General features: G+C 41.1%; 5 protein-coding genes across 17 annotated transcripts; 2 read left to right on the top strand and 3 right to left on the bottom strand.

Annotated features, from left to right (window-relative positions):
* Positions 1–14,788: 14,788 nt before the first annotated feature.
* On the bottom strand, positions 14,789–26,859 carry RPP40 (ribonuclease P/MRP subunit p40). 2 transcript variants are annotated; one of them, XM_071552978.1, is made up of 8 exons: positions 26,712–26,859; positions 25,041–25,185; positions 23,829–23,897; positions 22,156–22,251; positions 20,874–20,999; positions 17,547–17,745; positions 16,979–17,113; positions 14,791–15,708 (listed from the first exon to the last, which is right to left on the bottom strand). In XM_071552978.1, the coding sequence occupies exons 1-8, from the start codon at positions 26,820–26,822 to the stop codon at positions 15,510–15,512; spliced, it is 1,080 nt and encodes a 359-aa protein (XP_071409079.1). In that variant the 5' UTR covers positions 26,823–26,859; the 3' UTR covers positions 14,791–15,509. The 2 variants fall into 2 exon arrangements, with proteins under 2 accessions (XP_071409081.1, XP_071409079.1); XM_071552980.1 differs by lacking the exon at positions 23,829–23,897 and having other exon boundaries at positions 14,789–15,708.
* Positions 26,860–42,083: 15,224 nt separating this feature from the next.
* Positions 42,084–44,941, top strand: PPP1R3G (protein phosphatase 1 regulatory subunit 3G). Its single transcript, XM_071553316.1, has one exon. The coding sequence runs from the start codon at positions 42,428–42,430 to the stop codon at positions 43,286–43,288; it is 861 nt and encodes a 286-aa protein (XP_071409417.1). The 5' UTR covers positions 42,084–42,427; the 3' UTR covers positions 43,289–44,941.
* Positions 44,942–50,281: 5,340 nt separating this feature from the next.
* On the bottom strand, positions 50,282–143,257 carry LYRM4 (LYR motif containing 4). Of its 3 annotated transcripts, XR_011697659.1 has the most exons (4): positions 142,817–143,257; positions 118,941–119,061; positions 97,012–97,126; positions 50,282–51,823 (listed from the first exon to the last, which is right to left on the bottom strand). XR_011697659.1 is itself a non-coding variant. In XM_071553317.1 (3 exons), the coding sequence occupies exons 1-3, from the start codon at positions 143,173–143,175 to the stop codon at positions 51,761–51,763; spliced, it is 543 nt and encodes a 180-aa protein (XP_071409418.1). In that variant the 5' UTR covers positions 143,176–143,252; the 3' UTR covers positions 50,286–51,760. The 3 variants fall into 3 exon arrangements, 2 of the variants coding, with proteins under 2 accessions (XP_071409418.1, XP_071409419.1); XM_071553317.1 differs by lacking the exon at positions 97,012–97,126 and having other exon boundaries at positions 50,286–51,823; positions 142,817–143,252; XM_071553318.1 differs by lacking the exons at positions 50,282–51,823; positions 97,012–97,126 and adding an exon at positions 76,400–76,597.
* On the top strand, positions 142,827–371,953 carry FARS2 (phenylalanyl-tRNA synthetase 2, mitochondrial). Of its 10 annotated transcripts, none has more exons than XM_071553313.1 (10): positions 142,827–143,014; positions 145,233–145,312; positions 149,507–149,573; positions 150,177–150,221; positions 196,798–197,433; positions 207,139–207,298; positions 214,370–214,501; positions 279,251–279,411; positions 300,750–300,901; positions 371,641–371,953. In XM_071553313.1, exons 5-10 carry the CDS (start codon positions 196,816–196,818, stop codon positions 371,777–371,779), a joined length of 1,362 nt encoding a protein of 453 aa, XP_071409414.1. In that variant the 5' UTR covers positions 142,827–143,014; positions 145,233–145,312; positions 149,507–149,573; positions 150,177–150,221; positions 196,798–196,815; the 3' UTR covers positions 371,780–371,953. The 10 variants fall into 10 exon arrangements, with proteins under 10 accessions (XP_071409414.1, XP_071409409.1, XP_071409410.1 ...); XM_071553308.1 differs by having other exon boundaries at positions 150,177–150,263; XM_071553309.1 differs by lacking the exon at positions 149,507–149,573 and having other exon boundaries at positions 150,181–150,263.
* An 81,835-nt stretch (positions 371,954–453,788) lies between these two features.
* On the bottom strand, positions 453,789–462,410 carry NRN1 (neuritin 1). Its single transcript, XM_071553304.1, has 3 exons — positions 461,940–462,410; positions 457,804–457,948; positions 453,789–455,083 (listed from the first exon to the last, which is right to left on the bottom strand). Exons 1-3 carry the CDS (start codon positions 461,992–461,994, stop codon positions 454,852–454,854), a joined length of 432 nt encoding a protein of 143 aa, XP_071409405.1. The 5' UTR covers positions 461,995–462,410; the 3' UTR covers positions 453,789–454,851.
* Positions 462,411–491,028: the final 28,618 nt, after the last annotated feature.

Here is a 491,028-nt window from a genome sequence, read left to right as displayed (position 1 = left end):
AAATATCAGTAAGTATCTTTTCATGTGTGTGAAGGCTACAGGTAAGTTTTGGTTCAGTCTTTGCAAAACCATAATAAAGACAGAAACATTATAGATGTTTAAAAACAAGCAAGAAGACCTGAGAGATCTTAAAAACCTGACTTAGGACATTCTAAAAATGAGTGTTGTCAAGGCTTTTCTTCACAGAAGAGCCAGATCTGCTGCCTTGGTTGCAGCTCTGCTCCAGCATGTGCTTCTTTCCTTATGGAGGCACAGACAGGCTCTGAGGGACGTGCCAGGGGTGGTGCTGGAACACAAAAGTAAGCACAGGAGCCTTGAGAATGGAGTGTGGGAATCTCTAGGACTTTCTAATTCTTTCTCTGAAACAGGCAACATTCCAGGCATGAGGAACCACAGGGGAATGACAAGGTCTTAACTCTGGGTAAGCTGGTCTACAATAAAAGGTGTTTGGGGCTAACATGAAGATCTAAATCCACCTGTAGATTTTTTTCAACTTCCTAGTTTGCCTGAATCCAGGATTTGAAACAATTTGCTCGAGCAAGTCCTTTACTGGATTGTTGATGTTGCTAAAAGACACTCTGTGTGCTTCTGAAGCTGCACCATTGTCATTCTGGAAAACAAGTTCAAGGGAATTACATCACTTTTTAAAGTTGGGCATACTTGAAAAAAATAATGCTATATGTAATACTAGTAATAATGCATAGTACTGAGCTATAAACTGCTTAACTTTACACAGGTATAGTTCATATTTTACCCAAATGGTGGATAAGATAGGACTGCAAACAGCTACAGAATGAGGCAGCAAACTGAACATCTCTGGCCAAATGGACAGGACGACCTTTCTTCAATAAATGGAGCCCATTCCTGCCTAGGTTTGTTGGTGGCACCTTAGGCACTTCCACATCATCTGGGACGTTCCAGCTATGCCTTTGAAGAGGAGGGAGGAGATGCCACAACTCCTTTACAGTTTGCCACATGATCTTTGCATCCTAAGCTGCCAACACAGGCTGTCCTACAGAGCTTGTAGGAGAGCCCAAATTGGCCAAACCTTCCCTCCTGCAGCCTGGGAGCTCAGCTATACTGAGGATGGCACTCTGGGAATTTGCCTTTCTAAGGAGAGAAGGATCAGCAGGAGAGCCCCAGCACAGCACAGGATCATCATGGTCCTGCCTCTCAGACTTCTCTAGAAAATACTTCACCCATAGGTCTCTACAGTTTTTTTTCCTTACTCCTGAGGGACATGACTAAGTCACACACCAGGCTTCCTAACAAGCAAAACTCAAATGTAACTGCTTCTTGAGATACTCACAGGATGAAAAGAAAAAAACCAACTTGCCTTCATTGTCCAACTATCCAGTCATCATCCACAAACCACCTGTCTGGCTTGGACTGCAGGCTCCAAGCTCTGCAACCCCTGAGCCTTTAGTCCTTGAGACTGGATGGCACCACGTCATCCAAAACAGAGGTAAATGTGTCTCAACTCACTAGTTTCAGGTAAAACAGGGTTAAAATTTACCCTGCCTTGAAAAAGCATAAAGAAAATTATTAATTCAAAGAAAAAGAATGTATTTGTTTCTTCAAGTATAAACAGGATTGCACTACTTAAACAAATCCATGTCTATCCCATTTGTCTCAGTAGGAAAAGGGCTCCCTGAGCCCACCCTCAAAGTCCTGTCCTGAGTAAACTGGCTCTGACAGGAGCAGCTTCTGGGAAATACAGATTCTGCCCCTGACAACTATAAAGTTTTTGGAATTCACTGAACTTGTCAAGTTGAGACAGGGATCTTTAACTAAACAGGATTATTAAAAAAAATCAAAACAAACCTAAATGTACCTTCTGTGCCAGGAATACACCTAAGACAAACCCTTCTACAGAAATCATACTTGCACTACATGATGTAAAGTAAAAATGACAAAATACTGGGGGTTTTCTTTCCATGGTCAAATGGCAAGAGACAGACACATGCCCATATTTCTTCCCTTTTCTCCACAGTCACACACCCACCCCTCCTGCCTTTATGCTCAGAAAGAGTGGTGGGGATTTAAACTGGAAATCTGATAAACCCAGAACTCACATGCTGGAAGCATTATTTTGGATCTAAATAACAGTTAACAAAATTAAAACAATGCAAAGCTCTGAGTTTTTAAACTGGATGACCCCTTGAAATGAGGAGATCAAAATAGGAAAACAAAGGGAAGCCACTCTGGCCACCAGAATTCTGCTCTTGCTTTGTGGTAAACTCGGGGCCAATCATGTGAAAACAGGAGTCCACAAACTTAATTTTGCAATCCCAAGAGCTGGGCTATGACACCCACAGAATCATCCAGAAGTTCCTGAGAGGGCTTGGTTGGCTGAAAATAAGTGTAATTTTGCCAGTGTCTAAAAAAAGACATGCACAGAGTCCCTGACTTCACCTTCAGAGACCTCAGAAATCCTCGTCAGAATTGTGTATCCCAGAAAGTTGGTTTGAACCCAGGAAATTCCCTGATGGAAAGTTTCTGGCCAGCAATACACAATAACCTGACAACACCATCATCATCTCCCTGTCTCTGATGTTCTTAGGGCTCCTCTGAGCTCACACTGATGAGGAGCAACTCAAAGGAACAAACACCAAAGACTCTCAGCCTTCAGATTATATTCAAATTCAAAATATATTTCGAAATTCTGTGTTAAACCATAAAATTAAAACACCGAGAACACTGTGGACCTCCTTAGCAGCAAGACCTGGCTCTGTAGGCTGGAGGCAGCAGGGATTTGATCTGCTTGTTGCTGCCTCTGGAAGGATCACATTTATCAGGGAGCTGGAGAGCCTCAGTGACTCTGTGGGAACCCCTAAGGGGAAAATCAGGGGCTCCTCAGAACTGACAGGAAAATGTAAGACTTCCTCAAAGAAGAAAAGAAGCAAGGCAGAAAAAATCCGAGGGAAGAAGTGGAGCTATTCCTAACAATTGAGATAATTGCAGTTTTGTAAGTCAGGCTGGCTGGGTGCCCAGAATGGGTTAAAAAACCCCAAACCAATTGAACTGACAAGCATATAACCATTTTCACAGCCTCGGAGCAAAGCAAAATGACTTCCACCTTTTCCAAAATCTTGGCTATAGAGTTTCCCCCATCCCTGTTTTTATATTCGTGCAAATTAATGATCCTCTGCTTTAAGACAGTGGTAAAGTTTGACATTTTTGACAGTCACCATGAGGCTTAGACATTTAACTGTCAGCAAAAGCAAAATCTTTAACATATCTGATAGAGAACCAGCCAATTGCACACACACAATGCAGTGTTCACAAGGATATTCTGCATGGATAACTTACTGGGGAAGTTTTCAAGGAGGTTTTGCCCATCGTAAGAGTTTTAACCACCTTTTTGTCTGTAATGTTCTTATTTTGTAAAATGTTTTACTAACAAGTCACCCAACTACTTTTGCATCATGACAACGTTAAACTCAGCCTCATCCCCCTGGCACAATGGCCCAACAGTGTCCCTGCAGAATTTCTGAATTCAACACTTGTGGAGATCAGAAGTGTCTACAAAGCTCCAAACAGGGACACCTGGCATGGCTTCAGGAGCTTCCCTTTAAAGGTTCTTGGTTCAAGGTTATATATGACAGGGAGACTTTCATAAGCAATTCTAGGAACTCCAGAGGCAGGTGTTGGGCATCCTCCTTCATGTCCTCTGTGTAAAGGAAAAAAAATTTTTTTTTTAAACAGAAGATGGAACAGCAAAGTTACTTTGCACTGTTATTTGATCTGCACAGGCTTTTCCTGCCTAGAAAGAGCTAATCCAAATAGTAGTTTTCTTTCTTTAGCAGTAACTATGATTGAGTCATACAGAATTATAAAAAATGATGTCCCTCAGGTTGCCTGGGGGAAGAGCAGGAGCCACAGGAATCAGGAGCCCCTGAAAGTCTGTGCACTGCATTCTTCCTCACCTTCCACATCACTGCAATATCCAGCCACACATTTAACACCCTCCACCCCTCTCTGCTCTGCTGCCTTTACCCAACAGCCCCCTTGAGGCAATTCACTGATCCTCAGAGCAGCTTTTGACAAGGACATATAAACCCTCTCCTCAGCTGAAGAGGCCAGCAACACCTGGAGAAGGAAGACAGGGATGCTGGAGAAAGCCAGGCCCTCTTGATTTGACACTGCTGCTACTACACAACATTGAAGAAATGAAGACCTTTAGGCTCTTAATTTCCCCTTCACACTGACATGAAGTAGGCTGTGAGCACTGTTGGCTATACTCTGCCAAAAATTATATTTACTACCTAATTTTAATAAGTTCATCCTTCTTAATGCTCATGTTGCTTCAGGAGAGAATAGGCAGTCCCTTGGGACCCAGTTCATTTTTCTTTGGACCGCAGCAATTTTCTGGTTTCTCAGTCCTTGCTGAGAATGACACAAACCACAGTTTTATCTAATCTGCATCTTTTTTAATAGAAAGAAAGCCCATTTCCCTCCTAGCTTTATGTCAGTATTGATGTTTCAAGTCCCCTGGAGCTGCATCTGATTCACACCAGAGTACAAAATGACTGAGGCACAGCAATCTTTTAGTTGCCTTCACTCAGATCCTTCAGTCCCTTCTGCTGCTCTCCATCTTTCCCACAACCCCTCCTTGATGCCTCCTAACACAATGCACAGTGCACTGGCTCAGGACTCGCTGTTTATGCTACTCTGGACACGTCTCCTTCCCTTCCCCCCACATCTCCTGCTTTATTTATGCTGCTGACTTGTGCCAAGTGCTGAAGTCACAGTCTGAGTTTTCAGTTTGCTCATTTCCCCAGCTTGTTCCCCTATTCTTACTGCCTCTCCTCACAAACATTATCAGGTTTGAATAACTCAGTCATTTTCATACCTGCCATGTATTTACATAACTGACAACTGTGGTTTATTTTCGTTTTCCCCCTTCCCACTGAAAACTGGCACTCACAATGCCCAGTCCTTGTGCATTTGCAGATCATCTGGGATAAATCTGGACCTCATGGTGACATGGGGGCTAAGAAATATGAAGCTTATTTTGGCTCTGTTGTGGCTCCAAACCCTAGCAGCCAACTTGCTTCTTTCAAAATGTCATTTTTCAACAAAACCCACAGGCTTTAAAGCTCTAATTCATCCCAAAAATACACGGAGATGAACAGGCTCCAGCCAGCTCTCACTTGCCATGAAGCCAACATGCTAATAGAACCCTATCTTTGCTTTCAAAAACCTCATGACAGGCTAATTAATTTAATAGTCCAGACTTCTTCTTGCTTGGCCTCAATTCCCTTCCCAGAAAGCTTCTCCTGGCTCTTTACAACAGGTTTTCACTCTCTCAGATTGTTACTGTTCCTGACAATCTGTTCCAGTATTTTCACATGTACTGACCTTTTCCACCCCAAGCCAAGGCAGATGCTACTGGGAGAGGAGGAGGAAAACCAAGGAGTGACAGATCATTCTGCAATTCCCCAATACCTGGTAAAAAGGGCATTATCCTGCTGGCAGTAACACCCTCAGAACAGCTACAGGGACACAACTCAATGGGGCAAGGACAAAGTTTCTGACCTTGTTGGAGAAAGACCAATTGAGAGTAAAATGTGAAGGTGGTGGAGGTGAAATGCTGCAGTGCAGAGTAACAGCAAAGTCTTTTGTGCACCTTCATCATTCCTCTCCATGACTGTTTTATTTTTTAAAGGAAGCACTGGAAGGCAGAGATGGTCTCCTTTTACACACTGGTACAGTGTTTGATGTGATGCTCCAAGCAAGGCTACGGCACTTCATGTTCAGTGTAAGAACTGTTCGGAAGTTGAGTGAGGTGCTCAGAAATTGCACTGTATCCCTCTAAATGTGCTACTACCCATAGGGAATCCTTCACTGACAACATCCAGAAAGTTTATTCAGAAAGGTTTTAGACAGCAGGAACCAAGATTATCCCCTCTGCAAGAAAACTGACTCAATTACAGACACAGTGAAACATCAGTGGGAGTCAAAAACACCAAACCAACAAAAACAAGACTAAGCCTGAAGATCAGTGAAGTCAAGAGAAATGAAGTCCACAAGAAGCTGCTACTTATTTCTATTTTTAAATAGAAACAGGATTATTTGAAAAATTTGACTCCATAAATAACTGCCCTAACACAGGGTCACACAGAGCTGATGAGGGGACACAGCTCCAGTGGCCACTGTCACCAAGGGCTGCAATCCACAACAGGACTGGCTTATAAGCCCCTTGCAAGTCACCTGCTTGCAGATTAACAAAAATATTTAAATGCCTTTCATAGGCAATTATCAAGAGGCTTTTTTTCTTGTCATAGTTGCACAAGGGCAAGAAACCAAGAGGGTTTATTACAACACCCATCAGGTTCTTGATTTTTGCAGAGTCTTGTATTCATAGAATTTTCTCTTAGACCAGAGGGGTATCTGATCTCAATTGATTGTGAAAGGAATAAATGTAAACATGCTCAGAGGTATTTAGCATTGTAAGGTACTTGTTCATGAGGAAGCAAAAAGCCATGATTTTATCAAATTCAGGACACAGAGAACCTGGGAGTTCTCATGCACACTGAAGTCAACCATCTTAACATTCTGCTCTTTTCTGCCCATGAGACTCTCAGAGGAGTTTAGAGAGAGACACAGCAAAACCTTAAGTCTCAAAATACTGTATCTTTTTCTGTATTACCATCTAAAAGATTCAAGGCAAAATTTTTCATGTTTAGCCTCAGTCCAAGACAAACTCCTAAGTTTGTTTTCTTCTTTATACACTTTGGCTTTTTCTTTTTCCAAAGCGCATTATTTCTATCTGAGAAAACAGCAGCTACTTCCTAAATGGCTGATCTCTGAGAGGAGAATAAAACTCCCAAAAAGCCCCATCTTGGGTGCATATCATTTGTGAGTTAGAGAGTGAGCTCTCAGGGCTGAGGGCTTTCTGTCCACATGATGGTTGTCAGACTGCTCTTCCAGAAGAGAGGGCAGAACTCCACAGTTCTTCCCTGAAAGAAAACCCTGCTTGTTCATCTTCACAGGCTGTGGCAACTTCTGGCCAAGCAGGACACTGAGTAGGCTCCATCCTTCAGCAAAGCCCATTTCCCTGACTGGTTTCTCAATCTCAGCCCAGTGAATGATTTCAGAAACAGATGCCAGTAAATCCAGGAGCGCTTGAACTCTCTGCACCAACTCCCCAGTGCGTACTGGAGTAAGGCAAGAAAGGGTGAGCTGTCCCAGACCATGGAGCACCAAAGCAGCCCTACCTTCTGACAGCATTTTCCTCACAGCTCCCCACCCTAGAGGTCCTCAGTGTATAATTCCCTTGATCAAGCCATACATTAAAGAAGCAGCAGAGAGAACAGCATCTGGATTGAAGGAAGTCTCATTTAGTTGAAACTCAGCAGCAACTCCACTCTCAGCCCCCAGGGAGGAAAAGTCAGCAGAGAATGCCATTCACAAAAGAAATAAATCTGTAGAATAAAAATGTGTTTTTCCTACTCAATCTACCAACACCAGTGAAGAGTTTTGCCTGGAGCTTTCCTACATGGAAGGGTCGTGGCTTCACTCCAAGCTCCTGCTTCCATAGGAGCATAGAGAGGTTCCCACGGCCAACAATACCTTGGGGACTTGGAAGAAAGCTACAGGAATTCTTCATTATTTAAAACCACACTCATTTCTCTTCAAGGGAGGGCACAAAGGAGAGAGGCTCCCATGCCAAGGAACACGGGTGAGGTTGGGCTGGAAGCCCTTGTGAAGTCACATCTTGTGTTGCTTCCTGAAAACTTGTTCCATCCCTGCTGAATCTTGCCCCTCTTTGTTGCAAGACATGGAGCTCTGAGTTCATCCTAATTTAATGAGAGGCTTAATGTCTAAATGTTTTGAGCACTTCTTGGGGAATATCAAAGAAAGCCTGGCAGAAAGAAGTTGAGGAAAAGGAAAGGAAAAAATTAAGCCTCTGCCCCTCTGAGAAATCAGGGAACCAAAAAAAGCATCCTACTGATTCTGCAAAGTTATCAACAGGGATCAAAACTTGGCTCCTAAAACTCATGTATAATCCCCAAAATAAAGGTCTGGCTGCTTCTCACCAAAAGCATCAATTTTTGCCTAGATCACATAGAACTGACATGCTTATAATGGAAGCCATAATTAATAGTGTTTCAACAGAACAATGCATGGGAATTTGGCCATGTCTCTCTGCTCCACTGAAAGTGAAGTCCTACAGCTAAAAATCCCAGCCTTCCCTCTCAGGGAGAGCAGAACAATGAATCTGGCTGCAGAGTGACATATTCCAGGCAATTATAAGAGCTCCAGACCTCAAAGCCACACTGAGCATGACTGGAACATAAAGAGATTAGCAACTCTAAGGATTGCTCTTCCTCTTGATTCCCAAAGCATGTTCCCACTTTGCTTGTGATGCCTTTAATGATGCACAACCATTCTTTTAGCAAGAAAAGCCATTTCACATTTTTATAAATATCCCAAATGCTTCATGTTACCCTTAGTTACCCTTCATCCCTCTGTTCTCTGCTGACTCAATGGAGTCATGTTTTCCCAGCATGTTATAGCCTTAAGCAGAACAAACCCCACAGCACTTCCCTCACTTCCATCACCCTCCAGGCAGGTAGAGGAAAGACAGGACTTGTTTTGCCCTGAAGCTCTGGTGAAAACCACCCCTCTCTTCTGATGAGCAGCCTTCAGATGAAAATGGATTCTGGGTCCTGAAGTCAATTCTGTGAAGGTTAAATGGTACCCAATGGCTCTCTTAAAGTTCTTTCCAAAGCAAGCAGCATCTCCAAATCTGTGCATTGACTGGGAAAGTGCCAGAGCAGCACAGAACTGCCAAGCTATTTGGAGAAGGTCACCCAGCAATTTGTTGTCAGGACTACAAGGAAAACCCAGATGTCTCTTCTCTGTCACAGCTCTTCAACCACTCTTGCCTCTCTGTCTCAAATTGCCTTCCCCCATGTCCTGTCCCAACCCACACAAAAAATGCAAAAGCAAAACCAAACAAACTGGAAAACAAGCAAGGAAATCTCACAAAAACCCTCTACTACCATCAGAGCAGGCTGCACTAGAATCCTAAGGAGCACTGCAGTCCCTCACAGCAAGTGGAGGTGGCTCCCTGCTCAGCATCCCTGAATTTCTGCCTCTGCTCAAGCACAAGAGTAACTGCACTTTGTGGGATGGAGTATCCAGCCTGAGGGCTGTTAATGCCACTGGGGAATTATCTGCCTACAATAAGCACCACAATGGTCTGCTTTTACAGATCTTCAAAACTATGTAGGCATTGCTACTTGTTACAGATCTAATCTGAGGGTACTTACACAATTTTTAAGACTTAATTCATGGAACTTGCAAACCCATACTGTGAAGTGCTAAATGCCTTCTCTTCCTACTGACATTTAAGATCAGAGCAAGTGCTCAGGTTCCACCTGTCTCGGGTTGTGATTCTACAGTATTTAACATGAGAGATGCAAGTCAGGATGTGCAGCAGTGCCAATGTCAGTGACACCTGGAACACACAACCACCTTCCTGTCAAACCAGTCACAAGGACATGACATGGCATTTCAGCCAATTATGGGAAAATAATTTATACCCAACTATAACAGAGTTTATAAAAATATTTGAGCCCATTTAAATAATTTTATGGGGCTACAACATCTTGTTCTGACACCAGGAGCTCTAAACTTGGATTTAGTACCTAACCAAAAAACAGACACAAGAACCAATGCATCACTACTTGGTTTTGTGTCTGCCCTGAAAAATCTGACCATTTAAACTCTCAGTTTGCTTCAATAACAAAGAAGAACCCTCTCTTCATAACCTGTAATCACTGTTGTCCAAATGGCAGTGTGGTGCTCAGTTCAGTAAGGCTTTTATCCCACACCAAACTACAAAAACTTCTAAAAATACGATCTATGCCATATGATGCAGAAAGGCTGTGGGGATCTATTGGACCCAGACATCTGGTTTAGGCATTAACACCAGTCATTAATAACAATGGTTGTATTTTGCAGTGTGGGGGGCAGAGCAGCATATGACACTGCTTAGGATATTATTCAACCCCCTCAGGTCAAACATACCCATATTCTACTAACAAAAGCCCAATAAATTGTTCTAATAAAGTCAACTCGAAGGAACTTGCCATAGCCAAAGCACCTACACTTTGCATCCTGGAAAGCTGAAAACTGTCCAAGTCACTTTTTGCTCCTGTACACACTTGCATTAGGACAAGTATTTTTAAGCAGTGCTGGAAGCTACTTAGAATCATAGAATCAATTGGGTTGGAAAAGACCTCAGAGATCATCGAGTCCAACCCTTGATCCAACTCCAGTCCATTTACCAGATCATGGCACTCAGTGCCACATTCAATCTCACTTTAAAAATCTCCAGGGATGGGGAATCCACCCCCTCTCTGGGCAGCCCATTCCAATGCCTGATTACTCTCTGCAAAGAAGTTTTTTTCTGCTCTCCAACTTCAATTTCCCCTGGCAGAGCTTGAGCCCATCGTGCCCCCTTGTCCTATTGCTGAGTGCCTGGGAGAAGAGACCAACCCCCACCTGGCCAGAACTTCCCTTCAGGCAGTTCCAGACAGTGCTGAGGTCACCTCTGAGCCTCCTCTTCTCCAGGCTAAACATCCCCAGCTCCCTCAGCCTCTCCCCACAGCACTTGTGTTCCAGTCCCTTCACCAGCCTTGTTGCTCTTCTCTGGACCCGCTCCAGACCCTCAATCTCTTTCCTGAACGGAGTGGCCCAGAACTGAACACAACACTCAAGGTGTGGCCTCACCAATGCAGAGTACAGGGGAAGGGTCAGTGCTCTGGGCCTGCTGGCCACGCTATTTTTGATACAGGACAGGATCCCATTGGCCTTCTTGGCCACCTGGGCACACTGTTGGCTCCTCTTGAGCTTCCTGTCAATTAGTCCCCCCAGGTCCCTCTGCCTGGCTGCTCTCCAGCCACTCTGTGCCCAGCCTGGAGCACTGCAGGGGGTTGTTGTGGCCAAAGTGCAGGACCCGGCACTTGGCCTTATTGAACTTCATCCCATTGGAATCAGCCCATCTCTCCAGTCTCTCCAGATCCCTCTGCAGAGCCCTCCTGCCTTCCAGCAGATAGACACTCCCTCCCAACTTGGTGTCATCAGCAAATTTGCTGATGATGGGCTCAATCCCCTCATCTAAATCATCAATAAAGATGTTAAACAGGACTGGACCCAATACAGACCCCTGGGAAACACCACTGGTGACCGGCCACCAGCTGGATGCAGCTCCTTTCACCGGCACTCTCTGGGCCCGGCCCTCCAGCCAGCTCCTAATCCAGGAGAGGGTACAATTGTCCAGGCCATGGGCTATCAACTTTTCCAGGAGTATATTATGAAAGACAGTGTCAAAGGCCTTACTTCCAAGGGTGAGAGGCCACTCCTTTATAAGAAGTTGCCTTAGTTTATAGCAGATATTTCTGATATTCTTGCTACTATTCAGAAGGTGGTTATTTAGTAGACTGCTAATTGATTTAATCTCCAGTTTTGCTCTTTAAGCTCTGTTCTGTGAAAAAAAAATATTGAAACAGTTCAAGTATGTTCCAGTATAGCTACCAGATTAATACAGAGTCAATTGCATGCATTAATCTTTAATTAACACCATCAAAGCAACTACAATCTAGTAGTTAAGAGTACTGGACTAGCTACAAAATGCCTTCATTCTAATCCTAGACCAGCCACTGATTTGCTACAAACCTCCCATGAGAGGGAGAAGAGAAACACCCCTGTAGGCTCTCATTTTCCTTTTTATCTTTTGGCTGCCTTACCATTTCTTTTTGCAGTAGCTCTAACAGGGGCACTCTCTATATGAGCAGAGCTCCTCCCTGGCTCTGCAGTCCAACTGCTAATTGCAATTAACAGCAATATCAACAGAATCCGACGTATCTCAAGAGAGTATTAAATTTTTGGCATTTCTATAACACCCTCAGAAACTTTGCAGACAAACCAGAGAGAGGCAGCCTGGGCAAAGAATAACAAAAGCACAGAAATTACTTCCAACAAAAACATTATGGCCCATCTTTGAGCAACCTTCCTCACTCCCACGATTTCCATGCAATCCCCAGGCCAATGACACATGAACCTGCTTCTTTGTTGGCTTTTTCCAGACATCAAGCTTTGTCTCTCCTGCATTCCCCAAGCCCAACCTGTGCCAAATCTTGCTTTTCTCCCCCCCCTGCAACCACAGCATCTCTGGAATCTGATAATGGAATTTCTTTTCACATTGTTATCTCCAACTTTCTGAGTCCCCCAGGCTAATATTCCCTTCCTCACACAAAATACTCTCACCACCAGCTAGTCTCCCATTCTTGCCTTTATGGGATACATGCCTTTATTTCTCCAGGCAGATTTCTGACTCAGACAGCATTTGCAAACCAAAAAGGCAGATATGTTCTATTTAGAGTGATTTTGCATAACACTCGCTATCCACCTACCTCAGCTTTTATCTCCCCTTTGCCAACATGAAAGTTTGTTCTCTATTTGTTCCACACCCACCAATTTTCAAGTAACCACTTTCTCAGATAGTGTGGCTGGAAGAGCATGTGGCCCATTTCCAAATGGTCCTATTGACCCCTCCTAACCTCTCAACCGAATTCCCTTTCCACCCAGCAGCAGAGGCAGGAATGCACAGCTCAGTACAGGGCTGGGTTAAAGCAGAGCAGTTCCCCAGCTCTCAAGGAGTGGCTTATCATTGCCTGACCACATACCAGGACAACAAAAGCCTCTACTCCTCATACAACCAGCTTGCCCCAGGCTTGTCTCTGGTTCAGATATTTGGCTTTCCTTCCCCCTCCTTCGCCGTGCGAGATAAAACACTCCCCAGGGGCAAAATTTCTTAGTAAGCACTCGGTGCCCTTTGATTTCAGCAGCAGCTGCTGCACAGCTGCTCCCCATTCCTTCTACAGCTCTGAGAACCTTCTGCATGTTCCTGCCCTCCCTCCCAGGCAGGCACACAGGGCAACAACACCACCAGCAACCACAGTTTGTTCTCAGGCAAAGCCTTTTCTCTCCAACCCATGTGCCCTGCCCCTCCTTCCTTGAATTACTGCCCACCTGGCCCAGTCCCATCTTCCCTCCTAACCTGATCCCCAAACTGTGAGCTGTGCCTTCCTGTTCCTTTCTTAGCAAAAGTCTCATCCATTCTTTGGAATCTCCTGGGGAGACACAGTTCTCCATCTGACCTTGCAGATGGTAAGGAACAGGCTGCTGTCCTTCATCCCAGGAACAAAAATACTTCCTTCCTCAGGTTCACAGCTGTTTGCAGATGGTGAGACAGGAGTAAACCCCACCCCACAGTTTCTCTTCTATGCAACTACAAAGCCCAGCAAGCACAGGAAAGTCTGTCTGGTAAGAGGCAAATGCACCATTAAACCTTTCCAAGAAAGGTGGGCCTGGTTAATGCAGGATCATAGAATCATAGAATTGATTGGGTTGGAAAAGATCTCAAAGATCATCAAGTCCAACCCTTGGTCCAACTCCAGTCCATTTACCAGATCATGGCACTCAGTGCCACGGCCAATCTCAGTTTAAAACTCTCCAGGAATGGGGAATCCACCCCCTCTCTGGGCAGCCCATTCCAATGCCTGATTACTCTCTCTGCAAAGAATTTTTTTCTGATCTCCAACTTCAATTTCCCCTGGCAGAGCTTGAGCCCGTGCCCCCTTGTCCTATTGCTGAGTGCCTGGGAGAAGAGACCAACCCCCACCTGGCCAGAACTTCCCTTCAGGTAGTTCTAGACAGTGATGAGGTCACCTCTGAGCCTCCTCTTCTCCAGAGTCCAAGACTAGACCAACTGCACTGACCATTAACAGCACAAGGTTTTCAACTATACTCTGGATAGGTTTAAAAAAATAGGAAAAGCCAGAAACCAACTCAGCACCTCAAGTTACAGGATTTGGAGACAGTATTTTCATCCCTTCCTTAGCTGGAAGAGCCACTTAAAGCCACCACCAGAAGACAACTATGGATTGTAGGAAGCAGCACACCCAAACAGGTCTTCCAACAGTGAGCTTTGAGAAATGTTTGTAGTCCATTGCCAGGACAGGGAGGCAAAGGGAACTTACTGACCAATCTGATGAGATTTCCCCAGACACCCATAAAAGATTAACCTTAATACTCACATGCTGAGAAGGACACACAGAGCTGAAACATCTGCCTCTAAGCTTGCCTTCCTGAACAGCTTCAGTGAGGCCACCACATGCACCACCAGCACTCCTGCAGCACCTACGCCACCACCAAGCCTCAGGTGCTGTGCAACCAAGCACTCATCAGGAAAATCACTTCACCTGGTCCTTCTGCTGCCACCTCAGAGCCAAGTCCCACAGCTGCTGCATTGCTGCTGGGACTGCTGTGGGAACCAAACCCACACAAAGAAAATTCTTGTTTCTGGAGGGCATTTTTCTCCCCAAGTAGCATATCTTACACTTGGTTTTGTGCATGCATGTGCATTGTTGAGGAAAAAGTTCCACTAAAATCTGTCAAAAAGATGAGCATGTTTGTGGGACCTACAGTTTGGAGCTAAGAAGCTATAAAAGTCATCCAACTTTTCATAAAAATGTAAGGTTTTTAACTTTGCATTAGAATTTTTGCTGCAAGTGTAACTCCCAGAAGAGCTCAAGTAAAAACTTGACCTTCTGACCAAGAGGAAAAAGGAAAACATTTCTGGTTATTAGTTTCTTATGTCAAAAGTTCATAATGCCTTGACACTTGCAAAAGCAGACTTTAGCCAACAACTGAAGTAATTAGCACTGATGCATAGAAATGAAACATAATGTTTGAGTCAGACATATTAAGTATTTACTAGTTCTGTGTCAGCCCAAGAACCTCCCAGACTTCTGTCTATTCAATTTGTGATTGTGGTTCTGTCTGCACCTATGACAAGGTGGCACTTCTATAACCAACTAGAAACATCTCATGGCAGAATCATTTTGAAATACAACATTATGATTTAGAAAACTGCTGATTCATTAGAGTTGTGTTTCTGAAACTGTAACAAAACTTGAGCAAAAAGGGTTATGTTTAGTGGAGGTGTGTGACAAATACCATCCAGTAAATCATCAAACATTGATTCTCCTCACTGAAGAGACAATAAACAGAGAATAAAATCAAACTGCAAAGCTTGCATGTGGGGTGAAAAGTCTGAAACAGGAATATAAAGGCTTTATAGATCTTTTAAATGTAAAGAAACAACACAGTAAATGCCAAAATGACTTTTCCTATCAAATATTTTAGCTGTCAATGCGTAAAACTTACTTTCGAATTCCAGATTTGCTCCTGGATAAAAGGATCAGCTACAGACAATTCCTGAGAATTTAAACTCTCAAAAACTTAACTTTTTCTTAGAGCTAGAATTGTGAAGGTTTTCAGAAGTATGACAGCGAGGAAACAAAAATCCATTCCTTCCATTGGCTACAAATAACAAAAACATATACAGGCTTCATCTGCTACACAACTACTTTCATAAAAAATATTTTATTAGGTTTCTCTCAGTAACATGAGGTGATCAGAAACCTCTATGGAGGACAATCATCATGAGCTCCTACAGCCATCTGAAGCCAGTAGTCCAAATTTCTAAAAATGACAAAGTTGTATAAGTTCTCCCCTCCTTTGTGGAACCCATGTTCATTTTCTCTCCAGGAAACTGGGCTGTCAGCAAAGCCATGCACAGTTAAGGTCAGCCAATGAGCCAGTTTTGGGTCACCAAAATAGCAACTGCAAGCAAGAGGACAAGATAATCAATTATTATAATGGAATAGACAGCACATTCAAGTATAGAGTAAAAAAATGAAAGATACATTTTAGTGAAAATTTCTTAACAGCTAAAGAACTCTCTTTAGTACACAATAAATAAACTCCAAAGAATATATTCGGTAAGAATATAGCAAGAAATGAAGTAAAATTGACTCTACATCATTCCTACCATACTTTCAGACATGACAAACCTGCAAGTTACAGCAATTAGGAAAAGTTCTAAGGTGTAAAGTACCAGTTCTGAGTTTCCTACAGAATGCACTGTCTTTCAGCAGTAGAACATTCAATGAGAATTGTTGCTATCAGGGAAAAACAGACATCAGAGGAAGAAAGATGGTTGGGCTATGCTTGACACAATTACTTTTACCACCAGAAAGGAAACAGATTATAAATAATCTAAGCCAGACATTATCCACTGCTCTTAAATAGAGAATAAAAGCCAAGGAAATTTGTGTTCCAACCCTTGCCCAGGGAGTCCTTCTGCACAAGATCAGAAAACTGCTCCAAGAATAATGGTCCTATTGCAGCCCAAGCAACAGCAAGAGCCACAACTCAGTGCTGCAATCGATAGACACCAGGCACTTGAGCACTGTGTCACTCAGGGAGCAAGGAGCTTCCCAAATTTACTGCCAGCAGCACCAATACAGAACACAACAGATTCCACACACAGCCATGACACACTCACATGGGGCAGTTTGGTGTGGAATTAGAACTGCACTGCCCCATCCATCACTGCACAGTGCCCGGTGTTGCTGCACTTGATTAAAAAACTCGCTGTGAGATGATTCATTGCAATGCTGCAATCACCTTGAAGCACCTGGTGAGGCTTTTTTAGGCCTCATAAAGGGATTTCAAGTGTATTTTCCATCACTAGTTAAAAATACTAAATCAGACACATTTGAGGGCATCTGATTTTCACAGACAGGGGAAATTAAAAAAAATATAGGTGCTCAGTACAGCCACAGTTTCTTGGAAATTCAGATACAAACCAAAGTCATGACTAGGATACAGGGCAGGCATCTTCAAGTTTGAAGTATCCAAAATTGTTTATTACTTTTTTTATACTGATGTTAAGCCTCTAGCTAATTTCCTAATTTTAAAAAAGTCTATCTTTTATATATTTTGCTATTCACCTCCAACAACACTACTGAAAATTATTTAAAAGTGATTTCAAGAATTAAAAAGTGTAAGAGAACAAGTGTTTTAGTAATGTGCTCCTGTCAGCCCTTACCACAGCTGCTCCAGTAACTGAATTATCTTCTCAGGAATTATGAAACCTGTGATTGTGCACAAGAAAGCTTTTTCCACCACTGTGTTGGGCTCAGGACAGCAGTAGGTTGATAAGAAGCTGGAGGATTTGTTGTCTCTGGAAAAAAAACAAACAACAAAGCAACTAAAATAAATATACTTCAAATGTTTTATAGGAAGTCTTTTATAGGAAGCGATCAAAACTTGCATCAGACAAGTAGTCTCTATGTACATCATCTAAATTAGCACCAAAGCAACTAATGAGCAAGCAATTAATAAAAAAGATATCACAATCCTCAACACTTTGGTCAAAAATCCCAAACACAGCAGCACAGCAGTTGCTGTGAAGAAAATTAACTCTGTCCCAGCCCAAAGCAGTACACAAGGGCACCCTAAAAACATGGGTAAGTCATTCAAGACTTACAACAAACATTTAACTGCATAACAGTCTTCCCCCTTACACAAATGTGTCTTAATTATTATTCTTAAAAGAAATTGTGGCTTTCCTTACTTCAAATGTATTCAAAGACTGAAGAAATTCCAATACTTACAAGCTAACTTGGTTGAGGACAGCACCCAGCCACTCAAAATGCTCCTCTGCACTGCAGGACTCCTCTGCCTTTCCTTGGAGCTCATTACTCTGCAGCACTGGACACTGCAAGTCCCTTAATGTGCTGAATGTTATTTTTGGCTTCAGGGCCTGTATTTGGTTTTTTGAAAAGTATGACATCAGTGTTGGTCCCTCTGCACCTTAACAACACAGCACCACAAACAGCTGTTATGAAACTACCAAACAAAAGGAGCATTGAATACATGAAACTTTTGTATATGTGTGCAAAAAAAAATGCAGTGGAAAGCTGCTTTCATGCTGTTATCTTTGCCAAAAGTCATAGAATCTTCAGCTTCCTTATCTTCTTGGAAATAAAAATTAGTGGAAGATTCAGCAACTCAGTATAGCTCAGTAAATCTACTTTTTAATTAATAAATATAAACTTTCCAATGGAAAATTCAATTAGGATTAACTGGATAAGTAATAAAATTAACTCATTATAAAGACGAACTCAAGAACACATGAAACAAAGCAGGAACATCACCCCACAACATTTGTTTTCCCTGAATAATGGAAAAATGAGCAGGTGACTACAGGTTTAAGAACAGATTTATCAGTGATGTTACGAGGAATTCTAAGATAGTCTGGAGTACAAGGACTGAAGAGAGAAGAAAGGAGAGAGGGTAAAGAACTCAGACTACATCACAGATCTCACTTTACTAGAAGAATAAAGAAACCCTCAATGGTAAGTCTTCAAATGCAGTGTGGCTGTAAGAGTGAAATGCACCTTCATGGACTTGGGTGAAAGCACCAGTAAGAGATCCAAAGAAGCAAGTAAAATTCTAAAACCCTGACCTAGACTAAAAAACTAACCTAAGCAGGCATACTGTAAATTCAGAGAGATCAACCAACCTGATTTTGAAGCACTAAAGTAATAGACATGGAATCAATTCTCCTAAATTTCGAATTCCAGACAGTGAGTGCCATTTTCATAAAGTAACAATGGGTCTCTAGGAGACCAAGAAATAATACCTTGCTCATGACAAGTCTGAAGTGCAGACCAACATTTAAATACCACAGAAAAGGCATGCATGAACAGAAGAAATTCAAGAACAGGACAGTTCACTGTGTAATACAATATCTAAGACTTGCTGTCAAAACACATGGAATGCTTATACTCCATCAGCAATATTTATATCATCAAAGACAATCAGTTGGGGGAGTAGAAAAAGGAGGGTTAAGATGATTCTTTTTAGTCATCATTCAAAAAAACAGGCTGCCCAAGTACCAAAGGGCACAGCGACCAAGAGAGGCAGCCACTGAATTCTTGTTAATTTTGTGTTTTTATATAGATATATTTAAGTCTGAAGTGTGCCAGAACAGATGATCTTCCTCCAGCCTGTGCTTCCTACTGGCAACTGTTACACTAACAGGTTCAAAGAACTTATAATATTGCCCTGGAATTCTTTGTAAAATATAAAAAATCATACATTTTAAATGTCTGCTGCATGTGGGAGCCTCAGCTATAGCCTTGACTTCAGGAAATCTCAGGGACTACAGTGGAGACCCCAACAGAACAATTCCTGTAGCTACAGCACAACTTTCCATGTCAACAACCACCAGGCACACTGTCACAGCCTTCCAGAGGCCACTGAATTTCATCCAATAAACATGTGAAGTTGTCACAGAAATTACAGCAACAGAAAAGAGGAAAGATTGCTTTGGCTCTGTCATTAAAGACATGAGACACTCCATATTCCCTTCTCCTGTTCCTCTTGGTGCTCACACCACTGTGTGGGAAAAATGGGGATGAAAACAAAAAGTCCTGCAGTGCTGAGCACAGCAAGAAACACCAGTTAAGGGCAGCAAGGCTGAAAGCAGAATGTTCACAGAGGACACGGTTCTCTTGACAAAATACAGCCCCCTCTTCCCCTTCCAGCAGAATCTACATAGTGTCTCATGTCTATTAATAAAAATCTATAAAAGTTTTATTTTTGTCAGTACTGAGGAACTCACAGTCTTTGCTGTGTTATGAGCACAAGATTCTTGCACAGAAAGGCATTGAGATTTAACTCCACAGTCCTGAAATGACTGACCTGAGCTGTTTTGGGGATGTAAGAAAGTGAAGAAAAGAAATGGTATTCCTCCTGAATGCTGTTAACATGGGCAGCAACAACCACAAGAAACATCTCTCTGCCAAGGGTCAATAAATCCAAGCAGCTGAGCATGAGGATCTGCCACCTCCAGCTGGATTTATGTCACCATTTATGGCAGCAACAGCCTTCACTTCACTCTGCTGGAGGCTCCAAGGACGGGAATTGCAAGCCTTTAAACAACTTCTGCATGACAAACAAGGAAGGATCCTTGTCATGTTAGTGCTTAAAAGGGGGGAGGGGAAACACAAAGGACTAAAATGAAACATGGGACACTCCAAAAGGAGCTTTGTGAGCAGCTTTCATTTCTCAGATTAGTTAACTCCCTCCCAGACTTGAAGAGCCAGGGAAAATAAAACAGTATAAAGAGGAGATGGGAAAGTATCCTCAGGAACCTTTCTAATACCCCTTCTCACTAGTGTGGGGACTCAATAACACTAAAAGCTACACATCCATGATGAAGAAAAAGATGCAAATGCTCCAGATCCCTCCATACAGCCTGCCCTGAGGCAACACAAACTGAGGACTTGGGAAAATGACCCTCAGAGGAAGAACAACACTTAAGTCCCAGAAATAAAAATAATGCAGTTAGAAAACAGCAGATGAACAAATACAGAAGATGATTTGAAAGAATATAATCTCTTACTTGGCTCCAACCTCAAATGAGTGCTGGAGAATGAAGTGATAAAACAGCAGCCTGTGTAGCAGTGCACACAGGAAACAGGGACAGTGTATACATCCTATAATTAATGATGAAATCAAAGTTTCCCATCTGAAGGATGTAACCAGATAATGTCATTTCTGTGTATTAATAAAAACACTCAAAAAATGTCAATTACTAATGGTTATGTATGTCACAAATTTATAAAGAAGAGGCAGCACTATCAAACAGGCAAAGTTTTGCCTGAAAGTGTGGGCAACACAGAGAAAAAGAAATGAAGCAACTCATCCATCTCCTGTGAATCTCTGCTGTGCTCCTGAACTGAAATGTTCTGTGTGTAGGAACTAACACCCTCCCCACAACAAGTAAACAAAACAAGCAAAAATCCCACCCAAACACATTTGAATTGAACTTTTCCCTCCCCTAAAAATGCTTTTGGACAATCACTAGAAAAGAAGAGCAAACTGAAAATATTTGGACTTCAAGTCAGTAACATTTTAGTTTTAGTTATTACCTGTATTATACCAAGCCAGCAGAAAGTCAAATTTCAAAGGTTTCTTTTCTTTCAAGGCCCAGAGCACTCTGGTGTGTTTCTTGCTCTCAGGATGAAAGGAGGCATCAGTCAAATCAATGGTGATAACTGCAGAAAATGTACAAATGCAACTGGTGCTCAATTGAAAAAAAAATTGATAATAAATTAATTAAGAACTAGAAGAACGCAAAGAAACCAAAGAACATTGAAATCCCTTTTCACATATCCAGCATCTTTACAAAGTATTTGTTTACACAAATGTGACTCCCCATTATGTAAATAAATATTCACCTCCTGCTGCCCTTATTTTGATATAATCTGGAATGGCCTGTTGCTGACTGGAGGGACAGATTCCTTTTGAAATGGCACTCATAGAAGTCCCTAAACAGTGTCTTAAAAATATCTTGGTAATTAGGCAAGCTATTAGCAGTAAAAAAAAAAAAGCCAGAATTTCTAACAACAAAAGCCATGTATAAAGCAATGACACCTTTTCAAGAGATTATTATTCACTGGGTGAATTGCCCCACGGCTAAGGGGGTTTTATTTATTTATTTTTGAAATGGAAATGTCATGATGCATTTTATTTCACAAACTGAATGGTAAAACCATGTCCCATTTTGCCAAAACACCAGAGATAAGTTCCCCCTTCTAAAGTTTTTATTTAACTACCTATCAACTACTGCAAGATCCAGCACATTTGAGATGGCAGAGTGTTCACTTTTGTTTAATTTACTAAAAATACAAATTAACAAAAAACACACTTAAGATGCCTCCTCTGCAGCTGTTAAAAAACTGCCACATTATCCAAGTACTGGGTATATGGAGATTACCATTTTGAACGTGGCAAATGTAATATAATCTCCCTTTCAAGCAAGTTGGTTTGGGTGAGGCTTTTCACTGATTTGTTTTTGTATAGCACAAAAATTTACTGTTTTCTGATTTAAATCACAAGGCACAGATACTATACACAGTATACAAAAATTCTTGAGTTTTACATCACTCCAGTACAAACAACACAATAAAAACACCCTGAAATTAAAAACTTTATAGAATACTGAAAGATCACATGTTTGTGCCCTTATAGCTTCTTTATTATCTGGGGGGAAAAAACACTTTTTCTTTTCAGACAGTCCTTGTATTTGCATCTGGAAAAAGATGACCTAGACAAAAACTAATTTTTATGAAAGAGAAGTTTCAAATGGCTGGTTCAAGATCCTAACAAGGTGCTTCTGAAATAAGCACTGGTAATATAAGTAATACTTACTATATCTCATTGCTTTTTTGCCAGAATACCGAGAAGGGCGACCTTGCAGTCCAAGCTCCTCATAAGTATCCTTATCCACTGACAGAATTAGTTTCCCTATAAACAAAACAAGTTTTAATAGAACTAATCTTCTACTTGGTTCCCTCTGAAGCCTTCTGAGAACCATATACCTTTTAGAATGTTAGCTTTGCATCAATGGTATTACTGATGGAATGCAGACTCCTCAGTTCCAGTTAAATGGATTATCAGATTAATCCTTAAAAAAACCCCATTATAACTCAATTACACTTTTTTATCAAAGAAGTCTTATGAATTAGTAAGAATTCCTGAGATAGTCATATTTTTTTACTGTCCTACTCAGTTCATTGTCTTCACTGTGAGTCTCTCTGCATTAATTGTGCAGAGCTTGTACAACTGGATGGAACTAACTCGTCACTAACAAGTATCCACTTTGCTAAGACTGGTTGACAGAAACATAAAGAATTCCTCTGAAGAATTTGAATTGTCTTAGGCCTTCCTGGGCAGCTCTCATATTACAGCAACTGAGGCTACAGGGCTGATGGACCAATTTGCATTTCTATTATACCTGATACACCATTAAATGGAAATATGACAATGTATTTGAAACCCCAAATAGCTTCATTTTCTCTGTGTAAAATCCCACCTCAGATGGGGGATGTTTTATTATATTTTGTCATAAAACTGTGATGCAACTGAAACAGACTTCTAACAGATTACACAGTGCTCAAGGAATCATGGAATCATCACAGAATGAAAGAATGGTTTGGGTGGGAAGGGACCTTAAAGACCATCTTGTTCCAATCCCCCTGCCATTGACAGGGACACCTCCCACTAATCCCAGGCTGCTCAAAGGCCCATCCAGCCTGGCCTTGAACACTTCCATGAATGGGGCATCCAGAGCTTGTCTGGGCAACCTCTTCCAGTGCCTCATCACCCTCACAACGAATTTCTTCCTAATATCCCATCTAAACTCACACCCTTTCAGTTTGAAGCCATTCCCCCTTTTCCTGTCACATGCTCTTGTAAAAGTTTCCTCTCTGGCTCTCTTTAGGTACTGGAAGGTGCTATAAGGTCTCTCTTCTCCAGGCTGAAAGCCCCAAATCTTTCAACCTGCCTTCATAGGAGAGGAGCTGCAGCCCTCTAAGCATCGTTGTGGCCCTACTAGGACTTGCTCCAGCAGGTCCATGTCTCTCCCATGCTGGGGGGGGGACCCCAGAGCTGAATGAAGTCCCCAAGGTGGGGTCTCACAAGAATAAATACTTAATATTTCAGAAGTGTTCCTAAGCAGTGTTGATAACTTTCCTTTTTGGTACAAATTCTTTCTTAAAGACCAGTGGGAAACAAGAAGTTGGAATGTAATGTTTTCACAAAAATAATCCTCTGTAGCAATTGCAACTATGGTTGAGGCATTGACAACCATCCATAAGCAATGCTTTTTTTAAAATTTCCTTTAGATCAAATAAATAATTTTACAGCATGAATGAAGAACAAAGTTAAAGCTCATATTTTTCTGCTTCAAACACATTTCTAATAAAGTTGGCAAGTAAAGTAAACATTATTCTTCAGTTTACATCATTGCAAATAAAAAAACCCCAAAACCAACCCAGACCACAATTGGTAAGTATTACTAAAAACAAAACAACCCCCCATACCATTTGGTAGAAGAGCTGCAGTATTATCCTGATCAATTTTTGTCTTGTAGGTAAGTGCATAGCATGAACCTTTAACAGGAAAGCAGAAAACCATGAGATTACACAGTCTCTAAAGACAGGCATGACAATATGAACAATTCACCTCAAGATAACCAAACATGCCAGGTACCATTTGAATCACTCTATACCCTTGTGTTTCCATCAAGTAACTTTCTTCCACCTTCTCAAGCAAAATAGCGTTGTTGTTATTTTTATAAACCTTAGACTGACTCTATTTTAAAGGATCTGTAGTACAGGTAACACTAACAAAACACTTCCCTTCATTCCACCTGTGACTCTTCCCACTCAGTATACAGAAAACCTGAATTTTCCCAGACACGTTTCTATTATCAGATCACACAAAGACAAGAGGAAAGACACTCATCTTACTAAATATATTTTGCAGCATTACCTGCCACAAAGCAATTCTGTTTTTTGAAATACAGGTGTCAGTTCCTATGAACTCTGCATACAAATGTCAGATTGCTTCCATAAAACTACTGGCATAGAAAATATTTCCGAGATTAAAGGAAGTAAGAAGAGTCCCACATTTAGCAAGTGATAGATCCCTTCGTCTACATATTCTCTGTTCTCTTTTCCCTGTAAAGTTTTTTTTCCCTTCCTGACTATCAGGAAGGGTAAATAGCTATTACAAGCCAAAGAAGTGGGCTCTGCCTCGTCTGAGTAGGCAACAGCAAGATGGTTGGGCAGAACCTGCATCTTTCTTCACATCCTCTTTAATCCTTCTGTGTAAGGATGAGCTGCCACAGCTCCATTAGAAAAAAAAAGAGAAAAGAAAGAAGTATATTTTTCCTCTTGCTCTCCATTGAAGTATGAGAGAGAAAGGGAGGAGGGAGCCAGTTTCTACAGGAATAAAGATAAGGTGTAGATGATACAGGTGTGAGGATACATGATTGTTGGCTTTCAGAATTAAGGCAGTATAGGGAGAAATTAATAAGGAATAGTCATAGGAGTTTTGGACATAGTGGGTGTTAACAAATCTGGACACACCACAAAGCAGGAAAAAAAGCAAAGAAATTAGCACAGAATTTGCTTAGTGTTTTTCCTTCCCTTCCTTTAAAATACTTTTCAGAATAAATAATAATACATGGATTTTACTGTGCTATGAAAAAAATACATTATTACTTTGTCGTGTTCTGATTTCCTGCTTACCTTCCTTCACAAAAGCATCAATGAATTCATGAGCGACCAACTCGTGGATGGATAAATTCCTCACCAGGTAGTACTCTCCAATATCCTCAATTGTGCCTTTCAGCACTTCAGGGAGCAGGCCACATTCCGGGATCAAAAAAGACACCTGTTAAGAACATATTTGTAATATAAATCCTATCTTTAAATCTGTTCTGAAAAAAACAAACAACCCAACAAGAAACACAAAAGAAAACCTCTACTTTTCAAAGACATCAGTATATTACACCAAAATGTGATGAAAAAAATAACACTAAAAATAGAAAACAATTATTTTGGGGGCTTTTTTTTGCATTTTATATGCTATACAACAGCATTTTATGTGTTATGTAAAGACATGACTGTACACAGCACGAGTTGACTGAAGATCTCGTTTCACATCATTATACATTATTCCATAGATCAAGAGAACCCTTCAGTCCAGGCAAAACAAGATTGTTATATGGGCAAGTACGAAGTTTCCCAAGCAGCATAAAGGTCCAGCCCCCTGCTCCTCCCTCCATCCCTCAAAAAAACATCTTTCCCCAGACTCTTAGAGAACAGGCACATATGGGGAGAGAGAAGTCCACACTGACAGATGGGCTGCCTGCCACACCAGTGAAATGCTTTCTAGTTAGCTGCTAAAAACATTAGCTCAGTTGGTTAAAACTTGGTTGTAATAATGCCAAGGTCATGGGTTCAATCCCCTGTGTGGGCCACTGACTGAAGAGTTGGACTCGATGATCCTTGTGGGTCCCTTTCAACTCAGAATATTCTGGGATTCTGTGACATAGCCCATGTATGCATACAGTGCAAGGAAACAAATATGCACTGTAAGACTGATTTATAAACAAATACCTCCGTGATTACTAAGGAATTTTAGGAGGAATTTCTTTATAGAAGGGGTGATCAGACAGTGGAACGGGCTGCCCCGGGAGGTTGTGTAGGCACCATCCCCCAAGGTGCTTATGGAAAGACTGGACGTGGCATTTAGTGCTGCAGTGTGGTTGACATGGTGGTGTTTGGCCATATAATAAAGGACTCTCATGATATTAGAGGTCTTTCCAACCTAATTGATCCCGTGATTCTGTGGAACAGCAAGAGGGTCTGACTGGAAGTTGCACCAGTCAAAGACATCAGAGTGAGCTGCCAAAACCAGACTTCATTATATTAAAGTGTCTTTTCCAGAGGCAAGGACAAAAGATAAGAGGGCTTTGGTGTTCCCCCTGCAGCCTCCCGTGGCTGCGGAGCGGCTTTCCCGGCATAGGGAATCTCTGCGCGACCCGCTGGGCACCGCCGACCCAGCGCTGCTGCCACTTCCCAGGGCTCGTTCCAGTTCATCTCCTCCTCCCGCAGGCTGGACTCGACGGCCTCAGAGGTCTTTTCCAGCCTCATTGATTCCGTCATTCCTCGCGTCCGCGAGACCATACACCGAGCAGGGGCTGATTCCCGTTCTTCCCTCCCCACTCTCCACCCCAAACCCGAGATGCGCGGACGGCGGGACCCTCCGGCACACGCGGAGCATCCCGCGCCCCTGGCAGCGGCTGCTGGGGGCACAGCCAGGAGCGGGGATGCCCCGGGGCGGCTCGGGAGCGCCCGGCAGCTCCTTTCCCTCCTCTCCCTCCCTGGGAATGGCGCCGTGCCCGCCCCACTCACGCGGCAGCCGCAGGCGTGTTCCCGCACGAGTGTCGCGTGTCGCGATCGCGGGTGTCGCGCGTGGCTCCGCTCGCACACCAGCAGGTGCCGCGGCGGCCGCGTTGGGAGCATCCCCAAATCCTGCCCGGCTTCCTCCTCCTCCTCCTCTCCCTCCGTGCCGTGAGGTCACGTCCGCCGACTCCGGTGGCACAGCCCCTTCCGCTGTGTCCGTCCCAGCCCATGTGGATGCTCGGGACGCTCCCGAACAAACCCCGCACCGCCCGGGATGCGGATGCGGGTGCGGGTGCGATGGCGAGCGGTGCTGTAGCCTGTGCGTGTGTCAGAGCCCAGAGCGAGCACACGAACCCCTCCTTGCAAGGGCACGTGGTGACAGTGAATTAAGAAACAATAAAATCCAATAGGATAGAATAAAATCCTTCCTTTTATTCAGCGGTGGGAACATGGTGAATAACCCTACCAAAGGCACGTTCCATCAGACTTGTGTGTTTCCAGGTTTATATACTTAGTTACAACTGAAAACCCCTCCCCAAAGTTAAGCACTATATTTCCAGTGACTGAACAGCTCTAATGGCTGCTCTTATCTCTGTTTATTTACTTTTAAATAAACAATGTTACAGCTTCAGGCCTCTAATCCAGACAGCTTTTCTGATTTATTTCTTACAGCTCAATCTTTAACCTAAACAAGGGGTTTGGTTTATTTCTCAGCTACAGGGTTAAATTCCTCTTTGTCTAAAGCTATGCATGGTTAAGACAACTGACAAACTTGAGTACAAGCTGAAATCAAAAATTAATTTAAAATACAAAGTTAGTACAGGTCTGATTAAAAATTAGTAAAGATCATATGATTTTATGGAGGAGGGATAAAATTCATTTTCTTGAGGGATCCCTGTATCAACAGGATGAGTGGGAACAGCTTCAGACTGAGAGTGGGTTTAGATTAGATATTGATGGTGAGGTACTGGTTGCCAGAGAGACTGTGGATGCCCCTTCCCAGGAAGTGTTCAAGGCCAGGTTGGATGGAGCTCTAGTGAAGGTGTCCCTGCCAAAGGCAGCGGGTTTGGAACTAGATGAGCTTTAAGGTCTCTCCCAATCCAAATCCAAATCATTCCGTGATGCACAAGTGGCTCTGCAGGTATTGCAGGGCAGCGTTCTGGGGCCCCAGGGCACATTTCCTGAAAGTCTGCTCAGTGAAGCAAGTATTGCATAAGGGCCATGGATTAGGGCTCTGCCTCTGATGTGTTGTCTCACTGCTCCTTCTGTACATTGTGTATTTTATATAAAGCATGCACAAAAATTTCCTCTTTTCTGCCTTCCTGCAATTTTTCTTTTCACAGTCCCCTACCTTGATGGCTCCTGGTTTAGTTTAAAATGGTACCAAGCAACTTGCTTGGTAGTTGCTGCTTCTGCACACTGTATGAGGCTGTATGTAACCTGACATTAGAACACCCCCCAGCTCTGTTCTCCACGAGTCCATCAAGCTGGCGACCCTGATGCTCAGTTTCAATGCCAGTTTTACAGCAGTTATTCCAGAGATCTCAGGCTTGCCCCAGGGAGATCTCGACCTGCTATTTCTAGGAGAGACATTCAGTGTTAATGCTCGGTTTGATGGTTCCTCTCACTTAGGTGGTGGATGCCGTAAACCTGAGCAGAGTGAAAAGGGCCATCCTTGCAAGGTCTGTGTTACAGAACCACGGCTGCCCCATGAAAGGAGGATGCTACGGAGGAGTCCAGTGCTTCTGGCTCTTTAGGCTGAGTCAGAGCCACTTGTTTCAGGGTACTGTGCTTTCCAAGTGCTTATGTGCTGGAGTGACATCAGGATGCTGCTGCTCTGAACTTGGTGACTTGTATCCTCCATGGCGTGAGACTGAGATGAAACCACATGTCATGAGGTCACCACCTCATTAACACTTGCATCTGCACTCACACTGCCTGTATAAATTGGATTGATTGAATTATTATGAATCAGAAAATGCTATGTAATCACAGAGCTTTCTAATTTAAAGTATGCAAACCTTAATGGGAAAAGCAGTGCAGGATTAATGTCAGTTGTTATATCCACAAGCAGAAGCCTCTGTGCACAGATGAGCATCACACAGGATGATCAGAAAGCCTGTTCTGCTGCAGGGGTGAAAAGTTCAAGCCCCTGATCAGTAAGCCCAGGGAGTCAGGCAGAAAATTCAGCAACACTCAAAACAGCATGTGGAGGTGTTTGGGGTTTTTTGGTGTGTATGTGGGTTTTGGTTTTGTTTGGTTTTATTTGTTTGTTTTGTGTGGGTTCTGGGCTTTGTTGGGGGTTTTTTGTGAGCTACTCTGTGCTAATAAAATTTATGCTTTATTCTAGGGATACAAATGGATGGGGAAAAATGAGTGTAAAATATGTTGGGGAAGGGTCAAGAGAGTCAAGATTCATGGCTGCATATTGAGTCAGTATTTTATGGATTCTGGCAGGAGTGGAATTCGCTGCAGCTCAGTGGAGCATTGAAGGATTCACATCACTGTTGGTTCATAGTCAGGCAATGAATCTTAACCCACTCCTACTCATGTGTGTTGGCTGTTCTATTATAGACTATGTGTGTTTTAGAGAACTCCTTGAAGATACTGAACTGCATTAAAAAACCCACTTAGCAATCCAGTAGTCTGTGCTGCAACATCCAGACCTTCCCCATCTTTAAATTATATATGTGTGTGTGTATGTTAATTGTTCATTAATGCTGACATTTTTATAGTGGTCATTACAGTTTTATGAGTAATTTGGTATGGGATTTCTGTATCTTGTGAAAAAACCCCCAAACAACCTTTTAAACTCTAAATAACTTAAGCAGTAAAGCTATCACAATTTTTCCAAGGATTTCAAACCCATGACAGGGTAATGCAGTTTTACAGCATTTCAGTTTCTGCTTGGAGACAGTTACAGGCTGTAGTAAAGAGGAAAGGATTGCCTTGAGGCAACCTGTGGTGATAACTTAGAATACAGAAGGATCTCTCAAATATTTCCTGGGACTGGTGGAATTTAATTCTGCTTTTGTAGAAAATGACTGAGTTTGGAAAGAAAAGCCTGATCTTCACATTATGTACAATATCTCTAGTTGTGAAGCCCAGCTGCTTCTTGCATGCATTTTTTTTCTCACTATGGAAGAACTATCTTAATCTTTCTGTTGGATTTTCTGATTTTAAAAACATTATTGAAATACTTAGAAATCTTAACAAATAGAAATACTTTCAAATAGAATGCAAATACTTAGAAATACTTACAAATCTAAACAAGGATTTGTCACAGCATTTTGAAATGGCTTTGTGCCTTTAAGATGAAACAAAATATTTTTCTTTTCAGTCATTGTTTTTAATTTCTTAAGTAGTGTTGACTGCAGAAAAAAGGAAGGAAGTTGTCTAAATCTTTTACCCTTGGCTATTGTAATTAGTATTTTGCAAAACAGAACCAAACAGATACCTCTGGTGCCACGTTCATCTGAATTTAATAAAGTGCATAAGACTGAAACCCAGTAATTTACTTGATCAGTACTAACTGTTTTTTTCACTGAGGAAAGTGGAATATGTGGATAGTTAGTGTTATATCCTGTTTTTCACACACTTCAGTCCATACATTCAGAGCAGTGATGGACTATAAAAAAGATCCCACTCAGACTTGTTCTTCAAGGGGATTACAGGCAAAGCTCTGCCAACCTATTCCCCAAAGCAGTTGTTCAAGGCAGGAAGAATACTAAATAATACCTATGGACAAAGGTGTTGGATTTGGTTTAAAAGGCAATTAAAGAAACCCAACCAACCAACCAACCATCTGATGTTTCTTTCAGAATCAAACCCCTCTGTAATCTGGGAAACCTCATATTTGCTCAATTTTGTGGTATTACAATAGGAGAAGAAATGCAAGGGATAATTCCTCCAGCAAGGTTCTGGGGAACAGGAGTGTATTTCCTCTATATTCCAGCAGGGCCTTCACCTCCACTTGCCTCCTAAGGGTCAGATTTTGACAGGGACCTGCATGGTACTCGGGAATCTTCATGCACTTTCTGTCTCCTCCTAAACAGGCACCATTTCTCCTCAACTTGACTAACCAATTAACGTGATCCTGTAAAACTTGTCTTAGCAGTTTTGTTCTCAATCTGTACAAAATTTTCCCAGTTATATGAATTGGTGTGCTAAAGGATATTAGTTTTCCCTGGAGGAATTTATCTTGATAGTACCCTTAGAGCATTTTATTTCTAGAAACATTAGTGCTGCTCTGGGGATTGCAGCAGATCATAGAATCATAGAATTGATTGGGTTGGAAAAGACCTCCGAGATCATCAAGTCCAACCCTTGGTCCAACTCCAGTCCCTTTACCAGATCATGGCACTCAGTGCCACGGCCAATCTCAGTTTAAAAACCTCCAGGGATGGGGAATCCACCCCCTCTCTGGGCAGCCCATTCCAATGCCTGATTACTCTCTCTGGAAAGAATTTTTTTCTGATCTCCAACTTCAATTTCCCCTTTGCAGAGCTTGAGCCCGTGCCCCCTTGTCCTATTGCTGAGTGCCTGGGAGAAGAGACCAACCCCCATCTGGCTAGAACTTCCCTTCAGGTAGTTCTAGAGAGTGATGAGATCAATCACACTGTTACTTTATTACACCATTATGAAGATTCAGAATGCAAGGCAAAGAGAAAATAAAACTAAGCATTCCTTCCTGTACACACCTTAAAAATAATTAAAAGCCTATAAATTTAGAAGTAGGGTGCATTTTCTCTTAAGAACAGTGCAGAGTAGTTTTTTCCTGTGACAGCTCAAGCTCCCAGAGTGCTTCAAGGAGAGGATTTGCCATTTGCACCAATAAGGCAGTAATATTTCCTGTACCTGTTACTGTGCAGACCTTTCTATGTTAATGTATACTGTAAATAAGTGTTTGGATTGCAAGCCACTGGTATTTTCCCACCAATAAACTGTTTCTCTGACACCCCCAAACCATAAGAGGTGACCTCATCACTGTCTAGAACTACCTGAAGGGAAGTTCTGGCCAGGTGGGGGTTGGTCTCTTCTCCCAGGCACTCAGCAATAGGACAAGGGGGCACAGGCTCAAGCTCTGCAAAGGGAAATTGAAGTTGGAGATCAGAAAAAAATTCTTTCCAGAGAGAGTAATCAGGCATTGGAATGGGCTGCCCAGAGAGGGGGTGGATTCCCCATCCCTGGAGAGTTTTAAACTGAGATTGGCCGTGGCACTGAGTGCCATGATCTGGTAAAGGGACTGGAGTTGGACCAAGGGTTGGACTTGATGATCTTGGAGATCTTTTCCAACTCAATCAATTCTATGATTCTATAAAAGCTCCTGTGCTGCACATCCCACAGCCTCGTGGGTGTTTCCATTGAGGATGGGCAGAAAAGTGTGGTCCTCCAAGTTTAGAGCAGCAAAACTTCAATCCCCCTTTTGCAGTGCAGCCTCTGAGTCCTGTGGCTGCTGGTTTCAACCAGAGAGAAGCTGGAGTTGTTGCCAGCAGAGGCAGAAAGCCCCAGGGAGAGGAACTGTTCTCTCAGCCAGCTGGAAACCTCTTTTCTTGTGGCTGGATGGAGAGCTTGTCTCAGCCATCCCATCTGCACACAGAGCACCACAAAGCAGTTACTGGAGTGCTTGGATCACCTATGAAATCAAGAAACAGAAACTGCAGGGTAATTTAAAATAACCCAAGATTAAAAAACCCAACCAACCCAAAAACCTGTTCCCAGCTAAGAGCAGTGTTTTCAGCAGGATCTAAAATATTTAGGGACCATGTGGCACTATCAAAAGTGAAGGACTTTAAGTTTAAAAGTAGAATTGTACATTTCATTCTTTTGAGCAAGATTCAAAGTTTTAGTACAGAAGCACTTAAAGAATGATCCCTGCCCCCACCCTCCAGCTGTGTTTGACAGCAGCTCATGAGGAACTGGCTCAGAGGCTCAAAGGAAGCAAGTTTGGTTCAGGAAGTATTGAAAAGACTGTGAAGGGTAACTATCCAATTAGTATAAATACACACATGTGTATGACTATAAACACATAAAAACACATGAGAGAGACACAGGAGGATAGACAAGAGTGTGAACATAAATGTGTGTGTGTGTATTTATATCTGAGTTGAAGCCCATAACTGCAGACATAACATTATTTTTATTTCTGGTCTCCATGATTTTTAAAACTGGAAGTCTCCCAAGCACCTTTCCAAGGAGGAGTTCACAGTTAAAATGTTATGTGAACAGACTGTTCTAGTCTGCTTTCCTTTCAGAATTTTACACAGTCATTAATATTCAAATTTGAAAGCAACACAGGCTTCACAATTAAATAAAAATGCTCTGTCTTTGGCCAAGATGAACCTTTTGTTCTTGGAGAGAGAAGGAAGTGACTTCTGAAAAATGAAAGCATCCTTCTTGTGGGAGAAGTTAGAAATGCCATTTTTTCTTCACTTGGCAGGATAAGTAGAAAACAGCATATAAAATCAAGTGAAAGTAAGTGGAGGGAGACAGAGAAAGGTGTGAATGGCACCACTTCTTCAAGAACACCTTCATTTTGAAAAAAAAGTGTCTTCTTTCAAATGAATTGTTTTTGTGGCTTCTCCTTGAAGTATTTTCAAACTGAAGTGAGTTGAGTCCTCCTGCTTCAGGATTGAAAAGATAAACAGCTCAGTTTTGGCACCATTAGGCTGCATTCACAGTCTATCATACTACAGAGACATTAGAAATGATTCACTGAAATATGGAAGCAGCAGCCTTTAAATGTCTCCTCAGTTTGGGAGTGAAAAGAAATAGGAGACATGTGGGATTTGTCTTTTTGTTTTAGTTGGAAATGAAAATGGAGACAGAAGCAGAGTCACAGCAGATTAGTATCCAGACACCAGCAAAGGAAACATATTTAACTAAACTTATTCTTAAATATTTACTGTATAAAAATGTGAACTATATATTATCTGCAGATGGCTTGGAAAAAGGAACTGCCCTGAATTATGCCAAGTACTAGGAAGAAAGAGTCTAAATGAACTTTATTAAGGTTGCAATTCCAGTTCATGATGATATGAATCATGATAGCATTATTTGACAAGAGTTTAATGTCATGATCACATATTACTTCCATGGCTGGAGGACTTGGACTTCATTTTCTTCAAATTACAGAGAATGTGAGAAAGGAAAGGAAGGTCCTGCCATGGAGGCAAGTGATTTTCTAGCCCTAAAGGGACAAAATTTTATTGCTGCTCCTGATATTAAGCACCTGACAGTGCTATGCAAATTGCTTAAACTACCTTGGCTACCTGTTGCATGTTGCTGACTTTCTACTCTGATAGCCCAAGCAGTCAGATTTCAGAGGAACTGAGCACTCAGAGCTGTGGCTGAAATCAGAGGGAGTGAAGCTCTGAGTCCATGAAAAACCTGCTGTACTCATAAGCAATTTCACAAGTTGAGTTGCATGCTTCCAAAATGAGCACTCAGAATAAACAGACACTTTTTAGTTTGAGTTTTCCTCAGCTCAGCTCTCTAATGGTAAAATAAGGAATACTTCATATCATATTAGTCTGCTGTGTCTGAGAGATTTGAAGATCCTGTGAGGAAATCCGATCCCATCTCAGAGCAGGACTGGAATACTGTTCAGTAAGTAAGGCCTGCAGCTACACTTTGAGCACTGTAGGGAAAAGCAGTGACAACACCATTGAGCAGTTCTTAATGAGACAGTCCTGAGAGAAAAACAGCCTAAAATGCATAATTAAGGGCTGTAACCTAAATGATACACTAAAAAAGAAATAAAATGGGCTGCATTAAGGTTATAAAGGGGATGTGACTTGAGCCAATTTTAGTGTATTGGTGCTTGAATCTGTATTTCCATCGTTGTTTTAACATGGCTTTTTTTTGGTGGGTAACTAATCCTAAGCTTTGTCCTGCTCTTTAGAATAAAAGTAATGATGCACTGATTGGATGAAAACATCATATTGTCCATTCAAATGTGGGCAATTATACGAAGTGTATTTTTACATTACATATATTATTATATATTTTACAATTCCTATAACATTTTATAACATCAGCTTGGGGGAACATGTCTCCCAATCCCACAAAGCAGTGACTTTGCTGAAATTACTCAGATGTTGCAGAGACACAGATATTTGCAATATAATACTTGCTAAAATTATTTGTAAGCTTAGGTTCAATTATTTCACCTGCCCAGCAACATCGCTGCAGTTTGGTCAGCAATTCTTTGCAAACAGCCAGTACAGGTGTTGGTAAACCTGACCTTTTATTTTTATTCTGAGCATTCAGGTTCTTTTTCTGCTTTTTTCCATGTCAACAATTTTCACAGCTCAGGCAATAAAAGTATAGTGGAGGCAGGGAAGAATAAAACAGCTACCTAAAATTTAGTCATTTTTCTTACAAAAAAAATTGATTCAAGCATCTGCTTTGTGTTTCATACCAAGATGTTGCAAATCTGTTACAGCAAGAACAGTTCAAGATATTTTTTCCAAGACAGGAAATAGAATCTTTTCCAACAAAATTGCCATTTGGTCATTGAAGAAAAGTTAATTTCTCATTAAAAATAGCCAACTGATGAATCGTTTATTTCCTTATTAAGAGACATGGCAATATTGGTTTTAATACCTCTGTAAATGTTCCATAAACTTTTATGTGACAGGTTCAGCAGCAACCCTGACTTCACATTGGCACATCTCCTCCTCCTTCGTCCTTTAACCAGTGATTCCTGCCTTCTCTTTTCCCCACCAGGCTGCAGCAGGTCCCCTCTGGAGCTGTGCTAATGCACCCTTTCATTTTTGTGTGGTGAACTCTTTCTGTCCTGCATTAGCACCCCGACAGGATCATGTGTGCCTTGTACTGAAAGGCTTCAACTGATCTGCTTCAAATGGAAGATCCTGATTTTAGAGTGTTTTCTGATTTTCAAGTGTTAGACAATGCAGGTTCCATTTGCAGGACAGGTGATCTTTGACATGTTCCTTCCCTTTTTAATTTTGTTGCTGAAGAGGAATGTATTTACAATGAGATGAAACAGAAAAGCAATTACAATCAACCACACCACCAGATGGAGCTTCTTTTCTGCCTTTCCACTGAAGGTGCCGAACCTGTGGGACTGAACTCACTGGGACTGGGGGACTTTAGCTCTATTTATAGTCAATGAAATAGAAAACTCTTCTTATTTTTACTTCTGGTGATGCAGGACTGAGCATCCCTGCATTCACAGGTGGCTATCCCAGAGATTTCTATTTGTATTCTGTTAATGACAGCTCTTGTGCCAGTCCTCACTTTTGCAGCATTGGACTGCATTATACACTTGTATTATTTCTTGTTCCTGCACTTGAGAGTTTTCAAGTACAGCCTTGCTTTTTAGAATGAGACACTGATATTAAAGCAGCATGTATTTCTACCCTTTTTCCTTTCCTACTGTAAAAACTATCAACATTCTTTAGAAAAGCAAATCTCTCTTTATTCAATGCACTACATAATCTATTTTATTAACTGAAATTCAACTCTGAAGTCTCCTTTTGTGCTTTCAGCAGTTACAGATACCTAGTCACTGGTATACCTACCTCAGCTGAAGTTATGATGTTCATAAGTCATGAGAATCAATAGAAATTACAGTCTCTCTTACAGGATATACTCTACCAGATACCTGCTCTGCTCCCTGCTGTTAATTGAGAACAGGCTGTAAGTGAGGCAGTCCTTGGGAAATGCACAGACAGCGTTGAATTTACTCCTTTTCTGACAGTTTGAAAGAAGACATGTTCAAGCAAGCAATTTTTAATGTAGAGTTCATACAGCAAGATGACTTGGAAAGCCTATTCCTCTATTTTAACCCAAGTGAAAGAAATGGGACTGCTGTACAACTCACCTGGCTGTGACTGCTGGACCGAAATGTTGGCCTGCATTTGCCAGGAGTCATTAGAACAGGCTGCATTGCACAACTCTGTTTTCCCAGAGGACAGGGAGGTGGCTGAGCTGATGAGGTCAGCTTAGCATTCCATTGTGCCACGTCAAACACAACTCTGCAGACCAGCAAGGTTCTGCCAGCGACGTCACCAAGGTCCTTCTGACCAGCTGGCAGATTCTGCTGTCCCAGAGAGACCCAATGAGTTCATGCCATTATTGATTTTGAGTGAGCTACACACCTTCTTGCTTGTGACAAAGACAAACACAGGAAAACAAAACAGAATTTATGTGGGTACAAGTTCATGTTGTTTTCCATTTTCACTTCCCATTTCCAAAGTGTAAAAAAATCTAATGCCTCAGAGGGGGAAGAAAGGGAGGGGAAATTTAATGCCTCAGACATCTAATATTTATATGCTAACAACTCAGAAAGGTGGCTTAGAGTTGTGTTGTTTTGTCATGTTTTAGGCACTTTCTAGGAGTTCCTTTTGGAGGGTATGTCAAACATTTGGAATTTTGGAGTGTTCTTGGACGAGCTACACGTATCTTCTGTCTGAAGAAGTTTCTTTACAGAGTTTTAAACAGAGATTGTTTTTTGTTTTCTGAAGGTAGACTGCTAGGTGGCAGAGCAGGAGCAAAATCCAGCAATTTAAGAGAGACAGCAAGAAAAAAATCAATTATTTTAACAGCCTAGCAATAGTTCTGGTGATAAAATGCTTTTCATATCTACCCACATGGTAAGATGGAGCTTCTTTCTCACGGAATTCCGAAGCAATACACCAGCAAAATGTAGGACAAGATTTTGATCCAAATTATATTCTTCCTAGATTGCAAAACAAAGCCACAAAACCCCACACACAAACCCCCAACCAAGCGAAAACACACCCAAACAAAAAACCCCATAGAGGTTTTACATGTGAGAACCTGGATCCCAGTGTTCATCAGAAACTTTTGAAAGAGATGCGGTTCTGCAACTTTCTGGAGATCCACATTAAACCAAACAAAACCCCTAAAACAAAACCCTTTTCAACTCCTATGCTGTGAATACATTTTGGAAGCTGAAACCATTTTTTCTCACTGATAATCTGAACTTTTCCTTTTCAAAGACTGTTTATTTGGGTTAAATTGTTGAAATGCAACAGTGAGTCTGTCAGGAAGGCAGGATGGCAGCTTGTACGTGGGAGGGATTTGTATCATCATATAATTTACTGATTGATAAATAACTTCAGATTTTCAGTGTCCCACATGAATATAAAAAGTTTAGATAAATACCTTATAAATATCGAAGGTATTAAACCAAATCTTGACACCTTTAGGAGGCACAATTATTGAATGAAAAGGTTTTGTGCAACATGGTTATGTCAGAGTTCATGCCAACTCCAGCCTGAATTTAGAATCCTTTATACCATTGCTATATATTTATTTGCCATGAAGAATGGCCTGGATTTTATATCAGATGCAGGGAAATCTTGAACCTACTGAAATCAATCACAAAACTCCAGCTTTGAGGAGGTGGCATTTCCCTCAAACGAAGGGACATTCTTTGTCTTCCTGCCAAATACTTAGTATTTGAAAAAGATATTCAACATCATTATAGTTCCAGAAAACTGAACAGGTGCATTTCCATGTATTTCAAGTCATCTCTACATCCCATAAGGGACATCAGAGGAAAGTCTGCTGAGACACAAGAAAAAAATATACAGCAGTGACCTCTAAAAGTCTGAGATTGTCTGAGAGACTCAAAGCTCTAAATGTTTTTACTTGCTGAGCATCCTGAAGAAATTTCATTTAAATCTTTGTGTTTAACATTTGTAAACTAAAGTGATCACTTCCATCTATTTGTTTCCATTTCAGTACTTTTCCCATTAAGGATCTAATGCATGCCTTTTTGAAGTACAGTCCTTGGTTTTCCTGCATAAAGAAGAAAATCAGGTCTACTATCTTCTGAATAATTTCTGTTCAAATTGTACCCACTGAAATTTTCATTCAGTGTTTGACCATCCTCATAAACACAGTGAACTGAAATCCCATCCTTACTAGAAACACAGAGAACCCAGAATTTCCAATGGGATAAGGAGCATTTTATTTTTTGTTAAAAATAATGGAGGAGGCTGTTAATACCCTCACTGCCATTTTTGTAAAGGAAACATGACTTAAAACTGGGATGAAAAACTACATAATTTTCAAAGTGAAGCAAGTAAGAATGCTGCTAGCATTTGGGAAAAGATGGTATTAATTTTGTGTGTGAACTGTGATAATCCCTGCATATTTCTAAATCCCTGTAAATTGGTTCATAGTGCTTGGGAGTTATGACTCATTCACATTTTCTTATTGTCATGGGAGATTTTCCTAGAAAAGGCTTAAGTAGGAAATTGGAGGGGTCTGGTATATTTGAAGTAGTCACATCCAAAAGTGGAATGCTTTCCCCTTGGACTAACTGGGAAATCTGCTGGGTTTGCATTTGAAGGTTGAAGTGCATTCAAAGAAAGGATGAACAGTGTTTGAATGGGCTTCAGCATTACATTGTGTGGTTGAGTTGAATCCACAGAATCCTCCAGTTACCTGATTCTGGGTGTCTGCAAACAAGCATTTTCATGTTCATTTTGTATTCAAGCGATGACAACTATTGACCCAAAGAGCTTGACCAATTTATTAATCTGCATAGCAAATAGAGCTCCAACCCAAAATCTCTGATCTAATGAGTCCTGAGAAATACATTCCCACACAATCATGGTGAGAATTGAAAAACAGTACCATGGATTGCTTATCAGTGATTTTGGCATTCTTTTAAAAAAAATTATTTTCAGTAGTTGTCTTAGGATGCAAATACTCCTACAAGTTGTGTATGCTGAATGCAGGAGGGGATCATGGTGGGCAAATGGGAAACAAGAAGGGGGGAAATGAAAGAAGAAAGTGCAATGTTGATCTTGTGTGTAGTTTATGACCTTAAACATGTTCCATCCAGGCTCAGGGAATGCAAAATACCTCCTGACTGCAAATGTGCTGTCTCTCTTTTAGTAGGAAACCCCTCTGTTTTTACCTCAGCATTTTCTTAATAATAAATGTAGAAAATAGTATTTAAAAGTCTGAGATCCTGGTTGACCCATTCTCTTAAGAGAAGCCACTTTGAAACACGTTAAGAGTCACTAAGTGCCTCCTTAACTAATGTCCTCTGGCATGGTTTGTTGCATAGCTGAACATCTGTTCCACACGTTTATCTGATTTTAAATTACCCCTTCCAAAATGATAGCAACTGATTCCAACTAGAAGTCTGACTTTGTATGCCCTTAATTGCCTGGTTTTAATTATTTTCCTGCAACATGCACTCATGTTGCCTTGACTGCTTTTGCTTAATTTCTGTGAATGGTAGTTCTTTTTGCAGGCCTGTCTCCCAGAGTTAAAGAACATATAAGAAATGTGTATTAATTGCTACCATATTACTTAACTTTTATCAATATTTACAGTTCATTTCTCCTTTTCCTGTCCCTTATTTTGCTTAAGCTTTTCACACTACTCTGTAATTCCTAGTAGTCCAAATGGTTTTGCCTTATGAGCAAATGGCACAATTTTCCCCTTTCACTACTTAAAACATTTGTTAATGATTTGGCAAGCTGGGAAAGCTTCCACATGAGGAAGTAAGGTCTGATTTCTTCATTTCTGTTTTCCTCACCATGAAATAGATAACACTTCAACAAAGTAAAGTAGTGGTGTTGTATTTATGTAAAGTATCAAAAATATACTATAAATACTAAGAACCCTTATCTAAACATCATCTATTAATTTTTCTTCTTTGCAGCTTGTAAATTTTGAGGTGCTACAAGCCTCAGATAGGTGAGCCATGAGGTCTCACTTCCAGGCACAGGTGAGAAAGCACCTGCACTGCAACCTGTTTTCATAACAGGAGAGTAGCCTAAAACTTTTGTCCCCTGTTCCGTTGCAGCCTCTGGCAGGCCAGGAGTGATGGTGAAAGCAGGTGACACCTTCCCTACCAGCAGTCACGTGCAGAAAGAAGACACTCGTGGTCCTCCTTCTTGTGCTGCATCACAGAGCTCAGCTGAGTAACTCAGGACCACGGTCTGGGGTTTGGTACTATAAAGTTGAGGCTGGTTAATTCAAAGAGCTGAAATGGCAGCATGGCAGCTCCCTTGGAGGGGACCAGACGAAGAAATGCTCCTGTGAAGGGTTTAGCCAACAGCCTGCTGGACGTGGCAGCTCCCAGCAGAGTGTTGGTGAGGAGCAGTTGGTGGCAAACTGGTGTTCGTCATGTTTTCCATCAGCACAGCAGGTGCCAGCCAGGATGTTTGCCCTTCCTTCCTCTTCTTACAGTGCTCTAAACCAAACTACAAGCAAATGTTGAGTAGTCAGATTATCTGGCACTTCTAACAGTTCGCTGTTCAGCTCTTCTGTCAAGGTGTAGTGAGAACATCCTCACAGCAGTATCTGCTAAGAAAACTCTTTGGTGGTGTTTCTGCTGCTTTGACATTCATTCCTCTGAGAGACCCAGACTGCACACTCAGTTGAACTGCACTGTACTCACTCACATTGGAAGGCTGCTTTTTGGCAACCAGATTGATGCTAAAAATAAAACCAACTATGCAAAACAAACAAAAAACCTCCTTGCTAAATCCATAGTGGGAGTTCGTTGCTTCAGAAAGCACCGTGTTATTTGCATATGCTTTTTAGTGTATTTTCCATGAGAAAAAGAATGGAGGGAAGTTTAGCAGTGTAGTATTTCTGCAATCATCCATGCAAATCGCCCCCAGACAATAGCTGTGGCACACACAAAGTACAGAACCAAGTTTGGAAACTTCTCGGATACAGATCTCACCATACTAATAAAAGCATCTTGTTAGGAGAATGCTGTTTACTGTGCACCATGCCTAGAAAATAAAACTGAGAGGGATTCTACTTCTCTTTATTTGTTTAAAAGGTAATGCCTGTGTTTTGATTTTCCTCTTTGATTTTTCGGTTGGAAACTTGGAAGATAGTCTGACCTTCTCAAAGGGCGTGTGTGCACACGTGTGTGTCTCCTGAGCCTTTGGACTTGGTTTTCCCAGAGTTACTGTTAGTACCGAGTGTGGGTAAAAGAAAAAAAAAAAGAAAAGAGAGATGTTTTATTACAAAACATATCATACTTCAAAAACTCAATGCCTTTGGAGTTTGTTTTACCTTTGGGATTTTGTCCTCGAGTTCTGGTCTCAAAGCTTTTCTCTGCAGAAAAGATGGGTGTAAACCCAACTAAACACAAAAGCCAGGGGTCTCACAAGCTCCCAGGGCTCACGGGCAGGACGCCCGGGCCGGCGGGGAGGGGAGGCTGAGCCGCGGTACCGAGGGCACGGCTGGAGCTCCTCGGTGATGCCAGCGGAGGGCTGGGGAGCTCCCGCTTAAAATCCCAACCCCTCCGGGCTCTTTCTTCGGGGCATCTCCGACGGGTGAAAGCCCAAATTACGCTGATGTTGATGATGATGATAGTAATAACCAAGCCTGCTCCGGCAGCTCGCAGCCCCGCTTTTTGCCTCTCCTGACCGTGCGGGGCGGAGCGGGGACCCCGGCGGGGCCTCTGCTCGCCGCCGCTGCCTCCCGCAGCCCCGCACGGCCGCGTTGCTCGCTGCTCGCCGCTCCGCACCCTGGTAACGGGAGGACGTGCGGGGCCGCCCGTCGCGGCTGTTTCCGCGTTGCCCGTCCAGGGCGGTCCCGCCCCCGCCCGCGGCCGGGGAGGCTCCGGGGCCGGCGGGGGGGACGCGCCCCCCGGCCCGGGGCCTTGCGGCGGGGGCTGCGGATAAAGCCGTGCCGGCCCGCCCGCCTGCCGGCACAGGGGCGGCCGGGACGGGCCCCCGGCCATGGCGAGCCCCGCACGGCCGGAGCTGGCGGCGGAGGAGCGGCGGCTCCGCGGGGCGGCCCCGACGGGGCCCCGCGACACCAAGCGGGAGGCGGCGGCGTCGGAGCCGCGGCTGGTGCTGCTGGAGGTGCGGCGCTGCGGGCGGCCCCCGGCCCCCGGCCCCGGCGAGCGGCAGGAGGAGGGGGAGGAGGAGGCAGAAGAGGAGGGGGATGCGGCGGCGGCGGCGGGCGAAGACTGCTGCGGCAAGTGCAAGAAGCGGGTGCAGTTCGCCGACTCGCTGGGGCTGAGCCTCGCCAGCGTGAAGCACTTCAGCGACACCGAGGAGCCGCAGGTGCCGCCCGCCGCGCTCTCCCACCTGCAGAGCCCTCCCGGAGAGGAGCGGGACCCGCCGCCGCCCGGGGGGGATCCCGCACCGCCCGCGCTGTTGCTGGTGCCCGACTTCCCCGACGGCGGCGACCCCGGCGCGGAGCGGCTGCGGCGGCAGCGCGTCTGCCTGGAGCGGCTGGGGCGGCCCGCGGCGCCCACCGACGTGTGCGGCACGGTGCGGGTGCTGGGCGGCCCCGGCCCCAAGGAGGTGACGGTGCGCTACACCTTCAACGAGTGGCTTTCCTTCGTGGACGTCCCGGCCGCGCCGCTGCCCCCCGAGCCGCCGGCCGAGCGCTTCGGCTTCACCCTGTGCGTGCCGCCGAGCCTGCGGGAGGGCTCTGCTCTGCACTTCGCCATCCGCTACCGCAGCGCGCAGGGCGAGTTCTGGGACAACAACGGCGGCCGCAACTACACCCTGCGGTGCTGCGGATGCCCCGGGGGCGGCCCCGCATCGCCCGCCGCCGCCCCCGCACCGCCCGCCGCGCCTCGCTACTGATGCCGGCCGGGCGAGGGGAGCCGACAGGACCCGCTCCCCGCGTGAGGCCTGTCTCGGGAGGGAGACAACCAGAGTGCCGAGGGCCCCCCGGCCCGGAGACTGCCCCAAGGCTGGTGGTTTTTAAGCGGGCACTTCAGTTTTGCCAGCGAAACATGGATGTGCGTAGGCTCGCATTGCTGTGGCTTGTGGAACCGTTCTATTTTTCTTTTTTGTTTTGTTTTGTTGGAGGGAACGAGGAGAATGAGTAGCGTGGGCTTTGCTTTTCCCCTCTTGAAGTGAATTTTTGAGGTCTTGATTTCGGCTTGACTCCACTTACCCGATTAGTCAGAGATGCTCAAGAGCACTCGTGTGAAAACTTCGTGGCGTGTTCGCTACAATTTAACTTAGGATACCAGTTTTCTCGTTCTCACATCCATCTCAAAGACACAGTACTGTGACAGCAACGGTGTGCTTTGTCCTTTTTTTATTATTATTATTTTTTTTTTTAGTTCAATGGACTCCGTAACAATACGATTCACTGTTGTGAGCACCTGTTAAACTCGTGACAGGCTTGTGTGCCCGTCCCACCTTTGCGGGCAGTCAGTTCTGGGGCTGGACTGGGCTGCTCTGGTTTCTGTCATTCAGCACACTTTGATACCGCTCCCTGCTCTCCAGGCTCACATGTAGATCCTATCTGGCTAATAGCAGCCAACAGGGACTTCTGCAAAGATTTGTTGCTTAAAATAGACTGGTGGCTTCTTTTCACACAACTGACAAGTCTAAAACCGGGATAAAGGAGGAGTTAAAATATTTGCTGATGCTGCGTTTATCAGGAGAACTTTGGTAACACCTTCGAGTCATGCACTGTGAAGTAAAAGATGGTGTCTGTCTCGTACACGGTTCTGTATTTTCAGGTTTGGGGAGCAGATGCTGATTTGGATGACCTTCTCACTGAGCAGTGACGATGAGATAACAGAGAGGGCGTCCTCAGTAACGAATCAAAACAAGTGCCTTAGTTCAGCTCTCCTTATGTTACATTTTGCACCACATTTCTCAAGTATTTATAATTTATTCAGCTTATTTTGCTACGTATTTTTCTGTATTTGTATGTTGCTGGGAAAGGACTTTGTTGTGCACACAGCTGGACTTTATAGCACTGGACACTTGAAATGATTTTACCGTCTTCACTCTTGCACTGCAAGCCTAGAGGTCGACTACTGCTGGTGTCCCAAGTCCTGAAATTAAGCAAAAAAAGTACCAATGCAAATGGGTTTGTAAGAATAAAAGAAAGTTTTAAAAAAAGTTAAACAGCTCACCATTACACATCTCTTTGATTTTCTGTATAGGAAAACTTAACATGATACTTCTTAGCTTTGGAACCTGGTTGTGCCCCTGCCCTGACGTGTGCAGTGCCAGGGGGATCAGGCTGTTGGTGTGCCCCATGTCCTCTGCATAAGCAGCAATTGGGGCTGTAGCTGGAAATGACTGTTGTCCTGCCAGAGCCATGAGGCAAATTGCCCTGGAAGTCCTTGACAGCCACTTGTGACAGGTATCTTGTGCAGAGCTGTGATGTGAGGAAGCTTCACTGGCATGGGTGGAAAATAGGAGGGTCTCAGTCGAGTTTTGTTCTGGCTCTTCTGAAGACTCTTTGACTCTACTTGTTTTCTTTTGATACAGTATCTCAAAACATGGGTTAATTTTTTTAATGAAAGAATAAGACATTGTCAGAATGCAGAAAACATCCTGACATGGATGACGTTCTTCAAGTAAGACTTTGGAATATTATTTTCCTGTTTTAAGACTCTGAGATTTCTCAGGTCATCATTTTCTCTGAAGATGTAAAACAGCTTAAAGGTTATTATGAGAATGTTAGAAAAAATAGCTTCTTTATAAAATTTCCCATCCTTGAAAATATTTTCAAGCCTATAGATAACCTGCCTTTTGAGATAGCTGGAACAGACCCAGAGCTAGCAGGGAGTCTACTGGGGTAAAGACTTGAAGCAGAGAGAGCTTCAGAGTACAGGTCCTGCAGTTTTGCTAAACAGCCTGTCTTCCCTGCTCCCTAAAAACCCCACACATAAACCACAGTGTGAGAATACAGCCAGAGACAAGGAGGTGTTTTAATTCCTTCAGAAACCATCCTGCTGTCACACTGTACCAGTTGCTTTGACAACAGCTCTGTGCAAGCAAACAGGTCATATCATTGTTTTCCAAGTTACATGTAAACCCTCACCAAAACCATAAAAGGTTTTAAGGGAGAATGACAAACTCTGCTAGGTCCCACACAAGTTTGTTTTAAATCTATCATGCATTACAGGATTACAGGATGTTACATGGGATAATCTGGTATGAATTAGCCTTGCTTCAGATTGTTGCATCAATGAAATACTGTGCTCTTAAACTGATGTGTGATGCTAACAGTGTCAAAATTGATCCTTCATTTAAGTACAATACTTGGGATTTCTGAAGCCCATTCCTTGTTCTGTGCTTTGTTTATTAATTGCTTCAGAGAAGCCAAAAAAAGGAGGGGAGGGACTTGTCGCCAAACAGAATTTAAAGGAGTAGCCATGTGCTGGTGAGTGAGTCTGGGCACAGGTGCAGAGGTGGCACCTTGAAGAGTTCCAGCTTTCTGTGCTTAGCGATACAGGGCTAGAAACATTCTCAGATACTCTGTAAACTACAGGCAAGGGGTGTGAAACATCGACATCAAGAACAGGTAACATCACTGCGTGCTCTTCAGAGACATGATTTGAAATTTGAAATGCAAGAAAGTACTTGTTGAGGCTAAAAAGTAAAGTCTTTTGAGTGCTTCAGAAAATCAGTGGCAATCTAAAATCCTTCAAGTTGCTTTAATTAAAGCACAAAATTTTTGTGCTTTAGTAAAGTGCTTTTATTTGTGATAAATAATTACTTTTTGTGCAGGAAAGGGGGGACCTCTCTCAGATGAGAATGAAACACACTCACTCTTAATAGACAGTACATTTTTGTGCTTTTAAGATTTTATAGAAGCACAGATTTCCCAAGCAGGTTTCATAGACAGACTACACACAGTTAGTCTATATTTTCATAACTGTCTTTACTGAAAGCTATGGAAATCCAAGGCTTTACCAAAGATTACACTGGGCAGGAGTGTAAAAATCCAAACTGGACCGTGTGTGTACTGAAGGATTGCAAGTCTCTATCAGCAAAACATAAGGCTGTTGCTCATGGTCATAGGCTAAGTGGCATAATTGCAACATTATTCTTAAAGAAATATATTCAAAATGAAGTAGTTCTAATTCTATAAAATCTGAAGGCCAGTAGAGTAAAATGTTAAGTGAAGCACTCTTCGTGTTTGTTTGCATTACTGTTAATGCATTTTATAAAGATTCAAAGCATAACTTTTGGAGGATGTTCTCATAAACATGCTTCTTCCCCTAACTTAAATAAGAAATGATAAAGATTTATTGCCCTTTTGGAAAAACTCCAGCTCTAAAGATTTTCATTTTAAGCAGATTTCTGTACCCCTGCTATGAATTAAGGGCTTAGGGGAGAAATAGCTGTCAAATGGTTTTATAGGTATACATAAACAAACAAACAAAAATTAATATAGTTGAAAATCTATAGGGGTAACTGTGAAGGACATCAAAGTTAAATCTTCCTTAAGCAATTTTTTTGCCATGTACAATTGCTTTTAAATCCAGATTTAAATGATTCAGAAAAGGACTGCAAAGCTAAATTTACTTTGGTGTCATGAAGATCTGCAAACTTGAGTGAAAATTATTTCTGTTTTATTTAAAGTTTGGGCTTTCAGTCAGTACTTGGAAAGTCTGGCTTCTGCTCTCATTGGCTTCCCTGCGATTTGGATCCAGCCCAAAGTACTGCAGGAAGGTAGGGGAAATGATCTAGGTTTAATTGTCTATTCTGTTCAAAGTCTTGTGTTATGGGGTTAGGATAACATGGCACTGTGATGAATGTTCATCTGTCAGGAGTTCAAAATCTGCTGTCTATGCATGGCAGTAATTAAATCACCTTAATTGTTTTTTCATGATTCTTTTTAAGAGAGGGAAAATTACTTGCCTTGGATTAGCATATTGCCAAAGACTGTTATAAATATTTATGGGGTGTACTCTTTCAATAGAAAGCCTGTACATTCTTCACAGGTCTCCATAGTTCTTTTTCTCTGAACTCAGAAGAGCAGTTATTTGAATGCACTACTTACCATCATTTCCCTCCCTTGCAAAGCTTCAGCAGATATTGGGTTTAACAGTAAAAAAGGTAAGTAGTTTAGAAAGAAGCATCTTTTGCAAAACATATTTAATTTCCTCTGTAAGCTGCAGAATCTTTTTAAAGGTGGAAATGTTTCTGAAACAGGTTTAGAGTTGCCAATTTTTCCTTTTACAGTTATAGAAAATACACAGTTTTGGAAGAATTATTGGCTTCCCTGTTTGTTGTTGTTGTTGTTTGTTTCCTGCTTCCACATTAAGGGCTAATGCACTATTCTCACATTCTAAAATACTGAAAAAAGCAGGAATGTAAACACTCAGCTAAAGAGCTGCACACCTTGCTTCTATTTTTTATACAGGTCGTCAAGCTAAATATTCCTAAGAGTATGAAATGATTGTGTGCCTGTGTTAAGAACGGTGGAACAAAGCGATCAGTATAGCCCTGCCTTGAATAATGGCAGCGTTTCACTGCAGAGCATTATGGAAAACTCAGGAAAGCAGTGGGTGCTCAGCCCTTTCATGGCTCTGCTTACGCCATGTATGGTCTGAGCGGGGGGTCTGCACAGACGCGCTGCTGTTTCATCACAGGAACGAAGTTGGGGGGCTGATGCTTCTCCACAAAATTATTCCACCTGCTGACCTTAGAGGGTAAAAGTCTGGAAATGTGGTCAAGTTTTTTATATAGAAATACCTTTTAAGAAAAGGGGGTACTAAGTTCAAATCCTTCTTAGCCTATTTCAGCGTTGTATGTAAAGTGTTCACGCGCTTCTCTCTTGGGTTGCTCTCCTGCTGGACAGCTGCACCTCTGGTATATCTGGGCATTTTGAAACTGTGCTTTCTACTTGAGTAAAATTTCTTGAAGAAGCTGTAACACACAGCAGAAATGCCTATCCTTTCAACAGTGACTAACATTAATCAAATTAACGGTTCTTTTTTTTCTTTCAGAGTACCATTTCCAAGTTTATACTGTAAAAGTAACGACAGACTTCAGTATATGCAAACATTCAAATTTTGGCTCATACAGCTGAGGTCAATAGTTTGCTAAAATGTCAAGATCAGGAAAAGGCAAATATTTTTAATATAATACAAAAGCCAGCTGGTTTTGCTAAGGCACTGCAGCTTTAGTAAAGATATTTATTGAGCTCCCTTCTATTCTAAGGAAAAAAGATACACTTTTTATAATAGTGGACATTGCACATAAGTCATGGGATCATTCCTTTGTGTTTTAACTATTCTTGTTGTTTACACTGCTTTGACAAAATCCAACAAAGCTTCTGACAGCGTGCCAAGAGAGACTTAATGAGTATTGCAACGTAAACGGAACTGGTGAAGCACAGAAGGTGCAGCTGTAAGGGCAGAGCAGCTCCGAGGCTGCAGCAGTGCCAGCCCTCCAGTTCGTGTCTCCAGCAGTGACAATGAGCACATGCCCAGCCAAGACTAAGAACAGGACAAGTGGGTACAAACACAATGCTAAAGTCATTCCAGCCTGCAACTATTATTTCTGTGCTGCACTTCCTAAGACAGACATGGTTAGCAAATAGTTTCCCTCTGCAGTTTGTTGGATTTCCCATGATCAAGCATTTGGCAAGCTATGCTTTTACACAGAACTGGGCATGTTAAGAGAAAATTCCTTAAAAGGAGACATCAGGCAAAGAAAAAATATTTGTAGGTGTCTTCCAGCCATGTACAACTGATATACAGGTAACTAACACTAGCTGAGCATGCACTTATATGTATGTTACAAGAAAAGGTTTGTCCAAAACAGGGAAACAAGCATCTGAAATGCCATGACTGTTGGGTTTAAGTAGTAAATGCTAATACCTTTGCTGGCTTGGCACTTCTGTTAACAAGTTAAGATAGACTTTTGGACTGTAGCAGCAGAAGAGTTCTTGCAGTGCTTCTAATAAGTAATGCATAAATACTGTATGATAAGCTGATTGTTGATTTTGAATAAGAAATAATTTTTCCTTGACTGAGAAAGTGAGCTGTCTTAACCTCTGAGGTACTGACTGGGGAGAGGGTTACTACTGCTCCCTTGCAGGTATAAATAGATAAGGGAGAAAGAATCTGAGTGGTAACCTTGAAAATGAAGTAGGAGTAGACAGCATGAACTGGGGCAGCAGTGTTCTATCTACCACCAAAGGTTAACAACAGAATTGTCAGGCATTAAAGGAGAAGTAATCTCCTTCATACTTCTGAGGGAATTAACAAGACTTTTAACATTCCCAAGGCTGCACCCCTATATGACAGCACGTACCATCTACAGCTGTATTTTTGATAAAGAACTTCACTGGAAAGGTTCTGATATTTTGGAAGAACTGATTATGTATTGAAAGGGCCTCTATTTGAAACTAAATGCTTATTTTTTTGTGAACATGGTGAAAAACCAGACTATGTTACCAATGGAGTTGTCCCTCTATAATTGAGGTCTATGCTATTTATAAGGATGTTTATTTTGCTTCCTGGCATACATTCCCAGATCTTGAAATGGTATGTAGTGCTTGTTCCCGTAATTAAGCTGTTTTAAACAAGGATTTTGCATGTACTGTTTTAGGGCCCAGGTTTCTCACAGTATAAGACTGGCAGCCCTTCCAAGCCTGTGCCATCTAAGACTATAAGATGTTACTACATTTCTCTGAGCTCACTGGAAGTTTATGTAGCAATCAAACCTTTTTCCCTGCACTCTCATCATTAACTTAAATGCATTTCATTATCCAGTTGTGAATGTGGAGATTTAAAATGCAGAATGTATTTTACCTGTTAGAATAATTTAATCCATTTTAATTAAATTATCACTAAAAGCAATTTACATTGCAATGCTTATACACCTAGTAAGAGAAGAATTGTTAATGTATTTGCCTCTTATCTGAAAGTGAGAATGGAGGCTACATTTGTAGTCTCAAATACACATTATTTTGTACTTTTATTGTCCATGAAATGCATTACTATGCATTTCAATCTAACTGTACAAAATTGCAAAATACACTTTAAATGGCAGTGAGGAATGGGAGTTTGTTCTGAATTAGACACTTTGCTTTAATAGTGTTATCACAGAGCATGAACAACACAAAAATTGTAAGTTCTAAACAAAGATTAATTCTATGAAGCAAAGAAAGTAAGGGGAGGTTTTTAAAGGCCACTGTGTCATGGAACTAATTTTGAGTTTCTGTTTCTCACTTAAAAGACCCCACAACAATCCCCTGAAATAAAAGGAAGCTTTTTTCTGTTTGCCATTCGAAGAGCTTTGCACTGTTTAGTTTTTCCTGCAAATTTCTCATAGAAAACAAGCTTAAGCACAGCAATGACTTGAGCAGAATCTTATCAAATAATTTGCTTGTTTTTTTAACATATTGTCTTAAAAGTGTTGAGTATTCCACAGATTTGACAATAACCAATAACATGTGATACTGAGTGTTCCACTTTTGCTAGGCAAAGCTTGTTGCCAATTCCTGACTTACAGCAATTGAGGTCTTTTTTCTTCTGCAAAATTCAGGAGCTTTGTGAAAAAGGGAAACCTTGCATTAAAGTGATGTGGTGCTTTCTGCTAACAGCTGCACCTCAACAAATTAAAGGACTTGGTGGTGAAAATACATTTTCAGGTTCCCAAGCCTCAGTAATGCAAGTCTTGTATTCTGTTAGTTAACTATTTGTTAAAAGCAGGACAAGGCTGGCTATTAATCCTTGGAAACTAAAGAAACAGTGAAATTTTTATGTCACCTCCTGAAATGTCAGAGGATGCTCTTCAAAGAAACCACACAATTCAGGCTGTGATATTTGTAAGTATCAAGGTCCAGAAGATCAAAATTCTGTTCATCTCTGGTTTTAGTATTTAAAATAAAATACATACTTAGTAAATTAATTCATAAGCTGTGTATTTCTAACTGCAACTGGATCCAGAACTTAGTTACTGGGTGGGAGGTTTTAAATCTAATATATTTTTCGTGGTCAGTGAGAGACAAGGTCAGCAGCAGAATAATGTATCTGGTTACAGGTAGTTTAATGAAGTTTTATTGTCAAAGTAGGGCAGGAACTATTCCATCACATGGAACATACAAGCAAACACATTTCAAGACTATCTTACACGCTATCACAAATCACAGCCATCTATCTTAGAATGTGCGGACCACTAGAAAATAGTACTTTGGTTGCCAAAAACTGAGTCTCTCAGGCATTTCTTTTGCTGAACAGAAAAGCTCAGACATGTGCAGTGAGTTTACGCTTCTGGATGTGGCACTGTAGGATGCTGAAGATGGTCCAGTGTTGCTTCAGGATCAGAGGCTTCTCAGAGCTATGTGTTTCCTGGACTCTCAATAACCAGCTTCTGTGTGGAGTACATCTGGCCAATAGTCACCTGAAAGCAAACCAAAATATCAGAAAGCCAAAACCAGAAAGCAAACAGGCTTTAATTTAGGCTTAGCAAAAGAGATTAAAAAACCCCCAAGAACTGCATAGCCCATATATTAAGCTTTTTCATAATTACATTTCTTTTTCTATAAGCATTTCTTTTTGTAAATAATGCTGTTGTCTAGACTTTAAGAAAAATAGCCTACATCTAAAATACCTGCCAATATAAAATCTTGAAATAATGACATTGAGGAATACTGATCAAAGTCTCATGTTAAAAATTAACATTAGAAGTTACTACAGAGGAAAAGCAAGCAGGTTCTACGTTTAGAAAAATGAAATAAAATGAAAAATAAAAATATGGATATAGTCAGCAGATAGTTCTTACACTTTTTGGGTGGAGAGCTTAGATATAAATGGTGTGGCATGGAATTATTTTTCAGTTCCTTTGCAACCCTAATTTAATCTGCCTTACATACAGTGAAAACAGTCGAACAGTTGTTAGTTCAGCAGCAGCATTTTACACCTGGAACCACCTCCTGTTCATGTCCTTCTATATTTGTGCTTTCTACACTGCAACAAGGAAATGAAAAATGACAAAAAGGCAACAGTGATGCTTTGATTCCTCTTGCTCTGTAGTACTTTCTAGTCTCCTCACACCATGGGTAAATTGCAGTTGGGTGTGCAGTTAGCACTGTCACACACAGCTCTTTGCTTTGCACATGAGATGTGGAAGGAAGAAGTTTCATGCAACCAAAGCAGGAAAAGACAACATTTATTTTTAAAAGTATGAATTCTGGAGTCTAATTTTTAATATCTGCTATGCCCTTTCTTGCCCCTACTTTCTCCCCAAGGCCTGGGTACACAGTAGCTCTGTGTCCTTTTCACAAAAAATTCATGTATTTAATTATGGGATTAGGACAAAAAAAGCTAGCTGCTTAATTACACTAAGCACAATATATCTAGTAGAATTTAATACTGTTCAAATTAAGTCTGACAGCAAGTCAGGCTCTCAAAGTAGTAAAAAATTAGGGAGAGAATTTTTTTGGGCATTTTCCATTTACTATTTTTGTGGGGAAAAAATTCTGGCTGCTCTGAAATAGAAACTTCTCATCTATGCCCACACTCACAGAGAATGTGAATAATATTGCCATTTAGAAAATGAACTATTTCATCTTGATAAACAGCCTTGTCTGAAACTTGTAACGCATTGATTTTAATCTTGAAATATTTATTACAAGGGAGCATTTATGAGCAACTCCTAAAGGAACAGGAGTTCTCTTTGCCAGAAAATATTCCCTTCTTTTGGCACTCTAAGTTAGTAACAGCATACGAACAACTCTGATTATTTTTGAAACTACTCATGAGGTGTGTTGCATGCAGAGTATTTAAAACAAAGGCTGTACACAACTGTGGCATGTGTTACCACCAGAAATTTCAAGCTGTCAACAAGTGTTAGTTGTCACAGAGAACTCTCTGCTCTGGGTTATGTGACAAGCTGTACACTTTATTGCTGCCTTACCACAAACCACGCTGTAGGACTTCATTTTTGTATACTGTGTTTTGGAGCCCAAAGAATCTTTAATCCTTTCCCACACAGTAGAGCAAATTTAATGGGAGGCTCAGAGGGATTACAAAAATGCTGAAACCTGAATTGCATTTTTTTTTCCTCCCCCAGCTGGGGAGATAGATGAGACTGAGTACGTGACTTCTCAGTCCATCACACCCCGTTGGGGCAGACAGCTTTGTAGCAGAAAGGTACGAGCTGCTGTTTGCTGTGCCTGTGCCAACAGGTGACATTATTTACTGCTGCACCTCTTGACTTGCATGCCATAAAAGCACAGATTGATGTGTGAGCTGCTTGCTTAGTAAACCACAGGCATTTCAGTGAGCACAGAGCCACCAGAGCTGTGCTGTCAGCCTTTGCTGGGCTGAGCCTGCCTGCTCTGCTGCCTCCCTTCCACAAGCCATGCCATGGCGTTGAAAGCTGAACTTTGAAATGTAAGGATTTTTTAAAGCCATCAGCCTTGGATTTCTCACGTTATGATCAAGCCTTTCCCATGTGCTTCAGACAAAACAAACAGACCTTCCATTTATAGCTGCTGAAAAATTCGCATCTATAAACATCCACTGCCTCAGCAGAAGGACTGCACTGATGTTTACACACTGACACTCATTAACCCTGCGAGCCAGAACAGCTTTCTTAGTGTCCTCACCCAGGCCAAGGCTAAAGAAAGCACTTCAGCAAAAAAGTGTCCATGTGGATCATTGTTACAAATTAGGGACTTAAGTTGCTACCTATTGTGTTGTTTCCTCATCATGCATGTTTGTAGCTCGCACACCACATGCCATTTACTCTTCTGGTTGGTGGCTGGAAGCCAGTGTAGAGGTCAGTGTCAGGGTATTGTCATTAATCACAGGAAGCTTTTGGGGGAAAAGGCTCTACCATTTGCTCAGCAATGTTGTTATCCACAATTTTATTTCCCCTCTTTGCAATTAAACTCTGCAGGAAAGGATGTGCAATAAAGAACCACTTTGTCATCACCAGAAAACAATAAACAGAAATATAAAAGTTGCTTTTCGGCCCTTTCCAAATTATATGATGTTTAAACTGTGTAGTTTTTAGTCTGACAAATCCAACTCTCAAAACCTGACAACTTGTCCTTGTTCAAAGATTTAGTACAAGTGTGCATGGTCAGCTGTTTCTTGTGAACTTGAAACCCCTACTATTGCCTTTCCTCTGATTCCAAGGAAAAGGCTCAGGGCTTCAGAATGTCATTTATCAGCAGATGTGAGACTACAAATGGGGAAAAAGAAATCACTGAATACTTGCTGGTCCATCCTGTAACCCAACCATTCCCTGGTTATTAGGTGTTTGTGTGTTCATATGGAAACAGTGCTTTCCCTTTGCCCTGGCTGCCAGCAGCAATCCCAGGATAAGCCACTTCACGGAATTTTTCACTGCTATCAGGGAAGAAAGCAAGTAGCAGAGGATTTCCTCCAGATAACAGTGGGGGAAGATGCTGCAGACCCATTGCCACTACTTGCAAAACACTGATGGATCTTCAGCTTTTGAAGGAATGTGGCACATGTTTTGTGTTTTCATCCATACCTCAGAGTCGAGGTATAAGTGACTGCTCCTATTTCTGCCAGGCTAAAAGTAAAGTGAACAGGTTTTAAAAATTATTTTAATTTGCCTCACTCATTTCAGAGTGCATAATTCTGCTCTGAAAAGTATGGTGCCATCTTTCCTTGACAGCTCTGGATAAATTCAAAATGGATATCTACTTATAATCACCAAATTTCCCCCTTATTAGTTGTGTTGGCTCTGCAGTATAAAGGTGGCCAGGCATCTCTTTCCTCCACGTACTTTACAGACTTGTAATTGTGTGGTGTGTAACCTGTGACCTCTAACAAATCCATCTGAGACCTGATGAAGATACTTTTCTTCACTGTCACTGACCTATTCATCCTTATCTTCCTGCCAAACCTGACCATCTCCAAACTACAAGCTACCTTCCTGGGTGATGTCTCACTGACAAATTTCCATGTGAATGCCCTAAAATTACTCAGGTAAGGAGCTAGGAAGCAGACCTGAGGGAAGACAGTATCCACAAGGACATGGAAAAGTACAGCCCAAGTGTACCCCTCCATGGGTAGACCTGAGGAAGAATGTCCACAGCTTCATCAAACAAAGTCAAAATGATGAGACATCTGGTTTGTAACAGCTTTTGGCAGGATGGACATGCAAGAAGGAAGGACAACAACACAGGTCTCAGCCTTTGAAGGCATCTGAGCACCTTGCACAGGGGGTGACATATCTTGATTGAGTCTCCAATCAAGAGGAACATCATCTTCTTCACTGCAGTCAGGGTGTGTTCTTATGTAAATCAAGGCAGTACCACTACAGACCCCTTTAACAACACAGAGGACTTTCCCTCCACTGTCCCTTCTACATTTTGTCCCATTTGTAACACAAGTAACAAAATTAGCAAACTGTTTATTTAATAACTTTCCCCTCATTTAAATATAGTTGCTGATGTAATCTCTAGGGAATAATTTTCTGCCCTCAAAAGCCAACCAAGCCTAGGGTTCTTTTTCAGGCTACTGTCTATTTTTCGATGGCAGACAAAAGCAGAAGATGCTGCAACACTCTCACCCCTGTGCAGAACCAACTCAGTGGTAAAGACAAGGCCTGAACACATAAAAGTGGCACCACAGCATAACAGTATGAAAACAGTGTAATACAGCAATTCCTTTAGTTCTCAGTCATCTGAAAAGGGATCTCCCAAGAGGGTTATCACTGGAGGAGCAACAATGGTTTCCTGTTTTTCTTAATGAAATGCAGATGATAACTGAAATTGATGCAGTACAGATAGTTTTACATGTTAAACACATTTCCATATCTAAAACATGTATAGATTGTTATATACACAGGCATAAATATGCAAAAAGCATATTAAAATATCTCTAGATAATAAACATAGCCATCCTCTCTCTTTTGTTGCAAAATGGCAGGCAAGAATAGAAAGAGCCAGGGATCACATATAATTTCAGGGTTCTTTATTATGGAGAAAAAGGGAAAAGCCCTGTTTATTCATATATTTATACCACACACACACAATATTAAACCATATTGTTTTTTCCTGTTGCACCTGAAAAGCTGACAGGGGAATCTCAGTCACGCTGCTGAATCTCAGTTGGAAGGGAGGTCCCTGATGGCACCTCAGTCATCTCCCAGGTACTGCTCCTAATCTGGGCCTCTAACACCACATGAGGAAGTTGCCCATTTCTATTTTCTTGCACTATGACTACAAAATGCATCTTAAGTGAATGCTGCCAAAGACAGAAATGTGCAAGAATAATGATTACTCAAAACTGGATATGCTGTAACACAGTACACTTCATCATAAATATCTTTCATATTAGCTAAGGTCACTTTAATGCTTTTTTTCTTTCTTTGCTTGTTTTTAGTGAATATGGACAGCAATTTTTGAAATGATCTTATATTGCAATAATAAACAGAACACTGTAGCACACAGTAATTAAGAAAACCCCCCAAAAGAAACTAAAAACTCATCAGTGACTTCAATTCTTTGCCAAATCTTTGGTTTGGTATTAAATGCTGCAGCAATAGCCTTATTTCTTTTTACTCAGGAAAGAATGTTGAAAAACTGCATTTGCCTTCTTAAACAGAGGTTATTCCAGTTCTTCAGAGCTGGAGTCAATGTGGAAAAAAATTATTTTGGAGATATTTCCCTTAATTTAATGGATTCCATTTGCTTCCACAGAATGGGAAAGGAAAGAAAGCACAGAGCTGAGAAGTTAGATCTAGTGTGTACTTTACTTTTGCCTGTGTTTTGCAAATGCTGTTTTCTTTCTTTCTCTTTCTTTCTTTCTTTCTTTCTTTCTTTCTTTCTTTCTTTCTTTCTTTCTTTCTTTCTTTCTTTCTTTCTTTCTTTCTTTCTTTCTTTCTTTCTTTCTTTCTTTCTTTCTTTCTTTCTTTCTTTCTTTCTTTCTTTCTTTCTTTCTTTCTTTCTTTCTTTCTTTCTTTCTTTCTTTCTTCAACCACTGCTACATGAAACTTTTGAAAAGGCAAGAAAAATTAATTTATAGCTACCACTTATCTGGCTGTCACTAAGTAGTGAGGTAAAGTAAACCAGCTAATAGGTAAGAATTTATCTTAAGGCTATTTCTCTTAATAATGATAAATTATGTAATTTTGTTAGAACCATATGCACTTTATCTTAGTACACCTTCATTTGGCTTGTCAGAAGCAGGTTGACACATTTATTTAACACTCTTATTAATTTATTCTGTGGAGCTCCCTGAAGAGATACTCTTCAGAGAAAAAAGAAGAGAATCATACCTATTCCAGAAATGATCCACACATAAAACACTATAGGCATATATATTCATATGGATTTGTATATGGTGGTCTAAAATAGCAGCTCAAACTCTTCAAAAAGCCAAACAGGGAAGAAGCAGGTCTTGTAAAGAGTCAGTCCCATCTGGGTAAAGAGGAAAAACTTAATATAGGCTGATCTCTTCTCAATGTAGCATGCAGAAGAGAAAAATCACTCAGTTAAGATTCTGAGTGTGGCAAGGAAAGGAATATACAACATTAGTACTTGAAAAATACAGAGACAAAGACCTGGATAACATTGTGCTGAGTGTGGTATAACAGGTACTCTGGTAATGCTGAGACATTTGGTATGTAAATGCCCAAACCATTCACAGGGGACCCTATGTTTTGTAGCAACTACATAAGCAGAATTCATCAATGCCAGTGTGCCTGCCTTACTTTTGTCAGTAGTATAATACAACAGCCACTGTCACAAAACACACATTCTGCACTATGTCCACGAAAATACTGTAATGTTTGGGTATTGCAGATACACCAACTCCACAATACATACAAAAAGTCATTATAAAAGGAAAATATTTCACTCTTCAGTGTCTTGGATCATTAATTATCAGAGACTTTGGCAATGAAGCACTGAAGAAAATCGAGTCATTATGAACAGGTGTAAGCAGATAATAAATATATTTGTAGAGTAGTATGATCAAGTAATTCTGTAGCACTAGCAGGCTTGCATACTCTGAACTACTGCAGAACTGAGTGACCACAACATTATAATAACCATCATAATTTAAAAACCACTTTTTACAACATCTGTATTTGAAGTCAGATGCCAGAAATGCAATGTACTGAAAGAATCAACTTTAGCCTTACTTCTCATGTAAACTGGCGAACTTGGCTGCTGGAGAGTGCTGCAGAACAGCTATACAAAGATGGTAGGCATGTTTGTAGGTTACTATCTTTCAAAAAATTACTTTAATACAGCACATCACCTTCTACATTTATCCTCCCTCCCAGTTCCAGAAAGTTTCTGCAATATTTCTGATTTTGTCCCAGACCACATGAACTCAGAGAAAGTTCCAGAGACACTGAATGGCACATGGACTTTCTGTGTTTTTAACTGAGATTTCCCTGTCTAAATGATGATTGTCTAAAGCCTTGAAGAGCTTGCATGCTTTATCTTCACCATACATTGATGGGAACAGTGCAGAAAGTAAGTGCAAGCCCTCAAGGTGCCTGCGTTGGGAAAGGCTGAACGTGAGGAGCTCAGACATCCTGAGGCTGCCTGAACACCTGCAGTAATAACTCCATGAGACAAATGGAGAACAAGTGCACAACAGGAATTATGCTTGAGGGCTCTCCAGTGGGAGCTGAGACACTGCTCCACGCAGAATCCTCCCTAATATTTTACAGAAAGTGTATGCAGGTAGCAAAAGTACAGAGAGGCACTTCATCAATGCCAGTGTGAGCTCCTGCTGTACTTTCAGAGCTCAGATCTTAGATTACTTGCTTAAACAAAAGTAATTAGTAGGAAAACTGCATAATTGAGACAGGTTGGCACAATCACCTAGTACAGAAAGATGCATCAAGTATTTTTCCCTTCAAGCAGGACATACTTGTGTACATCTGGTAAGGCAATACAGTGTTTAACTAAATAAACTTGGCTTGTTTATTTATTCTGATTTTATCCAAAACATCAAACATAAAGGGGACAAGTTCAGGTGACTCAGAACTGTAATACTGTTTAGCTTAGCAATTTAAATTTTCTGTTTTGTTAATGTTCTTTAAGCCACAAGGATGTTTTTGAAAAATGCCTTTTAATCTGCTACTGAAGCTGTATTTTGGGAAGTGAAAGACAAAGTGAGCTGCTGAATTTTGGATTTGAATGGATGTTAGCCAGTTTAATTATTTGTTAGTTACATGCCTGTTTCAAGACTCCAGATTGTCCTAGTGCTGGTTACAGGATGGCACCAGGTACATTGTATTTTGTACAACTGACAGGTGCTTTATTACCATTTTAAAGCAACAAGGCCTTTTGTGCTTTGGGAAAAAAAAAGTCAATTGTGTAACATACACAATTTTCAAAGTCATAAGAGATAGAGAAATTTCATTTTTCCCTGTCTTCCAAGAAGGCTATAACCAAGGACTAAACTTAATTTTACATGAGAATAATTTACTTTAAGGTTCCAATATGTCTCTTTGTCTGCACTGATGTTACCTTACACACACCTCAGATGTGATTACAGGCTGAGCTTTCCTCTGTGCCCATTCAAATCACAAAATTCAATTTGAAAGAGCAGGAATAACAAACTGAATTTATCTTTAGAAAATACAGCTGTATTTACAAAGATAAATTTTGTTTTGGATGGTTTTGATTCAATCTGCATCTTCATGCAGAAAGGAGCAACACATCTGGCAAATACTTATGTGCTGACAGTATGTCAGGACAGGAATAAATTTTTATTTTTCTGCATTAAAAAAACTTTTTTGGCAAATTTCTTACAGATTACTGAAATACAGTCAGATATTCCTGACAAAATCACAAAGATGATTTCCTTATTTATCTTACTTTTGCTGATGGAGGATACCCAAGGAGTTTTTTTTCTTGCTCAGCCATCATTCTCAGTTTAGTATCCTCAAATCTGAAAGTGACTCAAACTTCAAAAGAACATTTTTCTTTTTTGCCTCTCTTTTGGAATAATTCCAGTGAAAGCCATACCAAAAAAAAAACCCCAAAACAACCCAACATTGCCTGGACTGTCTATACTCTTTAAAAACCTGAGTATGGAGCTGATGAGAAGAAAGGACACTGATGTTTTAGGATGGATTTGTTGAATTTCAGTCAAACTGTCCTTCAGCAGGACAGCTCACACTCAGCCAGTTCCATACACAAACGAGTTAACTTCCCAGTGCTCCTCAACCCAGCCCTTTTTACAAACAATAAGAAGAATTAATGAGGGAGAAAATAATTATTTGCAAACCCTCCAGCTTTTGAGCAGGAGATATCTGTGTTTGTATGGATATAGGGTATAGCTTACATTAACTTGCTTAATTGGACTAAACTAAAGCAGCATTTTTTCCTTTTTTTTGGCAAAGATAAATTACTGGGTTTAGCACAGCTGCTAAGAGCTAATTCTGTACAAAGAGTTCTTTCCAGTAGTGTGGGTGGCAAAACACTTTCAGCAACTGGCTTAATTAGTTCTTCGTTCTCTGCAATAAAACAGGACAGTTTGCAGAAGGAAAAAAAACCCAAGAGATTGTAACAAAAGACGTGGTATGAAATAATCTTTTTTGCTCTTCTGGTTGTGCCAGTCCTCCCTTATTTGATGGCACACTAAATGAAGGCTTGCCCTGGTATTTCCCAGCACATATGACAGTTAGGAATGGGAGGTTAGCCCTTACTCCTGATGCCATGAGAGACCCCAACAAAGCAGGACTCTGAACCAGGTTAGTGTGGGATAAGATAAAAAGTGAAAGTCCTTTAATATCAGGCCTAAGGCCCACAGGAATACATATTGATGCACTCCCCAAACACTGGTTTCTATTGTTTTTATAATACGGTCTACCCAATCCCCAGTTCACACATCTCTCAGTTCAGCCCCGTTCTGCCTCTGGTCACACCTCCTCAGGATTTGGGTCAGGGGTCTCTCTCCATAATTTTCCTCTTCCTCAGCACACACAGGGCTTGGAGGTTTTCCAGTGTTCTTAGACCCAGTGTTGATGGCTCATGTTTATGCCTCATTCTGCAGGCCTTTCTGATAGTCTTCAGTTTTCTACCTTGAAGAGAGTCTAAACAACTAAAAGAATTTGAGCTACTGATAAATGGCAGAGGTTGGTATGTATAAACATTCAACTTAAGCTGTTAGAAATATTAGCACACTTTTTACTAGTTACAAGTATTTCTAAAATCTATAAAAATGGAAAAATAAAAAAAATCAAAAACCCCTTAGGCATCACTACAAGCACAGGCAGGGAGCAACGTCTGTCCCTCTGCACAGGATGGAGCAGAGCATTCCTCAACCAAAACACCCTGGCCAAACCCAGCAGCACAGGGATGGACACACCACTGAGGGCTTTCCCCTTGGCAGAGCTACCACAAGGCTTGTGGGTGGCTTGTTTAGCAAGGCCTGGGAAGCCCGAGCTGCTGATGAGTTCCTGTCCACAGTGCAACCTCTCTGACACAGATCATTCCTGTGACAAAAGGCAACACGGGTGCCAACCACAATCATTTCAGCTTCAGTGCTCCCAGTGTACAGCCCACCTGCTGCAGGGCAACAACCCACTGCCTCAAACAACACTGTGACACAGACACCTTCCTTTCTGTAGGAGCTGGTCAGAAGCACTCAGCTCTTCCACCAGCACAAACATGGATATGCAAATGCTCCACAGCTGTCAGTGAGATACAGCTCCTACCAGATAAAAAGTGGGCTTGGCAAGACCCACTTGACCTTCTGAATGTCAGTGAGACAAAGGGTAAAAGGCCAGGGAGAGCACAGATGTATGAATTTACCTTCATTATAGGCCATCTAGGAAACTGTTGGAAACTTTTTCTACCACTGTTGTTTTAAATAATGACTGGAGTTGTACTTGAGCGAGTTAGAAATCTATTAAAAAAACAATCCAAACTGTTACAAGCCATTACCAGTGTTTCTTTTTCTCCTTACTGGACTATAGAAAGGCAGGATTATGAAAAAATTCTTTTAGGAAAACCTGAATAAGAAGGGGAAAAACAAATTAAAACTGAAGAGTTTTACGAAGACAGACAAAATAACCAATTAATGAGGAAAATCTCCAGATATCTTGAAGAAAAAGCCATCAAGGAATATACAAATAACAGGGCTTATCTCTATCTACAGTTCTTGGTTTGTTTTTTTTAAATTATTTTTGTATTTGTCCATTTGCTTCTCTTGGCAGCAAATGGAACACAGAGGGGCTACTCCTATAGATAATATTAGTCAGATTGATTTAAAACAAGAACCAATAAAACCTCTTAGAACTACCCACTGCTCATTTACAGTTCGAACAGTCTGATATTAACATTTTCTAATACATGCCTCTCCACAGTTATGGAACTTTTGGTCAGTGGAATGTTGTAGATGAATCTTGAAAAGACTATTTAAACACACATTCCACGTGGAGGGGAGAGGAGGCAATTATGGGGAATAAACTGAATCCAGGAATTTGTCAGTGAAGAATCCTGTCAGAAATAATTTCTAATACAATGCTTTCCTGTTTTTGTGACTTGACAGCTTACATATTTCTTCATTTTCTTTCCATTTATCTGTATAAAAAAAAGGGAACAAAAAGGGAAACTGACTGACACTAAACAGAAACAGTGAAGCTACTTGTACACAAGTGACTATGAGGGACACAAAGGGAAAGCAGAGATTCATCCTTTATCTTTCAGTATTAATCATCTCAGAGTTACTTTTAACAAAAGGAGTGCAATCCTAACTGGCCAGGGACTGAAAATGACTCTTTAATGTATATAATGTATTATGTCCTTTAACATACATATGCATTCAAAAACTACTTTGCTCATTCTATGCCAACTTGTTTATTCTGCTATTCAAAAATGCTGTATAAACCTTACATATAAGCCTGGGTACAAAAGAAAACCCTCTCTGGGGAAAAAACACAGAGAAGTGGGCCAGTAGATGGCATTGTGGCACTTCAAAAGACATTCCAGAAAATTCCACTTAAAAAACATGCAAGCCTAAGGACTGTGTTTAACCACTTACTGCTTAACCAGTGCAGTATTTTACTCCTGCTCAATGCTACACGTGCACAACTGAATAAAAAAACATACATGATGTAACTCCACTGTCATACTAGCCCTGACATGAATCTTGTCTGCTCTGATTCCCAAATCCAATTAGCTCTGTATGCTACATTTACAGTCTCAGTCTTGAAAAGATTGTTCTTATTTGATGACTAATGTACCACAAGCCATGGCCATCAAGGGCATACCACAAAAGATGTGATTAGTTAAAAACTATTTACTAAAAAGCAATAAATACAAGATCTTACAACTGATGCAGATGATACTATTTCCAGCCATATAAAACTACTGCTGAATAGATATCCCTTAAAAGTGAAATATTTCCATTTTCTTTCAGTTAAACTGCTGATATGCCCTCACAGCTGGAGATGAGAAGACTGCAGCGACCCACCAGTTTCTTGTATAACACCACAGTTCTCTGTAGTGCTAAACCCACATAACCTGAAACCAGGCTTTGCTTTGACCAGCTCTGAGCAGGGCGTTGGAGCAGAGACTTCTGGAAGCCTCTTCCAGTCCCAGGTATTCTATGAGGCTTATATATCAACACTCCTCATGACATTAATAATCACAGTGGTGTTGGATCAAGGGTTGGACTTGATGATCTTGGAGGTCTCTTTCAACCCAGTTCATTCTATGATTCCATGATTAATCTTTTAGTAAAGGTCTAGTTACACTATGGTATTCAATTAGTCAGGAATTTCTAAAAAGCCTTTTATCATAACAAAAAACTTTCAGGATAATGTAATTGACTCTGCCTACCTTAGGAATCTTTATTAAATTCAATAGTGCTCTCTAAGTGTCATATATTCGTATTTTTCTCATGTAATTTCTTCTAGAGCAAACTAAAGCAGTATAGTTTTCCTAACAGAAAATTTCATCTTCAGGTCTCCATTGCCTGATAGCCTAATACTTGGATTAAGAAACCAAAAAGCAACTGAAACTTCATCCAGAAATGAATAGATCAAGTATTTTTGCAAATTTAATATCTACAAAACCATCACACTCACTTGAATACAGCTGGGTTTTATATGTGAAATTTCCGTTCTTTTAATTATAAATAGCTTTTAAAACCACAGAATACAAGAAAAATGTTTCTTCAATCCCCTGTGGATTACAAGCATTACTGTGAATGCTGAAGTATTAAAAATGGATGCCTTTGTCAAGTGGAAGTGGTCAGGTTAGACTGGAACACCCAGAAGAACAGGGAAAACAGTTCCTTCCTCTTATCATCACTCCTTCCTCAGTGCTGCCATCCGTAGAGGTAGATGACAAGTGTCACAAGCCACAGAGCATTTCAAAGAGAACAGAATGGCAGAGGGGAGAACACAAGCACTGCTCAATCTGATCAGTTCAAGGTTTCATCATTTCCAGTGTGTTGTCCCCACCATGGGCCACAAGCTGCTCCTCAGGGGAAGGGAGCAGGAATACGACACACATGAGTACATCCTTCTGCTGAAATGCCTCCTCTGCTTCCCCTGACCACAACCTTTTGGCAACTTCAGGGCCATGTGACTACAGCCATAACACCATTTTAACAGACTTAATTAATTCGTCTCATCTCTGTTTTAACTCATCTACCTGCTGGCCTTCCCCAGTGTGCTGTGGCAATGGGTTCTACCATATAAATGTGCACTTTGTGCTTCTTTTGAACTCTTCAGCTTGGTGGCTGATCATTTTGCTTAGACCTGGTAAAACACTAAAACCAGTCACAAAAACATGTCACTCCATTTTTATTTTCTTCAGAAATACTCTTAGTTCAGGAGAGCTTTCAAGTGGTATGTTCCTCATGGAAAGATTAATTCCTTGGTGTACAAATATCCATACACCAGGAGGAGGAGATAACTTCCTGATTATCCACTGGGAAGTTCTCAACAAGCTAATATCCATGCAGTCTGGAGCAGATAAACAAGACTAACAGCTGGCACCATTTCTGAACAGGCTGGGAGCACCTTCACCCCTGCAAACAATGTCACAGTAGAAACAGAAAAAGGTGACCTGACTGATTGTTCTTCTTCTTATTAAGGCAGAGTCTTCCAGAGTGCCCAGCTGTGTCTGTGTCTAGTGACCACACTCTGGGTCAGAAAGTCTATTCTACTGCAGTGGACCCTTTGGAATAAATACAGTGTGACCTTCTGTGGGGAACTCCAGGGAATGGTGACTCACAGGCAAAGGGAAGCTTCCTTCACCATCTTATTTATGGTGTGTATTGGGTCTTGTATCCTGTGAGGTTTGGTGCTGGGGACTGACACAGAACCCTGAGATCAGCTCAGTTGGTTAAAACTTGGTTGTAATAATGCCAAGGTCATGGGTTCAATCCCCTGTGTGGGCCATTGACTTAAGAGTTGGACTCGATGATCCTTGTGGGTCCCTTCCAACTCAGAAGAGTCTGGGATTCTGTGAATATCCTAAGAGAACCAGAAAGAAGATGATACTATGTCACCCCATAATTCTGCTTTCTGGGAAATTCATATGCAGTTTAAAATTGTTACAGGCCTCTCTTGCCTGCATCAAACTGTGATTTGCAGGGGACACCACTTATGTGTCAGTGAGAAAAGAAATTTGGTTATTTTCTTGTGTTCATCAGTTACTCTCTGCTATCATGAGAATGTCTGATGAGGAAATCTGCCTGACCCAAGACAGACACTTTTTGTGGCAAGATTTGGCCATTCTGCCCTTGTAGCTGAATTCACAGAACCTGATTTCCTTCCAAACCCATCCAAGTGCTTGAACTTTCTGTGTTTTGGCACACTCACAAATAAATGTTGATTCTTTTCTTCAAGGGAATCAGAGCTGGAGCATAAATGCAAAAGGATTCATACTCTGATCATGCTGAGTGGGATTTTCTCAACCCATTCAGTGGATCCTAGGGCAGTGGCCAGCCACATATGAACAAATTATGCTGTATTTGTTTGTTTTAGAGAATGGCTATTATTGCTAGTCCCAAAGACAAGGGAGTTTTTGAAGGTGGCTATTGCTTCAAAACCCACATTGTAAACAATTAGTACAGATTAGTGTTGAAATTTTTTAAAATGGGCTTGGTGCTGATTACCAGTCAATGGGGATTTTCTCTGATACTAAAGAAATGGTGACAACTGTGGTTGTGGCACAGGCTTTCATTGCTCTTCCAGACCAAAATTATACTCAGATAAAACCAAACCCCAAACCAACTGCTCTTACTTGCACAGACACAAGGAATTTGTGGGAGACTTCACGCTAACACAGCCTCTGAAGTGCTGCTTGTAGGACTGGGAACCATTTGTGAAAGAGCAACTTTCTAAACCACAGGCACATCCAGCCATGGAGCATCTGGAGCAGGCAGGGAGCTCAGTCTTACCATTCCCTTAGGCTGGAGGCTCCCCACTGACAACATCTGTCCAGAAGGAGGAACAGATGGCCAACTCCTCTAGACTTCTCTGCCCACCTGACCTGATGTTCTTTACACCAGTCACTTGGGTGGATAAATAAGTAAAATTAATAAGGCTAATAAAAACCCCGGGGTAAGTGAAAGAGTTAATTATGTGACAGTACTTCTCAGTCCTAAACATTGGGCTAAATCACTTGGGGTTCTCTGTGTACTCACTAAAAAAAGCAGACTGACAGAAAAGATATTATCCTCCAGATACTCCATTTGATAATTTGCTGTACAATTCCAGGGTTCATTGACAACTTCTTACTTTTCTGAAAGCAGTTTGAGAGATTTTTCCAGGCACTCCAACACTGCCCACAGCAAATCTATGTGACGTATAATAATATCTACTGCTCACAAGTAAAAGCTCTCAATTCAGCAAAAATCATGTTTCTTAAAAAAAAAAAAAAAAGAAAACATCTGACAAATTGGTGCACAGGATCTGCTGTACACATCAGATAATATTTCTGACTTTGCTGCCAGCTCACAAGCCAATCAATAGTTACATTAAAATATACCAGCAAGGAAAAAAAAAAAGAAGCAGAGCTAGACAATGAGGAATTTGTTTAAACTGCAAGCATGAAAATGAAATTCAAGTAACAAGTGAAAATTTCCTAATCTTGATTTTTGAGCATGTATGTTCTTTCCTCCATAAACTCAGTCTTTAACTGCACAATGAGTTATAGGAAAATTCTTTCAAGTGACATTTAAGCCATTCTTCTAAACCTAGTGGGCTTACATTGCCTGCAATTGTGCTGGTAGTAACTTCTGAAGCTGCCACCTCACTATTCCAGCAGAGTAAAGACAGTAAGTTCTCACAAGTTCCTATGGATACCTGGCAGCCATGCACAGAAAAAAAACCAAATTAATGGCTTCTCTGGAGGAAAGGCTGCAGCTTGAGTGCAAGTCTCTCTGTTTAGTCACCAGAGAATCAGTTTAGGAGTGGGAAATTGTAAAGGTTTCATCTACAGGATGAACTTACACAAGATCTAAGTGATGAGAGAGCCACAGTTGTCAAGGCATGAGACCCAAGAGCATAGAAAAGGAGATTTCCTAAATTCACACATTCACAAACTGGCATTTTAAAGTTCAGACAGGACAGACCAGAAAGCTACCACAAAGTAAGGAAAGGTGTATTCAGAGTCACTCGCCCACTCCTTGGTGTTCCTCCCCTTGCTGAGGCTAAAATACCTCAACACCTCCCTTACTTTCCTGGCCATCCCTTCCAGTCCCAGCTTAAACTACCTTTTGATGAACACAGGGCAAAAGCCACATAACACAATGGTTGCAAAGTGAGGCCACTTCCACCCTGCACAGTCCCACTCTAGCCTGTCCCATGGGGTGCCAAATACCTGCCCATCTCTCTCTAGTTTGGGTACAAACCCTCTTGCATGTATAAACTGGAAGCCCCTGCCACAGGAGCTTGTATCTCACTGTCTTACTTCATCCCAGCTGATGTAAAGAGACATAAATTCAATTTTTTTTCAGTCACAGAGGGAAATGTTGAACTGTTAAAGGATATTGTGAGAGACAAACTAAAACTTGCCCTAATTACTCCAGCCTGCCTGAGTCAATATGAAAGTGTTACAAAGCTTTCCATGCAAAGTGAGAAAGGTAATCTTAGAAACAAGAATGATAAATACTGTGCTTTCATCAAAAAGAGCTTTCCCTTTGAACTTCTGATTAGCCAATAATAATGTATTGAGCATTTGAGGGAGAAACTTTCTCAGGAAATACAGTGATAATATATTTATCATTTTCTGTGGCTTAGAAGATATTTGCCATAATTTCTCCTTAGGACCCAGCCCAGCTAAACTCTGATGCCTTAGTTCCACAGTGATTCCAAGTTTCCTTTCACCAGGAAGGTTATGAAGAACAACAGAATAACTCCTTAAGTTGTGATCTAGTTAAAAAAGCACAGGGAAAAACAGTCTGAGCAGATGCAATGCATGACTTGGCTCATGTCAGGTTAAGGAGTTTTCTACTTTATGTTTTCACACCTGAAAAGCAAATTAAGGTATTTTCAGTCTTTGTCTTACTCTACTTCCCTAAAAAAAGGCCAGAAGCAAACACAGCTAATGTACACAAATAAACCAAAATCAAACCCAACATTAGTCAATGCCAGGCAGGGAGAAACCATGGTTTGCAGGGCAAAAAGCTAGTGGCAAAAACTAGCAATAAATTAGAAATGACCCACTATGTTCATAATAGGCAGGAGCTCTCCACCTGTTTCTAAACACAGTAGGACTATTTGAAATCCGACACCAATTAGTGCTAAGGTAAATGATGGGAAAGAAAGTGCTATGTATGAGTGTCCAGAATTTTAACTCACTGTTTTTATATCCATAAAGGACCATCTCCACACGATTAAATGCTGAGAACATCAATTTTTACTGAACGTGTTTTGTTTCAGCTTTGAAAATATAGGAAAGAAGAAAGCACCTGGCATAGAGATTTGGTCTCCTTATGCCAATAATGCCAGTCAATATTAGCATGTAAGTTTTTAATGATTCACTACACTGTTTGATTATCCATTCCCCAAACCCACCTTAATTAGCAGAAATATAGATTTTACAATGTTCAGTCCTACAAGCTTAAGAAATATGAGCTGATAAACCTAGTCCTGAATAATAAAAAATTAAACTGATGCAGTGGTAAAATTGTAACAAGGGGAAAACGTTCTCCTGCATCTAAATTGAGTTGCAGTAGGTAACATTTTAAAGCTTTACTTTGAATCCTGCTGAGGCAATCATTTATGGACTGGTGTCTTGCCAAGAAAGTCACCAAGTGCTACTTGAGAAGATGTGATTGTACAGTTGCCACAATATACTGTCTGGTTCAAAATATTCTCCCCAGATATAATAGAGTCATAGCACAAAGCAAATGGTGCCAAAGGTCTGAACAAGCTTCTCCTATCAAGGAGAAAAGCATCCTGGTCCAAATTTAGATTTTAAAAATAATGACAGGAAGTTAGTGCTTTTTCATTCAGAAAACAAACAAACAAACAAAAAATCTTGTCAACCAGTTTTTCCAGATTTGTATCTCATAAAAATGAAATTTCTCTGTCTCTTGTATTTGAATAGGAAATTCTTAGAAACCACAGTACAGCTACAGTCAATGGACTTATGTTTAAATAGCAAAAAGAACTCCTGTCTTCATAACATTAATGATAAATTCTGAAGGGACAAGCATAATATGTCAATGTTACCTTTGGTTTTAAAGCAGCCATAGCATTGCCAGTAATTCCCAAGATAAAGCTGTAACTATTTCAGCTACAGAACCTTCACTTCTTTTACATTCTGCATTTGCACAAGCACATTTGAAATGAAATGTTACCAGCCTTCTGTAATAAAAGACTAAACATTTTCATTAAGTGCCCAGAATGATCAATTGGAGGAAGACTCTTGTCACTTCCTGGGTTTTAGTGAAAAAATAGGATACACCTCCAACACTACTCCTTTTCCTCATTTCTTTAAAGGACCAACCTCCATTGCCAAGTCAGCACTCATAGAAAAGGAAGGAGCAAACAATTTTATGTAAAAAGAACACATTTTAATCCATTCTTCCCTGAAAGCAAACGTATCTTTGAGAAAAGATAAAAAGCATGTCTTAGCTGCAAGTAAGTCCTTATGTAAAGAACTAAAGCAAATACCTAAATCCTGGCTAATATTTGACAGTTGCTGCCTTATGGAAACCATGAGGTCTGCAAGGACAGTGGCAGAATGATTAAATGGTAAAACACCATGTCAGCTGTTGAAGAGATTAAAAACCAAGCCTGTGTAACAGTAACAACAAAAAAGACCAACAGGACAACAGCAAGGGGTGGCATCAGCATCACCAGAAACGTGTGTAAAAGAGGCTTTAGTTTGTATTTCAGCATCAAAGCAAGCACCTTAATTCTCAAGCATCCCAGGATGTGGAAGGCAGTGAGACCATCTGAGGTGCAGCCCATTTACCAAATTATGGTTGTTTAAATATCAACTTGGGAAATCCTTTTCTCTCTTTTTCTTTTCTTTTTTTCTTTTCTCTTTTTTATTTTCTTTTTTCTTTTCTCTTTTTTTCTCTTTTTCTTTTCTTTTTTCTTTTCTCTTTTTTCTCTTTTTCTTTTCTTTTCTCTTTTTTCTTTTCTCTTTTTTCTCTTTTTCTTTTCTTTTTCCTTTTTCTTTTCTCTTTTTTCTTTTCTTTTTCCTTTTCTTTTTTTCTCTTTTTCTTTTCTTTTTTCGTTTTTTCTTTTCTTTTTCCTTTTCTCTTTTCTTTATTTTTTCTTTTTTATTTTCTTTTCATTTTTCTTTTTCCTTTTCTTTCTTTTTTCTTACCTCTTTTTTCTTTTTTCTTTCCTTTTCTTTCCTCTTTTCTTTTTCTTTCCTCTTTTCGTTTCTTTCCTTTTTTCTTTCCTTTTTCTTTTTTCTTTCCTTTTCTTTCCCCTTTTCTTTCATTTTTTCTTTCCTCTTTTTCTTTTTTCTTTCCTTTCCCCTTTTCTTTCCTTTTTTCTTTCCTCTTTTCGTTTTCCTTTTTTCTTTCCTCTTTTCGTTTTCCTTTTTTCTTTCCTCTTTTCGTTTCTTTTCTTTTTTCTTTCCTCTTTTAGTTTCTTTTCTTTCCTCTTTTCTTTTTTCTTTCCTCTTTTAGTTTCTTTTCTTTCCTCTTTTAGTTTCTTTTCTTTCCTCTTTTCTTTCCTCTTTTCTTTTTTCTTTCCTCTTTTCTTTTTTCTTTCCTCTTTTCGTTTCTTTTCTTTCCTCTTTCCTCTTTTAGTTTCTTTTCTTTCCTCTCTTCTTTTTTCTTTCCTCTTTTAGTTTCTTTTCTTTCCTCTTTTAGTTTCTTTTCTTTCCTCTTTTCTTTCCTCTTTTCTTTTTTCTTTCCTCTTTTCTTTTTTCTTTCCTCTTTTCTTTTTTCTTTCCTCTTTTCGTTTCTTTTCTTTCCTCTTTCCTTTTCTTTTTTCTTTCCTCTTTTTTCTTTCCTCTTTTCTTTTCTTCTTTCTTTCCTCTTTTCATTTTCTTTCCTCTTTTAGTTTCTTTTCTTTCCTCTTTTCTTTCCTCTTTCCTTTTTTCTTTCCTCTTTTCTTTTTTCTTTCCTCTTTTCTTTTTTCTTTCCTCTTTTCGTTTCTTTTCTTTCCTCTTTCCTTTTCTTTTTTCTTTCCTCTTTTCTTTTCTTCTTTCTTTCCTCTTTTCATTTCTTTTCTTTCTTTTTGTTTCTTTTCTTTCCTCTTTTCTTTTTTCTTTCCTCTTTTTGTTTCTTTTTTCTTTCCTCTTTTCGTTTCTTTTCTTTCCCCTTTTCTTTTTTCTTTCCTCTTTTTGTTTCTTTTTTCTTTCCTCTTTTCGTTTCTTTTCTTTCCCCTTTTCTTTTTTCTTTCCTCTTTTTGTTTCTTTTTTCTTTCCTCTTTTCGTTTCTTTTCTTTCCCCTTTTCTTTTTTCTTTCCTCTTTTTGTTTCTTTTTTTCTTTCCTCTTTTCGTTTCTTTTCTTTCCCCTTTTCTTTTTTCTTTCCTCTTTTTGTTTCTTTTTTCTTTCCTCTTTTCGTTTCTTTTCTTTCCCCTTTTCTTTTTTCTTTCCTCTTTTTGTTTCTTTTTTCTTTCCTCTTTTCGTTTCTTTTCTTTCCCCTTTTCTTTTTTCTTTCCTCTTTTTGTTTCTTTTTTTCTTTCCTCTTTTCGTTTCTTTTCTTTCCCCTTTTCTTTTTTTTTTCCTCTTTTTGTTTCTTTTTTCTTTCCTCTTTTCGTTTCTTTTCTTTCCCCTTTTCTTTTTTCTTTCCTCTTTTCGTTTCTTTCCTTTCCTCTTTTCGTTTCTCTTTCCTCTTTTCGTTTCTTTCCTTTCCTCTTTTCGTTTCTTTCCTTTCCTCTTTTCGTTTCTTTTCTTTCCCCTTTTCTTTTTTCTTTCCTCTTTTTGTTTCTTTTTTCTTTCCTCTTTTCGTTTCTTTTCTTTCCCCTTTTCTTTTTTCTTTCCTCTTTTTGTTTCTTTTTTTCTTTCCTCTTTTCGTTTCTTTTCTTTCCCCTTTTCTTTTTTTTTTCCTCTTTTTGTTTCTTTTTTCTTTCCTCTTTTCGTTTCTTTTCTTTCCCCTTTTCTTTTTTCTTTCCTCTTTTCGTTTCTTTCCTTTCCTCTTTTCGTTTCTCTTTCCTCTTTTCGTTTCTTTCCTTTCCTCTTTTCGTTTCTTTCCTTTCCTCTTTTCGTTTCTTTCCTTTCCTCTTTTCGTTTCTTTCCTTTCCTCTTTCTTTTTTCTTTCCTCTTTTCGTTTCTTTTCTTTCCTCTTTTCTTTCCTCTTTCCTCTCCTTTTCTTTTCTTTTCTTTCCTCTTTCCTCTCTTTTCTTTTCTTTTCTTTTCTTTTCTTTTCTTTTCTTTTCTTTTCTTTTCTTTTCTTTTCTTTTCTTTTCTTTTCTTTTCTTTTCTTTTCTTTTCTTTTCTTTCTTCCCTGCTGGTGTTCAGGCAGTTCTGAGTGTTGGGTGCCAGAGCATGTGGCTGGAGAGGAGCAGCCCTGGGGCCTGGGCACTGCTGCTCCCCAAGGCTAAGGGGTATCAGATGGTGCTGCCAGCACATTGACTCATCCATAAGGTTGTTATGAGTCATATACACAAGGCAGCACAGCCAGACTCTCACGTGGCACCTCAGGCAGAATGGACACTGGCACATTTCCTTCCCACTTGTACGAACCAAGACATCAGGTCATGACTCCTTTGCTTCTCCAGAAAAATTAATCACAAACCGTCAAAATGGAGCAGTGGGGCAGGATAGGGAAGGTGTCAGAACCCTCCCATGACTGTACATGCACAGGAGGTGGCCAAAGGAAGTTTTCTTAGGGCTGTCCATGCCCTTCGGTCCCACCTATGTCAGCTGTTCTAAGTCCAGTGCGAAAGGAAAACTGGGTGCACTGGCAGTATAAGCACAACCCTGAGCAGACCTGCCCTGAAAGACATTTAATGAAGAGATGTATGGACTATCAGCATCAGTCAAGAGCTGCCACACAGAATCTTTCCCTAATCACAACAACAGCCAGCTGGGAGAATGGCAGCCACAGGGCAGCTGATCTGAGGAGTTTCTGGGTGATTGGTCTAAGCTAGACTAACACACCTACAGTCCTCCCTGGTGGGTAGTGCTGGGTTGCAAGAGAACAATGTTGTACCAACTCAGGCTTTCAACATGTTGTAAGTTTTCCTTCTGTTTTAGGTTTAGGTGTTTTTGTTTTCCTTTCATTGACCTTATTGAGAAGATTAGTGATGAAAACCAGATCTATAACAGAACTTGCTTCTGTATGTGAATGGCACCTCCAAAGTTCACCTAAGAGTTGGCAATGGTCCTTAAGGCTCCTAACGAAACCCCTAAATGCTGTCTGCTGCTTGTACTGATCTTTACCAGAAAAACCTTGACTTATGTCCCTTAATTAGTAGAATTTAGTGAGAAATTAATACACAGGACAGGGAGATGCATGGACTTAATTAATAAGGCAGCAAATAATGCAAACAGAAATAAAATATTATCTACTTAAAAATAATTAGGTAAATAGATTCCTATAGAGAAAGCAGTTTTCAGGCCATAATCCATGCAATTGCAGCAACTGAAATGGACTGGGTACTGATTTTTATCTGTTATTACAGCTTCCAATTCTGACTTTTTCAGTGTTTTGTACTAAACATTGCGTAGTGTTTTAAGCACTGCAAACCTCTTTCTTAAATCGGTAATGTGGAAAAAACACATTCAGGTTCTGGGACAGCACATTTTGTCACAGGTAATTCAAAACCTTTTGCCAAGTGCATCAGTTAATTTCACAAGTTTATTGTGATGCAATGCAATGATATCAGCTTTTTAACCCCCCCTCTCTGGTTAAAGTTTCTGGTAGAAAATTTGCGTATTTGCATGTAAACAAAAGATGATTTTTCAGCCACCAGGTCCACTTGGCATGGAGGAGAATGTCGTCAGCACTCCCAAGCTACTCTCTGTTCCTGCCAATAAGATCCATGCTGCTGTCTCTGAGGCAGGACACACAAGGTAAACTGATAACATTTCAGAAAAATGAGTCAGAGGACGCAGCAGCGCACGAAGGAAGGTGAAATATTACTATTTTTTAAAAAAAAAATTTATTCATTACCAATCACAACTTTTACCCTTATTTTATCTGTTCACAAAAGTTCCTGATTCAAAGGCAGCAAAAGAACAAGGCAGAGGTTGATAATTTCTGATATGGATGATGATGTAGGACTGAACAATTGAAGACAGTGATCTGGTAAGGTCACTACTCCATTGTTATTGTCCTGGTACTGAACATTTAAGATAGATATACATAGGAGACCATTTAAGAATGCCAGCAAGAAGCTTCCTAAAAAGTATTTTCTTGCAGCTGCAGAGCAACCTGGAAATGTTCTCCTGTAGTACAACCAGGACTGCAACGAGGTGACCACAAAGGCACTTGCAAAAGCAGCATCATGTAAAAATTGACTGGTGGTGTCTAAAGAAAGGAAACAGCAGATGTGGACCTTCCAGGCACACAGTCCTGTCAGATCTCCTCTTCTGACCACAAAAGAACTTAAAGCATGCAAAACACAACTAACCTCCCCAGATGTGTCTCAATACTTTAGGCATGGCTGCTGAGTTTCACATCTGCACTGGCAGCTAAGGATTCCCAAACTTTGAAAACTGCCAGTACTAGTAGATGAGGTTGTAGATGAATAATGCCAGAAGCTGTGAAGGTATGAGGAGACACACACCACCAATTTCTACAAATTGCAGCTATTAAAGGATGATATATTGTGGAAAGAAAATACGGAAATTACTGCATTTTTTACTAGAAATCTCTGGCCTCTCCAAGCATGCACTGTTCCATATGGTTTTATTCCAGGTGAGCAGGCAGATAAATGACTAGATTTTCTTGCAAGCTCAAGTTTTTAGGCAGGAGACTGATGGTTCAAAACCACAGCTGTGAGCCAAGTGGAACTACTGCCGTTACTTGTTGCAAAAACCAAAATCAATTTCTCTCAGTTATAATGTACTGGTACAACCTTACAGAAATCTCTAAAGTTGTGAGAGTTAAAAATGTGAATACACTTTTACAGTGTTACTTTTCCCACAGTCTTTGATAGGTTGATCCATGTCAGGAATGTAACCAACAGGTGGTAGAAGAAACTGCTGCCTCAGCTAGTTCTTATTTTTTTACAGGACTGCCAAGTCACTGCATGGCTCAAGCAGCTCAAATGGATTCCTGCTGTTAATTTTCATGTATCATGAAAAATATGCTGGAGGACAAGGATATCTGAAGTTTTCTGTGTTCCTGGTCTACAGACTCACGTTATGCTTTGCTGTCATCCAGCATGAATTCAAATTACAATAAAGTAGATGTAAGTTATTAAATCATAAAATTCCAAACTGACAACATGCAAACATTTATTAAAGACAAGTTATTAAATCATAAAACTCCAAACTGACAACATGCAAACATTTATTAAAGACAAAAGTGTGGAAATTAAAGAGAAAACACAAGTATCTCCACTGAGGTAGGTTACATCCAAAGTACCTCTTTCTTCTTCCTTCATCTCACCTTTTCCTTTCCTTACAAGATGTCAGAGAGGTTTCCAGACTGTCCATGCCCTCCCCTCCTGACAAAGCACTTTAGTTTTCACAGCTGGTTCATGCTGGGATCATACTCACTCATTCCACCTCTGTTCAATGAACAATATCCAATCTCTCTCTCTTCAGCAAGGCATAACTTAATATATTATCTTCTATATTGTGTGTCAAATGCATGATGAATGTTGGTGCCCTGAAATTCAGCAGGATTTTATTATGAACAACTAAACAAAAATCAACCCTGTAAAATATTAATATTTCATGCCAAATACATTAAGAATAGGAACATATTGATAAATACACTCATCATCTTCATCTTTGTAAAAGAAATGCAGGGGTTCTGACCCCATTAGGTCCCCTCACCTTACTGACCTTCCTCAATGGCCACGAGAATGCGGCTCCAGAAAGTGCAAATATCTGTACAGGTTCTTTTCTGCTCCCATAAACTAAGAGACAAAGCAGAATCACTAATCTACTTCTTGTATATGTTAATTAATCGAGTAACTTAAACCAAGTTACATTTAATAGATGACTTTTAACACATAGCTCAAATTCCCTGTTTTTTTTCCTGCTGTAATTTCTGAGACAGCATAAAGTAGCCTTGAAATAAATAAAAAACCCTTCCACCAACAGACAACAAAGCAATGAAGCACAGAACCATGCACCATATCTGATAAAACAATTCAGCATGAAAGGAGAAACAAGGAACAACCAAGCAACTTTTCCGTATTTTATTTTAGAAAAATCAAATTCACAAGTTCGAGCAGAACTTGGGCAGGTCTAAATCGACATTTTCTGCAGCAGAAATGTTGCCTAAGCTCTTTTAGAACTTGCTTCCATGCCAGAGCAAATATTTTCATTTCACTGACCTTGCTAGGCAACTCCCCAACATAAAGTGTATGGTAAAACACTCTCCAGCAATATCAAGCTTGTAATATTTATTAAAAACATTTGCAATCCATGAAAACAAACTCTAATTCTGTACATACTCAAACCGTGAACTCCACTCCGTGTACTAAACAGCACAACAGAACCTCATCCAAAACAGGTTTTCGTGTGGGAGAAGAGGAGGTGGTGGTGAGTGGGTGCACTTCTCTACATTATTACTAAGATTTGACCTTTTGAGCCATCACTGACTAAAATTAGCACACTTGATTTCAAACGTGTTTGGATGCACACAGTGCTACGTTCCACTCTACAGCAGAATTAGAAGCTGGAATTAGAAACATTATAAAGTAATTTCTTATGAGAAAATAAAGGGCATATTAGGACAGAAGTTGTGGTTCTGTCTGCACTTTTCTTTCTGACTACACCTTTCTATCTGCACCATCAAAAATCAGGATATATATCGACCAACCACTAAATAATAGAAATGTTAGTGTGGAAAAGGACGTGTTGTTGTGGTCTGATGTAGGACAGCTTATATAATAATACCACTACATTTCCAGGTCTTACTACTTTGGAATACATGGACAGCTTGGAAAAAAGATTGTTCTTGCATTAAGTTATGATTCTTTCAGATTCATCAAGTTCTTCTCTGACTCTGTGTCTGACTCTGTTCTTTTAAGAAGGAACAGGGAACTTTTTTATGACCGAACCAAGAATAATTATCATGCAGTTTCACAAGATGTGATGGTCAATGATATTTATTAAAGCAAGAAATACCTTTCTGAAATGAACTGAATTCGTAGTGACTGCTGTTTAGTTTACTGACACTGAATTTCAGCCATACTGGACAGGTTTGTGTGCTGTGAATGTCAGTCTTGTCCTTGAAAGGATCACATTTCTGAACACTTGATATTTCTGAGCAGGAATTACAAGTAGCAACTTAACACTTCAAAAGAAGAAATGTTAAAGTCAGAAAGATCAAGTACTTTACCTTTTAAAAAAATGATTCAGTGGAGTATAAGGTCACATTATAGTTTGACAAACTCTTCCATAAAATCCCAAAACCACTAACCAAGAAACCAGTCCCCAGTGACACCCATTCCCTACTTTGCTTTTCACCTTCTTTTATGGTGGGATCCAACTATCAGATCGGAAACCTGTAAATGCTCTTCAGAGTGATTTTACTGCCCTTTGGACTGAAAGTGTCCTGGAGGAAAGAGGAATTCACTACTGTACTTTTCTACCTGCCAATTTCTGTAAACTGTAAATAAAGCACGGAAACAGTTTGTCCATTTCTGTGTTTCATAGAGGAAATTAGAAACCAAGTAACAGCTGGGAATTAATCAGGTGAGCACTAGAAAAGGAGGAGTAGGTGAAACAGGCTGGATCAGATGTACGATATGCAGAACCCACCTTCACATTAGACTGTACTGACAGCTGCAGACTAGCAGAAGACTTTGAAAGATGAAACTAGAACAATGGGAGCAGAAAAATGTACTGACATAATATCTACCATTACCAGAAAGAAATACTGTGGGAACTGTCATATTGTGTCTGGGCCATCTGATGATACTGATTACTTCATCTTTAAGAAGCAATTTTTTGGGGTGAAGGGGGAAAGAAATAGGTTGGTTTGTTGGTTTTTGTTTACCATTTCTATGTCATTTGAAATATTTTGTAAGCATCCACTGGAAATTTCCCCCTTAATTATGTGAATATCCACTTCTGAACTGTGAAAAGTTAGAAGTGTGTGCACAGAAAAAGTGAAATAAGTACAGAGAATCATCAGATTACCTGAAAGCAGCATGTTATCAATCATCCCTGACTGCTTATATTTTTGCTCACACATCTCTCCAGCTATGAGTTTGCCAGAATCCCAGCAGCTTCAGAAAGCTGGATATACTTGGTACAGGAGTGGCAGTCAGAGTGCTCAGTCCTACAAAACTCCAGCTAAAGAGCTGGTAGATGCACACGCTGCACACTGGGCTGAACAGAGAAAGACAGAGCCAAAGATGGGAGTTGAACTGCACCCCTGAAGAAGCTTCACAAGTCCTGGGGTTTATTGACCCACTCAGCATCCCTAGTTTTGAGAAAACATGCTGCTGGTTGTATGACATGAGTCATGCCTGGACTGCTTGCAAGTGCTGTGGAGTTCAAAAAGATTCTCCACCTCTGCTTCTCCAAAGCTTAGTCTAGAGGGTCAACAGGGGAATTGGCTCCACAACGTGTTTTTGCTGTTTTGAGTAACTATAAAATGTAGACACTGCTAGCAAAATGAAATGATCAATTATTTATTTACAAGTGGACCTATGTATAAAGCTTTCACTTGTGAACATTGAAAAGCTGATACTGAGGAGAGGGTAGTAAAGGTACTTGGCAAATTGACAAGTGAATCAATATAAAAAACACAACTACCATTTTAAGCTCTTCACTTACAATGTAAATCCCTTATCCACAACAAATTCAAGTAAAAAGAGTTGCTGGACAATAATGCACAGAATCTGCTGGAATTTGAGCCTCTCAGAACAGCAACGTTGCAGATTCTGATTGCCAGAGTGTACCTGTGAAGCATCAGCATCAGTGCTGGACAAAAGGCAGCAACTTAAACAAAACATTGAAGCATCTCTGGTGGACCTGCTCTTCAAAAAGACTGAAAGCCACTGATTTGCAAATGCAACACTGTTGTTTTAATTATGGGGAAAAAAATTAAAGTCTTATTTGAAGTTTGTACTGGTTAGCAAATAGGAATCTAAATGCCCAGGATGATATGAATATATGTATTTTTTTGCAAGGGCAACATAATTATAGCAAAAAGTTACTTCATCCCAGAGGATGAACATACACATTTCTGAAGAATGGGTAAATGTAAAACAGTTTTGTTTAAGAAAGTGCATTTCTCAACAGTGATGCTGATGCTTTTCAAAGTGCCTGTGAGGCATCCAGGCCAAAAAGGTGACAATACTTTTGTAAACATATAAAGATACTGTAAGTTTGCCACTTGCTGAGCTAAATGGCAATAAATCAAAGAGACATGGATTTCAGGTATAATGATTTTGAAATTCATCTATCAATACACTGCTTATTTAGAATTCGTAGGAATCAATATGCAAGTGTCCTTTTGAGCAAAGCAAAAATTAAAATACTGAGTTTCAGGTGCAGTTTGCCTTTGATAGCACTTTAAACACCCCTCTGAAACTCCTGAAAATGCTTGAGAAAACTGCCTACTCATATTTGCACCATTAGGAACAGACTAAAACTCACACCCAGTCCAAGGAAGCTGTTGACTGAAACTCAGGACATATTTTACACAAGGTCTATACAGAGGCACTAATATACAAATCTTATTTTTCTTTCTCTTAGCATGCTCTTCATAAACCAAGAAACACACAATGCATTCATAGAAACTCAGCAAACCCACAGCATTTCTATGCTGGGAGATACAAGGTGCAGCATTAGCTCAGTTTATTTCCACTTACTGAGGTCTCATCACAGCCTCTGGGGCTGAAACCTGCCAGATATAATATATATATTATATAATACATAAATGGAGCTGTGGCTTCATGGCCAAGCTTCCATCAGGGCCAAAGTAACAGCAGCACAGCTCAGCAGGAAAACCATGTGGGGAGACAACATTTTATAGGACAAATGAGAACACTTAACAGTGGTGGGTTAGCCCTACTAAACCATGAATTCATGGATCAGTATATTTGTTATTTTAAGGGATGTACTTGTAGAAATAGACTTGTACTACAGACTTAGGGAAGAAAAGGTGGAAATTAAACGCTGCTTTTGCTTGATCCATTTGCTAAATTCCCATGTGCTTAAGGTGGGATAAAACTTTGTAGGTTTTATTAAAAAAATTTGGTTGTATGATTTTTTGATTAAACTTGAGAGACAAAAGAATTCTAAAAAGAGGCAATTCAAAGTGTTCTATCTTAGGTTTGCTGGAAACACAGAAGCTGCTTCGGATCAAGACAAACTGTTTACATCAGCAAGCTCAAAAATATCCCTGTATAGAGAAAATTTGATTGGAGAGACTGAATTCACAAGGGAAGTTTTAGATTTATATATTTACCTATTCACATCTGTTTACTCCTCTGCCACTGAAGAATGAGGAAATACAACTATAAACCAAACAGAAACTACTAAATTGTACCAATAAAAAATGGTTTTATAAGCAAGACAGAGAACTTGCAAATGGTAGATGAATCAATAAGACTGTGGTTCTTCATGGACAATAAAGATAATAAATGGCCCTATAATAGTCCAGTGATGCTTGTAAAGGATTCCACTAGCATTCCAGAGAAGATGTGATTACAGGGCTGATTGGTGCTGTGGAACTTTGTCACACAATGTAACAAAGCCAAGATTTTTAACTCTGCAGCGAAAAAAAGTTGAGATCTTTTTTTCTTGCAGTAATGTAAGAAATGTTTGGCATCCATGATGAAACACTGGCTCTAAAAACTCACATACTGTGCTCTAAAAACTCTCATCAAAGCGTTGGACATTCCAGTGCCCTCCTAACTTCAGCAAAAGGTTTCAAAGGTTCACTCGGTACCAAGCGTTGCATTTAAGCTGCTTGAGTGTTGCAATGTGCCATGATAAGTAGGTCATATTTTGATCTTCTGATTTACCATTCAGAATCATAGAATCATAGAATCAGTTGGGTTGGAAGAGACCTCTGAGGTCATCAAGTCCAACCCTTAATCCAACCTCACTTTGATTACCAGATCATGGCAATCAGTGCCACGTCCAGTCTCAGTTTTAAAACCTCCAGGGATGGAGAATCCACCACCTCCCTGGGCAGGCCATTCCAATGCCTGACCGCTCACTCTGTAAGGAACTTCTTCCTGATATCCAACCTAAACCTCCCCTGCCAGATCTTAAGCCCAATTTAAAAATTGTCATCTTTGTTTACTGACAGCATGAAACCAACATGCTGCTTTTGTGATAACTCTGTAAGAGTGATAAGGCTGAATTTTGGCAATGGTGGACAACAAACGACAGCCATGCTACTGCTTGCTCACTGTGCTGAGCTGGCAGAAGTAAAACAGAAGCCACTGAGAGAATCTGCATCTTCTTTACTGTTCACAAATCCATTTCATGGCTGCAGAGAAACACGTCTGCACTTGGCAAGAGCTCCACTTAAAAACAGAAGAGTCGTTGTTTTAGCGGACATTACAGAAACGTAACTCCCCAAGTGAATCTGATGCAGTAATAACAACCCTTTAACCACTGTCCAAAGATTTCTGCAGACACGAAACTGAGTATTTTACTGCTATTTTCAGCCATCTGTGCTGCTTTTCTCTTTCAGCTCAAGTTTGCCAAAACTGCAATGCAAGTCCTTGTGCTTTACACCACCATGTGTTTCTGCATATCAACAGACCAATTAAACACAGCACTGGTGTCACAGGGAACAACTGCTGAACTCTCCCACTGGCAGAAGCACAATTCAGCTGAGTATAAAGCTAGAGCCTGGTAATTATTAAGCCATCCTCCTAATTTAAGGTTTGTCTTAACTTTAATAAAGGGAATTCAGAAGGAAGCTTGCCTGGAAGTTGTAACGTGATGATAGGACTGGGAAGGCCATCGCTAATTCGTGGTTTGACCACGTGCTTTTGTCACCACACACAAGTTAGTCAAGCACCTACACTGAGGTTTTACTTTGTACACAAGAGTGCACTTGTAAAGTTAATTTTTTAATTCTCTGTGCTTTGTTCCACACCGTGGCCCAGCATCCTGTAGTGCCTGAGCTGGATTCTGCTCCAGCTGAACCACCTGGGAGCCCTCCAGAACCATGCCAAGTGTGTTCCAGTGAGCACTAAGCCATCAGGGCTAGACAAGAGTTAGTCCACTGTAAAAACCAAAGCACAAAGCATACACAGTGCAGACATCAGGTTCTTGACACAAAGTATTTTGCTTTTCTGGTAAGTTCTGCTCAATACCTTACTGCTTACCCTTCATCTCCTTCAGCTCCCAAGATAGACTGTATCTTTTAGGGGTGGGCGGTGATGTTTGAGCCAACATCTATTTGCTGTCCTGCTTGTACCAAGCCCAGCAGTTCCTTTTGCAACTATTATTTGTAATCATTCCTTGATTATTACAATGTATACTTTCCTGGCTAGGAGGTAAGAAGGTGACTTTGCAACTAACACTGAAAAATAAATTGGAGAATGAACGACACTTCTACTACAACCCGAAAATGTGGTACTTTTCTGCTGGATCAGCTTTGTTGATCTGGATCACTGTTTTGGCTTCACAAATTGAGATAGTATCACAAAAAAGGGGAGAAGCTGCTCCTTTTGGCAGTGAAAACATATTAACCAAACTACATCCTGAAGCACAGACATAAAAGTGTCACAAAACCTTTCAAAACAAATAGGAAATTTACATTTATAATATTTACAATATTCATATAGTCACAGTAGAGACTATTTTAATTACCAGGCCAAAAAGCAGGGGCACAAAACACGACCTGCAAGTTCAGAATGAAAAACAACAGCTTGAACCAGGAATGATTTCAGAAAGATTCACAAAAACTCATAGAGGTTTCTCTTTGGAACCTTGTGCTTGAAATTTATTATTTTCTATTAATATGGAATCTGCTATCAACTCTTGTTTAACTTGGTGATATACTACCATTTTTTCTCCCTTCCCTGCATTCCTCACCAGTTGAGTAAAATGAATATCATGTGAAACAAATAAAGGAAAAATTAGAAAGCAAACATATTTATGCAGATAAGCAGTACAACGTGAGGGAGTGCACCCAAATTTATGTGTCATTATGAAAGGCTGCTGCAAACTGACAAGTCAAAGAAGGCTCACTCACAGGTGGCAGCAATGGGATTGACAGATTAGTCACTGAAGTAGAAAACGATTACGTAGAAGGAAAAGACTTATGGATGAAAAATAAAGTAATTAATACATACATTACATACAGCAGAAGGGCCATTCTGTACAATGTAACTATCAGACAGAAATGATGTACTTTGTTGCTTTGGTAGAGATGCATTTGTGAGCTGTGATGGTGCTGAGCAAGCCTGCAGTTTTCCTCACAATTCCCTGGATAAGAAGTGTATTTTTTTCCTGCCTTTGGGCAATCAGTTTCACCACATAACCTTTTCCCAAAGCTAATCTACAAGGTGTTTTTTCTTCCCACACACCCATTTCCAAGGAGCATTTCTAGAACAAGGCACAGCCCGACAGCTTCAAGTACACATCACAGTGGAATAAGGAGTTCTGAGCTTTCAGCTGAGGTGAGCTGCACTTGATGCAAAATGCAGGAGGGCTTACTCAGGCACTAGTGGTTTTTATTTGCACTACAGCAGGATGGGGATGTATCCATAGGTGGTTGTTGCACCTCAGCCAAGGTAGCAACTTGTCACCAGAAGGTTCTGTATTACCAAACTCTGCTCTGCTTTGTCTATGCTCTCAAAGCTCTGTCCAGCCCCACCTCTCATTCTGTTACAGCAACAAAGTTTAAACATTTGTAGATGAGTTCTGTAACTAAGTTAAAACTACCAAACAGGAAGAAAGGAACAATTACCAGTAAGTGAAATGAGGATGCTGGGGAAGGAAGAAGACTGGGAGAAGGTACGTGCAAAAAAGGAGGGAGACAACTGGGTTCAAAAATTTTCAATTTTGACAGGAAAACGTGTGTCTATTATGTGATATGTGCAAAAAAGTTAAGTTCAGCAAATATTACTTGGGAAAATCAAGGTAAAGATCCGTGCTTTCTGGAACTTTGTACTCAATATGGAAAAGTTAGACTAAAGCATTAATTTTAGATTCAGCAGACTGTGATCTATGGCAACCCAGCTATTGGCTTGTATGGGCAGATTAAAAAGTAATTTCACACAATATTCCAATATCTATGCTAGTATCATTGACAAAAAAGACATTTTGGCAGCACCTGGCATTAAATAAATTGAAGCTGCTGATACATAATTAATACACATTGTTAACTCCTCTCCAAGCTATGGCCCAGAGGAGAATGGTCAGCATAAGATGAAAATCCAAGTGCTGCAAGAAAAATTCTAATGATTTAATAAGTGGCTTCACTTATTTCAAGTTGTTCCAGGCAGAATTCTGATTCAGAAGCACTGGGGACCACTTTCTTGCTGTTATCTTTATATCCTAAGAAGTCATGGCCCCAAGGATGTCCCAACTCACCTGTTTTGGTTGGCATTTCTCTCTGCAGCCCCACAGTGCATCGTGGGCTCCCCTTTGCCACTTGCATCTCTGCCATGAGCCCTTTGTAAGTCATTGATCCTCCACCTGATGGCTGCCTAGATGCCTTCACAGGGAAACCAACCTCATCTTTCTCTAAGGAAGAAATGCTGACACCAGCACACTACTGCTGAAAGATGCTCTTTGTACACCTTTCATTAAGTTCTAGCTGCGTGTTTTAGAAGATGAGGGATGATATTCCACAGCTTTTAAAAATCAACAGCTGCCATTTGATGCACATTTTATCCTGTAACTGGCTGTCACAGTCACTCAAAAAGCAGTCATGCCCCTTCCTTCATTTTCTCTGCTACTGCTGACACCAAAATCTGTACAGGTTTTTGGTGAGGTGACTGGGAAAGTGGCCAGGCTATCTACCAACACTCTGGTACCTGCCTGGAAAAAACTGCTTCTGAGCCAGCCTGATCTCCTTTCCCAAGCACCACATCAGCTACTTAAACCCACATAAGGGCCCAGGTAGGACTGCCATTTCCAGAGGCAGTGCCAGCTGAAGGCTTTTCTTCAATGACAGACCAATGGCTGCAGCCTATGCCCATTAAATTTTTTGGGTTGAAACACATATGCTGCATTTTCTTCCCTGGGCTGCTGAGTGACTTGGCTTAATCCCACATCACAGGCACTCCCAGTGAGGCACCTAACTGATCTCCCTGAAGTGTTCAAGTTTCTGCTTAAGAGCCAACAAAATTCTTCAGAATACCTCAGTCTCAAACACACTAAACAAGATCTCATTTTTATTTGTGTTCGAACTGCAAGAACAAAAAAGTGTGCCAAAGTTTTCAGCTAACAAGAAAACAAAGCAACAACCACACTACAAATTAAGTTACTTCAACTACACCAAAGATGTTTTTAAGGAAAAGAAGTTCTGCACTTCTACAGAAAGTATAACCAACATGTACTGCAAACACCAATAAAGAAAGCAAGATTTGTGCCCTTGGTGACAGGTGTGCCTGTTTGACAGCAGCAGGGGCCTTTCCATTTGCCAATACACTGGGGACTGCTGTTCATCAGATATATCAGAATAGCAACAGCTATGGTCTGTGTCCATCTTACCTGAGGAAAAGCATGTGGTAAGCACCATTGTATAACCACATTAGATCCTTGCTGGGCATTTTTGTGGGGGTTTCTTCAGATCACTGCAGGCCATTAACCTTTCACTTCAGGTAGGTAATGAACAATGACTCTTCCAACAAAAGAAATCAGCTGTGTTACCAGTGGCAACTCCACTTTTTAATACATGCACCAACCCCCTTGTGCATGAACTCGTTATTTTCTTTTTTAAATCAATTCTGGTTTGAAATAAGAAATGCTCCCGTTGGCTTCACCTTGAGCTGATAATGAACAAACCCTCAGTGAAGCCTGCTCCCAAGGAAGTCTGCCTTAATAGCACTGATTAAAAATAAAATGAAGTTTCTACTTTGGAAGCAAGATGTATTGCTTCCTGCTTTCCTTCACCAGGGTATCTTGTAATTGGACTGGTGCTAATTGGATACTTCAGCAAAACAATTTCATTTATAAAAAATAAAAAATGGCAATTTCCCTTGGTTTCTAAGAGAGTTACTGCCATTGACCAACACCAATATGCAGAATTGTGAAATCAACAGAAGACCTTAATTACATCAGGGGAAAGCACAGAACATCCTGGTGGAGTGTTTCTTTTTTGTTTTCCTTATGTATTAGACCAACTAAATATTCAAGTAGAAACACAAAAGTGTTTCTTAAAGAACCTGCTCTGATTTAACATGTCTGGCACAACGGTAGGATGGACACAATAGATGCAACTACTACAGGTTGAAAAATGTCTCTGTAACACTGATGGGATTTTGTATTTATATCAAATCATCAACTATAAAACAGGGTAACTTTTTTTGTCTGACGTTAGGGCATATAATTTACAAAGGAAGCAGTAAAAGCTGGCAGATTCAGGACAGCAGCCCAAAGGAAAGAGAGACATAATTAAAAAGCAGGTTATTTCTTGGGCAGACACTAACTGGTGAAGACTTGCATCTCTCTGTTTTTATTTCTATGCAGTGGTCAAACCCACATAAATAATACCAGGCAGCTGAAAATCTTAAAGAATTGGGGGAATGCAGCAACAACTATTTTTCCTTTCCCATTCTGGTTCATTTTATCCATTAATTCATCCTTTACCCTTGTGCCCTTAAGTGTTCACTTTCTTTCATCTCTCCTCCCATTAGCAGGGCTTCCTCCTCTGCACAAGCAGCAGCTGTGAACGACTTCCTTTTAACGTCTCATTTCCCAAACGAACTTCCTCCACAGAGAGGGCACACACACACACCAGTCTGTCTCAGCAGAACATGCAAGAGCCTTGGAGAAGTGCTGGAGAACAAAGCACAGCCAGGGGAGACTCTGCCTTGTACCTTCTAATGCTGCTTCTCCCTTTGTAGTTTCTGCATGGCAAGATCACTAGAAAGGATGCACTAAAAAACTGCATCCTACTTCCTTCCTTTAATTTCATATATTCGCATTCACATTTAGACTTTGTTTTTGAATTTTAAGACAGATTTTATTTTGCTTTAATAGGATGATAGCCTCTTATTTTCTACAAAATACTTGTAATATTTTTGTGGCAGCAATCTATAGCTGCAGAGTGCCCTGATGTATTTTTAGTAAACTTCATTCATACTTCCTTAATATTCTGCACGCAGAAACTACAATTCAGCAAACTGCTGATGGGCTGCACTTCTAAATTCTGTACTGTCTCAAATACTACCTCAGTAGACTTAAAGCAATAAGAATTAGAAGCCCCAAGAGATTAGAGAGACTCCTACTCTATCCTGCTATGGAAAGTCAGATTCAGGAGAGATTTCTGCTTCTAGCAGTATCTAATTCACAAAACCAAAAAGCACCTCTTTTCTTTTTTCCCCCTACAGAATAAAATACATAATGCCAACATGTTACAACCACGTGAAAAATGCAAAACCAAAGCCACAAAAGATGACTTGACATTTATATGCTGAATTATCCAGGGTTTACAGCACATTTTGTACTTTTAGACCTTCTGTCATACAAATACAATTTAGTTCCAATCAATCACTTCTGTATAAATGTGAAAGAAACAGTTCCCAGAGTGGACCTCTGGATTCCACATTAATCATTGCTCTGAAAGAGCATTTAATTACAGTAAGAATGAAATATAGTTGGAGTATTTCCCCAAAATTGTTCTGCATTCTACACAGAATTTTCTACCATGTTCTGTCTTTGTATGAGCCCCCTTGTTCCCTGCTAACATCCAGGGAAGCTCTGCCTGCAAAACAAGATATGAATACAGATTTCTGCTATTCATACTGCCTGGTAACTGTATGCACTGGCTACTTTCCCTCCCCAACTCCTTCAAAATGGTTTGCAGGAGAAAATTACAGAAATGTGATAATGTTAAAATATTTGCATAACGAAGATTTGGAAGATTTCCTCCATTTTTCCTTCTTCTGTATGTTCAATTCATCACCTTACAGCCCAGCATGAAGATGCTATGACAGGAGCTTCAACATATCATAGTTTCCCCCAAAGATTAATTAAGATTAAATAAGTGAGACCTGTGGACACCACTGAAAACTTTAACCAAAAAGGACCAAGGGAGGCACGAAGGGCAAGTTCACAATGTGCTTTCAGAGGATTAAAGAAAAATAAATCCACTGCAACAGGTATTTAGTTATTCCTGTTGTTCACCTGTCTAGCCCTTTTTTGTTGCTTCATTTTAAAGAAAGCCAGAAGTGACCTAAAAGATTATAGAAAGTGAATATCAATCAGAAGGCAACTATAGACTTATACTTTATTAAATAATTTTGCAGTGTCTGAAGTAGTTCACCATCATGAGCAAAGTGTAGCACCATATTTACAGGTGGTACCTCCTTTTTAAATTCGAATTTTCAATCTAATACTTTTGCTATCATCAATGTAACATCAACTAATACAAAGTAATCTCATACTAAAGATAATCAAGACTAAATCAAGTTCTTATAAATCAATTGTTCTTTGAGAGAACTTTGTTTTAGCAGTAAACATACAGTATCAAAAAAGAAGAAAAACATTTTTACATACTGGCAATTAAAAAAAGAGATTACTGTGCTTGTGGATTTTTTAAAAAAGTACAGCTAATTCCTGAGTACAAGTACAATCCCAACAATTAAATTTTATTGGTTTCTTGCTTTACATTAACAGTCATGTCAAAGTAATTTGTTGTCATGCAGGAAACAGAACTGCATCAGGTTGGGATCTACATTACCCACATTGTGCAGCAACTAATAGACAGTCTCTCATGCTATTGCTCTGCCTGATTCCTCAGTCCTCAGAGATGCTCTTCCAGACTGAAACCATGAAGTGGATAGTTGCACAGCACTGACTGGCAGCTTGCTGCTAAACAAGCAGTTTCATTGTTCAGGGTGTTTTGGTTGGATTGCTCAGCTGTAATGATCCCCTGGATGTAACAGCATGCTGCTTAAAAGCCACAATTCACTGCCACAGCAGTGCTGCTATGCCAACATGAGGGTGATTACTGTGAAGAATCCTCCATCAATTTACAATCAGAAACAATCACAGGTTTCAGTGTAGGCAACTTATAAATGCCACACCAGATCTCTGAACTTGTTCCCATTCAAATCTAGAAGCAAATTTTTGCTTCACATTTTAGCTCCGACGTCAGGTGTTTTCTCAGATATCAAAGGTTACTACAATCTATTGCAGAAAGAAAAGCTGACTTAAAACAATATGTATGTATTAACTGGGCTTTGATGCATTCAAATGTTATTCATATAATAAAGAGAATGGGCTAGACTAAAAGTTTTCATTGAAAACTGCTGTTTACTTCTAAGCTCACTCTATATTTTGTGGAAGGCACTTCTAGGCACACTCTCATAGCACTGTTATTATATGCAGAGCAAAACTAAGATCTAAACACAGTAGATGTGTTTATATGTGTGAATATAAATGTGTGAAGTGAAACACAAAACTTCTTGCAGTTCTACAAAACCTAATGCACATAGAAACAACAACAAACTGCAAAAGACCCAAATATTTTTGAGGAGAAAGCGACTCTCCTTCTATAAGGGCCACTGGACATACACAGGGTGGAAGCAGCAGGTAAAGCAACACCAATCCCTGTCGTGCAATAACTACAAGTGGCTTGCACACCTGTTAAAAACGTGGATGACATTCAGTTCTCCCCATTCTTCAAAGCAGCTGCCACCCAAAAAGTGATGGGCATCGACAGGAATACCTGCCTGTGTGGACATGACCCATGTGACAACCACTGCACAGGAGATAACAACAACAACAAATTTCTCTTGCACATGCATCACCACAACCTCAGCGAGTACTTGTCAAGATTCACCTAAAGAACTACAAAAAACTGTGCTATCTTCCGTATTCTACACCAAAGCTTTCTGAACAGGTAGCTAACCTTGTGTAATGAAGCAAACAGTTTTATATATATATATATATATATATATATATATATATATATATGTGTATATATATGTATGTTATGTATGTATGTCATATATGTCTGCTTCTTTGCAGACATGCAAAAATAGAATAAAAATGATCATTCAGGGAATTGTCTAATGTGCCTTCAAACCCATTTTTAGAAAACAAAAGCATGGCTGTGATCACTTTCCTCACATGGCAAGAATAACATATACTTGTCTTCACTTTGCCCTGTAAGTGGTTATTTTGGAATATGACTTTTCATTCCCAGTTTAGCCTTTAACTGCTTCCTAAATGACAAACTGTGTGATATGGGGAAAGGAGCTTTATGTTAAGATCAAAATTCTCAGCCAGCTTTGCCCTTCCCTGCTGGGTTGTATTTCCAACCACACCTTCCATTACTGAGTCTTGAGCAAGTAAAAAGTGCCTGTACAACTGCTGCTGACTCAGAACTCTGCACCTGCAGAGAGACAGCCTGTTACACCCACGTTACACAGGGATAGGTAGGTGACCATGTGAGACACACAGCAGGGGAGCAGAAAAACCTCTGTTCTAATTCTTGTTATGGCTTTTGGAATTAGCTTTTGCTCTAAATTAAGACAAGATATTAAAAAGCTGGATGGTCTTCCCTCACCCGCAAGAAAAGGCATTCAAATTGTATGTAGTGTTATTACTAACTTGAATCAATCATTACTCACTTGAACCAATGCTCCAACATGTCCTTCCCCAACTCAGATGTCATCTATACTACACACATAACAACTGAGCCTATTCAGTGAGAGGACCTTTCATACAGCATTAAGGAAAATGTGAGCAAGGTTAAAAAAGAAAGGATGAAGTTCTGACACCTCTTCCTGAGCTGAACACTGGCAAAATGCTGCCACTTCCAGGGATATTGTGCTTCCACTTCAACACTACATTGTAAAGGTATGAATGATGATTGATGCTTCCTCATTAGCTTTAAAGGTTCTGGAGTGAGGATGCAGGCAGAGGTTTCTGTGATGATGCAAGGAAAAGTGACATAAAATGCTGTAAGTCCCTCTGGCAAAGAGAGGCAACAACCAGGTGCATCCTCTGGAGGCAGGCAAGGGAGTGCAACTGATAGTGAAGATAGAGTATATTATTTTGTTCTTTTTTAACTCCCATCATAAGCAGCTCTGCTACAGGTATCCAAAGCTACAGCAGAATCAGGAAATTAAACAGTCTGTATTTAATAGTCTATATTCTCTACTTCTACCTCTCCTACACAGTATAAGGGAGCTGAACTCCTGCACAGTAGACAGGCTAAATGCCTGCATGGACACTTGGAACAGAATGTCACTGAAGGACAAAGGGCTACCTTGCCAGCTCTCATTAGAATTAGCAGTGTGGTATTTTATGCTTGACTCTCAGACAGTAATAAAAGCCAAAAAACATTTGAGTGGGAAACTGAAGATCTAAATAAGAAAGAAGAAAGCAAAACCATGCACGGAATTAGAAGCAAAACAAGGTTGAGGATGTTAAATATGTACTGGTGAGTTTTTATTTTTTCACCTCCTGGGTTGAGGGGTAACAGAGTATTTTTAAAAATGCAAAAATACCTGAGAAGTGCACTCATATGGGGATTTATAAAGTTTAAAAACACAAAACTAACCTCTCAGCAAATCCTATGGGCACAGTATTCTGTTAATTTTACTACAGTTGTATTGTGAAACAAATCACCTCTCAAAATGTCTGAAAATAATATTCACACATTTGGTAAAATGTGTAATAGTTGGCTTTTTGGGTTAAGAGATGTAAAATTATTTTATTTGCATCTACCTATAAATAATCACTTTGTATTTAAAAGCATTTATAAATAACAACACTTCATAGAGCTAATATTTATTTTCTTAGTTGAGAGAACTACCTGAAATAACGGGAGAGTTTAGTCCTTTAAGAGGTCACTCATTTTGTGATGACTGAAGTGCAAAGTACAGGTTCTCTAGTGAACAGGAATGAGGGTGGGCTATGAATTTTTACATGTATCACATCTCTATAAACATCAAAGACTGATAAAGAATCTTGCTCTTTTCAATAACCTGCCCTACACGCATTTGCAGTGGGCAAACTGAGGAAGTAGCTTATATGGGAGGGGGATCTTGGAGTTTCCAGGCACACAGAACCTGCAGAAGTTTGTTAGTTCCAGCCTAAGACACTGAGGAGGAATTATGATGCCCATAATCGAGGCATTACTTTGTATAAGCTACATCCATTTACTGCTATAGTTACCAAAACAACATTTTTTGGGAATCTTTCCCATGGATGATTGCACTTTTAATAGTACATCTAGAATGCCAAGTTTTATAAACCTTTCACGTAAAAAAATGAAGAGTAAAAATAGTAACCCAAAATGCCTGTTCCTCTGCTCACATTCTCCTACAAATATCCACATGCCACATACAATGAGAAAGCCTCAAGCTTGGAATGAAACAACAGTGATGGGAGAAAATAAATGGACAAAGACGTCCTCTTGTTTTTTATCCCCTTCACTGCTTTGGATGTACACGTTGTTAGGCCTTTCAGTTTTTTAAATTATTTTGTGCAGGAGACTGGAATCTTTTAAGTGTTTATATGTGCATGTGAGAGTGTGCAAACATGGTGAAATTCAGTAGCTACACAAACAAGTTAATAGGAACTTTTTTAAACTACTGAACTATTCCTCAGCTTCTGCTGTTTCAATTTATCATTCCTTAAAATCCAATAAATCCAATACCAAACCATTAAGCAATTCTCTATCTGCTTCAATAAGCAACATTTGATTAATGACAAGAAGAATGACATGGGATGGAATTACCAAGAAGACCCATGCAGTGCAGTATATTTTCTCTGTCCTACTGGAAAAAAATGTTGCTTTCCTGAGAACAGCCAAGCAGTGGCAGACCCTGGAGTGGAAATTCGAGGATGCCATTACTGTATTTGTGACCTGTGTGAAGGCTGCACAGATCTGCTGCTTTTTATCTCCCCCATGTGGTTAAGAAAGTAAGTCTGCCTTAGAGAAGCATCTTCCTTCCTCTCCAGAGCATCTTGGAGTCAGGTGAAAAGACTAGTGGTGGTCTAGGGAAACTTTTAGGCTGAACAAAAACTCACTCAGAAAGTAGAAAGCACAGAAAATGCTCAGTCTCAAAAGTAACTTAGTTACCCCACATATTCCCATATAACCCCTCAATTTACCTCTTAACTCCTTCTCCAGTGTACAAATGACTGAGTTACAACTTGAAATAGCACCCAAGTTTGCTAGTTTACAAATGTGTTTTATCACCTCCATATAGATTTACTAAGAATTTATAATCCAATTTGTCTTTGAAATAAATAGTATTTCAAGGACCTGATATCAGAGGTATCTCAACTAAGTGTAATCTCATTGCAATTAACAGTTACAGACCATTCAATTGCCATCTACCGCTACTTCTCATACAGCAATTACAGTTACTTTCCATTTTTCTTTAATGTCTCCTGTAAATTACAGTAAATAAGCAGACAGCCTTCACCCTTTTAGCTATATGAATGTTTAAATAGTGGTGAAAAGGGTATGGAAAAAGAGGAGGAAATCCTCACTGTTATTTTAGCTATGGTCTGTTATAAACATTAATGTAGCTGTAGGCCAGTTTAGACAGGATATAAATGACTGTCCTCTACTTTGCTCTTTTCTTCAATCATTAAAGTTTACTTAATATTCATGAAAAATACTTTGTATCCCTGGAAGGTAAAAGCTTCTCTTTATTCACAGAACAATTACACCTCTGGCTGTATCATAAATTACCTACCTTGTCAGGATAACATACTTAAAACCTTATCTGGAGGACCAATCCGAGATATGAGAAAGGAGATTTGTTTTCATGCCTAATAATTAATAAAAATGCTTTGCTGTTTATTTAAGTTATAAAGAGTGCTCTTTATTTATGGTTGTTAAATATTCACAGGATGACAAGGAAATCTTTCAACGTCAGAGAAAAATTTGAAATAGGGTATTTCCACTGGTGTTTGTGCTTACTACTCACACACAGTGAATTTCCCAAGAGATATATATGCAATTTGGTGATTAATCTTCCCAAAGAAAGGTCTAGCTGGAGGCAGCTGGCTTGAACTGGGAAAAAGCAGTCACCAAACAGGCATCTTTCTCCTTATGACAGGCAAGGGTGGCATTGAAGGTGATATTAAAACACTTTTCTTGCCTTGTCAAAGCTCTGTCCCTGCAACTGGGATGAAACATGCATGGTTTTCCACAGATTGAAGTTCACAAATGCCCCTTAGCTTCTACTTCCATTGGGGGGAACAAAAAAAAGGCAGAATTTTGTAGAAATAACTCAGGAATTACAACTTTTGCTTCAGGTGTCACCTGATGGGTCCACTGCTGTTTTATGCCCATAACTTATTTTTCATTTCTTATGGCAAGTGGTGATGCCACAACAGTGAAGACTCAGGAGGTGTTTGAGTCAAACTTCCATTCTTACCCAGCAAAAGTTTTCACAAAAATTCAGGATGTTGATTGAAATTCCAGTATTTATCTATTCCCAAGGCAATATTTTCTCCCATGAAGTACGAGCAAGACTCTTCCTAGATCCAATAGAGGGTATAGTGAAGGCCCATAAATTAAAAAACCTTTTGATTTAAATAAGGTTTTAGATACATTGGTCTTAAGAAACAAGGCTAAAACAAACTTCCTTAAAATCTCAAAGCCGATTTGTTCAGAAATCTCTCCTAAGTAGTACTTAAATGTCACTTTCTCCATGAAAAACAATCTGTAGCACATGTATCAGAGAGCAATTATACAATTGCTTTTAAGAGAGGACAATGGAAATTACAGCTTTGACAAGCATATACCATAACCAAATCAATCATTGTTTTTCTGTTCTGTGTCATTTCCAGATACGCAATTTGCTTTTCAAAACAGTACTGGCATTTGGAAGTTGTTTATATAACAATAAAAGTATGCAAAATTATTCCTGCTCAAGTTCCCTGGCTCATAACAATGCTTATAGAATCACAGAATCAATTGGGTTGGAAAAGTTCTCTGAGATCATCAAGTCCAACCCTTGGTCCAGCTCCAGTCCCTTTACCAGATCATGGCACTCAGTGCCACGGCCAATCTCACTTTAAAAACCTCCAGGGATGGGGAATCCACCCCCTCTCTGGGCAGCCCATTCCAATGCCTGAGCACTCTCTCTGCAAAGAATTTTTTTCTGATCTCCAACTTCAATTTCCCCTGGCAGAGCTTGAGCCTGTGCCCCCTTGTCCTATTGCTGAGTGCCTGGGAGAAGAGACCAACCTCCACCTGGCCAGAACTTCCCTTCAGGGAGTTCTAGACAGTGCTGAGGTCACCTCTGAGCCTCCTCTTCTCCAGGCTAAACACCCCCAGCTCCCTCAGCCTCTCCCCATAGGACTTGTGCTCCAGTCCCTTCTCCAGCCTTGTTGCTCTTCTCTGGACCCGCTCCAGCACCTTAGTTCATTGCAATCATTGTTGTAAAGTTTCTTTGTTCCTATGCACAAGTGAAAGAATAAAAGCAATAATAAAGTCCTCAAGACACCACTTTTTTAGTTCTGTAAACTAAATAAGTCACTACTGATGCTTGTTAATATGGTAGTAGAAAATGGTATTAGCACTAGCAAATCTGGACAGCTGTGGAGGGGTTTCCAGTCTATGTCACTTGTCCTCCCTGGCCTTCAATGCTAAGGAAACCCAGATTTGAACAGCAGTGGTCAAACACCACTGGATCTCACTTTGCTCTCACTGCTCACAGGCTGAGTAACTGCTGCCCTTTGTGTTTGTCCTTTTGTGCATCAGATACACAAAAGTCTGGCCCAATTCTTAACCATCTGTGTGCACTGTACAGGGTTTCCTGCCCACCATATACTGAATACTGTGCCATGGAATTGGCTGCACAAACAGGTAAGTGGCTTTTTAATATTATTATATTGCGCATTTCTCCTGTGTAAGTTTAGGGTGTATCTGTGTGCCAATGGTGCAGAACTTAAAAGCTGTGCAATATAATAAAGAAAAATGCCACTTACCTGACTTTCCATAATTGGGTCTACAAGAATTCAGAGCCTCACTAGTATGCTAAATATCAGGATGTCATAGGAGAGCAAAGAGTCAGTCTTTTGACAACGAAGAATGTCATGTAGCCTAAAAAAAAATTACAAAGGGTTTTTGCTTCTCTACAAGAAAAAAACAACTATATTATTTTTTTTCTGTTCAGCCAATCATTTGGGCTCTCCTTCCAGTGAAACAGAAAGTGTTTCTGCCACTTTCTGTGAACATTTCACAGGTGCTCCTGCCACTCCACACACCATTTCAATTTTCCTTTAAAAGAGATCCACTAAGTTTCCTAAGTGTTTTTCCTAAATGTGATTTCTCTGTTGATAAATAGATACCTCCAATAGATACACCTCTTTCTAACTATGCAAACCGTGTTCAGGGGCAGGAAAGAGTGTAACAAAGTTGGAGGAATTTCACAGCCAGACACAAAAAGTTGCTGTCAATAACCAAAATACTTGTTTCTAAAACTACAGAAAATATTCTGCAGCTTCAGAACACTGTTAAAGTGTTCAGTCAAGCTCAAATAGTAACAATAAAAAATCCCTGTATTTTGAGAATGCACCAGTCCTGCAGGTGTCTTAAACAGCACAATAGGTAAAATTAATGAAAACATGACTTACAAAGGGCAGGACAGAAAAAAAACCCCGAACAACCCTACCAAAAATAGACAAAACCAAAAAATACTACCAAATTCTGTAAGACAGAACTGCAGTGTGCCACCAATAAAAATTATAAATCAAATTTTGATTACAAAAATAAAAATTACTTACCCTTTACATACACACACAATACAAAGAGATATACTGAAATATTGATATATAAAATTACAGTGAGTAGTCTAAGATCCTCTTAGTGCAATGAAAGCTGAAATGGTGGGAAAAAAGTAGGTTCAATTTTCTGCAGAGGTATACTTTATTAGCACTCAATAATCAGGTTATGCCCAAGAGGAGAGCATCCTTTGATAAGGAGCACAGAGACAGGAGGTACAGAACATCATATGGGGGCAAAATTCAGCCCCCTTCTGACTGAGGTCAATTGAAAACCAGCTTTACATGTGAGATCAAAAAGAAAATGAGTAACATTTCTAGCCTGACACTACCTGTGCAGTGATGATTTTAAGATGCCATTGATTCTTCCAGGAGTGTGGTTTACCAAGCTTTAATATCCTTCTCATTCAGGCAGTTAAATGCCTCCCTGCCATCCCATCCCGTCAGATCTCGGAAGCTAAGCAGGGTCAGCCCCGGATTAGTACTTGGATGGGAGACCTCCTGGGAAATGCCGGGTGCTGTAGGTTCTAGTCCTGAGGACTTCACTGGCACCGTCCAAGCTCGCTCGGCCGTGGCAGATGAACCTCAGGATTTAAATGGTGGGACCAGTTCTGTGCACACTGAGCCTCTCCTAAAATCCACTGTGCAGGCTGGAAGGGCCCACCCATGTGGGGACAGCCCTTCCCAAATCTTCGTTCCACACACAATATCATTCTCATTCACAATATCTCCAATTCCATTAAACCAACCTCTCTGATGTAAAACTGTGTTGGTTTTCTGGGGTAGACTATAGGAATATATTTCCTGTGACATTACATAGTGTTCATTTCTTGACTCCTACTTGAAGTTCAGTTCTGCAAAGATATGTGCCAGTGAAATAAACTTTTGGTTTATAGTCAGTTCTACACAACTCAAAGCAGAAGTAATAATAAAATGTTATTATTAGACAACCAGAAAACCTCCATTGTTCCTCTGTAATGTCTGGCCAAAATCTTTGAGCATTTGGTGCCTTTCAAAGATAATCAAGAAATTTATTATTAATTCTCACAAGTTTTGACAATAATTTTCTCAGCGTCTACTGCTTATTAGGGTTCCCAACCCCAGATACTCAATGGAAGCAGAATTCAAAACTGAGGAAGAGCAGAGGAAACTTGAATTTCTTCACAGATTACAGAGAAACTAAAACAAACTCTTTGGGATCCTTGAGAACAAATTCCAAATTTACAAGAACATACCAAAGGAAAGGTGGAAATCTAAAGGGCATTTCCTGAAAGAAAAATACATTCATGGCACTCAATACCAAAAAATGTTTCTATATGAAGCAAGCCATAAATCAACTTTACACGTAACTGAAGAATTATCTGTTTTAAGAAGAGAGAATCCAAGACGACAGATAAAGATAAAATGCATAAATGATGTTTTACGTGACTGAAGTTTATGGCAGGACTAGAATTAAAAGGTGATTTTTCAAAAATTCTTTTCCTTGATTATCTCACAACCTTTGCCAGCTTCTTAGATGTCCAAAAACTAAAGCATAAATATAGACTGCAAAGTTTCATAAACGCTACTTAAATGTTTTCTTTCATCTCAGGAGTTTTTTCCAGTGTCATGTTCTTTAGCCACTGCATTGCTCTCCATGCATCCTCTTTTTTTTTACTAAACGATGGCTACCATTTTGTATAGATTACTGTAAAAATATAATTAATCTGAAGTTGTGTCACAGAAGCCTGATCTTTACCTGTGAGTTTCAACCTTTGAGATGAAAAGAATACACCAACTGTTTGTACTACGAGTAAAAACCCCTCAAAGTGTTTATTAAGAGCCGTGTTACAACAGCACCTGTTTGTTGTCTTAAGTGCCCTGAGTTGTGTAGAGTTTCTGCTTTGTACCTTTGGTATCACCCACAGTCACACACAGCTGGAATTGGTTTGCTGCCTACCTTGGTGGTCTTACCTTCTGACACATCACTGTAACCTTCTTGCATTTTAGCTCAGTAACAAATGGTGGAAACAAACCAAAATAGCTGTGTGTTGATACCTAAGGCATAGGAGGACAATCTGCTAACAAGAACAGACTAAATATTCCAAGACATCACAAGTTTAGAGCATTTTTGATCTTACTACAGTAGCAGTAAAATGCTTTGTTCTAAGTATGTAATTTCACAATCCAGACAAACTGGAAAGTGGTATTTCCACTCCTGCCATCCCAAAATTTCCTGTTTCTTTCACTATCAGATGAACAATGAGAGGGAATTTTCAAACAGGCTAATACCTTCAAAATCTGAATTTCAGAAAAAACACAATTGAAAAATTTTGGTAAAATACATGTTTCTAAAAGTGGCCTGGTACATCAATACAGCACAGCACTCATTTTTACCAAGAGTGTGATTTTTATCTCAATGGGATGTTGGAAACAGCATTTCAACATCCTTTGAGTCACACTCTCCTAGAATGGAATAATAAAGAGCAGAAACATTAATGCAAGAAACATCATCAGAAAAATGTGCACTTGATTCTTTCAGTACAGGAGCATTTCCAGAACAGGTACTGCTTAAATGGATCTCAGCAACATAGAATTTACATTGTCCCTCTCAATGGGCTTTCTACCAACTGCCTTGTTTATCCAACAGTATAAAAAAAGAAAGCAAACAGAAATCTGAATTGCTTCTATTACCATTCCAAAGAAATGGTACTGAAAGATTCTTTGTTTTAAATCAGGATATTAAGTTCTCAGTTCTCTGAAAAATTTTCAGTGGGACTGGGAACTATGTAATGGTTTTTATTACTAATTCTGACCTCATGGGTTCACAGTAGCAAGCTGTGAACACCACTCTTAAGAGACAGAGTAGTAAAGATTCATTCATAAATAAATGTAGTAATATCACAGTTAAAATTCAGGTAAAAATACCAAGTCTTCCTAATACCACAGTTAGACCTACTCGACTCCTACTCTCTGTGCAAGGAAGAGAGATGAAAATTTTTATTACTCACTACAGTGCAGGACATTCTGCCCCAAAATTTTAAAAACTGCTGAATTTCTGTCTCTGAAATCCAACCCCCCCCAGATTTTGACTGCAGTGAGTTTTCTTAACCACTGAATCCATATTCCATGCCGGGATATCCCACATTGTGCATTTTGATGGATGATTGTAACAGCTAAGGTAAAATTGGTAGGTGGAATTGAAATTTTTTTCAAGTGTGGCAGGATTTTAAAATGTTATATCTAGGCTAAAAAGTGTTAAATAGCTGCTATTTGACATCTGAAAGCAGACTGATTCATAAATGCTATTACAATTCATAGAGCACTTCAGAAGCCCCTGGGCAATGGCAATTCATACATGCAAAGTGCCAAGAGTTAAAGATGCCAGGTTTCATTTTAGCTGCTTTACCAAAATCCTTCAAAGAAAGCACTACACAGCTGAGATCTCCAGGAAAACCAAGGGAAAGTTTATCTCAACACAGGAGTTTTTATTTAGATAACTCAAGCCAGATTATTAGTTTAGTTGGAAAAACCCCTAAGGACTATCTGATTATTCACTCATGTTTCTACCGTTAATACACAAACAAAGTTTTGTAAATCAAACCTGGATTTTGGAAGAGTTCATGCCTCTATGACTAAAAGTCAAGTTTAAAAAACAAATTCCAGATCCTACCAACATGTGATGTAGATTCTGATCTTTTCAAAGCACAGTCTAATTACCAGTTATAGTAGGAACTCTCACATAAACACTTCATTATTTAATTTACAAAGCAACAGTCTGATCATGTCTCACAGTGACTCAGAGTAGTGTTAACCTATCTCAGAAACTTCAAGCTCAAACTAGAGCAGGCTTCAGAACCAGCTTTTTGAAGTGTGTCAGGTCAGTAACATCATTTCATCTGAACACCATTCTGCTTTAAAGTAGCTGTGCTGCATCTCTGGTGCTGAAAGTTATTTCCCTCTGGCTCCAGGAAATATAAATTAAAATGTGTATGCCCTAAAAAGCAATGGGCAGTCATTGATCAGGAGTGATCTCATTCATATGCCTGCACAGTAACTGGGAGAAACTCCACACACTGCAGAAGTGATGGGTTTTTATCACTGAAGTTCATCAAACATGCTGGTACTGCAGCATCATCCTGCTAGCACCATATGATGCATGGTTAAGAGCAGACATCAAGAGTAGTTAAGAAAAAAAAAGGAAGAAATGATGAGCAATAACAAAGTGGGTGAAATTTTATGACTGAAGATCATCTTGTTTTTAATTATTGAAGCAGACTTAGCAGAGTTATGCAAGCAGCAACATGGACTATCAAATCTGTCCACATTCTGTGGGGTAGCTCTGATCAGTTCTGCTTGCCATGGAGGTTGAAGGTGGGCAGAGCACAGCTGTTCCCATTTTAGAACTGGAATTGTCTTTGTAAAACATCTTTTGTTGCTCCTCATTTCCAACCAATCCCACGTGGGCAATAGGACATATCCCGCTGTACATGTTTGCTGATTATGCTCACAAGCAGCAGAATATCCATGCCAGTAATTTTCCTCTGTACAGAGACTGGCATGTTTGGCAGCAATGAATGCCATGGGCATAGAACTGTAAATGCCTGCATGCCACTGGAGATAGGCACCCATGTCTGCATGACACTTCAGGTCAGAAATTCTGCACCCCTGGAAAAGACTGAGCAGGAAAATAATGGACCAAGAGGGTGGAGATGGGCAAGTCTGAAGCCAGCTGGAGCGTGGGAAAGGCAGGAGCATTCAGCTGTGTCCAAGTTGGTCCTTTGAAACTGCAAAGGCCTGAGCTATCAGTTATGCTGAGGTAAAGGAACATTAACTATTACTTTGTGTCCACAATCAAGAAAGACGTATCTAGCTCCACACCTAAAACACTGGTCCATCGTGGCCCTAGAACACTAATCATGTCATCTAGTTACAAAGTTTTAAGATACCTCCTCATTTTTGTTAAAAGAAGGACCAGCCACGATGTGCACACTCCACCACTACATCAATATCCCCCCAAAATACATATGCCTCTCTGTAATTTGCCACTTTTATTTACCAAGCATGGGACAGTGGGTATTCAGTGTTTCTCCCCATGTGCCTAAGAGAAACTTGCTTAGCTGTACGTCTATTGCACGACCCTAAGAGCACTAAGCTAAAATGATCTTTGCGTGTTCATGAGTGTTAAAATGAGCATTGTGTTAAGGAATACCAGTTTTTAAGAATGTAAAAGGCTGAATTTAATGCACAGTTGGATAAAAATTAAGGAAAGGAAACACAAGCCTCCAATCATTCTGTTGAAGAGACTCAGGAAAGCATTACTATAAAAACATGTTAAAATGAGAAGGAAATGGCATTTAAAACAGCTTCATTTCCTACTTAGGGTAGACTTGAGAGCAAGGGGAGCAAATATGTAGGAAGGAGAGTGCTTGAAGGAAGGAATAAAAGCACAGTAGCTGGCACTTCTCTGCAATAACATTATCAGCCTGCTGAGAGCAATTACAATAGCACAGACAGTACTTGCTTTATTGTGACCTTATTGAATTAAATCTGAGGCAAAAAACCTCTGAGATTCATCAGGGAATTTATTAGAAAATTTTAATGCCAACCTAAATTTGATCCAAAGGCCTCAATATCAAAGGTCATATCCATTACTATATGGTGGCAAACCTTGGATCTCTCTGTTCCTGTGTTCCACCCTTTCTCAGTTTTGTTTTCTAAGAGTAGGTCAGACTCTCCTTCCCTCAGCTACACAGCAATCTGTTTTAGAGGTACAAGACTGCTATTTACATTTAAAAAAGCCTTAGTTGGCAAGTCAAAGAACTCCAATCCTACCTTTTAAAAAAAGCTGTAAATGAAAACCAAAATCAAGAAGCACTGATGAAACTAATGTGCTGTGCAGCTGGAGTTTACCAGTTTAGGGGGATATACAAATATCTGACCTGATCTTACTTGAATTATCTGCCACTCCTTTCAGATGAACTCTCACCCTGACAGTGCAGTCGGGTGTGAACTGACCACTGACCTGCACAGAACAGTAAAAACTGTGCAGTGTTTTAAAAACACAACTTCTTAATTCTAGATTGTTACAAACATTTGAAATTGGAAATACCACCAGTGAAGTTTGATCAGCTGAGTTTGACTGGTCTAACGGGAGGTGTCCCAGCCCATGGCAGGGGGATTGGAATTAGATGATTTTTGAAGACTCTTCCAACCCAAAGCATGCTGTGATTCTGTGTCAGGCTCCTTGTTTGTCTGTCAGCAAGCACAAGGGTGGTGATGGTTACTGGCTACTTATTAAGCCCCATCGTTCCCCCACCCAAAGCTTTCAGCTTTACAACAGGAGATGCATGTGCTAAGCATCTGTGAAAAATATAAAGTGCACTGTGTAGCTCCACAGTGCTCCTTAACTTCCCTAAAGGAAGAATTCCTTACAGATTTGCAGCATAGCTACCTGAAGTTACTCTTCTTTTAGCTGAAGATTTAGGAAAGAAATAGAAACAGCCAGCCTGTACTTCACTAAAAGATTAAAAAGACCCCAAGTTCTACTTTTACACTATATTCATGTTTTTCAAATATGAAGCTGTATTAGAAGGAAGAGTGTGAGGAGTACCCCCTGAAGAGGAGAGAGCAGCAGAGACAACATGTGATAAACTGACCGAATTTCCTGTCCTCTGTGCTGCTTGCAGGGGAGGTGGTAGAGAAAATTGAGAGGAAATTTAAGCACGAGAAGAAGCAAGAAGTGGAAGGAAGGTGTTTTTAAAATAGGCTTTTGTTTCTCATTACCCTTCTCTGATTTTATTGGTAACAAATTATACTGATTTCCTCAGGAGCCTGTGAGGGTAATTGGTGAGTGATCTCTCCTTGCCTTTATCTCAACCCTTTCATTGTACCTTCTCTCCACTGTCCAGCTGAGCAGATAAGCAGCTTTGGTGGGCACTTGGTGTCCAGTCAGGGTCAACCCACCAGACAGTCAAGCTAAATTTAGTTTCATATACACCTCAGGTACCTTGGCAAGTTCAAAACCAAAAGTGCAAATACAATTTGAATGCCATTGAAAGGTCAACACTTCTTAAAGACTTTGTGTTCACACATTCATATGCCAACCCCAGCTTCTAGACATGGATGTGAATGACTTCTAGCTCAGAACCTGTGCAGCATTACCCTGCACAAAGAGATTGATTGCACACACCTGCTTTAATGTGATTTGATTTGGTAACTAATGTAATTTTGTTCATTAGATAGCTGCTCCTTATCAGTCTTGTCTCATTCAAAAAAGAAGGAGAGGCTTAATTTCTTACTCAAAACATTTGCAAGAGTGCAGACATCTTAGTTTTGTACATTGACAAAAATCTTTGTGTTTGATTTTTTTAAGGACTTGGGCAACATGTGATTTCAGGTAGGAAGAAGAAGATAGGGATTGCAGAAATAAAAATCTCAGTAACAACACCAGGTAGGATGGCAAACTGCATACTAGTGTTAAATTCATCTGCTTGCCAGCCATTTCCCTCTTAAACAAGTTCAAAGAAGTGAAGCAATAACTATTAATCCATTAATAACAGCTTTCAAGCAACAGTACCTTATTTGAAATACAGAGAAATACAGTATTTTAGAGTACTAAGCTAGACTGTTATGTGAGCATGGAGCTGGGACAGAGAATAAGAAAGGCAAGAAGAATAGGAACGCAGAGGTATCTGATCTTGAATTGCTCTAATGACAGGAATTTTGCTAACTGCATCAAGGTTTGGATGTTTAAATCAAACCTTTTGTTTCCTAGGACTGAGAGCCTGGTGAAACTTTTACTCCCCCCTCTGATAAAGAGGAGTTGTTTTCCTCAGGTATATATTACTTTACTACTGTTTCAACTGATTAAAGAGGTTAGTCAGAGTCATTCTACTGCTCTTTCAACTCCTCACCTGCACTTTCCCAATATAAGCATTTATTTTTCTAACCTGTTTCAACTTAAGTAAATGGTGTACCTGCAATAGAAATAGTGGGTTTTTTATCTATGTAAAGTACCATTTATTTCTACAGCATTTTGGATAATAACTTATTTAGTCACATTTCCTCCTACAAGTAGCATTGTAAAATTAGGCTATATACAGTAAGATATTAAAACAATTTTGTATAATATTTGAGATTAACAACATTATCTGATTTTGTGTGTGTGTATATAAATATGTTTACTTGAAAATCTGCAGTTCATCTTTAGGATTTCAGTTACAAAGCAACTGAGGGTGCAAAAACTACAAACAGCTGCTTCTCTACTTTTGTCTTTTCCTATGCTGGTGTTCACACTGGCTCTCACTTTCCTAGAAAATAACAGCATTAACTACTAAGTATTTCTTGTCTATTCATTAGGCAAGGTTTCTAATTTAGTATTGTCTTCAGTGTAGCCCATGAAACATGGTGAGACTGACACAATGTGATCAGCATCCTGCCAGCTTCCTGTATAGGCAGATTTCATCCTCCAGAATATTGGCTGCTTGGGTTTAAATGGGACAGAGAAGAGAGTGAGGTAGATAATCAAGGTATCTCTTCTGAGATAGATGGTGTTGTAAGACTAGGAATATAATGCATTAATTCCTGCTTTAAGCATATTTTGGGCAAATAATTTAGTTCCCTATGAGCCCAAGTCTTTAAATACATGGTTAAACAGACTACCCTGCTTAATTTCCACCTCAATATCTTAAAGACATTGGTGAAATGCACAGTTAAAATTGGGGTACTTATATAAAGGAGCAGCAGTACTAGTAACTCTCCCTGCCCTCTGCCTTGCCTGTACAGCTGAGAGAATGGAAGAAGTCCCAGCTCTGACAAGTCCCTGGGGATTACACAACAAATGTATGACTACTGTCATACTCACAAAATTATTAGTAATAAAACAAGCACTTTGAAAAGACTTACTTCCTTTTTTTTTTACCCATAAAGCAAACCATACATGTGGCTAAGGTATGTTGCTGTCAATGGGTAGTTCTTCAGTGCTGTTCTACAGCATGACTTTGAATACCAATTTTTCCCCTCTTCCCCCATGAGCATACATACATCATTTTAAAAGCAATTTACAACATGTCAAACTGCTTAAGGAGACTCTTAAAAATCTAATGTATGAAGTTAACCATTGGCATGATTTATTATTGAAGTTCCACTGTTAGAACTTGACAATTAAGAAATATTGATAAATGTAAACACATTATTGATGTCAATTAAAAAGCACAAGATTGATTAACCTCCCAGAGGTATACTGGTGCAAGCAGAGAGTAATCACTCCCACTAAGTATTCACTACTGACAAATGCGTGTAGAAATTAGACTTCAGAGAGGCAAAAAGTAGTTTCAACTAAAATTAAGATAATTGGAACACAGAACCAAAGCATCGGGTCAACAACAAAATCAACAGCATTACAAACAAGATCTGTGTTAATGTAAAAAGGCCAAGTGATTAAGTCACATAATGCTCTCATTAACCACGTATTTGAACAAAAATATGGTTAAAATTACCAAAGCAGCTGCTCAGCAAGTGAATTATGTTCACGGGAGAAAAACCATGAAAGTATTATTTAACCACTACACTGCAATATTCATAACTGCCCTGGTGAGGGGCAGACCTCATTTTTACAGCATAAACAGCAGATCTTTGTTTCAAACTATGCATTTATGTACTTTCTATGGATAACCAAATTCTAAAGGTGAGCTTGAAACTCTGCTTAGTAATGGTTCACTTCCTGCAAAGCAAACAGTCTAGGAAAGACCAAGCAGCCCACACCTCGAAGTGGGGAAACACAGATCTGACATACCCCAGAGAGAATAACAACAAGAATCAGTCAAGTTGTGATTTAAATGTGACTGGAAGAGTTTAGGCTCCTTTCTTCTTCTTCTTTTTCCTTGCTTTCAGAATTAATGTACTGGCACAATGCCTGTCACCAAGATGAAGGGCACTGCAGCTCTAGCTTTTAATGGCCAAAAAAAACCCCAGGCTCACCTCAGAAAGCACAGAGCCAAAGACAGCAGCAATGCACCAAGCACCAAGGAGACTGCGTAAACACTCATTAAACTTCTCTCTGTGCTCTTTCTACAGCTTTCCCTGCCTAAACTTCCAAGGGCTGGATGAGACATGCTGATATTGGAGTCCAGCAACTTCCTCCCCCAAAACTTGGCCTTGGTAACAACTTCATGGATCAAACACATTTCCCTCAAATACAAGCACCTCACTACACAGACACTGGATAGAGTCTGAATTACTGCAAAAAAGATAATATTGAAACATATACATCAAAGATAGAGCTGCTTTGTTTGAAAGAGCTTTTATGTTTGAAAGAGCTTTTATGTGAGGGCCACACAAGTTTATTGTCAAAATAAAATCAGATCACTGTGCCTTTAGCTGCTGTAGATTCAGTCAAATGGTATTAGTGAGAGACACCATGTTTGGTGCTATGATAAACCACAGGGGTATTCAATGGACCCCCAGAAGATTCCAATATATGCAGACACACCAGACAGTGAAAAAGCTTCCCCTTTTTTTTAAGTAACTGTATTTTTCAGATTTTTACTAAATGACAGCTAACATCAGTGGATTTTATAAACAGCTTTCATTTTGACAAGCTTTTTTAAAATAAGAAAACAAGCATCACTTTTGCAACTGGAATAATGGAAGAGTTTTAGTGACTGAACCAACAGAAGAAGTATTAAGACAGTAAGAATGGGAAATGTAAAGCACTCATGAAACCAGATTCTTGAAGCCAATAGGACAAATAGAGCTCTTTGCAGGCTGTCCTCATGTTGAGAATAAAGAAGAGAATAAATTCTTTAGACTTGACAAACTATCTGTGAAAGAAACAAAAAAAGGCACTTGATTTAGAGTGGTGGGTGAAGATTTTACAGCCCATTTTCAGTGTGCTGAGAAGCATCTGAAAGGCCAGGAAAGGATGCAAGCAGTTTAAAGAGTAGCTAAAATGCCTCCTCTTCATTTTCTCAGCTGTACAGGGGAAAACTGTGATGTAATATACTGAGAGACTGATGACTGAGCATGGGAGGACAGAAAATATCATTAAAAAAACCCCACTGTACCCCAGCTACTGGAGTAGGTGACTTGTGGGACAGTGAGGGCATCAACATTGTCATCCTGGATTACACACTGAAGTTCAAGGGCAGCAGAACAGAGTCTGGGCATCAGAGGCACCAGACAAATGTGCCAAAGCTGCTCCTGGAGGGAAGTGTGCTTGCTCAGTTGCTGTGCCATTGAACAGGACACTGTCTCCCTTCAATAAGCAGCACAAAACCAGTAAGGAAACCTTTCTGAGCAAGGAAAAAGAAATAAAACAACAGCAGATTAAAAAGCAACCAAAAAACAGTGGGAGACCAAGAGATCACTGCTGTAATAACAGGACTGTTGTTTCTCTTACTGTTTTCAGAAGTCCTCAAAAGAGCAATCCCTGTAATTTCCTCAAGGTCTGGCTGTACATGAAACTGGTTTACCCCTGAGAAGGGATGCTCGTTGAGAAATCAATGCTCTGATGGGAACATAAGTCACAATACGTACACAAGGCTGTTACAAGGTTACACATTCCATAAACAACACAGAAAATTGCCATACTTCTTTTCCTATTCAATAATAAAGAGATCCACTGCAGCAGACATCACAGAGCAAGAAAGACAAAAAAAGTTACCCTACTTTAATGCAAGAAACTCAGTCTTCAAACCTTCCCTCAATGAGCACCACTGCAAACCAGACTGACAGGCACCACCAAAGCAAGATCACAGGGTCAGATTAGTAACAGAGCAGAAGTAATTGGAGCTGCGATCAGAACTTCAGCACTTGTACTTCCCCTCTCTTGACACTATTTTTTATTTGTACTAATAAACACATGCACTTGCTGTTACCTCATCTGGAAGAAGCCCCCTTGATGTTTTGTTTCAACAGCCATGCCTAAGGACCATATTCATTTACACACTGGAGTGAAGCTCTTGAGACACCAAACACAGGAGAGCAGGAAACACAAAGGAAGGAATGGCAGATGAACACATCTCTCTGAAAAGGTGAGCTCTCCTTGCTTCTGGAGCTTTCTTCAGCACAGAATGGTTAGTGCTGCTAACTGTTTCAAGGAGCTACTGACCAGTCAGGCTGATAAAGTTTACTCTTTTCCAAGTGGAAGTTTACACCTAAGATTTACCTGATTGGATGTGACATCCTGCCACACTAAATTGCTCACAAGAAATTAAGTCTTTCTCCTGTCCTTCAGACAGCCCTCCTCTGTGCATAACATCAGATGCTCAACTCTCTGGATGCATTATGTAACTACTGTTACTATTTATGATAAGGCTCTGACCTCACTAGATTAGCCATTAAATACATGTAACAAAAATAATGACAGTTCTTTATGACAGATAATTATTTTAAAAGCAGCTGCCAACACTCAACAGTTGTTATATATTTATTTGGTTTTTAAGAAAGGTTACTGCATACATCAAATGCTGTGTTTTATCCTGAGCTAAGATCAGAAAGACAAAACTTTATTCTACCTGTGAATCACCTCTGCTGGTGACCTAAAGATTACTTTTAATGCAGGGTCTACTTTGGGATTTAGTATTGCAGACAGAACCTGCCACTTGTAGTTTAGTCAGCAGAGCCAACAGCAGCAAATCATTTGTGAAAACAATCTTGTTCTCCATCAGAAGAGTTGAATGAAAGCTGAAGAGTAACACTGTTCTGGAGACTCTCACAGGTGTAACCTGGAGAGCCACCTGAAGACAAGTAAAGTGTCCAGCACATTCCCTGCACCCTCAGATGCCAGAAATGAAGCTGGTATGAAGCTCTGGGCTTTTGGCACCTGTTGCAGCATTCCACATCTCCAAAGCCAGCCTACATGCCAAGATAAAAAAGGTATCTGAAAAGGCTGACCAAAGTAGACCTCACTGCTAACAAGTCCTGTGAAGGGACAAGTCCTGACTCACCCGAGTGACTTTCAATTTACCAAACCTTTTTCAAAGTGACTTCCACGACACCTTTTTCTTTGTTCCTCCTCCCTTTTAACCACCAAAACTGAATGGATATTTACTGTACATAAAACGCATTTACTCTCCTAGTGGAAAACAAAACCAGAATACCTATGAATTTACTGCTTCCCAATTTCCAGCTTTCTCTTGTTTACCAAAAGACAGGTATTATCCATCCTATATTACACATCCCTTCACCTGCATCTGTGCCTCTTTTCAAGTAAAGAGAACTGAAACTTAATATATGTTAAAGATTTCTGTTGCTTTCTTAATCATTCTTCCTGGTAGGTGACTGTTGTAAAGAAGTTTTCAAACTGTATGTAAAATAAATGCAACTTGAACATTTAAATGACCTTAAGGAAGAGAAACTATCTAAAAATATCACCCCAAAGAGCTTTGAAATTTAATAAAAAACCCTAACAAACAGAAAAATCCCCACCAATGGCTTATAAACTGTAAGTCATTTGATTTAAATTCAGTTCATGGCTTTTCCATAAGTTTCCAGTATAATTTTGGTAAAAATGCATGTAAGGAACTGATCAAGTGAGAATTCCTGATCTGCTGAAGCAATTAAAAACTGACTACCAACCAGTGCTGCACCAGGTTAGGAGCCAGAGAAATGCAAGAGGCTCATGTCAACCATTTGCTAAATTCTAAATGCCATTCCAAGGGCTTAGAAGTGTACAGGTAATGCACTGATACAGTGTACTGAGTTGATAAAACTGTTTTAATAAGCTCTTTATCTACTGTTTGATTGTGCCTCTCACTTCCTGCTCTTCTGCTCTGAGTGAGGCATTTGAAAACTTTACTTTGCACTTGGTTTGACTACCTAAATGGCTCAAGAGGTAAGAAAGGTTCTCTCTGCTTAATGTTGGCTCTATCCTGGTAAGAACATGAGGTCTAACTGTAATAAATAGAAATACATGACATAAATAAAAAACCCAGCAAACTTCCAAGGACACTCCTCTTACCTAAGAGCTGTGAGTCTATAATTTTTATAGAAAAATGGGTATTTGCCATGATGAAGCTGAAAAAAAAAGATAAAATTCAAGGAGCTTCTCAAGAAAAGCAGTAAATTAATCTGTGATTTTAAAAACTCCTTGCAGTGAGAAAGTTGATAAGAGGAAATCATATTGGAGCTCCAACATAATTGTCTGCCAGCAGGAAAACATGACTTGCCAATACCATACACGTTCCTGAACAGTAGTGTGGGTGTGCCCCTGTGCTCAAGGTGCTTTTCCAGCTGTTCTTTCCTCGTGGCTTCAGAATTGCTCCCAAGATAATGAAATACATTACACAGTATTTTTCAACCTTCTTACATATTCATAAAAATTAGACAGAAATATGACTTGTAGCCTGAAACTAAAACTACTAACAAGACTTTTGATAATGAACCTTCTCCTGCAAAGGGCATCCAGCCTACAGTGCTCTGCAGTATAAACACAACTATGTTCAGATACACAGAATATTTCTTAAAAGTTTGATAAGAGACATTCAATTCCAATGTCACTCGCAACTGTGGAAAATGGTACCATCCCCTACATATTCAACAAAATGATTTCAGTCCAGAAATACACACATCTTGACATACTAATTTAGCTACAGTTGCTGCAAATCAAACACAGGATTACTAGAACTGAACTATGGAAAACAATTATTTCCTGCTCAAAGGATGAGCAATCAACCCCAAAAGCAGGCGCAGTGAACTAAGAGTACTTTTAGTTTTTGGGTTTTAGAGTAACTATAATTGAAATTGCTTGTAATGATAATTTTTATAAATATGCTTTAATATTTATGCTATTTTAATTAACAAAAAGTTTCCTTATGCTATGGCTATATTATCAACAGTTCATAATTATATGAGTGCTGTTTTAGTCCATTCATTCAGTATAATTTCCACTTGAATTCAACTGTTACTCAAATTTATGATATTGCCAAGACAAAATCCTGCTAACAAATTCCTCAAAAAGACACAGTGCTTGGCTACTCACAGCTGCACTGGCAACTTGGCTTGCTAAAAAAGAAAAAAAAAGAAAGATCCAGAAAAACTGTTCTTATTTTGCACAAATTTCAAACAAGACCATACTAGTGATTTTGAATATGAACAAGCATAAGAATATGAGACCAAAATCTCACACTAAGTATGGCAAAGGCTTTTATCAAGGCATAGACATGAAGCATTTCATTAGATGCTCTCCTACGGGGAGAGGCTGAGAGAGCTGGGGTTGTTTAGCCTGGAGAAGAGGAGGCTCAGAGGTGACCTCAGCACTGTCCATAACTACCTGAAGGGAAGTTCTAGCCAGGTGGGGCTTGGTCTCTTCTCCCAGGCACTCAGCAATAGGACAAGGGGGCACAGGCTCAAGCTCTGCCAGGGGAAATTTAAGTTGGAGATCAGAAAAAAATTCTTTGCAGAGAGAGTGCTCAGGCATTGGAATGGGCTGCCCAGAAAGGGGGTGGATTCCCCATCCCTGGAGGTTTTTAAAGTGAGATTGGACGTGGCACTGAGTGCCATGATCTGGTAAAGGGACTGGAGTTGGACCAAGGGTTAGACTTGATGATCTCAGAGGTCTTTTCCAACCCAACTGATTCTATGATTCTATTACTACAAACAATGAATATTTCAAGGATTAAAACCTATTTTACAACATGCTGCAAACATGCAAAATGCTGCATGTACTCAACAGCTATCACTATCAGTAGAACCTTTCTAACAGAGTTCTCATGCTTCAAATCCATGTTATTTCATTCTGCTACACATCTGAAGGGAACAGCAAGAGAGGTCGAACTTGAAGAAAAACAACTCAAACTCCAAACAGAAGTTCATCTGTTCCCTTAATAAAGCACTGATGACCAGGCAGCTGTAAAGGAAGGAGATCCAGATCCACATGTCCTGACTGTCTCACTGCTCACAGCACATCTCTTGTCTCCTTGCTCCAGGTTTGTGCAAACCATGCTTCTCATCAGTCTCAACTATTTAAAGAGACAAACAAAAGCTGTGAAATGTCAAAACTGTTTTATCGAAGGGTATTGTAGTTCTGTGATGTCAAAACCAGTAAAATTCATAAAAAAGCCTTTAGAGCTGCCAGGAAAAATAAAATAATCCAACAAGATGAGTGGTAGTTTCTAGCTACAATATAAAACTGAGAAGAATGTACTATGGAGGAGTATGTAAGAATGAGATCTATAAATTAAAACAAAGCTTTAATCAGAGCACACAGGTCTCTTATAAGTTTTGAATTTCACATTTATATTTTCCTTTCAAAACTTAAGAGACAGCATGCTACAAAGAAAACTACTTCAAAACACTCAGTATTAGCCTGTCTTCAAAGTGGCTTCTATAAATGTTAAATTTCAGCAGTAGCAGCAGTACATTTCAGTGCAAATTCTCCTGCTAACAGACTCCAGTAGTAATGGAAATCCAGCAATGAAGTTGTATTAGCACAGCTGGGGAATGGCTGTTAGGAAAATCCTCAGAAGACCTCAAGACTTTGCCTCAGAACATTTTAAAACTTTCTATTCCAAACTTACTTGTGAGGATGAGTTTCTCACGCCTTCCTTTACAGGAAAGACACCACAAATTGTGTTGTTTATGCAACTAACACACACACACAAAATCTCCACAGTGCTGAAAAACAATCACAGTTGTTCCTTCCTGTAGCCAGACTATTTTTAAAATCAAAACCAATAATAAGCAGAGCACTAAGGCAGAGATTAATGTTCCTCCATGCTTTTCAGCATTATAAAGCTACTTTTATAACACTGAAGCAAATTGTGCAGTGACTGACATGAACAAAATGACAGTAATCTGTCACTATTTCACATTTTCCACTAGGCTGATTCAAATAGTTATTTATGAACCTTATACTCCAATGGTCACTTTGATGACTAAACCATAAATTAGAATGTAAAATGAATACAAATTTGATTTTAGAGTAACAACAAATTGTCAGCAAAGAGGGATATTATTTAATTTCTACCAACATATTATGAAAAAGTCAGCAATACCAAGATGATCTACATCATAATAAACTCCAAACTTAGCAAAAAACTGTACACTAGATCTCATGTTTGCTTCAGTGCTTCTACATTAAAAAATAAAAGGCCTTTATGTTATGCTTGGTTAGTTTTAAATATAAAGACTTAATACTATCAGATGACTTCATTACTTAGATCTTCAATTAAACAGTGAGGAAGAATGAATTTTTTTCCACAGAGCATGATGAAACTTGACAGCAAGTAAATATTAATATGAATTTAGTTGCTAAGGTTTTTAATAGTCCTGATGAAAAAAGTGGCTTTAAAGACAGTGTTGCTATTTTTAGAATATTTATCTCTTGCTTTACAGCTGAAAGTAAGATGACACTGAGACATATCAGGAGTCCTGCAAAGCACAAAAGTTCTCAACTTTTTGCAAAACAATAAAATCTTTTATAACTCAAACACCAAGTATTGCAGGGATTTGTGTAAAAAATTATCTTGATAAAATAATTTTATTCTATTAGATTATTTTTTGTTAAAAAGTTCCACTGTGTATTATCTTACTGTGTGTGTTACTGCCTGTTACTCCTGCAAACATGTAGGATAAACCCTCATACTTTGCAAGATATACACTTATAATTTGTCTGGAAAATTTAAAAAGAGTGACATTTAAGAGATACATCAACATCAGTTTCACTGTCTTAGCAGCATCAAAAATAGGAAGTTGTATCAGTGTCTTTAATATTTCTTGCTAACCAAGTATATTTTTCCCTGAAATTGATAATAAAATGTGATCCAATTTAAAACTACTTTAACTTTAGCAATTTGGTTTTGCATATTGGAGAAACCCCTTAAACAGCTGAGGTTTGGAATAAACATGGAAACCCTGCAGGTTTAGCAATAACTGAGGCCATTCTTACTCTGGTAGGTCCCAGGGATACAGGAACAAGTGCATAACAGAAAGATGGGTACTTAATGTCATTTGCTTGACAATAGCCTGATTACAACATATTTAAGATCACAGAATATGCTGAGTTGGAAAGTACCCACAAGGATCATCTAGTCCAGCTCCTGGCCCTGCACAGGACCATCCCCAAGAGTCACACCATGTGCCTGAGAGCACTGTCCAAAAGCTTCTTGAGGTCTGTCATCCTTAGTGCTGTGCCCACTGCCCTGGGGAGTCTGTTCAGTGCCCAACCACCCTCTGGGGGAAGAGCCTTTTTCTAATATCCAACCTAAACCTCATTAGTTTTCTACATTTGCAAAGCTAAAAAAATACATGGAGAGATTTTTGAGTCCTAAAAATTCAAGTGGTGCTATTCCACTGAATTATACCCTTTTTGGTTTTTTAACATCTTCCTGGCTGAAATATATTGCACCTACATATTATAAAATATTTTAAAGCAAGATTTATATATTACACAGTAGAGCAAAATGTGGCTCTCAATGACTTCTCTCAATCTCAAATCAAGAAATATTTCTTACAAAACTTTTTTGCCATTATCACAAAGTAGGAAAATGAAAAAAAAAACAACAACAAAAAACCCAAACCAGAAGTAGCAGATTCTAAAGAAAAAGCAGAATCCATGCTAAGAGAAAATACCAAATCCTGTCTAACCTCTCATTGCTGTTGTTTGCTCAAATGAAGAAGTAAATGCACAAGATTTTCACATGTAGAAAATACAGGCTGGTACATGAAACAGTTACATGCTGTTGATGTACAGCTTGTTAGAGATACTTGTGTACATACAGGGACATTTATATGTTTATCTATGATCAAAAAGTTCCCAGCAACCAAAGAATGCAAAATATTCTTAAGCCCTACTACTCCTTTACAAAGGACAGTGAGAGGGTGAGAGACCCCCATACTAGAAAGAAAAAAATCCAGCCTGTCAAGGTCTGTTTTAGAAAAATGGCATCTTTTTTTTAGGGTCTACAGAAACAAGGTCATCTGGGATTACACAGGACTTAGAGAGGTGAGATGATTTACTTTAAAATCTGTCCCAGTCCTATTAGGACTCAGATCAGGAGAACCATGTTCTATTGAAAGAAAAGTTGGAAAGTTTTTATTTTATTAAGACTTTATCTTAGCAAGAATTACACAACATCTGAGTTAGAACTTTTTAAAATTTTGGCTCACAGAACCAGTGAGAGCCAAATTGTACCCACACCAAGTCGGGCCACCCCAAATATTAAGGTACTACAAATCAGCATCCTCATTTCAGCACCCCAGATACACACCTATAAAGTGGGAATAATATTTCACACCTATTTTAGGTGATTTCATACTTTGCAATGAAATTCTTCTCAGAGAAAGGAAGTGCTTGCTATTACAAGAGTTGTGCCAAGTAGGTCCTTGTTAAGACATTTTATAACAAAAATAAATTTAGTACACTTCAGTCATCCATTTCATTGCAAAACAGTTACTGTGGTGGTGTAATTTAATGTTTTCCTAATCTATCAAAGATAATATTTACATTCTTACTTACAACTATAACAGCATTTTCTGACATGCTGACAGGAATTTATCTCAGCCATAATCTAGAAGAATTTTCCTGCAGCGTTTTGCTGTGGGAAATCCCACATGCACAGGTTGTTACTTCTTTGATGCACACTTCTCCAAGTGGCAGAATTTGACCCTGTGCATTCTTATCTTTTGCCACCCCCTGGACAGATGTGCTCCTCCTCTTTGAACTAACTGAACCTGGGGCCAGGCAGGTGCCCAGCAAGAAGGTCTAAATTAAATTAATCTTGGTTTATGATGCTATCAGTGAGAACTCAGCACCAAACCCTCAAAAAACCTGGTTTGGCTTTAAGTGCACATGAAGTAGAGTATTGACCTCCAATCTGTAATCATTAAATATTTTACAAACATAAATTTGCTGATTAGAACTCAATAGTAATAGGTCAGATTTGTACAAGTGATATCTGACTCTTCTCCTGTGACATCCCTTCCTTAATTTTCTTCTTTCTGGAGAATATATGATATCAAGACTCTTTGAAATAAAACTTCAAAAATAAGAGCTGAAAATACTAATTATCACCGACAGATAAAAAAAAAACATCTCAACATTTAAACATAAATGCACTGTAACAACCCAAACTGAATCATTTATTTGAGAAACACTTAAAATACAAAAACAGCAGTGTTTGTTTAAAAAAAGATAGTAAAACTATGGGCACAAAACAACACCTGTTCCTGGAAGAAGAAATACCAAAGAAATAATTTAACTTGCACCATACTTAGGTGCCAAATCAAAGGGTCTGGCTTCCCAGTGAAATAAGAATCCATCTAACTGACCTGTGGATTGTCTAAAGATGCATCTTGAAACAAACCATGGAGGAACAGGTGCACATATTCACTCAAACTTTAATAAAAGAATTACTGAGTTCTGACTGGTGTCAGCAAGTGCAGATTTTGCAAGGAGGAACTGCTTAAGCATTGTAGGTACCACCCTTAGAGTTCAAGCACAGAAACTTGCTTACTTCCAGTTTCCAGTGGTCACTGTAGACAGACAGTGGGTATTTATGAACAGGTAGAAAGTATCTGAGCTCTCCTTTGTGTCTAAATAACATGATACTAGTGCTAGGAGCAGAGATGTTATAAATGATACTCAGACAAGAAAAATAGAGCCACTGACTCAAATTTTGCAGAGAAAAATATATCATGCTGTTTGGACACATTAACCAGCTTTTACAAGTGAATTCACTTCAGGATTTTCTCATTCTAATTCTGTATCAGGACACAGGAAAAAACAAACAACGGAGAAGGCAAGACTATGTGAAGTGACTGTCACTGTCACCCTTCTAAATCTATGATGTGAGGAGGACAGGCTGAGGAAAGGAATCTAGTACACTTGAGCTAGAGGAAACACATTCAAAGGAAAATTAGGGCAGAGAATCAGAGTGAAGAGACAGCAGAACACACAGCAGAAAAAGTAATGAGCATATAAACTTTTGATAGCAAGACCTGTTCCAGTTAATGGAACAAACAACCCTAAATCCCACTATTGCAACCATTATGCATAAACAGATGTTTCCCACCATTTCAAACTCAGACATACAAAAACCAAAGTTCATCCAGAGATGTTTTGAGCAAGGATCTGTTTTTTACATCTCTTGTGGCATTAGATAGTTAACTGAGGAGGGGACAACTCTTAGATAAAATGAGGAAAATAAACATACCTGCCGACGAATAACCTCTAGGTTTGCTTTGGCTTTATTCACTAGTTCTTCTATTTTTTCAGAATCCTTTATATTCTTGTTTTCTCTGAAGGCATCTCTTATCCTTCTGATGGCATATGTTCTAAACACAAACAAGAAGCAGATGTGTATTCATAGATGTGCCACAATTTATGACATTTCAACATTCCTTAAAACATGCTGATATAAAGAAAAAAATGCATACACACACATACATATTTTGCCCAGTTTTAGACATATATCTTTTTATTTAAGGCCTTATTTTGCCACTGGAAAAAGTGACCAGATTCTTTAATTAAGAAAAAGTGGTTTTACTAGAAGTTATTGTAGAAACATTTCATATCTCACATATCATCAGTCCAGTCCTTAGTGCTGTAACAATACTGTTGGATGCCTGGCATGGATACTGCAACATAACAAAAAGCCTTAAGAACCAGAAAATCATTCCCCACATTATTTTGAATCAGTATGATTATTCTCAACCCACATAAAGGACCTTGAGCCAGTCACTAAATACATCATGTATTTTTACTCAATCTGATGTTGTAAACTAGCAGAGAACAAAGGCAGAGGGATGGACCAGCCACAACAAAAAGGGCTCCTTCCCTGTCAGCTTCTTGTTGCCTCAGTCCACTAAGAAGCAATAACAGGATACAATCTCTGCTTTCAGAGGAAGATCCAAAGCTGCAGCTTTCTCCAAATCTTGCCTTTCTTTCCAACTGCAGTCTGTAGCATACTGCTCAATACAAAATAGGGCAAATTTCCATATTAAAATAAGATTTCCAGATTGAGCAGTAGATACTTTCACTACCTGGGTCCTTGGGAGGGGCAGGAGAAACAGCAGTGAAGTGATCCTGCTCAGCTATCGCGATAGTGTCCCAATTCTGTACCACCACACCACTTTTACCCCGAGAAAGTAAAACCCCTACATGTGGTAATGGAAGGAAACAAAAGGCTGCTGCAAACACCACGAATAGTTTAATATTTCAACAACCCTTTGAGTTTGTGTAACAGTGGAGCTTGACAGATGAAATTGTCTAAAACACTATGATAAAAAAATCCAAAGATGATGTTGAAAAATAAAATTTTGGGGGGAGGAGACTGGACAGGGGAAAGGAAGAAGAGGGTAGATGAATAGCCAGGGGCACTGTGTTCCATTAGATGGTGCTCTCCAGCTCCTAATGCAGCTTTCACCAGCCAAGCAGTGTGTTCTCTCTTTGAGCTCATAAATAATACATCTCAGTCCCAGGAAGCAGGATGGGTATGGAGTGCCACTCTGCTGCCGCACACCAGCAGATGGTGTGTGCTTTTAATTAGGGTCTGCTCACCTCTAATGTGACACTGGGGTGTGTGAGGGAGTGAGTGTGTGTGTGTTTGGATGTGTGAAGTTAATAGAAGGTATTAAATATGGAAGCTCATTCTCATCTGCAGCTGCTGTCCTAGCAAGATTTGAAAGGGACGCTGATTATTTCTCTTAGAAAAGAAACAACCCCAAATCATTAAGGTGTAGTGTTGATAATGGATTGATTTCAAATCACTCCACATATATATGTAGGGTTAACTGTGCAGAAACATAATATTTTCTGAAAGGACAGGTTTCCAAGAGATATAAAGACTAATGTGTACATTTTTAGCTTGAAAGAAAAAACAACAAGTATTCATTAGTGGGTGCAAGTCTTTCACAATGCAATACAAATGAGTAAATGCTATCTACAGAAAAAAAGATAGATGGGGAAAAAAGCAAATTCTTGTTCAGTATAACACCTGCAGACGGTGGGGTTTATTTTTTGTTTTGTACATATGGTGCATTAATTGTTACATTTTGTCTTGTTACATTTTGTCTCTCTTCCTCTCATTACACCCAATAGTTGTTGAGAAAAAAAATACATACTTAGAAAACAGACCAATTTTTATCCATAATCAGAAAGTTGCATTGTTTTTACCTTTTACAATTTCTTTAAACCTTTATGAACAGTAACACCCAAAGGAAGTCATTTTACATAGATTTTAATACAATTCTACAGCTAAATCAATGTATTTCCAGTATTCTCTAAACACACTTTAAAGACTAGCTCTATATCCTGACACTACTCTTTACCAAGGTTACACTGAGACTCAATACATCACTTAAAATAAGGATGAGCTCAACTCAAACCAAATACTATAATGACTGTAAACCATAATTTTTTGCCCATTGAGAGGTGCCAGGGGAACATTTTACCAATACTCAAATTCTTCAAAATTATATAAAAAGTGTTAGGTCAAGATATAAACAAACCACTAGGTTTGGTGTGGGGTTTTTTTGCTGTTTTCTTTCCTTTCACACAACAGCTTTTTATATGCAACAACATATAAAAATTGGTCAGTTGTGAGTAGTGTCAAACCTAAATCTCAACACTCTCTACACTTCAAGACTTTCTGAGCTGAGCATGCACTAAAAGCAAGAACTACCCTAAACACTGTGATATTGCTTCAAGTGTATGAAAAACCAAACTCTTCTGAAAGTACAGCAGTGTGTGCAAGCCACATGTAGCAAACACACACATGCTGTGAAAGAACTTGTTCATTCAGTCATGTATCTTTTGGGTTTCTCTTGAAGAGCACTGCTCCAAAGATGATCTGGCTGAAGAAGAGAGTGGTCAGCTGACCAGACACTCTAATGGTGTGTAATTTCAGTTCAATAAGAAAAATGCTAAACCCAATCATGTACTATTTGAAGGCACAGCTCAAAATGCCAGTGGCAGTGAATATGTGGTTATCTTGATAAAACTTTATAACACTAACTTAAAATAAGCACTATCTGAAGACAGAGTGACAGATGAAGGGCAGACTGGCAAGGGAACTGGTGGCTGTACCTTATGGATGATCCAAGGGGGCACTAAGGAACAGAGGGCACACAGCAGTACAGCAAGTTTAACCCCACAGGAGTGAAGAGGAGCTGCTGCAATTTTGCCACTCTCCCTGATAGGCACAAACACTCCTTTGCCTCCTTTAGACCAGCACAGTCAGTTTGATTTGGCCCCAGGTGAGCCAGACTTGGTAACCTGACCATGTACTACAAGAATTCACTTGATTTTTAACTTGCTTTGTTCTTTTAGTTTCCAGATTGGAGAGTTTCATAGGCTCTGCATGGAACTGGGTGAGTACCAGCACTGAGGAGGAGGGAATACAGCAGTACTGATTTTGATGGATACAGTTTGCAATTGATGCTTTTCACAAAGGCCAAGGAAGTCACATAAACAAGGACATTTTAGTGAGAAGGTACCAAGCAAGCTCTCCAGAAAAACAGAATGGGAAAGCAATTTTGGATACAGTACACTCCTACAGACCTTTGGAAAAGGTCTAATGCAGTAGTAGTCATTAAGAAACATAATTTAAATGAAAACTCAAACTACATTTCACAATGCACTATTTTCTTCACCATTCTTTGAAAACAAATACTAAAAAATGGCTGAATGGGCATTTTGCTTTTGTTCTCCAAGTGCACTGAAATTTTAATAAAGAACACCACTGATTTTACCTTCTGGTGAGACTTTCCAGCGAGCTGGTGACAGCAGGACCCAAGAAAGAGTGTCCAGCTGAATATATTCACTCAACTATGCACACTCAAAACACTTTTTGTGATCCCTACTTATGTGCATCTGTCACACAATTAGTTCCCAATTAAACCAAAAGAATGTACTCACTGGGTAATAGAGTGATGGCTCCAGACCAAAGCCACCACAGGTGGGTGGCCACGCAAGGTGACAGATGCACATCAGCAGAAAATAGAAGAGTGGTTGGGGGTTAATGCCAGATCAACAGCCAGGGCCAAAACATGAGCACAAAACTCACAGACAACAGGCACTACCTGCCAATGTTAAGAGACAGCAATGCCCTCAAATAATAGTAAAACCACAGACAAAACAGTCTTTGTCCTAATACTCTACCTTCAAAGAGTTCCTTTTTCTTCTCTGAAGCACAATCACAAACCTAACATGAGCCCTTCTAAAAATGAAGCCTGTAAAAAGCAAACTCTCAAGCAACAACTATTAAAGAAAAATGAAATCGCAGCTGAGGTACTTCAGAAAATAATATCTGCTTGGGAATTTAGGTATTTTTATTTCAAAATGTTTACTTATGTCAGGCCTGACTTAAAACAAAACAAAACAACAACACCCTCTTTGTGCTTTTCTAAGCCAGAGGGTAAGAAAAGAAGGTGAAACAACACACAAATACGCTTGCTTTTTAAATACCAAGCTTGCAAAACAAACCTGGCCAAGCAAAGCCTTTCTCAGAACCACTTTGCATTTACCAGTATCACAACACACTAAAGGCTTAAGTCTTCTTCCCAAGGTATGTTTACAAACATGTTGACATCTTGTCTTTTTCACTGCCAACAAATACAATGTATTGATAGATCACATCACAGTTACAGGCAACCACTGTGAAACACAATGGCTGTTACAAGTTGTGAGTCATTGAGAGCACAAAGACAGTAGAGGATTGTGGTCCACACCCTGTGCGAGCAAAACAGAGACAAGCGCGTTAGAATAGGCAAGACTTCCAAAAAACGTCTGGAGTAAAATGCATTTTTCCTTATTAGCTTGAGTCGTACTTATTAAATTAAGGCAAAGGATCCATAGCTGACCTCTAGGAAGCCCACTGGGGTTAATAATTCTGGAATTATTAAGTATATTATGCTTTCATTTAAGGACACAATGTGCAAAAGTACTATTATATCAAGTGAGGGATCTTTTATAAAAGGTCAGCTTTCTTTCACTAAACCATATTTTCTTACCACTGCTGTCATCTAATTAACATCTATTAACTTAGGGTAGCAACAACACAAAGTTTCAGAATTTCCCATCATTACTAGCAAAATGTGCACCAGATGAGATCTAACTACATTTTCAGAATTACACGTCTCTTAAAAATGGAAAAATTTTATACTAAAAACCATCTGCAGAAAAATAGTTTTATCTTACCTTAAAGTTTTATTAGCACTGGCAAAGGGGTCTCCATGTACAGAATTGCCTCAGAGGGAATGATTATTTATATAAATACAAGTGTACATCTACATATTTCCATATATATGTATGTATTTACAATCCTTTTTCCTCTACAAAGGTCTCATTAAATAACACATTAAAGACGAAGAAAAAGCTGCATCTAATTACCATTTCATTCTAAAAAAAGAAACACTTGACAACGGATGTGTGTTTGAGACTGAGTGGTAAGTGATTCACAGGGAAGTAGTTGTGATTTGTCCAATTAAACACGAAACCAAGAGAGGAGTGTGGATGCAATGTTTTATCAGCAAGGTGTTCCTCAAACTCCATCACTGAACACATTTTGAGCACTCCCACCTCAAGCTACAGCACAACAACAACACCTGCCTGTTTTCTAGAAATCAAAGCAAAGCCTATTCCTGGAACCAGGATTTGCTTGGGGGAGTCAGGGTAGTGGCTACATGCTGGGAGAGGAGGAAAGAAGAGTAAAGAAAAGCAAAAATTAGACTGTTGGTTAACTCAGCATTATTTCCTTGAATTTTCTAATGAAGCAGAGTCACTGGACAGTCTTCACATAAAGCCTAAAGAAAGAAACCCACAAGCCACTCCTTGGTTTCTCTGCTAATACACAAAATATGAGTTCCAATGCAATTGTTAAGGAATATGTTTGGAATAGAACAGCACTAGAGATACTTTATGAGAGAGGAATCCCCCCAAAGAACAAAGATTGATGAAGATCAGAAAACACATTTGGGAGGTGGTGACTGTGACCCCGTGCATATGACACATTTTGTATGATCAGATACAAGGATTTGCAGCTTATTTCTAAAGCAAATACTTTGCATCTCTGATCTCAAAATACGTATGAACAACTTCAACCTTCTCTGTGAGTTCCCTTTGATTTTCTTTAATAAATCTAAACCCCAGAAATGGCTCATTAGATTTTTAGAGAGAAAGACTCGTGTCTGTTTTTATCTTTTCTAACTGTATCTTTTCCTCAGTTTGTGTCTGTATCCATGACAAAGTAGAGAGAATGGATGACCACCTGATCAATAGGATCACAGGATCATTCATGTTGGAAAGAAGTTTAGGTGTCTTCTCCTAAACTCCCTGCTGAAAGTAGAGTCAGTGATGGCAACAGATCAGATTACTCATGGCTTTGTCCAGCCAAGTCTTGAAAATCAGGATGTTGGCCAGACCACCTAGCTGGGAAACATCCTCAATTGCTTGGTTGTCCTTGTGGGGGAAAAGCTTTTCCTTTGAGCCAGTCTGAAAAACCTTTCTTCCTGCACTTTAAACCTGCTATCCCTTTTTCTCCAGTCAGGCACCTGCGGACACTTTGAGGTACTGGCTGCTTTTATGTTCCCTCAGTGATGTTTCTTCTCCAGGCTGAGCCAGAGCAGCTCCCTCAGCCTTTTCTCACAGGGTGTTTCAGCCCCACTGGTGGATTCTGCTGAACTGGGTTCAGGTTGTCCATCCTTTTCCTGTATGGGGGCTGAAGGAGACAAGACTGGACAGAGTACTCCAGATGTGATCTACCAAGCACTGAGTAGAGAGGGATAATCACTCCCATCAATCTGGCTGAGCAACTCTTGATAGATCACAGGATGCTCTTAGTTTTCCTTTGTGCCAGAGCACACAGCTTAGTTCCCAAAGACTTTCTTTTTCATGGACCCAGAATACTAGCAGTGCTATTGACAGCTAACTATGATTATTTTTGCCATTCACTGAAACATACAATTTTCTTGCTATATTTCTAAAAATAAAAACAGTTATTGGCTTAATTCTAAGTGTAAAGTATTTTGCAGAAGGGAGAGCTTTTTCAGAAGGTCAAGGTTAAAAGAAGAAGGTAAAGATGTCCAAATGAAAGCACTCTTTTCATCTTAATTGGAGTTGCAACTGCAATGTTATATTGCAGGAAAGGTTAAAAAGAGGGTTAGCAGTGAAGGACCCAATTGAACAAGTTGTTCAGCTAACGAGGCACCAGGCAAGGACGTGCTGCAGGAACTAGAACCAGAATTTGCTACAGATGAAAAGTGTCCTGATGGCCTGAAACGAGTAATAGCTCTCTGCTGAGCTTTCACTGCCAAGCCCCTGTCAACTGCTCCCCAGGACTCTGGGGGAGCTCCACAGTCAATCTCCAGGTGGGCAATGCCATCAGACTACAAGTTGAAACCCTGACAAAGCTGATCTCTCTCTTCTTTCTTTTGAGGCAGATATAGACCATTCCATTTGCTGTGCTGCTGTTTCTGAACAGCTCTTAAGGCCTGGCCTGCTGTGCATTGCCGTTACAAATTCCACTATATTTTCCTGGAAAGATTAGAGTTTTAGTTCAATGCTGTGGCCAAAATGTCTCTCTTGAGCATGGCTGGAAGTTTCCTTTCCATTCTAAGAAGAGTTTAGCTTATGACTTGGATACCCTTAGGGGAGGCTAAACATTGCTCCTCTTGGTGATTGTAACTGCTCATTTAGAAACCCACTGGGTGCTAAGCAGCCTTGCTGGAGGCCAAGTAGTGCCCACTTGACAGTGGGAAATGATTTGCCTTTGATGAACTAGTAGTGCTTACTTTTAATTAAGCAGTAAGGCAAAACCCCTCAGGATATTCTAACTTCTTGGACTGCAGTGTGGTTGGTCAGGATGATGATGAGATTTTGATAGGACATTTCTGAAGCACAGCATTATTTCTGAAAGCAAAGATTCAGACATAGTAAATATCTGGTTACAGTACCCATATTATTCTTCTAATATGGAAACCACAAAAATGCCAATTCCTTAGAAGAGAAAAGGGATCAAGTACTAGAAATGTGTTGATAGCAAACAGTTTTAAAATAAATGGGATGTTTTGACATATGAAAGACTTAAAAACCAGTTCTCTGAAGGTCATCTGAGGTGAAGCTTTGTTAGTCATTGTGACAAAGCAGTAATTTTGAATATGCCAAACAGGCTCCTAATGAAGCTTTACTTTGCAAAAGTGATCCTTGGATTCTAGTAATAAAGATGATTAATTGTGCCTCTTGGTTTTTGCTCAAGTAAACTTGTGCTTTTTGAGATGAAGGGATTTAAGCACTGTAGGTCCAAAATGAAACTAGTAAAAGAAATTGTGCTGATATTAGATATAGTCCAGTCATCTCATGACAAAGACAACAACAAACCACAAACATAAGTTATTAAACAATCCAACTGAAGTAACATACTACCTGTTCTGACTGCTTATACGCAACATAGCAGAAGTTACAGGATTTAGAATATTGAAGTTGTTCTCCAAAATTTATTCTCTCATCCATTTCTATCAGCTTTATAGCTTATCCAAAAATCTTTGTTCCCTGTAACTCAGTCAGTAACAACAAACATTCCCCACTGGACCTCCTATCACCATATGGCTCGATGACCTTCCCTCATTTATAGCAAAGCACTGCATGTTTAGTTTAGCAAATCTGCAACATCAATTCTGACAACAATGATGGATATTTGAAATTACAATGTCATACTTAGCAGCATAGAAAATTCTAATATATGCAAAGCCTATTAGCCAAATTTAGAGCCTAAAAAAAAAATCAATTTGGAATTCGTAATAAAATCACTGCCCTACTTTGTGCATACTGAGTACTGAATATTACTTTTAGACATCTGGGATTGTAAATATATGCCTTTGGACAATGCATGTAATGTTTCAGGAAGCTCAGATACAAACTACTCTAATTATGTTACCAAAGGCTCAGAAAAAAAGCAATGCAGGTTATTTTGTAAACTGTGAACATTACCTAAGGCAGAGAAAGTCAAGAGAGCTAGGTATTTCTTTCTGTATTTTTTCTATTTAATTAATTACAGATAAGGAAGTCTTCACAAGCTCTACAGATGATTACAGTAGCACTAAAGAAAGGGAGGCTGAAAACCTGGTCCTGAACCAAGAGTGGAACAGTAACCCAGAAATGCAATGGGTACAAACTCTGGGTGTCACTTCACCCCCACAGGAAATCAGAGGCAGCTTCTTACACGATGAAAGAGCAGGAGGATCCATGGGTGAAGAGAGGTAAGGTTTGAAGGGAAAGGAATATCCTGCTCAGCAAAGCTGAGTGACTGATTCACCATGTCAGAGAGCCAGACTTGAGGGTTTGAGGCAGGCACAGCTGATTTTCATCCACATAAATAACCTCTGTGTGCCAGAACTGCCCACCAGGACTTTGCACACTGCTTGGCTCTCCACCCCTTGTACTTCCCACGTGCTATTGTGAGCACTGGAAAAAGCCAGACCCTTTGCAGGCTAGTTATGGAATAATATGCCCACAGCTCCTTATCTTTGAGGTGTAATGATGATCAACTAAGACATATCCAAGAGCTCTGCCAGCTCCAGTAAGAGAAATTCTGCTTCCCAGGACCTATATACATCCTGAGTATTTTTCTGAAGTCCAGAAGTAATGCAATAATTAAAGTACTACTGAAACCTAAGTGAAGTAACACAACATTCTTGAAATAAAGAGAAAAAGGGTTACACACATTTTCCTGATATTTTTCCTACAGTTACACTAAAATAAAAATATAGGATGGATGATCTATCTGCTAAATATGAAGCAAAGAACATCTCTCAGCCAAAATGTTTCTTTTGGGCTATATATGGACTCCATCTCTAAAACTCATGCATACACTGTAACACTCCAAGATATAGATCCCAGCATACAATGCAATACTTTGATTTGACCAGACAATATATACTTTGAAACAGAAATCTTACATTAAATTTAAAACTCAAGCTATTCTAGTCCAGTGAACAGAAGTCATCCAATAAACCTGCTGACAGATCTGTGCACCGGAACAGTTTAATCACTGTAACAGAAACGGAGATCAGAAATATTCAGGAAGACAAAGAGAGGGATCAATTTTCCTTCTTCAAGAAGAGAAACATTGACAAATGTCTTTTAATCTTGTCAAGCCCAAGTACACTAAGTATAGATGGTAAAATTTAAAGCACAGGCCATGGTCAGTAATTTTTAAGGAGTCTTCCAGTGACCTTTTAACACTCTTAGAGTCCTACATTATGAAGGAAAAATTAAATCACCTTATTCTGTTTCTATATTTATACACATTGTATTTAAAAAGACTGAGTTCAGAGCTATATATCATGAAAGGTTCTGCACTTCAAGCCAAAAGTATGTTACAAAAAACCCCATATAGTACTTAATAGCTAATTAAAAGTCACAGGAAAATATTCACTCATATAAGTGATGGTAGCACTTTTTGTCCTCTATTTGCAAGGAAGGAAAAAGAAACCATATAGCAAACATCAGCTCCTTTTCCTCCCATAAGCACATGGCTGCTGGCTGCAAGTTCTTCTCAGATAACATTTTCTCTAAATGTAGAATTAACATCTGGCTTAAAACTCAGTAACTCAGATGAGCACTGTCCAAGGTTACTGCCTGAGATATTAGGAGAGAAAAAGAGGTATGAGGAGTGGTCTATTTATCATAACAATGTTTTCAGTATAACATTTTATACCCAGATCACCTCCCCTTTGGCATGTAACACGACCTTCCATTCCCTTGGGGAACAGGAAAGGTTTCCAATCTCGGAAGAAATTACCCACTGAAGCTGCAGAAGCACCAGGTCTGCAGCTAATGGTAACAATAACTTGCACTGATACAGAATTTCTCCTTCAAGGGTTCCAACAAATTGTTGATAATAAAATCCCAGAATCAAGCCTCAAAATCCATATAGGTTAGTAAGCACTGCCATTACTTCACAGAGCAAGGAGTTTTGTAGATATATGTATAAGATACTTTTCTGCCCAACTGCATCACCATATTCACCCTATGTTGCTATTGATTTTGGAAGAGACTGTGAGGGTGTCACCACCAGTTTGATAAATATTCATATTTCCATGCAAAATCCGCAAATAATAGGCAGCAATTTTGGGTATGAATTATGAACTGAAAATAATAAACAAAACTTAGTAAAAAATGTGCTCAATGGCTCTGGAAATCAGGAAACATATTTAGAAGTCTATATGAACTGCTTATTATTGTTTTGTAAACAAAACACTTCAGTATTTATTTTCATACTGTAAATTAGTCAGATCAGGGAAAAACCATTATGAGTGAGACATCTAATTTACTTTGGCCAGTGATAAAACTGCTTAAATCCATCAGTCAATGTTCCTCCCTTCAAAACTAGTTTACGTATGAAGACCATTAATTTAAAAACCTATTTGCTCACTTACTGGACCAGAAAAATGCTGTGATATTTTAGATGGGTCAAAGCTGTTCCCTGAAACTTAGGAGCAGGTTAGTTTCAAAGCAACACAACACAGCTGTATTTGACATGGTGAACATAATTCATGCTATAAACTTGAAGGACCACCTTATGTATTTCATTTGAGCTGTATTGACTTTAAAACACTTACCTGAGAAGGAGGCAGTCTGATGTTATTTAAATAAATAAAAACACTGAATACATTTGGATGAAGGAATGAATTATTGTTTCACAAAGAATTCCATTAGTGATTCAATCCAAAACTTCATGAAATGTGATGGCTTGTACCTGGCCCTTTGCACTCTTAGTTCCCCTGTTCTTAACTGTGATTAACAATGCAAATAAATGATGGCTCTGAACCACACACTCCCTTAAACACCCACCCTGGCCACATTTGGCTCTTTCATTGCTATTCTAACACAGTCTGCAGAAAATTAACATTCACACAACGTGTAACCATCACAAGATTAACTGATTTTCTCCAACACCAACGCTCTGAGGAAACCTGAGCCCACATTTCTCCTGCTTATGCAAACAATAAACAGATGTTTACCTCTGTCTGGGAATGTGTGCTGGTTTAAAGGTAAACCAGCAGGGGAAATGAACTCACCACGAGAGAGATTATAAGCCAGAGCTAAAATTTAATAATAATATTACAATAAATAGACTGACACAAAGGGAAATTGCTTTCAACTCACATAACCCAACAGTATAACCCAGTGCCCTGGGGCACAAACCCAACGGGGTTTGTTGGCCTTGTGCTGAGACCCCTGTGGTTCCCCCAAGTCCAAAGCAAAAGGAAGTGAAAAACCTGTTGGTGCAGGCAAGGGCTGTGGTCTGGGCGAGAGCGGGGGTCTCCTCCTGTGAAGGTCCTACTGCTCTTCTGGATCCGACGAGAGGTTCCTGAGGTCTTCTTACCCACCACTTATGTACCCTCAGGGAGCACCCAGTCCCTCCCCCTGGGCGGGAACTCACATAATGAGTGATTAACTCTGGGAGCCAGGGGGTGTTGAACTGTTGATGGCCAATTAGCAGCTCCGCTCCCCTCAGGCTGGGTGTGAAGGTGATAATGACTCCCTGGGCAGCTGCTGCTAATGGTCCATTGTCCTTGGGGAATGAATAGAGCGGGTAGAATGCACAGCTTTGATCACCCCCACACAGTGATAACTGGTCCCACCTGCTGAACTAGGACAGAATGCAACTGAGTATTGTGATAATCTGCATATTTGTTGAGGAAATATATAACAAATAAATACTACCAAACAAATATACCACATACCCTGCAAGCAAACATTAGTTAGCAGAAATCACATGCTGTGCAAGTGAAAGATAGAGACAACTCTGCAAGGACTGACCTCACAGGATATAATAAATTATTTTCATAGGCACTTGAAGTCACAGAACTAAGTTTAATTACATAAGCTTCAATACCATAAAGGGTTAGTGATTATTAACAATGTATTGGAATGAATTACAGTATCAGGGAAATATCCTAAATTAATTTAAATTACACACACTTTCTCTGGCAGTTAAAACGAAAATCTAATTTTTAAACACGCTAATGATGTAGAAACAGGTCTTTAATGGTTCTAGACCAGGATATACCAGGCAAGCAGACTCAAAAGGACTGTCAAGACCTATCAACGGAGATTCATTTGTAGTAAGACTAACACACCTCTCATACTTGTTTCCATAATGGATTCACAGCTTGCTTTAAACAGGGATTTTGCAAAAGGATTACTGGGATTTAGTAGAAATGAATTCCTGACCTCTCGATACCAATACATTCAGATATGCATAGACACATAAGGTATTTACTTTGTGCATAGGCTTCTTTTCTTTAGAAAGCATAATGAGATATAACAAATTTCTATTTATTTAAAAAGTTACCAAAAAAACCCACATCAAATCGTATCTAAGAACAGCTTTTCCCAAAACTCTCTAACAAACATGATGCTGAAGAAAGTCTAGTTTAAGTATTGGACTGAGTCCTGAGTCTCTGAAAACCATCCAAGCCTGGCATTTAGCTATTCCCAGCACAGGACCTTCAAATTTACCTGAGGAATACTCTAAAGATTTTATTTCACACACATTCTGTCACAGAAGAAGGCATCTGAACTCAACTGAATTCATTCACTATTATATATGAAATGTTCAGTTGTGCATTGCATCCTGAAAATAATGTCAGAATTTCATACAGAGATCGGGTAAAAAGGAAAAGAACTCAATAGAATAAAATAGAAAGGAGAAAAAATGTGAGGGGAAAAAGGTCACATTCCACAATGCCACTCTAGTTAGAATACAGTCTGGATGATTTGTGGCATCTTCACTCTTGAGAAAGAACTACATCAAGAAGAATCCCCATGAATATTCCTCACTAAGGCCATCCTCTGTACCGAGTTCTGTGCAAAACAGTCATGGAGCAGTTGGCTCAAGTATTCACACATACAAGAAAATAAGGAAGAAAGTTTCTTTTCATGCCCACTTTTTTTGAAAAAGAAGACAACCATGGACTCTGCTGCTCAGCAAACCCAAAAACACAAGAGAAGAACTTTATCAAAGAGGTAGCATAGACAGCATCCTCCCTACCCTTCACTGTAGCAAGTGGTTCTGAACATTGCCTGATCATCTGCAGGTTTCTTTTTTTTTTACAAATTATTTTGTGTTATCTTTTTTTAAATCCAGAATGCAGATATTGTAAAGAACATTTGAAATAATAGCTTGTGTCTATGATGTCTTGAATCATCTTAATGTCAGATCAGAACTTTTCATCATGGGCTGCAACACATGGATATGCTGAATGTTAAATCCACATCCAAGAGTAAGGGAGGGAGAAGGTTAGCTAGGACAGCATTTTAATATTTAAAAAGCTGTAACTCCATTACAAAGTGTTTTCCATTTACCAGAAATCATATGCATATGTCTATGGGCATGAATCACTGCCAGAGGCAGTAATTTTTCTATTATTCTCATTAGTTCTCAAACAAATACTACTGGTAATTAAATATTACATAAGAAGAAATACAGCTCTGTTCTACTCTGCTATACAAAGAATAATAAATGGCCACAGCAGATTTACTCAGTGTGGGTGCCTTTACTAAAAAAACAAAACAACTAAAACAGAAAATCACTCTCTTGAGGAAGCCTCCATTCATTCGTCTCCAAAATATAAAATTTCAGTTTTTCCAGAACTCTTATACCATGTATGTGCTCCAAACTCTCCCTCCAAGTTACTACTATTCAAAATTATCCTCTGCCAAAAAAAAAGCTAAGAAAATTACATCAAAACCAACACATAGATACCATTCATTGATTAGGAAGAGGATAATTTCACAAAGGTAAAAGTGAATGAATTTGGAAAATTACAATCCCTGTTGAACATGTACATCCAAGATAGCAACTCCTAATGAATATGATCAATAGAACTTTGATGCACTGATTTTCAGTTGGGAAAAGTTACTATCTCAAGAAATCAAAATATTTGGCCAAGCTGTTTCCATTTGGTTTAAAATTTCTCAGAGAAATATGTTCTGATGGTATCTAATGGTTATGTTTTGACATTTTTGGAATAGAATGCTTTAGTTGCCTTTCAAAAATATTTTAATCATATACAATACTGAAGTTAAATGGAAATACTTCTGTACTGTCAGATCCCAATCCAAAATCATGTTCTTATACCTCTAGATTTCCCCCCAAAGTGCATACATTTCCATCTTTTACTACAATTTAGGGTATCATCTCAGTCCTTTTCCCAGTTCCCATCCTGATCAGCAGATTAAGCAGCACCCAGAGCTCTTAGAATACTGACATCTCTATTCAAGCATACATGATTCTGACAAAATAAGGCAATATACATAAAAGAGTATTAAATAACATAATGGCAAAGACTCCTAAAGTTTATTAACACTCAGAATGCAGCCAGTAATTACATAGAAGGAAAAATAACTTCTCTGCCTTCTTTGCACAGCCAAGTTAAAACACATAAAGCTGCAACTTTTCCACCTTATTCCTTCAAAGAAGTCAAACATCTCTGCAGGACAACACTGACAATTTTATTTTTTTCCTGCATTTTTATCTCAGCTACAAACTACCACTTTGGACAGAACACAGTACTTGCTATACCATGGTACACCTCTCTTTTCTTATTATTGTCTCGATTTTTTTTCTTTCTAATCACCATTTAGTCTTTTTTTCCATCCTAACACAGAGAAACATAAACAATCTGCTGGCAGATCTTGTCAGTCACAAACTTCATTAGGAGACCCAGCAAGAAAAAGGCTTATTCAGCTTGGATAACTGTCACATGTAAAATTTAAACATGGCTGTTAAAATACCTGAACGATAGAAGTGCCAAAAGAAACAGTGACAGGATTCTACAGACCAAGGACTGAATGCAAAGGGAGATTTTTCAATTAAAGTGACAAAATAAGGTATGTAAGGAGAAGGAAGAAAACTATATTTGAAAAAGAGTGTTTTTTTAAAAAAATGTACGTGGTGTGAAATATGTTGTCAAAAGAGTTGTCAGCAGAATATTAACAGCTTTATGCCCCCTTGAGAAATCATAGAATCATAGAATTGATTGGGTTGGAAAAGACCTCTGAGATTATCAGATCATCAAGTCCAACCCTTGGTCCAACTCCAGTCCATTTACCAGATCATGGCACTCAGTGCCACGGCCAATCTCCATTTAAAAACCTCCAGGGATGGGGAATCCACCCCCTCTCTGGGCAGCCCATTCCAATGCCTGATTACTCTCTCTGCAAAGAATTTTTTTCTGATCTCCAACTTCAATTTCCCCTGGCAGAGCTTGAGCCCGTGTCCCCTTGTCCTATTGCTGAGTGCCTGGGAGAAGAGACCAACCCCCACCTGGCTACAACTTCCCTTCAGGTGGTTCTGGACAGTGCTGAGGTCACCTCTGAGCCTCCTCTTCTCCAGGTTAAACACCCCCAACTCCCTCAGCCTCTCCCCATAGGACTTGTGCTCCAGTCCCTTCACCAGCCTTGTTGCTCTTCTCTGGACCTGCTCCAACCCCTCAATAGGTCATTATGCAAGTACCAGTCAACTCAGCCTATACTTGTGCAAAAATCCAGGTGCTCACATTAAAGTTCTGAACTGGCACTGGTGTGTATCTGACTATTCCCACAACCTGCTCCTTCCCTGGACTGAGGAACCACTGAGACAGGTGCCACACACAAGTAGAGAGCCTCACTTGCTTTGGCAGTACTAACTTATTCCTGGACTCAATGATCCTTGTGGGTCCCTTCCAACTCAGAATAGTCTGTGATTCTGTGACAGAGTCTTTCCTGCTGTTACAGCAGTAGGAGATGGCACCTTCTGAGCAGCTTCCCTACTTCATATGGATCCACAGAGCATGGCTAGAAGCCTTTTCTAAAATCCAAGGGCATAAACCTGGAGGTTTTTAAGGTGAGACTGGACGAGGCACTTACTGCCATGATCTAGCAATCAAAGTGGGGTTGGATTAAGGGTTGGACTTGGTGATCTCAGAGGTCTCTTCTAACTCAACTGATTCTATGATTCTAGACCCCTCAGCCCATGCGCAGAACACCCTTGCAGCCTGCCAAGCTGAACTACTTGATCAGTGCTCCTCATCCAACTTGTGCTCCATATATCTATATATCCCCAGCTCTGTTGCTCTTCTTTGGACTTGCTCCAGCACCTCAATGTTTTTCTTGTAGTGAGGAGCCCAAAACTGGACACAGCACTCGAGGTTTGGCCTCACCAATGCCAAGCACAAGGGCACAATCACTGCCCTGGTCCTGCTGGCCACACTATTGCTGATACAGGCCAGGATGCCACTGGTCTTCTTGGCCACCTGGGCACCTGCTGGCTCATATTCAGCTGCTTCTGATGAGTACCCCAAAGACCTTTTCCCCTGGACACCTTTCCAGGCTCTCTGCCCCCAGTCTGTAGCACTGCAAAGGCTCATTGCAACTCAAGAGCAGGACCCAGTACTGGGCTGTGCTGAACCTCATAAAAGTGGCCTCAGGCCATCAATACAACCTGCCTAAATCCACCTGTAGAGCCTTCCTACTCTCCAGCACATCAACACTCCTGTCAACTTGGTGTCACCTGCACACTGACCGATGGTGCACTCAATGCCCTTGTCCAGATCATGGGGACTGGCCCCAGTGCTGAGCCCTGGTGAACACCACTTGTGACCACCCATCGATTGGATTTAACTCCATTCCCAACCCCTCTCTGGGCCTGAACATCCTTCCAGAACCTTATCCAGCAAAAAGTACACCTGTTCAAGCCACGAGCAGCCAGGAGAGTCCTGTGGGAAACGGTGTCAGGGTAGACAACATCCAGTCTTTTCCTCATCCACTAAGCAGGTCTGTCACAGTTTAACCCCAGGTGCTAACTAGGTAACATACAGCATCCTGCTTGTTCTCTCTCTCCCCCTCACTGCTCCCAGGGGGTTGTGGAAGAGAATCAGAAAAAAAGCAAAATATATCACTAATAATGATGACAATAATAATGAAAATGAAGAAAAAAAGTGAGAGAAAAATAAAACCTAATAGAAACAAGTGATGCACAATACAACTGCTCATCACCTGTTGACTGATGTACAGCCCGTCCATATACAGCAATGAGCCCTTCCAGCCAACTCTGCCCAGTTTATCTACTGAGAATGATGTTCTAAGGTACAGAATATCCACTTGGACAGTTTGGGGGTCTGCTGTCCTCGCCATGCTGCCTCCCAGCTTCTTGTGGACCTCCTCACTGGCAGAGCATGACACGCTGTAAAGTTCTTCACCTGTGGCAAGTACAACTTAGCAACTGTGTGGTAGCAACACTATTCCCACACTGAATCCAAAACACAGCACTGTACCAGCTATTAGGAAGAAAATTAACTGTAGCCCAGTTGAAACCAGTACAGAGTCACCCTCTTACAGAGGGAGACTATGTTGGTCAGGCAGGACCTGCCCTTCATAAACACGTGCCAGCTGGACCTGATCCCCCGGTCGTCCTGCCTGTGCTGTGTGATGACACTAAAAATGACTTGGCTCTACTAGCTCAGTTGGTTAAGACTTGATTGTAGTAATGCCAAAGTCATGGGTTCAATCCCCTGTATGGGCCATTGACTTGAGTTGGACTCAATGATCCTTGTGGGTCCTTTCCAACTCAGAACAGACTCTGATTCTGAGGTCAGGCTGGCAGGTGTATAGTTCCCTGAATCCTCCTTTTGATCATTTTTGTACATGAGCATCACACTGAGTAACCACTCTGGTTAGCCAGGACTAATGATAAATGATGGAAAGTGGCTCAGTGAGCTTTACTGCCAGCTCTCTAGGTTATGCTTGTGTGGATTCCACCTGGCCCCCAAGACCTGCCTGTTGTCTGAGTGATGCAGCTGGTCACCAATCATTTTCCCTTGGATTATGAGGGCTTAATTCTGCTCCCCGTTCCTGTCTTCCAGCTCAAGGTGCTGCGGACCTGGAGAACAACTTGTCTTTCTATTAAGACCAAAGAAAAAAGGCCTTAAGTACCTCTACCTTTTATCTCATCCTTTATCACTATGTCTCCCCCTGCATTCAGCGAAGGATGGAGATTCTCCGTAGCCCTTCTTCTGTTGCTGATGTATTTATAGAAATATTTTTTTATTTTCTTTTATGGCAGTAGCTAGATTAAGTTCCAGTTGGGCTTTGGCTCTTCAATTTTTCTCTCTGCATAGCCTCATGCTATCCTTGTAGTCCTCGTGAGTAGCCTACCCTTTCTTCTAAAGGTCAAAAACTCTAATTTTTTTTTTCTTTTTTCCCCTTTGAGTTCCAGCCAAAGCTCTGTTCAGCCAGGCTGGTCTTCCTCCCTGCTGGCTCATCTGTCATGTGGACAGCCAGGTCCTGTGCCTTGAAGATTTCTCTCTTGATGAATATCCAGCCTTTCCAGATACCTCTGTCCTTCAGGACTGCCTGCAAGTGACTCTCTCAACCAGTGTCCTAAGCAGGTTTGCCCTCTGAAAGTACAAGGTGACAATTCTGCTGATCCCTCTCCTTACCTCTCTGAGAATCAAAATTCTATCATTTTATAATTTAAGGTGTCCTTCAATCATCACATCATCCAACAGTCCTCTTCTGTTGACAAACAACGGGTTCACCTTCCCTAACTGGTTCCCTCACCAGCTGTGTTAGGAATTTATCCTGCACACACTCCAGGAACCTCCTAAACTGTTTCCTCTCTGCTGAATCATATTCCCAGAAGGTATCCCATAAATTGAAGTCCCCCATGAGAACAAGGACTAGCAATCCCAAGACTGTTCTGTAGTTCTGTGTTCCATGACACTCTAAAATCAGATCAACAACTGTGTTGGTCAAAGCAGGAAAAGTAACTGGCACTGAAAAAAACAGCTGTAAATTATTTTGTTTGGTTAGGTGAGCAGAGATTCACAAAAACCAGATTTACTAGTTTTAAAATCTTGACAGACATGACTCTGATGAAACTGCAAGCATTCAATTAACTTGTTTCCAATGTAAAACCTGTTTTGACAAATCTTCCACAATTCTTCTATGTTCTATATAGTTTTATTAATTGAATAATATTGCATATCTTCATAGAAAAACCAAATTCCATGAAAATGCAATTTACAGAGACAAGAAAAAAATGTATTTATAAATAAAAATGCAACATCCACCAATTACCAGAAAACAAAGGATAACTGAAATAAATTTACAATAAATCAAGAATATATTTTAAAAACATAAAAAGTTATTTGCAGGAAAATTTCAATAGAGAGACTTACAGCTTCTGACATTGTTCATAATTACAGGAAATTAAAGAAATAGAAAGGAGATGAGCTGGAAGCATGTCATATGGTGTTACCCTGAACTTATTACCTATTGTTAGTATCTTTAGAGGCCAAGGAAGGCTGAGGATGTGAAAATCATAGTAATGTTGGTTAGCTGGAATCTCTGGAGCTTATCCAGGCCAACGTCACACTTGAAATCAGCCTACATGCAACAAGGTCAGGTCTGCCATGGTGCTATTTGCTTAAATCTGTCATGGAAAATTTCAAAAACGTAGATGGCAAAATCTCTCAGGGTAGACCTACTCCATCTCTTCCACTGGATTCACATGTGTTAAGAGCACTGAGCTTCAGTCATGTTAAACAAACAAGAAACTTTTAAGTTTGAATTATCTTCACTTCCAACCAAATGTATTTTAACAGCCTTCACAAGTTTATAAACTTTGTTTTCTGTACCAAAACCAGACACAACATAATGCCATTATTTAAAACACAAATGATAGTTAGAAATGTCCCTTAAATCCATGTAGTTGACATCATAATCCAACATGTCAGAGGTTCTACTTTTTGTCAACCAAGCACAAGCATATAGTACACTCATGAAGAACCATCTTTTTGACTCAAAATCTAACATCTTGCCACTCTGCATATTGATTTTCTTCCAGTACAAATCGCTCTCCCTTCCTCAGATGTCTGTATGGGTAATAGGGCAGAAGGGCAGACTAGAAATTACTTACAGTCTACTAAATTCTCTCTCCCTGCTGTTAAAACCTGGCCAATACATCTGGGCCTCCAAACACTTGTGACATTTACTTCAGGATTCTGGAGAGGCTCTGAAGGCTGACAGTGGTGACCTCTGTTACTCTAAGACATGAATGCTGTTCTTCACAGTTACTGTGCAATTTATTTTGGGTGGCAGAAGAAAATCTGGCACTATCAGATGATGCATAGTATGTATTTGCTAGGAAAGCCATAAAACAAAAATAATGATTTTTTTCATCACAATCTATATGTACATATGTCCTGGTTTGGCTGGGATAGAGATAATTTTCTTCCTAGTAGCTGGTACAGTGCTGTGGTTTGGATTCAGGATGAGTGTGATGTTGATAACACACTGATGTCTCAGCTGTGGGTAAGCAGGGTTTACACTAAGTCAAAAAGTTTTCAGCTTCTCTCAATGACCCACCAGCAAGTAGGCTGGGGGCACAAGAAGCTAGGAGGAATTACAGCCAGGATGATCCAAACTGGCCAAAAGGATGTTCCATACCATATGGTGTCATGCTCAGTATATAAACCAGTGACAAAGCTGGCTGGGAGCTGATGCTCAGGAACTGGCTGGGCATTGGTTGGCAGGTGGTGAGCAACTGTATTGGGCATCGCTTGTTTTGTATATTCTCATTCTACTATTATTATTATCCATTCTATTTTTTTCCTATTAAATGTCTTCACCTCAACTCACTTTTCCTTTCATCTCGCTCAATTTTACTTCCCCCCACCCCCCCAGTTCTCTCCTCCCAATCTCACTGGGCAGCAGGGAGTGAGTGAGCCCCTGTGAGGTGTTTAGCTGCCTGCCAGGTTAAACCAGGACAACAAAATCAGGAGAAAAAGCAGAGTAAGCCAATAAGGAGACAACAACTAGCTGATCATACTCCAGGTGTATGCTTATAAGTATGCACTGATTGCAATAATAGAATATCCTGACATTCTCTAACCAAAATCATGTATCAATAATATTAATCTTTAACACTTTCTGTTTTGCTAGAAAATGGATCTTGACCAAGTCCTTAGGTTAACTCCAGTGTATTGCCATATCACATTACAGCAGCCCTGAGGCTGCAGAACTGCTTATCTTGGCAGGCAGAAGCAAACGGGGTGTCCATTTAACCTATAGGTGTGGGGTGAACACCAATGCAGAACTGTTGCTGTTATTCCAGCAGGTATCTAAATGTAATAGCTGTTGATAATTTTTTGCTAGAAAATGCTATTACTTTTAGTGGCCACAAATGTGCATATACCACAAGATTTTATATGGTTGCTGATTTCAGTGTCTAAGGACAGACCCATCAAAAACTGAGGTCTTCCCTTTAAGGGACAAACTGCACTGTGATATGGTGTCAAAAAATCAGACATGCAAGGTACACATGTATCTCATGTCTTCTATCCTTTAAAATTTGCTAGTAAACCAGGTAGACACTTGATTTTTGGCAGAATCCAGGGTGGGGGCCTGGGCTCTGGCTCCGCTTTATAGATAAGAGATTACAACAGCTTCTCGAGTCACCTCTGCTCCAGCAGCAAGGGCTGAGCAGAGGGAGGAATCCACACATGGCCTGTGAGGTTGGTGCCACCAGTAACTAGTACAGCCTGTGAGGTGGAGCTGCCTTGCTTCTTCCCACTGCTGTGGATTCAGCTTCCTCACTGCTCACACCAGAGTGTGCTGAAAACACTCCGAGGCCCAGACAAGAGCTTAGTTCAGCTGTTCACCAACTGCACATCACACAGACCTCAAGCCATCTTCATTACACACAATCCTCTCTTTGTTAGCCAGAACAAGGGCAACCTGGGACAGTCAGGACAGTGAAGAGCAAGAGGAGGTCTCGATACCAAGGGAAGATGATGCAAGCACACACTGCTGTGTGGAGTTAGCAATGGAAGTTTATTAGAGCCAGCTGAATTTCAGCCCCACAGTCTTTCTTGTCAGGGCACTTGCTGGCACATGAGGTTTGTGGAATGCTCGTGCCTTGGAGAGCACAGAGGCCACCATGGTTATGCAAATTCAAAGGCTTTTGTTCCCAATTCTTGCCAGGCTGGAGATGATTCACTGCAAAAGTAGCTCGCGTGTTTCTGCCTGTGGTCCAGCTGAGTGGATAAAGTGAATAAACTACCAGTGGGCAACACAGTTTCGCAGTGCTGGTGGGTGGCACCCCCTGCAAACACAGATTATCTAACGAAGGCAGGCCTATGCCCAACCTTTGCCAAAAAAAGGTGCATGTCCTTCACTGCCAGCCGGGGAAGGCAGGCAGCAGAGGAGGAGGAGTGAACCCTGCTCCCACTGCACACACAGCACCCTGAGCATGGACAATGCACGTGGTGCCAGGGTTTGGCTGCAACCTGGCCCTGGCTCTCCCCTTCCAGAAAGGGGCAGCAGCCAGACCAGACATGAGCTTTGTCAAGTTTACAGAGTATTTAGGGTTGGAAGGGACCTCTGGAGACCCACTGGTCCAACCCCCTGCCAAGGCAGTGTCACCTAGAGCAGGCGACACAGGAATGTGTTCAGGGAGACCTCCCTGGGCAGCCTCCCTGTGCTCTGCCACCATCAATTTAAGAAGTCCTTCCTTATAGTGAGGTAGAACTTCTTGCGGGTTTTTTTTATGTCCACTGCTCCTCATCCTGTATCTGAGCACCACCAAAAAGAGTCTGACAATATCCTCTTGACAAATGCATTTGAGATATTTGTGTGTACTGATGAGACCCCCCCTCTCAGTCTTCTCTTCTCCAGACTACACAGGCCCAGCTCCCACAGTTTTTCCTCACAAGAGAGATGCTCCAGACCCCTATCACATTTGTGGCTTTTTGCTGGACCCTCTCCAGTAGCTCCTTGTCCTTCTCGTACTGAGGAGCCCAGAGCTGAACACAGTACTCCTGCCCCAAGGCTGGGACAGTCCTCCCTGCACCTGTCTCCTACAGTAGGCAGGACCCATCCCCTGCTGCCCCTGCCCCGCGCTCCGAGCCGGGCCCAGGTCGGTGCCGGCCCCTCCGCCGCGTTCCCGAACGCCGCAGCTCGTCCGCGGCCCTGCCCCGAGCGCCGCCGGGCGACCCCCCAAACCTCCCCGGTGCCACCGCCTCCCGCAGCCCTGCCCCGCACCTGTAGTTGTAGCCGTCGAAGCGCTGGCTCTCCCGCAGGAGGGCTCGGTACAGCCGCAGCACCTGGGCCCGGCTGGACGCTGCCATGTTGCCGCCGGCCCCGGGGCGGCTCCTCCCGCGGCGGCGGGGCCGCTTTTCCCCGCCCTCCCGCGCCGGGCCGGGCCGGGCTGGCGCAGCCGCGGCGGGAGCGGGGCCGGCGGTGAGTGAGTGAGGGAGGGAGGGAGGAAGGAAGAGAGTGAACGGGAAGCGGAGCGGCTCGGCCCGGGATCGCCGCAAGGCCCCGGCGGGGCGGGGAAAAGCCGCGTCCCCCCGCGGGGCGGGCTCGGTACCGGTTCCCAAGCGCCCGTTCCCGCGCCCCATTCCCGCGCCCCGCCGGGTCGGGCCTGCCCGGCGGCTCCGGGTGAGAGCACAAAGCGTGCCCTGCCCCGAGGTTCCTTCCGGCCCGGCCGTGTCTCTGTGAAGGGCCGAGCGCAGGGAAAGCGAAAGCAGCGCCGGGAAGCGCCGCTCGGGGACAGCGGCGTGATGGGGTGTCACACCGGGTGGGATGGGCACCGGGGCTGCGAACCGATACCAATTAAATCGAAATCCCTGTAGAGATCTCTGTAGTCAGTGCTCATGTACTGGAGAGGGCCCAGCAAAGGGCTGCAAAGATGATCAGGGGTCTGGAGCATCTCATGAGGAGAGACAGCGGGAGCTGGGCCTGTTCGCCCTGGAGAAGAGGAAACTGACAGGGGGTTCTCATTAGTGTTTATAAATAATCTCAAAGGTGGAGGCCAAGAGGATGGTGTTCTTGTTTGCAAACAGTTACGCCTTAAAATACTAAAACCTTAAATTTTATGCTAGGCTTTTTTAATCCCTGTTTCAGTGTCAAACTGTGCTGGTGCCCATCAACAGGACAGAGAGCAAAGGACATGAACACAAGAAGTTCCACCTCAGAGGTTTCCAGTGAGGGTGGCAGAGCACAGGGAGGCTGCTCAGGGAGGTCTCCCTCTCTGGAGACATTCCAAAGCCACCTGTATGCATTCCTGTGCTCCGGATGACCCTGCCTTGGCAAGGGGGTTGGACTGGATGATCTCCAGAGGTTCTTTCCAATACTAAACACTGTGTTTCTGTGTAATCCCTGTAGACTTTTGGAGTCAGTATTCATCAGTGCTAGCACACCAGGCCCGGGTGTGTTACAGTGATGTCTCAGTGGTTCCTCTCTCAATATCCTGTTTTAAGATGAATTCTCTTATTTAGACTAACTTGACCTGTATAGTTTGGTTGCTGTTTAAGTAGTGGGAGCCACTGACAGAGATTAGCAGGGACTCCCTGCCTCTGTGCTTTTGTTTCAATAGCAATCTCCAATTTGTTACTCCTTTTCTTACTTTTTCCACTGCCCTGAGAATTGACCACATGGGTTTTATCAGTGCTCACCTCTAAGGTTCTCCTTATATGTGGGTTTACAGAAAATGAGTAACTGTGTTGAACCCTGAGTAAACTTAAAACACAGGGCTCGTGTGTGCTGGAACTGGCCTTGGAGAGGGTAGGACCCAGTCAGGAATCAGTGTACACAGTGCCTGTGTATCTTACAGTCCACAGAACAACAGACTCAAGCCATTAAAAACACAGATTCTACCAGTTTATGTGCTAAGTTTTGGTCCTTCCTCTCTGCTGTGAAGCTGGGGCTGGTTTTCTGCCAGAGGCATCCCGATCTTTTTGTTGATGGAAACAGCAACACATCCTCCTTTACAGAAAGTTTTGCCACTGCAGAACAAACTGAACTTTGTAGCTTACAGGTGTGGTGCTGCAGATGTATTTAATACTGATTTTTAAATGTTATCAATAAAAAAGATTGATTTATAGTCACAACAGGGTTCCAACTTTCTCCACAGTATGTTTTTCATATAGTAGGTTTATAAACATCTATCATGTAGAAATTCTACATGTCTCTGCCAAAAGTGCTTAAAGTGCTGCTGCTAATTAAAATAATTTTATTGTATATGAACTTTGGGTATTATTATTATTTTTGTTAGGTGTACATCTGATGCAATTTACAGGTCGTTGCAAAGCACTAAAATAGTTCTGTACTCCTGGATGTAAAGGAAATTGATTTATGTCAAATTCATTAGTTCAGGTATGCTGTGTTTTAGCAGCCCTTTTAGGCCTCTGGAAACAGACACAGAAAATGTCTTGGATATTCTCTTTATCAAAGCCAAACCAGAAATCTTAGGAGGAAATGCTGCATTATTCTAGAACAATGTAAGCAACTGCAACACTGGGATAAGCATCGTGCCTTTGAGGCCTTCCCTTGCAAGTTACAAACCAGTGTGTTTTGGACTAAGTCTTGGCATTCAGGACACCCAAATGGAATAACACAAAGCAAGCATGCCCTTTGTATGCCTGTTGGACCAACCAAATTCTCCTTGTATTCCAAGGCACGTTGTTGATGCAGATTGCCATGCCAGAAGTGAAGTCCGTCTGATATTCTCTTGCTCCCCATCTTTGCAGCAGTTGGGTGAGTGCCTGGGGTGCTTAATCCATGTTACAGCAGAACCCTCTCTTTGTGTCTGTAAATTTATCATCTTCCTTGAACGCAGCTGTGGCTGCCCTGCCCTTTGTTATGACTGTGAGCTGCAGAAAGCTTAAAGGATTCAGTTCTGTCATGCACAGGCAAAACTGAGGTTTGAGAGTTCAGCAAAGTTATGTGACATCTTTCCATGGGTGAGCAGGGCAGTTGTTCAATCTCTTTTTACAACAGTCCTCAGTTATTGTTGGAAATAAAGTTTTTATGTTGCAATCTCCAGCTCTCAAAGATGGGAGTAATAGCATTAGGCAAATTCTGTTTATAAGAACATTACCGATTTAATATTTGAAAAGCAATTATAAATTATTTTGAAATAGCCTCAGGTTCTAATCGTGTTCCTGAATCTCCCTGACAGTTTTTGTGAGTTTAATTTTTTAAAATTTTTTTTTAGGTAACCGAGTTTTTCTCTTAAAGAAGCCTGGAAACCCCATGTGTTTAGAGTAGGTAATTACCACATGCAAGGCATTATCTAATGCAAAGTAAATCTATCAAAGGAGAGAAGTCTTTCCTCTTCTCTCCTTTTCCTAGTTTAACCTTTAATGCACTCAAGGAGGAAAAAGCAACTTTTAGCAGAAACTTGTCACCTTTGTGCAGTTGGATTGGCACTGTTAACTGGGAAAATTAATAATTGTGTATTTTGTTATGGCTTTTTCCTGGAAGCAGTGGATGATGGTCTCAGAAGCAAGGAATTATGGTCTCAGAAGTCCTGTCATTCTGCAGGAAGTGCCTCTGCTGTGTTTAGGGTACACGTGTTCCTGCTGTTCTGTCTTTATGTACAGCACTGTAAGCCTGCAGAGAATTCCAAGGACAGCCCAAATGACCACTGTTGTGTTCCGTGGCACTGGAGCCTATTTATGGGAAAGGATTAATAGGCACTCAATTAACCACCTCCTCATTCCCTAGGGGGAGCCACACCTGAATTTAGTGCAGTCATCAAGCCAGAACCAGTCAGCACATGGGTGGGTTTCCACCCCCCAAACTTCTCTGGTTTAAAATTCAGTGCTGGTTAATTATTACATTTTGAGGAGATGTTTTTCTTGCTTGCAGTGGTATTTATAGTCATTGTTGAAAGGGGTTGGTGGGTGTTCATTTGTACAGAAGTCTTTGCTTTCAGTGTTTGGTCTAAGGAAGGAAGGTGGCATGTGCCTTGCCTTTCTGCATCTCTTGGGAGAAATAAGCACTTTGAGAAGGATGTAATAATATCAGTACCTGGAATATTTACTAATGTTCTAAGTATGTTGCTGCTAAAAGAGAAAGATGGGGAGGAATTTGGATGAAATACCTGCAGAGACTGTGGACTGGTGTGAAAAGAAACAGCTGTTCCATTCTCTGGAACATATTTGATGTTTTGTCATATGTTGCTGAATTGTTCCTTGTGGTGCACTATTTCAGCTTTATGACATGGCACTGAATGCTTTCAGAGAGCATGTGTTTTCCTGCTATACTGCTGTTGGCTTTCATTATTTTTCTTTGGGGGTCAGAATAATAATTGATTGTTGTGATATTATCATCATCTCTTTTAATTATTGTATTTCAGTTTATAAAAGCATACTAACTTTATCCTGCTGCTGTGGTATGGTGTCTCTTTTTCCCTGCTCTTAGTTCTTGATTGACAGCATTGTGCACAGGGACATCCTGCTCAGTAGAGTAGGACCCTCAAAAGAAGGACCATAAATCATGAGAATTTCAGGATTTCAGTGACAAGTGTAAAAAACTATAATTTAACCATTCCCTGTGGTGAATAAGATTCCCACAGTGTTAACAGGAGGCCTTGACTCACTCTGCTATTTTAAAATATTTATATTTAATTGGATGCCCTAAAGAAAAGAACATTTTTATTCAGGAGGAGAAATTTCCATGTTTCAAATTCAGCTATACTCCTAAATTCCTTGTGCATTTTGAAAAATTTTGCCTAAAAAAGTTCAAAGGGAAGAAAAAAACATGACAAAACTTCTCTCAATCAGTTTTTGTGAGTTATCCCATCCCTTTCCAAACTTCTGAATTGCAGAATCTTGTGTGTCTTTTAAGGTAAGATTGTAAGAATAGCAATAGTATGAAAATGAAATCCCAACCAGTAGTGCACCTTCTGTTGTAATAGTTGGTCTTCTAAGGGAATAACTTTTTTACTATTGTTCCTAAGCTTTTGCTAGTTCATAATTTCATGCTGCAGACATCAAACTGAAAGAAACACTAAATTTTATTTTCATTTTTGGCCACAGTTTTAACTTTCTGGTTTCCTGTGACCATGTGCAGCTCTAGAGGACTTAATTCATGGGCATTGTGTTGCCTGATAATTAAGAAACTGATATTAAGCAGCGGGACAGTTCAGCAATCACAGGGTAACTTCTGGAGTGATGGATATGCAGTGTTGGTTTATACTGTGTTGATTTTGAAAGATCGTGTTAGTGGACTTAAGTTGGGAAAGTACTTTGAAATACTTCAAATAAAAATGCCATGTAAATCCAGAATTAAAAGGATAATTTTGTGTAACAGTAATAGGCAAGGAAATAAATAATAGGGAATTAAAATTACCAATAGTGCTTAAATAGTTCAGTGTGTAATAATTGCATTGAATGTGACTGATGCTTCTAACCTTGATGCTGATAAAAGCCCAGGCATTTTTTAAGATGAGAACCCCACAAGAAATGAACATATTTTTTGCTGTGTGGTTGATTGTTATACTGCAGTCTTACTCAGAAATTTAATCATGAGAAACATAAAGGACAGAATTAATTAAGTGTTCTCATCCATGGCCTCATCAATTCAGAAATGTTTTTTTTCTGTGCTTTCCAGTGTTTTATCAAATTTAGCCTTAAATAACTTCCCTTTCTGTGGGAAAATATATTCTACTTTATTGTATTGCTGTTCAGAAATGCTCAGCTCAATGTTCTGATGCTCAACCCATGCCACCCTCTTCCTCAGTTTATCCCACTTTTTTCATTTATGCCCCTTAAAGTCAGGATCCTTAATTTCTCTCCCTCCTCTGTGATTTACACTTTCATATTTCTCCTGTCATCCAGCCAGGCTAGTTTATGTAGTGATGTGGAAATTTTTAACTTAGAAAGCAAACTTAGCTGAAAAATAAGGACTTTGTAGCAATCCCTGTATCCTTTTTCCTGACTTGTGATTTCCAGGTTGGCAGGTTGGTTACAAATGGCACTGCCAATCTCTTTAGTTAAAGATCATGATTGCATCTAAGGTGTTTTGTTAGAGCCAAGTTCTTTCTTTTGAGTTTATTTTTCTGTCATATATAAATATGCATAAAAACATATATATATATATCTACACACACACACAAGTATGCACACAGAGATGTGGTGGTGGGAAAGGTCCATGAGGTTCTCCATGGACCAACCCTTCTCCATGGGGTTGGTGTACAGCTAACACAGTGGTGTACTGATTTCCCATGTGTCAGATGTGTGAAATCAAAAACCTGCTGCTGCTTGGGTGCATCTCAGTTCTTCTGTTCTGTGGATTGTGGGCATGGGCTGTGTTCTCAGATGATAACAGGGGCTACTTCCACTCATTACCTGAAAGGAAGTTCTGGCCAGGTGGGGGTTGGTCTCTTCTCCCAGGCACTCAGCAATAGGACAAGGGGGCACAGGCTCAAGCTCTGCCAGGGGAAATTGAAGTTGGAGATCAGAAAAAAATTCTTTCCAGAGAGAGTAATCAGGCATTGGAATGGCCTGCCCAGAGAGGGGGTGGATTCCCCATCCCTGGAGATTTTTAAAGTGAGATTGAACATGGCACTGAGTGCCATGATCTGGTAAAGGGACTGGAGTTGGACCGAGGGTTGGACTTGATGATCTGGGAGATCTTTTCCAACACAATCGATTCTGTGATTCTATTATTGCTTGAGTCCTTCCCTGAAAATCCACTTCACTAACCATTTTCTTATCAATACTTCTTGTGTGATTATTTGCTGGGAGCAATTCCTAGATCAAAGTATCAGTAGGTGTAGAAGTATCATGCTGCTATAAAACAGTGTGGAGCTGATGTAAGAAAAGATGTCATCCAAGGTAAAGTAAAAGTAGGAAGTTCTTGTATAATGTGTTGAAAAGGTGCCATTGGGCACCTCTGAGAACGGGACATGTGGAAGAAACTCATGTTTTGAATTTCTTTTAGGGAAAGAAAGCTTAAGCAAAATTGTGGTTTACAATGGATGTGTAAATCATCAAGAATTAAGTGTATTGTAAGTAGGCTGTTTTGTTTTCTGACTGTGGAATGTGGGGACAGGGAATATGATTTTCCACTTGTAACACCTTTTCATTTTATATGATGCTATGCATCCATATCACTTTTTGTTGTGGTAACTTGGACTGTTGGTCTAGCTAAAACCCAACATTTTTGCATAGATGACTGAAGCAAATTTTATTTCTGGAGACAAAAGAAAACTATGGAGTAGTGTTTTAATTGAAATGAGCAAAACAATATAGCCATGTTAGCAAGTGTGGTAACAATAGAGTTTAAAATATTTACTTTTGCATGATCCTTGACATTTTTATCTTTCATCTTCTGCCACCATTAGTTTTATGTCCTCAGAACTCTGGCTGTGAGTGATAGTGCTTTAGGGACATACTCTTATATATATCAATCACATATATATATATATATATATATATATATATATATATATATATATATATCTATATATAGGTAAGATAATTTGAAAGATCAGCTGAATTGTCAATATGTCCTTACATGTCTTCACACTTCCACATAGAACTTTCTTTATATTTTATTTCTGTTTATGTTTTTTATATCTGGAATGACTATACCAAAATTTGTCTTTCAGCCAGTCCCTGAAGAGAAGAAACAAAGCACTGGCTAAAGCTAACAGGTAAAAGAAGCAGAACTGAGGAAAGATTATCTCTACTTGCAGGTAAATAATTAAAAATAAATTTAGCTTCCTGGATCTCTCTGACACAAGCAGCCTTTTTAGTTAGTAACAAGCTTTCAGTCCTTCTCCATTTTAATTAATAATTGAATTTTAATGTATTTAATAATGAAAAATATTTCTTCATCTTTACCAACTATGAGACACGTAAGTTAAGTGTCTAAGTTTACTTTCCTTATAGAATTCATTCTTTTCTTTACTCCTAATAGAAAAGCAAAGAAAATTATGAGGCTTGAGACACAGATATAGGAAGATACCAGTAATATTAATAGACAGATAGGTAGAAGATGATAATCTTCTGAAGAAGAAATTCAGAAGGACAAAGTCTGTCATCTTTATTTTAGAGTTTGTCTATATGTTTGAATATAATCCCTTTGAAATTTTCTGAACTATGTAGGCAATAAGTTGCTGTTCATTGTGTGAGGAGATGGCAGAATTAGGTTCCCCTTTCTTTACAAACCACTTATAATTGATGCAGGTTAGAATTCAGCATGGGATGCTCTGGTGAATGGGGAGGGAGTTCGTGGGAGAGGCACTAGTTATGACTTTACAAATCCCTCTTTAACCCAGCCTGTCACACACCTGGGCCTGTGGCACAACAAGGTAAAGGCAATATGGGTCCGTCTCTTCATAAACATTTGTGTCTCACCTCAAACTGGAATGAGTGTCTATTTAGATGGGGATGCAGGCATAGGAAGTGGAGCTGCCAACTTTCCTCTTAGAATGGGTTTACATTCTCCTGAAAGGTGGGAGAGAGGAAATGGAAGAAATAGTTCAAAATACTGAATACCATTCTAGGAACGTTTGTGAGAGCTCAGGTCTCTGTCTGGAGACCTCATTTAAATATCTTCCTGTTCCACAGTTTCTGTGGTTGGCTTTTTCAGGTATGCTTTGTAGCCTAGAACTGGTTTTGCCCAAGATCAGATTGTGGGTTTTTTGGTTGTTTTTTTTTTTGTTTGTTTGTTTGTTTTTGTTGTTTTTTCTTGGTTTTTTTTTGATTGTTGTTGTTGTATGTTTTGGGGTTGTTTTTACTTTTTTCCTGGCACTGTACTTGCTTTGTTTCTTTTAATTAATTTTTATGCAGGTGTATTTAATTATTGTTTAACCTTTTCCTTTTTTTGAAAATGATTCCTGCTGAAGTATGTGTGCTGCATCTGAAATGGAGAAAAACAGATAAACAGAGCAGGGGAAATTTAAGTTGGATATAAAAAAGAATTCTTTCTAGAGAGTAATCAGGCATTGGAATGGGCTGCCCAGAGAGGGGGTGGATTCATCATCCCTGGAAGTTTTTAAAGTGAGATTGGCCGTGGCACTGAGTGCCATGATCTGGTAAAGGGACTGGAGTTGGACCAAGGGTTGGACTTGATGCTCTTGGAGGTCTTTTCCAACCCAATCAATTCTATGATTCCATGAAATTATCAGATCCTCACAGAGATTTAATGGTGGTGCTTCTATGTTTTTTTTGGGTGCGATTTAAAAATTGGTTTCACTTTGAAGAAAGTGTTCAAGACCTCTGTTAAAGGTGTTCTTACTTTTACACTGTTAGCATATTTTTTTCATTGCTTTCTTATTTATTTTGGCCGTGAATGTAACTTCTTGCCCACATTTGTTTTAACTTTCATTCTCTTATACTCTCACTGTGAAAATTGCACAGTGCATTGCACCACTTCTTCCAGTGGGAAGTTAATATTGTAAAATGGACTGATATGGCATTGCACATGTAAAATTATCAGATATTGAAGAAATAATGAAATATTTGCTCTGTATAAGTTTGCTGAACTTAGAAAAGTTGCTTGCTTTTTATGTTGCCTCACTAAATTTGTCAGGTTTTACAAAAGTACTATGTTCTAAACAGATAGAGTGATGTTGCTTGATAAGGGTTAACTGTCTCTCTTATCCCTTCTGTCCCTCTCCCTCCTTGCACAGGTTGTGGTTGTTATTCCACCACTTCCACTCACAACATATCTTATTCTAATGATGCCATTTTTTTCACTGTTTACTTGTAGTAAGTTGTATTGTTAATATAGTATTTTTTCTACAAACACAAACTCTGCCAGATAGACTTGAACTAAGTATGTCAGAACACCACATTTATTCTAGTTACTTTTATCAAACTCCCTGTGTTATTATTGAAATTACTCTTTTTAAAATAAACTTCAGAGCTATTGCAGCTTCTACCAAATCCTATTTTCTCACCTAATATTAAGAGTTCAGTTGACCCCAGTGTCCCTTGACTGTTCTCATTCCAGCCCCTGAGTGGCAGAGCCTGCTGGGCCTGTGTGGAACATGATCTTTCAGCATGTGGCAAATTGCTATTCTACAGATGATTTTAAAGAAAAAGATAATAACCATTATTATGTTTTTATTTTTATTCTCTCAGTATGTAATGTAGCATTAACTGAAGATTGTTTTGTCATATGTGACCTTGAGGTATAATAACATCTTAATGAATAATAAAGAGTTAATTCTTCCATGTTGTTATTTTCTTTTCTTCCCTGGCTTGTGTGGCTTCTTTCACCTAGTCACAGTGTAGATCTTGACTTAAAATGCACGGTGAAGGGATGTTGCCTTTGTTGGCTGAACACTGGATGGAGAAATCCTGTGTGCCATAGTCTGACTGTGTATCCTGAGCTCTGTTGTAGGTTTGCTCTGGAGGGAAGTGCCACTTGCAAGTGTCTGGTGTCACAGGAAGGTTCTCTGACCGAAAGAAAAGACATGGCTTTCTCAAGGCCTTTCAAACAATGATTTTCATTTGTTCCTTGTGCTGGGCTTTGTCTGGTAAATCAACGTTCTATGCCCATCAACGTTCTATGCCCATCAACGTTCTATGCCCATCAACGTTCTATGCCCATCAACGTTCTATGCCCATCAACGTTCTATGCCCATCAATATTAGCAAGCCTTACAGGAGATGTTATGTGGTAACATTAAAGATGTTATAAACATGCAGCTACTTGGGAGTCCATTACTCTTGGGTGCTGTGAGCCATGGACCCCAAGATCTCCTATTTTCTAGCTTTAATGGCAAAGAAAGAAGGTAGTTATACTAGTCTTGTTCTTTGTAGAGTAACACTCTCAGAATTTTTTTATCTGATGGTAGCAGGACTGGATGGAGACACAGCTTAAGTCTGTGTTTTAAGTCATGCTTGCCTTGCTTTGCTTGAACAAGATATTTTGAAAGTAGTTCTTTAACAAGTTACAGGCATCAGCACCTCTTGAAGGCTGTAAAGGCAGTCCTGTTCAGGTGCAATCAAATACAGTGTTACAAGGTAAGTGTTCCTGAACACATGTGAATTAATTCTGGCTGTAAACCCTTAACAGAACCAGAGAACAGTGGTGTCAGGACATTAGAGCAGGATTAAGTAAATGCCTTTTGAAAATTGACTTGTATTTATTTGAATGGGGAGAACTTTAAGTTGAGGGCTTTTATTATAAAATTTATCATGAATATTTATCAGCAGCATTGTTCATAATTGTGTCAGTTGTTGAAGTGTTTTTAAGGGGAAATGCTACCTTTTTTACCCTTAGGCTTTAAACATCATTAATGCATTTATTTAGCTACAGTTACAGAAAATGTTTCATAATATCAGTAGAATATTTGCACATCAGGTTTTCTGTCTTCTGGTAACCCATATACATTTGTAACTGTAGAATATGCAAAGTAAAATTTTTAAGCTTGTTAATGGAGGTTCCTTAGGCAGTTAATTCTTGGGTGTCTTCTTGGGTACACTTGTCCTTAAAAGAGCAAAGGAAGTCTTTCATCTTGCAGCTCAGCACTGTGTTGGCAGACTGAGGAGGCAGCACAGAGGCTTGATAAAGTCGTGTGGGATTTAGAAGAAGAAATACATTATCCATTCACCTGTGGTAAATTTTAGTGCTGGAATCAAGGAAATAACAGCAGAGTGGAGAAAAAAATGTGTAATTATAGTAAATAAGTTTGCTAAAAAGACCAGAGTAAAGGAAACCAAACTGCAAATGTTTAGCAGTGCAACCTTACTTCATTTTTGTTTTGCCTTCTGAAATTTGTATTGCTGTGAGACCAACTGTATTGAGGCAGATACTGTGATTGTGTGAGACTTGCTGGCAGAGCTGTCTGTATTGTTTGCAAATTGTGCTGTTCGTGTAGGTCCAGCATTTTGTGTAGGTTAAATGGACTGGAATGAACTGTACCATTTAGAAACTGATGTGGTGAGTTCGTTTTTTTTTCCTTTTACAACATGCAAGTCAATACCACACTCTATGTAGTCTAGCTGCTTTCCCCTATACTTTTGTTTTATTTTTTTTTCATGCTTTATTTGTGTTTGCAACCCATGTGATTTGGGATCGAATACAGAGTTTCTAAACAGATTTTGTTTACTGGAAAATAGTGTATATTTGCAATTCCAGTCTAAGACTTTGGATTAATAGTTCTTGAGAGATGAAGGAGTCTTCTGTTTCTAGACCCCATTAACTGTAAGGGAAAACAACAGCCTAATTAGTAAATAAATGGAAGAATAAAAAGAACCTGGTTGTTGATTTCTGTTTCACTCAGTCAACAGGAAAAAGCTTCAGAGGTAGGGAATCATAAAAAAAATAATAGAGGTTTTTGCATTGTTTAAAAAAGTGTTATAGTAAATAGAATTTACTTCTTGCTACAAGTTATATGTTCCAGTTGCACATTTCAGTGATAGTGGGCTCTTATTAAGGAGAGTGAGCTGACAGTTGTGTTTTAAAGTAGAAGAAAGTCTTTTCTTTCAAGAGCAGTATTAATGCCTGGGGAAATTTATAGGACTCACTTTTTACTCACTGCATCTTAAACTATAATAGTGCATGTTATCCTCTGGCTATGCCTCTGCTCAGTCAAGAGCTGAGTTTAGAACCATTTCTTACATCTCTGGACCCAGTAAAAAAGCCCTACTAGTATTGTTTTTAATTGGATGGCAAAGTGAAGGAGAAGAAAGATGACAGGGATTTCAGTCATCATTTTCTGACATCTGTCTCTTCACTGTCAGACAGGGATGGAGTAAGAAGGGGCAAGCATCCTGGGAGATCGTTTCCCATTCCAATTCAGGATTTTAGAGCTCCATCAGGGATGTTTTTACATTGCATGGGAATAAAACCCTGCAGCTCTGACTCCCTGGTCACAAAGGCACAGCTGTCCAGGGCTTCTGAGTAGCTGCAGCAAAGGAGACCTAAGGTGTGATAACACAAGTTGTGGTGATACCATTCCCTTTCCATTGTTTTTAGTATGTTTCTCTAACATGAAGTAGAAGGAGGTGTTAAGGCTAAACCTCTTTGGTTATATCTACAAAACATCTTGAACTTGGATGTATTTAAAAAAAAAACCAGCAAGAATTGCTTGAAATCTGTCTTAGAATAGGAAAGATGTAAGGTGGCTGGCTAGGCAGCTTTGCATACATAAGTTTTATTGAAACTGTGTCTAAACACCATTATTCATTTGAGTCTGTGTCCCAGTATGGGTGGAATGTGAAGTTTTAAGCGTGGACACTATTCCTTTTGTTGAAAGCTGACAGCTTGAGTTTTCATTTAACTGACTCTTGATTCAGAAAAGATTATTTTTTATTATTTCATTTCCTTTGTGATGCTCATTGCATTTGAGACATTATGCAGTGGCTGTTAGCAGTGATGCATATATTAGATTCCCAAATAAAGATTTTAGAGCAACTCCTGCCCAGCTCTGCCTTAAATGAATGAGAGCCTTTAGGCTGATCTGAAATGACATGTGCTGAAACCATGACCACAAAGCACCTGTACAGCACTGGGAGATGAGTTTTGAGGTGCTAAAATTAAATTCTCATTTTTAATACAAGCATTTATTGAAAAAGAGGATGTGAATAAACATTAGTAACAAGAATTGAATCAAAAGCTGTTCAGATAGGTTTCATAAATGTAATGTCCAGTTTACTGAACTTGTTTGACAGCATTTCAGATGTAATTAGAAATAGATATTTGGTCTGAGCACTCATTCTTTATTTCTTTTGACTTCAGATGACATTAGTTTATCTTTCTGTTAATCTTTGGAAACCTTATAAATTTAGTGCCCTATTTCCAGTGCATTGGACTGACATTTTCCATGCACAGATATGACAGTATATTGTTGCAGGTGTGAACAGTGTGACACAAATAAATTTTAATAAGGATAAACGTGTGTATGACAAAAATAGTTGAAATCTTTTAAAGCTGCTGGTGCAACAATAAAAGTAGTAGTCTATTTTCCTTCAAAATCTGGAGTAGCCTCTAATACACCTTTGTGGAAAATGTTACTTAATTGTATGTAATGTAGTCAACTGTCAAGTTATTAATTTAAAATTCAGATCTGAGGGGAAATTCAAAATCTGTGGACTCATATGGAGTCCTCTTCACTTTCACACTGCTGGAGTGCTTTTTGATGAAGAAGAAAGAGGATGGAGTAGCAGCAAGCTGTCTGGAACATTGCATTACACTGGAATATTTTTCATTAACTTTGATCATCCTTGGACTGAACCTGTATGCATATGATTTAATTAGTGGCAAGCTTGGGAAATGCTGGTGTGTTGGCTTTTCTAGTTTGTTACCTACTGAGATGGTAATCACATAAACCAATATATTTGTATGTCTGTGCTATGGCAAGTGCAGAAGTAGCCAGAATTGACTTTCCTAGAAGTGGGCCTCCATTTTAAAGGTGACATTTTATGTCAATCCTCTTTTTCTTTCTCTCTAATTATAACATCAAATCTGATCATCTACGTTACACATAAAACAGATCTGCTTCTATGTAATTGAAAATATTTTTATGCTGTAAAAGGGAGCAGATTGTAACTGTATTGTATGTCTAATTTTGAAATACATTAAAAAAGTATCACCCTACTTTTATGTAAGCTGTTGCTGGATGCAATGTTTTGCCATCAGTTTTTGACTGTTGTGTTGAGTTTAGTACTTATTCCTAAAAATTCCAGTTTTTAAGCATAGATTCCTGAGGAAATGATGGCTGCATGATGGTATTTGTGTATCTGCTGTAAGCCCTTTTTTTCCACTTCAGGTACATTTCACAAGGAATGTCTGGATCTCCAGAGACAGCAAGTTACAGGTGGTGTGTGAGGAAAACAGTCTTAATGAAGGAGAGAGATCCCATTAATTCCTCAGCTAAAGGAGAGGTAGCAGGATGAATTTGTCCCTTACCATTGAATCTGCAAACAAGCTTTGCCTCCAAACAGAGAGGAAACAAAGTTTTGCTGCTTCTGCTGCTTGCAAAAGAAAGCTTGCTGTAAACTCCTTAGCCTAAGGATGAGTTATGTTCCACTGGCTGACACATCTTACAGAAGAAGAAAATAGAATAGTGCTGTCTGAAATATTTTAAAAGAACTGAGAATGGGTGCTTTAGGAGAAAGATTTGGCATGTGTTGTCTTTCAGACTTTTAGAAGAATAGTATGTCTACAGGAGAGGGCTTGAGACAGATGATGCCATTTTTCATAGTCTCTGAGATGATTAGCAAATGTTGGAACTGAACAAAAGTTATAATCAACTGTAAATGCAAGTTCCTAGATTGCTGCAGATGGAGAAGGCTGCTTAGATAATAAACATTACAGTAACACATCTTCTTTAAAGCTGTCAGTGTGTTGCCATCATCTGGAAAAATACACAATAGCTTGTCATAAACCTATCAGCTTTTCTGCTTAAATGGCCATCTCTGTTGATGATGAATGAGATCTGAAATGAGTTATTTTTAAATGAAAACTGTTCTTATTTTGTGGCATAACAACCTCCTTTCCACAAATAAATTCTGAAATAGAAATAATGCAGATATTTGGAATGTAAATCCATAACTGAGAAAAAAATAATCTTGCAAAATAGAGTCCAAGAAATCAATTGCTATTAATTTGTTTACTTGTTTATTTATGTGTTTAAAATCTGGCTGTTTGCCTCACTGTAGAGATCACAGAAATCTTCCAGCATATTTTGGGGTTTTTTTTCAGTGCTGTGGGTATGCAGCTGTGCAGTAGAGTTGCAAAGTCCATCAGTATATTGTGTTGGTAGCTGGATGCAGAAAGAAAAGAAAAGTTAGAGCATTTGTAGGACATTGTGTACTACAGGTCAGGTGTAGACAAGGTAGTAAGTGGAGTTTTTAAGACCTGAGAATTGGATGTGTGTGAGATTTCTCTTTGTGTGACTTGTCAGGATACTTGTGAACCTTTGAATCCTTCCCAAGGTTTGCTTGTGTAGTCTCTGCCCATTTCCCCTTTTTGAAAACATCAAAAGGGATTTTAGCTCAACTCTAGGTTTTCTTTCTTGTGTTAGCAACCAAATGTATTGTGTGGGTCTCTCTGAGGAACTCATGGTGGGGAGAGCACTAAATCCAAATTATCTATGATTAATTTGTCCAGAGCAGTTGTGAAAACTGTTTCTGGAGACATTCAAACCCAACTAGACAAGCCCCTGAGCGACCTGCTTTGAACAAGGTGTGGAACTAGACCACCTCTAGTTCTCTTTAAACCTAAAGTATTCTATGATCCTGTAGTTTTGTGAAATACAAAAATTTCTACAGGAGGCTGGTCCTGGAGTTATCTTTAAAAGTCCTGTCATCCCTTTGCCCAGCTCTGGGACTGTGTATCTCTTACTGTTGTTAGTCTTTGTTTTCCTTGTGGGCAGTTTTGCTCCTCAGTAGATTGTATTCAGCATGAGAAGTTAGACAGTGGGAGATAGACCTTCACCTTAGCTGATGCATTAGTTCTGTGGAATGGGGTGGTCCTGTGGTGCAATGGAGAGCACTTCAGAGTCTGAATCCCAAGGACCTGAGTTGGAGTCTCAGTGGGGGCCATCCCCTGGCAGTTCAAGCCTCCCTGCCATCCAATCCCATCAGATCTCGGATGCTCAGCAGGGTCAGCCCCGGTTAGTACCGGGTGCTGTGACAGTCCCGAGGACTTCACTGTCACTGTCCAAGCTCGCTCAGCCATGGCAGAAGGACCTTAGGGCTGAAATGGTGGGACCAGTTCTGTGCACACTGTGCCTCACCTAAAATATTCACTGCACTGCCCTTCCCAAATCTTCGTCCGTGAAGTTTGGCCATACATACAATTCTGTGGAGGACTTGTAACTGAGATTTTAGACAAGGGTATGCATGTTGTGAGCATCTGGGGTGTGGAGGAGAATTCCAGTTGTTGAATCATTGGGTTCTTTGTATCAGGATAATGTTGTGCTTTCTGGGGTCCCACTTCTTTCTGGAGTAGACTAAGTCAGAATTATCCCAATCTGTGCTTCAACAATTAGCGCCGTGAACCATCTGATGAGAATTTTATTGCTAGAGCACTATGGTAGGTAGAAAAATCCTCTATGCAAATTGAAGTGGTTTTAACCAAGGAGGGTGTATTTTTGCAGTCCACATTCCCCATGTACACATATGCAGAAAACACCCCCACACACCCCCCTGTGGCAGCCAAACCATCTGCCTTTTGGAGATCATGCCTCAGGTGTGCATGGTCAGTCCAGAATCTGGGCTTAGGTGACTTTATTCTGTTACTGAAAATATTCAAAGTAATTTGGTTTTAAAAAGAATGCTGGTGATTTCAAATTGAATGGCTTTCCATTCCTTGAAATATGAGGTGCTGTATAAAAAGTAAAAGGTTTTTAGAGGCTGGTCTGCAAAACATATATTAGGTAATACATTTACATTGTGAAATCATGTGTTATACATCACTCTTTAAATGTAGTATCACACAGAACCAAAGATTTGCACCTGTCAAAGTGTACCTGTTCAGAGTGTCACTGATGATATTATTTAAAGATCTCATCACCAGGTGTGAACACAGAATTCTGAGAAAACTGGTTATGTTTCCTACTGATGGCTGTTGATAGAGGTTCCCTCCTTATGCCACATCTACCACCTTTTGGTATTTATAATTTGTGGTTTCTATTTGAACTAGGCCTTTCCCCTCATAGGAAACCAGAGCATAAGCAGAGTGAGATGTGAAGCATTTTGTTCTGTAGAAAGCTGTTTATGGTAATCCTTGAGAGTTCTCTGTTGATTCTGAACCCTAAAATTCTAGATATAAATATACCACAGCCTGGGGAATGAATTTGCACCATTGTGTGACTGCTCTGTAATGTAAGTGGTCTTTGTGTCTTCCAGTCATAAGATAATAAATAATACAAGTACTTTTAAAAGCTGATCCTTCAATATTTAGGGATAAAGGCTCTGGACTGACCATTGCAACAAGACAGCCCCCTGCCATTGCTCAGTAGCAACAGAATATCTTAGAAGTGGTATTTCTTACCTTCTCTAAATGCTACAGAAAAAGATGTTGTTGGCTTCACTTCATGACTTTACTCTCTTTTTAATAGTTGTAAGAAAAAAATGTGCTATTTGTTTTGTCCATGAAATGCTGAGCGCTTCAAGATGAGATTAACTCAGCAGAGGAATGCAAAATCTTTACTACAAAAAGCAACTTTACTCAGATGACTTATTTGCTGAAAATAATTAAGAATGTCTGGATAGCTGAAAACTTCCATCTATTGTGTACAAGAGCATCTCGTTTGTTTTGTGCATTTCTTTTCTTTGCTCACAGAAGTTTCTTAATTTTCCAAGTCAGCCAGGAAAAACACCATAATTATTTAAGGAAAACTGCCAGCACACTACAATAAGGCCAAATAATTAGATTCATACCCTTAGAGTAGATACACGGGCATCTTACAAAGAGAGACAAAGTGCCCCCATTCAGCAGATACAAGTTGTTTTCTGGTACAGTAGGACAAAGAACAAAGTTCACCTGTCTAATGCTGCTTGGACTTTCCCAGCATTAGGACTGTTGTCCTAGAAAAACTCTGATGTTCCTGACATGGAGTGGGAGCTGAAATAACCTGATGCCAACAACAAAGATTTCATGTGTTTAATTTGTTCTCCAGTTTGGCTAAACTAATTCCATCTCATACATGCACTTCCTTAGGCAGGAATCTTTTAAAGTAGGTAAATATCATACTTTTAAAACCATTTCCCCCAAATACCTGTGTTTGTCAGTATCCAAAATCAGTTTATTAAAAGATTCAGTGGTTCATGACAGAACTGAGATTTTGTGCTTACTGTGTCATTGATCACCCATTGTTTGCTCTGTTAATATGAAAATAGGACCTTTTCCAAACTCCTGGCCCTTCAGACTCTGAGTCAGATGCTTAAATTGGAATGCTTACTCTTACTGGTTGTACTTCTATAAATTATGATTTCCAGGGATGTGGTTGTTAGGGGTGTGCTAGTTGCCAAGTTTTATTTTCAGTCAGTCTGTCACTGACCATTGTTCAGTCTGGTAGCCTGGATGGAAAGGCAAGGGAGGGAAAGCTCTGTTGTTGCACTGGGATGAGCAGATGCCAAATAGTTCTGGATACATTCAAGGCAAAAAGACCTGTTGAACAAGGCTGTAACAATTTTTGGTTGCACATGTGGTAAAATTTCATCTCAGAGAGGAATCATAAGAGATCAAAACCTGAACTTGTTTATGCTGAGACAAGAGAAGGAAGATTTTTGATCCCAAATTCTACAATTCTGAAGTATTTTCAGGTCTGGGTAGTGTAATTCTTACTTACGAACTGTATTTAATCAAATGTGAATGCAAGACAAATTAAAAAAGTAAAATGCAGTAAATAAAATTGAATCAAGTTTTATTCCTGGGGTGCACATCTGATTTTTAAAGAAAATATGAATCTTGGTTGTGCATATTTTTCATTAGATTTTTAGCAAAATGAAATGTTTTCAAAGGTTAAAATACAGGAATATATCTGCTTAGGTGATTACAGTTTCTTCTTAAATAAATTGAATGTTATGCCTGCTGGAGGCAGGATGCCCTGCTATGGGAGTAATCCTGTCCCCTCAAGACCTTTATGAAAAGGATGTGGAATGTTCTCAGTGGACTGTGTAAGTGTAAATCAGTGTTACAGTGTTATGCTTTTTTCTTAATGAGAGCCATTTAATGCTTGATAATGAGAATATGTGTTGTATCTTTAAATAATTTTTGGGTTGTACAATTCTCAAAGGTATCAGGAGAAGCCTTCAGCAGTAGGTACAAAGCCATATCCAAAGCCTTTAAGGAATTATCTGTGGCACTGGCTGTCTTTGTTCATTCTTGGAGCACAGGCAGGATCTGTCTGCCCTGGCAATGGACCTTGCATCATATTGAAACATGGATGTTTTATGATAAGATTCAGTCAGCTAAAAGAGGGATTAAGGAATGTTTTGCTACTAACATTGGATAATTCATGTTGTAGAAGCTTTACATTTTATCCTGATTTGTGTTTATAATGGGAATGAAAACTTAAGGATGTCTGTTTTGCATTCAAGTTTTCAGTGATGCAGGGTTTGCCTCAAGTGTTTCATAAAAATATTTATTTAACAAACCTCAACAGCTGTTATTGTTGGACTAGAAAGGGGATGTCATGTGAAAAATACTACAGGTAAAGTCCTGTAACTTGACCTCAAAAATTTATTTTCTGTGGTGGAAGGCTTTGTTTATTTGGGTTTAAACAGAGCCTTTTATTTGGTGTTACATCTGATAGTTCCCACTCTCAATCCACATTATTTCAAAAAGTGTGGGTTAGTTCACAGGTGAACCAAATCATGTTAGCTGCTTTTTATTACTTGACTCTGGATTCCTGCTAATGCAGGAAATTCAAAGCAGTGGAAATAATGTGCCTGGCTTTGCTATAGTGTTGTGTTTTGTGCTTCAGCTGGAAGAGCCACATTTTGCAACTGATGCTTGGTAAAGGTGCTTGAGACTACAGGAGCCAAGGGTCTCACTTCTCACCCAGGATTAGCTGGTCAGATTTTTGCAGCTTTTGTTGAGATACAAAGTATTGAACATCACCAAATTTAAAAGAATGTACACAATCAAAATAACTTTAATTTTGAAGACATTATTTTCCGTAGTATAGAATTAAACAGAGAAAAAATATTTCAGTGGCACATGTTTTTTGTACAGTATCTGTTTGCTTCATTTTGGTAAATTGCAGTTTGGGAGTTTTTAAAAATCTGTTGTAGTAACATTGAAGGAACTCTGGCCCTGTGTGTGTGTTTACAGAACCCTGGCGTGTGTGGTTCCATGTTTGCTCACACTTTGTGATTTGTATCTTCTCAAAAGTGCTTTTTGCTGTTCTCCTTTTTCTTCATACATGCTCATAAATGCACATCTTAAGTTTAGTTCCATGGTAATTTTGCCATAGGAAAGCCATATTTAGTGAAAAAACATTTTTGCACAAGTGCTATAACACTCTAGTTCCAAAGATGGTCATGACTGTAGACAGGCCTGTCCTTTTCTAGATAACTTTGTGTGAATCTGGACAGTTTTATGTGATTCAGTTGCTTATCTTGAGGTGGTAGAATTGTTGATGTTAAACAGAACAGGGTATTTTCCAGCTGTCCATGTCATCTATGAAAAATAAATATACTGCTGAATTTAAAGTCCAGCTTGAAAGTATCTTAGTTTTAGCAAGTTCAGATTGCTGTTCCATACTCTTATGCCTTCATTCACTGCATAAACAATGGCCAGAGCTGTTAAAGGTTAGTGCTAAAGAAGAGGCATTTTGCTTTCACCCTCATGAAGACAGACCCCTCTGTCTGCCTTAGTTTTAAAAAACTCTTCCGCGCCACTTCTTTCTGTAGTGGTACTTTGAGAGACCTGAGCATTCCTCATTTTACCTCCTGCCAGCTCTGCCTTCCCTTCTCAATCCACTCTTACACTCAGCAGGATGGTTGGTCACTGCCATTTGGGGGTGCCAGGAGTGGAGGTACATGGAGCTTGTACCATGGTTCTTACACTTCTCTTTGAATGGAGATGCTTTTCACTGCTCTTATCTCCAAAGGAACACTTAATTCTCAAATTTTGAACTGCCCCTCTCATGTAAGGTTTTGCCATCAGTCGGATTGTTTGGTCAGAGATATTTTTCTAAAGGCATTTCGTGAGCAGTGATGATTGCAGAGCTTTCACTTATTTGAAAGGAAGTTAATGAAGCCTTCTGTTTTCATGAATTCTTACAGCTACTGACTTGCCCCATGCTTCCAAAGGTCATCTTAAAGCATGATTGTGTTCATGGCAAGTAGTTGTTAAGCCATGTAAGACACCTAAATAAATATTTTAAACAAATTGGTCTGCTGAAAACACGTGAATAGTGCTGAGGGAATGACATTCTTTGTATTTTTTATAGTAAGGGTTAGTTATTAGGGTGAGCAGATGGGTACTACTAATTTTTGGCATTCATTGATAAGCCTGCTACCTCTCCAGGTGGCTCTAAAAAAATTGATAACACTGTGGCACTGCTCCCATTTTATTTTTATTTCTCTCAGGCTAGTTGGTCACCTGTCTCGGTTCTCCTCATTTAGGGCCATCTGCTGGATTTTTTGCTTCTGTTTTTTTTTTGTTGTTCTCTATTCTAAAGTCACCAAGGGATCTCCAATAGAGGCTGGATGCAAAGTCTTTGTAGGTTTGCTGAGTATTGTACTCAAGGTTGTCTTCCTTTTGTCATCTTGTCTCCAGCCAGCTTGCAAATTTTATTTTCCCCAGCCTGTCCTTATGAAGTAATCCATACAACACTGAATTATGCTTGCCCTTAGTGGACTGCCTTACCACTTTGGTGATTAATATAAGTGTTCTCTTAGTGTTTTTTTTGTTGAGATATTAAAAGAGTGAAGAACAATTGAGAATCCATCCTCTGTTGCATTTGTTATTACAAGAGAGCAGAATAACATATATTTGTCAGATAGAAGTGTTTAAAACACAAGCTTTATCTATATAAAACTACATTTAAAAAATTTAATCAAGAATTTATTTCTTCTCTGAAGACATGGGATAAGGAATGTGTTTCTAAAATAGAAACCCTTTTGCTGTGAGTGTGTGAGATTGTCTAGACTGTGTTTAGACCTAACCTGTCATGACCACACATCTCTTAAGTGGGTCAGTAGCTTCTTTTCCCCTCTTACTTGCTCTTCAGGTTGAAGTCTCCTCACCTGGGTATTTTCATTGTGGTACGTGTGCTCCCCTTTCTTAGCAAGTCCTTTGAATATATGCAGTTTCCTGCATATTAGTTTAAAAATTATCACCTGGTTGGATTTGAGAATGGATCAACAAAAGGCATATACTTGATACCAGATGAAAAAGCCTCCCTGGCTGAAAGGCCAGGCCACAGGTTCATGACTCTGTTTCTCTGTGCTTTACTCTTCTTTCCAGCCTCATCCTGCATCTCCTGCCTTGGAAGGCAAAGCTGCTTTGGTGTGGGCAGGAAGTGGGAAGTCCCCTGCAGTCTCCCCCCAGACACCCTGGAGGGTAATGTGGTACATGTAGAACATGAATTCTCTGCTGTCTTTTGTTGAATTCAGTATTTGCAACAGAGATGCTCTTTTCCATCTCCCTTTCTGTGGAATCCAGTCTTACTCCTGGGCAGATCCTATTGAAATCAGTGGAACTTCTCTTTGGAGTGAGAGCTGTTGTTTGGTGTGTGTAAAACTACTCTGGTGGGAGCCACAGAGGTGAACTCCTAAATGGTGCTCATAAACAGCTTCTGAGAGAGCTCAACTACACTGCTGGACCTTGTTCCCAGGTTTCTATTTGTGGTTGAAAATTTTATTCTCTAATATGTTGTTAAAACTGAACAGGTAATACTGGAAGGGAGGTCAATTATAGATGAACGTAAAGGTAAACCTTAAATGTTTAAGCACACATTGTGTGGCCACAGATAGAGGAAAAGCTGAGAAATCTGATCATCTTGAACTCACTGTTACTTGATAGTTATTAAGATTATTGTGCCATTTAGAGAGCACTGATGTAACTGATCTTACTGCCCAGTGGCAGTACCCTAATGAGCATATAGTTTGAGTTTTAGTTCCAATGCCACTTTCTTGCATATTTTCCCTAGAGAAGAACAGAAATATTTTTTCTTGCAGACATCTGGGATTTCTTCCTCCTTTCCTCTCCAGACATTCTATTGTTACCCCATCCTTTTGTAGCTCTTGCTCTCTGCTGAGTTTTATGCTGAATGTTGAATTTCATACCTGAACTTTCTCTTGACTTGCCCCTACCTGTTGTCCCCACCTCATTATTACTTGTATGATTCCCCTTACCCTGTACTGTATTTCGTTATATGTTGTGATTGAAAGAGTTGCCACCAACCATTTATTAAGGAGGTGTCTGAAAAACCCATTATCCTCATTATGGTTACTACATTATTTTTTCATTACCTATCCTTATATCTATTCTTGCTCTCCTGTTTTGGGAAATAGCAATTTCCACTGATTGAGAAAGAACAGATATAAAGGACAGATGATAGAATTGAGGAGGTAAAGTTCTACAGATCAGGGTTTGGGTTTTTTTATGGTTTTGTTGGTATGAGGTGTTACAGTTTATTTTTTCTAAGTGGTAGTGTAATGTCTATTCTGGGATTTATTCCAAGAATAGGTTATTGTAATCTGTTCAATCAGCAGTGACTTGAGGACCCTGAGAACTGATGTAATCCACAGTGATGTGGTACTGGCTAAGCAAGAATGAAATTTATAGATATTAACATACATTTACATTTTTACACGGTGTTAGTGGGTTCTTGCAACTTTTCTGCATCCCTGTTTGCATCTGATGAATTACATATTTTGTCCATGGCTTTGAACTGTTAGTAACTGTTCTTTTTCTCTGCACAATTTTTCTCTTTGATGACTTTGCATTTCTGTAATATTGAGCTTTAAGCTACAGTGAACAGACTGAAGTGATGATAGCAGTAGTTTGTCATTTGTGATGGAGAACCATGTCAACATAGTTGGATTTATTTTGACCTCAGTGATTCCCCTCCTTGCCCTAAATGTCAATCCAAAAAAAATTATGTTGATATTTTCAGGAAGAATTTTTGTACTAAGGGAAGTCATCCTGGGTATCTGGGGTTTAGTGTTAATGTTCTGTATTCCATCTGTGTCAGTCAGAAGTGCTTGAGGGAGGGCTTACCTAAGTTTTCGGCACGGGAATCTGTATTGTGTTTATTTCAGTGTAAGTCCCTCACCTCGAGTTTAAGATATATTGCTGATTTAGGAAGGTTTGGAGTCGCCTTCTGTAACCCCTGAACTGAGGCACACTCAGGCCTTAGAATGTATTGGTAAAGAATAACTCAATTTTTATTCAAAAAACCCTCTAAATTGATGTGACAGCTGAGGACCAAGTGTGTTTCTCTTCCTATTTAATTCTCCCAATTCACTCTCTATTCCAGCTTGAACCTGTAGAGAAACCTGCCTACTGGACCCAGAAAGGCCATCTCTTGGAAGGAGATCTAAAGTGGTGACCCCAAAGCAACGATCAAAGCAATGGTCAATAGGTCCCTTCCACTCTGAGTCACGGCATAAATGGACCATTACCTAATGCCTTGAATCAAGGCTGACATATGTAACTAATAACACTGAGGCATTCCTACATTCATGTATTTAACATGCAGAAATAAGTGTTTTAGAAGAGTATTAAAACAATATGGTCCAAGTGGAGGTATTGACCCAAATGCTTTGTGAGCGTATATTTTTAACAGTTTTTGTGATGCAACTTGCTCATTTGCCTTATTTGAGGCAAACAAGCCCATCAAATAGAGGAAAATAGGAGAGATTGTCTGTCAGTTGTAGATTTCCCTTTCTGGTGTTGCACATCTTTATGTATAAAGTATTCTCTTTTACTGCTGATTTTGGTTTTGGTGCTTTTTTAAGTAGCTGGGCTCAATCCAGTGAAATCAGGCAACTACATGAAGCACCTGACCCAGAGGTCAGTGCTCTGTCTTCTGCTCTCAGAAAGGACTGAGATCCTGGTACTACCATCTAAAGAACAAATCCAGGCTGGTGGACAGGGCAAGGCATGCTAGAATGGAAGATCTTTGAATAAGACTCATGTCTTTTTTGAAAAAGAAAGATGAAAATAATGAATACATAAATAATCAGATAAATGGCTAGCTACTAAATATTTTATAACTTCCCCCTACTTGGGAATTCACCTTAATAAAGGTCATCTGGAGGTGAGGTAGTAAGTAGAGGGAAATGCATGAGAACCTTCAGTTCCATAGATCTTTAAAATACATGTTTTTCTCCTCCTTGTTGTTTTTAATATAAAATAACAAAGTTGGCTGTTACTGATGTGAAAGTGGGAGGGAGCTTTATATTATCTAGATTGACAGTGTGAGTGGGATGATCAGAGGGATTTTGTCTACTCTTTCCAGTAACTTCTGGCTAGGACAGGGCATAACTTTAAGATGTGTTCAGTCTACAAGTAAATACTTCAACTAATGTAAATTATATCACATTATATTACCTGTGCTTCCAGGTGATTTTAAAGAGAAAGAGAGATTGGATAGTAGTGTTGCTCAGTCCACTAGAGAAAAGCATAAATGGGTAATAGCTTGTAATCAAATACATACATATCATTTATGAGTGTGTGTGTTTGTAAATGGCACAGACCTGAATGATTATCAACTGCAGCAAACTTGTTACCACCTCCTGGATAGATCTATCCCAAATCAAGGCCTATTGATAGACTGGGGAAAGTTTCTATTTCAATCCTGTTTTGTAACCCAACTTAACCCAAATTAGTGCTTTTCTTTTCCAGATGTGTCCCTTTCCACAGGATGTGTGCTTTGGGCTTTTCTCACCTTCTTTCCTCACAGATGTTGCAAGGGATCAGAGTGCTTTCACATATTCAAATCAAGATTACACACCATATATGCTTCATTTGCAAGAAATAAAAGCAGAATTTCATTGTGTTTCCTATTGTCACAGCTTACTCTTTTAATTCATGCATGGTAGAGCTAATCAAGTGATAACTGATAGCTTCAAATCATGATTTATTTTTTGTATGTATTTAAAGCAATTTATGTTGGTGTTTGCATTTGCCAGCCACTATTGTTGTTCTGGCCTTGGAGGATTACAAATTTGCCTTTCTAAGCTTATTCACACAGAATCACACAGAGTATTCTGAGTTGGAAGGGACCCACAGGGACCATCGAGTCCAACTCTTAAGTGAATGACCCACATAGGGGTTTGAACCCATGACCTTGGCATTATTACAACCAGGTTTTAACCAACTGAGCTAATCTCAGTCCTTAAGGAAGGTTTGTTTATAAAATGAAAGTTCTATTTTTGCTCTCATCTCCCGTTCCAGGAGTTGGAGACATTAAGTTCAATGCCAAGTGATAGGAGGTGCTCTATAAAAATGTGATAATTAAAGGACAATCGTGGATGGAGAGCTCTGCTTTATGTTTTAACTCAGAATTAGGAAGAGGGTCTTTAGAGCTGAGCAGTTTTCCTATCTGTACATCACAAATAACTGGAAGAAACAAACTTACATGTCTGTTTTCTAAGCATTTTGGGGTTTTTAGAGGTGAAAAGAAAAAATACCTCTGATGAAGAAAATGTGATTTTTTTTTTTCTCCTCCAAGTATTGCCAAGAAGTATCCTCCTTCCCTGAGCACATGCAAACAAATCAACAACAAAAATTCAGCTGATTTTCTTTGTTTGCTGTCTTTTTTAATCTCTACAGTTGTTCCATTTTATGATAGTGTGTTATCACTGTTTGTTCCTTCTAAAACTTTACAGACTCTTTGAAGTAATGAGTATGAGTTATTAGGAGTCACATGCATAGCCACTAAAACCTGTGAATTATGATGGGAGAAATTTCTATTAAACTTTATGGTGGGTAGATAAAGGCTTTCAATTAACCTGAAGGATTAAAGCATTACAGCTATTTTCCTGCTTTGTGAGAGGTGAAGAAATGGTAACCTGTTCATTAGATATGGGTAGTATTCAAGCAGAAAAATCATTTTATTTTCTTAATACTTTGAAAATGAAATTACTAGTTACTTGTGGGGTTTGATGAACTACCAAATAAAGGAAAGAAAAATTCTTAACCAGGACCTGCATGAAGGATACTGGAATAAATAGATACAAGTATCATGACACTGGAAAATAGATGTACCAAAATAACACTTATTTTGGTTGATTGTGCACACACTACGCATAAAAAGTTAATCTGAGGGGAAAAGAAACTCTGAAGGATTAAAAAGTTAAGTGTGATGGGATGATGGGGCAAGAACAGCTCCGTGGTTTTGTTCTGCTATTTGTTTGTTTTTTTTTCTGTTCCTTAAGGATAGTGTATTGTAAGTGAGAAAGAAGCTTCTTCTGGAAGTGATCCAGAGCATGTGCCCCAAGGGAAAAGAAATCTTCTCTTCAGCTGATAGAAGGAAAACTTTGGTTCTTCTGGACAGAGTGTTCTGTTCTGATCTACTGAAGCCGTTAAGGAGATGTTTAGTTTAAAGTATTACAAAGACATTGAAAAATATTAAATGCTTTGCTGAGTTGCTGTCAGGTCACACAACGACTTAGAGGTGGAGAACTAGAGACTAGAGGAAGATTAGAGGAGTGGGAAATATTTATTGTAAATAAATAGTTAAAGGCAGTGGCCAGAGAAGGCAAGATGTTTATAAACAGTAGAAAGATGTCTCTCTAATGTCTATGGCTGTGTATTGAGTTTGTTGTATTGGGAGGGAAGAAAATAGAATATGGAGTATAACTCAGATTAAAAAGTTGAAAGGAAATAATGACATGAGAGAACAGTATAAAACTTAACACTATTTTTTTTAATATTGGCAAAACGCTCTAGGGGAAACAAATATGAAAACCACTGTTAAATAGGGCATTGAAGATGTGTAATAAATACATAAGGGAGATAGAGTGGGTTAGCAAGAATGTAAGCCAGAAATTGTTTTATATTATTCTATGAATTCTGAGAGGAGCAAGGGAAGACTTTCAAATGGTGTTGTCTCTGCCTCTTCCTGTTTGCACCTCACTGCACTGTTTGATAACACCCTCTAGGTGGTGATGGGGGATCCCAACATGTTGAGTTTCTCCTGACTCCATGAGTTAGCATAGATATGTGGTGTGGGTTTGTTTCTTTTTTAAGAAATATATATAAAGTTATTTTTGATGAAGTGTTGGCATAATTGTAGGTGGTGTTTGAGCCAGTGTAGATTTAAACACTTAGATGATGAAATCAAATACAGTCAGTCATGAAGAAAATGGTCTGTTATCCTTTACTTAAAACACTGCATGGATATTGTAGCCTTTTATTTCACAAGGAGTTTTGAGCAGGATGTGTCCAGGGAACCCATTTCTGGTGGCGATTATGTAAGTTTTGATTTGACTTTTCTTTGGGTTACATGCCTGTGTTTCTCAACAGCAGGATGGTGTTTTAGTGCTCCGCAGTTTTCTTTTCTTAGCACAGCTGAGCCACTATCTCTTCTCTCACTGGTAAAGTGAAATAAATGGAGCCTTTACACCAGGGAGTGTTGGAATTTCTTTGATTTGCAAGTAGTTGCAGCTGCTCTGTTTGGAAAAACTAAACAACCCATCACCCCCACATACCTGCTAAAAGAAACAGAGTGCCACTGCAGAAGTATTTTTGGCTTGTCATATGTAAGACAGGAAGTCATTATGTTACTGTGTGTTTGGATGATTTTTTTCATTTTCTCTTATGTTTTATTTGAAAACAGAAATCGTAAGTTGGTTTTAAAAATACTGAAAAAATTGAGTAGTCATCCTTCCTCTAGAAAATACCAAGGGACTTTAAAACATTCTGCTGAGTGCAAAGCAAAAGGCATTATCTCTTTAATCATTTTTGTGTGCTGGCACATGTTGCTTTGCTTCCTGTAGAGTGAATAAAATGCAATATTGTTGCCCAGGGCTAATGTTAACCATGTATTAGAGGAAATAGTGTCAACCAAAGGAGATGGAGATAGGAAGATGTCATGGGGGACACTGTCAAAAGCCCTACTAAAGTCAGGACCAACATGCCCACTGCTCTGCTCTCATGTGCCAAGCCAAAAGTCTTTGTAGAAGGCCAGCAGGTGGATCAGACATGGATTCCTCTTCATAAATCCATACTGAAGGCTCCTAATCACCTTCATGTGTTTGTGAAGTTATTCCCAGGATTAACTGCTCTGACACCTTCCCAGGGATTAGGGTGAGCCTGACTGGTTTGTAGTTCCCCATGTCCTCCTCCTTGACCTTGAAGATTGGACTGGTATGTTTTCTCCCATCTCCATTTTCTGCTAAACTTATCTGGGGGAGACCTTTACACTGCATTGCCTTTTCTTGATATAACTTTCATAAAAATACTTAATTTAGATACTGCAAATAAAATAATACTGTTTACTGATACTAACTTTATTATATGTTGATCTAATCTTAATTTTGGAGTTGGAAGCAGCTTAAATTTGTGCCAAATATAAATAAAATCATATGTTAAATGTAGTGTAATATATTTTGTTAATTTTTTTCCTCACTTCCACTTCATTAGCTGAAACCAGCCCAGGTTAATTGAGAGTGGGAACTCTATTTCAGACTACCATCTTTAGAGTGTATTCTGTTCTCCTGAGAGTATCACTTGGAGATTGTTAGGGAGGACACCTGTAAAGGCCTTCCTTTGATGCACACAAGGAATGATGTATGCAAGCCAGCAGCTCCCTAATACCCATTTGTATGAAGCTTCATTCTGGTCGTGGGAGGGGGAGCTTGAAGGTTGGTGGGAGCAAACCAGGACATCAGTCAAGCTGAATTGATTTAAATAATAACTAAAATTGGATTCTTTAAAGGAGTAGAGAAGGTTTTGTGCATTATATGTTGTTTTCCTTGCAAATGCTTGGCTCTGACTAGCTGGCAAAAAGTGAAATAATTTGTTTGGTAGATGGTGTTGGTCCTTAAAGTAAGCATTGATTTTTGCATGTTTAAGCAATTATACAGCTTAACACAAATATAGGTGGTTTCTTAATATTTGCACATTCTTATTTTGTAAAATAATGATTGATACATTTCCTGCTTGTCAGTTAATGATTAATTTTGGTTTGGGACATATATAGTTGCATTTAGGTGGAAATTTGAGTTCAATTAAAAATAAAGAAACCAAACATGCAGTTTTTACCCAAAACGTATTCCACTTTTAAAACTATTAGAATAGACTAAACAAAGGCAGAATCTTTGTTAAATGAAACAGAATGTTTGGGGATATCGTGCTTTTCTAATTTTTATAACTTATGGCTATCATTTGAGAAGGAAAGGTGCAAGTGGTTTTGGTCTGACAAGACAATTATGATTTTCTTCTGGACAAGTTAATGCATGAAATATGATTTATGAAGTGGCTAAAAGGTATTCATATTATTTTCAAAGTTTTTAGAGATATTTTGATCTATAGTCTATTACAATAATTAATAGCAAGTGCTTGTTTTACTATGCAGGCAGTTAGTGTTCCCCAGCTTTGTTATTTATACTACTTTGTTGTATTGAGGAATTCAAGTATTGAGTATATAGTTAATTTTTAGGTCTTATTTTGACAGAAGAAAAAATATGAAGAAACTTTCCATGGACTATTTTTTAGTTTTCCTCCTTTCTAGTGGGTTGTACGAGATGAGGACTTTGTAGATATGCATATGCAGAGCTTAGAATATAGTTCAGGCTTCAACCCAGACTTCCATTTGGGCTTCTTCCATTCCAGTAATAATAATTTATTCGAAGTGAAGGGAGGAACATGAATGTCTTAGCATTCCTCAGACAGATCCAGACAAATTTTTATTTAAATTTGTCCTTTTCTGCTGTTCTCAAGGAGACACCTTTATCTTCTCCCAGGCACTCAGCAACAGGACAAGGGGGCACGGACTCAAGCTCTGCCAGGGGAAATTTAAGTTGGGTATCAGAAAAAAATTGATTCCAGAGAGAGTAATCAGGCATTGGAATGGCCTGCCCAGAGAGGGGGTGGATTCCCCATCCCTGGAGGTTTTTAAACTGATTGGATTAAATTGAGTGCCATAATCTGGTAAATGGACTGGAGTTGGACCAAGGGTTGGACTTGATGATCTCGGAGGTCTTTTCCAACCCAATTGATTCTAAGATTCTATGATTATTTGGGTTTCCAGTGCCTGGGCCAGCAGGTCTCTCCTTTCAGGTCTGAGGGGTTCATCTCCCACCCTGCCCAGACAAATGGGAGGAAAAAGGCTGCAGGAGCATCTTTTCCCATCACATCAGGAGCAAACACAGGCTACCTCAGACTTCATGGCATCTGAACCTCAGCCCAGCTCTTTACTGGGACACGTTGGGTGCAGTCAGACCTCAGGATGATGCAGCTGTCAGGAGGAATCAATAGTGACTGAAACAAATGTGATTGTTGCAACATGATTGCTTTCCATGCTGTTTAACCGCCTTGTTCTGAGGATGAATTAGGCCTGGGATGCTTAGGGGTAAATAAAGAATAATGGAATAAAGCATGACTGTATGACTCTGTAAATCTACCTCAGAATATATAGTGTCTGAAAGGTTAATATAATATGTAGTAGTTGATGGAAGTGCTGGCAGCTCACATATTAAAGTGGTCTCTAAGAGATAGCTGCAAACTTGCTTATGTTGTTAATCAAAAGATCTGATTTCCTTATTTTGGTGACTTTAACGGGCAGTTAAAATTAAGTTATTTGAAGAGACAAAATCTCTGCTATTTGGGTTTTGCTATGGAATCCCTATAACCTTTAAATCAACAGCAATATCCAACAGTGTTTGCTAAAGCAGCATGTATGTTGCATGCATGTCTTTAGGTAGTCTGGTTCAGCAGGGATACCTTAAATCACAGAGATTCCCACCCTTTTTTGGATTCTTTTTTTGGCACTGGTGGAAGTGCCTGCAGCATCTTCCAGCTCTGAGCAAAGCTCTTACATACGTGCAGGTGGAATTTGTTTGTTAGCTTGGCAGTATTTCTGGTCTGCAAATACATTTCTCTAATGTGAACTCTGAACATTTCAACTTCAATGTTAAAAGGAAAAAAATATAGTCCACCTTTCTCACTTGGTGCTTTTACTCAGAATTGAAGGAAACAGCCAGTAAAGGATTAGTTACTAGAGAAGGGAAGATGATTCTACAGTTATGAAACTTCCAACTGGTGTCTAAAGGCACATCCTTTACCCAGAACTTTGAAGTATATAATTTTTTTTGATTTGGAGCTTTTTGTCAAAGATTTTTTTTGTGAGGACAAACAGTATTATTCCCCAAACCAGTAATTCTTTAGAGATTGCTTCTGATTGACTCTGCAAACTGGTATGTTCCTACACACACATGCACACAATTTCGTGTCTTCATGCATTTGAATGATGGAGATCTTGAAGGGAAAGAGGACTGTCCAAGACAAGGACTTACCTTGGGAAAGGATTGTTAGAAATTTCCAGAGATGTGGCCTACAACATCATGTGGGACCTGTTTGCTTTCTCTACAAGCAGAAAGCCTTTGGCTTTTGCTGAGTATTTTTATTAAGCCATTTACAGATATGCTTTAAAACAGATATGATTTGTACAGATATGTTCAATACTGATGGTGCTGGTGTGGCCAAATCTGACATGCAGGAAGAACTGAGCTGATTACATGAACAGATGCTATTCAGATGGTGAAAGACTGTTCTGGACTCCACTCTGATATTCTTCAATAAGTGTGTGAAAAAGGAAATGAATATATTTACTGAACAAGCAGTTAGCTTTTAATGCAGATTGTTACTATTCTGCAGTACTACTGCTGCTTCATCATCTGTCAGTGGGTCTTTTGGGGGCCAGTTCTCTTCAGCTGCAGTAGTGCTGCTTGAGTCAGTGTGGCTGCTCTGTGCAGCTCAATTACGCATAAATGAGAGGATGCAAGAGGAGGAAGTGTGTGCCATTGTTTCATCAAATTAAGACTGATCCCCTTCTTTTCTTTCCCTCCAGGTTCTTGTCCTTATTGTATTAAAATTTACTTAAAGAATTGGCAAAAGAAGGCTTTTTGTCAAACTTTGAACTGTTGACTTGTTACGCAGTTTTTACATGAATTCAGCAGGCAGAGATAAAAATAATTAAATCTGTGTATCACTTAAGGCAAAAAATTGTAACAAGATGATTTTTTTTCTTTCCAAAGAGAAAATCCCTGTGAAACATGAGAATCATTCCGTAAAGCAGCAGGTTTCATCTGGGAGTATCCATTGCTCCACAGAGTCTGCCTTTGCAAGGGGAAATGCATTAAGAGATCTATTAAAAGTCTTTTTCCATGCTGTAGTCACGGATTGATGTTCCATGGCAGGTGAAAATAACTTACCTCATTTTCTGCAAACTCTATTTTAGAGACTTTGAGCAGGGGCAATTTTTTGAAAGTTGGTATCATCCTAATGTGCAGAGGAAATCGAGTTTGTTATACTTAAAATTTTAAGAAAATCCATTTCAGGTTAAAATCAGAGGATTATCCCTCCCCCATCACTCTTCATATCAATGTGAAACTCTTGCTTTGCAGACAAATCATATGGTTTAAATTGTGCAACATGGCATTTGAAGATGTGAGTCATTATTAATTTGCACTGGGTTGTGCACATGCTACTGCTCCAGAAAAGGCCTCAGTGAAGTGTTGTGGCTGAGAGAGCACTTGGCTGGCTCAGATTTGTCTTTGAGCTCATATTCCAATACAATCAAGCAAGAGTCTGAAAATCCAGTAAGTAAAACACAATTGAAAGGCTGAGATAACAAGACTTTGGGGTAAGTCTTAAGTTCTTTGGGGTTTCATAAAGTTTAAAAATTGTACTGCTCAAAGCTTCATTTTATTAGAGCACATAATTAGTTTTATTTTTGCCCTGTGTTGGTAACCTCTGGAAGCACAAGGTGAATACCTTGTGCATTGAGATGCTGAGCAGAGCTGAGAGAGTTTATGATTTTAATGCAAAGAGTGAAAAACAGGCAGAGTCTAAGCTGATGCCAAGGCAGACTTGGCAGGGGAAGAAGGGAATGGTTGGTTGTCAAATGGAAATTCAGGGGAGGTCTGAGACCCTGGGTGACCTGTGAACAAAAATGCTATGTAATTAAGATTTTAGTCAGCAGAATAGTGATGGCCTGTGTCATGAGGTGTAAAAGTTTTGCCATCACTTCTATACAGTAGTTTGTATAACAACTGTTGTTGCTTGTGAGTCACAAGTGGTAATCTTAAGATCATATCGGTAAAATTTTTATGCTCTACCCTCACCATTGAGTTTGATATACAGCACACCAAAAATGTTTTACAGAAAAGAAGTTTACTAACAGTTTAGAGGGTTTTACATTTTTATTGTAGGTGGTTTTCATATCCCTCATCTGTAAATCTACTCTTTAGTTATTTCATTGCAGTATATAGTTGAGAAAGGAAGATATTTCAATACACGTATAAGAAGCCTGTAAGAATTACTTGTATAAAATTCAGTACCTCAAAAAAGTGCACCTAAGATTTAGTACCTTGAAACTTTACAAGAAGTAAAAAAACGTTCTCTGCAGTGGATAATCCACCTTTTCCAATGTGAAAAATAGGAGATTTTAAAACAGATTCATGATTTAAAACAGGATCATCATTATAGTATTATGTTGCCTGTCTTGCTGTTAAAGTCAGAATAATTCTGGAAGAGGAAAGCCTTAACTTCTGTGGTTATTATAAAAAAGGAGGAGGGCTGTCTGGTCAGGATATTTATATAATAAGATTAATTTATTTATGCCTGTGTGGAATAAAGTTTATCTGAAGTAGTTTGAATAGATAGGGGAATCTGGAGGCATTAGAGGTTTAATTGGTTTCCAAGAGTCATAACCTACATACTTTGTAGAATAAAGAAGTTCCAGGAAAATGGATGAATAGGACTTTGGGAAACTCATGTTACACAAAGTGCATAGCAGATGTCACCTGACATTACCTGAAGGAGAAGTCACTCCTGCCTTTTAGATCTGTATTTGAGTGGGAAATTAGTTTAAAAATATGAAGAACATTGTCAGTTCTTGTATTTTCTCAGCCTCTAAGCAGTAGAGGATGTTTCTTGGATTAATTCTTTGGTGCCATTTTAGCCAGTTAAGCATTAATAAATTTTAAGAAGTATAAAACTCCAGGCATTATTCAGAGCAGGATTTATCGTGGTATAGAACCTACTGACCCCATGTGGTTTTGCCCTGATTTCTGTTCAGTGTTTCCTTCTGACTGACCAGACATAGCAATACCTGTAAGTAACCACTTTGCTTAGCAACAGATGAGGCTGCACCTCAGGACTGCAAAGCTGCCATGAGATCTGTAAGGACAGGGAAAAAAAGAGATGTGATTTTTAGTTGTTGCTTTAGGTGGAGAGCTTCATTAGACTGTCACATCTCTGGAGACAGGCCCTCTCCATTGTGCTGAGGCTGTGGATAGAATGCTGAGCGCAGTGATCCCATTCATTCTGGATCTAATTTTTCTACACAGCCTCTCCACAGTGTTTTCTGCTGTCTTGTGGGACTGGATGTCACCTTACTGCCAATATCTTTGAGCTGATTAGCAGTGATTTCTATGTTCTGCTTTGTTGTTTGTTTTTTGTTGCTTGGTTGGTTGGTTTGTTTTTTGTTGTGCCAAGTTAAATGTACACTTTGTGTTAAGGGCTACTCAAAACAGAATTAGCTCAGTTGGTTGAAACTAAGTTGTAATAATGCCAAGGTCATGGGTTCAATCCTCTGTATGGGCCATTGACTGAAGAGTTGGACTCGATGATCCTTGTGGGTCCCTTCCAACTCAGAATAGTCTGTGGTTCATACCTTTGGAGACCCATTCTTGAGTCTTTAATTTACTGGAAGAATAGCATAGAATACTACAATGATTTAAGTTGAAAGGAACCTTAAAAGTTAACTAGTTCAACCCCCCTGTCATAGGCTGGGACACTTTTCACTATATTAGATTCCTTGAAGCCCTGTTCAGTCTGACCATGAACACTTCCAGGCATCCACAGCTTTACTGGGCAACCTGTTCCAGTGCCTCACTACTCTCACAGTAAAAGATTTCTTCCTAATATCTAATATAAGCCTACCCCTGTCCAGTTAAAAGCCTTTACCCCTTGTCTACCTATCACTACATGCAACAAGAAGAGAAGAGAAGAGCAACAAGGATGGTGAAGGGACTGGAGCACAAGTCCTGTGGGGAGAGGCTGCGGGAGCTGGGGTTGTTTAGCCTGGAGAAGAGGAGGCTCAGAGGTGACCTCAGCACTGTCTAGAACTACCTGAAGGGAAGTTCTGGCCAGGTGGGGGTTGGTCTCTTCTCCCAGGCACTCAGCAATAGGACAAGGGGGCACGATGGGCTCAAGCTCTGCCAGGGGAAATTTAAGTTGGAGATCAGAAAAAAATTCTTTCCAGAGAGAGTATTCAGGCACTGGAATGGGCTGCCCAGAGAGGTGGTGGATTCCCCATCCCTGGAGGTTTTTAAACTGAGGTTGGATGTGGCACTGAGTACCATGATCTGGTAAAGGGCCTGGAGTTGGACTAAGGGTTGGACTTGATGATCTCGGAGGTCTTTTCCAACCCAATTGATTCTATGATTCTATGCCCCTGTGGAAAATCCCTCTCCAGCTCTCTTGCAGGCCCCCTGTGGGTATTGGCAGGCAGCTCTCAGGGCTCTGCAGAGTCTTCTCTTCTTGTTCAGGCTGAACAGTCCCAACTCTCTCAGCCTGTCTTGTTTGAGCAGAGGTGCTGCAGCCCTTGGGTCATCTCCATGGCCCTGCTATGGACTCGGCTCAGCAGGTCTATGTCTTTCTGAAGTCAAGGGCCTCAGAGCTGAGCACAACAACACAGGATGTAGTTGTTCTGGCAGGAGCAGACTTGTCACTGAGAAGACTGACCTCAAATGAAAACTCTTTTTAGAGAGGGAAGAGATTTTTTTTGTTGTTCGTTTGTGTGCCTGTTTTGTTGCACTTCTTGCCTGAGCATATTGGGAACCTGCCTGATGAAGATGGATGTACTAGAACCTCAGAACGATGGGATGGTGTAAGAAAGAAGAATGTGACCTGAGGAATTTGCCTTAGCAGTAAAGAAGCAATCTGCTTGCCAAGTGACTGCTTTTCTTTCATTGACACATTCAATTTAAAAACAATGCAGTAAGAAACATTCCACTTTAGGAATTGCGTTTTTAGGGTTTTCAGTTGTCCTGCTTAAAATTTGTCTTCAGGTGACTTCATATCTATTCTAAACACATAAAAACATCATACACATTGGCACTCACCATGTATCTGACATCTTGCATGACTTTTCCATGGTTGTGAGCATTTTTCAATATGAGGCAACTGTTACTCAATTTTTTGCTAAATGCCAAAGAATAGGTAAAGGAAAAACTTGGGATTTTTTCCTCTGCTTCTGCCAGTATTCACCTGAATTCCCTTCTTCTTTTGCCCTGAAATAAAAGAGTATTGGCAGTGAAGCATCATTTCTGAATCACTGGGGTGTGAGCATCAGATATAACTAGTTAGGAGCCATTGCTTATTTTATAGTAATGGACAAAAGTGAAGCTTTTATTTTCAAGTCCTTCAAGCAGTGAAGTCACAGGCATCACGTGGGTTTGTGTTGTGCTTAATGTTTAATGTCACTGTTTTCAGGAGTGCAGCCAATATGAAATGTAAGTAAAGAAAAGCATTGGGATATGAGGAGGAGATGACCTTCCTAAAATTATTGCATGTTTCACTAATATCAGTGGAAATATTCAATCTTGGATATTGTGTTCAGTTTCAGTCCCCTTATTCTCTAAAAAGAGAGATCAGAGAGAAAGTAGTGGAAGTTACTCAAGAACCCAAGTGACAGAAATGGTGACTTCTGTATGAAGGAATTAAAAAAAAACAAACAAAAAGCACAATACTTGCAACTACAGTTTGAAGAATGGAGTAAAAAATAGTATCTTGTCATCTCAGTATGATTTCCATAGATGTTTCTGGTGGTGTTCCCTGTTTTCAGTGGGAGTTTTTACCTACATGAACTAGAAATCTTAAACACGAGTAGGATGAAATTATGAAGGGAAAAGCTTAATCCAATATTCTGCCTGTCCTATGTCACAAAACAAGATGAAGGGACTAATTGAAATACAGCCATGATACATATTAAGTAAATCAGGTAGCATTGTTCCAACACAACCAGCAGGTGTGTCTCTGAACAGCCACTGCAGTTTGTCCGCTATCCTATTTCTTTCCATACAAAAAATGGTGGAGAAATTTTGTTGTAATAGGAAAGGAACGTTGTTGTGTTGTGTTTTGTTTTACACAACTAAGCAGCTGTCTGTGAGCACTCAAACTTTCTCTTTTAAAATTGCTGTGAATATTTGTACTTTTGCCAGTTAATCTGAGAGCAGAGATGCCAATGAGGGAAATAAAATATGGAAAGTAATGCTGTGTTTTATATAGCACCTGCCATACTCCAGAATGTTAAAGCACTTACTAAATAGATGCTGAGATGGATAAAATATGACTGTTCCTATAAGCAAATACATCACCTGCTAAGCTTTCAGCAATATAACTGGCATAAAGCCATAAGCACCACTAATACTGCTGCTGAAAGACTTGGCTAGACCTCTGAGGAACAAACCCCTATTATGTGTTTCGTTAGGAAATTTGTGATAATGATCATAGAAATTGTAACAAACCAAAACAAGACTGGAAAAACCTTAAGGTACTGACTAGTCTATTCTTTAGCCTCCATGGCAGGCTGAATTTTACACCCGTTTTTTTTAGTCCAGCTGTTTAGAAATCTGCATGAAATAATAAAACTACAGTGGGGTCTCTTGCAATACATCAGTGTATTTGTAGTAGACTGATATAAATTTTTCTGATTTTAGTTTAGGTAGGTGGATTGCTGCATATCCTAGCCAGTGTACAGGAGAGACAAGGTTATTCCATAGAGTGTGCTACTGGCTGTCAAATCTGATGATGATGGATGTGCTTTTGATTAGTTTCTTCTCAAGGCTAAATACTCCTAGTATAGTCAGTTGTTCTACATAATTCCTTCTTTAAGACTCATGGTAATTTCTGTCATTGGTCTCTTCAAAGTGCTTCATATTTTTTATAAATGTTATGCCAAAAGTTTGATTCATTTATTCCTCCTGCTAAACAGTAGGACAAGAGTGCTTCCTATTTTATGTACTATATAATCCTGTTTATATTCCTGTGTGATGGCTTTTGAAAAAAAAAAATCCCAATTTAAACTTATGTTGAGCTCATGGCCTGCTACAACCCTTGTTTCTCCTCTGTGCTGTAGGTCTGCAGCTGACTTTGCCAAAATACAGAAACTTGCACATACCCCTGATGGTCTGTTATTTTTCTGACCACTTCTCTGGTTGGACAGAATAATTTTGAGTTCCAGCCCTGCAGTGTTGGCTCTTGATGATCAGCAGGTTCAAGCATGTCCTCTGCTTAGTTGTGGAGGTTGCTAATTAAAACACTCCCTGAAATTAAACCAAGCTCAGGTCCTTGCAAAAACCCACTCAATGCACCTTCTTCGTTTTGAGAGTGAGAAATTAACAACTTTTGGGGGGTCATGGAATCTACAAATTTTGCCTTCATTCACTAGTAATTTCTTGTAGAAAACACTTGCTTGTAAGAAAGCCTGTGTGAAGGACTCATCTGCCTTTCCTTTGGTAATACAAGCTGGAAAGCACAAAAGGAACATTAGGAATCTCATAGTTTCAGCCATGTGCTATTTTTCCCCACTGTCTCTCAGTGAATAGAATAAAAGTTGAAATCTTGAGTTATCTGATGGTGCACAAGAAGGAAGCAGGAGTAGTTATTTGTATGTGCAAAGCAGGACTTGGTCGTTGAGAAATGATCTCGTAGCATAGAAAATGAAAGGTGGAGGTGCTTGTTTGCTCGGTGGGAGCTCCATGTTTGCCAGTAGTTGGATGGTCAGAGCAGGGTATTCCATGGCTGTTTGAGTAGCTTTGATAGTCAGGCCTATGTTTTGGACCCCTGTAATTAATTACTGGTTGACTGTAACAGTGCAGTTCAATTGCTAGAGAAGAGGCAAACATGAAAGTATCCTTCAAATATCAAAAAATAGTCTTCTGTTTCAGAACTTACGTTTCACTTTTTTCACTGGTGTGTACTTTGTGTCATGGGATATATTTGTATGATTTATTTGACATTTTTATCTATAGAAAGAAATATGCCAGGCTAAATTAAATTGTATGGCATGAAGCATTATGTGCCATACTGAAGAATACACAGAATTCAAGTTAATTTTTTTTTGGTGGAGAGATTGGACCAAACACAGCAGCTGATATAAAACCATTGGTATTCTTACTGTAGTGCTTTACTGGTGATGTCTTCTGTGACCATGGAATTAAAACAAACACTGATTAGGATGACTCCAAGTCTGCTAATATTTACCCTAATTGCCTATTGGTTGCTAAGAATCAACTTGAGATTTTTGGGTGAAATAGTAGAAGTCAGCATGACAGTTGTACTGACTACACTCAGTTTGATGCTTGTGAAACTGAGTAAAATGTGGATATCATTAGGATGGAGCAATTATTTGAACAGTTGAATGCACGGCATTCATAGGGACATAAAATGTTATTTACACAATATATTTTTGAGTGTACCTGGTGTGTCAGAAGGTTGTTTTCCAAAGTTCTCAGTAAACAGATTTGAGTTCAGGCCTCAAGCTGCAAATGCCTGCTGTGTGAGGCACATCTAGTGCAGGATTCAGGCATCAGAACATGATTTTATATTTATCTCTATAGGGCTTACCTGGCAATGAGTTGGGTGCCACCCTTCTGCAAAGTGGTGAATTTCAGCCTTATGTGTCATCCTGGGACACACCAGAAGACAACTTTCTATCATTTATTTCTCAATTTACAGCAAACTAAGAAAGGGTGGAACAAAAAGTGCATCAGGTGGAAAGTCCACTGAAATTTAGCTCTTCTTTTTCTGATGAAACATTTTGCTTTACCCATTTCACGTGGTATCCAATTAAACATAATAGCAGAGAAGTAATTTGAAAGTAGAAGACAGTAAAAGAGCTTTCCCTAGTTTGCTGCTTTGCAGTGAGAAGGAGCTGACTTTAAGACTTTAAGGAAAAAAAGTCTAATTGAGTGCTTTATAGTTATTTTATTTTAAATTCATGTTGTGCTAAAGAAGACTGAATGCCCCCAACAGGTCTATGGCAGTAATGATAATGCAGGAAACTACCTTTCCCCTGCTTCTGTCCTAATTAAAAAGCATCAGCCCGGAAGCAAGAGGTTGTAATTTTTTATTATTTTTTATTTTACTCTGTCTTCCTGTACCGAGTACTGTTCTGCTGTTATTATGTACAGAGGTGCAGATTGTAATGGTGTATTTTATACAAGGGTTTGCAGTAGTCTGTGATTGAAGGCCCCTTCACTGGATGTAATTCTTCTTTAACTGATGTTGAAATGTTAACATCATGCCTTGATTGCTTTCCTTTCCTTTGAGCTGTGTTTCTAAGTAGGTCTGTACTAAGAAGTAAATGTGAATTGAAAACACAGACTTGATTTTCATTCTGCTTAAATTCTGGTCTTCACATCTCTTTGGTAAACTTTGCTGGGCTGTAAACTCACTCAACTTTTTTTTTTTCCAAATAACTTGCCTTAAAACAAATGTTCTTTTTTTTTTTTTTGTGGCATTGCTCTGCAGCTTTGAAGAAAATTTAAACATTCCTATCCAGTCTATTGATCCTTATTTATCAAGACTTCTCTCTGTGTAGTGTCAAGGAGTGAACTACACACTGAATGTAATCAGCAACTGTTTGAGTCAATCTAATTATTCTACTCTGTCTCCCAGCAGGTGACAGAGAGAAGAATTGGAAAAGGAGAGTTTTCAGCCCAGACACCAATGACTGCATTGGAATGGGAGAAAATTAAATGCCATGAAGGTCCAGGATAGCAGCTCTAACTTTCAGAATTATAAAAAACTTAATCCTGAGACTTTTCATCTTTGGCTTAGTTACCTGATGGATTTTATGGAAAAAAATGTTTTCTCAACAAAGTTCAGCTGTTCTGCCATGTTTAAGGAAATGTCAAAGGCAGTAATGGGGCATACAGAGTTTTATGGTGGGTTGACAGGAAATAATTGTTATTAAAAAGCCCCAAACAACAACATTCACCAACACCCTTCCCCCTGTCCCAGACCCCAAACAACAAAAGCCCAGTGCCAAAAAGTTCAAGCTGAATGATAAAGGATCTCACAGTATAGGGAATGATTTTCAGCCCTTATGTTATTCACTGAAATAATAGCTGTAACTTACAAATATTGAATTGCAACATGCAGGTTTATTTTAGAGGCACAGAAGTTGGATTTTTATAATTATGCATAGAAATCCTTGAAGTTTTGATTATATTGTGAGTTTTTAGTTTTTGGCTCAATTGAAAGTTCACATTTGGGCATTCTGTGGATTTGTAGATCAGTCAGGTTCATGAGACACAATGAATATGATTTTTGTCTACTCAGTCTCAAAAGTAAAGTCTAATATTCATATTTTAATGTTGTCTAGAAAATGAGATGGTGTGCTATGCTAGGCCAGATTTTATTATATCAAAGAGCAAGCTGGGAAAATTTCCTGTAATTATTTTGGTTCTTTGAGTATACAGAGAGTAGCAGCATGAAAATAAAATTAGTATTTTTAAAGACTCAATTAGGTAATAACTACAGAGAAAAACATCCCCAAAATATAATAAAAGTCAATCTCTATGTTGGTTACATGATAGCCTGTACTAGGGAAATTGAACCTTTGAACTAGCAGGTACAGACAATCAAACAAATCTAAACAATCATTTTTATTTAATAGCTCTGGGTAGTGGTCCCTGGAACTCCAGGAATTTAATATAAAAGGTTTGTAATGAAAAATGTTAGTACACATCATAAATCTGTGGCTGTCTGAGTTAGGTGTTGTGTAGGTGCTGTTTATGTTTTCCTTGGCTGAGTGAGAGCTGATTGCCATCACCACTGCCCTTACCTGCATCCCATAACAGCAGTAGTCCTTTGATCCCCCTTTAAAGGAGGAGGGATTGTGGCCATGCCTGTTACCTTAACTCGCTGTGACCTCCTCAGGTCATCATCTCCATCCTCTGTAGCTGATTCTGGCATCAGCAAGTCACTCTCTCTGCCTTATTGCACATTTGAGACCTGCATCTCTGTTCAATAGGGATTTGGTTTCGAAGCAGATTATAATGCTTTCAAATTACACTGTGGATTTGCTTTTAGTGTGCCTGCTGATTGTGGCAAAGATTATAATATAGGATTATTTAGCAGTAATATGTGGTATCTGTCACTACTGACCTCACATTTCTTTCTGATTGCCTATGCTGGTGGCACCAGGCATGACAATTTTCCTTTCTAGGGTCTGTGTCTTCATATTTCATCTCTAGTCTGCCTTTCCTAAATGGCCACTACAGTGGTAGCTGCACATGGTGTAGGAGGCATCTTTGCTGTTGCATGATGTTGATTAGATTTACTTTCTTTTTCCTTTACTCTGAAGTGTTCATGGGCTGTGTGAGAGCTCTGCTGAGCTCTTGGGCCTCAATTCTCCAAAACTCTCCAGCAAATGGTGACTGCTCTGCCAGGCCAGCACCAGGTGAGCCAAATCATAAGGCTGGTGGTGTTCTGTGGCTTTTGGCTAGGTTTTCACTGGTAAATATGATTAAAAGGCCCTTATCTTTATTGTCTGCCTTGGATCTCATTATATATTGTGTTTTAATCCTGTATAACCTGTTTTAGGTGTCCCTGCCTTGGTAGCGAAGTTGGACTAAGTGTTATCCAGGGGTCTCTTCCAACCCTACCTGTTCTGTGATTCTGTGATCTCAATTTCTTCATCAGAGCAAATGCTGGCTTTGGTTCTGGTAAATGTGGTGACCAGAGGTGAAACCTTATTTAAAAGAAGACAATTTGTGAATGCCATGGTGGTTTGCAGGTACAGCAGCCATGGTCTGTCCCATGCCACTTCACCCAGTTTGTTCCTTTCTTCTTTCATATCCCTGTTTGCCTGCATTATGTTTATTTTATATACATTTCCTAAATTCATGTATCTTCCCTAAATGTCTTCTGCCTCTCCAGCTGATCCTTCCTGGTCACACTAAGTGAGTAATTGTAATAAAAATGTTGCTGAAGTTTGAGCCACAATACAGACAGAGCAATGACTCTGTAATTCTTGCTCAAGGAATGTAGGTTTGAGCCTTAAAGATGTGCCCATTCAGGGAGAAGGTTGTTTCAATGGTAATAACTCTATTTCTGAACTATTGGGTGTGGTTCCTAAGAGGCAGTCTTGGCAAGCTGCTTTCAAAACATTCTGATTCTATTCACAGTAGCCATTATACTTGTTAAACTGTTGATAAAATGTTATTGCAAACAACAAAAAAATTCTGAATGCGGAGAAAAATGGCAATACAATCAAAACAATTTGGGGAAAAAAGAAAAAGGCAAGATATTGAAGTACGGTGTTTTTGACTTGGGAGCTGCTGCACTAATGGGTATAAATAATGCAATACTTTTCCCAGGAGAGTATTGTAGATCTTAATTGGTTAATGGCTGAAAAGCACTTGGAAATCCTGTGTAGAGATATGCTTTGGAAGAACAGAGTGCTGCTTAATGAAAGTCTAAATGCTGCTGCATAGCACTGTTCTGGATAAATGTCAGTGTGTCCAGTTGGAGTCAGTGGTGATGGAACCCGTTGTTGGACATGTTTAACATTTGACAGGGTGACTATCACTGTGTTTGGGTAAACTTTGCTTTATCTTTACTTTGCTTTATCTGCCAAGAGGACCATCTTCTTTTTTAATGAAAATTTTTGATTATTCTGTAATACATTTACTTACAGTAAAAATTAGCAGGGCCCCTTTAAAATCTAAACCTTCAATTTTTTTTATATAAAGAGTGCTATATAAAAATGCAGTATGCCTGGCCCTTAAATATACTTATATTAAAATGATATAAAATTATGAATAAATATGAAACATGGAGGTCTGACTGAAGCTTTTTTTAATCTTTTGGTTTTGCAAGTTCCTCTGACAGAAATCATACTGAGAAACTCATAGAACTGATTTAGATCTTTAGTCTGTTTAGGGAGTGTACATTTTAACATCTGATTTGACAGAGTTGTTACAATTTTGTCTTTGTTTTTCTTCACTGTGATTTGTGAGGAAACTTCAAGAAGGGTGTATTTTTTTTTGTTTTGTGTATCCTTTTCTTTATTGGTTTATTGGAATTGATTTTTTTTTCATTTGTTTTTGTGAATTTTCATTAGTTAAGTGGTATCTGTCATGACACCTTTTAGCTCACATACTACATGGCAAGCAAGTTTATTTGCAAAGAATATCACTAGAAAAAATGTCTTGGAGGACTCATGACTTGAAAACATGAATTCTAGACTTAGAGCAGCTCATAGTCCCTTTCAGAAGTTAGTACCTGTTATTTCTAATTCTGAGTCTGATGAATTTTTATATTTAAATATTCCCATTCCTTAATTTTCTTCCAATGCTTATGAGTATGGACAAGCAAATGAAAGTGATTTTAAATTTTTTTTCCTTCTCCTTTTCTCTTATAAGTGCTTAGTTTGTACTGCCCTAGCTTGGCATCTTATTGCCAGCCTCTTTGTGTGACTGCCAAGGCTTATTGCATAATTTTCTTGACAAATGGCTTAGTCATTAATATTTCAGCCCTGTTCCTCCCAACCTCAGGGAAGTGGTATGCCCCAGGCAGGGAAATGTAGTTCCCTCCTTAGAAGCCTTCTAATCTTTTCCTTAAATGCTTTGTCAGAGCCCATAACAGATAAATGAAGGTGGTGCAGTTCAAACTAGAGATGACTTATTTGTACACACGTGACCACACATTTTCAAACTGGGAGGTCTTGGGCTGCATATTCCATTCTTTATCCATACTGAAATCTGTGAGACTTATTGATTCTGAAGTAAAATCCGGAGAGATATTTGTCTCTGCCTTTCTTTTTTTGATTGGCTGTTGAAATATGCATAGTCCTGATAAAGGCTCTGTCTGTTCACACTTTCATTATTCCTGTAACAGAGACAGACCAAGGGATGATACATCAGCTGAGTCAAGAGTTTGAGTTGAGATCAAGTTCACATCACAGCTGGGTCTGAGGTGTGGAACTCTGCTGGTATTTTGGCTCAAGATCATAGCAAATTTGTGCAACTGATCTCTTTAAAGCTTTGTGTGACAGAAAATTGATGTGACATAAAAGGTACAATATTCCCATTGCTATGTAAGGTTGAAACATCACAAGAAAGGCTTGTACAGTGTAAATCTTTATTATATGCATATTACAACTGTGGAAAAACTCCTTGGTCTAAAATATTGACTATATTTTTTATTTAATAATAATAATTATTCTCTTAAACTACAGCATGTTGGCTAGGGTATTACTAAGGAGGGCATCTGGAGATCTGTAGTCATGGATTTGCCCAGTTCTCCTGAAGAATGGAAGGAGAATCATTAACTACAGTGGGACAGCAGGTAAAGCTGAAGACTTCTCATTTATGGATGAACTGAGTGATTCATGTTAGCTTCCTCCTTTGGCATGATCTATCTAAATCATTCAATTTTCTTAGTGTTGGGTGGGCTGAATTTGTTTCTCAACTTTAATTTTTCACTGCACCATATGAGGCATCCAAAACTTGGGTTGTTGGGCATGTTGAATATTCTGCAGATAAAGGTTAAACACAGTCCATTGTGTAGCACATGTGTTGTATCTGGTGAGTAAGATGTTGCTGGTTTTCCTTCTGCCACTTCCCTGGAGGAGACAGGCAATCATTATTTGATTGCTGAGTGATGCCTTCTGAGTTGAAGGATACCTTTTTGTCTATCCCAGACACCTCCCGAGGGCTGAGCTGCTGTTGCCATTGCTGGGCAGGATCCAGCACTTCTGGTGGCTGTGTTGGAATGATTGAGCCATTCTGCCTTAAATTGTAAAACTGCTGCACATACTTGTAGCTTTATACTTTCCTGCAGTGTATTTCATTGTGCTGCTTCATCCCACAGATACCTCCAAACACATGGAAATGCACCTGTAGGAGACTTTCTCTACTTGGGAAGCAGGGCCGGAGTTCAGGAGGTTCTGCAGCTCCAGGGGTGTTGTGAGCACCACACTTGGTGCCCCCCAGACTGTGGAGTTGTTGTTTTATGGTGTAGTGTTTGGCATTACCATAATGGAAATTTTTAAGGCTCCAAATTAATTATTTTTACTTTCCTCAGCTATCCTTTGCACTGTTACCAAGTCTACAAGTGCCCCAATCTTGGTGTTTAATAACTGACTCTATTAAAGTCATTACTCCCTCCTCCTCTTAAGGCAGGATGAGGTCTCTATTGTTTAGTTATGCCCAAATGGTGTGTAGTTAATTAGTGAGAACTGACAAAGTATACAACTACACATAAATACTGCTAATATTTAATTTCTAAACAAATTTATTTTTGCTCAGTTGAAACTCTATGGGAGTAAAATTCTGGTTGACATATACCTCTAGAAAAATACAGATAATTGAGTTGCAGGTACTGAAGGAAAAAGGAAGACAGAAGAGAGAGTAGTAATCTTGACTGCAGTGAGGATTTTATACGTATTTAAAAGTCTCTGTCCCTTGCATCTGACAGTTATTTACAATATGTCTTCTAACACAGAAAGCTGTTTGGCAACATTTTCAAGGTATTGGAAAAAGAATATTCCCTCAGCAGCCAAAGGTAGTGTTTTTTCAGATTGCACTCCATGAAAAATGGATATATTTAAAAGCAGGAAACACATTTGAGAATACTGAGGAATAATTTCTGCATTGCCTTTTCACAGTCTGTAATTTGTAATGTAATACATTCAAAATATGTTTGTGTAATGAGGATTTTCTCTTAAAATACAAAACTGGCTATTAGCTGTTTTGTCTCCTTGGCAGAGAAAGGGAAGAGCACAGGTAGGTCACCAGGAGCTCAAGTTTACAGCTGCTTCATTTTTGGTAGTATTTTGTGCCTTAGTCATTGCACGCTATTGAAAGTTACCACTAAAGGCTCTTATTTCTTCAGTTAGTAAAAAATTCTGGGTTAGTTTGTATGAAAAAAATAAATCAAGAAATAATTAATATATAAACAAGAGAAAAATGTATTATTTCTCAGTAGCGGTTATTTTCCTTAGTTTAACCTACTGTTTTTTATATATATATATATATGTGTGTGTGTGCATATATATATATAATATTTTTCAATTATCACTTCTTTCCTCTGAATTTGTTTTGTTTTATTTCATCTGATTTTTTCAGTCTGACTGAAAATATTATGGTTGGACTGTTCACTTTAAACTTCTACATTTTACCTGTTAGAGAGTTTGGTGTTTTTCCATCCACCTAGAAGACTGAATTTGTTAAATTCTAGTGTCAGTTATACTCTATACTTTTCTCTTTTGAAAAATCATATATTATATACTATATAGTATTGTCTGAATAGCAATTTGATGTATCTAATTAGCTGCTGATTAAAAATTCCAGTGTGTGGATATTCTATTTCTAAAATGCTTAAGCCAAATTCACTGCAGTTTTGGCTACTGAAATGCATTTTCCTTGTCTCAAATCATCTATCTGGAAGCATTACCCTTTTAGTAAGTGGGAAACTTATGGATAAACCTGAACAATCCTGGAGTGACACTGTTTATCAGGAAAACTAAAGCCTGTAGCAGCCTTTGGGAGACCATGTGAGGAACTGAAACTTGTTGCAGTGGGATGACATTTGTCATCGTTTGCAATATCCAACCTGCAAGTGAATAGTGAGCACAATCAAGTGAGGATTCAAAGCATTTTAAAGCTGGTGCTTGCCTAGAGATGAGTTCCCTTCTCTAAAGACTTGCTGCTCACTATGACTGTCTGAGCTGATCTTGCAGCCCTGAAGATGTCTGAAGATTTGCCTCACATGGTCCATGTTCCCTGTGCCTGCCTTCAGGTGCTCATGAAATGCTGGCCTTTGTTCAGGCAATCTTCTGGATTAGCATAAAAGGAGCATAGTTGTTAATACCTTTTATTTCATATTTAAGATCATCTCACATGTAGCACTGAGAGAAAGCAGGGTTAAGCCTTGTCTCAGAAAAGGTTTCTTAGTTTTCTTTCTTAATATTGCAAGCCTCAAAATGTAGCTGAAGGTGACATCATGAGTAATGTATCTGCATTACAGAGCAGCCAACCAGCCAACTTATGACATGTTTTTGCTTCAGTTAAGAGAAATAACAAAATTTAAAAAAAAATTACTCTGTATGGAACTTGCTGACACATTATTAACTAGATGAGCTCCACGTATATGAAGAAAATGAGTTGAATACTTGAAGGCTGTGTTATCTTGCCAATGCTTGGTAGTGCATGCAGTGTTTTATTCCACTGGATGTTTAGCCATGATCAAGGGCATCTGATAGTGTTCTGCCCTTGGAAGGGCACGTTCTAAAATGGATCCATCCTAAGTTGTCTGTAAGGCTGTTTCAGAGGTCTGTGTGTGTTACATAATTTCAGCATGTTCAGTAAGACTGAAAGTCTATTCTGGTGTGCAGCAGTATATCAGCATTTTAAAATGAGCATGAAAAAATTCTGAGCTCGTTACTGGTATTGGATGCAAAGTAATTTATGTTGTATCCTATGCAGTGTAGATGCAGTCATGGCAATACAATGATATTTGCTGCTGTAAGCCTGCATAGTTTTCAAAACTAAAATTCAATGCTTAGCTAAATTGCTAAGCAGACTGGTAAATGTCCAATTTTAGCAGCCTAACATATGTTTATAATTTTTGTTTTAACATATGCTATGTTGGTTGAACTCCCCTCCCCACACATACGGTAGATAAAAGCTGTCACATCACAAAATGGTGGCAGCCCAACTTTTCTAACATTTTCCATGGCACTTCAGAGTCTTGCATTAATTAGCTATTCTTGGATGGGAGACAGACTCTCATCTTCATAGAATTTTGGTTTCAAACCCATCCTGTACTTCAGTTTATGTATGCAGTAGCCCATCTGTGTTTCTGCAGCCATAAGCTGTAAAAAGCACAGGGCACAGAGGAAGGTGGTCAGTGAGGGGGAGGGTGCCCTTGGCTCAGGGGCACTAATGCCCAGCACATGGCCCTGAAACAACCCTGTTTGCTTTGCTGCTGGCTCTGCTTTGCTCAAACAGGAGTGTTCTCTCCTTTCCACTTTTCTAGGAGAGGTGATTGAACAAAACAATGCTGGTGCACAGCCCTTATTTTTATTGTGAGCTGCCAAACTACCCCTTTTCTGTTGTCCTTTTTCAAGACAGGTGCAAGGAGAAATTTCACCAAGTCTGTGATTCTTTCCTAAAACTCAGTTGAGTAGAGGAGAACTTTGACAAATGCCACATCAGCTGTGATAATGCTGTCTTAATCCTTGCTGCACTGTGGCATGGCAACCTGGATTTAAACATGAAAGGACATGCCTTAACAGCACAGCAATACTGTTATCACATCAGACTGCCTTTTGCATGTGCTCCAAAATCATGATATTTTTTTGTCTGATGTACTCTGTGTGCCATTTCCCTGTGTTAAGCTCCTGACTGTGGTGACTGTGTGTGATGTCTGCTGAGCTGCTATGTGGGTCTGGTGGGCTTTCTGTGGGGGAGAAGGAGCCTTACCCAGCTGCTGGAACTGCTGTAGAAATGCCACAGGGTCTGTTGTGGAGGACTGACATTGGCAAGTGAGGTCACATCTGTGCTTGGTCTATCCACAGCACAGACAGGGTTGTTCTGATGCCTTCATCCCTGAGTGGCATGGGTGCCACCTCTGGTCTATCTTGAACCTGCTCTAAAGGTCATACCCAGGTGCAGGCATAGTTCCAAGTGTACTGACACAACATAATGTGTGATGTTATCCCTCTCAAAGCTCCGAGTTCCTGCAGTTGTATTACACATCTCAGTATGGAGATTGAGGTACAGGGACTCGAGGCTCATGGAGCTTCAGAGGAGCTGTTGAGGTACCCTGGAGTGTGTCAGTGGCAGTGTCTGGGTAAGGACCTGGTGGGCCTGGTGCTTGCATGTCCAAAGAGACATTTGAGAACCCCCTTTGAGAAGCCCCATTAGGAGCTGCTTCCAAAGCCCTGCACTGGCTCCCAGCTGCGAGATGGAGCCACTGTCGAGCCCAGAACACACGACCCACTGGTAATGCTGGTGGAGCACTTCACCATGCTTGGATTGTAGATGCCAATGGTGGTTGTTCAGTGTTTATTTCCCATTTATGTGTTTGCTTTCAGCTGCAGGACCTGCAGCTGCTGTTTGGCTCACTGTGCTTGTTAGCTGGCTGGAGTCTTCGCTGTGGGATCCAGGTTTTGCCAGTGTGCACAGCAACCAGTTTTGTTTCCCTGCCAAATAGAAGCATGATGGAAATAAAGAAAGAAAATTATAAATTTAAATTGTGTTTTTGTAGATGTTTATGTAACTATAGACAGAAATAAATAGACATAAATGTCTATTTATTATTAAGTGAATACAAGTTATTGGTGTATCCTTAACACCAGGTATTTATTTCTAGAAGAAAGGTAAAGAGATCTCTCTATTTTCCAGTATTGCTCTCCACCTCGGTAAACATTACTTTGATTTGAAGATTTGTGTACCAGGTACAAACATGTTTTATTTTCTTTCTTCTCTGTGGCTTCTCTCAAATGTTACTTATCATGAGTTAAGTTGAACTAAGTCCAATACCATATTTCTGTAAAGATCCCCAAAGGGGAATACACGAGTCTGTGGTGGGAGAAGGAAGCAACAGAGTGTTGGTGAAGGACTTCAGTGTTCCTGGTACTCTCTGTGATACCACATCAACGTCTCCTTTACTGCTTGTTTGCAGGACCTGGACATTGGATAACTCATCAGAAAACATTGGATAACTGTAACTTTTTTCTTCTTACTGCTCACAGTAGATTTTGCTTTGGATTAGAATAATAATGCAGGTAATAATGCCGTTTAACTATTCAAGGCACAAGCATAATGTTAGGAGGAAAACTCTGATACAAGTTGACCTGTAAGTTTTTCTCTTCTACAAGTTTGTGAGGAGTATATGCATCACTTTCTCAGAAAAATTAGTGTTTCTTAACTATCAGAAATTGTTACCAGTGATGCTCATTACAAATACTGAAATATCAGGTAAGCTCTTCTTCTTTTTGCATAGGTTTATAATCATGAGAACTCTTTTTGTGAAAGTTAAACTTCTCATATGGTTGTCTGATTCTCAGAGGAATGATGTTTAGAAAACCAGCAAACATCATGAGAATCACAATAAAGTCACAAGAGGTTTTTGTACATTACAGTTATGTGTAAGTTTTGAATTGAATTTTTTAGAAAAATAAATGTATAGGCAGATGGTGGTATTTACTTAGGGGAAGTGAATTCATTATCTGACTAGAACTGGGTATTTCAAGCAGCTGTTTGAAAATGAGAACTCACTTTCCATGAAGGAGAACGTATGTTTTGGGAAAATGGAGCCTCTTTTCACAGTGTAAGACTCTCCCTTGTTTAGCCTCTGTCAGAGGCGTTTCTGGTGTGTGTGAATTCATTTACAGATGAATGTTCTCGGTAATGGTCAAGAACTAACTTGGTGAAATACTTTTGTAAAGTCTTAACTGCCCCCCTGCCAAAGGCAGTCCTTCTTAAAGGTTTCAAAACTAGATAACTGAAGTTGTAACTGCTCTTTATTTTTGAAGAAATTTGACCAGAAAAAGGATTAAACCAAATGTTATGCTGCCCTGCCAAATTTAATTTCTGCCTACCCAACTTGCCTTTATTTTAATTGAGATACAGTTACTTCATGAAACATGTCTATAGAGAACATCTAGGCATAAGCCAGAAGAAAGGAGGCTGAATATAAACATACCTATTGTCTTTTATGGATCTGGCTTTTTGGGACTCTGTGTTCTGCTGTGTGTATATCCTCTTTGCATACATATTTTGAAGCATGAGAGTATGAAAAATGGTCTTAGCTTGCTTGATCTTTTACACTTGTTTCTCTTATGTTCCTGTGGAAGGCAAGCCAGATTGTAATTCTAGTGTAAAGGTGGAAAGATATCCCTTGGAGAGTGTGGTGGATTCAATGCTTATGTGCTTTCTTCCCCCAGTACTATTAAGATGACTTTCACAGAAAATTCTTTGACCCTGGCAACCTGTGGACCTATATTTCTTGGTTCATTGTTTTTTTCACAGTGGTTCAGTAGTCTGAAAGGTTCAACTGGTTTGGTTTTAAGTAAGAATTAGCAGTGACTGCCCAGTGTGTGCCATGTGCATCAGGTTGATGTGAAATGTGTTCTGGAGCTTCTGCCAATATGGGGAGATGATACAGCAATAAGTTAATTTTGGGGGTTTATGATAAACAAGTTCTGCCTGCCAAAGAGCACTGTTAAATTTCTGAGTTTCTTGTAAGTAATCCTTGCTTATTCCTTCATATTTTAACTGGATGAAAAGTACTGTTTCAAAGAAGGCCTGATGTTCATTCAGCTGTAAAGAGTGTTTTCTGGAATGGGGTCAAGGCTAAGTCTGGAGTCATTAATACTAATGCAGTGGTGCAGAAGCCTGATAATTGAATAAGATATCCTAGCTGAAATTTGATCACAAGGATATTTTCCCTCCTCTAGAGTCACAATAATGGTTTATAACAGAAACTTTGTCATACTAGTCAAGCAACCTTTGGATTCATGTATCCCTGAGATACTTGCAATTCCTGCAGGAAGACTACCATTCCTAACTCAAGTTTTTTTTTAATTATTTTTTGTTTCTCTAGATTATAAGAAAGTTCACAATGGCAATGCTCTGGAAATTCATGAGAGTAGCTAAGTATTCCAAAACAGCTTTATCACCAAAAGTAAAGGGAAGGGGAACTCCCACACATTCAAGGCATTCATCATCCAAGTCTGTACCTTCAGATTTTGCTGCCAGTGCACCCTCCTCAAATACTGTGGAACTGCTTGGAAAATCTTACCCTCAGGATGACTACAGCAATGTCACAGAGAAGATTCTTTCCAAGGTGGGCAAGAACTTGCACAACAGAAAACATCACCCTTTGTGGCTAATCAAGGAGCAGGTGAAGGATCACTTCTACAAACACTATACAGGACGCCGTGGGACTCCACTCTTTTCTGTTTATGATGGTCTTTCTCCAGTGGTAACAGTGCAGCAGAATTTTGATAGTTTACTCATCCCTCCAAACCATTCCAGCAGAAGGAAAGAGGATAACTATTACTTGAACCGTGACCACATGCTGAGGGCACACACATCAGCTCATCAGTGGGACTTGATCCGCTCAGGCCTGGATGCCTTCCTGGCAGTGGGAGATGTCTATCGCCGAGACACCATTGATAACACTCACTACCCTGTCTTCCATCAGATGGAGGGAGTGCGGCTCTTCTCGTGTCATGAGGTAGGAATGCTCTACTTGGGGTGGAAGAGACTTTGGGTAAGTTGCATAGTCTTGTATTTGCTGTAAACAAAGTTCTTGCACGTCGGTATTACAGCAACACGTGTTACGCTGTGCATTCATAAAGGTGAAGTGAGGAATCGTATAGGAACACTTACAATCTGAGAAAAATACAGATGGAAAGTGCTGAAGTTGAAAACATCCCCAGAAAAATGTGAAAAATTGAAAAGATATTGTTATTGAAAGCCAGCAAACTATAATATAATCTGAAAGGAAACAGCTTGTCAGTTAATGATCTGCACAATTCAATTCTGTTTCTGTCACAACTCTCTGGTGAGATCCCTTTACCAAAAACTCTATCAAATTAATACTTGAAGGACTCATGGATGTGAGTTGTTACAGCTACATCCAAGGTGCAGTTTTTATTGTCATGTTCTTTTTTGCTTTTAATAGCACTGACCTTCTGTAAATGGATGTAGTTTTTTAGGGAATTGTTCCATTCTTCATCTCATCCTAAAGCACTGAAGGATTCATCTGTTGCAGCCAATAGTTCTGTGTGTGATGCATACACAGTAAACTCATTAGAGTCCAGAGGCATCAGCTAAAGAGGTCTAGGTAGATGTCCAAGACTCTTAAGTTTATATATTTTGTTGGCACAGCTTGCATGTTCTGCAAATGCTTGGGTGTCATTAAGTACTCTGCTGCATCATTGATCAGTGGTAAATATAAGCCAGTTTGTTTTCCAAGTAGTAATTGATTTGTATAATTTGTGTACGCTTGTAGCGATTCTGCCAAATTCCCATTTCTATAACTAAAACCAGCTCATTCCAATAATACTGAGATGACAGGAGCTTGGCAGGGAAGCCTGATGGCTTTGGATGCCTGAGGGGAAACCAGGATAATCATAGAGCAGTGCTTTTCTCTATGATGGGAGGGGTTTGCCCTGCCTGCCCTGGTCCTTCCCACTGCAAACACATTCCTGCCTCTGCAGGGTCCCAGGAACTGGGGAGTGTCGGGTCCAGCCTGCAACTGCTGCTTTGGTAACCAGGAAAAGGAAATCTTAAAGACTTAATGCAGTCTTTGGTTGCTGTTCTTTTCCCTTAGGTCTATTTGTGAATACAATCGGGGTGTATGAAGAGAAAATTGTATAACACAATATGAAGAAAATACCATCTCTTAACCTTTTTTGTTCATGACTTTTTTTTAACTTGAGTATTCAGATGGAAAGATGTCATCTGCCACAAAATTACATCATCAACATTCTTGCAGGGTGTAATTTCTGCAAATTTGGGTGTGATTGATCTAATTATTGAAATACTTATTAATGAATATACCCATTAGGAAATTTTAATCTTAATGACAGACTACTTATTTCTACCCTACAAATTTAATAAAAGGAATAATAGGATTTTGATAACTGGGAACAGAGTTACAGAAATGTTCACTGACATATTCTATCTAGAAATACACAATGTTTAACAATGTAATTCATTGCATTGGAAATTGCTTGTTTCTTTTTCTCATCTTTCTTTTTAACCAAGAAAATGATTGAGATAATATTGCAGAACATTAATAGTGGATGGATTTGAAGTTAGTTATGTGCTGGAATACTCTAAAGTACAAAGAGTATTGTGGACTCTAAAGAGTGAAAGTCCATTGGAATTTCTATACTGATAAAGAATGAATAGTGGTGTACAGTGTGTAAAACTTTGTTATTGGGCAACATGCAGAAATTCTAAACTTGAGCATGATCTGAAGCATCCCTTTTTGCTTCAGTTCATGTTTAAATATTGATAGAGCCCTGCCATAGATAACACTTTTTACAGTCATAATCACAAGAGCCTTGTGAAAAAAACTGAATGTGTAATTCTGAAATTTCACTGGGGACTGTTTCAGTGTTTTATATTCTGGTTGCCTGTTCAAAATAATCCACATTTAAATAATTCCAGAAGGAACTGCCTGGGCGGAAGAAAGACTAAATAGAGGTAATGCTACATCAGAGAAATATTCTAATATTAATTTATTTATACTGCTGTTTGAGTTGTAACCCACTGAGCAGAAATATGTGAATGTCAGGGCCTGTTCCCCTTGTCTCAGACTTTTCATTCATAAGCAGACTGCAATATCTGGCAAGAGAAAATCTGCACAGGACCAAGGATCAGAATCTTTGGAACCAAAGGAAAAGCTTTTTGCTTTTGACTTCAGGTCCTGGGTACATTTTATGTTATGGCCAATACAGTAATTTTACTTACTATGGTCAGTTTGCTGCTTTAATTTGTTATTTTGATTTATATGTTTATCATTTGTTGTCTTCTCAGCGTGAGTGACCACAGACCTGGGAGGTGGGAGCACAAAACCCAAAACTTAGAGTGATTTTATAGGAACTTGAATTTAGAGGAATTTGATGTCTCATCTCAGATTAGAAAGGAGGGGAATAAGTCAATTCATCCCCAGCTGAAATTGTAGGCAGGACAGGAAAGATGTAGGAGATGTAGAAAAGAGTCTCCTTTACAAATACCCAATTCTGTAGTCAAGACTGGGTTAAAACTCCTGCCCTGAGATGGAAACCCTCAGTGTAATTCTTCATCTTACCCAAGTTAAAATCAATGCATTGAAAGTAAGAGCTGGAAAAGCAAATCAGAGTTTGGTAAATTGACAGTGTTTGATCTGAGATATTTGTGAACTTTTTGCTTCTTCGACTGTGCGGTTTTTCGTGATGGTTTGTTGATTATTTTTTAAAGAGAAAAGTAATCTATAATTCAAAGATGGGCAGGTAACTGATGCTTTTCTGCAGTTTTGTATGAGTGCAAATATTAAAGTACTAAAGAAATTCCATTTTCCAAACTAACTCATTGCTAAAAGTTAGAATAATTCCTGCTTAAATTTCTCGTAAACTTTTATAAAATGTCCTTGGGCTACTATTGAACAACATTTGAAAATCTACTTAGATGTGTTTTCAATATATTTAAAAATATTTTACGTAATTATTACTTGAATGTAATATATAGAACAGTTGGAAATGAACTAATATAAATGGTTAAAAGCAGAGCAAAAAATACGTTCCTGAATCTGTTTCAGACTTCTTAACATAAAATGAATTATTCTTCTTAAACTGTACTGCCAAATGGTATTTCTTTTGTATTCCCTTCCTCCAACATTCCTGTTTTTCTCCCAATGATTGTTTAGATTTTTTCTTCCTTCTGTGGAGTATATTTTTTTCTTTTTTTTATGCTTTGGATTGGCATTTTTCATACTGCTGTAGTCAGATTTGAACTGGCCAACTTCACTGGGTGGGTTAGAAAAGAAATTATTTCTCTGCTATGCCCTTGTCTTTGATGAAGTTCCATAATTCATGGAAAGAAAAAAAAAACCTGAACTAAACTGCACTTTTTGCGTGTCAGCCAGAAGAGGGAGCCAATATAAACCCAATGGCAGTCAATGAACAGCTTTCAGTTGGTAACAGAAAATATTTACACATTGGAAGGAGACTTCATGCGGTGTTTTATAGTCTGTACTGAGTTATACATAAATTTTAAGGGGAACAGATGCTAAAGCATAGGAATTGCTCCTCTAATTTAGTAACCTTGTTCCAATGGAGGCCAATACCAGATTGTTTAGATGAATAAATGCTCTTATCAGGCTTGTTTATGCTAGAAATAGTAGGGATAGATCTTTATTCTTTATTGAAATGTTTATGGTGGATACAGCAACCTTTTTGTTAGGATACAATGGGAAAATGGTAAATATTCCAGGTACAAATAAAGGACTGCTCCTCCAAAGCAGCATATATAATTGTAAAAGAAAAAAAAAACCCAAAACAGAACCTACCAATAAACCAAATAAAAACCCCACAAAAAAAACCCCCAAACAAACAAACAAACAAACCCCCAAAACCCCCAAACCAAAAAAATACTTGTAGTGTTTGTATCCTGAAATGTAAAGGCTGTTGTTCTAGGTAATAGAAAATCAGATTTCTCTCTTTTTCGTCTAAATACGTACCCTCTTCCTCATCTTCCCATACTTGAATACCTTGGTAATATTCTTAATGTATTGTTAAAAAGAAAGAAAAAGTTGCTTTTATACTTTTCCTTATGCTTTAGGGTAGGTGTGAACACCTGATTGACTATTAATCTACAGTTTTGTTTTGATTTTTTTTTTACCTAAAATCAAATGCCAGACTAGGTTTTCACTTGCAAAAATAGTGTCTTTAGGTTTGACTTCTCCAAAATTCCATGTTACTGCAGCTTTGGATGCTGTGCTTCTGCTCTCATATCACATCAAAGGAAAGCTCCTTCCTGTCTTCAGTCCCTTTTTTTAATCCTCACATGTAAAGGAATTTAAATCAACTTACAGTTGGGATCAGCCCATTATATGTAGTGATTTGGAGCTTTTTCAGTGTGTCTGAGAATACTTGTGTATGCAACTGGGAGTCATAATAGGCATGTTTAGCTGGGCACTGAGCAACAATTATTTTAAAAGTCTTAGAAGGCCAATGAAAGGTCCTCTTCTTAGCCCTCTGCAGCTTATGGATAGGGTTGTGAGCAAAGCATCAGTCTCAAGAAGCCTTAGAGATCTTAGAGCTGATTCTCCTCCTCTCCTGGAGCAGTGAGGGGTGTCCAGGAGCAGAGACACCTGATAATAATGCCAAGGTCATGGGTTCAATCCCCAATGTGGCCCATTGACTTAAGAGTTGGACTTGATGATCCTTGTGGGTCCCTTCCAATTCAGAATAGTCTGTGGTTCTGTGTGATCCACCTTGGTAAGAGAAGAGCATTCCTTTGCTGGAATATTCTGAGGTGCATCTATTCCTGAAGCTGCAGTTTGGCTGAGTGGTATCAACAGAGGGCCTGTCTAATTCAGGTGGAATTGGCTTCACTTTTCCAGTTGTCTATCCAAGTTGTGAACATTGTAGTGTTTAGGATTGTCCAAATTGTAGTATATAAATTGTGCCATAATAAATTGATCTTTGCTAGTCTAAGGACCCAGATTGTGTTCTTTGTTATTTTTAGTTGCAAATTGGACAGCAAAGGACATCAGAAGGTCTTTGAGATTTTTATAGTGGTCCATGGTCTAGAAAGTTTGAAAACCACTGGTGCATCTTTTATTGCAAAGACTTCATATGAAATGTTTTTTTTTTTTCAAAATTTGTCTTACTCCAGTTAAAAAGAAGTAAATCCAGCAATGCTTTTCAGAATAAAGCAGTTAAGTATATTCAATGTGATATTTAAATTGCACAGGAAAAAAAAAAGAGCAAAATGTCTACAAATGTATTTTGGAAATCTAAGGTGCTTAAAAGTAAAGAAATTTCTATTGCTACAGAAGCAGAACTCTGAGTCCCATTGTTTATGTCTCATCATAACAGATATCCTTGTAGCAGTGCTACTTTTTCTTCTGGTTCAGTGCCATCTCTGTGGTTTTCCATTTTCTTCCAGAAACACTTTCATTAGGTAAAACAAACAAACATACAAACAAAAAATAGAAATAACCTTTCTTTGCTGTAATTGGAGGACTGAAAATGGAAGGATGTAGAAATCAAGGTGACCACCTACAAGCTTGTGGCTTATAGTAATTTTTACCTTTTTCTCCCCAAACCAGTTCTTATTGATATGCAGTAAAGAGCCTTCTGTCACATGAATGTTGGGTTGTGTATCTCCTTGGTACATGAAATGGTCTTGGTGTGCAGGTTTACATTTTGGAAAATGTTGTGCAAAGGGGTTACTCTTTGTAAGTGGGTTCAGACTGCGGGTGTTGATTCATTTTTAGGGATATTTATCAGGGCCAGTGAGACAAAATGTATTTGGTGTGGCAAGGTTGAGAGTTGCCACATGCACATCCTCATGGAGAGATAATCTTAAATGCTGGTTTGTCTAAGTACATGAGTGTGATTTATTCATTATCTTAATCAGTGGTGTGTGCATGACTGGCAGGAGGGATACACAACTGCTTTGTGGAAAGATAGGATGTAGTTACAGAGCTCTCTGATCTGAAACCTACTCTGAATTCTGCCCTATACAGAGACCTTAATCTTAGACTGAATCCTGAATGTGTGGGTAATGAAGGGGTGTGAGACTAAAAGGTCTGTCAAATGACAGAGGAAGTGTTGGGGTCTTTATTTAAATGGCACATGTGACTTCTGCCCTTTGTGCCAGGCTGGGAAATACCAGAATGTGCTTCTGAAGGATTGTGTGTAATTGTCCAGTTAAATTTGTCCAATTAAAATCCTGTATCTTCTTTCCATTAGATGTTATCAAATTTGAATATATTTTTATTATGAGCTAAATTGTGAGTAAATTTCATGCCGCATGGTCAGGTCACTTCAATTCCTTTCTGCCTGCTCCTTTGTAAAGCACCAGCAGTCAGATATGCTGATAAATCCTGGTAATTATTAGTTTTTAATTTCTGCATGGTTACACAATATTGAATGTTTTGCACACCTTCACTTAAAGGACACTTCTTGTCCTTGCACTAGACAGACATGGAGGTGCTCCATTTATGGCTACAGGAAATTTCTTTTCTGGTAGTAGTAGTGACAGATTAAATATTCAATACAATAAAATAGTGCATTTTAGTGTGCACTGAAGGGATAAATGTACATGAAAATGTGACATCTTGGATGTGTCAGTGTTTTATGCAAGACTGTTAGATATTTTTTTTCTCCATTTGCTCAGATATGTGCTTGAGAAAAACTGACATCAAAAAGGAGCAGCTGTGGGTGATTCTTCATTTTATTCAAGCTTTGGCTTTCCTGGCTTTGTGTGTATAGAAATGTTGAAGTGTTCCTAATCCAAGACATATACTTAGCACAGTTCAATCATTTGTAATAGTGAAATTGGTGTTTAAGTTAAAGCTGCTCATATTGACAGAGCAATGTCAGTGGATGGAAAGTTAGGAATAAATATTAGTACAGCTGTAAGGCATCTTTTTTTTTCTTGGTATAACCCCATCCACAGCTGTGCTGCAGTTGACAGGAGCTGATGGAGCCTCTGTGGAAAACACCAAAGTGCATCTTGGTGCCTGACTGTAAGGGGAGGGCTATTTTTTGCCACTGCCTGTTGTTTGGGGACTTCCCTCCGACTGACTTTTCCCAGCCTGTCCAAACTGGAGTAGAATCCCACCTGTGCCCAAAGAGGCCCAGCCTTGTTCCATGTGCCAGCCCCTCTCTTGATGCTGCTCATAGTGTCATAGTTCATTGCTGAGTAGAACTTGACCATTTGCACATCCCTCAGTTTCTTCCCTGGGTTCTGCTGATCCAGATGCACCTCCCAGCCTGGCTCAGTGCTCTGCCACATGGACACTTGTCCTGACTTGGAAAAGAAAATGGTGCATGAGTAGTTTGGCAGGATGAGGACTCGGGCAGGTTAGAGGGCTGGAGTATGACTGAATGTGTTTAATGGTCCTTCCACATGTTTTATTCCCACATCTGATAGAAACTACTAAAATAAAATTTTGCTTAAGAGAGTAATTACAATATCCATGTTTCAGGAATAATACAGCAGTAAGGAAAAGTATTTCTGTGTACTTGTTCATACATATGCTGTGTTTTAAAGTCTAATTTCCAGACTATCTGTTCCTTGCAGTTATCTGAGGAACCAGTTTTAAGCTGAAGGGAAGAATGAAGGGGGAAAGGTAGACGAGAGTTTTGTGTCCTAAAATCCTGCTGAGAGGGGAAATAGCAAATGGACCCTCTACTGTGTCAATAGAATGTATTCTGGTCCAAAGGGGGAATGTCTCTGTTGCCTGAAGGGTGTTTTGTGCTTACTTAGTCAGTCAAAAGGAAAAATAGCTACCTGTATAGGGGAGTTCAGAGCAGGAACCTAATTTAGCCACTCCATGTTCCTCTGAGAGGGACCCTCCCTGCATTGGCCACCTGGTGAGCCCAAGACAATTATCCTCCCTGGGCTGATGCTGTGAATTCCCTCTGGCTTTCCAAACCACATGCAGGATGACTGATCTGCACTGCTGACAGCAAATTAGTTATAGGGTGGGTGTCATCTGCTGGTTCCATCCAGGGCAGAAATAATGCCAGTAGGAAGAAGGGGTTTAATCTTTCAGGTTAGCACATGAATAAAGAATCTGTTATTTAAAAGTGTAATACCTAGTTTTGTCAAGCTGCTGCCTTTTGGTTAGTTAAGGCATTTTTGACTGATGGTGAATCATTTTATTTGGTATTTATCTTTTTCCTTTTTCATTTAGTATTTTCTGCAGCACAAAGAGATTGATTGGAGAGGTGTTTTTTTAAGCTGCCAGCAAAGTCTTCTTGTGACTTCTAAAAAAAAGTTAAATGCTACTGGATATTTTCTTTTATTCCCTCAATCCAATTTGCTGCTAGTTTGCATGCTATTTGAACTCAGACTCTTCAGGCACACATTGTGTCTGTATGAAATGTGCTGGAAACCAGCCTTAGTTAATTGTATCCAGCATTTCAGAAGTTCACTTGAACTTTTTGTTTAGAGCATTTAGTGCACTGAAGGCATCAAACTGCAATTAAAATGACTTCTGTGGGCATCCATGAGTTGTTAAGGTTACACACTGGTCGTGGCATATCCTGAGTAAGAGCTGGTTATGCTGAAAAGCCTAATGGGAAGAAAATCTCAGTTCATGTTTTTCCCCCTCTGTATGTGCTTGAAGCTGGAGGAGAAGGGGTAGGAAAGGGCAGTAGAAACACTTTCACCATCAGCTCTCCCTACCCTCCAGACCTTACCAGAGATCTTTTTTTCTACAGCTATAGGGATTTCCAACAAAAATAGTGTAAAACTGCCTGCTTGTCTCCCCAGGACACAGAGCCTCCAGTGATGTTGTTTAACAAGTGTTTTGTTGGTCTCTGGGAGAGGATGTAGATTTGCTGGTATGTATTTGTCCAGGATCACCTGGCCAGAAAGGTGTGAGGAGATATGCAGGAAACAGAAACCTTCAACTTGCAGCAGATGTGGTGGGAGCAGCCTCTGAATGAAGAGTGGGTCTGTCACATTCCAAAACAGCTGTTCCTGTGCTGTGTCATGCATCTGGAAACCCCAGCCCAAGATCGTGAATCCTTAAATGCCCCATAAACAAAACCTTTTACACAAAAAGAATGCTGTGTGTGGGAATATCAGGAAAATGGTAGTCCTTAAATGAATAAACTGTACTCAAGATGAATCAAATATAAGCAGCTTAAGGTCTCATTAAACTGCTGGGGTTTTTTTTGTTTGTTTTGGGGGGTTTGTTTGGTTGGTTTTTATGGCTTTTTAGTTTTTTTTATTATTAATGTTAATTTGATTATGGCTTTTAAAAAGTGTTGTTTTGATAGTTTATGTGATTCAGTTACTGAAATGTTGAAGCTTTGATAAATGCTGTTCTGTAATGTAGTTTAAGGGATATAATTTACATATACTGTACGGGGGACTTTGTTCTGCATGATAACTTTCAAAGTAACAGAATCAGGAAAAGAGGGATAGGTTTTTTTGTAAGTTAATATTTTCCTGTAGCTAATCATATTATTTAAAGTACAACAGTAGAACAAATCTAATTGTTTAAATATTTCTGTTCTTGCAATGATTTATCTCTGACTTTAGCGAACAGAGTTTGTATAAACAATCACAATCTTTATGTTTGTTTTTCATGGTGCAGACTTAACAGGTAAGATTCCCACTTAAATCAATGAAACCTCATTCTCTGCTTTCGTTCAGAAAGTCATTGATGCACAAATGTGTTTTTGTGGTTGTGTTGTAGCTGTTCTCCAACATTAAGGACGGGGAAGGTTTGCAGTTGTTTGAGCAAGGCCATCGCACTGCGCACAAGCAGGAGTGTCACACCATGGAGGCAGTGAGGCTGGTGGAGTTCAACCTGAAGCAGGTGCTCACGAAGCTCATGGCTCACATCTTTGGTGACGGTAGGTTCTGGCACCTTTTCTCCTGGACTCCTCATGGCTGGAGGCATTTGGGCTTTGGAGATACATTTTGCTGTGTAATAAAAACAGGAAGCTTAGGGGTGATGTTGGCAGGTGATATGGAAAAAGCCACGTGGTTTGTTTTTAAGAGGCCACACACTCCTCTCTTGATTTTCCTAAATACTGGTGCACACAACACTCTGTTGAACCATCAGGGTTTTGTGAAGATGTCTTGGTATGCAGCGTGAAAGGCTAACATAGTGGGCATGAATCATAGAATGAATTGGGTTGGAAAAGACCTCCCAGATCATCAAGTCCAACCCTTGGTCCAACTCCAGTCCCTTTACCAGATCATGGCACTCAGTGCCACGGCCAATCTCAGTTTAAAAACCTCCAGGGATGGGGAATCCACCACCTCTCTGGGCAGCCCATTCCAATGCCTGATTACTCTCTCTGGAAAGAATTTTTTTGTAATCTCCAACTTAAATTTCCCCTGGCAGAGCTTGAGCCCATCGTGCCCCCTTGTCCTATTGCTGAGTGCCTGGGAGAAGAGACCAACCCCTACCTGGGGTTGCAGGTGGGATACAGACTCATCTACAAACCCTGGTCTGGCAGGAGCAGTGTTAGAATAAAGGTTGTTTACATCTCCCCAGCAGTGTGGAGATGGACAGGAGCACAGTATGGCTGTGTGTGTGTGTGCATGTGCTGCTTTGTTGTGTATGCACATGGAGTGCCTTGAGCGTTTCCCATGCACAGATAAATTAAACCTTGAAGCTGAGGGGAGGCAGTGTTTGCTAAGTTCACATGAAGCTGAAAAATTATCGTTTTTTGGCACTTAGAATGGAATGAGGAAAGGTACTGAATGTGTATATGAATGAAATACTCTCTCTACAGAAATACCTGCTTTCAGTTTCAGGAAGTGTATTTATAAATGGCCTGAGTCGAAATTGCTCCATTAATGCTGTTTGCTGGCATGGAGGCTGCTCTTCTGAGCAGATGCATTTTTCTGTTGGGGAAATGCTGGATGGTATTAGAATGCATCAGGTATCCTGCCTACTTTCAAAGGTCTTTTAAGGTGCTTACTGCACTTAGACAAGTAGTTCCAAGAGTGGATTGATAATGGTACCAACTTCTATATATGTCTGCTTGAATATTTTTCTGAATTTCTAAACTTGACTTTATAGTGAGCAAAATTTTTTATTCTATTCCACTTGGACCGAAATTTTTAAGTTCTTCAGAGTTTCTTGTGGGTGTATTTTACATAACAGCAGCCTTTTGAAATATGCAAAATTAGGATCAAAGCGAATAACAGTAATAATTATATTTTTAGATCAACCTCAGATGCTGAAAATGTTGTTTAAAATGAGCAGTTTCTAGGAGTTATTGGTGGTCTCAAACTGCAGGTACATTCTTCCCTAACTGTTGACAGATGCTGCACTTTAAGCTTCAGCATGCTGGCTATTACTAGTTCTACAGTCCACACAGTAGCTAGAAAGACATTAAAAATATATTCATAAATTATTTTAAACATACAGACTGAAAGTAGATGCCTCCTTCTTACTTTGGGGATTTTCTGTTTCTATACCTGCTATGTTTTCCCTGAAATACAAAGGCAGCATACAGTTAGTGATTTTAATGTAATTATAGCTCCATATACGTAGAGAAAGAGATATATATGTCTAGATACATATATATCTATGTATTTCCCTTCACACCTTTCATGGAAATAGTGGAATATAGTATTCAGAGAGCAAACTTTGTTAGGTACTAGGAGTATGAGATCATTGCACTGCAAGTGTCTTGGGGCACACATAAATAAACTTGTTCTTTCACAACTGTCATCTTTTACCCTCCATTTTTCAATTTACACAATACTCTTGATTACTTTTTTTTTTGTCTTGACACCTGTAAATTTTAACTTAATTTTGAAATGTGTTTTACTGCATTTATTGGTCTTTGAAAATTTCCATATTTTTCCTTTGTGTGGATATTCCATAAGGCCCCGTGTTTTGTTAAAAGCAAAAAATTCATTCCTTTTATCCTTCACATCAGTTGTATTCTTTGCAACCTGTGCTGTCAGCAGAATGTTGTAGTGAAGTTGCACATCTTTTCTAGCAGGATAGCACAACCATAGCTGCAGTGAGCTGCTGAAATGCTGCATTGTCATACAGTCAACTGTTGTTCATAGGCAGATTGTTTGGATTGTGGTTTGTCTGCTGTGCAAGTTAGTTTTGCATAAACCAGCTTCTGCCTGAAGTCTTGGAATTGGATAGTTGTGATTCTGCAGTGCTCATCCAGGAATTTACCAGCTCAAGCTGGTGATGGATTGAGGATCTCTGCAGAAACGTCAGATCACTGACCTGTTCCTTTTTTCCTTTTTTTTCCCCCTCTGCATTTTTCTAGGTTGGTTTTCATAACATTTAATGAGACAGCTTTGCTTTACCTGACTCATCCAACACTGTCTGGATATTTTAGTGTTGACTGTACATGCCAATAAACAGTCTAACAAACATTGCTTAAAATCACTATGTTATCCTGAAGAAGGTCAAAGACTTCATAAAAATCTGCACCTAGACTTACTCCAAAAGTTTGTCTTTTTATTTCTTTCTGGCTTTGCCAACAGGCAAGGGAATGACAGATACTAGAGAAGAAATAGATACAGATACAGATCTGTCAGTACAGGAACTCTGTTATATCTCATTTTAGTCGCCTTGTAATAAGGTTTTCTAAGATAACCTGTCTTAGATTTCCTTATAAAGTTAGTCAGTCCTTCTCAACTTGTTTCTTTCTTTAACCCTTCTGTAGTTTGTCAAAAGCTTTCTGGACCCTGAGATTCAGCATTAATCTTACTATAACAAATAGTAGAGAATGACTGTGTGCTGCTTCTGTGATTTGTTGCTTGACATGAACTGGCTCAAAATTCACTGCTGTCCCATGTTTATCTATCCAGTTTCTGGTAAGGCAAGGCAGGAGAGAGTGAGCAATGCTGTGTTTTGACTGATGGCTTTGATGCCGCTGGTTTTCACTGAGCAGCCACTGGATGTCTTTTAAATCAAACATGTTTTTCTGCTCTTTCTTCTTAACTCTGTTGTACTGATACCTCCTTTGAGTCCATGAAGTTCTGTGGGTGTAACAAGTGTAAAAAGCAAAAAAAAAAAGTCACTTATTGAGGATATAATGGCCTGGCTAATAACTTCTGAAAAATGTGAGCTAATGTAGGTTTATGGGCTGCCAGCTCCTGTCTGCTGCAAATGTGATGAATTATCTGAAACAACGAGGTTCAGAGTACTTACAAATTGACACACACCTCAAGATGCCACAGTTCGATACTTTCTGTGCTTCCCACCCTGTGCCCCTCTCCTTTTCCTCCCATAACCTCGTCTCTGAAAATAATCCTCACAGGAACAAAGAGAATTTCTGGTCAGTGAAGACCATCTGGGGTCTCAGGCTTTGTTGCCTCTGTGCTGTAGCTTAGCAATAGCCTGCTTTAATGTGTTTGGTTTGTTCTTTTTCCTTTTCTTTCTTTTTCAGTGCCTTTGGTCAAGCCTTTTTCATTAGGAGACTCAATTAGGCCAGCACTTATTTAGCTTAATACCTGATAACACCATTACTTTTGAGTGCAGGCTATAACCAATTCCTTACCTTGATTCAGGGTTCAGAAATAACAATAAATATTCACTATTTCCGTGATTATTGGAGATGTGACATGAAAGTTGGTGTATTGGGCTTACATGGCAAGATTTTGGTAGCAGGGGGTGTCTTCTGTGAGAGGCTGCCAGAAGTTTCCCCCATGTCTGACAGAGCCAATGCCAGCCAGCTCCATGGGGGAGACATCCACCTGCAGCCCTTGGAGGACCCCACACTGGAAGAGGTGGATGCCCAAAGGAGACTTCTCTCCCCATGGGAAGCCCATGCTGGAGCAGATCCTGGCAGGACCTGTGGCCCCATGGAGAGAAGAGCCCACACCAGAGCAAGTTTGCTGGCAGGACTTGTGACCCTGTGAGAGATCCATGCCTGTTCCTGAAGGATTGCACTCCATGAAAGGGATCTACGCTGGTGCAATCCATGAAGGACTGTCTGCTGTGGGAGTGAGCCCATGCTGGAGCAGGGAAAGAGTGGCAGAGAAAACAAGTGATGTGCTGACCGCAGCCCCCATTCCCTGTCCCCACTGCTGGCAGGGAGAAGTAGAGAATTTGGGAGTGAAGTTGAGCCTGGAAGAAAGGAGGGGTGGGAGGAAGGTGTTCTTAAGACTTAGGGTTTTTTATTTCCCATTATCCTACTCTGATTTGATTGGTAATAAACTAATTCCCCAATTTCAGTCTGGTTTGCCATGACTGTAATTGGTGAGTGATCTCTCCCTGCCCTTATTTTGACCCAGGAGCCTTTTGTTATTCTCTCCCATGCCCAGCTGAGGAGGGCAGTGATGGGGCAGCTTTGGTGGGCACCTGGCACCCAACCAGGTCACCCACCACAGTTACTAATGGCCATGAACCCACTGGAAGGACTCCCATGAACACTGTGAGGCTCTGAAGTGAGCAGGTGTCCTCTCATGACACAAGAAATAGCTTTGAACTGGAGAAGTTACTGAGTTTGTATCTAGTGGTCAGTCTTTGGTCAGATGCAGCATTGTGCTCTGGTAAGTATCTCTGTGTTATGCCTGTCTTGGCCTCCTAAATTTCTAGAAAAAGATCAATTTTTGCCAGCATTTCATGGGCTGTATTTGAAGAAATAAATTAGGCCTAATCAGTTAAATTATATAGTTCTACAGAAAGCCTTATCTTCATAAGCCTTTTAAGTCCTTAGTGGTCTAATTTGCTGAGTGTGAGCAGTGCCCTTTATTCCTTGGGAATATATTGAGCACCAAGACAATATTTTGTATCTAAATAATAAATGTACTCATTTATTCTGTGACAGTCTATAGAAATGCAGTTAAGAAGGCTTAATCTTGCTGAAGGCTGAGCACCCTTAGCTTTTCACTCAAGTTTTCTAGAGCCAAAAGTCTGAGAGAACACTTGAATATAAACTACAGAGCTATTCCCAATTGGCCTTCATATGTATGAATAAAACTGTGCTATATCGGATTAACTATTAATTTAGAGAACAGAATGGAGGTGAGAGTTCTGTCTTTTTTGTGAATTTGTTTTGGTTTATTGAGATTTTTGTTTGTTTGCTTATTTGCATTTAAAACAAAAGCCTCTTAAGTATTAATATGCATTAAAATTTGAAAGTAAAAAATAAGCTTTAAATTCTCTTTTTACCTTTTAAAATGTATTTTAATTAAGAAGAAACAGCTGAGAAATGCCTTTTTTCCCAGAGCTTCGTTCTGAAGTAATAAGAGGATTAAAAAGAAACCATTATCTGAATGTTGTTACTGAACCCAAAACTACTTGAATATTCAGTGTCCTTGCTAGAGTTGCAAATTTTGCAAGCCAAATGAAAATATTTTATATGTGTATGGCTTTACAGTGTATGCAGAGTCATACAGCCCTAGGATTAAAAATGTCAAGATCAGGAAATTAAAACAATGTCTTCTGCATAACACACTATTGTATATACGTGACTTTTCATCTATGTATTTTTTTATTGTTATGCAGGAAAAAAGAGCAATAAAGTGATTGCTGAAATCACAGTATGGTGGTGAATGGTGCAACTACTTCCAGTTTTCTGAGTTCTGTATGTAAAATTGTCAAAAAAGCTTTGTTATCTTTCATATAATTTCCTGAGGTTAATTTTTAAGAAAGGAAAGCACACCTGGATTTTGAAACCTGCCATTTGAAAGTTCATAACATCTAGAAAAGTTCCCTGTAACTACTCAGTATTTTGTATTTTGGCCATGCATGCACTTCCGTTGTAGCTTATTATTTGGGTTTCTGTACCCACATTTGATGTTTCAGAAGTAATCAAAGAAAATCTAAACCTTGAGGCTACAGAAAATATTTTTACTTGAAAAACTTTGATTGTAAATCTTGCGATTTGATATTTTACATTCCTTTTATGAAATGACCCAAAAAAAAGCCTGAAAATCAAACCAGGAATATTAATAGACACTGTCACCCAAAAAACCTTTGCTGTGCCTCCTATTTTCAAAACTCAACTTGCCTGGTTCTTAATAATCCTACCACTGATTAGCATTTGGCTTAACTGAGGGGAAGATGGGCTTGGAATTAAGGCATTAGTTTACAGAATTTGCACTTCTGCTTCAAATTTTTATGGGTCACGTTTCTGAGACTTCTCTCCTGGCACCTAATAACTAGAGAAAACTGGTTAGTGAAACAAAGCCTCTGTAAATCATTAGAAGAACTAAAGCTCATCAAGTATAATGAGTGCCTTGACACCAGCTCTGCTTTTGGCAGCAGTGCAGACCTTGTCCTCTTCTGCCAGGACTGTCCCCACTCTGTGCAGTGGTATTTGCAGAGGTGCTGAGCTGGGGAGGAGATGGGGAGTTCCCCAGTGGTGCTTTTCTCTTACACTTCTCTGCTGGCACCAGAATACTCTGTGTGTGTTGGATACCTTAATAATGTACAGCTCTGTGCATATATCCTTCTATTTGTATAATTAATGCCTATTTTTAACTTACATATTTAAAAATAGACAGAGAGAGTAGCTTTGTATTTTAATTAGGTTCTGATGAAAAAAAAAATCACTTGCCTAGGCATTCCATAAAATACTAAGTAAAATTAAAGACTTAGCTAGCATTTTCCTGGGAGAAGCAGTTAGTAATTTCTTGGCCTAAAAAAATAACAAAATTACTGACTTTCCCATGATCTTGGCTCATTTTTGTTCGATGCCAGGTGGTTGCTAGACTTTGACAAATGATTGATTGGGTTTCAAAGAGTGCTTGAATAGCACAAAGCAATTTTCATATTAGAAAAGACATGGTCATTTTTTTTCCACAGGTTTTAAGATTTATCGCCTTGTATGAGTGTTGTAAATGAGTTTGTTTGCTATTTATTTTTTCTGGGTTGCTGTAATTGATGTCATTAGTTGAAGGGCAAGTTTTACAGATGGTTGGAGGGATGGCCTTTTAAGCATACACCCTTTCATATTTATTTATTTTTTTGAACACTGCTACAGGACTGCAAGTCAGATGGGTAGATTGCTGCTTCCCGTTTACTCACCCTTCCTTTGAGATGGAGATCAACTTCCAAGGAGAATGGATGGAGGTCCTGGGCTGCGGGGTCATGGAGCAACAGCTTGTTAACTCAGGTACTGCAACTCCTTTCCTTCATTGACATCTCTGTTAGCAAACACTTCCAGTGCAATCAGCCTCTCAGTGGGAAATTCGCCCTTCTACCCTGGAGAGCACAGACATCTCTTCGTGGCAGCAGACACAAATATCCATCAGGTGGGATGCAGCCCTTGTGTGCTGTGGTTTGAGGGGAACGATGGGGCAAAAGATCTGGAACCTGCAAACAGAAAGCTTGCCTTTTATTTTGGGCAGTAAAGAGACAGGCAGATGTCAGCTTTGAAGGAGAACCTGCAAATTAAGGTGTGAGGGGTTTTTTTTTCTATTCCATGAGATGGCAAGTGCATTCATAGTTGTGATTTTAAAGTATTATCAGCAAGTAACACCCCCAATTATTTGGGATATCAAAGTGCTCCTGTATCTCTAAAGTATAGAAAGAGGAATGTGCTCTCTCTGATATGGCTATTTGGTCACTGACTAAGCGGTAGGTAGATTTTTGCTTTTGTTTTGTTTTCTTTCTCCTCAGTTTGGTTATTTATGAAGTTGCAAACTGAATTAAGAACATCATTTATTTTAATTGAAGCTATTACACAGCAGTGTCCCCTCACAATTGTGCTTTCTAAAACTTGCACATAAGTATGAAAAAAGGAGAGGAGAAGTTGGTGGATTCTTTTATGTCTATATGGAAAACTTTGCGTGCTTGGTTTTTCATTTACTGATAGTAGGCAATTCTTTGTAAGCACAGGACAGACTTTATGTGTTCAGACCTCTTCATCCAGTGTCTTCCAGTACTGCTTGTTATGTACAGGATCCTTTTGGAATATGATCTGTGTAATTCTCACAAGTGTGCTTCCAAATAGTCAAGTTAATACTCCATTGAGTCTTTTTTCATTGGTTTGTTAAGCTACTGCTGTGTTTTCATAGGGTCTAAATTCTTCCTGTTCAAGTCCAAGTATTGTAACTATGAATCACTTAATTTTGGCACCCGTTACTTGGCACAGCTTGTTTTCCTCGAAGTTTGCGTGTATTTTAATGGGATCATTTTCCTTTTAAAAAGATATCCTCTTCCAGAGTTTCTCCCCAATGAATTAATGATTTATGTTAATGTTCTTTCTCAGCTTATTACCTTCATAGTGTGGTAAATATAATATACAGCTTCTAATGAGCTGTAGAAGTGAAAGACTGCTGTGTAATATTATTTCCATGAGATGTAACAGACCCATTTCCAGGCTTTCTTCTTGAAAAGCTTTTATGTTGCTCAATTCTTAAGTTGAGGTTCCTTTAATGGATGCAAGAAGAGCTAAGCTGTGGCCTCAAAACAATTACTGTTTACACCTATGTGTGTGTATGTGACAGATGTTCATGAAACACCAGTGATTTCTACAGCAGGTTTTTTGCAACTTTCTTTTGCATATTCTCACCCTTGAAATTTCATGTGCTTAAGAGGTTAAACCAGATCAAGATTTGCCAAGGGAGGTACAACCAGCCTCATTCCTAGTTGTTCACTGGGCAGTGGGTGGGATCCAGTCTGCTGGACCATTCAGATTTTTCATGTTAACAGCAAGTAAGGCTTCTGTTGTCTCAGTGTGTAGATGAGCAAATGCAAGTTGGTAAAGGCTGCGGGTACCATTTCCTTTAAAGCCAATCCACCTACTGATTGTTTTTAACTGTTGTTTACATTCAGGAAAGCCTCCTACAACAAACAAAATGGAGAGTATGGTGTTATTTACTATTTTCTACAGTGATAGATGCTATTTTAAAAGAAAAACATGTACTGTATGACAATGTTTTTATATAATTGTTGAAAAAACATGCACTACTGCAAAGATACACTGACTTATCAGGAGTGATGTTACATCTTCCCCTAAGGCTGATGGTGGTAAACTAGAGTAAGTATTTGCTATAAGGTGAACTCAGAAGATCATTTTGATAATCAATTTTCAGTAAGTATAAAATCTCATTTATTGTACTGTTTAACTTCCCATTTTTATGTGCTTTGTTTGTCATCTGAAACTATATCTGAATACATAATTTTAATAGGACTGCCATGTATAAATTTTGATAAAAGTTATTTTTGTTCTACTTAATACTGGGAAAAATACAGAAACTTTGCAGTAGAGTAGGAAGTATTCTGTTTTAGGTCCATGATGAGGATACAAGGAAATTTTGTGGTTCAGTAGAGCTAATTCAATTAACAGCACCCAGGGCATTTATTTCTCTGCTTCAAGAGTTATCCAAGATTCACAAAGCTGGTGTTCACTGGTAGATGCCAAAGTTCCGAGTCTGTATGGAGTTCTAAGGTTCAAACCTTTGAATACAAGACTTTGCTTACTCAAGGGCTGTGATCACATAGTGTTGCTTAGTAACTGTGAAATTGGAAGCAGTTAGGGTGTGATTCTTTGCTGATGGAAATCAATGGCAATATTCTCAGAGCAGGATATGGGAGCTGGGGATGAAAGCAAGAAAATTGGACTGAAGTTTACCTCAAAAACAAAACACTAAAAACCAGATTATTTAAAAACAAAACAAAATCCAAACAAACATTCCCCCCCCAAAAAAAACCCAAACCAAGAAACGCCACAAACTAAACAAAACAAAAGAGAATTCCGTAACTTTTTGGTAAGACTTTTCCTGATGATTTTAACTCCTGAGATATACCATAAAATAATGTAAAGGTGGCACATCAGAGACAACCAAAGTCCAGGGCATCCCTGTGTCATGATGCCATCCCAAGCCAGTGCCCAAAGATGAGTATACCAGGCAGGGTTATGCTGATCCTTCATATGCTCCTGCAGCTGCCCATTTCCTGAATTGGAAATAGTTTGTTTTCAGTAGTCATTGTGGAATTTTCCTCCATTCATTGTCAAAATGTTCATCAAATCCCAGTAAACTTTTACTCTCTGCAGTGTCTTGTATCAAGAAATTGCATAACTTGCATGAGGAATCACTTTTTTTGTTCTGATCAACAGCTTAGAGTTATTCTCTCATGCAAGAGTCAGTGGGTATCTGTTTCTCTTCCCTTTTCAGTATTTGTTTAGATCATGAAGGCAGCTGTATTTAGGCTACCAGTAAGAGGAATTGGTAAAACTTCCCTGTTGTATGTAGAATTTTCTACCTTTCACAAAGCAAGACTGATATTTACAGTCTTAAAAAACAATTTTTATGAATATAATGAATTTAAAATTGTTACTTGTCAGCTTCAAAGCAGTAGGGAATGGTGTGGGAATTTGGAAGAGGAAATGTCAGCTTTCCAGCTTGAATAGTATGAGATTTCATGGCAATAGCAAGGAAATGAGCAGGCACTGGACTTTCAGTAAGACTTTAGAGAGAGCTATTTGTCAACAGCTTATACACAATTACATTTGAAAAGTTGATGAGTAGTCTTGGTCTTCCAATTGTGTCTAATATCCTGAATTTATAGCAAAATTACTTTCCTAATTTTTTGTTAATTTAGCGAGCATTTCTAATGAAGAAGAAGTTGCTAACCTTGTCTAAATGTCTTTGTGAACTGTTAAACACAACAAAAGGAGTTTGTTGTAACTTCTGAAAATCATTGCTTCTGTTTTAAAAGGTGGAAGCTTATTTGTCATGAAATCTGATTCTTGAAGTATAAGTCTTTTCCATTTGGAATCCCTTTTAACATATCAGTTGCAGGACTTATTTCCAAAATTTAAATAGTACTTGGCCCAGGGCTGCCACCTTCAGCCAAATACAAGTCCTAACATGTAGAGCTTCTTTAGTTTCAATGCTGCAGTAAATAAATCTTTCTTTACTCATTTATTGAAGATCATCCAAATTTCTGTCTTATTTCTTTATTCATTTATTGAAGGACATCAAAATTGCTATCTGAGGGGAAGTAACCACTTTTAAGTTCTTTTTTGGTTTTGGCAGTAGGATTAATAATTTGGACACTTTTCCATGGGCAGCAGGTTAATAGTTAACACAAAAACTATATCGTTGTTACCTTGCAGACGCAGGACTTTTTTTTCTTTTTTTCAAATTTATGAATATGTTCTTAAATCAAATATTAGTTATAGATGAGTTAGGTTCATATATCAAGCAGCAGGGGGTATTTTGGAGAAGGAGAAATTTAATATCTTTTCTCTAGCTTTTTTTTTTTTCCTGCTCAGCTCTTGCCTGGCAAATTACATTAAAATGCTGGAGCAGATGGTGCATGTGGCTCCAGTAGCGTGCAGACCCATGTTCTGTCTCTGCTAACAGCTCTCTGTGGGGACCTTGAAATAGTTAACACTGGATGTGTCTGTATGGATATAGTATATAAGGGTAAATATAATGCATTTAAAATACATTCCTGAAACTCTTCAAGGTGAAGTTAGTGACAGAGGTATTGGTGTATTGGGCACCTGAGGCATCCCAAGAACATGAGGTAAAACTGTTGGATGGGTTCATCCTTCCCACACAAATCCAAAGAGATTTTGGTCTGCGGGGAAAGCTTTGCAACTCCTCATCACAAGCCTCTCAGGGGTCATTTTTGGTCACTGTCTGTCTCCTGTGCAACCACACACCAAAGTACCTCGACTCTTCCAGCCTTTCCTTGTGCTTATTTTCTTGAGACTGTTATGAGATACCAAAGTGTTGTCCTTCCTCATTTATGGGCTGGAACTGAAGTGGTCAGGAGGCTGACATACATGCACACTGCAGATTTAGTTAAAGTTAGCTTTCCTACAGTCCTTACAGACTCAAGAGAGAAAGAAAGTCTTTCAGTGTGTGTTGAATGTGTGGATTTTTGGATCAGTCTTGTGGGCAGTCTCTTTCTGTGTCTGGCTGCAGGGGGAGCAAAGTCTCCTACTTCAGGCAGGTAGCTGAAGGTTAAGTGAATATCTCACAAAGATACAATATCTCAGATGAAACAAAATTAGAGGGAACTTGGAAGCATCTGAGTTGTATTCACTTCCCAAGGGTTTCAGGAGTTGCCTGTGAAAGAAACTGGAGTTGAATGCAAGCTTTGTATTTCAGCTCTTAGGTCACCTTTGTTTCCATCCATCCTAGTGATTTACATTGACACATACATATGTGTGTGTATGTATCAAAACAAATACAGAGTGAGACAAATAAAACAAATCAATGCCCAATTAAATACAGAGTGAGATGTATTTGGCTTGGTTTAGTTTTGTTTTGTGGTTTTCTACACACACGCAGAGTGTAAATCAGAAAAACTGGTTGTCACATCTGGCTGAGTTGGGAGACCTTCTGTTGAGCTGGCAGTCACTGGAATTTTTCTTTGCTCTGTCAAACATGGAGCTGGTGTGGAGGTGTGGGCTTTTAGAGAAAGATGTGATTGAATTTTTTCTGTGTTCTGCAGCATTTCATACAGATACTCACTGATATATGTACATGGCACATCCACAGATGTGTTTACCTAAGACAATGCTGCTCAGTTTAAAAGGGAATAAGTAATATGACAGAGGACCTGAATTTCCCTAAAAATCTGTGGTGATCCAGCCTGTCTGGAGAGGAGAGAAGCTGTGACTGAAGTTATCTGGGTGACTATCAGTAAAACAGTTAAGTATGTACTTGATTTTTAAATTTTTACCTCCCAGTCAGGTAAGTTAAGGGGTGTGGAGCAGCAATTAGCTGTTCTTAGTTTGCCACTTGAGGGGTGTGGAGGGTTAATTAGCTGTTTTTAGATGACTGTAAAGAAATAATCTATAGCAAGAGACAGGAGAAATATCAGCCACTTTCTTGGCATCTTCAGACTAACAATTAATGCCACCCTCCTTCGTGATGGCCAAACCTCAGTGCTGGGCTTTTAGGCACCCCAGTCCTGCAAAGGGAATAAATACAGCACTGCTACGTGTTTCCACATGAGCTGGGCTGTAGCTTGTGATTGAAAATTTGGCAGGAATGGATGTGGACTCTTAGGACTTTGGAAGTTCAGGTTTCTAAAGAACATGTATTTTAAAATTGGGATGACTCTTATATAGAAAAGCTATTTCTTTGAACTCCTTTCTACCCACTCAAAGAAGAAATTGGAGAGTTTATTTCCTGCATTTGGATGAAGTTTGCTTTTTGGGTTTGATTTTATTTTGGTTTCTTTTGAGCTGACTGTGAGCCAGTCTTAGTCTTTCCTTGATAAGGAATCCAAAACACAGAAATGAGTTGTACAGTGGTGATGCTTCTGTCACTCAAAGGGTGCATAGTTTTGGTATTTGTTTCTCTTGGTGTGCTACCTATGGCTACACCACCAGGTCTGATGTGTGTGTTGTGTTATAAAGTTAAACCTTTCCTTCACCCTTCCCTTTTCCTTTTCAAGATAATTTACTTGTTGTCTTCTATTTTATTTGCATCTCTATTTTTAAAACTGTTTTGTCTTGAAGTTTTTCATCCAGGAGGAACCTATAAAATTTTTGAAATGTTGCTTTCTCTGATTTTATTACCTTTGATGGATTTTTTATCTGTTTTGAAGTTGGGGTTCTTCAAAAGAGTTAATATAAGCTTGCTTCCAGCCTGTCGTATTTGTATATATTGAACAAATACAGAATTGCATTTAATGACAATTCTATTATACCTGCTTCTGGGAAATGTGTTATTTATTTACAGGGGTATCTTGTAAGTACAGCATTGAATCTGAGAAGTAAGTAGTTGTTATAGAACTTGGATGGCCATTTGGGTTTGTGGCTCCGTATGATTTTTCCAGCTTAGTGTTAAGAGTAGTAATGTCAGTAGATTTAGGGGGTAATATTTCTTTCATGGTGCAAGATTACATTTTTACTTGGAATGTAAGTTCCTTGTCTTTGTAATTTAAGAAACTACTTTGTCTTCATGCTTCATTTTCTCCTGCATAAAATTGTGTGTGGAAAAAGGGTTAATTCAGTCTAACACAAACCTTGAAACCAGCAAGAGTAGTTATTTGGCTCACTGGTACATCTTTCCACTGAGTAAATGAAAACTCCCCCCAGCATCTGTGAGGCCAATTTCAGTGCATTTGGAATCTGGAAACGAAAAAAAGAGATATGCAGTTGCATCTTCCTGAGTTTCTCTTGCCTTTGAAGCAGTTTGCCTATGTGTATGTATTGCTTCTTCTTCCCTTAAGTTTTTTTAATCAAAAGTAAATTAAAGGTTTAGTAATTCACTATGATTTGTCTCCTTGGGATCCAGCAGGAGGACTAGAGCACCACACACAAGTGAAGGCTAAATAATGATGAATGTAGTTTATTAAGCAGCTCCAAGTAAAAGGAAGTGCTACACTCAAAAACCTTGAAGAGCAACAATTTATAGCACAGAGAAGGTGTTTCCCTTGGCTTTATTTATGCAAATGAAAATGCACCTAAATAATACTATTGAATTACTAAACTGTTATGTGGTGAATGCTGAATGTTTTTAATCAGCCAGGAGTTGGTTCAATGAGCCTGATATAATTCCTCATCAGGGTAGGATACCCTGCGGGTGTTTTGGTTGCGTTGCAATATTCATTTTTGCTGTTCCCAGGACATTTATCAGGACTACCCAACTGAGGCTGGAGAAGAGATTTTATAGGCATGTCTCTAACTGTTCCTGAATCTGCTACACAAAGCTCACTTGAGACAGTTTCAGTTCAGCTGAGATGAGATCCAGCATTTTGGGAAGTATTTTTTGTTCACTAGATCACAAATACAAACTTGATTTCTCATTTCTGGAGGGGGAGGTTTTGTTTCTGTCGTGCCTCATTTCTTGTCTTTGAGATTCACAGTTGGTGAGAGGAATGGGTGGAGGCTGAACAAGCACTTCTTCCCCCTCTCTGCTCTGCAGTTGTTTTAAGAGAATAACAAACCAGTGGTAGTGTGTGAGTGGTCTGCCTCCCAAGCTCCATGCCATTGATCAGAGTGGCTCCAGATGGGTCGTGAGGTACATGTCTTTAGAGGGCAAGGGGTGGGGAGTGGAAGGACTGAGTGTGCCATATAGAGCAGCAGCTTTCTAGTGATAGCCTGTTTGTGGCAGCAGGCCAGGCTGAGCCAGTGGCCCCAGCCTCTCCTGGCTCATTTTGGCTGAGATGAGATGATTGGATTGTCCAGCTGTCCATGTGCCAGTGCATACAGATCCACTGCTGGCCACGAGGGTGAGCCTTAGCTGGGAACTGTTGTTTGAGTTGCAAGTAATCACACACAGAGCAGCTCAAGAGCCAGAGCTGGGCCACCTCTTCTCTGTCCATTAGTGCCTACCCACAGGGTGGTCCCGTGATGTAATGGAGAGCACTCTGGACTCCAAATCCCGAGGTCGTGAGTTCGAGTCTCAGTGGGAACTGTCCTCTGCCAGTTCAATGCCTCCCTGCCATCCCATCCCGTCAGATCTCAGATGCTGAGCAGGGTCAGCCCCGGTCAGTACCGGGTGCTGTGACAGTCCCGAGGACTTCACTGTCACTGTCCAAGCTCGCTCGGCCATGGCAGAAGGACCTTGGGACTTAAACGGTGGGGTCAGTTCTGTGCACGCTGTGCCTCACCTAAACAATCCACTGCGCAGGCTGGAAGGGCACATGAGGAGAGCCCTTCCCAAATCTTCGTTAGTGAAGTTTGGCCATACATACTGACTACCCACAGAATAACCTTTCATGTTACTGTAAACTCTGGCTTTGTAAAAGAGTATAACTCAGCCCCACTGGTGCTATTTTGGATTGTTTTACAACAAGTAACTTACTTTCAATTTTTGCTTGGGCTTCATCTTCAGATACCCAGATTTGCTTTTCCTCTTCAGCATGCATGAACAGGTAATGTCTACAAGCAGTAGGGAGGATAAAAATACAGCACATGAATAAAAAGGTGTTCAGAAGGTGGTGACAATGCTGTGAAGGATAAACATTTTTCCAGAAAAAAGGAAAGAGTCTGGATCAGGTTTGGCACCTCCGTGCTGCTGGAAGGCAACTGCAACAGAGCTGTGGTGAGGAGACAGCCCATTCCAGGCAAAGGACCAGCTAGTTATGAGCAGAATTTGCAACTGTACCTGAAAGGAATCAGGGAAAAATGCCAGTCTTTATGAACACTTTTCCCCATGTAAATAACAGTGACAGATTACTAATAGATATTAAAGCAATGTCTCCTTTTTCCTGAACAGAATGGACTCCATAAATTATGTATTCTGATGACTGTGCAGTGAGCATCAGTAATAAGTTTGATCCTAAATACTGTGGCAGAGTCCCAGGAAACTTTTGAATGTGACAACAAATGGATTTTAAGGGTAATTGTCCATCTCATGCCTATTTTCTTCTTGCCCAAATGGAAAGTAGAGGTGGGGAAGTGCTTCTTTTTTTCCCTTGATTTTGAGGATATTGGAATTATTTAAAAACTTTAGTTGAATATTTTAAAATCTAGGCAAGCTCTATATTCCCTGGGTCAAAATGTTGGCTTTATCAAGAAAAAAACAATTAAAAAAATCCCAATTAAAAGCCCATAAGCTGGTGGATAGTTTTAGAGCTGTTCAACTCCTCACCTTGCAATAACTTTTAATTCCTATTTAATATTGTGAGGAGACATGAAAAAGTAACAAAAAAGTGTGTTTTCCAGCCCTGAAGTTTGAATTGCTCATTCAAATGTACCATTCTTCTCTATGCTAATGACAGAGATTGTCACTAACATGGTAGTTCAGAGCTTTTTCTGCTTAAAAAAAACCCAAAAAACAAAAGTGGATTTACTGAGTTTCTTTTAGAGCAGGGATTGACATAAAATTGCAGCGGGGATTACAACTGAAGGAAAGTTAGTAGGAGTTATTTGAATAAGTCAGGAGACTCTGGCTTGGACTTTGACTGTACTGGTTGAAAAGTATTTAGTTAGTGAATTATTCCAGAAGAAAAAGTAAAGTGAGCAGAATCCTTTTCTCTTATTAATTCAGACTTGCTTAGCATGTGTCAAAAGTGACAATCAAAGATAAACTCCTGACTTGGACTCCTCCTTCTTCTCAGGGAAATACATTCTTAATACAATACTAATGTGTGGCTCACAGCAGAAACTATAATTGCCAGGATATCTCTGCTACTGTATTAGAACCATCATATCACAATCAAGACAGGAGCAGAATTACTCACTTTTACAAGTGCTAAATTGTTTTCTTATTGAAGAAAAGCTGGTGATCCTAGAAAGGAAAACTGTATTCTGTACTGCCACTCACTGCTGCTGTTTATTTATTTAATAAGAAGTGCCAGTTCATCTTATACAGGAGAATTATTTTCTCAGGAGTACTCTGCTTGCAAGATTGTCCTGTGCCCCTCTTGTGGTTATTTATTTATTTGTGTGGTTCTCGAAGCCTGAAGTTCAGAGGAGGTTTAATAACTTAACTGATTGCAGATCTTGCACATCACACGTGCATGAGCTTTACGAACAAAGAAAGTGGGAATTTCCTAGAGACACTCCAGAAGAGGAAGCTCGAGCTCAGTTATCTGCATATGCACTTAATTGTGTGAGTTGTAAACAATAGTTCCCGTGCCTACATTGCTCTCAGCTTTCACACATCACTAGTGAAGTGGAGCAAACTGCCCGTGTTCTGCATGTGGCTGATGGGAGGAGCTGTGAGCAAACATTAGGAAATTGTTGCATTATCCTCTGAACATTTCCTAACTTGTTCTGTGGTTTTATAGCACTCCCCAGGTGATGAGAGGGATGCACTGCTGAGTATCTGAGTTTCTTTAAAAGTGCCCTGATGAGCTGCTGTCCTAGTGGAATAAGGAGCAAGCTGCTCTCTTGTTTTGGCAGTATGTGCTGCACAGCAGACTGGTTTCTAGCTCAAAAAAAGGTGTAATTCGTGCTGGTTTTGTTTCTGTGGAGCTAGTCAGTACAAAATGATTGTAGTAGAGCATTTATTGTACATCCTGGGGTGGAGAAAAAGAAGCAGCCAATGTGATGACAGTAAGACAGTGAATAGAAAATAGAGTGATTATTGAAGTGTCCAATCAGTAGTTCTGGATTTGTCATCTTTGTGGCTGTCACAGAAGCACTGAGCCTTAGAAACGAGAGGAAGAGTAGAGGCGTGTAGCACGTCATCAGTGGACACAATGTTTACATACACGACTGGTGACAGATTTTTTTTTTTAATTATTGCTACATTACACACCTTTCAGAAACTCTGGTGTTGCCTTAGAGTTTCTACCAGATACTTTGAAGCAAATAGTATTTAAAACCAAGAGGCAGTGCAATTAGAAGATGAGATACATGAGAATTCAGGTCATCTTACACCAATTTAGGAGCAGTACCAGAAGCAGCGCAACCACTCATTCCCTCTGGGTATTCTGAGCCAGACAAAGAGTGATCTCACAGTCTTGCCTCTCCTTTGTGAATAAATAATTAAATTTAAAAATTTTAACAGCCATCCAGAGACCTCTCCTCCCCTTATGGTGCTCTTCATTATATTGACCATGGAGTTTTTCAGAGCAAAGGAAGGTACAACAGCCACATGCATGCCCAGATCTTGAGATCATGATGGCATTGCTTTTGTAGACTAAAGTAATACAATAATTCTTAGAGGTAGAAACACAGTTGCAATCATAAAAAAAAGCGCATCCTTTACTTCACCTGCTTTCAACAGACAGCCTCTTGTCTTCTTTCCATGACACCTGCAGGTGTGATACTCAGCAGTAAGGGAAAATCATTAATTCTTTCCTTGAAAGGCTCAATTCTGAAAAAGCTACTGTTCCCCTACAGTGACCTTCTTGTTGCCTTATGATACTCTGCAGGAAGAGAAAATCAGCAACTCTTTCCTTGAAAGTCTCAAACTTGAAAAGCTAGAGTTCCCCTACAATGACCTTTTTGCTGCTTTACTCCCATCTCCCTTTCATTATCTCTGTTCTCATGGGGCTTGAAGAAAAATGCATACACCTTAAGTTAGGGAAGAGCTCTGTGAAGGTACAATTCACAGGTGGAGTTTAAGGAAGGTGAACTAAGGAACACTGAATCTGTAATTTCTTTTATGTGCTCCACACATTTGTGGAATACAGAGCTGGAAGGGCCTTCCCAGGCTCCCTGGGGACACCCAAAAGGCTTTGTAGCAGAAGAGAGTAATTGCAGCAACCCCAAGATGATGTTCAAACCACAGCTGAGGAAACTGTGTCAAGGAAGACAGCAGGGGGGATGCCTGCAGAGCTCATCAGCTCTGTTCTCCACTGCCTGTGGAAGTCTTGTGCAAGACACTGAATTTGGAGGGCTAGGATTTGTCCCAGACAATGCTTTACTCCTGGTTCTGGACTTATGCCTAGGACAGGAAAGGCATGTGACAGGTGATTGAAGGCCTCTGCTGATGGCCTGGGTCCTGGTCCATTGACTTTGATTTTCTTGCTCAACTCCCAGCCTGTTCTGGTAGAATGACACTTTAGTCTGGATAATCTGGTGTACAGACATGCTTGCCATGGCTGCAGAGGTGTGAAATGGAAACTAAAGTCTACCTCTGGGAGAGATGAAAAACATGATGAGGAGTCATTGTGAGGCTGAGGGTGGGAGTGGAATAAAGTGCTGTATAAGGAGTAAGTATGAGAACTTGACCACTGGTGAAAATGGGGAATAATAAAGATGCAGTAGCTGTTTCTTGATAACTGAAGTTAAAGACACAGTAGCAGCTGTAACTCTGTAACTAGAACAGACAAAAGGTCTGAGGAATCACAGTCTTTTTATTTTTTTTATTTGTTTGAGTGGGGGGTTTTTATAACTGAAATTTAGGGGAGGGAGTTGGTTTTGTTCTTTTGAGGACAATTGAAAAACCTTAAGCTAAATCTGTGAAGTCTGATGGCTTGAAAGAGGTATGTTTTCCGAAGACCTTGCATTCCTCTCCCACTATCCTTTAACCTTGTTGGACTTCATTCTTCCTGCAGTGCTGTCCTGCCTTACTGAAAAATCCTCACTTACTGTTAGTCATCATGCAAATACCTTTACAATGTGTTGCTTTGCTTCCAATCCAGTCTTGGAACACCTGTAGGTATCATAGCTTTGAGAAAGCATTAATATATAGCAGTGTGTCATCTCCACCTGCTGAATGGCATCCCTCTGAAACCTCTGTTTGATGAACTCACTGAGTTTTATGGTGGTGGTTGGTTGTTTTGTTGGAATTTTGTTTGGTTTTCAAGGCATGTGAAGAAAACACAATGGAGAGGAACACTGACTTTGGCTGTTCCCAGTGACAGAAATGTGGCCAGTGTTTGTTGTCCTGCTTAGCTGCTCTCTCTTAGACAGTAATAAATAATAAATAAGTGCTGCTATGTAGCAACTTTCCACAGCATGCCTTAATAGTTTTTATTCAAGCTGTATTATTAGGCATGTTTTACAGAAGAGGAAAGTGTGACACATCTCAATGTAGTGACTTGTCCCATGTCACCTTAACATCCACTGGCTCTCTTTGGTTGTTTGTCCCCAGTAAGGACAACAGTACTGCTTCCATGTCACCTTCCACTTGGAAAGCAACTCTTTGCATCACGTGTTCCTTTTTCTCTGCTTTCTTATTTCAGCCTCCTTCTCTGAACATTTCCATTGATTCCAAACACTGATCTCTGGCTTGGATAGTTTGCTAGTGCTGGGCCTTTCCTTTGTTTCTCTTTTTTATCTGAGGAACTCTGAGCTGGAGGAAGCAAAACAAACATTGAGTAAAGTATGTTCAAGTTTTATGTGAGAAATCCCTGAGAGTCATAAGACTTTTTTTAATATGCCCAAACTTCATTTTTGCAAGGGTTGTTTTCCTTTCCTGTAATTTGATTGCTTGGTACACTTGGACTGATGTGTTAGAAGAGGTTTGGAAAACCCTCCAAAATTGCATGTTAACAATTTATCTGGACTTCAATGGCCCTCAAATCCACATGTTACACTGTAGTTCATTGATTAGGTGCTGTCAAACTAGGCAAGATTAAAATGTACATGGAATTATCAGTCCTTGTGTGTCAAGATTATTACTCATTTATTTGGGTGATACCTGCTGACTTACCCCCTATAGCCACGTTATTGCATAATTACAGCTTCTGGTCTCTCTGAGTGGCAAAATGCCAATACAGCCAGATCCTTAGATCTGATCCTACTGTAGGAGATTCCTGTATATGATAAAATTACTAGCTTTTCAAATCAATTCTCAAACATTCTAAATATATTTGTAGTCTTCATGCCATCTGCAGAATGATGTACTATTTCATATGGGAATGTGCCATCATTCTCTGTCCTGGTGGTTAGTAATCATGTAGATAAAGTATGTAGCACTTTTTCTGCACTAAGATTAGAGCACAGGCATACTTACAGCTAAAAATTGGTTTATTTGATTTGGTGTTTGCTTTCTGCACAAAACTTGCACAGTTAACTGCATGGAAGGAATTATATCTATATTAAAACTATCCAATAGCATTTGCTTGAACTTAACATCTCTGTTGTGTTCACAGTCTTCTTCAATTTACTTGTGTATGAAATGGAGATAATAACTTATTGACTTTTCACTGTTGTTTCAGGCTTGATTAGGGGTTGCAAAATGCTGTCATACTGATGGAAGTCAGTCAACAAGTGCAAAGTAGCCTGGGAAGTCAGCAAGTCTAGTCAGTAAACCTTTAGCTCATAGAACTAGAGTGGCCCAGCCTTGGATTGTAGTGAGGAGTAGGTAACCCATGGCATGGATGCCTGTTGTGGCTTCTGAAAAGGTGCCAAATGGTGTGCCATAGGCCTGGCACAGCACTGGAAACATGGACTTTGGAGAGAGGTACAACCTCTGGCTCCTGGGAAATGCAAAACAGCAGGTCATGGGAAGAGCTGTCTGATGTGGAAGCAAGGTATTGAAGAAAGGCTTATAGACAGCATCTTATCTTTCTGAAAGGCAGAATCATCTGGCCTCTTCTGAATAGCATGTTCAGTTTGGGATGGAAAAATACAGGCTGGTATGCTGCCCTTCTTACATGGACAGTCTTCCTTAGGCCAGGTTATCAACAAAAGCTGATAGAGCTTTTCCTCCAGCAAAAGGGGTTACTAATTGCTGTGCTGCCAGAGGCAGAGCACCTGTGACATGAGATTGGGAAGTTTTGTAGTTCATGATATTAATCAGTGCAAGGAGTTCCCCAGAAGGGATTACTGTTCTTGAGCGTGTACTAAGCAAATACAAAGTGCAAAAGAATCCCCACTGCAGGGCTCACAAAAGCTAGCACTGATCTGGCAAGTAATGAGCAAACAAACTAATATAAGTGTATGGAAAATTGATGTAAGTTGTCACCTTGAGGTTCATAAATAAGGTAGTAGCCTTCTGAGTGTTACTGGTCACAGTGATGTCAGTCAGACTGCTCAGAATAATGTCCCTGCTTCAGTGATATCCAAGTTCTGCACTGCAGCCACACATAGGAGACCTTTGCTGGGCATTATTTTACTAGTACATTTTTATATTATTCTCTTTACCAACTTGAAGATAAAGATATATGCTGACAAGGCTTATGCTGAAGAGTTCTGCTTTAGCTCTCTAATCAAAATTTAGGACCACTGTCTACCATACAAACTCATTTTGAGAGGTATCCAACTTGAACAGTTCCAGAATCCATTTGTCATTGTTGCTTAGAAGAATTTGATGGTTTTGATGCATTTTCAATCACTGCTTACAGCACTGTAATGTTTTCACAGCACTTATCTTGGCAGCTGTGATCCTTTGCTGCATAGGTGTTTTTTTTTTTCTGGTGGTTGTTTTTTTCTCGTTTGTTTATTTTTCTTACTGTGCCTAAACCCCTCTTCGCTTACAGCAGCTGTGACTTGAGCTCATCAAGGTAAAAATCCAGCATTTTTATTGCTACTGCAAATCTTTCTGCACTGGGTGCTTATAGGTTCGTACCAATACAGCAGCCTCAAAGCCAGCAGCACTGGTTGCAAAGACTCTGTGGGGGCAAAGTGAGACTAATGCCTATTTCCATCCCCTCTGGTGAGAACTGCTCGGAGCAGAGAAAACCCCCTCTGTCCTCCCCAGCACGTCAAAATCCGGCAGCGAGCTGCTAATTGCCTTTGCAGTGATTCACATGCCATCTGCCATTGCTGGGCTCTTTTGTCATCTCTGGTGGGCTAAAGGCAGTTCCATAAACTTCGTGTGGTTCTTCTGTCAGTGACACCGACTCAGTGCAGCACGGGAATAGCAGTGACACTGCTACCTGCAGAAATTAATTAAGAAACTATTTATGTGTCGTCACCCTTTCTTTTGGGTTTGAGAGGATATTGTTCTCTGGGATAAGGAGGGCAGAGAGGGGAAAAGCAAGGAATGCTATTTCAGTTGTGTCCGCCCTCACAGACAGCAGCTCATGGATGGTGGGAGAAAGATGTCACAAATAATAAAGAGTGCAAAGGATTATTATGTGTTTGTGTATGACACCATATCTGCAGCCCAGGGGTGAGCAGGGGAGAGTGTGACCTGCCCATGCAGTGGCTGGGGAGGTGGCAGTGCCCTTGCTTGCCTGGATAGAGAGCAGGGAAGGAGCTGGTCCCGCTGCAACTTATGTAACGCTTGCATAAGAGTGCTGGTGGTGTGACTGTAAGAAACTTGCAGGAAGGACAGGATTTTTCCCTCCCTTTGCTTCCTTGTGGCTTGAATCAGAAACTAAGTCTAGGATGCTGTTGTTTACTCCCCTGTGTAGCTGGGAATTCTCCACCACTCAGAAGGAGCAGGGGGACTCCTGCTATTGTTTAATCCTGCCTTGTTTTGCTCTTAGCTCTTATTTTTCTTCTTCTTTTTTTCTTTTTTTTCCCCCTCCTTTGCCTGCATTTACATTTCGATAGTCACTATTGCTGCTACCAAGACTTTCAATAATTAAATGGTCTATCAGTGTTTTCTAAAGCCACCTGGGTGATTTGCTAAAATGCCACCTTGTTTTCAAGTGGTCTCCTCAAGGCAGAGATCCTGCAGAATCTCATCTATTTTTTTCCTTCCCCCATTCAAGCCTTTGAGGATGCTGATACGCATCATCTTTAAGTGTGACATCCCAGGAGCATAAACCAGCTTAATACGTTAATATGTCAGGAAACAAAGTGGTGAGGGAGGGTGAGAACATGACATTACCCAGTCGGTCCATTCAAATCTGCAAACCCAGCACTGTTTTTTCAGGGACCCAGGCGTACACCACTGGAGGGTGTCGCACACATCAGCACGTCAATAAATTGCTCCGGGAACAAGAAGTCAGGAGGTGACCGGGAACGCCGGCGGCCTCACTCCCCAGAGGAGCTCTTTGCCAGCTGAGCTGGGGTCACTCGGTTCAAGGAGCTTGGCCAGGCAGCGGCACTTTGGCTCATCCTCCCGATCGCCGTGGCGCTGCCGCTTCCCGCTGCTGCAGCGCTGCTGGTGCAGCCATTTGTTAGTCCCTGGTTGTCACTTGGCTTTGAAGCAGGAGGGGAGCTTTTGGCTCGCCTTTTTGTGCCTTACGAAACGCGTCGGTGAAGGCGAATGGGAGCTGCCGAGGCGATCAGAGCGATGCCTCCATCCTTCGAAGGGTCCCCCGGGGCCGGTCCCGTTCCACCGGCGCGCCCGCCGTGGCTCTGGGGATGCCGGATGGAGAGCGACAGCCTCATCACCCGTCCCAGATGGAGCCCTAATTGCCCTCTTCGCCCTCCACCCCTCCCTTTGGCAGCGCCGTTTCCTCAAAGGCAGCAGTACCAGCTCCCCAGCTCGCCCCCGAGGGCGTGATGCAGCTGATGGACGATGGGGCTTTGATGGAGGCGTGTGCTCCGTTTGCCGCCGGGGCTTTAGTGGGTGCCGTGGGATTTGTCCGCAGCATATGCGGTGCTGTTAATGATTGAAAAATTACCACAACAATTAGTCATGGATCGCTGAAGGCAAGGCCCCCAAACACTGTGGACAATGTGATTAAATCCATGTATGTGACAATTAACTCTCCAGCAGGTTTATCCACCAAGGAGATGGGAAGAAGATGGACCAAAAAATAATAAAAAAAAATGACAGGCGAGAATAATGTGGCAGAATGGGCCTGATACAGCTGGCACTATCAATTTTAATCTGACACCGAATTAATCACACTTGGATTAATCCCGTTCTTATTGCACCATTCTGGTTTCCTGTTTATTTATATTCTTCCTCCATTGTGTGCTACACAGAGGCATGACAGATTTAATTCCTGTCCGTTCCATGTTCTTAAATTTAAAAGGCAAATCCTTCCGTCATGCCGTGTTTGAGGTGGTCCGTGGAGCAATTATCTCATAAAAAATGAGCACAGTCCAGATGCACCATGCCATGAATCCCCTTCTGTATCACAGCTGAGTAATTCTCAATAAATATTTGTTCACCCAATGTTCTCACTGGGTAGGTCTAGTCCTGTCTGTCTATCCAGCCAGCCAGACATGCAGACACACAAATAATGCTTTGCTTGTGCATTTGTGTTGCTATTGGGTTAAATTTGATGCGCTTTCATTGGTAGTTCTCATGCCCATAATTTTATATAAAAGCAACCCTTTTGTAGTATTTCAATGTTGTATTACTTTCCAGACTGGAAATGGAAGATGGTCTGGTACAGGAACTGAAGAGGGCAGATATAGAAGATCTGGCATAAAATTTTTGGAAGATTAAGCACTAATGTTTGCCGGATGCCACTGAAGCCTTGAAGTGTGTATCAGTAGACAATCTGCTCCAATTAGCCAAGTGTGTGCCCTTTCTAGCTCAGAAAAAGTAGTTTGCTCTGCCTGCTCCCTGACCAGTCTCTTGCTCACAAAGTGGGAAGTGTCATTTAATGGCTTGGACTAGCCACAGTTTAATTGTGTCTGTAACTTCTGCAGACCTCTCTCTTCTATCTTCTCTCCCCATCCTCCTTTTCATGTTGTTATTGTGTAATCTGTAAAGAAAATATCTTAACTTTGAGCTCAGATTGACTTCAGAGATGTATCTGGGCATGCTGTAAAGTTTCTGCAATGCTTAACATCACTTTTAGTGTTCAGATTGCTACTCTGAGTGATAGACCTTTCCTGACTTGTAGAATCCCAGTGAAAATATGTGAGATACGTAACTGTGTTCTTACACAAAGTGACCTAAATGTGTGTTTCCATTGAAATCACTAGTAAAATCCCTGCTGGTTTAAACTGTCAGTGTTTATATCCAGACTCCTCTATTTATGTATCAGTAACTTGAAAACACAAAATGAAGTTTTAACTGAACCATCTTTTTTTAGGGTGATAGTTCTCGTCCTGAACAAACTCCTGCTCTGACCTGTGAGCTTAACCACAAAGAAATGAGCACGTCCTGTGATGCCAGTGGGCAGTAAATACATCAGTGACCTTGATATGTAATTCAGTGCCCAAAGGAACCTTGTCTTTCTTTTGACAGTGTAGCTTTCAGAAGGTTGTTCAGGGGTGGGTACACAAAGCTAGAGGATGTGAATTTAGCTTATTCTGTCTATTTGCAGGCAAAGGTAGCACGCTGCAGTGTGAATAGAATGGATGCCCTGTTCACTGAGGAAAAGTCCCAAGTGAAGGTCAAAAGAAAATGGCTCTACTACCTCTAGTGCACCAGAAAATTTGCAGTAAGTTCTAGTCAGAATCTCAGTCTCAGCCTCAGCAGTAGTACTGAACATCATAGCCAAAATAAAGCCAAATTTGAGATCTGAGTCAGAACTGCTTCTTTCATTATGTCATTTTTCAGTTGTTTCGCCCACTTTATACCTTTCTGCATCTGGGGTCTGTATCTGGAGTTGTCTGGAATTACTTTTACCAAAAATACATGGAATGGGGAGGGTTTAAATCCATGTCTCCCCAAATGCCAGTGCTGGAAAGATGTATGGTAAGCAGTGGATATTAGGTCTGATCTGGCCTTAGTTTGATTCTCAAAATGTCTAAAGCAATAGAAAAATAGTTTCTTTTGGAGGTTTTTTTGGTGGTGACTTTGTTAGTTTTGGTTTGTTTTTTTTAATTTCTTTTGTCATGTATTGATACCAGTTTTAGGTTCTGATCTGCTTGTATCTTCTGGCATCTCAGAAGAGGAGCTAAGAGTATTATAAACTTGCAGCAGAGACTGGCCAGCTCTGCTGGGCAACAGGAATAAAATTGACTACATCAATATCAAAATACTTTCTGCACAGGTGACGTGAAATTCTAACGATGTTAATTTAATTTCTTCTCTCACCTCCTCCCTGCTCCCCCATTCCCCTGGTACAGTCTGATGTTTTGCAGTTGAATTTGCTGCTGCTGTTTGATGGATAGCAAATACTTGCTGATTACGTAACTAAGTAGCAACTATGGAAGTTATTTCTTTATTAAGCAATTTATCAAGTGATTAGGAGACTATTTATGTAGACTCTACTAACACAACACCAATAGTTGAGTACATTGGTGGGAAGAAAGTATGAGGTCGTTTGAGATGCAATTTTTAAGCCAACTTTGTTTCATTTATTCTGAGACTTTAAATCACAGAGATATGATGCATTAAAACATTATTGCTTGGGGCTTTTTACATTAGGTGATCCATTGGCCAAATGTACCCTCCGTTTTACACCGATCACAGTTGATTTAAATTTAATTAAGATTCATCAGACTGGTTTGCTGTGCCTGCATTATAAATAGAGCGAGAGTGACTTGGCTAAAGTTTGGTTAGCAAGAATTGAGCTGTGTGGTGCAGTTACAACATCAGTAAGTGCCATTGGCACACTTAGAGTGACAAGTGGACACTTCCCATGTGGCTGTGCCTGTGATCCGTGTCCAACCCGTGAGGGCCAGCCTTGTTAGGCATTTTGTGTGTGAGTGTTGGGGTCAAGGAGCGCCGTGGAGTGTGTGCATGCCTTGATTGCTTGGATCGATGTACGAATCAAACCCCTGTTTGCTCACTGGCAGAGGAGATGAGTTTGGAGTGGAGATGAGTAAGAGGGCTGCCAATAGGAGAGTAAATGTTCTGAGCACACAGAGCTTGAGGGTGATACGGTGAACTCATTGATACCCAAACCTGAACCACTGAGAGGATTCTTTGGATCTTTCCAATGAGGATATTTTCTCCCCAGGTGACACTGAAGCCATGGTGTACAAAGAGGAATAATTATTTTCTTTTCATCATCACCCCCCACACCCCACCGATATGTGCTTTTCATTTCCCTTTGCATACATGGAACTGGATGGGAAGTCCCAAGTGCCAAAAATATCTCACTGTGGCTGTGAGAATAGAATTGCTTAAAGTACTTCAGTGTAAAAAAGAATATAATAATCTGAGCATCCTTCTGAGTCAGCACAAGGGGAAGCTGTGCATGAGGAAAAAGGCACCAAAAATTTGGAATCAAAACTAATAGAGCATTCACATTTTGTTTTTCCCCCCTTCACTCCTAACTGAACCTAAATTTTCCTTTTTAATTTTTTCTCTTCAAGTTCTGACTACAAAACACTCCTTGGATCCCCACCTGAATGTTAAATATTCTTCTCAGAGGGACATGTGTAAGTAAAGTGGCAAGAAAGAAAACTGGATTGCACGTGTAGAGAAAATACCATGCTACTGTTGGTGCATAGTTATGCAATATTTGCATTATTGACATACCTCTAGCTTGGCCATCCTATGAAGAGCAATGGAAAGGAGTGTGTGTCTTGACTCAGATAAGGCTGCCCATATTTGACAGTGATGTGTTACCTTTGCCAATGCACTCCTTGGTATTTGCAAGCCAACTCCAGTCTGGAAGCTGCTAAGACATATCGACATTTGGCAGTGCCTTTGCCATTAAGTTCTTTATTTCTGGATTTTGGATTGCTGGAATATTATTATTAATTTGAGAAGAATTTGAGCTGAGTAAGAAGTAGGAGGCACAGAGTCACAGAACGGTTTAGGTGGGAAGGGACCTTGAAGATCATCTAGTTCCTGTCGTAGGCAGGGACATGTTTCACTAGACCAGGTTACTCAGAGCCTCATCCAACCTCATCTTGAACACTTCCAGGGATGGGGCATCCACATGTTCTCTGGGCAACTTCTTCCAGTGCCTCACTATCCTCATAATAAATAATTTCTTCCCAATACCTAATCTAAACCTGCTCTTTTAATTTGAATCTCTTGCCCCCTTGTAAAAAATATCTCTCCATCTGTCCTGTAGGCTCCCTTCAGGTGCTAAAGGGTCACAGTTAGCTCATTCCAAAGCCTTCTCTGCTCCAGGCTGAACAATCCCAATTCTCAGCAGTTTCTTGTGGGAGACGTGCTCCATCCCTCTAATCAGGTCCTGCTTGAATTCCATAAGACAGGTCCATGTCCTTCCTGTGCTGTGGACCCCAGAGCTGGGTGCAGCACTCGGGTTGGAGTCTCACCAAAGTAGAGTGGAGGGGCAGAATCACATCCCTTGATTTGCCACTTTGAGACTTTTCTTTTTGGAAAAGATTGTTTTCCTGGCTTTGTTTGGGCAGCAAGTTGGTGATAATTAAAGCGAGTTTTTGCCATATAAAGCAAAGACTAAAGGATACTGTTATTCCCTGGGGTAGTGCAGAACAATTCCATATGGTCTTTCTTTTGTAGTTCTATTTGTAAGAGTTTAGGTCATCCCTTGGACAGATTTCATGAACTGTGGACACTACTGTGTCTACAAGTCTAGAAGATGATCTGCAAGGATGGAGGTGAGGTGAATGGGAAAGGCAGAGTATCATATTTTACTCAATGAAGTGTCACTCATGACACTTTCAGGATGTAGCAAGACAACATAAAGGATCAGGTTCTTAGCTAGTGACTTTATTAATAAAGTTCTCTTTTCCTTTAGCCAACAGAGAAAGAGAGCATGTTCTAGACAAAGCAGCCAAAATCTGGTCTTTTTTACAATAATGATTCTACTAAGGTAAATTTAGAATAAAGTTACTGGGTTTTGTTACTCTGAAACAGTTGTAAACCAGCAGACAATATATTAAAATTATGTAAATATGTATTTATTTGTGTGTGTTTATATATGTTTATATATTTGAGTACATGCACGCACAAACTCTTCCAATTTTTTTAAGTGCCAAAAATGTTTTCTACAGCTAACATCCAAATGAAGACTGTGGGTGTTAGTACTAGCTTTTCTCTAAATGACTATGTGGAGTTGGATGACTAAAGAAGAGGAAAGAGAAATGATTTATTGAAAGCTCTCTGTTTTTACTTATGTTAATGTGCATAACCAACTAACATATGAATGAGAAGCCTTGGTTATTCATATGTGATTTTATTACAGAAACACTGCTTTTATTAAACTGCAGGGAGCATATAATATAAAAGTGAGTATATACTTTTGATTCTCAAGTTGCATATGCTATAACTTTCTGAAGACATTGATAAGTAGGATGCATTTTTTCAAGTGATATGCTGTTTGATAGACACCCTCTTTGTGCTTTCTGTCACACCACAACAAGCTAGTGAATTTTGTGTGGGTATGAATTCTTTATTACAGGCAAAGAAAGCATTGTGTCATGCTTGTTCATAGATTTGCCCCAGCAGGAATCTTGGAAGAAACAGATGCAGCTTTACAGATTTTCTTGATAGCAGCATTACCAGGTGGTACCAGGGAGCAGTAGATAATTCACCTGCATGCTTCTGTACCAGCTCTACACCTCCATAAAATCACTCCCCACCTTGGCTTTAAAAGAACTCAAGTATTCCAGCCTTGAAAGAACTGTTTGGTGTGTGTATTTTAAGCATAAAAAATAACAGAATCACAGAATTGTTAGGGTTGGAAGGGACCTATGGGGATCATCCAGTCCAAACCTTGTGCCAGGGCAGAGTCACCCAGGTCTCCACAGAGGAAGACTCCATGACCCCCCTGGACAACCTGTTCCAGTTCTCTGCCACCTTCAATGTGAAGTTCTTCTTCATGTTGAGGTGGAACTTCCTGTGTTTTTGTTTATGGCCATTGCTCCTCATCCTGTCACTGGGCACCACTGAACGGAGTCTGGCACCATCCTCTATGAGATATTTATATGCATTTATGAGATCCCTTCTCAGTCTTCTCTTTTCTAGACTAGACAGGCCCAGCTCCCGCAATCTCTGCTCGTCAGAGAGATAAAAGTCCCTTAATCATCTCTGTGGCCCTTCACTGGACCTCTTGCTTTGTGCAAGGTGCAATACAGGCAGCATAATTACAGTTGCTGATTCCAGTTCAGGGATTTATACAGGAGCAATGGTTGTGTGTTTGGTCCCTGGACAGCCTGATACACAGAGCACATGCAATTACAGGATTTCCTCCCAGCACACTGTGCTGTGCATAGAACTATTTCGGTCACAGGAAATGGAAGTATATTAAAAATACTTTTAACATTTGCCCTTTCCCACTCGTAGCTGCCTTACAAACATCCACCCTTCCTAAGCAGAAGTAAATTCTTTGTCTGGCTGATTAACTAGGAAAAAATACCTCTTGGAGACCTTTGCAGGGTCATTAGTGAGGCTTTCCTTTCAGCACATGAATTCGCCACCTGCCTCTCACAGCCCAGGGGAGCCTAAAGGCAGTGTGTGTCTTGGAGCACACAACAGAGTAGCATCTGCATACTGCCAGACTGATCTGCTAATAGCCAAGGGAAGGAGAGAATTGATGCCAGGGGTGAAGAGAAACGCTGAAACCTTGAAAAGTGTTAAGCAGCGCTCACCTATTTATTAGACAGCTAATGCTGCCTGTAGCGTTACCAGTGGAGGATAAAAGAAGTGGGGCATGTTGCAGATTGTTAATTGGTCTTGGAGCTGCATGTTGTAATTACTAGCTTATTTTCTTCTCTGCAAAGGAAAAAAATATCCCAGAAGGGACCAAAGCTGAGACAGTTTTCCTCTGCTGAAAAATCGTGTTGTGTTTTAAATATTTCTATTATTTTTTGTTTAAGAAAGAGGTAAATAATTTTGTTATCAGGCTGATAACCTGCAAGAAGGCCCCTATCTGATTTTGACACCTTTAATGATCAAATGTTTGTCAGAGAACACAAGTTCTGTGTGTGTAATATGTTAGCATTTAAAAAAAAATCCCCCAGCAATGTTGTTTAAAGTCCATATGCTGGAAATATGGAAGGTAATTAGTCAGTTAAATATTTTGTGATTTTTATTGAAGATGGGTAATTTTCAGTTGACTAATGATTGACTTCTAAAATCTGAGTAAGTTCTTTCTCTTTGCTCTAAGAGCTTTCATTTCATCGTTATGGTCTTTCAGTTTGGTCCTCTCCAGCTATCCATTTTATGCAGACTCTGGATACTTTGTCCAGCTACACTTTCTCAGTTGTGCTCCCATTTAGTCAATGCCTTACAGGCAAAAGATGAAAACATTTGCAACATTAAAGAGGAGATTATATTCATAATTGTTTATTTGATTACTTATTCTTGAGAAATGTCCTCTCAAATAAACCAATTCAAAATAGTGGGGACAATGTCTGGTGTTTCTAATGTCTGACAGTCAACACAGTATTTTGACAAGTATTACCTAGGTAAAGATTTCACTTTTAGTTTAAATGAGCAGGTAGTTATTTCTTTTTCAAACCTATCTTCTTGTTGCAGTTTGACTGTAATGGGTTAGCAAACAGTTATCAAACCAGATTCTGTGATGCTGATGGATGGATTCATTGGGAGCAGGGGGAGACAAGAAGGGGATGAGTATCTCATCCCCGTTACTGCCGTTAGGTGCAGTATCTGTTCTCACAACATGAAGGGAGAGTAGCTTTGCGCCCTCACTCCTCATCATGATTGTTTCCCCCAGTCCTGATTTGTGCTTGCAATATGAAAAAGAGAAATCTAGCCTACCTTTCTGCATTTCCCCTCTCTACCCCCACCCTTCATGCTCCCCCAGTAGGCACAAGGGCCTCTTTTACCAGCCCCAGCTCAGCTTTCCCCCTGCTGGTCTAGCAGATCTGCCTCCCACACGAGCAACCCACTCTGGCTTCCCCTCCAGCTTTGTTGGCATTTAGGGTAGAGGCAGGTAGAACATACTGAAATAAACTTTTGGCTCAGTTTAGTGGTAATGTCACACTACAGCCCCTGAATCATATGGCCTAATAGCAGAATCAGATGGAAGACATTCTTTCCATTATGCTTTTTCTCTTTTTTTTCGTATCTGGAAATAAATGAGGCTTTATGTTGGAGTGAGTTCTTCCTTTGTAAGAAAGCTTGTCTGTAGCTAAGGACTCACTGCATAAATACTTCTGCCTTTCTTAAAATAAAGATAGTGCCTTAAAAATAATTTATGTGGAATTTCCTTCCTAGCTTAACTGACAACTTAGCAAAGTAGTGTTTGGTTGCTAGAGCACACGCTCCACTAAGAGACAGGACAAGCTTCCAACTGTGCATGCAGAAAGCATTTGAATTTGAATTTCAATTAATTCACGTACAGCAGGAAATAAAAATGTCATGTTTGGAGGAGGGGTATTGTTGTTTATGCAGTTTTGCTAGAAGACTCACAGAATAAATGATTGGCTTGTATTACAGTGCAGCATTAGAACAAGTGATTGCATTATTAGCTGACAAGTCATGAGTGGCCTGGATGCTTTTGTTTGTTCCCTTGTAAAACTGCTTTGAAGATTACAGGTCTGTCTGTTATGTCTCTCATCCTTTTTAACATCATATTCTTGTAGCTGTTACAACTTTACTTGCCCTGTGATAATTCAGTGAGCTATCAGCTGCAAATGGTTGTTCATCCTAAGGAGGCCAGGCAGGTGTAAGAGCAAAAAGTTCAGATCACGAGGGAGAATATTCTGCAGCCTGAGTATCTGAGTAAATTAATATTTTACTTTTGTTTATAAAGGAATTACAGTCAGAACTGTATTGATTAGTGTGTGTCTGTGTGCATGTGCTCTTGATTGCTCAACAGCCAGGCTCTGCTTTGATTTTTGGATTGACAGAGGTAATGATCCTGGAAGGCCCATGGACAGGAGAATAAGTGGCCCCCAAAGGGCTTTGCTGCTGCTAAACAAAAGTGGAAACAGTTATACATCCAAACATGCACGACTTCCACTAGGTGTAAACACTAGTTGACAGGGCAAGGTTTAGGACTGCTGATGGATTTTCTCATTACAATGTTGTTTTGAGCTGAAAAAGTTATTTTTATTCAAAATTGTAACCTCTAAAAGAATCTGGTTGATTTCAGCAAAAATATTTGTGATAACACAGATATTTCTGAAATATTTAATCACTTCTTGATGTGAAATATTTTGATTTTTTTTTTGTTGCAAGCTGTACTGAGCAGTGAAATATCACATTTCCTGAACGTTGTTTCTAAAACATCCTTTTTAAAAAAGCTTTTAAAAACTCACTTTATTATGAATTGAAGGACAGATTTTATACCACTGTTTGGAGGAGCAGCCCGAGAGAAGCAGTGATATGTAAGAACTCATGTGGTTTTATTAATGACATCTTGAGGTCCCATCCATCCTGAATGATTTTATCATTCTGTATGACAGTATATGAGGGCAGGGCTTCTTTTCCACTCCTGTGTTCTACACTCTCACTGGGGCAGTCTCAAGGAGCTGCTGTAAAATCCCGTGATCTGACCCAGAGCACTGCAACGTTATACCGAAGCATTGGATACTTCAGTGAAAAAAAACCCAAAGCAACCAAAAGAGCTGAGCAGCAAAAAGGAGAATTCTGTCAAACCTGAACCAGAAGGGGAGGCTTTAAGACTTCAGGTGTACTTTGTCTAAATGACTTTAGGAAGATTCACATCTGTCTGCTTGGGAGTTGAAGTTGCTAGAGAAAATGTAGCTCTGCAACTGAGCCATTAGTAAGATGTGAATGAAGCAAAAGAGCTGACTTAATATTTTTAAAGATGGACAAGAGTAGTAGCTCTAATGAAAAAGATGTTGCTTTTTGCAGATCAGTTGATACCTAAGCAGCATTCAGGTTCTGCATCTGCCACATCCTCGTTTGATTGATATGACTAAGCTCTCCTCACCTGTAAAGCCCATCAGTGTTGTCCCATGTTCTGATTTGCTTTCCCATTGACTACACCATTGAATCATATATGCAGGAATTGCCCAAGGGTTTCCCCTGCTCTCTGCATCAGCACACTGAAAAGAATGTTTGGTTTTGCTTTTTACCTCAGGTTTAAAAACTCCACTGGAGGCTTTTATTTTCACTGATGTATGTAATTTAAAATCCCCCAGGTTCCAAACTGCTTGGCTGTTTGACTCTTAAAGAGCATGAAAACCACCACTTTCTGTATTAATTTTTGTATTAGTGAAAATTACCCAGGGATCATGTACACTCTCATGGAAGCCACTTGTCACTCTTCTTCCCTCTGGGTTAAATGATGTCTGTATTTTTTTAGGTTGGGCAGGTTTCATTTGGGAGATCTTCAAGGGTACTGCATTGTGAATCTCTTTGCTCCTGCATGGACCAAAAATATTTGTAGAAGATGAATTTAACAAGGGGAGGTGGGGAAAATGTTGTTGGTTTGTTTTCTTCTGGCAAAGCAATGTGTGAAGCTGATCTCCAGAGTTTTCACAGGAAGGAAAATTGGTGTATCCTTTCTAGAGTCATCCTTGAGATGTCCTTTTAAAAGAAGTGGATGTTCTAAAATCCACTGATACTGCTGGCAGCTGAAAACTTAATAAAAAAAATTCAGTGAATTTTAATTGAACTAAATGCATTGTTCTACACACAGGATGTTACTTGAACTTGTAGAAGCTAGGACAGTAAATAATGGCAGTGATGCATAATGATATATTAATAAACTTATGGTGGCACCTACTCCTCTCTAGGGCCTTACCACAGTCTCAAGTGACAATCAGATTCTCTGACGACCTTCCAGTATAAAAATAGAGATATAAATTATCTACTAACAGTATGGCATCCTCAAAAAAAATCCAGAAAACTAATTTTTAGTGGCTTACAGACATATTTATATGTGTTTATAGTGCATCTTTGCTAGTTTTTGGAGGCAAGGAATTTAAGCCTTCATGAGAAAGCAAGCCAGATATGAGAAAAGAAAGATATGAGTAGTAAATGGAGATATAACAAACTGGCCATAATAAAGCCTCTCCAAACTAGTCTATCCATGGATCTGTATTTCACCTCAGGCTTTGCTTCTGGCATTCAACATCAGTTTGAAGAAATCTTTGGTCACATTAATCTTTCAAACCTTTTAGGTGTTGGGGCAAGTTGTGGAATGGGAAGGAAATCTTCAAAAGCTTGGGTAAAAGCAGTATTGTAAGAGTTTGTGTTAAATCTTTTGCCTTTGATTCTTAATTTATCCATGAGTTTTTCCATTAGTAGAGAAAATTTCTACAGAGAAGGGTTTCTGTGACAGGAGAAACTTAGCTTAGCTGGAGGCTTGGGCTACAGGGGACAAGGAGGATTCAAGATAGGAAGTATTGGGGGCTTTTGGCAATTTTCTTAGAACAGGAAACCCATTTTTTCTAATTTACCAAAGTTGTCTGCAAGTGTTTTAATTTAACTTTTCATACCATATGATGTTAAACATGTGCTCTTTTAAGCATGATTTCAAACTATTCTTCAAACTGGGGGGAAATCACAGAATCATAGAATTGATTGGGTTGAAAAGACCTCCGAGATCATCAAGTCCAACCCTTGGTCCAACTCCAGTCCCTTTACCAGATCATGGCACTCAGTGCCATGGCCAATCTCACTTTAAAAACCTCCAGGGATGGTGAATCCACCACCTCTCTGGGCAGCCCATTCCAATGCCTGATTACTCTCTCTGCAAAGAATTTTTTTCTGATCTCCAACTTAAATTTCTCCTGGCAGAGCTTGAGCCCGTGCCCCCTTGTCCTATTGCTGAGTGCCTGGGAGAAGTGACCAACCCCCACCTGGCCAGAACTTCCCTTCAGGTAGTTCTAGACAGTGCTGAGGTCACCTCTGAGCCTCCTCTTCTCCAGGCTAAACACCCCCAGCTCCCTCAGCCTCTTTCCATAGGACTTGTGCTGCAGTCCCTTCACCAGCCTTGTTGCTCTTCTCTGGACCCACTCCTCTGGAGCTGAAAATGTGGATTTATAATAATGGCACACATACCATGCAGTCTGTAAGCATCAAGGAGTGTGTGCTTTCAAGAGAAGCAGCACTGGAAATAGTGGGTGAGGATTAAAATCTAACTTTCTGATTTTCTGTTATGTTTCCTGAATAAGTTCATATTCCTTTGAGGGAAAGTGCTGTAATTCCAGTAAATACTGTGTAATCTTTGGGTAATGTCTTACTGATTTCTTTCTCCTAAATCTTGTTGATACTCTTAATGAAAAGAGAGAAGGAACAGGGATTTTCTTCTGTTGTTAAAAGACCTGTGTGAGAGCAGAGCCCTACGTGCCACCTTGGCACGGAACAGAGGTGATTCGTGCCCAGAGGATTCCCAGGACATTTCAGCTGGAAGCTCTGGTGACACATCCTTTGGTGAGAGCAAGTTCTGCCTGCTGACAGGTTTTCCTCTCCTTCAAATCACTCCCTGGCCTGTCCGAGATGTGTGAGGCTATAGATGTGCATTTTGTTAATTGGACCAAGCTGGTGGAGCTTGATTAATGACCGGAGGCACCTGCTGGGGGAAGGCAGGGATGGGAGATGGAGAGGCAGTGACCTCCTGCCCCAGCCACAGAGCACAAGGGACATCCAGAGGCTGTGGTGGCTCAGAACTCCTGGTGTCTCCAGTGCAGCTCCCTGCCCAGAGGCTCATAGTGAGGAGGTGAAGGCTGGTGCTTCAGTTTGTATGTGGAGTAGTTGAGGATGGTTTGGGCACAGGGTGGTGGGGATGGAGCAGGAATGGCCCCTGCCCCCCTGGAGAGCTTGCTCTCACTCCTGAGGCTAAAGGTTTGCATTCATGAGCTTTCTGATAATTAACCTTGAAACTAATGTCAATTAAATGTTCTTGACTAATTTTTTTTGTTTTTTTGTGTTATTATATGATTGTCCTGGCCTTTTCTCTCTGTACTGGCACATAATAGCATGACATGGCAGACCTTCCTGCAGCCAACCTGGTTTCTAGAATTACTTGCCAGAGCTTTTGCTAGTGGTTTATTCTCTCTGCACATCAATAAATGCTCTGCTTTTGCATCCCAAGATGTCTTCGAGTCTTTGCAATCTTGTGTTAACCTTCATTTGAGGAGGGGGATTTAAGAGTGGCAGTTTTAACATCAATATTTTTAGTAACAGTTAGGCTGTCTTTTAAGAAAGCTTCCAAATTCACCCCAATTATATGTACAGCTGTTGTGCATCTCTGTTACCACGCCCTGCTCTTCAGAACTGGCCTGTGACTTTGCTTCTCTGTCCTTGATTTTTTTTCCCTCTCCTTTTTTCCTAATGGCAGTTGTTCCCAGTTTTTCTGTGCCAGAAAGTTGAGAAGAATCATCTTCTGCAGCACTATACTGCTTGTCAGCCCTTTCCAATTCTGAGTTTTAATGAACAGTTTAGTTCCTTACCTTTTTGCTTCTACCTCTGCAGTTTTGCTGCTGTGCTGGAACTTTCCCTGTGTGAGCAAGGTAGTACCTGGCAGAAAGACAGGAGTTCTGTCTTTCCTACCTGAATAATTCCCTCTGACTGTATTTATCCAACCCCCTCTTTCCCATTCTTTCTTTACCCTCCTAAGAAAGCTAAAGAGAAATGTTACATCCCTAGGCCCCTTTATACTCATTTGTGTATCTGTATTATAACAGCAGTGCTTAGCACTTGCATAATCTTGCTCCTCTGCATAATCACTGTAATCATTTATGCATCTGTTTTATAACAGGAGTGGGTCAGATCCTGAGATGGAGCAGAGCACTTCTGGCTCTGCACTGTTTACTCTGCACTCTTAGCACTCATCATCACTCTTCAGTGTTTATTGTACCTAGTGTTTTATGTGTCAAAACTCCAGGAGCCAAAGACCCGAGGACTACCTTTTGATCCTGTGATTTTTGTGGAGTTGTTTTCACACAAAATGTTGCCTGGCTTTGGGAAGGAGCAGCAGAGTAGGGGTGACACAGCTGGGTTCAAGTTTGTTCTCCCTCTAATCATTTTAGGCAAGGTGAGCAGGTGGTGTTTATACTCGTAGCGAGGAAAGCTGAAATTACCTTCTGAGCCATAGATCATGGGATGCCTGGAGAGCTGGCGGGTTCCTCACTGTCCTCTGCTTGCCTCTTCAGACTCTTGCTGCACTGCAGATAAGCCTGGGAGGCTTAAAGGCCCTTTTTCCTAATCTGAGGGTTGATAAACTACTGATAGAGGGAGCATTTCCTCACAGGTTTCTATATTAAGGAACCATTTGGATGCTCGCTGCAGCAAGCAGAGATTCTACGGAGACAGTGTGAGCAATGTGTGAGTTAAAGAGGTCAAAGAGCTGCATCATCTGTAGTCGTTACTACAGCCCTGTGTGGGGAGTGCTATGCCAAAGCTGGCACCCTGGAGGAGCATCTCTGGGTGGAGCTCTCTTCCTCCTCCATCACTCTTTTCTTTTCTCAGTGTTGACCTAGTTTATTAATGTTAATTTTATTAGTGCATCTGCTTCATTTTTGTGATTATTAAATGCTTTTGGGGCTCTGTAATTTGATTATTTCAGTACCTTTCTTGATATAATTGAAGCTGGAATGAATGTAGCCTGAAAACATACTTTATTTTAACTTGATAAATCTTGTACAGCTAAACCAATTTGTGTTAATTTTTTTTTTCTTTTTGCAACCTTGCACTTATGTAATTTACTTAGTGGTGAAGTTTTTTTCTTTTTTTTTTTTAACCCAGAGTGCCTGAAACTGTGGCATATCTCTCCACTAGGTCTCTTTCTGTCTCACAGTTTTAAACAGTTTATGTTTAGGGTCTCGTGTAACATATCCCATACCTTTGTGTTACGAGGTTAACAATCCAATTAGGCATCCATACAATGATCCCATCCATTCATTTGCAGCAATGCCTCCTTCTGTGCTAGCTTCTATCATAGTATCTCTTTATGTCTGTCCTTTCACATTACAACCAGTCCATTTCATCTCAGGTGCTATGATAATCTCCTCACTCCCTGTCAGTGCCACAACCTTCACAGCCTTCCATTTTCTGCTGCCTTTTTTTCCCCTCTTTATCTTTCATTGCTGCTGTGAGCTAGAATTGTTTCCCATGGTACCAGGGAAAGGTTTCCAGTGCCAGAAAGAAGAGCCTCAGACCCACCTCTCCATAAAAAAAATAGTTGGAACTCCTGATGCTCTTCTGGGTGGCTCATCTTGATGCCTTGCTCAGCTTGTTTGCTCTGAGGAGCACAGCAAGATCTTTGTCTCAGCCCTAGTTGAGTCATGGATGCTCAGAGAGTGAGTGGGCGAGGAAGCAAGAGGATTAATGCATCACTTACCTCCTTTGGGCTACTGGCAATGTGCAGGCAGTGCTCATGTCTTCTTGAGAAGGCAACTTTGACATCAACTTTTTGTGAACAGGAGGGAAATGGAAATAGGGAACCCAGGAGCCATAGGGGATCAAGACCTTCTGGGTTATAAAAGGCCTGAAACTGGTGCTGGCTCATCATCAGGTGACTGAGAAGTTCTTTCAAACTTTGGTCAAAGTCTTGCTGTAGATTTAGTCCTAAAAATGTAATGAGTTATTTTCCTAAACCTGTCCTTGTTTCAGCATCTCTTGTAATGGCTTTGTTGTAGTTTAACTCTCTTGTTTGAGGTGTGTAGCATACCTCTTCATAGACCACTGGAGTAATTGTATTCCAGTTAGAAAGGATTTAAATCAGCTGAATGCCTCTTTTGATATCCTCAGTGGTAGCCTGCAGAGTTTCATAGACCTCTGACTTGGTAGAATAATGTAGTTATACTCTAGAATATGCTGTAGACCTTCTTTAATTGGGGAAACTGAGAAAACTCGACTTCTGGCTGGACAGGGATAGGCAGTAGGAGTGAAGGACTTGGACTGTCGGGCATGTTCTGATGTCCTGGAGAGTTTTCTTTACTCCTTTGGATCCAGTACAATGTACCTGTCTGTGCCAGCTTCAAGGCTACAGTGTCCTGTCTGTGCTCTGTCTCTTTCTGTGTAATGGAAAGTCACAAACTTGATTGTATTTGTTTTCTTTCCTCTGTGTGAATTCAAACACTGGAGAAGTAACAGTTTCTTACGGCTCAAAAAGGACTTGAAACTTTGCCAGATATTTTCTGTAATTAAAAATGGAATTGAAAATATCCAAGATCTTTCCTGTTTGCTGTACTGATTCCTCTCAATTTTCTGATAAATATCAGGGTTATGACAAATAAGGAGCTAGGGAGGGTCAGTGTCTCAGGGGATTAGTAATTGGGTTCAGAGCCTTTCACCGTCAGGTTGCCAGTCTGTGTCCAGCCCAGGTTGGTAATGATCAAAAATCACTCTCTGATTGCTGCTTAGTGACCGATGGGAAATGCATTTGTATTTACAGGCTGGGGATATCACCAGTGCCCTGGGAACGTTTGGCAGTGATTGATACCCTTTGTGTTTTCCTCAGGGAGGCCAAAAGCAAATCAAGGCTTTTCTTGTAGAAGCACACCCCAAACCCAGAATGATGCTGGAAGCTGCCACCATGCCTGTCTCTGCAATATGCAGGGGGTCTTGGTCAAGGGACTCTGTCAGCCAAGTATCTTTTTGATTAATAGTATTGGTACATTTAAAATATGTTCAGAAACAATCTCTGATGCAGAACATTTAGATTACCTTGAGTATTATGTTCAGTTCTGGGCACCTCAGTGGTGGTTTCTGTGCAGTGGTTTCTCTTTGTGGCAGAGATAGACAGCTGGCAGACACGATGGAGCATTTTGTCTGTGTTGGGGAAGTAGATTGTGGTAGTGTCCTACAGAGATGCTACTTGTACTTTCATGTTTTGTAACAAGCTTTGTAAGACAATAAGAGTGAGTCTCAAGAAAAGTGGAGACTGGATTCAGCCATGATACATAGATCAGGATTTCCAGGATAGGTGGAATTTTTTACTTGGCAAGAATTGAACCCTCAAATTCCAGTGGAGAGAGGTAGACTTGTTTTGCATAGCTTGGGCTTCCTCTATGTTCTGTAACAGTGGTATTTAGTATTTATGGGTTTGTGCAGAGTGAAAACCAGACAGGAAAGGCTACTCTGTATTGTAGGTTTGCAAAGATAACCAGCAGGTTGCACCTGTTGCAATGCCCAAGGAGATTTTAGATCTTAACAAGTGGGATTGGAATTTTCCTGTGTAGCTAGCTAGCAAGAGGAGGAAAAATATCTCCTCATGATCTCCCTGAAATAAAAAGTAAAAATATTTGAATGATGAGGGCGAGAAACTGTGCAAGTTTTAGCTTCATAATGTTAATAATAATGCCATATTGCAGTGTAATTTCACTTCTGCCAGTTAAAAGCTTATTAAGCAGCTATCATAGTAAATAGGTTATTAACATTGAAAATGAATGTCACCAGCATCATTAAAAATTTTTTTCAATTCCCTTAATATCTCTTAAATGCTGAGTTTAATCTACCAATCTGTCTCAGTTTGGGATCTGAGAAGTTGAACGTTCTCAAAAGAAATCGGAAAACTTTTTTGTCACTACATTGTGCCTTTTCCAAGAATAGAGAATTTCAATATTTGAGTGCAGTATTCAGAGATTTGTCCACCCAGTAGTCTATTTGACATTACTTCATTTGGAATCAATTGTCTTCCTTCTGTTTCCCCAACTTCCTTGCTGAAGTCAGCACCACTTAAGAAATAATATGCCTAGTTACTGCAGCTTGGTTTTCAAAAATCAAATTTGCTATTTTTCTGATTTTTTTAAATGGGGTTGTAAGCAGTTAAACTACTATCAGAGGTGGGATCCAGAAATTCTTGCTCTCTTGATGAAGATGATAGTCATATTTAGCAACAGAGGGATCAAAGATAATCTTGGATGCAGCTTTCAATTTGCATGCTTGGAAATCAAGAGTAATTCTCCTGAAATTTATGGATTTTAATCCTAAACAGACACAGCTCCAGAGCACCAAGCTGAATGTAAATCATTGAATGCTTGCCTTTTAATTTGACTTGTTTTTGAAATACATATTTTAGATTTTTTTCCAACATTTCCGTGAGACAAATCGTCAAAGCTACAGAAATAAGCAGAGAGATTGTTTGTATAATCCTTTCAGATCTTAAGTCTAAGTAAAAGGTTTGGGGTTTTTGGTTGGTTGGTTTTTTTCTTGCGTTGCTGACTGTGGCTCTGTTTGGCAGTGCTGAAGCTTCTTAGCAGGATATGTCAGTGGTGTGGCACAAATGCAGAATGGCAAGAGAATAAAGCACAAGGTAATGCTGCAGAAGTGACATTTTCTTTGTACTATACTGACCTTTTTTGAAATGCACCATCTTTAAAGGACACAAACACTATTTTGATTTGTAGCTCATCTAAGTGATGGCATCTTCCATATAGAATCATGGAATCGATTGGGTTGGAAAAGACCTCCAAGATCATAGAGTCCAACCCTTGGTCCAACTCCAGTCCCTTTACCAGATCATGGCACTCAGTGCCATGTCCAATCTGCGTTTAAAAATCTCCAGGGATGGGGAATCCACCTCCTCTCTGGGCAGGCCATTCCAATGCCTGATTACTCTCTCTGCAAAGAATTTTTTTTTCTGATCTCCAACTTAAATTTCCCCTGGCAGAGCTTGAGCTGTGCCCCCTTGTCCTATTGCTGAGTGCCTGGGAGAAGAGACCAACCCCCACCTGGCCAGAACTTCCCTTCAGGTAGTTCTAGACAGTGCTGAGGTCACCTCTGAGCCTCCTCTTCTCCAGGCTAAACACCCCCAGCTCCCTCAGCCTCTCCCCATAGGGCTTGTGCTGCAGTCCCTTCACCAGCCTTGTTGCTCTTCTCTGGACTTGCTCCAGCACCTCAATATCCTCTGTCCCCTCTCAACTTACTGGATAATTTTTAGCTTATACACAAGAGTTTGTATAGGTTAATTTTCACAAGAGTGGTAAACATTACTCATGCAGTAGCACAAAAACCATAGCAGTGTTGTGGGTAAAGACTCAGGAAGTCTTGGATCTGTGGTTGCCTTCTTATGTGAGTCTGTGTGGGTCATTTAGGGCGAGTTGTCATGATGTATTCAAGTGTTGTGATTCTCTGTGTTTAATGGGAGTTGCTTCTCTGGAGCTGCAGGAGCTGGTTTGCTTCTGTAGAGTGGTAAAAGTTGCTTCCTAGGCACTTCTAAAAAGTGAAGGATGATGGAGCACCAAGAGATAAATGGTCCTTTGTGGACTGTCAAGCAGCACATAGAAAGGACCTGACCACCTTGTGGAGCACGTGTTATATTGCTTTATGACTCAATTCTTCATCCGAAAGCTGGGATTAAGGATACTTCTTGCCTCTCATGTGTTTAGGCTGTAACCTCCTTGGGGTGCTTTGAGTTTGTTCATGGAGTGCTGGGGAAGATGGGTCCACAATCCCATGTGGGACATCTCTATCCCCCAGGCCATTGCACTAATAAAGGCAATCAAAGCTGCCTGCAGTACCTGGGTTTTCTTGAACAGTTTTTAGCAAAGCTTGTAGGGTATTTACTTTATATGATCTGAGTGTTGGAGCAGCAGGGAATGCCATGTCTGGACTCACCTGAGAGCTATTTAACGTTTTTTTTGAAAGCTGCCTAAAGCAACTGACTTGCACATGTGTACCTAAAGTCCCTTTTCTTGGAAAAACATTCCAGTGACTGCCCCTTTTGAAGAGGCAAAAGGCTGTTGTTGCAGCCACTGCACTGAAGTGATCTGGAGTAGCCTCACAGCTCTGTATTTGTGTTTTGCTCTTTGCTCCCCTCTCCATTTGCCAGGTGTGTGATTTAGCCAGTTCCACTATTTTCAAAACCTCAGTTCAGTGCAGAAAACTCTGTGGCACTGCTAGTTCCTTATTTTGAAACCTGAAAAGCTGAGTGTGTATTTAATACTAAATTACATGTATCTTCCACATTGTTAATTTTTAATATATGTCAAATGTTTCAGAATTTTCGCACTACTGCAGCTTGGTACCAAAAACTTCTGTTTGGATTTTTAGTGTTTGGAGGAAACTACTCAATTGAATCTTACAGCCTGGGTCCAGCTTCTTGCTGTGATTTCACTCTCACTAGAAGCAGTGCTAGTTGTTGTCAAAGACATCACAGATGATGTCAATTTAAAAAAGGTGCTTAAAAACTTAGGGTTAGTTTTCTTTGGTTCTTCTTCTGAACCATATCTTCAGACTGGTACAAGAGTTAAACATCACTTTTTAAGCCTCAGAAAGCTGTAGATTCTCATGTCAGAATCTGGGAGGGGAAAAATCAAATCAGCTAAATGTGGAAAGACTTGGTGAAACTGAGTGAGCTGGCAGCATGGAAAGACATTTTCTGTGTTTCTGGATTGGAGATTTGAAAAAACTTAGTGCTTACCCTGCTGAAGTGTTTCTAGATCTAGAATCTATCCATCCTAGGTCATTTGCTTCTTAAAAGCAAAGCTCAGTCCTCAGAATAAAAGCTGTGAAGGAGTAAAACCTGAGCCACATGCTTGAAACGAGGTGCATGCTTGGAGATGTGTTTTAACCTGAGTCCTGCCTTCAAAATTGGCATTCTGGGCTCTGGTTATAGTGAAAAGGAGAGGGAATGTATTGTTAGGAGGATTTAACAAGCAGGCTTCTTTTAGCTTCCTGGGAAGGTGATGAGTAGAACAGGGTTTGGGACTGACACTGTGCTTGGCACTCCCATTTTTGTAATTCTTGTGGACATGTCTTGGTCTTTTTGTATCCCAGAACTCCTGGGTGTAATAATGAGACAAAGTGGTAGGTGTAGGTTTTGGTTTTCAAGATGGTGTTTTATAAAGCATTACCAGAGGCAAAAGAAGTTACCTTTGTACTGGCAAAGAACTGAAGTTGCAAAGGACCTTCCAGACTGAAGAGAGCTCACGTACAGTATTTATGTATCATACCTACATTCAGGAAATGGTGAAAAGAGAAAGTGAGTTCTAATGGCCACACTTAGTATTTAAAAGTTTTGTCTTAATAAAAAAATTAGGACCTGTACAGCAAGCTGTTGTCCCACAAGCTCCTCCTGAATGTGAATTGCACACAACTCGGTTTTTCCGAGCTGCTGTTCAGTTCAGCTTCTTGAGGAATGGTAAATGAGCAAGAAAGAATGCTGGAGGAATTAGCACTTCAGGGTCTCCTTTCATTCATCAAAGAAATGTGTTTTCAAGCTTAATATAGTTTCACACATGCTACTATCAGCAAAAAAAAGAGGTTTCCAGAGTTAGTAGGAAATTAAGGGAGTCTGCTCTGGAACTGCAAAGACAATCATAGATGATGTCAAAGATTTCCTTTGATCTCCCATTTGTTTTCCATAGTTCCTTCAGCAAAGGTGTAAATCATTGACTACAACCAGAACAAGGCACAGTTTTCTGAAGCAGCGTTCCATCGATAAGTACATTTGCTCAGCTTTAGAAATATGGGAGAAATCTTGTTCTGAAACCAAAAAAATGAAGTGGAGTTGTCAAGACAGAATTGAGTTTGTGTTATTTACATTTACAGTTCTGCTTCTTCCTATTCCAAGGTTTTGATGTTTACCAAGCAAACACAGATTATTCCCTTTATTGATCCTTGTATTTATATCTCTCCTGATTCCCACATGAGTTGATGAAGTAGCAGTTCCAAGCAGCTTATTTTTCAGAGGGGACTGGCATGCTTTTGGGGGGTTTCTTTGATCCAGCTGAAGTTGTGGAGATTTCATGGTGTGCATGCCTTCAGCCACACTGCTGGGAGAAATTTGGGATATTAATACATGATTAGAGGTGACCTCATCACTGTCTAGAACTACCTGAAGGGAAGTTCTAGCCAGGTGGGGGTTGGTCACTTCCCCCAGGCACTCAGCAATAGGACAAGGGGTCACGATGGGCTCAAGCCCTGCCAGGGGAAATTGAAGTTGGAGATCAGAAAAAAATTCTTTGCAGAGAGAGTAATCAGGCATTGGAATGGCCTGCCCAGAGAGGTGGTGAATTCCCCATCTCTGCAGGTTTTTAAACTGAGATTGGATGTGGCACTGAGTGTCATGATCTGGTAAAGGGACTGGAGTTGGACCAAGGGTTGGACTCTATGATCTCGGAGGTCTTTTTCAACCCAATCAATTCTATGATTCTATGCCACATTTGTGGAGAAAAAAACTTCACCATTAAACAATAATCAGGACCTCTTTCTCCTTGGAGATATTAAAAGTCCAACTGTATGACATGCTGCTGGGTAACCTGCTCTAATTGACCTTGGTTTGAGCAGGAAGGATTTGTCTAGACAATCTCTAGAGGTCTCTTCCCACTGCAGCCATTCTGCAAAGGAGGTGGTATCAGGGAAAAGAAGGTATCTAATACTTTTCACTCAGAAGTACTTGAAATAAGAATGGATCCCCAAGTGCTGCACATGTGGTCTGTCTGCTCACAGAGATGCCCTTTGGGACTTATTGGAACTCTGACTTTTTGTGCACTCTGAATTGGTCAAATTACATTCAGTCTTAGTTTCAGGCGTGGAACTGGGTTGACTGGAAGATGTTTGACCACCATCCTCAGTTGTGCAAGATGTATTTCTGGAGACAAAGATGGGTGATACTAACAGGAGAGAAGCTGATAATATCATGGGGGGAAAGAAGGACAAGAAAAATGAAGGATGACCTGTATCTCCACCATCTTTGGAAAAAGGAGCTCAGTGGAGTGTTGACCCGCATTGTAGTGATTAACTTGTAACACCTACTAAAAGTTAATATTTTAATAGGGATAAAGGATAGTTGTTCAAAGTAACCAATCACTTGAGCACAGTTTTATCTACAGAAGTGAAAACCTCAGTCATAAGTTACAACAAAAAGAGTAAATACTAAGGACTAGCAGTCCTTTTGCTCCAAAATTATAGTTCCTGACATCAAGAAGTTGTTTCTTCATTATGTGCTGAGGAATACTCAGGCAGGCCTGGAGTAGTACCGGTACATACCTGTCAGAGGGAGAGCAAGCAGATACGGACCTTACGATGTGATAGATCTCATCATTTCTATCCAGTCAAGGAGTAATGTGATCAGCTTTTTGTCAGAAATTAGAAATTAATTTAGAATTTAGAAATTAAGCATTTAGGCAATGTTAGTTAAGACAGCATGAAAATGCTTTGGATACAGAATCCCAGACTATTCTGAGTTGGAAGGGACCCACAAGGATCATCGAGTCCAACTCCTAAGTCAGTGGCCCACACAGGGGATTGAACCCATGACCTTGGCACTATTACAACCAAGTTTTAACCAACTGAGCTAATTGTTCTCTGCTCTTGGAGAAGGCAACACAGCATGAGTATTTGGTGGGTGGGAAAGATCTTGTATCTTGATTGTAACTGGTTCATCTTTTTCCCCCCTTATCTTCCTATTCCATAACTGGCCAAGCCTCAGTATTCAGTGTTGTTTTTTAGTTGCATGTTTATGATTATACATAATTATAAAAAGAGTTTCCAGCTGACTCCGAAATCAGTATTTCTCATCAGACAGTTTGCTTCAGACATCCTTGATGGATCAGCTGTACTGTTTCTCAATCAATGCCTAAAATTTACTGAACTGTTTCTCTTGAATTTTTAATTGTTTTTTTTTTCACCCTTGGTGTTACATAATGCTAATTAAGGCTATTTTTAGTAATTATGTTCCAGAAATGGAACAGACCGCATGAAGTGGCACTAGACTGTTTGGGAATTTAAAACCCTTTGAGGAGTTCAAAAGCAAAATGATATCAGAGAGGTCAGGCTGTAACATCAAATTATTGGCTGTGCTCTTGGTGATGGAGAGAGGTTTTGTGGAGTAAGGCTAAGAAGCAAAATGTATATTTAAAGAACGTGTGCTTTTGTATTTTTTCCTATTGAAAAAAGGCTTTGTATTCTCAACAAAGGATTTTATTTTGCAGGCTACACTCTTTAACAGTCTCTTGTTCTCTGCTGCTTGAAGTTTCAGATTATCTTAAGAGCTGGTCATCTTTGAAATCTGACCTGGCTAACCTTTTCCTGTTAAATGCAGTAGTACTAACCATTCAGAAAAGAAGAGATGCATTTAAAATTTGACACTTGGTTAATGGTATTGATGTTGTATGACAGTTTTATAGGATGCTGGAATACCAAAATTATTTCTTGACTCCTACCAAGATAGCATTTTTTTCCATTTTTCATGTAAATAGTGACCAAAATGTGTATAATAAATTAGCTACATTACAGTCTGAGGGACAAAAAAATAAAAAGCTCTAGGGTTTCAGAAAGACTTCAGTTCTCAGCTTAGCCATCTTTTATAAAGAAAAATTGTGATGTATGTGCTTATTAAAAACGTTTGTGCTTTCATGTATTTTGCTGAATATTTTGCTGAACATGCTCAAATTATTGGATGACTGAATATATGAATGACCACTGATTCTGATGCCATTCAGCTGCTGCTTTTATTACATGGCAGATGCTTCAAACCCATTGTAATTCTGAATAACAGGTTAACAAACATCCAGAATGTACTGAACTTTGCAAGTGGGGCACATTGGTTCTAATCTCTGTATTATGTGCACAGCTACTGTTGAGAAAAGAGCACAGACACTTCGTTATACCATTAAGAGCATATTTAATTAAGACAAAATGCATGTTTATGCTTTTTGGTGTAGCATAGTTCCTTCCCAGATGAATCAGAGTTTGATTTGATGGTCTCCTCAGGTGTTTGCTGAACTCTGTTCTGCACTTGTGTTCTTTACTCATACATGATGTAAGAACCTTGCACCATAATAAAAAGTTTTGCTCACAGATATTCCCAATTAAATAAAAGAAGGACAAATCTGATGATTGCTTCCTTTCAGTGCCTTTTTTCCCCTCCTGTAATTATATTCTTAAGCAGAACAAAATAGTGTCTGAAGCTTCAGTGTCTTTCTTCTGGTACTTCCTTGACTGATAGCTGCATCCTCCTCTGTGGCCGCTGTCCTGAATGAAGCTCAGGGACAACAAAGGGTTTTTGTCACAGAAGAAGAGAGCAAGTAAGGTGATTCTTATGGAAGTGTAGCTCTTTCTTCTGCTTGCCTATGGCATTTGTTCCCAAGAGGAAGATCAAAGTAGAGCCTGACTGCCTTGCTCTACCATCTTCTCAGATTTTTCTGCACAGTAGAATTACTGTTTCACAGGGTTATCCCCCACCTCTCTTCTGCTCTAGATTGTTCCCGGCCTGATCGTATCAGAAATTATTATATTTGGGAATGTCATCAAATTTTGCAGAAGCTGATCACGAGGGAGCCTTGAAGCAGTCATGTTTTTGCAGCTGCTTCCTAAACAAGAATCACTAAAGAAAGATGAACAGAGCTGTACATGCTTCCTTCACTTCCAATAGAAGAAACTCATGGAATAACTTGCATTTTGTGTCTGTTGTGTGTTGATAAACCCAAGCAGGGAAAATGGGTGTTGAGTAACTGTCTTAGTGGCAATAGTGCAACTGTGTTGGACATTATTGGACACATGTAACTGGAATCCTGTGGTACCAGCTCATTCTTATGTGCTCTTGATTTTTTAGGTATTAGTACTTAATAGAGGTGGTGATCAGAGGGCTATGCTTTTCACTCTTTGATTCCTACTACTGGTGCCCATAATGAAAAAAATTCTTCTTGCTGAGGGGTCAGAACCCAAAACTTCCTTTGCAAATAATGTGAACAAGGAGTGATTTATCTTGCTTTTCAAATCTGATCATGTTGTAATACATTTTAAAGAGTGTACTGCTAAGTTGTATGTGTTTTTGTGGGGTTAATGTGTAATGGAGTGGGTGAAAGAAGGTTTATACATGTTTGAAAATTCAGGAGGTCATGATAGCTGTCATGTCACATCATCAGAAAGAAGTAAGTTTATTATTCATCCTCAACTTCATCATTATATCTGGTTGTCAAAGAGTAGAGGGATCAAGCAAAATGAGAAATGGAAATGCACAGTTATCTGATGTTTGTGCTTCCACCATGTGCTGCAAACAGCCACCACCTCTCTCAAGACACCAGTCTGGGTGTGAGTGAGGGGGGTCCTGAGTGACAAAATGCGGGAGTTGGCAGAAGGGCAGGTGATACAATTTTAAGGTGGAAGGATGTTCAAGGTGTAGAATCTTATTTGTGTAGGAAGATTTTTGTGTGAGAGAGCACTGTAGTGATAAAAGAGCTTTTCAGCTGTGTGTGGCTAAGCTAGGAAATGTAATCTTGTTGAAGAGCTACAGGCTGAGAGGAGCTTCTGTGGGATATGGAACCATAGCAGATGTTGGGTGTCTTTGATGTTGGTCCTGCATGTTGTAGGAGCATATGCCCCTGCAGCACTGAGGGGAAAAATGCTGGCACTATTTGCTTGCTTTGTAGTAGCCTCAATTGATACCTTCAAGGCCTGGGGCAAGGGCTGATGTTTAGTGGTGTTTTAGGCCTCCAGGGGATGAGTATTGTCTGCATGCACATCCAGGGTTGCCCTGTCCCAGGTGCAGAATCCAACACTTTCTTGTGTTGAACTTCATATGGTTGGTGATTGCCCACCTCTCTGATTTGTAGAGGTCTCTCTGCAGGGCCTCCCTGTCCTTGAGGGAGTCGACAGCTCCTCCAGCTGTGGTGTGGTCAGCAAACTTCAGTATTCCTGTGAGTCCTGCATCTAGGTTGATAATGAAGATGTTGGAGACAACTGGACCTGAGATGGGACCCTGAGGAACCCCAGTATTATGAACATTAATACTTCATTAATGTCCTAAGATGTGGCAGAGAACACCCTGACTTCTGGCAGGTGCCCTTAGAAATGCAAGTGGCAACCACTAAGACCCATCTGCTTAACTATGACTGTTTACACCATAAAAAGAAATTCACTCTTGTAATTATATTCAGAATTATAGAAAGCTGTTGCTGCTGTAGATTATTTGATCTCTCTGGGGAAGCTTCCATCAAACATAACAGCCTACATTTTTACTTTGTTAATTATAAAGCTGTGAACAGGAAAATGCAAGACAATCTCTACTATTCTTAGTGTAATAGTATCTTCCTAAAATATTACTGCCTTTATGAGTCCCAATGGAGGCTCTTTCTTTGTATAGAAAAAAACCCACACCATCCTATTGCATAAATGAGGAAATATTTCTGCATGTCTTAAGCAAATAATCAACACATGTGTACCATGGTTTGTTATAAATCTATACACCTACGTTAGCTGCAGGTTTGCTCATGATTTTTTCTCCATCTACCTTATCCAAAACAGACATTTATTCTTTTGAAACATTAGGTGGTGTGTATTTTGTGAGGAAGGATAGATTAAAATTATTCTCTTCTTTTGTGCTGATATGAAAGAGCAGTTGAGAGTCATGTAGAGTAATGCCTTGATTTTGGCTGCTATTGAGGTCGTTCATAAAGATGAACATTTTTGAGCATTGCTAAATAATGAAGGTGTTACAGACCTTTTTATTGCTAAAGGATCTTTTCTTAGTGGTAAAAATCTTAAGATATCAGACAGGATCGATGGAAAGGACTAATCACTTTGTCTTGTCCATCTGGAATCCCAAACAGCTGAAGAGCCTTGAAAAGGTCCAGCAGTGTTTGTACCTTATGTGTGGAAATCAGCTTTCTGTTGGTTTTTTTTGTTTGTTTGGTTTTTTTACAGTGCCATTTGTTATTTTCAAATCACTTTTCCATTGTGGTTTTTGTGATCCAGTGGAGCAGCCAGTATGGATGGACTTTCCCAGCTCATTTTCAGAACGTGGGAATTGTTCTCTGAGGCTTATGGTTTTCAAAAAGAATATAAAATGCAATATTTTGAGATTTTGACTTTTTTTGGCTTACTTACTGTTACTTAAAAAAAAGGAAGGATAAAACAAAAAGGAAGGCAAGGTGTCCTGGTCAATTCAGCTCATTGATCTGTGTCACTCCATCTGGGGAGATGCTCAAAACCCAGGTGGACCCAGCTCTGGGCAACCAGCTCTAGGTGTCTGTGCTTGAACCAAGGCCATTGAAATAGGTGCTCTCAGGAGATGCTCCAAAGAATTCTTTCCTTGGTGCTTTGATATTTGTGTGTTCCACTATGAGTTTTGCTGTTTCATGTGATAATTAAATTGTTTTGGTCCTGCTTCTGCAAGGTCTCTGCAGTTACCCTTCTCAGAGCATCATCAGTTGAATCGATACCCACTTGCTGGGCACTCCTAATTGCAGGACTGAAGTTGATGTAATGCCCCAAAGTAAACATTTTCCAAAATTGGAAACAATCAGGCACATGAAACCATAGCGAGGTGTAGCTGCTTTTTGTTGTCTGTGCTCCCCCAAAAGCACAGCTGTTGGAAGACACTTCATTGAACAGTAAAATCCAATCTCACAGAATTAGAACCAAGAGAACTCTGGGTGCAGGGTGTCTACTGTTGGTTTCAAAAGTACCCCCATAGCACCATTTTCTGAATTCATCAACAAACCCTTGTTGTCACTCAGCTGAGCTTTGAGGTTAGAAGGCTGAAGAAAACTTGTTACAGAATAAAAATTGATTAGTAATGATTTTGTGTATATAACTTGAGGATGTGCTGTAGTAACTCAGTCCTTTGAAGCTTGTAAGTGTTTTCTGGATGGTCACTGAGCACCAGATGGATTTGGCTGCTATTGTTGAAATAATCAAACCTGGCTTTTTTTTGACAAGCACCATTTAACAACCTGAGTGATGGCCTTGTGTCTTTATTTCACCAGTGAAACCCATGCTTATGCTACCTTAAGAGACCACTGTAAGCTTTTTGGATACTTTTAAATCTTTACTGATCATTTACACTTGTCTTACTTTTTTTTTATTAAATCAAATTTATAGAAGTGTTAAATCTATCAACCATGGCAAATACATAGAAAAACCTCAAAGTGATATTGAGGACTCCAGTGTATGTTTCTTGGCTCAATCAAAGAGTATCAAACTTGATAATATCTGCAGTCTTCCTGCAAAGTAGTAAATAATACTACTTTGCCTCTAATCCTGTCCTAGTACTGTGTTCCTTTTGTCACATGTGGACAAGCAGAGTAACTGTACAAGGCATGTGAAACACAGAATTTGTACTTTTTCTCTTCAGTGTGGCTGGGATGAGTGAGGGGTGTTTTGTAGTCTCTTGGAAGTTTTGTCTGTATTTTACTCTGGTATTCTTTTGGGTTTTTTAGGAGTCTTCATGGTCACAGAATACAGAGCAGTTTAAGGGCAGAGAGTAGTACATCTTCATAATTATTTGTGGTGTTGCCTGAAATGTTGTTGTGCAAATTCACCTTCCTTTCCTGCTTGAACTATGTGTGTTCAAAGGGAGGAGAGATGACTCTGCAGCTTCCCTATCGTGACATATCTGTGGGACCATCAATTTTGAGGTCAAGAATTTGTGAGGACCAGGAGACAATTGAAATTCTCTCATAACAGCTGGCAGGTTTGCCAACTTAAGCTGGCCTAATAAAGCTGAAGTAATGATTAGTTTATATTGAGATTAGCAGTAGGAGCAGAAGGTTGGGGAGTAGCACAGCAGGGTTTGGGTTACTGGAAGAGGCAGGTGTGTTCTGCAGTCTTGGCAGAGGAGTAAATCCTCAAGAGATGTTGTGCACAGACCAGCTGTAGCAGAGCTGGATGGTTTTCCTTGGCAAGAAAGAAGGCCTTTCTGGAGCTTCCTCTTGACCCAACTAGACTGGGATTGAGAGCTGAATTAACCTGTTCAAGAAGTGGCCTGTGTACCTTGAGCCTTTGTGCACCACATACATAGTCTTGCAGTTTCTCTCCAGCAAAGCAGGGAGAGGAAAGAGCTGTTCTGGTCATCTGAAAAGATTGTCTGAACGTCTTGGAAAATTCTGAGTAAAGCTAAAACAAGGCATGAACAGTGGGACTGGCAATTTGTCTGAGTTCAGCTTCCCCTCTGCACTGTGGTGAGGTTAATGCCAGCTGTGCAGGACTGTGTCATGGCTGGACCCTCTGTTGAGCAGTCTGAGAGTGGCAAAGCACAGATGCTGGTCCAGATTTTCTTTCATCTCCTTTTAGGAAAGGGTTTGGCACTGGCCTTTTTTTGCTCTTCTTGATTTGCTCTGTGTCCTTTCAAACTTTGATTTTTATTTTTTTTTTTATTTCTGTAGGAGTGAAGTTTTCCAAAGCCAGCTATAGGACTTCTAATAAAAATTAGAGCTTGGCAGGAATCCTCCTGCTTTGTCTGACCTGACTTTCTGGGGTTTTTTATGAATCTGAAATAAGGTGAATTTCATCTGATCTGAAGTAGTGTTACAGGAAGATGTTGGATAGCTCAAGCAGTTGTGCAGGCAGTAGATACTTGGGTGCAAAACTGTGGAAACACAATCTTCCTGATTCTTCTCCTTATGCTGCAGAAAGCTGGGAACAGCAGTGATGAAGCCAGTGATACATTTTTGTGTGCTTGTGCATAGAAATTGGAGTGAGTAAGAACTGGGCTGATTTCTTTTTCTTTTTTTTTTTGCCATTTGGCTAATGACAGCTTAGATCTCATCTGGTCTGAACTGGCACAGCCTCACTGATGTTTGGAGGAGCTTTTGTACTAATTCACACCAGCTGAGCTTGTTATGCAGCCCAGTCTGTGCAAGTGTGAGGTGGTGGGTTTTTCCCTTTTTTACCTCTCCTTCTGCTTTCCATCTTGTGCTTGGTGATCTTTTGTTCTGCCTCTCATGCAAGTTCCAGGTCTGGCCAATTGGCTGCACATAAACAGCAAGCCTGTCTCAGAGTAGATCTTTTACATGAATCTGTAAGCCTATTAATTTTGATTCTAGGTTGCATAAATACATAGAGGATTTATTTTAAATCCACAATGAGGATTTATACTTTTCTATGGCTTTTTTTTACCTGTGCAAAACACATATTTGTTTTAATAGCTGAATACATTTCTGGGTAGGCAAGCTCTGTTTAATTCATTTGATTTTTGAGGACTCAAGATTAAAACAAACTGAAATCTGCTGCTGCTGCTGATTCTTGGAGTTTGGCAGAAGGGCTTCTGTTTGTATTGTGACAACATAAAGTAGGAAGGATTTACATTTATCCATTGAAGCATTGCTGTTCCTTGGAGTGTATCCCATCTTACCTGACTTGAGGGAATTACATACATTTTGTAGAGAGGAAGCTTAAACTAACATATGTGCAAACTTCATGTGATAATTATCTAAGGAAACTTCAATTGATGTGGTTTTGTTTGAATGGCTGATAACATTTTATGACATTGTTCAGGAAAGCAGGCAATCATGATGAAAACAGTGTTTAGAAGCTGAAAGCCTCTTAAAATTATGTGCAACTGGTGCACAAAACATCCTAAACATACATTCTAAGTGCAGCTTTTCAGTGTATGTCTAATCTTCAGCTGCAGAGAAAGGAAGTTTATGGTCTCAGTGTCTTCTGATAAAATGGACTATGTAAGAATTTTAAATGCATGTCCTGGATTCTTGCTTGTTTTCAGTTTTTCATAACAAATTCCTCACAAATAGTATGAGTAGGTTATTGATTAGGTGAAGTAATTTAAAACTGTATAATTAAGATTCTGTTGATGCGGCCTCATCGTGTAGAATTTAATACATTTGGAAGTTCAAAAGCTTCACAGAGTTGGAGCAGAGTATAAAAACTTCTGTTTAAATGTACTTTCATGATTCAGACATCAATTCTAGAAATTAATAATTCTGAACTGTGTTGTTCACTTAGTTAATGATTAGGTTTCTTTGGAGAAGTGACTAGTATGCTTCAAATTTCATAATTTCTAAGACAAGGTTAATTGTAGCACTTCCCTAGGGTTTGATGTTTGCAAGAAGACGTAAAGAACTGTGCTATAAAAGTGCTTCATAAACATTAGTCTCTCAGCTGTGCCTGGTTCTTGTCCTCCACTCTGCACTGCTGCATCACTGCTGGAAAATTATTATCTTTTATTGTTTAATTCCCTTTGGGTTTGAGATCAGCCAGATGGTCAGGTCGCCTTCTAGGGGAGTTTTCTGCTTTGCATTATCAATTTTTCCAATCCCTTACTAGTAATGGAGGAGTTGCAGCATGTAATCCCCTTTGGTCTAGATGGTTTTATGTACCTGTGTGTTGATTTGATAATTCCTGCTCTTTCTTACATTAACTTCAATCCAGACTCACTGCATTGTACAGAAATGGCCAGCTTCTAAGTAACAAATATATAGTTAAACGTGGTGTTATAATTAGTATTTGGGTTCCTTTTCAGGATTTTTTCTTTTTTTCTCACAGACTGTATTAACAAGATCATAGAAATGTCAAGGGAATTTAACCACAACAAATATGTATTGCTTGGTGGGGGTTTTTTGTAAGGTATCTTCCAAAGATCTCTAATTTGCTTCTTTAGTTTGTGTTAGGACTTATCCTTTTATACTTGTATTTTGGTAGTAGGAATTTAGCTCCTGTCTGTGATGTGAGAATTTCAGAACTAAAACATTAATGAAATTGTACTCTCAAAGTCAAAGCAGTGGTTGCTGAACAATCACTGTGGATCTGGAGTTTTTGTTTGTTTTCATCAGAATCTATTTGATTTCAGTGATTTATATCAGGATTATGATAGGAAGTAATTATTCCTGGCAGAGGATTCTGCTTTCCAAAATATTAAAATAAAATCTAAATAATTAAAGATCTAAGGAAAGAAGAAAAAAAATGCTGTTTAACACGATTTGCAGGGGCTGCAGAGGTTTTATAGGATGTGAAGCTCAGCAGTCCACCATGTTGGCTAATCCTATGCAAAATTTAGTGTCATGTGTAATTGGACATCTGGTATCTTTAGTAACTTGTGGGAACGCCTTAAATCTCATGTTTTTATTTCCTTGACTGCAATATTCTTGAAGGAGTGTCTGAGTGCCTGGGTGCAGTTTGGTTTCATTAGGAAAGACTCTAATGGGTAATGAATTGCAAGACCAATAGTTCTTTGAATGTATCACAGGTTATTAGGCAGTTTGCATAACCTGTATGGCAGGAACTTGTTAGGTCTCACAATCCCCACAAGGCCAGGAATGGGCACCCAAAATCAAACAATTTTTCTTATATGAGACGCTGCAGCCCTTCTCTTTCTCATCTCTGAAACAGTTCCAATAATCCCAAGAGCTGTGTTAAATACTAACTTGTTAATCCACTTTGTCTTGAAATGATAGAGCGCTCCATAAAAGACAAGTGACATTTATAGAAGTTCCTCTGATTGTGGTTTCATGAAGAAGGTGAGCCAAAGATGCTACTTAAAATGTTGCTGTATAAAAACCAGCTATTGCATGCTTAACCATTCACTGCAGAAAGAATTGACAGGGAGGCTGCATGTAAATGACTCAGTTAATTACATGCAGTAATGACCTCAGTTAGTTGCATGTTAGTTTAAAATATCCATTGAGAAAGAATATTACACTGCTGTGTTTTACCTCCATTTTTTGGCACTGTTACACACTTTTCAGGACTCCATTTATTTTTTTAAGCCCACTGAAATCCTATGTAATAGATATATATGAAGTTTTCTGTTGAAATTATTATTCTGGCCTTTCCACTAGCTCAAAATTTCTTCTTATCAAAGACCAAGCATGATTTTCCTATGAAGAATTGCAAGCACACACACACACATACACAAAGCCATCATCACAGAATCATGTAGGTCTGAGGGGACCTCCTGAGCTCTGTGGTCCAACTCCCTGCTCAGACAGAACAGGTTGCTCAGGGCTTTGTTCAGTTATGTTTTATATTGCTCCCAGAAGAGCCTGTCCCTGCCCATCACTCCACTAAAGTGAGCTGTCACTTCATGGCTGTAATCCTGCTGAGGTCATGGCTCTGGAACTGCTCTTAGACTTTTAATTTCTCCTGTTTGCTTCCCGTGCTCTGTGCATGTGGGTTCAATCTTCTTTTACTTTCAGGAGAGATGCAGAGTATTCCTAGAGCTGGTCACACCACCTTTTGAAATGCCTGTGGGTTTCCATTGCCTGTATTATTAGCAAGATCCCTTGCCCACCAGAGGGAAGTATTCCAAGCATATGGTGGCAGAGAACAGAGCAAGGAATAGGATTTGGGCTGATCAGTCTTTGTCCACAGCTATGCTGATATAACTTGTAATTGCAAATGCTGTTATTCAGTAAGTTCAGTGGGTAGATGTAAATAAACTGATTATGTGTTCAGATACTGCTTTACAAGATGCACAAATGTGCATCAGCTGTTGAAAGGTGGCCCCTCTGTGGTTTTGTTTTGTTGTTTTTACTTCTTCCATTTCCTGAGAGAGGGAGAGAATCAGGAGACGAGTGAGATTAAGGCTACTTTGTGCTGAAAACCCCTGATGTTATTTGCTGTAAATATGCATTATAGTAGTTGAGATAAAAACTTAGAAAATCTACATTAAAGTAAAATGCAAAGTAAATTAAAAAAAGAGCAAAACTGCCTTGTGTATTCTTTCTATCTTAAAAAAGAAAAAAGTATGAAAAATGAGACTGTGTCTGGAAAGAGATTAAGATACTCCAGATGGCTGCTTAAAAAAAAATAATTAAAATGGGGGTGGAGAAAGTCAAGAAGAAACAGTTTCTATTGACTTGTTATTTCTTTTTTGGAAAGGTCATTGAAAATTTACACAGTGACAAAATAACAGTCCAATTAGTACCTGTCCTGTAAAACTAAATGTTAATTTATTTCAGATTCTCCTCTATTGACAAGTGGGACTGATATTCAAGATGGACTTCTCTACATGAGTGCAGGGCAAAAATTACCAGAGCAGTTATGAGTTTCTATAGCAATTGCTGTCAATTTTCAAACTGTAAAGAAAACAGATATTATTGAAAACTATCTGTAGGTTTATTTTGTAGGAAGATTCTTCTTTTAATTATATTTCTGATAGCTGTAAAAGAAACTATTTCATCATGAGAGTAAATCTTAAAAGCACAGCGGCCCCTTTATCTGGCACTTAAAAAAAATTCCCAGTGGAAAATAGTATTTCATTAATTGGAATTATAGAATTAAGGGGTCTAACACTTCTTTTATCATTCATTTCTTAGGTGTCAGTGGCTTTACCTTTCCAAAATTAAGGTCGGTGCATAACAAGAGATTAATTAATAAATATGGAAGAGGATTATTAGAGAACTAGTGACTTTTTTTGAGAATCTCTTTAATAAGGGGATTTAAATTGCAGTTCTTCAACTGAGCAAGAGAAATTATTTTTCTTAGTATATTCACTGCTCCACAAAGTAAAGGAGATGAACGGTCTATCTCTGATAATTCATTTAACTATGCAGTGAATTAAAACACCATGTAATCAAAGCAGTATCCTTTCCTTTAGGTTGTATGTTTATCAGAATATTTCCATTCATATAGTTCATGAGGAAGATAGAAAACTCACAGAGTGAAGGTGGGATCTGTCCCACTGAGGTTTTCTGATACTCACACACAGAGATTGCACACTGGAGCACATCTCTCTTTGTGGTCTGTCTTCCATGCCCCTGCCTGTGCATGGAACAAGGTGATGTTTGGTGAAGAAGGAACTTTTCCATATATTTACTGAGGTCTGTGTCTTTTTTGTTTTTTCCTCTGTTTTGATCAGTGGCCATCAGATTATGTAGTGCTTTAGTTTTGAGCCAACTTCTGGTCAAGTCTAATTATATCTTTAGCCCACCTTACTTGCATGTTTGACTGCTCATCTCCTCTCTAAAGGATACTGTTGTTTCAGGAGGAGGAAAAGGCATACATGATGTGTCTGTGTTCAGTAAATAGTACTCCCTTTCTCAGAGGCTGTTTATTTAGCTCTGGCTTCCTCCAAAAACTTCCAGTAAGTGCAGGCTCTCTGGTACCATGACTTGCTCCAGGCTGAACTCATCCAGTGCTCTCCATGAGGTGGGCATGGCTGAGCCAGGCTCTCTGCAGGGCAGCCCAGGGCTGTGGGCATCCGTCAGCACCTTGTCAGGACACAGGAGGCTCAATCCCTTTAAACCTTCCTCTGTGTCCCAGCAAGGCAGAGAGAGAAACCTCCATGGCTGGAAAGTCAGCATGCTGGGAGGAACCCCTGTTGGATGGAGGAGGGTTAGGAATGTTTAGGAAGCAAAGGACGTTGCTAAGTTTACTTCTTCACTGTCTGATTCAGTTTCCTGGATGATCATCCATCTGTGGATGAATTCAAACTGTGAGGTGGAGGATTCCACTCATACAAGTGTCTGCCTCACTATGGCAGGAGTTGGAAAGCATGAAATGGGGGCCTTTAATGACAGCAGGCAAGAACAGTCTGTGCAGTTGAATGCTACTCTGCCTTCTCTTCCTTCCTGAGCAAAAAAGTTGAGTGTAGCAGCATCTCTGAACTCGAACTTCTTGCATGTGGCCACTCACTGTGCACTCTTTGTTGTCCCAGTGTCTGACTTGGGACCATGGGGTCTGATTTGCAGAAGTGTTGAGTGCTCACAGCTGTAGTTGTAGGAATAGGGAGCAGTCCTTTGAACATACTAAACCCCATGTCATGCTTGGTGCAGAAACAGCAGGCCCCAAGTATTTCAGATTTGGAGCACAATTATCAGATGCTTTTGATCTTTAAGTCTCTATGACCAAGCTGCAAGACAGGGGACAGTAATCCTTCCTCAACTCACAGAGACATGCAGAAGAAGAAGAGGGGAAAAAAAAGTCTTAAATATTTTGCAAGCATTTAAATATTGTGGAACTGGGATCATAAAAGAAAGAATGTGTCTTCAGGGCTCTGCTTGAATATTGCTCAGTGCAAAAGACACTTGGGAAACATGTTCAGCAATGCAAGGAATGCAGGCAGGGATCATTAACCATTGTCTCTTCTCGGTGCTGAACAGAGCAAAGTCTTGTGGAAAGATTAATTCTTGTTTGCCTCATTGAAGACAGCATGGTAATATATTGCCAAGATGAGAGCATCTTAGTGTTCCTCAGGCAACCTTAATTCTGGCATTTCAGAATATCTGAATGTGTCATTGAAACACCGAGTGTTGTGTTAAGGCTCACTTTTGTGGGCCATTTTCTGGTTGTTTTAAATTGAAAACTGAAAAATGGAAGTATTCTGTTGTATATCATCATGTTCTTATGAGTCATCAGTGTAATACAATTACAAGTTTTGTAGAGTAATTCTCCGTGTATGTACCTCTATTACAGATACAAAATATTTGATATAATTGAGAATTTATATGAACATAGTGGGAGAAAAATGTTGGGTTTTTTTTTCAAGCAGCTGTGAAAGATTGAATGCTTTATGTGGCAGTCTTTGAATTTTTTCTGAGGAAAATCCCTCCTCCTTCAAAAACAAATACAGCTGTTCTGTCAGCTGGATGTGCTCAATGTGTCAGTAACTGAGTGTAACACATAATGTCATATAACTGAGTGTAACACATGTAACACACACCCTGTGTCATGGAGAGGGTGGCCACTATAGGTGTGTTGTGAATGTACTTCATACCAGCAGAAACAACGTGTTGCTGCTGAACTTGTGCTGACACAGGCCATGAACAGGTACATTGTTGAGAAGAATCTCTTCAAGTTTTACCAGTTTGCTCTGTTGGGGGCACATTACTCTTGTCTAGTTTGGTAGTATTTTGGTTTTCATTTTAGCAAAGCAGATATTCCTCTGGGTGTCCATCATGACTGGGAAAATGGCCTGGAGTGTAAAATGGGGCACTTTGCTATTGGGGGCACTTTGCTATTGGGGGCACTTTGCTATTGGGGGCACTTTGCTATTGGGGGCACTTTGCTATTGGCACACTTTGCTAGGAAATGCCATTAAAGATGGATAGCATAAAACTGGGATTTAAAAGTGCCCATTTTAAAACTACATATAAACTGAGGGTAAAGCAAGTTCTTACATTCTATTGATTTAATTTACTGCAGGGTTGTTGTAGTCATGCCATTTTGCTACAAAGAACTGCAGAGCATAATCTGCTTCGTTTGTATATTTTACTGCTTGTATATCTGTTTTCATAGTGTTTTACATGCCTTGTCAGCTGCATGGCAAGAGTGAGCAAGAAGCCTCTGCAAAATGCTAAGTTGCTTCCACAAATTATTTCAAGGACTTCAAGCAAAACCTTTTCTTGCATCTTTTCCTAAGTTTTTCTTATATAGTTCAGATAAGACTTCACAATTTTACATTTCTTCCAAATCCAACAGTATAGAAGCTGGTAGTACTGTATTGTATCCTTTTCATGCCAACTTCTAATATAATTTATGTCACTTTTTAAAGAATCATTATATTTCAGAAAAAAAAAGAAAGTACTCCTGCTACAGGTCGTGACTTTCATACAAATTAGAAAGTAAATGAAAAAGAGTTACTTTAAGGAACAATTGCTTCATCCTCAATATTTTCGTCACCTGCTTCATATGGAGATGGTGGGTTAATTTTAAAAATAATCAGTAATTTAAATGTCTTACTCATAAGCAAGAAGAACTTGGAGTTCTGGCTGTATTACATATGGTGGCCTTGTAGTATTACAGATGAATAAGATGAAATAAATTACATAGGTTATAATTTTTTAGTGTCTATAGGTACTTGATGTGATGCAGAAAGAGGGAAATAAATATAAGAGAGTAATTGGAACTTAATTTCCATTGTATTTGAATCATATGAGTTCCAAAGTTGTGAAAGAAGTTGCTAGAATTGAGGAAACTAATTAAAAGAAATCAGAGAAAGAAATCCAAAAGAGATTAGCATAAGGTGATTGCTCTGAGATGAAAGATGTTTTTCTTCTCTCCCTTGTAATTATACAATTATGATTGTTTCATGATAAAACTTGAAGCTGAAATGGATACATGGGGTCAAATTCATCTAATCTACTTTACATGTCTGAAAGTTAAGTGTTTATCTGTACATTTCTTGTGCTAGTGTGAATAATTATTGGTGATATTTTTCTTCCCATTTACAGTAGAACTGAAGGATCTGGTTTAGACCAGATACTTAGCAATCTGTAGTAGTGAAGGAGCCAACAGTGTCCCCCAGAATTATGCTTCTCAGCATCTTCTTGCAGGTATCTTTGCTTCTGTTTGGAAGCCTTCCCAAATTCAAAGAGAACACACTAGGAGCCATCAAGTTGTAAATCATAGAACCAATTGGGTTGGAGAAGACCTCCGAGATCATCAAGTCCAACCCTTGGGCCAAATGACCAGGTTTGATTCAAAGCATGAACAGAGTAGGAGTGAGAATTCTTTTACCTGGAGTGGAAACTCTTCATTTGCTGCCCCCAGAGGAGCTCTGGATGTGGCAGTGCCATTCCAAAGTGTCACTGAGCACGTGTAGGGTGAGGCACAACTCCAGTTCTTGCCCTGGTGATGCAGTTCAAAGGGTCGTGGCCACACTGAAGTCAAGCAGTGCACTACGAGCTGTTCGTAAGTTCAGGTTTTGCTCATCTTAGTGTTTCTGGGAACATGAGGATGAGAGGAAATAGAGGAGATTTTAGGCCCAGGCAGAGGAGAGGGTCATGGCTCACTGTCTTTTCCTGAGACACAAAACCGAGTCTCCTGAGGTGTCCATTAGTGCTGCAGCTGTATCCTTCTCCTTTTATGCATGCCTTGTGTACAAAATGTACCAGCAGCCTACACTGTTGTATTTGAGCACCCATAGCTGTGTTAGAGGTGCAGATAAAGGTATTTGCAGGTGTCCAGGTAGACAAATGCCAATGGAAACACTATACTCAGGAGCAATATAAAGAGAAATGCAAAAGAACCCTTTGTGACATTGTTTGCAAATCCTGTTTGGTAGTGTCTATAATTATATATTTGAATCATTCCTATGTCTTTAGTAGCATGAGACCTATTGATGGAAAAGATTTTGTCCAGGAATGTGCAGTGGTCATATTTTTTCAGATGAGAGATCAATAAGCAGGTGTAGGTTGGGAATAAAATTACGCTTTGAAGAGCCGTTTGGGAGCAAAAGTAAGGAATGTCCTTGGAGTTGTTGTAGCACAGGGCTGATGGAGAAGTTTCTGTAGCAAGAAGAAAGGAAATCTGGAGGTGCTTCTCAACAAAATTTTCCCTGCCTGTGCTATATGATAATACAATTAGGTACACCTGGAGCTTTCATGTTGTGGTTTTTTTTAAATAAATAAATCTTGTGTACCTGGGACCTTGTCAGACCTGTGCAGTGGGTTCTGTTGGAGTTCATAGGGTATGGATGCTGCACTTCAGTATGAAATCTTCTTACAGCTTTACCATCTGAAGAAGTATTGATAGAGAGATTTTGATATTCAGCAATTCACATTTATTATGTCTTACCTAAATCATTCTAGGAAAGGAAGGTCTGTTATTCCAACCCCAGCTATAAGACAAGTGGTATCTACATGATCATGAAGCTTTTGACGACTTTCTTCCCTAGAATAAGTTTGTGGCAGAAGAGTTAAATCATAAATTTTATCTATTATTTTTATATACTGTAGAGCCAAGGAGCCCCAGTCAGAAGCCCCAGGTAGGTGCTGTAGAAACACAAAATATGGTGTCAGTCCCTGCCTGTAGAAGTGGAATTTATTGTACAGTGTCAGGCTTTCAGATAACCATGAGAGTGTGCTGTTATCAGCTGAACATGTTTTTAACCTTTTGATATATATTTGCGGGTGTTCTGGCTGTTCTGATTCTCGAAGAAGAATATCAAACAGATGCTAAGAGTATACTGTGCTATGATAGATAAACTGCTGCCTGTGTATCTTTTGAGGATGTCTTAATCTCTTGAAGATTGTATCACGTTGTGGTGGTCTTTGCGTTCTTGTTCTTGTTCTGTCTGTTGTTCTGGAAGAACAAACCAGTTTTATAAGACACTAAACAGTCAACTTTGGTGAAATTTTGCCAAGGAAGTGACATCTGGGGGCAATGAATATATTTGAAGGGAATTTGTCCAGCTGTACTTATACCCCTGAAGAAATGAGATTCATAATTGAATTTCTGATCTCTACTATAGACCTGGTCTTTCTGCCAAGTGGCAATCCCTCATGTATTTCTTTATAGCTGTTATTTTTTTTCCAAATCTACATGGCCCGAGTGTCTAGGGAGATTTAACAGTATTAAAAGCTATTAAAAGACCCAAAACCTCAAAATTCAACTTTGTCTGAATGGACAAAACATTAAGAAAGGAATTGCAGCTTGCTTTTACATACACAGAACAAAAAGAGCAGTCCTGGAGCCTGCAGGCAGAGCCAAGGGAAATAGTCCCAAGGAGTCGAGGCAGTTTTTGCTCTGTGAAATAAATTAGGACAGCAAATTGCACTGTCATCTGTGGAGATTGTCCAGTCTTGAGACAGGGATAAGGGAAAAGTCATTTGTTCAGCTATGTAGGCTGAAGTATGGAGAAAAGGAAGACCATATACTATAAAAGTGTTTCTAGTTATTCACTAATGTATTGCTCTCAGGAGTTAAGTGGATACTTTATCTTGCATGATTCAAAAGGTTGAATGCTACTGCTGTGTATGGTTATGAACTCTGAAAAAACATCCTAGAGTTTAAGTAAGATTCTGTTCAGTGGTGGGTTTGCCACTGATTTTATTGTGAATGTTTAGGAGGGAATGTGGGAATGGGAGAGATGGCCTCTGGCAAAGGTAGGAAGATGGAAAGAAGCAAAGAAGGAAGACTGAGGAATTCATAAAGCAGAGAGCTAAAAAGAATTGGAAACTAAGAGTATCAGTTTGAGGTGGGGAAAAATAGGGGAAGTTCCTCCTTGCTGTTTTTTTTTTTTGTTCACTGTTTCCTCTTTTTGCTAAACTAGTTTTCCTGTCTTCTTCTCTGGTTATCCATTTCTCCCTATCAGAAATTTTTCCCTCCCAGCTATTTGGCCTGGAACAATACTGGTAATAAGGTAGAATGAATGTTACATACATATTGGAAGAAAGCAGAATCCTGTGGATGGCTTCCCTGGGTAGAAACTTTTTAAACAGGCTCTTCCTTTAGTATGTTGGCAGCTCTTTGGGTTATAAAACAAAAATAAACATACTTATTAAAAACTTATTCAAAGCCTTTAAAGTTCTTTTGCTTAGTTTTCAAATGAAGAGAACAGAACAGATCAGTCTGACCCAGGAGACACAGCTGTAGTCTCAAAGTGACTATTATTGTTAGAAAATTATTCCACATATGAGATTTAGAAAGATAAGTTCTCTTTCCACAGAATTGGCATAATTGAATGTTTACTTCTCTCCTTGAGTTCTTGAGGAGTGGCTTTCTTAGCATGCATGGTCTGAAAGCCAGTCCTCATTTTGGGATGTAATTTAAACTGAATTGCACACAGGAACCTGAATGCATCAGTTTAACAGAGTTACAAGAGAACAATATGACAGGTTTAATTTTGCTTTCAGTGAAGAGAGAAGGTCAGAGAAAACTCTGTTAAACTTTTTGGCCTTGGTTGCTGAACATCTCAGCCATCTGACTCTTCTCTGTTAGGCTGAAAACTTAGTATTATTTTTTGGCATGTAAAACCTTTGACTCCCAACATACGAGAGTTTTATATAAAGTAGGAAGTAATTTAAATGGGCTTATTTTTAGTGTAAGCATGGTTTGCCTCATTGCTGTGGCATTCATGTAGAATGAGCATTCCTAGGCTCTGGCAATAAGTATTTATTTTGCAGAAGCTGTTTATCAAAACCATATTCATCACCTGTCCATTAATTCCCAGAGCTTGAATGTGAGCACAGGTGTTTGTTTCCAGAATTTGATGTTTGGTGTCAAGTCACATGTTCATTATGTCTATAATGAAGCTCTGACTTTGGTAAAAAGTGGTTTGTAGTCTGTATGTCCTTGAGAATTTGTTCACCTCTCTTTCCACCATTTTAGTTCCAGAATTTGCTCTATTAACAATCACAGTTTGGACTGAAAGAAGGAGATCAAATTCAGGTCTTTGCTTCTGGAACTCATCCCAGATTTCAGCTACTCACACTTGGGGTATATTAATTTTTGGGCATTTTGTGAAGAACACCTTGTATGCAGGCTGTTGTGTGCTCTGGACTTTGCCTCAATCCAAGATCAAAATTTAATTTCTTTCACTTCTCAGTAACTGCTGAGTATAACAGTTTGAAGACCCAATTTAGGCCCTATTGAGAGAAAGATTTCTTTATTGGCAGTTTTACAGAAGTAGCAAAAATTCTTAAATAAAGGCCAGTAGAGATTTAAAAATGACTGGAATGTAAACCAAAAGGGCTTTGTCAACCTGTTTCTTATAATATGCTGCAAAATATGCCTTAAAATCATTGTTCAGGGCAGAATGTCTTGCCTTGCACTCCTTGAGTAGGTGTTTCTGTCTGTGGGTGTTTCTGAGAATTCAGGGCAATATAATCTATAAATTCTGGCAGGTCATTATGATATGTGCTTTAGTGAATAATTAGGAAAATTCCCATCCTGAATGATCCAATTTCTCTGGCATTTAACTTTGCTTTTTTGGAGAGCTGCTTGTTCCATCTACATTTACGAGTAAAGTGTTTCACCTGGGCTTTAGGCTTAAGACCAGGACAACTAGATGTGACTTAAGAAGGAGGATAAGGATCTTGACATCTTCTGTAAGACACAGCTGTGATGATGCAACCTTGTGACATCAGATTTTGTCTGTCTCAACTGCCACTGTGGGAAGCCACTCAAACCATTTCATCCTTCGCTCTTCCATCCTTGGCTACCTGACAAGCAAAGCTTCCAGCAATTTTCTTCTGGTGGGCAGTCAGATTTTTGTGGCAGCAGGAGCCTGGCAGTGTCCAAACCTTTGAGTCTGGGAAAGCTGGTGTGTAAGGAAAGCTTTATCTGCTGGGCTGTGTTATTTCAAGCAGTGATGCTCTGATTGCCCCACCAGGTCCCTGGAATCTGCTGCTTTGACCAGGTCTTCTCATCAGAACCTCAACTTATTTTTTGCCACATTTTAAGCTATTCTGTGTTCATTCTTTCTGTCATGTTGACTCACATTCACTTGACTTCTTTGCATGATATTTGCCAGAATTCAGTGCGTTTAAACACGCCTTTGTGCTGGGAAAAACTCTGTGTTGCTTTCTCACTCAACAGGATGACCACCTCCAAGTTTAATTTCTAAGCCACCTACCTGGTCATTTCCAGTCAGAAATATGTTTAGAAGCATGTTGAGTGCCCCAAGATAGTTGTTCAGATGTTTTAAGTCAATGTTGCATTATCTTGGACCTTTACAAATAGGAAGTTGGAGGTCAGAGACAAACTAACTGAAGATGCAGAGTGCAGTGAAGATGTGCTAGCACTGATTTGAGGAGGAATTTTAACAATCTGAATTTTCCTTTTTCTTTTCTCTTTTTTTCCCCCCTCTGAGGAGAGGCAATTCTTCACTGATACAGCTTTCACTGCAGACACTTGAGAAGTTTGTGGTACGAAGGCTGGTAATTGTACGACAGTCATCCAAAAGACAAGTTTGGTGTTTAGGTGTTAATTCATAGCTTGGATGACAAAGCTCAGAGCTGGCAGCAGATAGCAGATTTTTTTTGTCTGCTACAAAGTGCAAGAGCCTTTCATGTGTGCCAGTCCTTCTTAAAAAAAACCCCAAACAAAACAGCCCCCCCCCAAAAAAAAACCAAAACAAAACCACAAACCCACAAACAAAGAAAATAAGAAATTGCCAATATAAAATCAAAACATTCATTGAGGAATTGAATCCCAAGTCAATTTGGTGTAAAGTGTGAGGGGAAAAAACATTACAGTGAAAACCATTCGTACATCAAAAAATAAAAAGTCACAAGTCTTAAGTGTAAAGCTCTGCTAATCAGAATATACACGTGTTCTAATCTTCTGTCACATTCCTTTTTTTCTTGCCTGATGTACCAGTAATCATCACTAATGTGGGGGAGGAGGAGCATCACCCCTATCATGTATACTTAAATGAGCATCAGTAAATTAATTAATGCTGATGCTTAATCCGGCATTTTTAGCTTTCAGGTTTAATGCTTTTGTTGAGATTAAGTAGTGACCACTCAGAAGCCTCATGGATATTGCTACAGGTGCTCTACTTTGCTCTGGAGGAGGGGGTGGAGTGTGTTGATCAGCCTACAGCAATACTCATAGTATGTGAAAGTCTGGCACTTCTGAAATGAATAGTTTTGTCACTGAGGCAGCAATCAATGATCCTGGAAAGGCAAGATGAAAGTTTGGGGAAGCAACAAGATTGCAGTGAATTATCTTCCCTTTTTCATAGCCATAAAAATGTAATTACTGTAATATACTGGTGTATGGAGAGAAATAGTCCTTTCATTTTGGAAAAGAAACAGTTTATGGTTTATGCCTAAAGTCAAAACTCAGAATCCTGCCCAACCACAAATTTCAAAACATTCTGTGTAGTCACTATTCTTCCTCTAGAAATAACTCAACCAACAGTACCAAGCTTTGTAGTTCTTCCTGTGGTAGCACATATTGTTTTGATCAGCTCTGTCATGAGGTACATTTTGGCCTCACACCCACTCCTCTGTTTCTTAGGACTTCCACAACTCAGGTGACAAACCCTCTGCTTTCAAAGGTCAGAAAGTGCAAAATCTTGCCTTATGAGCACATGAGAAGGGACAAGGCAGAATGCCCAGATTTCCCTGTGAAGTTCTCTTACCTGAGATTAGCTCATTTGCTTAAAACTTGGTTGTAATAATGCCACGGGCATGGGTTCAATCCCCTGTGTGGGCCACTGACTGAAGAGTTGGACTCGATGATCCTTGTGGGTCCCTTCTGACTCAGAATAGTCTGGGATTCTGTGAGAAAGTTAACCAAATTCCTATGCCAGTGCAATACTGCTGAGGCTGCAGGTGAGGCACAGGCAGGTTCTGCTGAGGCCCTGTTATTCCTGAAAAATAGGCAGGTTCAAAGCAATTAATCGAAATGAAGTGACAAGTGTGTCTCTTTTTCCAAGCTTGTTTTGCCTGCCTCTATTTAAACTGTTTAGTCGAAACATTAAACATGACAGTGTAGCTCAGGATGTCATTAGCCCCCAAATAATGGGAACTGTTGCCTTTCTGATAGCAGAGACATCAGAAAGTAGACTTCTCCTTCTGGAAAGCAGAATCCTGCTTCCAGCCTCCTGCATGATGGTGGGGAAGTTGCCAACCTCAAAAGTTTCCAAAAAATTAGTTTAAATTGATATAGGTCCAAGCTGGTGTGGCCCTTGTCTAGATGCATAGCTATGAGATGTACAGTGATGTTATCTGACTCAGAGCCAAGTCTGTCACGCATGCACAGATCCTTTCAGCATAAGTGTGTTTATTTAGGTGTTTGTTTAAGTTTTTAAAAGCTCTGAGCCTTTGCCAGGGCTGCTGGGCTCTCAGCTTATTTGAAAATCAGTAGAATGATGGCTAAACATAGAGTTAGTTCCTGGTGGTGAAAAAATCCCTGTTTAATGTCTCAGTGCTCCTGCCCTGTAAATGAAGGAAGGTATGAATATTTACTTTCCTGACAGAAATGTTGCATCATTAATATCTGTACAGCTCATCTTTATTAAATATTCTTGTCTTTTCATATTTAGTGCTGCATAAAAGAGAATTGTGTATGTGGGAGCAGTGGCTTTTCCCAGGAGCAGCAGCTCAGGAGTTCCCTGGTTGGAGGTGTGATGCTAATGCAACGGTGCCTCACATCCCATTGCTCTGTTTCTTCCAGAAGCCTCCAAAGAGACACTTGGGATCCTTTGAAATGTTAGGAATGATGTTAATGCTGCATAGGCTTGACCCAGTCTGTCAGACCAAGGAAAATACTCTAAACAGGGAAATCATGTGTGTCTTACAAAACACAGCTGAGCCAAGTGTAGAAATCACAGACTATTCTGAGTTGGAAGAGACCCAAAGGAACATCAAATCCAACTCTGAAGTCAATGCTCAACTCCAAGGATAGTAAAGGGAAGTAGTGGATGGTGTTATACAGCATTTCTCAGGCTTGTCTGAAACTTTGGACACAGATTTCCAAGGCTGTGACTTTACTTTGTTACCACTCTTGGACTACATGATGTGCTCAGTCTTGCTGCAGTTCTTGATGGAAGTAGGATCGGTCCTGCAGCCTGTAGATCTTTCTTTTGGTGGTTGTAGGATTTTCTGTCCTGTCACTTCACCTTTTATTTTCTTCTTAATAAATAGATGAACATTTTATCCGTAATTTTCCATGTTGTGAACTTGAGCTCTTGAATTTTTGTCTCGTTTCTTTGTGTCTTGCAGCTGGTGCTCAGGATAAGATTGGCTGGGCATTTGGCCTGGGTTTGGAGAGGCTGGCCATGATCCTGTATGAGATCCCTGACATCCGACTCTTCTGGAGTGAAGACGAACGCTTCTTGAAACAATTTATTGGCCCTCACATTTGGCAAAAAATAAAGTTCCAGGTAAAATAACATCTATATGATAATAATTTACTGTCAGTTTAAAGTATGTGCATCCCTAGAGAATATCACATAATTAAACTTCTGTGCCATTAACAGATTAGGTTTTAAAGCAAGAGCTTTATAGCCATGATGATTCTCTGATATACTGCAGTAAAATCCAGCTTTTGATGATAACATTTTTTTGAACCAGATAATGTTGTGAGTTCCTGCTGATACCCTGTTATCAGTAGTGTTTAAGAACACACTTAACTTTTAAGCATATCCAGAATAGGGACTGATTTAGACCTGTGTCTGGTTTGGTTATGTTCTTGAGTTGTGTTTCAAGAATTCTGTTTCATTATAAATACGTGTTTGATACAGAGAATTCAAAGATCATGACACATGCTCGAATTTTGCCATTGTTTTCACTCTACATTTATTAGAGTCAATGTGAGTTGCAGTGTTAAACTTTGGCAAAATGCTTTGTGAATATGCCTTGCCATCTTCAACATGTCAGGCCTTTCCTCCAGGTGATTGGTGGGGAGAGCACAGGCTGAGCTTTTATGTCCTTTGTAACTCCTCTGTGAGGTGATACTTATACTTAACAACCTTATCTCACATTTCTGTACTTGCAAAGCAATCAGGCATAACTGGTTTGACTGGAATTGCTACTTCTATAATATTCTTCAACATGAGCATGGGAAGTTCAACTTGGGTGGTATCAGCTGGCCTTTGGGAGGGCTGAGCTGTCACAGCTGTGAAGATGTTTGATGAAGTCTGGAGTGCTAGAGCAGCAAAACACTTTTTGCTGCTACCTTTTACCATTTTACTTGCTTTCTTTGTAAACAGCTTGATTATGTTTTTAAGAATGGAAAACATCAATGGGGAAATCAACAGTGATACCACTTAGTGATGTTTGAGTAGTCTGCACATGGAATCAGGAGCAGCATCTTTTTTTTTTTTAAATCATGGCAATTCTCACACATCATCTCTGGTAGAGGGAAAATTATGTTTGAGGTACATTTGACAGATGAATTTCAGTTTTTTGGTTTGGGTAGGGGCTTGGAGACTTTTTTTGGTTAGTTGGGTTTCAGTTGGTTTGTTTTTGTTTTTAGTTTGTTTTTTTGGTGTTTTTTTTGTTTAATTTCTTTTGTTTGTTTTGTTTGTTTTATTTTTTTTATTTTTTGTTTGATGACAGCTGGGTATTCAGGTGTAGTTAGTTATCACTTACAGAAAGAAGAGAGGCTTTTGCCTCTGTTCTGAAGGTAGGTCTGCTTGTAGGTGTCCTTGATCTCTTATAGAATGTTTGTTGTCCTTTTCAATAAGGAATGCCCAAGTCTCCTTTTCAGCCCCTATCTTTCTCACTGGGTTTGCTCCTGGGCTTATGACTTGGCTACAGACTGCAATCTTATCTCTGAGAGAGGGTGAGGTGTCTGATTTCTCTAAGTTGCATATAATTTTCATGTTCAGCTTCAGATAAGTCAGGTGTAGTGAATCAGAGACGCAGGTTGCTGAGAATAGGCTCAGTGGAAAGGACATGATTTTTAGGAAGTGTGTTGGGCAGCTGTATCCCAAGAACTAGGCCAGTGAAAAGTATACAGTCTGGGAGAATGAGGGGGATGTGAGTGGGGCAGCAGAGGTGGAAAAATGGATTATTTTCAATATTTTCTTTCTCTCTTCTAAAGAAAAGGATATGGCTAATGTTTTAGATACAGAGTTTTGCTGAGGTATCAAGAAATTCTTATGGACTTTTTATTATTTTATTTAATTTTTATTTAATTTTTATTCTTTTTTCCCCTCTTTTTTCCCCCCATTTCCATTTTAATACATATATACACGCACCCAACTTGGATGTTTCGTCTTCAGTTTTGGTAGAGTAATTCTCCCCACGTCTTAGCTTACATTTTTCAGTGCTGTATCTGAATATAAGAGACTAGAGGCAAGCTTATATCTGAATATAAGAGACTAGAAGGTTATTGTTTAAAATGAAGTCTGTGTCCAGTTTTCATTGGTGTCTTACACTGAGCTTTTACAGGCTCAATACTGTACATACTTTTGGCACATACTGGCATTGCTTTTTCAAGAGTTTAGTGACCCTTTGAATGAAAATGCTATGAAATACTCCTTGGTGCTACCATAAGATCTCAAGTTTTTTCTTCTTCTCTATGTTATTTTTTCAGGTATGATGTAAAACATAATTAGCAGATCTTCTGTACCTGTCTGCTTTCCAAAGAGTCATAATTAATTAATTATATGGTTTCTTCATGTCATATTTGAAAGAAAAATTTTAGCCTGTCTTCCAGTGTTGATGTTGTAAGAAATCCCAATGGATATTTTAAAAGTGTCAGATTTTCTGCATGCAAAGCCATGCAATACTTTTCAGCCTCACTGAACTGGACAAAGATAGACCAGGTGTTTTGAGAGCCTTTCATGACAAAAATTTAATCCTGCAATGTCAGAAGGTCTGAATAAATGTCCATCCTTTATGTGTTTAACTGAGATAGACTTCTCAACCTTTGGGTACTCTCCCCACCCTTTCTTATAATATGGATATGATCCACCAACATAAATATTTTTCTTTCTGTTCATTAAAACATTGTTCAAATACATGAAATCCACGCTGCATAACAGTAACCTTTAGCTGGGCTGTTGCTCAAAAACTGAATTTAATTGGAGTATTTTCTTGGGACTTAAAGTGCCTATTTTGTGCCTTTTAACAGCCTGAATGTGTCAGACTTTTCCCTGTGTCATCAGTTGCTCAGGATATGTGTGCAGTCTTCAGCAGGTCAAAAAGCTGCTGGGAAAAGCTGACAGCGCTTGTACCAGTGTGGCCACTCAGCACAGCAGTGTTAGAGTTCTTCTCCCCACAGATCAGATTATTGCATGGATTTGGATTAGCAAATTGCTCTAGCTATAATTTGACACAAGTCAGAGCAGTGTGGGGGATCAGAGGCTGGTGACTTGCTTTCAATCACTTCTGCTCAGGCTGTGAAATGAAATGCTGAGGGTGGACAGGGCAGGAAGGACTAAGAACCTGCAAGGCACAATGTAATGAAACAAATGGCTTGGTCCTGCTCTGGTGTGCTGTGCTCCATCTCTGTTTGTCAGGGCTCTGAGCACAGTTCTGTGTAATCACTTTCTGGTTCATGCTGAGCTGGCATTCTTACAAAACAGAGATGTGTCCATGGGCTGACAACTCTCAGGAAAAGGTACAAAAATGAAATGGCATTTAGAGAAGGGAGGCACGCACAGTTCGGATAGAGTGTGATGTGCCCACAGATGTGGATTTAGACGAATGGTCTCTGAGGACAGGAGGGTTTCTGGAACCTCCATCATTTTGCTGCCATGGCAAGCGCGTGGTTCGTCATGTCAATGATGGTCTCCCTTCACAGACTCACCTTCATTTGGTGCTGCTGCTGTCTGTGGCTGCTTTGTTTTAAATAGTTGTTTATTTTGATTACAGACAAGACTTGTAGTCTGGACTGAGGTCAAGCAGAATCCTGTGTGTGGCTGTTCTAAGGGAAGCATTGATACAGAGGGAATCTGGATTAGATTCCCAGTAAAACTACAGACTCCCTCCGTGAGATTATGGGAATTGCTGTCGTCTTCCTCATTTCGGAAATATCTTTTACTATAATGAGCCTACCACCTGCTTTTTACCACCCTCTTCTAACATCTCCAGGGGCTGCTCCTTCCTTATATCTGCTGGCACAATCAGTGTTTCCAAACTCAGTTTCTTCATACTTGAAATAATAGATTTTCTAACCAGGATCATTCTAATGGTGCCAGAATGAACAAAGCTTCTAGAGCAGCTCTGCTGGGTTACCTGAGGGGCTACTAACCTTTGGCAGTGGAGTGAGGAAAACTGACAACTTGAATTGACACTGTTCACCTCCTGCACAGCTGTAGCCAGAATGGTGTATGTGGCCCTAATCTAGGAGAGTCTCTCTGCTTTGAAAAGTGAACAGCTGAGGTTAGCAGATGTAGGTACAGCAAAATGAAAGGTGAGCAATTCAGATCTATATGGACCCTGTGGGAACTGAGGCTGCTGCCAGCTGGGAATAAACAAGGCCACAGCTGCTGCTGAGTGGTAGGGAGGAAATCACTCCCTAGGAGTTCACACAGTACTTTCCCACTGGACTCCAGAGATGTACCTGAAAACAGTCAGGATGATTTCACCAAAACACTGGACTTGAGAGATATGGATTATAACCAATTGGGATTTGTAGTTTGATGGTGTGAGAGTCACTTTAGCCAATAGAACATAGCCTTAACCCTGTATAAACTATGTGCAGTGTGTAATAAATGGCATTCGCTTGATCACATTTGTCTGTTTGTGGTGTCCTTATTCCTCTGCATTTAAATATTGTTTATTTTAAGCAGAGATAAGAGAAGGTGTAAAGTCAGAAAGATGTAGTTGTGTGGAAAGAAGTGATTCATTATAGCAGAAAGGAAATAAAAGCAGGCTCCTCTTTCTCCTGTGCAAAATAGCAAAGGCTGGGCATTACTTGAGCCCATTTGCCCTTGCTCAGTGTGTCATAGGAATTAAGCTCCTATTCTAATGACAAAGCATTTATCCAGTACCCCAGTTTGCACTATTTGCTATGTATGTGAGCCCTCGTGTTTACACCATTAGAAAGTCCAACTTTTCTACCTTATAGTGCACTTCTCAGTTCTCTGAGACAGTCATCATCCCTGTGCACCTTTCCTGTGCACATTCCTGAGTGTTGCTGGGAGGCATAGACCTTGTCCTGAAGCTTTAGAAGACACTGAAAATAAAATGGACTGTTAGATCCAAGGGGAAACTTTTGCAAATTAAGCCATCTTAGTCTATATCCTTTATTCCATGCTTGAGGAGGAGAGCATCTAATGTCTGTGCCATCCATTTCAACCAGTTTGATCTTATTACATTCACTGCACAGGGTGGGTCTGTCTGATCCATCATTAGTACACTACTCCATGTAATTTATATTTATCTGCTTATACAGTGATTAGCTTTATTTCCCAATAAAAAGTAAATAGATTTCACTGGTTGCTACATTTTCAGATATTTTTCATCAAGATTAGGTAACTCCATGCTAAAATGGTTATTCATTTATTATGTTTACTTTCTAATAGTGCATCTATTAAAGGCAAATACGCAACCATTAGTATGTAAATTTAACTTGGATGTCTGAACAAACGAGGTGTAGCCTGAACTGTGATTTATTGTCTAATTAGTTGTACTGTAATTCAAGATATATAATGTGTGTGTGTGTATGCATGTGGAGGTACAACAGAGAGTGGATAGATGATGGTGTAGCCTAAACATTTTATTGGCATGACTTTGGGAAGGTCGAATTTCTAAGAGTGACTTACGTAGATCATCTTAAATGAATGCCAATAAAACTTCACAGTGCTGTATATGATCTCAGGTTTGTTCTGTGCTCTGCAGAACATGGTGAATTTTCTTTTTTGGGGGTTGGATACACACATGGAAAGCAAGCAAAAACACCTTCTTCTTTGCAGAGATGCTGCTCTAAGCTGCGTGATTGGATAAGAAAACACTTGATCATCAAGTCTTCTCGTCAGGATGTTACATCTTATATGATTTTTAGGTATTGAAGCTCTGGGAACCTGAGCCCTCTGGCCCCAGCCAGGCAAAGTACTGAAGCACATGCTGAGCTTTAAACTTGAGAGTAGTCCTGTTTAAATCAATGGGGTAGTTCCTGTGCTCCATCAAACATAACCTAAATGCCCAAATAGTTTCAGGTCAGAGATCTCTGTGCTTTCTGGGATCCAGCTGAGAGTGATCAACACCTTGCAGGGCTGACGCAGTGGAAACTTTCACAATGTCTGTTATAAGCAAGAAGAGCTTCATCTGAGAAATCACAAACTTTGCAAAATCTTTGTTCTAAGGCAGTTTTACTGACCAACACTTTGGTAAAGAAAGTCAACAAGTAAACATCTGGAGAGTAAACAGGACTTAAATTCCCATTCTCAGCTAAAGAAAATTGGCTAAAAACACAGTAAGGAAAGAGGAAAATAGAGGTTCAGAATGAGGAGACAGGATGGAAAGCTACATGACTGAATACAAAAGAAAAAAACCCACTGATATAAGACAAAGCAAGAGGAAAGTAGAAGAGAAAAATGCTGTATATTAAACACTGGAGCAGTATGAAAAAGTTTGATTTAAAGTTAAATTTAAACAAGCTGTGGGGGACAGGGTGAAAAGGGGGAAAAGACACAGGAAAGGACAGTAGATTTGAGGCAAAAAACCCCTATTGAGATTGATGCAGAAGTCTTTTTCTAGATAATCAGAAAAATCTTCCTGGGTTTTCTACTGTACACATCTATTCTTGATCTCCTTTTGAAAGATCAAGATGTTTGAGTGACCACAAAAATTATGACCACAAACCATGAAAGCAAATCTGTACCTTAAAGTATTATTATCAGTTTCAAGATGTGTGGGAGACTTCAAATTTTGATTCTGGATTTGTGAAACATTTAGTGTGTCAGAACCCAATTCCATGACTAAGGATGCACTAAGATGGTATTCACAGAATCACAGAACATCTTGAGCTGGAAGGGACCCACAAGGATCATCGAAGTCCAACTCCTGCCCCTGCACAGGACCACCCAAAGAGTCACACCATGTGCCTGAGAGCATATTACTGAAACTCTCAGTAAAAATAACCACTGGAAAGGGATGCAGTTCCCAACAAACCAGCTGCTGCTCTTTGATCTGGTGCAGGTTTTCTTGGGTACCCTGTTTCCACCTCTCCCCCACGCACTACAGTCTCATCTCACCAATAGCCTCCCATTGAACTTGAAAAAAATCAGCAGTAGTTCAATTCTTTTCTGCTTCTACTTTTAGAAGTAAATAAAATGAATAAATAAAAAATGTCAATAGCCCTTTGTGCTTAGATTAGTTAGTGGTATTTATCTTATGTACTATCTCTGCTGGAGTACCAAAGGGCAAAGTAAATCCATGTCATCCACTTAGCAGCCACCTTGATAATAGTCAGATATACAGAGAAGCCTGTGATATTCATTAGCAAAAACATTGCACTATTCCTGTCTTTGACCTGTATTCCTTGAAAATACTGTATTTCTGTGTTGTTTTCACAGTCTCTGATGTTCACCTCTGTTAACTCATCACATCCCAATAGGAGACTTGGTCTTGGTAGTGGTAACTTTAAAGAAAATAGGTGGTTTGAGCTGTTCTTTCTGGATGTTAGGAGTTTGCTGCTCTGTACACAGCTGTCCCAGTTGGAATTTGTTTAGAGTGAGTGGAGTATATGTATACATATGTATAAAGAGCAATAATATTTCATCCTTACTTTCAGTTGTCTATCCTAACACACACTTTAATCACCAACAGAATTTTTATGACATGGCAGGTCAATATAAAAGCTAGATGTAACTATGCATTTCTGAAAATTTTCAGTTATGTGGGAGCTCCAGGGCTTTACCAGCAAACCTAGAAAATGCCACAGAGGTTTTTGAAAGCTAGCAATGTGAAACACCAGTGTGTCCACCTGGAAGATGTCCCCTCTTTTGACTGCGGGTCCAGAGACAGCTGCTGAAACTTTTCTTTGTTTGAAGGATGTTTTTGGTTTTGTGGCTGCTCTCTACCAAACTTCTTCCCGCATCCTTAGTTCTCACAGTGGCAGGATGAGAAACAATTTTTTTTCTTTCCCATGTATCCATGTACTGTTCTGCTTTGCTGTTCCAGGTGTAGCACAGAAGCTGCTTTTGTGGCTGCTCTGTGAGGTGACTCAGGGACCCTTTTCCCTCTGCAGTTCCTAAAAGCCATATCAGTTCCCTGATCCACTTCTCAATGTTGCTTCATGCTCTCAGCACAATTGAGGAAACAGCACTTTTGTCTTTTGAGGCAGCATAAGGGATGAGGGATGAATATGTAGAGAATGTGATATCCCCAGCAGGTACCTCATCAATATGAGTAAAAGACATTCCCAGCAATTGCGAACAGACCACTAGAGATTTCCTTCCAATTTTTTTTTTGACCAAAAAGAAGCTACTGCAGCCTTTTGAGCTCACTTCAACATGATGTAGATAAAAAGTGAATTTCCAGTTATGAATGCTGCTGCACTGCACAGTTACTGTCAGTAGAATAATTTTACTGCTGATTCCTTTTTTTTTTTGTAGGCAAAAGCCAATGCATCCCAGTCAAAGTACACCTGATACTATCTAAATGATTACTTAGCAAGAACTGCAATAAGCTTCAAAAAGCATGTGTTACTGTGGTTTGCTCTGATCTCTAAACCTCATATATTTGCAATTTGACTGGTTGAGGTTCTTCAAAACAAATAGCTCACAAATGAGTAATTCCACTGCTGAATATATCAACCGATCTTTATTGCATCCCAAATGATGAAGTATAATGGTTATACAAAGTGCTTAAATAAGCCATGGAGCAATTTCCAGCAGTGATATATATGCTGAAACCCACATTAAATTAGTATTAGGTGAAGGAGTAAACCTGGAAGTCTAAAATAACAATAGATTTTGTATTGGTTGTATGAAGATATGAGAACCGGCTGCTGGTGGTTTTGACAGGAATCCATAGACTTATTGTCTTGTAAGGAGGGTAACCCTTCCACACTTGCCAATATTTTTCCAATATCTGTTTAATTACACTGTGATTAATAGAATTCTGATTAGGAGAATGGCACAGTAACCATTTTGACTTTAGCCTTTGGCCCTGACCTGGAAACTGACTCCATTTTCCCTACTCAGTAATTCTGTTTTCCATGCTGTTTACAATTGTAGTTGTCTTACACCTCCTGCCTCAGCATGTCTTCTCCAAATTACCCTACGCTGGAAAGTTCTTCAGGGCAGGAGTTACCATTTGTGCTCTGTGTACCTGCTGAGACCCTGGTTTCTGGCTGGCAGTCCTAGGTGATTATCAAATCTGAATATCTGCGTGCCTCTAGCAGGGTTTAATACATCTTTGTGAGAATTTGGTGTGAGAATAACCTTCTTTTTAAGATGTGCCTAAGCACACACTATGGAAGTATGTGTGTTCAGAGATACAGGTATGTGTTGGTATGCACACAGAAATACAAAGAGAGAGAACAAACCAACAGAGATCTCAAAAGCAGTAGGAAATAAGATCTAATTTTTTTTTCCAGTGTTGAACAAAAATATGGGGTTTGTCATACATGGTTTACTTGGTAGCTCTTTTAACATTTTTGCTAATGTTTTACATGCAAAAGATACACCTTGCAAAGAGCTTTTGATAAAGTGATCTTTAAAATCATGCCTGAACCCCTACAGTCATCTCCTGCAGCATGATTAGACATTGCAGCTCAGCTGTAGAGTGTCCCTGGGAAATGAGGGCTGGGGAGAACAATCTGTGTGTGTGTGTGTATGTATGAACAGGAGCACCTTTTGAAGTACATGGTGTTAATAAAAAAACCCTGATTTTTCAGCTCCCACTTGTCTGATCAGAATATGAATTAGGCTACAGAGAATAGCCAAACGACAGAAGGCACAGTTGGGAAGAACCGTATTATTCTTATCATACCCGTCCTCAATTCCCTTCATCTTGCTAGTGTGAGAGACACATGAACCATAGTAGTGACAGCCTGAAACAAAATGTGACAAGTAAGTAATGCTTTGGGGTGCCTATGCTGCAGAGGATTTGGTTTTGCAATCTTATAAAGATTAGTAATGGGGAAAAGTCCCTTCTTTTTTGAGGATTGCTTGCATCCTCCTGCACATGTGTTAAATCCAATTTGCATAATTATTCCCACATGTAACCTGTTCTCCTAAATCAACAATAGTGAACCCATTTTCTGTGTCTTGTAAAATGAAGAAAGGCATTAGAGAAATACCTGCTCTGCACGAGGGTTCTGCTTGTAGAGATTTAAATGTTCTTTACGTTTTGTCATTGCATGCTAAAGCTTAGTGTACTTCTTGTGCTTGGTCCGTTCTCAGCTTATGCCTTCTCTGGAGTTTTCTAAGTGTTACTCTAACAGGAGTATAGCTTTAGGAACTCTCAGAGTCTGCCTGAGAGGAAAAATTGAAGGCTTTCATCCCTCTTCTGAGTATTGGAAAGTAAATGAGTCTTTTATTTCTGTTTCTCTCTAGCTTACCTACTGTTCTTTAAAGTTGGATATTATTTTTAGCTTGCTACACTACCCTGGTGTTCTATTATTGGTTTTGAACTTTAGAGGTTGTGATTTGTATGAATTCAGTACTTAAGTGGGGAAAAAAGTGAAGTTGGCTACTCTGGAAACTAAAACACTGGATTTTGCCCAGAGTCATAGAATCCCTCAGGTCGGAAAAGACCTCTAAGATCATCAGGTTCACTGCTATCCTCACACCACCATATTCACCGCTAGGCCATGTCCCCAGGTGCCACATCCACACACCTTTTGAACAATTCCAGGGATAGTGATGGTAGTGATTCCACCATTTCCTTGGCCAGCCTTTGCCAATGCCACTTGGGCAGTTTGCCCAAGTCAAGAAGGAAACTGAGCTATTTCCCTGGCACTGGATATCATAAGAATATTTTAAAACCCCCAGTAACCTGCTCAGGTAAATTGCTGTACATCACAATTGGGATCTTTTAATATCCTAGAAACATAGATTTTTAGATGCAGGATATACAGTAGCATTTCTCAGATGGTACAGATTAGCTCATAAGTCTAGAAGTGCAGAAATATGAGGACATTCCTTTGTAGCATAACAATGTCCAGGCCATTATGTGAAGTTGTATTTGGCCAAGAAATATGAAGCATCATTGCTGTTGTTTTGGAAACCTCCATGCTTTTTAGGAAGGAGAGGCAAAAAATAAGTACAGCTTGTTAAGTGGGAAGAAGGACTTTTTCAGGTGTTGCATGTGCCTGTGAGATTTCTGGTGCCAGCTTATTCTGGTGTAAGTTGTATTCAGGTGTTCTGGAGGTTCTGCAATTTAAACAATAACTCTGTGAAATGGTGAATTTGACGAGCAGAATAGGAAATGCAATCCAAAGTGCTTTATGTGAGGTTTTTCTTCTAAGCTGAGATAAAATATTGGGTGCACTTTGTTTCTATTGTTATGCTCTGTATTTGAAAGGAATACATCTTCATATTGCTTCAGTCTCTTTCCAAATACTTGCATTCTTTATTCAGATAGATTCTTTTATATTAATTGTTGATGGGTGCCATTTTTTACCCCACTGGGCTATTTATCTCAGCATTATTATTAAGCATAATGAGGAAAAAAAATACAAACCAAACCATCAGAAAGGAGGAAACCTGACTTCTGAGTATAGCAAACACTGAATGCCTGCAGCAGCCAATGCCTTCTACAGAAGCAGAGTCTTTTATTTCTGTTTCTCGCTAGCTTACCTATTGTTCTTTAAAGTTAGATATTGTTTTTAGCTTGTTGCACTACCCTGGTGTCTTATGATTGGTTTTGAACTTTAGAGGTTATGATTTGTATGAATTCAGTACTTAAGTGTTCCTTGCAGACATGGTGGGTATCTATCAGAGAGGTTCAGGACTGATACATACCGTCTTTATTCATTGAGAGTTTGTTTTCTGAGGTGTCTTCTCTGCCCTTTTTGCCACTGCTACAAAATAACTGATAGAGTGATCTTGGCTATGAGGTGGGATATTTGAGTAGGAAGGACAGACAGAGGATGCTCAGCCTGTGCAAAAGGCAGTCAAAAGTCTTAATTATTAGGTTTGGTGTGAGAATCTACTTTACCATTTTGGTGATTCCAAATCACTGAATTCCTTCACCAGGACATAAACTTGTTCATTTTCTATAGATGACACTGCAACATAATAAAGATTGTCCCTTCTGTTCCCCTTTGTGTAACATCAGTTCTGTGGTGGCAACTGCTCAAATGGAAAAATGATACCAGAAAAAACATTTCCTGATTTTCAGATGTTCTGCAGTGACATATCTGTATGGGAGAAGATTAGCACCATGGAACCAACCAGCCTAGTAGGTCATCAGCTGGGCAGTTGGGAAAGAAGCATGAGGAAAATGCATATTTTTCCACAGTAGGCATCCAGCTACCATAGGAAAATGTCAGGCTAATCTCTTCTCCACCCTGATGCTTTCAGAAAGGGTTTGCAAGAAGCTGTGATGTGGGAGTGAGTAGTACAGAGACATCCCTTTTGGTGATTCTCCCCACCCCGAGTCCTATTCTGTTCTATGGAAATGTGAAATCGTTTTTGCCTCATTAAGCACAGAGCATGGAATCCGTCACTGATATTTAGGAATAATTTGTATTTATCTTTTGATGGTTTTTATAATCAGATGAGAAGAGCAGGCCATCCTCATGCCCAAGTGAATGAGTATCTGGAAGCCTCTCTACTGTGCACACTGCAACATTACTGCTTTTTAGGATTAGGTCAATTCTTTTGGGTTTTTATGCCTTTTCCTGATTTTTTAAATTGTTTTACTAATCATATAAAAATAACCTTTTCAATGACAATAGAAGGGATGCTTTCGTGTCTGGAAAGCTTCTCAAAAGCCATGCATTGTTTCTCATGTTTTTGACCACAGGTCAATTTAAAATACATATTTACATTTAGAGAAGTATATTGTGACTTTAAATGTGAGGCACTTTTCATTACAAATTTAAACAAGCTTGACTTTAAAATAAAGTTCTTTTATTTTAAAATAATGGTGTATGTAAGATGACAGTGTCCCTTTCTGCTGGGACCTCAGAGGCTTAGTAACTAGCATTACTTTTGGGTGAACCTCTGTAAAGGCAAGTAAACTTTCTACTCACTCATTCTGCTGCAGCACCAGTCTTGGGAATTCTTCTTGGTGCTTGGAAAAGGTGGGACAGCTTATGAAAAAAGTTTAATCCCTTGATTGGCTGTTACCTATCTTAATTTTTTCAGTGTCATAGTAGGTGTCAACTTTCCTTTGTCAGGCAGGCATCAGGTTGTACTTGTTCCTGTGTGTGTGCACATGTATGTGCATTTGTGATGATTCTTCAGGAGGTTTTCCTTATCAAAGGTGCTTGATTAGCATTGGAGGTGACTAAATGAGATATGGAGAGCTACCTGGTGACTACTTAGGCAGAATATAAGCAACTAAACTCTGTTGTTTTGCACCTTCAGGGAACCTGTATTGTGTCTCAAGAGAGAAACTCTCATCTTCAACAAGACCCCATAGGATGTAGCGTAGCTGGGAAGGGGACAGAGCTCACGTGGTGGCATGCACTGTACAGCAGAGAGGGACCTGATCCACAGCTTTGGCCAGGCAGCAGCTGTGTCATCTCACATTGAATGCTGAGACTTAGGTAGAAAGACAAGTCTGTGCCCCACAGCACCTCCCTGCTAAACCTGGATGTAGAATCACGGAATGGGTCAGGTTGGAAGGGATCACAGGGAGTCATTTGGTCCAACCTCCCTGCTCAAGCACGGTCGTCCTACAGCACATTATACAGGATTGTGTCCAGTGAGGGAGACTCCGCAACCTCCTGGGCAATCTGTTCCAGTGCTCAGTCACCTGCACAGTAAAGAAGTTTTTCCTCATGTTCAGGTGCACTGATTTCTGCCCTTTGCCTCTTGTCTCTTATTGCTCGGCATCACCAAGAAGAGCCTGAGTGTCCTCATGAGACCCACTCCCCTGCTTCAGATACTTCTGTACATTGGTGTGGTCCTCTCTCAGTCATCTCTTCTTGAGACTGAACAGGTCCAACTCTCTCTGCCTTTTCTTGTAATAGAGATGCTCCAGTCCCTAAATCATCTTAGAGGCCCTCTGCTGAACTCACTTCAGGAACTCCGTGTCACTCTTATACTGGGCCGCCCAGAACTGAACACAGTACTATGGATTTGGCCTCACTAGGACTGGGTAGGGGGGCAGGACCACCTCTCTGCTGGCAATGCTCTTCCTGGTGCACCTCCACAGGGGCACACTGCTGGCTCATGGACAGCTTGTTGTCCAGCAGAACCCCAGGTCCTTTTCTCAGAGCTGCTTTCCAGCAGGTCATCCCCCAGCCTGTACTGGTGCATGGGGTTATTCCTCCCCAGGTGCAGGACCTTGCATGCACCTTGGTTGAATTTCTATCAGCTTTCCAGGGATTGAGGTGAGGTTGACTGGCTGATAGTTCCCTGTGTCCTCCTTCTTGCCTTTTTTGAAGACTGGAGTGACCTTTGCTTTCTTCCAGCCCTCAGGTACCTCTCCTGATCTCCTTGACCTTCCAAAGATGATTGTGAGTGGTCTCACTATAGTGTCTTCCAGCTCTCTCAGCACTCATAGATGCATCTCACTGAGGCCCATGGACTTGTGGGTGGCAAGTTTCCCTAGGTGTTCTCTAACTCAGTCCTTCTTGACCAAGGGAAAGTCTTCTTTTCAAGATTCCTTTACTCTGGTCTTTGGGGTCAGAGATCCCTGAGAGCTGATCTTGTCAATGGAGGCTGATGGAAAGAAGGATTTAATAATTGCCTTCTTTGTGTCTCCTGTTACAAGGGAATGAATGTTTCACCTTTAACAATAGTTTAATTTACTGTTTCTTGAAAACATTGTTTTCTTTCTCATGATTTCTACAAGGTACTTCCTGTTTTTCCATAATTCCATGATCGCCTTTCCTCATGGATGAAGGAGGTAAAGGCAGAGAGAGTTCTTTGCCAAGATAAGGAACAGCAGTGACTTGTAACCCAGTGCTGTTTTAATTGTGCAGGCTGCTGCTGCTGACAAACAAGTTGGTCTTTCTGCCAAACATATGATTTTCTTCAAGGTATTGATCTCTAGAGTGGAGTCTGACATCCCTCTCCCTTTTTCACCCTTATAAAGGGCTGTGAACTGCATTAGTTGAAGTGGAAACTGGGATATTATTTGATTGATTTGACCTGCAGGTGTTTGTTGGCAAGTCCTGTCAGCTCCAATGTCTGTAGGCAAATGTTCCTTGTGGCTGGTGGCAGCTTTTTCTTTGATTCTCCGCTTGAACAAGAGCAGTGGCAAAACCAGGACTCCTAAACACAGCTTAGAAATCAAACAATTGCATCAACCATGACAAATTAAAACCTTCAGGAAGGGAAAGAAACCAGGTTAGTTAGAAAGTAAAAAAGGAGGAAAATGTTCAGTAGTTCAACATCAGAACTGCCTGGAGAAGAGGAGGCTCAGAGGTGACCTCATCACTGTCTAGAACTACCTGAAGGGAAGTTCTAGCCAGGTGGGGGTTGGTCTCTTCTCCCAGGCACTCAGCAGTAGGACAAGGGGGCACGGGCTCAAGCTCTGCCAGGGGAAATTTAAGTTGGATATCAGAAAAAAATTCTTTCCAGAGAGAGTAATCAGGCATTGGAATGGGCTGCCCAGAGAGGTGGTGGATTCGCCATCCCTAGAGATTTTTAAACGCAGATTGGCCGTGGCGCTGAGTGCCATGATCTGGTAAATGGACTGGAGTTGGACCAAGGGTTGGACTTGATGATCTTGGAGGTCTTTTCCAACCCAATCAATTCTATGATTCAATGATCTCTATGCTGTCCTTCATACTTGTTTTAAGATAAGAAATCACTAAACTAGAAAAAGAAAGGAGTTTTGGTTTGGTAATGTTGTCATTACCAGAATGCCATAAAAAATGCAATTTTCTAAAAGAGAAAAGGCCTGTTATGCTATACCTAACCATCCATCTCAAGAATGCTGTCTCCCATGATGGCAAACAGCAAGTGCTTAGTGAACAGTGGAGCAGCTATGAAAACACTGTGATCTTTCTCTACTTTTACTGATCCTCTTGAAGCCATGAGAGAACTGCTGAACCAAAAATGCAGTTGGGTCGCTCTGTTTAGTAGTGATTAGGGGGTGTTTCCAGCCTGAATTTGCTTAGTCCTTTTTTTTTTTTCATGTAACAGGTCCTTAGTTACAGTGTGCACACTGTGGGAGAAAAATGCACCCTTAGTTCAAATGAAACTTGATACATCCCTTGCTCTGTCTTCTTTCCCTTTGCTTCTGTGAGAAATGGTAAAGTGTGTTTCCCTTTCAAGACTGAATGAACTAGCAGCTTGAAGCCTTATGGGACACTCAAAGGCACTCACATGGTATTCAGACCAAGGACAGTGCACTCTCATCCATGTACAAAGAAAACCTCTTCCATTTAAAATGGTCCCTGTACAAGCAGAGTGCCTGAAAACCACAGAGCACTTTTATGTTCCCATGAACACATGGTGTTCCCCGTGCCTGTATGTGAGCTTTTCATAGTTAAGAACTCTGCTGGGGGGAGCAGACTGCTCTCCAGAAAGGGCTGATTATACTTCTGTGTTCATTCCCTGAGAAGCTCAGAGCATCACTGGAGGCTAAAGTGCTTCTGCCATTCCCTGCAGGAGGACAGAGCAGTGCATCGATCCCAGACTAGCCCATTTGCTTTGGTTTTAAGGCCTTAATCCCGGAACATATTTTTATATCTGCTTATCGGACTTCATGGAAGTTTTCTGTTGCAATTTCTCCAATTCCTTCTTTGAAGATGTGTGTGTGTGTTTACACATTAGAATTCATATGTGTGTGTGTGTGTATACACGTATGAATATATGTATATATAGAACTTACTATATATAACTAAGAAAAAAAATGATTTGCTGAAAGGAGAGGTAGAAAACTTTTAATAATGGGGAACATTGTGACTGTGAATTTTAAGCCGTGGCAGCCAAGAAATTCAAAATTATGTTCCCTGCAGCAAGTGTAATTTGTCTACGCTGGTCATAAATACAAAAGTGTAAATCTAGAAGCATACACACTAATACAGGAAACTTCATTATGTGCAAGGGGGATAAGTTACAGCTGTAAATTTGCAGATTTGAATTTCATGCCTGTTACGTGTTTAAATTTCCTATGATAACACTGAATTAATGTAGTTTCACCATGGAATATATTAAGAAAGGCAGTTATTACAGGGCTGTAGCTTTCCTTTTGATGAGACTATGATATTGCATTAAACCTGTATAGTTTATGTATATATTTCTCCAAAGCATGGGCAATGCAGGACTTTTAAAGCTTGGCAGCCACGCTGCTGCTAAGTCTCCTATTTTTCTGACTTAGGCTGCTGATGGCAGTAAAGCATGACTGGCTTTTTAATAGCTTGGCTGCTGTGGAGTTGCTCACCCACTTTTTGGTATATCTCATTGTTAACCTTGTGTTTGTGTTGTTGCTGTCAAAATACAAGTGCAGCTTTTTCCTCTGCTGTGTTTGTCACTAGTTTGTTGTGTTGCCCACCTGCAACTGGCAGCAGGGAAGGAACTGAGTGAGCAGCCATGGCACAAAACTTCTCCTGTCCATGCTGCACTCATGGTTACTGCATCTGGGGAAGAGTGCAGGGTTTTTCCTAATGCCAAATATTTATGGAAAATGCTGATGTTCATCCCATTTTTTGGGACTCTGGGCTAAAGAAACGTCATGGTCTTGTGCCTGTTATTTGCTGGCATTGCCTGTGCATTATCCCCAGCTGGTTTTCCTCCCAACTAGGGGGTTCTGCCATGGATTGTATTTTCTCTCCTGTGAGGTATCTGGATCCAGCCTAGCTGATGATCCTTTGCTGAGTGCAGGTGAACAGACTACTCTTATAGTGACCACTTGATTCTTGCTGCCAAAGTGTCCAGAGTAGTGCCCTGATGTGGCAATGCACACAGAGCTGAAATATTTCCTGTTTTATGCTGGCAAATGAGTTCTGGTGGGTCCTGTTGCTCCTTAAGACAGCTGTCCCCCAACGTCTCAAGCTGCTGCAATACTTCATCCAGCTTATATTAGTACAAACCACTGAGAGAGGCAATTTTCAGCTGGCCTACGGCAGGCCATGAACTGCAGTGGTGGAGAAACAGGCACATGGGGTTTTTTATCAGCTGCTGCAGGGGCAGTAATCTCAGATAGAAAGGCAGAGCAGAGAGTTGGGGATAAGGAATGCCTTAAAGTATCACAAACCCATACAGAAGAGTCATAGCCCTGTGTTTTCACTGATACACTCCTTAGATGCATCTAGGCATGGGCAAGGCAGGCTGGCAGAACAGGGTGTAGCACCAGTGTCCAAGTACTCATTTCTATTCTAAAATTAGCATCCTGAGAGGGAAAAGCTTGCAGTTTTAGTTAAGTACTTGTCTTACTTATTAACCCGATAAGGAAGTGTGACTAATGACTAGGAAACATGTATCATTGAGGGTGGATCTTCATAAGCTCCCATTTTATAATTTAAGAAAATGAGAGTAATTCAGCACTCCTAAATTTTTTTCACCCTGGGTGATTTAAAAATGCACTGTTGTTATTTGCAGTATTTTCTATATCATGGGCTCAGTAGAGCCCTATAGAGAGTGTAATTACTGGGAAAGCACACTTGTTTTCCAACACTGTTGAAAATGTCAAAGACAGGACACTGCAGCATTTGAAATGGAAAATAAACAGAACATTTATAGTAGCACTGTGATGGCAAAGCTATGATGGAACCAAGAGGAGTGGTGCAGAGCTGTCTGTGTATTGGCAGTGCTCTCCACCACTCCTGGCTGGTGCCTCACATCAGTGCTAGCTTTTCCTAAACCTCTTTTCAATTCCCCAAAAGCCTCAGGAGGTGGTCAGGGAGTGGAAGGAGGAACAGCGGGGCTTGGGTAGCATACTAGGATTTGACCAACACACAGACTGCAGAGCCAGGTGGTGTCCTGTTAGCTTGTCCAGGCATTGTGCTGGAGCACTCCTAAGCCATGAAAAGGGTGTAGCTGAAAGTGGTGGCTGGAGGTGATAGTGAAGTAGATTTAGTGGGAAGAACACATTCTTCTCAAGGGGATCCTCTAAAAATATCTCTAAGTTCATGAGGAAATGGTCTCCAGGGTTGGCATTTGCCTTGAACTGGGATAAGGATCAAAGTTAATGGACTTTAGGCCAGTCTGTTGTTAAAGAGCAGGAGAGTTTAGAAAGGATTAGAGAGTGGCAAAGGGATCAGTTGGACCACAGTATGTATTTGCTGGGGTGCCTGAATACAAACTTAGGAGCTTCATTTTGACTTGCCAATTGGAGTCTCTTTGACTAGTGTATTCATATTTTAGGTGTAGCTAATAAACTGTTATGTAGCTCATGTAGCTCTACAACAAACAGATCAATACATTTGAGAACTAGGAATTTTATCCTTGTGCTAACTTTAGTGTTGATATAATACTGACTGCAATAATATTGACTGTAGCCAGGTGGTGAAGGGACAGCATAATACAGGATTATTGCCTTGCCTTTTACCATAAAAGATTTTTCTGCATTACAAGGCTCTGAGAAAAGGTTAGTACCTAATAATAAAAAGTTATGCTTCTGTTATATTTTAAGCATTTGTCCTTCCAGTCTTTGTAATGCACACAAGTATATCTGAGCTGGTGACACCATGGACTTAGTCAAAGAAACACTTTTCCTATACACTTGATAATCCAGGAGACCCAGACCCTACAGTTTATTACATCCTTGAGCAACTTTGCTCACGTGGAATTTGATAACACTGACAATGTCAGTCAAACTGTTCCAGTTATGTTTGCAAAACCTGACCACATTGAGTCCTTGTGTACATCTCATTTTACGTGGGAAAAAGAGTGCTGTCTTCATGTGCCTGACATATTCCTACTTCTTTTAAAATTTGTAGCAAATATTCACTATGAATTTTGGCTATTCTGATCCTTTTGGGGCTTAGGGCATTCTGATTTACTTGAATATGTAATTATATTTTTCTTTAATGTCCTTGTACCTCTGTGAATAGAAGTGCCTGGTCATGCTTAGGCTCATGAGCCACATCTTCTGGTTGAATAATTAAATGTCTTGAAGCAGGGAGTTCAGGGAGTTTTGGATGAGTCCCCACAAGCTTTGAAGTGTGCTCAGTAGGTTCCTGAAATATAGTGGTAGAGAGGCTGGGGTGACAATATAGGGGTCTACTGCAGGATTGTAACTTTATTTACACTAACTCTTGTATCAGGTTGTTGACTGAGGAACATCTCCAGCATTTGCAGCTGTCGCTTTTGTACAGCACAAAACATTTGCGTTTCATTCATTAGTGTGTTATCAAAAGCTCTTTTGTAATGAATTGGTTGTACAGATTTTGGTTGTTTTTTCTTTTTTAATTTGGTGTACAGGATATGAATTCATTTGACAACTTTCTTCCTTTAACAAGTTGGATAATCATTTGTGACTCACAATTTTAGTCACTGGGGGGGGTTATTAATTTAAAACTTGCACTCTATTGCTTATCAGATATTTATTGACTCGTTTACACTCTCCAGAACAGTATTTGAGTAAATCAGCATGCTGTAACCTTGCCTTATTAACAGGTTTATTGCTTTAGCAGGTGCTCATTTAAGTTTCCACTGCTCCATCATAAAACATTCCCAGGCATGTAATACATTTTTGAGTGAGTTCATAGACTGCATGGACCAAGGTGTCCATATGGGATATCTTACAAATATAAGCAAAATTAAAAAAAAATAAAAGATGTTTCCTCCTGCAGACCCCAAAAATTGTATGCAAAAGTACTTTTTTCAACTGCAGGACATTATTGGAAGGCAGAAGTAATATATTGTATGACCTAGAAGTCATGAAAGGAAAACATTACAATTTTCTGGTTTTCCAAGGGAGAAACATTAACCAAAGGTGAGATCTGAAACCCATTGAGTCCAGGGAAGCTTCATCAAAACTGAGGCATTATTAATTACTTGATTTTGTTTCTTTTTCTCTTCCTATTTTTGCAAATAACAAATTGCTCTGTCTGCCCACAAGATCAGGTCTTTATTGTCTGCAGGAAAGATGCCCCTTTATGTTTAAAAGCCTGTTGTGGTACTTGTGGAATGATGAATAATTATGCTGACAGCAATACGTTTCTTCTTGTAGATGTTTGGATGTCTGTGCTACTGGGAAGTGGACTGATCCCTCTTTTTAAGCCAAAGTGTGTTTCTTATTATAATCTTTAAATAACAAGCCACCTATTGATAAGACTTACTTAGAAATTGGACAATAGAAATAATGAACATGTGTTATACAAGAATCATATAAAACACATCTAAATTCTATACAAGAATGTGATAAGAGTTTTTGAATCTGTAAAATGTCTGAAAAAGGCTTTTAAAAATTGAAATTCTCCCCAGTGAATAATCACCCTAAAATGATTTCTTCCTTTCAAACAGCTCTGATCAGAAGTGTACCCAGGCTCATAAATGTTGATTTTAGCAAACAAAACAAGTTTTTTCTTCTGAATGAATAAATCAAAGTGGTGATGAGGGGATCTTTAAAAGACATTCACTAGTATAAAATCTTGCGTGCCAGTTGTTTGTGAGGTCAGTTTGCACTTCAAAAAGCATTTCAGAAAACCTCTAAAATGTGTACTCTGTGTACAAACTAAAATTTTATGTGTACTTACCAAGTCCAGACATGTATAAAAGTATGTTTTTAATTATTTTTTTAGCCACTCAGCAGATATCCACCTTTGATCAATGACATCTCCTTTTGGCTGCCTCCTGAGACCTACTGTGAGAATGATTTCTATGATCTGGTTCGAACCGTTGGTGGAGACTTGATAGAAAAGGTTGTCCTAGTGGATGAATTTGTCCATCCAAAGTAAGTAAAACTTTTACTACCTTTATCCTGTGCTCAGAATGTGATTCTTGGGGTGTCCTGTGAAGAGCCAGGAGCTGGACTTGATGGTCCTGATGGGTCCCTTCCAACTCACCATATTCTGTGTTTCTATCATTTTATGAATATTTTGGTTCTGTATACCAAGGAAATTCTTGATTCTTACAGTGTTTGTACATTTCATTCTTTAGCTCCAAAACCTTTTGTCAATAAAAAAATGATTATTTTTACTTCCAAAGAAAATGACCTGTATTTCAGTTTTGAACTAGTACTGAGCTTCTGGTATTCAGACTCCCCCAATGTCTTGTGCTCAGTTAGTCACAGCAACAGTGAACAACTGCCTTCCTCAATACATCTGGCAGTGCATGACACTCCTGTCCATAACATTCTGATATTCTACTCCTGCCCTTCACTAAATGGCTGTTGTTTCTCTTCTTGTTCTTTTTATTTCTACTCCTGATACACGAGTGGACCTTTACTATAGATGTCAGGGCTAATAATGGTTTGTTGCAGAATACTATTTTTGGTGTTCAACAGGGAGAAAAAAAAGGCTTAGTTCCTTTCTTTCTGATGCTTATTTATTCACTGTTGAACAATCTCTCAGGTTTCAGAACCCTCTATGGATATAGCAGCACTGAGATGACCATGGAGTGCTCAGAGTACTTGTCCAGCTGGTACTAACTCTTGTCTCACAGTCTGACAAGTATCAGCTATTACATATGCACTGGTTTTATTTGCTGTTTCCAAATCAAGAATTAGATAAGCTGCTTACTATCAACTTTCTAAAACTGAGGTTTAAGATAGTTCATCTTCTTTGAGACTTTTTTTCTTTTTTGGTGCTATTGAAAGGCAGATTATAAACCTAACTGCAGTGGTTTTTGAAGTTAACAGGAAAATGCTTCATGTTGTGCTCCAACGCCTGTCTTTTTTTTTATTTTCTTCTTCCTACATCCAGATATTTGATCCCATTGTTCTTTTGAATTTGTTGTGTGATGCAGACCAGATGAATAGATTGTTCTATGCCTAGTTTTCTTGGTGGTTTAGTGGATTTTTATTTTTATGGGTTTTTTTCCTCCTCATCCCTTTTGTGTGATGTTATATATATATATATATATATATATATCTCTGCTGTGTGACGACAGAGAAATGCAAATGGAATGTGGGCATCTGAAAGCTTTGAGTCATTAATTTTTTGGTGGTTCTCACATGCAAATCATGCAAAAGGTTCTTAACCCCTTACTCAAATTGGTGTGTGCAGCACAGGAATATAGGTTAGCATAAGATAATGAATACTATTCAGTGTAAAGAACAGCACGACTGTATCTTTCAGGGAAATCCAAGCCCAAGTTTGTTGTGGGTATGGATAACTTCTTATTGTTGCTTGGGGTGCACCACAGTATCAGCACAAGCACACACATAGACACTGCACATAGAAGGCTGCTCACACAGATCCTGCTGAAGATACTGATGCTGTGAGAGAACCAAAAACAGGACTCCGAGCCAAGTTAATGTGGGATGAGATAAAAAGGTACATTCTTTAATGTCCAGACTTAGGGCTTTTAGGAACACATGATGACATTTTCGTGCTCCCTCGAACACTGGTTTCCATGGGTTTTATAATATTGCCCACCCAATCATTACTTTACACATTTCTCAGTCCAGCCCCAGTCCCACCCCTGTGCCATCCCCCAGACTTTGAGGCTGGGGTCATGGGACCCTCTGTTCTTCATTTTCCTCTTCCTCAGGCTTTGGAGTTCTTCCAGTGTTCTTAGACTCAAGGTTGTTGGCTTATGTTTGGTCTTGTTCTGCAGGACTTTATGATAGTCTTCAGCTTTTCTGCCTTGAAGAGAACCTAAATATCTAAAAGAATTTGAGCTACTAATCTGTGGTAGGGGTTAGGATGTATAAAAAATGAACTTAGGCTGCCAGAATACTAGCATACTAAAAATCTACTTTGCTGCAGCTACAAATACTTCTAAAATCTATAAAAATGAAAAATCAGAAACCTCTTCAGCATCAATACATTTGATTGTCTTCTGTCATGGTGATTCTGATACAATACAGTAAACATTTTTAGTAAAATTTGGGATGTTGAACCCATTTCTGGAACTGGTCCTTCCATTCATTCCTGCTAAGTGTTTATTGTATGTGCTCACTGCCGCTTTCTGTCTACATTCTTCCCAGTAACACCAAGCAAGCAATTATCTTGGTGGTTAAATCACCTCTTAGGGGAAAATCCTGTGTTTAGTGTAAGCAACTCTTCCAAGACTGAAGGTTTGGAGAAATGTCATTCCCTGCTCCCTGAAACAGAGGCAGTGTCATTCTCTGATTACTCTTGCAGCTTACTGGAGAAATCCAGATACCCTGTGAGGGTCTGCCAGCAGCACTGCATCAGCTATGGCTCAACTCACAGGTTGTTCTCTTCTTTACTGAGAGTGTGTGGCTCAGCTTCGCTGAAGGAAGATTTGGGCAGGGCTGTCCCCACGTGGGTGTGCCCTTCCAGCCTGCACAGTGGATTTTAGGTGAGGCTCAGCATGCGCAGAACTGGCCCCACCATTTAAATCCTGAGGTTCATCTGCCACGGCCGAGCGAGCTTGGACGGTGCCAGTGAAGTCCTCAGGACTAGAACCTACAGCACCCGGCATTGCCCAGGAGGTCTCCCATCCAAGTACTAATCCGGGGCTGACCCTGCTTAGCTTCCGAGATCTGACGGGATCGGATGTCAGGGAGGCATTTAACTGCCTTTACTGAGAGTATTGTGTGCCATACTAGTAGAGGGGTGAGGTAGAGACAGGATTCACTCCTCTGGATTTCTACTATGTGTGTTTTCTCCTTTGATATGCTTTGACATATCCAGAACATATACCAGGGATGACAGTTGTTCCTCCACAAGGAATACACCTCTGGTTCCCTCTGGGACTTCTGCAAATATATGAGAAGGATCACTGCTCACTGAGGATTCTCACACAGATTTAGGTATTTGCTAGTATTGTTCTCTAAAACCATTAAACCCTTGCTCAGCAGACATCCAGGTATGTTTTAACACTACAAGGAGGAAAAATTTCTCACCTTCATGTCTGAAGAATTTAGGATGTGACACTAATGGATTGTTGGTGATTTTGTAGACCTCTTAGTTTGTTCAGCTGCAACAACAACAAAAGACATCTTTTAAAATGTCCCATTAAAATTAGTAATTCCAAGGAGATTATCTACCACATTAAAAAAAGGAATAATAAATAAAGGCTATAACATTATGGTTACTTTGCCCTTTCTCCTTAGAACAGGATGTGTGCAAATATGTAACCCACATGAGTAATTTTGTCTGATCTCTAATGGCTTTGAGAGACTGACTCTTTGAAAAGAGTTTTCTATTTAGTCTTAATTCCAAGATAATGATCCTGCTTTAGGAATGATACAGTGTCTTCTTTAATTCAGTGTTGCAGAAAAGCCTCTGGGCACAGAAATTAACATAAGAGATCCTCAGTGTTGCTACGAATCTGTATGTAACAGATCCAGATACTTGCAATAATTGAATTTGTAGTGAATCTGCTGTGAAGGATGGGAGAAAAGTCTCTAGGATAGGAACACCTGCAGTGCTGCTGTTTTGAATGTCAGCTACTTACAAGCAGCTTAATAAGTTCATGCTTGTAGTTAATAATTTCTAGTATTTAAAATTCAGGGGGTTTTTCATTTTATAGTCTTACTTTCCTTCCTAAAATACCTTTCTTAGTTACAGAACTTAAAGATCAGAAAACAGAAAATGTTAAACAAATAAAACTAATAACACAGAAAGAGGTTTTTAAATTAAGATATTTTATAGAGGCTGTCTGTGTGGTATTGTGTAGTTGCCTTCTCTGTGGTTCAGAAACTTTTCAAAGTTTCACAGGGCTTCAGACTGAAACCCATGCAGCAAGCAATTACAGTGTGTATTAGCAGTGAAAATTTATGTCTCTACAGGGAAGAGGAAAGGGGAGGGAAAAAATCATGAGAGAAGTAATCATTTAAGCAAGGAAGAGATGCTTGAAATCAAGTAAATCTTGATTATCCACTTGGTAAGGTGATAATCTTGGGACAAGTTTCAGGGAAGCACAGGCAATTAAAAGATACAGCAGGAAAGAGTCTCCTTGCTGAAAAGAACAAATATAGGAGAATGCCAAGTTGCTGTGCCAGGGTAATTAAGAACTGTTCCAGCCTAAATGCAATTTAGGCAAACTGAGTAATGTATAATGTGTGAAGAAGGCTTTTCAGAAAATAAACTTTCTTGTTTACTTAGATCTGCAAAAATATTATTTTCTTTTCATTGCAGTGGAAACTAATTGTAATTGATACCAGGCCAGTGGGACCAGATCAGTTGTAAAATGTATCAAGCAGAAAGTTATTTCATATTTCAGTCAAATATTACTTTGAGGTGGAAAGATAAGCATTGCCTATTAGAAAATAATGTACTAGCAGTAGTTAGGACACAGAGACGTTTCTGTCTTTTTAGCTCTCTTGAATGTTGTCCTTCCTCAAAATTCCTGTTCATCAATGCAACAAGTGGACCTCACAGAACAAAGAGACCCATGCACTCTCTTCCAAGCTGACAACCAAGTTTTAGCAACTAAATAGAGGTAGATAGCTGTTGTGTAAAGTGCTTCTGGGTCAAAGGGAACTGCAGGGATGCTCATCAGGACTCCTCTGATCCACGAGAACTTCATCCCTTTGCTTTCAATCCCAGTGATTCCAAATAGGTCTACCTATCCTAAGTGCTCCTTTTGAATCAAAAGTGTCAAACTAAAAGGAGAACATGGACTTTTCAGGTGTCTGCAATCCCCACACACCTCCCAACATTACAGATGTGTGTCTGCACAAGGTACCTCAAGGTTATCTCAGCTGTCAAACAGCACTTGGGACCCCAGGTGGCTGCTAAGGGAGTTTAGATCCGCAGTTATACTGGGAAATCTGGGAATAGGGGATCCTTGAATGAAAGAGGGGCATGTCCTGTGTGAAATGTGGCTCTTGCCTTCAGAACATGCATCTGAGTGAGGGAGCAGGTGGTACATGACACTGAACTGGTCAGAAGGTAATTCTGTTAGCTGTTCATACCTTCCCATTCTCTGTAGCCTAAAGGGCCATCACAGACCTGCACAATAGGGTGTGGTTGGGAAAATACCACCTAATTTTTAATCTTAAATGTTGCTTTAGGCTTTTCTTGGTAACACAGTCAGGGTGTAACTTCATGCAAGATGAATAATGCAAAACCACGGCTGTAACACACCTGTTATTCAGGTACATAAGGAATCAGCCATGTATGAATTAAAGCTATGACTTTGCTGAAGTGCCAAGGGAACTGAGTGAAACTCTGGTGGTTTTGGCAAGAACAGAAGCAGGGCATCTGTAAGGTAAGCAGAATAGAGAAGAAGTGTTCCTTTGCAGTGAGCAAAACATTTTTCACAGTCCATCTTGTGGATTTCAGCTATTTTTCCTTGATGTATTAGCTTCATACAGTTAGACTTGCATACATTTGGTTGGTGGAACATATTTTTCTGTGCATAGTCTGTGAAATCAGTTGACTGTGACTTGCCTGGAGTTGTCATATGCTGCATGAGCCATGTAGGCAGACACTGGAAGGCAGTGGCTCTGTTTTTGCTACCTCACTGAATTATTTCTTTCAAATCCTTGGAGATCTTTAAGGACCTTTAAGCATTGCTGTGCAAATACGTGATGAGTGAGGATTTGTAGCTGACATTTTTCCCTTTGGAACATTTTAGTGAACAAACATTTGCAAAAACAACGAGGATATTTTGATACTAAAGGAAGAAAAGAAAGGGGAGTTTTATGTACTTTTTGCAATGGCTGTTGTACCCTCCATAGCTTTTAAGTTCAGGCCTTCTACTACTCAACTTGTCTAAGCTAAAGTTAAATCAGAAAGTAATCTCCTCTTCAGAGGTCAAGACTTCTCCAGTTCTGGAAAGAAAACAGTTTTCACAGGGAAAAAGAAAGGCTGCTTTAATATGGCAGTCAAAATGTAGAAAGGTCTCTGGCCACTATGAATAAGCAACTCAAAACTGCTGCAATGAAAAGAATCCCAGCCATTATCGTGCCTTTAAGTGACTTTCTGGTAAGTATTGAGGTTGCATAGGGATGGTAATGAAAGCAATACCTGGCCAAAGTAATAGAGGATATCCTGGCTAATCACACACGGGACAATATGTGGTAGAAGTGGCACAAGACGTTTGTAACCCAAGTTGCCCCCAGTAAAGAACACAGAGCGAGCCCAGGGCTGAGTACCTGTCCCTTACAATGCAGTACCACAAGAGAATCCAAAAATGCCAAATGCTTATCTTTTCTTTGGGTGAACCCTGAAAATGTTGAGGTTTTTTTCAGTTTACCATGCTCTGTCTCTCTTCTGTAAGGTACCTTGTGTAATCCCATCAGGTGTGATGGCCTCACATCCTCATTCAGTAAAAGTATTTTCTGCACTTTGGAGTGAGGTTGTTTTCCTACTGGTCTGAGACTTGATTTTTTTTTCAAGTTTGATACTAAACTTTGTCTTTTGATAGAAAGATAAGGGAAGGAAGGAGGGATATGGCTTCACATCTTCCTTTGCAAGAAAGATAGGTAGGCTGAAAAAGTTATACAAAACTGTAATCAAGATATGCACTGTGTCCTCAGTGGTACTTAAGAGGTAAATTTTTAATCAGAACAACTAAAAATACTCTGAAAAAGCAGCGTGGAGACAGTAAGGGGAGAAAAATTGATTTGGTGCATTTTGACGGCTATGCTGTTAAAAATATAAGTGGGAATAGGTAAGAAAGGATTTATTCCTGCCTTCGAGTCAATTACTTGCACACTTCTGGGGTAAGATCTGGACATTTGTCCCAGTCTCTTAAGTGAAGTGAGAGGAAATGTATTGGCTGCTGTGGAGAAGGAAGGTAGGTGCACTGTGGCACCATCTTAGAGACTTTGGGAGTACTCAGATGACCTGTGTCTCTACTTTTGCAGACAGTTAAAGGAACAGACCTGACAGCAAAGAGTCAGATCCTATTGACTGCTGGGGTGTGTCAATGCATGCCCCAGCTCCTTGTTAGTATATAGAAAATACAATGTAATAACATCATTTCCTGTTTATGGCCAGATTTTGAATTTTCCTTGTCTAGGTAGAGATAAAAATCAAATACTTTTAGGTCTGTTTTATTTATTAAAGCTGGCTTGGTTTTGCCTTGCTTCTGGAACAGGCGAATTAAGCAGAATAATTCTTAAGTGCTGCTTTCTGCCAGTATTACGCAAATTAAAACAATCAGTTCAGTCCCTGAACACCTTGTTGTTCTTCAGCCTGAGCACTTTACAATTTGCTGAGGGATTCTTTGAGATTACCTTTAACTGCTGAACTGGCAAAGTCCCAGCAGCAGCTTCTCTGCAGAAAAAATAACCCAGAAGCTGCTTTTGACAGTAGCTTGCAGAGGATTGGTTTTCAATTAATGAACTGTGTTCTCCAGCTCTATAGTTTTTTTAGCTCTCTTTTGGTCACATGAATGTAAGACTAATTTTTTTACATATATTAACTGTTCGTGGAAGGCTCTGTCAGAGGATACTCATTCACTTCTGAGCCTTTCTTCAGCTGGTGGAGTAGAGCATAACTACATAGTGACTGGCTAAAGCACTACATCTGTACCTCCAGTCTGTCTTCTCTTTTCCCCTTTTTCATCCCAACCAGGATCAGTACCACCTCTTTTCTCTTAAGAATAAAAATCCTTTCTGTCCTTCCTTCTACAGTCATGCTGATTACAAGGTCTTCCACATGTATCGTGGCAATGCCAAGCACAAATATGGACTGGGCAGAGAATGGCAGCCCTGTGGAGAAGGATTTGGGGTGTTTGTTGATGAGGAGCTCCACATGACACACTGGTGGGTGCTTGCAGCCCAGAGACCCACCTGCATCCTGGGCTGCATCAAAAGAAGCATGGGCAGCAGATGAGGGGAGGAGATTCTGCCCTTCTGCTCTGCTCCCATGAGAGCCCACCTGGATTGCTGCATCCAGATCTCTTGCCCCAATGTAAGAAAAAGGTGATTCTGTTGAAGCAAGTCCAGAGCAGGGCTGCAAAGCTGATCAGAGGGATGGAGCACCTCCTATGAAGAAAGACTGAGACAGCTGGTGTTGTTCAGCCTGGAGAAGAAGGCTTTGGAGACACATTACAGCAGTCCTCCAGTACCTAAATGGTGCCTGCAAGAGAGCTGGAGAGGGACTTTTGGCAAGTGTAAAAGAGGTAGTAGCTTTAAATTGAAAGAGTGTGGGTTTGGATTGGATATTAGAAAGAAATTCTTCACTATGAGGGTGGTGGGGCACTGGAATAGAAAGTTGTGGATGCCTCATCTCTGGAAGTGTTCAAGGCCAGGTTAGATGGGGCTTGAAACAACCTGGTCTAGTGGAAGGTGTCCATGCCCATGGCAAGGGGATTAGAAGGAGATGATCTTCAAGGTCCCTTCCAAACCAAACCATTCAAAGATGATTCGTTCTAAAATTCTTTTGCCTTATGGGCATCAGCTTAGCTAACATACCTGTCGTGGGGTTTGAATGCATTTCTCTCCTGGTGTGTGCATGCCAGGCTTCATTCCCCTGTGCCTCAGACCAACCCAGTGGCCAGTGGTGTTTGCTTAATTCACCCTCACAGTGGCCCCAGCTACTCTTCAGATTCTTCCCCTTCCCTGCCTTTTTTTCCTTTGAACAGCAGCTGTGTTGAAATAGCAACTCCATTCTCATAACACCTCCTGCTTAGAGGTGGTCAGGGACTTTCTGGCCAACTTCATTTAGAGTAAACACTGGGCTGCTCAGAGGGAGCTGCTTTATGAAGACATATGAATTCTGCTCATGTCCTACGGGACAGGTAGTCTACCATCCAAAGTCCGAGCTGGTTGGGTTTTCATGGAGCCCAGGGTAGGCATCTGCTAAATTTTTGTTTCATTTTGTTTTGTTTTTTAGAAAACTGAACTGAAAAGCTTTTAATTCCAACTTTTCCTCCCTGGCGAAAACATTCCACATTGAAATGATTGTACAGAATTATTTGAGTAAATATGCACATATATTTGTTTAAAAAGTTTTCAGATATTTTAGAAATTTTGAATTTCAAACACCTCTGTTCCAGCTTCTTTACGGTACCTACTGCATGAAGTCAGAGACAGCAAAAATAAGCATGTGCTTCTATAGCACAAGCCAGAAAGTATTATTTGATATGGAAGTAGACTTTTTCAGTGCTGTGTTTATTATCTATGTGTGTTTGGACATGGGATCTGTCTGCATATTTTTGTTAAGCATCCTTTCCAAAGGTTTTTAAATGCTTGGCCTACAGCTTTTGAATTCCAGTGTGGATTCAGATATTTAATTCCTTTGAGTTGCTTTGAGAGTCCCCCAGATAGCATTCCATGCCTTGGAGTGTCATTAAGAACTATGAGAGGAGTGAGAAGTGGACAGAGAAGTCTTTTCTGTAGAAAAAGCAAGCACTTGAACCGTTTCAGAAAACAAAAATTCTTCCCTTATACAAAAATCAAGTGAGTTCTGTGACTTACGTCTTTTTACACAGCTTGTGACTGCCTCTGATGCCAGTGTTTATTTGAAGAAAATCTACTTGAAAAAAAAAAAGAATATTCAACAGATTGGGAAAGACAGACTCTACCTTCTTTCCTGTCCTCAGTGTTCAGACAGGCACCATACAAATAGCTGTTCTTAATGGGCTGCTATTGAAGTCTGAGGGTTCCTTCAAACCACTGTATTCAAATCAATTGTGGGGCAGACAGTGTTCTGCTTACTGTCCTTGGCTCTTCAGAGACTTCACCAAGAGAATTGTCTTTATTAACTGAAAATAATTTACTATTAATGAGCTCCAGTAGGAGTCCCCTTACTCTTCTCTGGTGGGGGGGCTGGTGTCTAACACACAGGCTTGTGCGAGGGTTGGTATTCAAGCAAGGAAAATGATGAAGTAACCACAGGTTCCCATTAGAGGTTGGGAGCGGGGAAACACAGCCCTGAAAGTGTGATGTATCACCAGTGGTATTCCATAGGAAATGTAATCACCCTTCACAGGTAATGAGGAGAGGGGAAAACTTAAGTACGTGAGCCACAAGGAAGACAAGTGTCAGCGCCCTTCTGTGTTCAGGCAGGCGCAGAGAATAGACTTGCTGCATAGGAAGGGGATAACTGGAGTCACAATGAATCATTTCTAAGAGGCTGCTCAGCTGAAAAGCTTAACCTTTCTTCATCATGTCAACCTGAAGTCAGCTATTCACCACCAGTTCTCAGATGCAGCCCAGAAATCTTTGCCACAATTCCCAGAGCACTTCACAGGAGGCGTCACAGGAATTAGCAGGGTGATTTATTGACAAGTAGTGGGACAGTGAAAAATGACTAAAGGAGGCAGCTACCACAGGATGCAGGAGGGATAGCAATAGGCTCGGGAGTGCTTCTGAGTTCAGAGGAATCCTGGTGAATTGCTGACCTTGTGCACCAGAGGTTGAGACTACTTATGTGCAGAACTGGTTTTCACAGTACATAACTGTGAGCATATTAGAGTCTGAGAAGCTTTGCAATAGCTGTGAATGTGTCAAGGAGAGGGTGAAAGCTTTTGTAATCCCATTTGTTAGATGGTGAATATTGTCCCTCTTTTTCTACTCACTGAAATGGTTTTCTCTGCCTGTGCCTTTGCTCTGACTCTGCCTGCTGCTGCCTGGGAAGCTGGTTGCTCTGCCCTCCACCTGAGGGTGGGATGCCATGCTCTTGCCCTCTTTGCTTGCTCCCTGCCATTCTCCCACAATAACCCTGTAGCTGCCCATCCTAGCCCAGCAGGAAAGGAAATCAAGGTGGGCCAGTCCTGTCAAGGCTACCAGTGGTGGATCTCTGCAAAGCAATATGGATGAGGTACAGAAATGTGTTTTGGCTAGGTCTCAAATCTGTATCTAAAGCTAGTTTTAATTTAATACAATAAATTCATGTAACTTTTGTCTCACTCCTCCTTAATCAGTTTTTAAACAAACTTTAGTGTGAAAGTATGGTATGTTTGTTTTCTGTAGAGTGAAGAAGCAACACCTCTGTAGCAGATCCTGAGTTTCTCTTGAATTCTTGGCTACAAACCTGCATGGGAAGGTAGAGATGGTTCTGTTTGCTTATGTCTTAGAAGAACCCTTCTAGCCACAGAGAGCAGCCACACCACACATTTCTTGGGTTGATGAAGGACATGTCTGTCCTCTGTGTGTTGAGAATTGCATGTGTGTGGTGCCTGCACATATTTGCACTCACAAGACCTTCTCAGACATGTGTTGAGGGGGTTAATATGGTGGCCCAGCCCCTAACTCTTAGGCTGGGTTCAGCCAAACATGTGATCTGTAAAGCTGCCAAGATGGGAGATAGGAGGAAAAAGTCTTTATATACTTCGTAATACTGCTGCACAGAGTGATGGATTTAACACTAAATAATTAATCCTGCTTTTTATATTTTATGGATCCAGAACACATTTTTGTAGGGGAAAAAAGCCCCATAGCTAGGAAGTATTTCTTAAGCTGAGTCAAAGCATTAAGTAGCTCAAAGTTTACTTATCTCTGTACTGGAAAATGTCAACATCTAGGCTGAGAAGACAAGGTATTCTTTAATTTCAGAACAAACAAATGTCAGCATTCCTGAAGCAGGTCACACTGTCTTCTCATTGTTTTTTGTGTTTGATGGATATTTTATTTTAACCTACCAGTTTAATTTAAATAACTAATTTAAAAAAAGTTTGGCCAAGTTCTATCAAGTGCTAAGTATCCTCATCTCTGGGTAAGTTGTGTAGAAATTCATGGGACTGCACACCCAGCAGGATCTGTAATTATAGAAGAAGTAGACCTGAACTGCAAAACTTACATCTGGAGGGTGACTGCTGCCATACCAAGTTCTTCCAGAATTCAGGTTTCTGCCTTGCTTCTCTGCAGTGCTGCCCAGTTGCATTAATATTAACACTAACACCATGCAACTGATCTATTATTTACCAGGCATCACACAGAAATGCAAGGGAAGGGTGCCTTTTAAAAACCACTCTGAGGATGAAGAAAAGATTTATGGTTAGTATTTTCATGCCTATTAGTACACATGTGGGACAGATGAATAGTAAAGAAATGAATGATTGTTCATTCCTTGTGAATGAACACCAGAAAGGAGATAAATGAAGACTGATTTAAGGTAGTTCTTGTGGGGTTCTTTTATTACCTTGATATATGAAGTTTTCATGATTCTGAGGTATTGCCATCCTCATTCTGTGGACCAGCCAGACACAGGAGGCCAAAATATTAAGTGACATGGGAAGTTTAGGTCAGAACTTCACTTTCAGTTGTTTTGGGTAGATGGTGTTTGTATTGGGCAAGTGAAAATCAACTAGGATGGTGCAGTAGATTCAAGTTTTTCCTTAAATAAATGGCTAGGCTCGATTACACAGTCAGGGGTTTTACTGTGGGTTGTGCCACTTAGGCAGACATTTTTCTTACTGTCTGCTAATACAGAAATTCCTGGCTTTGACTTTAGAAAATGGGTCCTTATTTGCAGGGCTTCGGAGTGTTAGCAGCACCACTGAAATCACTGGGTACTGTGGGAGCTACTTTTCATTGTAATTATGAATAAAAAGAAGGATCCACAAGAAAATAACAAATTCTGTGATAACCAAGTAGCCAAAGCTGTTGAAAGTTTGATGGACAAGAGTTAAAATCTGTGACTGCTCAGACTATCAAATGGAGGAAATGCTGTGCTCAGTTCTGAGGAACTCTTGTTTGTTGACCCCAGCTTTGTTTGCACAGTGCACAGCCAACAGAGTGCAGCAGCACCATAGATGTGCTGCAATCATGGCTATTAGTTTTAATTGAAGAATTGTGTTCCTAACTCAAAGTTTACAGTTAATTTACTAAGGTGATTGAAGAGCTTACTCGATGAGTAGGTCAGGCATACACTGAAGTAATGTCTTGCAACACACAAAAATAGAAAGAAAAATAGCATATGAGGGGAAATACGTCTTTTAAATTGTATATTATAGATTGTAAATTAGAAAGTCCCATGTAACCTGTCATCCATGGTAAATGACTCTTCCAGTGTATTGGTTTGTTCCAACACCTTCCACCAGTTCCACCTGGAGAGATCATTTTGGTTCTCAAAAGCATGATTGCTAAAATAAGTAGGTTTGAAGATAAAATATGCTGTCAGCAAGCCACCTGTACGTTATAGTGGAAAAGGTAATAATGCATTTGGAGCACTTAACTGCACTTAGTTCACAATCAGGGTTGGCACAAGATGAGCCTCCTGAGTGTCATCCCAAAGAGTTCTTTATGTTGAAAGTGCAATCTGAAATTTTCAACAATTTATTACTATTTTTCCTCCTTATCACGGCGAATTTTCCACATTGGAGAAAGTGCTAATATTGGTTGTTGAAGGAATGTTCTTCTTTGAGTGACACTGGAACTCCCTGTGGCTTTCAGTGACGCTGACAGTGTGACTAAAGCAAAATCAGGACCTTGGAGCTCCATCCAAAGCCCATTGAACTGAGTAGAAACCAACACATTGACCTGTGTGGGATTGGGATCAGGCCCTTTGTGGTTCTAATGCTCATTAAACCCCAGTCTGTCTACAGAGAGCACAGAGTAATTTTTCTTCCGGGAACCTGGACTTTATTGCCAGCGAATTTAGTGCTCCATTAAGAAACACAATGACTGTTGTTAGAAATACTCTTGTTATTCAGGAGGGACATGCTGGTATTTGCTCAGCAGAGTAAAATAGTAGGTAATAATGAGATTTGCATTGCAGTTGCATTCAGAAGTCCTTGCAGTTCTCTGGTATTTTGGAACTACAGAAGGTACCTAGATGTAGTAGCAATACACTTGCATTCTGCTTAGCCACATTTTTATGCATTGTGAAAACTGCTCAGCTCTGGCTGAAACATCAATCATCCCCAACTTTATTAAGGACAAGGAAAAATATAGATTTATTATCAAATTCTCTCATACTGCAGCACCAGACCAAGTATAGAACATGATAGAGCAACTAAGGCTGTAACTAAGAATGTGGGTTTTTTTTCTCTAGATGTGAACACTTACAACCCTTGCCAGCATTCAGCTGGGAATGAAGGGAGGGTGGAGACAACTACCCATTGCTGACTGACCTTGCCAGGCTGAGCTTTCCCTTTGTATTGCAGTCATGGCTGGTTTGTCTGGCTAGGAAACAGGTTCCTCATCATGTTTGGTTTACTGTTTGCCACTGACAGTCACTGGGGGGTGCCATCAGTGTTTGCATTACTGAAGGATACAGGATACTGTCTTTACAAAGAATCTTGTTACCATTTGGAAATGCTGCCCTAAGAAGGAATATATTTGTTTTAGAAGAGGCTCTGTGAATTTGCTTATGTAGTGTCACAAAGATGCAATCAAGGTGCACTGTTCTTGGGTTTGTTCTTATTTGCAGTCTGTTCCTGGATCTCAAAAAAACCCTCTCAAGATTAAAAACTTTTACATGACATTAAAAAGTGTAATGTCAGAATAGAAAATAAGCACTCAGATGACTAAAGACTCAAGACTAGTTTGCTTAAGCATGATTAAGGGCTGTAAGTGAACTGAGACTAGCTCAGCTGTTTAGAACCTGGTGCTAATATTGCTGAGGTTGTGGGTTCAATCCCTGTATGGGCCATTTCCTTAAGAGCTGAACTTGATGATCCTTGTGGGGTCCCTTCTAACTCGGAATATTCGGTGATTCATAGAATGGATTGGGTTGGAAAAGACCTCCGAGATCATCAAGTCCAACCCTTGGTCCAACTCCAGTCCCTTTACCAGATCATGGCACTCAGTGCCACGGCCAAGCTCAGTTTAAAAACCTCCAGGAATGGTGAATTCAGTGAGCTAAGCGAGGTTACATTTACCTTAACTACAGAAGTTTGACTTCTCTAATCAAGCTGCTTGGTAACAGCCCAAGCATGCCTTAAAGGATGCACATGTACTTTGAGATGGAAAATCTGTGCTGTACCTCATGCCTGCTGCCACTGAACAGTTCTGGTTGCAGAACAGTCCCTGGAAACCCAGGCAGTGCTGGAGTAATCCGGAGAGTGTTCCTCTAGCTGGGTGTCATGTAGCCAGCAGTAGCAAGACTGGGATGCTACAGAGGGTGGTGTATGAAATCCTTCCCTAAACTGTTGGGAAATGGTATCTCCATTACAGAATGCTTCTTTAATTTCTGTGTTAATTACTGCTTATAGTGGAACTGTGTAGATTATTTTTATATGTATCCAGTTGCAGTTTGGTCCTCTTGGTTCTTGTCTTCACTAATATTTCGTGCCATTCAGTCCTAAAGGTTATCCATCCATTCTTTTTAAAAATCAGTTTGAAATGTGATTTAGTTCTGTTTGAGTTTGTATTAGAACGGCAAGGAAAAAATAATTCCTAATTAATTTTCATCATATTGTGTATATTTATATAGTCCTGTTGTGATCTATCACATAAACAGCCATGATCTTGTCAGTCATTCCTAATTCAGTTGTCTTTCTTGACATAACTTTTGCTGTCTGACTCAAGGACCCTTTATTACCTCCATATATTTTTAAATGTGGAGGTCAGAGAGAGCCTGTATTCTTGATGTTGACTTTTATATTATAATATTATATGGCTATTATATTGTAATATTTACAGTGTTTTGTTTTTTGTGTCCCATTGGGAAGATTCCAGCTTTTGTTTACTGCCTTTGTGCTGAGCAAAATTCTTGATCTTTTGGGAGATGGTGTGATGGGCTTTCCTACAGTGAACTCTCTATTATGTTGCTGGATTTTATTTCTATTTTTTGACAGAAAGCTTTATAATCTGGTTATTTGCACTGTCTTTTTTTACCAGTGTTTCTAGTCTATTCTTAGTCAAAGGCTGGACTAGATGTTGGGATCAAGAGATAGGAAGAAAGAAAAAGCCACCTGTCATCTTGGATAATGTTGCCTCAAGTGTTTTTTGCCTTTTTTTTTTTCATTTATCATCAACAAAAAGTTTGCACCGTACTTTGAATGCTCAGTTGTGGGAGTTTCTTTCCTGTCACACTTTGATTCTGTGTGTAAGCACATGGGGTTTTTCCTCTGATCATTTCAATGGTCTGTCGGCCACAGGCTGAGAAGCACTGTCTAAATCATAGATGGAACTGGTAGAAAAGCTACCACAAATATATTAACCTGAAACTTTTTAAAAGAAATTCCTGCCACCTGCAGTAATGGCTGTTCAGGTGCCTTTTCCCTGAAATTCCACTGAACTTCAGCTGAGGTGCAATGTTTTAACACCCTAAAATAGCAACTAATGATGATAACTGCTGAGTAACAACGGCCTTTAGCTTACCAGAGCAGTTATTCTACTGGCCTGGGAGTGTTGAAGAGAGTTCAGTTCTTTATGACCACCCCAGATCAGCCCTTTGTCCTAGTGTGTTAACCTGAAGAGTCTGTCTGTCCATATTTTCCAGCAGGATTTCCAGCAGCTGATCCTGTGGTGTTGCTCCCTGGGCTGCAGCCACAGAGCCCTTCAAGAAGCAGTCTCTAACAAACACCTTTTTCTTAGTTTTGACTAAAGTATCAACATAGCAGTTATTGTCAAAATAAACAACCCCAGTAAATTGTCTGCAAAGCCCAACCTGTTCCACACGAGTTTGCCACTTCATGAGTGTGATCATATAATTCTGAAGTCTCTCTGAAATTACAGTTCTGTTGCTTTTCCCACTGAGTGACACAAACACCAGAGCTGCAAAAGTGACTAAATAGTTTCTCTTAATTTTTAAGCAATTAGCTCTGTGAGCTAAATGTTGTTCTATTAATAAGAGTTGGAAAATATGGTATTAATTCAGCTTCTGCTTTCTAGGGGGCTTCAGTTTCAGCCACACCAACGGTTGAGCTCCTACCTTCTGCAAATGTATTCTGAGCATGCAAAGAAGCTCATGTGAGCTGGAGCTGAATGTAAAATCTTCTGCTGTCTCTCTTTCTGGCAGTGCTGGGACAAGCCTGGTTTTGGGATGCTTCTTTGTGCTGTGCTTTAAACTGAAGGTGTACTCCCTCCTTGCTGAGAATGTTTACGTAGGTTTAGGGTTTTCTTTCTCAGCACTGGCATTCGCCTGTTTGTCTGCCTGTCCCCCTTTCTTCCCTCTCCCCCCAGTTTTCATTTGCAGTTATTTTTGTTTGTGTTGAACTCCTGCCTGCTCAGTTTTGGCAGCCCTCCTCGTGGTGTGCAGTCCTACAACTTCTGCTGCTGAGCAGCACATTGGAAATGGCTTTGAAATCAATCCATGTTGGACCAAAAGCAGCATCTTTGTTGTTACCCCCTCAGAATAATTTGGTGCTATAATTGGAATTCTCATCTAAAATAAATAAGTGTGATGTCAGATCTATAGGTAGATCTGGATGCACAGTCAGTGAGGTGTGTGGAACTACAGCCCTGACCCTGGAAGAGAGATGCATTTGCAAGGCATGCATGGCACTTCTGGTGCCTTGGGGAAGTTAGGGCTGGAGAGGGAGGGCTGGAAGGCAGTCCCAGATCCCTGCTGGGCCACTTTGGGACCTGTCAAAGGGAATGCTTACTCTGTGCTGCCCTTGACATGAATGTGCCCTAAGCCTTGTGTTGCTTCCACTCTCATCTTTGGAAAGCTGATACTCAAGGTCAGGAATAGGAAGCTGTGGCTACTAATGCTTTCCCAGTCCTTGGATGGCACATGGGAAGGGAAATGAGGCTGTGAGCTTTTCTGCTCCCTTTTGTGTGTAGGCTGATAGCCACAAACAGTCTAGGATTTCCATTTCAACAAGGATATGCAGGAAATTCAGATAAAATTGACAGGAATAGTCAGAGCAAGGGAATGACTGAGAAAACCAATTCTGGAAGAGACAGTTAGGTGGATAAGTATGAGAGAGATTTAGAAACTCGCCGGTGGGCTGGAGAGGATGGGTGGAGAAGAGTGGTTTCATGGCTTCTAGTACAGAAGGCAGCATGCTTTAAATGAAACTACTTGGAATCAGTGTCACAGCAAGCAGGAACCCTTTGCAGGAGGGTAACAGAGATGCCAAAAGTTCATCTGGATGAATTAATGCAGAGGAATATACTGAGACATGAAAAACACATAGAAGCAACATTCATCTCGGGGGTGGTTTGTGTTGAAAATGGATTGGAGCCTGGGGGAGTACTGGAGGCTCCTGCTAACACACATGAACATTGGCTTGGTTTTTAACTTAAGTATCCAGTTCTCAAGACTTTTCAACTGTATGCCTGTGTGTGGTGTGATATTTTCTGTTGTAGACAGGGCTATGTAGGCCTTTGGTCTAGTTCAATACAGCTGTTCATGTCTTCTTGTATGGTGTAATTCAGTAACCTGAAATTGTTTTTTTCCCAGGGCTTTGAAATCTGGGCATTTTTGCTATGACCTGCTGCCCTTTCCCCCCTGCATTCTCATATTGTTGTTTGATTTTTAAAAAACAGATCTCCTGAAACCTGATTGCTGTAAAACCTGGTGCTATAAAAGAGGTGTTTAAATCCACTTTTTGCTTCTTTAATTGAGAAATGCCTAGGACACAGAGAACTGAAGTTGCTTTTACAAGCCAAAACCATGATTGCTGGGTGTCTGTCACACCAGTAATGGTTCCAAGTGTTTGTGTAAATTCAGTCAAGACAGTCTACTTCAAGCTGGAAAAGCAAGGGATGAGAAGGTACTGATAAGATGAAAGGGAGGTGGGTGAGACCTGCAGCACAGCTAATTTGCAATTAACATCTCCTCACTTCCCTGTTGTCTGCCTGTCCTGCAATTCCAAAGGAGACAGAAGGAATTTGGTTTGAAAGGATGCTAGAGGTGGCTGTAGAAACCTGTCAGGGCTACAAACAGACGGAGACATGTGTGTGGTGTTGGCAGAGGAGGAGCAGGTTGTGCCCTGTAAGCTTCTGCAGAAAGAGTCATTTAGCACAGCTTGATGGGAATTGGGTAATGGCAGCATGTTTGGAGATTAGATGGAGGAGAAATGATGGATGAACTGCATTGCCCAAAAAATACTGTATACAGCTGTCAAGCCTGCGTTCTCAGGATCAATAGCTGTCGTAACAGTGAGTAGTTATCCCTACACTGTCCCTGTTTCCTCCCCAACACTGAACTCCCCATTGCACTCCTGTTGCTCAGTGATGAAGTAGCACCTATGAAAAAAAGATGAACTGGTGTAGGTTGCATTTTAAACATAACTGGAAATTCTTTTGTTTTGCTGTGGTTTTGGGGGGATTTTTGTTTTGGTTTTTTTTTTTTTGAGAATCACTTTCCATTGCGGTTTCTTTATAAACATCCAAATGGACTTTAGCATTCCTTTAACATAATAAAATTAGAGAATCAGTGGGTTTCTTTCCTCCTGCTTTATCTAACAAATTTTTTTCTCATCCTTTAAACTATTAATGATTCCTATCCAAACATTCTTGAATATTGATACTGTTATTGAAGAAGAAACTCCAGGAAGACACTTACTGGCTTCTTCAAACATTGTGTAAACCTAGAGCTTTGAGAATTTATTAGAGAAACCTTTTAGAATTGGTAAAAATTGGATCACTATTTTATTGCCTTCTCTTGGTCTGAAAGAGAGGGACTTTGGGGGCTGTGTTGAGTTGTTTGTCCTAGAAAGGTGCCCCGGGATCTGTGCCAAACTGTTTTTCCCTGTAGCTCAATGTCTACAAGCACAGGAGGGATGGAGACAAAGGCAGTTTCTTTGCTTGTAATTTCTGGACTCTTCTCAGTGGGAGCTGCATTCCCCTGACTGTTGTGCATGTGCTCACTAAGCTCCTTATTCCTTAGGGTTTCTCAAAAGCTGCTGGTTTTTTGGTAACTTCCCTTATACAGGATCCATAGATCTGCAACCACTCCATCCCACTGCAATCAGCCCAAAGAAAGACCCTTATTCTATGGCTTAGCTTTGTGCTTCCCTGTGGGCAGTACCTTCCTACTGTTTTAACCACAACCTCACAGCTGAGTGTTCCCCTCCTTGGTGCTTTCTGTCTGAAAGAAATCTGTTTCTGCCATCACCTTAACCACAGCCTGTGGGTGATGATGCTTATTAGTAACTTGCAGTGCTGTACTATTGCACAGAAAAGGAAAGACTTGCCTCTGATGCCTGGAAATCTTGGAGGGTGCAGTTTGTGACTTGTGTGAGTGCAATTTAGCCAGTCATGGAGCTAGGAGAAAACATGGCTGAAGGAGTTTTTTTCTGTACAGTTCCTATAAAACTGTCTAGACAAAATAATCTTTTCAGGTAGAACTTACACAGCAAAAAAACCCCCCAGATTTATATGCCGTGAATTTAAATTGTATAGTAAACTTCTGTGTTACATTTTTTATTAAATTGTGGACTCTTTAAAGTGATTATCTTTGAACATTGATACTTTTCTATAACTCAATTATTTTTGTACCTAATAAAATTCTGAAGAATTTGATATTATTTCTTAGTGCTTAAAGTTGTACTGCCTAGTATTGCCATTAAAGTAAGTTGTTTAAGCTGTTCAAACTGCTTATGAGAGATTCTTCTCTTTGTATGCCTTCAAACCTAGATAAAATCCCTGTTTGCAGGAAATCTGATGCTGCAAAAGGCCCATGCTTGTGCCCCTGCCTGACTCATTTTCCAGCCTTTACCATGCCCTGAAGCTGCTGTCCTGTTCCTGATTTTGGTTCTGTTGTCCGAACCTTCTGCTAAAAGCACAGTTGAAACTGATTTCAGACTGGGCCACTCAGGATTTTATCCAGTTTGCTCTTGGAAATCTCTGAGGATGGAGATCACACTGCTTCTCTGGGCAACCTTTGACTGTTCTCATGGTGAAAAAGTCTTTCCAAATATCCAACCTGAACATCAGTTAATCTGATCCAGCCTCCATCTTCCTTGTATTCTCTATCACTATCCAATTTATTTCTATATTAATTTATTTGCCTTTGGTGCTGATTTCTGTGTCAAATTGCCTGTGAATTTTCTCTGCAGTCAACATTTTCAATAAGTCAGATTAAAAAATTTCATCCATCATTTACAGAGAGCATGATCTGGAACTTTTGTGGCTAGAGATAACATTTCTGTGGTGTTTCCCAGCTGTGGCAGCAGGAGTGGCAGAGCAGTGGCACTGCTGGCTGGCTTAGCACACTGAACTGGACCATGAGTGTTACCAGCACAGTGCAACACCTGAAAAACTGGGAGGAACTGGACGGGAATTGAAATGCCCATTGGTTTAATGAGATGTAAGCAAAATACTTGACCAGAAGACTGTCTTTTCTTTGGTAGAGTTTGTTTTGTTTGGACATGAGGGTCATCTGTGTCCTGGTTTTGCTGGAGGTGGAGGAGGTGATGGTGATAGAAATGAAACAGGAGCCCAACTGCCTTAAAAATGAGGGGTTGAACCATTGTATGAGAGCTGAAGGCACATGTGTTTAATCATTTCTCCATAAGGCTGAAGTTTTATTCAGGGTCTAGAAGGATCAGGAAACCCATAGTACAAATTCTCTACCATCCTGAACAGGGTGACAATACCAGTTTACTCCTGTGGAGGAAATGGCTTAGCATTTCAAATGATTTAATTGTCTCTAACTGTGAAATCAAAGTATATCAATCAAGTGTGAAAAAGGGCTCAATAAATTTAATTATGATACACTAAATTATGGCTAGATGGTAGGTTTAATTTTGTCTTCTGTTTCTTTTGATGACACAGAGGAATCTATTGGTTATGATGCTCAGTGATAGTTTTAATGGTACATGATTTCTTTTGGGTTTTATTTTAAAATTATGTCAACATTTGAGAAAAAAATAATTTTTGCTGTTTTGTAGATTTTAATTAGCAATGTATTTTTAAATTCTATCAGGAGATGGTCTTGTAAACCTGGCCTCATATAAGATCACATCTCTTGGTCATTTTAAGCACAATTGAGAATGTACCAGCAACACCATTTTCTCTACTGTCATTTTATTTCAGCTTTTCTAAATGTGTCTGCATGTAAATGTTTTAATGGGACAACTTGCTTGTGATGTTTTGTCTTCCGAATTTTCTTCCTCAAGGGAAGCCTGTTAGTCTTTTAAAATGACATTACAACTTGCTCAATAGCCAGCTTGGGAGTTGGAAGAAATCTGGGAGGAACACTGGAAGGAGAAGAGACCTTTTGAGTAGCAATTTCCTAGCTGTTTGTGGAGTGCTGAGTTAATATAAAGCTGTATTACTATTCTACCAGTGCTAATAATGCATAACATTATTCTTCTGTATTGCATTTTTAAAATAATGTACATGAACAAATCAGTCTTCATAACATCCTGTGAGAGAGATAACTATCAGCATTAGTCTAATCCTCATAGTGTATTAAATGAGAATAACAACTGTTTTGAATGGAGAGCTCAGCAAGAGGTAGAAATAGCACGTTTCCTACTCAAAGTCCTGTAGCAGGTTGTGTTGATCATCCCATGGTCTTTCTCAAGCCAACTGTTAGCACTTTACCTTTGCAAAAATACCTTGTACCTTTGTAACTTGGCAAATTTCCTGTTTTGCTGAAAATAATCCAGCAGCCCAGGCTGGGTTCACCTTTTTGTGGGAAAGGGAGCCTAGATGAGGTTCTCTGGCAAGCTCTGCAATCACATCTTGGAAACCTACAGTGATGGGGCCTCTACCATGCCCCTGGTGAAGTTATTCCAGTAAATGGTTGTTCTCAATGTAAAAAAATTCTTTCTCCTATTGAGACGAATGATCTTGATAGAAGATCAAAATGTACTTCAGAATGACCCATAAATTGTTATACAATAGATTGCTACATAAAAGCAATGTATGTGTGTGTGAAGCTGTCTGTCTTCCTATGTGAGGAAGGGAGACAGAAATCATTGTGCTCTCTAGAACAGAAGTCTCCAGGTTTTCTGGATTGCAGCTTGGGTTTTTGTTGAGTTCTCTCCTTTCAGGCTTCTGACCATTCTGACCAACTCTATCACTGAAGTGGAATCTCAAAGCTAGGAAAAGCGTTTTTGTCAAGTTCTCATTTTTATTTAGCACCCCTCCACATGATGGAATGGAGCTTTGGTTATGTAGGCAGTGTGGTTTGGTTATGTAGGCAGTTTAGTTAGCAGAAAATGAAAATATACTTAGTTCTCTACTAAGGAAAATGATTATTGAGTTAGTCCTGTTATAGATATACTTTACTGGCAAAGGTCTTGATCTTGCAAGAAATTCAGCTGAGCTAGTGCAGAAGCAGTGTGCAAATCCTTTAGTGACATGGGAAAGGGGGAAGCTCACAGTACCTTTAAATTGCAACATGTTAATTGGTGGCTCACTCAGTGCTGAGGTTTCTCTGGTGCTTTTTTGTAGTCTGCATCTTTGTTTCTCTGAACCAGGTAAACTCTGTGATTTTGTGCATAAAATCTTTGATTGAAAGGGCTCAAATAATTAATGGCTGTATTTATGCAACAACCTGTCAAAATATTGCACTACAGTCTTTTCCATTATATATCACCTTATTTTAGTAAGTTTCTAACATGCACACCTAACTTGTGTAGGATGAACAAAACTCTCTCCAAAATTCTTTATGCATTTTTCTCTCTGTCTTGCTGACCCAGCATGCCCCGACTCCACTACCAGCTCACACTTTTCTTTCTCCTCTTGGCTTTCCCTTCCTCACTCTGACAGTTGGTTTGTTTTTTCAGGCTCTCCAGCTATCAAAAATTCTCTCTTAGGCTTTTTCACCCTCACAGCCTTTAAATAACACTTTATCCTCAGATCTCTTTTTCTCTTCAGTTGCAATGTTGCTGATAATTGTAAATGGTGGTATTTAATAAAGATTACTGCTAAATTAAAACATAATCATTTTAGTTATCAATTCAGGGGCAAATTAGACTCCCAGGTGTGATTCGGTGATTACTGTTATTACTTTGAATGGGACTTTGATTCTGCCTTTAATTTTTTAGGAAACTACCTCATCTTCTCACTTAGGTACTTTTAATAGTCGAATAGTGGTGCAGTGAGTCATTTTAATGCTAATCCATTGCAGCTCTGTCCAAATCAGACTACCAATTTGGAAACTGCTGAAGATAATCTGTAGTGCAGACTTCCAGGGATGGGACTGCCAGTTCTGTGTTCTACCTGCAAAACTTTCCTTTTTTTGGGGAGATGGCAGCAGTAGGTTTATTTTCTCCCTGTTACAGGAGAGAAGTAAAAAGGTCTATACACCTCATAGTCTTCTGCCAGGGTTTGTGCCCCTGGGACTTTTTTCAATACTGTGGCAACATCAGTGTCTGTTTCCTGTATTTTTCTTTACAGGTATTTCTCTGTTCATGGCCCAAGACAGATCATAATTGCTCAGGCAGAAGGACTCAGTCTTGACAACCTGTTAAAATCCATAGCTCCATGTGATTATCAAAACCGTCTTGCTGTGCCTCAGTTGCAAATTTCATGTATAGTTAATTAAAGAAAAGGGCAAAAGTCAGAAGTCTTGGTGCTCCTTCACCTTCCACTTGCTTTGCTGTTCTTGTTTTCACTAAACAAAGCTTCTACTCCTTGCTGTGCATCCATGGGGCACTGGTGAGATTCTGACCTCACAGTTTCCGTTGTCTTTATTCTGTAGACAATGACAGACATTAGACCAAATCAAGGCATGTTCAGAGAAGGTTGTTTCTTTACTCTGGAAGTTTAATCTCCACTTTCATAGGAGATTTCCTGCATGGCATGATTTGCCAGCCAGTTTTATCAACAGATTTATTTTTTTTCCGCCAGAGCTCTTTTAGCATGGCCCTCCAAACTTAGCATGTGTTTTTTGAGAGTCTTGACAACTTTGAAATTCCAAGTGTGAAAGTACAGAATCAGTTTTCTAAAATCTTGGCTTGCTTTTTGTCTGACTTGTGTTCCTTAAAAATGACTGAATATGAAAGTTCTAAGTTCAGCCTTTTTTTTTTCCCCTTGAGGTGCTAGACTGCAAACATTTTCCTCAGGAGAATCTTTGCTGATAAAGATGTAATCAAAATTTGATTAATCCTGCCACATGCTTAGCAATTCTGCAAAAGTAAAGATTATTATTCTACAGCTGCTTAACTTCCTTCAACAAATGTTAAATGCACTCCTTTCTTTGTTATTTCAAACTTCACTACTTTTTCATTATGGCAAATTTAAACTTCCATTCAGAAATGATACCAATTAGTTTCAGGAGTTTCTTAATAAAAATTTCAGTAGACAGCCTAGTAAGAATTACATGCGCTTTCATTTGACAAACTGAGCAATGCACTTTTCATTTTATATCTGCCTCAACTTGAAAATGCCTTATTGGGTAATTTCAATCTGTTTTCTTTAGCACATCACCAATTAACAATTTTAAATAACGTAGGATTTGGGAGGAAAAAAAACAAAGCAAGCCAAACAAGCAAAACCAACACAAACCCAAGACTGTGTGACAATGTTATTGCTTACTGAAATTTGACTTTCCTAGACCCAAGCTAGCTGAGATTTATATATGCAGCACTTCCTTGGCAGCCAGTTTGTGAAGGACTCCAGGGGAGCTGCAGTGAAGCCTTTGCTGGGGCTGCAGAACCTCCTTCCCAGCTGCCAAGTCGGAGTCCCAAGGGGGTGAGGAGCAATGCCTGAAGGAAGCAGAGCTTTGCTAGTACAGAATTTGGTATGTGCAAAAGCAGTGGGATCTGACACTACAAATCCATGCAGTGGCTCCAATCTGCAAACTTCTTCCTGCATGTGGTGCTTTTATTCTCATGGGTGGTCCTTGGGGGTACTCCCAGGCATTCTGGTAAGCAGGTCTAAAGGTCTGTGCACAGTTACCACCTTTGTGCCCAGTCCTGCAAAAATTGTATGTATAGGCTGCATTCGTGAGTACTTTCACAGAGTTCAACATTCTTAAGCTTCCTTAATTTCAGAAATCTATAAATAAAGCAGCTCAAGGTGTGTAATTATATCAAGATGCCTGCACAGGCCTGCGTGGCAGAATGACCTGTACATTGTAAGCTTTGTTACTGTGCATTAGGTGATTTTTACAGGAGATATTTTAGGACAAACAGACATATTCTATCTGGAACTTCACTTCTGAATATGAGAAAATAATTTAGCTAAATTGTCTGTTGAATTCTTTAGAAGTACTTAATCTGATTTAGTCTGTACATGTAGTCTTCAGTAACAAGGGAAACTTATTCACCCCAGATTCCTTTAAAAATTACATATTCCAGCTGCCTTGCAGGGAGCACACCAATCAGTTGGTGAACTTGTACAAAAACATTCCTTTTGAGATAAGCAGTTCAGATCCAGTGCTGGCTGAGAGCTCTGTGGGAATAAGGAGGTGCAATTTTCTGTATCAGTAAGGAAGCAATTGAATTTTGAAAGCATTTGCATGTTTTGAAAAATTAGTGCTCAAAATGGAAATTGTTGTAGTTGCATCACTTGGATCTTGGAATGCAAATATGTAGTGGAAAGTAATAGGGGCAACTGAAGTTCAGACCCTGATGTTATAACTTTCCCCACTAGACCACTGATGGGTAAAGAAATAATCCATAAGTAAAAGCATCAGAATGCATGTCTGTAAGGGCCTGGCTTTGAGAAGATAGTCTAGAAATATTAGTAAAAAGAGTAATCTGGGAAAAGTTTGCAGTGCTTCAAGATTCTGAAACATAAGTTTCCAAGGAGAAGAGAGTTCCAAATACAGAACTCAGAAAGATCACATGGTATAAAGAGAATTGCAGTTGTCCAATTAAAGTGAGCCAGAAAATAGTGACTGTAAAAATGACATTTTAAGTTCTCTCCCAGTGACTTACATGCTGAATTTCCTCTCTTTATACTTTAAAGTGAGAGACAATTTCTTACTCCCTGTGCTGCACTCTAAAATCAAGGTCTGTGCTTTCTTCCTCTTTTTGAACATCACTATCAGCAAATATATTTTACTCAGAACTTTACAATTTTTTGACTGATGCATAAAAGTGGATGAAAATACAATTGTAGTGTTGTATGGCTGATTAGTGCTGCATTTGTAGCAGAAGTAACTTGGCTTTCTTGACCTTGTAAATAGATTTGATCAACAGTTTTATATTGCAAGGCAAGATACTGCTTGGTGTTGGGCACAACCATACTTTTCTTGCTGTAAAGAAATTATGAATAAGGGAGTTTGAAAGCCTAAAGTGTTTAGTATTTTAAGTATCACTAGGAATCAAATAACAAACATTATGGAATTGTCAGCTCCTGGGAGGTTGCTCCATTATATTTTCCATGTCCTGATAACACAGGGCCTCTGTCATCATGCCTGGTACACGTTCCCTTTGCTGTGGCCTGTGTTAATAGGATGACTAAGGGGAGAGAGTGTAGTGTAGGATTCCCCAGTCCTGCTGGTTCCTGCCTGCTGGTGCAACTCAGAGCAGTATCCATGGCACTCCAGCATATGTTGGGAGATGCATCCAGGCACAGCTAGCCCTGACTGGATGGGTGCCCAGGTGGCCAAGGGCCAGCACTTATCCCTCATCCCTCGATAGAGTGACTCAGAGTCACTTTGCAGTAATTACAGCAGAGGACCTGTATCTGTGGTACTGGAATCGAGGTGATTGTGTCGATACTTCTGTAAAACTGGGTGTGCACAGTCCTCAGCTGGATACTGATGGAATTAATTATGGTGTCTCTCCAAGTTGTTAGATCCTGAAATACTGTACCTCTTTTAATTGCTACAAGGAAAAGGAGAGCTGAGGATTGTGAAAATCTAGAAAAATGAAGAAAGGCAACAGGTCCCAGTGGAGGGAGAGGCTTCTGTGTGCGTGTGTCTCTGTGTATTAATTGGCTGTTTGTACAACACAAAGGCAAGTGAAGTGATACAGGCTTAAGAATCCTGATATTATCTACAATTTTATGGGAAGCAATGCCTCTGTAATGAGCCAGGTGAATTTTGAGGCTAGCAATGTAACATGGGCGTGAAGTCCAATGCATTCGCCCAGAACAGAGAAGGCAGCACAGTATGTACAAATCAGATGGTTAATACAATTAAAAGCAAACACTAAATGTGTGTCTTCATTTTGGGTACAGGCACGGAAAAATATTATTGAAGTGGAAAGTGGGTGATCAGAAATTAACTGGATCAATTATATAGAATAAAAGGGAGATTGCCCTTCTTATTTCACTGTGGGTAGAAAAAAATACTTTTGGAGGGGCATGTAGTTCATAATAATCCTCGAAATAAACATCTGCCTGTCCGCTGTGGGGTGTTTGTGTTTAAGACACTTCTTGTTTGCTGGAACTGATGCTTCTATAAAGAAGTTTGTCTTGGTGCTGGCCTCAAAGAGTCCCAAATATATTTTAAAACACTTCATTCTCTCTTTACTGAGCTTGAATCTTGATCTCACTCTAGCAGGAGTCCCAATACTTCCATAAAGATGTGCTACAGGACAATTATTACAGCAGTAATAAAAGAATATTACAAGTTATTTTGTGTTTTCAGTTGCTATTATATGAAGTAGACACAAGCTGGTGGCAGCACTTAAAATCTAGTGCAGAAGTCTGCTCCTTTCTGAAACAGTCATGTGAACAAATGTTGAATGTCCCTTCCAGCACAGAAGGGATGAAAATACCAATGTGCCATTTCTAAACCTGCTTTCAAGATGATGATCTAAAGACTTCCTTGTCTTAGGCCCAACCCTTTTTTACACTAATCATGTAATAGCTGGATGATTTATGGAGAAAATATCATTTGGCTTTTATGTTGTGAGCAACAGAAGAGTGATTGCTTCTAAAGTGTTGCTGTTTAGTGAGATATTAATGGAGGGATAATCCATTTACATTTTTACAGCGGAAGTTTTGTAATGCTTTTGGGATTCATTTGTTCTTTACATTTGTGAAAGAGCCTCTACTGAAGGAAAGCTGAAGTAATTTGCTGTGGAGGAATAAAGTAGTTTGTCAAAAAAAATATTTCTTTGAGGCTCCATACAAAATCCTGCTGTTGAATTAATAATTAGGTTTTTAAATACATTTTAAATATTTTTTTCACAAGCATCTTGAAAAGTGAACCAGAATTGTAAATTCCAGGTGTTGTATATTCAGTAAGGACTGTTTATGCATTTTAACTGTGTGGGTTTTGTTGATTGCAGCACATAGTGGGATGAATAAGTATGGGTGACATATCAATTTGTATTAATCTTCTCAATAGCAATTGTTTGGTTCTTCTGCCCTATCCCATCGAAATTCTCTTCTAGGTGATCAGTGCTTTGATCTGCTCCTGCCTCAGCTCCTGTCATGCAATCCTGCCAGGAAAGGCACTGAGATTGCTATTATTCTGTGCTACAGGAGCAGTATAAAGTGCAATTATCATATACTAATGAGTATTATGTTACTCTGCTGTCTCAGCATTGCAGGAACTAGACAGTGATTATTTAGAACTGCAGACAGTGCCCTGCTTATATGTTTTCTGCTGCTTAGGTAACCTTTGCAGAAGAATTGGAACATGGAACAAGGGAATAAAGATGGACTGACAATGCACATCTGGTCAGGCAGCTTATTGGTGGTTGGAGGTGTTGTGCTTTGAAAAGAAAACAAACATACAGCCAAAAATGTGGTACAGCTGACCAAGTGCTTGGACACTTCAGCATTAATAAAGAAAGAATCTGGAGCACTTAGAAAAAGCCTTCTGTGTTGAGGGAACTTACCCTCTTAGTGTGTGCGGCTCAGCTTCGCGAACGAAGATTTGGGAAGGGCTGTCCCCACGTGGGTGTGCCCTTCCAGCCTGCACAGTGGATTTTAGGTGAGGCTCAGCGTGCGCAGAACTGGCCCCACCGTTTCAGTCCTGAGGTTCATCTGCCACGGCCGAGCGAGCTTGGACGGTGCCAGTGAAGTCCTCAGGACTAGAACCTACAGCACCCGGCATTGCCCAGGAGGTCTCCCATCCAAGTACTAATCCGGGGCTGACCCTGCTGAGCTTCCGAGATCTGACGGGATCGGATGTCAGGGAGGCATTTAACTGCCTTTTTTTTTTTTTTACCCTCTTAGTAAAGTCTTAACATTCTGTTTAGAAATATTCTGTTTCTTTTGAGGATGGAAACTTTTTGAATTATAATAACTTGGCTCACATGGCCTTTTCTGCACTTAGCATTGCTCTGTGTTGTGTTTAGTTTATTGACCTTTGGCTTGTATCCTCCATGCAGTACTGGGGTAGCACACCTTCCTGTAAGAAAAGAGAATCCAAAGCCAAAGGAGGCCATTGTGTTTTCTTCCTTTGTTAATTAGACTAGAAAAAACAAATATTGTATGGCCCATTTTCCTTGAAAGCTGCTACAGGTAGTGGTAAAGTTCCTGTATCCTGTGTCAACCAACTGGACAAGGAAAAAGGGAAAGGGCAAATGTGTATTTTACAATGAGTTTAGCAGAGGGAAAATACCTCTTACCCAAATTTGGTTATCATCTGAAAGATAATGTTTTCATATAATCCATTAAGTCACAAACGTATCATTCATTTTCACACTTAATACTTGTTTGGAAATGGACCTAAAATTATTATCCCGAATGCTTAAACAAATTTTATGGATTGCAAGAAGATTCCTACCCAGATGGATTATAGAAAAACTATACCAAGTTGGAGATTAAAACTTTTCTTAATTTGAAAATAAAATTTCAAGTCAAGATCATTTGGCTGAAAAGTGACTTTTAGATGGAGAGAGAGCATATTTTAGAGAAAATTAGAGTAATGCACAAAACGAATCAGGCTTAGCTAAGGTTGTTCTTGCAATTAACTGTAGATTCCACAGTCTGTGGAAGATTGTAATTTTCAGAAAAACTATTGCCCTGTAACTAAGACAACCTATTCTTAATCCCAAACTTTGTCTTTTCATCCTGGACTTCTCTGTCCAGCCCATATTCAAAGAGCACCTTCAAAAGTGAGCTGTATTTAAGCAAGTTTATCCAGTAAAGTGAGTTAACCTGAAATGACTTTGGGTGGGGGATGATAAAAGCAATTGTAGCAGTCTTTATATAAAATACACCAGAAAGAAGTAAAAGAAATAACTTTCTACAGGGAGATCAATAACGAGTAGGACTCATGTTTTCTAAAGGCCTTGGGAACCAACTCGTAACTTAACTTGTTAAATGCAGTTGACACTAAAAAGACTGATTTCTTTTTTTCCCCAGAAGAGTAGACGACCTCTGACAATTAAGACCTTTTAAAAAAAATGTCAGTTTTGACATCCAAACCAAAGACATGCAGGGAAACTGTTAATTAGTCTTGACATTCCTGTGATGAAATCCTTTACTTCTGGGCCTTGATGTTAGAGACATTTCAGCCTGTGTCTTCAGTCAGCTCAGGAGGACAGATTTCTCCTTCTCTGGGTCTGGTATCTTAAACTTGCATTGAGTGCACATGAGTTATTTTTCTGTGTTCTTCTGGTGCCCTGTGCAATATTGCTCCTTGGAAACCTGTGAGGAAGAAAACACTGTGAAGGTGTAGTGTCCTGAAGATGGGAATTGTGGTCAATTCCTCATCTTTAGCAGACATTTGTTGTATAGAAACATTAAAAAAAAAAAGTTTGGTGGTGTGTTTTCATTGGAGACCAAGCTTTCAGTTTGCTGGATTAGTCTGTGATGACGAACTGATGAAGCTGATAACCCAAAAGAAACTAACAGTGTCTAACTAAAGAAACTAACGGGTCTTTTTGGTCCTTCATTGGTATGGTACAAGTAAGAATTTCTCTTATCTCACTGGTGTTGCACATCAGATCCGGAGGGGGGAAAAATACTTTTTAGTGTATTTAGTCCCTTTTTTCCTCAAAACGTTCACCAGTAGCTGGAGCACAACATTCCCTAAAACTGAGGTGCTGTTTTCTCTTTTAAACTGTGCATTTCTCCCATTCTGCCTTGTACTTGCTGGAACTCTTCTGTCTGTGCCTCCCAGACTGGCATAGCAGAAACTGAGAAAACTGTGGTGTTATGCCCGGGAGTTTCTTGCATTTTTACTCTACAAAACCCTGGAAGTTTATGAAACCATTTGACCATATTGGGAATATTCTCTTTTGCTTTTTCTTTTGCTTAACTGAGTTGTCAAGATGTTTTTTGAAAGAAGTAACAAACCGCTGAAGAAAACTCAGGTTTGCTGATGATCACTGGAAATGTTTACTGGTCTTAAAACTACATGAGCTTGTTGGGAATTGTGGTGCATTCTGATGAGTGTATTTTAGTAACAGGATGCTTCATATTTTAATGGGCTGTTTGTCTCAGGCATTTGAGGTGCTGTTATGCTAGTTATTCAATTTTATGAAGCTAAACAATAAACATTAAAAGTAAAACCTCAGGAAAATTGCCAGAGTGTAAAATAGATCTGTCCCTCGGTAGTTTTAATTTACTTTCATTTTCCAAATGCTTTTCTTTTAGTTTAGTAACGTATGTTTTAGTATTTTAAGCAGGGGAAGACAAGCTTTGATCAGAGCCTCTAGGTCTGAAGGCACAGAAAAGAGTGATATGTTTTCTATAAAGAATGTCAGGGTTTGTTTTCCATTAACCCAAGTATTTCCAATGCGAATTCTGTTGATGCACTTGAAATCTTTGTGACTAAACCACAGTGAAGTTGAACTTGGAAATCAGCCAATAAGAATCCCAGAGTGGTCAAATTAGAACAAATAAATAATTGGTTTATGATGTGTTTCTGCATTCACCTACTTTTATAGACAGTACTTGCACCTTTTTATGTTTATGAAAAGCAAAGTTATTTATCTTTTATGTGTATGAATCTGACTGATTCAGTGTTTTGATTGGGCAGAGCTGTGAAAGTAAATAAACAGCCCTGGGGCAGGTAATGTCCATTAATTCCTTCTATTTTCACCTGGTCTGAGGACATGTAATTTTTTTTTCATGTGTTGCTGTCAGAAAACCCTAAACAGCATGATTAATGTGAGTCTATCAAAGGTGTAGAAAGGCATAGTTATTTCTCAGGAATAAACAAGACCTCCGTTCTCCAAGGTGGAATACAAATTATGGGGGTGAGGAGGGAACACAGGCTCCATGTTATGATAAACCCAAAATTTCTAGGCAGGAAACTCTTCTGCTTTCCACAACCATTACTTATTAGCTCAAGCTACTAGCCCTGAGTTTCTATGGCCCAGTTTGGGCATTTCTGCAGCCCAGATTAATTGATCTCATGGGTAATGATCTTGTTTAATGGACAGAAGGTCTGTATCTGCCAGTGCCTTTTGGTTCTGACTTATTTGGCATATTTAGTGGAGCTGGTTTTTATTTTCTGTGGGAGATCAGCATCCCTCTAGCTCAGGGCCCTCAGTCTGAGACTTGTTATGTAGGGTAAGGATGAGGAGGAAGATCCTGACAGAGTGGAAGGGGGAAAACTCAGCAGCAGAAACTGGAAAGTGGTAGGGACAATTTCCCTGATTTACAGTTCAGGGAATCATCAAGAAAAGCTACAAGTCAACATTTCAGAACAGTTTGAAGCAGTTATGGGAGAAGCTACATCAGAATTAAATCCTTCAGTGCATTTGCTGGAGAATTTTTCACTGTTAGATGCAAAAAGATGAAATACAATTATTTCTGAGTAAAGCAATCTTAGTTGTGATCAAAGCCTTTTGAGGAATGAAAGCAAATTAAAAAAAAACAAAACACCAAACCAACAAAACCAAACCAAAACAAATCTCATCATGACTGAAATAGAAAAGCTAATGGAACCTGTGAGCACTTCCCAATTCTTTGGACTTGTTCTTGGGTTGCTGTTTTGTCTCCTTCTCTTGCTTTCCTTACTCCCCTGTATCAGGCAGTGCTTGAGATCATCACCTTGTTGTCCTATTTGCTTGGGGAAACAAATCTGTCACAGCAGTTTCCTGTCAATACCCTGTCTTGAGTTAGCAGCATGTGTCGAGCTCCAGCACTGTAGGATGATGTAGCTTTTGCTGGTAAAACCCACTCTTTTCATTCTCTATTGAAAAATGAACCACACACTGGCATTACCCAAATTTGGAAACCAAGTGTGCTGTGAGAGACAGAATTTGTAGCAATTCTTTGAAGTCACAGTTTTCATCTGTGCATAGGATTTATAAATTCAGATTTCTGTATAGCATAAAATGAATTCTCTGATGTTCTGTGTTTTTTCAAGCCCATTTTTTATTTTTACCATTTATATATAAAAACACTTACAGGGCATTAATATTCCCAGTGTAACATTGTACCTATATGTAGGAGGATCCCCACAGAGAGCTGTCAGTATCTTTACTTTGCTGTCTGTAAGAAGAGTTGCTTCATTCTCATTAGGATTTTACATTGCTTTGTCTACTATTGGTAGTGTCAGAGAGGGCAGTGGTATGAGGACACTGATTATATAAGAACTGTTTAGTGGTTACTGGTACCAGTTTGCAAAAATATATTCCTGTAACAGGAATTTAAAATAGAATTAAATCAATCTACAAGGTGGAGCAGTAGAGCTCTGTTTGTAAGGTAATGTATCCCAAGAACTGATACTGAAACAGATGGAAATGGCAAGCACTAAGCAAAGGAACGTGTTTGTCTAATCAGTTAATGAAAAGGAACGTGTTTGTCTAATCAGTTAATGAAAATGACTGCATGGCTATAATGTCAAAATGGTGCATGTTGCTTTCATAGAATTGATTGGATTGGAAAAGACCTCCGAGATCATCAAGTCTAACCTTTGGTCCAACTCCAGTCCCTTTACCAGATCATGGCACTCAGTGCCACGGCCAATCTCAGTTTAAAAATCTCCAGGGATGGGAAATCCACCCCCTCTCTGGGCAGCCCATTCCAATGCCTGAGCACTCTCTCTGACCTCCAATTTCAATTTCCCCTGGCAGAGCTTGAGCCCGTGCCCCCTTGTCCTATTGCTGAGTGCCTGGGAGAAGAGACCAACCCCCACCTGGCCAGAACTTCCCTTCAGGTAGTTCTAGACAGTGCTGAGGTCACCTCTGAACCTCCTCTTCTCCAGGCTAAACACCCCCAGCTCCCTCAGCCTCTCCCCATGGGACTTGTGCTCCAGTCCCTTCACCAGCCTCGTTGCTCTTCTCTGGACCTGCACCAGCCCCTCAATCTCTTTCCTGAACTGAGGGGCCCAGAACTGAACACAACACTCAAGGTGTGGCCTCCCCAACACAGAGTACAGGGGAAGGGTCACTGCCATGGGCCTGCTGGCCACGCTAGTTTTGATCCAGGCCAGGATCCCATTGGCCTTCTTGGCCACTTGGTCACACTCTTGGCTCCTGTTGAGTTTCCTGTCAATTAGTCCCCCCAGGTCCCTTTCTGCCTGGCTTTGGGAATAGCTTCACTAAGAGTTGGATCAGAGATTAAAAATTACAGCTCTGCTTGCACCAATATGTGCAATGCTGTGCTTATTGCATTGCAGGGCATGGTTGGTCCTCCTGGCTTCCAGTTGCAGGGAATTTTGTTTGAATGTGGTGAGTGCTGCAGAGGTGGCACAGCTGTTGGAAAAGATGAACTGGAGCCTGTTTGTTGTGCACTGTCAGCAGTACCACCCTCTAGTTGCAGGATTGTTGGGAAAGCTACATGAAAAAATGCGACAGATGTTGAAGAGGCACCAGGAGGAGCCTGGCATTTAGCAAAATGTCTTTCTTTGAAGACTGACAAATTAATAAATGATGGAATCAAAACTGGAATCCTGCAGTGTAACTTTGGAGTTGGTGGCAGGAGCAGAGCAGCACTTTAACACTTTGCCTGAAGCGAGCGAGAAAAAACCCGTTGTGAGTTAAAAGGAGAAATGTTCAGGCCATAATTGCCTGGTGCATATTTCTTATTTCCAGGAAACTGTAAACAGCCTTCAGACATAAGTGGCCTGGTGTTCAAGACTGCAAAGTACCAAAAGTTATGTGAGTCAAGTTGTCTAGAACATAATATGAAAACAAAGTAGCAAGATGGTTCCATGTCTTTCCTTAGCAGAATGAATGTACAAAATGAAGAAAGCAGTGCTCTGTCTTTCAAAGTCCACTTAGAAATGTGTAGAGTTTTTTTAAAGCACAAAATCAAATAATTTTATGACAAGGAAAATGAGAGCATTTGATTTTGAAGCCTTTAAGACTTAACCAGAAGGGCCCGGGATGCCATTTGAGGCACTGAGGTAGCTCTGAGTTTTAATGTTAAACTGTCTAACTCAGTATGATATTCCTGACCTGTCCCATCTTGTGAGGATTAATTACTTAGTTTGCACTGCCACTTTGAAGGTATAAACCACATCTCATGTCAGGTAAGGTCTGCATTAAATGATTCAGGAAAGCACTAAGCACTGATTTGAGTTTGCTTTCTTTTTACGTCATCAGGCAGCATCTTTGCAATCTCCCAGTGTGTAACAGAAGTTTATTCCAGGCTGAAGGAAAGAGCAGGTTGTTTTGTGATGTTTTAAGTTCACTCAAGCCATTTTTGCTGATTATAGCTTTAAGTCATAAATTGATTTAGAATGTGTTAGCAATTGGTGAAAGTTGAGAATAGAGATTTGAAATGCTCTTTGAGTTAGTGTGCCCTTAGTGCCATAAGCTCCTCAAGAAAAGATTAACTTAACAGGCAAGTTTAAACCTTTATATTTTGTGATTCATCATGTACAAAAACCAAACCACTTCTCCCAACATTTTGATGGGCAGTCAGGCCTCTCAGCTGATCATCTGGGAACTGCTTTTGGCTTCCAACAACTGAGAAGAATAAAAGCAAATAGATAAATAAGACCCCTGGATGTTATAGGGGACTATAGAAGAGCAAAAGATCTGTCCAAGAGATTAATATGAACCAAACTCTACTATACCCTGAAAAAAAAAAAAGAAGAGTTTCAAAGTTTGCAGAAAGGTAAAAGAATAACTTGACTGGCCTGACACCTAAAACCGGTTCCTGGTCCTCTGCTTTGGTCCAATCCCTTTATGAAATTAAAAAAACCCTGCAGTGGACAAGCAAAGTGCCTCCCTAATCCTCACATGTAGCTGAATACCAGTTCTACACTGAGAGACTGCCTTTGCTTTTCTATTTAGACAATTGACCTGAGGTCAGTGGATAAGTTCTTCCCAGAATCTCTCGTGTGAGTGTGGTCTGGTCTCCCAGGTCTGAGAGGAGCAGCTTCTCTCTTTCCAGATCACAGTGCTTCCAGCAAATTAGATATTTTGAGTTAAGCTCTTTCCCATGAGGGTAGTTGATCCAGTCTGTTCTTTTTTCCATTGCTTGGCTAGTCCCAGCCATTTATACCTGTTCACTGTGGGCTCTGATGAAGTAAACCCTTTTTTGCAGTGACTTTTGCTTCAAGCATGGTCTATATTCCCCTCTATATATGATAAAATTCTTCAGTTCTGACTTCTTCATATTGAAGATACTAGAGGGGAATTTCATAATGCATGTTCTATACCATGATTTCAGACTACCTCTAAGCTCCTGCTTTATATTTTAACATGTTCAAAAGCTCACGGGGTGGTTGTCTGCTCTAGACTAATGTATGTTTGTCTGGGTATATGTATGAAATGTATCACCAATTGTAACATCCTACAGGCATAGCTCAATTAACTGTTTAGGATCATTCTAGGGAGAGTCCATGACCAAATATGTGGTTCTTGTCAAATAGATAGTTTTGTGCCAGTGTTAATAGCCAAATCAAAATAGAGGAGATCAGGTGGAAGTGTTTAGAAGTGGTATTTTATCCCTGTTGAATATGCAAAAACTCCATTCCTCTACCCTGAAGTTCTTTCAACTCCCCAGTAAATGACCTGCTCTTCCTAAAGCAGGGGTCTTTCAAATGAAAGACAATTTTGGATCTATTTCTTTCCTTTTTTTCCCCTTGGGGCATAGGTAAAGCCCCAGTCTTATGTAACTACCATTGAAATGTCACAAAACCATGACCTGGGTGACCTGGGATGTGAGCAGAGGAAAATCTTGGCAAAACAAATGTTTTAGTGTTCTTGTGCTCTTAGAAGTCACCTTTGATGCATTAATGTGCAGCACATATTTTCCTTGTCTCCAATACAACAGTTGGAAGAAGTGTTGCTGTAACAGAAGGCAGTGAATTTCAAGAGGAGAAAAAAAGGGCAGAAAACCAAAATTAAGGACTACATTGTGATTTCTTGTTTGCTCTTCTGAATGATGATACTGTGGCTAGTCAAGTGCTTACTTGACTACCCACCTGTCACACAGCCAGCAAGCAAATCTGTTTTGGGAGGTGCACCAGGTTTGTATTTATCTGTGTCATGCTTGTTCACAAACCCTGTTCTTTGCATGTTTTCTACTTCTGCTTCCTGAGTGACACTTTTGTCACATTTTTCGACTGGTATAATAGTGGTTGACATTTTTATATCCTGAAGGCTTGTTGAGAATTTTAGTACCTGTAGGAAAAGGTGCAAATCTGGAAATGTATGTTTAGGTGGGAGTAAGTCATTCTACATCACTGCTGATTTAGGTGTTTTGAATGCCTGTTAGAAAAAGACCCCCTTTTTCCCTTTGGATGCAGCTATAACAGCTGTTATAGCAAATTAGAAAATGCCAGTGCTGAGAGGAGTCCTCTCTTCTCCTTTCCCCTGAACTGATGTGAAATGATACTCAGTCAAAATAAATGCCAGTGGCAAAATAAATCTTTCAGGAAAAACTGAAACACCTTCATGAATCCAGAAAGTGGTGGCTCTGCAGCAGCTGGATGAAAGACTCACAAAGCAGCTGTTCTTGTTTCAAAGGGGCTTTTCAGTAGGAGTCAAGCCGTGAGGAGGGAACACGTGTGGGTGCCTCCAGTGAAGCAGGACATGGCCCACAGCGATGCCTCATGGGAGGAAGGTCTACAGGAGATGGGATGCTTCTTCTCTGGGAATTATTCCTTTCTATGTGCCTTTGGGACTGCCTGGATTTCTACTGGCTGGAGGAGTCCAGGAGACTTCTTCCTCTGACCAGGAGGAAGACGTTACAGGCGAAGTGAGAGGGTTACAGGGTCTGGTATGGATTTGTGCAGCAGAAACCAGGTCCCTCAGTCAGACTGTGTGTGTGCATGTGTGTTTATTAATAATGCTTTGAGATAACATGGAAGTGCTGTGGGACAGATGGGCAGATCTCTAAATTTTATACTGCAGTGGCAATGAGGGATTCCTGCCCAGTAATTGTGCAGAAGGAATGGCAGAGTCTCTGTGGCCCCAAACTGCTCTGCCAATTGCTACTCTTTCCCCACAGCTCTCTGTGCTGCTTTGGGTTACTTCACTTCTGCCAAGCTTCAGTTAACTCATCTGTAAAATAAGGGTAATCAGATTTGCCTACCTTATGAAGATTAATTTATTAAGTTTATATTACGAAGTGGTGTGAAGGCATAAAATGTTATGGAAATGTTGAGTGGTAGCCATGTTATATTAATTTTGTTTATTGAGTCCCATCACACATAATGTCAATGCGCTTCTGCAAATTATGGCAGCACAAGCTAATCAAAATGTAGGCTTTCCTAATGCTGTTTTTATTTTGCAATACTCTTGCTAGTTTTCCAGATCAATAGGACTTGGGTAAATAAGTAAATAGCCTAGCTTTTGTTCAGCAGGACAAACCATTTTAAAGTCTCCTCTGGAACGTGCCTGGGAATTTCACTTTTTTCTGCTTCCTGTATTCTGATCATCTAACAATTTTAATTCCTCTGCCCCTTCCCCTGTCTTTTTCTTCCTGTGCTCTTTTGAAAGTGATTCTACTTCACAAATCTCTTTGACCCTTGATTTTGACTTGCTGGGTCTAATGCTACCACTTTCATTGATTTTGGTTTGAATTTCTCTGCATTTTACCAATGTGGCTGGTAGGTACAGGCTCAGTACGAAGTGTTTACATGTATAGACCCGATGGGGGAAGAAAGAAGCCCTTCTAGTTCATCTACCAGGGGATACAGTGATTAAGTGTACAGGACTGAAAGTTCTGCTCTGCCTTTTCCTGTTATGAACAAATGTATTTTCTCAAAACCACAGCTGGGGAAAGAGGCAATACTTGGCAGAGAAGCTTCCATTAAGAGCAGTTGCTGGAAATGTCTGCACATTGTTCCTGACAAATATGCTTCAGGACACTGCATTCTTCAATTTTCATTCTTTAAAATAGACAAAGAACTTTGTCAGGGGACCTGTGTGTCTTGTTCTGGACGCTGTTGTGAGGTACAGAGTCCATCACAGCCTGAGCCACTCCAAAGGCAAAGCAAAACCCCAGATGATCCTTGTGTGCCAAGGTTGTGTTGTTCAGGAGAAAATGGCCTTATCAGTAATAGAGAGGGCATGAAGTCTTCTACACAGAGTTCTCTTGTCTTGTTCTTCAGTGCAGAGGCAGAATGTAATTAGGTGTTCCTTTAATCAGACCATTTTCAAGCAGAGCCATCTTGAGGTGAACAAAAAAGTCGAGACTGGAAAAGTAAGGACAGTGCCTGTATGTAAGTGATGTGCTCTCCCTGAAAACACTAGTTGGAGAGAAGTGACATGTACAGTGTAGGTGTTTTCATTATATTTCTGCAGAAAATCTGTCTTTGAAGGTGTGGGCTAGACTTTTGTGTACATCTGTGCTTGCCTACGTACCAAGCAGCATGCCAGGGACCAGACAGTACACCATGCACTTGGCATCGTCATCTTTTTCAGCCCCCAAATGTCTGATATCTTCCAAGGCTGACGTGCAGCAGTAACCCCAAGTGGATTGGCCTGGCCAAGCAGGCACCAATTCCAGAATCAGAGTTGTTGATCTGGCTCCTGAGCTCCTTAACTGGTTTATTATGGGTCACATTTGGATGTTAATAAGCTCAGGGTAAACCTAGAAGAACTTGGCTGAAGTCATCAGTGGATTAATTCAAGGGATGTTGCTCCAAGTCTGGCACTTTTCCCTGAAAGCAGGGTGAATTTTTCAGTAGTGCTGTCTCAGGCTTCCTGCAATAGAAACTTCCCAGTGACCCAAAAACGTGTTCTCCCAATCTGGGGAGGTCCTGCAACATTAGCACTTAGTGTATTTTCCATATAAAGAACCAATTTCAAATTCATTTTATTAGGCTTCAGTGGTTTTCTCTTGGGACTTGCGTAGTTAAATTCTTAATAACTCATTTGTTGAGCTATTCATTCTCAGGGATTTGAGTGTTCTCCCTGTGTTCCCTTGGGAAAACGCCAGGCTCAGACTCTGTGTATCAACCCCACGTGGACCAAGACTTGATATTGCACCATCCACCGTCACATATTCATTCTGTGCAGCTTCTACTGAGTGTTTGTTTGCATGTGAATCAGTCTTAGGATGTTGGCTCATATGAAGGGTGATCCCTCCCTCCATCAAGAACTCCACAGAGGGAGATTTTGGTTCTCCTGTGCAGGCTGTGGAGATAAACAGGGTTGTGATAACTTTCACAAATGATGTTCAAGAGCAGGTCTTCACTGGGAGATAAACTGTGCAAATGTCAAAATGGATAGAGGTCACATGGAGAAAAAGGGGTAGAGAGGAGGAAGGATGGGGAAATTCTAAATTTAGGTATTAAAATACACAAGGGCAACTGATTGGACTTTATGCAGTCACAAAAACAAAAAATCACAGAATGGCTGAGGTTGGAAGGGAACCCAGTTTTGTATCAGCAGTGAGCTTGCTGAAGGGGCTCTATACTCCTTCATCCAGATCAGTGATCTAAGTTAAGCAATACTGGGCCCAATGTCACCCCTGAGGGGACACCAGTAGTTACAGGTCTCCAACTAGCTCTGTGTCACTGATCACAGCCCTCTGAGACCTACTATTCAGCCAGTTCTCAATCCTCCTCACTCAACCAGCCTGCACTCCCTGAGTTTACCTATGAGGATACTATGGGAGATGGTGTCAAAAGGCTTGCTGAAGTTCAGGTGGACAACATCCTCTGCTCTCCCCTTATCTATCCAGCCAGCTATCCCATCATAGAAGGCAGTCATGTGGGTTAAGCATGATTTCCCTTCTGTGAATTGATGCTGACTATTCCTGATCACCTTCTTGTCCTTCACATACTTAGAGATGGCCCCCAGAATGAGCTGTTCCATCAGCTGTCACATCAGTGATAGGAAAATATGAAGCTGGATAATTGCAGATCCATGGAGTATTAAGGAACTGGCTACCAAGGGCTCAACATAATTAATGATCTTTGTTTCTTTAGCATGTGCAACATATGGTATCAGAAGCCTTGAAAGTGCCAGATTTCCCAGCCTGGAAACTGCACTTAGTGTTTTCAATGCACACAGCTTTGGCCTTGCTCTTTTTTTTCCTCACACGTTAATTAAAATGCTCCTGTCAGTGAGCAAATGAGCAAAAAGTTGAGCCAAAGAGGTGCACTTGAAGTAACTTAGGTTAAGATTTTGCTTGACAAGCCAGAGGTTACCACCTTTACATGTGTCTGTGAGGCAGCCTCCTGATGCAGAGATCAGCTTGCAGCTGTAGGCAGCCAGTTCAGGTAGAAACTGAGGTGTAAAGAAGTCTATGAGAAGTGGGAACCTAATTACTAGGAGGTCATGGGACTAATCACGAGAACCAAGCCAGACTAGATGGTGCATCCCTGAGAAAAAAAAACAGACAGCACATGTTAAAATTAATAAACAAAATTAACCATATGAGGCAGGTTTGGTTTTCTACAACATACAGAGGTGCTGCTTTATTGTACCGTGGGAGCTGCTGTGTCAGAATATTGGTCTGTCTCTTTTAAACATCATCTTTTAAAATGTCCTTCTCATAGATGCTGGCTGAATTGTGACCCTTCAGGTCATACAGAGGAAAAGCCACTATACCTGGCTGTGTTTCTCACCTGAATGCCTGTAGCTTTCCTTTCAATGCTTTCATATGCTTGCAGGATGAGCTACCTCCAACCAATAACTCTTTACACATAGCTGTAAAATTAAAATGAGGTGTGTCAGTATAGTAGCTAGTACAAATTAAATCCACAGATTGAACTGGCAACAATGAAGAGGAAATGCTGTGAGAGAAACTCAAGAAATACAGAGTAATGGATTTTTGAGAGAGAATGTTAAGTGTCATAAGTTAGTGAAAAGTAATATGGTTTCTTAATATCCTTGTAGTACTGCAAATGTGTCTGCAATGCAAAACATTAATATTGCCTGTATTTATTACACTAAATAAAATATGGTGGATTTGGATTATGGGGAGTCAGGTAAAGCTTGTTCCCACTCACGTGGGTCCATGTCTCCTGGGTCCTGTGCAAAGAGAAGGAAACCTAAAAAAAGCTTAGAGCAATTTTCAGCTGAAATTTAAGCAGTAGCATTTTATTTATTTATCTATTTATTTATGATCCCCAATATTATTTGTTGATTTAAATGTAATTTATTTATAAGCCAAGGCTTTATTTATGTATTTGTTTTTATGATTCCCATATGATTATACACTCCACATTTTCTCATAAAGTTATTTAAATTCATGAAAAAGTTGTAAAAACTTTTTTTTTTTACTGCAGAGTTCACCAAGCTGTTGCATTAGTAATGGCATCCAAGCAAAGGGATTTTGTTGTTTGATGTACTGGTTTTAAACAACTTTGGTGTAGGTAGCTGAATTGTGTATATTGCCTGCTTGGAAGCAGGTGATGTTGTGAAGGAATAATTATGTTTGAGATATTGAGTAGAAGATTCCAAAGTGACTTTGCCATCAGCTTAGGTCAGTGATGGTATTCCTGCTTCTGAAGTCAGCTGGATGTAGGAACTTGTATGTTCTTGCACATCTTGACCTCAGGCTCCTTGAAAGCAGAGATGTTTGTAAGCTCTCAAAGGGCCTTTTGAAAATGTACACATTTTCAGTAAGTCCATGTATTTTGCCCAACAAACCCGTCATATTCCATGCTGTATATAATGAAACTTGGATGCCTTGCAGAACAGGTAATGCTGGAAGGACCAGAGAGGTTGCAGCTGTTTGTGTCCACCAGTGTCTCCCCGGCACTGTAAAAGTTTTGAAGTGTGGGTACTTAAGCTAAAATGTATGGCCGGGAAAGAAAGAATGATTTGTTCAAAACTATTTTTGCGGTTGGCAAAAGAATTTGAGGCTATTTCGTGAAGGAAATACAGGGTGTGAATGAGCCTTTCATTGTGGTAAGCAGCATGAGGTAGGTCAGTGTGTTGCAGCAGGCTGTAAGAGCTGCTGACTTTTGCTTGAGTTATGAAGAAAGCCCCAGCACAAATGTTATTGTTATGGAAGACACCTTTTCTGAAAGAAGCCAAAGTTTAGTGCTTAGGCAAGAACTCAGCATCAAATGTGAAAAATCACAGCTCTACCTGTTTTTATTTCAATAACATTAGAGAGCAATGGAGGGGAAAGAAATTTACTTCTGTATTGTAAGAGTAGCTTTGACTGATGACTAAGTGCCAGCCTGGGGAATTACACTGGCTCTGTGTGTGGCATGCTGTAGTTTTTTCTGGATTTCGAAGGAACTGCAGAGTTTGACCTGCAGGTGCCAGCTTGGTCTATTTTTAAAATTTACCTGAAAAAGACACCTTCTTCAAAAGCACCATCTGTCTGGCTCTTACAGAATAAGATGAACAATGTTGACTACTACAAATAGCAATAAAAGTTTCCTGGATAAAATTTTCTACAGGGCTAATGGAAATCAGAGCTTCTGCATTAATGGGCACCAGCCCCCTCCTTGTGACTCCCTCCTGTTTCCTACAGACTCTGAGGATGCCAGGCACGAGTATGCAGAGCTGGTTTGTTCCTCCAAGCCATGCTGCTGAGGGCATGGGGTTGCAGGAACATTGCTGTTGGTTTCCAGCCTCTGGAGTCAGCCTGTCACAAGGGTTTGGAGGTCTCTTGGATGCCTTAATTTTCAAACCTGCTTTATAGTTGTGTCTTCATTTCCCCCATTAGTCTCTGGGGAGAGAGCCATGAGAGCTGCTGGGATCGTGAGTCTGAAACATTTCCTGACCTATGGGATGGAATGTGGGCCCAAGAGAAGGCAGCAGCAGTTCAGTATTGACTTCAACAAGATTGATGTTTCACCTGTAATGTCTGCTGACAGCAGAGAGTGTGACAGGGGCTTTGAAGAGGAAGTGTCTGAATATGTACTTGCAGTGTTAGCAAGGCTGATGAAAACACAAAACGTGCTGAAACTTTGTAAGCCATCAAAGCAGTGGGACCCTAATGATGCCTGGGGTACTTCAGAACACCTCACTGATTTCCTTATGGGAGATGTGCTTCAACCAGCTTCTGAGTCCCTTGGGTAGCTCAGCCAGGGTGAAATGAGTTACCCTGTTCTGGAAATAACCTAACCACTGAAGTTCTGCACCTGTAGGTCAATCTACCTGTGAAGAAGTAGAGTGAATTGTCCTGCACCAGGCACCATCCTGTTACAGCTGGATTGCTTCTGCTCCAAACCTAGGTCTGATAGTGCAAGCTCAGAAACCTCTGCACTGCTCTGCTCTCTGTAGTGTGGATGTGCCATCCATCAGAAAGATACCTGCAAACAGTAGCTCTGGGAGGGGTAATAAAGCTTAAATGTGTTTGAGGAGGAAGGAGGTTGGAGCAATACAAAACTGTAAATTGCAGCAAGATGCCAGGATTTTTGAAGGAACCTCAGACTGAATAAAGTGACTGTGCTGATAACAGAAATATATAATCCCTTGTGAAATTCAGCTCCTGTGCAGCCTACAAGCCCTTAAGCCTTATTTTAGAATGAGCTAAACTCATTGCAGGGAAGAAGAGCAATGACAGCAATAAAATCTATTGGGGACCATGGCTTTAAGAGGGAGAACTAGCAGAAAAGGAATATTTTGTAGTTCTTGCAGATGATGATGAATTTTAAATATACTTTTGGAATAAATTGTTGTTAATGGCCTAGGAGGTAAGGATTGCTGTAATTTATGACTGTGACACAGGGAAAGATGCTACATAACACTGCAAGTGCTTGTCTGTGTAGGTAGTTCTGCTGGTGTAGGAGTAGTCTTTTCAACTCACTGGCAGTCCTTAAGGAGAGCTATTTCTCTGCTGAAGATGAAGTCACATCTCCTGCACTTTTATTTAATTTGCTGTCTGATTGTTTCTTCTCATTAAAGGGAATTAAATGTTTGCCTGTAGCTGTAAATATTATGATGCTATTTTATAAATTGTGGTCCTGTCCCCTTTATGAGAAGGTGTGTTCATAGCTGGTATTGCATCCTGACAAACATCAGGGAAATAATAACCAGGCAGCAGAAGTTGTCAGAGATGTGAAAATGCACAAGACATGAGGATGAATGAAATGTTTTAGAACTGCTCAGGTTGGGGAGGTAACAGGTGACATGACAGTGGAATGCAAAAATAATGAATAGTGAAGAGGAGCCTGGCTGCATTCTTGTACTTAGTGATTTGCAGATACAAGAAGAACATCCAATGCAATTAGAAGGCACTACATTCAAAACAGTTAAAAGGAAATCTTTTATGACAGAAGTGCATAAATAATCCCTGACACAAGAATCTCTTGAGCAAAAGAGCTCCAGTGGGTTTGTAAGAAGATTAGGCTAATGTATGAATGAAATCTTTCTGCTTTGGTACATAAGCCCAATCATTAATGAATGAGAAAAATCTTCCTCCATTGGCTTGCTATCAGGGAAATACTCTTTAGAGAGCTTGGGACAGCTTTCTCAATGAACCAGTGCTTGATCCTTGAAAGGACAAGAGGGACTCTGGATCCCATCCTACAACATTAATCCTTCTGTTACTACAAGTTGTTTAAGTCTCAGTTCCCATATTTCACATCTTCCTATTTGAGGGTTATTTTCTGTGACTTAGCAAAACACTAATTTTTAAACTCACTTGGAGATGACTATCTCCAGATTGAAGCAATACACAATTATTGTTTGAAATTCAACTTAAAGAGCTGGATGTATCTCTGGGTAACTTTGCAGTAGTCAATGCCATTACCAGAACCACTACCTAAGTTGAGGTTGTTTAGGAAAAAGTTGGTTTTATAAAAAACTAAAAGCTATTGCTTGAATAGCAGTTGCAGAAGTAGCTAATTAAAGTGCTGGCATTTTTTTGCATAGTTAAGGTGATATGGAACCAAAGATTAAATAGTGGACAGTGCTAGAATACAAATTGAAGGAAACACGGTCGCAGCTTCCACATTATTCTGATTTAGAGTCAGAGCCTAAAGGCACCCCACTGCAGCAGGAAAGAATGGAATCCCTCATAAAGTGCAAGTTGAGTTTTCAAGTACAGAAGCATCTACTGCATGGAAATGAATAGAATTTTGGTCTTTTTCAGCCTTAAAATACCTTTTCACAGGAAGGTAGACTCAATCAAAAACTTTGATTTTTGACAGTACAAGGAAGACATTGACAAAGCAAGTCCCACAAAAGGCCACTGAGATGGTGGGGGTCTTGAGCAAATGATACATCAGCAGCTGGGGTTGTTCAGGCAGGGAAAGAGCTGGTGTAAAATAGAGCAACCTCGAGAGTGTTTCAAAGGGGGAGTTCCCAGCACCACTGCTGCAGCTGCCTCCTCTTCAGTGTCACCTCCTCTCCTTTGGCACTGCTGTGGGGTTAGTGAGGCTTATGGGGACAGCTGCCCAAGAAATGCTGTTTGCTTCTGCCCTCACTGGCCTCCATGAAAACCATTAATTCAACAGAGATTGCCCATGCCTTTTAACCCCTGGCATGTTCTGTCCCCAGGTCCTAAAATGTATCTTAACTGCAGGGTGCTTCCCAGTGAAAGGATTCTCCCACAATTAAGTCCATTTTTGAAAGCATGTGTCCCAGTATTATCTGTAAAGGATCTGTATTTTTAGCCTGGAATCCTGTGCTGTCCCTCCCTTCAGAGAACAGCATGCCATCAGGGACATGACAGGATGAGCTTTCCTTTCTTTCCGTGAACAGAAGGAAGCTGGAGCACATGATCCTCAGTGCAACAGTGAAAGAGAAGTTTTGAAACATCTTCAATAACTTTTTATCCTGAATCCAGGAGGACAGAGGCATTAATAGATCACAGAATAGTTTTACTCGTTTGATTACAAAGTTAAAGTTTCTAGGTGACTTTTTTCTCTCTTTCTTTTTCTTTTTTCTTCTTTAAAGATGAAAGGTGAGTCTCCTGTTGGGGAGTTCCCTTGGTCCATCTGGGACAGGGATTGACCATTGTTTCTGTGTTAGGTAGCAAAAAAGAGGCTTATGAAAATAGCTCTGGCATTTTGAAGGGTGTTTCTTTTTTTTTCCTTTTCTTTCTTTAATTATTATTTTTTAAATTTTTCTTTCTTTCCTATCTTCATTAATATGTTTTTTACAGTCTTGAGAAAGTGATGAAAAGGCTCTTACTCCAGAGATTAGATGTTACCAATGCAGTTTAGCTTTGACAAATGTATAAATGTGATTACAGAGTTTTCATAAATGCTGACCTCATCAAAAGGACATTTTTAATATCAATACCTATAGCTGCTGGGCATTTAAAAATGCAAGTTGCATCCTTATCTGTTTTCCTTCCTTACCCCTTTGGCCCTTGTTAGGTTCATAGGATAGCAAACTGGCTAATCAGAAGTATCATCTGAATTTGAATTCAATAAATCCACTTGAATTGGCACAATTGCATCTTTGCAAAAAAAAAAATCCCCTAGGTAAGTGGTATTTTTGTTTTACAAAGTAAATATTAACAATTAATTAGCAGTTTCCCAAGTCCAGCTGTGAGTCTGATCCTGTGAGCTTTTACATGCATTCAGCTCCTAATGAATCTGGAGGGACATAAAGTTGATTGCAGGTTGCAGATCAAATTCTTATGCAGTGTCCACAATGAAAGTAAATTCCACACTCACATAAAATAAATTCTTCCTGAATACAAATACAGTTATATTTCTTCAGCTAAATATTTAACAAAGACATTGCAGCATGAAATATATTAGATCAGCTTTATCTAATTGCTAATAAAGGAATGCTTTCACTGTGCAGAAGGTAAGTCCAACATACGACTCAGTAAATGTCCTGAAAAAATACATTGCTTTATTGAGTAGCTTTTTAGTTTTATTTGTTACTCAACAGAATGCATTTCAAAACCAGTGAGTAATGAATCATTTAATAACTTCATTTGTAAAACACTTAATGTACTACTTTTTCTGCTTTTCCATTGAATTAGTGCACTGGATGATTTAGTGATTTCTGTTTAGACATAGCCAATGTCTGATAGGGTTTACATCAAGACAGTCATAAAATTAAAACAATAAATAAGTAGTCTGACAGATTCTTTCAATATTAGCTTAATTCTTGCTCTGGCTTATCAAGGGTGATATTTATTATAGGCCTAAAGGGCATGGAATTAAAACCTATATGAATTAACAGAAGAATCCAAGCCAGCAATGAAAGTCAGTTTTGCAGTCCATGAGCTTCCTTGCATAGCTCAGTAGGAAGGTCACATGATTAGAGCTAAGAAAAAGGCTTTGGGATAAGGAAAGCATGCAAGTGTTGGATATCCGTGTAAAATATGTTCTCACATCTGTGGACTTAATTGAGTAGAGCTGAATTGCAGGAAGCAACCTCTGCAGGTTTTTGTCTGGTCTTTTTATCCTGATGCACACACTTAAAGCCCTCGCAAACAACAGGTGGTATTCCCACATTAACTGTCTGTTTCCCTTCTGTCTCCACAAAAAACTGTGGAAAAGTCTTTCCTGGTGGTCTTCTAAAAGGAAAAGATACAGTCTCCACAAAGACAGCATGGTAAGTCAGCAGCCTGTTAGAGACCTGGTTGGAGGAGGGAAGCAAAGAAAAGGGCACTTACTGCCAGAATTGTAACTCACTGCCTGGGGTGGAGGGAATGGACTATTGCCTGAGAGAAGTTCATGTGAAGAGGGCATGACTGGAAGTTGCCTTTTCTCACATTTTGAGATCAAGGTCCTCTAGAAACCATGTGGATGCAGGAGTCTGGGCTTTGCATTCTTTAAAAGCCAGACCTTAAATCCTGAACTGGGACTGTGGTAGTTTTACAGGTGGAAGGAAGATGATTCAAGCCTCTCTTTGGAGTTGGAGAGCGTAGCTAAGTGTCCATGTGAGCACTTTGCTTCTCCCCATTGTTTCTCAATAGGTCTGTTTGCTTTGTGTTTGTGCTTTCACACCTTGTTCTGTTAAGCTCTGACAGAGGAAGCGAAATCCACATTTCAGGAATTTCAATTCAATATTTTTGTTTGATTTTTACCTTTGTAAAGGAGAGCACAGGCTCTGAAATGTCTCCCTCTCTCTGCCTTTCTTTCTGCCATAGTCTAAATTGCGTCCTGTGTGGCACTAAAATGTGCATTCAGTGCTCCCTTTTTCCAGCAGAGGTAGCAGCCTTTGCAGAACAGTGCTTTGAACAGCCTCCTTTTCTGGAAAACCAATACAGAAAATCTGCAGGGCAGTTCATCGAAACAGAGGCATGAAACCTTCAGGCCCTTTCCCCAAAAATAGGCTCTTCCTCTATGTGCACACAGGCATGTTCCCGTAAGGAAATTTTCCAGAGATGTATCTGACAAGCATTTCCTTCTTCTGTGCTCCATGTAATGAAAATCTGCTGCTTGTTGAATTGGAATCAACAATTCCTGCTTTCAAGATGAGCTTGGACTTGCATTGCACTGACAGAATATTTTCATTCTGGGTTACAGGAAACACTTTTGCAGGAAGGAATTCTTAACAAGTCCTGCAACACCCACATTTGGCAAGTGGGCATATAATAGCTGCATTTGGAGACATCTAGGTGTTCAGAAGTGCACTTTGCTTCTTTTTCACATGGATATAGGAATCCTCTCAAGTGCAGTCAGTGACTGTGCCCTTGTACTTACACCTTGTCTAATTTTCCTCTGTGACTGTACAGTGATTAATGTCATGGGGCAGATGGATGTGACACTTTGCTATGTCTGCTGCTTCCTCCATAATTCTGCATATTCAATATCATAGGGTTTGGTTCTGCTTATCATGGACGTAACTGGGCATCTCATTGACTTCAACAGAACCACTCTAGTACTAAGGTGATACTGGCTTTGTGTCAGAGGTCAGAATTTGGCACCTAGTAACTTTCCCTCTAGGGAATGAATATATAGATAATATATGTATGTATAATATATAGATAGATATATAAAATGTATATAACATGTATATGTGTACAGCTTTTTTCTTTGCTTCCCACATACCTTTCCTTTCCAAATTCCCTTCCTCAGGGAATTTCATAAATAAATTACTGATGATCTAAGCTTAGAGGAGCAGACTGACGAGTCAGGTTTAAAAATAGTTTGATGCCTGTAAAATGGATCATTTTCACAGTTAAACTATTTTTGCTCTTGTCTCAGAGGAATGTTGAAAGTGGAAGGAAAATGTTTTTGCAACAAAAATTATTGGCAATTTTCAAGTAACACAAAAGTATTGGAAGTGCTTGGGGTTTTTTACTTTCTGAATTCTACTTGAGCATGTGCTATGAAATAAAGCAATATATAGTTCTATTTTATAGGATATATATGAAATAACCCATATCAGTTAGAACTGTATTTCCATCTTCCCAATTACACTTACTTTGCTTTTCAGTACAAAGATCTACCAGTGTGAAAGTTAAACCAAGATACAAAGTAGCTTCCTCCAAATTAAATTCTAATATTTACATGTGTTCTTTGGGCTCTGTTATTTAATTATTTGAAAAATCACAGTTGTCTCTTTAAAAATGTAAGTGGAAGTGGAAGATCTAAACAAAGGGCTTACTTTTCTCTTAGAAAGACTGTACACAAGCTAGTTTGAGGACAGGGAGCAGTGTAACACAGCAGTACAGAACCTGGCATGGGCTGCAAACCTTGCCAGGAAGCAGCAGGGCAGGTTTACTGTGTGTGGACACCCCTCACTTGCCTGGGATCAGTTGTTTAATCATGGCACTGTTTTGTGATTGTCTGATGGCTGTTACATTTCTGAAAGGAAACATAAATGAATCAGATTCTCTTATGCCTCCAGCCAGACAAACATCCCAGATCCCACAAGCTTCTGCTTGCTCTCCCATGAGTCTCTGCAGCTATGAGGAACAGAAAAAAAATTGCTTCCAACATTAATGCATCGCAAGGTGAACCCCTTTCAGTGTTCTCTCAGTTCCCACAGGGGTTGCAGCAGCATCTACATTGCAATAACTCACACCAAAGTTATAGGGATATGAAGGATGTTTTCTGTCAAACTTAAGAAAGATCAGATTAAGATGTTCAAGCACTGGTCCTCCGTGGTACCCACTGAAGACATCACATCTTATATTGGCAATTGCTTATGAGGACCCAAAGCAGGAAGGAGCTGAGCTGGCAGGTTCTCTGGGTTTGGCCCTGGAATGGTGATCTTGAACTGTGGCAAAAAATTGTATTCTGGTTAACTATTTCCAGTCTTCACTCCTTCTCTCATGCTGTTTGCTGTGTTATGGCACACTGATCTACCTGAGAACCTGTGCTCCAGAAAAAGCAGGAGGGAGGGTTGTGCTTCAGCTGAATGGGTATCATTAGCCTGCACAACCAGCTGTGTGGCCACAAAGAAGGCCTGGGGCTGCCACAGGAGTAAGCAGGGAAAGGGCTGTTGCTCTTGCAGACCTTCCTGCCTGCGATTTCCAGTGGAAGAGGCTCTGGTATTTGCTGTGGAAAGAGAATAATCCATGGCTTTGGAGGATGTCTAACAGAGAAGTCACAGGGACGTCCTTTATCTTCTCTTGGAGATTGTCCTTATCATGCAAAAAGAGTAGGCTTCTGCCTTTTAGTTTTGCAGGTAACCTTGCAGGCATTGCTATATCAAAGATTGCAGTTTAGACGAATCATATTTGTGTTTAGACCTATTCCTCTCTACACCATGATGGATGAGGGGAAACAGACTTTTTTTTACTCAGAAGCTTGAGGGTGACAGATCAACTACTAGTCATTGCCCTCAAGTCTAATAAACCACCCATTCAGTCTGGTGAGATGTTTCATAATAGACTGCTTTTTCCTGTATTGAAGTATCTGATGAAGTGGAAATTTAAACACACTTCAGTAAATATATTGTAAAGCATTTATGCACAAAGTTTTACCCTCCTTATTTGTCTGAGGTTCATAGTAGGAGTTCTGTCCTGGCCTGTGTTGCCACACTGCCAGATTAACTTTGAGAAGCCACGTTGTCTCACTAAGAGTTGAGCAGTCCTGCAGGACTACAGGTATTCACAGACATGGTCCAGCACACAAAATCCACGTATGTCAAATGCTTGTATGTCATTCTTCAAAGATTTCCAAGCCCTTTATCTGGATGGGACTTTCTATTCAATTGAGGCTCTAAGGAAGGCTGAGTGAGGTGCCTGCATTTCTCTTCAAATGCAAAGAGGTTAAATGATTCATTAGATGACATCCAGCAAGTTCTTGTCACTCACTGTCCTTCTAAGCTCTGCTTCCCCTTCTGATATTCTGTCATGGTCAGAGATATCTGTTTATCAGAGATGAATATGTTAGTTTAGGCAGATGAGGCTGCTATAAATAAGGTATGAGCTTGTAATTGGAACTGATCCCATTTCTGTAGCTGAATGAGTTGCCACATCTCTGCTCATCTGCATAGCCTGGAAGTTTTTCTTTCTTAAATATTTTTTACTGGAGCAGTTTAGGCTAATGTATTTTATTGTATTGCTAGTATGGATAGAAACATGAACATAGTTGCTTTCAGCAGTTCAGCTGATGAATGGTAGCTCAGTAATTCCCTGTTGCTCAAGGATCACAGTATGTGAATACACTTAAATTTCACATTTTGGCTTTGTCTGTCATTCTGGAGATACTCTTCTTGGTTACTAGGAAAAGCCCAGCTGTTTTTTTGTCAGTGTTTTGCTTCCTTGAACCTGCTTTCAGTGCTGCTTTCTACCTCTTAAAACCAAGCGTGCCTAGTTTCTGCTTCTGTGATAAAATAGAGAGGGCAGGCATGCTTGTCCTGAATAGAAATGGCCAAGCCAGCGAACATCATGGTTACTCTGTGTGCTTAGGTATGTTTGCAACACAAGAGAGGGTACATTTTCAGCAAAGCATGGGTTTGGTTCATTTCTTGACAAATACAGGTCTCTGCAATTTCACCCCTGTCCCTTCATTCTTACAGTGATAACCTTTGCAAGCCACACAACACTTCATTGGGATGTCGCAGCCCAGTGAATGCAGCCATGGGGTGCTTATGCCACAAACCAAAGTTCCTCTCCAAGTTCATCCTGTGCTTCTTGGTTTGTGTGATTTTCCAGGGGGTTACAAGTGAGGGTGCCCATGAAGTTGGTACCTCTGTGCTGAAAGTAGTTTTTTCTTAGTTTTACAGCTCATTTCCTTTGAATTTCCCAGGTAACTTTAGTTGGCTCCCATGTACAGGCTTTGCAGCTCATTGCCAGCAAATGCCAAGTGAAAATGAAAAGTAGAAGGGGGAAAAATGGTGAAAAGCCAGAAAAAGAAGACTGAGAGTAGTTGCCATTTAAAGGAAAAAAAAAACAACAAACAAAACCTGTCCATGTGTAATGGTCCTGAGTTTTACACTGCTCAAGACGGCACTGCACCTGGGAGTAATTCTCTGATTCTATTAGTGGTGAATGTACAAAGACATCTTTAGAAGAGATGCTCATTTTATATGCAATGCTGTCAATGTGACCTTTGAGGGAAAGTCTCTGGAGAAGCATATTTGTTAGCAAATGTTCCTCCTCCATCCGGTGTGACCGCCCTTGTCCCCTTCCTACATGCTATAGAGTGGCTGCAGAGACCTCCTCTCGCCTTTCACAGCAGAGGGAGTGAGGAAGATGCAGTTTCCCCTTGCTCTGTGTCCTGCTGCTCTGTGCTGCACCACAGGCTGATGCTGCATGGGGAGCCTTCATCTCCAAGAGCCCTGGTGCTGCTTCCCTGAGGACCAGCCCTGCTGCCTGGGAAATGCCAACCACAGAGACACTGAATATTCAAGCTGAACTTGGTGGCTTAATACAAGGGTGAGAAATCATGTAAAGAAGTGCTCTTTGCTGTATCTGTATCTGCCTCTTTCTTTTACAGTATTTTTAAATGGCTGAGTTGTGCCAAAAGATACAAGTTGCCTTTGAAACAATTTTTAAGTGTAAATGTGACATTTCCTCCACTAATCACACTTTCTTCAGCAGAAAGATAATAGAGTTGTCTGACTGGCTCATCCCTGGGTCTTTGCTTGAGTAGTTACTCCAGAATGAATTATATCCATAGTGGTGTTAAGTTCTCTTTTTTGTGTTAAGCACTAATCTCATTTAGCCTCTCAGTTGGAATGTGAAAATATTCTAAAAGGTGAAAGAGCAGTGATTCATATGTAGTGCCCAGCATCATTCTGTCCAATCTTAATTTTACTTTGAGTTGATGTCATAGTAGATATTTCAGTTCAGAAAACATACTGTATTTTTTTTGCTCAGAACATTAAAAATCCATGCTAATTCCATGCCTGATAATTCTCACTCTCAGGACATCTTTAATTAAAATATGAATGACACAATATTGTTAGTGTGGATGGTACATAATTGTGTCTGATTTTTTTATTATTTATTTTTTATTCTTAAAAATTCCTATACAAGTATGCTTATTTTCATCTTCTCCAACCAAAAGCAAACCACTTTATGTCTTCAGCCATATGGATTTTGTATGAGCAGCCCAGTCTTACATGGCAATGACTCAACAACTTACTGAATCCAGTTAGCAGCTTTATGGATCATTACTCAAAGTATCTCAAATTTCATAACAGTCCCACTTACATTATCTCACATCCTCCATGTAACTATTCATTAAAGGCAGCCATGCCTTCTCTCAGCAAATGAGTGATTCACCATTAGTATTTCTATCTCTTGATCCCCACACCCTCCTTCTATCCAACCTTGCTTTTTAATGTCCAAAAGCCGTCAGTCAGCTTGGGCTGATGTCCCACAGTGCAGGGGAGTAGTTAAAGGCAATGTTTTTGAACAGATTAATTTTAATGGCAGTAACTTCTTAAGGATTGTTGCTATCTCTGATGAAATACTGAAACAGTGAGCTTACAGACATGGGCCTCCCTTCCCAGGATCTGTATTATGTTTGTCAGAAGAGGCAATTTCAGTAGCATGGAATGAAATTTGGACTAGAACAGAGGCCCTTTGAAGAACCCTGCACACCTAAGGTCTGCTCAGGCCACTGACCTCAGGTTTATCTGATGGCAAAAGTCTTTGCAGTATAGCAGAGTTCAGTTGTCATAGCTGTTTTTGCTTACCTCTTCTCATGCTGTCCTGGACACATCCATTCATTTCCTAACTAAACTGGTGTATCATCATTTTTAAGAACAGGATCCAAGTGGCTGCTTCTGCTGATCAGCTTTAAAAACGTTGCTACCCAGGGACCTGTCCCTCTTGTTTTGTAAAACGTCAGCTGAATCCTCAGTTGGCAGAAAGCAATGACATCCCATTGCCTTCAGTGGGAATAGGTCAGGAGCTTGGACTCAGCAACTTCCAGGGACAGCCAGACAGGGTTTTTTGACCTCTCTCTTATTTATGAGTCTTGTTTTGATGTATAACATGGTTTTACATGAACTTGGAGGAAAAAAGGAGGACATGCTTTAGTGCTTATGTGGATTCAGTGGGTTACCAGCTTGTAATTTTAGCCCCTGGTTCCACATGTGTTTTTCCTGGCAGCAGAAGTCTTGCTTTGTGCTGTTCTCACCCCTGCACTGTGCTGGCACAGTGGCTGGTGTGGCCATTCACTGAACCAGACTGGGAATTTAGTAATTTTGAACGACATCAGCTTGCTAGTGTGGTTCATCACACGTGCAGCCACTCAGGCAGATGTGCTGGTTTATTGTGGGAAGGCAAATCTGAGAAGCAGCGAAGAGCACCTGGAGACTGAGTTGGAGAAGGATTTGTGCAAACAGCACTGCTGCTTGGTTTTGTTGCCTCACCCAGGTGCTACTGAAATGCTCACCCAGTATTTGTGGAAAAGAAAATAGATACAGTCTCAACCTTTAAAAAACAAAACCAAAAATAACAACAAAACTGAAAGATTGATCCAACACAGAATGGATCTAACCATGGGCTTTGTAGGTGAACGCTAAGCCTGATACGGATTCTTCCCAGCCTTCCCTGTGGAGTTTCTGTGATGTATTGTGGGATATACAGAACTGAGATCTGTTGAGATACAAGAGACCAAGCTTGTCCCTGCCAGTGTAGGTGTGCAAGCAGTATAAGAAAGCTTTCATCCAGCTTAGAAATGCTTATGAATGTTTTGACTGTACCATAAGTGTCCAAGTCCTGTGCAACCTCTGCTTTGGAACTGATGTTTCGGCTTCCATGGTGGATTAATTGTCATCACGGGTGAGACCTCTTCTCTCGACCTGCTCCAGCCCCTCAATATCCTTTCTGAACTGAGGGGCCCAGAACTGAACACAACACTCAAGGTGTGGCCTCACCAATGCAGAGTACAGGGGAAGGGTCACTGGCCTGGGCCTGCTGGCCATGCTATTTTTGATCCAGGCCAGGATCCCATTGGCCTTCTTGGCCACCTGGTCACACTGTTGGCTCATGTTGAGCTTCCTGTCAATTAGTACTCCAAGGTCCCTTTCTGCCTGGCTGCTCTCCAGCCACTCTGTCCCCAGCCTGTAGCGCTGCAGGGGGTTGTTGTGGCCAAAGTGCAGGACCTGCACTTGGCCTTATTGAACTTCATCCCATTGGAATCAGCCCATCTCTCCAGTCTATCCAGATCCCTCTGCAGAGCCCTCCTGCCTTCCAGCAGGTCGACACTCCCCTCTAACTTGGTGTCATCAGCAAATTTGCTGATGATGGACTCAATCCCCTCATCTAAATCATCAATAAAGATGTTAAACAGGACTCCATCTTCTTCCTCTTTAAGGGCTAAAGTGTATTCTCTGTCAACTCTTCGATTTTAAGGAGGTATATTCTCTCAGTGAATCCACACAGCACCTGTGTTGGTTCAGCCATCTCTGCAGAGCGATGGTGTCACTGGCTGGGGAGAGAGTTTGTCCATGGGACTACAGTGGAGAGACACAATGGATGCAGAAGGGAACATGAATAGCATTGCAACCCTTTCAGCAGTGGGTGGCTAATAATGTTCATATTCTTTTGTACTGTGTATGTGTTGAAACATAACATTAGAAGTCCAGCTATCCCAGCTAGGTGTGTCGAATTAGGCAAAGTAGAGCCCAAACTCTGCTGATCTTAAGGGTATGACCTCTTTAGTTGAGATGAGGCAGATCTACAAGCAGAGATGATGTTGTTTAGGATCATGCCACCAAATTGATGCATCTTATGTACAATATATACCAGTCACCTCTGTAACTCTAAAATTAGTAATGAAAGAATAACTCGAGTTCATTCCAGTTAGTGATCCAGATTAATAATTGTGACTTACTCTGAGTTACCTACAACTGAGGCAGGTTTGTGGGATTGTGGTGCAGGAACCTGTGGCAACCATGAGTTTTTCCTGCTGTGATTCAGACAGTCATGTCAAGAATTTGATCTTTTCTTTTGTGTGCATCTTAAACTTGGCTAAGAGATCTGCAGTTCAGGGAACAACAGACTGAAGTACTTTCAAACTAGTATGTGCCTCCATAAATTCAGTCTTTGTTACTGTACAAGATAAGTCATAAATAATTTGTTCCTTGGCAACTTCATATTTCATGTAAGAACGGAAGAACACATATGCAATGGAGCTTTTAAGAAACCAACATGTAATCCCTGAAAATGATTTAGTAAACATTGAGATTTCCAAAAAACTGGTCATCTTATCCATCCAAGCAAAATTCTGAGGGTTAATAAAAAAACTAGCCTTTGCAGCAGTGGCTGTGTATGTATATATACACTTACATACACATGTCCTTGTACAAGTACATGGGTTATTGTGCTGGCTTCTCATTCTGTGATGCAGAAAGCAGCATAGGTTGGTAAAATGGAGGCAGCTCCTTCCTCACAGCTATTGAATACATAAGGAAAAGGTACTGTGAGTAAGCAACAGGGCATAAAGTTAATCAGCTTCTATGTTAGAAGGCCACAGTCCTCAGAGCTGGGGCCAACCACCGACATCTCCATTTAAGGATTGGCTTCTCAGATGTCTCCTGGTCCCTGGACTTCCCCTAATTGACTTGGAATGCAGAATTTCAACAGGCTTGTTTACAACATTGTTTTGTTTGAAGGCAGACTTTGCCCTTATTTTCAGATTGTCTGGGGTTGAATGTGAACTTGAAAAACTAAAAGCAAAGGGTTAACTTCTTGATATAAACTCAGAAAAGCTTAAAAGAGAAAAATGCTGTTCAGCCTCTCAGGGATGTGCAGCATCTTCTGTGGCTGTTCCTTAGAGCTTTCCTAAGACATCTCTCATCCCTGAAGCAAATGGGACAAGCAGTTGAGTGACATTCTCCCTTTGGGATGCTGTCTTATAGAGTGGACTTTTCTGGGCTTTTTGGTTGGTTGGTTGATTGGGGTTTTTTTATTTGACTTAGGCAGTGAAAGATAACTGAGCAGCAGTTCACTTTCCTATCTGCTGTATTTCAACATTGATCTATAGGGCTAATGACAGGGTTGCTGGTCTAAAGAGGTTACATCACTTTCAGGGATTAAACAAATACATGTTGTATGGTAAGTTGCAGCTACACTGAGCTATGTCTGCTACTCAAGTAACTTTCTGCATTTTAAAGACCATTACATTCTGTTATACTAAAGAGTTGAAGAGTACTGCCACCTAGTTCATCCTCCTACTCCAAAACAGGATCAGCTCTACTTTTAGCATTGCTGACAGACACTTGTATAACCAGTCCTTAAAGATTTCCAGCAATGGGGACCCCACTGCTTTTCCAAGAGAATTTTCAGGCTGAACATTTCTGCAAGATGAGCTCATTACTTTTGTCTCTTGCTGCTTGTCAGTGTTGATGAACAGATTATTACCTAACTGTGCAGCAGCATTTTATGTATTTGAAGCATGTTTTCATGCCTTCTCTTCTTTAGGCTGAGCAACTTATATTCTTCCAGTCTTTCCTTATAATTTGTTTTATCTAAGCATCTGCTTGTTCTCACTGCTCCCTGGTGACCTCCAGTTGCCTCACATCTTTCTTGCGGTGTGAGGAGGGCACTTCAGCTGAGCCAGCATAGCAGAGTAGGGCAGAAGGATGTAATTCCAGCTGTATTCCAGCCATTCATCCTAGACTGGTGCTTGCTCAGGTGAAAGTAGCACAGCGACATCACAGGTTCACCTTCAGCTTGTGATTCTGTGGGGTCCTTAGATGCTTTGTGCAGTGCTGCTCTATGCCTGGTTGTTCCCCATCCTCTGTGCATGCAGATAGTTTTTTTTGGCTAAATACAGCAGCTTTCACTTGGTCTGGTTGTCAGGATTATTCAGCTTTCCCATTTTGTCATTATTCTAATCTCGTCTTTAGTTATACTGAATGTAACATGCCTGTTAACAAACACTTTTGCTGTGTCACCTATTCCATTAGTGAAAATATTCCATCATCCAGTAGTCAGATTGGAGAACTCTACAAGAGTCCAAATCCAAATCCTTCCGATTTGGCTGAAGGGTGGATAACTCCTCCCAGAAACAACATATTATTGGCAACCACTACAGACATTTGTAATGTCACCTTTTTGTGGCAATCACCAGTATTGATCACCAGTTTTCTCATCTACATTAAGCAGTTCCCTCCAAGGTAAAACATTTAGAAAGTTTTTTACTATTGAATTTTATGAATCCGATTTAGGTTTTTTCTTTTTTTTTTTCTGTTTCTTTTCATTATACTGTTTAAAATTTCTGGCTAAGAATTTTCAGCTTTGAAACTACTTGGAGCTGCCAATGGATCCTTGGTTTGTGACATGTTGATCTTGTCTGGTTTTCTCACCTGGTTTAGGTGACTGGGAAGATGTGTGCCATATACATGTACACACACCTACACAAACACCTGCCCCCCTGGTGTTTGCTATTACTGCAATTTGTTGTTTCATTTAATGATTATTGATTATTAGCCTGTTGTGCCTTTGTAGATGGAAATTAGCTTGTTTTGACTAGATTTGCTCAATACATCTGTGTTGTCTTCTTTTTGACTTCTTATTTCCAGGCTTACAAGTTGTTCCATTAGCTGCACCAGAGTCTTTCTGGGAAATTAAAATAAAAGCAAATGGTCTGTACTTTCTGTGGCTTCCTAGCTTTTTTTTCATGTTTTCAAAAATAGGCACTCTGACCTTTTCCAAACACTTGTTACCTTACTTCTCCTCTGCAAACTCTCAAAGACAACTGATAACAGCTTTGAGATTTGTTCTACTCATTCCTAAAATACCTTATGGCAAAGTTCATGTCTTGGACAATTTGAGAATATTTGGTTTACTCTGGTGCTCCCTGCGTATTCCCCGTTCTGTGCTGAAATCTCATTCCTTCTTTGCTGATATTAGTTCCTGCTTGTGGGAGGATCACTTGGCCTTTTTCAGTAAAGTCATAGCAAAAATGGTATTTTGATCTTCCTGCTGTAATATCTTAATGGCTTTCTTTCCTTTCTTGAGTGGCAGACCAGTAATTTCATTGTACTCACGGAGTTATGTGTCTCATTTTGTACCCTGACTTTTTAGTCTTCATGCCCACGTGGTATTTTATTGCATGATGCTCTTATTGTCTTACTGTAAGAAGTGTTCACTGTGCATATTTCATTCACATTTTTAATTTTGTAAAGAGTAGCCATAATATCAAGGGGGCAAAATACCAACCATGGTAGGTAGAGGTTTCCAAACTAATGCTCATTTTTACAGCTGTAAAAGTTCTGGCCAGTGCACCTCCTTGGCATATGTTGTCATCTTTTGGCTAGTTTCAATAATCAGTGGGAGATTTTCCCCATCATTACATTCAAAACACCAGGCAAGCCTCACCTACAAGATCCAGATTCTCTCACTATCATCATGGTCCAAATTTATCACCTGTATAAATGGGATCCAGTAAGAGAAATGTTTAACAGCCAGGCAGTTTTCCTGTGTGTTAACAATACTTTTTATCTGCTGGCCAGTAGTTTTCCTTCCTCTGAGGACTTTTCCTGAGTTGTCTTCCCAAGGCAGCAGCTGTCAGAAAAACGATGAGAACAGGTTTCTTGTGACTGTCTGTGTGGAACCACTCGATCCTCAGGGAGGGAAAGTGGGGAATTTCTGCATCTCCAAAACAAACCAGTTAGCCAGACTAAGACTCATAAAACCTGCCAATTCTGAGAGGAAAAGTGTCTTGTGGACTGGAAGGAAATAGCAAACAACACTTAATTGTGCAAGTGGCTGCAGAATTTTCACCACCTTTGACATATACTTTAAGCAGCCCCATTGAGAAACCCCCTATATTTGCACACACACACAGCTACAAGTGTTCTTAAATTGCCTCCTAGTGCCCAAGAGGGCAGGTGCTTGTAATGTATTGCTTTTTCAAAAAGAGGGGGCAAGTGATTTCTCTTAACCTCAGCTTTTAATTTTAAAGTCCCTCCTGCCTTTTAGCCTCATGTTAACTCATCTCTTCCTGCTCTCTTCTTCCCATCCTGTTTTCTCCAGTTTTCTCTTTGGTTTAATTTGCCACTTAACAAGCAGCGTATTTGGTTATCCTGATGTTGGGTCTCCATTCTTCCCTGCCCTGTCCATTCTATATGGGATGAATTGCCATTTCCTGCCATAGCCTGTTTTCTTTCCAGCACTACTATACAGCTTGCAGGAAAGAAAGGTGATTGGAAGTGTCTGTGCATGGCAAGAGTAACTTGAAAGATGGGTAACTCAAAGGGTCTGTGCCTGCACTTATCCAAATTCCTTCTCTCTCATTAATCTGGTATGTGACCTCGGAAAAGTTGTTTAGGTTCTTGGTCTGAGTCCAGAGCCATGTTCTTTCAACTCTCAACAAGTGCAGAGGAAATTCAAACACCCAGCTCCTAGGCCTGGTGAGAACAAAACCAGTGATATCAGTGATGAAATCTGTACGAGAGCCTAAAACAGCATTCAGACCTTCCTGTGCACTTGTCTGCCTTCTAACTCTGTAGAGCCTGATTGCTGCTAGTGCTCAGTGGAGATACATCCTAACCAGCTGTCACTCCCATCCATCTTCATTTCTTAGGAGAATGAATTGTTTTAAATTCTCATATAAATTCAATTTTCACTCAATTATGGAATAGGTTTTAATTCGACAGCAATGTTATTTTTAGTAATACTTTTTGTAGCCGTTGGTATTAACATGTAGTTGGCTGAAAAAACTGCTAAATATTTATACTTCTTGTCTTTGATCTTTCACTCACAAGAACTGAAAAGGTATCACACTTAACATTTTTATTATAAATATTTTAGATAGCATTTGAATGAGTCCAAATTTGCCTCTCTTGTTGGATTTGTTCAGATTATTGAGATGGGTTGTCTCTCACAAGTACAGGTGGCATTTCAGTTGCCAGTGGTTGGAAACTTATGAGAGATACTGTTGTAACTAATGACCATTAATATCACTGTTGGACAGAAGCATGGCCAAAGTTTCTTCCATCCTCTTAACTGCACACTGTGGCTCAGAGGGAGATGAATATAATGTCTTTTCTCAAGAAGCACCACTCTGCAAACAGTGTGTCTTCCAGAGCTGTGGAAACAGAGACAGGTTGTGTCCATCATCTGATCCAGTGCTAGCCAGTTGCCCTGGAACGGGAAACAGGATTGTGAATGTTATATCTGAGTCACAAAGTTCTGCCAGAACCACAGAGCTGTCAAAGATACCCTCTTCTACCACTAAATGAGGGATTTAGGAGGACAAGAAAAATGTGGGGAAAATGGGAGAGCCAGCAATGGCAGAAAATATGTTGATTTGTTGTGGTTCTACTCACTGAAAATGAGAATTTTTCTGTAAGAATTTTCTGGCTGGAAGCCAAAATGCTTCAGCTGCCAGTGCTACCAGGATTTCCAGGTAATACTTGTTTCTGCTCTCCTCAGTATGTCACCATCAGCTATGTGAGCCAAGTTTCTTTTCCAGAGAGAGGACGTGATCCATCATAGGAATTTTTTGCCTTGTTCTCTCCTGGGAAATGTAGTCTTGACATGGTGTCTGAACTAAACAGGGAAGGAGAAAGTCAAGGAACTTAGATGGCAGTTCCCATGAGACACAATATCCAAATCGAGTTATTTTGTTCTTTTGTTTGCTCAGTTAGGGAATGTTTAAGTCTCTAGTGGTCAATTTTTAAACAACAAATAACAAAAAGTACTACCCCGTGCATTTTGATTGGTGAAAACAAGATTAGACTTTGAAAAGCCTTTGGCATGGAACCTTCTCAGGCAAATGTAGGAAAAGTGAAGCAAAATAAAACCCTGTGCTGTACACAGGTATTCTGTCCTGCCTGATGCTGAGACTCTCTCTTTTTTTCTCTTACTTTCAGCATGCAATTACTTTTCTGTGTTTACCACATAAAATTAAATCTCTCAAATATTTTACCAAGCAACCTTCTCTTATTTGCCACTGCAGTGGGTAGAAATAATTTCACTGGATTTTGTATGTTTGCGTTTCTGTCAGAAAGTTTGATCTTCCTTATCTTTATTCCCATGTGCAATCCTTGTATCCTGTCATAGTGATAAATCTGAAGAAAAAGTAAGGGTTTGTACCTTATTCCAAGTCTCACAGGTTTGCACATGTTCTTATCTGTGCCCACTGCATGGCTTTCTTTCATTGCTGAAGGGCTCAGCCTTGGGAAGTTGAGAGACTCAATCCATGCATAGTGTTGAATTTATGTGGCATGATTAGTGCCCCAGGGTTACTGTGCTAACAACAAGGCAGGTCTTGAAGATACTCAACCTCTAGCCTACTCTTGAATCTTCCTGGATTTGGAGCAGGATTTTGAACTCACTCATGGAGGGACTGGTGAGCCCCTAAAAATGGAGGAGGCCCATTGTGAACTGAATGCACCAAGTTCATCTTACACAACTCTCAGTACATCCAACTTTCAGTCCACATGAAATGGATTTGCCAGTACAGGTATAGATCAGATATGATGGGAATTCTGTCACCCACATAGATTGTTTTCCCAAAGAGACAGACACTGGAGGACAAGCAGTCATCACCAATGGTGAAATCCATCCCCTTGAGAACTGGTTTCATACCTGCTTTATAACCATTGATCATTGCTTTCTTTGAGGAATCAATGAGTCATTGTCTTTAAAATGGAAAGAAAAAACACAGTCCCAAATCCCAAGGCTTAGCATTTGTTTTCTGCCCTTCGGTGGCAGCAAAAGTCTGTATCACAGTTAGCTCATGATCCTGCAAGTGCTCTGGATTTTCTTTTAGTGTAATGAAGAATGGCACTTTTCTTCTTCACCCTAGTGATATTTCATTGCTGCTGCATGTAATGGATTCCATTAATGTTGATGCTGTGAGGCTTAAGAGCTTTTTAATAGGAAGTTCTTGGATCTGCGATGGGTTGACTCTATCCTTGGCTGATTACTGACACAACTGTAACAGTGCACAAGGGAAATACTCTCTGTTTCTTGTGTAACTCAGTCTCTTTTACAAGAGTTTGGCAGGAAAAACCCTGCAGTGCTCACAGTAGTTCTTTTGCTGGCCTGTGTCAGCAAACCAAGGCAATACATTGAAATGAGAAAAGGTCATTAGGGGCCAAAGTGCTGGGCCAAAGCACAAGAAATTGCTTGAACTCTTTCACTAAAAATTTAGTGAGTACATCTTACAGCCAGGTGACTTTCTCTTTCAGGTGGTGCCTATGAAATATTTTTTTCAGTATTTATCTATTTGTATCTCTTCCTGCATGCAAGAAATTAAGTTGATAGATTTAGACAGACAAGGAAAATCGTGATCAAACTTTCTAATGAATCCATGTTTTTGAATACTGGGCAATGGCTTAGATCCTACATATGGCCATCTAACAGTGTCTCTGTGACTGAGAAGGTGAAAAGTTTCCAAGTGCTTTGCATTCACCTTTCACTGTCTTAACTAGAAGGTGTTATTTATGTTCTCTGCCGTTGTATCCCATACTGTGCTCTTTATCTCTCTCAGTAATCTGGCTATTAACAGAATTTTGACTTTTTTTCCTATATGAAGAGAGAAGCTTAAAATGGAATTAATACTAAAGAAAGAATGAAAAGGTCAAGCAGGTTCAGGGTTTGGTATTCACATACAGATCTCACCAAGTCCAATTAGAAAAGAGCAAAAAGTCTATTACTATCTCAGTTTTGTGAAATAGAAGAACAGTATTTCAGTCCAACCATGTGTCAGTGAACATGCATCTCTTTCAAAGTGACCACCAAACAAATCCACAGTGGACAAATAATGTTGACAGTCTCAACATGCTTATGTTGACCTGAACTATCTTTGGAGCTGAACCATCCCTTAGCCAGGTATCAGCTCGAAAAGGTGTGCAACAAAATGACTATTCCCTGATTTCTGTGGGATCAAAATAATTCTTTCTCCTGGAGGTGATACAATGCCTTTCAATGGCATCAAAATTGCCTTAAACAAAATATTTCCCCTTTTAAGTATATGCTGTGTATACAATATGCTCTTCCAGAGAGATAAAATATTAGCATTTGAAAGGACTGATGAGGATGCATCTTTAGGAAAGACCTTTGTTCAGAGAATTACTGTTATATTCTATGTGCATGTCACCATGGTAATTGAATTATTTGCCACTGACATAAGGTATATAGCACAAGCCTTTTGCCATTTTCCATGATATGGTTCTTAGCAAAGAGTACTCCTTGTCAATTTAAAATTTATAGTAGGAAATTTGCCAGTTGTGCCTACTATCATAGAGATGGATGTGGTTTGAAAGTGTAAAACAAAAAGGAACAGGTAATTAATTACATCTTCTTCTTACAGTTTAATATTCCTCCCTATTTCCACTTAAAACATGAACCATTCTGGAACTGCTGGAGCCACCAAGTAAAACTAAAGGTGTGCTTTCCATATGGCTCTTTCAACCAGGATGCCAATAACATGAATCTGTATTTTCTTCACCACCTTCAGGACATTGGTGCAAACAAAACAAGTCTTTCCCTTCCCTGAGGTCATTCCATGCATGCTCAGAGCATGATGTGATCTCTGTAAAGGGCGTAGCAGTCACTGAATACTCTGTAAGGGAGATACTTGATGAATCTTTTGGGGGGGATGTAAGATACAAACTGCCATGGCAGGAATTGGGAGACCCTCAAAGAACCTCATTAACATGACTCACTAAACAGAGAGAAAATAATCTCAAATACTTGTGCTACCATGTGTGTAGGTCTTTCCTCTTAAATAGTATTCTGTAGGAAAAGGTGCAATAATAGGTCTGGTGGTGAGTAGTACTGCTTAGTACTGCTCAGCATATGAAAGAGATGGTACTCTTTTTTTGCTCTTTCATGCTGTGGGTGATTGTCATCTCTAGTTTTCTGTTCCTCAAAGTAAATCCAGCTTTCTAGAAAAATGAGTGGTTCTGTGTTGTTCTCACCACCTAAGAGCAGGGGTAACCTCCCTGCAGAAGTCTCTATGCTTCTGTGCTTTATTTAAGGCAGATGGAAAGTAGAGCACAGTTTAATAGTAGGAATTTTCCCCACTCACTGTTGCCTGTTTTATCTCTCTCTTCCAGTACAGGATGGAGAAATTTTCATTCCTGTTATGGTATCATGTGTGGAAGACACAGATGCCAATGCCAGGCATTTATTCTTTATGCAACATTTTGGTTACCAAATGACACTGTGGTTAGTCTTATGTAATGACTGGGATAGGTTCCCCAGGAGATTTAAGTGCTTTGCTGTTGGTAGCTTCTGGGATCAGGTTTCTAGACAAGTTGCATCTAAAGCATCCTTTAGTGGTCTTCCATGCAGGGAAAGTTAACACATATGTATTTATTTTTGTTGCCCAGCACACCCTTTCATTCCAGCCCTAGTGCTAGTGTCAGGTGGCTTTCATGTTGGTTTTATTAGACTAGTGGGAGACTAAGGCCCCTTAATCTCTTGTTGTGCTTAGATATCAAGCTGAAATATCCAAACATATGCACTGACCTTCAGGTTGACCCTGTGCCGTGAATCTGACCCAGCAGGGAGCAGCTCCCTAGCACATGGAGGCACTGTGTGCCAATTCCTGAAAATCGTGAAGCAAAGGTGTTTCCTCCAAAAATCCTATGAAAGAGCATTAGGCATTGTTTCACTCCAATGTTTGTTCACAGTCCATATCTTGTTTCCTCCTCTGGTGTCGGAATAAATCCCTGTGTCCCTTTGGACAGTGCTTCCCTGCATTCCATTCCCTGCGTTTCAGTCCCTGAGAGCCGCAGGCTGGTGCAGAGGAGACTTGTGACACTGAGATGAGCTGAAGCCTAATGGGAGAGGAGTTTGCGTGACTGCAAACCGCATGGACTTGTCTGGCGGTGCAGTTTAGGTAAAGAAAGACCAATGTGCTCACTGCTAAGCTTCTAAAATGTATTTCTTTTCTATTTATTTATTTATTTTTACCCAGTGAAGCTGCTGTTCTGGGTGTTGGCCTCAAAATTTTCTTTCTGGGGATAGAGAGCTACTGCTTCTGTGTCGGCAGGCTGCAGCATGACATGCAGCAGAGAGTTCATTATGCATTAGCAGAGCCATCTTTAAGGTAGCAAAACACTCTGTGGCTCTGCAGAACAAAAGGAAAGCGAGAAAGGGAATAAGCAAAGGTGGTGTTTGCTGACAGTAATTGTTTTCAGTTGCAGCTGATGGCAGGGATTAATCACAGTGTCTTAGTATTTTATTTGAGTGTGGGAGGGGAGGAAATATTAGAGGAGGGAAGAGTCAAGAATTATTCTTCCCCATCTCCCTTGAAAGGTTAGGAATAGCTCTCTGGATACAATGCTTAAGGTTTCGAAACTTGCAGTGTGCCTTTTATTGAAGTAGCATTGAACCATTATACTCTTTCTTTGTAATCAGTAACAAAGATACAAATAAACATAGCTGAAAGGTGGGAGGAAAAATGTCACATCCACTTGAGTATATGAGTAGCCAGACGTGTATTAGTAGTTACAACTTCATTTTTTGCCTGTAATTAAATTTAGATTAATTACATTTAATGCAATCCCCATTGTATTTTTCCCACACCAATGGTTAACTTCTGATACATCTAACAGAAGTCTACTGCTGTGCTGTTCTGTAAGTCCTCTACACTTCCCTAATTTAAATACCTCCTAAAGCTGCTGGTTTTCCTCAACACCCACAAGAAACTATTGTGTCCTATTCTGACATATTTCATTTGCCTCATGAATGAACTGCTTGCTGGGTTGGAGGGAGAGGGAATACAGGAGCACATGAGTTAGGAGTAATTGTCCCCTTCAGTGAGGAAACTGTGCTGGAGATCCCCCCCACCCCAACTTACACCTATGTTAAGCAAACCTGTGTTTACATCATGTTAAATGGTGGTAATGAATTTTCCATTATGGGAATATTCCAAATATTTACAAGACTTCATGATCAAGCCTGTGACTGAATACCTTTTAAATAGATTTCCAGCCAAAGCAATTTGGAAATGGTTTTGACCAGGTGTGTTACTGTAGCACCTTTAAAAACTGAGATACTACCAGCTGTAGTGCTGTTTGCCAACCTGGTTTTGTAAATTGTTTCTGTTGAGCCCCAATTTGTTATCCCTCTCTCTTATTCAGGTTTCTCACTGACAGTGTAGCATCCGGTTATTCCATTTACTTGCTTCTCCAAGGTCTGTCCTCTTGACTGCTTTGCAAAGGTGGAGCAGAGCAGAGCAATACCTTCCCAGCAGTTAAACCTTCTCCTCTTTTCTCCAAGATCCCTTTGCTACAGCATTTAACCTGCACACAGGGAAAGCTCTTGGCCAGCTTTCAGCAGTTAACTGCAGTCAGCTTAACACTTTATGAAATGCAGTTTGCCCTTTCCCATGCCAGCCAAATTTAACTTGCTTTATCTTCAGAGCACACAAAAAAGGGGGAATGCTTTAATTTGAAGTAACCTTTTTTGTTGTAGATGGCCAGTGGGAGCAGGGCAAGCTTCCCACACATATCAAGTGGAACAAAATTGGTATCAAATAGCTATTCTGAGGTAACAACTATTTGTCCTGTTTCTGGTAGGGTTTGAGATTGAAATGAATATCTTGACAATTATCTTTGTCTATGAACACATATAATCTTAATTGTAATCAAATGGGCATAATAAACTTGGTTTCTAATGTGAAGCAATTTCAGGAGAGAGATGACCCAAAGCTTGCTGAATGCCTTTGTGTGCCATTAAACTCAGAGTTCTGCCAGTCTGGAAGCTTCTTGTGCCTGGTACTTGATCTCTGTTTTCCCATTATTTTTCCCCTTAGATTTTCTCTTTTTGACTGAAGTAAGTGTTTACCTTTGAAAGGAGAAGCTGTGTGGGCTCCATTTAAAACTAAAAAGGATGCCATAACTGCCATTTAAATTCAGTAACACAAGCACTCCAATTACAGAGATGCCCTTGCAAGAGCTCAGTACTCCAACCTGCTTTAGATGGAGAGCAGAAAGATTTTTTTTCACTCTTACTCAACTTATTAGTTTGTCCTGTGTTTTCATTAACTTGTCTCTGCCTAACCAGCAACTCTTAAATACTTTCCCCCCCATCATTCCCCCTTCTCTATTCCTTTTTCCTGTTCTGCTTTACATTTTACTTTCCATAGCACAGGGTAAGAAACCATTACCACCAAAATGAAATCTGTGTTGTCAGCAGCATTTCAGTGGTGTTAGTTAGCATAGCCCTCTGTTTGCTCTGCTAAGAAGCTACCCCACTGCAGTACAAGTTGAGGTATAAGGTGGACTTGAGCAAAGTCCTCTGCAAAAATTAAAATTCAGCTCAGTCCCACCTCTCCGGACTGTGTATTTTAGCATTAAGGTGATTTTCAAGCAACGGGAACAAAATTAGACCGCAAATAAAAGTGATCCACAGGGTAAGTGTTGGGCCTCATGTATTTGCATTTGTAGGCACATGTATTTATGAGTCCTCTTTTGGTTTATGTTTTGTAGGACAAAGAAGGTCAGCCACTGCTACCGTATCGTTTACCGCCACCCGGAGAGGACTTTGACGCAGGACGAGGTGCATCGCATCCATCAAGCTATTGAGGAGTCAGCAGTTCGAGAACTTGGGGTTGAGGGCAGGTTCTAGCACTGCTGCTCTGAAGTCCTAGTTGACAGTTGCTTTTTTTTCTTCCTTTTTTTCCCTTCTCTTTTTGGGGTTTTAGGTTAAAAGAGAGGGGTTTTGAACATAGAACATGCAAAGCGATTGATGAATGGGCAGTGGTAAAACTAGCAGGTAATAAACGTTACTGCTGAGAAATCATTGACAAAGTGCTGGTGCTTTATTTTAAGAAATGGGGGAACAGCAGTAATGTAAGATTTCCCTCCTGTTACGATAAGAAATACACTGCCTGGTGGTTTTCTGTGTTGTTAATTGGTCCCTGGGTTCCATTAAACTCTAAATACTTGGCATTATTTCTCTGTTGACAGGATCCTCTGTCCGTGTAACAAGTGAAGCAAATCAGACACATAGATTATATCAGGGAATAATAACCCATCCTCCACATCCCTCCCCCTTTTTTTTTTTTGATAAGAAATGTCAGTTTTTGTTTCAAGAAACCTTCCAAGAAGTACATCTTGCAAAGTTTGGCTCTCTTACCTTCAGAGCACGTGGGTGTTCCTTTCATCAGCTACAGAGAAGAACCAAGTGTGTCTCTGGGGCCAAGCTTGGCTGTCTTCAAATGCCAGGTCATTGGCAAGTTTTTCCAGTTAGATCCTCTTGCTCCCACAGGAGCAGAGCCACTTAGTGAGGTGCTTCAAGCTGTGCCACCTTCCTCAGGGGAGAAACTCCCTTGTCTCAATTTTCCTTGCATAGGTACCGGTGCAAGATAAGTCTCTTCCCCTGTCACCATCAAAGGATTGATATCACCTGGGGCAGGAAGGCAGAAAAGATAAACTCTTCCCTACAATGCCCTGAAAAGCAGCTCCCTTGATCTATCATAGTATCTTACCTTCTAGCAGCAGTGTCTGCTCAGAAATTTGACCTTTAAGGCAGGAAACCAAACTAAAATGGGACCTCCTGCTATTTGAGGTACCATTCACTTTACAAGATGCTTGCCTTTTTCATTGCAGGTTATAATAAGTAAATTCTGGTGATGGTGTGATGCTAGGGCCTGTAGAAGTGTTCAGATGATCTGATAAATACTTGATGAGCCACTGCAGATGCTGATATGGAATATGGGACCTGTTTTTGCTTGTAATGGCATTTCATACAGTCTTGCAGATCACATCTGGTTGCTGTGCAGACAACATTCCCTCCTTCAGGGAAGAAGGCAATAAAAATGCTGCAATAAACAACATCTAACACAGATTTATACCTTATCAAGAAACATCTGTGCAGCAGGCTTGTACTCAACCGTAAGCAGCCAGTCACTATTGCAGATATGACAGAAGCAGAGAGCTCATTTTAATTTCATTACTCAACATATTTAGCTGTGTAAACAAACCCTAATCTAAATCACTGTTTTCTTATCCAAATAACTTGGTTATGAAAACAGTATGTTAGACTTTCTACTAGGCAAAAAGAATGGGTGCCATTTAGGCACCACAAAAACCTACTTGGTGATTTTTAAACCACCATCTACTAAGTTCCCTAAATACAGCCTAGCCCATTTGATGTCTCCTTCAACTTTGACCTTTTCAGGATCCTCAGTGAGGACCACTGAAGAAGAGAAGCCCTTCCCTGAATTGCACTGAGCAGTAATTGTTCCAAGACAATGGCTGATCCATGCTGCCACATGGGGCAGCAGGTTTTGTGGATCTTAACTGATGGAATTGCCTATGGATAAAGAACCATAACCTGCCTGCTGTATGAAAGAACTAAGTCTCTTGGGAAAACAGGAGACTCTCTGGGGTGAAGTAGATCACAAGATCTCCCTTTTAATTTAATATTTATTGAAGTTTCCCTTTTCTGCTCCCCAAATCCTTCAGTTCTTCTTTCATTCTGATCAGCCAGTTTTGGTACCATAAAAATCTGGTTAAAACAAGAAGATAACTGGACAATGAGCCTTTGTCACTGCACCCACTGGCTGCCATGTCTGGCTTTGCAAGGCCATTTGGGTGTTCTTGGATTAGGCTCTAGTTACTAACATCACCTGTGTTTGACTTGATGATCTGAGAGCTATTTTCCAACCTAAACAATTCTGACTCTGTGTGCCTGCACTCCAGTGAGCACGGGCTCCCTGCAACAGCCAGGTCTTGGTGGAGTAATATTATTCTTTGAAACCTGAAAGGTTAATCTCACAGGCTAAGAGGATAAAGGGGAAGTGCACAGCTTTCTCTGAAGTTGACCTAACACCATGGGATCATCTTCTGCAGTAGGTGCTTTCATAGCAGCAACTTTCAGACAAAAATGTGAACCATTAAGATGCAAAAAACCAAACAGCTTGTTCAGGAGCAAACACAATTCAATCATATGAAGGCCTGTAAAATCATATGGGCTGGCTCTGAGCATAATATAAATACTTGGGTATGTTTAGATTAAGTAAACCTTTGTCATATATATATTCTTGGGTTCATCTACTCTAAAGACCTATTGTTCTGGCAAAGATTCACCACAACCAGCAAAGCAGACCTGAGGTCAAAAGGCATCAGAGCTGCATTTATTCTGCTGTCCATTGGAAAATAGGATTTTCCCTTCAAAGCGTGACCTTAATTTTACTGGGGAAATTTGCTTTGGATAGTAGTAAACTCTCAAACCATGTGGTCCCTTGTGGGTATTGTGAAGTAAGAAAACCTGCAGGTACCCCCAAAATGCCAGGCAGTGGAAGGACTGCAGGAAAATTTATTTCTGAAGTCAAGAATTCTAGACTTATAAGAAAAATGTCCTAGGGGTGCTCCAAACACTGGGCCTGAGAAAGACATGCCCCTGTTCTTCTCAGGGCTTTTACAATTTCTGGCCCCTCCTCTGCAGGGGGCCTTCAGCATGTCTGTGGACTTACCTTTTTCTCATGCCAGGGAGCATTTCCCTGGAATGTAGGAGGAGAAAACATCTAAAACTGTCTCTGGGGAAAGATGCCTCTCCTATGCAGGAAAGTTTTCTTAAGTGAAAGATGCTCTGTTCTCCTCGCCATAATTCTTCTGGAAGGTCTTCTACCCTTACAGATACCAACAGACAGCCCATAAGAATCTTAAAGTTGTAATAGCCATGATTTATTTTACCACTGATCAGAGACAGGATGCTAACAGCATCTTGGAGACTGGACTGGTACTTGGTGGGAATATGGAAAATTTGACTGTGGAAGGTCCTTGGTACAGTCACTGACCAACTTCTGACAACAAAAGGGCCCTCTGCTGTTACTTGGCTTTTCTCAAGACATTTGGCACAAAGGTAGGTGAACTACCTAGAAGACCAAGAACATCATAACTACCAAGGTAAGATCACTTGCTGGACTCTGCTACCCTACAATGTCTTATGAACATCCCTCAGCCTTGGATGAGCTACAAGTCTAGTAAAGGTGGATGAGTTCCTAAATATCAAAGTGACACCATGCCATGTGGAAATATTAAGGGGAGCATCATTTGAGTAATTAACTGACAGGCACAATGCACTGCTTCTTGTTTTTATCAGCTGCCTGTGTTTATTTTGGTGTGCCTCTGAGTTTTATGTCAGCATCCTTTAATAAAAGGGAAAAAAGGCAATTGTGGCAAAAGAAGCTACACATCCCCAGGAGTACTGGCTGGGGATTTGTGTGACTGAACAGTATGTACTGTTTAAATGTTCTGGGTGCTGGTTTTGTTCCTGGTTGCCGTTGGTGTTCAAGCTAACCATGATTTCTCGTAGACTAACGGTTTAGCTTTAAGACCCAGTTTGGGATCTTCCCAGTAAACTGGCAGCAGATTTACAGTGCACTAAGTCTTACCTGGTTTTGATATTTTGTTAAAGGTGATGCAATGGAAAGCTGTTGTGATCTAGATGGGCAGTAAATGGCTTTGTGTTATTACCCTTGGGGCTGCAGTGACCTGCGCCATAGTATTGCCAGCCACAATCAAATCTGGGAGGAAATCCAAACTGTGTTAGTAGATCACTGGTGGTCATCATTTCCCTTCCACTGAGGGTGCTCTGCTGTCCCTTCTGCAGCTGGTGGCTGTAGTTCAGCACTGAATTTACCATCTTACTCTGCACCTATATTGAGTTTCTCAAGTGCTGACAAATTGGCCTCAGCCCTTGAATGATTTCATGTAGGGATTAGCTTTTTTTACAAAAATGGGGGGGGGAAGTTGTGGGCTTTCTGTGTGTTTGGTAATTTTTTTCTACAGTGCATTTCAGCTGTTTCAGGTAAACTCACAGGTTAAATAGGACTCTCTGGTGGTTCATTGAAGTAAACACAGGGAATCTATCCCCAAAATGCAGAATTATTCCATCTTGTTGAGTTCATATTTGGGTAAACTAAAGAACCTTGTCTTCACTGTGGTTTGACTGAAGATTGGCCGGTGCTCATTAGTTAAGGCAAGGTCAGAAAGCACTCTGTCTTGCCACCACCACCCCAAACACATACAGAAATAGTTTTATGAACAGGGACAGTCTGTCAAATTCAGTGTGAGCATATAAAAATGCTTGTGCTGGGGATTTGAGGCCTGCTAGTTTGTATCACTGAACTATCTCCATCAGAATTGTTAACATCTGGGAGAAGAAATGAGTTTGTACCTCGGCTCTGAAATAAGTAGTCGTATTTTCAAAGAACAGAGCTCTCCTCAGCTGCTGTCTGCTGTGCATCTTTGCTCTGAGAAGACTGTTTCTGTAAAACAGATTTGCTTTCTGTGTGGAACAGGCCACACTGACTAATTATACACATCCTGATCAAATTTTAAAATATGAAAGCATTGTCTCTGAAGAGCCACCAAACTGAAGCGATCTTGTGAGGACCTTGAAAAAATTTGTAGGGGACACAAGAAACTGATCTTTTGTACTTACTACCTGCTTTTACATGTTTGTGCAATTACATCTGAATTTTAAGCTGAGTATCTCAAGAGAAGACAATTGCAGTTCAACACAGAGCTGGGTGAAGAATCTGTTGTATAAGGTTTGATCATCATTCACATTTGATGCACTCAAATGTTTGGCAGCTTTTATGCTTTTCTCATATGGCCTCTGTTACTGTATTTATGCTCACTGTTAACTAAGTAGAGTCTGTTTTAGTCTGCCTATTATACTTGAACTACTGACATGACCTAGCTTTTCCATTTCAATTTTGCTTACCTTCTCATACAGTTCCTGCTCTTGAAATTTGGTCTAACTTTGGTGAAGAAACAGTGTCAGGCTGCAGGCAGGGAGATTTATTATAGCACAGCCTAAAGCCTGTGCTCCTACACCGCATTACTGCAGGGTCTCTCTGTGCTCACCCTCTGGATGCAGGTGATTAACACGTGGGCCAGGGAATTGTGCCTCTGCCTGCTCAGTAATTTGCTGGGCAGCACTGCAGTCATCTGGAGCAGCTGCCACTTAAATGGGCAGTAGATTGTTCTCTTTTTATTTTAGTGCCTGCAGCTTCACTGGTATTGCTGTGTGATCCAGCCAGAAGCGCTCTGTTGGTGTTTGCTGCAGCTCAGCATCAATTAGATGCATCTCGTGATGTGCTGTCTGTGCAGCCATTTCTCAGCAGAATCACTGTGTGCATGTAAATGGTTGTTCCCATCTCCATCTACAGATGTGAGGCACATCAAGACCAAGGGTCAGGATTTTAAAATTACCACTTAACTGCTCATGGGATTTTGTCAATGGCTGTGCAGGTTTGGAAGTCCCACTAGGCGTCTGTCCGAGTGTTTAGTCACTTGAAACATTTTGAACCCTGCACCCGATGATTGTGGTGACACCAATGTCGTTCTGGTAGAGGGGAGCAGGTTGAGGGAGAGATCACACGGTATCTGAGAAGCAAAGCACTGGCATCATGGGCTCCAAGTGCTGAATTATCCTCCCTACCACCATGCTACAGGGAGATGCAGAAGTGATTTTGGCTGCCTGCCTTTGTGTAGGACATAGTAAATAGCATGCACAGCCAGGCTTTTTGGTCAGTTGTTGTTGTAACTGATGATTAACTTAAGGAATTATTGATCCTCATACCAAACTTTTACTTACTGGTGGAGAAACTGATAATCATTCACAGGGTTGTTATTGGCAGATCTCATTATAGGAATTGAATAAAATATGTAGGAATGGGAGTGTAGGTCTGAAGGTTGTTTTGTGACTTCCAGATCATGAGGGGAGGGATTGACAAAGGTTTAAGTCAACAGTCTAACCTCATGAACCCACACTGAGGCCCCTTTTGTTGGGTGTTCAGCATCTTGGTGGTGATTTCAGGAGGAATGGGGCCATCTGGGATCACCAAACAGCTCTCCAGAGATATCTGCCCATTGTCCATCAGGAAGCACTTGCCTGGGCACTGGGGACTGGTGGAGCTTGATCACCTTAAAACTTGTGTCCTACATTCACAGTACATGTAAGCCTACTTCCTTGGGCCTTCCCCTGAAGTATTTCCTTTCTTCTGCAATCTCCTAAATTCTAGTTAAATCTCCCTGCCATTACCTCAGACTTCAGCTCTGCTCCCCTTTCTACCACAATGCCTCACTCAGTGCCCAGTGCCTTCCTTGGAAGGTTTTCATATTTGGTTTGCCAAGGAGACAAGAAAATCAGACTGATGCTCCCTGTGCACATGAATTAATGTTTAGGTGTCTCCTCTCAGCTGCTGTTTTCCCAAAGTTTGCCAGAACATCATGCCTAAAGACCCTCCCCTTGAAGTCCAGCATGGATGTGTTTGGATTCAAAAGTCAGCAAAGGTCACTGACAGTGGAAACATGAGCACACATCACTACTGCACACACCCTTTATTCCTTAAGAAGAGGAGACAGAGAAATAGCAGGGTTGCAATGAAGACTGCCAGCATAAATAAGTGTATCCTGACTGAAAGTTCAGACAGGGGAGACAGCATATGAGTAATAAGCTGATGCCCAGCATGGTTCCTTGCATGTGCTTCCAGAAAATTTTTGCAAATATATTTTTGGTAAATAATAACAACAGCCTTCTGTGTGTGTTTACAAGCTGCTGTGTAATAGTCTGAATCACTTTTCATTAATTTCCACTTGTCAGAAACTTCAAAGTTTGAATTTATTATATGATTTTCTGGTATTCCTGGTGTTTCAGCATGACCTCTTACATCTGATCAAGAAGGGCAGTGAGGATTGCTAAGGAGATTTTCAGCACCTTATCAAATTATGTTGTTTGTATGTCACACACATGTGAAATCAGTTGGAGTGGTTGATATGAGTCTTATTTCTGTGCTGTGAATACAAAAGTAGAGTTGTTGTTCCATATTTTCTGTCTGATTAGAGACTCCTCTCTCCTGCTACTTTGCTCCAATAGAAAGAAATCACCTTTTTCCAAGAAAAAGTCAATACATTCTGGTGCCTCCTGCTGTCAGAAGGCCAACAGTCTTCTGAGAACTTCAAAGAGCAATCAAATTTTGGACAGCGAGCTCCCTTTCCCACTTGAGACTTTTTTTCCAGCCTGAAAGACTTTCTGGCATCTGTTTTAGGCTCCTGGGCAACACCTGCTGCTGGTGACAATGCAGGTCTTTCTCCACCTTGAGAGAAGAAAAGTGACAATAGAAAGGCCAACTTTATAAAAGAAATTTGAATTACTTAAATGTCCTGTCACAGTGACAAAAAAAAAATTAGCCTCTTAAAAATTATGCACTGAAGTCAGTTTTGATCTTTACTAGAGAGGAGTCTTGTGCAGTGATAACATTTCCATGTAATTGCAACTTGTGAGGCTCCAACAGAGGACAGTGTTGCCACTGAAGGCTCTGTCATTCATGTTTGGAAAAGTGCCTGGTAGTTTTCTGGCTTCTCTCCTGTTTGGTCACACAGGTGGAGTTGTGGCTGCACCTTCTCTGCTTACTCCCTAACACTTTCTGTGGTTGGTACTTCACAGATTGAATTCCACGACTGTTCACTGGTGGAGCTGATGAGCATCCTTAGGGCTTCCGTGAAATACATTGCCAGGGGAGTCAGGACTTCAAAGGCACCCAGTTCCAGAGGTTCTCTCCACATTACTCACTCACTTTTGTGCTGCCAGGACAGAGCCTAGCACAGCCACAACACCCAGACAGCCCAGGCTGCAGTTCAGAGCTTGTTCTGAGGGAGCAACACAGACTTCTGGAGGGCTCCTGTGCATGGGTTTGCCAAGCTGAGCAGGACCCAGTGCATCTGTGAGCACATTTCTGCCCAGATAGTTGAGTGGGCTGCCCATGACACCTGGAAGGAGATCCATTTTAAGGCTAAGGATTACAGCATAGAGTTGGGATGGGGGGGAAGTTCCTATTTGGTTTTAGTGTGTTTCAGGAAAATCACTGTAAGATTTATCAGTTACATCTTTGAAAGGAACCTTGTTACCTGCTCTGGTAAGGAAAAGGCTCTGTGTAGGATGGGACAACAAATGGGAAAGGGACTCTTAACTTACAGGGTCTATTGATTGCTGCCACATTCTCTGAACTGTGAAAGAAATCAGCTGGAAAAATGCCTTTCCTTGCACTGATGTTTCAATGAAGACATGAAGAACAGGAAGAGAAATACTGACAATTCCCAGTGGGGCTTCGGTATGAGATGATCCTCATGGACAGTTCACCCTGGCTTCAGATGCTGTTACATGCTGTTAGGCATAAGGTGATTTGTCTGATGTAGATGCAGGTGGCATCATGCATGGCCATCTCCACCTGGAAACCACCTCTCAGTCCAGACCAAGAGCTTCCTTGCAGTCTTCCTGACATGGAAAAACTAGAATTAAAGGGCTCTGTACAATTCTTATAAAGGTTAGGAGGTCCATCATAGGCCATGATGATCCCAGTGGCCTTTCCTACATGGTCCTTGAGTTATTTTGAGGTAAATCCAGAGCATGATGTGTAGGACCCCATCCAGAAAGATCTCTGGAAAAGCACACCCTGTAAATGGGGTAGATTAAGCTTGTTGTGAAACTCTTTCACTTAGTGACAGACCTAAAAAGGAGGGACAAATTTGATGATAATTGTGAGATTTTTTCCTTAATGGTGGCAATAACCTTGAGCTTTCCCACAAGATCTTAAGGACCTTGAAACATTTTTCCAGTTAAGATGAAATAATACACATTTATCAGACACATGTACTGAAGACTGGAGAGGCTGAGGGGTTTGCCTTGTGACACAGATTAAGTCCTGAGTTCAGATGTCCCAGTGTCCCCTGTGATGCTGTACCAGAGTCCTATCCTGTAGGTGATATGTGCCCTCAGGAATGAAGGAAAAGAGGGTTTTGGTGCTTTACCTGATCCTTGAAGCATTGGGCAAGATTAGGCCCCTCTTTCCTACTCTGTTTCTCTGCACTGAAGTGGCATTTAATAAGTTATGTGAAGGTTTTCTCCAGCTGAATTTGCAAAATCAAACCAGAAGTGTTACAGTGACTGAGACAAAGGATGAAAGAAGGGAACAGTGAGGCAAGAAGGGTCACCAGGCATCTAATTTTCCCCACTCCTCCCCACTCTTTTCTCTTCAAAGCACATGTTGAGTGAGGCTAAGGGAGCGACTGGCAGCACATTCACAGTACTTTGGTCCTCTGTGTGACTTCTGCAAGGATCTCAGTCTGCTGGGTGCACTGCAATTGTCAGGAGCTACATAGTTTCTGCCTGGGGCTTTAGCATGGCTGATCTTCCAGAAGATTTAATTTTCCCAGCAGGAGCTCTTGGGCACCTTGGATCTGCTGTGAGGAGGGAGATGAAATGCTTAGTGGTAAGGCTTAGCCCTGCAGGGCATCACTGCAGACATGACAGTGCAGAGAACAGCAGCACTTCTACTTCCTCTGGTCCTTCCCTGCACTGAGCCCAGTGCTCAACTCCAGTGCTTTCATCGGGGCAGCTTAACTCAGGTGAAGCTTTATAGGGTGGCATGAGAGCAAAGACTCATGTGGTGGTGACTGAAACACATTTCCTCTTGTGTAAGACTGGTAAGGGTATGTGAAAGCATTTCAGCAAGTTACCAAATTGCATTTTGTTCTTGTCTCAATGTGATGGGCATAGATTGGCAGTCCAGGCTCTTACCTATAAGATTCTGTATGCAGGAACTCTCAATGCATTGTTTTTCTTGCATTAGCTAGTTCTGTTTCCCTTTGTACCTGTGCAAACTTTTGGCAAGAAGCTCAGTTTAACTAAGCTGTGCTAAAAAGAAAGTGTGCTTTGGATTGGTTTGAACCTTCCATCTAGCTTCTCCTGGTGTCCCATGTCCCAAAATAACTGGTACAGTCAGCACCAGGCCCTCAATAACTAGAAAGGTACTGACAAATCTGGAAACTTTTTTGGAGGAGAGTGACAAAGTCGATCAGGAGAGGTGGAAGTACAGGTAGACAAGTTCAAATTTAAAATGATGCAGAACTCAGCTCAGGAATGACTAACAAATGTGTGGTTTGTGAGACACGTAGCGCTCTGATGAGCACGAACACCCTCCCACTCTCCTGAGCGTGAGAGTAGAATTCTTAGTGTGACACGCAGGGATATAACAAGGGCTAATAGTGTGACAGTCAGGCTGAATGGAAGGTAAAATTTCCTGACAGTGAGATGGATTTTGCTGTGAAACAGTTTCCCAAGGGAAAAGGCAGGAGCCCAATGGCTTTGTCTTTTTTAAAGCCAAACTGGACAAAGCATTAGAAAAGGTAATCTAGACAGAAAGTGTAAACTGGGAGGAGGACAGAGTGGTGATCAAGTAGATCCTTTCCATTTCTGGCTCCTATGATATATTCTCTGTAATGAGTTTTGACTGATTTTAAGCTTAGAGGGTAACAGGAAGATAAAACTGAGGAAAAAGATTTAACAAGAACTAACTATAGTTTTGTTTAATAGTTATGGAAAGTGCCAGATTGAGAGTTCCTTAGGCCAATGGTACTATTTGAAAATAGCATTGTAAATGGGAAAGCAAAAAGTTCCATTGGGAATGATTATAGTAATGACTTATTTTTGCAGAGTCCTGGTAGTCCCAAAGTGTCCAAGAGCACATTTCAGACTGGGGCTGTGCATGTGACTCATGTAATGGGGAGTTGTTGTAGCTGACACTGAAATGTAGCAACCACTGGACTGAAACAATCTGTTTTCAGGGTGAACAACAACCCTGGGCAGCAGTGTAAGGTGAAGTATAAAGTATAACTTCTGTAATTGAAACTATGGAAGAATTGTGGTTGGACAGAATTTCATTAATTGATGAATTATGTAGGCAGCAGTTTCTTTTGCAACTGCCTTTCCCGGTGTCTTTGCTTTTAAAACAGCAGGATCTGGCAACAGTGACCTGGCCTCCTTGATTTCTTTTGGGTGGACAGGGAGAAGTCTGCTGAACTGGCATGACCCTGAGCTGAGACACACTGGACTGGCATCAAGGATGGGCATGACGTTGCTCTCACTAGTCTTGTCATCATTAGTTCCCACGTCACCCTCATGCTCTTGCTTCTTGAAGGTTTTTCAAGGAAAGTTTCTTGCAGATGCCGAATTTTCCACCCTGTTGGCCATAGTAATTTGTTACACGTCATAATATCTTGCTCTTGTTGTAGTATCATCTGGGCCTGATGCCTGAGTGTGGCTGCTATATGCAAGGGCTGCCTTGTGTAGTTTTTATCTCCCTCTTGTGAGTCCTGACTTCCAGACTCTGAGTCCATGGAGGACAAGGGCACTCTTGTTTCTTTTAGCAAAAATGACAATGGAGTCCTATTGGAAAAGAAAAGTATGAAAATGTGAAATAATAAGATCTGTGTATAAGACCAAACAGGCAGTTTGGAAAAGCTGGATATATATTATTAACTAATTTAATACTGTAATTTTAAACTGAAATGTGTTGGTTATCAGTCATGTGGAGAACAACTCTCTTTTTCCTTTTTATTTTTAAATAATAGTTACAAATCTAAAAGAAAGAGAAAGTGGCCAAATACAGATGTTCTGTATTGTTTACCATCCATGAAATTAGATTTTCTTAGACAGCAGCCTTGAAGAGTCATCTCAGTTGAAAGAGGAAGGAAATGAGTGAGGTGAGAACTTGCATGTTGAACGTGTCATCCTTCTGGATGTGCCACATCCTCACAGTGGAACTGACTCACATGGCATTAAAAATTGTTCTCATTTACACTATCTGCTAGACTATGGCTAATGTAGTATTTGTCAGATGCACAATTAATCAAATGCTATCCATTTGTTAATGAAGGTGGAAAACATTCCTGTATAAAGTGCCATTGGCTACTGAATAGCTGAGGTATTGTATAGTTTGAATACCTCAACTTTTTAGATTTACCAATCCTCAGTGTTGTTATTCAATAGTCACTACAGATTTAGTCCTTTTGTCTGTTAGCTAGTCATGCACAAATCAGTCAAAATTTTCCTTGGAATGTTTGTATTATTCATAGGAGTTGGTTTGAGCTGTAGTTCTCACTTTATTCACCAGAAATTTTAGTATTTCAACAAAAAACCCCACAAATTCAGAATTCAGGCCTGAGACAAAATCCTACCACCCTCATACTTCCAAATTATCAGGGCCAAAAGAATATTGATTTAAAAACAACTGATGTGACAGTCTTTTTTTTTTTTGATTGATAAGGCATTCAGAGATGTTAGAGGAATTGCTGCTTCTTTATGTGCTGGTGAAAAGTTACCTTGAAAGCCACTGCAAACCTCCTGATCTGGGTTTCACAGAGCTTGCAGGTTCTTAGTGTTGTGGCAGCTGACAAAATACTTTCAACATGTGAGCTGCTAAAATTGCAAAGTTCCTCTGAAATGGCTCAGTTGGTTTTTTTCCCTGGACCGTCTTATGTGAAACTTTTCTGTCTAAAACCTTTCAGCTGGTCCCAGGACATAGACTGTAGATTAGTTAGTATTTGACTTTCAGTAGGATGTATGTTTCTAGCTTTCTTTTTTTTTTTATGAATGGGACTTATATGCCATTATATTTAGTCATGTTAGCAATCCTGCCTTTCTTAATAACGTGATAGAAAATCTCTCAGGCTGTGGGTGGTTCATCAGCTGCTGTTACCTGATACAACACTCAGTCTGGGTATAGTGTCTTGCTTTAGGAAAAGGATGGCCTCTGGCAAGAGGCTGTAGATCCCTCTGCTTGTTGGCTGCTGGTATGAGGAAACTGGAAAAGGATGGAAAGGGGCCTCATCTGGGATCAAGCAGCAAAACCATGGCATGAATGAACCAGAGAACATTGCTTCCTACATAAATGCTGAATTCCTATTAGGTAAAGGAGAGATGTAATTGCAAAATCCAGGCACAGGACAGATCCTGGCCAGTCAGGAAGGTCTAAGTACCATAATAAATTGTGTGATTGACTGAAAGGGAGCTGGGAACTCTGCTTTTTATTTCCTGCAGTGGCACTGAGGAGTGAGACAGTGAAGATGTCACATCCCCTCAGTTTACCAGTCCTAAAATGGGATGATGGTGCCAGTTTTCCTCTGCCACATGTTTTGAGACTTCCAGAGGTAATGCTGCACAGTGTGCTTCATTAGTGTGGATCTTTAATGAGGCAATGTTTGCATTTTCACTGTGGCACATCCCAGGTGTACAGGGACCATCTACAGGATCTGATGTGGTACAGTGAGAAGGGCTACTCCAAAACCATCCCTGAACTTCAGCTGGTCACCATGGCAACAGAACAGCTTAGCATGGCAAGGAAAGAGAAGAGTGATATATTCTGTTAAGGATAACTTGCAGCATCAAGGCTGCACTTTGAAATATTTCTGGTTTTCTGGGTCTGGGCTTGCAGGAGACATTGCTGAGCTTGGGGATTTCCTCTTCCCCAGCTCACCTACAATGAACAAATATGGGCCAAAAGATGAAAAACCATGAAGGAGAGAGAACTGCAGGGTACCTTTCCCTTGGGTTTTTGGTGAATGTGCATCTCTGAAGCCCTTCTGCGAGGACTTGCTATTGAAAGCTGGTGAATACCATCTTCTGGCCTGCTTTCTACCCATCATTTCATATGTGCTGCTGCCAGGTGTTTCTTTAGTCCCTGGGTCAACCACATTCCTAGCACAAAGATTCTTTCTCCAGCCAGCCCCAGAGGCACCAGACACACAGTCTAGAGCAGACACCAGGAAAGGATGCCCTCATTGTTGGGCTCTTCAGATGGAGAAAGGCATTGTCTACACCCTGCAGTGGACTCTGGCATTGCCGAGCCCTGTGGGGACCTAGTTCCAAACACTCAGCATGAGTTTTGCTACAAGCACCTGCCACAATGAGAGGAAGTCCTTTAGGAGAGGACTAGAGAGTACTGATGTCACCCCAAAGGGGCCCATTCATATTGTCTGTGTTTCTCTAAGCTTGGCAAGGGAAGTGGGGCAGTACCCTGATGTCTGCAGTATGGTGTGCATTAAAGGTTTCATCATCTTTAGCCAGGGCGTTACAAACAGGCAGTGAGGGGAGAGCCAACATGGCCATGCAGGGCTGCAATCAGGTGCCAAATCTAGGACTGGGAACAGTGGTGCCTTGCCTTCCAAAGGCCTGCTGAAACATGCAGCAGTAAACAAGGAAACTTCATGCTAGAACCAGCCCAACATGATGAATAGCTGCCTGATGACTGACTGTTGAAGGGTCCAGGTAATTTAGCTACTCCTCTCGAGGAATGTGGTGTGGTTAAATTTTGTCACAGCCCTTTTGTGCTAAACATTCCTAGCATGGTGAGGTAGGAATGCCACTGCCTCGAGCTCATGTGCCTAGCATAATGTGTGCTCACTGCTGGAGGGCCTCCCAGAAGCCTCCATATTCCAGCAGCTTGCTGGGAGTTTCTGCAGTGTCACCAGGTGTGACTTCCCTGGCCCATGGTGCTTTCTTGCACATCAGCCCCGTTATTGGGTGATTTTTGCTGGTTTTGGGTTCATCTGCAACTGGTCACCAGGAGAGGGGTCTCCAAGCAGTGGCACCAGTTGGGGGATCGCAGCAGTCATTTGGTGCCACATCCTGATTAGCATGTGGAGCCTTTTCCTTGGTGGCCAGGGCTGTGTGGCTGGGATTTGGCCTGGAAGAAAGCACTGAATGGTCTGCTGGCAGTGAGAGGTCTGGTGGGAGGCAGATGCTAAAATTGCTTAAAGGAAAACTGGAAGGTGTCAGAAAGGTCATTTTGAAAATGGAGAAAGGACCAAGTGGTTAGTGTGACATGTTAAGTGACACGAACTTCCTCGCTCTCTGCTGCTTCTATTTTAGAGTTTGAAGGAAAAACTGGCAAGAACTTTCCTGCTGATGAAGCATCATACAAATGGACATGGTTGCGGGGTAGGGAGTGTAGATTTTATAAAAGAAATGATGAAAAGTGCCTTGTGGGCCACACTTGCTGGTGAAAATATGACTGAGTTTCTGTAGATGAGAGGAAGAAGACAGAGGCCTAGGAAGTCTCTTTAAAAATTAGGGAAAGCATAGAGAAACTTAAAAGAAAAACAAGATAAAATGGCAATTGTATATAAGCCCACACAGGCTCTTACTCTCCTGCTTTCTCTCTTACACCCACGCACTCAAGCACATATTTCTGTCCAAAATAGTAGGAAAAAGATATCAGAGCCTTTATTGTCAAGAGTAATTTCTCTTCACGTGTCACCACCACCAAATTCTCAGAGCAGGGAGATATATATTGCATAAAACTCATTTGTCTGCTTTTTTCCCTTTCTGAACAAAACAAGGAAAAAGGCCCCTGTGAACTGTGGAGCTGAAGAGCTACATGTTGACAGCACTTGCATGGACTGTTGTGGATTCCTCTGTTCTATATATTCATTTCTGGCTGATGATCAGAAAATTATAGTATGCAAAAGATAATTATGATTCCTGGCAAGAAATGGGATTTGTAAAAGCAGACTTTTTTTTTTCATTTTTATTTTTAAAATTTGATTTGATTTGATTTTGCAAAGGGCTTCATAATACCCAAGAATCCCTCAATCCTCTTCCAATGCTCCCTTCTTGCTACATGAAACAGCCACGTCTGAATTGGAAATATGTGAAAAAAATGTAGGGGTTTTTTATGATGCTTGGAAGAAAATGGATTTGCAGAGTTTCTCTCTTTAAATGTGTCAACATAAATGACATCCTAGCAGGTCTTGCAGATTGCATGGCATAGGCAAATAACTGCTATTTATTGCATTGGCTGTGCAATTTTTTACCTGGTTATTTCTGCCACATGCAGAATGGGTGAAACAAATTTTCCTCGTACATTTGTATATACATTTATATAGTATCTGTCAAGAGCTGCGTGCTGTGGTCTCCACTAATGCTCATTTGTGCCATGATTCCTTATCCAGGATTTAACCCCTCCCAGAGGAAAACTACATCCCATCTGTGATACTTATTACAAAACAAGCCAGATTTTGTGCAGTGGTCTGTCTAACAGGTTACACATGGCATTTTCCCTCCCTTTGGCCTCCCTAGTCTCCTCTGGAAAGGCAATATAAGGCAAGACTATCACAGAAGATAAGTTGCAGGAGGGAGACCTTGCAACTGGCAACAGAGGCCAGCACTAACTCTTTCAACTCTCTCAGTCTTTCACTTTGACCAGCTTGTTTCAAAGGGACAGCAACATAAAAGAGAGAAGTATTTAAAAAGAGAAGAAAATAAGTCAAGTGAGGCTCAACAAGGAAACTCAAGTGCTCTGTGCATGAATATCAGTAAAAGCTGTGTATGGAAACATGTCAGAGTTAATTTGTTTGAGTGTTTTAATACTAAGGGAAAAAAATTAAACTTTTTCTCTGTTATTTCCTTCTTGCCATCTGTGTTACCACAGCTGTTTGGCCCACTGGTTTGGGGGATTCTCTACTGGTACGTGAATTACCAAACCTGTTATGCCCCAACAGGTCCTCTGGATGAGAACATCCCTTCTGTTCTATCAGAGGGACAATGCATGTGCCTAAAGGTACCCCTGGTATTTTGCTGAATCAGACTCCAAATTTCCTGCTACAGCACCACATTACAATTCTCCTCTCCCTCCCTGACCTAAATATCTCCCTTTAGAGATACATACAAATGATGTCTGTGATACAAACACTGCGCCTGCGTGTGGCTGTGTGCTATTTACTTGGGCACAGCTTTTACCACTCGTTTATTTTTCAGAGTAAGAAAAATAAAGGTCTCTGTACTTAGCCTGCGATGACAGTTTTGCAGCAGCAGAACACTGAATAAGAAAAATGAAGACTGCAGAAGTGGAAGGAGGAAATGAAAGTTGCTCCACTGACAGGGCAACATGAATTCAGCAATGGGTGGATTAGGCTGAGTGTTATCAGTGATGATGAAACACAGCAGACTGTGGTAATGAAATATTTATGAATGGGGAAATGATACTGCATTCTGCAGTGCAGCACAGGGGAAAGTGAAATTTCAAGAATACTGTAATAGCAAAGCCCTCCATTAATTATCGAAAGCGAGCTGTAATGCCAGTTACTATGACAACAGGGTCCCCAATGTATTTTGCACCATTTGGGGGGGGAGGGGGCTAGGGGGGGAAAGAAGGGGCTGCTTCTATTTACTGGAGTGCATTGTATTTCTTTTTCTGTTGTTGATGTTAATTAAGACTGTCCCAACCTGTGACTATGCAATTAATTTAAATGTTAAAATTATAAAGACACTATTGGCTAAAATATAGGCAAATTCTTTATTAAGTGGTACTGGTCTTTTTATTCTGGAAGGAGTTAAAGATGCCCCTTTCCATATTAAAGGGCATACTATTGTAATTATTAATATTCTTATATAATATTAATGCACGATAATGTAATAATAAAAGCAAAATGCTACTAGAAGTACTATTACTAATAATATTTTTGCCTGTATTAGGCTTTCACTCACAAAGCATTTTAGAAGCAGTGATTAATTAAAATGTCAATATTGGCATACCAAATCCACACTGCATTTCCAGATGGGGCAAGGGACTGTACAACCTCTGCCCACTTATTTTTAAATACTGCGTACTTTGTTTCTTAAATCCATGACTCTCTCTGAGGTTTCCACTTGCCATCAGCAGAGCCAAGGGTTTTTCCTGCCCCTACCTCTAGCTGGTGCAGTGCATATGAGGAAAGCAAGGTGCAGACCATGGTGGGAAAGAAGGATATCGTCTGAAACAGGTCTCAGGTCTCTGTCAATGTGTCCTGTTAAAGTAGCTCTGACAACTCTTTGTGTGGCACACATATGTGAACAATATATCTATAGATGGAACAGGTACAGGAGTGCCCTCCAACCTCTGTGGTCTGATAACTGTAGGTGCTGGGGATGGATGGCAATAATGGGTCAGATGGTGGCCAGACTGATCGGCTCTCACTAGGTAGAACTTGTTACTGTTGCTGTAAGAGGCAGAGTCCTCCTCTGCATGGACCATTGCTCTGGGTCAGTCAGAAACTTCTTGTTTTGGGCTTTGCAGTGCATTTCATTTATCGTTGTCAAAGGGCTCTACAGATGATCTTTCTGTAGCTCCTTTCCAGGTGGGCACAGAGTGCTTCAGATCCATTAAATTATTGGCCTAAGGTGATATATGTTATTAGTGTCACAGGGAAGGAAGAACACAAGCCAAATTTCTTCAGCTTCAGGACCTTCTTCCACAGCATGCAACAAACTCCTTATACTCAGCTCTTCTAGGAGAGAAGATATTGCAGACGTGGGAAGAGAAAATGGTTGGAAACTTGCAGAATGAGTGCTCTCTTACAAGTAGCCAGATGCAATATTTTCTGCTGTGCATTTCCTAATCTTACCTGATGAAACAAGCCAGAAGTAGGAGGCTTAATCCTGTCCATCTCATCAGCTGCAAACGTGACTGGATAAACAGCAAGTCAAGCATGGCTGTAGCAACAGGATTTCTGTAGCACCACTTAATAGGAGGTGCCATCAAGGATGTAATTTCTTACATATGGGTGTATGTACATGCACATTTGTGCATTCACTCATGCAACATGTTTTATACTCATAGAGTACAATGGACTGTGCACTGTATTAAGCACTGGCTTAGAGAGGAAGGATTTTGCCTGATTTTCTTTATGTTCAGATTGCTGAATGAGTAGTGTGGAGAAATTAATTTATTATTTGCTTATTTCTGCAAATATGCCTGTCTTCCCCTCCTTGCAGTTCAGAGCCCTCAGCTCCTGTTTGCTCAGATGCCTTATTGCTATCCATTTCTGCTTATAGAAATCACCTGCCTTGACATGGCTCAAGGCAGGAGCTGGGAATCCTCTGTGCCTTTTAGTAGCCTGTACTCCTTTTTTTTTTAAAAAAAAAAAAAAAAGAAAGAAAAAGCAAACCCACAAACCAAAGCACAGCACTGTGAGAATGATGTGAACACTGTGAGCAATAAACAACGAAGTAACGTAATCCAGGCAATGAATGGCTGTGGGAAGCCAGCAGGGACAGCAAGGACTCCGTTTTCACTGTGATGAGAGCTGCCCCAGAGGACCAATATGGATGTGAGCTTTCCTCTCCTTGGCTCCAAGGCTAGAGGCATCCAATAAATAGCTCAGACTACAACTCACTCACTTACACACAGTGTGGGGAAGGACAAACCTGTTAGGCATGGGAAAGAAGAGCAGGTCGTGTTGGTTTAACAGTTTCAGAAACCTGACAGATAAGAAAAGGTTTTGGTAACTGTTTGGTGTGGAAAAGGCAAGAAGGAGCCATGGGCATGGGAAATATGATAATATTCCTCAAATACAATCTCTGCCAGAGACAGGTCAGACCTATTAAAGCTGCGGGGATGGCTGAGTATCCCCCATAGCTCTCTCCCACATTGTAAGCTCTGTATTCAGATGTGTTGCAGGCAGATGACTGTTGGTAAGGGACTGGATACACTTCAGAGAAACCCAGCACCATCATTCAGGTCCATGTCATTTGGGACAGATGGCTTTGGGTGCTGCAGGAAAATCAGTAGTCCCAGGGCTAATTTTAGTGTAAAGGAAAACATGCCACAAATAATTCCCATTGCTACCTAGAAGGCACTACCTACACTTCTATGTATTTGGTGATGTCTGTGGGACCACAGTGGCAAAAGGCTGAGCTGAGATGTCCCCTTTTCCTCTTCTAAATGGTTATTGGCAGTCTTGAGAGTGTGCACATGCATATGTGTGCATGCACTTGTGTGTAAACTTTAGTTTGTTAATTGTCACACACCCACAGTCACCAGAGTGTTTGCAGGCATGATCTGGTGGCCACATAAACTTTGTATTCTCTGGGATGGAAGGCATCATTAGCAGATTTGTACATCTCCGTGTGGAAAGACAAACTGTGTCCCTAAGATGCATCAGCCAGCTGAGGGTAGCCTTGCCTGGCCCTCTGGGTTTGCTTTATCCAGCTGCTGCCAGCTTACAGTATAAATGACCTGATCTACACAAGGATTAACCCATGAGCCAACCTGTGTCAAAAGGCAGCCTTGTTGTCTCAAAGAGGATGGAGTTGAAAGCTACTGTGCTACAAAGATTTGCACCACACCTTGAGGTCAGTCTAAAATAAATGTCAAGTGTCTATAATACAAACATTTAGAAAAGAGCACAGACTGGTGTTTATGGACATTTTATCCTGTTGAAGTGAGAGCCCTGTCACCAAGCTTGAGAAAGCATCCTCCAAACAGCACTAGGAAAAGCAGGATATGAGCCTCAGCAAGTGAAGAAACTGTGCCTGTGCCTGCCCAGTGAGTAGGAGGAGGGAGGGAAATCAGAAGGGGGATTAGTTTCTGGTAGTTTCTGCTTCTGACAGCCCCTAAGGTGCTAGGGGAAAAAAAATAATCCTTGCATTAGACATGTTTGCATCAATCCATAAATAATGAATATCAGCAGTCAGACTGAACAGGGGCTTCCCTCAGAGACATGAAAGCTGTAAGGGAAGAATTCTGGAATGGGAGGCCCTAAATTGCATTGGTGGCATTTCTCCCATAGGGTCCATGTCCTTGTTGCAATTCAGCACATGCAGGTTGGCCAGTCCTGCCCAAGACTGCAGTAGGAGCCTGGTTGGTACTAAACCAGCAAGATGAAAAGCCCCCTTCATTAACGGGGGGATTTTGTATTCGTGCTTTGGCTGTTTATTCTTTCTAGTGGTATTCTATTTGGTCATTGCAGGGACTGCTAAGAGACACAGAGGAGCAGAGAGCACTTAGTCAAGGGCAGAAATATTTGGATGCAGTCAACAATAAAAGGAATCCCTGAAAATTATAGATGTTTTCCAGAGCAGCTATTTTCTCTGCCTGCAATGTTTCTTTTGCTCCATTCTGAATTACCCTGAAGTGCAACTAAAATACTTTAATGTTTGAAATCTGGAAATCCTTGGTCCCACAGTCTTAATATCATTCCTGGCTATGAAGGAGAAGGGGAGGAGGGAAGGATTTATTCTCACCAGGCTGCAGGGGGATTTACACCAGCAGTTTATATCCACTTGATTGCAAATCCTTTCTGATCAATATGCAGGCAGTGCCAGTGGGTGGGAGGAGGGCAGAGGTGCTGGTCCTGGCATCTCCTCTGCTTTCAAATGAGCAGTGCAGCTGTGACACCCTCCCTCCACAGCCCCAAGCCAACCGGGCACTCTGTGCCCTGCTTTCAGCAAACCTGGAATAATTTTATATCAATTCCTGTGGGAGGATATATAAAGCTAAGGCTGCAGTTTTGCCACTGAAATTTCCCTTTTTTTCCTTCTTCCAGAAGCAGGTAAGCCCTGACCTTTGAATCCAAAGGGAGGATGGGACCAAGACGCCTCAAATTCTGGGCCCCTCAGTTCAGGAAACATATTGAGGGGCTGGAGCAGGTCCAGAGAAGAGCAAAAGGCTGGTGAAGGGACTGCAGCACAAGTCCTGTGAGGAAAGGCTGACGGAGCTGGGGGTGTTTAGCCTGGAGAAGAGGAGGCTCAGAGGTGACCTCAGCACTGTCTAGAACTACCTGAAGGGAAGTTCTGGCCAGGTGGGGGTTGGTCTCTTCTCCCAGGCACTCAGCAATAGGACAAGGGGGCACAGACTCAAGCTCTGCCAGGGGAAATTTAAGTTGGAGATCAGAAAAAATTCTTGCCAGAGAGAGTAATCAGGCATTGGAATGGCCTGCCCAGAGAGGGGGTGGATTCTGCATCCCTGGAGGTTTTTAAACTGAGATTGGCCATGGCACTGAGTGCCATGATCTGGTAAAGGGACTGGAGTTGGACCAAGGGTTGGACTTGATGATCTCGGAGGTCTTTTCCAACCCAATTGATTCTATGATTCTATGAAAAGGGACAGGTTTTGGTTTGGCTCTACAAGTGAAAACCCGAGTCAACATATCAGAAAACGCAGTACCTGTCTGTCAAAGAATATTGTAAAGTTACAATACATAAGGAGATTTTGACCATCAGGGAAGGAAGGAAAGCCAGTTTGTTTTATCCTCAGCTCATCCTTGGCCCTCTTGCACTTCTGCTAATCCCGCAGCTGCCAGGTGGAATCTGTGCATGTGGGTCTGGATGCAAGTTCCAGTTCGAGAAGCACTTGCTCAGCTGAAAGCACTCTGCATTGCTGAGCAAACATTCAGATGAGTGATATCAGACTTTTCTTAAAGAGCATGAGCTTAATTTGAGACTCAGCAGCCAGGCTGAGCCAATTCACATATGCTGGGAGAAGGCTGTTTGGATGAGTGATGGGAGCCCCTGATATCTGGAGCGTAGCCCGCTAAGTGAGAGAGACTACAAGTCATCATCTGGGTACTTTGGAGCAATGCCCTTTATGATGCTCAGATTCATGGGCAAGGAGCATCACATAACTCAGGGACACTTACAAAGCCCTGTGGGTGCCATCCTTCAAAGTTTCACTACAGTGACTTCAGGATTGACTCCAGGCAACTCTAACTTGGGGGCCCAACTGAACAAGGGCTTGGCTCAGCTCTTTGCACTTATAGTTAGTTAACACATTACTGCAAGACAAAGAAAAGCTGCAGAGGAGTTTTTCTGCCTAGGAAAATTCATGGACAGAAGTGCAATCAAGGCTGAGCAGAAAAAAAGAGAGAGAAGAAAAAACAGATCCCTGTTGTGGATGGTGTTACCCCTAAAGCTGCTCACAGCTTTCTACTGCTGCTGCCAGCTTTTCCCCTGCTAAAGGTCTGCCAAGAGAGGCAAAGCCTTACCTACCTGCTGCTCTCAACAGTTGGATGCAGATGAGGTAAAATGAGTGAGAATGACCTATTATTCAGTGTTCTGTGGCTGGAGGTGTAACAGGTGAGACACCTGTAATTACTGCCAAATCAGCTGGAAAAGCCTAGACATTTGGGCCAACATGGGTGTGGTGAGGGCTGTAGCTCCCTGTACCAGCAGCTGCTTGTAGCCACCTAGACCTTAAAACAGCAGTTCCAGTTCATTAGCAGACTGTGAGCACTCTTAACACACCAGCACAAAGATTTGTGAGATGTGTCTAGTGGGGATTTAAATAATCTAGAAGACTTGACACAAAAATGGGCAAGAAATGATCTTGTGATTCACCAACAGCTGAGTTGTAATTGAGCAGCAGCACCAGGAGGCTTAAAATTTGGCAGGAGACTTTAATGATTTGAGATGCCATTAGCTCTGGACACATTTGTGGGCCTCTCATCAGTGAAGAAAACTTTGGAATTTCAGTCCTTTCTCCCTTTTCTATGCACTAGTAAAAGTTGCTCCTGCTTCATGGCGTATCTATTAGGGAAGGATTAGCCAGACCAACTGTATAGTGGGGCAGGAGATTTTGGTGCTGCTGGTACATTATCCCTTCCATCCACTTCTAAAAGAGTCTTTATGCACTGAGACATTAAGCATTTTCTATAAAGAGCTATTTATTAAGTGGAGAGAGCCTCAAGATAGAAGTAGATTTTCTGTGAGAAAAAATAAAAACCTTTTTTTGGTTAAAATTAGCTTTCAGATTGCAGGATTGAAACCACCTGAGGTTACAGCCTTGCTGCTCTTCAACAGGCAAATGAGATATTTCATGAGGAATTTCCTTTACGTGACTATTGAAATGAATGCTGTCTTCCAGCAGCACCTTCTGCAGCACGAGGTGTCTCTCTCCACGGAGGAACAAAGCAGGGAGCCAGCTGAGATCCCTGGGCAGACAATGGATTCCCAACACTCTGTGGGATGCTTTGCGGTGAAGTGGGTATTGCCATTTACTGTGAGTGCTCTGTCATTAACTGTTCATTGTAATGTATTAAACAGAGGGATCTCAACAGGGCTCTCATGCCCTTCCTCAGAAGTGTGCCCTGGCTTCCCTGAAGCATTGTTTGAGTGCAGGATGACAGCACTTGACAATGGAGCACTTGTGGTGACATGTTTGAGAGTCCTAATGCAGTTTTTAATTCTCCTCCGTCAGTCTTCTGCACTTCCTTTCAAATTCAGATGTGGATTTTTTCCCCCTGTCCATCCCAGAGGATGAAGGCTGTGTTTGCCATGGTCTTTGTTCTGTCTTTTCCTTCAGCGTGATCTGGTCTTTGTTTGTGCACCAGATCCAGATTGTGTCCTAGCTCACTTTCCTCTCTTGTTTTCTTTCTCCAAGGATATTTCCTGGCTCCAGACACTGAGAACAAATGACAAGGTTGATCAGAGATATGAACTAGCTTCCTCAACAGGAGCAAATAAATAGACTGGTGGTCTTCAGTCTCTGAGGCTGAAAGGATGTGGAGGCTTGTTGGAGCCTGAATGGATTGGAGAGGAGAGTTGCAGCTGCTTCAGACAGTTCCACACTCCTTCTTCATACTGCAGACAATACAAATAAGCCAGCACACGGCAGGCTCAAAACCCACACAAAACCAGGTTCTGGGAAATCCTTGCCACAGAAGGGTAGAGGTGCTGGAAGTTCCTGTGGGATCAAGGCATCATGAAACATGTTCACAGGAGAGAAATCCCTTGAGAGTTATTGTATACAAAGGCTTTGCCTTGGGTTCAAGAAATCCCTGACCTGCAAGTGGACTGCAGGCTGCATGTCTGAACTGACTCCAACAGGTCCATGTCCTTCCTGTGCTGAGGCCCCCAGAGGTGGATGCAGCACTCCAGGTGAGGTCTCACTAGATCAGAGCAGATGGGCTGAATTGCCTCCCTTGTCCTGCTGGCCACACTGGTTTGAATGCAGCCCAGGATATGGTTGGCTTTCTGGGCTGTGAGTGCACATTGCCAGGTCATGTCTAGCCTCTCATCCACCAGCACCCTCAAGTCCTTCTCGTCTGGGATGCCCTCCATCTGTTCATCCACCCACCTGTATTGATACTTGGGGTTGTCCTGTCCCAGGCGCAGCACCTTGGACTTGCTCTTGTTAAGCTGCATGACATGAGTTCCGCACACCCACTTCTCAAAGTAGTCCAGGTCCCTCTGGATGGCATCCCGTCTTTCAAGAGTGTCAGCCACACCACTCAGCTTGATGCCATCTGCAAATGTGCTGAGGGTGCACTCAATTCCACTGTCTGTGTCTCCGATGAAGATAGTAAATAACACTGGTCCCAGTACAGACCTCTGAAGGACACAAGTTCTTACTGATGTCCATTAGGACACTGGGCTGTTGACCACTCCCCTTTGGATGCGACTGTTTTACTAATTCCTTATCCTCCTGAGAGTCCAGCCACTGAAATCATCTCTCCCCAATTTAGAGAGAAAGATGTTGTGGGGGACTGTGTCAAAGGATTTACAGAGGTCCAGATAAATTAAATCTGTAGCCCTTCCCCCATCCACTGATGTGATGTAGTCACTCCATCACAGAATGCCATGAGGTTGGTCAGGCAGAACTTGCCTCAGGTGAAGCTGTGCTGCCTGTCTTGAATCACCTCCCTGTTTTCCACATGCCTTAGCATAACTTCTAGAAGGATCTGTTCCATGATTATATTGCTATTAAGCTTTAGTTGTGACAATGTTTATGAAAGTTCTTGTTTAAGTATTGTTTTCTGTGTTGCTCGGTGACTTTCCTGTGATAAGTTTGACCGACATATGTTGGGAAAGTTACTGCACGGTTCAAAACCTCAGTACTTCACAAGTAGGACATGCTGCTTTTGTGGGCTGGAAGGGAATGAATGAATGAATGAATGAATATCAGGATGTCAGTGATATGGGGGTGTGTTACCAGGTCCTGCCTAACTCTCAGGATGCCTTGGTCCTTCTGGAATTTCAATGATGCTTGAAGGTCTTGAAATGTAATGGCTGCAAAGACTCTGCTAATGAGGGAACCTCTCTGTGACAGCAGCTTAATTCTCATGAACACTGTCTCTAAAAGCGCTGATTTATTTTCTATGCTTCATATGATGCATGAAGCAGGGGGCTGAAAATCTATTTTAATGCCACTGAGTGGTGTCAGGTGAATACAAGCTGACATAGGAAACCAGGCAATTAGAGCAGCTTCCCTTGACCCAATATTAGCAGAGGGTTTTCTGCAAGCTGTGATAGATGTAGATCCTCAGCCATTGATTTTTTTTTTTTGTACCTGTCCACAAATATTATGATAAAGTGTTGTTTTTGTGAGGTTATTTTTTAAAAAATGGTGTTGGGTTGCTGCATCTTTCTGAAATATTGGTGATGTAGTTATCTATGAGATACCCAAGTACCATGACACACAGAGCATTAGCATTCATCATGCTTATTATTGTCCTTTTACAAATGACTTTATGCCAGCCAGTCAAAGCCTGAAACTACAAATGCAGCTACACAGAGGTAGCCACACACCATCTTCTGTGCAAAGGGTCTGATTTGATCATAAAAGAGGGACTTCCAGGGACCATGTAAATGAAGTTTATCATGAAGCAGATGGGGGATGTGAACTAAATGCTGAAATCAGGAGAGGATTGCTAATACAAATGTGACAGGAGCTTAGAAGGAAATACTTGTCAGTGAAAAGTAATAAATGCCTGTCCAGAAACCCATGGAGCTAGGGAAAGCAGAGAGATGGATTTTTGTTTGAGAAGACTCCCTGATGGCTTCATGACACCCCTTCTAAGCTTGACTGAGCATCAGGACTCATGAATTCTGTGAAAATAGGTTCACTTGCACCTGAAGTCCTCCATTTTCCTCTGACAGCAACACCTTTTCAAAAGACTCAAATGTCTGACTTACAGAATTTTTTTTCCACTAATTCAGCCCTGATTATCAATTCTGTTCCCTGGGGTAAATGACCCTGGATGTACCCTTTTCTCCTCCCATCCATCTATTGTGTCTGCTCTGGAATTCTTCTAAATTTCAGCTTCATTTTCCTTTCTCAGACCTGGATGACTTAATCATTGAAACATCCAGCCATAAATACATGGTGATCCTAGAATTATCAGGGACTCTTTGCACAGCCAACAAAACTCCTAGAGTCAGCACAGTGAGGGGAAAAACCACCTTAAGGTACCTTAGGAACTGAAAACTGTCTGATTGTGGCAGCCAAGACTAAACTGGTTCATCTGAGAGGCAAGTCTTATCAACTGAGGGATGGGGCTGTGGCTGGCTCCAAAGGACTGTAGTGAAGGAGCCTTAGGACTGCACCACACTGCATAAATGAGGAGGTAAAGGTGCTCAAATTTGCTGCATTGAAGTATACAGGGTGAAAGACTTTGGTTCATGGCATGAAGCTGTGTCAGGAGAATTTTAGGCTGGATATTAGAAAAAGGTTCTTCACCCAGAGGGTGGTTGGTACTAAACAGGCTCCCCAAGGAGGTGGTCACCTCCTGACAAACCTGACAGAGCTCAAGAAGTGTTTGGACAATGGTGTGGTCCTTAGGGTGGTCCTGTGCAGGGCCGGGAGTTGGATTTTGATGATTCTTGTGGCTCCCTTCCAGCTTGGGATATTCTAGGTCTTCAACTGATGTAATCAGAATTCAATCATCCCTGTTCAAAGGGTTAATCCAGTGTAAAACTGGCCATGGTGCAGCCAACATTTGCCTACTTCCATCATGGAGAAGTTTATCTTTTATATCCATGAGGGAGTTAAAAAAAGGGGAAGACTGTACCCTCTAAGTGGAGAGGATATTATAGCTGGTGGGAGATTGCTGAATGGTTTTGTTGAGTCTTTATCCCAGTACTACTGGCCTGAGGAAGAAGAACTTTTATTGGTGAAAAAATTGTAAGTCTCTCAGAGTGAAGCAGGTAACACCTAAGCCTATTAGCTGAATTGCCTTTGGGGTTTTTTAAATATTTTTTTGAAAACTGCAGATAAACCAGAATTTATTTTAGGGCATGGACATTAGAAAATCTGAGAATACACTGAAGCCACAGAAATAGGGGATAAAGATCATGCCATACTTGTACTGGGCATCCTGTAGGAACAGAAGAGGGATACTTCTTTGTTTCCAGCTGGGAGAGGACAGCATTGCTGCAGTGACCAGTGCCACCAAGGAGAAGTCCTATCCAAGCATGCTCCTGCCTCCTCAGGGTGGTTACAGTGAGTCCTTCTGCCTGAGAAGGTGCAAATCCAGGAGCTAAATGTCAGCATTGTCAAGCAATTTTCTTTTGACAAGCTTCACATGACTGACAGCCTCTTTTTATTTTGCCAGACACCCATTCCACAGAGAGAGGGGTAAGAAATAACACTGTAGGTGATGAAAGCCCTGTTTCTTCTCTCAGCTACAACTGACCAGGCAACCATGTGGGTCAGTTTGCAGCTGAATGTGGACCCACTGGCTGGAAAGGCAGGTGAGCAGGATCTGCAGAGGTAAGCAATGGCAGGGGGCCAGAGAGGAGGTCTTATGTCATGATCCATATCAGAGCCAAAGCATCAGTCTCTGGTGCATGTTGTGCCCCAGATAAACTGTCTAAAAGCAGACAAGCTCATATACAACATGTACATGTCTCAGCAACACCACATGCAGCCCAGGTTACCCTAGGCTTTCAATACACATGTAGAGTTATTGTTAATTTTCTTCTCCCAGTTGTCCTACTCTGCCCTGGTCAAATAGACTTTTTCAATCAGTCTCAAATCTTTCTTATGAGATTCCCCTCCAGTATTTCACTTAAGATGTTATTATGCTTTTCAGGGCAAAGTAGTTTTCTGCCTTCTGTACTGCAGTGAGAACCCCTCTCCATGCTTGCTTCCTGATGTAGCCTTGCTGCTACTTTCTCATTTCATCATACAACCTGTGGGGAATATTAATCAACACCTGTAATCATTTGGATTGCAGGTGGTGAAGTGCACTACCTTTAAGTCATAAAAAGCATGTCCATAAACAGAAGCAATGAGATGTAGTTTCCTAAGGACCTGCCTAGAGATTGAACTCTCCTGTCTAGCATGGGTTATATTGGCACTGCAGTTTTTCCCACAGTGAGGTGATCAATAATGCTCGTTTTCATCATTCAGTGACTTTTATCTATTAATTATATAGGAACTTCAGTTTTTCTGAATCTTTCCCACTCTTACCACTGGACTACAGCTTCAAAAGTGATTTTAAAAGGGACTGGCTGTAGCATAAACACAAATGTATTATCAGAAAGCTTAATAATCAACCTAGTTTTGGGGAAATAAGTCTAAAATTTTCAGTAAAAATGTGAGGTTTGGCTTGCTTAAACAGGCTGGGTTTAAGGGCACACAAGGTCTTAATCATTAGAGCACTGGGTAACAGTGTATTTTCTTATCTCAGCCTGGGTAGAGAAATAACCCTTCAGCTTTTAGCAGTGGTAAAGCTGCTGAAGAAGAGCAAAGTGGAACAGATCTTGGTTTCCTCCATCCCAGCTTGTCCTGCCAAAAAAAAAAATGGGGAACAATACATTTTGCACAATCCTTGTGAACTATAATAAAGCATCATTAGCAAGAGATCTGTGATGGCTGTGCCCAAGCAGCTATCTGGCATATTCTCAGGAAATGTTCCAATCCCAAGGGATTTTGGGGGAAAGTTGGGACCCATAGCATTGCAGATGTTTCTGGGCAAATTCCTGTACTTCCACAGGTATCAATTTCACAGAGCAGAACTGCAAAGCAAACTCTTCAGTCCCTAGTGGTGGACATAATCCCACTGTTGGTATTGTGATCTGCCAGGAGTTCAGCAAACAGCATCAGAGCCAGTCCCAGCAACTGTACTTTATTTCTTGGTGGCTATAGTTTGTAAGAAGAAATGCACTTTGAATCCTATCATCAGAGTACCATAGACTTGGATGAGCTGAGGGAGCTTTTTTCTTTATTTTTTCTTTTTCTTTTTTTTTTCTTTTTTTAGTGTTCACTGGATTTATCCACATTAAGAACAAAAGCTATTACCTAGCAGGATTCTAGTCTGACTTCCCATTCCTGACAGTGGCTGACAGAGGATAATGTGAAAATAGTGGATGAACAGGGAAAACATACAGGGATGCAACCCCAGGCTGCAAAAAATTGCACATCAGACATTTCCTAGGCCAGATGTATTATCTGTGCATTTAACAGCCCTCAACAGATTATGCTTCCAAAGTAGCCATCCAGTCCTTTTTGAGTCATGTGAAAATTCTTATGCACAGTATCCTGTGTCAAGGAGTTACGCAGCCTCCTTAGGTACATGGGGAAAACTATTTTAATGTCTTTGTTTTGAACGTGCCAGCTTTGCTTAGTGCCCCCTGCTTCTTATCCTGGGAGGGACTAATCAATTCCTACCCCTTATAAAGACATTAATTTCTTCCATTGCTTCCATCGTTGATTTTCCAGGTTTTTCTGTTTCCCCTCCAAAGTCCTAGTACTCAGCATTGCTGATTTTACAATTAAAGGCATCAAGTCATCACAAGGTAACTTGTCTCTTGTCAAGGATTTCCAAACAGCAGAGCAAGATCCTCCGAATCCAAAAGTGTACCCAGCAATGATGCCTCAACAGCATCTCTCATGTATCTTCTCAGCAGAAGGAGCTCTGGCAAAGGGGAGCTGCTAAGCATTGGGAGTAGGACAACCCTCATTACAACATTGCTGTGGCACTTTGCAGAGGTGGTTCTAAATGTATCACTCTGCCTTGTGTGATGCTTGTGTGATTTCCAAGGACATAAGGGAAAATGTTTTGTATTGAGACTCTTCAATCAATAATAAGAAGCTATTATACAGCTGGAGTTCATGGTGTAGACAACAAGCTATGAACATCTGTGTTGCAATATGAGAAATATAATCAGACTGTCTGGTGAGGATGGTTGAGGGGCAGTGGTTTGCAGAAAGTAGGGCAGTACAGGAGACTGCTTACTGCTTTGCATACATCGTGATGCCAAGGCAAAGTCTGCCTCACAGAGGCGCTGAACCAGGGAGCAGCATGGCTATACCTTCTAAAAGGGCACCAGACTCAGGATGGTGTGACTTTGATTTAGTGAATTCCTAATTGTGTAGAAGAGCAGATTTGTTTTTACACAGAAGCTTTTAAGCTGTGATGCTGTTTTCAATTGCTTGTCTGCTGCACAGAAGAAAATATAGGGAAGACCAGCAAGTGGGTGGAACAGCTGGGTACCTGGACTTTGAAAATACTGAAAAAAACTGCCTGCTGCTTCATTCTCAGCCTGTTGCTGCACAGATTGAATCTGAAGTTAGGATTTAAACAGTGAAATCCCTAGCTGGTGTCAAGTCTGACAGCCTGCTGCATACTGTCTTGCTCTGATAAATCTGAACTCCCCTCACTACCAGTTCCAGAGGCAGAACAGCCCTTGGGATGCCTCTTCTCTGTAACTCAGGGTGTGGCCTGATAGCGGGAATGCTGCTTGCCCTCTGCATTGCTGAGGGTGGGGGCAATGAGAGGCGTTTGTAGGCGGTGGAGCAGAGCCCCTGCTCAGAAGCTTCCCATGTGATTGCAGCACAGACTGGCAGGAGCTGAGGAATAGCTGGGCGCTATTTCTGTTATATCTCCTCAGAACAAGGTATATTTTTAACAGCTTTTCAGCAGCCAGAGCTCACATCCAGAACCAGAGCAGGGATGTAGGATGGACAGCAAATTTCCCTGCTAGCATCTTTTGGTCTCAGTCTGCAGAGGGCTGGTTTCTGATCCCTGTGTTCAATCCTCCTTGTGCTGTCTGGGCATTCCCTATAGGGCAGCCACTTGGGGAGGCAGATTTTGTGAACAAGATCCACGTGTGTATTGCTCAGAGAACAGCCACCTGAGGCTGAATATTTGTGAATGTGTCATTTGGATATAAAAGGTGCCTCTGTTACCCATCTCATAAACCTCTGGTCCCTCAGCATTTGACAGATATCTATGTTTTTCATTTGTTTTGGTCAAGCTATTGTGTAAATGAAGCTACATCTTTTGGTCATACATATTAAAAAAAAGATTGGAAACTCCTCAGGGCAGAGTCTGTCTGTATTGGTGCCTATTATAGCTCACACACATCCCTGAGAGGCAATGCCTTATAATTAATCACTAAATAATTAATAATAAGAAGCAGCAGATACTATTTGGGAAGTAATTAACCTCCTTATGCTTACAGGGAAGTCCTATGGAATGAAAGAGTAATTAAAGGCTCTAAATAACACAGAAATATCCCTACTAACCTCAGTCAGGACAGATTTAGGAATTGAGTCCAGTAGGATTTCTTTAGACATCAAATGAAAATAACTTTGTTCCTGTAGGTAAAATTTCCTAATCTGATACTTTTGGTTCATCTATACAAGTGTGCAGCCTGAATGAATAACTTTATTTTATTTTATTCAGTTTAGGATAGCATGAATTGATTAGTGATATGGTATGCTGGAATTATCCTTGGAAAGCAAGCAGGTGGCTAATTCATGTTGGAATAGGGGTTCTCACAGTTTCATTCAGGCAGTATCATACAATGGACAAAATCAGTTTGCAGGAAGTTTCCTTAGATAACATGATCCATCCAAAAAGGCACAGACAGAGAGTGTAGCATCTTTTTCTGTTTATGCCCAAAAGAGACTTTTATAGCTATTGCCATGTTCCTTCAGGTGAATTCACATGGTCAAGTAGAGGAGATGTGATTTTTCTGTGACTTTGGAGCTGTCATGGCTGAGAGATCTGAAAACATCAAACTGAGCTTATCAAGACACACAGCTACTTGACACTAATTAATGGAGGTAAGCCTTGCAACTTTTGATTTGTAACTTCACCGGTCTCTTCTTGCAAATCAAAATGAAATAAAGACACAACCTCCCCAAACCCTTGCAAGGGATTTTTAAACCAGGGTGAGTTAGGGCTCTGAATTTGATTGTTCCCAACAGTGTTCCTAATGGGCCCTCTTCGAAGGCCTGTGTCTCAAGAGCACCTTGATGCACTGATAATGAACACCTTCTGGTTTTCAGGATTCACCAATGTCCTTTATAAATCCTTCAACTTTTCTTTATCTTCTTATTATACAGGTTATTCCTTCTCTCCTGATACCAGGTAAAGGGGATTACATTATGCTGCTTTTGTCAAATGCATGACAGAGAGTATGAGAAAATGTCAGTCATTTTGGTTCTGTCTTTGGGGCTCTGAGGAAGTTCTGTCTCTCAAGAAACTTCCTATTTTGTCACCTCAGATGTACTTGACAAACTTAGAGGTTAATACTCTCTAGTAATGCAATGGAAAATGAAATTGCCTTATATTCTCCGGAGGCCACTTTTGATGGGATATTCTGCATGGCACAACTTTATCATTTCAGTTAATCCACTTTACCTCTATTCCTCTCCCAGTACTTGGCCCCAGGTAAATCATACCAGACACCCTTGAGAAGGTGGGTGGTCCACAGCTATGCTGTATTCCTGGAGCAATTCTGGGGAGGTCCACTGGGTCCCTGTGTTTCCCATCCCTCCTCACTGGTGCAACTTAACCAGCATCTCCAGGATTAGTCCTGCTGGAGCCCCTGGGTCCAGCCCAGTGCATTCAAGCCCCAACCTGTCAGAGGGAATCTCAGCCACATGTTTTCTTCACATCTGGGAGGCCAAGAAGTCTCCTCAGCCTTGGCTATCCTGCTACGACAGACCAGCTCTCCTTTCTCCTTTGAAGACCAGGTGTGAGAAACTTCAGTGGCTGTAGAGGAATAGCAGAAACTTTTAGGTGAATTAGGGTCTCCTGTTTGCTGGCATACCTAATCTGGCCAAGTTGCTAACTGCTGTGAAAAGCACTCCTTCCCCCTTGGCCCACTGCTGCTTTTCCGCCAGCTCCCTTGCATTGATTGACCCGTGATGCAACCACTAATGAGATGGAGTGACTGCAAACACACCCTCATGCTCCTGACAAGATTAACTTTCTAATGGTGTTATCTCTTGAAATTGCAGATTCTCTGGATCCAATGCAAGGGAGATGGAAGAAACACAAGGGAGAGAGTGAGACTCTGAAGCAACACAGGAAGGGCTGCTGGTCCTATTGAACATAGTTGGATAGTGATTTATATACTTAGGAAAATCCCCTGATCTGTAGCCAACTTTCACAAAGGTCATTCCAGATAGGAAGGAGTTTCCTAGGTGAGTTTTGTTTGCTGAGCTAGGAGCTGTACATCAGTGTTGTGGCTGTGAGCAGGGATAGACAAATTCAGTCCCTCTGCAGTACAGTGGGGGACCACTCAGAGCTGTTGGATCTGCCACAGAAGTGCAGTTCTCTGCCTGGACATCCCTGTCGTTTCCATCCCAAGGGCCACAGGCTGGTTAATGAGGTGCATCTACCTGACACTACATTATGGCTCAGTCAGTTTGACAAGCATCAACCTAACCTGTACTAAATATTAATACTACATGTGGATTTGACCCATCTGGGTGGTTTAGGAGTCATTAGGATTAAATTCCAGAATAAGTCGCTGCAGTGTCTTGCGTTCCTGGATGGAATCCAAAGAGCTTGTACAAGAAGCAGAAGAAGGTAAGGCAAAAAAGCCTCCAGTGGAAGAGGTGAGGGCTCAGGTGGTAATGACATTATAGATTTTCCTGGTAAGAAAAGCATTTCAGGATATTTCTTTCCTGCTCATACCTGTTTTGCAGTTCCCAGTGACCCAGCACTTCTCTCCAGCGAGGCTGGAAACCCAATCACTGAAATGATCTGCATTACAAGAAAACACCCAGACCCACAACCTCTCATGCCACAGCCACTGTTGCACAGCATCAGAGAGTCCTCAGAGTGCTAACAAACATCTGAAGGCCAGGAGTATCTGGTGCCACCACATCATTCCTGCAACAGTCTGAGATTAGCTCAGTTGGTTAGAGCATGGTGCTAATAACTCCAAGGTTGTGGGTTTGATTCCTCTATGGACTATTCACTTAGTGTTGGACTTGATGATCTTTGTGTGTCCCTAACAACTCAGAGTATTCTGTGAGTCATCAGGTTCCAGACCCTCCAGGGCATTCCTGCTGAGTTTGCTGTGCCCAAAGCTACTCTTGCATGCAAGAATTTGCACCCAGTTTAAATTCAGGTTCTTAAAAGAAGGATCCACACTGTAAAACTTGGGCCTGTAAGTATGAAAGCTCTTCAAAATTATCTTTCACCTGCAGGGCACTGATGCTTTCGTGCCTTGATGCTGAGGCCTGCCTGTTTAGGCATGTCAGGGACCTGTGTTCCCCCAGGCACACAGCTGGTGACAGCAGCAGCCACTGTACGTGATAGGAGAAAAACACAGTTTGAGCCTCCAGTTCCCACCCCTAATATATATTTCAATGTTTTCTTCTGACTTAAGACATTATTGCATAAATGCTCTACCACTGCCCTAAGGGGGTATTTTAAAGTGTTTTGATTCCTTTATGTTGTTTTCTTTTTATTCTATATATCAAACTGAGCAGCTGAGAGCCTAATGCAGACACTAGGAAGATTGAATGGTCCCAGTGTCACCATGACACAACCCTCCCTGCAGCAGCAGGTGCCTGAGAAGGTGAGTTTTGCCTGTAAAGTAGAAGCAGGAGTATGATATAGTTTCAGTAAAAAAACTCAAGCAAGATTACACTGACTAGGGCCTCATGCATACAGCAAATAAATCAGTGGTAAATCACAGTGACAACAGGCATCAAGCATCAGCCCCCTGTTTTACCTGGGGCATGATTTTCCAGCCCCAGTAAGAGTAAATTTTTCCATTGTCTCAACCCACCAACGATTATGCTGACTCTATTCTGGGCCTCCAAGTAGGCACCTCAACTTGTCAACAATGAAAAGCAACCTCTAGATGTCTGGTTTTGCCAAGCTCAGGTTGCTGTGGCAGTCCCTGGTTGGCAAGACATCAAAGGTAGCTCTGAGCTTTTTTCTTCTCTCCCTCAACCCTAACCATTGACTTTTCAATCCTAGCCACTGATTTACCCTTAAGACAGGGTTTCCGCTGTCCAGACACTCAGTATTCCTCAGAGATGGATTTTGCTATTAACTTTCAGTTTCTTTCAGCCCCACTGATGCATGTCCAGTGGGGCTGAAGGCTTCTGCTTTTCCTTTACATTGGCCCTCACACTAGCTTAAGCCCTGAAAACACCATCCCAACCCTCCCACATTCTCTTTTAGTGCCCTCCTCCCAGCCCCCATATAACCATAGCTCTGGGCTTTCACTTCTGTCCCATAGGGAAGAAGCCCTGCTCTTGCTGCTTCTGGACACTCTTCTCTACCCAGAGCCTCAGTTTTCTCCATGGATAGTTAAAAAAAACACAATAGTTGAGGTGGAAAGGGATGTCTGCAAGCCATCTGGTCCAACTTCCCTGCTCAAGCAGGGAGACCTGGAGCTGGTTGCCCAGGGCCATGTCCAGATGGCTTTTGAATATCTCCAGGGCTGGAGACACCACAGACTCTCTGGACAACCTGTGCCAGTGTTGAGTCATTCTCACAGCAAGAAAGTGTTTCCTGATGTTCAGAGGGAACCTCCTGTGTTTCAGTGTGTGTGCCATGCCTCTGGACCTGTCACTGGGCATCACTGGACAGGGCCTGGTTCCCTTTGTGCCTTGTGGTCTTTGTGCCCTTCCTTCAGCATTTATACACACTGATGAAATTCCCTTGAGCCTTCTCCCATCCAGGCTGAACAGTCCCAGCCCTCCCAGCCTTTCCTTATGTGAGATGCTCTTAGTCCTCTTTGTGGTCCTTTAGTGAACTCATGGTATTTGCTGGGGAGCCCAGGACTGGACACAGCACTCCAGGTGTGGCCTCATCAGTGTGAGCAGAGAAAGGTCATCCCCCTTGACCAGATGGAAACTCTCCTCCTAATGCAGCCCAGGCTGTTGTTGAAGCTCCTGCCTTTAGACTTGTTCCAGCTGTAGCACTGAAAGAGTGGGATTTATTCAGCCTTATGAAGAAAAGGCAGAAGGGGAACTTCAGTGCTGTTTTCAGCTACCTGATGAGAGGGTGTAGAGAAGATGGAGACAGGCTCTTTCAATAGGCATGCAGTGACAGGACAAGAGGCCACAAGTCACAAACTGGGACTTGGAAAATTCCAGATAGATCTTAAGGGAAAAAACTTCACAACAAGGTTGGTCAAATACTGAAAAGAGGTGTCCAGAGACACTACAGGATCACCATCCTCAGAGATGTTAAAAACTCAGCTTGTTGAAGCTCTGAGTAGCCTGACCTAAATTTAAAGCTGGCTGAGCTGTGAGCAAGGGGGTTGGATCAGAGGACAACCAGACATCCCTTTCTGACTTAGTTGATGTATGATTCTGCTGTTATGTACCTCAGCCTTTCTAAATCTAATCAGATTACCTAGATAAGGAGAAGGTGTTATGTCTTTAGCAGCAGATTTAGCCTTTGAAAAGTCTACTGTGTTTTGAGCAACAGTTTCACAGGACCAATATTAAGGCAAGGTGGAGAAATATCCATGCCCAAAGGTGAAAGTTGGGAATGTCCCAAATAACAGTTTCTGCTTCCCCTTTCCCCGAGTGATGCAAGAGTCCTTCCTGTCTTAATCTCCTACTCTCTCATCCATAAGCAAATTAAAATTTCCTCAACATTGCCTGTTTTGACTGGAAGCATTGGATAGATACTTCCCTATGCTGTTTCTCTGCCTGCAAGTGACCTGACATCCTCACTGACATTTTCCCCTTTCACACAAGTGACTCCAGAAACCCTCAGCATTTGGGGGTTTTCCTTCTTTTCTCCCCTTTGTTTCTCCTCCTCTTCCCTTTCTAAACACTTGTTGGAAAGAAAAGGAGGCATTAAAAAGAGGCATACTTTCTGTGGGAGCAGGGAGGAGCTGCTGCCCCAGACTCAGGGCAGTGTTAGATTAGGGCAGACTAGCTCTGGGTTCTGCATCTCCTGATGTGTTCCAACAGCTCACTCAGGTATTTCCCTGGAGGCGAAAGCCTTTGCTCTCCCTCTGAATTCATCCATCACCAGGAATAGCAGACTCATCAAAAATGTGGAATCTGGCATTGCTGCAGGATCATTATAAGGGTTTAAGAGAACATTTCCCCACCCTATTTATCTTGTCAGACAACACCTGGCAGGTCAGCTGGGGAAATGACTACCCTTCCCAGCTGAAACATTGGCTTGAAGAGTGTCATCTACAGGCACAGGTCAGCTCAAACCAATTCTCCCAAGCTGGGAAACCCAGAAACTCAGAGCTAACATAACATTCACAGCATCTACCTGACTCTGTATTCTGTGAGTGTCTCTCTCACAACAGAGTGGCAAGCAATTGCCATCATGAAACACTGCATACAGTGTCTCATGTAGGGGTGCCCAAGGCTGACTCCATGAACCAGCAGATGATAGTCTCATTCCCAGCTCCTTGTGCCTGGAGCCACTCACGGATCCATTTCCATGTGAGTTTGTCTAGTCCCTGTCTCAACACTCTTACCCTGCTGGTGCTGATGGCAATGAGATCCATGGGTGAACCTTATCTCATAAGGAAAGGTATTTTCTTCTCTTTGTTTTCTAAAACTCATAGTCTGGTCTTTTTGCTGCTTGTGCCTAAATTCTCTGGTGGTGGGAAAGAGCATTTCTACCATTTTGGGTCATGACCTAAAAATTTCAAATTATTGTTGTCTCCAGCATTTCTAAGCTAGCTGGAGGGGAAACTTCGGGGGTTTAGAAGGCAACACTTTGCTGGGTTGGTTGCAAAACTATAATTGTTATTCTCTTCCCTGCAAGAGCACAAAGCGTGTGTGGCAGTACTCACAGACTTCTCAAAAAAAAAAAAAAAAAGGGTACACAGGCTGACAGTACAGACTGTCCTGCAGTTTCTTTTCACCCATACCATGCCAATGAGTGGGTACTCTGGGAAGTTAATTTAATCTTTATTTTCCTGATCAGGGAATGCAGGCAAACATGATTATTATAGATTTTATATACCACATATAGGGATTGTGATAAATGTAACCTCTTCTTTATGAGAAGTAAACATTAAAAAATGTGTCCAGAACTGGTCAAGGTACTGAAATCAAGATGTTTATTTAAGACAAGGAAAAATTCTGAGTACTCCAGTTTTGTCTTGGCAAGATCAAAAAAGAAGTGTACTGAACTACAAAAGACAGAAAATGAGGAATGTCTCCTTTTCAGAAATTAAGTCCTAAGCAGCTAATGCCATCAAGCAAACTGGAAGTAATACCAAAATCCATGACACTGTTTCTACCAATATGCAGCTGAGATTAATTCAGGAGCTTCTAGTTCCAGTGTAGCCTCTCCTTTGCTCTGCTGTCTGTGCTTTCTCAAAGTACCAGGCTGGACCTACAAGATCCAATTGCAGGCTGTTTTAGTCAAGTCCTGTTGAAGTTAATTTATCACAGTAAAGAAAAATGGTTATGAGATATTAGGAACTACTGAGGTTTCCCTCACTTTTCCTTTGTTTCTTTTTATTGCCTACATAATGAAGACCAATTGGTATTTGGCATTAGGCAAAAAAATTTTCTCATTTTCTATGGCATTAAACAAAAGTCCTCACTACCCCAGTAAATAAATGCCCTGGAGGTGAGAGAAGGTTAAAAAGAAGAAAGAAAAAAAATTTAAAAAATAAGAAGAAAAGCAACCTATAGGAAAGGTTTTACAGGGAAAATTAAACCACTGAGTGAAAACTGTGTTGTGGAGGATGATGAGAAAGGCTGTTCCTGAGTCAGTGTCCCAGCTCCAAGTCCAACACCAGCACCGTTGCTGTTGTTTGCATGGACCTGAACACCTGTCCGCACCAAAGTTTGTGCAATGAATTCCTTTAGCCACGTGTGGTGTCCCTTTCCATCACCTGCAGGACAACAGAGGGCCAAGTATTGTGCTATTTATCAGGAGTTTCATTTCCAGCAACATTAAGAAACTGCATACACAGGAGTGTGGAGCCAAACTAGGCATCTAAGCTGTTTTATCTCTTAAGCTTGCAGAGGCTGAAAGCAGATAACAGAGAAACATCCTTTCCTCCCTCATGTTTCTAAATGTAAGAAGAAATGGTCTTTCGAGGAGTTTGTTATAGGGTAGATGGTAGTGGAGGGCACAGGAATTTTGGAAGACACAAGGGAGGAAAATGCAAAGATTTTAGGAACTTCCTGTCCAAAATAGGTTTAGAGGTGCTATTCCATCACTTTGCAATTTAGCAATATTAGGCACAATGAATCTTCTGGAAGCAATTGTCATTGGGGTACCCCAGAGCACATTAGGACTGCAGCACTCTATGCATTTATATACCCAGTACAAGTAAAATACTAAGAACTGCTAGAAGTGTAATTATCAGGTTTTCAGCATTACTGCTGTACTGCAACAAGTATGGCAGAGCTGACATGCTGGTGAAAGGAAATAGGTAAAATATCTTTTTATTTCACCTGTACACTCTTCTAACTCCTACTAGTGTTTGAAATCATGATGATCCCAGCAGAAGTGAATGCCTGGAAAATTCTTTTTCTGCCTCATTTTCTTCTGAATCATCTGTGGACAATTAATGGCCACATATGAGCATTTCAGCCTTTGTTAAAATAGGCTCTAATCTATCTATCTATCTATCTATCTATCTATCTATCTATCTATCCACAATTTTTTTTTACCTGAGTTATAAAAAGAGATTGTTCCAGCATAGTGCAGTGGACTTGTCATAAACATTTAAGATGTATCATAGTGTCATATTTTCTGGGCAGTGTAATAGCGTTCCGTTTATTGTTTCCCGAGATCTAAACTTGGAAATAAATGGCTTTATGAAGAGGCTAGTCTCATATTGAAGTTGATTGATTTCATTCAGCCTCCAACAGACTCCTCAACAAAACAATTTCCCTTTAATTAAGCAATATGATGTAAATTACTTGGTAATTGGTTTAATAAAAATATATGATGCAAACTAACATGGGAAAAAACATCTTAAAGAAAAGCAGAATGAATCTCTGGGTATAGCAGAAAATGGGAAGACTACTGAAAATGAGGTTAGAAAAACAATAAAAATGAAGCTTTTATAGATTTTTAAAATATTTTTTAATCATAAAACTGTTTCTGTAACAGTTAGATGGATGCGTCCCTTGCTACCTCCCTCATTTTCTACGGTTGAAGATATTTGAGGAGCTCTTCCTTTTTCTCTCTTCTACCCAATTATTAATCTATTTATTTGAATAATAATACAATCAGTTCTGATGTTAATGCTTTCTGGGACAAATACACATACTTTTCTGACTTTTTTCATCTATTTATGTTTTTAAGTATCTCGTGAGAGATGTTTTCCATTTCTTGTCTGAACCCTTGTGCTAATATTCTGGTGCCCTGTTGCACGAGTGTTACTGCTCACATATATTTTGTAAAAAACCTGTGGGACAATGTTAAGGCAAAATATCCACTCCTTGCACTCCTCAACTCAAGTACTGGTTGTTTGAAATTTGGAGATGGTAGGGACTATCCAATTGTGAAGATTCATAACACAGTATGTGGTATTTTTGGGGGCATCTTTATGAAAATGTATCTCTTTGTAGCACATGTTTTCTCTGGGTCTCAGTGTCAGGAGCAGTGTAAAGGTAGCTCCTTATCTGTAATTCACCATTATCCATCCCTTTATGGTGTGGATGGACCCTAGAAGTTATTGTTGTAGAAAGAGGTATTTTTCCATGTTGATCTCTGCTCAGGGATGCTCACAGGAGGAGAAGCTATTTGGTAGTGCATATGGACAAGATGGACAGAGAGAATGGAGTCACAGCAAACTGATGAACTCCTGGAAGGCACTGAAAGGTTGCAAGAACATGAGCAAGACTGCAGGGACAGGGGAAGATGCCCAGAGAGTGTTGCAAAAAGGCTGAGTGGAGCAAACCTTGGTGAAACTCCTGCAACTCAGATCCAGAAAAATGTGTGATTTTCACACAGGTGTTGACTCCTCTTGGGAACACTGCTGGCTGGATAAGAGCCTACCATTGTGGTTTCAAGGACTCAACATGTGTCTGAGGTAGCATCAAGCGTGATTAGTTGCAGCTCTTATATCTGCAAAATTAGCCCAACAGCCTCTTAAAAACAATTATTTTGGACAGAGCTAATATTTTTTCCAACTTTTCTTTAAAGACAAAATCTTTGTCATTTTGTAGATATCATTTGTTCTCACCTCAACCTACAAAAGAAAAAAAATAAACTGAAATACAAAATGTTTTCTTTTGGGTTTAGGATTAAATTAAGTTTCTTCAGGAATCCTTTAGAAACACAAATATATCTCAACTCGGCCAGAACTTCAGATTCAGATCTTATTTTAGTTTAATTTTCTTTACTGAAGCAAACCATCAGTCTTTCCTGGCAGGTAGTTCACCCCAACTAGAATGTTTTCCATAGTGAGCTCCAGATAGCCAGCATTAGAATGCATGCCTTTAAAGAAAGAAGAAATATCCAGAGTCCTGATGCATTCAATCAAAACAGCACACAGTGATTTCCAAGCAGCCTTTTCCTCAACAGAGTAAAGCAAGGGGAGAAGCAATCACTGGTTTCTGAAATCAACAATGTCAGTCCTTGACACAAAGGAGGCTGGTGAAGAAAGGTTGACTTTGGTGTCATTGTGCCATTAGGTCTGAATGCCTCTGAGAGATCACTAGTACAGCCTGTCATTCACAGACCCCCGAGGCTTTCTGTTTTAAATGAAAGGTTGCAAAAATCTCATTCCCTATTCCAGCACTGCACATACAACATGTTTCCCTTCCCCCATCCATTGGAGGAAGCTAATGGGGGAAGCAGTTCCTTAATGGAGGGCAATGGCAATTCTATGCAGGTGGACAGGCATAAAACATTCACCAGCCAACTGGTTTTGACTGGTGTTCAATGAAATATTAATGCATGACCTTCATAATTTTCCCTTTCCATTAAAAACCTCAGGACACTGGAACCAAAGGGTTTGAAAAACTCTTCTGGTTCCTGGTAATCAGTATTTAAAAGAGAAATATTTATCTGTGCTCCTTGCATTTGTGGCCAGAAAGCCTCCTCCTGACTGACTGTGGTCTTAGATGCCAATGTACTTTTGAAAGGATTTCAAATGCCTCCAAATGTGAGAGACAAAACTTCTCTGCCTCTCCAAGCAAAATTTGCACATGAGAATGAAGAACTAAAAGGTGCTTGCTTCAGCCACTGCTGGATTGTTGTGCTGACCCCTCCTGTCCAATAGTATTCAACAAAGATGTGTAAGGTCTAATAGATAGGAAGTACCTATGACACAAAGGATGGTTGAATGTAAAGCTTAGTAAATGTTCTGTCTTTTCCTGAATGTTGATTTATGTTGTAGGGTGGAAAGATAGCTGGTTTGAGCAGGAATGGTCTACCAAGTTCTTACTTTTTTCTTTTTCAACAGATGCTCATAATCAAGAATATTTGCATGCAAAAATCTACCTTAGCGTTCCAAAACCCCTTCTCTTCTGCAGTGTCAGCAATACCACAGATGACTGAACTGGTTTACAAACAGAATAACCTTAACTCATCTGTTCTTTGCCATATGGATGAAGACAGCTATCTAGAAGCCATAAGAAAGATGGTTTGGGGCCAAGAAGCACAAAATGCAAATGTCAGGAGTGCATTACCAGTTGTGCCCCAAGTTTCGTTTATGAGCTTTGACAAGTAACCTCATTATTTTGTCTGAACACATCCTAAACTCCGCTGTATCTGCTGGACTCAGAATTATTTATTTCATCAAGACTTTCTGTCTGTGGTGTGTGGCAAAATCCTGAACCAGCACCAGTCAGTAGAAGATTCTGACCCATGGCTGGGATTTCATCCCAAGGCATCTTTACTATCTCAGTCATATGTGGTGCTTTCTAATGACTTAAAAGATCTAATGAAAATCATACAAATGTGAGAAATATCTCTAATTTAGAATTTTGGAGATGGCAATAATCTGTGAAGCAAAGAATGATTATTAACAGCACATAGTGGGTGCTCCAGTCCAGTTCCCTATCCCCCACCATGTGTTCCATCAGCAGGGACTCCAGACTGCTCTTCCTGCCCTACCTGCTTTCTGCTCTGCCTTATCATATGCAACAACCCACTGTAAGTAACCCACTGCAGGCAACTGTGAGCAGCTGTCAGTAACTGCAGGCAACCTCCAGGAACTGTAAGTACCTGTAAGCACCCCACAAGTTCCCTGATCACAAGATGGCCCCTAAATAGCTTAACATAAAGTGGATCCTAGATAACTTGGCACAAGATACCTGTAGAGAGCCCCTGCTTGTGATAAAACTGCCCTGTTTATTCCTCACACCACCATGTCCCTGAGAGTGTTGTCCAAACACTCCTTGAGCTCTGGCAGCCTTGTAGCCATGCCCTGGGGAGCCTGTTGCAGTGCCTGAGCACCCTGTGGGAGAGGACCCTTTTCCTGATATCCAACCCAACTGTCCCCTGACACAGCTCCAGCCATTCCCTTGGGTCCTGTCCCTGGCCACACAGAGTAGAAATTGGTGCTGTCCCTTGTGAGGAAGCTGCAGCCGCTGATGAGATCTGATCTCAGTGTCCTCTCCTCTCCTCTAGGCTGAACAATGCCAGTGAGCTCAGACTTTCAGTGCAAGGTCCTGCACCTGGCTCAGGGCTTGGCTGGTTCCACATGGCACAACATCAACTTGCAAATTTTGCCATGCAACAGAGGGGACCAAGAAGGCTTGGCTAAGAGACACTATTTACAAGGGACTGGAAGGACCGAACAAGGGGGAATGGCTTCATATTGATAGAGGGCAGAGTTACACAGGATATTGGGAAAAAGTTCTTCCCTGTGAGAGTGATGAGTGTGGTACAGGTTGTCCAGAGAAGCTTTTCATACTGTCTCTCACAGGATCCTTCTGGACAAACACATCATGGAGTGGGTGAGCAACTGGCTCACGGGTGGAGCACAGAGGGTAATAGTGAATGGGGAAACATCTGACTGGTGATTGTCACTGGTGGGATTCCTCAGGGCTCTGTCTTGGGCCCTGAGCTCTTCAACATCTTCATAAATTACTTGAATGCAGGACTGAAAGGGATACTAAGCAACTTTGGAGATGACACTAAATTGGGACGAGCTCTTAACTCCCTCGAAGGCAGGGAGGCCCTGCAGAGAAACCTCAACAAATTAGAGGACTGGGCAATCACCAACCATATGAAGTTCAACAAGGGAAAGTGCCAAATTCTCCATCTGGGACAGGGCAACACTCGATGTTCATACAGACTGGGGGATGAGAGGCTGGAGAGCAGCGCCACAGAAAGAGACCTGGGGGTCCTGGTTGAAGGCAGGTTGAATATGAGTCAGCAGTGCCCTGGCAGCCAGGAGGGACATCCCTATCCTGGGAGACATCAGGCACATCATCGCCAGCCGGGCGAGGGAGGGGATTATCCCTGCTCTGCTCTGCACTGGGACAGTCTCACCTGGAATATTATGTCCAGTTTTGGGCACCACAATATAAGATATTAGGCCATTACAGAGTATCCAAAGAAGGGCAATGAAGATGATGAAGGGCCTGGAGGGAAAGCGTGTGAAGAGAGGCTGTGGGCACTTGGTGTGTTCAGCTGCAGAAGAGGAGACTGAGGAGAGACCTCATTGCAGTTATGACTTCCTTGTGAGGGGCAGAGGGGCAGACACTAATCTCTGCTCTGTGGTGACAGTGACAGGACCTCAGGGAATGACCTGAAGTTGTGTCAAGAGAAGCATAAACTGGATGTTAGGAGAAGGTTCTTCACCCACAGGGTGGCTGGGCACTGGAATAGGCTCCTCGGGGCAGTGGTCACAGCACCAAGGCTGACAGAGTTCAAGAAGCATTTGGATGATACTCTCAGGTACATGGTGTGATGGTTGAGGATGTAGCTGTGCAGGGCTAAGAGTTGTACTTAACGATCCTTGTAGGTCCCTTCCAACTCAGCAGATTCTGTGATTCTGTGGTATGCCTGGTGTTTTCTCCATTCAAAATGCATATATTAGTGACACAGCTTTTCTTCCAGCCTTTAAAGAAGTGGTTTGGGGTTGGTTTTGTTGTTTTGTTTTGGGGTTTGTTGGTTTGGGGTTTTTTTTTGTGACAGGAAGGTTATCTCATTCCCTGTCCCTAAAAAGAAAGGTCTGGTGAGCAAAGAAAAGAAAGTGTCTCTTTTGGAAGCAGCAAGCTTCCTTGCTTTCCAAGTGCCCTCTCTTTGCAGACCGTGGGAGATGCTGTTCCCTCGAGGTGCCTGAGTTTCCTCCTGGATGTTCACTCCCAAAGGGAGCTAACATGCATACAGGAGCATAATCTCTGGAGCAGGCTATAACGAGGAGTGACCCAATTTGCCAGTGCAGACACATTAGGTAACTACTGCCTAAATTACCTACTGGGTGTCTCAGGTTAGGTGATGTGACAATTTCCCAGTGATAAAAATTATCTTTCTAGGCTGAAATTCACTTTTTGGTGTGCTTATCAAGGTCTCCTTCATAAAATATGCATGGGCACATCTTACCCCTTTTCCACAACTTGGCTTCTACCAACAGGTTAGCTGCACCTTGGCATAGTTGGCAGCAGTGGAAATGTTCTCCATCATTGCTGCAGCAATGGGATAGTGGAGAGCTTACTTGTAAAAGTCCATTAGGCTTGTTCTTGGTATCATTTCCTTGATTTGACTTCATCTCTATTTTACCAGAAAATGGTACAAAACAAAGACAGGACTAAGGCATAGCCTTTAAGGAAATGCAGATAGACAAGATTATAAATACTTCATTTTTTTATGCTATTTTTTTTACTTGGTCTCATTCCTGAAGTTACCTTCAGCAATTTCTGTAAGAAAACATTTATTAGTTTTTAGTAGTATTGCACTAGCATTCAGCTAATGATTTTTAGTAAACAGTTGCAGAGATATCTGTTTGTCTGTGTGTGTGTATGAGAAAGAAATATGCCATTTATATAAAACATTCTGTTTGTAGCTGCAGCCAGTTAGTGTGAGAAGACTGATTGTAAACTCAGTTGTACTCAGTGCTAACATTGATTCCTTGGCTGAATTATTTTGCAGTAGGATAAGCCTGCTAATTGTGCATCTAAATAAAGTTGAATTTTTACAAATTGAATGACTTTTATTTTGCCTCAGATGATAATTTATTGACACAAATAGAACTCCCTAATTAAATTTGGCATAGCCAGGTCTGCCGAGGACACATTAAACCCTTTTGCCATGTGATTTTAGTGGGGTTTTATATATTTCAGACCATCCTGATATTCCTAGATTAAATTGTGTTTATTACAGCTGTACAGACAGTCAATTATTTTGACTATGCAGTTCTTAAGGATCCCACATGGATTTAGCATAGATCTGCTGTGAAGAAGGCTATTAATTTATAATTTCTCATTAGATACATCAGAGATTGAAATCCACTGTTGCTATTCTGGAAATAGATATCCTAATTCAGGAGAACCAAGCCTGAAATTTGTAAAAAAGGAAGGAAAGCAAGGACTGAGTTAACATTTATCACCGTCTCTCAAGAGTTCAGATCTCAATAAAGCTGGGAAAGTTTAGTAGATTTAAAAAAAATAAAAAAGGTGTAGCATCACCAGTGCTCTTAGAGAAGTTGAAGATTTGGGGTGTCAACTAGGAGAGTCACCTACACCTCTACAGAGATCACCTCACCTAGAAGAGAAGCCAAGGAGGTGATCCTGTCAGCTGCAGCAGGCAGAGCAGAGTGATCATCCTTGTTGGTCCCTGTGATCTTCTTCTTGGTGGAGTGCAGTGGAAGCTTGAACCAGAATGTAAAGAAAGGTCCAGAAGTCAATTTACGCGTCAAAGAATGGGGCTGACATGGCTGATGGTCTGCTCTGCAGGACAAACCTCAAGCATTCTCCACCAGCACCTCAGATCCCCAGCAGAGCCTGCAGCCAACACACTGCCCCTTGAACTGCTGTCACTGCCTCCAAACAAGCAGATGAAGAGCTAAGAGCCCTTCTAATGAAAGACTAACAGATACCTCATTGCTCACTAATAGGCCTGCAAGATCAGGGATACAGGGGAAAAAAAGGTTTTAAATTAACTTCTTCATTTCATAGTTTGGACAAGAGGACAGGGTTTAAACTCTGATTTTCATATTAGGCTTCACTCAAAATGATGACACATTTTTTAATTGATTCCTACATTCACATTATGTTTAGATCTTATATTCTTGTTATACAAGTACACATTGGTACTACATCCAGATATTTACATTCAGAATAAACACATAGAGAAAAATTGCAGTTAAAACCAGCCAAGAAACAAAGATACATGAAATATCAGAGTAGACATTCAGATTTCAATTAAGGTTTCCCCCTTCCTAATTTTGCAAACATATTGCTAAATCATTTCCAAACAAGGTACTTGATTTTGTCTATTTGGGCATGGGGGCTGCAGAGAAGGCTGTGTGGAAACCTCCAACAAAAAAACAACCAACCAAGAAACCCCCTCACAACATCAAAAACCACAAAACCACAAAGAAATGAACAAACAAACAAAAACTACCTTAAAACCCAAATAGTGACTTTACTGCAGCTTGGTTCAGGGAATGGCCTATTTAGCTTGTAGAAATATTGTTCAAGCAGGCTAGAATATTTGAAAACTTTCCATGGGCTAAATAGGGCAGTAGGATTTGGGACTATACTGGAATGTACAGATTTATTCACATAAACACCTTAGGGTGTTTGGAGCTCACTGGTTACTGTTATCTTCTGCTCATAGCATCTTCTCTTGCTCTCTCCCAGTGTATAACTTCTTTTCGAAGCGTTTCCTGTGCTGTTCACTGTCTTTTCTTTAGTAATACAGCAAGCAAAAGCCAGCAAGCAAAAGCCATCAAGCAGCTTAAAACAACTTCCTTAGGTTTTTCAGAATACAACTATTAGCCAAGGAAAAGCACAACTTCTTCCCTCCTTTACCCATCTGGTGCCTGCTCTGCAGGGGTGACAACTGTCAGTGGATAGGCTGATAGGGTATTAAGATGCTGGCTTGCTTTAGGGGGGAGGACTTCATATTTTTATGACTTTAAGAATTTTTATTGCCTTGGTTTCTACTGTATTTTGAAATGGGCTATGTACCTGCATTTGGCAACAGAGATGAGGGAGGAGGTGAGGGTGAGGAATGAAACCATAAACAAGTCCAAGACAACTGCTTGTTGTGAGCATTCCTACTTTGACACATGCTCATTTATTTTAGAATACAGCACATTGAAGTTGATTGCTTTGGCTGCTCTTGCTCCTGGTTCTTGGCTCCTGTCCTGGCTTCTGGAGTACTGGGAAGAGTTCACCTCCTGCCAAGCTCACAGGCACAGCACAGGGGAGCTCAGCAGCATCATCTGCCCTCTGAAAACTGGTCCTCTGCTGGGCACTTGGGGGGCATTTGGGTCTCAGGTGAGGTGGCAGAGCTGCCAACTCCCACTGGGTGTTCAAGGGAGTGGATGGCACAAAATGGATTTGGAAAGCCAAGGCTGATGCTCAGTCCTTTGTTGATTGTTTGGATTTTTTAAATGGACAATTTAAAAATGTAATGTAAACCAGGTGAAGCCAAATCAGACACATTGTTCCCCAGACAGGTATAACATAAAGTTCTGGAAAATTTCTTAAGATATCTCATCTATAACACCTAGAACAGAAATTTTTTTACTGTCTGCTGGCACTCAGTGGGTGGGTAGCAGCTGTTGTCTGCTTCTTGGCCTTTTCTTTTCTCTCTTTGAGATCTGTCTTCTTACCTGATTCTCCCCGTGGCCTGTTAAGTCTGAAACTTACTGTTGTCACTCAGGTCCATCTACTGTGCTGCATCCTGTGTGGGACACTGTGCTTTGAGCAGAGCATAGACTGACTGAAGAAGGTCCAGAAGCCCACCAGGTAAGTCTTCTGAAGAAATATTGAACTGACCTGAATTGAGTGGGATATATGATAATTACCTTCAAGAATGTAAGAAGCTACTGTGAGAGAGGAAAGAAATACAGTCACAGAACCACAGAATTGATGAGATTGGCAGGGACTTCTAATCCAAGCACCTGTTATGGGTAGAGTCAGCTAAATCAGGTTGCTCGGGGCCATGTACTGTTGCATTTTGAATATCTCTAAAGACAGAGACACCACAATCACTCAGGAAAACTGGTGCTAATGTTCAATCACCCTTAGAAAGGTTTTGTCCCTATATTTAGATGGAATTTCAGGTATCTCTGTTCACATTTCTTGTCCTGTCACTGGGCATGACAGACAAGAGTCTGGCTCTGTCTTCCATATTCCCTCCCACCAGTGTTATGGTTTAAGCTATGGTTTTATACACATGGAGAAGATCCCTCTGAGCTTTTCCATCTCCAGGTTGAACAGGCCCATTTCTCTCAGCCTCTCCTAATATGTCAGATGCCACCATCCCTTAATCATCTTCATGGCCCATCACTGGACCTGCTCCAGGATACGCACATCTCATTTTTACTGGAAAGCCCAGACACAGGCAGAGCACTCCAGATATACTTCACCAGGTCTGAGAAGAGGTGAAAGATAACCTCCCTTGACCTGTTGCCATTGCTTTTCCAAATGCAGACAACAAGACTTTTGGCATTCTTTCATACAAAGTCACATTTCTAACCCAAGGTCAACTGAATGTCCAACAGAACCCCCAGGTCCTCTTCTGCAAAGCTGCTTTTCATCCAGTCATCCTTCAGCCTCTACTGGGGCATGGGGGTATTACTTCCCAGGGGCAGGATTTTGCTTTTCCTTTTGTTGAACTCTGTGAGATTCCCATCAGCCCATTTCTCCAACCTGTCACAGTCCCTCTGGAGGCCTCCACAACCCTCCTATGCATCAACTGCTTCCTTAAGTTTTGTGTCACCTGCAGACTTGCTGAGTGTAACTCAGTCCCAGCACTGAGATGATTAATGAAGATGTTAAACAGTACAGGCCATTGCATCATTCCCTGGGGCTCAGTACTGCTGACTGGCCTCCAGCTGTACTTCATGACTGACTGAGATCTTTTCAGCCTGGCAGTTCAGCTAGTTCTTGGTTCATGTCATTGTCCACCCTCTAGCCTGTACTTTACCAGTTGTTCTTCATATAATCTATTTGTCAGCTCTGTAGTGGATAGGACAAGCAGTCAAATTGCAGCAAGAGATATATTAGACAAAATAAAAGAGTTTTCCAATGTTTGTGACAGTGAAGCACTGCAATATGTTTTATGAGGAGATGGTGGCTGGAATAGATGATTGAGTAAAGTTTCCTCCAGACTTTTTTATTTTTATCCTTAACATTTTCAGAAACATCAAGTGTGTGTATTTCTGCCTTAGAATGAGCTAAAGTGGAACCTGATTAGCTGAATGCTACCAGGGACTGCTCAGGAAGTGGGAGAGGGGTAAAGAAATGGCAGAACAGTTTCAGATTAGTGCAGCTGTACACCCTGAGATAGGAATTACCTCGGCCCACATTGATATCACTTGGGTGTCAGGAGCTCAGGCTTAGACCCCTTGCTCTACAGGAGAATTTTTTTTGTTCAGACATGAAATATTCCCATATGCTTTAAACATCTTACCTTAGCTAAGATTAGCTACTATTGCATTTCAGCCTATCAACCATCGTTGTATATTTTCCAGATCAAATACAATCACATGAGTTTAAAAGAGAGGAATATAGAAATAACCATTAGGACTATCCTCCTGTGGAGAAGGATAGAGTCTGGGACTTGGGAACAAAATCACTTTCTTTTTTGCTCACATGGAGTGCCTGTGTCTCTGGCCCAGACAGAGATTGTCAGCAGCAGGAGAAGCTGGAATGTTCAGATTGCCCTGCAGTCAAGGGATGTACTGCTGGTGCCTATAAATAGAAAACCTCTCTCTCTAGGAGCACTGCTGCAGCTGGTAAGGTGGATATAAACAAACACAGAACACAAGGGTGCAGCTGAATGTGATGAAGGCAAGCACATCTTTACTCCAGTGGACCTTCAGTAGACTTTTGTCCACACCTTCATGCATGTCTTTTACCTCCTCCTCAGGCTTGCAAGATACGGGTTCCCTCTTCAGATTTAATGGCTTTGCAAGATTGTGATTATGTTATGGTTTCTGCACCAGCCTATTGGAAGATGGCTCACACAGGCTGTATCTCTGCTTGATTGCAATATCTTCCCTTGAGCTGCATATTTCACACAAATCTCCTGTGCTCACCCTCTTATTCCTTAACTCCTAGGTCCAGAAAAAAGATAGCAAAGAAAGTGCAGAGTTGTCTCTCCTCTCTGATTCTTGATTGAGGTAACTGGGCATTTCAGCAGTCTCTGATCAGGCCAACAGGTTGTGAAAAGGGGCAGGAGGAGGCACTGCCCAATTAAAAGCTGGATAAAAATATTGTCCAGTTTGTTATGCAATTTCTTAGAAGAGGAAACACAGAGTTAAATGTGTTGATTTGGAGGCATACTGGTGGGGTGATGGTGCAGGAGCAGATGACACAGCATGAGTTTTTCTTAGCCCTTAACACAGAGTTTTGGTGCAAGTTGGGACTTATATGTTCAGGGCTTTGGTTCTGCATGTGAGAGAAAGGGATGGCAGACTTTGTTAAGAGAATCTGAATCAGAAGTGATTCATAGCTTGTGAGGTACTCAGATACTTCATGTGAATACCATAAAATGACTTGATGAAAGGGAAAGAACAACATGGTGATCCACCCACTTTTTATGGACAGAAGAGCTCATTATGGCAATTCAGTAAGACTTCATCCACAGAACAGACTTCAGGACTTCACTGAACAGAATTCCTACTTCAGAGCAAGATCTGTTATTCAACTAGAGCACATATTTCGAGAGAAACAGGCCAACTTGATCTGTGATGGAGAGTGGAATAAGAGAATCCACCACTGCCTTTGGTAGGTTACTCCTTCTCTATTAAAAATATATTACTTATTTGTCTTTTTTGTACGGCTCATAACAATCTGACTGATTTCTTGTTGTTATGCTGGCTAGAAAGGCATGTTGTTTTCCTGACTCTCTCCTGGGCATGGGACTGTGAGCATCACTAAAGGTGCTGCATAGATTTGCCATTTAGTAAGTTAACTCACTCTCTTGAGCCCTAAAGCCATGGGTTAACCAGGAGGCCCATGAGTGCCCTCTAATTCCTGATTCTGGATGAGTGCCTGGGCTGTAACCTGGTTTTACATGGAGGTGCACACAGCCTGCCCTGGCCACCACTCACTGTGCTCTGCCCAGGTGAACTGACAGGGGAGAAAGCCACTTCATCAGCTGCCCAAGGGAGATTGGAAGGGGAGGAGGACCCTGTGATACACCACAGGATACGTACCCCGGGTGGGCTGGGTGGATGCATAGAACATCCCACATTAACGAATGCTCAGCTCACTGCTGAACCCTCTCCAGGATTTCAGCCTTCCCCTGTGAGCCCCACCTCCAGATGCACTGTCCCAAGGCTGGTCATGCTGGTGCCAAGCACAGCAGTAATGAAACTTTCTGAGGTAAAATGACAAGCAAATGTTCTGCAGTTTTCTCTCTAGATTTGATTTTGATTTCATTTGAATGGTTCTATGCCTAATTGCTTGCCTATAGTGAAAACTTAATGTGTTGATTTTCCAAGGGCTACAGAGCAGCACTTGGAGAACAATCAGTCAGATGTTTTGTCACATCCCAGGCAGCCCTAACAGCATTTGCCTGAAATGAAATGTAACATCTCTACACTGCAGGCAATATTTTTGCTGATAACGCTTCTGCATATATTGCTAAATAAAAATAGATCCCTCCTTTTTCAGTTTAGACATCAGTTAAAAGCAAAACCAAACTCCTACTTGCATTATGATGACACAATACCAAATTGGAAGATGAAGTTGTCCTCCACATTTGACTGTGGTCACATCAGGTCCCAGACTTGACCCTGAGCCATCGACTAATTGCTGCGGTTTTGCACCAAGTATTGCAAAGATAATTTAGTTTGGAAGAAGCTGTTGAAACATGGAGTCTTCCTTGGAAATCACATAGCATCTCTGTTAATGGGTACTGCAGATTGCCAAACTGCTCCAGCCTGCTTGGCCACAGGATAAATTCAGACAGTGTCCTGTCTTTTAAAGACTTCTGACACCCTGGGGTGCTGAGTAGTTTTGGAGAATGCTGCAAGCTAAGGAAACTTCTGAGGCCATCTGTCCTTAATAGCAGATTCAAGGGCTGTAGGGATACTGAACCTGCAGGCATGATGGTAAAGACCCCAGAGCACCTAGGAATCCCATATGAGAGCCATAAATTTGTCTGCCAGCACATGGGAACTGCTTTGCCAGGCAGTTGTGGGGCACATGGTGCAGGGATATATGGGGTAGGCTATGCCCTGGGATACTCTGGTGGTTTCTCTGACCTGCAGCTGCCAAAGCCCAAACTGCAGCACTGCTCTGCATCCCAAACCACTGCCAAAAACACTGGAAAATGCAGAAGCTAAATGCAGAGTGCATTCAGGCCAAAGTACAATGATCAAATTACTGAAATCCCATGTGTGTTCCTTTGAATGCAGCAGTGGCAACAGCACAATGCATTCCTGGACCTACTGTACCAGTCTCCTTGGGGCCTTTGTCCTAGACACAGGTCTGTCACAGGTATTAGAAACATCAGACAAAATAAAAGCATGATGGAAGGACAGGCACCGATGTGTTATCATCTTCTGCTCATATAACCAGTGCTGTTATGATCTCCATTACTCTGATGCTCCATTTGGCTCAGTCTTTTAAGGTACTTGTCCTCACAACACCCTGGTGAGGGAAGAGAAGGGCTGCAGATGGGCACAGACACCATGTCTGTGTTAATAATAGTGTCAAACATTCCCAGATATGTCGGGTGCTCCCAAGGCCAGGAGCACCATTTGGGCTGTGATGGCTTAGAGGGTCACCCCCGAATGGAACCACAATTTAGTAGGCTCAGGCTGTGGCATGAGCTGGGTCCACAGGAGAGGTCACATACCTCTTGCACATCCCCCAGGCCCCTCTGTCCTGCCCTATGCATGGCGCCCCAGGATGTGCTCAAGCTCTGAAACAAGGTCTGCAAGCTTCACTCCCACACAAGCAGTTTATGGTTAAGTGGGCACTGCTTCTGCTTTTGCAGTCTGCTTTGATGCTTTTGCTATTTCCCTGGGCCCAGGGGAAAGGGGACAGCTGCCTTCTTTGGGCTGGAGACAGCAGAAGCCACATCAGATCAATCCCATCCCAGCAGAGAAGAGAGATGCCACCTCTGGAGACTACCAGCCTCTCACCCCTTCTGGTCAGGTACAAGCAACATGGCATCATCAGGTAGCTTGGATTGGGATGGGAGGTTGGAGGCTGTTGGACAAACTGCAATCCTCACAACTGCTTTGTGGGGCATCCTCACAAATCAGGTCCTGTCCTTACCTGACCATGGTGACCTCAAACTCATACCTTCCACACAGCTCTTGGTTTTCTTTCTCTTCCCTCAGTACCACTTAAGTGGTCTCAGGATGAGCTTGGGATGGAGTCATACTGTCTTCCCTGAAACAGGTCACTGTGCTCTTGCTGTTTGCTGCCTGTACTGTACAGGCAGGAGATGTAGTGCCTACTGCTGCTCCCAGCACCCAGACAGCAAGCAGAGGATGCTTTCAGAGGAGCACAGACTGCTCTGTGCAAGACTGCTGACTGAAGAGTTGTGGGCTGCCCTGCTCTTTACTGGCTGTCTACATTGATACGTTATTGCCTGAAGGGTAAACTGTATCTCCTTTGGATGGCTTCAAACATCTTGCACTGGTAGAAGCCCAGTGTCCTAGGTGTTGCTACAAAAGATGTTGAGTCAATTCACAAAGATGTTTTAGACTATAGCTTATGGGATACATCAATTTTCACTGTGAAATTTACTTTTGCGGGGAAATCAAAACACGAGAGAAGAGAACGGGAAAAAAGAAAAGTGAAAAAGGAGGAAAAGGAAAGGGAAAGGGAAAGGGAAAGGGAAAGGGAAAGGGAAAGGGAAAGGGAAAGGGAAAGGGAAAGGGAAAGGGAAAGGGAAAGGGAAAGGGAAAGGGAAAGGGAAAGGGAAAGGGAAAGGGAAACTCTTCCCAGTATCCAGCCACGAAAAGTCATCCTGTTTACCCAGGTACATGCTGGTCATGGAAAGGAAATGGTTCCCAACTTGTGGCACAGTGGATTTCTGGGCAGATATGGTTCCAGGCTACTGCTGCTTTGTTTGATGCAGTTTCCATGGAAGACCCTCTGTTGAGGAAACAGTGGGCTGTGTCCAGCATCCTCTGCATCCACACCCATGTTGTGGAGGCTCTCGTTGCTCTCAAGGGAACCTGGATTGGCAGGATCTCTGGCCTTTTGCCAGGTTTCCTAAGGGGCATGGTGGCAGTCTGTCTCTCACAGAGCCAGAACAGTTTAGCATCAGATTCCCAGTGGATAGCTGGGTCTGGCTGAACACTTGCATGCAAACCATGTTTGGCTGTGTTATTTTGTCCCAGCTGTGGGCAATAGGCTTGTGGCAACCTTACATCCATTTCCCTCAGTAGAAGCAGGTAGGGAGAGATTCCACCATGAAGAGAAATTCTTCTGAGGGACAGCGCAGGAGGACATACCAAAGTAGCACACTCTGTATCGCTTCCTATGTTGTCTGGCCCACGCTATGCTCAGACAATGCTTGGGAATTGTTTGATTGAGTGCTACCTGGCATGAGCCAAGGGTGTGATGAATGTAATTAAACAGTAGAGGCAAATGTGCTCTGGATCCTCGGCACATGCCCTTGTCTCATTTTGGTTTCCCAGGCAGAGGTACAACCAGAAAAGCTACTTCCCATTTTCCTGCAGATATTGCACTCCCTCCCACTGATCTCAGATTCCTCCAGCCACTCTAGGTAAGCACACAAATATTTTTGTAGATCTTGCCCCAGCCACATGGCCCACCATCATTTGAGAACTCTATGACAGAAGAGGAAACGTACCCTGTGTCAATCTGGCTGCTGTACTTGTGCTGCTCATGTGGGTAAAGTGAGGTACCAGAAACAGGCAAGGTGGGACCTGTGCTCATCATGCAGCCTCCTCAGGGCAAGGATCTGTCTTTTCTTCATTTGTCTGCAAAGCACATAGCTGTGGCCCTGTGTAAATAATGCATAACATGCACAGTCATATTTTCTACACGTCCCTGCCCGCACAGATGGCTTCAATGGGAAAATGTCATTGCTGATCATTAAAAGGCAACAAACTCCTCAACTACCAAAATAAATAAGTGGTATATTGTTGGCTTTTACAGTGAGTGGGATCCTACATGAGGGTTTTCCCCCCCAATGCATGCACCTTCAGCAAATTGATTTGATAAAACACAGCTCCAGACATCACCTTATTTCAAGTTCAGTTACCTAGGAAACTGCAGTGTACTGCTGGGACGAGCTGCCCACTCCTGCTTCTGTTGGAGCTATTACACACATCAGCTCTTCCTCCAGGAAGAGCAGAATGCTGCTGATGCCAACTTCCAGCCTTTTAATTCAGATAGGGGCTGTGCATGCGTGCGAAGAGAGACACACAGTTACAAATGCCCGTGGGAGGGAGACACGCAGACTACCCACACCCACATCTGCGTACTAAAAGCTGCTCATTTAACTGTGAGGCACCATGTAGATGTAGTAGCTATCTACGGTGTGCCAATGTATAGATGCATGCACTGGCTGTGTGTACATATGTGTGTGTACACACAGTCCTACGCAGAGTGGCTGGTGTGTATATCTGTGCTCACACATGTAGGTGCTGCTTCTCATTAAATGACTGAAGTTATCAGGTCTTCCACAACATGGTAACTGAACCTGAGGATCTGAGGTAACATGGTCTGTTTTCTTTTCAGAAGGTTCATATGTTGAAGGCGAGTTCACCTACTTTGGGACAGCAAAGTCTTTGCACTCTGCTGCACAGTTGCTGAGAAATGAGCAGCTCCAGCATATTACAGTGGTGCTTGCAAGATAGCTTGGTAGTAAGGAGCTAAAGCACCACAGTTACTTTGGGGTACTCTTGATTTTTACCAGGTTAGCATAATGTGTCCACAAAGTCTCTCAGGTATGACATATTCAGCTGCACAGCAGCCTCTGGATCAGAGAGACTCAGGGGCCGGGCTGAAGGTGGAAGGGTATAAGTTTACAACCAGAGTGACGAATTCCATTTCTTTCCTTGCACCAGGGCCCAGAAGCTACACCTCACCATGGGGATGTGAACACATACTCCTCTACTCTTGTTTAGTACAGGTAATGCTGACCAAAGCTAGTTCTTATTTAGTAGAGTGCCCTGCCAAAGAGAAACACCCTATTCCCCACACTGTCATTCAGCAGTTTTCCAGAGACAGCGGATGGTTTTAATGTTTTCTTTTACAGGAATGTGGAGCCCAATATGCATCTCACAGATGGGAAAATAAAATCTGCTGTGCATATCTCTGTGATTAGTTTGCTCTGTGCCATAACTCATGTAGCCATCTGCAGGTGTCAACAGCCTTTTACACAGTCTTTCACCAACTACAAATATTGTGGCTGCTTTGGTAGAAAGGAAAAATATTTTGAGGAAGTGAAAATGGTTGGAGGGGCTGCCCTGAGGTGCCATGGTAGGAAATCTGTTGTCTGAGGAACAAAGTCTATCCTGATGGACTTTGAGGCCCAATATACATCTTGCATTGTTTGCAGATCACCATTAGCTTTCCTCTAGGGGAACTCAGTGAGTAACAGGGATAACAAACTCACAAGAACAGAAGGTGAAATCCTTCTCTCCCTCTCCCCATTTCCATAGCCTGCATCTCTGCAGCAAGGAGCAGCAGAATAACTAGTGTATGAGCCAAAGCAGCAGCCTACAAACACCCACCCGCAGGGAGCAGGGCTGTGTCTGGCTTTTCTTCCAAAGTCTACTTCTCTTTCTGACCTGTCTGGTCAAAGACTAAGCTCACCATCAGAGATGTCAGCATAGCAAGCATCAAAACTGTGACCCATCCTATATTGCTAGACAAATATTACCAATGAGGTCTAACTGTCTAGGAGGAAGAACCCAAACATTATGAATCATGCCTTGAAGAATACTTACATTTGATACATATAGACAGGATGTACATAGTATGCTTTCTAATCTGTTGCATTGTGTTCTCACCAACTGACTACAAAACCTATGGTTTCCATCAGCAAATGTCCTGGCAGTTTGGTGCATGTTTGCCATGTCAAAGCTATTAGGGTTTGCAAGAAACCTGTTGACTTATTCAATTTGTATATATCTAGATAGACAGATAGACAGTCAGGTAGATACTTGAAAGTCCATCTCAGTGACAAAGAAACCTTTATTTTCATCAACCTGTCAGCACTGTCATTGCTGACATTTACTTGGCATTACTCAGTTTCATATGCAGTCCTGCAGTTCATAGAGTTCATGTCATAGAACCATAAAGCAGCTGGGGTTGGAAGGGACCTTAAAGATGATCTAGTTCCAGTTCCCCTGCCATGGGCAAGGACACGTTCTATTAGACCAAGTTTCTCAAATCCCCATCCAAACAAGGCTTGAATAGTTCCTAGGGATGAGGAACACAGCTTTTCTGGGCAATCTGTTCCAATGTCTCATGACCCTCTTTAACTGTTGCTTATAATTTTTATAACAAACTTGTCCCATGTCTATAATGCATACTACGTATGTCTATACACACCATTATATCTACAAAGATTACAGAAGTGCAGAATATTCTGAGCTGGAAGGTACCTACAGGGATCATCAAGTCCAGCTTGTAAGTGAACCACTTACAGGGATCAAACCCACAACCTTGGCATTATTATCACTGTGTTCTAACCAACTGAGCCATCTCACACCTATATATATATTTATGCCCATACACATACACTCAGAAGAACCTCTCTATGTTTCAAACTCAACAACAACTAATGAGGAAATGACAGACACAGGTTTTCTTTCATCCACTACCTCCAGGATGCAGTAGGGCATTTTTAACAGCACTGAATGAAACTGAGGGAGTGAGCAAAAGGCTGCTCAGATCAAAATCTCTGCAATGCATTTTTCACTTCCTGGGGCAATGATTCATGCAGCTGGGGACCTACTTTTATGAATAGGTGTTCAGAGAATGGATTTGGCTGTAGCAATTCAATCAATGCCTGGGACTCTTTCCTGCAAACTTTTATATATGTCAGATGTTTCAACTGAGTTTATGTGTTGTTCTGCATAGCAGCATCTCCAGAAAGATTTGCTTTCTTGGCTACCTCTAAGTCACTGATCTTTGATCCTTGTGTACTTGTATATTGGAGGATATTATGGTTTTTGGATGTATTTCTCATCTGAAATACTGTAAATGACGAATAGAGAAGCTTTGGCAACAGCCAAACTTGTGATAATTGTCTAAGCTGTAAAAGCTTCTGAGGCCTCACAGAGATAGTGGCAGCAGATGCATCTGTGCCTGTGTTATCCTGGTTTCCCAACATCCCCAAAGCTTGACTGCTTTTTTGACAACATTACAAAAGCAGTGTAGAAAGGGAAAGAAACACAGTTAGAGAGAGCAGAGCATTTACCTACTTATAGAACTGACTCTAGATACAGATGACACTAAAAAGACAGAGGACTGACCAGAGGGCTGTAATATCTAGGAACACTTTTTTCTCTCCAGCTGATATTTTTCATGTCCTGTGCCATATATGTCATGCTGCACATCTTCTCTGTTAGGAAACCTATGCAGGTAACAGAAAAAGGCCCCAAAATGCAGCAGCTCCCTTACCCCAGACCCACAGACCCACTGACTTTACTTAGAAGAACCAAGACCACAAGGGGAAAGTGGAGATTTCATCCCTTCCCCTCAGCTGGGGTCAGAACTGGCTCCTTGATCTCCTAAAGGGAGAGTGTGTTAGAAACATCCAGGAGAAAATTAAATCATTTTCTGTTTGATGTTTTGTCATGTGTGCTGCATATTTTATTTTCTGTCAAAGAAATATCGAATAATGGTGTATATGACAATACTTTTTTTGAAAATATAGCATGCCACCGTGTAAATTAGCATGTGGTTTAACATACAGATGCAATTTATAAGTTTTCCTCAACTTTGTAAACTTTTGAGTGCTTGAATATTCAGTCTTACTGAAGTAATGCTGAGGTGACAGCGAGAATGGACAATTGACACAGATTTTCATCAGTGGTGCTTTGCCACTAAGACAATACAAAACTTGTATAGGGGCAGGAAATAAAAGCTGACAATAAAAACAAAGTCAATTTTCAAGTCAAATTACAACTGAGCTGTTTTGAGCTGTGTTTTACTAAATCCACTTGCAAGAGCAGGATAAGCAAATGTATTTCCTGTCTTGTCAGGAATGTCTTGTAGAAAACGTCTTCTCTAAAAAAAGCCAGAGAATTTCAGCACTGATAACTTTCTTATTCCTAAACCCAATTATTTTCAAACATGTCATCTATACTAGCTCTCAGTGAGGATTAACTACCTGACAGGCTTGAACTTTTAAAAGCAAGTGAGTTTTAAATTATGAAAGAGCAGGGGGAAAAGGTGAGACTAATTTTTGCTGTACAGAAACATGTAAAGTTTTCAAGTGCATCATCATTAATAGTCTTCTTGCCATAATTGTTATGAGAATTATTCCCGTTGTCTTCCTTTTTGACTCTCTAAAATAAAGCACTTTGTATGGTGTAGACTAATTTTTAATAAATCATTTATGATATGAATAGCTGATTGTAAATGAAACTCCCACATCTAGCCCAGGAGTCTTTTTCTGTTAATTGCTTTGCAAGCATTTAAGTATGTTTGTAGCTCAAACTGCATGGCCCAGCAAGAGCTGAATGCTGTATTTGTGTTTTCTGACTGAATGGGATTGCCACCAAGAGCTAAGTGTCTTGTCTGACTCTTTGTGATTGTCAATTCAAAATCCAATTTTAAGAAATACCCATGTACATTATATGAAAATACATTTCACTGCACTCTTCCAGAAGTATATTTCTGTATCTTTTCAGAGATTGAATCTCGTAATTCTCACATTCCCAAAATCCCCTCGGGTTAAAAGGCATGCTGCTATGGCACTGCTCTTCTGCAGAGGAGAGGCTTTCATGCTCAGAGCTGGCACAAATCAAACACTGCCACTGGATATTTGTGGAAACACTGCCTATACTTTTCTAACTACATGTGGGTTTGCACCAAGTGTGAAATGTTTTAGCCCTAAATCACACACTTACAGATGTGGGAAGGTGGTTGCTATTTAAGATTTGATTTGCTACAGTGAGTTCATCCCTGTTCATTCTACTGATGGGATCTGTGTTCTCAAGACATCAATTTCCAACACAGGCCACCAAAATGAAAGACCTTCAAAGCCAACAGAATTAAAAGGGTCAATAACTGTGCTCACCTGAGACAGAGAAGAATATCAGGGTTTCAGTGTGACCTACATCAGCAAAGTTTCCATTCATACATTCATACATTCATATCTGTTGATCACCTTTTTTTTCCTATTTTGGTCTAAGCTCTAGTTTCAGACTTCAGTAAACCCCTGGAAATCCTGTGGAAAGCCAGCAGTGCCCAAACAGTGGCTGAGCTGGTGGACAAGATCAGATGGCCTGTATTTCTCAGTGTGTCACATATATATTCTTTGCTTGGAGATATTAACGAGGGAGGTATTTCCAGACGGAAAAGATTATCTGGACTGAGAAAATTTAATCCTGAAAAATGAAAGATGAAGACTAAAAAGAAGATAATCGTAAGCTCCAGGATTTAAACTTCTGTAGAAGAGGATGTGGTCTGTAGGAGAGGCAGTCTGTGTCATACCTGAGGTTTGGGTCTTTTCTCGCAGAGGTGTCCAACCAGGTCACTCTTGGCCAGATAATATTGGGCAAGATAGGCAACACACTGGCTTCAGTGCAGCAGCTGGGGCTGCTTCCTGGGGGCTTGAGGGCTCAGACAAAGCATCGGAGGGAGCAATTTAATGCTTATTACCAGGCATAAGTTGAACAACAGGAGCAGATCCTGTGCATTAATCCACAGCAACTGTGAGATAAATCACATTAGTTTAAATGTCACTGAAGAAAATTTGGCTAACATATGCAAACTCATTAAGCCACTTTAGTTGTAGCACTCTAGGAAAAGGTAGTGATTTCAGCAGACTGAAATAGAATGGGGAGTCCTCACTGCACAAGACGAGAGAGAGAGCACCGTACACAGACATACTCAGGCCAAGAGACAATGGGGAAATCCTGTCTTTCTGGTGGAAAAACAAACTCTACAGTCTTCCCCTTTCCACAGCACTTCTTCGTAGCCAAAGCACTAAACAACAGTGTGAGGCTTGAGGGACCAGGCTGGCATAGGACATAGGGACTAGGCTGGTGCACCTCATCCTCTAGTTTCTTTCCTCAAAGAAAAAGGCATTTTCAGGTAGAGATAATTGAAATAATTTCAGTCAAAGGAGGAGCAGGTGGGTGGGGGGTGATTTTTTATACATTAAGGACAGTCCATCTTTGTTAAAATTAGAAACCTCCTAGAAACAGATTTTTCTTTTGCTGAAATAATACTTAGCTTTTTTGTTTATTTGGGTTTTTTGTTAATGAAGTAGGATATTTTACATTGAGAGTGTGTGTGTGTGGCTCGGCTTCACGAACGAAGATTTGGAAAGGGCTGTCCCCACATGGGTGTGCCCTTCCAGCCTGTGCAGTGGATTTTAGGTGAGGCTCAGCGTGCACAGAACTGGCCCCACATTGAGAGTAATGCCTTTTTTATGGGAAAATTCAGAAGAAAAGATTTTTCTTCCTTCAAAAACTAATTTTTAAGTGGGTTCAACCATAGACACGGATTAGTTTTTAAAAACAGAGAGATTTTGTCAACTGTCAAGCATACTGCCTGTAAAAGCATTCTAGCTTTATTCTGAATTTTTTAGCATACCAATAGCTCTCCTAACCTCGTAGAGATGACCTGAGTGCTGCAAATTAAATATATGCTCACCAGCTATTTAGTGGTGAGACCAGGTTTCCAGGGTGGTAGAGGTGAACTGACAGTACAGAAAATAAAGTCTTTCTTCCTTGATTTTTTTTTAGCTGACAAGTGTACTGATGGCGAGTTTAATTTGATTTGACACAGATGGTCATTTCAGTTGGCAATCATCCACCAAAATACATGTCACCCTTGGCTAATGACCTATCCTCATCGATAATCTTGTGACATCTTTCCCACATTGTATATGACATGTGCCTGTGAACTTCCTGCAATAACCCCTTCTTGTTTTTAAATCCCAGCCTGCCAAATGTCTGGCTCCAAAATGTCATTTCTTCCTCACAAGTAGGTACCAGCTGCAGAATGAGCTTCTGTAATGCTCCCTCCATCCTAGCCTTAGGGGCTGGTGGGAAGCGACATAGGAAATGCCATGGAGGGAGACACCTGCCCTCTGTTTCCATCTGTCACACGATGCCAGGCCACAGCCTGAGGTGCTGGAGCCTGTAGCCTGTTGTTTTCTCAGTCTTCCCCTGGACCTGAAACAGAGGGATGTTGCATTGCAGCATTATAGATTGGTGAAGGACACTCTTTGCACCTATATTTTGTAAGGTATCTTGATAATAATTATTAATGACCCATAGTAATTCTAGATCCTTACTTTCTCTTCATCTATAATGATTGGGAATATATAGTTTTGTCCTCTGAGTGCCTAGTCACTTCTGAGAAAAAAGTTTAGCCTCTTGCATGCACTAAAGCCTTAAAACATGATCAAGAGTCCCCTGTAACCCATGGCTGCCTGATCAAACTCATGACATACAGGATGCCATCAGCTACTCCAGAAGTAAGTGTTGAACAACGTTTGTAAGTCTTGTATCTCCATGCAACATTTTCCAGTTACTATTTGAAAGACATTTTCCAGCCTGATCTTTCATTGGAATACCCTACTCAGCTTACATTTGTTTCTGTCACAGGGCTATTTGACCAATAAATTAAACAGTCAATAAATGCAGTGACCATAAATCTTCTCCATCACTAATTACCTTAAAAATGAGGAGACTGCTCTTCTGCCTCCTTTGTTTCATTTGATAGTTGTAGCTGCAGGGGCAGATCTGGCTAATAATTCCAGTAGTCTGCCCTCAACTGAGGACAATTGCTGTGTCACAGGGAAGGGAAAATATGAAAATAAGGTGTGTGTGGTGAAATTTTTATCATGAGAAAACATATTAATATAAAACAATGAAAAGCCATGGGACTTCCTAACCTGGATGTTACACACCTTTCCCTTGGCTGAGGTTGTTTTGCCATTGTGGACAAATGCCCTCTGGGAGCTGCTGCTGTGTGACTGCTAACACTTGGCTGTCATTCCTCTACGTGAGCTGTGGGTAATCTCCATCACTGTGCAGCCATCTGAACCTTGCTTCTGTGAGATCCCAAAGGTCTTTGCTACATTTGTTTATTATTAGCCTCATTTTTCACTCTTATGACTGATTTTGAACATAAGAAAAGTGGATCCTATTAAAAAATTCATGTGTTACTATCTAGGACACAGAGTCAAGTGTGGAGTAACCCATATTTCATCATCATACTATTAAATAACAAGTATTAATTTACTTTATACCAACTAGCTAAGAACAGCCAAACTAAATTTTAACATGTGACAGAGAGCTGACTTCTGCTAGGTTATAGATGTCATGTGTGGATCCAGGACACTTCATCAAAAAGATTAGTGAGGTGGCTTTGACATCATCAATTTCCTTCTTGCCCTGCTAGGGAAACATTTCTTGTTTGTGGCATCTTCTCTGAGCCAGTGCAGCCCAAAGGATGTGGGTGTAGATGACCTAGAAGTCCTGCTAGCATTTCTATGGTGTGCATGCCTGTGTGAGAGGGAGTAGTATTTGGAAAAGAAACAAGATTGCACATCCCATAAAAGAGTATCTAGGGATAGAGCCATGGACTCATCTGTAAGCAAAGTCCCTGTGGTTAATGCTGTGGTTGTTGAGATGTCCCATGTAACAGTACCACTCTTTGCTATGCACATATACCTCCTTGTTGAGCTGAAACAATGTTTATTAGGCAGTGCTATAATGTAAATCAAGGGAGCAACATGACACCTGCAAAGTTCAATGTCATCAGCCCAAAGGTCCTGTGTGCTCATCTCAGCACACGAGGTATAAGGGAATGGATGTCAGGATCTGGCAATGTGTGATGGTGTTGTTGTCACCCCTGTCTGACCTCACCACCCCACTTCCAACCATGACCACCCTGCCCTGTTTTGCAGTGTCCACTCTTCCTTGATATTCTGGCATACAAGAGTGAATGGTGGCAGAGCTTTTGGGGTCACTGTGCACTCAGGACTGCTTTTTTTTCATTTATGAGGGACCATTGCAAAAACAAAGGTCATTTAAAACACACACACACACAAAAAATCCCATTTTAGAATAAAATCCGTGGTAGAGTTTGACCTTTGCTGTGTTTTTTGCCATGATTTCTCACTAGAGCTTTATATGGTGTTCATGGTCATGCTGTTTTATTATTCCCATGGCTCTGTTCCTTCCTTCTAGGCATTAAAAAGAGCAAAGCTAAGAAGCACAAATTTTAGTTAGAACTGGTTGACCTACCCTTTGCAAACAGCAAGTGCATTCTTGGGTAATTCACAAACAGGAAAATAAGACAAGGTCAATGATTAAGTCATTTATTGTGGCTTGACCTACGTTACTGAGCCTATGGTTTGTTCCTGAGCTCTCAGGGCCAGAGTCCTTTCAGACACCAGTGTTTGGGATTTGCAGACTGAGCACAAATCAAGGTCCTATCCTTCACAGGGCCTTCTAGACTCACCTTGCAGACCGGCAGGCTGATTTTTAGTACATTGATGAATGAGTCAGGACACTGAGTCTCATTCAGCACAAGGAGTAGAACTCTCCATTCAAGTTTTCAGGCTACATCAGCAGTACAGAGATATCCAGAAGAGAAATCTGCTGCAGCACAAGGTGTTTTTGGGGTAGGAGGGTTAAGCTCCCAGCCATAATAGCAGAAGGACATATGGACAATAGCTGTATAGGAGCATGGAATTTGCCATGGAGAGCCCCCACATGGATCAGAAAATAGTTTACATATGTATGAGAAAGCAGTCCAGCCATAAAACTGGACACTCATTGCTCAAAAAAAAAGCAAGAGATGCAAATAAATACAGCCATAAAACTGGACACTCATGGCTCAAAAAAAAAGCAAGAGATGCAAATAAATAATTTTGACTACCATGAGGTTCCCTGTCTCCTTTTTTGAACAAAACAAAGCACAGAGATAATAACCCCTGCAAAATACCAGTGATTTTGTACTGTTCACCCTACTCAGGTGCCCTGAAGAGCAGCAGACACTACCCAGCCCACAGAACCCATGGTTTTTATCCAACTGCACAAAGGATCTCACCTCTAAAACACTCTGCAGCTCTCACAGGAATACCACTGCCTTCTCTGGCATATCTCTGTGGAGAAGGAAATGAGAGACAAACACCAGGTGATGCTGCCCAATTGCTATAAAAGCACAAGGATGAGTAGTGTGGCTTGTTTAGAGGTGAAAAGGCATGGGAAACCTGGCTTTGGTAGATCTCAGATTGCCAAGTCACACACATACACACTTGATAAGGAGCAGCTCCTTTTCTTTTCCCAGAAATATCAATTTCACCTATTTGTCACTGGACATATGAAAGATTTGGTCCAGGACAATTAACTTCACATGAGTGAATGTCTAACTGTACATCTTCAGTCTGATTGATGACAGCCTAGGTAATTGGCAATCTTCCTCCTCCTACATCTGAGGGATGTCTTCCCTCCATGAGTACTCCTGACATTGATGTGGATGCCACAAAAACAGGCATCTCTCTGCAGTGAGCAACATCTGTAGGAGACAATCTGCATGAGAGTGAAAAGGTATTTTCCCCAATTTATTCTGCAAGAACAATGCAAACAGCTTACCCCATCAAAACACTGGTTTGATTTTTTTTTTTACTTTCCATTCTTTTGTTTTTACTGATCAAGTGAAGAAGACAACCCCATTTCTTTCTCAAAAATCTCCAAGGTGAAATTCATTTCAGATCCTCTCCATGAGAGAAGATCCTCCCTTAGGTTGCTCAACATATTCATCACATTGCTCTTGGTCCTCTAAGATAATGAATCATGTATCCTGGGACTTGCCTGCACTTGCAAATTATCACTGATTAAGGTAAGGTGCAAATATAAAGTGCCAGTGTTGTTTCTTAAAAGCAGCTCAAGAGTTGAGTTAAGCAGAAACAGTGAACCCTGACTTTGCAGGAACAGTGAACTCTGACTTTGCAGGAACAGTGAACTCTGACTTTGCAGGAACAGCATCCACACGGGGTGTTAATCAGGAATAGATGATTTGAAACAACTCAACACAGAGTCATGACATAGGTGAATCAGCCACACTCACTTGAACCTCTCCCAGAGTGCTCTGTCTGCCCTTGCCAGTGGTAGGAGAGTGTTTCAGGCAAGCTCTGCTAAGGCTCCTATGGATAAATTCAGTTAATACTGTATGTGTTGAAGTCTGTACCAAGGTTTGCAGTAAGGAAACAGAAGTTACCTTAAACCATTAATATTAGTTGATCTACCTGTTTTGCTAAAGGATGGGTAAGAATACAAGCTGGTGTGTTTGCCTATTGAGCAGCCAAGTAAATTAAATGAGATTTGACAAAATGTTCCAGCTGCAAATGAAAGGCCAGAGCTAGGAGCCTTGTCCACAAGAGCCTGTAACAAGTGATGTTATTGCTGCTCAGCCAAGCTGTCAGGCAACAAAGCTATGAAGGAACGCTTAGTGGGCTGCAAATGCTCTCTTCTCGTCTTTCACTTTTGCAACTTTTATTGAGTGATGCTGCCCTTATTCTGTACTTGTCCCTGCTCAGCAGAGGTACTTGACAAGTCACGTGGGAGGATCTATCATTGCATAACCTCATACTCAGGCAAAGCAGTTCACCTCTCTTTGCCCCCTTCCTGCAGCCAAGGGCTCCAGGCATTCCACAGGCCTTCTTCAGCAAGGTAGTCACAAAAGCTCAGAATTTGGCTTTCCTCTGTAATTTTTTCATGCTATTAGCCTAACCCAAAACATTTTAAAATAAATTACTATCATCATAAGGAAAGTTGTGAGGTAATTAGGTCTCTGGTCTCTTAATTTATATGCAGGAGTGGAAAAATACCCTAACCTTGAGAGGACTAAAGCACCTGTGGGAACTGCTCATGCTTCCAGAGCACCTCTGGCCACTTTGTTCCTTGGTCATCACAGGTATCTACAGAGATTATTATGGAGACTTCCTGGTTGATGGTCACAGACATGCAGGTGCTTCCTGAGCTCTGTGCTTGTCAGGGACATGGAGGCTTGTCCCACCCAGACCTGTGTCAGCTGAGCATGGGTCTGGAATTGCTCACATTGCCAGCTCCTACCCCATAACACCAAGGAGTTTTCCTTTCCCATGTGCTGTGGGGTGGGATCTGTGTGAGGGTCATTCCTGCCCTGCAGCTCACACAATGCCCCACTGCATCTGTCACCTGGGCTCAGCCTGTCCTGGGGACCCAAGCACGTACGAGAGGGCACAGAAGGGGGACTTCAGAGGCAGGTTAGTGCAACAGTTTTGGCATGTGGAGTGACAAGTGCAGGGAGAATATAAACTTCTTGAGGAATAAATTGAAGCCCTGCATCTGAAATTTAGCTGGGGACCTGCATTGTCTAACATTGCTCCATCAGCTGATATCAGGGGAGATCCAGGACAAGCCCCTCTGCCTGCTGAGGAGCTGGGTCAGAATTTCCCTGGTGATACAAGTGAATAAATATTACCTAAGGGGGTCTGGCTAAGTCTGTGAACAAAAACTAGCTCCAGACAATACAAGTGCATACAACCAAGCCTGCCTTTCCTGGAGGACAGGTAAAGATGGTGGGATAAAGCAAACACATGCCAAAAATTACCTATTTTCACACTTGCTTACAGAACCATTAATTTTTGTTTTCTTTCAAAAATAACCTTCCCAGCATTCCAGCCCTGAGGTAGTTAAGACAGAGGACCCAAACCTACAGCTAAACCATCTGCAAAGCAGGTTAAGAACAAAATATATCATTAGTGTCTTGAAGATCAGCAGCCACAGTTCCAGTTGATAACGATGAGAAGTGAGATGATCTGGAATTTCTAAAAATCAAGCCCAGAAGCATTTAGAATTTCATCAGTGCCATAGACCCAAGGAAACTTTCTGATGGTTGGAGTTTCACTGACCTGGAAAATAATACATGGAGCATATTCTGCATATTCCTCCAGCAGGTACCACATGATCATCTCCATTATGAAATGCAACAGTCCCAGCTGCATTCAATGTACTCTTTTGCTCTAAATTTTTCTTCCAGAGCTACATTTCTCCAAAAATATGAGACTTGAAACTCCACTTTTATGATCATAAAAGATTTTGTTCGCACTATACTGTTTAACAGGTGCATTCAGAGTCTAAGCCCATTTTAGGAATATGTTAGAGGTAAAAAGCTAAAATGAGTTGCCAAAGCTGCTGTCTGACCTTTAAATAAATTTTTAAAGCTCTTTCTCAGGGCTCCACAGCCATGCAAGGAGGTTTTTTTTCCTCAATGCCAAATGCAGGTCAATTTTGAGCCCAGCTCCCACAAACAAGGTGCTAAATCCACATGCTAAAGCCAAGTGCTGTTTACACAGAAAACTGGGGCAAACCTCTGCAAGTCACCATGCAGCTTTCCTGTACACTGAGTGGAAATAACCAGGGTAAGCCTTCTCCTCTTGACTGTGTTTCTTCTTACATTTATCCTCTGAAGCAGCTTCTGTTAGTAACCTGAGATACAAAAGTTTCCTTGTCACAGTGTGAAAATACTAAAGCTCCACTGCCTTATAATCTGCTCCTTTTGCTGGGATTCCATCAGCATTCCAGAATGTGGTGCCAGGAGACGCTATCCCTATTACCAGCTTTGACATTTGGAGGTGTCAGCTGACCACAGTTATGGTTGGTGAGGAGAATATAGTTTATATAGTTGCTGAGGAAAGGTGTGCTGCAAAAAAGCCATGGAAGAGGAGGGTAACCAGTTGAGGACACGGTGGATCTAACTGAGAGTACTTTCCTTATGCCCAGGCCAGGAAATGAAAGAGTTCAACTACCTGTCCTCTTGGATTAGAGGTGTCTCTCAGACCTTGTAGGGAATGGATGCCACCAGAAGTCAGAATGGATGCCAGTCAGAGTCTGAGGGAGGCTGTTCATGTATGCCTAGTACCTAAAGTGACACCATATCAGCTTTTTTCCAGTGCCCTCCTTGGCACAGGAGAGATTGGAGTATTTGCTAACATTGCATAAACACAGGGAAGCTCTCAACCCTTATCAGTGGAGAAATGTTTCAGTCAGTCCTGGCACAGATTAGACTGCCCAGCAAGATGGGTATCTCTGCTGCTCTATCTTCTGCCACAAGCCAGCAGCAGCCAGACACTGACCTGTCTCTAGAGAAGGCACCCAAGTTGCACATCTGTGAGCGTACCAGCTCCCTGCTTCTCCTTCCTGGACATCAGACTGAGGATGCCAGCCCAAAGAGTGGAAAACGGTTTACTCTTGTGCCCTGAGGAACAGTAAGTTTGGGCAGGTTTTAGTCCAAATGTCAGTGAGATCAGCCATTGGCTTCCTTGCAACCCCTCTCTCTGCATGGCTGTACCTAAGACTGGGTTAACTGAAGCATAACGATGGCAAGTTTAAATGACAGTACTGCTAAGTGTGTAAGTGCTGCTTTCATTGCATACTTAGCAGGCTGTGTGCAGATGTTCAGCCCAGCTTCATGTCCTGGAATTTCTCCTATCTCTCTGATCCCAAAGCAACATATGCTGACATTCCAATGCAAGAGTAACCTCGTGGATTTGTTAGCAAGTCTTTGCCCCAGTAAGACTTCAGAAAAGCTGGTCAGCAAACATTTTCATACATTCAGTATTGTTAATGATTGATGAGCAAAGAATGTTGTTATTTTAATCAAAAGAACATGTTCTGCAAAAAGAAAGTATTTTTAAAGAACAAATATTTCCCAAGGCTGTTCATTTATTACATTAGAATTCTAGAAAGTCACAAAAACCGTGTTGGAGAGGCCCACAAGAGATCTTGATGTTCATGTGTGGTCTGTGTCATTCCTGATAGACATTTAGCCAACCTATTCATAGTCACCTCTAGAGTGGGAAAATTCAATTTCAGTGTAGGAAAAAGGTATCTTTAACAGTGAAGAAGAAAGTGCAGCACCAACAAAAGCTGAGGAGGTATGGAATCACCCTCACTGGTGCTTTTTAAATCACTAGATATAAGCCATGTTTCTCATGGCTACATGGATGCCTGTTGTGGAGACACTGCTTGGGATGTTTGGCAGAGTGTCTTGATATAAGAAGGTTGAATTTTTTTGTTCCAATATAATTTTTTAAGGGCTGTAGCTCGTCATTTTGTTGCTAAGGTTGAGTTCTCCAGACACTTCAGTGCCAATACCTTTTTTGTTGTCTTAGGCTTTTTTTTTTCCCCAAGACAGCACCTCTACAGACCTCTAGGTCTTTGCTCCCAAGAAGTTGAAACATAAAGGTTTATACAACAAACTGTACAAGCACCAGTTTGCATAATACCTGTCCACTGTCATAGTACCTCATCACCCACTTGGCATCCAGCTCAGGCCCCACTGTTATGATATGGTTTATAAATACATACATTTGTACCAAGCAGGGAATTTGGTCACTTGAAGGGCTTGTTTTTACAGATGAGCCAAAATAGCAAAACTGAGTGAAGTTAGCCTTCATTACCACATGGACACCTCAGCCTGGATGCAGCCATGGCTCTGTCTTACAATATCTTGCAGCATCATGTACTTCAAGCAGCAGAGAGAAGCATGGCAACTGTCTAGGAGGTATTAAGTCCTTTCAGGTTAAATTAAATTTGCGTTGGTTTAATTCAAGACAGCTGGGGACAGTTTTCAAGCTAGAATAATAAAAGCCACTTCTAAAGTGAAATAATGGATGGCAACTGTATTGACATGTGGCAATAATAATGTAGATGTACTGCCCACTAAAAGTTTTCTGTTAATGAAATTGAACCAAAACAAGTTTCTGTGTGGACTATAACCCAGAGACCAATGGCATCTTTAAGAAGAGGGATCACTGTCCTCAAGCTGTGCTGGAACAGAGAAGAAATTCCATGGCCCAGCTGATTTTTTTGCTTTGTGCTTTAACACAAAGAAAGTTGAGGCAAGTTGACGGACACAAAGCACACTCTTTATTCACCAGTTTTGTAGCTGATGGCATACATCAAGTTCAAGTTTAAAAGGAAACTGTAGCCCGCCAAGACAAAATGCATTCAGGAGTCCCCAGGTGACTGTCCTCTCCTGGGTGCCTGCTCCAGTGCATCAGGGGATCACAGCCATATCCACAACCACCCCACAGTAAAATTACATCCTTCATTAAAGCCTACTCAAATCGCCTTTCAGTGAACTTTGTCTGATGGCAACACTGGCACTGACTGGATTATGTTTAATTAAGTACTAATTTTGCACGTTAATTGGCTGATAAGCCTTGTACGCATCTGTAATTAGGTTTTACTTAGCCTATATGAAAATTACTATTATTTACTCATTTTATCTAGAATTTGTTCTAATATGCAGTCATTGGTATAGAAGGCACCAAGTGGAGAGGGTGTGGGAACTTCCGCGCAGTCTCAGAATTATAACTGAACAGCAAAGCCATGAGATGGAGAAGAGGACAAGAGGATGGCTGAGGTGTAAGAAGCAAACCCTTTCCCAGGAAATACAAGGTAACAAATGCACCAGTGCAAGACCGTAAGAAAAAGAGCACTGTGAAACCAGGTGCAAGGGACTGCCACAGCAGCCCTGGAGTAATTTTAAGTAAAAGGTTACAGGAAAGAAAAAAAAATCTAAAAATTGAAAAACTTTAGCAATAAGCCAGTAAAAACTCTTAAGCACTGTGCAATAGTTGGATAACACAAGCCCCTCTAAGCCTCATTCAAAAGACATAAAAGTAGCCAATGGTGTTTTGAGCATGTCCTGCACTCTAAGTACACACATAGTTTCAAACTATCCCATGCATTTGGCACAGAGCAATTGATGGGAAGGTCTGATCTTTTATTTCCAGGTTTCATAGTGCATACAATTTGCCATAGGCAGGGAAGATTAAAGAATAAGGAATGCCTAAATCTAGAAAAAACAAAGCAGAGTTAAAGAGCTGAATGTAATTGCATCAGGTGAAAAAATAAAATTAGTGACATTTCAATACTGAAATTAAGTATCAGTTTGTATGAGTATGCACTACAATACTTTTGACAGCCTCAAACATTGTGTGATAGCAAATAAAGCAGGATGACAGTTCCCTAATTTGTAAAGAAGTAGAATCATAGAACCATTAAAGCTCACTTAAAGAATTTTATTCCATAAAGTACAAGGACAAGAAATGTTTTAGTGCAAAGAGGATAAGTGACAATAAATGCCCAGTAAAACCATGCATACATCTGCAGCCATTAGGACACACAGCAGCTTTTCTAAAATACAAACATAGTACATGAAGTAACAAACCCTGCAGCAGCACCATGGAAAACTTTGGTCTGAAGGACAGAGTGGTAAGAAGACCATTCCCTTTGGGATATGACCCACCTTGTTTTAGATACTGCAGGCACACGAGTTGCATGCTAGTTGTGTCTGAGGCTTCCTCTAGTCAATAAACAGGTACCACCAGAGTCAATCCTTACCATACAGATATCCATTTAGCATGCTTGGTGGTGAGATGAGTCCAGGTGATTTCTCTCCCCTACCAACTTTCACAAGAGACCTTACCATCTCCTGGAGAATATTTTCTCCAGCATTTCTCTGCAAGGTTGGCCCTTTAAGTTCATGAGAGCTCTGCAGCCACAAGGCAGTTATTTTTTTCCCTTCAAAACAGGTTCACTTTCCTCTCCCACCTCCCTTGTTTGCTGCCAGAGTTTAGGTCCTTTTTGCTAGCAGGATGGCATTTTTTTCCCCTGTTGGTAGGTTGGTAGCCCAGTTTTCCAAGGAAAGGAAGCTGATGAGATCACACTGTCTTGTACAAGTGCCAGTCAATTTTTTGAGTCTGTGAGCTGAGTTTGATCAAACCTAGCAGGGGATAGAAGTCTTAAAGGTTTGAGCTGCCTACAAGTGTTGTGGAAGTAGGCAGGCAGAGCAGAAAAAATGCTGGGAGTGCATCCACTGCAGAAACATAACTGTATTATTAGACACCGGAGAGTCCACATTGGAGACAGTCATTACCACTGAACTCCACAGGAGATACGATTTCACAGATTCAGTAGCTTATAAGACGACTTGATTAATATGAGCATGAGCAAAATGTTCTTCTCTTCTTCTAGAGCACAAGTCTTCCAGTTACAGAGCAGCAGGGGGAGAGCTCTGAAACCACAGGCCGGCAGAGTGAGTTTAGAGCTAATTGCTGCTCCTTCTCACACCAGTGCTCATGCGGAACTCTACTCAACTTCCCCGTGACTCCAGTGCCCCCATTTGCATGATCTGTCACACAAAGGATGTGATCAGGAACTTCAGAGCACGGACTAAAGTGAGAGCAAGTCCTAAAGTTCCATGAGCTGGCACAGCTCCACTGTGGTGGGCGAGGCTGCGATATAATGGGCCATCATTTCTAAGAGCAGCTCCGTGACAAAGCGCCCAGCTTGCTCTTCCTTGCGTTTGTGTGAATAGCAGTTGCTAACGGCGATTCATTTAACACGAGCATGAGTTGGAACATAAGCTAAAGACCGGCGAAAGCTTTGTCTGGTGCGTAGGCTGTCTCTTGCTTGTTCCTGCTGTGGCTTTTCCTAGAAGTCAGCCACCTCAGGACTGCCTGACTAGTGAGCCTGAACAGAATACTCACGGTACCTTGTTAACGCTTGCTAGGGAGAAAAATAAGCTATTTGTACAGGTGGGATTCAAAGGAAAACTGAAATCACTCATCTTACAGAAAAACAAAACCAAACAAAACAAACTAACCACAGCTGACTTTAAAATGGAGACTGGGAATTGTTGGGAGTTGAGCAACTTTGTGTGTTCAGTGAAATATTGATGTTTTCTTCTTCTCATAAGTCTTCTGAGTATTGATGTGCTAGATATCTGATTTAGATGGAGAGAGTGCAAATCACCAACACCTAAAGAAAAGAGAGGGAAAGTAATTAAATGAACCTTTGATGCACAGTAAAGCAGGGAGCTTGTGAGCAGTGAGAGAGATGGCTGAAAATGGAGTGTGATCTCTGCAATAAGGGCAGGTATTGCAACTTGTCCTCGACAGTCTAGCCAAGGGCACAGCCTGAATTGCACAGCCTGAAATGCCTGCAGTGTAGGATCTGCAGTAGGCAGGTATGCTACAACATCCTTTAAGATGAGCCTTCTTCAGAGGGAGACATGAACCACAAACTTTGGACACCCAGGGCTGAATGTTTTCTGTTACATAGCAGATCTATGAAGCCACAGGGGACCATCCTTTACCTATTATTTGTTGTTGTCACTTCAGTCCAGGCATTCTTCTGATGAAAGCTAAAAGATAAAATGATTGTTCTAATTAATAATGCCTGCCTTCTCATGTAGCATTTTTCACCCACCAAATGTCTCAAAGTGCTACTCTCATTTAATAGACACTAGAAGTTAGGGTGAGGGAGATCAAATGAAATGTCTTGGAAACAGAACAAAACCAAGTCTTGTGTCACAGATCTACTACAAGGGACAAGGACACCTATTAAGCCTCAATAAAAAGCAAAGCTTAGGACAATTTTCTGACATATTGGATCCTTCAATGAGGTGTTGCAAAACTAATGTGACCAATGTTCCATGCTAACAAAATATGTTCTGGAGTTTTCATTTGACAACATAATTTAAGGATTTCTTAGAATATGAGAAAGAAAATGAGGCAGTGGCTTTATAGAAATTGTTCCTTTGCAAAAGGCAGCTTGTGCCAGATGACTGGAAAATTGAAAGTGCCCCAAGGGAGCACAGGAATGGATAAGACCTCCTACACTACCCAGTCAAAATAAAATGCATTAAAAGAAGCATAAATAGCAAACTGATAATTTACTGCAAACTTCTTGTACTTAAGGTACTATTAGAAGTTCTGACAAAGAGAGACACACTATACTAGACCCATGGGTTGACTCTTGAAGAGGTGTATCTGGCCAAATTAGACCATGTATCTAAAGGAGACTTACTGACAGTGTCTGCAGCAAAATAGGTGGTTTAAAGTGGGATAAATCTGATTCAAACAACTCCTATCAATATCAGTGATTACTTCTTTCTTATGCTTTCTTACATCTCTTTTTTTTTTTCTTTTTTTCCTAGTTTGGTTGACTAAGGTTTGGTTTTCTGTGTTCCCTGCCTTGGGGATCATCAATATGAATATCCAATAGTTTCAAAAGTGTTCAAAAAATTGTGATATTAAAGTGGTATTAAAGGATGCACTGCCCATCCACTCTTGAAACTGCTTCACAGCAAAAAAAGGTGCCCTGCAGATTTGATCTTTGATGTTGAGAGTTTTTTACAGTCCTTAATAAATTAGTATCATAGGCAAGAAACCTGGAGGTGCAAAGCATGATGCACACACAAGAACTTCATATGCTGGTGACATGAACCCACAGTTCATATTTGGATAACCTTCCTGTTTGAGATAAAACTGAGCATTCAAAATCCTTACCTAGGTAGAATGCATATTGACTTCAGGCAATACTTTTTCCCAAAGAATGGCAGTGTAAAGAAGGTCAGGAGCAGTTGTTTGTCCCCTGCAGCAATGTTGTTTTTCTTGCTGAAGAGAATTCCATCACCTGGGGACAGGAATTTATTACTGCTGGCGAATACCAGCACTCAGATGATGGTCAGTCTCACCTTGACCTTTCAGAGGATGTTTCCATCTTACCTTTGTATCAGCTTTGGAGATAAGCAAGCAAACAAACAAACAAAATAAAAGAAATAATAAAGTCTAAAAACCAATGGCACAGGCCACAGGCTGGGTTTCTGATAATTTGATACATTTAAACCTATTTCTTCAGTACCTCCTGAAAGGCAAAGCCTATGCTAGCACAGTCTACCCATCTGTTAGCAAACCTGTAGTTCAGGAGTATGGATCTTTGAGCAAAATCTCTCTTACACAGATCCATCACAGGGATTTGAGGGGAAAGGAACACCCAATAACTCACCAATAACAGTCCTGTTGTCATTCTCCCACATCACCTCCAGCTTTTCTTCTCACTGGTGGAATTGGGCAGCAGAAGATCCTTAGCTCAAAGTCAATGAAAGCCCCTTGCTTGACCCTCAAGAGAGGCAGCAGCCAACTGGAAGCACATTTGTGCCATTGGTCATCAGCTGACTGTAGCCTAAGGGAACTCTTTCAGACAGCTAAAATCATATCTGGTTTTGTAACAGACTCCTCTGCAGTCCCCATCACTTTGCCTGCCCCCAATCCTGCCAAAAAAAAAACAACACAAAAAACCCAAACCCACAACCAAAAAACCCCAACAAACCAAAAATACTCATCCAAACCCACTTGTGATGAAAAATGAAGTGGCTCAGAAAAGTATCCTGATTTGCCACCTCCTCCTGTGAGTCCTGCTAGCCAACTCCTGCACTTGCTTTGCTCTGCAGCATCCTGTAAGCAGGATCTGCAGTTAAGGTTGAGGAGAGGGAAAGGTGGGAGGAGGGAGGGGGAAAGGCACAGAGGCTGCATAACTAGAGAGCCAAGGCTATTCCTGTTGCCCACCCTGGAGGCACTGCCTCTGCTTGAGGCAGGAGTAACAGAGGGAGAATTTGGCTTTATGGATTTAACAAGCTCACTTCCCTTTAATTGGGGCCCTCCGGCACTGCTGTAGTACACCTAATGGCACTAATCATTAATGAATCAGCCCTGATGAATAGGAAGGCTGAACTGGCCTCTCTCTCCTTAGGTTGTCAGCCCTTCACAGAATATACTGGGCTTCACTGGGCAGGATAGCAACCACACAGATTTCAAAAGGGCCCTAAAGAGAAAGAGGGCTGGAAGAATCACCAATCCATTCATCCCTAGACTGTGCAAATGAGCAAATAACTGCTTCTTCTGCAAAGTAGATATAGCCACCAAAAAGTCCTGTGAGAAATGGGTACTGTAGCTTTCTGTTATACCACACCTCCCTGCTCCCTCTGTAAGCACCAACCAGTCTGCCCTCACTACCGTTCATACAGTTTTTCCTCAGTTTAGTGCTCTTGTTCTCAAGCTTTTTCCTCCCATCACAGACCCACTCCATCTCCCTGTTCCAGCCTTTGAACAGATGGGAAAGGGCCTTTTTTTTCCTTTTTTTTTTCCCTTTAGAGTTAAAAAAATCAACCGCCGCCACCTCAGCCCATTGCTGGCACGGTCTGGCCGTGCCGGAGGGCAGCCCAAGCAGGGGCGAGGCACAGCCCTGCCTCCAGGGCTCAGCGAGGCTGCTAAAACGGGGAGGCAGGAGGGGAGCAGCGCCTGCCAAGCACGGGCGCATCCAGCGCTGCCGGGGAAGGAGCCAGCTCTCCTCCTGCCCTCCGGGGACTGCGGGGCTGCGGTTGCTCAGTCGGAGCTGGGGACAGGAATTAGGGCAGGCAGAGCCGCAGTGGCTGCAACCCTTCCCGATTATCCATCCAGCTAGAAATTCACTGGTTTGTTTTCTGCTCCGGCTGTGGGGTTTTGCCCTGTTGATCTGCATTTATGCTTTTTTTTTTCTTTGTGCGTGTGTGTGCATTTTTTTTAATCAGAGGATAATTTTACTGTGGACACTGTCAACATTTAAACGCTTTTCTGTTGCATTTCTTCCCCTCTACAGTTCACTAGCTCACGTTTGCCCAGGAGTTAAGGGGTGTTCAGAGGCTTGAACGTCTTCCAGCTCTTGCTACAGCAGCTGCTGCCTGGGGCAGTGGGACCAGTCTGGCAAGCGACACCCCAGCCTTCCCCCGCAGCCCTTACAAACCCTACAGGTGCAAGGCGGCAGGAGGCAAAGCCGGTACACTGAGTCCCTTTCTGGAACTTGGCGGACGGCTCATGTTTCCTTGGCCACGCAACAAGGCAAGGCAGAGCAACCACTCCCGGGGTAGGAAAAACCCAAATGTATAAAATCGACCATTGCACTGAGACTTCAGAGATAACCCCTGAAAGGCGCAGGAAAAGGAACAACCAAAGCCTTGCGCATTGATGGGCTCTTACAAAATGAACGGGGGGAAGGTGAGAGGGAGTTTGTTGACTGCTTGTGTTCCCCGAAAAAAACACAGAGCTGCCGGAGGGACCGGGGTTTGCTGCCCTCCCTGCCATCTGTGCGGGAAATCCGGGGGTGCAATGCAGGTTTTTGAGCAGCAAATGCCCCCCTGCTCCCCGGCTAGCCCGGGAGGGCCGGTGGCCGGCCCGTGCTCGGAGATGAGCACCCGACAGTAAGAAACCCCAAACAGGAGAGTCCAGGGGAGGCAGGAGCGGAGAGGCCCGGACACGACCCTCTCAGCCCGCTGGGCTGTTTTCCCCCGATGTGTCACCGTTTATTATCCTCCTCGGTGGAGGGCTAATTGAGGGATGTGCTAATTACGGAGATATTATCCATTAGTAACTGAACCTCACGCCAAGATAACTCCAGTCCTCTAATGAGCTGGAAATCGACCCCTTATTACGGCGTTTCAGCTTTCTTCTGAGGGATGAGGAAAAGCTGGCAGGCTCCCTTCCACTATCTTCCGACGGACAGGCACCGTCCAGCAGCCGGGAATGCGGGGGCGGCGGCGGGAGCCGGGGAATGCCGGCAGCGGGCGGGACCCCGGGGCGGAGCGGAGGGGGCTGTGCTGGCGGGGGTCCCACGGGCCCAGCCGGCGTAGACAGCAGGCTGCGGAGCCCCTCGCACCCCAGCATGGTCTCTCTCTTCCGTGTCTCCTCGGCATATGGCATTTCGCTCTACAGGAAACCATAACAGCAGCGCCTGACCTCATGAATACAGAGATGTGCATAGAAAAATCAATTTAAGTCTAGATCCTCTGTGGGGAGGGAAAATAACCCAAACCATTTAACAAAGCTCTACTCTCCAGGGTTTTCCTTTTTCTTTGGTGGTGGGGGGGGTTGAGTCTAGAGGGAGGCCAAAGGAAAACGAAATTCGAGCAGACCTGTGTCTGCCGAAGCGAGGCTGAGTTCTGCAAAGCCCCCCCCAACACACGCATAATGTATTTTATCATTAAAAAATCAACATTGCTTCCAGTGGTAAAGGCGCCTGGCTCCAGTTCCTGAGCACATTCGTTGCTGGGATTCAATCCGTTTGGGAAATGCAGATTGGCTTGCGACCCACTGTTTGATTTATGAACTGTTACATTTGCTATTGCTTACACATTACATTGCGGGCCTTGGGAAGGGAGGGGAACAGGGAGAGGGGGCGAAGGAGAGACCCTGCCACCCTACACATTGGCAAAGGAGAGCTATTACACAGGCTCCCCGCCGAAATAAATCACCTCGCACCAATTCGTGGTCCTTACCTCCCCATCACCCACTCACCCACCTACCCACCCACCCCCGGTTGCCAGCTGGGCTCCCGTTTTATAAGTAAAAAGAACGTGTTTACTCTTTGATGTGTATTTCTTTATAAAGGCATCAGGCGCCTATAAATAGCCGAGGTTAGAGCAGCTTGTGCTGCGAAATCAATACCCCGGCCCCCCCTTCCCCTTGCTCCTTCGGCTGAGCTGCCTTATTAATTATGAAAGGACTCCTCAGCGCCCCGGCTCCGCAGCCTCCTCCTTAATGGTGGTTGCTGCCTTCCCTCCGTCGGGGCTCCGCACCGCTCCGCGCCCGCGGGAGAGCCGCGCCGCCCGCCCCCGCCTCTGCGCGGGGCTCCCTTCACCAGGCCCGGGCTGCGAAACGGGGGTGCTGCGGTTCTCGGTTTCGGGAGGAGGAGGAGGAGGGTGGGAGGATTTATAGCGTACTTTTAAGGAAAAAAAAAATGAAGGGGGAAAAAGAAAGGAAAAAAAAAAAAGAAGAAAGGCTCTGACTAAGCGACTCAGCCACCCTGTCCTTGTTTGAACTGAAATTGCCATGTTCGTCAAGGGATGGGTTGAGAATTTAGACTTCCTTGCCTTAAAAGCCCTGTCCTTTCCAATATACTCTAGGCATATTTTATAAAAAGGACGACACCCTCATTTCAAACAATAATTTTTATTTTATACTTCTGTCTATACTTTGTAGCAAATCTTTTTTTGTTATTTTTTTGCTGAATTGACTTTATAATAAACTTTTGTTTAAATTACATTTTTCTTCTCTTTTAAAATCAAGGCTCTTTTTTTTTTTCAAAATCATTTTGCTGTTGTTGTTTTCTTTAGGTTTACATTTAAGCCCCCTTTTTGTGATCTCTACGGTTGGATATTCAGGTATTTTACTGGTATGTGTAACACCTAAAACAAAGAGGAGGAAAAAATTAAAGGCAGTGAATTCGGAAAGATGCCTTCGAACAGCAAGTAAAGGTAAACTCTCAGAGATGTTAGCAGCATTCCTTCACTCCTCCGGGCATTTAGACACGTCTTTCTTTCGCTTGCTCCTTCCTTCCTTAACTGTTCGTTTCCCTCTCTTTCTCTCCCTCTCTCGCTCTCTTTTCCCCTTGAGGAAAAATGTTCTTTTTTATTTATTTTTTAATATTTTTTTGCAGTGGAATGACCAAAAAAATCAAGCGACTGTGGAGGAAAGATGAGAGATTGTGAATTATTCACCATATGCTTCACACGTGGACATCTACCTTGGGTTTCTCGCCAGTGCGTTTTTCTGTCTGCGGTTTTCGTTCTCGCCTCTCACACTGCCACATTTTTAGTGGAGCCCGTGGCTCGCCGGGAGGTACCCGGCCAGTTACAGCCTTAGCAGTAGGTGGCCCAGAGCCGTTCCTGAGATTGCTTTTGCGCAACGAGGGCTCGAGTTTGTTTCTTTATTTTTTTTTTCTATTTTTGATTCGAAGCGATAGTAAAGCTGAGGTCCGATTTGGGCTGCACGCCGCTGCCTGTTTGGTAACATTTGGCAAATAAAACACAAAAAAAATAATAAAGGGAGAACGCTTCCACAGTCCTACATGGGTGTTTCACCATCATCAGCCACCACCACCACCATCATCATCATCATCAACCACAGAAAAGCACAACGTCCCCAAAGCAACGGATGGACACTTCCTCTATAGATCCAGCACATGGAGAGGGTGTGGGTGTGAGTGTGCTCGCCCCCCTAGAAAGGCAGCCAGGTCACTAGGGCAGCCCACAGAGCCGCCAGGAGCAGGGGCAAGGCCGGCGGGAGGAGGGACGGTGCCGCGCCGCTGCCGCCTCCGCACAGTTCAAATAAGCTGCCTTGGAAATCGAGGTTTTTGGACTCCCGTCTCAGTTTCTCCCAGAGGTCTGTCGCTCCTTCCTGGCAATCGGTGAGCGCTGTGAGGGTGCAGGCGTGGAAATCATCCCAGTACCTGCAGGAGGGGAGAGCAGCCGGCATCAAAACAGGGACGAGCCCACCTTCCTGGGGAGGGGGCCCGCCCCCTCGGGCCCACCGCCCCCACCTCCCGACGGCGGAGCTGGGCAGGGCATGCCCTGGAGGGAGGCTGGAGCCCGGCGGGGAGGAGCCGCTGGCTGCGGTTTTGGCTGTACCCCCTCCCCAACCCCGCCTTCGACACCAGCCCGGGCGGGGTGGTGCAAAAATTGCTTTGCTGCGTCCCTGACAGAGAGGTCTTTGGCTGACGTGGGGAGAGGGCATGCATCCCTCGGCTGGCAAAAGGAGCCCACGGGCTCGTCCCAAGGGTTTTTCGTCACCAGTGGGAGCGGGCAGGCGGGTGTAGGAAAGGCACCGCTTTTCCCAGGCGGGAGGGGCCTTGTGCCGTGTTAAAAACTCTCGGGAGGTATCTCCTGGAGGGGAGCGGGCCCTTACTGCATGGGGTAGGAAGGGAGGAGGAGAATAAGAAGCAGAAAGAATAGGAGGAGGAATTGAGCATCTTCCCACTTGATCCTTCCTGAGCGCCTAGCACGGACCCGCAGCGGGACGGCGGGAGGGATCCCTCATCCATGGCCAGTGGTCTATAGGCGGCAAAGGGATTCTCCTTCCCTAGGATAATTTCTAGCTGTTCCCACGCATTTCCCCTATTTCTTACAATTCCCTTTTTCATCGGAGCTGTACCGGCGTTTGTCGCTGGGGCAGGACCGGTCTCATGGCCCCACCTGGCGAGGGGGCGGGAGGACCTTTCCTCTCCACATCTGTATTATCGAAAATCACCCCGATCCTGCCCTCTGCCTCCTATTTCCCCCATGCCTCAAGGCAGACTTCTGCAAATCTGTATCTCGCTTTTCTTTCTTTTCCTTTTTATCCTCCCCCAAAGTAGTCCTACAGCCTCTAATTTATGAGCACTCTTAGCTGGTTGTAGACTCCCAATGTTTGATACATTTGTAATAAATAATGAGATACTAAGAAGCCAGAGTCTGAGAGTGTGCCTCTCCTGCAGTATTTCTGCTGTAATTGCATCTCCCAAAGGAAAATTAAATCTTTCACCATCTTCTTTCAATACACATCACGGCACAGGGCGAAGACAATCGGGTGGTGGGAGGTGATCGGGGAAAGGGTCTTTCTTGGAAAATAGGTACTTTTTACAGGTCAGGACCACCTCAGGTCTGGCACTCCAAGGCAAAAGGACACTGCTGACACTGGGTGCTTATTTCTGATGCAGGACCCAAGGTAAATGGCACCTCAGCATTTACAGAGAGGTGCCAGCCTTAGTAGGTGTTTGACTCAGAAATCTCTAGGTAGAAAGAGAGGAGTGTTCCAGAGTCTCTTCTCACTTTTCTTTTCCCTTTCTTACCTTTTCTCCTTTTTTCCCCTTCCCTCCCTCCCCCTTTTTTCCCTTTCTTTCTTTTACTTTTCCTTTTTTCCTTTTTCCTTTTTTCCTTTTTTTTTCTTTTCCTTTTTTTCCTTTTCCCTTTTTTCCTTTTCCCCTTTTCCTTTTCTTATTCATGTCTTTCGTTTTCTGATTTTCGTGGAACAGAATCAGGGAAAAAATCCTCTTTCAAACATATTTATCACTGGAGACATTATCTAATGTCTAAATATTCTTTTTCCTTTTTTAATTTTTTTTTGTCAGTTGGTTGCTTTTGGGGTTTTTGCTTTGTTTTGGTAGGGTTTGGTTGGATTGGGTTTGATTTTTTTTTTTTGAGAGGGTTTGGGTTTTGTTTTTTTTGTTTTCTCCCAGGCATATCGGAAATGCCCCTTTCTGCCTCCCTGTCTGGAACGCGAAAAACTGCCCGGGAAAACTACCCCAAATGTAGGGCTCCTCCAGCTGTCCTAGTTCCTCCAGCTCCGGAGAGGAATTGGGAAGGAGTTCCTGCCCATTTTGCAAGGCGAACTGGTTTTCTCCCTTGATATATTTTTGTCGTTGTAATAATAATAATAATAATAATAATAATAATAATAATAATAATAATAATAATAATAATAATAATAATAATAATAATAATAATAATAAAATAATAATCCATTTTATCATTGCTCCTTCCTCTTATTCCCCCCTGTGCCAGGAGCTCGACGAAACGAGGGGGAAATGGGCTTTCCCGGGGCCATGGAGGTGGCAGAGGAGAAGTGCCGTCTCTGTCGCTGGGTGATTCATATCATATCTGGACTCTTATTAATTACGTTTTGTTTTCCGAGAAATCCCCTCCCCAGCGCCAGGGTAGGCTGTCTTCCCCGGGCCTGCCTCTGCGTCCAGCGCTCGGGGGAACCCCAGAGCCTTCCACTGAGCCTGTGTCCCGAAGGCATCAATAAGGAAAAGGATAAAGATCCCCTTGAAGCGAATGCCAGCATCCCAGTGCAAAACAGGGCAGGGAAAAATACAAGAGAGGAGCTAAGGAGGGGAGGGGGAAAAATAAACCAAACAAACCACCCCAGATTCACGGAGGCAACAAATAAAAACGACATTGTAAGAATTCCCTCCAGACTTCACTATTCCCCAAGGCCGGCCTGTCCCCATGGCAGTGCGCTTGAAAGGACCCTGGAGCACAGAATAAAGCCCCAAAGCTTAAACCCCACCTTTCTTCTGTTCCTTCCCTCCCTTCCCCCACCATCCAGCCTCACCTCCCTTGCCCACCCCAGGGTGATCCCCTAGTCCCCTTCTGCCCCCGCGGCCCCGAAAGAGAGAGAGGAAAGACCTACGCGCAAATCGTTTGGAGATTTCTCTTGTCGTCCAGGTCCTGCGGGTAGTTGGCCATGTTATCGCCCAGCCGCAGCAAACAGTCCGAGAAGCCCCTAAAGACCGCATCGCACCGCCCCGCCGCTCTCACCGCCTGCACCAGGTATGCTGGGGGGGCAGGGGCACAGGTCAGCACCGCCGGCCCCCCGCCCGCCCCGACCCTCCGCCCCGCCGCCCCCGACTCGCCTCTTTCCTCCCGCCTTCCACCCTTACCCCACTCCACCCCTATTGCATTGCTAAAGGCGCGACCTGGGGCAGGAGAGGGGCGGTGGGACCGAGCCAGGGTAGCCATCGGGCAGTCGAGGAGGTGAGCCACAGGCTTTTCACCCTTTGCATTTTTAGTACCGAAGGTTGGGTGCCCGTGGCTTAGCAGCGCTGAAATCAGTATTTTTTATTTTTTTCCTTTTTTTCCCCTTTGAGGGGCGGTGAAGATGCACAGCCTACTTCTCCCCCGACTTGATCCTTTGTTAGAAAATTCCGCCTTGAATCAGCAGGCGCGTTTCTTCGTACAAATGCAGGCGCACGCATACGCACATGCTCCCTATCGCCCAGGTCGTTGGGTAAATACCGTGCAAGGAGCAGCGGGAAAAAAAATTAAATTTTAAAAAAAAATCACTAGAAGGAGCTGCTATAGAGATACGCAAAGAAGGCACCGCCAAGTCACGCAGGCACCAGCCTGGCCATTCTTGTGCTCAGGGAGGCAGTGCGGGACGGGGCCAGGGTTAACCTCACTCCCCCGCTGTCCCGGGCACCCCTCTGGATGGTTGTAGGAAAGGGTGCCCGGTTCAATACAATAGGAACCAACAAAAGAACAACCGCTCTGCAAACGGGAGAAAAAATGAGTTATCGCGTGCGTGAGATGACTCCTCCCGTGTGGCCCGTGGGGGCACGGGACGCGACGGAACGCAGGACCCACGCCACGGCCTGTGCCGCGCACAGCATCGCGCACACCCCCGCAGCATCCCGGCAGGCTGGGGTACCCGGGCTCGGCGAGGAGTCTGATCCACAATGCTTTCCTCCTGCCTGTGAGGGGAGCTGGGGAAGCCGTGGTGTCCCTAGGCTTGGGGGATGTCGCTGCGGCCAGCGGGGGCGGAAGGGGGCTGCCCCACTCCCTTGCGGAGGAGCTCCCTGCCACCCACACCGTCGGGTGTTGAGATGGGGGTCCCCTCCAGCCCCGTGTCCCCAGGGTATGGCTGTGACGGAGGCTGTGTCTGTGTGTTTCCTTGCCAGGTACCAGCTAAATGGCTGACTCCAAAAGAGACTGTTTCAACCCAAATCCCCCTCTTGCGTTTGATTCATCGCTAACATGACTTGGTGGCCACTCCCCTCTACACACACACCAGTACCAGCCGTCACATCAAACCCCCAGCAGGCTCCAGACATTGGCTACGATAGGAAAAAAAGCCAGGCAAACAAATAGAGAAGAAGCGAGGACCATCCCGAGGGTAAAGCCATGTCCTATAAAACCCGCGCCATCCCGATCCGGCAGCTACAGCGGGAAAGGGGAGGGGGAGTTGCCGCGAATTTCTCCAACACCGTGTCGGGCTGTATTGAAAACACGGGGTTCGAAGAGAAGCCCTGCCCCAGGCCGGGACCGGGGTATGGGAGAGGGTCAGGTTTGGGACCAGCTGCGAGCCGAGCATCCCTCGTCCCCGAGGGAGAGCTTGGCCCTGTCTGCCCGCGCCGCTCCCTCCGCACGGGGTACCTCCTGCCCAAAGCCGACCTAAACCCCACAAATAAATTTTTTTTAAAAACAAAAGCGGATAGACAAGGGTCCTGTCTGGTTAAAAGACAGCGGGATTTCTCTTGAACTGGGTCGGTTGAGCTTTGCCGTGGCCACGACCTTTCACAGCCCCTGCCCCCATTCCAAGGTAAGAGAGTGCAGCAATGAGCAACGCAGAAGGACCGCAGGAGCCCTCCGTGACGGACCGGGCCCCTTCCCAAAACCCAATTCCCGTCCTGCGACTGGTGCATCCCTCCTGCCCCTTCCGTGGACATTCAGTCCCCGTGCCGTTAGCCCTCCCACCCTCCCACCTTGGTCACCTCCCAAAATGTCAGGTATTTCGGACAGTTGCAATCCTCTTCCTCTCTGCCCAATTTTTTTTATTTTTTTTTTAAATAAGCCCCGGTGCATAGACATTTTGGGAACGAGCCGAACATCCATTTCACACGAGCAGCTACCGGGGACGGGGCAAAGGCAAACGACCCTTTGCAAACCATACACCGACAACCAGAGGCTGATTTCGGGGAGGAGGGAGGGGGAGGGGGGGTGCGGAGAGGAGGGAGGGGGAAGGTTACCCGAAATACCGAAGGAGGAGCAGAGTGGAGAAAAGCCCTCTACGGGCTTCAAAGCCGTCCCCTCCCAGGGCACCGCAAAGCCACCGCACCGCCACCATCCCCGCGGTGTGCAGCAGTATTTGGAGGTAACTTTCCAAATGACTGCTCATGCTCACGCCAGCCCGGGAACGCCGTTTTCCAGCGACTCTAGCTACCTTTTGAAATTTCACCGTCAATAAAATCCTTCCTCAGTTGAACCAAATAAACACAAAAGAAAGAAAATCCTCCTCCTTCTCCAAACGAAAGAACGAACACACAAACAGAAAATGCAGGGACTGAAATAAAGGATATCATCCAGATAAAGCCTTCCCCTTTCTTTCTTTGACAGTAGAAAAAATGGCTTTCTGAAGAGTTCAGCCTCATTTAAAATGGAATGGCAATACGAATGGAGAGGTTTGCATCATTTAACCATATTTTCTAGAGGTCAGCATTTCATTGCAATATTTCTTTGGTTTTTTTCCCCCGTTTTCTACATGAGGAAACGTTCAAGGGATTTTGCCTCCCTTTTTAATTCCCTCCTCCTTTTTTTTTTCCCTCTTTTTTCTTTGGTACTTACAAAATGCTGCAGAGGTTTTTTGGAGAGGAGGGTGACCGAGCAAAAGGATCTCTAAATAGCAATGCCGAGCATATTTTTTTTCCAGTTGTATCAAAATTCCTTTGCAGGCAAATATTTTCAAAGGGCTCTTCACACCTTATAGTCTAGATAATAAAAGATGTGTTTTACTCCCACTTTCCTTAAAGCCCAGTTTTGGATCATGCTCGGGAATACACATATTCAATATATAATATTTAAAATTTGTCTGTACAGGACCAAAGTGGTCATTAACTTAGAGATTGTTCAATGTCAGGAACTCAAAAAATTTCCAGCAAAGAAATGTTGTATCAAATGAACCCGAGAGCAAATCGACAAAAGCAACCATTGAAAAACCCAAGATATTAAACAAAACCAGCAACGAGTACACAAAAACACACACCGGCATGGAAGGAAACCTGTTCTATTTTAAGTAATGGCATATGTAGAAATTTTTTGGACCCTCTCGATTTTTGACAGCTTTTATCCAAGGACAAAATTACAGATTGGGCAGTGGGACTCCACAATATTTTAAAATATTTTTTATTTGTTTAATCCCCTCATTTGGGACAATTGTTTTTTTAAAGTTAGTATTGGGGTTTTCTTGATTTTAGGCTGCTGTGCAAATGGGAAAGCCTTCAAGTTCCCAAAGGGAGTCCTTCGTTTGTCCCACTGATTTTTTGCAAAAAAACTTTCCACCTATATCTCTCGCAAGCCATTTTGTGTCGATTCTTGTTTTTCTGTCCCTCGGGGAAGGGGGGAATTTCGTAGCACTGGAGTTATCAAATTGTAAGAGGAAAGGAATGCAGGGGATATCCGAAAACCAGACACAAATGCAAGCGTTCGTGGAGACGGAGAGAACAGGAGGGAAAAAAAGGAGGAAGGGAGTGTGGAATAAAAAGCTAAGTATGAGTGAGCATGCACCGATTTAGGAGAACGAACAACAAAAGTGATTTCAGAGGAATCAGAAATCGGTTCCCTTTCCTGCGGACTCCCCTGCTTTGACAGCGTGCCGAACCGCGAAGGTGCCACCGCGAAGGACGGGCAGCGGGGAGAGCCGAGCGGGCGTCCCGCCGCCACCCCGCACCGCACCGCGGGGCCCCGCGCAGCTTATCCCGACATTGCGCTCCTGCATGCATCAGCCGCGCTCGGGTGCGCACAGCTTGACACGGAATTTGGCAGTCCACTTACCTATCTGTACAGCAAGGATCAGAGAAATATAACTGCCGTTCAACTTAAGTCCCATCCTACATTTAGTAAAACCATTTGCGGCTGCAGATCTTTAAATAGTTACTTTGGAGAACGTGGGGGAAAGCTGAAAAATAGACATTGCCAACAAGTTCCGAGCAGCGGAGGACTTTGCAGACAAGGGGGGGAGACAAGAGAAGGAGAGGAAGAGGGAGGCAGCGGGAGAGGGCGAGGAAGGCTGGCTGGGAATGGTTCGCTCCATTAGGAGGGGGCGGAGGAAGTACAGCCTCACGCCCACCACCGGCCCTGACGTGGGGGGATGACACCGACCGGGTTTTTTCCCCCCTTCTTCATCTTCCTTTTTTTTTTTTTTTAATAAATGTGCACCTTGGAAGAGAAGCGCCATTTATAGGCATCATAGGCTGGATTTACCCGCTCTCCCCGAGTCCCCCCGCCCCATTAATCGCCGAGAAACTCCCCCTCAACCCCGCGTTCCTCGTGCCCTGTGTGATGGAGATGGGGGCGGCAGCCGGGACCGTCCCCCCGGGGCGGGAGAGATGCGGGGGCGGGAGGGGGTACACACGCACACACAGACACACAGACACACTCACACGCACACACACACACACACGCACGCAGACGGAGGAGCCACCCCCCGGGGGTGGGGATAGCACGGCAGAACTCCCCCGCCCCCGGGGCCGCCCCGTCGGGGCTGGCCGGCCCGGCCCCCGTGCTGCGCAGCGCTGGGGGGGGGGGGTGAAAGGGAGGTGCGGGGGTCCCCTCCCCCCGCCCGCCCCTCCCCCACCATGACGTCACCCTCAGGCTGAGATTTGGGGGGTGCGGGGGGGGGCTGGTCTCTCCCAGCCGTACTGTCGGTGCTCCATGCCGGCGGCAGCAAGGCTGGCTGTGGCACCGCAGAGGGTGGCGCGGGAAAAGGGGTCACGCGTGGGGCAGCCCTGGGGAATCGCAGTGGGGTTGGCTTGCAGCTGGGTCCTAAACACCCAGACATCGCACCCCATCCTCTGGGGACAGGCTACAGCTCTGGTGGGGCTGGGTGGAAGGAATGGGGCTGGCGGAGGCTTCAATGAGCCCTGCTGGGGACAGGGCTTGTTCTGGGTTAGTCCATCAACCTGGCAACCCCATCAAGGCCATCTCTTCCAGCAGTAGGAGAGGGAACTCAAGGTGCCGACATGGGCTTCTTCCTGTGCTACATCATCAGACAAAACTCCATCCTACAACCTTCTCCAATGGCTCTTCCACTGCAGAGTTTTTCCCCCCAGCTCAGCCCTGACCTTCACCAGCCATCTGTAGCACCTCCAGGAGCCAACAGGCACTGATCAGACTGAGAACTACTGTTGGCCTCCACTCTTCCCAGTCCCAGGTTTCCTCTCCTCTGCAGTCCCATGGTGCCAGCAATGCTGCAGGGCCCTGGACTAGCTGGGCTGCTGGTTGGTCCCTCTCTTTTACAAACCACACGTGTCAATACTCAGACCTGAATGACAGAGAGACAGCAGCTGCCAGACTGAGTCCCTAGGATCCCCATGGGCTGCAAATGCCTGAAGACCATCTGGCAAGGACAGGGATTGCATGGAGTTAAATGACAGTGCAACTGGAAGTAAGGAAACCAGAGGACAAGAGGAAAAGCTCCATTCACAAAACACTGCTGATGAATGCCGCTGCCTCTCTAGGCCTACCTAGTATGTGCAGTGGCAGTCTGAAAGTGCATCCTCTCAAAGCCACCATGAAATCCTAACCTCTGTTTCTCCAACTCAAAAGCAGGGATAATGTTGGATAATTACGCCAGCCGTCAGCTTGGGCCCACAGATGAAAAATGCCGGCTTGTCTCCTCTGCACCTTTCCATTATTTCTTTTGTTCCACCTTTTCTTCCTATTTATAGATCTCCACTGTGGACGGAGAGATGAATTAGAGGACAGAGCTGGCTGAAAACTAACCTGAGGAATTAAAAAAAAAAGTTTCATTTTCAGCCAGCTCCCAGAGCCAGTTCAGCACATGGGCACATGGTAATGAATGAAGTGCAAGGCACAGGCCATGGGGCTATGTCCCCTGGTATCTTGCTCTTCCATTCACTCCACCATAAAGCTGCATGCCAGAGTAGGGTTGTCTTTTACGCATTCCTGAGGACATTGGCAGTGGCAAGGAGGCTAAGGCTAAGCTTTGCACTGTGCACGGAGTTCTCTTTCAAAGTAACAGAAGTTCTGAGTTTAACCTGGAGCTAAGGCAAAACACTTTTACCCAGCTCTTTGCTGCTGTGGTGATGGGTGATTTTGTAATGCAAGAGAAGGACTGAAGCAGATATGAAAATATGGAGCCCTGTCCTTTACCTAGGAGGGTTGAGTTAAATAGCCCAAAAGATGTTTCATGTCTCACAATTGGTGCATTATCAGCATAAAAATGGAAGAGGGTGAAAGGTGCATAGGTTGAGATACGTGAATATAAACACTGGAGGTACCAATTCTTGGCAGTTTGGCCATTTGTTGCTGCATTTGCTGTTAAGAAGGACAAGGCACCTTTGCAGGAGCACCAGGTTGTGGAGGCTGCAACAAGAGGAATTTCTCATTTCACTCCTCTGCCCTATTGATAACTGTATTCGTTTATATATATATATATATATATATATATATATATATATATATATATTCTATGTATATATATATTGTATGTTTTGTCTGCTCTTTTTTTTTTTTTCCTGGGGGCAGACAAGCTATAGCTTCAGGTTAAAGGTTGGGCTGGCTCCAAGAGGGTTGTGTGGAACATTACGCTCTGCAAAACTGCTTTGGAATGAACTTCGGGGCAGTTTCCAATGCACAATCAGGAAGAGTTTAATATCTGGCTTTTGACATGTCCATCATCACCGAAATGACTGGAGCCTCTGGCAATCTGGCCACAAATCTCACAAGAGCAGGCATTTCTGGGGGATATCTGGCCAAGCAACAAGAAAAAGAGATCTCACAGCTAGAGGCATCAATTACAGAGGAGAAAAGGGCTTGGCCAAGTTCCTCTAAATGTTCTTGACTACTGGGACAGTCCAGCTTTGTCTGAAATTCAAGCCTGGCTCCAGCCTTACCACCTTCCCTACCCCAGGAAGGGGCCCATTGCACTATAGATTCTGAACAAAGGCCAGCGGTTTCAGCCCATCTCAAATAGCAGCACTCTCAGCTCTACTGGGAGCTGGGGAGCAGGATGAAGTGGGGACAGTTGTTTATCCAAATGTCCTTTTTTCTCTCTCTTTATTTGTTCCCAACATGGTATTTGAAGGTATCATGTTTTAGAAGGTGCCTGAATATCAGCCCATCTCTAAGAGACATCTGTCTGTGTTTAAGCAGAGGAGCGTCTGCGTTAGGACAATTTGCTCATCAGCACGATTTTGCCCTTGTTTTTAAGAAAAAGGGCTCCGTCCTGGCAGCAGTCTCATGCTCTGCTTGTTCGGGTTGGCGGCCGTGTCATCCCGTGGCGGTGTGTGATTGCTGCCGCGGCGGGGGCAGACGGACAGAGCCCACGGCTGCTGGCCAGATATAGCTCTGCCAGAGATAGCGACGAGCGCAGCGTGGGCTGTTCCGTGTGCCAGGGGGCTGGGGGAATATTTGGGTGGGCAGTCTTGTGCTGCTGCTGCTGCCGGGCACAGAGCAGTGTGCCGGGCAACTCATTTAAATCCAGCTCAGCTCCATCGCAATCATCTGCCACAAGGGGACCCACCGCGTTTAGAGGATATGTTTTCTCATTTAGCTTTCGCCTGGCTGACTGTCATGGCTGAACCTCAAAACAGGCAGCCGGCTCAAGGTAACAGAGAGCTGCTTTCCCTGGCAAAGCTGGCTGCATCTCGGCAATACTTTTTCCCTTCATCCGCTTTTTTTTTTTTTTTTTTTTTAAATAGTGCAAAATATCTCTTCAAACAGCTCACACCATGGGCTTCTTACTTCACGTTTGTGGGCTAGTAATAGAGATAAAAATGAAATTTTTAGAACTGTCAATCAGAGACCGATTTATTCTAAGCATGGGCTCAGGTTGGAGGGGAGGGTCCAGCGATCACGGTGATATTTAAAAGTCCCTCCCATGGGTGTTGAGAAATGTATTCGCTCTTAGCTCATCCTGCAGTAACACTGCCTCTACCAGGAGGTGACCGTTTGCTTTTCCTCTCCTGCCCCTGCTGAAGCGGATATGAAACTGAAGCCAGTGACTTGTGTCTCTGCACCCTCCTGTCACAGAGCTCTCCTGAGAAGGAGGGACAGACTGACAGATTTACAGCCCTGCAGAGGTGTCCTGTCCTCATTTGTGCTGTGGCTCCCAGTCTTCAGCTGCTGCCTTCCCTAGAGGAATGTGGTCAGCCAGAAAAATACATGCAAATATCAAACCTATCTGATAAATGAATAGATATTCACAGTATGATTCTCCAAGATTCTATTTAAGCAGAAAAATTATGAGAACACATTGAAAATGTGACAGGTAGGATTAAAGAAATACCTTTTGATAACAACCAGACTTCTAAAGGTTTTTTTTGGGGTGATCTTTTTCATTAGACATCTGGTTTCATTATTGGCTGGATGTGTCTGCCTTTAGCTAAGCAGAAAAAAAATTAAGGTTATGGATCCAAGACTAGAATTTGTCCCACATCTGTCTAGAAATTAGTATACAAATGCTGCTTATCATTCACTACAAAAGTCATTGTCATTTGAGGTCTGTGAAAATATATTTCTAAAATATAAACCAGTGTTCTGGTTCCAAATACAAAATTGTGAAAGAAAATAGTATATGACTGAGTGTGTGTAGAAGGGACATTATCGACTGATAGAAAATCCTTAAAAAAATAGATAATGCTGATTTAGGTATTTATAACCTATTTGACACAGAAAAAATATTCGATATAAACTTTGAAAGTGATTAGAATGATGTAATCCTCAGGCCCAGTTTCTGGGGTTTTCAAAGGGGAAGAGCAGAATACCAGAATTCTATAGGTTCGTTTGAAAAACTCAGTCTCTCTGTTCATTCTTCAGTAATTTTTTCTTTTAAAAAGCAGTCTTCAAAAACTAAGGTATCACTTGACCATGATCAGCTTGTGCCAGCCAATCCAGTAAGGAAAGCACAGTCTGTTATAGAAAGAGTAGTGTTTGCATTTAACTGCACTCCTCAGGGATATATTTTTAGGATGGTGCCTGTGCGTTCACTTAAAATGCTGAATCTTATGAGCATGACCCCTTTACATTGGATTGTGGCACTGGCATTGCTGCTGAGCCCAGGCAAGCTGAGGGGAGGTATGCAAGCCTGTGCTGCTCTAGCCAGATGGAGTTCACACCCACTACAATTATGTTTGCAACACATGATTTGCTTAAGGTGTCTGTAGATGTTTCAAAAGAGTAGGGTGGTTTCAGTAATGCAGTCTCAGAAGAAAGCAGTATCAGTCCTTGGCATCTTCACCACTGAAATTTTCCTTCAAGAAGCAGAAGCCTGAGACCAGTCTTAGGTTTTGGTTTTTTTTGTTTTGTTTTGTTTTTTTATTTTGATGGAAAGTGTTGCATGTTTTTCATCATAGGCTTGAGGGAAGTATATAGACTTGGAAAACGGCTGTGAAAAGGCTTGTATTGGTGGATTTCCTGGCATCCAGAATTGCTGTTTTCATATGACATCTAACCATAGGACAACACATATTGGAAGGGACCTCTAGAGGTCATCTGGTCCAACCTTACATAGAAAAGAGTATCTAGATGTGATTATGTAGCACCCTGTGCAGCCTTGGAATCCTCCAGTGCTGGGGACTCCACCACATCCTTGTGGAGGTTGTTCCAGTGGTTGCTTCATTATCGTGAAATCCACACTATGTAAGGAGTTGGAAGGTTTGTGATGAGTTGGATGTATTATGCCAAAGCTGTTGATCACTCTCTGACATCCTTAAGAGATACCTTAGCCCAGATACTTGTCTTCTGAGTGTGTGATAATAACCTTGAATGTACTCCTATGTCATTATGATAATTTTGGCTTCTCTGGTTGCAAATGCCAGTAACCAAGTTCTGGATCTTTGTTCAAAACCAAACTTTGATTCCAGAGTAACAGTGCTGTTGTCAGAACACAAACTGGGTGCATAAAATCTATATCCTCAATATGTATCAATAACTAGTATTAGAAGTTGCTGACTTGTGAACATTTCCTGCTTCTGTGGATGTTGGCAGCAGAAATTCTATTGACCAAAGTGAGATGGGATGTACCTCAGTGGGGTGATATTCTGATTCACGTGTTTCTGCCATTGATTTATAGAGTATCTACTGCCACAGCAGCTATTAACCTTCAGTTACAGTAGGACTTCAATAATTGAAATACCACTCTGAGTTTTCTTTATAACAGTCAATATGATTTGTTCTAGAAAAAAAAAGCATAAATATATATTTAAAGAACAAGCCATATCAGATTTCCAGTTACCATAGGCAGGAACAGTTTTTACATTTAAAATTTTTCTTTATCAGTCCTTATTCATGAAAACCAAAGTTCTAGGAGAACTTGGGGATTTAGGGTGCAGGAAACCAATGTGTTAATTAATTGTGGTCTGATAACACATTGCCAGGACAGATGTTCTGCCACTCACACGGGCATTGCAAGAACTTCAAGCGAGATCTCACTTTGCTAGAAAGGATGAAATCTTGGAGAAAGAATGCATACAAAGGTGAAAATGATTCTGTGACAAGGAAACACAGGTTGGATCTGTACATGCACCTGCATTGTACTTTGCAAAGATGCAACTTCTTCGTCTTGCTCCTTCTCCACTGTTAGCCTTATGAACATGTTTATGACACTGAATACTGGGAAAGGTCAGAGATTAATCTGAGTAGAAAGCTTCCTGATGTGAACTGGGAGCTGTTTTCACAAAATCATGACTTGAGCAGAGATGTATATGTTCATTGAGCCCCATCCTTCTTCAGAACCTGCATTGGGGCCATATTGTGCTTTTCACAACTGGCACAATTAACTCAAATATCAGTGCCATGTGTCAGCTGCCATGTGGGTGATTGCTGCTGGAAAAGTCAGGAGCAGGTCCACAGTGGCTGTTCATAAATGCATGGGGCAACCACACAGCCAGCAGTCTCCTTGAGGTTGTGTCTTGCTTCTGAACATGATCTACCAGTGCCATAAAGAAGCTGGAAAGAGATGTGGATAACTGTGAACTAAGACATTTCCTGCATCTCTTATCCATTGCCATTAGCTTACATGCATCCAGGATCTAAAACCATCTTTGTGAGCATTAAAGCCCTTTGCCTAGTAAAATTAAGGAGTTACTTCTCTTTCTCATGTTGTTCTTTGCCTGTGCCATCTCTGATCATGCTCATCTTTGGGTTTTATATTGAACTGTTAGCTCTGCTAAACTCTAGCAATTCGGGGATTGAACCCCAAAGACCTTGGAGAAGCCCTCTCCAGCTGGGGAATAGGCAGCAGCCACTGAAGGCAGACTGGGAAGTGGCAGGCTGCTGCAGTTTGTCTGTCCTGTCACTAGAGTGAGACATGCTCACAAGCATCCTGGTCTCCTCTTTCGGGAGGTGCTGAGCATGCCTGTGGGGTGCTGGTGCTGGTGCTGGCATTGAGGGGGCACCCTGCCCCATGGTAGACCTTGGCATCCTCAACAGGATGAGCCTTGTGATTAGAAGTTCTCCAGATTACCCCATTCTACTGCAAAGACATATTTTATTTTTTTACAGTTGCTTTAGAATAGTGAAGGTGTGGAAGAAGGTGGGAGGGCCTCTAAAAGTCCTTTGTCATGACCTCTTCATAGCTGTGACTACTAACCCCTAATTCCTGGGTTGATCCTATCTGTAATCCATCAGAGTCCCCAGAATCATTCTATTGACTTCCAAAAGTCTTTGAGGCAGACCATCACACTGCTCAGCCTGAGTGAGACCAAGCAGCAAGATATGTATTGCAGATATTTCTCATTGAGGCAGTAAGGAGAGTGAACTTTTTACTGAAGGTTAAAAAGACAGCAGTAGTTCTGACATCTAAATAAAATGACTCATTGAGGAAACTGCCCTCTCTCCCTTCTGTGACGGCCACCTGAAGACCCATGATTCATGACAATGTATTTCAGAGGGTCCCATAAGGACTTTTCTTCTTTTCTCTCCATTTCTTCTTTTTTTTCCACAGTGAAGTGTGATGCCCAGCCACTGAGTGGCTTGTGCAGTCCAGACAGAGAAAGCAAGCTGTTAAAAGGTAGTGATTGCAGCACTGATCTCTTGCAGGCTCTGCAGTGTGAGGAGGTGGTTCTGAATCACAATGAACTTAATTGAACAAGAAATGGCATTGATTTTCCCTTTTCAGCCCTCCCCATTGCTCACAGCAACAGTGCATTGAACCCTCTGCCCATGCCAAGCAGCAGAATTGCACAGTGCAGTGGAATGGAGATTTTTTACTTTTGTCCTATAATTAACATGTATTTATTTCTAAATAGGGTAAAACTCAAAGTTCTCTAGGCTTTGAACTGTCATTGGGGAAAAGCATTTCTGGTGCAGTATGAGTTTCAGGAACTCGAGGAAGCAGGTTATGTGAGTAACTGTGGCTTGCTCTATACTCTCCTGGCCAGGAAAAAACCTTGTTTGTGAGTCTATCTGATTGTTGAAAGAACAACACACTAGCCAAGCTGCTGAAGGGCTCCTAAAAGGTCACTTTATTCTACTTTCTTAACTTAGTCAGATGAAAGTGCATAAGCTGCCTCCAATCTGCAGAGAAACAAGGAAGAAAAGCTTTCTATACTCCAATTATTGAATCAATGCTGGGTTTTGCCCTGTTAGGCATGTAAACACATAATTACATGTTTAAACAACTAGTGTTTTACTACATAAACTGTGAAACATATTGGTGAACATATCCAGGTGTTATGCTCTTACCTAGAAGTATATGAGGTGTGTGCAAATTTTCCAGTGTCTCTCCCACTGATTTCCCCAAAATGTAAGAAAAAACCTCAAACAAAATTACAAAAATATCTGGGAAATTCACTGGCAAATTCATGGTAACAGTCTTAGTGGTCAGATCCCAGCACAGGTATTATAACTGAGTTGCCTGCAATGCTCAGCTTGTTTTATTCTTGAGGGGAAATCTTCAGCTGAGATTGCCAGGCTGAGCAGGGGAGGGAAGAATGGCTAAGGGAAATTTAGGTGCACAGCACTAGGCAGAGCAGTACATGCCATATATCACAGTGAGATCAGTTCTACCCTTAATAAACATGTATCCCCAGTAGAAGACACTGGACAGCAGCTCAATCTGATCTTATGTTGGAAATGGGAGGGGAGGACAAACCCCACCACAGTGTCAATTCCTGCTGCCTAAACAGCATATTGGGACTGTAAACAGCTTTAATGCTGGACCTGATCTGAAGAACTGCCTGCTGCAGAGTCAGCACACCTTTCTCTTGCCTGTCTCCTGCCACTTGATATTTTCATTGCTTTCTGAGGAATGATTAAATAGATAGTGAACATGTATCAGGTTTCATGGAAAAGTCCTGTCATTGGCTTCAATAAGAGCAGCATTAGACTCTTCAAGAGTTGATATAATTCAAGAAAGTGCTGAACATTGTACAAGAACTGAAGCAGTGTGTTGTGTTGCAATATGATACATATAATGAAGTTACTGGCATCCAAGCACTCTGTCTAATGGGGGAAAATGCAACTCAGAATTGCTGTTACCAAAAGGAGGGGCTACGCAGAGCAGACTAAGAAATTAAACTCAAGGCAATATTTTGGGTTCATAAGTGTGTGAACTGCTTGGGCAAGCCTTCAACAGACCTCTCTTTCTCCTACTAAGCATCCACTCTCTGCAAACTCACCTTCAGCCTCAGAAGGGAAGGCCATGGATTTCACCTCCTCCAAGCTTGCACCAAAGTAACAAGAATCTGGTTTTCACACTGTAAGGAAATAGGTGGTATTTCAACCCTCCTGGCAAAGGGAAGTCTCTAACCAGCTGAATAAGTTGAAGAAGCCAGCCAAGACCCGAAGCACCAAGGCAATACAAAGTGGGGGGAAGGACTGGGTGGGACTGTGATTCTCTCTGTGGAAACAAAAGCAGAACCAATTGCCACAGCTCACAGCAGTGGTTGTGGCTGGGCATATCTTTTGCTCTCAAGACCTGCAGGCCAGCAGGTAAGGGCTGTTGCAAGACCTCCAGCCCATTCCCACAGTTAATGCCCTCACCTCCCCATGATGAAACCCCCAAGAGACTGGAGGTTGGGTGTGAGCACCTGGAGAGTGTCTTACACCAGTCAGCACCGAGTGCATTAGAGGATGAAGCCTCATTCATCTCAAAAGTGGGGCAGCTGTTCAACTACTACAACTGGTTTTGGATTCTGCCATTTGCTAATAGAAGGTCTTGAAACAGAAAATAAAAGTATCAGGGAAAATAATAGAAAGCCTACCAGTCTGGTAGTCTATAAATCAAATACAATGACACTACAAGTTATAGAGTTTAAAACCTAAAATATTTCACATATCAAGAATATTCCAGTGATTCCATTGTTAGGCTTACACCTAGCTTTACATGCTAAGTCTCTTTCTTTCTGAATTTCTGCAAAAAATCTTTCTACTTGCAATTTTTAAATTATTTTCTCGAGGCAGAGGAGGATTTTGTGTGTGTAAAGTCTGAGGTTAATCTGACAAGGAGTCTTAGAGAAATGAGCCTCTACATTGAAAATGGGGTTTCTTGGTGGTATTTTAGGTTTTGGGATTTTTTAAATTTTACACCCTGCCTGTCTCGGTTTGAGGGGAAAAACCAAAATGTTTTACCCACAAGCAGGGGAGGGGCCTCCTCCTCAATAATCACACCACTCTTTATCAAATTTAAGAAAAGGAATTTTAATACAAGAAGGATAACTGCTATATATATATATATATATATATGTAAACAGACTAGTGCAACCCACTTCCCCAACACCATAAGAGGAAAAAAAAAAAAACAACAACAACAAAACCCAGCAGGTTTTCCTCCGGGAGAAAAGGTTATACTTAAGTGTCCTTGTCACAGCCCGCTGGCTGCAGAGTGAGTTTCAGTCCCTCTCCAGCGAAACAGACGAGCAGTGGGCTTTCAGATGGACTCAGTCTCTTTCCCCTGTGTTCCCCAACCAGCAGCAAATCCAAGGCAGGTAGCAGCACGGCAGGAAAAAGTAATCCGAAGTAGGCAGCGGCAAGACAGCCAGGGAAAACCCCAGCAGTAACCAGCAGGGCAGCCTGCCTCCTTGGAGCCCCCACTCCCCCGTTCCGCCGAGCCAAGACTGAGGAGAATATCCAAAAAAAAACCAAAAGAGACAAACCTGCCCCCACCCCAGCGATCTGCAGTTAACTACTTCTTTTGTTAACCGCTGGCCTGGGCAGTTAAGTGGCAGGGGAGAGAATTTACATAATAATCCCAAACTACAACATTATCCACCCCTAAATTCTCTTCCATGCCGATACTCTACATTAAACTTAAATTTTCTTTCAAATAATTAAGTGTTTACAAATACAGTAATATGAGTCGTTTACCCAGAGATAAGTTCCCCTTGAGGTACACATCGTGTCTCTCCATCTTCCTGCATCACCCACCAGGTGGAACCAGATCCTTGAGCAAAGACAACCCCACGAATGGGTTTGCCTTTGCCTGAGGCAGGGTTGATCCAGACTGTTTTCCCTAGCATACCTCTCAGGTGTATTACAGGGACTTTGTCTCCATCTACAGTGTGAAGGGGTTCTGATTGGGCAGGGCCGGCTCGATTGACAGAGCCTCTAGTGTTGACTAGCCATGTAGCCTTTGCTAAGTGTTGATCCCAGTGTTTGAAAGTCCCTCCACCCAACGCCTTCAAAGTGGTTTTCAACAGTCCATTACACCGCTCAACTTTCCCGGCAGCTGGTGCATGGTAGGGGATATGATACACCCACTCAATGCCATGTTCTCTCGCCCAGGTAGCAACTAAGCTGTTTTTGAAATGAGTTCCATTATCTGACTCAATTCGTTCTGGGGTGCCATGTCGCCACAGCACTTGTTTTTCCAGGCCTAGGATGGTGTTCCGAGCAGTGGCGTGAGGCACTGGGTGTGTCTCCAGCCACCCTGTGGTTGCTTCCACCATGGTGAGCACATAGCGCTTGCCTTGGCGGGTCTGTGGCAGTGTGATGTAGTCAACCTGCCAGGCCTCCCCGTACTTATACTTATCCCAGCGTCCACCATACCACAGGGGCTTCACTCTCTTAGCCTGCTTAATGGCAGCACATGTCTCACAGTCGTGGATAACCTGAGAGATAATGTCCATGGTTAAATCCACCCCTCGGTCTCGTGCCCATTTATAAGTGGCATCTCTGCCCTGATGGCCCGAGGCATCATGGGCCCATTGAGCCAAGAACAGCTCTCCCTTGTGCTGCCAGTCCAGATCTGTCTGTGATACTTTCACTTGCGCAGCTCGGTCTGCCTGTTGGTTGTTGAGATGTTCCTCATTGGCCCGATTTTTGGGCACGTGTGCGTCTACGTGGCGGACTCTCACAATCAGCTTCTCTACTCGTGTGGCAATATCTTGCCATATATCGGCAGCCCAGATGGGTTTCCCTCTGCGTTTCCAATTGGTTTTCTTCCATCGGTCTAACCATCCCCAGAGAGCATTGGCCACCATCCATGAGTTGGTGTAGAGGTAAAGCTTTGGCCATTTCTCTCGTTCAGCAATGTCCAGGGCCAACTGCACGGCTTTAAGCTCTGCAAACTGACTCGACCCACCTTCTCCTTCAGTAGCTTCTGCAACTTGTCGTGTGGGACTCCATACAGCTGCTTTCCATTTGCGATTAGTCCCTACAATGCGACAGGAGCCATCGGTGAAGAGGGCGTAGCGTATTTCCTCTTTTGGCAATTGATTGTATGGTGGAGCTTCTTCCGCACGTGTCACCTGCTCTTCCTCTTCATCTGCTAGACCAAAATTTTCACCTTCAGGCCAGTTTGTGATGATTTCCAGGATCCCAGGGCGATTTGATTTTCCTATACGGGCGCGCTGCGTAATCAGGGCAATCCACTTGCTCCAGGTAGCATCAGTGGCGTGATGTGTAGAGGCAGCCTGTCCTGACAACATCCACTTCAGCACTGGTAGTCGAGGTGCCAGAAACAGCTGTGCTTCTGTGCCAATCACCTCTGAGGCGGCTTGGACTCCTTCATAGGCGGCTAGGATCTCTTTCTCTGTGGGGGTATAGTTGGCTTCAGATCCTCTGTAGCCTCGGCTCCAGAATCCAAGTGGTCGGCCTCGAGTCTCACCAGGCACCTTCTGCCAAAGGCTCCAAGACAGGCCATTATTCCCGGCGGCGGAGTAGAGCATGTTCTGTATGTCTGGTCCTGTCCTGACTGGTCCAAGGGCTACAGCCTGAGCAATCTCATGCTTGATCTGGTCAAAGGCTTGTTGCTGCTCAGGGCCCCAGTGGAAATCATTCTTCTTACGGGTTACCAAGTAGAGAGGGCTTACGATCTGACTGTATGCTGGGATATGCATCCTCCAGAACCCTATGGCACCCAGGAAGGCTTGTGTTTCCTTTTTGCTGGTAGGTGGAGACATTGCTGTGATCTTATTGATGACTTCTGTTGGAATCTGACGGCGTCCATCCTGCCACTTCACTCCCAGGAACTGGATCTCTTGGGCTGGTCCCTTAACCTTACTCCGTTTGATGGCAAAGCCAGCTCCCAAAAGGATCTGGATGATTTTCTCTCCTTTCTGAAAAACCTCTTCTGCTGTGTCCCCCCACACAATGATGTCATCAATGTATTGCAGGTGTTCTGGAGCCTCACCCTTCTCCAGTGCAGTCTGGATCAGTCCATGACAGATGGTGGGACTGTGTTTCCACCCCTGGGGTAGTCGCTTCCAGGTGTACTGCACGCCCCTCCAGGTGAAAGCAAACTGTGGCCTGCACTCTGGTGCCAGAGGAATGGAGAAGAACGCATTAGCAATGTCAATAGTGGCATACCACTTTGCTGCCCTGGACTCCAGTTCATACTGGAGCTCCAGCATGTCCGGCACAGCGGCACTCAGCGGTGGGGTAACTTCATTCAAGCCACGATAGTCCACAGTCAATCTCCATTCTCCATCAGACTTATGCACAGGCCAGATGGGGCTGTTGAAGGGTGAGTGGGTTTTGCTGACCACCCCTTGGCTCTCCAGTTCACGGATCATCTTATGGATGGGGATCACAGCATCACGGTTCGTTCGGTATTGCCGACGGTGCACTGTCGTGGTGGCAATTGGCACTTGCTGTTCCTCAACTTTCAACAGTCCAACAGCAGAAGGACTTTCTGAGAGACCTGGCAATGAGTTCAATTGTTCAATCCCTTCTGTCTGTACAGTGGCTATTCCAAAAGCCCATCTATGCCCCTTTGGGTCCTTGAAATATCCATTCCTGAGGTAGTCAATGCCCAGGATACATGGGGCGGCTGGACCAGTCACAATGGGGTGTTTCTGCCAATCTCTCCCTGTCAAGCTCACTTCAGCTTCTAGCACAGTCAACTCTTGAGATCCCCCTGTCACCCCAGAAATAGAAATAGTTTCTGAGCCCACATGTCCTGATGGCATTAATGTGCATTGAGCGCCAGTATCAACCAAAGCCTTATACTTTTGTGGGTCTGATGTACCAGGCCATCGAATCCACACAGTCCAATAGACACGGTTGTCCCGTGCCTCTACCTGGCTAGAGGCAGGGCCCCTCTAACACTGATCCTGGTCATAGCGGTCAGAACCTTTTCTCGATGAGTACACCTGGGAGGTGCCCTCCTGTGGGTCAGATTCTTGCCCGTGGGAAACTGGGACTGCACTTACTCTCACTGACCTTCTTCCATTCTCCTTCAGTTCTTGTACTCGGGCTGCAAGGGCACGGGTGGGTTTCCCATCCCACCGTCCCATGTCTTCTCCATGTTTGGCCAGGAAGTACCACATCTCAGTTCGTGAGGTCTGTCCACTTCCTCTGGCTGGGGGGCGTCTGGCTCTGACTTCAGAGGTTCTCATTCGCACTGGTGCCACTTGGAGACTTTCCCTAATTTCCTCTCTGATCGCTTTTACCTCTGCAGGCAGCGTCTTGAGACTCTCAACCAATGTCTCTACAGCAGAAATACGGGCCTGCATTGGGCTGTGGGTCATGCTTTCATATATCCGGAGCTTATTTGCTACTGCGCCCACTGTTTCATGGTTCTCTTCCCTATACATGGATGCCAGGAAATCGGTGTATTCAGCTGGCCCCGAGCGTGAAAGGTCCCACCACATATGTGGTGTGCATCTGACCTTGTCAGGGTCATTATTGGCTTGCCCACCTCTTCCAAAAAGCACGTCCATCATTGCCATCTCCCTCAGACGTAAAATTCCTTCTTCCATCGTCTTCCAAGTCTTCCTAATATGATGTTCCTGCAGGATTTCTCTATAAACAAACTTCTCTCTTACACTCGTTAGAAGTCGTGCCCAGAGTGAAAGGGGCTTTGATTCCCTCACGAACACCTGTTCAATAGCCACGTCCTGGGCCAGAGCCCCCAAAAACCTGGCTTCAGCACCATCCAGTTGTAAGGTTTCACCCATAAGGTCCCAAACTCGGATCAACCAAGTCAGGATGGGCTCACCCGGGTGTCGAGCAATGTCTTTCCGCAAACTACGGAGATTATCAAATGACAATGACTCAGTGATGATCTCAGGCTCTGGGTCTGCTTGCTGTGGAGGTGCAGCAGCCCCCTCATCGTCTGCTGGATGGTCTAATTTGGTCTTATATTTCCTTTTCTGAATAGGGGCAACTTCCATAGGCTTGGCCTGTCCTCCTGGTTTAGCCTCATCCTTTTCTCCCTTCACTGTGGCATCAGGGGTTTTATTCTCTCGCTTTTCCCCCTTCACTGGGCTAGGTTTCTGAATGCATTCTGGAAAAACCCTGGCCCTACCTTCAAACATTCTGTAAGCTGCAGGGATACAACCCTGCAGAAAAACCATAAAGAGCAAGATATCTCTGGCATCCAGGGAGAATTTAAACATCTCAAAAGCTGTTGTAGCAGACTTGAATGGGGAATGGACAAAGGGTTGGGAGAAGAGATTCCCCTTTGTTCCTTCCCAAGGGTCCGTACTATTATCACTGAATCCCCAGAGGTAGCAGCTTAGGTTGCGGCAGGAAAACAGCCTGGAGAGCACCACCCACATGACATCCAAAGGCATCGAATTCATGGCACCATAAATCCAGAGTAAGAACTCAATAATAATTGCGGCTATTTGAGTTTTGCTCATTGATTTGTTGATAAGACTTAAACCTGCCGCTCCTTTTGGCATGAATTTGTACCAACAAAAAGCCAATATATTATACAGGATGGTCCTGATGAACCCTAAGCTCAAGACCCACATGGTGCCACAAAATAGCAGTTATCCTTCTTTGTTTACAAGCCCCACACGTTGGGCGCCAAGAAATGTCTCGGTTTGAGGGGAAAAACCAAAATGTTTTACCCACAAGCAGGGGAGGGGCCTCCTCCTCAATAATCACACCACTCTTTATCAAATTTAAGAAAAGGAATTTTAATACAAGAAGGATAACTGCTATATATATATATATATATATGTAAACAGACTAGTGCAACCCACTTCCCCAACACCATAAGAGGAAAAAAAAAAAAACAACAACAACAAAACCCAGCAGGTTTTCCTCCGGGAGAAAAGGTTATACTTAAGTGTCCTTGTCACAGCCCGCTGGCTGCAGAGTGAGTTTCAGTCCCTCTCCAGCGAAACAGACGAGCAGTGGGCTTTCAGATGGACTCAGTCTCTTTCCCCTGTGTTCCCCAACCAGCAGCAAATCCAAGGCAGGTAGCAGCACGGCAGGAAAAAGTAATCCGAAGTAGGCAGCGGCAAGACAGCCAGGGAAAACCCCAGCAGTAACCAGCAGGGCAGCCTGCCTCCTTGGAGCCCCCACTCCCCCGTTCCGCCGAGCCAAGACTGAGGAGAATATCCAAAAAAAAACCAAAAGAGACAAACCTGCCCCCACCCCAGCGATCTGCAGTTAACTACTTCTTTTGTTAACCGCTGGCCTGGGCAGTTAAGTGGCAGGGGAGAGAATTTACATAATAATCCCAAACTACAACACTGCCTCAAAACTAAAGTATGGAAGCATATAATGTGATTATTTAGCTTGCTTCTCAGAACAAAATATTCTTCTATAAATATTTTAACAAGGACACTGTTTAATTTGAAGAATCCTGCAATGCAATTGTTTTAACACATCCCTCTGCTTTTAATCTGCTTCATTTCAGTATCTAGCTATGCTTTTATTTAAAGAAAAGTTCTATCTACCCAGTAAGGTGCTGTGCTTTTACAAGGAAAGCAGACTGGGAAACCCTCTTCTGTCTATAGTAGAATATTATGAATGAAAACACAACCTTAATAAAATTAGATAAAATTGGGCAAACAGCTTAAAACACGGAATCACAGAAAATGCCAAGTTGGAAGGGACCCACAAGGATCATCAAGTCCAATACTTGCACAGCACCATTCCCAAGAGTCACACCATGTGCCTGAGATTCATCAAATGCTTCCATCATCCAAATGCTTCTTGAACTCTCTCAAGCTTGGTGCTGTGACCACTGCCCTGAGGAGCCTGTTCAGTACCCAGTCAACCTGTGGGTGAAGAACTTTTTCCTAACATCCAACTTATACTTGTCCTGACACAACTTTAGGCCATTCCTTCGGGTTCTGTCACAGGTCACCACAGAGAAGAGATTAGTGCTTGCCCCTCCTTTACCCCTCACAATGAAGTTGTAACTGCAATGAGATCTTCCCTCAGTCTCCTCTTTACCAGCTGAACACACCAAGTGCCCACAGCTGCTCCTCATATGGCTTCCTCTCCAGGCCCTACACCATCTTTGCTGCCCTCCTTTGGACACTCTCTAATGGCTTGAGGTCTTTTTATATTGCAGTGCCCAAAACTGTACACAATATTCCAGATGAGACTTGTCCCAGTGCAGAGCAAGAGTGGGACAATCTCCTCCCTCTCCTGGCTGGTGATGCTGTGCCTGATGCCCCCCAGGACAGGGTTGTCCCTCCTGGCTGCCAGGGCACTGTTGACTCATGTTCAACCAGGATCCCCATATTCTTTCTACAGCACTGCTTTCCAGCATCTCATTCTCCTGTCTACTAGAATATCCAGGGTTGCCCCATCCCAGGTACAGAATCCAGCACTTTCCCAGCTTTATATGATTGGTGATTGCTCATCCTCTAATTTGTAGAGGTCTTTCTGCAAGACCTCTCTGGTTTTGAGGGAGTCAACAGCTCTTCCCAGTTTTGTGTTGTCTCCAAACTTGTTTAGCATCCTTTCCAGTCCTGCATCCAAGTCATTTACAAAGGGGTTGAAGAGCACAGGGCCCAAGATGGAGCTCTGTGGAACTTCACTAGTGACAGTCACCAGTCTGACGTTCCCCCATTCACTATTACCCTCTGTGCCCGACCCATGAGCCAATTGCTTACCCAGCACAGGATGTGTTTATCCAGCTGGAGATTTTGTCCGGGAGGATCCTGTGAGAAACAGTGTCGAAAGCTTTATTGAAATCCCAAAAAGATTATATCAACTGGCTTCCCTTGATCCACTAGGTGAGTTGTCTTGTCATAAAAGGAAATTAGGGGGTTTTGTCCATACTGCTCATTGCCATTGGTATATTTGAAAAAAGTCTTTTAATTGTGTCCTGATTTTGGCCAGCTTCAACTCCAGTTAAGCTTTGGCTGCACAAATTTTCCCCCTACAGTGGCAAGCAGCATCTCTTTATTCTTCCCATGTATCTTGGCCTTGCTTCCACTGGGAATACACCTTCCTTTTTTGACTTATTTCCAAGAGATCTCTGCTCAGCCAAGCTGTCCATCTGCCTTACCTGCTTGACTTCTGACATTCAGGAATTGCCTGCTCCTGTGTCTTTAGGAGGTGATATTTAAAAAGTGACCAGCACTGATGGACTCCAGCACTCAGGGGACCTTACGTAACTAATTCCCTGAGTGGCCCAAAGTCTGCTCTCCTCGTGTACAGAGTGGAGGTTTTACTGACAATTTTTCTCCTGTCAGCAGAGATTTTAAACTTTATCCCTTCACAGTCACTGTGGTGAAGACAACCTCCCGTCTCCACTTTGCTCACAAGATCCACTCTGTTGACAAGCAGTAGCTCAAAGAAGGCATCTTTCTGAGTCAGGTCCCTTAGGAGCTGAAGTTGTCATTCAGGTTTTTTAGGAATCTTCTGGCGCTGGTTGTACCAGTTGTGTGGTGCTCCCAAAAACATTCTAGAAGATCCATATTTGTTTCTTTCTCTTACTATTTTCTGCAGTTTATTGCTAGTTAAGCAGGTCGTGAGATGTGCTTGGATGGCTGCTATTGCTAAATGTGGTGGTACAGGTGGTCTCCAATGGCTGGGAGTGGTGTGTGTCCAGGGAGTGGCTGTGACAGAAGGAAAGTGCAGGGGAGATGCTGGTGGTTTCAGTTTTGCTGATGATGGGATGATAACAGCCAGCAAGGGCTGCTGGGGCTGTTTTATCATGATTGTCATGAGATCCTGTATCAGATGCAGCCAGTCCCCTCCCTCCCAGCCCATGAAGAGACAACAGGGGAAATGTCACTCTCTCCTCTCTATGGGTGATTAAGGAATCTGTTCCTCCCCTCAGCCTTGTTAGGAACATTAGATGTGTCTTGGTGCTCCTGAGACATGACTGAGAAGGGGTGTTAACTGTCCCTGCTCTTTTGGAAAGTCAAAATAATCTTCATGCTGGATTTCCTAGTTCACAAATAAAATTTAGTTATATTTTTTATGTAGTAAGTTATATAGTCAATCTATTACTTTTCCAAATAATTTGGTTTTTAATTTGATTGATTAGCATACATTTTGCTAGAAGCCTTTCATGCAGGCACAGTGCTGGGTTGCAGACAGATGGGCTTTATTAGCACCAACATCACCTTATGGCTTTTTCCATTTCAGTGTCTGCTCAGGTGACCACACTCCCACCAACTTTGCTGTTACTCAGGTCTGGCATTGAAAGTACATTTGGGCTCAAGAGCTGTAAGTTGTAGGAGCTTTACCAGCTTTATTCAAGCAGAGAATCCCAAGATAAAATGAAAACCTAGCTGGCCTTTCCTTGTTGGTGTTCAGTTGCTGTCTAACTGGCAGCAAAACACCCCAGTATCTCCAGAGTGCTAAATAACTTTCTCTCTCACTGCTTATTTTGGTAGGTAGGAAAGATTCTATTTCATATCAGTGAGACTAAAATGCAGCACACTGAAGTGGAAGATAAATCTGAAGTGCTATCAGATTTCTCAAATCCTAGCCCATGTTCTGATCACTGGGGACTCCTCCAGCTCTGCAGCTGGCGGACATTTAACCTTGTATTTCTTGCCCTTGCAGCTCCTGGGCTTTAAAAACCAGATCTTTCTGGATGCCATCCTGGTTCTTTCTTTTACTTTCTTCATCCCCAATTTCAGACTGTTGGAAGAATGGTTGATGAAGCTGGTTGTTTCTTTCATGTGATCCATTGTGTGAATATGCCTTGTTTTCCCTTGTACAGTAAGAATCCACCATCAGAAAATAATATTTCTGTTTTTCTTCTCTATGTTCTTTGCTTTTTCCCCCCCCCCACCCAGAAATTTACTTTAAAATAGTGTTTTTTGTTTACTTATGCCCTTTTTGCTCCTGTGCTTTTCTTCCAACCTTTATGACATTCTCTTCCTTTTCTCTTCCTATTTTCTTACTGCTTCTGTTCGCAGACATGTACTTCATCAAAACTCATTTTATAAAGCTTTGCTGGTAACACCATGTGACTTTTCACTGGCCATGGTGTGCAGACTGTATTTCAGGTGATGGTCCAGGTTGTTTCAGCTGTCTCTCTCCAAAACAGAGCTTAAACTCTGCTCTGCTAAATCCAGTGTTACTTTCAGGCCAAGATGTTCCAACCTCACATCAATCACAGTAATGTTATTTAAATCAGTATGGTTGAAAATTGTGACTGTATTTATGATTTATTGATTGTTTTTTTAACATTTGCAGGTTTTTAAGGAACCATCTTCAGGTTCACTCACTGTATTATGTTTCCTTATGACAGCAGCTGCCTGAGCAGCACCAGTCAGAGGTCCCTCATATCCTTTCACATGTGAGTTGACTGGAACCAAACAGGGCATCTGCTACCATTAACAGGGATCCATGTGGTAGCTTGAGAGGGACTTTTTACAAGGTCATGTAGTGATAGGACAAGGGAGAATTACTTCAAACTGAAAGAAAGTAGGTTTAGATCAGATATTAGGAAGAAATTTTTTATTGTGAGGGTGTTGAGGCCCTGGCACAGTTGCCTTGAGAAGTTATGGCTGACCCATACCTGGAAGGGTTCACATTCAGGTTGGATGCAGCTTTGAGCAACCTGGTCTAGTGGAAGGTGTCCCTGCTCATGGCAAGTGGATTAAAACTCTATGATCTTTAAGGTCCTTTCCAACCCAATCCATTCAATTATATGACTCTGATCCTGAGTTAGAAGGTACCTACAAGGATCATCAAAGTCCAGCCCCTGACCCTGCACAGGACCATCCCCAGAGTCACACCATGTGCCTAAGAATATTGTCCAAAGGCTTCTTGAACTCTGTCAGGCTTGGTGTCAATGACAACTTCCCAGAGGGACCCTGTTCCAGTGCCCACCCACCTCTTGGACAATAAACCTTTTCCTAACATCCATCCTAAACCTCCTCTGACACAGCTTCGTGCTGTTCCCTTGGGTCCTATCACTGCTCACCAGAGAGAAGAGATCAATGTCTGCTCCTTCTCTTCCCCTCACGAGGAAGTTGTAACTGCAGTGAGGTCTCCCCTCAGTCTCCTCTTCTCCAGCTAAACACACCAAGTGTGGTTTCCTCACATGGCTTCCCCTGCAGCCCCTTCACCATCTTTGCTGCCCTCCTTTGGATGCCCTCTAGTAGCTTTATATCATATATTGCGGTGCCCAAAACTGCACACAGGAGTTGAGGTGAGGCTGCCCCAGTACCGAGCAGAGCGGGACAATCCCCTCCCTCGCCCTGCTGGTGATGCTGTGCCTGATGCCCCTCAGGACAGTGTTGTCCCTCCTGGCTGCCAGGGCACTGCTGACTCATATTGAACTTGCCTTTGACCAGGACCCCAGGCCCCTTTCCATGGGGCTCCTTTCCAGCAGTTCATCCCCCAGTCTATAAGAACATGCGGAGCTGCCCCATCCCAGGTGCAGAATTCAGCACTTTCCCTTGTTGGTGATTGCCCAGTGCTCTAATTTGTGGAGCCTCTCTATGATGGACCTCTCTGCCTTCAAGGGAGACGACAGCTTCGCCCAACTTGGTATCATCGGCAAACTTATTATACTTTTGGGTTCTTGTGCAAGTCATTTATGAAGATGTTGAGAAGCACTGACCCTAAATGGAGTGCTGGAGAACCCCACTAGTGATCAGTCTCCAGCCTGATATCACCCCATTCACTAGAAATCTTTGCACTTGACCTGTCAGCCCGTTGTTCACCCAAAAGAATCCTTTTTCTCACCATAGATCTGGAAACGTCACACAGAAAGGACAGTAGCGAGAACAGCAGAATGTTCACTTCATTATAGGAAAGGTCAAACAATTAATATAATGAGCTCCACAAAGTGTATAAGGGCACAGATTCTGTCGATGGACAGACTTAGAAGTCAGCAGAGTAACAAACTCCAGAAGTAGCTTCACTAACTTCAGAAAATTCCGAGTCTATGATGACACTTGTCACAAGAGGCAACCCTCCCTCCCAACAAACCCAAACCAAACATCTCTCCTGTGTATCCTGTTCCAGGTCCTTGACTGTGGAGGACTGCCAGGCACAGAACTATTAGTCTTATTAGCTTGAAATTACATCTTGAGAAAGTGACTGAACTTGAAAAGCTGGAGAGAAGAATTCCACTGAGGAACCACAGAGCTGGTGGGGGACATAAAACTGTTCATTATTCTTCAGGCCTGGGGAAAATTATGGCAGAAGTAAAGAATTTATTTTGAAATACATTCTGGTTATTTCAGACACTAAGTGAAACTTGCACCAGCTGAATAGTTAACATACTGTTTATTCTTAAAGGGAAGAAAATAGTGTAAAGTCATGGCACACACGGGGTGCATTCTTTTTTTTCTTTGAAGTGAAATCTAAATTAGTCTGAATTAGTTTGATAAACTTAGGGAAAAACTAGTCTGGACTTTTATAACTGAGAGACATACCCTATACAACACAGCAGACAGCACACATGCCATCTCTCAGGAGCTATGATTAAGGATGTGGGTAGTGGCTCATTCCTACCCCAGAGCCGAGCCCATCAGGAGCTCAGACAGTTAGGAAGAAAATGCTCTTCACTGATCCTGGGGTTTCATCAAGCTGATTTAATTGCTCGAGCTGAGAATTGCTCTATCTTTGTCCCTAATTTCTTCAGGATATCTGGATGGCCCCAGGAGATAGAAAAGTAATATTTGCTTGGTAGATCATAAAAGAAGAGCTACTCCAGGCTAAATTTTGCCTTTTGATGCATAAGAGTTGATGATAAAGGAGTGTCCTGGGCTAAAAAAAGAATCAGGTTTACATCTCATGTAAAGGCTTGGTTTTACTGCTACAAGATTAAACAATCAGCTTTAAATCAGGGGTTTATAGCAAGTGACTTTTGGCTTGTTTTTGTAGTAACAGCAACCATTAAAGAACTTTTCAGTTTCTTATTGGAGACAAAAAAAGGGAGGGGCAAGTGGTTAAAGCACTTGAAATATAAGGTGGTAAATTTTATTGTATGAACGTCTTTTTTTTTCCTGTTCCCTTACCAATTAGAGGGGAAAAAATAAATTTTATTATATTGTTGGTGACTTCAGGGCTAGTCTTACACTGCTCTACTTTGTGATAGAGGAAGAGTTGGGAATCCTTCCTGACTATGGGAGTGGCTATTCATTCTGGTTACTCTTTTAAAGAGGCAACATGCAAACCACATACAAAGTGAGACAAAAACAGATTAAATTCCATCTCGAAGATTACTGTTTTCTGCACTGATTTTTCTTTTAGGAACCTGTCTGGAGAAACACATCCCAGCTGCTTCAGGAACTGGCAAGTTTCTAACTATGTTTCACTGCTCCAGGTATTACTTTTAGGATTTTTTTTTTTTTGATCACACATGATAAAAGGTGACTTTGACTTAGCTGGTTATTAACTAACAAGTGTAAAAAGCAATATATAGAGGAAGAGAAATAAGGTAGTGAATGGAAATGATGTAGGAGGGAGAGAGTGACTGCAGGAATCATTGAGTCATATTATAGCCACTGCTGCAGGTGGTATTGCCAAGCTGTTGTAGTAATGTCTCAATGACTACTGGAAGATGCAGTTGGGATGTTTGCTTTCTGGAGAAGGCCACACTGCACCTTTCAGTGGCCTTAAAACAAATAATGCTCCTCCAAGAAGTATTGTGGCTTCATCCTGTTAATGTAATCAATCCATACATTCAAAGTTTATGACTCATGTCAACCCTGATGTTGGCCAGACCAGGAGTGTATTGTCTGATCTGTGATGCCTTTAAAAGTCCACTTTACACTGGTGCATTTTGTAATTTTGTCCATTCTGGTTCTTTTTGTTTGTTTATTTGTTTGGTTTTGCTGAGTTTTTTGTTTGTTTGGTTGGTTTATTTTTTGGGGGGAGGGGGGTTGTTGGAGGGTTTTTTGACTTTTTTTTTCATTGGTTTGGTTTGGTTTGGTGTTTTTTTTGGGGGGGTTGCCCTTTTTTTTTCAGGGGGCAGGGGTTTTTTTGGGGTGTGTGTTTTTTTTACATTGTCACTTATCAGACTTGATTTAACTCTGAGTACTTTGAGAACTGGCTTTTTCACAAGCATGTACCCATGCACCCAGAGATCCACTTAGGACAACATTAGACACAGGCATACATTAAGGCCCAGACTAAAAGCAAAGACACTGCCTTGTAAGATGAGTTATGCCTCCAAAGCCTACTCTCTTCAATCATAATGCTCTTCTTTTCTCCAGATACTTCTAATGCTTGCAGGTGGTGTCAGTCTTCCATGACCTGAGGATCCATTCAATTTGTGTCCAACCAGTGCATGCTGCTCTTTCCCAAACTGGAGTCTCAGCAATCAGCCTTTTGGGTTTTGGTGATGGGGAGATCAGTGACTTTGCCCTTGAACACACCAGTATCACAAGTATCCCAAAGAGAGAACACAGACAGCTCCATGGCAAGCTTTCCAATATAAGTTTTGCCACAAAAAAAGCTTTGGACAACTTGCATGCAAAACTCATTGCCACCTCTGTATGTGTAGCTGCCTCGAGCCTGTGTGGAAGCTCATGCAGCTGGACCAACATGACAACATCAGAGTGAATTTGCAGCTACAAATTAGCTGCCACTGTCAAGATCAGTTGGTGGCTGTCCCAGCCATGGGTCCAGTAGGAATCATGGTAGTGCTTTGCAGCAGCAGCTTGGTTAATATCTAATCCTCTGTTCCCTCAGGGGTGGCAGAACAGCTTTCTTATGGTAAGAGCCATCAATCACTGTTTTATTAGGCATGAACTTGGGGGCAGAAAAGCCTAAGGGAGCTGTAAGTCCCCTCACACAGCTCAGCAAATTTCTGAAGGAATAACAAAGCTTAAAATTCCTTCATAAAATCCTATAATACATTCGAAGTTTTAAATGAAACTATCCCTTAAGCAACTGTGCACAGTCTGTTTCTATAAAGATTCCCATTTGGGAACTAACCTCCTTGTTTATCTTACAGAAAATAGTTTTCCAGTGCTTCAAATTTTCATGGGATCTTGAGAAGGTGAGGAGGAATTTTGCTTGTACATAAGCTGTGGGAGAACATTTGGCATTTCTCTTCAGTGGTGTGTTTCTGTCTCCAGTTGGGATCTATCAGAGGTCCCTACATTTGGCTGCTGCCCTGCTGTCTGTCATGTATAAGCAGCAAGACATCCATTTTCACTCTTTTCTCCAGTTCAAATAATCTTGTAATCTGATTTTAAAAAGCCATTATGGGGACTGAAAAAAAACATTAAAAATTGCAAGTCCTGTCCCCTTCTGACTTTCCTGACATTACCTTTCTCTCAAGCTGCCAGAAAGCAGCATCTGCTTCCCTTGTTACCCTGGCATTTCCTCTGCATGATGAAGAAAAATCCTCTTCCTCATTAACAGCCATGCATTACCTCCTGCTTTGCACCTGCATCTTGTTTTCCCCGATTATTTTCTTCACTTCAGTTTACAAGTCTTAATTTAGAAAGGAGTGAGCAAATGTAATTCTTCCCAGACATAGTTATTCTCCTCCTTACCAATCCTCTGAAATGCCATAATAATTGGCTCACATCCTTCCTTATTCCTTTCTTTCCTCTTTCTCTTCAGATTCACTTCTTTGCCCAGCCTTTGCTGTTTCACCTCTCCTTCCTCTCTCCTTCTGGCCTCTCACACCTGCTTTGTGGTCAGCAATAGGATGTCCAGCTCTGTTTTGTGGTGCAAGAAGGGCTTGAATCTGCAGCTTTGCTTGGCACTGGCAGTGGGGTGCTGCAGGCAGTGGCCAGGGATGCCAGCCAGCCCTAGGCAGTGTTTGGCATTGCACTCAGTGTCCTCTTTGGGACCAACTTCTTTGTATTCCAGAAGAAATCAGTGGGTCACAGCTCACAGGTTTTGATGATGGTGGTGGCAGGGCAGAGGCCAGAGCAAATGACCAGCTCTATTTTTAATTTTTGAAACCTGGAGGAAGAGAGCATCACAGAAATTACCTTTGGATCACTAGCAAAATGCTGTAAATTCAGGGTGAATCCCAAGCAATGTCAAATGCCTCCAACTGCTCATTCTGTGTAACTCCTCATAACAAGCCGGTGACACACAGCTTTCATGTGACAGTGGCCCATTCCTTATGACAGTGGCCCATTCCCTGGAATAACAGTCCATTCCCTGTGACATCTTGTCCAGGTGCCAATAACTGCAATCAAACTGGCTCCGAGCCCAAGGCAAATGTTTCTTCAATGTATACCAGTACCACTTAATACAGATCAGCTGCCTGTGAAACGCATCACCTTGAAGGAGTTGCCATTTCTACCTCAAAATTTCCCTTCAGCAGACAAGAATAGCTAGCAACAAGTCGGGCTCACTGTGGTTTTTGGAGGAACAGGCACTGGGGTTCAACACCAGTGGAGGTGATGGGGTTTGACCTCTGGCTTCTGCTGAGTGCTCAGATTCATCTCCAGTCTTTGGCCTCTGAGTGAAAAACAGCCTGATGAGTCCGTGATTTAGGAGAGCACAGAATGCAAATGTGCCTTCCTATCAATTAAGTAGGAAGAAACGTTCATTTGGCTGCAAATATCCTGACAGTTAAAGCAACCAGTTTAATTACTGAGTCTTGCTGAAATTCAGCGTCATTGGGAAATGAAGTCTAATTCTCTTCCCATGGGGGTGACTACACTTCTGTTCCTTTAAGGAGCGTGATAATTTCTTTCTGTGGTTCTCACAGTTCGTAAAAAATCAATTTTCTTTGTCCTAATTCTATCTACATATAATCCTGCTGTGCTCCATCTGCAGCCACCCCTTTGAGCCCAAATGGCCACCATGATGACTTTTCTTAGGTGAACTGTACCTCATAAGTGTTGTGTCATTATTTAACATGATCAAAAGCTATTATAACGGGTCTGTATAATTAAAGTAATTAATTTAACTAATTTCCTTTTTTAATAAGGAAAACAGATATATGTAATAAAGTAGTGCTCTTGTCTTAATCTTCCGTCTTATTCCTATACAAATTGAGCCTCCCACATGTGGACCTTTTTCTCATTTAGTAAAAATAGAATAAAGCAATTTAACAGGATCTAGAAATTCTCTGGGACACGTAATTAAGGGCTTGGTCTATTTGTCTGCCTAGCTTTCATAATCTGCCAAATACACTTATATTTCTGCTTCGGGTCTAAAAGCTGGGGGATGTGCTTTACTAGAAGGTCTGTACTAAATTGTGTTCCTTTCAACTTAGGACACATCAGAATGTGTCATATGCAAAAATTGGGGATTTTGACACTTTACACAAAAGAATAACAGAGGTGGAACTACTATTAAGAAAAAATATTTACTTGGTTTTCATTATGCACCCCACATATTGCCTCGAATTAAAATGTTTTGACACCCAAATCCTGACATCAACCTGGGATTGTAAAGCTAGTGCATTTTTTTTATCTGTTAAGGAACAGTATGTTGCCAGTTCCTCACATGCTGTAAATTGGCACATCCTTATTGAAGCCAGTTGTACTCTGTCAACTTCATGCAAAATGAATAGCTGGTCCATTGTATTCTGAGTCCTTATCCAATTCTAATTAAAATCAGATAATTCTCTTGCCAGCTTCCTAGAGAGCTAGATCAGACTCGCAAAACAATGGGGGAAACTGTAATTTGAATTATTTTTAAATATCATACCCAAAGAGAATATTTATGCAAAAGTCCTTGGCTAAAATCCAACAAGCAGAGCTGATGACTTCAAATGACCTTCATCCCCCCACCTTGAGGGTCCCAGAACCAATGCAAAGAACTCTATAAAATATTCAAATTTCAGGTCTGAGCTCACTAATACTAAATGGCACTCCTCAGCTCCAAATGCCAAACAGCTGACCAGAGGGGAAAATTTAATGATCCTGATCTCTGATAGGATAGGAAAAATCTCACAGTTTAAAATTTGTCCTTTCATCTTATCAACAAGCTACAATGGATGAAAGTAACTTGCCACACGATTCTAGTTCAGTGAGAAGAGGGAAAAGAAGTGTGACAATGAGTCATCTGGTACAAAGCACCAGAATTCAGTAAATAGAGCAATTTTTTTTTCCCAAGTAAACTGCTTTTTATCTTATAAGGTCTGTGTGACAGCTGTGTGTTTCCAAGAGTGTCATTCTCTAGAGGCAAAAGAGCTTAAGAATACCAGTATCTCATGGGCAACCTACTTCTCTTGTGTATTACCCCACATGCTCCTTTTTTCAGAGCTTCTATCTCAGCAAGCCAGGGGAATCATGGGCAGTTGCACATACTTATAAAGCTGTTCCCCTCCAAGACTGACCCCCAGAGTCTAATACAAGTCCTTGGACTGCTCACTTAGAGATTTACAATGCCCTCAATCAGTCCTACAAATAAAAAC

This window comes from Pithys albifrons, chromosome 4 (assembly GCF_047495875.1).
Source record: "Pithys albifrons albifrons isolate INPA30051 chromosome 4, PitAlb_v1, whole genome shotgun sequence".
In the NCBI taxonomy this organism is placed as follows: Eukaryota; Metazoa; Chordata; class Aves; order Passeriformes; family Thamnophilidae; genus Pithys; species Pithys albifrons.
Note: the sequence above shows the minus strand (reverse complement) of the source record. Positions and strands in the feature narration are given on the sequence as shown.

What these genes read in the sequence shown, in the direction of transcription:
- RPP40 (XM_071552978.1), bottom strand. Translation starts at nt 26,822, where the DNA reads ATGCTCCCAACGCGGCCGCCGCGGCACCTGCTGGTGTGCGAGCGGAGC. An exon ending in AACACGCCTGCGGCTGCCGC is followed by an intron (nt 25,186 to 26,711) that starts GTGAGTGGGGCG and finishes TGTTCTTAACAG; the next exon opens with GTGTCTTTTTTGATCCCGGA. An exon ending in CAGTTACTGGAGCAGCTGTG is followed by an intron (nt 15,709 to 16,978) that starts GTAAGGGCTGAC and finishes TCTTGCTTGCAG; the next exon opens with TTGCTATTTTGGTGACCCAA.
- PPP1R3G (XM_071553316.1), top strand. Translation starts at nt 42,428, where the DNA reads ATGGCGAGCCCCGCACGGCCGGAGCTGGCGGCGGAGGAGCGGCGGCTC.
- LYRM4 (XM_071553317.1), bottom strand. Translation starts at nt 143,175, where the DNA reads ATGGGGCGCGGGAACGGGCGCTTGGGAACCGGTACCGAGCCCGCCCCG. An exon ending in TTCGACGGCTACAACTACAG is followed by an intron (nt 119,062 to 142,816) that starts GTGCGGGGCAGG and finishes GTTTGTGTTTAG; the next exon opens with AACATATGCCATCAGAAGGA. An exon ending in TAGAGGTTATTCGTCGGCAG is followed by an intron (nt 51,824 to 118,940) that starts GTATGTTTATTT and finishes GTTTGCTTTCAG; the next exon opens with GTGACTATTGGCCAGATGTA.
- FARS2 (XM_071553311.1), top strand. Translation starts at nt 196,816, where the DNA reads ATGGCAATGCTCTGGAAATTCATGAGAGTAGCTAAGTATTCCAAAACA. An exon ending in GGCTCACATCTTTGGTGACG is followed by an intron (nt 207,299 to 214,369) that starts GTAGGTTCTGGC and finishes ACACTGCTACAG; the next exon opens with GACTGCAAGTCAGATGGGTA. An exon ending in GGCAAAAAATAAAGTTCCAG is followed by an intron (nt 279,412 to 300,749) that starts GTAAAATAACAT and finishes TTATTTTTTTAG; the next exon opens with CCACTCAGCAGATATCCACC.
- NRN1 (XM_071553304.1), bottom strand. Translation starts at nt 461,994, where the DNA reads ATGGGACTTAAGTTGAACGGCAGTTATATTTCTCTGATCCTTGCTGTA. An exon ending in GATCCTTGCTGTACAGATAG is followed by an intron (nt 457,949 to 461,939) that starts GTAAGTGGACTG and finishes CTGCCCCCCCAG; the next exon opens with CATACCTGGTGCAGGCGGTG. An exon ending in AATCTCCAAACGATTTGCGC is followed by an intron (nt 455,084 to 457,803) that starts GTAGGTCTTTCC and finishes CCCCTCCTGCAG; the next exon opens with GTACTGGGATGATTTCCACG.